This window comes from Esox lucius, chromosome 11 (genome assembly GCF_011004845.1).
Source record: "Esox lucius isolate fEsoLuc1 chromosome 11, fEsoLuc1.pri, whole genome shotgun sequence".
NCBI classification, from domain to species: Eukaryota; Metazoa; Chordata; class Actinopteri; order Esociformes; family Esocidae; genus Esox; species Esox lucius.
In genome coordinates, this window is record NC_047579.1 from 33,338,432 (window position 1) to 33,839,722 (window position 501,291).

Genomic DNA, 501,291 nt, shown 5'->3' on the forward strand with positions numbered 1-501,291 from the left:
TGATCTGTCCTTTCATCCTTTCATCCTTCCAAACAAAAGAGATCTCTCCTCTATTGTCCCTATTCTCTCTGCTTCGTCTCTAGGCAACATCTCAGATATGGCTGGGGGTGGGGGTGGGGTGGGGTGGGTGAGGTGGGTGTGGGTATGCTCTTGAAACTTCGGAGACAGCTATTTCAGGAATGTAGGTACCTGTTGTGAGGACAACAAAGTAAACCGGACCTCTGTAGAAGTGGTGTGTGTGTGTGTGTTTGTGTGTATATGCGGGTTCTACCATTGTGGTGGGGACAAAGAATCATGCAGGTATAAGGAAACGTTGACCTTGAAGGGAAATATCACCCATCCCCATGAGGAAAAATGAAAGAAGATTGGCTTGAGCTTATTGCCATTAAGCTGATTTTTTGGGGTAAGTTTCAGGGTGAGGTATTATAGAAAATGTGCTTTTGACTGAGAATAATGTTTGGGGTTTCCACAAGGATGGGAATTAGTGTGTGTTCAAGTTTTACTAACCTGCTGGGTGCCAAACGCTCCCAAGATTGTCAAACAAGGAAAATGTTCCCTTCTCGATCTTTTGCTGTGTCCTACGAGTGAAAAGCGTATTGCTGCCTTAAAGCGTTACGTTTAAGGTGGCATTTACAATTGGTATTAGGGTTGGAATAAGTATTTATTAAGGTTTGGAGTCAGGGTTAGGGTTTCAGGATTATGGTTCGATTAGGTTATAGAAATAAATTATTTGTGAAAAAGATTCCTCAACTTTGTGTGTGTGTGTGTGCGCGTGTGTGTGTGCGTGCGTGCGTGTGTATGTCTGAGGGGGTGGCAAGTATGTCTGAAGGCCTATTGACTCCAGCCTAATCCCTTCCTGATTGCTAGTGTTCAGACTGCAGATGCAGAATGGGGCACTTCTGACCTCATAGTAAATGACATCAGAGTGCTGTTTTAGGTGACTATTTATACTACAATAGTTTTATTTAAGCTAGAGCGACCAAAACAACTTTTTTTCATTTGAACACGCTATCCCATCTTCAAACTCCAAAATCTTTAAATGTAAACAAGCTGGCAAGCACAACAATATTCCATTTTATTCTAGTTTTGTGTTAGTTTTTTGTATTTGTGTTTTGTGTTTCAGGGAATATGCAAGTATCTTCATTCGCTCTGCTTAACTGAGTTCTGCTTGGAGCCCATCTAAACTAGGCTCTGGGCACATAGTTAAGCCTGCAATTACAACAATAATAAGACACCCTCAATCAAGTCATAGAAATATATAAGAATTAATATGAAAAGATTAGAGGTTGTCATGTTTCTAATCTGCAGAGCTATGATCTAAGAGATATTATTGTATGATTCATGGTAATGACTGAAAAGAGATGAGAAATGTTTTTCATAGGGCGGTTTTCGTGTGCTTCTGAATCATTCATGTATTTGTGATTCAGTCATTCCAATCAACTGTGGATGCTACTAACACAATCTAAATTTGTTAAAAAGTGAACACAATTATGTATTGTGTTAGGAACAATGTTTCCAGACAATGTTACTTTACACAACATCACTCTCAGCGTGGCATACATAAAACAGGCATATCTCATCACCTTCACTTTGACAATGTGCCAGAGAAAATAGGGGGAACAAAAGAAAAACTAAATTTGATGCAGTAAATGTAAAAAAGATGACATCTCTTTCTCTACAGATTTTTTTCTGCATACCATCCAACAACATTGATAATGAGAGTTGTGTGGAATTCCGCACACACTAAAACTCTCTAACGACCATAAACCCAACAACACAATTGAAAATACTGATCACACTTCTCTTTGAAAACTTAAAGAAAAGAGAAAGAGGGTGAAAGAACAGGAAAGAAAATGTGAAGGAAGTATATTCATCATGCTGTGTTAAATTCAGTGTGATTATAAAAGATTTAGAAGTTGGCCTGAGAAGGAGAGGAAAGGAAAGAGAGAGAAAAAAACAACCAACAAAAACAAATTAACATCTAAAATGCTCCAGTTGCTTTTAACACTTCTCTTCAAACCTCCATCAGGCCTTCTAATGGGGGGCAAGTTCAAAGCTGCTCTCCCGCTGCTCCCTCTGCAGAGATGGAGGCATAACACTTTAGTCTCTCTCCCTGTGTTGTGCCTCTCTCTCTTTCATTCGCTTTCAGTGTTTCTCTGATACATCCCTCTGTCTGTGTGAGTTAACCTCCATGTACCCTCGTTTTCTATTTTTCTCTGGTCTTTCTCTTTCGGTCTCCTTTCCTCTTGATCTTTCCATCTTTTGTCTGCAGTCTTGCTAGCTGTCTACATTTCTCTCTGTCTCTATAGATAACTACAGTATTAAGCTCAGTAGAGTGTCTTATAAAACCTGGTTCGGTTGGTAGCGTTGGTAGAAAATGGAACAGACTTGAATAGTTTGAGTCATTTAAAGACCTTTAGACCGTCCCTGGAAGTATCGTTCGTTTCCCCAGCACTGCCCTGCAGATATCTCCCAGCATCAAAGACACTTCCTCCTCTTTTTTCCTGCCTTCTTCCCCTTGTATTCTCTCGACAGTGGCACTTCCACAAGTTCTGAATGTTTAACTCCTGCGATCTGCTCATAAAAAGCTCTTCAAAGCTTTCCATTGATGCCTAGGCATCTATTTACATTTGTAATCACTTTGAACGGTATTGCTGCTGCACTCAGCGTAATTCAGAGAATTTTCTGATAGCTAGCTTGCCTCTAAGTGCTATAACAACCTGTTTCTCCTCTCGAAGTAGAAGGATAGAAGAATTATCTGAGTTTGTGAAGCAGGGAGGTGTATTTGTGGAGGCTTTAGGTTGTTTATACTATGTGCTGACAAAGTGATAAAGAACAAATCTAGAAAGTTACTGTGTCTGCTAGGCTCCACATGTGATAAGATAATGTGCGCTATGGTATTAAAACCCTACTGTAGAGTGTGATAACGTAGTACTCCATCCTTAGCGACTTTTCTGAAAGACAGAAATGGTATGCTATAAAAGTGGGTTGCCTGTCTATTACACCTTTCATAGACACGACTACCTTATTTTAGACTGGAGGTTTTCAGGACATTTCAGTTAAGTAGAACCCTAACCCTTTCGACTTCGTTTTCAAGCTCTTATTTGGATATAAGATTCAAAGTAATAGCTAATGACAGTGTCTGAGCGTGTTCAGCAGTCTTGTGTATGCACACTTAACTCCAACGTCCCCACCCGCATGTTGAGAGGATGCAGAGTGAAACATTGTCACTCAGCAATAACCACAGACAGACAGAAAAGTAACTCAGATCCCTGCTGGCAGAGGAACACCTTAGAATCTGGATTTCCTTGCTGGAAGGAACCTTTGAAATCTAATGCATAAACATTACCCCTTTTTCCTCTCAACTAGAGTGAAAAGACAGGCAGGCAGTGCCACTGCACAGCAAAGAACGCCTCTGTTCTGAGTCACTTTGGGGAGATATCTTTTAACGGAGCGACACACTGAACGCAACCCTCTTCCTCAGGAACATGAATAAAAAGTCTGACTGACTGGGATTTGGGTTGTGTCCTGTATAATGAAACATAGACATCTCAAAGCGATATCTGTCTGTCAAGGGCTTCAATCCTCATAAATGTCGCTCCCTAGTTATGGGTTGTTTTCTCAGGAAAATGGGCGTGGGGAATAAGCTCATTCTGCATTCTGTGCGTGACATCTCAATGCTAAAAGGTTTGCTCACTTTTGATGTTCATTAGGGGTAGAGAAGTCTCTAAGTTCTGAAGGCTAGGTGTGATTTTCAAGGTCTTCACACCTCCTAGGGGTTACTTATTTTCTATGTTAATGCTCTTTTTGTTGATCAAAAGGTTTTTTTATGGATTGTGTTCAATGGTTTAACTTTAGCCACAATTGACTACAATGAATAGAGTGTCAGCACTGATAGTTCTTTTGAGCTGCACATGGGTGACATTACTATATTGATATAGCCTGCAGATAATTGAATGTACACTCACCTAAAGGATTATTAGGAACACCATACTAATACTGTGTTTGACCCCCTTTCGCCTTCAGAACTGCCTTAATTCTACGTGGCATTGATTCAACAAGGTAGAATCTAAAGCATTCTTTAGAAATGTTGGCCCATATTGATAGGATAGCATCTTGCAGTTGATGGAGATTTGTGGGATGCACATCCAGAGCACGAAGCTCCCGTTCCACCACATCCCAAAGATGCTCTATTGGGTTGAGATCTGGTGACTGTGGGGGCCATTTCAGTAGTGAACTCATTGTCATGTTCAAGAAACCAATTTTAAATTATTTGAGCTTTGTGACATGGTGTATTATCCTGCTGGAAATAGCCATCAGAGGATGGGTACATGGTGGTCATAAAGGGATGGACATGGTCAGAAACAATGCTCAGGTAGGCCGTGGCATTTAAACGATGCCCAATTGGCAATAAGGGGCCTAAAGTGTGCCAAGAAAACATCCCCCACACCATTACACCACCACCACCAGCCTGCACAGTGGTAACAAGGCATGATGGATCCATGTTCTCATTCTGTTTACGCCAAATTCTGACTCTACCATCTGAATGTCTCAACAGAAATCGAGACTCATCAGACCAGGCAACATTCTTCCAGTCTTCAACTGTCCAATTTTGGTGAGCTCGTGCAAATTGTAGCCTCTTTTTCCTATTTGTAGTGGAGATGAGTGGTACCCGGTGGGGTCTTCTGCTGTTGTAGCCCATCCGCCTCAAGGTTGTGCATGTTGTGGCTTCACAAATGCTTTGCTGCATACCTCGGTTGTAACGAGTGGTTATTTCAGTCAAAGTTGCTCTTCTATCAGCTTGAATCAGTCGGCTCATTCTCCTCTGACCTCTAGCATCAACAAGGCATTTTCGCCCACAGGACTGCCGCATACTGGATGTTTTTCCCTTTTCAAACCATTCTTTGTAAACCCTAGAAATGGTTGTGCGTGAAAATCCCATTAACTGAGCAGATTGTGAAATACTCAACCATGCCACGCTCAAAATTGCTTAGATCACCTTTCTTTCCCATTCTGACATTCAGTTTGGAGTTAAGGAGATTGTCTTGACCAGGACCACACCCCTAATTGCATTGAAGCAACTGCCATGTGATTGGTTGATTAGATAATTGCATTAATGAGAAATTGAACAGGTGTTCCTAATAATCCCTTTAGGTGAGTGTATGTGTGTGTTTGTGTTAGTGTGTGGGTGTGTGTGTGTGTTTCTGTTGGTGTCATTTTATGTGTGCGTGTGAACAGGATTTACTATGTAAATTGGTTAAGATTTCTGCTGACTGGTTAAAATAGAAAAACGCAGCAGATGGGAAAATGTTTCTTATCCCCATTTTAAAACGGCAATTCTTTGGCTTAAATGTTAGATTTAGACTAATATTTCTCTAAATTAGAATTAGGACTAATTAGGCATTATCATTTAGGGTTAGGTTAAGGTTAGGTTTTTGAAGTTAAGGTTAGGGTTAAGGTTAGATTTAGGTTCAGGCTTAAGATTAGTAAAGAAGGGATTTTTGGAAAGGCAGTCAACTGTGATGACCACATTTCGGTAGCTAAGTTGTGGGTTTGTGAGGAAGCAATACAACAAGATAGACATTACCTGCCTACAACCAAGCTTCCTTACTGAAAGGGGAAAATCCTTTGTAAGAATTCTGCAGATGAAAAACACGAAAATAGTAGAAATTCTACTAATTGTACGAAAGTAGTTGAATCCAGTTTTGACCCTGTTGATTTCTGCCAGGCTACTTTGTCTGCTATTTACATGGTGTGTGAACTGCACATCTACTCACTCTACTGTTTATATGGTATGTGAACAGCACATCTACTTAATTGTTTACATGGCGTGTGAACAGCACATCTATTCAATTGTTTACATGGCGTGTGAACAGCACATATACTCACTCTATGGTTTACAAGGCGTGTGAAGAGCAAATATACTCACTCTATGGTTTACAAGGCGTGTGAAGTGCAAATCTACTCACTCTATTGTTTACATGGTGTGTGAACAGCACATTGACTCATTCTTTTGTTTACACTGCATTTGAACACCACATCTACTTACTCTTTAGTTTACATGGCATGTGAACAACACATCTACTCTATTATTTACATGGCGTGTGAACAGCAAATCACCTCACTCTATTGTTTACGTAGTGTGTAAAGAGCATATCTGTCTGATGTTTACATTGAGCATTTTTACACTGCTATAGTTTTACAGAACACAATTTCATTTAAATATCATTAACATAAAATGTAAGTATCATTGTTGATTCACACTAGCAACAAGTTACTCTCACTGGCCATGAGGCAAAACACATGTGCATGCAGCTCTTTGGCCAGACCATTGATTCTTTTTACCTGTTAACTAACATGGCCAGACATAGCCAGACAGGCTCTATAGTGCCTATTCCAGTTAACATGTCCATCCGTCTTCATGACATGCGTCACTCACTCCAGTGGGTATGTGTCGTCCATCTTTTTTACGTTCACCTCCCCTCAACACATCGTCCATGTGAGCCAACAGCACCGTCCGTTTTTTCTGTTTCAGCTTAAGGCTCATTAAAGGTCTGTGCACGGTATTGAACATGGCATCCTCTGTTTAACAAGTGCTGTTGCTGGTGATGCTAGAATTGTTGAGATGCTTTTGTTTGCTTCCCCAACAACTCTTCTTTTTTTGATTCTGTCTATACATAGACCAGGATCAGACTTCATATGTAACTGCTCATTCACCTCCAACAAACACTGGGGAAGACAATATCTTTAGACAGTAGGGGAATATCTACTATTTTGATTTTCACCTGTTTACATGATAAAAAAGGCTTTACCAACGCAAAGTGTCATTCATCTAGATATAACTATTGTGGTCGAAATAGTTTCATAGTGTGTGAAGAGCATATCTTCTCAGTCAGTTGTTTACATAATGTGTGAAGAGCACGTCTGCCTCGTGGGTAGCAAGAGTCAAAGGTTCTTCTTAGGGCCTATTCACACTTCAAAATGTATCTGGGCAACGTCTCAGTTTAAATAACACTTACATCAAATGTGCAGTAAACACAATTTTATATTGGCACATGCAATGGGATGATTTTTCAGGTGCCATTGCGAGATTGTTTTTTTTGCTTCCCAATGATAATTCTCAGATTTGTATTTCATGGAGCAGGATCAAAGTTCATATGTCATTGTTCATTCCACCCCAGGACACACTGAGTAACACATGACCTTTAGCCCTCGGTAGCCGCGCTGAGTATCAGTCAGGAAAGTTGACCACATGTGTGTGTATGAATGCATGTATACACATCTGTGTATGGGTGTATGTCAACTGGATGTGAAAGCACAAGTGAGTGTAGGTATGTGTGTATTTATGGATGGTGCTGGCTGTAGTGTTGTGGTCCGGGGTCACTGGAGGTCAAGGAGAGGAGGAACATCAAATGACACAACATAGTGGAAGTGGTATCCCTAAGGATTCAAAGGGGGGAAACATAGTGTTTGCCATTAGCTTGTGTGCAACATGTTCAGTTGGGCAGATGGTACCACCTCCTACAGTCCCTTACAGGGCTGGGAATGTGCCCAGTAAAGACGACTGGTTAGCCAAAGACAGGTAAGACCCCATCTTTGAATCTGGAAGAACCTATGATGGGCACAGCCCTGCATCTGGCCACATCATATATACGTACTGAGGTATTTACACACACAAGGTACAGTGTGATGAATAATGAAGACAGTGAATGTAATGAAATGTATTAAGGTGGAGGAACACTACTCAGCTGGCCTGTGATGGCCGACAAAACTGAAGTACAGGGTTATTTATGCAGACGTATAGTCCCCATTGAGTCTGGTATACCACCTATTCACAGCCTAATATATTTGTCCCGTGTCTACTGTGGATCGTGATACTGTGGTCGGCCCTGGCCATGTTTTGGGTTTGATTTCTGGTGTGTGCCTGTGTGAGGTGGGGGTGTTGTTGTGGGGGTGTAGTCGTTCACACATAAAAAAAACTGAGATGAAATGAAACAGATGGGTAATTTCTTCTCACTCTTGGCTGATCTACTCCCCCCACCCCAAAAAAATATACTGTTTAAACGTTCATCAGATACTGTTTCAGGTTTAATTAATACTAATTATGCAACTTACATTGGAAAGTATAAAATTATTTCAGAAAGTTTTCAGACCCCTTCACTTTTTTCACATTTTGTAACTTTCCTCATCAACCTACACATAATACCTAATAACGAACAAACAAAAAAATTTACAATAGAAAAACCACAGAAATATCACGTTTAGATAAGTATTCAGTCCCCTTCGGCAAAAATGTAGGCAGGAGGAGAATGGAGGCCTTTTAATACATTACTAAGATATAACAGAACTGAAAGTAAGACACAGAAGCAGAAATAAAGTTACATTGGAACAAATCCAAAACAATGACTGATAGGGTGCATGAGGGAAGAAGGAACTTGAATAGGGTCAGTGATAAGGAACACAGGCCAGCCGTGCCAGTGTGTTTCACCTTGACTCAGTACTTTGTTGAAGCACCTTCGGCAGTGATTGCAACCTTGAGTCTTCTTTGGTATGATGCTAAAAGCCTGATCCTCTTAATCTGCCAGGTTAGATAACAGGACAACAGGCCAAAACACACAGCCAAGGCAACACTGCAGTCTGTGAATGTCCTTTAGTGGCCCAGCCAGAGCCCAGACCTGAACTTGTATTTTGCTGCCACCACCATGCTCTACTGTAAGGACAGTTTTGGCTAGGTCATAAGCGTTGCCTGGATTCCTACAGATGGGACGTTTAGCATTCAGTTGAATCTTGGTTTCACTAGTCCAAAGAATCTTGGTCATGGTCTGATTGTCCTTTAGATGCCTTCTGGCGAACACCAAGCAGTCTGTCATGTGCTCTTTACTGAATAGTGGCTTCGGTCTGGCCACTCTACCATAAAGGCATGATAGGTAGAGTGCTGCAGATATGTTTTTCTTCTGGAAGGTTCTCCACCCAGAAACCCTGGAACGTTGTCAGAGTGGCCATCGGGTATCTGGTCACCTCCCTGACCATGCCGCTCCCCATGGGACCACTTCATGGCCCTTCCCCCATGACCCTTCTCCCCCCATGGCCCTTCTCCCCCCATGGCCCTTCTCCCCCATGGCCCTTCTCCCCCCATGGCCCTTCTCCCCCATGGCCCTTCTCCCCCATGGCCCCCATGGAGGCCAATTTTTTCTAATGCTGCAGAAATGTGTTGGTACCCTACCCCAGATCTGTGGCTCGACACAATCCTGTCTCGGCGCTCTACGGAAAATCCCTTTGACCTCATGGCTTGGTTTTTGCTCTGACATGCACTGTCTACTGTGGGAACTTCTATAGACAGGTGTGTGCCTTTCCAAATCATGTCCAATCAATTAAATATTCCACTGGTGGAATCCAATTAAGTTGTTTAAGCATCTCAAAAATAATTAGTGGAAATAGGATGCACCTAACTTCAAATTAGAGTGTCATTGCAAAGGGTCTGAAAGCTTAAAGTAAATGTGATCTTTCTGTTTTTATTTTTTTATATTTACATACATTTCTAAAAACCTGTTTTTAGGGAATTGTTCATTATTGGGAATTGTATGTACGTACTTGTATGTACTTTCCAAATGCACTTTAAACATAATGAATACATGTTTACATATTTAAAATTGGGATAGCGTAAACATTTGAGTTGGTTTGGTCTCTCATTTTGAGAAATGTTTGTTTTTTAGGATGGGAGGGACTGTGGCCATCTTGAAATCAGTGGGGAACTCAGCTAGTGGTCAGGAATGAATTGATGAGAGAGGTAAGGAATGGGAGGAGGTCTCTAGTGATGGTCTGGAGATGGTCTAGGTTCAAGTGTGCATGTTGTCGGGCAATTAGACATCAATCAATCAACCAAATGTATTTATTAAGCCCTTTTTACATCAGCAGTTGTCAAAAAGTGCTTTTACAAAACACCCAGCCTGAAACCCCAAGGAGCAAACAAAAACAGTTGAAGCGCAGTGTCTAGGAAAAACTCCCTAAAAGGGTCTGAAACTTAGGAAAAACCTAAAGAGGAACCAGGCTGGAGGGGTGACCAGTCCTCTTCTAGCTGTGCTGCATGAACATTTTAAAAGTACCAATTGCAGTAATTATTAAATGCATGTGGGATCTGTCCAGTGTCTATAAAACATAATCCACATCAGAAGCATGACCAGGACAGGGACAATCCGGGGGGGTCAGCGGAGGGGCAGCTGGAATCATCAGGTATTGTATTGATCTGCAACACAACCAGGAGGACTTTGGACAGGGACAGCAACACGTCTTTTGAGCATTGTTCTCAAAAAGTGTGGTCCAAGACCTCAAGTCCTCCTAAGTTTAAATGGAGCTGGAGACAAGGAAAATCAAGAGAGAGTGCATTCCTTAGATTAACAAGGATTTACAGTGGAGGAGGAGAACTGAAACTACTCCCCCAGCAAAATAATATAGCAGTGTAAAACCTTGAGGGCTGAGACATGGGGGTTCAGTGACACTGTGGCCCTATCTGAAGGAGACAGGGCCCAAAGGGGAGGAAGTCAATCCACCCACATTGCAAAGCATCAACCAAAGGGACACCAACCTACCGCAACCACCCTGAAAGAGGGCCAAGTATCGCCCACAACTTTTTTCTAAGGTTTTTGAGAGGAACTAGAGGTTTGATATTCGCTTGTAATTGTTGAATATATCTGGATCCAGATTATAATTTTTTCAGAAGAGGTTTGGGAGCAATTAGTTATGTTCAACATAAGCTGACCTAGCACAGGAAGTAACTTCCTAGTAGTTTTATTGGAATCAAGTCTATTTGACAATTGGTGGGTTTAGAACTCGTTACTAATTTAGTAAAAGTGTTGAGCAACACAGGTGCTGTCATAAAATTTTAATATCATCAAAAAGTAGATTTATTTCAGTAATTCCATTCAAAAAGTGAAACTTGTATAATGTATACATTGATTACACACAGACTGATATATTTCAAATGTTTATTTCTTTTAATTTTGATGATTATAACTGACACCTATTGAAAACCCCAAATTCAGTATCTAAGAAAATTTGAATATTGTGAAAAGGTTCAATATTGAAGACACCTGGTGCCACACTCTAATCAGCTAATTAACCCAAAACACCTGCTAAGGCCTTTAAATGGTCTCTCAGTCTAGTTCTGTAGGCAACACAATCATGGGGAAGACTGCTGACTTAACAATAGTCCAAAAGACGACCATTGACAACTTGCACAAGGAGGTCAAGACACAAAAGGTCATAGCTAAAGAGGCTGGCTGTTCACAGAGCTCTGTGTCCAAGCACATTAATTGAGAGGCGAAGGGAAGGAAAAGATTTGGTAGAAAAAAGTGTACAAGCAATAGGGATAACCGCACCCTGGAGAGGATTGTGAAACAAAACCCAATGTGGGGGAGATTCACAAAGAGTGGACTGCAGCTGGACTCAGTGCTTCAAGAACCACCACGCACAGACGTATGTAAGACATGGGTTTCAGCTGTCGCATTCCTTGTATCAAGCCACTTTTGTCAGAAGCGTCTCGTCTTGGCTTAAGACAAAAAGGACTGGACTGCTGCTGAGTTATGTTCTCTGATGAAAGTTCATTTTGCATTTCCTTTGGAAATCAAGGTCCCAGAGTCTGGAGGAAGAGAGGAGATGCACATAACCCATGTTGCTTGAAGTCCAGTGTATAGTTTCCACAGTCAGTGATGGTTTGGGGTGCCATGTCATCTGCTGGTGTTGGTCCACTGTGCTTTCTGAGGTCCAAGGTCAACGCAGCCATCTACCAAGAAGTTTTAGAGCACTTCATGCTTCCTGCTGCTGACCAACTTTATGGAGATGCAGATTTCATTTTCCAACAGGACTTGGCACCTGCACACAGTGCCAAAGCTACCAGTACCTGGTTTAAGGACCATGGTATCCCTGTTCTCAATTGGCCAGCAAACTCGCCTGACCTTAACCCTATAGAAAATCTATGGGGTATTGTGAAGAGGAAGATGCGATACGCCAGTCCCAACAATGCAGAAGAGCTGAAGGCCACTATCAGAGCAACTTAGGCTCTCATAACACCTGAGCAGTGCCACAGACTGATCGACTCCATGCCTTGCCACATTGCTGCAGTAATTCAGGCAAAAGGAGCCCCAACTAAGAATGGATTGTTGTACATGCTCATACTTTTCATGTTCATACTTTTCAGTTGGCCAACATTTCTAAAAATGTTGGTATTGTGGTGTACTGTGTATCCAGTGGAGCACCACTTTCACTCCAACTTTCTGGAAGCTTGTTTGAGTGCTCTAGTATTGTCTGTCTACCAGGGAGCATTTTTCTTGTTGGGTATTTATTTTGTTTCTAGTGGTGCAACCATTTCTAATGTATCTTGGGTTTGAATCCTTGATTAGATCATTTGTAGATTCATTTAGATTTATTTAAGATGTATTTAGTATCAAAAAACTTTTGGTAGACCCGAACATTTATATTACAACTTTTAAAAGTCATTGTTTGAGGTGCAAGTAGGGTTCTTGTTGTAGCGGTAAATGTCAAAAAAACGATATTCCAGGATTATGAGAAAAGATTTTTAGATCCACAATATCTACACTGAACAAAACACTTTTGTTTTTGCCCCCATTTATCATGAGCTGAATTCAAAGATCTAAGACTTTCTCTATGTACACAAAAGGCCTATTTCTCTCAAATATTGTTCACAAATATGTCTAAATCTGTGTTAGCGAACACATCTCCTTTGCAGAGATAATCCATCCACCTCACAGGTGTGGCATATCAAGATGCTGATTACACAGCATGATTATTGCGCAGGTTTGCCTTAGGCTGGCCACAATAAAAGGCCACTCTAAAATGTGCCTGACCGACACCCTATCTCATGATGAGGCTGTGTTCCTTGATGAAATAAGAGCACCACTACAGCTAAAATGGAAGCAGAATGGAAGCAAGAAAGCGGATTAGGCTTTGCCCTATTTCTGGGAGAGTCCCAAATAGAGAGCCAGTTATCTACAAACTCTATCTCCTGCGACGGTCAGAGCTCCGATTTCATCCAGTGATTTAGTTACACGAGTCGGTTGGCGAGTCTGCTGTAGATCTCGTCACTACCCCTAGCTGGGAGGGGACCAAAGACAAATATTTGATTCCGACTCCAGTGGGGAAAACAGTTGAAAATCTCTGTCGGCTCTAGCAGCAACCCAGGTTTAGCTGGTCAGGGGCATTTCTTCCCAGCGGTTAAGAGAAAGTTCTTGCCCGGCTGCAGGGGCTGCCGGGGGGCTAATACTATTGTTTCTGCCTGGTGGGACAGACACAGTTTTTTCATTTTCTACACTAACATAAACCTTGCCTGACATTTGTGCCTGAAGCCAAGCTTCTAACTTTGCCATCTTTACCTGAAGACGATAGTTATTTTCCATGCTGAAGTAACAACTACAAACCCAGCTAACACGTTGCGTAACCACGACCAACCGTGACGTTATGGATTGGTAATGTCATGACATTACCTTCTCAAAACATTGTGGCAACATTATTCAAAGTTAATTGCATGACCACAAAATTGGTAATCTCCCTTACCTCCTCAGCATGTCGTAGGAGCGTAATTACACAACGTACTGACAGGGTAAATATTTACGTACCGGTTTGGTAATGATCCTACGTAATGCCAACGTTATCTGAAGGAAATTAATTATCACATAATTGGTAATCTTCCTTATCTGCTCAGGATGTAGCAGAAACTTAATTACAGGACGTACTGACAATGTAACAACTTTCGTACCAGTTTGGTAACGATCTCCGGGAAATATTCACTCCTATTTTCGTTGCTACAACGTACTTTGCTTACAATGTCATTACTGCCACCACATCGGAAACCATGTATTCCAAATACAGTGGGGAGAACAAGTATTTTATTTTGCAGGTTTTCCTACTTACAAAGCATGTAGAGGTATGTCATTTTTATCATAGGTACACTTCAACTGAGAGAGAGGAATGGGAGAAGGTCATGTGGTCTGATGAGACAAAAATAGAGCTTTTTCTCCAGAACCTGAAGGATCTGGAGAAGGTCTCTATAGAGGAGTGGGCCAAAATCCCTGCTGAAGTGTGTGCAAGCCTGGTCAAGAACTACAGGAAACTATGATCTCTGTAATTGCAAACAAAGGTTTCTGTACCAAATATTAAGTTCTGCTTTTCTGATCTATGAAATACTTATGTCATGCAATAAAATGCTAATTACTTACTAAAAATCATACAATGTGATTTTCTGGATTTTTGTTTTAGATTCCGTCTCTCACAATTGAAGTGTACCTATGATAAAAATACAGACCTCTACATGCTTTGTAAGTGGGAAAACCTGCAAAATCGGCAGTGTATCAAATACTTGTTCTCCCCACTGCATTTCAAAGTTCACCGGAAGATCTTTAAAGTCAAGTTATTCCCAAATCACCGCAATTCAGACCAATTCAAATAGTTCTATATGATCTCCCACAACACAGACGGAATGCGTGCACAAATTGTAAACTGTGCCCGCGCAGATGTGTCACAGCTCGATGGTCCCGCCATTCTTTGTTCTTTATAGTTTGTACTCCTAAATAGTCGTCAGAATTTTACAGTATCTCTGCAGACATAACCGGTGGCTATACGTTTAAAATCATTCTGATTTATGTTCTGATTTAGTCATGTCTGTGAGTTTTCACCAGTACTCTTCTGCTACTGTGGTTTGCATACATGAGTAGTTATTGCTATTTAGAAATGTTAAAATCATTGATGTTAATCATACTTTCGTTTTCTAATATAGCAATTTTCCAATTTAGTTATTTTCTAATTTTGTCGTTTAGCCTACATTATAGTACTGTAATATACCTAGCTAACTGCTGCAGGTAGCGCTAAGCCACTGCAGCTAGCAAACGGTACTGTACGACTACGTTAAACAAACATCACGTGTAGTTCGTTAAGCCGACATCATTTCTGGAGTACCGTCATCATTTCTTGACAAGGAATCTTAGGTAAGCTTGTTTAACTTCTTTACAAAGCGGAAAGATAACTATCTGTCATATGGCTAAAATCACTTTGGCAGTTCCCATCGAATTACAGTACTGTCTAGCAAGCCAACTAATGTTAGCTCAAACGTTAGCAAGCTACAGTACAGTAAGTCAACTACAAACTAGCTTGGTTGGTAATTTTTTTTTTTTACTTTTTCTGCTCAAACATAGATGAACATCGAATCACCTCACAAGTACTCAAATTTAAAGATTTTAACTATGAGTTCCACAAGTAATGATTCAACAAGATATTAGATAAAATTGTAAAAGTTATATACATAAATTATGAACGACTTGAATCAAATGGTTTACACTCTGTTTTATACTGTTTTTAAACTGGTTTTCATTGTCCATGTCCAGGTGCAGCAACGGGTTCAATGGCAGAGAGGGAGGATGGTGAAGATAGAATTGAAGACCACTCAGACACATTTCTCACAACAAAGAAGAGTAAAGTGTCCATCTTTGCCTGTGTGATTGTATTTTGTCAGTTGGATAATATTAATTGTTTCGTTTCAATTTATTGGAAAAAAAAATCTTATGTTCATGAATTCACAATTCTTCACCATTTGAAAAGAAAATAACCCAATGAAGAGTGAAGCATTGTGTTCTTATATTTAAATTATTTGTAAAATGGCCAGTTTGTTAATATTTCTAAATTTGATCAGTTGATAGCTGGATAAAAAATGTAAATGATTGGAGAAGGATAGAACTCTACAGGCTCTGTGCACAAGCGTATGGACAAACTTCCGCTTTAGCCAGATGTCGGCATATCATTTTCCGGTTTACTTAAGGCGATCACCCGTGTTGCCCAAAATTTCAGTTTTTAGTAGATGTCTCCAAGACCTGCCTAAAATAAGCATTAGTGATGTCCATCGAATTGTTAATGCCTGGTCCCCTGCTCCAATAAGAAAGCGGAACAAGGGATTCAAACTCTACGTATCGAGTTATCTGCACAACTACGAGGGTAAGTAGTTTACTGTGGTGTGCCGGCCGGCTATCGGCTAAGCTAGTTAGCGACGTGTTCCTTTTTAGTGTAGTATTAGGCAGGACAATAGAACGCATAAAAATTCACCCTAGCCTCAAAAACGGCAAAAGAACGCTGGCTGAGCTGGAACGCTGGCTGAGCTGGAACGCTAGCGCGTCCCCATAGCAAGTGAATTGAAACGAACCTTCGCTCAGCCTTTCCATAGCCTCAAAAAAGCACCAAAACAGGTCTCCTCTTTTATTTTCATTTCACAACAAAACTGAAAAATAACAACTGGCCTAGGAAGTAAACATCTGGTCCTATATGGTATTAATTGCGCTTAAACCTGCGTTATGTGGAAGTATATAAAAAATTGCCTTTTCTGACTATTTCTAGTCTAGCGTTTTAAGTCATTGAATGGTGCAAGCCATATTTTATTAAAAAGAGGACATTCTCCTGATTAAAATTATGCCCTACTTATACCTTGAAACTTAAATGAGTCACGTACATTATATTTCTTTTTTTCCTTACAACAGCATCACTCATCTTGTTGTGAGTTTAGGTGGTTACTAAGGCAGATGAGTATTAGTAAGTAAACCAGAAACTGCAATACCGACTTCTAGACAAAAGCGGAAGTTTGTCACTACGCTGGTGCACAGAGTCTATTAGTTGCGTTGTAGCGACAACAAGAAAACTTTCACTTTTCCAGTTGTGACAACGTAGCTGACAACGTGGCTGCTACCTAATTACGGTCGCCAGATAACATCCTAACAACATATTGTTAGCTGGGAAGGGCATTACGGTACTTAGCTTCGGTTTTTCGGGGGCGAGTAGCTCAGTTTGTTTTGTCCAAATAGAGCCCCGGTGTAGAAAAGTTGGGTAAAAATGAATAAATAAAAATAACATGTTGATAAACTTGATAAAAGTTAACCAAGTATATTCAAGAAAGTATGGCAGGTGGCCAGGTAGGTAACAGCAAGCAGCATACGGCCGCTTACGGCACGTCAACAAATCTCACAATGCAGTGCTGACAAGGTTTTTTTTCCAGACATGACAAATGGAGGATTTCAACTGGAGAGAGAGTGGAAAAAGCAATTAATGCATTGACAAGTTCGATGCGTGAGCCACCAGTGGACCTGCTAGGCTTAGTAAATGAGTTGCAGATGTCATCAACATTCTTTGGAAAGTGGTTGGCTAAGTCATTCACTGAAAGGGAGGAGGAGGAGGTGGAGGACTGAGGAGTGCGGAGAAAACGGATTCGAGTTTCCCGGGGTTTGAGGAAGAATCTAATGATAAAAATAGGCTTTAGCAGCATAGAAAGAGGAAGAAAAGATAGCAAGGAGGTAGGTAGAGGATGCAGGGTTATTCTGAAGTTTTGCTTTCAACCGTTTTCACCAGTAGCCCTCTTCTGTGAGCTCGCAGTGACTCATTTAGCCACGGAGCAGGAGGGGACCATCGAGTCAGCCGGGGGGAAAAGGGGACAATGGGTTTCGTAGGTCTTGGAAAGGGAGGAGATTAGGGTGGAAGAGGCAGACTCAGGAGACAAAAGGGAGAAGGATTTAGGAGATGGGAGAGAGATGATAGGAAACAGAAGAGAGCACTCGAGGAGAGAGAATGAGTATTGCAGCAGCATATGATCTGGGTGGCGCTGACAGTGTACGGGTGAAGGAGAGAGAGAGAGAATGAGACAAGGTTGTGATCAGAGGCCTGAATAGTAGCAGTGGGAGAAGTGAACACACCTACATCTACATTTTTTTTTTAGATAAAGCACATTTCCTAAATTGTTCATCAGGGTTGACTGGGAAAGTGTTAGTTCAGAAGAGGAAAGGAGTGGAAAGAAAGAAATCACGGGCAGTCACTTAAGTTGAAGTCACCCAAAAATATAATTGATGAGCCATTGTGTGGGATAGAGTTTATCAGCATGTCAAGCTCATTTAGGTCTCAGAGAGCACAGGGTGGACGGTAGATCACAATAATATTAAGCATGAATGGACACTTCAAACTACAGCATGGAATTCAAAAGAGGAAATAGACAGGTGAGTAAAATGGGAGACATTCTCAAATTTGACGAAATAAGTCTGGTCAATGTGACCAGTTAACTCAGACTATGGGAAAACACTTAGCAGAAGCGAGAGCCAACAGAGTAGTCCTATTTTGTAGGGTAATCCATGTCTCTTTCAGGGCCAGAAAGTCAAATGCATGCAGGGCAGTGCAGGCTGAGATGAACTCAAGCAGTTTCATAATGCAGCCAGAAAGCAGATATTCCATATGCGTTGTGCGGGCTGGGAGCACAAGATCAGAGGGATTTGAGCAAACAGGTAGGGAAAACACATTTTCATAAAGCAGAAAACATAAGTTGAGGTATAACACATAAGCAACTTTAAGATCTGGTACTTAACTGTTGTGTTGTCCAAAGTGTCAAAAATGACCCACATCTATGTTCAACAGCACATAAAACCCCCTAAATTATATTTTTTCAACTTTGACTACAAACTTTGACATCACCTTTGTTCATACTTCCATGAAAGCTGGACACCACCAGGGTACACATTTTGTCTTAGCTGTCACTTGAAAAAACTGGAAGGTTGAAATACTTACATGAATTAAGAGCAGCCTAAAGATGGACATGCCACACCCCAGTCAGTGAATTGAGACAACAACAAAAAAAACACTTGCTACAACACATATCAGAAAAACTCAACTATTGAGAGCAAATAGAGACTAATTGATTGGGTCTAACCAACATAACAATGCCAATAGCACATAAAAAATTATAATACATAACTTATTTTCGGTAAGTGCAATATCATCATGTAAGATCACTTCTGAAGTATCAATCAGACCTCAAAATGTATAAGAAGATTTGTGTTGCATAAAATTTGTTAGTTATCTAGCCAGCTATCTGCCAAGTATAAAAAAAAGAGGAAATTCAAATAAACCATGATGCTCGGTCCCTCCAGAATTTTAGATTTTGGAAAATTGTTGACACATGTACATTTTTCAATTTATCTATGCATATGAACATCACAAACAAGGGCAACCATTACTACACACATATTCACTTATTGACTTAGACACAGCGTGATCAGTTAAACACTGAAGCTTCATCTAATGAAACAAAACATAACTAGATGTATTTTCTAGATCTTTCTCCTCCTTCAATAAACGTTTTACTACAGTGTGTTGTTTGGTGTGCTAATACCATTCCTGCTCTCCTTCTGGCCAATTATGTGTGAAACAAATCTCAGTGACCTATAAATATTTCAAACATGAATACAAAACACATAAGGCTCCCCAAGGGTCAAGTGCCTATTTAAGTTAGTACAGCCTCAAAGCATTCAAGTTGGTATAATAGCTTACTTGGCCAAGAAGCAAGAAGATTTTTAATAGAAAATGAGGTGTCTACACAAGTCTATGGACATTATTTTCCCATCAAAATGAATTACAAACATTGTTAGAATAAAATTAAATAATTTAAAAGAAAACCCATATCAAAACTAGCTTTTCAAGCAACCCAAGTTGGATCCATCTGGATTTTCTGGTGTTTGCCTGAATTGTTAAAGCTGTAGTGTAGGCAGAATAAATAGAACATTAATAAGAAGTATGTAAGAGGCAAGCACATCTAATTATTATAATATTTCCACATATCACATACCGGTTTGGCTGGGAAGCAAAAATTAGTGTTCACTTAACAGAAATAGTTACTTGAGGGAGGGTGGATCACACTGACTTTTAACCTCTGGGCCACTCTGGCCTCTAACCCTTAACCTCTTAGTAACCATCAGGTCGGTCACATCTAAAAGTCTCTGAGATCCAGTCTGGCACCTCCAGGTTCCACAGGCTTTGTCTCCCGTCTCCCCCCAGCCTCAGTGACAGGTTCTGGGGTCACGTCTGTGCTGGGGTCTAGCCTTGGTGGTTACGTAAACAACACTGGGTGTGTGTGATCTGGTGTCACATGAAAGGCTCTGCCGTCTATATGTTTACTCCTCCGATGTATGTATTTATGCAGGGGCGGCTTTGGCTCAAAGGAGGCTGGAGTGTGTGGGGGGTCTGGGGAGGCTGAGAGGGGAGACAGAGGGGGAATGCCAAAAGGGTGTGGACAGCTGGAGAACGAGATGATACGGACTCAGAGCCTGGTCGGTTGGCTGGATGAAGGGTGTCCAGTTAGATGTTAAATGAACATTAGTTGTATCTCAACAAACCAACACACACACCAAATGCACTGTCCTGGAAGGTTGTATTTGTTGTTTCTTAATGGAACATTATGAACCGGAGAAGACAGCAGCTGTACGAACTGAACTGTAATGAACAAGGTTAATAGACCATCATCAACAGTCCAAATCAGTTCCACTTTGTTATCGAGACTCTTTTTCTCAGATTTGAAATGCATCCAGAAATTAAGCAGTTTAGTTCTTGTAGTATGAAAAGTCCCAATTTCTCATTATTAAGAAAGTACTCGCAGTCCCGTATAGCTCAGTTGGTAGAGCATGACTCTTGAAAAGTTACGGGGAACCAGGTCGGGAATGTATGCACTCACTACTGTAAGTTGGTTTGGATGAAGCAGAATTACTAAAATGCTATTGTAAATATAGTATGAAAAACGGACCTAGTTGAAGGTTATTGATAACTAAAACCTCTGTGGTATTAATATAAATGTGAAACTATGACTTCCAGTCACTGGCAGTACACCCTTATAGGAGCCATCTTTTTATGTTACCGTCTTCTTACCGTCCATAAGCAACATGCAACTCTTCATGATGCCACCAGAAGGCAGCGAGGAGTCCCCACACAGGGCCCTTTTGGTATCTACATGGTAGATTTCAAAACGAAACAGAAGCTAATTAATCGAACACAAACAGCCTACCTTGAAAATGTTGGATCTACAGTGATTTGGCACTGGTAGCAGATCTGGTTGTATCATGATTATGGGAAGTTTTTTTTTTCAAACCAACATTTTTGTATTGTCTGTGAGTTTAAATCTACACACTGTGGAGGGAGTACATGTATTGTAAGATGTTGCAATTGGTCAACTCCTTATGTTAGGGGCTTGGTCACCTGTGAGGAGAATGAGTTTTCCGTGTGAGTCTACGTAGAAGGATGAGTTTTCCGTGTGAGTTTACACAGACAGATGAGTTCTCCATGTGTGTCTAAGTAGAAGGATGAGTTTTCCATGTGTGTCCACGCAGAAGGATGAGTTTTCCATGTGTGTCTACATAGAAGGATGAGTTTTCCATGTGTGTCTACGTAGAATGATGCGTTTTCCATGTGTATCTACGTAGAAGGATGAGTTTTCCATGTGTGTCTACGTAGAAGGATGAGTTTTCCATGTGTGTCTACGTAGAAGGATGAGTTTTCCATGTGTGTCTACATAGAAGGATGAGTTTTCCATGTGTGTCTACGTAGAAGGATGAGTTTTCCATGTGTGTCTACGTAGAAGGATGAGTTTTCCATGTGTGTCTACGTAGAAGGATGAGTTTTCCATGTGTGTCTACGTTGAGGGATGAGTTTTCCATGTGTGTCTACATAGAAGGATGAGTTTTCCATGTGTGTCTACGTAGAAGGATGAGTTTTCCGTGTGAGTCTAAGTAGAAGGATGAGTTTTCCGTGTGGGTCTAAGTAGAAGGATGAGTTTTCCATGTGTGTCTACGTAGAAGGATGAGTTTTCCATGTGTGTCTATGTAGAAGGATGAGTTTTCCATGTGTGTCTATGTAGAAGGATGAGTTTTCCATGTGTGTCTATGTAGAAGGATGAGTTTTCCATGTGTGTCTACGTAGAAGGATGAGTTTCCATGTGTGTCTACGTAGAAGGATGAGTTTTCCGTGTGGGTCTAAGTAGAAGGATGAGTTTTCCGTCTGGTATAAAGCTAATAGAGTCCACTAGGGGTTTCTGTGATGAAGCAGGGCCATATTCACTAATATTGGATATCATGAAAGTGAGGAGAAAAGGGGTGTAAATGTATAAAAATGACAAACTTTGTGTGTTTTTGGAATGCATTCATCATTTACCATCACACCATTAAACACACAGACACAGGCACACTTAAAAAATATTGGCCTGGAGTCAATCCAAAATCACTGTGCCTTTCTGATTAAGCTCACATATTCAGCATTTACAGTCTATGCTAATCTCAGCAAACATAGTCTTTAATGTCCCTGCACCTATAATCAGCTTTTGGATTCAAGCCAAAGTTTATGTGCAGAGACACCCAAACAAACACTGTACCACAGTAGATAATATGATCTTTGTTACTCTACATCTGGGGGGGAAAAGGTCTGTCTGTCTTTGTCAGAAGCTTGGCATGTGTGAACATCAGACAGTGATATGACACACTTCCTCTTCCCCATACACTCTCTCTGTAACAGTGGTAGAAAGAGATAGAGTAGACAAGATAGAGAAGAAAGAGGAGATTAAGGGGACAGAGATGAAACAGGAGACAACAGAGACAGAGAGATAGGAGACAGAGGAAGAAATGGGAAAAGGAAACAGATGAGAAAGAGGGGACAGGGGAGATAGGGACAGAGGAGAGGAGAAAGAGGAGACAGGGGAGATATGGACAGAGGAGAGGAGAAAGAGGAGACAGGGGAGATAGGGACAGAGGAGAGGAGACAGGGGAGATAGGGACAGAGGAGAAAGAGGAGACAGGGGAGATAGGGACAGAGGAGAGAGAGGAGACAGGGGAGATAGGGACAGAGGAGAGGAGAAAGAGGAGACGGGGGAGATAGGGACAGAGGAGAGGAGAAAGAGGAGACAGGGGAGATAGGGACAGAGGAGAAAGAGGAGACAGGGGAGATAGGGACAGAGGAGAGGAGAAAGAGGAGACAGGGGAGATAGGGACAGAGGAGAAGAGAAAGAGGAGACAGGGGAGATATGGACAGAGGAGAGGAGAAAGAGGAGACAGGGGAGATAGGGACAGAGGAGAGGAGAAAGAGGAGACAGGGGAGATAGGGACAGAGGAGAAAGAGGAGACAGGGGAAATAGGGACAGAGGAGAGAGAGGAGACAGGGGAGATAGGGACAGAGGAGAGGAGAAAGAGGAGACAGGGGAGATAGGGACAGAGGAGAGGAGAAAGAGGAGACAGGGGAGATAGGGACAGAGGAGAAAGAGGAGACAGGGGAGATAGGGACAGAGGAGAGAGAGGAGAAAGAGGAGACAGGGGAGATAGGGACAGAGGAGAAGAGAAAGAGGAGACAGGGGAGATAGGGACAGAGGAGAGGAGAAAAAGGAGACAGGGGAGATATGGACAGAGGAGAGGAGACAGGGGAGATAGAGAAAGAGGGGACAGGGGAGATAGGGACAGAGGAGAAGAGAAAGAGGAGACAGGGGAGATAGGGACAGAGGAGAGGAGAAAGAGGAGACAGGGGAGATATGGACAGAGGAGAGGAGAAAGAGGAGACAGGGGAGATAGGGACAGAGGAGAGGAGAAAGAGGAGACAGGGGAGATAGGGACAGAGGAGAAGAGAAAGAGGAGACAGGGGAGATAGAGAAAGAGGGGACAGGGGAGATAGGGACAGAGGAGAGGAGAAAGAGGAGACTGGGGAGATAGGGACAGAGGAAAGGAGAAAGAGGGGACGGGAGATATGGACAGAGGAGAGGAAAAAGAGGAGACAGGGGAGATAGTGACAGAGGAGAGGAGAAAGAGGGGACAGATGAGACCAAGGTGAAAGACGAGACAGAGAAGACGATGAAGAAAGAAGAGAATGAGACAAAAAGAGAAAAATAGGAGAAAGATGACAGGGAAGAAAGGATGAAAAGGTTGCAATGAAGTCCTATCAAGTAAGTCTGTGTATGTTACTCTGTGTGTCTGTGTATGTCACTCTGTGGGTCTGTGTATGTCACTCTGTGTGTCTGTGTATGTCACTCTGTGTGTCTGTGTATGTCACTTTGTGTGTCTGTATATGTCACTTTGTGTGTCTGTATATGTCACTTTGTGTGTCTGTGTATGTCACTCTGTGTTCACCAAGCACGAAGCATGAAAGGGACTATACCAGAAAGTCTTCAATAGCAATTTTTGCAATATTTTTATTGTCTATTGCTAAATGTTTTGCTAATGTGTTCACAAATTACTATAACCCTGGTTGTGAGGAGAAGCAATCCGTTCCCATGCATGGAGATAGAACTGCTGGCGAGGTGTGGGACAGCTCCTCCAACAGTCCCTGAATTGTGTTGGCTGGTGTTGTAAAGAGAAGGCCCCAATAAGAGCTGCCCAGTGCATTGCCCGCCTCTGATCTGATCCTCCAGCCCTCCTCCTGAGGAGACTGCTCTGCCAGTTCCTTTATCCCAGCTATCTACCACTCTGGGCAGACAGAGCAAGAATGACAGTCCCCCGCTGCCCCTGAGGGCCTCCGTCTCATTTACACTGACCACCTCCCATCGGCTTTCAATATCCAAACCAATTAGACTGAGAATCCACCTCTTTTGTGGAGAGAAAAGGAAAAGAAAGAGGAGGGCTGAGTTGGTTGTAGGATGCTCTAGCCAATAGGACTCACTTGTTAAGCAGTGGGTATTAAAGCTCCACATATTTTGTTTGGAGAGAGCTTCTCTGGGGCCAGAGTGGGATTATGCTACAGATTGTGAGTTCCCATGGACCAGGAGAGGGGATGAAGGGGGTTTCAGGTTTTGGCGTGGTGGTCTAGAGGCTCTTTATGAGTTGGAGTCTGTGGATGAAAAGGCCTGCTCCCAGCATGCAGGCCCTTATGGTAGAAAGTGGGACAGGGAGGCTATTGAGGCCCCTGACATCCCCCCTCACTCTCTCTTTCTCCCTGTGAAACCCCTAGACTTTGCCAGAGAAGAAAATGAAAACAAGACCTAGACTGTTGAACACAAACACAACACGATAGAAGATGAAGGAAAGGAAACCATTTATTTGGAGAAATTACTTTATGTGGGGAAAAGTCAGAGACAACGGGAGTAAAGAAAGAGATAGAAAGCAAGAAGTTACTGAGAAAGTGAGACAGAGAAATATTGAAAGCAAAAGAGAGAGAAAGAATGAAGGCATGACGGCGTGACGAAGCCCGGGGGGTCCGTGGTCATGTCTTTGAAACAACTCTTGATTGACACGAGGAGCATCAGGTTATTTATCCAAATGTCCAATCAACTGATGCCGTATATCAATTAAAACGTTAGAATCCCCACAGAGAGAACTATACTAAAGGCTCCTTCAGAGGACTTAGCTCATTGGAGACTTATGAAAAGCCTTCAGTTTGAATAACTTTTATGCTTCACTTCCGACATCAAAACAACACACACAATCACGCACTTTCACGCACGCGCTTATGCACACACTCACCCACACACTCGCCCACACTTATGCGCTCTTGCCCGCACACATTTACTGACATGCAACACTCCACCTCTAAATCTCCTGAACGCATTCCATGATTCCACGCCTGTCACCCTGTCCCATTGCTCAATGTTTGCACCTCTTTGAAGCTCTGCACAGGAGTTTTGCTCAGCTGTCTGGCTGCGTATTTATGTGAGAAGGTGAGAACTGTGATTCCAGTATCTCTCCCTGTCTCTTACACCTGTTGAAATGGGCCTGGAAAGGATCCTTCACTCCTCAGTCCTCAGAGTGCCGTTAGAATCCACCTACAGATCAAGAGAGACAGTGTGATTATATATTTTCACTGACTACTACGGAAAGTTAGAGTTGTATGGTGTTCCCACCTAGATGAATACACTTACTTTAAGTGGCTCTGCTAAATGACTCAGCTGTCAAATGTATAAAATTGTTGGTGAGTTGTCCTGACAACAACAGAGCTATTTCTTCTTTGACATAGGTAGTCGGATTGATAGTCGCGGATAATTGGACTGGACTTGTCACTTTGTGCTCTAGCGGCTCCGTGTGTTGAGGTTGGGTGCCTGCGAACTAAACTGTGCATGTACAGTTGGGGAATGCGTTACCTCAGCTTGCGTGTACCAGCAGCAACCCACGAGCAGATGAGGCTTTAGTGTTGCTGATGTAACAATGTTAGCTTTTCCTTGAGGCAACAGGGATCGCTAGTTGACTAGCTTGTTTAATTTAGCCATCAAATTATTTTCATGTAGTTTGATTTCAAACAATAATTGACTAGTTACATGGATTACTTGATCATTGTGAAAATTATTGCAATTTCCTGCCACTTATTTCAGGCTGGTTTTATAATCTGTATTTTTTGTATTTCAAATGTCAAATATTGTTATTCTATGTGCTGATTTTGTCAAGCAAAAACCCTAAATGCAGTCCATTGTTCATTGATGTGTATTCTTCATTTCTCAGCTAAATAATGATATACCTAAGCCAGCCACTTCATATTAAATAAACAAAATGGGGTAAGTGATTCTGCAAACCAGTCCTAAACACGTAACTTTGCAATTTCAATTTGTCCCACTAGTTTAGTAACTAGCTAGCAATCATGAGTTTTAATTGATGTGCTTTGCTGATCAAAAGGAGCTTTAGGCAGACTAATATTAAGACATTTTGGGGCAGTGTGTTTACAACTTAATGAAAAGAGGCATTCATGTTTTTTGTGTCAGAGATTTTAAGTCAGCTAGCTGGCTACTTAAGTCAATAGCATTATTAAAGTGTCCTTTGGCCTCCTACCTCCCAGTGACGTGCAGTGAGCTCTAAGTCAGCGTTGGCAACGAGAAAAACACCAAATTCAGATAGTCAGGGTGAACTCCCTAGCAAATCTATTTCTATTGAGTCATTAGATACTAGACATTTCCATATGCAACAAAACAATTTACTACATTGATTTCAGCACGTGTCTGTAACACGTATCACCGGTTTCACCTGCGTGACTCGCAAAGTAAGCAACTAAATGCGCGAGTAGTGGACGCTTACATAAGCAAAACCTTTTCTCTAAATCTCATCTGCGGATTTCCTCACCGGTGTGCTGTGCTATGCATCAGGTGGCCCTTCACAAAACAGCAGCTTGTCGGATTTACCATCCATAAACATCAAGTCTGAATCCAGTATACAAATGTAGCCTACAAAATCAGGGGGTGGATGAAACAATGAAGTTTTAGATGTGACAATGAATTTGGCACTTCCTTAGCTTAGGCCAGTTAGCTTGGCTTGACGTTTTCACGGGACTGGAGAGGCTGTGGCTAAATGTTTTCGATTTGTATGAAGCGACAAAACTACGCCCTAAAAGCACGGAGGCCTTGTGCTTTTCCGTACCCATTTGTTAGAATATGTGAACGTACTACGCCTGCGCAGACCATCAAAATTGTTTGCATTCACTTGAACAAAAGCAAAGCTTTTGCCCCCACCTTTTTGAGGAACAGGGCCCGCAAACATTAGAGGGAGCCAGAGTGGTGGGGAGCGGTTAAGACAATTCACTGCATTACCACATTTTCCTTAAAATTAAATCCACAAAGTGTCATTTCATTTTCTGTTAAGAAAAAATGATTTATTTGGAACCTGAAATATCATAAATTTCAGCAGGGTATGCCTACCTAGAACGCAAGTCACTGGTACCTCGTATACATGTCTTTACTTCTGAAGGTGATGGCCGACAGTTTAGATTTTCAACAGTTTATTTTTACTATTGACTAGCCTACTTAAATCCTGCCAGCCCTCTGTTGTAAATGCTATTTATGAATGGTCCCTTTTTGTATTTACTTTGAAATAACTATTCAAACTATTCATATTACTTCTATACTACTCCCATACTACTGCAGTGCTACCTTCTCCCCACCTATATTCTCTCCTCCTGTCCTCTTTTAAACAAATCAGTGGCAGGTAGCTCGGCAGCGGCAAGCACACTTTCCTGGGCGTATTTGAACTCTGGCAGTGCAGTCAGCGCACTTCAAACAGTTTTCAAAGTGAACTGGTGGGAAAAGAGAAGAGAGGGAGAGAACAGAGTAGTCCTTCCAATTGCACAGAAGAACCAGAGATGGAGGATAATGATATGCAAATGGTGCTTTGTTATCAGTGCTGACTTTCATTTTAAATCCCTATAGCGAAGGTAACATGAAAGGGTAAGATATTCCCCTCCCCCGTCCACCCACCCTTGCCTTAACAACCCTCACCAACTCTCGTTGTACACGTTGGCCGACTCCAGCCCCTGTCTTTTAAGATCAAAAGTTTACACACCAACACACAACAAAGAAAGGGCTTGAAAAGAAAAAGAGCGCCAGTATGCAGCACTTCGGTGTACACTTCCGTGTACTTCTCATAGAGCAAAAAGTATTGATTGGGCGACGCCCTGCGGCACTGAACAGAGCAAGCCGAGGAATGTGTGTCCATCAGTGGCCAGATAAGGCAGCCATCTTTGTTGTTCATCACTGTTGTGTTTCAGTAGCAGTGTGTCTGAAATACATGTAGCATGGAGGGCCTTGTGATCTCCAAACACTCTGACTGAGCTTTGAGCATTTCACTGATCTCTCTGTCTCCCTCTTGCTCTCTCTAGATCACTTTTTCTGTTTTTCTCTCTGTGTGTCTCTCTGTGTGTGTCTCTCTGTCTGTCTCTCATTCACTGTCTGTCTCTCTGTCTATCAGTCTCTTACTCTGTCTCCTTCTCTGCACTCTCAAGACAGACTTTAAAGAGCAGGCGAACAGACAATAATAAAGAGCAGGCATAGAGACACACAGACAGTAAGAACACACAGAACCTAGAGTATACAGTACCTATGGTAAATACAGAACATAAAGTAAATACAGAACATCTGTTCAAAACACATGTACAGAACATGCAGTAGGTACCAAATGTATGGTACATGCAGAGCATATATGCACAGCCACGCTAAATGCAAGTACTCACAAACATGCATAAATGTAAAAATGCACATTTGCACACATGCACACTTCTCTCTCACAATCCCATCTGTGGTAGTATGAGAGAAGTGATCGATTTGGCTTAAGAATTTGATGAATTATGAGTCATCAAAGCAGCATAGAGGCAGTAGTAGTTCTGGCCTTTTGACTGAGCTGCAGGAAACTGTGCTGCTTTGATTAATCACTGCTAAATTTCTTTGTGTGACAGAGATAGAGAGCGCTGCTGAAATAAGCACTGAGACCTGGGACTCTGGGACCAGGGCCCATATCAATTAAACAGAGTCTTCCACATTTTCTAGCAGCTTCCTCTGTGAATTTCTGTGGGTCTTTCTCTCTTTCTCCTTTTTTCATGCTTCACACAGTGTAATGGGAATATCTAAGATTAATGAAGCTCATTTTCAGTTAAAAGTGATCGACACAAGGGCCTGTATTTTTGCAAGGTAGATGATCGCCAGACTTAAATGTGTTGGATTGTTCTCTGTGTTCTGTTGATAGTGTCTGACACCAGACTGGAGTTACAAAAGGTAAGACTTGACTATTAAGTTCTGTGTTGTATTGATGCCATCCTGCCTCTGCGGCATCTGTTTACAGAACATGTTGGTGCTCTATTATCAGGACACGAGGGCCTTCTCAGACAACTTGGTTGGAAGTTTTCTTATGTTGGAAGCACAGCATCTCACTCACCATCAAGGTTTTCTTCCTCCACAAACCAGATGTTGATACCTGCTCTTTTAAAAGCACTACACTAAAATGTCTGTTCTCACTTATCAACAAATTCTGCAGACCTCAGTTAGCTCTTATAGGTTTATGCTGAGATGGATTACAACCCTGCACTCATTGCTTTTGGCTCATTTTGGTTATGCAGATCACCAATTTATATATTGTATTTATTTATTTTTATTTAACCCTTATTTAAACAGGTTAGCCACACAGTTTAAAAATCTATTTTCCAAGAGGGACCTGGCTAAATATGTATACCACTGGGTGTCACTGTTTTCCTAAGAAACACCAGGGAGAGACTGGAAAGAACAAAAGTGCAGAGATAGGCCTTATTGTTTTGCCTTTCTGTATGTTTTTAAACTACATTTGAACATTTTGTCATTTGTATTTCACTAGATTGAACTACATGACAGGTTCTGCAAGTGGCATGGCAATTGTCCAGCATCCTCCAGTTTGGAGGGGTTAGTTATCAAATATGGTTGCCTTGCCTTGTAATGCTCTAGTAAGTTCTTGTTGTGGTGCCTGTGAGCTTCATTGAGGTAGAAGGTCAGAGAATGTATTCCTTTGAGCATGTAAAGATTCCGGTTTAAACTTCCTGGTTGTGTGACTAGATAAGATACACATCTTGACATTGATGGAGTTGGTGGAATGAAGAAGAGCTTCAATCCTTTATCGGATGTTACAAAAATGGAGGGGAAAATGGGGTAAGAGCAAAAAAATTACCTAAAATATGTGCATTGAGATTTGTTTAAAAATGTCTTCGCATACATCTGTACTGTGTAGTAGAATGTATATTTCCACTAGATGGCCACATTTCCCTTCCAGACAAAGATTTTCCTCTTCACACATGCACATTCTGTTGATCTGAAATTATTGTAAGTTGGTATATTAGTTCCACCTACCTCTATGAAAGGCCATATTGATTTCACATATTATATCAAATCAACATAAGTTCTTAGGCTAGCAATTAGAGGTAAGGGGCCAGGGGAAATCTCTGGTTTTCCCATGACTTGTTTTCACCTACAAAGAACTGATCTTGCCACATTACTCAAGGATGCTGTAATTCACAAAGGTTGCCTGCAGTTACAATTCCAGATATGCACCACCATCATAGTATCTTAATTTCTGACTCTTCAGCTGTAACATAATATGTATATTGTTTTATATGTGTTGTTTGAATGCAATATTGTACAGTATGTGGTGCTACGGAGTCATATAAAGACAGTATTATAACAAGGTGGGTGTGTCATATGACTGGCATAGCCTCGAACCAAATCTCATTCCCCAAACAAATACACGCCCCAGCACTGTCTCCAGCATTTTAATCAATCCCAGAGCGTGAGGAAGATATCGATGCCCATTAGGTATTTTGTTTTCGGATTAGATTAGATTATTCTGGCCTTGAAAAACGGAACGTTTTCTCTCACTGTAGACCTATAGGCTGTCCCTAGGATTCACATTCAGCATCACCATCTCGCATAGGTTTACTACACGCAGATTGATTTTGGGTGAATGCCAGGATCGCAGTGTGTATATTATGGTATTAGCATCGAACACGCCTGATGCGGATCAAATGAACCTTCGATAAGGTAAGATTGACATCGTTATTTGCCTACGATAATAGATAATAGTTTGATAACATCCTGCGTTCTTTCTCGGAAAGCATCTGTTTTGTCAATGTCTTAAACCAGTCTCTTCAGTTGGGTGGGTAGACCACCCTTGCCGGTGATGGCAAGAAGTATTTTACAAATGTGCATAGACAAAGCCAAAACGGCGATGGGTTTTCTACCTGTTAATAATGTCCGCTACAGAAGTTACAATACGTAACTGTAACGGTGCTCAACGAACCACAGTATAATGGTAGCGGTTGGCTATTGTAGCCTAGGCTGTGGTGTTTGTTATACAGCAGCAACGTACAGCCGAAGCAGAACCTGGACGGAGAGGTGAGGATTACTCCTATGTGCCAATGCCTAGGATCTGGTTCACGTGTAGGCCCTAGCTTATTTCTCTGACAATGTTATGCACGTATTTCGAAGGCAGTAGTGTCGCGGAGTCACCATTGATGAATGACACCAGTGATGAGTCCGCTAGGTAGTCTCACAGAGATGCTATACAGTGATGAATCCACCAGGCAGACTATTACATTCATACACTATAGTGAGGGACTGTGGTAGCTGATGCCTCTGCTTTGTTATAAACCTGTCCCGACACATGTCTTAATGGGTTTTGCATTGTAACCGCGCTAGCCTAAGCTTAGATTCCCAAAATTAATTTCCTCCTGCATATCACCGTAGTCTATCTGTTCTGCCTGGTCTCCGTCGTTCCCACGTTCTGGTGGATAGGGTTACTGAGAGGAACACAGTATGTTTTGTGCTGTGCATCCGTTAGATTATATTAGAGCAGAATCATCACATTAATATCCTGCAAGTCCCAGTTCATCAACTGCAATCTCAGTTATCCCAAATGGGACACCGCATGATGACATCTTTCTGTCTGCCTCTGTGTAGGTTTTTCTGTGCACGTCCGAATGAATGTTCACCTAGATGCACGTGTGCATGTGTTGGTTCTGTATGTCATGTGCTGTATCTGCAGACACCTCATTTCAGCATACGGTATGTGTGCCTCTCCCTGATGCAGGCCTCAGTGTAACCCATGGCCTGGCTGTGTGTGGCAGTGTCACTGAGGACACACGGTTTTGCAGGCTAGGCTCGAAGCAGCAGATTGAATGCCACTGAAGTCTCAAGGTAAGGTTGAATATGAGCTCTTATTGATCGGGACCCTGCGTGGTGACTGACCGCATGGAGAGGATTTATCCATAGCCTCTTTCTCTCTGTATGTCTCTCTGTTTCTGTCTGTCTCCCTTCTATTTTTGACCGTCTGTCTGTTTGCCTGTCTGTCTCTGTGTCTCAGTTTTTCTCTCTGCCTCCGGGTATCTCTGTCTTATTCTTTCTCGCTGTTCGTCTCTGTCTTGTCTGTTTCTCTGTCTCTCTCCCAATTCAATTACATTGAAAGGCTTTACTGGCATTTGTGTACATTGCCATATCATAATAAAACCAATTAGATAATTAACATCAGATGTAAAAATCAAGTCAAAATTACCAACATTTTCAAAGGAATGAAGGCATTTCAAATGTTACATTAACTATGGACAGTGTACATTTCAATAATGTTTCTACCAGATTCTGTGGGCAATGTGTACATAGCCTGTTTCCTTCCTTGAGAGCCAGGACTCTCAGTTGTAAGGCTATGCTCACTGAGTGTCTTCTTATCTAAAGAGTGGTCAAGTATTCTGTCACTGTGTACTATCTTTAGGTCAAGGTTACATTCAAATTCCTTGTGTTTTTTTGGTTAACTCTTTCCATTGTGTAAAATATTTTTTGTTTCTTTTCTCAAGAATTAATTAGGCCTATTTGTGTTGCTGTCTTGAATAGAGCCCCAAAACCATCTGGGTTAGAAGTCTTCTCTAGGTTAATCTTTGTTGTTTAGGGCCTTTTCTATAAAATGTTTGAGGATAGTTTTCCTGTCTCTTTTCTGTATTTAAAAATTAGTGGTGTCACAGGGAGATACACAGTGCCAGTGTTCTGGGCACTGGAGGGAAAAACTAAAAACAACAAACCGCTGGGCGGAGTACAGCACCACAATCTTCTCCTCTTCCTCTACTGCCCGGAGCTGCGTTTCTGGTGCTCTTTTATCCTCTTCTGACAAGGCCTGATTGGGTGTAGGTTTGCCTTGTCATGGGGTAATAGCCGTTCAAGGGTAGCAGCTTGGCTGCATTCAGGGTCCCTGTTTTACAGCAGCCCTTGGCCAAGGATGTCACATTTTATGATTTTTCTTTATGGCTTAGAAGGCCCTTGACTGTCTGATGATTCACAGCATTTTTGAAGTTATCTTTGGTGTTGATGTTTAGGCCAAGTTTGGTGTAACTTTATGTTTGCTCTCACGACTCTGTCTGCACACAATTGATGTTCATGGGCCAGGCATTTGGTCTTCCAGTGTCAGGGCCTAAGTCTGACAGAATCCATGTGGAAGATCTAGGTGTTGCTGTCGGCACTCCATAGTTGGGGACATGAGCACCAGATCATCCCTCTTTAAAGGGCTTTATTGGTATAGGAAACATTTGTTGACATCTCCCAAAATATTTGTGAGAGTTTATGATCACGGCAAGCCTTTCTTGTAGCCATCCCCAACAAGCCATTCCCACACTGCTTCTCTAACCAGGACGTCTAACAATTACTCACCTTCCTACCAGACTCAGCTTTAGCTTAGCTTCATTTGGATCGTCCATGGGTCTTCCCAGCCACTCCTCAGCTGGAACCTAGACTCTGGTGGTCACCGCCTGGTCCACAGTGCCCCATCTAAAAGCCCACTATGTTTGCACTTTTTTATAATATTTAAGTGAGAGAGATTTACAAAATCCACCTGCAGACCGCAATTAATAGAAGTTGAGATGCTAATCTACCAATCTGAAAGGTTTAAGCTAACTAGGGGTTATTGAGTGACTTTTAGTCAAACATTAGGATGCAATTACTATTTTTACCTTTTTTTATTTTTTATTATGTATGCTACTATTCCTCCCCACATTAAGTTGAGAGAATAAGGTTCCCTAACCGAGAGGAACTGTCGTTTGTGGGGTGATAAAGTTAGTGTTTGACAGTGTAAGTGTGTGTTGGCCTATATATCACTGGCAAGTATATCAAGTATGTCTATCACTCTCTCTTTTTATGTTGAGCTGCAGTGCAGGTTCTCTCCAAGCGTAAATAAATCCATCTCAAACGGGCTCACTCAGTACTCCGCTTTAAGGAAACAAGTCACGACCGCTTCTGTTACAACCCCGTGTGTAGGATTGGTTCTGTGTTCAGTAGGCACATGGAGGCCTCTCCAGACAGTCAAGGACAGGGCAGTATGTGTGTGTTTCCCAGCATTTCTTCTATGTACACACACACACACACACACACACACACACAATCATGGATATGCACACACACTTTCTATTTGGAAATTAAATAAAAAATTTGCATCAGGAGGGAGCAGCCCTCCCACTTACCTGTCACTATGACAACCTCCTACAGATGTCTCTGATAATGTGCCTGACACTCTTTCTGCTGTTTTTACTGTGTGTGTGTGTGTGTGTGTGTGTGTGTGTGTGTGTGTGTGTGTGTGTGTGTGTGTGTGTGTGTGTGTGTGTGTGCATTTACTGGCCTCACTGTGACGGGTTTCTTCTGCTTTCAATATCATGGGGCCAGTGTTTCAAAAAGTAAATGTTCTGTATTGTTGATTTCTGCTTTTTCAATGAAACCACAAGCAAGGTCATGTTTCCCTTACTCTGTGAGGTGAAACAAATCACAACAAGAATCTAATTAGGGGTCGAACATAACTAGTCGTTTTGATTTGCGCTTTTAAGATTTGGCTGGTTCACCAATGGTCATAGCTGTTCATACAGTGTTGTAAATTAATAAGGTTATTTTGTGATTAGGAGTGTTGTTTGTCATGGCACACAGACTGTAGCATGTAACATCCACAGTTGGCTTACTAGAATTTTCTAGTAATGTTTGTTTCTGTAACGCATATTGTAGAGGTGTGTGTATGCGCGTATATTCAAATTGGCTTCTAATGCAGAGATTGAACAAGTGTCTAAGTGTTCCCCAGCAGCACACACATAGACTCCCACCTCATCTCCCTGGAGTTTCTCAATGTAGGCCTGGTCCTGAGCGCTGCCTCCTCCACATTCTGCTCCCCTGTGTATGTAGGAAGCATCAGGACTGGCCTATCCTCCTTGTCTCCTGGTCCGCTCAACTAAGACTTAGCTAACAAGATTATTAGAAATTAGACTTTTTAGATTTATTTAGTGTCCCTTTGGTAATAATACTTATGTGCTTGGATGATTGTGCAACTGTGTGCGTGTGTGTTTGTTCAGAGTAGAAAATGATACAGTGTTACCCAGTGCTTGATATGGGATAAAATAAGTGCAGCAACTGAAAAATCACACATTAGATGACGTTCATGAACCTAAAAAAATTACCAGAATGCTGTTTGCCTAAAATTATGTATGAATTGTTTGCACTAACAGACCAGAATTAATTCGTTGTTTGTTGTGAAACTTGTATTATGTGAATTGACAATGTGTATTGGGCGGTTTTAAATGTGATTCTGTATGTAAAGCTTGCACACAGTGTTGGCTGTAAGTCAAGAGGCAGCGCTACTAGTGTTTTTCTCTGTACTAATCCTCCAATGTATTGTCTCCCCCTGAGGATTCTGGGACATTACTTAACTCCTTTCTTAAATGTTTGAACTTTCTCTGTCATATTCCATCCCTCTTTTGGCACACATCATGTAATTGGGTAGATTATTGTAATTAATACTTTCACACACCCTGTGGTTATCTGCAGACTTGTCTGGAAGCTAAAATGATTATGTGCAATATTAATAAACCTGTGTGACTGGGAAAAGTGGACAAAAGTATTTGGCAGTGGCATTAAAAAAAAAAGAAGAATATTGTACATATTCTCCAAATTTGAGGGTGTTTTCATTATTGTATATACTGCTACAGGTATTTTCCCAAATAATGTTTTAAATGGCTGGGGTGATGTATGCCGAAGACAAAGCCTTGCATTGTTAAAAAGTTATATTTTAGGAAATTTGATGAGCTTTCTTTTTATAATTATGATTTGGAAAGGATTTCAAACATCCCTATTATAAAATGGGCATGGGTCTTTTTCTATAATATTGTTTGGAAAATCTTAAACAAACATGTTCCCTATAGAAACTACATTGTAAATAGCTGTTACAATCCATGGTTCTCATAGGATCTGTCTGAGCAAATTCAAGAAATATGATTTTTGCAAAACAAAGTCTGTTCTGGCAATCCAGGCCATTGTACTTGAGAAACAATGTATTTCACTTATTCATAAGGCCGAATTTCATCTAAGCGAAACATCGGAGAATTTGAATAATCCTTATTAATTTTGGAAAACTATTGTCTGTTTCTAATCGCTCCCCCTCATGTGATCAAAACTCTCAGAGAAATTCACGTGAATTTGAAAATTCTTACTATCAAAGATTAACTGTTCTAATGGCATTTTGTTTCATCAAGCACATTAGTTCAGTCTGTACCTTCTTCATCATCTGCATCTGGTGAACACTCAACCGCCTTTCCTGTGCATCACCTTGACCTTTAATTGGTCTGGGAGTTTAAACAATCTTTAATGGTGCACCTAGTGTTGCACAGTTAATCAAAATATAATCTAAACTGCGATGTAGACATATGCAGTATCCATATTGCCAACTAATGTGTGACATGCGAGCCCTCGGGCATGTATAGTCCATCCCTTATCAGTTTTTCTAGCTTGTGGTTCATCCAATCTGCTGTACTCCAGTGGTGATCACACTGACACTGCGTTCATTGTTAGCAGCTTTGTAATTATTTCTGTAGTTTACTTTAATACCTGAACAAATCCTTTATTTCTATTCAACAATGCACAGAAGTGGCAGCCGCAGACTGCACCCTATAGGACACATGGAAAGCGGACCAATGTAAAATGTATTTTACACAAGAGCATTTGTCTCTCCTAAGTGATTTTTAGTCTTTGTTTCTTTGGTTATTTAAATAGTTTTGTTCTTGTAACTTATCAATGTAAGTTTGAGTTTGAACTGCAACTGCTATAGAACTGCCAATATGTTTGTATTCACAGCATGCAACTCACAAATGTGAGATGTGATCTGTAAATACACAGCAGCAACTCTGTGATTGTAAACCATCATTTGTATAAACACATAGTAGTACTCGACACTAGTTGGAATTGTAAAAAGTAATGCCCAAATGTAAGTCACTATCCACAAACAAACTCTACATGACTTATACTTCTAAAATAGTATTTGAATGCAACCAGATTTGTTATTCAACACTTTTGTGTTAGAATTTTTGAGTGTGCTTTTGTTGACCATTTTATGTGCATGAACCGGTTTACATTTATACATAGAATTCTGGCAGTTATGTTCCAAGTTCAGTATCCAGATATTGTAACGATGAATATTGTAGTGGCTAACTAGGGTAAATACGTTGCTTGTAGTAAGGGAAAAACTCCACTATGTCAGTAGTTGTGGCTAATATATCCATGTAACTTAGCAGACAAGTATTGTAAGTTAGCTAACTAATTACTATTGGCATACACTGTAACTTTTTTGAAATATGTTTTTTTTCTGGACATTCTGTGAAATCGATGCATTAAATTTGATAATTTATGTGACTGACAAGGTAAAAAGTTAATTATTATAAAACGTAATTAGCTAGGTAGATCAAGCGACACAGTTTGTTGCATCTTTGTTGAAACTGAAAAGTAGATTAGATTCAAGTTTGTCATTGAGCAGTGTGAGTACAGTACAACAAAATGCAGTACAATGAAATGCTGATGGTGTCATCACTGTCTGCTTAGATGATTGGCTGGAAGTCACCAAGATATTCTACTATATTACAAGATGTCGATTTGTGGTCACACATATGTGGATCATTATCCTCTGACCTGAGCTTGGAACGTAACTCCCAGAATCCTGTGCACAAACGTAAACCGAGTGACACGCACAACTTGATCCTCAAAAGCACACTTGACAATTCTGACACTAAAGTGTTGACCGACAGATCTGGTTGCATTTATAAAAATGCTATTTTAGAAATATGAGTCAGGTAGTGTTTGTTTGTGGACAGTATCTTACATTTGCGCATACTTTTTTACAATTCTAACTACGTGAGTTTAATGCTGTGTATATACAAATCATGATTTACAGTCATGGATTCGCTGCTGTGTATTTACGGATCACTGTATACACTTGTGAAGCATGATTCGTAAATACACAGCAAACAATCCACATTTGTGGATTGTATGCTGTGTATTTATGGATCAAGGTTTTAATGTGTGGATTGTATGCTGTGTACTTACGAATCATGCTTCACATTTGTGTGTTGTATGCTGTGAATTCAAACATATGACTTATGTTCAGGGCCAGCCCTCCCATTAGGCAAGATTCGGCATCCGCTTATGGCGGCACTTGAATTAGAGGCGGCATTTTGACAGTTGGTTGCCTCTCTCTAACCTGACAATTGGCTGGTCTGCCCCTGATCGGCAGTTCGTTTTTTTGTCTTGCCTAGGCAGTAGAATGCCCAGGGCTGGGCCTGCATATGTTTCAAGCTTGCGAGTGACTATGATAATTTGTCCAATATACACAAAAGCATTAAGAGTTTATGCTTAAAGGTCTGTGTCTGTGAATATACTTGATACAGGAGAAAATATCGCTCAAAGGTTGAGAGTTTGCCTAAATATGCCTACTGGCAACAATGCAAACATGGAAAGCATAGAAAACGAATGCTTTAGACAAATGCTGTGCTTAGACATTTCTAAGTAAGTGTTTGAAAAGCACTTTCAACTTTTTAAAAAGTTTTTTTTATTCAGTTAGCATTGTATGTGGGTTATGATTTCCTTGGTCTAATTTCAGAAGTGAGGTTACTCTGTTTATGTCCAAGGTATTGCTTTCACACACTAGACACATTCTCAGCTGTCTTAGATCTGTAACTTTAAACACTGGACGTCGCACACATCACTGTAGCACACACATACACTCACCTAAAGGTTTATTAGGAACACCATACTAATACTGTGTTTGACCCCCTTTTGCCTTCAGAACTGCCTTAATTCTACGTGGCACTGATTCAACAAGGTGCTGAAAGCATTCTTTAGAAATGTTGGCCCATATTGATAGGATAGCATCTTGCAGTTGATGGAGATTTGTGGGATGCACATCCAGGGTACAAAGCTCCCGTTCCACCACATCCCAAAGATGCTCTATTGAGTTGAGATCTGGTGACTGTGGGGCCCATTTCAGTACAGTGAACTCATTGTCATGTTCAAGAAACCAATTTGAAATGATTCAAGCTTTGTGACATGGTGCATTATCCTGCTGGAAGTAGCCATCAGAGGATGGGTACATGGTGGTCATAAAGGGATGGACATGGTCAGAAACAATGCTCAGGTAGGCCGTGGCATTTAAACAATGCCCAATTGGCACTAAGGGGCCTAAAGTGTGCCAAGAAAACATCCCCCACACCATTACACCACCACCACCAGCCTGCACAGTGGTAACAAGGGATGATGGATCCATGTTCTCATTCTGTTTACGACAAATTCTGACTCTACCATCTGAATGTCTCAACAGAAATCGAGACTCATCAGACCAGGCAACATTCTTCCAGTCTTCAACTGTCCAATTTTGGTGAGCTCATGCAAATTGTAGCCTCTTTTTCCTATTTGTGGAGATGAGTGGTACCCGGTGGGTTCTTCTGCTGTTGTAGCCCATCCGCCTCAAGGTTGTGCGTGTTGTGGCTTTACAAATGCTTTGCAGCATACATCGGTTGTAACAAGTGGTTATTTCAGTCAAAGTTGCTCTTCTATCAGCTTGAATCAGTCGGCCCATTCTCCTCTGACCTCTAGCATCAACAAGGCATTTTCGCCCACAGGACTGCCGCATACTGGATGTTTTTCCCTTTTCACACCATTCTTTGTAAACCCTAGAAATGGTTGTGCATGAAAATCCCAGTAACTGAGCAGATTGTGAAATACTTAGACCGGCCCGTCTGGCACCAACAACCATGCCACGCTTAAAATTGCTTAAATCACCTTTCTTTCCCATTCAGTTTGGAGTTCAGGAGATTGTCTTGACCAGGACCACACCCCTAAATGCATTGAAGCAACTGCCATGTGATTGGTTGATTAGATAATTGCATTAATGAGAAATTTTAACAGGTGTTCCTTATAATCCTTTTAGGTGTGTGTGTGTGTGTGTGTGTGTGTGTGTTTGTGTGTTTGTGTATATATATAGATATAGATATCAGTTATCAAGTTATCTTTTACTGTGAGGTGACAGAAACACTGGTCGACTGTATTGCTAGATGGCAATTATCACCAAGGATTTCCAATACTGACTCTGTGAGAAGCATACCCTTACACGCATTGATCCATGTAAGTTCCAGGGTGGAAGAGTGGTGTTTAAAAAAAGCTGAATTTCTTGGGTCGCATACCTTGCCAGAGTCTTCAACTCCTCAAAATCCTTGCATGTTTTTGCAATGTCATCGATATGACTGGGAAGGTAGGAAATGGGTATGATAGGGGAAGTAAACCCCCATCCATTAAAGCAATGATGAAAACTACTTGGTACCTCAGCTCTGCATGCCAAATCCATTCAGTTCCCCAGCTCAGAAATTGTCAATGACTTTGACTATGCAGCCATTTCATAACATTAGCAACTACTAAGTGAGATCATCTGTGAGGAGATCCTCAGCATCCTCTCAGAACCTCACTGTCAAGGCACTCTCCTTTCCATTAACAATCCATAAGAAGGTTCAGGAAACTCTACACCGAGCTCTTTGTTTCTAACCATCTCTTATTGATAATAAACAATACTGCATTTTGAGATGATGGTCTGATTCTGAAGAGGAGGAACCTGAAGGAAAAAAAACTCAGGATAATGGTAGAGTACAAGATGGAAGAACTGAGCTCCCTCACTGTTGATATGGCAACTGCTTGTTTTGATTGTGGAAAGAGAGGGAGACCAAACAGGTTTGATCCGGTATGACTAAGTGCTCTCGTTTTTTTTACTTTCCCTTTTCTCTTGAGAGGGAGTAAAAGAGAGAAAATTATGATTCAGAGTGGTAATGAGCTCTTACAAAACACTGCTCTGATTAGAGAAAGATATAAAATGTTCTAGTGGTTCATTTCACTTCACAGGTGGTAGCAGAATTCCCAACATCTATAGGCTGTAATTGTTGCTGAGGTGGAAACGATTCAATTTCAGAAACAGTTCATCCACAAACATCCTTTAAACGGACTGATGTATATATTTGAAATTAAACAATTATTATGATGTTAATATAGATTCTCAAATTTTATTAGAAGGGTACTTGTGCGTACATACTGGTTTTATAATTAAAAAACGATAACATTTAAAGTGTGAACGCTCCCTCTCCCGTATCAACACCCTTAGTGAGAACCACCTGGCCGGAGATGAGTGGGGCCCTTGAAGGCAGCTGAGCTGCCACCCCCTGATGAGGCACACCTGCCCCCTATGAAGCCTCATCAGGGCAAGGATAAAAAGGGCCTAGAAGAGCAACTCTGCACAGGATAAGATGAGTATGATGCTGTGCCAGTGAAAATGGAGCCAAAAAATTAGGAAGACATCCACGTGACAAAAGGTGTTGACGCTGCAACCACTCACCCCCACCCATACCTCCAGAACCCCCACCCATACCTCCAGAACCACCAGCCATAACTCCAGAACCACCAGCCATAACTCCAGAACCACCAGCCATACCTCCAGACATCATTTTATGGCATGAAAAGTATTGGGGGAGACTGGCTTGATAGGTATTTCTGGTTAGTCAAGTATGTTCTACCACTTTTGTGAAGGCACAAGACTTGTCTGTGTCTAATCTTGATTGTAGGCTTTGTGTTTCCTTTTGATGTCTGATAGTGTCAGTCAACATGAGAACCAATGGTGTCACTGAAAGTCAAGGACGCCAAATTAATCTGAAACATATCCAAAGCTTTAGGCTTATCTACCGCAAAAGTCTACAGAATCCTAGAAAAATGTTTTGTAGACAGATATATGTACCAGAGTAGACCAGAGTAATGCAAAAGGAAAATGTGGAGGGAAACAAAGGTTTACATACATTCTCATCTGTGGAATGCATGTGGTGGATGGGGTGTTACGGTCTGGGCATGTACAGCTGCCACTGGAACAGGATCGCTTGTCTTCAGTGATGAAGAAACTGCAGAAGGCTGTGGAAGATAGAACATTTTGTCTGCTAAACTACAATTTCTCCATAACTATTATACTCTCTACAGCCTGCAGCCACAAAATGTTGCCATAGCAGTTAGGGAGATTTTCATGGCCAAAGAGTGCACAGTTCATGACCGGCCAGTTTCAATTCAATATAACATGCCTGTCATTTGCTGAAGATTCGATTTTTCAGAAACAGACCTTTAAAAGATTGTTCCAGTACCAGCCTGGCAGAGCATCAACAGAGACAATAAATAGCATCTGACTGGGTCAGTGGAATGCAGTTACTGCATGCAAATTATAAACCAATTATATTATACACATTTTATTAACCTGTTCCAAAACTTTTGGTGGCCAGAAATTTTTGGACTGTATACATGTTTTTTTTTGTTTTTTTTTAAAGGATCAAACCAGTATGTACAAAAATACAACCTGATAAATATGTACTCTAGCATTTGTGGTTTGAAATCCAGACCTTTGGTGTGTAGAGCAAAAGGACAAAGGGTCCTCTGGACTGCTTTAGTCTCTAATTGACTACACATAAGGCCAGAGATGGTCTACTGACCTCTCCACCCAAGCTGCATTAAACTCAATCAGCGACATTGCAGCATAACTAGCTCACTGTTGGAGTTCCTAGAGTGATGCTGTCCATACAGGGAAAATCTACCGGTAAGACCCTATTTCAGCATAGCCACAGGACATAGGGTTGTTGGGGGAACTTTATCGCCTGACACTAGCTTCAGTTTGAATATTGAGGTTTGCTTACTACCAATGCAGTGCAGAAATGCTTGTGTTTGTGCCATGTGAGGAAATTCACAATTATAGAGGCACACATGATCTGTTAATACCGTACCTCTCCTTTTCTCTCTCTCTTTCTTTCCCAAATGTTTTGCATGGCATTAGGGTGGAGTTGTCTAGGGGCTCAGGTCCCAAGGGAAAGAGAGAGTATGAGCACAACCAGTGTGTGTTTGCATGTACAGCCTCAAAGTTCAGTTCCCACAAGGTTTTTACCTGGTCTCCTCAAGGAAAAAGGTTAGAGGTTCAGGGTAAATTATACCATTGGGAATAGTATTAGTGGTTTGGGATTTTGTGTTTTTTTTTTTTTTTTTGATTTAGGCATTAGGTTTAGGATTAGGCTTTAGGATAAGGCTAATTTTAGCCTTTTGGGTATTGAGGTTATGGTTTGGGTTATGTTAGGTTAAGTTTAGGATTAGTAACAGGAATAGGGAAAAGGGGGTTCTGGTCCCCATAAAAACTGATAAACAATTTAGTCGAGATGGCAGATCTAGACTAAATATCTTGGTGGCAGATCTCGACAAAAGGAATTAATTTGATTTGTTGACTAAATGGAGAGGGCATTTCAAACAAGCTGAGTCATTTGAGAGGACATTTGCCCTGGGTTAATGTTGGCATCTACCGTAAATTCTTAATCTTCACCCCTACCCTGACTTTAAATATGTACTTCAATTGAGTGACTTTAGGGTTGGGACATAAGCTGTGCATGCTCCATTGGGTTGACCAGTCATATCATTTTTTGTGCTTCTGGGGCAGGTCTGCCTCAGACGTGTTTGAAAATAACTCCTACACCTGCACATTCGTTTGACTGACTTGGGTGTGAACGTTTGTTCATTTCTATGCATCAGCTTTCCTTGTCCTGTCTGTCATGGTCTTGTTAGCTAACCTGTGTACGTCTGTCTAATGTCCACACTAGTACATTGAGCAGCAGCATGTTAGAGGAGGATATGTGTCTCTGTGTTGGACTGAACAGACGGCCTGATGGTGTGCAGCTGCATACTAAGCAGTAGTCTCCCTCTGTATCTACCTTCCTCTCTCCCTTACTTCAATGTAGCCTTCTGTCCCATAATCGGTTTATCTCAATGTACCCTTCTGTAGGTAATCAGGCTGTCTCAATTCTTTACGAAATATGTATTTACAGTGTGTCACACTAGTCTTCTGTACTAATAATCAAGGTGTGTCAAACTAGCCTTCATGATCTTTAATCAATGTACAGTATTCCAATCTAGCCTTCTTGACTAATAATCCATCTACAGTATGTCAATGTAGCCTACTTGGCTAATAATCAATCTAAAGTATGTCAATGTAGCCTACTTAGCTAATATTAATTCTACGGTATGTCAATGTAGCCTACTTGGCTAATAATCAATCTACAGTATGTCAGTGTAGCCTTCTGTACCACCCAGTCTTAATCCGCCCTGTTTCTCCTCTCTGTTTCTCTGCACCGTTTCTCTCTGTCTATACCCTCTGTCTTTCTGTGCAGAGGGCAGAGCAGGCTTTAGCTGATTAAAGTAGCCCTGCTCGCTTTGATTAATTGGATGAGTGTGTTGTCTCTGAGCCAGGTTTGCAGCTCTGAGCACCTCTTGTAGCCTAGCTGTCATGGCCATCTCGATGAGCTGTGTTCATAGCCAGAAACGTGGAGTGTTTTCTCTCAAGTTTGAATCTGTTTTCCATTGTCTCACGCTGAAGGTTGCTGTTACAATATAACAAGCGTATAACTAGGATATTTTCAGTGTTCAACAGTTCATATGGCTTTGTGCTTAAGGTCAGTGTTTATAGTCTCAACCATGGACTGGTGTCTCTTTTCCGCGACCTTTTTACATTGCTAAAATCCCGGTAACCTGCATCCCGCTGGGTACGTTCTAGTTTTGATATAGATTTTGATATATATTTGCTTAAATTGTCAATGAATGTGAATTCTGTGTAAAATGAACAAAGAATTTCACCTTATACTCAATCAGAAGCAACAGCAGATGTGTGTGTCTCTTTGCATATTACCACTTCTTTGCTCAGAAGTGTGCAAGCTTCTTTCTCTCATAGCTAACTTTCTGTTTGGCTATCTTCCTGTTGCTGTTGAGGTCCATAAATTTGGATTTGAACTTTCTGGCCTTTTCCCTTATAGCTTTAAACTATCCTTAAAACTTTGATCACTAAGGTGCCGTCCCTCACTTCACACCTCTTCTCTACACCCTGGTCTCTGGTCTGCCTGTTCTCTCACTTCAAAAGCTCTTCCCTGTTTCAGATTGAATTCCTCTTTAAAGGCTTGTCTCTGAAAGGTGCTCCGCTGCATCTACACCTCCCCTGTGGCTCCGTATCGTGTTCTCCTCCGTGGCTTTTTCAATCTCGCACTCCCTCCATCTCTTGTGCCTGAACGCCATATCTAAAATGGCTTAAATTCATACAGACCCAAATACACAAATGAATGCATCACTATACAGATAGGAACACACACACACACACACAACCATTTCAAGGCAGCAAAGCAATGACATAGTGTTTTGACTATTTGGCAGGAGAGTCAAACACAATGTCATTCTGTTCAGCAGACGGCTCTAAATTCAGGCCAAGCCTCTCGGGGAAATAAAGGCTTTCTGGATGTAAAGAAACAATCACAGCCCAGCAACAGTTTCATTGTTTCTCTCCGGCTTCGTCTTCTATTAGAGCCTGTGTGAGGTGTGTGTGTGTGTGTGCATGCATGTGTGTTTACACAGAACAGTATACATCGGACAAGAATAAACAGCTACAATAACATCACAGATAATTTCGGGAAATCATTCACTGATTCTTCTCTGTGGTTCTGCCTTGGTGGGGATAAATAATGGCCTGGTCTGTTACTGTGTGATCAACTAACCATAACTGACAGCAGAGCAGTTTGTATGTAAATACAGTTGGAATGTGATACTGAATTCTGCCTTTGTTCATGAGGGATGATCTGGTGCCTTAATTAAAACATTTATAATCCTTTTCTTTCTCTGTGTCCCAATTTAATTTAAAGAACTTTGTCATAGGAAACATTTGTTGAGATTACCTAAGCAACTGGCAAATAAGAAGTAACATCATTAAAATGTGCATATATATATATATATATATATATATATATTCATAAACATTACACAGATGTTTGAAAAGGATAAAGCCATTAATGAACTAGTGTAATGTTGTAAAAATGTGCCTATAGTCATGAGAGTGAGGATAAGTATTTAGTAAATTAAATTAAGAGATGGTTAAAAATGTTTATGTTCTCAATGTTATTTGTGCTCCACTGGTTGCTTTGTGTGCTACGGGTCACAAATCTGTGTGCTGTGCACATTGCGGTATTTAACTTAACAATGATGGGAGTTCATCAGTGTTTGATTTGATTTCAAATTTTTATGGGTATGTATGATGTAAGAGAAATATGTGTCCTCTAAGATGTTTAAACACATGCAGCTCATTTTGTGAGCAGCCTGCATGTAGTGTTTCCTATTGTGTGCAAGGTCTGCCTATGGAGGCCTCTCTCGATGTACCAAATAGTACTCTTTGTGTCTCATGATTTCAATCTAACTATGTTGCCATTTCTCTCGCCCTTTCCCTCCCTCTGTCTCTCGCTCTGTCACTTCTTTCCTTTTCTCCAGGCTTTGAGGCCAGTGGCGTGTGGTCATGACCAGCCAGGGCAGCAGCAGGAAGGACGGCCATGCTACTGACACTCCCCCCTCCTCCTCCATGCACTCCCGCCCGCCCCCTGGCCCCAAGCTGCAGGTGCAACGCTCTCTGTCCCGGGACACCATCACCATCCACTTTTCTGCCCTGGGAAAAGAGGAGGATGAGGAGGATGAGGAGCTGTATGGGTTTGGGACACCTGCGTCCTCAACCTCCCCAGGACAGGGTTTAGAGAGGCTGGCTGGAATGCAGGGGAAAACCGATGACCGAGGCATCTTGACAGCCTTGGAAGCTAGTGAGGAGCTACTGTTGTTTGAGGCTGGGGAGTTGGAGTCCACCACTACTTCAGCACCAGTTCTGCCGGTGTCCTCTTCCACTGCCCCCCACAGCCCAGCTCTGCCCATCCTCCAAACCTCCTCCTATCCGAACCTCCACTCCCCACCTGCTAGTTCCTCATGGCCCTCAGAAAACATCAGACCCAGCATCCCCCCCCCGTCCTCCTCCTCCACCACGTCTTCTCCCGCCCGCTCTGCCTGCTTGCCCTCCAAGCCTTTCCTCAGCCTCAGGTCCTTGTCCAATGAAATGATGGTTGCCCCTCCTTCCTCTGGCGGGCGGCACCGCCACCACCTGATGAAGACATTCGTCAAGTCGATCTCCACAGACAACACCAGGCCTGACCACCAGGAGGCGCAGTCTCTCTCTCAGCACCGCCCGGCGCCGCCGGATTCCCGCATCAACAACCTGCAGCTCTTCAAACAGTTCAGTCAGCCGAGGGAGTCCTCCGTGTCTGTGGGTGGGGACTCCAAGACAGCCCCTTCCTCCCCTCTTACCTCCCCAGCCGACGGAAGGTCCTTCTTCAAAGTGCAGGAGATGGAGGCAAGGATTGAGGATACTCGGAGGCGTTTGTCCGAAGTTATGTGCGAACCAATGCAGCTATTTAGCAAGTTCATGGGGGACGAGGCAGGAGGGCCGGCCGATGGAGGCGCCACCGCCGCTACCCACCGTTCCAAGTCCCTCTCCGTCAGCGCCACCGAGCTCACCAACCTGGTTTCCCTTAACGGGCACGCAGAGAGCAATAACAACTACAGCATCAAAGAGGAGGAGGCGGTTGACACTGAAGGGGAGGAGGAAGAAGAGACCCCAACCTGCGAAGCCCAAGTAACTGACTTCTCCTCTCATCAAGTCCAGACCCACAGGACCTGCAGGGTCTTTTCCCCTCCTCCTCTCCCCAGGTCCTCCTCCCTCGCGCTGGGTCGCTGCTCCATGTCGGCCCTGGCCCGCCTGGAGGACGAGGAGTTCTGTGAGCTCTACAGTGCAGACTTTGAGCCCTGTGCAGACCCTGAGACGTTGCACGGGGAGAGGCCTGTGTCACGACAGCCCCAAACCAGCAGCACAGGTGTCTGCAGTGAAACGGAGTACAGAGAAGTGGAAGAAGACCTAGCGAATGTTCCCATCACTGGCCTCCTCTTGATCACCTGTGTAGTCTACAGTTATCTGGTCCTCCCTCAGCCCCCCTACGTGTGTGCAGTTGTCCAGGGTTTGGCTGCAGGGTTCATGCTGGCAATCCTGCTCCTATGGATGTCGGCTCCGGGAGGCTCCAGCTACAGTGGGACCAGGCGGGCCAGATGCAGAGGGGAGCAGTGGAACGTGGCCCAACTGGATATCAAAGAACCGGGCATCTTCAAGGTAAGTGCATACGTATGTCAAAAATAATGATAATAATTGACCGAAACTTTGCTGTTTTCCATTAAATTCGTAAGCATTATCAGTGTGCGAGATTATTTTCTATTTTGTTTAAGTACATAAGTATAAAAAAAATCTACATATGAAATTACCGCCAAAATGATTGGTACCTATTGTACTGGTGTGTTGGATATGTTATGTTCACTTTAACACTACTGAGAAATTATGATAACCTAAATAACAAATGTCCAAATATATTAGAAAACTTTCTAAGTGGGTGCATTTACTTTTTCACATGACCGTATATACACCGATCAGCCATAACATTATGACCACCTGCATAATATTGTTTAGGTCCCCCTTTTGCCGCCAAAACAGCCCTTACTCATTGAGGCATGGATTCCAATAGACACCTGAAGGTGTGCTGTGGTATCTGGCACCAAGACCTTAGCAGCAGATCCTTTAAGTCCTGTAAGTTGCGAGGTGGGGCCTCCATGGATTGTACCTGTTTGTCCAGCATATTCCACTAATGCTCGACTGGATTGAGAACTGGGGAATTTGGAGGCCAAGTCAACACTTTGAACTCGTTGTTGGGTTCCTCAAACCATTCCTGAACCATTTTTGCTTTGTGGCAGCGTGTATTATCCTGTTGAAAGAGGCCAATGCCATCAGGGAATACCGTTGCCATGAAAGGGTGCACATGGTCTGCAACAATGCTTAAGTAAGTGGTAACTGTCAAGGTAACATCTACATGAATGGCAGGACCCAAGGTATCCCAGCAGAACATTGCCCAGAGCATCACACTGCCTTTGCCAGCTTGCCTTCTTCCCATAGTGCACCCTGGTGCCATGTGTTCTCCAGGTAAGCGCCGCACACGCACCAGGCCATCCATGTGATGCAAAAGAAATCGTGTTTGTTGCAATAGATGTTTGTTGCAAGGTACAAAGTTTGTATCCTTTTAAGTGTCTTTTTTGTGTATATCTAGTATATTTGTGATGTTTGCCCTCAGAAAACTTAACAGATGAAACAGTCTGTCAAATGTTCTCCTTTTAACCCAGTTAATGTGCTGGAAACTGAAGCAGAGGAGAAACTCTTAGCATTTGGCTTGCGGTTATGTAAGGGAATGTGTGTGCGCGTGTATGTATGCGCATGTGTGTGCACGTTTGTGTGTGTGTGTGTGTGTGTGTGTGTGTGTGAACCCATAAGGGCATACAAGGATTTGATGGCTTAAGGCTGCAGTTGTGCTGGAGAAAGGCTCTTTGGTCATACAGGACACAATAGAATATAGCAGGCTGACGGAAGGGGCATACGAAGCAGCTCTCACCCACACTATGACGTGACCCCCTCCCCCAGTTAGCATGATGTAACTTCTGATGCAACTCCCCCTTTCCTGAAGAGAAAACAGGCTGCTGTTGTTTCTCGAAAGCAGACGCGTTTCAATACCAGCTCCACATTTCTGTCGACACAATGATTCACTAACTGTGATGTTAGTAGGGAAGAGGGCTTTCATCTAAATGTTGTACACCCTGTGGTTGTATGGCAGCACATCTCTCCACATGATTGGCTGATGGAAGTGAGTGCCCTGCATTGCACGTGTGTGTACTGTACGTCTCAATCTCCGGTATACAGCCACACGTGTCAGGGTGTTTACATGGTGGTCCCTGTTGACAGGGCTGGATGAACCAGATGTACAGCTATGACCCGGAGATGTACCACGCAACTCTAACGCACTCCGTCTATGTACGACTGGAGGGCTCCACCCTGCGCCTGTCCAAACCCAACCGCAACATCGCCCGGCGAGCCACGCACAACGAGCCCAAACCCGACGTAATCTACATCAGTCAGAAGATCTATGACCTCACCAACAGCAAGGTGTGTCTGTCTGTCTGTCTGTCTGTCTGTCTGTTTGTCTGTCTGTCCAGCCATCTTTGTCTGTTGTTCTGTGGAAGGACCGGTGTTTGCAGATGTACACATGATCTTGTCTATATCTGAGAGAAATGGGTGGATATTTCTGTCTCTCCGTGTGTTACTGGGAACAGCCATTACGGTGGGCCTCCTTCACAAGGGATTTACTGTAAATGACTACCCAGCCAGCCTAATATTCACACCATCCCCAGGAAAGTGATGTAGCGTGTAACATCCAAATGTTTCCCCCAGATCCACCTGGTGCCCCAGAGCTTGGCCAGGAAGCGCGTATGGAACAAGAAGTACCCCATTTGTATCGAGCTGGCCAAGCAGGAGGACTTCATGGCCAAGGCCCAGGGAGAGAGGCCCGAGCCTGGGGAGGAGAAGTTGGAGAAGGTAGATGGTCCAGGGGGAGCAGTGGGTGGAGAGGACCCCAGGGAGCGGGATCTGATCCTGTTCCTGTTTGGGAGGACGGGTCGTGAGAAGGAGGAGTGGTTCAGAAGGATTCTGTTGGCATCCAAACTTAAGTCCCAGGCAAATAAATTACCCAGTGAACGTCCAGTCAGCGGTAAGGTTGATTCATAAACACACACACTTATATACACACACACACACACACACACACACAGTAGACTTACTGTGCCCTCCACAAATATTGGCACCCTTGGTAAATATGAGCAAAGGAAGCTGTGAGGTCTTTATTATTTATCTTTCATTCAAAATAGAAACAAAAATATAACCTCCAATTGAAGTAAGTCATTCTTAAAACAAATACTTTTCTCAAATGTCTGTGTGCCACAATTATTGGCACCCCGTCATTTAATTATTGGCAATCTCACTTTGCCAAGATAACAGCTCTGAGTCTTTTCCTATAATCCATAATGAGCTTGGAGAACACATGGCAAGGGATCTGAGACCATTCCTCCATGCAGAATCTCTTCAGATCCTTCAGATTCTGAGGTCCACACATGTGAGCTCTCCTCTTTAGCTTTTTTTTTATTTATTTTTTTATATTTTTATAAAGCCCTTTTTACAACAGCAGTTGTCACAAAGTGCTTTACAGAGACACCCGGCCTTAAACCCCAAGGAGCAAACAACAGTAGTGTTGAATTTCAGTGGCTAGGAAAAACTCCCTAAGAAGGTCGAATTTTAGGAAGAAACCTAGAGAGGACCCAGGCTCAGAGGGGTGACCAGTCCTCTTCTGGCTGTGCCGGGTGAGATATTAAGAGTCCAATTGGAATAATAAATACATTTCTCTGGGCTAAAGCCAGAGTCTATTTGATTTTAGACTAGGTCAGAAGTATGACCAGGTGGACAAGGACAGGGACAGCAACGGACCCCCCAAACCAGGTAATCCGCAGGTGTGGACCAGGACCTCATCTCCTCCTAAAATTTTAAACTGGAGGATACTGAGAAAAGTTAGTAGTACATCCCTCATATCCCCCAGCACAATAATATAGCAGCGTAACACCTTGGAACTGAGACGTAACACCTTGGAACTATAGCTTATCCCATAGGTTTTCTATGGCGTTTAGATCGGGGGACTAGTATGGCCATAGCAAAACCTTGATTCTGTGGTCAATGAAGCATTTTGATGTTGATTTTGTGGTGTGCTTTGGATCGTTGTCCTGCTGGAAGGTCCAACCACGAGGCAGTTTAATCTTCCTGGCAGAGACAGTAAGGTTTTGATTTAATATCTGCTGGTACTTTATGGAGTCTACAAAGTCATGTAGCCTAACAAGTAGTCCAGGGACTTTGGAAGAACAAGAAAAGGATCTAGGCAAACCTAGTTTGTCCGGCACGCAATTAAAAGGAATGATGTTGCCCTCCCTGTATTCGAACCGGGGTCTCCAATGTGTCTTCAATCACTACGCCAAGCTAAACATGCAAAAAGCTAACTTCTGCAATATTAAACCAATAAGTCGAAATTCCACAGATTATTAGCTAACATCCCAACTAGGGGTGTCACAATATACCGGTATTGACAATAACCGTGATATTTAATTTTTTTATATTGATATCATGTTAAATAATACACATGATAATATAGTAATCAATACGCGGGAACCAAAGTTGTATTTTTCCAAAAACACCTCTCGGTTTTTTGATACCTTATCATGTCACTTATAGTCAAACACAAATGCATGTTCTTATACAACGAGACTGGACCTGTGCACTGGCATTGAAATCAACTTTTTAGACCCTCTAGAACCCCGGAGAGGTCTAGAAAGAAGCACGGTTTTTGTAGACTATTCACATGGAAAAAAGGACGTTGTATTTTTCCAAAATCTACTCTAAATGTTTTCATAGCATGGACAAACAATGCATGTGCTTAACATATGAGTCTGAACCTATACACTAGCATTTGAATTAACACCTTTTATTAGCCTGTTCTTTAGGCAAATGGTCTTTGTATTTTTACAAAAGCTCCTCTTTGTGTTAGGCCTTTGTGGTTCAGATCATTCGGCTGCCTTTTCACTGTCCATTGTCATTGTTCTTTATGTATGCTTTTATTTTTTGCTTGTACTGTTATGGTACCAGACTCTCTCCACCTCCATAAACTAGAATTTTGAGTGTAATTCATTTGCCAAAAAAGAGGAAACAAAACACATTAAACAAAGTTGAAGATGAATTTGACTGATAGACTTTTTTTTAAAATTTCCTATAGATACCGCGATAATATCGTTACCGTGAATTATTTTGGCCACGATAATCGTGTAGTGAAAATCTGATATTGTGACAGCCTTAATCCCAACCAATATCAAGTTTAACAGTGTCACTACACTACATTTAACGCATTAAATTAGAAAGAGTTTACAGTAGATGGCTAGGTAATAGCTATACAGATATTGAGTCAGTCACTCATTCACCCACTCAGTAAGAGACCTTCGCTCTTCTTGGTCGGCTCTGCTTAAGCGGTGATAGGATATGGGCATGAGAAACTTAACACAACATGGACAGAATCTAATAGCGGTCTGGCAAAAGCAGCCCCACAACATCACAGATCTACCACCATTCTTAACAGTGGGGATGAGGTACATTTCTGCACTGATATCTTTGTCTACGCCAAACTCCCCTCTGGTGTTTGTTTCCACAAAGCTCTGATTTGGTCTCATCTGACCATAGAACCCTGTCCCACAAGTTCCAGCAATGTTTGGCAAAGTGTAGATGCTTAAACCTCTCAAGCAACGTGTAATTAGTTAGGTGTTTGATTGTTTGATGGCCGAAATCAGCGAATGAAATTGAGCTGGGCGGGTCTATGACTTTAGACGTCCATTAAACCCAAATGGAACATCAAACAGCTACGAAACAAACATACTCGTAAATGTGTCTGCGAGGAATGGACAGGAAAACTCCCATACAAAAATACCGCTTGGGGGCGCTATAAACATAACCGATGTTTCTCATGATTTTGCCGTTGATAAAAACACACTTAAACGACATTTCCTCCAAAACAGCTGAATGGATTTGGATGACAATTGGTGTAAAGGACGACTGGACCAGGATGTATAGCTATTAGCTAGCCATCTATAATAATATTTGTACAACAGTACACTTTAGTTCCGTTACTAACGTTTTGTTGCCCACTTTATCTCAGCAAAATTGTAATGGCTGGGGTAAAAAATACATTTGGAGAGGATAGAGAGCAGCCCGTACCTCCAGTAGCCCCTGTGGTGTAGTGGGGACATCCCTGTTCTTCAATATTCTGCCCCTGGTTCGTTTCTCCTTTGAGATGTCCCATGTTTTGTATTTCAGAAATGTATTGCCACTCTGTACATTTCAGCCTTCACACAACAATATATATCCCCTCTGTAATACCTTCTCAAATGTTTCTCAAATGTTTAGGACAATTTCTGGTTTCAAGGTCGTTTTGTTTTGATTTCCTCTCCTTCGATTGGACATCCTGACTACTAGCGGCATTGGGCATTTTTAAATAGCAAAACATTCCTCTAATGAGAGCATGCAGTGATATGCTTCCTGTGCCCTGCTTGGCCCCCTGAAACGCTGCTCGCAGCTTTAATTTGATTTTGATCCTGTTGTTAGTAAGTCTGTTTATTAAAAGTCCTTCGATCCACCACCTCTGCGCCTGTGTCCTGCTGCTACTCAACGTGACAGATGACTATGGGAATTTGGCTTGTGTGTCGCCTTATATTTATACCCCAATGAAACAGGAATTCATGGCTTAGCACTTAAGTGTTCCAGATCACTCAGGTGAACTTAAAAACATGAAATATGAATGGAAATGTATTTAAGTTAGATCTTAAACATTTCTAGGGCTGCCAATAATTGTGGCACACATTGTGGAGAAAAATATTACATTTATTTCACATTATAATTTTTTCTTCAGTCAATTAACTTAAATTAAAGGTTAGATTTTTGAGTTAAATGCCTAGAGGATAAACTGCAAATACTTTTTTTTCACAACCCTGTTTGCTCATATTTAACTTAAGAGAGCCAGTATTAGCAGAGAGCACTATATTCTCCTTCACCAGCTGGCTCTTTACTGAACCATCTGTTTTCACAGGACCCCAGAACAGGACATAACTGGCAATCTGTTAAAGGAGTGGACAAACTGACAGCTGAATTTTAAGTGGCATCGCCATCTAGTTTTAACCTCCCATACATTGTTGACTTCAAAATGTGGGTAATGCAAATTATGTAAACAGGGAAGTGAGTTTGGAAACCATTTTACCATTTAATTCATTATAAATTACCTCAACAATTGGTTATTATTTTGTAAGAGAGATACAATTTTGGACTTGTCAATATTCTATGTATGTACACTTTTCAGCTAAAGTTTTGACAGTTGTAAATGTGTCAGTTTGCCACTTTCATGTGGTTGTAGTAAATAATACAGTTACAGTTACATAAGTACTTGGCTTAAATTTAAAAGTTGCCTTTTAGATTTTGAGAAACTAAACACGAATGTTCAACTTTTGACTTGCTAAACCCCAAACCACGGTCTGGTCTGTGGAGTCTGGTCTGGTCTTTACAATGTGTTCCCGCAAGTATGGTTATGTTTGATCTATGTTTGAAACCTCTATAGTTACAGTACCAAAATGTTGAATGCATTTTTCTACTTAAATATGAATTGTCTTCCAACATCCCTTGAATTGGTGTTGTCTTCATGCATATACGGCAGATCATTGGGTTTTTACAGGATTTTTTATTGAAATTTCCTGATTCAATTGCATTACTCAAAGCTCCAAAAAGGAGGAAAATAATATGCCAGCCTGGTGGCTTGAAAGACTCATATTAGCCAAGACAGCATCCGCAATCCAGGGTTCATATGTCAACAAGTTCCTTAAAATACAATTTAAATCCGTCAAGTATTTCAAAAGGAACTGTACAGCCTGCCTGGACTGCAGGTTGGGTCCGGTTGGACATGATTGGTTCCATTCTAAGAAGAAAGTGAAATCAAGCACATCTGAACACAGATGTATTTAACAATGATTTCAGATAGTGTTTTGAACCTCGGTCTGATTGTTACAACAGAACGGCCTCACATTTTGGAAGCCGACAGCAGGAGCAGCAGCCGCAGCAGTCTCACGGACGAGCCCAGTCAGAAGGAGCATTCCCTGGTTGGAGGTGTCCGGCAGAAGATGTTGCTGGACTATAATGTCTACATGGTCAAGTATGTCAACCCCCCAGCACCGCCCGATAGCCCCCCTGCCAGCAGCCCTACACACAGCCCAGAGGGCAGTCCTGGAGCCAACAAGAAGGTAACAGAATATTTTTGTTTTTGCAGACACTCTTATTATCTAGAGCAACTTATAGTAGTGAATGCATAGTTCTTACTGGTCCATCATGGAAAACAAACCCGCCACCCAAGTCCTCCCATTTCCTAAATCCCAATTTAACCCCTGAATTCAGTAATGTTCCCAGCAGAAAGTAGGCAGCTAGAAGGCTCGTCATCTAGGAAGAACAAACTGCCAGGAGCTTAGGCAGAATCAAGTTCTAATTGACATTCCTTTAAATCGTCCATTGTGACTCCTGTTTGCTTGTTATTCCCGGCACATTCTGAACGATCAGTCACTAGCGAGTGGTAGGAAGATAACAAACGGAGCGTTTCTTTAGTTATACATTTATTGAAATAATCTTCGTTTTTTTATTGTCAATATTGTGAGGAGTTGTCTGGTATGCTATAGCTACAGGCTAGCCCTAGCAAATATTAAAAGTTGTCTGTTCTCTAAACCAAACTCCTAAACACTGCTTCACCAGAATACGCATGGTACTGGTAGTAGTGGAACCCCTATTATTGGCACTGCAGTTTTGAAATAGGCCTACATCTCCAGGAAACAATTATGAAACCACTGCACCTTTTCTTTCCTTTCCAAAAACATCGAAAAGGTTTTGAGTGAGGAACAGAAGGGTTAAAATTAAGAGACCACTGCAAATTAAACGCTTCTGTTCCTCTTTTCAACTTTTTTAGAAAGGAAAGAAAAAGGTGCAGTGGTTCTTCCAGAGCTGTATATCTTCTTGTGCCGAGTAATCATTTGATCAAATTGTCAATGTTTAGTGATTATAAGTGATATACAAATGTGAACTAGCATTATTAATGACCATTTCTGAAATGTCAGTGGAAATATAAATATTTTCAACTAGTTGGTTAGCGACACGGCAAAAAAATATACGATCCCCTATTATCGGCCACCTTACTATTTTGTTCAATAATATTTTAGTTCCTTTTTATTTGAGTTACAAATGACAGATCACAATCTTAAGTGTTTTTACTAGAAGGTTTTAGAATCCTTTTGTGCCTTCTAGTGAAGAAAAATGTTGGGGGAAATGGTATGTGGATGATGATTAGGTTAAGGAGAATAAACTATAGGGGAAGCAAACGGATGCAATTTATACTTTTTTTGATATTTGATGTTATAAGAAAATTTTCTTTTTGTACTGGGGTAACAGGGGTAGTTACCCCAAAAGGGTTTACACATGTATTAAAATCAATTTAATCTGTTTTATAAAATTAATACTAATTACAGTTAGCAAGCACAAACTGAGCTTGTGATTATACAAATGACATACATAAAGATAAAGGGGAGCTAATTACCCCTTGTACAAGGGGGCCAGTTACCCCCAACACACTCATCTAACATATTACTACTTTATTTAAAAAGTATTCAACATTTTCTCTCTAAACAAGTGGATTATTTATCTGAATGCTTGCTTACTTGTACATAAAAAATTGTATAGATCTAACCTAACTGAAACACTGGAAATCTGGAAATCTTACATCAGAATTGTTTTGTGCAAATACATCCTTATGATATTACAGCTGTTTTGGCAAGTATATTGTAATGATGAATCAGCCTATTCTTGAAATCAACTCATCCGTCTTCTAATCAGTATGTTAAATGACGAAAATGTAGATGATATCATAGGACGTGGATCTGTCATATCCAAAACAGTGTGATATGTAATTTTGCTGATAGGCTATTGTCAGAACTTTATGTTGCAACGCTAATTTTATAGAACAGCAACATCTAAAATGCTAAATGTGTGAGTAATATTTGCAGTGCACTTGTTCTCAGCTTCATGGGAAAGTGTTTAGAATTGCAGGAAATTAGCTTAAAATTACAAACATTTGTCAGCTCAATTGAGAAATATTTCAAGAAATTCTACATAAATGTCTTAAACATTATGAAGATAGGGAAGTGCCTTTAAGTTTCTTAGATTCTGTGTGTGACAAGCTGACCGCCACTCCCATGTCCCTGTCCACTGACATGCCCCTGATCTCGCCCACCACCTTAGCCCCTTTGACTCAGAAAAAACCCTGCTTTGTTTCACCATATTTAACTCCGATGTTGTTTTTATCAGTTGCACAGAAGCCTGTGTGAGCGTTTGGGGGAGGGGCAAAGGCCAGTGCCCGAGGCATGGGTGAATGCCCTTATAGGCCGGGTGTTCTGGGACTTCCTGGTGGAGAAGTACTGGGCTGACATGGTCTCTAAGAAGATTCAGATGAAGCTCAGTAAGATTAGGGTGGGTCTTGGCATCTCCCATTTGTCTCCACATATATACACATTTTAATTGTATCCGTTTTTGTCCCAGAAAGCTAGGCTATTTGTCAATATTATTTTTTGATTCCATGCATTCTCTTCTTCTCGCTTGCTTCTCAAAACACCAGCATGTAATCAGATGGAACAGAGAAAACACTTGAAATCAGACTGTCTAAGGTACACATGTTGTCTTGTGTGTTACAGTTGCCGTACTTTATGAATGAGCTGACTCTGACTGCACTGGACATGGGCTTCTCTATTCCCAAGATCCTCCATGCCTCTGAGCCCACTGTGGACCATCAAGGTAGTCTTTCTTTCTCTCTGTTTCTCTTCTCATGTCTGAGGATGGACTGAAAAACGGTTCCTCATTTCCCTCCTTGTGCCTCCACTTACCTTATTTCGTCTCAGTCTCTCCATATGCCTGGCAATGTTAACCAGAGTAATTAAACATTATATATCTGTCACAGACACTTTATACCTCTGGGCCTGTATTCATAAAGCATCTCAAGGTAAGAGTACTAATCTAGGGTCAGGCCTTTCCATGTCATGTTATTCATTATACTCTAAAGGGGTAAAATATCTTATATCAGCACTCTTACGAATGTGGTTTCCATATTCAAGTGGTGTCCATTTGGTGGGAAGCAATTTTTTCAGATTTTGCTATCCTTCAGGTGTAGGTGTTTGTCTCAAAGGTACAATATCTCACAAAAGTGAGTACACCCCTCACATTTTTGTAAATATTTGATTATATCTTTTTATGGGACAACAATGAAAAAATGACACTTTGCTACAATGTAAAGTAGTGAGTGTATAGCTTGTATAACAGTGTACATTTTCTGTCCCCTCAAAATAACTCAACACACAGCCATTTATGTCTAAACTGCTGGCAACAAAAGTGAGTACACCCCTAAGTGAAAATGTCAAAATAGGGCCCAAAGTGTCAATAGTTTGTGTGGCCACCATCATTTTCCACCACTGCTTTAACCCTCTTGGGCATGGAGTTGCTCAATAGGGTTTAGGTCTGAAGACATGCTTGGCCAGTCCATCACCTTTACCCTCCGCTTCTTTAGCATGGCAGTGGTCGTCTTGGACTGCCCTGCGGCCCAGTCTCCGAAGGGACGGGATCATGCTCTGCTTCAGAATGTCACAGTACATGTTGGCATTCATGGTTCCCTCAATGAACTGTAGCTCCCCAGGGCCGGCAGCACTCATGCAGCCCCAGACCATGACACTCCCGCCACCATGCTTGACAACCTCTGGATATGACGCTGAGCACGTGCACTCAACTTCTTTGGTCGACCATGGCTAGGCCTGTTCTGAGTGGAACCTGTCCCGTTAAACTGCTGTATGGTCTTGGCCACCGTGCGGCAGCTCAGATTTAGGGTCTATGCAATCTTCTTATAGCCTAGGCCATCTTTATGTAGAGCAACAATTATTTTTTTCAGATCCTCAGAGAGTTCTTTGTCATGAGGTGCCATGTTGAACTTTCACTGACCAGTATGAGAGAGTGTGAGAGCGATAACACCAAATTTAACACACCTGCTCCCCATTCACACCTGAGACCTTGTAATACTAACGAATCACAACACCGGGGAAGGAAAATGGCCAACTGGGCCCAATTTCGACATTTTCACCTGGGGGTGTACTCACTTTTGTTGCCAGCAGTTTAGACATTAATGGCTGTGTGTTGAGTTATTTTGAATGGACAGCAAATTTACACTGTTATACAAGCTATACACTCACTACTTGTGATTGGTGTACTCACTTTTGTGAGATTCTGTATACACTCCAAACAAAAGTCATGTTGAATTTGCCAGGGAACAACTGTCTTTTGAACGGTGATGTGGTTTTTAACAAATCAATGACCTTGAGCGCTTAAAAATACTAACACAACTTGAGCACATGAGCCTTCACACAACAAGCCTTCGCACAACCTAAGTGTGCACAACAATCTCAGAAAGCTACAATCCTTGCAGATTATTTTGTGTGAAAAGTGCTGGTCTGGCTTTGAACAGATGCTGCAGCAGTACACTGAAGTCAGCAACCCAGGCCCCCGGACCACCCTAGACCACACATTCAGGCTTGAATGCAGTAGTGTTGTGGTCTTACAGTAATGTTGTACGATGCTTTTGTATCACATTCTGTTGTGTAGAATTCTGTGATCATTGTGACCTTGCAGAAATTGCTTCAGCTCATTAAAAATTGATTACATTTTTCAGAATTTTTTTTGGACCCTTTCATTGCTCGAACTGATGCTAGATTCTGACCTTTCCCACCCGAACCAGGATCTAGCCTGGTAATTTCAGCCAGCTTTTGAAGAGGAAAGATTGCCATAGTGTTGACCTTTTGTTGTTTATTACATTAGAAGGATCATTCCACCTCCTGCCTGTCTGACACAGTGTGAGGCTTTACAGAAATTAATTATCAAGCAGGAAACCCTGGGGTTAGTCCGGAGAAACAACATTAGAATTTCTTTCCTTAATGGGAACAGCTATTCTTTAGAGGTTATACTGTTTAACATTTTACAGTAGTATTTATACAGGGACAACCAAACTATACTGAATAGATTGTCATTAATCAATGTTAAAATAAAAAACTGTTGTTCACATTGTGGATCATTTGTGCACCCACCAGAGGGTGCTAGAAAGAATGCCCCACAGGCATAGATGTCAATGCTCACCCGCCTGACTCATTGGCTCGTGCTGTCACGTGGTGTGTGGTGTGTTTGACTGAGGAAAAACGGGATAGAGCTCTTTCTGTTCTTGGACTCCGTCTTACAGAGCAGCAACAGTAACAGTGACTAATGCACAGAACTCGTCCATCATCCGGGCTGAAGTCACAGAGGTGGTCAAGAAACTCCTCGGTGGCAAGGCACCGGGGGTGGATGAGATCCGCCCTGAGTACCTCAAGTCTCTGGATGTTGTGGGGCTGTCTTGGCTGACACGCCTGTGCGACATCGCGTGGCAGTCGGGGACAGTGCCTCTGGGATGGCAGACCGGGGTGGTGGTCCCTCTTTTTAAGAAGGGGGACCGGAGGGTGTGTTCCAACTATAGGGGGATCACACTGCTCAGCCTCCCTGGGAAAGTCTATGCCAGGGTTCTGGAGAGGAGAATACGGCCGATAGTAGAACCTCGGATTCAGGAGGAACAGTGTGGTTTTCGTCTAGGCCGTGGAACACTGGACCAGCTCTATACCCTCTACAGGGTGATGGAGGGTTCATGGGAGTTTGCCCAACCAATCCACATGTGTTTTGTGGATTTGGAGAAGGCATTCGACTGTGTCCCTCGTGGCATCCTGTGGAGGGTGCTTCGAGAATATGGGGTCCTGGGTCCTTTGCAAAGGGCTGTCAGGTCCCTGTACGACCGAAGCAGGAGCTTGGTCCGCATTGCCGGCAGTAAGTCAGATTTGTTCCCTGTGCATGTTGGACTCCGGCAGGGCTGCCCTTTGTCGCCGGTTCTGTTCGTAATTTTTATGGACAGAATTTCTAGGCACAGCCAGGGGCCGGAGGGTGTCAGGTTTGGGGACCACACGATTTCGTCTCTGCTCTTTGCGGATGATGTTGTCGTGTTGGCCCCTTCAAGCCAGGACCTTTAGCATGCACTGGGACGGTTTGCAGCCGAGTGTGAAGCAGTGGGGATGAGAATCAGTACCTCCAAATCTGAGGCCATGGTCCTCAGTCGGAAAAGGGTGGCTTGCCCACTTCAGGTTGGTGGAGAGTACCTGCCTCAAGTGGAGGAGTTTAAGTATCTAGGGGTCTTGTTCACGAGTGAGGGAAGGATGGAACGGGAGATTGACAGACGGATCGGTGCAGCCTCTGCAGTAATGCGGTCAATGTATCGGTCTGTCGTGGTGAAGAAAGAGCTGAGCCGCAAGGCGAAGCTCTCGATTTACCGGTCAATCTACATTCCTACTCTCACCTATGGTCATGAGCTTTGGGTCATGACCGAAAGGACAAGATCCCGGATACAGGCGGCCGAAATGAGCTTTCTCCGCAGGGTGGCTGGGCGATCCCTTAGGGTGAGAAGCTCAGTCACCCGGGAGGAGCTCAGAGTAGAGCCGCTGCTCCTCCACATCGAGAGGGGTCAGCTGAGGTGGCTTGGGCATCTGTTTCGGATGCCTCCGGAACGCCTTCCTGGGAAGGTGTTCCGGTCCCGTCCCACCGGGAGGAGACCCCGGGGAAGACCTAGGACACGCTGGAGGGACTATGTCTCCCGGCTGGCCTGGGAACGCCTCGGTGTCCCCCCGGAAGAGCTGGAGGAAGTGTCTGGGGAGAGGGAGGTCTGGGCATCCCTGCTTAGACTGCTGCCCCCGCGACCCGGCCCCGGATAAGCGGTAGATGATGCCATGCTTTAGGAGTATCTAACAGATATCATCTGTTTAGTAATTGGCTGTATCCTTAACGATGGGCGGGGTGTTAACTACAGGGAAATGTAAAAAAGGTTGTGTGTCATTAATGTTCCACTATGTGCGATGCCGTCAATGGTACGCTAGAAACATCTGTTTTCCCTGTTCTGCTCCCCTCACACTCTCAATTCAATTCATTTCTGTGTAAAAACAAAATGTGCAAACACAACGCACAGAAACGTTTGAAACAACTGACATTTCCAATGCTGAATAGCTTCTCTCTTCCTCTAGGTTTGTGGTTTGATCTGGAGGTGTCCTACGCTGGCTCCTTCATCATGACCCTGGAGACGAAGATGAACTTGGCTCGTCTGGGGAAGGAGGGGGAGGGACCTGGGGAGCAGGGGAAAGAAGGGTATATACTATTTAACATGTTATCTTTATATTTGTGGTTAAAAAACAGCTGTCAGGCTTTCCCAAAATGTTAATGGCTCCCTTTACTGACTGTCATAGTGTAAAAGTGTTTATTGTATCCCTCCCACAATGGTGCAATTAGTTAATGCGTGGAAGCTGAGAGGTGATAATTAGCAGTTTAATTTAATCGTCAAGATCAACAATCTGGCTTTGTCAACACAACACTGAGCATGTGCAAATGGCTTGATTACCATAGATTTGTTTTTAGCCGTGTAGTTCAGTCATGGACCTTTAGAGTCACAGGGTATGTAGGCGTTTGATCCAGCCCAGCACTAACACGCCGGATAACATTAATCACCGATAACATGGATTATTATTAAATAAGTGTGTCAGTGCTGAGCTGGACCAAAAACCTCCACGGGAGGGGCTTGAATAACAATGGGTTTGAATGACAGGCCTTATTAACGGTCACATTTGCATCTATTTTCCTCTCCTACTTCTGTCTTTCCTTCATTCCCTCCCCATCTGGATTCTACCTCTGACTTCCGTGGACGTGTCTCTTTCCTGGTTAGTGTGGGAAAGGTTTATTTCTTTTTGCCTGGCATTCTGAAATCATCCCTCTTCTTTTCCTGTTCATATTTCACCCTTTGTCTAATGGAATGAGCTTTTCTTCTAGCTAATCAATCCCTCGGTTGCCTTGGGAGGGAGGTAGTCTGGTCCCATATCTGCCGTACTGCCATCTATTCCTGCCAGTGACCACAGGAATTTGCAAGACGGCATAGACTTGGGACCAGACTATTTCCAAGCCAAAGCCTCTGAGAGATCGATACTTCTAGGAATGTTTATTAAGTGATTTATTAGTAGAATTTAAGCTGACCAGGAAATGCCTTTCTGAGGGTACTTGGTTTGTCAAAAAACCTAAGAGAATCACTATGCAAACGCTGGGGATTGTGAGCAGTGACGTGAGTACTGAAACACATATAGCAGTGCTTTTGTTTGGGGTCAATCTAAGCGCCGAGCAACAACTCAAGCGGCTGGGACCTACCTGGATATGTCTGGGGCTCACTACTGTTAACACGGCTCTCAATAGCGATCAACACACGTTGACACTCACCTCCATCTTCTAAAGTCGACATGCACTCATCACATTTGATCTGCTCATGTTTTGGTGTGTATTACGTGGAAGGAACCCAGTGGAAGAGTATGGTATTTCGTTGGTTTATGTATGACTATCGTGTGTGTCTGCAGGCCCAGACCTCGGGCCTACTGTCTGGCGGACAGTGACGAGGAGTCATCCAGCGCTGGATCGTCTGACGAGGAGGATCCACCAGAAGTTCCCGTGGACATGCTGGGTGCGGAGGGGTGAGGAGACATCATTAGCAACAAGACACTGTCTGTCTCTGTTTACAGTGTGTACATGGATTTCAGAGTTTCTATAGACGTTTATGAATTGAAGCTCTTTCACAATTAGGATGATACAGAGAGGACAGTATGATAATCCTGTTATGTTTTATTTTACAGACTAATTTTTAAGGTGATTACAACTGTTTTAACTGCCGCACAGACACAGACCAGTCCTTCTGTTTAGCCCTGAGTAACAGAATCACCCACTTCCTGGTCTTTGATTTGTGTCATGGGAGGCTAGAGAGAAAGAGGGAGGTACCAATGGATAAGTGATGACACCTTTTTTTTATCTCCTCCACCTCCCTGTAATCCTCCTTGTCCACCACATTATTTTGCCTCAGTTTTGTCGGAGGCCACAGGCCCAGTAAGATAATGCGCTTTGTGGATAAGATCGCCAAATCCAAGTACTTCCAGAAGGCCACAGAGACCGAGTTTATTAAGAAAAAGATGGAGGAGGTGTCTAACACGCCCCTGCTGCTCACCGTGGAGGTGCAGGAGTGCCGTGGGACGCTGGCCGTCAACATACCACCTCCACCCACCGATAGGATATGGTACGTACCATTGTAGAGCACATCAACACAAATAATACAGTATATCGTACATTCAAATACCATCATACAAAAACTAATATTTGGGGTCTATTGAAATATTTTTCTATGTAAACTGTACACTGTAAATGTATAGAAAATATGCAGAATTAATAAATTTTACACACTAATGGTAATTAAATACAAATGTAACCTCTGATCTACATTTAGTCAAAAAATATATATTATTATATGGTCCTTTTAAAAGTTTTATAGAAATGAAAATCCTCCCTCGACAATTAAGATTTGGTATTTTTAAACACCTTTATCCAACATCCTCCCTCCAAAGACAGAATTCGGTATATCTTGGGCCAAAGGGAAGATCTGACTGTTGAATAACCAATAGGTATTCACCTACGGAGATCTACAGTAGCATTTCTTAGTTTGGCTTGTAGACACAATAACCAACATGCCCTCTGCTGGTCATATATTGACATACATGTAGAAGAGGAAATTAATCATTATTTGCCACTAAAATATATTTTATGTATATCATTTTAAAATAATAAAAACACCCACTCACAACCAAAATAATGTTCTATTTATTATGGAACAATTATGGAGTGTGCAGAGATTAGTTTGCATTAGTTGAAGTAGTAAAGCATTGTTTTTGAAGAGATCCCCCATTTAGTTACTTTCAGGAAGACTAGACTAATCGTATTTAAATGAGTTCATATTCAGAGGACAAAAGGATTCAGGAAGTTAATGAATGTCATGTAGTGAACATTGTTCTTGCAGGTATGGCTTCAGAAGCCCCCCCCGCCTGGAGCTAAAAGCCCGGCCCAAGTTGGGCGAGAGGGAGGTCACGCTGGCCCATGTCACCGACTGGATTGAGAAGAAACTTGACCAGGAGTTTCAGGTACACTGACACCTGGGAGAGTAGGACTGCTCTCTGCTTGAATTATCTGATCATTTATTTAGTGCATGGTCTAAAATCAAGGACCTTCCTGGTTAGGTAAGGTTTCTTCGCAATTTGTTTAATCATATAATTTTTATGTTTTAGTTCAACAGTTGCTGAAAGGTAGGGTTCCTTTTCAAAAGAGGGAATGACACAATGGGAGACTGAGGCACTCCCCTAGTTTTCATCTAATGAGCATGCTGCACCTAGAACTCTACACTGAGGACCACTTTCTTCCTATTCCAACTAAGTTATTCCAGCTAACCAAACTGGAAATCTTTCCAGACTGCCCCCAAATCCAACCATACAAAATATGATTACTGCCATTCCACATTCCAAAGTGATTTTTGCAGTATATACTTTTATTGTTGTTGAACATGAGATAATAGGATGATTATAAATGTATGTACCCCTTTTAGCTTCTGTTGTGTTTTGATTTTATTCTCACAGAAAATATTTGTGATGCCAAACATGGATGACCTCTGGCTACCGATCATGCACTCTGCCATGGATACCCGTTCCTACGCCAACCTGGTAACTGGGAGAACCACAACCAATGCCTTAAGGGACCCAGACCTGATGGAGCCTGAGCTCTTTGACATGTGAAAACAAGTTTTCATTGACAGGGGGTCGCTAAGGATACACCATTGCCATGGCGATAGGACAGGGAGGGCCAGGCCACCTGCCATCTCAGTAACCACTGGTGCTGCAGTGGGCGGGGCGTACTGTCCTCACCTCAGGACAGTGGGCCAATCCCACAGCCATGCCAGATTGTGGCTACTCTATCAGGAAGTGGAAAGAGACCGCGCGAAAGACGAACTGCTAACCTCTCACTTGGTTGAGACATACTGCATTGGTTTGAGGGAATATTAGTAAGAGAAAGGTTAAGGGGATGATGGTGTCAATCATCCTGATAACAGACATGGATTCACCTGGAGACAGAACATTTGAGCTGTGTTAATACCTGCCTCTAAGATGCATCTTCATCCTAATCTGATCCCAATTAGATCACGAGTCCCTTAAATTGTCCACACCACTCAGAAGATTTGAGCACAATTTGATCGTGGACAGGATAAAAAAAAAGGATCTATGTTAGAAACAGGCATAAACTGGGTTTAGGATTACAGCGCGTGGTCAAAAAATTATTGCCAGGCACTGGAACGCAGAGAAAGACCTACAATACCTGTGATGTACAGCTGCTGCACCAAACCTAGTAGACAAAAATGAAATGTATGTGTAAATTGAGTGGCCCTACCTTGCAATTCTTTAGTGTGCTGTTTATAATATATATGCTATTTTCTGTTTTGTTGGCACATTGCTTCAGCATCTAATGCTCATAGGACATTGTTAGACTGTCCATCCCTTTCTCTACCTCCCCATCCATGGCACTTCCTGTGCCATTCAGTGTGGTAATCCTTATGCTAACAGGTCAACACCACTGTGCATCAATCAATACCAGCTAAAACCCCTGTCCATCTTACCCCCAAACACAAAAGGGGAGGCAAAGACCACATCGGACTTGTGTGTTCTGTACACCACTGCCTCATCAACTTGAAGTCAAACCACCACGTTGACTGTGCAAATAGCAACCATACATAAATGTATATAGACACACTAGTCTTACAGCTATGATGTATAAAAACACACACGGTTTAATGAATGTACCTGTACAAGTAACCGAGAAAGTTCCCTAACTGATAAAAGATCAACCGACTACCAAATGCTTTTGCCAAGGTAGGAGATATTCCTTGACCTGATTTCCTATGAACTTTTCTTAAATGTAGAAGTCCAATGTATTTTTGTCATGCTGTTTTATTGGCCAAAAAGCACTTTCTCACACTGCTCTTTTATGATCAGTGTTTCTCAAGATGTATGTTTCAAAAACAGGGAGGGTGACACTTTCCTGTTTTAGTAGCATACGTCCATTGTAGTTCTAATCAAGGATAATTACTGACAAAGCAATTCTTTGGAGCATATGTGACTCAATAGGTGTCAGGCAGACAAGATCTGGGGGAGCGATCAGGTACATCCCAGGGATTGGAGGTCGTAAATCATTATGTAACATTCTCCTGCTACACATGCACTCACATGATGAATGTTTGGAGGGCCATAACTGGTTATTCAAATGACCATCACGACTGCTCTTGTGAGAATTGTATCTTCAAATACTTTGTCTATGTACATACGCTGGAGGGGGGAAAAACTACTGTAATACCCAGACAAGTGGAAACTGGTGTTTTCTTTTTTCAGGTAAATTAAGTTTGCCATTAATAACTGAAACCTTTTGTTTTTAAATGTGACATTTTTTAGGCCATAACTTCATTCATGATTATGTTGGACACTAGTGTGAGGCAGAAGTGCCTTTTGAATAGTCATTCCTGTGTAGTTGAATAAGTGAATTTTGGTTTTTAAAAAGCAGTTTTGTGCCATTTGTGTGCATATGGCCATGTCTTTGTTCATGCTACTGTTTCTTACATTGGCAGTGAGTCAGGCATTGTTCTAATGTTCAATGATGATTGCACAGTATTTTATGGTTTGGCTCAATAAAAGTTTTGCTTGCCTTCATTTGACTATTTGTGGTTTGAGTGATTGTTCTTAAGCTCTTTCAAACATGTTTTAATGGTGGAAGAGGTTATAAAAATGTCATGCCATCTGCCCATCTGAAAAGATCATATGCTAAGACATACCATTTAAGCACCAATAGTTCGAACTAAGGGGACCAAGTGTGCCTATTACAGTGCACGCAGCTCTACCATGGATCCATGTGAAACTTAAATTCAACAAAAGCTGTGCTCACATTCATAATCAGAAATGAGTTTGGGAAAGAAGATTAACTGTGAATTGTATTTAAAAGAGAAACTTGGGATGAAATGCCAAGTAACCCCAGTTATTACAAGCCTTTGATTTGCTCTTGCAACTGTAACTTAGCCTAGGCAGCCATAGAGAAGGCTCCGCAGGATCAAAGACAGTGCATACAGTTCTCAATAAAGAAAGAACACTCCACTACAGTTGTGACTTTATTGGACAATTCACTTCGGTACAATGGAGTTATAGTGGAAGCCACTTTTCATTGCATATGCCACATCAGGAGAGTCTTGTTCCGTGACTTCTTGTAGATCCCTGGGAAAAGAAGCAGAAATAAGCCTACCATTTCACAAGCCTTCCATTTAATTTATCTGAAGATGGGTAACGTCAGAATACAAAGGTGACTTCACTGTCAATCAGAAGTCTAACGCGTAAAACATCATTCATAACCAATAATCTGCATTATATTTTACAGATCATAAAATCAGTATTTACTTACATCTTTGGGGGGAATGCAAAGGGGAAACGAGCCATACTGTACAGTATACATCTACTCCAAGACCTGATCCATTTATCTGGAATATTCACGGGTACAAAGAGATCGATTAAAATGCCGATTTCACCCAAGAAGAATGAACAATGTAACAAGAACAATGAAATCAAAACGTTTGGGCTGAATTAGAAAAACAAAAAAAAGGGATTTCATTTTTCAATCAGAAGGCTAAATACACCACTCACACTACCACTGAATTATAAGAAAGTAAGCCATTGCGTGCAGTTACCTAAACAGGACGCCATGGGTTCCAAGTTCCAACGAGGTCCATGGTGCCAGCCACGTGCGCAGTCTATACACGACTGGCGCTTTAACGTGGCCTACGACTTTCCTGAGGAATACATTAAATTGAAACATAGACATATCACTGACTTGACATTAATTGTACTATTACAGTTCTTTAAAATAAAACAAAGTAAATACGCGTAGAAAAGGGAAATGTACAGTGAACAACATGCTTTAACTACAGCCATTGTAATCGAGCAAAAATAGAGATATTTAAATGTATTTAGTCACTCACTTGAGTTTTTATGGAATCATCTTTGAATGTCCAGCAAACAATAGGGTACAAAATTGTACCCTCTACATTTACTGCTGCGCCGACCGATACCGGACCAGTCCATCTTGCTGTAAAATATAAAACCGGAAACCAACCGATGCTTTTATATTTGCTTGCAAAGCATATCCGGTGTATATCGGTTTGCTTATTGGTTGAGATCATTTGAGACAGATCCTAGTAATTCCCTTTTCACACTCGTTGGACATCGCTCAGTTAGTCCGTCCTACTTATTCGTTTCAGGAAGAAGCAAGTTGTCCAGGTGTTGAGGCATTACAGCCAGATACATTGATAAAATATGTCTCAAGTATACCTACGCTAGCTAGCTTGCGCCTCAGACAATCTGAAATGTTCTGAGACCATAAATATACTTTTTCGGGGAAGCCTCTTTAAAATAGTTGTATCTACTGATTTTCTATGTAACTTGGACTGGCTCGGCGTTGGACTATAAGATGGACTGGACGGTTAGCAGTCGGGGCCTTGTGTGGGGCATTTTCACGTTGTTGTTCTACATTGACTCGTTTCATATGGTAAGTAGTTTGCTATCCTGTATACGATTCTCAATTGGCCCAGCTAAAGCTAGTTAGTTAGCTAATAATGTAATGACCGTGGAGTTTAGTTAACAGAAAAGACGGGTATGGCACCAGCTACTGTACTACAGTACTGAAGTTCACATTTAGTACGGCAGATTTTTTTTACGTCAAGCTAACATGTACTGTAATGTAGCTAGTATTTAGTGATAATGCTCGACGTGCTAGTATTCTAGACCATTTTTTTTGTAGTAAACTTTAGTACTGTAGTAGTCGAACTTTCTTTGTTAGCTAGTTATTAGCAACCTGACATGGATAGGTTGCAAGCTGTTGTGTAACTTTACAACGTTTATTCAGCAAGCATGCCATCAAGGCATTAGGTCTAACTACTGTACATGCAGTTAGCTAATCTAATCACTCCAAGATGAAGGCAGGGACCCTGTATTGTAGTAAGACCGCTAAGTAGATAAGATTAGACCCAGACCCATATGAATAGCTTTTTCTCTGTTAAACCAATCAGACGTTGGTTTCTTCGCAGTGGTGTTTGTCAGTTGAACTAGAAAATGTGGTTTATTTATGTAAGGTAAAAGCAGTCCGTTCATTCCATGTTGGGTTTATGGTTAGGCACTACTATTTATCATTCAAGTCGCTATTTCCACCACACAGACAGAGTTGAACAAGAGCTGTTGGAGTAAAAAGCCATATGTTTCAGAGTTCAAGTGTGTGTACTCCATGTTTGAATGTGTGTGAGACTGAGTGTGTTTATATAGTGTACTATATCTTATCACAAGGCCAGAGGCTGTGCAGGCACTTTGTGTTGCTGTAGTATGTTATAAGGCTAGGCTACACGTGAGACCCGACTGAACCGAGACCAGCAGAGACAAAGTGAATGTTGACCAATGGGGGGGGGGGGGGTGTACAAATTCCCGTGCACAACAAGTGTTTGTGTTTCCCGTGCACAACCGTTAACCTAGTGTTTGGCCATCTGACCATAATTGCCTTTGTACACTTCTTTGGCAAAACAGATCGACGGTTATAAGATATTGAGAACCACAAGGACATTACATGCGAGGTGGTGGAGTGAGTGCAAGATGCCCAAGATGCATGCAAAAGACAACTTATCAACATGCATCCTGTGCAACTTATCAACATCTCCAAAAAAGATATTTCCTCTTTGTGGAGTTTAAAGTCACCAAAGTAGATGATAATGATCATTAGTTCCTGTATACCTTAATGCCTGCACACAAACTGTGAACACCACACCAAGCCTTCAAAAAGGAGAAAACATTTGCTAAAGAAGTAGTAAAACCTTTTGTATTGAGTTTTCTTTTCAATAGCACAGCATAATTACTTTTAGGCATGTTCGTTCCTTGTCTCTCTCTTTCTCTTACAGGAACTGCAAAATAATTTTTGCAATAATTTAGTTTCGCCCAGTTTGTGTATAATATGCAACACCAGCAGTGTTACATAATGTCTGACTTCTTTCCCTGTTCAAAGCATTGAAACATCTAGACCAACGAGGGGCAGCTACCCACTCCCAGTCTCAGAAACATGCCAGTCTAGATCTGAGCTCTTAGATTTATTTTTAGGCACGAAGGTGTTAATTATTGTATCAAGCAGCATGCTCCATCTATCAGTCGAACCACCAGCAGATGTTCCAAAGCTGTTAATGATTGTGAAACTGAGAACAGGCTGGTGGTTTGTGGGGATACATAATAATAAACTGGTTATTATTGTTGTACTGTTCTTGGTACATTAAAATATTTTTGTGGGAACAACCGCAGGTGTCCAGTGTTTACACAAGCCTTTTCCATGAATCTCAAACTGACTCCTATTCTCTAGGCGCTTGCTTGGGGTGCCCTACATAATCACGCTGATGAAACTCCAAATGTGACTTCCACGGAGTGGCTTGGGGTAATAATAACGCATCAACTTTGGGACACACCTGTGACTTGGATGATGCAATTCATGGTCCACTTCAAATTCATTAGGTCCCTCCAATTGTTTAAACATAAACCACTGTACAGTGAATCTATGAAATGTTTTGTAACTGTCAGTTCTCAAAATCAAATGCCTATTTAATATCATTAGCCGTCTTTACAAACAGTCTTTACATACAGCTCATTTCAGCTTGTCCCCTTTAACATTATACATTTGTCTCTAACATTTTCATCCATCCCAATTTCATGATTTCCTATTAATAAGTATGGCCTTGCCCCATGTCCAGAAGAACTAAGGTTTGCAAATTCATATGAGTTGAAGTTTGAGAACTGTTCTTGGATTCGTAGCTCGCAAAGCAGTTTTGCTTCTTATCACACTTTTTACTCAACCAATAAGTTTTCACTAGTACAGAAGCTGTGGATGAGAGAGCATTCCCTGGCCAACAAGCAAGGTTGAGCTTGCAGGCTCCCAACCTACCCCAAGTAGTTGTTAGAGTGTAATGACATGGCTGCGAAGCGAGGCAGTGACTTAGGCACAGCACCACTAGAAGACGTGTAGGACATGTTTAAATGGACATTGGTAAAATTGCAATTCAAAGCATTGCATGTCTTCTTTTCTACAACCACTTTTCTACTTGATCTTCCCTGACATTTTCATGAACTTCTCAACACCATACTGATACATTTTATTTACTACTTACCATAAATCTGTATTCTTCAGATTTAGGCCTATCTTTCATGTATTTAGGTGTGTTTCATACCATTATGGTAGTAGAATATTATTATTTTGTTAATTGTTTCCAATTGCCATAATGTGTCCTAAGAGAATGAAACTGCTTGATGGGCCATGTTATAACCATGTCAAAACAATTTAATATGGTGTTTTTAATTAAATAATCACAGTCATAAATGCAGCTTTCTGAAGATATGTAAATATGTTTAGGCTACACAGCTGTAAACCTGTAGTTAGCTAATAGGATAAACTTAAAGGAGGACAGATGATGTTCAGAAACAAACAAAACAGGCTCACTGTCTATGTTGGCTGGCTGGAGAACCCATTTGGATGGAGTTGTGTCCTGGTGCGTGGATAGTTAGTACACCTGTCTATGGACTTGTTTGCATTACACTACATTTTCCGAGACACATCAAAGAAGACTCAAGACACTAGATCATTTTGTTTTGTTATCTAGCGGATATGTAAACTAATGGATATTGATAGCTCGAGATCCCACCTTCTGTGAAAACGTGCACTGCATCTTTGACCTAGCAACCCAGAGGTTTGGAATTGTGTCGGAACTGAATCAGGTTTCTGTGTAGGGGCACGCATATCATTAGATTTTCCTGCGATTGATGACCACAATCCTGTGTGCTACATTGTTTTGCTCTAATATCAGCTAAAATAGATCTTCATCCTATTTTAGCCTGCATTCAAGTACTGTAATGTAACTTATTACTTCTCAACAAAATATGATACATTCTAATAAGATTATGCTGTTGCTGAGATGGTGTTCTTTAATCAATGCAAATTGCTACTTTGATGTTGCGGCAACTGATTCTTACATACCAACAAAATACTTATCTTGCTGCTTTGCAAATAATGCTGCAGTGCATCTGAATTTTTTTGGAAGCCTAAAAACATGTAGAATGCTAGAGATATTATAATAAGATGCTCTTTTTGTTATGAAAAACATTGTAATTGAAAAATTGTTTGTATTGCCTTGCAGAGTTTTTGCAGAGCCAGCACTGTCTCTCTCCCCGAAAGCCTGCTCTTTGTTTCCACCCTGGATGGAAATCTACATGCCGTCAGCAAGAAATCAGGCTCTATTAAATGGACACTGAAAGAAGGTAAGGAAGATAACCTGAGTTATTCACTGGCACCTGTTAGTTGGTCCCCTTCTAGATGCTGTTATGTGTTCGGGTTACCCCTGCAATACCGATGGTCATTGTTCGTGTTCCTCAGGAATCACGATGAAGGCCAGCTCTTTCTGGGCTTTTGTTAGCAGTTGGTAGTTCATTTGTAAAAAGAAAAATCGACATTACAGGTAATGAGCCATTTGGTGGAATTTATTGTTATTCGGATTTATGGACAGCCCTATTCAATTGATTTCATGTCCACAAAAATCAAGAATTCGTAAATTAACTATTTGTTTTTGGATTTTGAAATGTGCTTGGTGGCATTGTCTTGCTGGAAACCACATTCCAGCATTCTGACAGGGTTTTGACTAAAATACCCAGGTGTGTTATAGAGTTAATTGTGATGTTGACTAAACAAGAAAAATAGACCTACAGTGATGGGGAAAATTATTTGATCCCCTGCTGATTTTGTTTGCCCACTGACAAAGAAATGATCGGTCTATAATTTTCATGGTAGATTTATTTGAAAAGTGAGAGACAGACTAACTACAAAAAAATCCAGAAAAACCCATGTAAAAAGGTTTATTAATTGATTTGCATTTTAATGAGAGAAATAAATATTTGATCCCCTCTCAATCACAAAGATTTCTGGCTCCCAGGTTGTTACCTATATAAAAGACACCTGTCCACAGAAGCAATCAATCAATCAGATTCCAAACTCTCCATCATGAAAATCTGAATGATTCAGAGGAGAACTGGCTGAAAGCGTTGCGGTCAGATGAGACCAAAATCGAGCTCTTTGGCATCAACTCTGCTCGCCGTGTTTGGAGGAGGAGGAATGCTGCTTATGACCCCAAAAACACCATCCCCACCGTCAAACATGGAGGTGGAAACATTATGCTTTTGGGGGTGTTTTTCTGCTAAGGGGACAGGACAACTTCACTGCATCAAAGGGACGATGGACAGGGCCATGTACCGTCCAATCTTGGGTGAGAACCTCCTTCCCTCAGCCAGGGCATTGAAAATGGGTCGTGGATGAGTATTTCAGCATTACAGTGACCCAAAGCACACAACCAAGGCAACAAAGGAGTGGCTCAAGAAGAAGCACATTAAGATCCCGGAGTCAGTCTCCAGACCATAATCCCATAGAAAATCTGTGGAGGGAGCTGAAGGTTCGAGTTGCCAAACGTCAGCCTCGAAACCTTAATGACTTGGAGAAAATCTGCAAAGAGGGGTGGGACAAAATCCTCCTGGGATGTGTGCAAACCTGGTGGCCAACTACAAGAAACATCTGACCTCTGTGATTGCCATCAAGGGTTTTGCCACCAAGTACTAAGTCATGTTTTGCAGAGGGGTCAAATATTTATATAAATCTATTTTTGTCATGTGTTTTTCTGGTGTTTTTATTGTTTTCACTGTTCAAATAAATGTGCCATTAAAATTATAGACCAATCATTTCTTTTTCAGTGGGTAAACGTACAAAATCATCAGGGGATCAAATATTTTTTTCCCTCACTGTATAACATTAAAGATCCACCACCATATTTTACAGTAGGTATTAGGACTTGCGCCTCCTTCTTTTGCGGCTGAGCCCACTGCTGGTGTGTGTGACTGAAGAGTTCTATTTAAGTTTCCTTTGGCCAAGAACAACAATCTTTGAAGAAACCTAGAGAGGAATCAGGCATCAGGGGTTGGCTATTTTGTCTTTTAGCTGTGCTGTGTAGGACCAGAGTAGATTCCATTTTGAGGCCAAATCGTTCCAGATGTTCAGATTGCCCAGCTAATTATTAACAGTGGACATGAATGGAACAGATTAATCAACATTGGGCAAGGTTGAACCCCTAGTATTGATCACTTTCATACCTGAACAAATCATTTGAGATGACATAGTAGGATGAGCATTTCATGATAAGCATGCCAATGCAGGGATTTCTGTACTAAAAGAAGTATATTAAGGCTAGCACTTTTACTTTACACCATTTTAGTGGTGCTACACACGTTTTTATAAATGGTGGATCATAAATTGTTGACCTTTGTTGTCAACAGTCTAACTTGCGAGTTCCACCTGATATGACATCACTGATAAATGGTTAGTCCTAGTCTGAGCCCTCTGTTCCTGTTGTTTTTTAAAAATGGCCTTTAATATGTACAGGGACAACCTTGAGTCACCTTTCACACACACCTGCTGTGTTCCCTGAGGCCTCCCTGAATAACGCCCAGAGAGCCATGAGGTCAGAACATACCCCCCTGGTCCAGGTGGTACAGTCCAGCCTGAAGGGTGGCATAACCGAGTGAGCCTCATCCCTTGCTTTTTCACTGCCCACTCACAATATCTTTGTGCCAGTGACCTTTATGGGTACACCGGCACAAATATCCAGCAACCACACACACACATTAACAGTCAGGGGACCCTCCCAAACCCTGTCGGGTTAGGTACATTCGGTAAATGGAAAGAACATTGAGGTCCGATCAGAGAACACTGCTCTCTGTAATGACAAATAGAGAGCTGTTAAATCTCAAAAACATATTCCAGAACGATCTTCTATGAAAGATGTCGTAACTACCAGTCATGATTGTATTAATTGAATATTTGGGTGTTTTTTCCATTGAGGAGCTTGAATATTCCTGGGTAATTCAATCTGGGACAATTCTAGGTAATCCACCCAGCACAAACCCCTTCCAGTAAGGGCAGAGGCTCAGCTTGGGTGACCTTGTGTCCTCACACCGCCACAACCTGTGTTTGTCTAGTAGGCCCAACAATCTGCATTAACTGTTCAACTGATCCTTTTTAAGTAAGCAGAGCTAGTGAAATGTAAATAAACTTTTTGAAATGTGGTCAAGCTTGTACAAATTACAGTGACAACCTTTTGTTTAACACCAGTTAGGATTGGTGTTGAGTAGTGGTGTGGGTGAAAGCTTGTCCTGGTCTGAGCCAACAGTTTCCATCATCCCAAGGGAAGTTAACCTATTGCTGAGGATATATAATTTTTTTTGTTGAGAAATTGAAGCGATTCACCCGTTCAACGGTTAATATCCTGACTATTAATAGTGTTATCACACCCTGACTGCTGTGTTGCCTGCTGTTGACTTGGTGCTGGGTTGCATTCTGTTGGGTGCAGCATTACAGGGCATATACATAACCATATAACATACATGCTTCTCTCCATCTGTAGAATGGGGAATCATTTCTGTTTTACACAATTCATACGAGTCCTGAACACAGCCTGGGTCTTTTCATGAGGATGAATATACCCGTGTGGGATACTGTCCACTCTCTTTGTTTAGGTGCTATACTGGCCTCATTAGGCAAATGAGGGGCGTTGGCCTCTTGTCTGATTAGAGTTAGGAAAAGTGTTATCTTCTCCTGAGACGATCAATGGCTTTCCCAGGACTCAGTGTATTGTTGATAGAGAGCTTATTTCACCATCAAATTATATTTGCCATTATTAAAGTAACTGCCCAGTGTTTCCAAATGTATGAATTGACCTGTCCTTACAGTATGAGCTAAATAGTTAAATATATGTAATTAGGTATGTCTAAACGTTATTATGTGTTGCAAAGGTATGGCCACACGCCAGTAACAGAATGGTATTGGTGTTGACCGTTAACTCACGCTTAAGATATCCGATTAGCCATCTCTTTTACCCCAGAAGTAGTCCACATCATTTCAGTTGAGTTTGGGTTTGACTTGCTTGTTTGAGTTGGGATTTTAGGGGGGGGGGAATCACCAATTCATGCTTTGGCCACATGAGTATTGGGTAGATCAACACAATTATTTGTGTATTCACTTCAAGTAACCGCCTTTTCACTAGGCAAGAACTTTTTTTTGTGAACTGTTCATTGTAGAGGTTAAGTCTCCTCTCCACACACCCAAGTGTCTTTTCTCAACGGAAACAATGTAAATGAAGACTATGGTTTGCACATCGTTTGTGTGTGTGTGTGGGTGAGTGTGTGAGTGAAATGGCATCCACACTACAGAGCATTTCTTCCCAGCACCAGACAAGAGGCCACATAGTTGTGGTGTGCATGTGTACCAAACATTTGCACAGTGTTCCTTATTCTTGCTTAGCAGATCCTGGACATTCTTTGAATTGGAGTGTGATATCCATGTCACTGAAAACTGAAAGACATTTTTCTTTCCTTTTCTTCCGTGTCCAGACCCTGTTCTTCAGGTCCCAACCCATGTCCCAGAGTAAGTATCCCAGGGTTGTTTGTGTTTTTATGTCACAGGAAACCTGTTACTGAGCATGCATAGTTATGTTTTTCCGGTTTGCTTGAGCTCCACTTTTACCCATTTCTGTGGTGTGAGGTGTTGCAACTCGCTTCCATGTCATTTGTGTTTCTGCTGTATTTCATGTCTTGGACCACATCTCTCGCTCCCTTCCCCTCTCACTTCCTTTCTGCCTGTCTTCAGACCAGCCTTTCTGCCTGACCCTAACGATGGCAGCCTGTACTCCCTGGGAGGGAAAAACAGCGAGGGACTCACGGTAAGAGAGAGGAACCGCTGAATACCCATGTTAGACCTACACTGTCAGCCATCACCGGGGAACTGACAGATTCCTCTTTCTCTAGAAGTGCAGCGCGGTTCTTTCCCCTGGCAGCAGATACAACCTGATGAAACTTGTGGCCAGATTCGCACCAGAGATCCTTTTTTTTTTTCTATATATATATATTTTTTTAAATGTTATGGGTGAGAACAGGTGAAAACCATCATTGTCCACAGCCTTCACAGGGTTACGGGCTCCACTTTCCTGACATACTGCTCACGGCCACTGAGGTCTAAAGGCAGTGGTATGGTTATGTATGAAGTCTGGTGCTGCTCCATGTAGGGACAGAATTCGGGGAACGTGCACATTGGCTCCTCATATATGTTGCTATCAACAGCATTTGTTCAGTGGGGAGCACCGTGTTAGTTACCTAGTAAACAAAATGCCATCTACCTCTGGGCCAGTGAGAGAGAGGGGAGCTACTAAGACCATTAGCGCACTACTAAGATTACTGTAGTTTAAAGGGGATGTCTTGCTCCATGTGTAACACAGTTCAAAGAGCGGTGGCGTACGAAGTCTGACTTCCGCTATGTACAGTATAAAAAAGGTAATTCTACTTCAAATCGCATTGAGTGAGACATCACTTAGTTGCCACAGAGAGTATCTGCCAGGAAAGTGTACCATGTCATCTCGAAGGTTGCGTGTGATCTTTAAGATTTTCACCTGTTTACGTGATGAAAGAATGTATCTCTGATGCAGATCGGCCACAAGTTTTGTTTATGTAGTTTAAGTCCCCAAGTAACCAAAATGTAAATGCAAAAAATGCTATTGCAGCACGTTCAGAGTATTATTATTCTTTCTCCACCCCATCATGTTTATACTGTACTGTAAATATTTATGAATTTACACAAAGAAACACCGGTTTAGTGTTTAGTAACAAAATACACTGCTCAAAAAAAATAAGAACACAGTATCATCACAGTATCAAGCCAGGTCAGTTAGGAATCTAAGTGATTGTGAATCAGTGTCACATGCTTTGATGCAAATGAAAGTGACAACAGGTGCACTGGAGAGGCAAGAGCAAGACAACCCCCAAAAAGGGAATGTGTTTGCAGGTGGTGGCCCCAGACAATTGCTCTCTCATTATCTTTTCTGACTGAATCTTCTCTAGTTTTGCGTTTTACTATTGTCCTTGTCACTACTGGTAGCATGAGGCAATACCTGCAGTTCATTCAGGTTGCTCAGGCAGTCCAGCTCCTCCAGGATGGCACATTCATGCAAGTTGGAACAGCCTGAGATTTCAATTGTTTACTTTGATTTCTGGTGTGAGTTTGAATCCAGCCCTCAATCGGTTGGTGATTTTGGTTTCCATTGACTGTTGTTACGTCATTTTGTTTTCAATGAATTACGAAAGATTTTGAGCAGTGTACATTGGACTGTACTCTCATAGATGTATCAAAAACACTCCCCCTCTTTGTGTGTGTATGGTCTATGATGAAATGGCATTGCCAAACATTGTTCTGGCTTTATGTTAATTAGAGATGGTTATGAATGCGCCATCTGTGATGTTTTTCCTCAGAAATTGCCCTTCACTATACCAGAACTGGTCCAGGCATCACCCTGTCGCAGCTCTGATGGTGTCCTCTACATGGGTAAGTCTATGACACACACACACACACACACACACACACACACACACACACACACACACACACTGATAGGTAGGCATTTGGATGAGAAACAGGTGTGACTGCGTTGTCATGGATACCTGCTTTGGATTTTAAGCAAATGTTCAAGCCTCTAATAAAGGAATATGAACAGAAATGCATAACAAAACCAAAAAGTCTACCTGAAAGTTATAACCCATCCTTATTTAAACCCACTATGTCAGAAGGCATGGAAATAATCCAGCCTGTCTTTACCATTGTTCAACAGGGAATATCGGTTTCTTTTTCACACGTCATGTACTAGTTTTTTTTCTGAAGTCACTTTGAGCACTTTGGAGAACCTTCTGTGTCAGTTGTCAAACCTGTTAGTTTATGTCCCAATTGTCACTGCCTCACCTCCCTTTGTTAGACAAACAGCAGTTATGTTAAATCTTAAGATGTGCTGCAGAGTCCGTTTGAGGAACTGCTCAGCCCACTACATCCTAGTCATGGGTGCGACCATTTACAGCAGCCCCTGTTTCCTAATCCATCAGGCTCCGTTTTTTTAGTTCCCGCCAGAATAACTATAATATGGATTTGCAGTATGTTTCCTGTAAAAAGAATTGGATAAAGTATTTATTAAGCCCTTTTACCCAGCCCTTATTATTCAACCACTTGTTTTCAGGTATATCCTATTATCCATGTCTGTTGAGGGGGGTGAGGGTTTTCCATTAAACATCGGGGCTCTTTGTAGTTCAAACTAGGGAGGTGTTTAAACAAGCCTTGCCTACTAAGCCTAAAAGCCGACTATTTGTTCATGGCATGAATAATTTGCAGACTTGCTTTCTGAAAGGCATGTCAGCAGCAAAACCTTTGCATTGGTTTTAGGCAGATGACCCAACAAGGATTTCAGACTTGAAAGAATGTTACTGTAACGCTGATGCGGTACTTTGACAAACTACACTGTTATGCACAAGGCTCTACAGTGACACAATCTCACTTACATATGCAAGAATATAGAAATCTCTGAGATCTCCTTACAAACAAGGATCAAACAACAATTTCTATGAATAGAGGATGCAGTTTTGTTTTATCATTCAGCTGTGAAGTGCTGTGATATAATGGCAAACAACGTAAAGTACGAAAGGTCATGCTTTATGTCACACTACTTCTGCCAAATTTGTGAAGAACAACAGTGACAACAGGTTTAACAGGAGTTAGTTGTATTAAATGGATCTACTGAATGTTCTTCATTTTATGTCTCAATGTAGCGACCATGGAAATGAATGTTTCAAATGGTGCCAAAACGGTTATTCACTTCAAGAAATGGTACCCTAGGTTACCGAAGTCCTGTGTGCATGTGGCAAGGGTTTTTATGACGCACTGCAGGGGAGGTTGACGCCCAGAAACATCTGAAGGAGTGCTGGGTTGCATGTCTAGCCCACATGTATGTAAACTGAGGTTTCCTGCCCTCTGTCCCACCCTCCCACTCACAGCACAGTAGTCCTGGATGGCCTTTCAGACCAGAGACAAGTACGTTTTTTCAGTGTGAGACTGACTGACTGTGTGCGTCTATGTGTGTGCGTCTATGTGTGTGCGTGTCCGTGTACAGGTAAAAAGCAGGACCTGTGGTATGTGGTGGACCTGCTGACAGGGGAGAAGCAGCAGACTCTCACATCCTCCTTTGCTGAGATGCTGTGCCCATCCTCCTCCCTGCTGTACCTGGGACGCACTGGTAAGCCACACCCACCTGACTGGCCTGGGATTTGGTCCAATGGAATAGCCTGTTTGCCCTCAGGGCCTGTCCAGTTTTACCTTCCCCCTCTTTCCCAGATCTATTTTATACAAGATTACTACTACTACTACTGTTCTCCATGTTATCTCCTGGTCATCCCCGCTGATTTGTTTATTGGACTTATTTACATTGCGCCACCCAGCTCCTCCACCCTAGTCCACCTGGTAGTAGTAGTAGTACTAGTAGGTGTAGTTGGGGTTAGGGGCTTAGACTTAATCTAATTATACAATGGCTTGCATCAAGACAATATTAAAAACCCTGTTAACCCCCCAGCCAAATACCAAAGCCAACATATGGACAGGACAGCTTAACCCTACCCCAGCCCTTCCCGTGTCCAGTCCCCCCCGCCCCACCATGCTACTTACCTCTGCTGGAGGTGTGATGTCATCAGAGAGGTGGGGAGTGTTCTTCCCGTAGCGTCTCTCATGATCGCACATATGATGCCAATCATGAGAGACATGATGCCATTGAAGCAGGCTATTCATCAACCATTTGTGAAATCCAGCCGTCTGCCATTGATGCAATCCAGGAGTCTGGCGCTGTTCTCCCTCTGACATATTGACTAAGATCCTGTTGGACTCCTATTTTATTTCACACATCCTCTTTCTCCTCATTTTTATTGATCTAGTATCAGCTTCTCTTTAAGATCTTAGTTTTTTAGTAGACATTCTTATATGGAGCAACTTGCAGTCGGTGCATTTTTCTAAAGACAGCAAGGCGAGACAACCATACAACCAAGCAGGCCTGTCCCCTAGATTCCATTGATCTCTCTGACTAATCGAAATTTAAAACTTTGTTTTTCTGTAAGCTAATGAGCCATCTATGGAGGTCTTGTTAGAAAATATCAACTTTAAAACCCGCACCTGGCATTTTTACAAAACGAATATGGTATGTACCACAATCAGTTGGGGTTCCCATTTTTTTAATTTTATTTGACAGAACAATCTTTTTTTTGGCAGACCGCGTTAGCGGAGGCTACAGTAGTTACGTTACAGTGAACCTTAACTAAATCTGTATACGGTAATATTGCGACTGTTTCTGGCATGGAAAAGTTAATCTTCAGTCTTGCTAGCAATTGTTAAATTCTTATGATTATTCCTAAGAAGTTAGTAGATATCAGTAAGCCTATTACTGGCTAATAAGCTGTTCAAATGGCCAGTGGCAAAAGCTAACAGTTCATAGATGCTATTTGTGGTGGAGGTAAACTTAATAATAAACGTTAGTCATTTTAACACAATTCTTAATAGTGTTTAGCGACTAGAGAAATGCGTAATGCCGTGGTGTTACGGCTAAAGACAGTGCCTCTCACGTGGAAGGCTCAAGTTGAATTTATTGTGAACAACAAAATTATTTTATTTCCACGATTTGTCGTTTCACTTGATGAAAAAGTTAGTTATCTTCACCTTTTTTGATAGTTATTGTATCAATGTAATTCACGAATGAAAGAAAAAAGTATGTTGTTATGCCGGTAAAGCCTATTACTGGCTAATAAGCTTTTCAAACTGGCAGTGGCAAAAGCTAACAGTTCATAGATGCTATTTGTGGTGGAGGTAAATTTAGTAGGAAACGTTAGTCAGTTTAACTGTATCAATATCATTCACTAACCAGTGGTAAAAGAGGATTAGTCATCTATTATTTGATTATTCCGTGGTGTAGTGGTTAGCGACGCAGCCTTTGACGTGAGCGACCCTGAACTAGGCTTGCCTGGTTTCTTGTTTACATAGACAACCAGGCAAGCAATTCTCAATTAAGAAGCTATAATAAAAGCTAGTGCTAGAAGAAATGGAAGACGCAAGAAATGAAAAAATTATACTAAAAAAGCTTTGGGAAAACAGTGTTCACATCAGCCATTTAGAAAGGCCTCCTTTAAAACAAATGACAGCTGCTACACAAATCGTGTTGCGTCACGTCGAATGGCAGCATCCGAGCTTTATGAATTGAAGAGGTTCAATTCTTGTTGGTAGACGCATTTGTTAATTCTGTCTTGTAAAAGTAAGGAGGTAAACATTTGTTTGGGGTAGGTTTCTGGTATAGCAGGTAGAGCCATTGAGGCGAAGCTGATGGTAATGCTAATGAAGCTGAACCGTTGGTTGAACTGTAGGAATCATATGGAATTACTAATTGAAAAGCAAAGTGACGAGCAGCCACTCACTAAACAGCTTGTGGACTCGACTCTAATGTCGAGGAGCTGCACTACTTCACAGAGCGTGTCCCTACTTTGACGATCGTTTTCCAGAGTTTACTATCACTATGTGGGTTGTTCTTGGGGTTGTAGTCAGGTTAAAATCTAGAAAGACAACCAAACTAAAAATGTCTGTCGGAAAATTATTTGTGCACTTTCTGAATTGACTGGAATTTAAATGGAATTGATCCCAAACGTAGTTTTGCTGTCATCATGTAAAAATGTACTGTGATCGCAGTTGTCACTTAATCTTCCTCTAGAGTACACCATAACTATGTATGACACCAAAAGCAGAGAGCTTCGCTGGAACGCCACCTACTTTGACTATGCCTCCACGCTACCTGACGACGACACCAAATACAGTAAGATAGCTTTTATATGCCTTGATAGCCTACACACTGTTGCTATGTGTGGGTTAGACCTGTTTCTTTTAGACTGTAATCAGCTAGTATATCACCTAGTATGCAGATAAAGTAAGATTGTTTTCTACTGTCATAATTCACTCTTAAACATATACCAATATTTTTAAAGAAAACAGAATAAAATGTACTGTAATTCTCAATACCAGTCATATACCATTTATTTGATACCCCATGCTCAATACCCATTACTTTTATCCACACAACATGAGCTATCACGCTTTATAAAGAGTGTTTTTAACTTCCTTTTCCCCTCCCCTCTCCTCTCCCCTCTTCTCCATATCTCCATAGAGATGGCCCACTTTGTCTCCAACGGTGACGGGCTGGTAGTGACTGTGGACAGTGAGTCAGGTGACGTCCACTGGGTTCAGAACTATAACTCCCCAGTGGTGGCCATGTACATCTGGCAGCGTGAGGGCCTTCGCAAGGTGCCTCACACCAATGTCGCCGTGGAAACGTTACGCTACCTCACCTTCATGTCCGGCGAGGTTGGCCGCATAACACAGTGGAAGTATCCCTTCCCAAAAGAGAAGAAGCCCAAGAATAAGCTCATGTAAGTAAAACCAAGGGCTTCCACTGACTAATTTCAGTTAGAATGCAGTGAAAGTCACAAGATCCTGTCTTTGTTTTGGACTTTGTATGTGACACAGAGGAAGCGATAGGTATTTAGCATAGATGTAGTCAAGTAACTGAACCTGGAGTCCAAGTCGAGATCTAATGCCCTCAGTCTGAGGAGAGTCCCAGGGGTGAGGCAGATCTCAGTATGCAGTTTTTATACTATTAAACTCATTGCAGTTGTTCTTAGTTCTATACATTAGCTTCTGTTTCTAAACCAGGCGATGCTTATTTAACTGGAAGCCTGATTTCAAATTAGCTATGCAATAGCAAGAGCCATCTGTGATGTTAATGACCAAAGCAGAGCCTGCCTGCCTGCCTGCCTGCCCCACACTCATCCGGAGCAGCTGACAGGGGCCGTGTGGTCAGTACACTGCTGAACCTCCCTCTGCTCTAAGCATTTAGTGCCTTTTAGATACTCGTTTTCTAGAGATGCACCAACGTATTGTCCAGTAATCGGCAGAGTTAAAATGTAATCATTTTTAACGGCTGATTGTTTTCAGTTTCCCCGATTATTTAAGGCAGATTGTGCTTCCCAGCATTTCCACTGCATTGTTTTTACCGTGGCGCCCTGGAGTTCCTGCCATTACCATTTTGTTAGACACATGAATTACATTTTCTTGGTCTACAGAAAATCTTACAGAAAAGTTACCACCCTGTTCTTAAGGTTCTTGAGATACTGGTGCTATTGAATTCATCTGTGACTTGAGGAACACAGAGCACACTGTCCTCATAGTTGGAACCAGCCAATGTAACGTGGGAATGGATCGTTTAAAGATACATTTCCAGCGCAAGATACTTTTCACCCGAAAATCCCCTGAAGCCAGTGTTGGTTTTTTATTGTTTTGTTCACACGCATGGTGGTTTTCATTGTTAGTTTGAGTTTAAAGTGACAACGACGCCAAAATACGACAGGACAGTCAGATTCTCGCTAGGCAGCTAGCTAGTGGCAGCAGACGGACACAAATGCTGTTGTGTCTGTTACTACGGTAACCTCCTTTCAAGCCAGTTGAACATCTTATCATTTGATTATCTGTCACAACATCTTATCACATTCTTATCTGTGATTAGTTTGGCTTAGAGTAGACTCATTAGGTCACAAAATATTTTGTAAATTTAGCAGCTGCGAGAAATACTTGAATTCTTTTTTTGAACAATTAGTTTTGTGTTTTATGGTGTATAATAGGGGTTTTCAAATCTGGCCGTCAAAGCCTGTTCCACTAGATTTTTCTCATTGCAACCCCCTAATCAGTGACTTTTTTAAAATCTGGGACACCAGATGGGTGCAATTAATGATGGCGTACCACAGAAAACTAGCAGGCTCCGGCCCTCATAAGATTTGAATACCCCTGGTGTAAATGGGTAGGGGTTAGCTGACCAAATTATGAGTAGTATGCAAATTACTACTTAGGAGAGGCTATTGTTGTTAAGTATATAGAAAGATAACATTTGGATGATTGAATTTACATTTGTTAAAATACAAAGCATAATCAAAAGCAACATTTTTTATTTAATATATACTATGGAACACAGACAGACATTGGTATTGGCACATTGGTATATTAATATCTGCAATCAGTATCAGCTAAGAAATGTGTTATGGGTGCGTCCTTCTAATTTTCCTTGTCATTGCCTATTCAGTCAGAAGTCATGAAAACCAGCACTTCTAGAGTCAGACTCGCGTCAAGAAATGCAACACTGAAATGTAAAGGGTACAACTGGCCTTTTAGCTTTAACATTCATCAAATCTCCCGTGTTTTCTGAAATCATTTCAGGAAATTTACTTTGCATATTTAATTCAGAATTTCATTGTTTTCCTTAAATATGTTTCTTTTGATTAAGCAGGGCCCCATAGAAAAATATTCTGCCAAAAGTAATGTGATGTGTTGGAGTATGTTTTGATGTTGCAATTTGCAGGTATTTAATGAACCGATTCTGAGAACAGGGTTTGGCTCTAACCTTTCAAGGCATGTTAGAGCTTATAGGCATTGTTGAGCTTTGACTCATTAAAGGGGTGTTTTTGAAGATGTCTGTCTGTCTGTCTGTAGTATGTATGTACGCTCTGATATAGACAGGATTTTTATTTCTCACCTTGGATTAATTTACCAGTGAAGCACAGATGCTTGTTTCAGTCATGGTTTCACAATACAGGGCATCTATTTTAACTAGTTCTGTAGAAACAAATATAGTTTCACTCTGTGATCTTGTGGAAGTGTGATTTACTGGGTGTGTTCAAGTTTCTCTCTCTTGTGTAAAGATGTCTCCAGCATCCGCTTTTTAGACTAATTAGTTCTAGGATGAGCTGAGATAAAGAATCGTCCTTTATCCGCAGCACCATCAACCCCATCCTCTGCTGTTGTTTTCACAGGGCCACCCTCTATGTGGGAAAGTACTCCACCAGTCTGTACGCCTCGCCTTCCCTGGTGCATGATGGAGTAACCGTTGTGGTGAGTGACACCTCTGTTTAGACAAAATGTCACTTTCCAACATGTCACTTCCTTCCTACACCATGTCACTTCCTTCCTACACCATGTCACTTCCTACCTACACCATGTCACTTCCTACCTACACCATGTCACTTCCTACCTACACCAAGTCACTTCCTACCTACATCATGTCACTTCCTACCTACACCATGTCACTTCCTACCTACACCATGTCACTTCCCACCAACACCTTATAGAAAGCCTTAACTAAAACTGTTTATATTGCGATTATTTCTGGTGGATCTTGGAAGTACGCGTCCGTGCATGCTTTTTGGGTCAGGATAGACAAAAACGTTGCTGGCTACAACCTTCAGTAGCTACGTTATAGTAAGTCTAGTGAAACTGTTTGTGTTGCGACTATGTCTGGTGGAGTACACATCCGTGCATGATTTATGGGGTAATATAGGATAGATCAAAACCCCTTGGATAGTAAAAGAGTAGGTGTTTCAACAATTCTCTCGTCTTTTCATCTGATGTAAAAGTCAGTTATCGTCACCTGTATTGATAGTTACTGTATCAATGTCAGTCACGAATGAAAGAAAAACTTTTTTGTGCCATGAAATGAAATAGCTTTGGCAGTTTAAAGTTCATATTAAGTCTCACAATGCTTAATGCGAAATATTCAAAGCTGGCGTGATGTTAATGCGTGACAAAAGGATGTAATGTGGAGAGGCTGTACCGACACTGGTCAAACATGGGGTGTAGAGCTTGAAGACGCAGCCACTCATGTGGGAGACCCGGGTTGGAATCCAGGGAGCACAACCACATTTAGGACTTTTAATTGGGAGCCAGCTGAACTTTGCTTGCCTGGTTCTGGTGATTTATTTGTATTCAAAGGCTTACCAAATGATTTTATAGGAATATAATTTAAAAAATGATTTTATAGTGAATGATAAACCATATTCCCATTTTTGTTTCTCCTCGGTAATGTAAATCTGTTCAAAGCCCACGACTATATATGACTGAATAATCTTATCAAGTTTAGTAACACTCTCCAACAAAACCAAAATAAACATAATGACAAAAAGGAATAATCCATCTTGGTTTATCCAGTTGGCCTACGTACAAAGTGTGCGGATTCTTGGCAGGAAATAGCTTTGGTTCGTAGACGATGGTGCTTGACATTGGGTTTAGTTTTACCCAATTGATATTGATGGATGTTTAAGATGACAGTGCAAATATCACAGAAAAGTAACTACATTTAGTCAGAAGATCCAAAGGTGGGTTAAGGCTTGAGTCACAGTGACCCTGCGCTAGTATTTGACTTGAGTGTGTGCCAACCCAGGACCCAGTGCCGTGCTCGTGCCTGGGCAGTTCTCTGAATGACAATGTTTCCGTGGCAGCGCTCTCAGTGGGTTGTGAAGGCTTCTTTGAATGTAATTCTACTTCAGAGTGGCTAATTGTTTTTATATGCTGTTTCGTTCATTTCAATTTTAACAGTCTACTCTTTTTACAGTGTATTACAGGCTCTATTCTAAACAAATGTCAACATTCTTTTTAACGAGGAGTCATTTGCTGAGGAGTAATTTCTTGAAATTAGCTGTATTTCTGAAGATTGTTAGTCAAGAGAGATGGGTTGTGTTGCATAATTGGGAGGAGGCCAGAATCAATGGGTCCCTATGTTTTCACTCTTATCGATGGGTCAAAAAGACCTATCTGTAAAATTGAGGGGGTTGTGACCCCCCTGCCTTCACATCACCCACCCACCCATATCTATGCCCCTGTGTTAAGGGCTGCTCTGACAGCACATTACTTATACGCAGGACCTAAAGTTAATTTTTTCGTTCACCAGCCAATGTGGTGTTACATCTATTTTTGCCAGCCACCTCCTAACCCCCCCCCCCCCCTCGCCACACACTTTACACCATAAAACACAAAACGAAGAGTATTCTGTAATGGTTTTGAATCAACTGTTTTCTGTTTGTGTTCCCCCTGTAGCCTCGAGGGAGCACCTTTCCTATGCTGGAGGGCCCTAACAGCCAGGAGGTGTTGGTGGAGGAGGAGTGTGTGATCACCCCGAGCACCAGTGTCAAGTTCAACGCCGCCCTGAGGGAACGCAACCGCATCAACTTCATGAGGAACCACCTGCTCCTCATCGGTAACTAACTCTCCTCTTCAGAACTGCCCTGTGTTGGATGGAAGAAATGACAAGTCCCCCGTTATCTTGGGTCGGTTGTCCTGGCACAGGTCAAGACTAATTTGAAGACTTTACATGGATTTCCTTGAAATGTTTTGTTGTTGTTGTCTAAGCCTCGGCTAGATTTGTGCCGGTGTTTAGAATGACGGTGTGACCGAAATAAGTGCGCTTTGGAATTTCTGGTCCCTTTTGATAAGATGACATATTGTAAAGGTCCAGCAACCTTTTGTCTCATTTCTTTCTGTGGTCCCTGACCTCTTACCATGTTGGTGGCTGTTTGGTGTGTGTGTCATCTCATCTATAACCCAGCAAAACGGGAAGTCATGAATGATGACTTCAGAGTATATGACTGAAAAAATATCAGTGGGAATATACTTCTGTTAGATTTGGTTCATAAGATTTCCTAGGGGTGCCAATAAGTCAGACGCCATTTCTCACAATAAATAACATCCAAGCCTCTATACGTTTTGCAAGAAGACACATTAAATCTACCGAAACCATGTGGGTTAATGTGTTATGATGAAACCAAGGTAGAAGGCCTTAATTCTAACTGTACTGTGCACATGAGGTCCCCACGCAATTTCAAATAGGTTGAACTTATTATTGAAAAATATTCTCAGTAGGATACAATCGCAAAATCCAGCTTTGCTAGATTGATAAGGACCTATCCAAACACATTTACCGCAACAATCCAAGCAAAAGGTGCTTCCCCAAATCATGTCTTGTGTAGGCTTCTGATGCCCTGTGCATTCCACAAAGGGACTTTCCTTCATGACGATGACAACAAATGATGATCGTTGGGTGTCTTTCTCCTAGGTCACCATGAAACGCCCCCTGACGCTCATAACAAGATTCTGGAGAAGTTCCCTGACAGTATACCACGTCAGCAGGGCAATGTCATCCCGCCAACCACAGAGAAGACCTTGGAGGAGGTGACTGTCCTTCAGCCTGCCAACTAACCTATCCTGTTTGGTGGACTGATTTGGTGTTGTTGGGTAAACATACGCTCTTCATCTCCTAGAAGGCGAATGAGAGTGGCATGAGTGATGACCCCCCTGCGAGCCCCAGCCCCCCAGCAGTCACCTCCATCCAGGAGCAGCCAGCGCGGACCACGCCGGTCAGGGTGGAAGCCCCTGTGGACTCCATGCTCAAAGACATGGCCACCATCATCTTCAGTACCTTCCTCCTCGCCGGCTGGGTGGCCTTTGTCATCACTTATCCCAAGGTGAGGTAGCACCTGCACTTTTCGGGGTGTCATTTGAAGCAAATTTGATCTACTGGCGTGCTTCAGTCCCGTTCACGTTCCAGCTCAGGGGTTCACCTGTGCCAACACAGTGGACATTGCTTGTCTGCTTGCCGCTAACTCGGGCAGGCTTGTAAGCGCGCCTGTGTCACACGGTTAGTTGAGTGAGAAACACTTTATTGAGACAGTGCTGAACCATGCATTTCAAATGCATACTGTAATGAAATGTGTATGTGGTACGTAAAATGTTAATAAAATATAGAATGTTCCTTATTGGCAATAGGGAAGGAAGGTTTTCTTGGTTCCTAATCTTACATTGATATTAAGCTGAACTCATTTAGCCTTTAGCAAACCTGCCCTGGAGCAGGTTAGTTCTGAAGGATTTGTTGACATAGAAATGCACCTGCCTTCAAGGTGAGACACTTTTGCAAGACCGGTTATCCCCGCTTTACCTCAGTTGACCAAAGCTTCCACACTAACTTCTCCAACCTGTATTGTCACCTTGATTCTCTGCTGGTGTGATTCTAGCTGTTACTACCTTGCTGCACATTTTTCATTAGGGTATATGAAGTCTAGCATTTCTTTGACATTTCTAAATGACAAACTTTAAACTTGGCATACACTTCAGGCCTGCGGTTCTTCTGGTGGTCTTTGACATGCCCGGTCCTTCTCTTACCCACCTGTCCTCTTCCAGAGTGTACACAAGCAGCAGCAGCTGCAGCATGAGCAGTTCCAGAGGCAGCTAGAGGAGAGGCTGGAGCTCCTGGGGAGGCAGCCGTTCCCTTCCCAGGGGGCCGACCTGCCCCTGCTGGCCCCGGACGCCGACTCAGACCACAGCAGTCCGAACGGCACCCCCAACATCACCCCCCGTGCCTCCAACCACTCCAACCTGTCTGTGTCCGAGCTTGGCAGCTCCGCCAACGAGCACGACGATGGCGGTATGGCGGACACGCGTGGATACACACTCAGCGACGGGCGCGCGCACACACACACACACACACACACACACACCCTAACACATGCTGGCTGATGTTCACGCTTACATAATGTCTGGCACAGCTCCAAACAATTCTTGAGGCCCGGAAATGTGACATCAAGACACATTCAATCAAATGTTTTTAAGAGTATGATTCTCCTTCCGATATGTGATGTTTCTTTTTGATTCATCAGATGAGGACTCCAGTGTGGTCAGAGTTGGAAAGATAACGTTCCGGCCCAGGAACGTTCTAGGACACGGTGCAGAGGGCACCATCGTTTATAAGTAAGACTCATCCCAGGAATTGGTGTCAGTCATTCCATTACCTCTGTGTCATTACAATTCCTTGGGGATATCCTGGCCATCATTTCTGTGCACACTTCGGCTGAAGGTTTTAGAATTGTGACACAGTCTTTGCAGGCATAAGCAACCTGGCTGGGTAAAGGTTTGGAATATTCTAATACGTTTTTCCTGCTCTCTTCAGGGGTCAGTTTGACAATCGTGCCGTGGCCGTGAAGAGGATTCTTCCAGAGTGTTTTAGCTTTGCTGACCGTGAGGTGGATCTGCTGCGTGAGTCAGACGAGCACCCCAATGTCATCCGCTACTTTTGCACAGAGAGGGACCGCCAGTTCCAGTACATCGCCATCGAGCTCTGTGCCGCCTCTCTTCAGGAGGTATTACAGCCAGTCTGACCTAGCGAGGGGACGTTTCACTGATATAACGCCACCCTGACCTAGCGAGGGGACGTTTCACTGATATAACGCCACCCTGACCTAGCGATGGGACGTTTCACTGATATAACGCCACCCTGACCTAGCGATGGGACGTTTCACTGATATAACGCCACCCTGACCTAGCGATGGGACGTTTCACTGATATAACGCCACCCTGACCTAGCGATGGGACGTTTCACTGATATAACGCCACCCTGACCTAGCGATGGGACGTTTCACTGATATAACGCCACCCTGACCTAGCGATGGGACATTTCACTAATTTAACCAGCAGGACCCTCCCACCATTGAACAATACACTGAAAATGATTCTACAAGCCTCTCATTCACATCTCGTCTGTGTGCTTTAGACAATGTAGATGTAAATCAATGTCACATCGTCTGTTAAAACAAATGTGTGTTCCTATAAAACGCTGCCTACAGCTTGATCTATTTTTCTCCAAGCTCATGACAAACAACCTGCCACTGATGTTGTTGAGCATGTTGCTGTCAGCTTGATCTCAAGTCAGACAAAAGCATTGCGAACTGCACATCATTACTGTGACAGCCTAAGCTTGACCTCCAAAGTTGCCTTAAGCCCCATACCTTCTTCCTGACTTTTAAGCTTCTGCTTTCCGCTTACTACTTCATTCAGTAATTTTCTTTAACTTATTCACTGGACGCTGACTGTTTCTGACCCCTCTTTCAGTATGTGGAGAGACAGGACTTTGATCGCCATGGCCTGGAGCCTGTGATGCTCCTGCAGCAGACTATGTCAGGACTGGCCCACCTGCATTCTCTCAATATAGGTAATTATTTTGGGGGTGGGTAGCACAACACAATGTTGGAGTAGCACAAAAAAATTATTCAAAATTAGATGTAGGTTGAGTGTAGTGTGAGTCCTATTTTTAAAGCAGATCTTGTGAAGTGATGTGCAAAATCATTAAAAACTCTGACCAATTCTCTCATTACTGAATTAGAAGTGTGACATTGAAATGTTTTGTTTGATTTATTATTTCTAAACACTGACACAAAATAAAGTATTGTATGGTGACAGAAATTGTCTTAGAGGACAGAACTAATGGCCTCCACCTGTTAACCATTACATTTGCTGTCACATTTTCTAGATTAATTGAATCTGGAAAATTACGACCAAATAGTAGTCTTCAGGTGATAAATAGTAATGCATAGATTTCGAAATGGGAACAAAATAATATCCAAGTGTTGAGAAATCCCAGGCAACACAGTTGAATCCATTATAAGGAAGTGGACGCACCAATCAGTCTTCTCAAGAGTGATGCCCAAACCTCACTCTGCCTCAGCACACCATCCAGACAGTGCAATAATGTGGTGGCAGGATGATGCAGTAGGGATGCTGTCAGCAGGGACTTGGCGTATCGTTAAAGTTCAAGGAAGAATGGATGGAGAAAAATACAGGGAAAGACTGCAAGAAAACAAGCTTCAGTCGGGAAACTTTTGTGAACGTTCAATATTTTATGATATTTTTTATTGAATATTTTCCAACATAAACACAATGTCACAAAAAAATTAGCTTCACTGTCTGTGTTTTAAGGGATCAAACAGAACAAAATCTGAATCCACCATTTGTTTTTCAGTAAGTTGACCGATGTACTGTAGACAGATTAGTCTGCATGATGATATGGACAGAACATCTGTCGTGATTCAGTGTTTTATATTAAGATTTTATCGGCAAGACAGAAACACTTGGTTAAACCTTTAAAATAAATCATAGTAATATAATACAGTTTGAAAGCCAGTTATGACATTGTATTTGAATAGATATTAAAATTTGATTTGTGGAGCCTGCCTCCTTGCACAAACAACATGCTGATTTACATCACCACTGCTAGAATCTGTATTAAAGTTTACATTGGCGTTGCCCAAGCTAATACTTTGAGCTAATTGACATTCTGCTAATGAGTTTATTACTAGTATGCAGACAATGCATGAATTGACCAAATGCTGAAAGAGTAAAGATCTTTGTTGGTGATCTGTTTAACTGTTTTAATTTGTGCGCTGTCACTGCCCTGCCTGCTTCAGTGATAGCTGGGGGCTTGGTGAGCTCTGGCCTGGAAACTGACAGCAGCAGGGAGAGAGACTAGAAGAGGATTAATCTGTGGTTAAACAAAGCCTCATAATTCCAACCAGTCTTGTTTGATCAGTGTTGAACTTAAGGTTAAAGGTCATTACTCTCAGACTTGTTGATCCAGCGGTCTAACCTGCTGTCAGGCATAGCTGCTCATGAGGCAAAAACATTCCTGACCGTTTCTATCAGTTAAAGCATGGATGCTGGGTAAACATATTTATAAAGTCCCGATGAAAATGGGTCTGATGCTCTCTGCTGCTTTTGTTCCCAGTGCACAGAGACTTAAAACCCCACAACATCCTAGTGTCCATGCCCAACGCTCACGGCCGGGTGCGAGCCATGATCTCAGACTTTGGCTTATGCAAGAAATTGGCGGTGGGCCGACACAGCTTCAGCAGGAGATCCGGAGTGCCAGGCACTGAAGGGTGGATCGCCCCCGAGGTCCTCAGTGAGGATTGCAAGGAAAACCCTGTGAGTGCTTCCCCTCCCTGCTGGAGGCACTGGTCCTGAAGAGACCACTGCACCGTTTCCTTTCCTTTCCAAAAAAGTTGAATAGGAAAGTTTTGAGTGAGGAACGGAAGTGTTTCATTTGCAGTGGTCTCTTCATTTTAACCCTTCTGTAGCTCACTGAAAACCTTCCTTCTCAACTTTTTTGGAAAGGAAAGAGAAAGGTGGTCTCTTATATACTTATTAGTCTTATCAGTTATTCCAAAGCATAAAGGAAACGCTGTCTCTGACTCTAACAACTGTTCCTCTGCAGACATGCACGGTGGACATCTTCTCCGCGGGCTGTGTGTTCTACTATGTGGTGTCCCAGGGATGCCATCCCTTTGGCAAGTCCCTGCAGAGGCAAGCCAACATCCTGCTGGGAGCCTACAGCCTGGACCAGCTACAGTCTGACAAACATGGTGAGGACCCACCAAAAGGAAGACCAGAACTTTGGTTTAGCCTTTGGTTGTAAACAGTATGCAGTTGAATGTATTTTTTACTTTTACCAATATCAGTTCAGCCTGACCAGCTATTTTGGTGAAGGCAGTAATATACATAGTTCATGTACAGTGGATATAAAAAGTCTACACACACCTGTTAAAATGCCAGGTTTCTGTGATATACAAAGCATGTAGAGGTCTGTCATTTTTATCATAGGTACACTTCAACTGTGAGAGATGGAAATCTAAAACAAAAATCCAGAAAATCACATTGTATGATTTTTTAATTATTAATTTGCATTTTATTGCATGACATAATCAGAAAAGCAGAACTTATATTTGGTACAGAAACCTTTGTTTGCAATTACAGAGATCATACGTTTCCTGTAGTTCTTGACCAGGTTTGCACACACTGCAGCAGTATCAAATACTTGTTCTCCCCACTGTATAATGTGAACAATTCAAGTGAAAAACAAACTGAAATCTTCGAGGGGGAAAAATGAAAAATAAAAATCTTACAATAACCTGGTTGCATAGGTGTGCACACCCTCTTATAACTGGGGATGTGGCTGTGTTCAGAATTAACCAATCACATTCAAACTCATGTTAAATAGAAGTCATTACACACCTGCCACCATTTAAAGTGACTCTGATTAATCACAAAGTTTGGCTGTTCTAGTAGGAGTTTCCTTAAATTTTCTTAGTTGCATCTCAGCAAAACCCATGGTCCGCAGAGAGCTTCCAAAGCATCAGAGGGACCTCATTGTTGAAAGATATCAGTCAGGAGAAGGGTACATAAGATTTCCAAAGCCATGGAACACAGTGAAGATAGTCATCATAAAGTGGAGAAAATATGGCACAACAGAGACATTACCAAGAACTGGACGTCCCTCCAAAATTTATGAAAAGACAAGAAGAAAACTGGTCAGGGAGGCTTCCAAGAGGTCTAAGAACTTTTTGGCCATAATTCCAAAAGGTATGTTTGGCGCAAAAACAACACTGCACATCACCATACCCACAGTGAAGCATAGTGGTGGCAGCATCATGCTTTGTGGCTGTTTTTCTTCAGCTGGAACCGGGGCCCTAATCAGGGTGGAGGATATTATGAACAGTTCCAAATACAAGGTAATTTTGTCACAAAACCTTCAGGCGTATGTTAGAAAGCTGAAGATAAAGAGGAAGTTCACCTTTCAGCACGACAATGACCCAAAGCACACATCCAAATCATCAAAAGCATGGCTTCACCAGAAGAAGATTTACATTTTGGAATGGCCCAGCCAGAGCCCAGACCTGAATCCAATTGAACATCTGTGGGGTGATCTGAAGAGGGCTGTGCACAGGAGATGTCCTCGCAATCTGACAGATTTGGATCACTTTTGCAAAGAAGAGTGGGCAAATATTGGCATTTCAAGATGTGCCATGCTAATAGACTCCTACCCCAAAAGACTGAGTGCTGTAATAAAATCAAAAGGTACTTCAACAAAGTATTAGTTTAAGGGTGTGTACACTAATGCAGCCAGGTTATTGAGAGTTTTATTTTTTTTCCTGAAAAATTTCAGTTTGTTTTTCAACTGAATTGGTCACATTATAGGTCACATTATAGGTGGAAAAGCTTCTGACATGATTTATCTTTGTCTCATTCTTTTACATCACAAGAACCTGGCATTTTAACAGGGGTGTGTAGACTTTTTATATCCACTGTAGATGGACAGTGTTCTAATGTCATGGTAATTTTTTGTAAATGTAAACTGAAAGATTGCAAGTCAAGGTTGTTTGACATACTAGATCTCCCCATGGTAATGGTCTTTTTCTGGTCTGGTCTATCCAAGAGGACGTTGTGGCCACAGACCTGATAGAACAGATGTTGAGCATGGAGCCCCAGAGGAGGCCCTCTGCTGAGACTGTCCTCAAACACCCCTTCTTCTGGAGCCTGGAGAAACAGCTGCAGTTCTTCCAGGTCAGAATCAATACCTCTCTTAAGTCTTTGATGTAATAATACTTGTTTTCTTAAAGTAGTTATAATTTAAAGGTGTTTTAAATATAATAGATTTAAAAACATCTTTCATATACAGCATGGGATGCTAATTTGAATAATGTATATAAAACAAGCCATTAAACATTTGGTCAGGAGAGGTCTTAATGTGTCATATCTTTCTCTTGTAGGACGTTAGTGACCGAATAGAGAAGGAGCCACTGGACGGACCAATTGTAAGGCAGCTGGAGCGAGGGGGGCGGGCCGTGGTGAAGTTGGACTGGAGGGAACACATCACAGTCCCTCTGCAGACAGGTAGGAGACTGACTAATCCAGAATCCGTTTTAACACTACTACTGGTGTTACTGATTCTAATATAGGATCATTTTTAACACTACTACTGGTGTTACTGATTCTAATATAGGATCATTGTTAACACTACTACTGGTGTTACTGATTCTAATATAGGATCATTTTTAACACTACTACTGGTGTTACTGATTCTAATATAGGATCATTTTTAACACTACTACTGGTGTTACTGATTCTAATATAGGATCATTTTAACACTATTACTGGTGTTACTGATTCTAATATAGGATCAGTTTTAACACTACTGTTGGTGTTACGGATTCTAAAATGGGAATTAGGGTATATTGGTTTCCTTTGTTTTAAGGAAAATAATACACAGTATTTGTATTGTAAATGCAAGAAAGTATATATTGTATATTGCAATCGAATTAGTAATACTTGCCCTGCAAGAGTTCAGGGCAGAAGAGAGTCAAGATGATTCTAGGTGATTAAATGTTAGTAACAATTATGAGGCAGAAGATAACAGCCAGTTATTTATTGTTTTTCGGGCCATGCATGGTAAACTGGCTCAGTAAATTCTGTCAGACAAATGGAATTCAACTTAGTAGGAAATCAACTAAATGTTGTCCTGAGACATGAACAAAATGGATTATTGATTTGCGTTTTCCTGGAACTTTCTGAGAAGACAGGAAAGCCTGTCTGTGTGAACTATTTTGTCCATCACTTCGTCTAGCCATTATCAGTTAATAAATACTTTTTATTACCTTCTCATACGTTAACCAGCCTATGCCAATCTGACAGACTCTCATTGTCATCCATCTAGTGGCAATTTATTTAGCAAACCCCACAATCTCAATGTTACAGAAACACTGCTTACCATTCAAGGGAGACGGGCACATGGAGGGAAATGGGTACATAGAGGGAGACGGGCACGTGGAGGGAGACGGGCACGTGGAGGGAGACGGGCACGTGGAGGGAGACGGGCACGTGGAGGGAGACGGGCACGTGGAGGGAAATGGGTACATAGAGGGAGACGGGCACGTGGAGGGAGACGGGCACGTGGAGGGAGACGGGCATGTGGAGGGAGACGGGCACGTGGAGGGAGACGGGCACGTGGAGGGAAATGGGTACATAGAGGGAGACGGGCACGTGGAGGGAGACGGGCACGTGGAGGGAGACGGCCACGTGGAGGGAGACGGCCACGTGGAGGGAAATGGGTACATAGAGGGAGACGGGCACGTGGGGGGAGACGGGCACGTGGGGGGAGACGGGCACGTGGGGGGAGACGGGCACGTGGGGGGAGACGGGCACGTGGGGGGAGACGGGCACGTGGGGGGAGACGGGCACGTGGGGGGAGACGGGCATGTGGGGGGAGACGGGCACGTGGGGGGAAATGGAGAGGAAGGGTGCAGCCGGCCAACATTATATAAGACTCAGACACTCTCTGAGTGAGTAGATATATGCTAATGTATTGGTGTGATGAACCATGTTTTGCCCCATAGATTTAAAACAGTAGATTCTGGTAAAGCAATGTCATGTGTACTCTGCCATGTTCATGCTCATTCCACATTAGTACATAATGGGGATCATAACGTGTGTAATTAATTCCTTTGTCTTCCTCTCTTGGCAGATCTACGCAAATTCCGGTCATACAAAGGAGGGTCTGTCAGAGATCTTCTCCGTGCAATGAGAAACAAGGTGTGTTTCCCTACAATAAACAGAAACAAAATGAGTTTTAGTAGTTTGATGTACCGTTCATGATGGGAGGGAACATTTCACACCAGCATGCCTGTCATTCTGCCTGTACCTTTTCCTTTGCAACAGCCCTTTTGTGTGGAGACCTTTTTAAAGACGTCCATTCATGGAATCCGTGTTTTTTTGGTTTTCCTCCTACAGAAGCATCATTACAGGGAGTTACCAGCAGAGGTGCAGGAGACCCTGGGGTCCATCCCAGACGACTTTGTCTTCTACTTCACCTCCCGTTTCCCCCATCTTCTGCGCCACACGTACCAGGCCATGCGTAGCTGTGCCCACGAGAGGCCTTTCCTGCCCTACTACCCGAGCTCAGAGCAGCTGGCCTGGATACGGACTGCCTACACAGCACCCGGGCCATGCATGCACCCTGCGCCCAACGCTACAGAGACAGGGCTGCAAACAACACCGTCACAACCAGAGGAACCCACACCACCCCCACAGGCCTTTTCAAACTGTGTACCCTCCACACCCCAGTCAGTGACTGTATCAGACACAAAACCCCCCACACCCCAGTCAGTGACTGTATCAGACACAAAACCCCCCACACCCCAGTCAGTGACTGTATCAGACACAAAACCCCCCACACCCCAGTCAGTGACTGTATCAGACACAAAACCCCCCACACCCCAGTCAGTGACTGTATCAGACACAAAACCCCCCACACCCCAGTCAGTGACTGTATCAGACACAAAACCCCCCACACCCCAGTCAGTGACTGTATCAGACACAAAACCCCCCACACCCCAGTCAGTGACTGTATCAGACACAAAACCCCCCACACCCCAGTCAGTGACTGTATCAGACACAAAACCCCCCACACCCCAGTCAGTGACTGTATCAGACACAAAACCCCCCACACCCCAGTCAGTGACTGTATCAGACACAAAACCCCCCACACCCCAGTCAGTGACTGTATCAGACACAAAACCCCCCACACCCCAGTCAGTGACTGTATCAGACACAAAACCCCCCACACCCCAGTCAGTGACTGTATCAGACACAAAACCCCCCACACCCCAGTCAGTGACTGTATCAGACACAAAACCCCCCACACCCCGGTCAGTGCCAGTCACGTTACCAGTAGAGCCAGTATCACCCCTATCATTAAAAGTCCAACTGCTACTGCCTATCTCATTCCCATCTACGACGCTGCCAAAACTTCCCCCACAGACAGTGTTGCCCACCCAGCCTTCAGAACCACCCACACCCTCGAACCCTTCTTCAGGTCCCATCCCACCTGAACCCCACATACTGCCAGTACCACACCCAATCACACTGGACACTGAGCCTGCCTGAAAGCCAGACAAGGGTTGGTGGATGGGCGTAGAGTAGCATTGCCTTATAAGTGGACACGTACTGGGGTTATGCAGCTTTGTCCTGTGCTGGTGTGGACCAGGCCTGCAGTGCCTGTAAGCTTCCAGCAGGGGGAGCAGTAGACCAAACCAAGTGCCTTCCCTGCTCAGCTGTGGCTACATTTTTTCAGAATGGAACCGTCCCAAGGTCCCCTAAAGCATCAAGAAGCCAGAGTGGAAATGACCTAATGATGGCTGTGCTGCATAGTACAGACTATCAATTTTGTTTGCAATGGAGTCCCTCCTAATGTAAAGTATTAAGAGGTATTGAAGTGTTGCTAGGCATAAAATGGCAAAGCAAGGGAATCCTTCTGCTGATGTTGTTGAAGAGTCGACGCTGGTAGTTGTACTGTGCAATGTTTCCCAGTTTCCCTCAGTGAGCCTATTCACTGTAGAGGTGTGTTTTTAAATTTTTGTTAAATTGGTTATTACTTGATCATTGATAATCATGATGATCTGGCCATTGTGCCTTTTTAAATAACACTGTGCTGTGTGTCAGCTCTTTGAAGGTAGATGTCTCAGAAGTTGTTTTGCTTACTGCTGCTAGTGATGTTTTTTTCTTGTGCAGGCGAGGGCAGATATTCCAAAGGGTGTTTGAAGTGAACATTGGTAAAAGCATCTTTTTCTACTTTTGTCTGTCTGTTAGCTTTCTGCTGTGCATCAAGCACAAAGGAAGTTGTAATTGTTTTTGAATGCAGGGCATAACCCAAAGCCTTGCTTGTCTGCAGATTTTTGTACAAACTAGAGGGTTCCACGAAAACGGTTTGTCTTTAAATCCCAAGATCATTACAGATGTTTTCATTTCACATTCTGGTTATGGGCTAATCGTGTCCTTTTTAAATGGAGAAATGATATTACTAAAGGATGATCCAATGCAACATGCTTTATTCAAACTTTAATTGTCAGAAATAATGGATGAATAGTTTGATAATGTATTACATTTATTAATAGTTGGTTTTATTATTTGATTTCTCTGTGTAGTTATTTTACTTTATTTTGTACTTTTTATACTACATCCCACAACTCTTAATTTATGCATTTTGTCAAACAACTATGATTTTAATTAGAGGGGTCAAGAGTAAATTACAGTGTATGGTTTTGTGGTTGAATTTCTGTTCTGATCTTGCCCTTTTAATGTTAATATCACTTTAAATCCCTTTAATTTATATTACTTTGTCTAAAAACAATGCATATCATCCTGATTATGCAATAGGCTTATATATTGAGAGCCCTTCACAGTTTCACCAGTTTTTAATTTTGCCTTGCCAGAAATTATGCAGCTGTTTGAGTTAAAATGCCAAATAAATCAGCATTATATTTGTGACTTTGAAGTTTTATTTACTTTATTTCTTCTTGTGATGAAACAAAGAGGTATACATGAGCAACAAAAGAGAAACTTGGCCTTAACCATACAGGTTTGTGGTAACACCGCAGAGTCCTGAATCCAGTTCAGCGGATTGAATCAAAAGAATATGTCAGCTTGCAGTTTTGTGTGTAAGAAATGTTTTATGTCAAGACAAAACATTATTTATGTGAGGGGTGGTGTAGATAATCAGCTACTATCTGTTGCTAGGTAGCCTAACTAGTAACTAGGGCTGTCAAAATTAATTAAATGTGCTTAACGGCGTTCATTTCATTTTTCACCATTAACACATTTATCTTTTTTTGAGCCTCAGAACTATAGCTAGTGCTGGACTTGAACGGGAGCTGTCACTTTATTTGGCACTTGACTTGGGCTGGAGTGGTTGAGAGGGCTTCACATTAGCTTTTTTCAGTGTAACAATGTAGAGTAGCCTACGCATTCATGTTGTAAATCCTGTTTACTCCCCACTTGTCTTTGAATCCTGCAGATAAATGGAGCGCGTATTGCACTTTTAACGACAGCGTGCCGTGTATGTGTGAACGGAGTGTAACAGCACATTAGTACTCATATGTTAGAACACAGTCTAGTTGGCCTCTCTGACCCTTTCTGTAACTGATCCCTAGATGCTGTGTGTGCATGGATCCACCTGTTAACCTTGCTTTTAGCATGGTAAGTTATTTTATGTTGTTACTAGCCTAAATTATACATAAATTTTGTCGCTGTCACATTTCCACTTAAATTTATTATAATCGCATAACTAACTACTTCTATCCTGAGCATGCATAAATTATATATCTGAACCTCATTCATGTTTGTGGATAAACATATCTGGCTACCATGTCTACCTTAGGCCTTTGCCTTTTTAAGTAATCCACCTTATGTCATTTGGAAATAATTTAATAAAAACACCTATCTGGCTGTGGCCGAACACCTATCTAAAAAGCTACTTGTTTGCTGTCCCTGACCTGAACCCCATCCCAACCACATTTTAGCCTAATAATCAAAGTACAATATCTTGAAAAGCATAGGTGTGATTCAGTGTTGGTTAACATGCCTGCAGCTTACCAGACAGAGGTGCTAATGGGTATTTTAACCGAATACTAACATCATTGTTATTGTACTTGATGCCTTGATCAAGAGCACAACGGTAGGATGAGGTAGAACTATTGGATGATAGACTAGCAACTTTCTATTTAGATTTACTTGAGATACCAATGGGATCTGCCAGTCATAATTTGAGGGGGAGACATTTAAGGGCCATGACATACCATGTTCTAATCGACCATCTTGGAAAAAGACAGCTCATGCTTAGAATTAAGCAATGTCCATAGTTTACAATAAAACATAATGTCTTTAACATAATGCAATGCTTTTTATACCGAGTATTGTTTTAGGACCACATTTTAACACCTTCTAAAGTTGCTATTAATCAGGATTAACTATAGACATTTATGTGATGAATCACCAATTATTTTAATTGTTTGACAGCACTACTAGTAACACAACTTTTCTAGAAAACCTTTAGCCCATTCGAAATGGTCTAGCTAACATACCAAGAAATGAAAGATCATATACCAGTGGATAAACAAGTCATCATATACAGAGGGTGCGCCAGTGAAAGCCTTGTAATTATATGTTCTGTTTCGTGGATAAGAACAACGACCCGACTCATCATGAATGGACAGCCTACAAGAAGCCTCTAAAAACCCTTGGTAACATCAAGGAATCTACAAACATTGTCACAATCAGTGTTTATGCGCAGAGACACCACACAAACTTGGACTACAATGCATAAAGAAAATACCTGTTAGGACATTTTCACATTATGTTGTCCTATATGTATCATGAGTTAAAGGGGAATTATTAAGAATATATACATCTGGAAGCTCACAGTGCTACAGGCAGTTAGGGAAAAATGAAAAAAATCATCCTTTAACACCCTCCTTATATCTCTGCTGTTAAAGCCTGTTTTTATCACTCCAAATCTCCATGCTTCTTCCTCTAATCCCAGGAAACTCCGCCACATTGTCCTCTCCACCTACCCCCCCTCAGTTTTCCCTCTGCGAATGACTGTCAACCACTTTGAAAAGAAGCGTGATGACATCTGCTCATCATTCACTCAACCTATTGAGCCGGTAACCTTTGTGTCTTGTCCTTCAAAAGCACTTCAACATGCATTCTCTGACCTACTCTGGCGTTATCCCTCTCAGAATTACTCTTTTTGACCCTAACCAGTTAGGCTTCCCTTAAGATTGTTTATTAAACCAAGAATGCACTCCTCTGTGTCACAAAGGCTCTTGGCACTACCCAATCTGACTCTCCTCTTTCTAATCCTCCTAGATCTATCCACTGCCTTCAAAGCTGTGAACTATCTGAGCTTCCTCTCCAACATCTACAGACTGGTTGTCTCAGGATCTGCACTCTTGAATGGCGTCCTACCCAGCTGGTGACATATCAAGGATCTGTGTTTGCTTCATGAGGTCTCAGTACTGGTGTCCGCTAGGTAGTATTGGCCATTCAAGGCTTCATTAGCGTTATTTTTGCAGCAGGATATTATGCTGGCAGCACTCAGATTTTCTTTATCACAATAAAAGCCATCATTGAAATGTATAAGGCAATACAGTTAACAATCTAGTCTTTAGAAAAAGAACAGACAAGGATAACATTGGAATGGACATTAAACATAAAATGTACAGACTAACTATATTACCTTTTCAATGATGGCTTTTATTTTTCGAAGAATTTAATCTGAGTTAGCACTGCTAGCATAATATTCTGCTGCTAGAAGAACGGTAACAAAGCCTCCGCAGGGTTTGGTTCTAAGCCTTCTCCTGTCTACACAACAAATCACTTGGTCCATCATATCCTTACTTGGTGTCTCATATCATTGCTATGCAGTTTACACTCAAATATCTACTTGCTTCTTCCAACACCCAGGCTGTGACACGGTTATGTGTGCCTGAATGTTGTTCCACTAACCCTGACAAGATGGGGCCGACCTTCTTCCTGGGGAAGGCATGTCCGCTCTAAGACATCTCAATCACTGTTGACAACACTGTGGTGTGCCCCGCTCCAGAGTGCGAAAACAACGTGTGACCCTGGACAATGTCTTGCTTGTCACTCTCTGTGATCATCAGCGTAGTGATGCCTGCAGGTTCAGGCTCTACAAAAAGTATTACCTTATATTACATAGGATATGGCGCAGGTGCTAATCTAGGCCCTTGTCATCTCAGGTCTGGTGTTCAACTTGCCAAGTTCTCCCATTTCACCTCACCTTGCATTCAGCACAAGATCACAGTGCTGGCCTGCAAAGCAGCAGCCTTCATGCAACGCTAAAATCTTACATTCTGACCCAAGATCTTGGTTCTGCCTCTGGTCTTATGGCCATCCCACCTCATCAGGGGACCTGCTTTTCTCTGGTTGTATGCTCACCAACAAATGTATCATGTGGTTAAACATTCTTAACATTTTGGGTCATCTTTATTTTTATTTACTTTCATTTGGGCTACATTTAACTCCCATTGAGAAATTCAACATGAAGAAGCTGATTTGTTGTAATCTTGTAACCTATGTAGTTAGGGCACAATCTAGCCTACACTACAACACAGGAGGTGGCGGTAATCTACCAATATTACTGGATGCCTACCGTCGTAAAATTACACTGAGGAAGATTGTTGGGAGAGCGGAGTTAGCTTTACTAGTCTCTTCTACATATGATTTAGATAAGGTATATGGTCAGCAGAAGATATGGAAAGTTGGTGAACAATAACAGATTTATGTACGCATTTTCACAATACTCACTCATAGCTCTGACTCTCTAGTCTTAAATATGTCAATAGGCTCGTTTCAAAATGTCAACTGCGCAAGGCACCGCCCAGTTTGTCCGTGGTGACACACCGTTGTCCTCAACAACAACTTTTCACGTGTGTGGACCTGTGGACTAGCAACACTGAAGGAAATTGTGTTGTCTACCTTAGTGTAAAAATGCGTACACATATGTGTTATTATTCACTGGCTTTCAATATCTTCTGCTGTCGTTTTACGTTTGATATGGACTGCACTATGCGGTAGAGGATTGTGTGTAGTAAGTTCTAGCTAGCTATTTGTGTAGATCTGGGAATGGGATATAGTATACACATTAGTGTGAAATGTTTCGTGAAAAATAAGCAGAATATACTGTAACCTCTGTAAGGCGAAACATTCCCTCTCTTTTTTCTGTTTGCTTCAGTAAAAGCGACGTTTGAACGTAGATTTTTGGCCAAACGTTTCTTTAATCACAGAAGCACCCAGATGTTCTATTGGAAAACGTTCAGGTAGGTCTCTGTGTCGTTCTGTTTGATTCAATTGTTGAAAGACCACTTAAAAAGGACGTTTTACAGTAATTTGGGAAACTTTTTGCAAATCGTTAATTCACTCGTTTTGGTCGTCATTAAAATAGTCCGTAGTTGCCAATTAGAAAATGCAAGAGTAGTTTAATAGATTTTAATGATCAGACATCCACACTGACATGCAGGCCCTTCGGCATTCGGAAACAGTTCTGCCAAACCTCCTTCCAGAAGTGTCCACCAGTCCCAGGAATGGGTTCGTTTAGTCGTCTCTCTGCCCCCTCCCTGTCACTTGCTGCCCTAACCTTGGCCTTGTTAACACTTTTACACATTAGCTACCTGTCTCACCCAAAGGTCTCACTGATAAAATACAACACACAACAGGACAAGACTCCAATACACCTGATACAAAAAAATGGGTTACTGGAGGATCCAGTGACAGAACATTCCCATGAGGAGGATATCTTGTACCTTCTGAGAGGTGGCTCTCATTTAGCCCCCAGACCCAAATGGCAGAGGGAATCCCGTCACACAGCCAGCTCTCGTGGTCCCCGTAAAACAGAGTGTAGGAGGGTAGCCTTGGAGAGCCGCTTTGACTGTGGCCGGGACCGGGTTTTGAGCCAGACAGAGTGTGAAGAGAGAGGGTGCTGCTATGCGCCCCTACCACAAGACCTCTCCGGAGGACCCCCCTGGTGCTTCTACCCCCCGTCCTACAGTGGGTACAGGATGGGACCTCTCAAACCCAGCTCCAAAGGCCAGGCAGCGACCCTGATCAGATCCACTCCCTCCTATCTTCCTCGGGACATTGATAAACTCAGACTGGAGGTCCTGGAGGAAACAGACGGCCGACTGCACTTCACAGTGAGTCTCATTATGGATGTTTCACCATTTGTATTTGCCTGGCTTTCTATAAGAATTTCCACTGAATAGAAATATAGAATATTTAAATTTTTCTATTCAGACCACCGTTTTTTCAGAGTCCGATATAATGTTTCTTCCCCATACAGCTAAAAGATCCATCGGCCCAGCGATATGAAGTTCCCCTATCTGCTCCCCAGACCAAAGTTAACGCTGACACTGAGGACCGCCTTTATGTCACTGAATTCCAGCATGACCCCTTTGGCTTCATAGTGCGTCGCAAATCCAATGGTCGTGTTCTGTGAGTAGTTGTGTGTGCGCGCGCGTGCGTGTGTTCTTTTTGGCTGCTTATGTCTGACAATAGGTCATTTAATTAGAGTTCATAAACCCGACCTAGAGCTGTTGTAAGCGGGGCATCACACATATATGCTGGTATGACCAACAATCCCTATAAGGGGACATTTGATCCCAGCTCTGTAATATATAAATAGATAGGTGTCTCTAGTTACGACTGTCATAAGCCGGGCTTACGACGCCGCTGTCCTCAGCCCTGGAGCGACAGGAGAAAGCATGTCCTCAACCTTCTGAATGAGTGTTTTAGTGACTGAACTGTGTGTAGATTGTGTTTTCTGTCCCTGTTTGTTGTCTACTACAAACGGCACCATTACACCAAGTCAAATGGTGCTCAGTGATTAAAGGAGATCCTAATGCGTAAGACGTCTGTCTCCGGTGTCTCAGTCTGAACACCACAGTGGCCCCGCTGCTCTATGCCGACCAGTACCTGCAGCTGTCCACCTCCCTGGCCTCCCCCCTGGTGTCGGGACTGGGGGAGCACTACACCCCTCTCACCCTGGACATCAACTGGACCTCACTGGCCCTGTGGAACAGAGACATGGCGCCCCATGTCAGTGACATACCTGTCGTTGTTGTCGTCTTCATCCTCATCATCATGGTGGTTTGTGTTCCTGGTTTTGAATCGTGACCCTGAGTCTGGTGTGTGTCCTTGGTCCTCCAGGGCGATGCCAACCTGTATGGCTCCCATCCGTTCTACCTGGTCCAGGAGCAGGATGGACAGGCTCACGGGGTCTTCTTGCTCAACAGCAATGCTATCGGTATTTAATGCACTTCCACTTACTCTGCCCAGAGAAGATGTTGCTTTTTTATGGAAAATCTTGTATCATGCGTTTCGGTGTACTTAATCGTTAGTTGATGAGTTTTTTTTTTTACATTTGAGTCCACAGGACCTTCATCCGAGTAATGGTCATTTGTCATTTCTCTGTTATTAAGATACTGGCCTGTGTTAGGGATTCCATACAGTAAGTGATGTTCCCTCTGTAGAGGTGGTGCTGCAGCCCAGCCCTGCTCTGACCTGGGTGGCCCTGGGAGGAATCCTGGACCTGTACGTCTTCCTTGGCCCTGACCCCCAGAGTGTTGTCACACAGTACCTCCAGGTCATAGGTGTGTTTATCTGACCGTATATGCCCTGACCCCCAGAGTGTTGTCACACAGTACCTCCAGGTCATAGGTGTGTTTATCTGACCGTATATACCCTGACCCCCAGAGTGTTGTCACACAGTACCTCCAGGTCATAGGTGTGTTTATCTGACCGTATATTGCTGTCACTCTGTGACCTCAGTGATGGATAATGCCTTCTCCCAGGGTTCCCTATGATGCCTCCTTATTGGTCACTGGGGTTCCACCTATGTCGCTGGGGCTATCGGTCAACCAGCGAAACTCGTGAAGTGGTGCGACGCATGAACGATGCAAACATCCCCTTGGTAAAGAAGCTTGGGGAAGCCCATATATTATTGTATTGTCATGACACTGTGGGTCTGAAAGCCTCTGGGGAATTCTACAGGGTAATAACCTGTAACGTGCTAACAATCCATGCATGCACTACAAGTGGGTTTCTTTGGTTTTGCTCAGGATGTACAGTGGAATGACCTGGACTACGCAGACAAGCGCCGCGTGTTTACCTTTGACCCCCAACGCTTCGGGGACCTTCCGGACATGGTGAAAGAGTTCCATCAGAAGGGCATGAAGTACATCCTCATCCTGGTAAGGGAGACGCTCCCAAAAATGTTACATTTGGGTTTATTAGATTAGATTATCAGATTGGATTAAACTTTATTGTCATTGAACAGTACGAGTACAGTACAATGAAATGCAGTTAGCATCTAACATCTGAATCAAAGAAAAGCAAGTACAATGGCAAGTTCTAAATGTGCAGTGCCGGTAAACTGGTGGCATGTGCCGCTGAAATGTAGGGACAGCAGCAATGAGGTTCCCGAGGCAGACAAGTAGTCCACTTATGTCTACTGTACTTTTTAGTAATACTTTGATCAGTTCCATATTAATTCATTCAGTCTGCTACAGTATCTGAGTTGACTGAATTAAAATCGAATCAACCCCTTCTGTTTACATTGTTGATACCCTGACAAAGGGCTGAGGGCTATAAACACCCCTTTCTAGCAGAGTATTCTTCGACCGCATGGTGGCAACAAGCATTGTACCGCCTTTGCAGTCTGTCTCAGCACTGAGACAGTGTTCCTGTTTTTGTGTTTCCCAGGACCCTGGGATCAGCAGCAGCAGTCCTCCTGGTACTTACCCACCCTTTGATGAGGGGCAGCGGAGAGGGGTGTTCATCAGAAACGCCACAGGACAGACGCTCATAGGGGAGGTCAGTCCAGTCCCTCAGAACTCTTCTCTCTGGAGACATAACACACAGTTATGATAAAGACTATTTTTGGAGCTTGAAAACTATCTCTACATTCACTCAGAGTGTGTAGCATTTGAAAAATGTGTTTATACAAAATGAAGCTGTATCTTTTGAAGCTCAGTGTGTGTGGGCTGTGATAGAAATATAAAGTCTAAATCTATATTTTCCTACTGTGTGAATACATTAACTCAGTACTTTACTATCAACACAGTAGGTAGCTAGTAATTTTTCACTCTCCTCTACAGTAGTATAATTAATCAATACTTCAGCTCAGTACATTTCTACAATAATGCCTCTATGAGTTTATGTGTGTTAGTTCCTAACCCCTCTTCATCTGTGTTCAGGTTTGGCCTGGTCCAACAGCGTTCCCCGACTTCACCAACACAGAGACACAGAGCTGGTGGGAGGACTGCATCCGGGAGTTCCACTCCAAAGTACCCTTGGATGGCCTTTGGATTGTGAGGCTTTCAATGATAGAAATGTCTTGTGTAGAGCTAAAATGAGCCCGTATTCTGTAGTTGCACAGTCTATGTCAATGCTTTTGGGGTGATACAGCTTGATGAGTCCCCCAAACAGTCTGCACCCACCACACTCTTTTGTAACGTTCCTCTCTTCTCAGGATATGAATGAACCTGCTAGTTTTGTTCCAGGCTCTGTGGAGGGCTGTCCTGACAGTGATTTGGAGAGTCCCCATTATGTTCCACGTGGGTGTATTACAGCTGACAAGTTTCCTGACAATTCAAAAGAAAAATGGACTGTTCCGTGAATTAATTTGTTGTAATGGTCTTTCTGCCCGTGAACACATACAGGGGTGGTTGGAAGTCAGCTGAATGCTGGGACTCTCTGCATGTCAGGCCAACAGAACGTGTCCACTCACTACAACCTGCATAACCTCTATGGGCTGACGGAGGCGTACAGCACCCACAGGTCAGACACAGCCCTATAGAGTTCTGTATCAAACACATCTTAGAATACAGGCCATCCCTTTACATTGTCCCTATGATCAAGCCGACATTTTATATTTTCTCTTGCAACAGTAACTTATTTGTTGGATTTATCAAGAATTAAAGTGCAATATGTTGAATTGAATAAACATCAACGTAATTGGTTATGTGTGGTTGCTACTTTGGCTTGTTCGTCCAACCCCCTTGCCGGTCTAAGTGCCCTGGTGAAGGTGCGGGGCTCACGGCCCTTTGTCCTGTCCCGCTCCTCCTTCCCTGGCATCGGACGTTTCTCCGCAGTCTGGACTGGAGATGTGCGGAGCGACTGGGATCAGCTCCGATACTCCATCCCAGGTAAGCAGTAGGACATTGTTGAAGTAATTTTAAAAGCCATTCCTACAGACTTTCTTTATAGATGCAGACAAACATCTAGACACCTTTGTTGGGCACTGTGTTGTAGCTCTTAAAGTTGAAGAAACATTTTTGAACAGTGGTACTTAAAGGGGAATTTAAGTTGATGTAAGATGTTTTCTCACCTTGTGGAACTTTAAACAGATTTTAACCAATGCTAGTAATCAAGATGTGTGCCCCAAACGTGTGTGAAATCAGCTCCATACAGTGGGGAGAACAAGTATTTGATACACTGCCGATTTTGCAGGTTTTCCCACTTACAAAGCATGTAGAGGTCTGTAATTTTTATCATAGGTACACTTCAACTGTAAGTGACGGAATCTAAAACAAAAATCACTATGATTTTTAAGTAATTAATTAGCATTTTATTGCACGACATAAGTATTTGATACATCCAATTACAGAGATCATACGTTTCCTATAGTTCTTGACCAGGTTTGCACACACTGCAGCAGGGATTTTAGCCCACTCCTCCATACAGACCTTCTCCAGATCCTTCAGGTTTCGGGGCTGTCGCTGGGAAATACAGACTTTCAGCTCCCTCCAGAGATTTTCTATTGGGTTCAGGTCTGGAGACTGGCTAGGCCACTCCAGGACCTTGAGATGCTTCTTACGGAGCCACTCCCTAGTTGCCCTGGCTGTGTGTTTCAGGTCATTGTCATGCTGGAAGACCCAGCCACGACCCATCTTCAATGCTCTTACTGAGGGAAGGAGGTTGTCGGCCAAGATCTTGCGATACATGGCCCCATCCATCCTCCCCTCAATACGGTGCAGTTGTCCTGTCCCCTTTGCAGAAAAGCATCCCCAAAGAATGATGTTTCCACCTCCATGCGTCACGGTTGGGATGGTGTTCTTGGGGTTGTACTCATCCTTCTTCTTCCTCCAAACGCGGCGAGTGGAGTTTAGACCAAAAAGCTCTATTTTTGTCTCATCAGACCACATGACCTTCTCCCATTCCTCCTCTGGATCATCCAGATGGTCATTGGCAAACTTCAGACGGGCCTGGACATGCTGGCTTGAGCAGGGGGACCTTGCTTGCGCTGCAGGATTTTAATCCATTTGACCATCATCTTGAACTTCTTCCATTTTCTAATAATTACGCCAACAGTTGTTGCCTTCTCACCAAGCTGCTTGCCTATTGTCCTGTAGCCCATCCCAGCCTTGTGCAGGTCTACAATTTTATCCCTGATGTCCGTACACAGCTCTCTGGTCTTGGCCTTTATGGAGAGGTTTGAGTGTGTGGACAGGTGTCTTTTATACAGGTAACAAGTTCAAACAGGTGCAGTTAATACAGGTAATTAGTGGAGAACAGGAGGGCTTCTTAAAGAAAAACTAACAGGTCTGTGAGAGCCGGAATTCTTACTGGTCGGTAGGTGATGAAATACTTATGTCATGCAATAAAATGCAAATTAATTATTTAAAAATAATACAATGTGATTTTCTGGATTTTTGTTTTAGATTCTGTCTCTCACAGTTGAAGTGTACCTATGATTACAGACCTCTACGTGCTTGTTAAGTAGGAAAACCTGCAAAACCAGCAGTGTATCAAATACTTGTTCTCCCCACTGTATATACTTTTGTTACTTAGTCTAGATAGGGTGACCCTCATCTTGTGATTCTTTCACTGGAGCCTCTTCCACAACCAGATGGCAATCCAGTCTTAATATACCAATAGCGCTTAACTACATTCTCCATTTTATTTCATTATATGCAGATTATATCTTGTTTTAGGTCAACATTTCAGATGGTATTCCCTTGATACTTGATTAATTTCCTAAATGTAGCATTTTCCCTAGATATGAAATTGCTAATAATTCGCTTAGTTGCCCATATAAACACCTCCAATGACAATGAGTCAAAGTTACCAGCCTACCCTGTGTTGAAAACTTTATTTTGCATGTGATTTAAATCTATGGATTAAGTGCCCGTTATATCTCCAGCCTGTTTAATAGTCCTGGAGTCTAGACTGAAAACTAAAGGGTCTTTGCTATACGATCCCCTAGACTCTGGAACAGCCCACCACTGAATGTCAGAGATGCTGCGTCTGTGCATTCCCTTAAATCTTACATAAAAACTCATTTTTATAAGATGGCTATTACGGATATTTTGTGATTATTTTGTGATTATATTGTGATTTTATATTTTGTTTATTCTTTTTTCTTAATTTTTTTTAAATAATGTATATTTTTATATATATTTATTATTTGAATGTATTTACATTTTTATTGTGTGTAAAGCCCTTTATGTAGTTGTACAAGAAAAGTGCTATACAAATAAAGTTTATTTATTTATTATTATTATTATTAGTAGTACAGTCTGTAGTTCTGTTTGGGAAAGAACACGTATAAGAATCCAGACTTTACCAACAAACATTTCTGTTTTGGGGAGTGTTCCAAATTTTTTGTATTGTTAGCATTTCCTGTTTGGAAAAAAACAAAGAAATTACATAGCTTGGCACAGAATGAAGGAGAAGCTTTTTTTCTCTCACAGATTACAGGATGTTATTTATTCTTATATCTAATTACAACAAGCTGGACTTAATTATAGGCCTATCATCTCTAATGTTTTGTCTATGGAAATTAGCACTGAGGCAGGCAAATTGTCTTAACGTGGAATTAACAATCAACACATTTTGAAAACTAATATTTTACTAGGAAGAAAAGCTATTCCTTCAGTTGCTGCTATGAAAGCCCATGTTGTAGCCTGGACTTTCCATTCATATAAACTTCCATTTATTGACTGTATTCATACAGATCCTACATCCAGGGAATTGTCTCTGTTATTTATGCAGAAATGTTTAACACTACAAACCAACTAAGGATTTGTGAAGAATGTTTTCCTGCCAAATAGGAACCTATTGAGTAGGAAATATTATGGGTTACTATAAGGAGAGCCTCAAATTGTTCAAACAGAACATATAATACTCCATACAAAATATATGATGTATTTAGCACTCTGTTCTTTCTGTTCACAAAATCTCATTGGCTCATGTAACCGTATTGTAAATGTTAAGGGTGAATAATGAACACCGTAATGATGAAGGAATTGAATGAATGTCTCTTCCACCTTCCTCTTCTTCAGCGGTGTTGCTGTTTGGCCTGTTTGGGACTCCGTTAGTGGGAGCAGATGTGTGTGGGTTTGGAGGGGACACCACAGTGGAGCTGTGTGTACGCTGGACCCAGTTAGGAGCCTTTTACCCCTTCATGAGGAACCACAACGACAAGCCCAACTCTGTGAGTGTGTGGTGGTGGATCATGTAACAGTCCATTGGTCCTGTATTATGAATGAGTTTAACACTGTGCGTGTGTGTGCGTGCGTGTGCGTGCGTGTCCGTGTGTGTGTCCGTGTGTGTGCGTGTGTGTGTATGTGTCCGTGTGTGCGTGTGTGTGTATGTGCAGCCCCAGGAGCCGTACGTGTTTGGGGAGGAGGCCCAGGCAGCCATGCGGAGCGCAGTGATGTTGCGTTACTCTCTCCTGCCATTCCTGTACACACTCTTCCACCAGGCACACACCTCTGGAAAAACCGTGGCCAGGCCCCTCTTCCTCGAGTACGCTTCTTCAGCTCCTCCTGTCTTCCATGTGTACCATGAATTTAAACACCACCACTGCGATGATACTATTCTCTGTCCGTCTGTCACAGGTTCCCCTTGGACCTTAGCTGCCAGACTATAGACAGACAGTTCCTGTGGGGGAGCTGTCTGCTCATCAGTCCTGTGTTAGAGCAGGGGGCAGCGGAGCTGGCTGCCTACTTCCCCGCAGGGATTTGGTACAGTCTGCACAACGTAAACAGCTCCTCTAATCAATGCATGTGTTTTGGGACGGTTCTTCTTGATGTCACTGCCATTTGTTCCAAAAGGATTTGTTTATATGTTCCCAAGTATTACAACAATAAAAAAAAGTATTGTATACATTTTGGGGAGCAACCCCAAAAACTAAAACATGCAACACACCAATTTATAAGACATGAACATGTTCTTCATGGAAATATTTTTCCATCATCCTTCTGAATTGCCCTAGAGGAACCAATTCATATTTTATATGATCTTGGAATTTATTCCAAACGTGAGTTGCAGAAAAACCCTCAGAGGAGATTGAAGGTTCTTCTAGAGTTCAACTAACTCTAGTTGCCTAACCCAGTGCTATGATATGGACTAAAATCAGTGTGAACCTTTCATAGGTTTCTGTGGGCTTACTTCTACATAGATACTCTTGTACATAAATGCTTTAACCGTATTACAATAGTCGTTTGTGTGTTTTCTCATTCCCTAGGGTGAGCCCTTCTACAGTAAGGGTCAGTACCAGCTCCTTCCAGCTCCCTTGGACACCATCAACGTCCATGTGAGAGAAGGACACATCATCCCACAGCAGGTGTATTTCTGTTCAACACAGTCTGGCCAGCTGATTCATTCACTGACACACCTTCAAGACCCAAACTGTGGTTGTTACGCGCTGATAGAGTAGTAGATGAATGATGTTCCATATTCTCAAATCATATGAAAACATTAATAGAACAAGAGACCCAGAATTATTTTTGTGAAACGGTAATGCACCTTCAAAAGAGACAATGTTTGTACTAGTCTGAAAATCTGTGTGCTTCTCCTATTCTGTACAGTAAAGCCAGTTGCTTGTTCAAATCTATTGGAGGTAACTACTGTTTGTCCTCTTTCCCTTCCGAAACCTGTGCTACAGGAGCCAGCCCTGACCACCTCAGCCTCTCGCAGTAACCCTTTCCTCCTGACAGTCGCGCTGTCTGCTGAAGGGTGTGCGTGGGGTGACCTTTTCTGGGATGACGGGGACAGCCTGGACACTTTCCAGAGGGCAGACTACTCTTATGTCATCTTCATTGCTGAACAGGTAGGCTGATACAGACCTCCCAACCGTGGAAAGTCCTGGGCGCTATTTAAATCCTAATTTTCATGGTATCAGTGTAGGAAGAAATGGAAAGCCATGAATGGATTTAATGAAAGAGGATGGCGAATAGGGAGTTATATTACTTCACTGCCGTTTCGTGAACCGTGTATATTTCTTTGATGGCAAACTGCATGTTTTTTATGCTTGGGGATTTTTGATGATGTTCTTTTCATTTGTTTTAGTCCCAGGTGGTGAGTGACCCCCTGCATCAGAATGGGGCGCTGGATAGGCTTGTGCTGGGAGGGGTGCGTGTGTTTGGAGTGCCCTCTCCACCCCGATACGTGTGGGCCAATGGGGAGACAGTGAGGGATTTCACCTATCAGACAGCCACTAAGGTACAGAAAGTGCTGGCCTGAGTTAGTCATAGAATTTGGAGTTCTTCAGATTCTATTCACACTGTAGTAGTGCTTGCTGTAGTTTTGAATAATTCCCATTTTTTCCCCCAAAAAAACAAGTTAGACAAAATGTTATGTTTACTGGTGCTTTAATTTGTGTTATTACTAAATTGGACAAAGAAAATAAGAGAAATGTCCTGGACAACATTAAAACCCTGGGTAAGTCTAATTTATTAGCTCAAAGAAGTTGATCCTGATTTACTGGGTTGTTTATTTCAGATTTAACTGCTGGTGTATACATGGTATAAATTACCAGCCAACAGGGTAGAAAGAGAAAAAATAACATTCTGCTCCCTGAAACTCCCAGTCAAGATGCTCCCCAGTCAATTGTCTCAGCATGTCAGGAACAAAAAGATCCTCAAACAGACATGCACAAGGTTTCAAATCCATCTCCCAGGACCTTGTAATTCCTGCTAGCACAGTCTACTGTATTAGTTTGAAGCCAAAAGAACTGAGATCAATCTGAGATATCATAAAGAATTGGCTCACACAATTGACAAAGCACCTTGCACAACTGCTGAAGCTCTACAAGCTGTCCTAATGAACACACTCCGTCCTCTGCTCACATAACAACCAAGAAGGGTTAAATGTTATGAAGACTAAGAAGACACAACTGATGAAAGTAACACAAGAATGCCTGATTGAATGTTGAAAAAAAAACATCTAGCAAGCCTAAATCCTTCTGGGAAAATGTCTTGTGGACAGAATAAATCAAATTGGCTTTGGCTAAGCAGATCAAGGCCATATTCACAATCAAATTAAATGTTCAAAGAGAACACCCTACTTACAGTGAAATCTAAAGAGGAAACACTGGCCTGTGTCAGCATTGAGTCTAGATCTTAATCACATCTGAAATCAGCACTAGGGCATCCCTAACACATTGCAGAACCTGACTGGTTTGCTGCTGAACAGTGTAGAGAAGATCAAGAAGCTTACTGATGGTTTACTAGATTTCTCTTTTTCCAAACAATGTGCTACCAAATATGGGAGCCAATTGTTTTGTTCATGTCATTTATTTTTTTCATTCTGCTGTTCGAATGAAATCAATGTGTGGAATCCAAAATTAATTTTGATGAAATGGGAAATATGAAAAGGGTGGATATATTTCTGGTTGCAACTGCATTGTCTTGTCGATTATCCTTTTCTGTGATTCTGTGTGTTTCACTACAGGTTCTATCAGTGAAGAGTCTGGACCTGCCCATGTCAAAGGTGTTCCAAGTCCAGTGGACCTTATAGCCCAGTGGGCCTTATGACTGAGTGAACCTCATTATAATTATTTGGACTGGGTCACCCAATACACTGCCTCTCAGGTTCAAGTTTTCTGGAACTTACCCAGCAAAAACCTCCACGTGTTGCCACTTCATCACATATATCCCGGATCGGCCATTTCACCATAATCCTGGGTTTTCTATCGTGTTTGTTAGTGCTTTGATATGCTTTGATAACAGTATTTTCAATAAAACAGTAAAAGGTAAAAATGCTTCACTCTTCACAATGTAAAAAATATTTTCCCCCAGTATTCAAAAAGTGTAACTATTACATGCACGCAAACTCCTTCCTTGACAACGCTCTAAGTAAAGAAATTTCTATTCCGAAATAGATCCCTGTCTTTCCCACTCAACCAAATATGCAAAATTGTAATAGGAAATCTGTCAGATCCTAAAGTAGAAAGATACCAGGACATAGTGCAGCCAGTCAAACAAATAGGCAAAATGTGCTATATTGGCCAGATTAGGCGACTAACTTTGTGTTAGATGTGCTTAAGAATTGCCTGGCCTAACCAAGTACAAAACTGTGTTGTCACAGACCGGGTGTATTAACACCATTGCCCTCACTTAGAGGCTTGTTAAGTAGGGGCCATTTAATTAGCCAGCTAGCAAGAAATGTGAATCACTTTAAACCACATTACAAAACATCTTGAATAGTGTGTACAAAAAATACGTATTTACCTAAATTTACTCAATAAAATGTGATTGGGAGTTGGCAGTCAAAAAGTGAGGAAAATTAATCTAGAAAGAAATTCAATCTTGGGGCAGCTTCTGTACATTATTTATGGATAAATAAATACTGTCTTTATTATAAAAGTAGCAAATTATTTCTTTAGCATTTAGAGTACACGTCTCAGTTCGTTCCAAAAAGGCGTATTCATAAAAAAAAGATCAGGACGTGTTTCAGGTATAGCCTTACAAAGGTGCATGCGTTATCCGTATCTGTAAATGTGATGTATGCATTTGATGTGAATTTTATACATGATGTTAAGGTGTACCTCCCTAACTTTATTTAGGATACAGAATCTGAAGGACAGGAATTATTTTAGAATTCCGTCTAGCAGTCACTTTCTGCTTTAGATTAGAGTATTTCACGTCATGATGCTGTGACTAGCACTTACTGGTCCTGATGATGCGCTTTTGTGAGTTCGGGATCAGCCAACTGCATTGAAGCTTTCGGCATTGACCTCTAAAACGTCATACCACGATCAAAGGGTGAGATTAAGATGTCAATTGTTGTGTTAATGAGGAACGTTTAGTTTTCCGGATAAGACATGCTCCTTGCTGTCAAAATTTCATTTTATCATAGGCTAATAATACGGCGGCCGTGCTTTCAGAGTGGCATACTTTATCCTTCTCTAGCATACCGGAAGCTATGGACTTTGGGGGGTTGGGTTTGAGAAAGAGAGCAGCTCGGTGTGCTGTAGTGAAGGACCGCACGGAGACAAACACGAACTCTAATAAAACAGCGAAGACGGGTCCGCAAACTACAGGGATACACCAGCTGTAAAAAACCTTTTCACTACGAAATGGATGAATGGCAAAGACAGTAGTTTGAGGCGGGACAAGAGGGTGAGAAAGCGAGACTGCATTGCTTGTGTTTTTGAGTGTGCATTCATTTATTCATTCCCTGCTCGCACAGGTGTAGCCTACACCGATGGGTGAAACGGAATCAATTGTCTATTTTATTATGGATAAGGTTATGGTTGAGTGTGTCTAGTCACACGATCCCCGCATTACCTATGCCAGGTCATTTCTTCAGACCAATGCTTGCAAAACGTTTTTCCACAAGTTGCCTGGGGTGTGCGCTGAATGTTCTTGCGAGAGATTTTAGGACATGGGCTGCCATGTCAACCTAAAATATTTATTCGTGGTGGTTTACTATTGATGAAAATCCTGCTTTGACCAACCGATAGCAATGTCGGAAAAGCAGAAAAAGAAGCCTCAGGCCTGTGAAATATAACGCTGCGGCAGCGGTAATGCCCCTTTGCCTCCTCTCCTGTCATGTTGCCTGTCATTGATAATGTGTAGATAACTGATGCTGCCTCGTCATCAGGAGCTGCACAAACACTCTTAAGGATACTCCCCTGTTATTATGTGGTAAATTGGTTTAAGCTATCCATAGGCCCAGTAGAGAGACCTTACAAATTATTTTCCATTTACCTATTAGGGGATATTAAGTGGAAGGGAACCTACCGCGTGGGAAATTCCCCATTCAAAATCACTCTTCACATGACCATGAGCAACCATTACAGATACATACCGGTACATTATCCTTGGTTGCTGTGACTTGTTGGAGACCAGTCGTTTCAGAATAAACTACACTTCATCTTCTATCATTTTATTTCAATATCTTATTATTTTTTTATTGGAAGAACCACATGGCTTAAACGAACCACAATGCTTAAACGATGTGTACATGCTAATGGAGATTAATAAACTATACAGCTTTTTTTAAGGTTCTCTGAAAAAGTATTCCCATTGTTGGAATGTGAGGACAGAGAGAAGTTGGTTGTGCTCTCCTAGTCACATGCTGAATATGGAATCATATCACACTGACCTCCTTTGGCTCTGGCTGTGATTATGCCGACCAGAATAACCTCCTGCTTGTTTTTCTGAATGTTATGGCGGCCAGTAACATAAACTGGCTATGGAGTGTAATTTAATCTGTTGTATGGATGGCAGGTTATGAACCTGGATACCGGCTATAGTGAGTGTACTGAGTTAATCTTGGTTTACAGTAGATTCACCTATTGTTTTAAATGTAATAACTAAAGAATATATAGTTGTTGCATATGTGTTCACACCGTTTGTTTAGGAAGGCATAAATTAGTTCAGAAGTTAAAATATGGCTTAACATAGCACATAAGTTACATTAATTAATGAATAGCGTGGATTTACATTGTTGTTTATAGCCCTTCCTTTGTCCCACAAAAATACTCATTCAGACATATAGTGTCTCTTTTAGCATGAATATATCTCTTGATCAAATATGTATGAGTGAGTGGACTTAAATAATTGACCTGGCTCGGTGTGTGTTTTTTGCAGGCAAAACCAATTTATGTTGACATTTTCATGAGGTTGACCAAACATGTGCTTTACAGACACACCATTGTCGCATGTCCCATAGACTACAGTAGGAGTCGTTCCACTCCTTATTATGTGAGTCTCACAGAAAGGGATTTCACAGGCATGTTGTAGCTCCTCTGTTTCCCAAGAATCACAGATGTAATCGCTAACACAAGTGTTTCGAACTTGTATTGACTCAAGGTGGTGAATACTTACGTAAAATTTTGTATGCAATTTTTACATTAAATTGTATTTTTTATTACACTTAGATATTACAAAATGTGTTCTGGATGTGTTTGTTGAGAAGGAATGTAAATAAAGGCCAAGTGTGGTGAATATCTGGTGAATCCACTATACCACTGCTCATTTGAAACAGTCTCAGTGGATTGCTGTTGTGCTGTTAGCAGCTAACATGCAAATGTCCTGTGGGTGACTCAAGGCATTTGAGCCGGAGTGGTGTTAGTCTGGTTACTATATTGGGAATTGCAGTGTTATTTAACAAGCAAGAAGGCAGTGTAAAATTGTGTTGCATAAATGCGGTGGACTCAAAGTATTTTGGCAGTGACAATTCTTTTTTTTTGGGCTGTGTATTTTAGCACTTTTGGATTCTGAAATGATGCAGTGGGATAGCAAACTCTGTTTTAATTTATATACTAACATTTTGGATGAACCAAGTTTTAAGAGCTGCACATTTTGTATGTAATCCCTTCATTTGGGGGTATTTCAAGTATTTGGAAAGGTTAACATTATGTAACAAGTTGTCAAGGTTAACTCTTGGTTACATATTCTTTGAATTCAATCATTAGCTGAGGACTGTGACCCACTGATGTAATTGGCAGACAGAAATCTTCCACATTATTAGGTATGGCAGTGTGTTTGGAGTTATTTCCTGTTGGATGATGAAGCACTTTCCAGTGAGTTTAGAGGCATTTGGTTGTATCTGAGCTGTCAAGACATGTCTGTCTTTCAGCATGAATCGTATTATTGCTCTCAACAGTCACATCATCACTGAAGACAAGTGAGACAGTTCCAGCTCCAAGCCATAACACTACATCCACCATATTTCACAGATACGCTTCTACACGCACTGATGATGCAAACTAACACATCTACTTGTCCAAGCCATAACACTACATCCACCATATTTCACAGATACGCTTCTACACGCACTGATGATGCAAACTAACACATCTACTTGTCCAAGCCATAACACTACATCCACTGTGTTTCACAGATAACTTCTACATGCACTGATGATGCAAACTAACACATCTATCTAGTGAAAGGCAGCTGCGAAGACTATTGTCCAAATACCTTTACTGAAATGAGGGAGATTATGTACAAAATGTGCTGTAATTTGTAAATGGTTCACTCAATATGAAAATCTCCTCAAATTAAAGCTGAGTCGGTGCTTTGAAACTGTATTCATTGTGTCATTTTAATGTGCTGGAATACAAAGACAAAAGAAAAAATGTCCTAATACAGTGAAATCTAATCTATGTACAGTTGCAGTATGTAGCTCCAGTTTCTCAGAGGAACAAGCTTCCTTGCAACAATGGGAATCTACCTGGTCCCAGATCCCTTTGTGCTGTCCATCTGAACAGTCTAATGACTATTGGAGTTGGCAAGAACACAAACAGATCTGGGGCTAGGCTACAGTACATATTCCCTGGCCAAGCCTGGGTGAAATTCCTCATAGAAACTGTTCTTGGGTTAGTTTAGCATTTTCCCACTAATGGTAGTGCTAGCATTGGGGAGGAGGTAATCAGAGGAGGTAAACATAGTGTTCTCCTGTAGCGTGCTACTTTTGTCCTGGGCGTTTCGGCTCTGGACTAAATGGGTAGTGCCAATTGGGACCCAGGCAATCCCTCAGGCTTCTGAGTAAAGGAAGGAGCTTTCAACATGTTCAGGAGTAGCTAGGAACTGTTAATGTGTTTTGAAGTCAGTTTGTTCATACATTGTAGCGATAGAAACTTAGAGAACATGAATAGGGTCTCACTGAGGAACGTCTGCGTTGAGTGACACTGATGCCAGTTGCAAAGGTGTTGGTAATTCTAGTAATAGGTGAAATGTTGACTACAGCAAAAACATATGAGATCAACTTTGTCATTGAACAAGTACAGTACAACAAAATGCATTTAGCATCTAACCAGAATGCAAAGAGAATAGGACAGAAAAAAGAAATACTTGTAAAAAGTATTAAGTATATGTACTCTCACCTAAAGGATTCTTAGGAACACCATACTAATACTGTGTTTGACCCCCTTTCGCCTTCAGAACTGCCTTAATTATATGGGGCATTGATTCAACAAGGTGCTGAAATCATTCTTTAGAAATGTTGGCCCATATTGATAGGATAGCATCTTGCAGTTGATGGAGATTTGTGGGATGCACATCCAGGGCACGAAGCTCCCGTTCCACCACATCCCAAATATGCTCTATTGGGTTGAGATCTGGTGACTCTGGGGGCCATTTCATTACAGTGAACTCATTGTCATGTTCAAGAAACCAATTTTAAATTATTCGATCTTTGTGACATGGTGCATTATCCTGCTGGAAGTAGCCATCAGAGGATGGGTACATGGTGGTCATGAAGGGATGGACATGGTCAGAAACAATGCTCAGGTAGGCCGGGGCATTTAAACGATGCCCAGTTGGCACTAAGGGGCCTAAAGTATGCCAAGAAAACATCCCCCACACCATTACACCACCACCACCAGCCTGCACAGTGGTAACAAGGCATGATGGATCCATGTTCTCATTCTGTTTACGCCAAATTCTGACTCTACCATCTGAATGTCTCAACAGAAATCGAGACTCATCAGACCAGGCAACATTCTTCCAGCCTTCAACTGTCCAATTTTGGTGAGCTCGTGCAAATTGTAGCCTCTTTTTCCTATTTGTAGTGGAGATGAGTAGTACCCGGTGGGGTCTTCTGCTGTTGTAGCCCATCCGCCTCAAGGTTGTGCGTGTTGTGGCTTCACAAATGCTTTGCTGCATACCTCGGTTGTAACAATTGGTTATTTCAGTCAAAGTTGCTCTTCTATCAGCTTCAATCAGTCGGCCCATTCTCCTTTGACCTCTAGCATCAACAAGGCATTTTCGCCCACAGGACTGCCGCATACTGGATGTTTTTCCCCTTTTCACACCATTCTTTGTAAACCCTAGAAATGGTTGTGCGTGAAAATCCCAGGAACTGAGCAGACTGTGAAATACTCAGACCGGCCCGTCTGGCACCAACAACCATGCCATGCTCAAAATTGCTTAAATCACCTTTCTTTCCCATTCTGACATTCAGTTTGGAGTTCAGGAGATTGTCTTGACTGGGACCACACCCCTAAATGCATTGAAGCAACTACCATGTGATTGGTTGATTAGATAATTGCATTAATGAGAAATTGAACAGGTGTTCCTAATAATCCTTTAGGTGAGTGTATATTACAAGTGGAATGTATACAGTGAGTGAAAAAAGTATTTGATCCCCTGCTGATTTTGTATGTTTTCCCACTGACAAAGATATGATCAGTCTATCATTTTGCTCAGATATGATCAGTCTATCATTTACAAGAAACATCTGACCTGGCTTGTCTTTGCTTCTCATTAATGAAGGGCTTTTTTTCTAACTTTGCATGACTTCAGCCCTGCCCCTAGGAGCCTGTTTCGAACCGTCCTCGCTGTGCACTTCACCACAGCTGCTGTTTGCCATTCTTTTTGTAGGTCTCTTGATGTCATCCTACGGTTGCTGAGTGACATTCCAATGAGTTGACGGTCATCTCGGTCAGTGGACAGTCGTTTTCACCCTCTGCCAGTCTGTAGCTTTGTTGTCCCCAATGTCTGTTGCTTGACCTTGTTCTTATGAACCGCCGTCTTTGAAATTTTCAGGATGGAAGCAACCTGACGCTCACTGTATCCCTCTGAATTTTCTTACTCAATGCTTTTCCACAAATGGCAATTCTGAATGGCATTCTAGATGTGCAATCGAGTTAAATTGAAGGAGTAATGTAGCATGTGCAACCGGGATGCAGAGATGGCAGCAATAAGGTCCCAGAGGTAGTTGTGTGTGTGTGTGTGTGTGTGTGTGTGTGTGTGTGCGTGTGTGTGTAACAACTGTAACAGTGCAAGTACAATGGCAATTCTAAATGTGCAAAAAGGCAAATTGAATGTGCAAGGTGCATGTGTAACTGAAATGCAGGGATAGCAGCAGAATGGTTCCTGAGGTAGACGTACCTGTAACAACTGAAAACGTCCATTATCAGAATTTGCAAGGCAGTGTCGGAGTTGTCCAAATGGAGTAGTGCAACAAGGTGGGAGGTATGGTAACTGATGGGTCACAGGAAGCTATAAATCTGGCTGATGATAGGAGTAGTAGTGCCCACTAAGAAATTGCCTTTAATGAGCCACTCCACTCACGGTCTTCCATTTCCAGCTTTAAAAAAAATCCCACCTTGCAACAGTCATTGGTTTAGGAGGCAGAATATGAGTGACGTGATTGTAGCCAATGAAACAGAGAGAGCAGTGTCTTCCCAAATGGCCTACGTCACACCTAGACCTTATTGTGGGAAGGTAATTGCTGGTAATATGTTTGAGACCAGGTGAGGTGACATCTAGAGAACGTGAGACGAGTGCTCCTTTGAAGTGTGCTGTTTGTGGGACTTGAGTTTGGGCTTGCAGGGATGGTGACACATGTTAACTGCTGATAACCGGTTAGGTTTTCTCCCAGAATGAATGACAGGGGCTGACAACAGATGTTACATTATGACCGCAGTTATACTACATATGTGATTTCATCTATATTTTAATCATATTTTATAGCCAACAATAATTAGAGTTGTGTTTTTGTTCTCCACCAGTACTGTTGAATGATGACGCTGTGTTTGTGAAAGGTAAGGAGTCCCATGTCATTGGTCTTTAACTTGTAACTTGCTAATTTAATTCAGGTTAAGTGGATTTAGCTGACTTAACCTGCCCGGTAGCAGGGCTAGAGAATATGGTGCGATTGAAATGTACCTGACTATAAGGTGTGTGTGTGTGTGTTTGTGTTTGTTCAAGGTGGGACACACTTGCTCTCACAGACGTACAGTAACAGAGTCAGGATAGGTGACGTGGCATAGGAAAACACTATCCGCAAATTGACGTGGCAAAGTGGTTTGGTTTGCCATGTAAGTTTGTTTGAGGACCATAAAGTATTTCTTTACACAGTCACTGTAATGTAAATCCAGTTTTTTTTTACCAGACTCTCCCTGCCTCCTTCCAGAGGATGGGTGCAGAATCCTGCTGCTGGAGAAGATGTCTCTTGGCCGGCTCCTGCGACGTGCCTCCTCCAAGGCCTCTGACCTCTTGACCTTTAACCCGGGGTCAGCGGGGTCACAGAGTGGCATGGATGGAGAAATTATTTTCTCCAAGAACAATGTGTGTGTGCACCCTGCAGAGCCACTGCCGGGTCTGCCGGACCACCACCCAGGTATAGTACAGTACCAGATGAAAGGGTTTTCTGCATTGTTGCACATTTTAGCGCATTGAATCAGGTCAGATGGTTTTGTGGGTTGTAGTAATATATAGTCTGAGGGGAGAAGATGATTTAGGTGCTTGTTTCATTGGTTTGGACTGTGTCATATGATGGAGACATTCTCCATCCGCGCTTCACAGTGCAGCAGGACAATGAGACAAAGCACACTGACAACCCACCATGGAGTGGAAAGGTTTAGACTGATTTAAATCCTACTGAACATTAATTTCACCTGCTGAAGAGGAGACTGAAGTAAGAAACTCCCCATAAAAGCAACGGTTCAATATGGCTGCAGTAAAGGCTTGGCAAAGCATCTGAAAGGACAATAACAAGCGTTTGGTGATGTCAGTGGGTCGTAGACTCACTGCTGTTACTGCCTGCAAGGATTTGTGACTAATTACCACATTTGTATTTTTCTTACGTCTGCTTATTGTTGAATTCTGCCAATACTAATGCTCACATTTAATGGGGGATAGAATTCTGAAAGTGTTGTTTTTCTTAGTTACACCTATGTGTTGAAACAGCCAGAAATAGAAGGTGACAGTCTATGCTATAGCCTAATATTATTTCATATTCGTTGAGTATATATAGCACATTTAAGAAACATTTTCTTTACTGTCAAATACTTATGGATGGCACTGTATGACTAAACAAAATACCTATTTTCACACTCTGTTTCATTGTTCCTATTGTTCCTGCACCTCTGGGCTCTTGTCTGACCTCATTTCTTTGTGTTTGTTCATGAGCCATAGGGTGGTTATCTAAGATCACCTTCTCTCTTTCAGGTTATTTACCATGTCAAACCACATTTGCTTTCGATTTAAGAGGCTTTTTATAATTGGTTAGTTTTCTGTGTATACAGGTGAAAATCTAAACCTTGACACCCTACCTTCCTGTGGTTACATTGTACAGTTTCCAGGCAGATACTCCCAGTGGCTACGGGGATCTGAAGAGGTCTTGCTCACTGTGGACTGGGGCGGTGACCTATGAACTCCGGTCCAATTCCATGTATAAACAGAATCCAATTTCTTTTTTTATTATTATTTGGAAGAAACTAAAAACATCTCACATTGACAACTAAACAATCCTACTATCATCAGGAACAGCAGATGTTTGACGGAGAGCCATGTTATTTGCTGGGTAAACAACATCGTCAGTGAGTGTATATGCCTCCCAGGACCGGATGCCAGCCAAAACGCTGCGCTGTGTCTTACCGCATATCTCTGGTCCAGCAAGAATTTCTCGTTATATAGTATGTATAGAAAATACTATTTACTTACTTAAATGAAGCACAGTTGTTATAGTTGAAACACGCTCTATGTAATGTTTCCACGTAATAGTGCTTCTCTTGCCACTTCTGTCACCAAGGTTTTATGGTCTGACATTGTGTGACTATTGTGTCTTTAGTCGGGCTTTAATGCTGTAAAGTTAGTTATGCCGTCACTGTGTTAGCCAGTAAAATAGAGTACCTCATTCCCTTATCCAGTGGATCATCACCAAATGGAGAAAGGTCCAGGTAACTGGAAGACTACATGGGGTTGTCCCACCGAATTCAGCCTGGAAGAGCTGACCAAACGATGCTCGTAGAAGTCTCCATGTACCCCAGGGTAACATGAAGGGATCCACAGGTCTCTCTTGCCACAATCAGTGTCGAGGTGTATTAGTCAACGATCAGAAAGAGACCGCTCCGACGTGGCCTAGTTGCGAGGTCCAGAGGGAAGACAACCTTTGCTCTGAGAATGGAATGTCAAGACATGATGCTGATATATGGAAGACTGCCCCAGCTGTTTGCTACAGCCAGCTAACTGTCCAATTCGTCTGTCAGACGACCTAGAAAGGTTGTGTGGCCGCAAATGTATACTCGGCTCACAAAAGCGATGAGCTGTCGTTTTCTCTAGCCGGCCATGAATGGAGGCGGTAATGTGTTTTGGTCACAACGCTGAAACTTGATTGCAATGTTGTCCTGAATGTGCTGAAAGAGACTCATACTTCAACTTATCATCTATAAACACTTAGATGTTTTGACATTTGTGTGTCATGGTCACATTAGCTGTGAACGTTGAATGATTGCTGGCTAAATCTTGCAGGGAGTTGCAATGTTTAGTTTTATGTAGTCAGCGAACTAGTTAAAAGGTTTTTGTTTCTATCGATGTAAATCTTATCAAAAGAACCCCAGTTGCTTGCTGGAGCTATCTGGTCTTTCAGACTACTTAACAATGTCAGGTGTTGTGTTTGGCGAAAATAAAAATACTGCCTTTGAACAGAAGAACCTCATGCTAGCTTGTAAAGCATAAAGGCAGTGGCATTATGATTTGGGGCTGGTTTGCTGCCTCAGGGCCTGGCCAACTTGCCATCATTGAGACAGCCATGAATTCAATATTGTATCAAAGAATTCTTGGCTCCATAAGAAGAATTGGAAGGTTATGGAATTGCACCACTGCGTGTCAGGAGGAAGTTTGAAAGATGAAAGGAGGGAACAGGGGACAGGAGAACTTACACAATAATTGCTTTAACACAATATCAGGGGCGAATGTGCAATAACTCTTCCATTCTGTGATTCTATGATCTGGACAGACAGTGTGTGGGTTTTTATGTGTGTTAATTTTGCCTCTGTTCTCTCTTTCAGGGTACCTGTGTGTGCACATGGAGAAGGATGAGAACCTTGGCACCACTCTGATCCTGACATGGGTGCCTAACTCCCGGATCCAGAGGCAGGACGAGGAGGCTCTACGCTACATTACCCCAGAGAGCTCACCTGTCCGCAGGAATGGCAGACGAAAGCACTGCAGGTAGAGTGAGGAGATAGGAGCATAATAGAGCTCTGTATGTGGTGAAACACACATCAGACTCTCCTTTATCTTTCACCCACATGCACAAACTCAGATACTGCACTTACACTCCACGCAAACACTCATTCATACAAAACATGAACAAACCTATATATTTGCACCTCACAGGCACGCGCACATGCGCACACACTTAACACTCATAACCTACGTCTACTGTTTATAACCTGAACAGCTGTTAACCCTGAACACTGTTACTCCCTGTTAACAACCCGCTTTCTGTGCACATACTCCTCCTGTTACTACCTTCTATAATTCTTTTTCTGTTTTATATGTTTAGATTAGCGTTTTTGTTAAAAGGCTGTAAGCATTTGACCGTTTACACCTGTTTTTAATGAAGCACATGAAAAACAACCTTAGAGGGGAATAAAATGTGTATTTGCAGCGTCATTAAAAACTAAGCACAGCTTTGGCTCCCTCTAGTTGTTGGCTGCACCATTACAGGCTTGATGTATGTGTTATAACACAACTAAATCATTCATATGTAAAAAAACACCATTTTATATTATCTATTATTAGTAGTATGTAATGATGTTTTGTAGTATACTGAATGTGTATTAGATCATATCAGTGGACATTTTTGGCAGATTTAGCACAAATGATCAATTCCAGTTAAGAGCCATAGCGTTCATAGAGTACATTACTCAAAAGATAGTGCTTATTTTCAAAATGTTGGCAATATTGTGATGTATTTATTGCTATATTATTGTGACTGTGGGTATATTATGTAAGTGTTTAATGGAATACAATTCTTAAATGTCATTATGGTGATGAGGGTGTATTCACTTCAATGGTAAAAATATTTCAATACAAACAATCAGGCTCCAGTCCCGACATCCTCCAGCCCAGGAGGAAAATGAGGACAGAGAGGAGCAGGAGACGATTGGAACCGGGAACAGAGGGGACCAAGGCCTGGGTCTGGAGGCTATCGTGGAGCCCCCTCACCCCCAGGCTGGGGGCGATGAGGGGGACGAGGGCTCTTGTGAGCTGTCGGCTGATGAAGTGAGCAGAGACAGCACCATGGGGTCGGACTCTGACACCTTCTCCTCGCCCTTCTGCCTGTCGCCTGTCAGCGAGGCACTCTGTGAGAGCAGTAGTTCAGTGTTCCTGGACAATGAGAGCAGGTAAACTGGGTACTGCTTAGTGGTTACTGGGCACTGCTATGTGAATGCTCAGACTTGGATTCCAATATTTGCTTATATAATGTCAGAGACTGGAGTTTGGTGTAATTGAGTTTGCATGTTGCCAATGTAGAAATATGAAAGACCAGACTTACTAAATGTTTTTGAAAGATTTCAGTATTTACCCTGGTCTGTTGTGTGCAAGCATTGGTTTGTGACCTGTAGACATAAATAGCAATTGGTGTTGTTTTATGTGAATTATCTTTGTGTGGTAGCTTGTTGATTAACAGGTTAGTGGTGGAAGGAGGACAGGTAGTTGCCATGGTATTCATAATATTTGTTTATTTCAGAATGGGTGCATATTGATGTTTGAGAAAAAGCACACTAGAAATGCTTTTCCAATAATTTGGGTAGCGCAGAAAGTGAGTAACCGCTTGACTATATGCAAACTACAATGTATTTATGTAGATTTCTAATGCTTTATTTTGGTAGCAGGCACATATTATTTTTAAATGATATCCCCCTTTCTTCCTTTCCCCAGTTTGGTGGTATTGTATCTACAGCTCTGTCTCTCTGCAGCTGTCCTCACGGCATCCCTACCAAGCATTCCGCTTGTTTGTACTCTGTTCTTCCAACCTATTGTCTCAACATGTGTGAGGGCAGACCCCACCATCTGACCACCTCTGTATGCTTTGGCTGCATCTGAGCTGCCTAAGGGGGTGGCTAGAGCACAATTAGACTACAAAATCCCTGTTGACAGTGCCTCCTTAATGCTTGGGCAATGGGCCTTTTCTGCTTCCCAGCCACTCTTCAACTGTTGGCCCAGTCAAGGCCCAAACCTAGACTGTGGTTGTCAGTTGGGATCATGAATCAATTCAGAATTCTGGTCCATCTTAACAGCAGGCCCTTTTATTCTTCTCCTTTTATAGAAAGGCTAAGAACAGCAACAGTTTTCTGTGTTTAAATGTTGAAACCATACAATAAGGATTTAGAATACTAATTAATGTCTTTGGATCCCTATGGGTATAACCTTGAAAAAATATTGTAAAACTGAGCCACTATTCCGGATGCCAGTTCCCATCTTCCAACAAGCAGAATTAATTCTTCTCCCCAGATAAAGGCTGTTGTAATTGTCCAAACCTACCACATGGTGGAGCCAAAGAGAAGAGGAGGGGAGTATCGTTATTGTTATTGAGTGGGGGAGGTTTTGACATCAAAGGCATTAAGGCTGAATGTCTGTAACTTAGTCTGTATGTGGAGACAGGGCTATGAAAGCAGGTAATAAAAAGGTTGTTTCATGTTTTTATTGGCAACATGAGCCAAAATGCACATATTGTCCTTTGAGAAATGCAATACAATGAATCAGCTTAGTTAGCATAAAATACATTTTCCTCTGGACTAAACCATCATGTTAGTTTGCTGACCTTATGAAGTATTTTGGACACAAGTATTAGCCAGAAAAAACACCCAGGAGGAGAGTTTGTAGTGTGCGCGTATGTCTGTCCGTTAAACCCTATGTGAAAGTGTGTGACTTTGGCAATGTCTCTAACCTTTTCTTCACTCCCCTTTTTCTTTGGCTAGTGCTTTTCTTTAACCCCATCTCTCCATTTCTTGCTTCCTTTACCCACACGCTCTCTGTCTCCTGCCTTCCTGCTTGGTTCCTCTGTTGGTCTGTTTTAAGCGCTTTGATTCCTGCCTGCTCCAGGGTTTGTTGCGCTCAGATGAGTGTCAGATGGGTGGATTAGATGGAAGTAGAGTGGGCCAGTCCAGCAGCCAAACCCTCTGGAACAGCAGAGCACAGCGCTCAGCTGGACACCGAGACAGATATTTGGACTGGAAACATCACTTAGTATCAAGCAGAGTGAAACAGTCTGTGTTGGGAGAGGCAGAAAGAGGATTGACTGTAGTATAAGTGTGTGTTTCTGTGAGTATCTGTGTGTGTGTGTGTGTGTGTGTGTGTGTGTGTCTGTGTGTGTGCGTGCGCTTGTGGATTGCGTACATTTTTCTCTTCCTTTCGCAACCCAGTTGAGACTTTATAGGTACCAGTGGTTTGTGATAAGGGTGACTTCACCTCTATTTGCCTATCCTACTTTCTGACCCCCCCCCCTCCCAGCTAAGGGACCAGTGGTCTCTGTGGGGGTTGATCTCTGGATCTCAGGGTGATGCTAGACCTCTTTCCCCAGGGTACAATATTATGTACAGTATAATAGGTAAAGAACAGAGCACCACTAGGTCTCACACCAACCTGGATTTATCCTGACAAGGGACATGCCATCCAAACTTGCAGTTGACTTGTTTTATAGATTGGATACGTGAGCTTTAGTAGAGTCACAGAAGAGAAGTGTTGGCTATTAGTGTAAAGTGAACATTTCGCAAATTGAGATGCATTCATGGGCTTGATGGCAGTTAAACCTGCTGTACTTTGTACTTAACAGTTAAGTATTGTTAACTGTTAAGTAAACAATACTTAACAGTTTGTTTGTTTAACACCTACTGTTAAAGTGGCTTATTTATTTAAAAGCCCATACAGTCTGTTAGCTTGTTTGTACAGTGTTGTGAGTGTTACAGTAGTAAGCAGCTATTGAAGACTACATGTTCCTTTATTTTATTTTTACAGGCTAACAAACTTGGTCAGGTGTTGTTTGAGCAAACCGTTAAATGCGAGACTGAACATCTTCATGCTTCGTCTCCCTGCAGTCAGTTTATCTACAACCTACAGTAGGTTTACCTTAAGCCATATAGACTCCACTCCTCCACTTTGCTGCATTGTTTCAGTACAGGGATCTGTGTTGTGAGGTGAGTTATGTGATCCATAATCCAGACGGCAGTAAATCTGACCAATGAGGTCTTGCCATGTCCATCGATCCCACTTGTTATATTCTCACGTGAGACAACTTGGGACATGATCAAACCGAGGTCATTGAATTGGTGACGTGGCTACCTCTTGTCATTCGATCTTTAGGCTTTTTGTATGTTTTATAGATTCGGTGTGATTCTGTGCAGATTCATTGAGGAAGGAATAGGTATTAAACGCTTTCCATATGGGCTAAGTAAGCCCCATTTGCAGTGAATACGTCACAGTCTGTGCTTCTCAGGGCTGGCTGTCAGGCTCCGAGACATGTCTCTGGGTATGTTTTGGTTGTTAGCTCTGGTGAATTTACCCCCCCCCCCCCCCACACACACACACACACACACACTTACCCAGTTGTTTTATATGTGTGTGTTCCTGCAGTAGAGGAACCCCAGGCTCGGGTTTCAGTGCCGGGAAAAACACACTGGTCATGGGGGAATGACAGGGGAAAGTGGACAGCGGACGCTGGGATTTGTGGGCGTGTGCGGTGTTACTGTTGTGTGTACAGAATGTGCATGCGTGAGCACAGTAACCTCTGTGCATTCCTACCATTCCATGTCCTCTGGTCTTAAGCCAGCACAACCCTAGGATATGATAATATTGAGGAAAGACACACATTGCATTTAGCACTAGTCCCGCTGTGGGCCCTGTTAGTGTCGTCTGTATTTATTTGTTGTTACACTGACATTAATATGCAATGCAGAAAAAGGGGATTCATATAAGGTCATCTGATCTTTAAACTTTGCCTAAGAACAACATCTACCTGGAGCGTCAAGTCAAACTCCTCTCCTGTGGTTTTGTCAGGGAGCTGTGCGACGAGTCCATGACCCATTCCGCTAGCTCTGCCTCCAGTCTGGACAGCCACACACCCTTGGAGAGCAACAGCCAATCACAGGGCAAGCGGTGGGAGGAGCAGCAGAAAGTGCTGGCGCTGGAGCAGCTAGGTGGAGTGTTCCGGGTTGACCTGGGGCACATGAGGTCTCTCCGCCTCTTCTTCAGGTCAGCTGGGTGTCACATAGGAGTGTTGGTGACTGGGTACTTTGTTTTGGCTGATGAATGAGTTGATCCAAAGAACTCTGTAGAAGTTGAACGTTAGTTAAGGCTGGCTGTCCAGTTTCAATTAAAAATAATCTTTATTAAAAGTAATCTGTTTGTCCCTCCATTAACTAATTCAAACGTGTATGCCACATTAGCGTGTTAGAACCTGCTAGCCCATCTACTTTATGACCTCAGGAACGCATCTAGAAATCAATCCTGGTGTTACAAAGTCCATGTTCTCCCAGCTGAGGTAGTAAAGAAAAGTAACTAGTACGGTGTCTTTGGAAAGCATTCAGACCTCTTTACGTTTTCCTCATTTTGTTGTCTTACAGACTTAGTTTATAAATGATTACATTTACAAACTACAGAATAATTTCAAAGAAAACATTTTTCTAGAAATGTGTGCAGATTAATTGAAAATCCAAAAAACTGATACCTAATGTACATTAGTATTCAGACCCTTTATTCAGTACTTTGTAGAAATGCCTTTGGCAGCGATCACAGGTTCGAGTCTTCGTCGATATGCCTTTACCAGCGTTGCACACCTGGATTTGGGCAGTTTCTTCCATTATTCCTTGTAGATCCTCTAAATTTCAGTCTGAATGAATAGGGAGCGTCTGTGAACTTCAGTTATTCAACATGGCTTAAGGCTGGGCCGCTTAAGGACTTTTACAGTCTCAAAACACTCCAGTCAGTGGCAATGGGTTCTTGGTCACCTCATTGGGTTAGAGTTAACCCTTAACCACCTCATTGGTGGTTCCAAACTTCTTCCATTTCACAGCGATGTAGCCCCCTGTGCTCCAGGAATATGTCAATGTTCAAGCAATTTTTATAACACTTTTTATAACATTTCCCAGATCTATGCCTTGACACAGTTCTATATTTGAGGACTGCGTTGATGTCCTTGTACTTCACAGGTGTGTTCCTTTCTAAATCATGTCCAATCAATCGAATTTGCCACAGGTGGACTCCAAACAAGTTCTATGGGCATGTCAAGGATGATCAGAGGACACAAATTATCTGAGTTCAGTTTGGAGTGAAGGGTCTGAATACTTATGCACATGACATTTGTTTTCATTTTCAATTAATTGGCACACATTTTGAAAGAGGTGTTTTTGCTTTGTTATGGGGTATCGTGTGTGAATTGATATAATCAACAAAATGTCGGAGCGAGTGAAAGGGGGTGAATTCCTTCTGAAGGCATTGTTGTGTCTAAGCAGGAAGTGAGATGGGAATGAAAAATATTTGACCTTTTGATGTGTTCTGGTTTCAGTGATGAGGCATGCACCAGTGGGCAGCTGGTGATCGCCAGCAGGGAGAGCCAGTACAAGATTCTCCACTTCCACCATGCGGGCCTTGACAAGTTGGCAGAGGTCTTCCAACAGTGGAAATGCTGCAGAGAGACCCAGCTCAAAGACCAGGTGACCTGTTAGCGCAGTAGGAGCACTGACATAGAGCTACTTTGAAGTTATAGTACCTTGCAAAAGTATTTAAACCCTTTACAAATTCACTCATATTACTGAATTTCACATTAGAATTTAGTTTTGTTTGATATTTTTTTCTACGCTGACACTAAATCTATTATTGGATGGTGACACAGGTTTTATTTTCTGAAATATCTTTAAGAAAAATAAACTGAAATACTGTGTTGTATGTTGCTTGCATATTTAACAGCCAAAGTATTTGGTAGATCCTCCTTTAATAGCTTTAAATATTTACATTTCTGTATCTACCAGCTTTGCTTACAGTTTTACTGGTCTTCTTAGCATATTTTCTCCATGTTGTTTAGGTTGGTTGGACAATGTGGACTTTTCAAATAGTACCACATATTTTCTATGGGATTGATATCAGGACTTATACTGGGCTGCTGTAAGACACCAACCTTTTTAAGCCATTCCAATGTTGCCTTGGCTGGGCCGGGAATCATTGTCCTGCTGGAAGGTAAATGCCTTCCCAAGATTCTCTTGAGGTATTCTTGTATTGTGCTCCAACAATTTTTCCTTAATTTTTTACAAAATGCAGAGTTCCTGCTCATAAAAAACATCCCCACATGCTGTCACCACCATTTGTCACCACAGGGATGGTGTGTATTTGGTCTGCACCATGCATAGTGGTTTGAGGTTTGGCCACAAATCTTGGTCTCATCTGACCGCGTAAAGCTTTCACAGCTGGGTTACTCTCATGCTTTCAGATTCCTTCTTGCAACCTCCCAATACAGGCCAGTTTTCCATTAGAGCTCATGATATGATTCATTGGTGCAGTATTACTCCACTACTAATCGCTGAACTCTGTAGCTTCTACAAAGTGATGGTTAGCCTCATTATGACGTCTCTAACACCTTTCCTTTTTGTTGGAGTGCTGAATTTTAAGGGGCAGCCTTATCTTAGCAATGCCCCTGGCGCTGTGGTGCAGATTCCTGATTATTCAGCTGAGATATTTAAACACTTATGCTGTACCCCTTTCCTAATATATGCATATACGTTACTTTACTCTAACCTCTGAATAGTGCTCTTTGGTCTTCCTTTTTCCTTCAGATTCAAATCCTGAACAATGATCCTTCAACAGTGATGTGTGAATGCATCTTTAATGGTTCACAGGTGAGGGCCAATGGTAAGGTAATTGGGTCCTCATTAGGGTAATTTAATCTGTGTTAACTGGGAGCATCAACAACGCAGGCGTTGAATACTTACGCAAACAATTCTTTTACATTTTTCATTCATATATACCATTTGTTCTGTAATTCAGTAGTATGAGAGAATTGGTTAGGGGTTTGAATGCTTTTGCAAGGTACTCTATGTTGAAAAGTAGAAGAAAAAAAAATTATACCAAGGGTGTTGTCATTTCGGCCAAACCATTTTACATAATTTTGCAGGTTGTTTTGAATGGCCCATTTTCTCTCTGGTTAGCGTCTTTGGAACAGGGTGTGGCGTCTCATGGACATTTGATTGAACCCGTTAATGTGCCATGTCTTCTCCCAGGTAGTGGACGAGAAGTCGTGTATGCAGTTTTCCATCCGGAGGCCCACTCTGCCCTCTGCCGAGACCCATCCAGAGGAGCGTCTGTACCGCCGTCTGGACGTAGCCACCTGGCTGAGACACCTCAACCACAACGGACAGGTTGAGGAGGAGTACAAGCTACGCAAGGTCTGTCTGTGTCTGTTTGTGCACAAGTCAAATGTACTCCGGTCTGTCTCTGATTCAGCTCCTTTGTAACGTAGTCGTGATTGAGTGGACAACTCTCATTCCTGTAGCTAACATTATGCAATGCTGCGGTAGGCTGATCCTCCTCTCTACCTCCTCCCACAGGCCATCTTCTTTGGGGGCATTGACCCATCCATCCGGGGGGAGGTGTGGCCCTTCTTACTGCTCTATTACAGCTACGACTCCACGTCCCAAGAGAGGGAGGCCTGGAGGCTCGCCAAACGCGCAGAGTACCACGACATCCAGCAGAGGAGGTGGGAGTTGTGGGGGAGATGAGGGTGTTGGTGGGCGGGAGTGTCACTGGAACTTGCAAATTGACTATACTATGTGGCTAGGAGTATGTTGTTTACATACCACGATGGTGACGCGCAGAAACACAGACACACCCCTTGTGGGTTCAAAAAGAGCAATCAATAAACACTGTTACAGAGCTTGTTGTGTGACTTACTGCATGGGTGGAAATGAATAGGCCTGCTGGGAAAGGCCACGTCGCAAACACTGATGAAATCACATTGTCAGTAGGAGTGCAACTCGATACACATACGCTTGAAGAGAGGACCGGGTGGAACCAGTCAGCGTAAAACAATTTCCCAGCGTTCACCTGTGCGCCGTGCCCTTAACACTCGTTTAATTTTAGTAAGCTTCCACAAAGTGTGTTTGTTTTAGCGTCCGCGTGTACGCAGGTGTGCATCCGAACGTGCGCGTGTGCTCAGGATTAATATGGTAATTGGCAAGTGTTCAACCTATTCAGCCTTTGAACACATCAGAAGGCCTAATCCAAACCAGGCAATTACAAGCTCTGTTCCTCTTGTGATGTGATCTGGTTGTTGGAAAAACACTTGACTGAAACAGCCTCCAGGGGTTAGTGGCTCGTCATTAAAACCTTGAGACTGCAGTCTCTGTATCATATAGGTGGTGGCACTGCTTAACCTCTACTGAAAGACTCTGCAGATTTGTTGGATTGTGTGACTTAACATGCGCACGTACGATCATACGTTTTCTCCTACGGCAATACCCGCCCCATTTGTTCTATGGAAGCAAAGGATTTTTTTGTTACACAATAATATGATCAAGCTTGAGAAGCGATTTTGTTGTTAAACACTGAGAGCCTGTCCTGAACAAAAAAAATCAAGGACAGTGGGTTGTGGAAAGATTCAGTTTGCTCATGTGTTTTTCCAAGGTCCAATGTCTCTTGATCTTTGATGTGAATGGTGCCCTAAAAAGAAGGGTTTTCTGGTAGCAGGAGCAGGTACTTAACTACTTACTATTTCCAGAAAAGGAGTGCGGTGGAGGGAGGGACAGGGAAGAAGGGGGAGTAAGGGATGGAGGTAAAGGGGAACTGGGAATAAGAGGGAACCAGGGAATGGGAGACAGCAGCGAGAGGTTGAGGCGACGCCCAGGAAACAGCAGACACAAACACAGCTCCAGAAAGTAAACAGTTGCGTGAAGTTGCATCAGGTCTGCTGTTATTATTCCTGGCGCGGCCGAGTGGAAAACAAATAAGTGTTAATTAAATCCCTGCTCTGCTCGTTAGGGGAGTGTTTAGGTCCTCAGTAATCAGGTTCTCAGCCAGAGGGGTCCTGACGTCCCGAATCTTTTTAATAGGTCTGCATCTCAGGGCCTATTCAGACTAAAACAATTGCTGTGACAAAATGTAATTTAAATAACAACATTTACATAATATCCCACCTATAGCGGCACACAACATTCTGTAATACATTTTTGTTATTCATCAAACCATAAAAACGCTCCAAAATGCACATGAGCCAAACATTTGTTTGAGCCAAACATTAACGGATCATCTGCTGGGGAAGTGTCACATGCCACCTTGCCTCTTTCTGCTCTAGTTTTGTATGTATCTGAGGCAAATCTGGCAACGAGACTTGTTTATCTAGATTTTACAAAAATGTTGGGACTGACATCGAGTTTAGTTAGTGCTTAAGTCCTTAGCCCCAGTATTTGTCCCGCGTTTACCCCTTTCTCCCTGTCGGTCCCGTCCAACCCCTAGGTTATCTATGAGTCCAGAGGAGCACAGTGACTTCTGGAGGAAGGTGCAGTTCACGGTGGATAAGGACGTAGTGAGGACGGACCGCAGCAACCACTTTTTCAGAGGAAAGAACAACCCCAACGTGGAGAGTATGAGGTCAGGCCTGCTGGCTGTGTCCGCCTCCTCTCTCTTTCTACCAGCTTCTTAGCTCTCCATCTTCCTCCTGTCCATCGCTCACTTTCTCACTATTATTAAACACGTTTTCATTTCCTTCACCTTCCCTCACATTACCAATTCCTCATCTTTCCTATCCAACAGTCCAGTGAACAGCAGATAATATTGTACACTCTTAAACCCAGGGGGAATATAGCTAATAACTTTCATGCTTTATTGACTCTCGCTAAGCTGTTAGAGCGCTCCTTCTGATGAATATTTACTGCTAATAGCTTCCTAAATGTGGTGTTAAAAGGTTTCAAAACCAGGTAGTTTATTAAGTGAGTCTCATGGCTGAATCTCAATATTGGTCAAGGTAACTGGGGGAAGTTGGGTTAGTCTAGAACACTGGTTTTGATATTTGTGTCCACCTAGTTCATATAGCCTTCAATTCAGGAACATGCTATTCATATTTTTTGTGAAATAAAACATGTACAGACCTTAAACTCAGAGCTCCAAAATGGTGTATCATATAATAACTACAGTATGCAGGAAGAGAGGGAGCATTCTGCATTTCCATTTAACAACAGAATAAGTGCCTTCTGTTGACTGATAGAAATTCTGTATTCACCCAAAATGTTTTCTGGTGAGCAGCCTAAACTTTGTGAAAAATGATCATCCTTTATTACTGCAGATATATTCTGGACATTTTCTCGTATTGCGATGCAAACACTTTGCAATGCTGCTTAAGCTACCTAGCTAGATGTAGGCTACGATCGCCATTGCAAATGGCTTCCTGAGATATGAATAGTAACATAACTACCCTGAGCATAAATTAGAAATCCAGCCAGCTAGCTATCTCAACAGTACACCAAACTTGCTCTTTGAGCACAGCGAAATGGTGAAAATCCAGCACACTGTATAAACAACAAGCTGACCGTAAAAAGTCTGCATTCTATTACCGATTTTAGTCCCTGTATTTGGTTTGCATTTTCAATGTTCTTATTGACCAATATGTTCTTGTTGAATGTCAACAAACAGAAAACTGGAGATTAGGTCATATTTATTTTTACTCAATGAAATGACAAATGTATTAATCAAAAATAACTTTCTGAATTGAGATATGGTAGCCTACTGATACTGTACAGTACTGTATATGATAGATTGTACATTGGCTACATTATTGCCCACTTAACAGGGACTTCACCAGCCCTGGGCATTTGGGACTATAGCCCAGGACGTTTTCTTCAGCGTCAAATGTTGTCCATGCTAATATTTTCTTTGAAAAGTTTTGCGCAACAGAGGTTTGTAGCCCAGGGCATTGTGAAAGGGTGGAGACGTACCTGATGAGGGGAAAAAAATCTAGAATCCAATTTACAGTATGAATATGCATAGTGCTGTAGTGCTCTGCTTGGTAGGACTTGTGATGTGCAGTACTTGGAGTTAATGTGTATGACTTTGTTTTAGATGTTTTTGATATTTTCTGGTGTGTGTGTGATTCTCCTTTCCTGTAGACGGGTGCTTCTTAACTACGCTGTGTTCAACCCAGAGATGGGCTATTGCCAGGGAATGTCTGACCTGGTGGCCCCTCTGCTTACCGAGGTGCAGGACGAGAGTGATACGTTCTGGTGCTTTGTGGGCCTAATGGAGAACACTATATTCATCAGCTCACCCCGAGATGAGGACATGGAGAGACAGCTGGTAAAGAGAGAGCGAGGCGGGGGGGGGTTCTTTCACTCTATATTACACATACAGTCATTCTCTTATTTACATGTACTCTCTCTGACTTTATTACCTAAGCTGTCTCTCTCTTCCACTCTCATTTTATTGCACGCTATCCTCTCTTTGCTCTTTCTATCTGTAATTCTCTAACATGTGTATGTTTGTCAACGGCTGTGATATAGATAAAAGCTTTGTTCGTTCCATTTATAGTCCAGAACTGTCGGTTATGAGATTATAGGTTAATTGTGCTGGCTCTACTGTATGTGTGTTACGCTAGAATACCATGACATTCATATCCACATTTGAGCTGAAACAATCTCTTTCCCTAATACCTTGTGGATGGGTTCTTACGACAGATTAAACAACAATTATTTTAAAAAGCTTACACAGAATCATGTGATTACAGCAGGAGTTACTGGTTTAGCGTTCAGTCACTGGTAATTTGCTAAAATCAGGTTTAGGTGAAGACATTGCTTGAATTAGTATGTTGTTTTCTGTCTGTATTCTAGTGGTTTATTTAAAAGCCTGTGTACTATCAGTATTCTTCATTTTTATAAATGGTTCCCACTAGATTCGACAGTCATAGTCGAAATGGTCAATACCCTTGAAAATCATGACGGACAAAATAAGCTTTTAATTATTAGCACCAGTGAAATTAGCAGAAGGGACTGGTTTGACTCAAGAGGTTCTTCTTGTGAGGTGTGAGACTTTGCTTTCCTTCCTGGCGCGGGCTAATCACACTTGTTAACAACATTCCCTTCCCAATTAAACACGAACGTGACAAATGTTTGTGAGATAATTATACTTTCACTAACCGAAATGACATCTGACCCCCTGGTTTAGATGTACCTGAGGGAGCTGTTGCGTCTGATGCTCCCCCGCTTCCACCAGCATCTGACGAGGCTGGGGGAGGACGGCCTGCAGCTGCTGTTCTGCCATCGCTGGATCCTGCTGTGCTTCAAACGGGAGTTCCCCGACACGGAGGCCCTGCGCATGTGGGAGGCCTGCTGGGCACACTACCAGGTATACGACGCATTCCATCAGTCACATCACAAGGCACTGACATCCAGGGAGCAGTATCGAACAGTGGATTTGATTCTGTGTATGAATGCATTAGTGAGGGGAAGTTCAACTCTTTTTACTCACCAATACCTTTGAGTTCAGTTAAAAGAACAAGCCTTTACTCGTGTTGTTCATGCCGTAATGAGTACACAGACCCCTTACTGTTGAGTAACTGGAAACTCAAAATAATCTCAGTAGCGCAATGGGCTTATTTCTGTTGTTTGTGACCGAAGGTTGTAATGGTGTGCTTCAAACATTGTACATTTCTGATTGCTGGACAAACAGATGAAGAATATTTCTTAATACACTTCTGCTGTTGGTTAGAGAAGTTAGTTGTAAAACCATGTAAGAATCCTGCCAGTGATCCTGATTTAGGACTCATTGCTGCCAGCTGTTTAAACACAAATCGTGACTCTTGAGTCAGTAAGAAAACAAATGAATTGTTTGCAACCTAATCTCTAGTATGTATACCTGTGTGTTATAGTGTTGTAGGCATTAGATGTTGCCGATCTGTAAACACAACCAGACACTGCACTGTGTGCAGTGGGCGGGCTTTCTACATTAAGGTGTAAGCACGCTTTGTACATAACACTCCGTCACTGGCTTTTTCTTCCTAGACAGACTATTTCCATCTGTTTCTGTGTGTGGCCATAATTGTGCTGTACGGCGATGACGTGACGGAGCAGCAGTTAGCCACTGACCAGATGTTGCTCCACTTCAGCAACCTCTCCATGCACATGAATGGGGATCTTGTCCTGCGCAAGGTAACTATTAGCTGTTAGCATGACGCTGCGCTACTCAATGCAGTTTGGAACACTCTACCTTTTGTTTTGTTTTGGGGTGGGGAGATACAAATCAAGCCCCCCCCCCCCCCCCCCACACACACACACAACACTGTATTCACATGCTGACACCACAAAAAAAAAAAAAAACATTCTAAGGCAGGAAGAGAGTGTATTTTTTGTTTCCTTGGCCATTGAAGAAAAGGAAAAAAAGATGTTAAGCAGCATTGTGACTTAAAGGAAGGGCTGTTGGAGGCAAGCGCTCTGTAGGTCAGCCTTTGGTGCACAACAGCAATCCGAGAATGCCCGTCCAAATTAAATTCCAAAATGTGGAAAAATCTATGCTGGGAAAAAACGTGACATGACAAATGCAGTTTGAAAGGTTTCGAAGTACTCTGGCAGATTGTCAATGCATCCAACATGGTGGCCCACTTCACGCGATGACCAGGCCTAAGATGAACACCCGTCATCCACCAGATGAGGGTAGATTCTGTCACTGGTGGGTGGAATGTTTGTTACGCAGGGCTTTCAAAGGGTTTTTAAAAGATCCCTCGCTTTTTGGGATGTCACATGAGTGTATTCACGTCGTGATTCATAGCCCAAGGAAAATCTACCTTTGGTGTTTTCAATCTTTCAGACTTAGTTTATAGCTGTACTAATTACACAATTTGCAGCAATGGCAACAACAATGTGTGCACTTTACAGGAGCCTAGCGGAGTAGCACGTTGAAAGATTCATAGTTCTGTTCACATGTTTGGTGATTTTCAATGTAAATTTGAGTTTAAACTGCAACTGCTAGTGAATGGATCAAATTACTACAGTGTAGTCAGACTCAAGCTAGCAAGTAGCACTGAAAGAAATTCTCCCGGGCTGTTTTCTCTGTTACCACGGTAACCTCATTTCAGGGGCAGCTGAACACTGTTCTGTGATATTTTGGCTTAGATTCAGGTCAGGTCACAAGATTGTTTTGGAAATTGAGCTGTAATATACCATTGTTCATAGTGTTCGTCTGCGCAAATAAGCGTTTTAAATGAAAGCAGTTGATTGAAGTTTTTTTCATGATGAAGTGTAGTGGATTTTGTCTTAGTGTGTGATTATCAATGAGAGGTGAATGTTGAGTTGGAATACATCGCAATATTAAATTGCTATACTGAGTATATTACAGAAAATAAAGAGTTCCTATTATTTTATTGTGTCCGAAGTATCAGGATATCATATTTTGAGGTCCCAGGCATTTCCCACCTGGACCAGATGCTAAACTCCTCTGTCTGCGGTTTAAGGTCTAATTCCTAAGTTTACACTCATCCCCTGCTCCTAATGGATTTAGAAGGGAAAGAAGCTTGTAATATAACAACCTTTCATCCAGACGTATTTATTGGTCGCTCAGAAAGCAGCCCTCAAAGAGCCTTGAAATACCCTGTGTGATTCTGCTGACAGTGTATTAGCTAGTGTTTGTCTGTCTTCCTCATGTTTATGGAGGCTATGTGAGTACTGCTGCAGCAGCACATTTTGCATGCGACTGTTGACTGTTAGCTATAGAACCCGTATCTGATTTAATATCTACGTCTGGAAACAGCTCATTCTCTTTTCATTTTAAGTTTCAGTTGCTTCGATAATCTTGGCTTTGTTAGGATATTCGTTCTTTCAAACTATTGGTTTAGTTACATGTTATTTAAACCTACATGATATTAAATATGATAATGTTGAATGTTATTTAAACCTACATGATATTAAATATGATAATGTTGAATGTTATTTAAACCTACATGACATTAAATATGATCATGTTGAATGTTATTTAAACCTACTTGACATTAAATATGATCATGTTGAATGTTATTTAAACCTACATGACATTAAATATGATCATGTTGAATGTTATTTAAACCTACATGACATTAAATATGATCATGTTGAATGTTATTTAAACCTACATGACATTAAATATGATCATGTTGAATGTTATTTAAACCTACATGACATTAAATATGATCATGTTGAATGTTATTTAAACCTACTTGACATTAAATATGATCATGTTGAATGTTATTTAAACCTACATGACATTAAATATTTATAATGTTGAATGTTATTTAAACCTACATGACATTAAATATATTAAATATAAATTATTTAGCATTTAGTGTGTTAAACATTGTTTTTAGCTAACTTGTTTCCTTTCAACCTGTTTACTCTTATGTTTGACCTTTACCATTCTGTTTTTTCCTTTCCGCTACACCCTCTTGCTCATTCATCGGTTCTCTATTTCTGTGCCTTTCCGTCTTCTGCGCTCGTCTCTCCATCCTTCAACCCATCTTTCTGTTCTCTCTCGCACACCTTGTCCTACCAGGCCCGTAGCCTGCTCTACCAGTTCCGTCTGTTGCCCAGAATCCCATGCAGTCTCCATGACCTGTGTAAGCTGTGTGGTCCGGGGATGTGGGACAGCCGCTACATCCCGGCTGTTGAGTGCTCCGGGGAGCACTCCGACTCCCAGAGCTGCCCCTATGGAGGCAGTGCACCTCCACAGCCCCCCACTTCCCCTAACCCCACCCCACCCTTCCAGGGCAAGAGAGGCTCCAAGACCCGAGACATCTTCACTTTTCGAAAGCCGTCCTGAGGTGTAATGGGGGAGGGGGCAGACATTGGTGCTAACTGTAACTCCAATGCCGGAGCTGCAGTATCACACTCCCATCCCTGGAGTCGCCTCTATGTATCTGCTGCTCTCTGACTCATTCCTCCATTTCCTCCTGGTCACAATCCCCGTCTTAGTGAAGCAATTTTCCTCATTATTCTTTTGACCGGTGCGACATGGAACACCGCCTTATATGAATGTATCTGGAACATTCTGCACCACTAGCACAGACTTGGCACTGCAGTTCCCATGAAGTTGCAGTTAGAGGAGAATGGACAATCATCGGTGTTGCTGTTTATATGCTGGGGCTCCAGTCTCTGGTGTAAGATTGCTGGACTGGATTAATGGTTACTCCATAGGTCAGTGACGGAATTGATGTGTGTTGCAGTGGTCTACATTTTCTCAAAATGTTTTTGTATGCTTACAATGGAATGTTTGTGTGAATAATGAAATTATATATATATGATTATATATAATCTCAGTCCAGTTAACTCTGAGACCTTTTAACACTACTCACTTCTATAAACCTCCATTGACCACGAGAGAAAAGCTCTCATCAGCGAATCATTGTCCTTTTGTATGATATTGTTTTGCATTCCCATCAGAGTTTTTTTGGGTTTGTAATTATACAGTTAAGCAATATACAGTAGTATGGTTATATCCTTGCATGAGCAATCCTTTACGAGGGCGCAACTCGTTTCCTGAATAACATGGAAGCCCAAAAAAAAGCTATATAGGAAACTTTTTACATGAAATGTCCTTATCAGGAACCTGTTCATTTTCTCACAGTATCAGATGATGCTGTCTGCCAGGCAGAACATTTATTTTTTTTATTTTTTTTGATAAGAGAGTATATGAATAACTATGATGTTGATCTTAGCTAAAGGAACGGAAAAAATTATAGCGGAAATGGCCACGAGTTTCTGAATGAATTGGGCGATCGTGATGGTTATCACACCATTGCCAGCCAAAAGATTGTGCATTTTTGATCTGCTATTTTACATATTGAATATAAACTTATTTGGAGGATAGTAGACTTTTTGCTTTTTAAGTATGTGTTGGTGTTATATGATTTCAGACAAGTTGATTGTTTAAAAGCTCAAACAATGTTATTGTGGTTCATTTGTAGGACACCTTTAAACCACAAAATGTCATTGCAGTGTGCACATGAATAATCATTCATTTGATTTGTACAGCACAGCCTCTGTCAGTGACCGTAAAACGCCAAGCGTCTTCCCTGGCACTGACCAGGTGAATGGTCTATATGAATGGAGCCCAGGTAGGTGGGTGTAAGTGTAAACAGTACATTGACTTCCCCACATCTGGTAGTAGGTTTGGGAGCAGCTCCCAGCAGGCCTCCCCTGACTGATCTCCCCAATTACGTGTCAGAGCGAGAGGGAGACAGGGGTAGATGGAACAAGCAAGCCAACCAAAGAGGAGCCATTTGAAATAAATCGTTTCATATTCTTCCATGAGTTCTTTAGGCTTTAAATTGGAGAATTGAGATCTGCATGTTTCCTGCGATCAGTGAGTCATTATGACGTTTAAGATGACCCACTCGTGGATTAAGTGCCACTTCTGAGGGGAAAATGTCTTCAAATTGTTGCTGAAAGGGTAACATTAGGATCTCCAAGCTGCTTTGCCTTGCTCTCTCCCTCCTGCTCAACATTCAGCGTCTGCTGTTGACATGCATTACAAGGACTTGAGTGCATTAGTCATCTTTGGCTGCTGCTTGCTGAAAATGCCTGGAGAATTTAGATTTGGCCAACCACTTTATAAAGAGCTAAACTGATGGATGGGAACATTGTTTGGAAGATAATTGGATGACAAGGGGCCAGCAGTGTGCGTATTTGTTTGCGTATCTTAATAATCCATCTTTTTCCATTGACTGCTTCACTCACATGTTTGTGTTTACTGTTTCTGCTCATGTTACAGACTCATTTGTAGAAACGTCTTTAGGTTCAGGATTGCGAATTGATTCTGCACTATTATTTAAAGATTGTGACTTGGCGTTATCACTGAATGTACAATGTCTCTGTAAGGTTTTATAGTAATGCACAGGCAACTAATGAAAAGAGGGCCTCACATACCAGACTGGCCTTAACATTCTGGACGGCTGTGGTAAAGGCCGAAACATTGGTGATTTGAAATAAATCTCAATCTCGGAGCAGAAATGTGTGGCTCCTGTATATTATTTTAAAAGCAAAATGAGCAACAAGCGTGTGATGAGGTATGGACTTCCCTCAATAACAAACCAGTTTCATGTCCATTAAGCACCAAATTAAAGTAAACGCATTGAAACGGGAAAGATCTCCCTGGATTTGTCCAGAATATTTTTTTTCTATTGAAGACTGCTTTTTTTTTTGCTAATGAACCAGAACCAGGGAGGATCATTGTCTGTCAGTGTATGCCAGTTAAGGGGTTTTGACAGGTGATTTTCGTCGAGTTCAAACCTGAAATCTTGTCAAAACCATATCAAACATTATTTGTGGGCCACCTTTTCTACAGGGGAGGCATTCTTTCTAAATAACAAATGATGAAAGGTAGCTAGCCAAAATAATAAAACCATAATAAGCAGACTCATCTGTATTAGCACATTTGTAGTTGTACTGTGGTGGACTTTGTTGTTTTATGTTAGATGTTAGTTACTAATTTACACCGACTGCATTGTTTTAGGACCTGATACACATTCCTCTAAACGAGTATGACAGCTTCTGCCATGATTAATTAATTCATCCTAAAAACAGTGGGCCTGAGAGATCCATGCATTAAAATAAGATGTTTAACATGGAATGCAACTCGATGTACAAGCAACCTATGTAAAAGCCCAGCGTCCTGAGAAACCCAACTGTCTCTGAGGTTGGAACCATAGAAATAAAAACACACTAGAAGGGACATTCCCACGCACATCAATGATCTATTATTGGTAGAGCCGGGCCATATTGAGTGTACCCATTAGAGTGCTGTCAAATATTTTTATTCTAATAACTCTTTCAATGCTTGGAATGGACTCCAATTACAAAACCTATTAGCAGCTGATTGATAGCCCATATCAGGCTTAATGCATTTCAAGAGAAGAAAAACAGATAAAGGGGAAATGACAATAAATTCATAAATGAATAAAATGCCACTTCTCATTATCTACATCCTCCTTTGGGTAACTCCTACGCGGTTTATCTACACAAAACAACATTACTGTTAAACGGTAATGCAAGCTGACTGCGGAATTGCACATGAGATCTGTGCCCGCGTTTATGGAACATCTCGGGCTGGTCTAAGATCAGGCCCACGCTGTATGTGATGAGTGTGCATCATTCTCAGCTCATGTATTAGTGCCTTTGTTAAGCATAAAAGGTGCTACACAAGGGATTTGTCTACTATGTGAAAGATAGATGAGTTCCCATCATTACACTTCATTCCAAACTAACCTCCCAGTCTTTGCAAACAGGCCCTTTTTGTATTTAACCAGGAAAGGCACATTAAGATTCAAAATCTCTTTCAGGAGTGTCCTGGCCAAGATAGATAGCGAGTCATTATTTCAGCATTTCAAACTGACAACATAAGACAAATATAAGTTCTCCATAAAAAAAAACCTTAGAAAGCACAATCAGAAATGACAATCAGAAAGCACAATCAGAAAAAGCAGCAAATGAAAAACCCTGACAGGTAAGGAATCAGCCTCATATTCCTAATTCAGTGATTTAAAAACACCAAGGAGGACAAATTTGTCCAATTTAAAACTAGTTTGTCAGGCATTCCAAGCCAATGGGGCATAGTACATAAAAGCCCTTTATCCAAATTCAGTTTAAGCATTTAGGACAATTACCAGGAGAAAGCCCTGTGAATGATGAGTACCCACCACATTTATGCAGAATAAAAATGCACAACTAAGAAGGTAGCAAACCCCGAATGGCAATGTACATAAAAGTATACCAATGAGTGAGTCTGTGGGTGACAAGACCAACCAACCCCAGCATGTAAAGTGAACGGAGCGTAAGGGCTTTACAGTTACTATTTACATTATTTTATTCCCATTTTCCTATACTAGTTACTGCATGTTGTCTCACATACCGAGAAACATCCACACCAAGTGAGAAACCTGCAGATTCTTTGCATACAGGAAATTGCAACCACTCTTACTTTGGATGCTTGCTCACGTTAAAATAGTGTTCCCATTGCTACAAACACGGTCCGGGGGGTTAATTCATATGCAAATATAACAATCACACGATTGGAAGGTAAGTAATACTGTGAGAAAACATAATTCCACCATTGCTTTAAATATATAATTTACATGTTTACAAGTACCATGCAAAATGAAAAATAAAACCTTTAAAAAACATTGGAGAGAATTGGGGATAATTTGAAAATGTGTGAAATATTGTAATATAACCCTCTGCAATGGGAATTGTCCCACAAATGCTAAAAACTTTTAACTAAATTTGAGAACCAGCAAAATAAAAGATTCTGACATACTTACCTCATAGGACACACCAATTACTTATTTTTTAACCTGCTCTTTTTAATGTCACTTTTTCCACAGCTTGTCACCATGTGCTGGTTTGCCTGAATTCTACAGAAACATGGTGGTTTACAGTCTTTACAGCTTTTGTGATTGATAAGATCTGTGGTCTAACTGAATAGGGTCTATCTTAGACGTGGAAGCTCAGCTGCCACTCATGACAGCAACCTCACACTGCTACTGATAAAGTGCAGACACTTCATGGTCACATGTACCTTACACACTGTCTGTGTGTTTAACATTCAAGATTGTACACATCTGATCAGTGTGGGTGTGTGATCCTTCTGTGTGTGATCCTCCTTTATCATGTTCATCAGTGTCACAGTGTTAACTGTGTGCTTGTGTGTGTCTGTGCGTGTGTGTGTGTCTGTGCGTTTGTGCGTCTGCCAGCCTAAGAGCCTATTTAGGTTACAATTGAGATGAATTGTGTAAATTGAAATAACATATACGTGATATGTAAATAACATTTTCGATTCACGCTAACAACAAGACACTCACTGCAGTGTAAGGCGAAACATATGCGCTTTGGTCAGACCACTGACATGTTGTTTACCGCCAATCATTCCACTCAGATGCACACTGAGCAAGACATCCTCATTAGACCCAAGTAGCTGCGGGGAAAAACGCTGGGAAGTGTCCCACGTTACCTCGGAAGATGACGTGCGGCTATTGTCATTTTCACCCGTTTAAGATGTGTCTCTGATGCAAATTTGGCATCAAGTCTTGTTCATCTAAATAGAACTATTGTGGTGTAAAAACAAGAAATGTGTACCTCCAAATGTCCCTCATTAAATTGCAGCCAACAATCCTACATCTCCCCCTCTGTCTTTCGCTCTTTTTTTCAGTAACAGTGTGGGGCCTGGGCCCTCTTTGCTCCCCTACCGTGAGGCTGCATTGGCCGCTGGGTTATTGCCCCTTAATTATCAATTACGTGGCCCCACTTCCACACCTTGAGACAGGCTGGGCTGAGAATGAGCTTGGAACATTACGGTGGACCCCGGCTGAGCTGTTTATCGAGGGGTTTGGGCAGCGTGGTGCGGAGGTGTTAATGACCCTGCCGCTAGCCAGGAACCTCAATAAAACCATAAAGAAATATGAATGGAGGCTAACTGTTTTCCTGTTCATTTGTTTAAACTCAAGATGTGATCTACAATGTTCTTTGAATATAGTCAAAGCACTTTCAGAAATACTACTGTTACTATGGTACGGATCAACAGTATAGATAGAGTATTATGGTTGAAACTATCCAACCCAACAATAGTACGTACTAATAATACAACTTAATATTGCTACACCGAATTCCCCCAAATATTAGATCTATGAGCACAAATAGATTTTTTCAAACGCATTTGGCTGCTATTGCTATGTACCTGTAGCAGGCCAACTAAAACGTTAGCTGCATGGACAGAGTGTGCTGCATGAACTTTTAATGAATAAATATTGTTTGGTAGCTCGCTAAGTTAATAGTTAACACCAAACAATGTATTAATTAATGCTTATGGCTATATCCCTAATTTACTCCCACATTGTAGAAGTTAGCTAAATAACTGTCTATAGAAAACATTAATTCGCTGTAAGGCTGCAAAACTATGTAGATAAATATTAGAAAATTATAAAGAAAATAGATATAAATGACACAGTGACTCCCAACACAATTCAGTGCTTGTTTTCTGACTTGGAATTAAGTGTAATGTGTCCAACCTTAGCAACCAAGAAAAAAGCAATGAAATTTGGTCTCCCCTTAGAGCACAGCATTTTGCTGTAGAAATGTTATTTTGGGATATTTGAAATGTATAAATAGATATGTAGCTGTCAGAACAATTCCCTTCACTATTCACTGCTTATTCACTTTAACAGGTATTTGCAACACAGAATTAAAGGATTAAGTAATTTGTCTTGTTGCTGTCTTCCATTGCATTCTTTTGGGGAGATAATAATGTCTTTGTGAAGCCGATGGAAGAGAGGTCAGTGCGACTTTTGTTGTTTAGGATGTGCTTTTTGTATGCCCTCACGAAGCTGGTGGAGAGAAGGCCTGCAGTGTGCTTTTTGTATGCACTCACGAAGCTGGTGGAGAGAAGGCCTGCAGTGTGTAAAGCTGTCATCAAGGCAAAGGGTGGCTACTTTGAAGAAGCTAAAATCTACATGTATCATTTGTGGTATTGCATAGTTTGGATGTCATCAGTAATATTCTATTATATGGAAAATAGTGAAAATAAAGAAATTCCCTTGAAGGAGTAGGTGGGTCCAAACTTTTGACTGGTACTGCATTTATTAAATGAAGGGATTAGATTAAGCTTTTAGCAAAAAGACTGTCATGTACAATAATTTACAGTTGATGTTCACACAGACAGATTTACAGTTCCATCTAGGTGGGGAGTCGTTCCTGAAGTCAACCGCGACCTCCACTGTTTCATCTGCTTTTGTTTCCATGTTGTCATGACTGTTTCAGGCCACCAGCCAGTCGACCTTTCCACTGTGCTGACTGCCTTCAGTAATGAAACCAAACAAACTGGTGTTATCGGCAAACTTGAGATGCTTGTCAGATTTATTGTTGGAGGTATGGATGTTGGTGTGGAAAGAGAAGAGGGGTGAATGCATTAACCTTTGCAGAGCTCCAGTTCTTGGATCTACTCATGATCAGGGGCTCCTCTGTGGTGGAGCGTAGAACTCTTTGATGTGATGTAGTTGTATTGCCTTGGGAGCAAAGACACTTGGAACTGATAGTGATGTTTGCAGTGGATGGAAATATATTCTAGTTGAGGAGAGCAGGATTTAGATTAGATTCAACTTTATTGTCATTGAACAAGTACAAGTAGAGTACAACAAAATGCAATTTTCGTCTAATCAGAAGTACAAATAGAGGAGTGCAGAAAAATGTACATTGAGTATATGTATGTAGATATGCAATTATGCAAATATAATGGGTAGATATGCAATTATGCAAATGCATTACATTATGGCAATTCTAAATTTGAAGTGGAGCATTTACAAATTTACAAAACATTTACAGGTATTAAATATAATGTATGTACAAATGAGATAAATAGTTGTGTGGGTACAAGTGGCAATTCTCAATGGCAGTCTGAATTTGCAATCAAGGCAAATTGAACAAGTAGGGTAGCATGTGCAGCTGAAATGCAGGGACAGCAGCAATGAAGTTCCCGAGGTAGACGTGTGTGTAACAACTGAAAATGCAAGTACAGTGGCAGTTCTAAGTGTCCAATGTGCAATGAGGGCAAGTTAAAGTTTAAGGTCGGCATGTGTAAATGAAACACAGGAATAGCAGCAATGTACCCGTAGACAACTGAAAACTTCATTATCAGTGACAGAGTCCAGTAGTACAAAGGGTGAATATAGTTAGTGATGGTTCACAGAGTTCTGCAGGGTTACAGCAGATGGAAAGAAACTATTCCGGAGCCTGCTGGTGTGAGAACGGAGAAACCTGTACCACCTGCCTTATGGGAGCAGGGCAAACAGTTTGTGGCATGGATGTGAAGGGTCCCTGATGATGCCGTGCGCCCTATGCAGACACCGCTTTCACTGGAGGTCTACGAAGGCTGGGAGCTGGGCACCAGTGATGTGCTGGGCGGGTTTCACCAACCGTTGCAGGGCTTTCCAGTCGGCTATGGAGCAACCACTAAACCTCACTGTGCTGCAGTTAGTCAGAATACTCACAATTGTGTTAAAAATCAGCCGTTTCTTATAGTGGTAAAATAATGATCACGTACCCGGTCGTCAAGGGAAAGAGTAATTAAATTGTTCTTTGCAGCATTTGATAGTCTCTTGTTCATGATGTCCCAGACTCGATCTTAATCGGCCTTAGAAACAAACATCTCATGGAACATTCGCTTATCCTCTACTTTATGGACATTGCAATCCAGAATACACAACCCAGTACTGTAAGCCCATTGGTTAATTACTGTAGCGCTTTGACTGAATGTGACTTCCTGTGCACGGATAAACAGTTCTTTTATAATCTAAACATAACAAGCATACATTCATATACTTCTTGTGCAGCAGTAGAAGTTCACAAGGATCTTGGAAGACAGACGGGCCTTCTTCAGTCTCCTCAAAAAGTACAGGCGCTGCCATGCCTTTTCGACCAGGGCTGAGGTGTTGAGGGACCAGGAGAGGCCCTCGGAGATGTGGACACCCAGGAATTTGAAGCTAGACACGCTCCACCTCAGTTCCATCGACGAAAACTGGGGCGTGACTGCAGCCTTTAGATTTCCTGTAATCCACAATTAAACATTACTGTAATGTTCCTTACAGTACCAACCGTGCGTAATACGAAAACACTCTGCCACCCTTGGATTAAGAGCATAGCTCTGCGTTGAAATCAGCATGTTACACCTCAGAGCACATTCTAGCACAGCACCAGAAATTGAGAAATATTCGCTGAGCGATCTGTGTGTTTGGGCATCTCCAGAGATTGGGTTCTGTGGTCAACTGTGATATTTTAGACTGTAGTATTTTTTGTAAGGTCCTACAAACTATTAGTTTACCTCAGTGGTTCCCAACCAGAGGAACTAGGACTCCTGGGGGTACTCGGCCTCTCCACAGGGGGTACTTTCACTCTCCTGGAACCATAGGCTTACTAGGGGGTACTTCAGGGTTACTCAGAGCAGAGCAACATTTTGTTGGTGGTACAGTAACTAAAAATGGTTGGGAACCACAAGAGTCAACTCAGTGTGGAAACAGCAGCCACTGTACTGGCCATAAACATACTTGCTTGCTAGCTGCTAGAAATGCAAATAAAAACAGAATGCAATGTTGTGCAAACCCTTTATCCCTTTATTTAATAAAAAATTGTACAAAGACAACATATCAAATGTTGAAACTAAGACATTTTTATTGTTTTTGGAAAAATACAATTTAGAATTTGATGCCAGCAACATGTTTCAAAAAAGCTGGAACAGGGACAACAAAAGACTGGAAAAGTTGTAATGCTAAAAAATCAAACAGGTGGAACATCTTCCATCTAATTAGATTATTTGGCAACAGGTCAGTAACATGATTGGATATAAAAAGGGCATCCCAGAGAGGATGATTAAGAAGGACATTTGTCCATTTGTCCATCTGTCAAACAGGTTGGCGGCATGTGATGGTCTGGGGGTGCTTTGGTGGTGTTAAAGTGGGAGATTTGTACAGGGTGAAAGGGATCTTGAAAACGGAAGGCTATCACTCAATTTCGCAACACCATGTGATAGCATATGGATGGCACTTGATGGGAGCCAATTTCCTCCTACAACAGGACAATGACCCAAAGCACAGCTCCAAACTATGAAGGAATTATTTAGGGAAGAAGGTGGTATTCTGTCTATAATGCAGTGGTCAGCGCAATCACCGGATCTCAACTCCATTGAGCTGTTCTGGGAGCAACTTGACTGTATGGTACGCAAGAGGTGCCCATCAAACCAATCCAACTTCTGGGAGGTGCTTCAGGAAGCATGGGGTGAAATCTCTTCAGATTACCTCGACATATTGACCACTAGAATGCCAAAGGTCTGCAAGGCTGTAATTGCTGCAAATTGAGGATTCTTTGTGAATAAGGTGTGAATGACTATTTCCTAATCATTCTGCAGTATTTCCTATTCAAACTCATTTCATGTATGTTTTCATGGAAAACAAGGAAATTTCTAAGTGACCCCAAACTTTTGAACGGTAGTGTATAATTTGAATGATGTAACCATACCACAGTGGTACAGGAGGTATAAAGCCATTTGCTCCAGGCTCTGTCCTTGCTTAACACGTGTTGCTAGACTAGGCCCATGGGAAGTGGCTGATGATGCAAGTTAAAATCCCACAAGACACAAGCAAGCACAGCAACTGAAGGCACAATAACACCAGTGATACATATTAGGCCATGTTTATCATAACAAAATACGTAATCCATTTAAAATGAAAACCTGGCTACTGATTCCATATTCTTCTTGGACCATTCAGGTAAATATTTTTGATTGAAGTAAAACAGTACAAATGTTTCAAGTTTGTTTACATTTTTTAATTTTTTTGTTTCCTATTAAAATGTATAATCCAAAATGAGAACTTAAATTGGAATTCATAAAGGATAAAAACTGGCTACATACACAATTTATTATTTTTTAACTAAGGTTGTCTTCAGCACAAAAAAAAACGTTTTTGTTCGATTGAAACTTAAGCCTTTGAAAAGGGATTCATGTGCCTGAATACCATTTCACTCACTATCAGTCCTTTTGACTAATGAGTGAGAGAGGTCCTCATCACCATCCATAACGTCTCATCTTTCCTCAGTACATCTACTCATACAGTACACTACAAAGGGCTGTCTTTGGATCTGTTGCTGGTAACTAGTATGCATTCCTTCTGATGTATTTTTCCTGGCAGGGAACTGCTGTGGTCATTCCTGGCAGGCTTGTGGTACAGACACACCTGGTGTTGTTGTCCACTTCATGGTGACTCACATCTAGGAGGACCTTAACATTAAAGTGATGATTTGTCACTCTCTGATGTCCTGTGAAACTCCCCTGTGGTTTTGAGAAAGCATAGTGTGGTCTCTATTTTTGTGGTCCTTCTGCTGAAGATGTCCCCCCCCCCAGGCAACTAGCTCACCTCCATATCTGTGGGACAGCTCCATCTTAAATTTTTTCGAGCTCTCCTTTCCACCTTTTTTTTTTTTAAATCCATTGTCCATCTCTGTCTCTCTTGTTTTATCTTTTTCTTGTCATCTTGTTCTATAGTATACTCTGCCCCTCATTTTGCCGTGATTGTGTATTTTTATTCACTCATGAATAAATCCAAAGGGTCCCAGGAAATGCCATTAAACATTTAAACTGGCCTGCCCAGCCTGAGGTTATGACTACTGTTCTTTTCACCTCAGAGAAAGTAATCATCTTTTTTGGCAGGACACAGCCATTGGACCGTAGCCCCACATTGTTGGTGGCCCCACTTCACAATCTCATCACCAACCTTCGTTAGATCTTAAAGGAAGGCTGTACGGAAACATCATCCAATATTATCCATCTTTACCCACCATTAGCATTCATCATTCTTCTCCACATGCTTTTCTCTCATAATTGGTTGAATCAATGCAATGTGCCTGAGGCAACTGCCTGACTGCCTGCCTTGGCTGGGGTCTGATGCCATTTTGTCTAATAAGCCTGTGTTTGTCTGTGTTATTGGATTGATTGTCTACCCTCTGTTCCTCTGCGAGTGACTGTGAGGGGGTAAAGCCAGTGCCTGAGGTGCAGCTGTGTAAGATCAGCCCCGTTTGGAGACCCTGGGAGCTCCATAGGGAGCAGCTCTTTAATCCAGGATTATTCTGGCAGGGCCCACAACCCTGGATTAGGATGGGAAAGGGCACAGTCAGCACTTTTTTATTTAGCAGCTCAATGGATTACCCGACACAGACGAGGCACAGCAAGGTCTTGGTTGCTGCGAGGGGTTGAAAGGGCATTATGCAGCCAGGGCCCTATGTGAATGTTGGAGAAAGAGCAAGCTAGCTCAGTTAGAGAACATTCACATTGGAGAGGTGTTGGTCTTTCTGGTCCCTCTTTTAGGCTCTTCAAATGGTGTGAACCTTTCAACTGGTGATTAGGAATTTTGGGGTGTTGGTGCAATATGTTTGTTGTTTTGAATATTACTCAAATATGTATTTAGACTATGAAAACCTGGAATAGTTCAACTATACAAACATCAAAAGGGTTGATGTGAAACCATAATACCTCGACAAACCTTTGAGCGCTTCAATGCTTCTTTGCAGTTCACAAAGGGATTATATCTCTTTTTGAGATAATTAATGAATACTATAAATACTTCCAGGCATGGATTGCTCATAGGTCATTTTGAGTGAATTGAGCAGCTGACTGTTATTTCTAAATTCACTCCCCTGGGATTCCCAGCTCATCAAAAAGTAACTCAATCCATGAATAAAATTATCTCTAGCAAAAAAAATTATACAGATGTGCATCAAAGCAATGGAGGTATGGCTATGCCGTATCATTAATAAGGCTAATGATTAGCTTAAAATGTTGATGTAGAACTAACATTACATCACTGTTTAAATGCAGTAATCTAGAGTTCAAAATGAACATTGCAACATTGCAAGAAATCACTGTTGAATGCAAAAACTCTCATTACATTATGAATTGTTAATACGACCAGAATTTCATTGACTGCTAGACAATGATGTCCGAATGGACACTAGATAAATGTCTAGCGGGATATGAAACAACATCCTGACCACTGTAAGCGATCCATTAGAGGAAGATTAATCTGACACTGCACAGTGTACTTTAAGGTAACTAAAACCAAATAAATTCTATACAAAGAGTAAGCACTGGTAATTGTTTTAAAAGTGTTAACCACAATAAGTTGAAATTTAAGTGTTACTATATGATTTCCTGATTTCACAGAACAACATAAAGGGTTAAAGGATGATGAAATAATATGCTACCCACTGATACGTGTTTATGAAATCCATAGTAGTTCCATGATTAGTTTTTTGGGCAGGGTGGATTGCCCCATTAATAATGAATTATTTTATCTGGATTGGTTACCGCAGGCCCCTGATAGATTAAGGAATTAAGGTAATGTATCACCTTAATCTCGCTCAGATGATTAAAATATAAAGCCTATTTTGCTGAAAATAAAAGATCCAACAAAGTGAACACTGCTCTACTTTATTTGGACAAATACACTGAGAAATATGCTGCTAGTGTTGTTTTCTCCCCTCAATATTAGTGATCATTGTTCTGTTGTCACTGTAAGAAATGTGAGGATTAATTAAGCTATGTTCTTGCATAATCACAACTTTCAAAGGGATGAACCTACTTTAAAATAGTTACAAAATAAATTTTATTGTGGTCCATAATTTAAAGGGGATATTAGAAATGTTGTCCCTCTACAGTCAATAAGGACAATAACAGAAATAATGTTTTCACAGTTCTAGGTGGCAAGCTATTGAACGTTTGGACCAGGTTACTGATCCAACACTCTGACCACTAGTGTGTCTTCCTCCCCTGCGGTCTGTGCAGGCGTGTGCCCTCGGCAAGTCAGTCCATCCACATAATTATTAACTAAGACGCAGTCAGAATCCTGCTTTTTCCTCTAAGAAACATTCAGACTAATTGTTCTGGTCTGCTGTAGCTGTACAACTCTGACCTCTCTGTGACCATCACTGTTCAATGCTGACTGTGACTGAACACTGTCATTTTACTTGTTTGTTATAAGTAAAGGTCATCCAATAATCTGTCATGTATTTTTACTCTCCCAATTTTATAATTATATATTTATTTATTATGGAGTTAGTAATTCATTCAATCCAAAATATTAGTTCCACATTTCAATGAAATACCATACCTCATTTGAACCAGGAAATTCTTTCAGTATAACTGTTTCTGAATCACATGAAAATTGATTTTGATCCCAGGAAACAATATTATGACAAACCATATTGAAAAAGCCAGGTGCCTTAATTTGGTCTTTGTCACAGATAATTGAAAGCTGCCTCCTACCTCCCCCACTCTGGCAGAGAGAGGGCTTTACCTTGTAAGGCAGCGGCAGCTCTAAGTAATGTCCCATTCCCCGCCGCGGATCTCTGGCAGTCAGACCAGAATGTAAAGCCCCACATCTCAATCCCATCTGAAGGAGGAAGTCTCTCAGGATTTGATTTGATATCTCCAGCTGTCGACTGTTGCTGTGTTGCTGGTGGGGATGGATGGTGGAGGCTGAGGTGGTGCTGTTGGTTGTGTAAGAGGTGTTGTTAACTGTTCAGAAATGCCTTTAATTTATTTTTAAAAGGTCATTTATTTGGAAATGTGTGTGTGTGTGTGTGTGTGTGTGTGTGTGCGTGCGTGCATGTGTGTGCATGTGTGTGTGTGCTTGTTTGTTTGTGCGTGGGATTATGCCGAGTCAGGTGGTGGATGTTGATGATATTTCAGTGGTGAGGAGAAACGGGTGTGGACTAAAACCCATCCTTCCAGCAACTTCTTTTCACTGCGCTGGAATAATGCTCTTTTGCCACTTCTCCTGGAACGTGGTTACTGGATATTCATTCATTCCCAAGTCTTTTGTTTTCTCTCATATTCCTTCCATCTGTCTTATGTCCTTCTGATACCATCTCTCCTTCCCTTTTCTTTATGCTCTCTCTTCCCTTTTCTTTACCTCTTCATCTTTCCTACTCTCTTCCAGTCCTCCGTCTTTCCATCTCTGTTCCCCTCCCCCAGAGTTGGGCTATGTGCTGTGTTGCTCACAGTTGGGGGCAGCAGCAGGGAGGGATGTTCTTTGGGGAAATGGAGGACGGCGTGCAGTCTGCTTGTTCAGTAGCTGATCTGCCTCATGCTGTCTCTGTCTCTCTCCCTCTCTTTGTCCCTCCCTCGCTCTCTCTCCCTCTATCTATCTTTAATAAACAGTGATTCTGTCCTTTCTCCCTCTCTTTTTCCACATCACTCTCTCTTTCAACATGCCTGTCTATCTATCTATTTATCCATCTATCTATCTATCTATCTATCTATCTATCTATCTATCTATCTATCTATCTATCTATCTATCTATCTATCTATCTATTTATCTATCTATTTATCTATCCATCTATCTATCTATCTATCTATCTATCTATCTATCTATCTATCTATCTATCTATCTATCTATCTATCTATCTATCTATCTATCTAAGGTCTCTCCATTTATCACCCCCACCTCTCCCTCCTTATCCCCTTTCTTTTCCTCTGTACAGATACCCTCTTGGTTGAATGGTTATCAGGTAATGTTGCCCCCCTCTGTGTCATACCAACAGTAGCATTGTTCTGTCATTAGAAACCTTTCTCAGGGAGTCTATTCAGCACCGACCCATGTTTTCAAAGCCATCCGCTCCATAACTATAAAGACAATTATCTCAGCTCGAAATATTTTATGTAGATATAATAAACCTTGTTGTCTTTCACTCAAAAAAAAAAAGAAAGTAACTTCTGCGCTTTGTTTCATTTCTACCTCTCTTGAATGTCTGGAAGTACACAGACAGATGTGGTGTAGAAGCACTGTCTGCATCTTTAATGACCTTCTGTTTCCTTTGTAGTGCATTATTCCTGACCAGAGCTCCAATTTGGTGGGTGATACAACACAGAGCAAGTTTAACCTGGAGGCAGACCAAAGAGGCAAACAATGAAACATTTTATAAACAGGGTGACGATAGATGTTGAAAGACACTTTTTCCAAGTTCCTCTGGTTGGAAAAGGAATGCACTCATTGCGAAGACTGTTTTCTTCTCCCCATCAGACGGGCATGTGGACAGGCAGAAAGGTGTCACAGCATGATTACACATCAAATGTAGTTGCTGTTTTAATGTTGTTGGGGGGGGGGGGGGTGTATTGTTGTGATTCTGCTGGGTCCCCACCACAGTCACATCATGGTGAAATGTCAAGAGAATAATTCCTAGCATTGGAGTCACACCAGCCTCTCTGACTTCTCGGGTGAAGGTGACTGGAGCAGGTCCAAACTGTCACACCATGTTTGAGGCATCTTGTCTTTCAATGTGAAACTAGCAATGGCCTTGTCTCGCCAGGTTTGTGGAGTCAACTCCCAGGATACCCCTATGTAAAAATGTATGCACATTTGAGGTGAATGCATCTGCTAAATGGAATATGCACTGCTGTATGTGTATCTATATTAACATACATACAAACCGTTCATGCCTCTGAATCTGAAGTCAGCGGGTGAAAGATCTTTAAACCTCTCTAACTCATCCAGTGGAGGCTTGGGATTGGAGAAATCAATGGATGGGGTTCATTTTAATGGCTGAAATGCAATGAACATAAAGGTTTAAACCCTATTTCATTCATTCTCCTCCATTACAATGACTCATCCTATTGTCCTTCCTCCCCATTCCATTCTGACTCACTCTCATTCCTTCCTACTCGTTCCCCCTTTCTCTTCACATCCCTCTCTATCCTCCCTCTCATTTCCCTGATGCCGGTATATATTTCTCTCCCTGTCCTTCCCTCCTCTCAACATCTCCCTCTTATTTTCACTCTCCACCAGCTCCATTCCCTAAAGGGTGAACTTGTAATCGTCTGGGTCTATGTTTAGCTCAGAGCTGGAACAGTGAACAGTGACCCACTCACCTCCCTGCCAGCCCTCACACATAACTGTGCTCTTCAGTAACCCAGCCAGCACCCTGCTATTGTCTTCACAATGTCTGCAGGAAACCCATACTGTCATGTTCAAAGGCATGGAATTAGGAACAAATTAACTGAGGAAGTACACAATCATCTTAAATGGGTTTTCTCTTCATTGTGCCTGCTGAATACAACTCTTGGGTGTAAGCGTGTGTATTCATGCAGCCATTAGGATTAGCATGCCCCTCCACTGTTTAGAGGCTTACGATGTGCCAGTGTGTATTCAGCCTCTGATGCTAATTTCAGCACATCAACCATTTAACTCTAAAAGATTGCATTGTTAAATGAATATTCTGCTGTTCGCGTCGTCCCTCGCGCAGCTGTGACTTCTGGAATAGAGTAGCATGTGGCTAACAGATTTTGTTAATTTCAGTAGTTTATGGACTGACATGGTGCGCTGAGAACTGAAAGGAGGTTTCATCAACAGAGTAACAGAAGACACAGCAGCATGTTTTGTATGCTGTACACTGTGATGATGCATCAGGGACAACAGGCTTAGCTCTGACAGCCCCATATCCCCCTCTTTCTGGCTCTCTGTTTACTGGATTAAGGGGGAGATTTTCACACATCTGATTTGCGGGCTCAAGCATCTTTTTTATGCGTCATTCCTTTCTGGGGATACAAGCACATCCTTATCTGTATTGAATTATGATGTATGTGGAGTGGGATGAGTCCATGAGCTCCATGTACAGTAAATGCAAACGCACTACGAGGTGGATGATGAATGGTCAGTGTTGGATGGTGCATTATCCAATGGGAGAAGGTTTCAGGGCGGTGAGGAAAGGGATGTCAAATGAGATTATTGTCATGAAATCTTTTTTAAATGGATTTGGGATGAGTTGGGGAGTGAGCTCCATAATAAATGATCTAAAGGGAATTTCAGTTTCACACCAAAGCAGGCTCATGTTCCTTAGTTTGGTATGTTGGATATGTAAGACCTAGATAAGTAATAATAATTAATACCGAATGTGTTAGTTAATTTGGGTTTTCAGTTTCAGGTTGAATGATCATATGCATAGGATATAAAAGGCAAAGCAGACAACAAAATGTGTACTTGCAAGTTCCTAGTAAGTCTCTTTATTAACTCTTATTATAATATTTGTATAATAATAATAGCAGCAGGACAGCACTAGTAATCATAATATATACAGACTGTATATATTGCATTTTTGCATTTATGTGTCTTTATGGGGAACTGTATACTTGAATGTATGTATGCCAGTTAAGCAGAGCCAGTATAACGTTTTCAGTGTATGCATAATATAAATATGAGTTGTAATGTACGAGTAAAATTGTATTATAAAAAGCACACTGTCCTTATTTATTTGTTTATTTTTGATCAATTAGTGCTTCTCAGTGAAACATTTACACTCTTTGAAAGTCAATGTTCTGCAGGGTTCCGCATTTGTAGCATTCCAACCTGCCCGGCATCAGGAAGACTTAGCAGCCTGTGATTACCCGCTCATATTTCATTTCCACACCCCTTTACTGCCCCTCCTCCACCGGCTATAAATTAATGTGTTTTATTAGCTGTGAGCCTTGGGACCCTGTAAACTAAAGGATTTACGGTTTTGCATTGATTTCTGGACACATTCCAAGATGTCCAAATGTCATTGATTTCCCTTTGATTGATCAATTTAGAAAGATTTGGCGAACAGATGCTCGCATGAGTGGGAGTGAGGGAAAGAGTTTGTGGTGTGTGAGAGAAAGAGAATGGTTTGTCATCGGAATATAACCGATATGTGCACCAGGAAATGCATTTAAAAATGAATGTGTATATTGTGACTGATGCAGTAAAAAAAAAAAAAATATTAATCACATAGAGCATGACATGTAAACAAATACCTGTAATGCACACATACATACAGATATACACATACCTATGCAAGGTATTTTCATTATTAAGGGTGTTTGTTTACAGGTCTCTATGACGATTGCCTGGTAATTAGGATACACTCAGCAGACTGTAGGAATGAGGTTAGGGTGATGTGTTTATATTCCCTGGCAAGTAAAACTGTGGTGCGATGTGTGGCCATCTGTTCCTATGTGGACAGTGGACTGACAGGATGGTGGCAGGAGTTGTAGGGAACTGTGATTGTAATGTTGATGCATAATGTTATTCTTGCCCCACATGAATACCTCATTCATGAATTGCAGTGTTAACTGCTCAATCTTGACTTACATACAATGCAAAAAAAGCTTTAAAATTATAATGATCATAACATATTATTGTTTGCTCCTTGGGGTTGTGGCCTGGGTATCTGTAATAGCAATATACGTTTGATTGATTGAACCAGAAATGTTATTATAATTCACAAAAACATGGCAAACGAAACTTTCAGTTTGATACAAAATCCAACAAAAAAAAACAAGCTTATCCTCTACTTTGCAAAACATGTTTTTTTCTGCAATATGTTAACGACTTGGGGGTGGCAGAGAATGGTATGGAGCTGTAGTGCACGCAATCATATAATACAATAAAAAGATTAATATAAACTATTTTTTATACACCATAATTCGTCCATTCTTTGTCATTAGTGTTACCACTTTCAAAATTAGTGATTACCAAGATATACAAGGACCTTGAAAACTATTTTTTATACACCATAATCTGTCCATTCTTTGTCATTAGTGTTGCCACTTTCAAAATCAGTGATTACCAAGATATACAAGGACATTGAAAACGTACTAAACAACTAGTGCTGTTAATTTAAAACCAAGTTCCAACGCTTGTAAGAAAACAAAGAGGTGCCTCCACTATTCCATCAACATTTTAAGTTTGCATTTCAACATAATCAAATCACCTATTCAAAAATATATTGACGCCAACTACCGATAGCTATGATATTTTTTTTCTATTTGATCCAATTAACGTTGCATTAGGATAAAATCATGCTGTAGTAAGATAATGATTTATTGGTGTGTGTGTGTTTGTGTGTGTGTGTGTGTGTGTGTGAGATCATGCACATTTTGCCAATTTATAATGGCCACTGTATATCTGCAGTATTAATGGAATTGCATTATTTCCATACAGTCCATGTGGAAAGTATTTCGACCACTTTCTCCATGTTTTGTTACAGACTTAATTCATAATGATATTAATATTTATTTTGCCATTAATCTAAATACAATATCCCATAATCCCCCCCCCCCCATTTTTAGATATATGTATGTATTGTCAGTCAAGTGGTAACAGACAATAAATCATGGTAGTGGCAGCATCATGCTATTGGGATGCTTTTCAGCAGCAGGTACTGGGATACAGATCAGAATTGAAGAGTTCCTTGAAGAAAACCTTATCCTGAGCTCACCAGACCTCAGGTTGGGGGCAAGAATATTTATTCAGCACAGCAATGACCCCAAGCTTACAGCAAAGACAATGCTGGAGTGGGTTCTGCTTCTTATGTCTGTGAATGTACATGGGTGACCCAGCCAAAGCCCAGAATTGAACCCATTGAAAATCTGTGAGGGGGTCCTGAAGATCGCAGTTCACCAACACTTCATATCTAGTCTGAATGAGTTTGAGAAGATCATAAAACAGAAACTGCTCAAATCCAGGTGTGCAAAGCTGGTAGAGGCATACCCAATAATATTTGAAGCTTTAATCACTGCCAAAGGAGCTTCTACCAAGTACTGAATGAAGTGTTTAAATACTTATGTACAGTTCATAAGATATTTCAGTTTGTTATTTTCGATGAATTGGGCACAAATGTCCCCAATTTTTTTTTTTTGCTTTGTCATTATTGGGTATTGTGTCTAGATTTATGTCAAATATGTATTTAATCAATTATACATTAAATCTATAACACAACAAAAATTGGATAAAGTGAAGAGGTCTGAATACTTTCCGAAAGGCACTGTACTTAAGCTTTTGATTGAATGTGAGTGTGGTGGCAACATGAAGCCAGCTCTTAACCTGAGTCTCTGCCTCATTAGGGCTGTCTCTGTTGCCATGGTTCTCTATTGGTACTGAGATTAAACAGTGATTTGCATGTGAAAGGCAGAAGAGAGAGAGCGAGAGAGAAATAGCGTGTGTGTGCAGACACATTTTATGAGCATGAAGGGTGGTGGTTTGTCGGCTTGAAGTAACATCAGGTTCCATGGAGGTGTATATGAGGTGTGGGTGTTTGCCTTTGCAGTATATTGAGAGCTAGTTTGGTTAGAATTTAATTGAATTTTTTTGTAAGTTGGTCAAAAAGCCTGCATTATCATCCAGTTGAATTGCCCTTGCCAACCGACTCTAAATAGTCCCAGTGCTTGTAGTCCCAAAAACCCCTCAGCTATACGGCTGTTGCATTTCATTGCAGATGTATGTCGTCTTGGCCTGTGAGCTCTCCCTCTATCTTTCTCTGGGTGTTTCATTAGCTGTCATGCACTGGGGGGGCTGTGACAGTGTGGTTTCACTCTTTGTAGAGTAACAGCAGGCCACAGCAGAGCAAAGTGCTTTTTACATATATAGGCAGAAGCTACATCTGGTTCTGCCTCCCTACCTCACTGCATTTCTGATGACTAGCCTGAGGCACACACAAACAGGGAGAGAGAGATTTTGTGTAGGATTTAATTTTGTTTTGAATAGGGAACAACTTTGTGAGGAAAGATCTAGCTGGGGTAAAATATTGCTGATGTTAAGTGTGTTGGCCAGAATGGATTTGAATGGTTCTCCGAGCCCATAGTAACAGAGGTTAATCACTGGAGTGATGAGTCATCTCTTTCTCGTCTCTCTGTCAGCCCCACCCACCCAGGAAGTTCAATAGAAACCAAAGAACAAGATGTAAAACAAGGTATCTCTCTCTCTTTCATTTTGACTCACCTTTTACACAGGACTAAATATGCCTGACCAAGCTCAAACCTACTGTATGTTCATGCCGTCTACAGTTGGTCTACAACAACCAAACACAGTGTTAAGATCAAGACATATTGTGTATTTTCAAAAACCATACAACTCCCTATAAAGGTCATAGAATCCACAAAAAAGTGAATAGTGTTTGTGTGAGGGAGAGACAGAGAAAGAATAAGCATGAATATTAATGCTAAGTACAATGAAGGCTGGAGGCTTTTTGCGGTGTGGAAAACCTTAAAACCTCCTCCAAATCCTCTGTAGATAAACTGAGGAAATAGATGATTACCCGCATCGTTTTTCATAGGGCTTCACCAGTCTCATTTTCCGTAGTGCATTTTAATGTGCTCATGGAGCGTTCGTGTGTGTGTGTGTGTGCGCATGTGTGAATTCCCACCTCATGTGAGTTTTTCCTGCGTGGGGATTCAGAACTGAAGATCTGGTGAGCCTGGATTCTTCACTGTTTTTAATGTGAACAAAATAATCTTGTTGGCCTTCTCTCTTTGTGATATTGTGTATATTACCGTGCGTCATTTAAAAGCAGTGTAATGAGGAAGCAAGCTCCTGAATGTAAATATATGACATTGGATGCAACTAGGAGAGGAATCAAAGCAATGTATTACTTTGTGAAGCATATTTGGGTGTATTTATAATATGTAGCATTATGTAAATCTAGTGTTGAAAGAAATGCTGTATTAGACTGCAATGCAGACTGATGTGTAGGTATATGTATTTTCAGTTTCACAGAGTACCTTACACCCCCAACTTGCTCGATTGCACAGTCAGAATTGACATTTGTACTTGCATTCGCCTCATCGCACAACTATTCAATTCTCACTTGTACATGCATTTAATACGCATATACTCGTAAACGTTCTCCCTCCCCTCTTTGCCTTCATTGCACATCTATACATTCCACTATAACATACACTATACTTAATACTTGTACATTTCCTGCCCTCTTCTATTTGCATTTCTGGTTAGATGCAAACTGCGTTTTGTTGTACTGTACTCATGCAGTGACAATAAAGTTGAATCTTATCTAAATATATAAAATATTAGGAGACAAAATGTTCAATCTATTTTGTTGTCAAGATAGTATAACAATAGTATAACAATACTAAGATACTGTAAATCAAGATAAATGACAAAGGGCTGTTCATGAATCTGCTGTGGTTACGGACTCAATTCAGCTGATTAAGCACAACAACCCCAGTATAATTAGCATTGACAGTAAGCAGTTGTCAAGCATAGCATACATATTTGAAAGGTTACAACCTCTTAAGTCTGACTGCTTCCTGATAGGAAGGCTTTTCAACTGCTATCTGCTTTTGTCCTTATAAGGTTGAATGTAATTCTTGAGTCACATACTGAGACCAGAATGCCCACGAGGGAGTGTTTAATTTCAAACTCATTCTGTATGTGACAATCATAATTACTTTTCGTCTTTCATTTCTACTGCGATGAAATCAATATAGCCAATGTAACCTAACCCAGATACAAGGTCATTTGTCTGGCCTCAACAGTAGTTTTATTGCATCGTTATATATTATCATAATATTAAAAGACAGTAAATATATTCTATTTATCTAGGTTACTTTTTGTAAAATTATATTTAGTAAGTAACAATACTGCTTGCATGTGTTTGCCTCAACCAGGCAAACACCTGCTGAAAAATGATTAAACTGTTTTTAATAAATTTTTAATGATGTGAATTGTGAATGCATCATACAATATCCATGAAGTATTATATCACATAGCCTGCTTGGAGGCTACAACAGATCGTGAAATATGCCTTCAAATAAATTCATAGCTAGCTCACAATACGCTGATTTCATTTTATTGGGTCTTCTGGAAACTTTCTGCATAGGCACACGATCATCTCAGCTCTAATAGCAAATATACAGCTCTGGAAAAAATTAAGAGACCACTGCATAATGATCAGTTTCTCTGTTTTTACTATTCATAGGTATGTGTTTGAGTAAAATGAACAGTTTTGTTTTATTCTATAAAATACTAACAACAATTCTCCCAAATTCCAAATAAACATATTGTCATTTAATGTATTTATTTGTAGAAAATAACAACTGGTCAAAATAACCCAAAAAATATGCATTGTTTTCAGACCTCAAATAATGCAAAGAAAACAAATTCATTCTCCTTTTTCAACAACAAAATACCGTAGAGGTATTTTCAGGATGGAAGCAACCTGACGCTCACTGTATCCCTCTGCCAGTAAAGCCTGAATTGAACCCTTCTTTTCCTCACTCAAAGCTTTTCTTTTCAAATCTTTTTTCATACTAAATATATATATTTTTTTTCATATTACCTTTGAGGTACTACTTACACTGTTTTTGTCAGTGTAAGAGGATAGTGATGACCGCAGCAGTGGTTTTTATACTTTTCCTTGTAAAAATTTGATTTGGTTCAGGTAATCACCTAATCAGTACCACATATGGTTGCCATACACGTAAAGTGTATGGCATTTTAGAAAAATTAGGAGTGGTCTCTTAATTTTTTCCAGAGCTGTATATCCATACCTTAAAATACATGCAGTATCTCACAAAAGTGAGTACACCCCTCGCATTTTTGTAAATATTTGATTATATCTTTTCATGTGATAACACTGAAGAAATGACACTTTGCTACATTGTAAAGTAGTGAGTGTACAGCTTGTCTAACAGTGTAATTTTGCTGTCCCCTCAAAATAACACAACACACAGCCATTAATGTCTAAACCGCTGGCAACAAAAGTGAGTACACCCCTAAGTGAAAATGTCCAAATTGGGTCCAAAGTGTCAATATTTTGTGTGGCCACCATTATTTTCCAGCACTGCCTTAACCCTCTTGGGCATGGAGTTCACCAGAGCTTCACAGGTTGCCACTGGAGTCCTCTTCCACTCCTCCATGAAGACTTCACGGAGCTAGTGGATGTTAGAGACCTTGCGCTCCTCCAGCTGCCCCACAGATGCTCAATAGAGTTTAGGTCTGGAGACATGCTTGGCCAGTCCATCACCTTTACCCTCAGCTTCTTTAGCAAGGCAGTGGTTGTGTTTGAGGTGTGATTGGGGTCGTTATCATGTTGGAATACTGCCATGCGGCCCAGTGTCCGAAGGGAGGGGATCATGCTCTTCTTCAGTATGTCACAGTACATGTTGGCATTCATGGATCCCTCAATGAACTATTGCTCCCCAGTGCTTCCAGCACTCATGCAGCCCCAGACCATGACACTCCCACCACCATGCTTGACTGTAGGCAAGACACTTGTCTTTGTACTCCTCACCTGGTTGGCACCACACACGCTTGACACCATCTGAACCAAATAAGTTTATCTTGGTCTCATCAGACCACAGGACATGGTTCCAGTTATCCATGTCCTTAGTTTGCTTGTCTTCAGCAAACTGTTTGCGAGCTATCTTGTGCATCATCTTTAAAAGAGGCTTCCTTCTGGGACGAAAGCCATGCAGACCAATTTGATGCAGTGTGCGGAGTATGGTCTGAGCACTGACAGGCTGACCCTCCACCACTTCAACCTCTGCAGCAATGCTGGCAGCACTCATACGTCCATTTCCCAAAGATAACCTCTGGATATGACGCTGAACATGTGAACTCAACCTCTTTGGTTGACCATGGCGAGGCCTGTTCTGAGTGGAACATATCAGGTTAAACCGCTGTATGGTCAGAGAGTTCTTTGCCATGAGGTGCCATGTTTAACTTCCAGTGACCAGTATGAGGGAATGTGAGAGCAATAACACCAAATTTCCCATTCACACCTGAGACCTTGTAACACTAATGAGTCACATGACACCGGGGAGGGAAAATGGCTAATTGGGCCCAATTTGGACATTTTCACTTAGGGATGTACTCACTTTTGTTGCCAGTGGTTTAGACATTAATGGCTGTGTGTTGTGTTATGTTGAGGGAACAGCAAATGTACACTGTTATACAAGCTGTACACTCACTACTTTACAATGTAGGAAAGTGTCATTTCCTCAGTGTTGTCACATGAAAAGGTATAATCAAATATTTCCACAAATGTGAGGGGTGTACTCATGTGAAATACTGTACATGCAACTTTCGGTTTTATAAAAAGTAGGCTATAGGTTAGATGACTCAACACAGAAATTCTGCAAAGAAGATGCAATGGATGACTATTCAAATAGAAAGAAAAACACAGCTTAATCTAGGCTATTGAAAAGGAAAATATTACACATCAATTAGCCATCCAATAGAGATTACGTTCTTAAAAAAGAAAAAATCTTAGTTATATAGGTATATTTAAAAAGGAATAACAACTAATATCCATGGTGTGTCTAAATTCATAAATCGCTTTAAGTCTAATTGTTGTACACTCAATGTAGGCAAATCTTTCAGGGAGAGCAGGGTTGAGCTAGCGCGAGTCCATCGCCAGAGGGTTGCTACCTCTGAAGCGATTTGATAGAACTTTCTGAAATAACGATTAGGCTATCTACGTGAAAACGTATGCTCTGACACAAAATTAGTGACCACTGTTGATTGTGGTATATGCCATGTACATTTTATGGAATAAATGTCAGTCACAGGATTTCAAGTTTCTAACTTATCTTCCAAAGACAGCTTATGGGCTTCCCATCGCTACTCTGCCCAGGCACCCCTGCACAGCTGCTGCTAGAGCATCAAAGACAGTTGAAAAGAGGATATTTGACAGTTGTAATGCAGACTAAATAAAAAGGTGTTTATAACCATTACTTGAACTCCCACTATTTGATTATGTTTTTCAACATAATAGTGAAGCTTCAACAAAATAAAAATGCATTAATGAATAGCCTATGGTTTTGGTGATTATTTTTACTATTTTACTGTCTTCATCCAACTTTCGGTTTTCAGATACCATCAATGTTTAAAGAAAATAGGTGTGTTTGTGTGTAATTGCCATAGGCTTCAGCCCTAACACTGTGTATATCTATGAACAGTGGATATAAAAAGTCTACACACCCCTCTTAAAATGCCAGGTTTTTGTGTTGTAAAAGAATGAGACAAAGAAAAATCATGTCAGAACCTTTTCCATTTTTATGTGATCTATAATGTGAACAATTCAATTGAAAAAACTGAAAAATAAAAACCTTAGAATAACCAGGTTGCATAAGTGTGCACACCTGCTTATAACTGGGGGTATGGCTGTGTTCAGAATTAACTAATCACATTCAAACTCATGTTGAATAGAAGTCATTTACACACCTGCCATCATTTAAAGTGACTCTGATTAATCACAAATAAAGTTCAGCTGTTCCAGTAGGATTTTCCTGACATTTTCTTAATTGCTTCTCAGAGCAAAAGCCATGATCCGCAGACAGCTTCGAAAGCATCAGAGGCATCTTATTGTTGAAAGATATCAGTCAGGAGAAGGGTACAAAAGAATTTCCAAAGCATTAGATATACCATGGAACACAGTGAAGACAGTCATCATCAAGTGGAGAATATATGGCACAACAGAGACATTACCAAGAACAGAACGTCCCTCCGAAATTGATGAAAAGACGAGAAGAAAACTAGTCAGGGAGGCCTACAGCTACAGGAACTGCAGGAATTTCTGGGAAGTACTGGCTGTGTGCTACATGTGACAACAATCTCCCATATTCTTCATATGAATGGACTATGGGGTAAGGTGGCAAGATGGAAGCCTTTTCTTATAAAGAACAACATCCAAGCCCGGCTTTGCAAAAACAAACGTCAATTCCCCCAAAAGCACGTGGGTAAATGTGTTATGGTCTGATGAAACCAAGGTTGAACTTTTTGGCCATAATTCTAAAAGGTATGTTTGGTGCAAAAACAATAATGCACATCACCCAAAGAACACCATACCCAGAGTGAAGCATAGTGGTGGCAGCATCATGCTTTGGGGCAGTTTTTCTTCAACTGGAACCGGGGCCTTAGTCAGGCTGGAATTATGAACAGTTCCAAATACCAGGCAGTTCAGAGCCCAGACCTGAATCTGGTTGAACATCTGTGGGGTAATCTGAAGAGAGCTGTGCACAGGAGATCTGACAGATTTTGAGCGCTTTTGCAAAGAAGAGTGGGCAAATATTGCCACGTCAAGATGTGCGATTGCTAATAGACTCCTACCCAAAAAGACTGAGTGCTGTAATAAAATCAAAAGGTGCTAAAACAAAGTATTAGTTTAAGGGTGTGCACTTATGCAACCAGGTTATTGTGAGTTTTTTATTTTCCCCTATCAAAGATTTCAGTTTGTTTTTCAATTGAATTATTTACGTTATAGGTCACATTAAAGGTGGAAAAAGTTCTGACATGATATATCTTTGTCTCATTCTTTTACATCACAAGAACCTGGCATTAGTGTGTCGACTTTTTATATCCACTGTACATGCATGTGCATGTGCGTACACCTGCAGAAGGGTGTTTGTTTGCAAAGGTGTCAGGCACACCCTGTGGCTTGTGGCGTAGAATGCAAGCAGAGGACTGTACCCCCTCGCATTCAGACAAGGACATGTACATTATTGTATGCCACCAATAACGTTGTCAACATTTTATTAAATTCAGTGGAGCTTCAATGGTATGGGGAACATATGACGCTAAAGAAAGAAATGTTAGAGGACATTTTTCTTTCTCCATGTCAAATCCTCTTACAGAGAAACCCACTGAAATTGCATCATCTATTTTTGTCTCTACTTTTCTCAATGTGAAGAGACCTTCTAAGAAGGAACTCTAGAAATCAGTCTGGCTAGAGAGTGGCCCAGGACAGGACTTTTCAATGTGGACATAGGACAAACAATTAGAGAGGCAATAAATGACTGGTTTGAATTGGAATTGTTAATGACACAGCTGCAATCTGAATTTTAGTATTTGAATCCTTCTGAGTCATTTTTCATACACACCTTTCACCTCCTTAACCTGGTCCCAGACCAGTTTGTGCTGTACAACTAGCTCATATAGTGGTTGGCATGGCAATGATCATTCGAGTTAGCTTAACATCACAAATATTTCTGGGCACAGGATATCTACGAGAGAGAGAAGAACGAGAAAAGGTGACCCACCATCAGCTGTTGAGGTTATTCCTAGACTGTACTGGATTTCCATGGCCCCAGAGGTTCCATCAGGGTGAGTGAGGTGACTGACTCACTTAAGTGTGGGTAGGTGCAGATTATTGTTGACAGACAAGAAAAGACTGGAAATGAAAAGTGTTGTCCTCTCAGAGACAATCCATCTCTCTTTCTAGGTCACTGAGTGCTGTGCCCTGGTTCTTCTCCTCTCCTGGGTTTCTTTGTTTGTGTGGTTCTGTTTTCCAGGATGGGCGGGTCTCCTGTTCCTGTGATATATTTCATCCTTGCTGCCCTCCATAAGTCATGATTACAATCTGTCTATCCTCCCGTGCCTTCCTCTGGCCAGTGGGAATCTCCAGGTCCAGACATTATGTCGGATGACAGAAAGGATTCCCCATGGGGAACACACAAATAAAATTAAGTGTGCAAGCATGCAAACACACATACAGGCACATACACTCATACAGTATCAGCCAAAAGTTTGGACACTTATTTATTCAAGTGAACACAAATGCACTAACCTTTGATTGCATGCATACATATAAATAACCACAAATATAACCATACATAAACCATAAAAATAACCATACACATAACCATAACCACACACATAACCATAAACATAACCACACACAAAGCCATACACATAACCATAATCATAACCATACACATAACCCTAAACATAACTACACACATAACCACACACTTAGCCATACACATAACCACACACATAACCATACACAAATCCATAAACATAACCACACACTTAGCCATACACATAACCACACACTTAACCATACACATAACCATAAACATAACCATACACATAACCATAAACACAATCAAACACATAACCTTGACCATAACCAAACACATAACGATACACACATTGCCAAAAAAAATCACACACAGAAGTGTCATTCAGGTATGTACTTACCATGTTTCAATCATCCAACCAATCATACATAGAGTGAAATTGGTTCTCAGCTGTACTAAAATGGAAGAAAATAATAATTGCAGCCATTATACAAATTAACACATCTATGTTTTTCCTTTTTTGGTTTTGTTTTCCATTTCAATTTTGTCTCTCATTTAGAAGATATGTCTATGGGAGGCATGACGTCTCCGAGTCTAGCTGGGTTATTGATTTACCATTAAGTTGAATGAGGGAGAAAATCCATACAGCTCCCTTTAAATAACCATCACACACAGACATAAGAAATATATCATACTGAAATTTGTTATTGTTTATATCATATGCAGTGTACATTTATATCATACTGAAACAATGTATTGTTTATGTCATATACAGTATAGATTTATATCATACTGAAACAATATTGGATATACCATGGACATATAAATCATAAGCTAAAATTGTAGTGCTGCTGTCTCCTGTTGATGGGATGAAGTCTCAGTTTTTGGGATATTAAGACATTATATTGTTGGTCAGCTGCTCTATGGATGCCACTAAAAAAAATTGCCAGGTGTACAAAAGCGACACTGGTTATTTTCCTAGTTTTGGTGAGGATTTGAATGTATTTCAGGCTTATGACAATGTGTGTCAGGCTTATGTGTACTTTTTCAGTTTCCAAAAACATTGGGATGCTGTGTAAAATGTAAAGAAAAATAGAATGCAATGATGTGCAAATAATTTAAATCCCACAGCTCCGGAAGAAATTAAAAGACCACTGCACCTTTGTCTTTCCTTTCCAAAAAGGTTGAAAAGGAAAGTTTTGAGTGAGGAACAGAAGGGTTAAAATTAAGAGACCACTGCAAATTGAACGCTTCTGTTCCTCACTCAAAACATTCCTTTTCAACTTTTTTGGTAATGAAAGAAAAAGATGCAGCAGTCTCTTAATTTTTTCCAGAGATGTATATTCAATATAAAATAGTACCAAGGCCAAATAAAAAAAACTGAAACTGAGAAATGTTATTGTTTCTTGGAAAATACATGCTTACTTTGAATTTGATGCCAGCAACATGTTTAAAAAAAGCTAGGACAGAGGCACCAAAAGACTGGAAATGTTATGTACTGCTACAAAACTAAATCTGGTGGAATATCACACAACTAATCAGGTCAATTGGCAATAGGTCAGTAACATGATTGGATATTAAAAGATCATTCCAGAGAGGATGGGTCTGTCAGAAGTGAGGTTGGGGAGGGGTTCACCACTCTGTGAAAGACTGTGCGGGCAAATAGTGCCACAATTCAAGAATAACGAATCACAAGGTAAAATTGCAAAGTGTTTGGGGATCTCATCATCTACAGTAGATAATATCATTAAAAGATTCAGAGAATCCAAAGTAATCTCTGTACGCCAGGGACAAGGGCGAAAACCAATATTGGATGGCCCTGATCTTGGGCCCTCAGGCGGCATTGCATTAAAAACAGACACAATTCTGTAGTGGAAATCACTGCATGGGCTCAGGAGCACTTCCAAAAATTATTGTCTGTGAACACAGTATGTCACAGCATACACAATGCAAGTTAAAACCCAACCAAGCAAAGAAGAAACCATACATAAACAACATCCAGAAATGCTAACGCCCCAACTCATTTAAGATGGACTGAAAACTGGAAGTGCACTTCTGTGAAGGCACCATAAATGCTATATAATATACTGGTCTTGGAGCAACATATGCTGCTGTCCAGACAATGTCTTTTTCAGGGAAGGCCTTACTTATTTCAGCAGGAAAATGCCAAACCACACACTGCTTGTATTACAATAGCATGGCTCTGTAGTTAAAGAGTCTAGGTGATAAAAAGGCCTGCCTGCAGTCCAGACCTGACATCCATTTGGCGCATTATGAAATGAAAAATACAGCAAAGGAGACACTGAAATGTTGAGCAGCTGCAATCCTATATCAAGAATCAAGAATGGGACAACACTCCACAAAACTACAGCAAGGTTATTGTGAAGACGAGGTGATGAAACACATTGGTAAACATGCCTCTGTCCCAACTTTTTCTGAAATTTGTTGGTGACATCCAGTTCAAGATTTTCCAAAAACAACAACATTTTCCAAAAACAATAACATTTCATTGAAAATAACATTTTCAATTAATTATTGAGATAAATGATTTGCACATCTTTGCATTTGTTTTTGTTTTTTTGCATTTTATGCAGCGTCCCAACATTTTTGGAAACAGGGTTGTACATGTGAACTCACACACAGAGACTGATACTGTAGGTATGTCAGCCGAACGGATTAGGGAAAAAGACAAGAGACTGTGCATCCGATACTTGATACCATCTAACTTGTTGACCGATAGGATTACCGTAAAATTGAACTTCCAATCACACAGAATGTTACCATAATGGTGATATGATGAAATAGGGGTTTGAAAGAGAGCAGCCCAAATATTTCATCATTCCTGAAAAGCATAAAATGTTTCCAATAGTCAGGTACAGGAGCGCACTGCCAAGACGCACACAACCCTGCAGCCAGAGAGCCAGCGTGACCTGAATACGTCCTGACAGGCATGCGTCGCAGGGCATCAACCTAAGGTGGAGGTAAACATGAGATGAGGAATGGGAATTAATGACACGGAACATGTATTCTTTTTTGTTATTCAGTATTGTTTGGAGGTAGGTAGGTTTGGATGTGTGGACCAGTGTGTCCCCACATAGACAGCAAATTCTGAGAAATAGGTCCCACAAAGGAAAAAGGTCTCAAGGTTTTTGGGCAGGTCCCCAGAAGGGAAAATTAGATTTTTGGCTAAGGGGTTAGATTTAGGAAAATTATTATTTTATAATTAGGTATTCTAGTATTACAAATAGGGTTTGGTGTTAGAGTTCATTTACATTTGGACATAAAAGTTAGGTTATGGGGTTAAGATTTGGGTTAGGATTAGCATTATGTTTACGGCTATGGAATAAACATCATTTTTTGATCAAGGTAAGGTTTCTAGGAACCCACGAGAATTGACAGACACAAGTGTTTGTGCGCTTGTGTGTTTACAGTATACATACAGTATGTTTGTGTTTTTTGGACAGTCCCACAAAGAAAGAAAAAGAGACAATGCTGAAAGGGAGAAAACAAATCCATTCATCCATCCCTTTGTTTCTAGTTTGACAATACCAAAATGCAGTCGACTGCAAAACGTATTGTCTTCCTTATGTAAAAACAAAACATCAGATGTCCTATCCCAGACCTACTATTTCTATATATTTAATACAAATCTCTAAACCGCATTGTGCTCTTTGCCCAAATAAGAAAGCCAGTCTTATCTCTGGGCCATTCCTCTGAACTCCTCTTTGCTCTCACAGAAGCCAATCAAAATCCAGGAAGATACAAAAAAAGGAAAATCATCAGGGCGGGAGCCAAAGTGACTGAATTTCCATATAGATAGGCCAGCACATTAAACATGTCTCTCTGCCTCCTCTCCTTCCCTCTCCTCTCCACCTTTCCTCTTATTACACTTTGATGGAGAGATGGTCTTTTCATCTACATCATGGACTCCTAACATTCACCCGCTCTCACTGTCAATCTGGCCAGACAGTTGATTGTCTTTGAACCGCAGCTGACCTCTCATATACAGTATATTGAGTAAACCAGGATCTAGTTCTCAGAAATGTCTGCCTGTGTATTGTGTTGCCTTGTGGACACAGTGGGGCCCACAGAGATGGAAAGAGTTCTTATCATGCCATTATGACGTCTGAGTCCGTCTTCATGTTGAAGCAGTTTTTTTTCTTTTATTAATTAGCTGATCCTTTCTGATAAGCCAGTTGGAGTGATCACACAACCAACCAAGTCATCGGCAGGGATCGGTGAATGAAGTTGGTAGTCCTGCCCAATTGAATACATAAGAATACAAGTTGACGCAGTTTTTCAAATCCGAATGTAGATCTTTCTCCTTCGAAATGTAGACTTACGTTGAAATGTTTTTAATGTGCTGAGAAGGTTACAAAATGTTTAGTTACACTACACAGCCTTACCTTAGCTCTCGGTTACACCTCTCCAGTGTATAGTTATGTAGGTAATATAAACCCGGGTAGGTAAATGAAGAGACTGAAAATGAAAATAATGAATTCAATAAGGAGCGTACATCAACCTTGCAGACAAACAGTGCTATAGCATTGCACATAAAATGGCCTACTACATTTTATGTTTACTTGATAATGATGCAGATTTTGTCCTTATTTCAACTTGATGTTGGATCTTTCTTCACTCAGAAATGCCAATTCATGGTCTAGACATTACAAACTTCTTTCAACTTTAGCCACCACTTGCTAAACTTCAATGTATGTTTATTTTGGTTTGACGCTAACTTTTTGTATCCGATGTTACCTGATTTCTGGTGATTTTATTTAGAGTGGTGCTCAAATGCTCAGATCAAGAGTGTTCTATTATAAGTAGGACGTGAAAAAAAGTATCTTCGCAAGGCTAAGATATCAATACAGGCAGTTGACGTAAGCACCCTTAATCGATTCATTAAAGAAGTACTCATAAAAGGGTGCGTCCAACAATCGTGAGAGAGAAATAAGCTTGACTTTGTGCCTGTGGAATCTACTGGGTAACTGTTCTGCTCTGGACAAGACTCCCATTGTTAGGGTGGAGACAAATAGCGTCTTGTCATTATATACAGATCTCTAACACTGCCTTTGAAGACATCCACCATTTTAAGTGATCTGGGTGGGATTTTCAACTTGATCCTCCCTGATGACCAATAAGACTTGGTGGGACTTCAAATGTATTGGCTGATTCACTGGTAGTCCTGTTGCATCAGCTGCAATGTATCACGTAAGATTAGTAATTCCGAACAGCAAATCTGCATTTTGAGCAAAAGCAATTGTTTAAATTTTAAGAGTCAGCGTGGCATAATTATTCACCAGTAAGTACAGTAGTCACAATGCCAGCTAAATGCAGAGCAGCAAAATTGTTCATAGCAAAACACCTTTGCCATTTTCCAAAGATCATTTAAAACACCAGCATCCTATCTAGATACACAGAGACCAGGGAAGCATAGACCTGTGTCACTGCAAAAATTGGCCAACTGCCACACTGAGGCCAACGAGACAAAGCTCACCAGATCAAGCCCCCTCCAAACTGTTAACTGCTAATTAAACAGCTACACTCTCATTCCCCCAAAACCCTGCTCATCTCTTTACATCTAGTTGGAACTGTTAATCCATAAACACTCAATCAATTGTATATGAATGTGTAGGATGTACTCTTACTGCTCATATCCCTATAGCTTATATGCTCAACACTTAGGATGTATATAAATGAATATTTGTTGATTTTAACAAATAGATTTATATGCAAGTAAAAGTGGGTATGTATAAATGTACTTGGCCAATAAATCCCGTTTCTAATGTTCCCCGAGTATGGATAAGTATGTGAGAAAAGCATAAATATTTACTGTTTCAGTGTGGAATCAATACCGTTTTTTGCAGATTTTCCTACTTACAAAGCTTGTAGAGGTCTGATTTTTATCATAGGTACACTTCAACTGTGAGAGACGGAATCTAAAACAAAAATCCAGAAAATCCCATTGTATGATTTTTAAATAATTAATTTGCATTTTATTGCATGACATAAGTATTTGATCACCTACCAACCAGTAAGAATTCCGGCTCTCACAGACCTGTTCGTTTTTTTTTAAGAAGCCCTCCTGTTCTCCACTCATTACCTCTATTAACTGCACCTGTTTTAACTTGTTACCTGTATAAAATACACCTGTCCACACACTCAATCAAACAGACTCCAACCTCTCCACAATGGCCAAGACCAGAGAGCTGTGTAAGGACATCAGGAATAAAATTGTAGACCTGCACAAGGCTGGGATGGGCTACAAGACAATAGGCAAGCAGCTTGGTGAGAAGGCAACAACTGTTGACGCAATTATTAGAAAATGGAAGAAGTTCAAGATGACGGTCAATCTCCCTCGGTCTGGGGCTCCATGCAAGATCTCACCTCGTGGGGCATCAGTGATCATGAGGAAGGTGAGGGATAAGCCCAGAACTACACGGCAGGACCTGGTGGTCAATGACCTGAAGAGAGCTGGAATCACAGTCTCAAAGAAAACCATTAGTAACACACTATGCCGTCATGGATTAAAATCCTGCAGCGCACGCAAGATCCCCCTGCTCAAGCCAGCGCATTTCCAGGCTCGTCTGCGGTTTGCCAATGACCATCTGAATGATCCAGAGGAGGAATGGGAGAAGGTCATGTGGTCTGATGAGACAAAAATAGAGCTTTTTGGTCTGAACTCCACTCGCTGTGTTTGGAGGAAGAAGAAGGACGAGTACAACCCCAAGAACACCATCCCAACCGTGAAGAATAGAAGTGGGAACATCATTCTTTGGGTATGCTTTTCTGCAAAGGGGACAGGACGACTGCACCGTATTGAGGGGAGGATGGATGGGGCCATGTATCGCAAGATCTTGGCCGACAACCTCCTTCCCTCAGTAAGAGCATTGAAGATGGGTCGTGGCTGGGTCTTCCAGCATGACAACGACAAGAAACACACAGCCAGGGCAACAAAGGAGTGGCTCTGTATGAAGCATCTCATGTTCCTGGAGTGGCCTAGCCAGTTTCCAGACCTGAACCCAATGGAAAATCTTTGGAGGGAGCTGAAAGTCTGTATTGCCCAGCGACAGCCCCGAAACCTGAAGGATCTGTTGAAGGTCTGTATGGAGGAGTGGGCCAAAATCCCTGCTGCAGTGTGTGTAATCCTGGTCAAGAACTGCAGGAAATGTATGATCTCTGTAATTGCAAACAAAGGTTTCTGTACAAAATATTAAGTTCTGCTTTTCTGATGTATCAAATACTTATGTCATGCAATAAAATGCAAATGAATTACTTAAAAATCATACAATGAGATTTTCTGGATTTTTGTTTTAGATTCCGTCACTCACAGTTGAAGAGTACCTATGATAAAAATGACAGACTTCTACACTTTTCAGTTCAAATTTTTCATTATGCTTTGAACCAACAATGTTACATTTAAGACAAAGGGCAACAGGGGATGTGGTCCAAAATACCACGGCTATGAGCTGACGCAGGAAGTGGTGTAATGGTAATAATGGTGGTGTAATGGTAATAATGGCGGTGTAATGGTACCACAGTGGTGTAATAGTAATAATGGTGGTGTATTGGTACCACAGTGGTGTAATGGTAACAATGGTGGTGTAATAGTACCACAGTGGTGTCATAGTAATGTCCCTCCAACACCTGAAATGTTTTATTGCTATTATAAACTGGTTACCATTGCCATTAAAGCTGTAAAAAGTTATGAGAAACACTGACATTCATCTCACCTACCCCTGACTGTGCTGAGCCAATTTACATATCCTTATTCGAGAACACTGGGCACTGCTAGTATGCCATGACCAGGATATGGCAAGGCATTGACTTAGACCAATGCACCACTCATGCTTATATTTTGGGTTCCGATGGGGTACAACCATATCAAGAGGGATTTATGACATTTATCCATTCTGTATTTCTTGCAATAGCCACCTCAATCTCACCTGTAGGCTGGTTGCCTGGCTACAAAATGACCTTAATATAGACTTGAGTATTTCTAAGACAATTTGCAGAATACAAAAATATTCTACCCATTCTGATTGGTTGCAGAAATCAGTGGCTTGGCCCAGAACCAGAACTCACAAGGTTAAAGAAATGTCCTCTTGCTTTGATAGTCAAGGGGGAGATTTCACAGACACAGATTAAGTTTAGTGAAGGATACAAAAATCAAGCTCAGTGGAGTTCACCATTGACCTTGAATTTTAATCCTAGACCAGGCTGAATCTTTGTCCGTGAAACAAGTAAGATTTGATCCAATCGCTTATTTTATTTTGTATAACCCTACTCAATATGTCAAACAACTTCAACAGTGAAAGTCTCAGACTGAGGTTTGTAGCAAATTATAAAGCAGTGGTTGATTTCAGTCTTAGCTGTCAAGGAAGTAGGCTATAGCTCTATAATCTCCAGATCGTACTTCAACGTGTGGCCTCTGCAGCCCTACATAGCAGTCTTTGCCAGGATTTGGACCTGGCCAAAGGTATAACCATATTGTCCACTAAAATGTCAACTAAAAAGTATTTCCCAAACTTGAACTCTTGACTTAACCATTTGGAATCAATACCTAAACTTACCCCTTATTATATATAAACCTTATCCCTCATCCCTCACCCACGTTTGTTTGACTTTTGCAGAATTTGACTGATAGTTAAAATCCAGCACCACATTGCGTAATTAAAACGTCAACCCGCAGCAAAATGACAGACACACAAGGACATGGCGTAATTAAAACGTCAAGCCAAGCAGTAATTCTGTTGCTGCAATTTCAGCAAGGGGAGTCTTTTTATTGACAGGTCAGCTGTGGCGGATTCCACTGCATGCCCTAGTATGCCCCAACACCCCCTACCCCCACCAGTATCCCCGGGGAGAAAGGCGCTCTGTCTGCATCAGCCCCCTTTCCTCCCTCTTCCTCGTTTCCACCCACACACCCCCTTCTCAGACTCCTGGGTAGGGGAGTAGAGGGGGGTTGCAGAAAGGGTGGGGCGGGTGGTGGTGAAAGGTTAGGGGTAGAGGGGATGTGCCTGAGCTCAACAAGCCCCACACGACGGCAGGCAGGCAGGGTAGCCCACCCTCACAGAGCTTCTCTACATGGACCAGCCGTCTGTGACAATAATGGCCCTGACAATGACACTGGAGGAGGAATTTCCGTTTCCCTCCCACCATAATACATCCATATTACACACACAGCAAATCCAGCCCAATGCGGAGCCTGAAGGCTGCATTATGATCTGCAGTGTGGTAAGATTAATTGGATATTAATGGCTTTCATTTGTTACCATTATCATAATTAAGCATATGTCAGAAACAAACGCGGTGGGAGATAGCCGTTTAAAACCCCAATGCTAGGCGTCTGAATTTAGTGCTATTATCAAATGATTTGCAATTGAATCATCACGGTTTACTTATTCTGTGGTGACTGATTTTTTACAAATAACACAATGATTACAAGGCATTGATTGAGTTTTTTTTTCCAAGCGTGGGAAACTAAATCACATCCTTGACCATAAAAGAGTTGCTAATTTGACAAATAAATAAGATATACTGTGTTAATTCAAGGTTGCCATCTACACAGTGTACAGCTTGAAGAACATAGGATACATTCTCATAGAGGGAAAACATCCCCTTCTAATTCAGTCTCCCCCTCTCCCTGCTACATCAGCCTGTTTGATAGGGGGGCTTAATGACCGCCTGCTGAGTGCTGTAAGAATGGCTGTAGGGCCCTCTTAACATTTTTGTAATACCCCCCACCCCTCAACCCTACCACTCTGTCCCTTTATCCAATCCTCTTCCATCTTTCTGAGAGGGATGAATCAGAGCAATGCAAGCATCCATTGTGGTCTGGCTGCTGGTCTTCTGCCACTCTCTCTTTCTCCCACTCTTCATCTATTATCTCTACCGGTTTCTCTCCTCCTCCTTCCCTCTTCCTCCCTCCCTCCCTCCCTGCCTTCCTTTTCTCCTTCTCTTTTTGACATTTCCTCTCCCTTTCTTTGCTCTCTTCACTCTCCTTCCTCATTCTTTTTTCTTCTCTCATTTTTTCTTTCTGTCTATCAAACTGCCATGAGAGAGAGAAAGAGGGGAGCAGAGATCATGGCTTAGCATGACCCTGGTCCTTCTGAACACACAGATATATATATATATATATATATACACGCATACACACACACACAGACACACACACACACACACACACACATTCACTCATAATTGAAGTGATAGTATGTTAATTAGCCTATTGTCCATTAAATATAGTAAAGATTAAATGCATTACAACAGCATTAATGTGTTAATTGTTGACAATAAACTTTGTTATCCCACTGACATAGCTCAGTCTGGTAACCTGGCAAACCATAACTCACTTCAAATAGCAGATATTCCCCAATATACCCCATGATAAAAGCTGCATCGCATTTTTTTGGAGTATTCATATTATCCCAAGCCCATGTATGTGAACACAGAGCTTTTACTCATTTAAGACAGAAAATTTGGTATTTTTTACTTTAAAAAAATGCAAACATGAGCTGTTGGCATTTCCAATTATGGAGGTGTTAAACAATGGACGTGTTCAAGAAATAACCTACAAAAAAGTAGAGAACCATTCACACAAACTTAATACCTTGATTTGGGTCGGTGAAACTGAATGCATCTTGACATGCCAACCGTCGTTTTAAATCACCGCACTGACCTTCATATCTGATAGCCTAATAGCAGCGGAAATGCTGAACATTTTTTAGTATTGCTTATTCGAAAATTACGTTTTCTGTCTTTTTGGCTCTGCTGTTCATTTTATATCTTATAGACTGGGAATACAGTCCCTTTATACTACTGTTTGCCAGACAGGATACGTTTTTCATTGACAACGCAGCCTCCAGAATACTTACTAAATGATATCGATCCTATCAGAAATAGACACAACATATAGTCCTACACAAGTAGCAGGCCTAGAACTAAGCATGTTTTATTTTTAATGTACAAACGTTGACACTGCCAGAAACTTAGGAACATTAGGCCGCTTTTACGCATAAGCCTATTCAGGCTTCAGAGACTTCAATGACCAGTTCAGTAATTAAGGCCTAGGTTATTTTTTTGTTACATTTTGTTCAATATCGTTTCGTAACTGGAATCATGAGATGCATTAATTGATCAATGTTATAATTCAACACGGCAAATTCACTCTATGACATATGGTTGCGGAGAAAAACCGTCAGACAGTTAGGAATGGAAAGCCTATATTTAAGTAGGCTACACCCAACATAACAATATTAGTTTAGAAATGGATGTACAGCATATTTAGACAAGCTAATCCTTTAACCTGAGAAGGAAAAATATTGCCTTTACCGAACACTGTTGGCACAGTCATGGCTTGAGGGAGATTGATCAGAGCCTCCAGCCAAACAAGTGGGTTTTGCACAGGTGTCATAGGCGGATTTCGGCTATTATCACAGCTCACGCGTGGGTCGTGAGGCTGTAGGTCAACCCCGCGGTAAAGCATTACTTGTAACCCAGGTGTGTGAAAATGTGCAACCACACCCAAAACATTCTAAATCTTGCAGATTTGGCGGCTGGTTTGATTTAGGTTACCTGAATACGCAAGTGTTTGAGTCTAGAACAGGTGTTTATGAAATTGAATGACATTTGTTTAACTTGAAAAATAAATGAAGAAAAATAGATTAGATAGAACCATAGCCTATCACTTAGATTAAACAGCCAAATACCTTATTCGAATGCGTTTGAAAAGCATATTTTACTAGGGGCAATCATTTATTTCTGTTCGATTAGGATGGTGTGTAGACATTTGGTGCTTGTGTTGAGTTGATTGTTTCTATCGACGTGAGAGGCAACTCAAAAAGGCACTTGCAACATTCCATCGAACTCTTATCGGAAAACGTCGGCACCAGCATTAGGCTACTACAGGGCTGCGTCATGAGCACTGGTGCAGTCAATGCAGGATGAAGGCTCCCTTTCCTGTGTTATAAATGCATCCATATCAACATAATAGAAAGGGAATTCATTACAAGATAAAAATGTACCTGCCATTGATAACTAAAACCTGTAATTGATAGATGTAATATTCCCTCTACGGCTTCATGTTGCTTAGAGTAGGCATTTCATTTCGTTTATAAAATACATAACAATTAAGACAGGAAATTCGTGAACAACAGGCAGCGTGAGCTTTACCTATGACATATAATTATGGAGTATGTTGGCTCGATCGTTTCAGTTAAATTGGCCTCTACTCCGAATGCTGTTGCTAAGGCAGCAGGGCGTATTCGCTCTCTGGCCGCAGTTGAAGGGCAAATATGAAAAACCGCGAATATAGTCAGAATCCTTTATTTTTAACGAGAGCTCTTACTGCAGGCAGTGTCAATACGTTACCCTGTATGTATTTTGAATTGGAAATATGGCTTTTAACAAACACACCGTGCAGCATTTTGCTCGTTTCTATCATTACCTTATATGGCAGGGCAGAGTTGTATCGTGCCTGTTTGCAATAGGTTGGCTGTTGCCGCTCTATGGAAGCTCGTGCGTTAACCCTTGTGGTGCTGAATTATAGTTAAGAGGGATGATTTGTGTAGTTCAGCTAGAACAGGCTACTTTGCATTTTGTCGCCCCCCCCCCCCCCCCCCCAGCAAATCGTTTGGAGGTAGATTTGATCAACATGTGCGACGATTGAAGAAGGGACTACAATGGTGTTTTCGTTTAAATCGTCATTTCCCTTAATATTAGAAGACTCAATTATGAACGGCAACATATCAGGCTAAAAGATACGAGAGGGTGTAAGGTAGCATATTAAGTTGTTTCGTGTGTCCCAGGAAATGCATTAAAATAGCCAATAGAAAGATTAGTCTATCGAATAACATTTTCAGAGACCACAGGTTGGTATTACATGGTTGATATGCATATAGACTATAAGCTAAGCCTAAATGTGTCCAAAATATGGACTGTAGCGACCGTCTGGTGTCTATTAATGTTCAGATGTCATAAGTGAACGCCCGGAAGAAATGGAACTGCTTTCAGTTTAAAGTAGTGCATGACCTAGATATTTGGTAACCTCATAACTGATAGGCTCTCTCAAATGCTTCAACTAAGCTCGGCTGGCTTGAGTATGCTCATGAAAGTCAAAAAGTAAATTCATTATACCCATGGTCGTCGGTTGAGAATATAACGTAGTCTATAGCCCACTGAATGCCTTTTTTAGGCTATATAATTTTGCCAATAACTTTAGAATAAATTAACATATACATTATTTAAGGGGAGGAGATTGTAAGTTCTTCAACATTTTCAGTATCCACAACAAAACACTGTCTTATAAGAACTATTAACATGTTTGTCCTATTGTTTCACCAACTCTCTTAAGTTACATTAGGCAATACTACTATTTCATCAAGTATTACTAGCAACTATTCTGGAACCCGATTTAACATACTAGCCATGGCTACATTTAGAGCCATATACTATACTACATCTAGCGTATATTTTGTCCCTAACATTCGAAGGGGGAAGACTGCACCTGCGCAGTAATCTAATCTATTCACAATTTACCAACAATATGTTTTATTGGCAAAAGGGCTATACAGCATCAAGCCGCATTATGCACTTTAAAAAGTTTTAAAACTTTTAGTTATTTAACTACCGACCTTTCCTAAATGTATTCAAAGAATCAAGTTCAACATTTCGGATAACATATTGTACTATAGTTGACCCTACACATCTTTAGTCAACAAGAGTAGGTTATAGTTACATATTTGCCTGTGGATGTAAATTATACGATAATAGATTATAATGTCCATAGCTGCCTGTCTCATGTCCAAATCTGCTCCACACGGAGAGGGGATAAACCTCTGCCTGCAAACAGTTCACCTCCCCCTCTTCGCTCTGACGTCATGTGCCTGGCAATTGCATGAAGTGTTCTTGCAGCCACACTATGTGGACTGTGGATATATTTCTGCTTACTGCCTACGAGCCAGGACCCTGAGAGAGCAAGAGAAGAGTAGAGCGAGGAGTGACAGAGAGAGGTGTGGAAGAGGGAATCGAATTTGATTTCTTACAACTGGAAAACTACCAACGTACGGAACACATCGAGCGAAGGGGTCCAACCGTTTGGGTTTCAACGTACGTTGGCTACAGACGGATTCACGCCAGAATGGAGCTACCTGCCGCGGGAGAACACGTCTTCGCTGTGGAGGGCATCGAAAAGAAACGCATTCGGAAGGTAAAACTTCTCACCAATGCACATTTCAATAGCGCCTCATCTCAAATGGAATGTTATCAGTTTTCTCACCAAATCTCACTCCATCTACAGGGCAAAATGGAATACCTGGTCAAGTGGAGAGGATGGTCCCCGAAGTAAGTGTGAAACATTGTTGTGCATTTTATTTCAAATGCTCCGACTCACGATGCATCACATAGCCCACATAGGCACATAGGATTTGCAGCAGCAACCGATTTTCTTCGCTTGAAAGGGAGACTGTAGGGGCGCGCTGGGGGGCGGGGGGGTAGAGAAGTAGGTACGTGTTCCAGTGTAGCGGCGGATGCCTTCACTAATTTATGCGAGGAAAGGGGGTAGGCACAGCCATGTAATCCCGTTTTAATTATTTCTGCACTGCCAGCGAATTTACGAGACAGTGGTGTTAAAATGGCCGACTGTAACACGGTGCACAGTGCACATATTATTGGTCGTATGCTGTCGGTGTTCGGATAGAGCAGGGACTTCTCAATTGTGTATTGCCGTTTGTCTGTGTGGTAGTCGAGTCGACTTGAGACATACAGGGTTATTTGTTTTGGCTGCGAGCCAAGCATGTGATCTGCATTTGTTTTGGAATGGGCATCCATTGCCATACGTAATGAATCATCCAAGAAATAGACCCCTTATTTGACGAGACCACATATTTGTAACATGGTGATGTAGGAATATATTATGCAATTGGCAACCCTACTTTACGAATGAAGACTCACTTCCAACGCTATTGTGGATTAGAGTCAATAACATTAGTGTGGGCTAAGTTCTTCAGTTTATAATTCTGTTGATAGACACCCCTAGACTCTATATTTAGATTGGTTTAAAAATATATATTTTATGTTATTTTTTGCAGGTACAACACATGGGAACCCGAGGAAAACATCCTTGACCCACGTCTTCTCGTAGCCTTTCAAAACAGGTAAGACGCTGGACATGGCCTAGCAGCCTCCAGCAGAGTCTGACCTTATATGGTCAAGAGAGGGGGCGTTGAGTTGGAACCCGCATTTTATTGATAAGACTCACAGCCCTCCAATTGTTTTGAATGGGGGGAGATCTCCAATGCCACGCTTAAGGTTTGATTAGATATGAGCAGCTGTGCATATTTTAGTATTAGTTTTAGTTTTAGGGATTCAATTCAGCGTTTTAATTGTGTTATAGTGCTTAGCATTTTTTTCTCTTGAGATTTGTTTTGTTTCGGTTATAAAAACAATTAATGTGGTTCCTGATGTCTATTTCTATGAAAAATCACACATTATAAGTATTTTTTGTGAGGTTGGTTGTGTGCCCTGCAAAACAAATAAATTTTCCTTGTTGTCTTCTCAAAGAAATCTCATGTAATGTTAAGAATGCCCTTCAACTGTAACTCTCTCATCCCCAATCCACCATAACCTTCCATTTCCATACCTTGACAGTAGGTGGAATGCTGTAACAACATACCACACTAGCAGTGTTTTTCACTGTTTTTGGGAACATTAGCCTACTGTTTATTATTGGTGTAAGATTGGGACTGCTCCTCCCATGGCGTTGTTAGGCCTGTGCTTCCGGGGCTACAGCCCTTGTTGTTTTAGGAGTAGCCCCGTATATTTTGATCAATTTCCCAAAATAGATTTGTAAATTTTTTGTGGTGGCATGAGTTCGCATAACCGCGCCCACAAGTTGCACGGGGTTCTTTGCTTTGCTTATTTTCCAGCTTCCATTTTGTCAGTGCTGGATTCATTGGCTGGCTCCAACTACAATAGAAACGTGCTCTGTGCTCAATAACCTTCAGAACAGTGTTGTAACACGACAGATTATCTGTATACCAAGAAAATGCAATTCCTGTGTCTACGATAAAGTTCATGTCGGGAACTATTTTATTTCTTGCTGTGGAGGCTATGGTTTTGCATTGCCAGAGCGCCATGGTAAAATAAACACAGCGGAAACGCTGGAAATACCGGGAAATATTGGGCCAATTTAACGGCTCATAACGGTTGTTACATTTTTCCCTGATTGCTGATACAGTTTGCTGGATGATATATCCGTGCATTCCTAGTTTTATCCATGGTTGGCTGATAAACACAAGGCATTAACACTAACAGATGAACAATTGGGTCGGGTACATATATACAGAATAGACTGAGCAAATGGATACCTACAAAAAATATAGAACTAAACAAACAAACAACTGGGTTGCGTCTGTAGCTATCAAAACACAAGAAAGCATAAACAAAGGTATTACCAAAGCAGACCGATGTTATTACAGTTCTGTTATAAACAATCAGCATAATAGGGACTACTTGTTCTATGTGACAGGCAATAGTCAGAGGAGTAGTACACTCATGACAATTTTTTAAATTTGATTTAGCTAAAAATTATATGCAACTGTTAAAAAGTTTGGGGTCACTTAGAAATATAATTGTTTTCTGTGAAAACATACAGGAAATGAATTTGAATAGGATATGCAGTAAAATGAAAAGGCAATAGTCATTGACAAGGTTAGAAATTATTAATTTCAATTGAAATAATAATTGTGTCCTTCAAACTTTGCCTTCGTCAAAGAATCCTTCATTTGCAGCTATTACATTCTTGCAGACCTTTGGCATTCTAGTTGTCAATTTGTTGAGGTAATCTGAAGAGATTTCATCCCATATTTCCTGAAGCATCTCCCATAAATTGGATTGGCTTGATGGACAGTTCTTATGTATCATACGGTGAAGCTGCTCCCAGAACAGCTCAATAGGGTTGAGATCCGGTGACTGTGCTGACCACTGCATTATAGACAGAATACCAGCTGACTGCTTCTTCCCTAAATAGTTCTTGCATCATTTGGAGCTGTGCTTTGGGTCATTTTCCTGTTGTAGGAGGAAATTGGCTCCAATCAAGCGCTGTCCACAGGGTATGGCGTGGTGTTTCAAAATGGAGTGAAGGCCTTTATTCTTCACCATGCTTGACAGATAGCATAAAGCACTCCTCCAGCATCTGGAGTTGCCCATCACTGTTGACATTGAGACAGGTGTTTTGAGGGTACTATTTAATGAAGCTGCCAGTTGAGGACCTGTAAGGCGTCTGTTTCTCAAACCAGACACTCTAATGTATTTGTCCTCTTGCTCAGTTGTGCACCGGGGCCTCCCACACCTCTTTTTATTCTGGTCAGAGGCAGTTTGCGCTGTTAGTTTTTTTAAATTATAAACTTGGATAAGCAGACACAGCGTGCCATTGGAACACTGGACTGATGGTTGCTGATAATGGGCCTCTATACAGCTATGTAGATATTCCATTAAAAGCCATTATCAATGTCTACACTGTATTTCTGATCAATGTGATAATATTTTAATGGTCAAAAATGTGCTTTTCTTTCTATAACAAGGACATTTCTAAGGGACTCCAAACGTTTGAACAATATTGTATTTATTTTCACAACTAAAATGTTGGCACCCGATTTTTAGCACATGAAAACATACTCCAGAGTGTGCATTGCCAGAGAATAGGCCTGTTGGCCTCTTGCCATCTCACACCACTGAGGTGTGTAGTTGTTCCCAGGAAACACACACTCCATCATTAATGTCAGTCTGTGTTAATGCGTACTTAAAATGTCCTGAAAGTATGAACTGCGCCAATGAAAGCGTTATACATTTCTCCATTGACTGACGGTTCTCCATTGACTGACTATTACGTTTAGCTTTAACTAAGATGACAAGTTTGTATGTTTTTTTGTAAATTGATAGTGCAGTTTATTTAAGTTATTTTACAGTTATAAAGCTGTTTTCACATGCAGATATTGGCTTTGTTATTTTTGTGGTAATAACTTTTTGAATGACCTAGCTACCCACTGAGGTAAACGTTTTTTTATCCAGCCCGAGCCTGTGTAGCGAGAGTGATGCAGTGTGGGTTTTGTAGTGAACATGAGTCTTTCAAACCAATTTCATATGTTGGTTGCTAACTTACTATAACTATGAAATGCTGTTACATGTCACACAAATGTTGATGTCATATATTGACATTATATCTAACTATATACAGTACCTGTAAAAACTTTGGAATCACCTACTCATTCAATTTTTTTTTTTTTTTTTTTTTTTTACAATTTTCCACATTGTAGAATAATAGTGAAGATATCAAATCTATGAAATAACACATATATATAATCACATAGTAACATATAACTGTTAAACAAATCAAAATACACTTATATTTTAGATTTTTCAAAGTAGTCACCATTTACCTTGATGACAGCTTTGCACGCTCTTGGCATTCTCTCAACCAGCTTCATAATGTAGTCACCTGAAATGCTTTTCCAACTTTCTTGATGGAGTTCCCATATATGCTAAACACTTGCTATCTGCTTTTCTGTCGCTCTCCAACTCATCCCAAAGCATCTCAATTGGGTTGAGATCACTCTCCTTCTTGGTCAAATAGCCCTTACACAACCAGGAGGTGTGTTTTGGGTCATTGTTATGTTGAAAAAGAAATGATAAATCAGCAACAGTGTCACCAGAAAAGCAAAACACCATCACACCTCCTCCAAGCTTCAGAGGGGGAACCACACATGCAGAACATCCACTCTCCCACTCTGTCTCACAGAGACATGGCAGTTGGAACCAAAGATCTAAAATTTTGACTCATCAGACCAAGGAACAGATATTCACTGGTCTAATGTCCACTTCTCATATTTCTTGGCCCAAGCAAATCTGTTCATATTGGTGCCATTCAGTTGTGGTTTCTTTGCAACAAATCGACTACGAAGGCCTGATTTATGCAATTTCCAATGAGAGTTGATTTTGAGATGTGTCTGTTACTTGAACTCTGTGAACCATTTATTTGGGCTGCAATATAAGGTGCAAGTATTTGCTGATTTCTGAGGCTTGTAACCCTAATGAACTTATTCTCTGTAGCAGAGTCAACTTTTGGTCTACCTTTCCTGTGGCTTTTCTAGTAAGACACTGTCTCATCATGACCTTTAAGTGTTAAAGTTATAATGGGCTGTCATTTCTCTTTTCTTATTTGAGCTGTTCTTGCTATAAGACGGATGATGGTCTTCTGTATACCAACCCTACCTTGTCACAACAAAAGTGATTGTCTCAAACCCATTAAAGAAGGAAAGAAATTCCCAAAATTAACTGTTGTTTTAGAAATTATCCCAGTGCTATTGGTCCTTAATTGTGATTAAGTGCCATTTCTTTACCGTCAGAAACCGACCGCTGGGGGCAGTTATAGATGGATTAATAGTTAAATATAGTGTATTTTTGCTAAAATAGATGTAGATAGATGTTTCCAAGGGCATTGTTGTCGGGGATGGTGGGCGGGCATTTCCGCAACCGACTTTCAGTCCGATGGTTGTGAGATCAATTCCAGTGGGAGGCAATACGGCATTTCCGCAACCGACTTTCAGTCCGATGGTTGAGATCAATTCCAGTGGGAGGCAATACTTTTTTATGTGTGGTAATTGTTGTTTAGACAGGTGTTTTTCTGTTTTTGTAACCTTAACCTTCTTCCTTACCCTAACCTCAAAACTGTGATGGCTAACCTTAACCCTAACCTAACCCTAATCGTATTCCTAACACTAACGCCAGTATTATCATGCCTAAGTTAACCTGAACTGCTAACCATGGATGTTATCCGCAATGAGGCGTTTTTCATTTTGAATTGATCACGTTAAGGCCAACATGATAGAGGACACGTTAAGGAGCAATGTAATAGAGAGTCATTAAGGAACAATGGGACTGGGGATATGTTGATAGTGAACATAATTGTAACTATTTATGTTCATACATAACGTAATCACAGTTTACAAAATAGTTTCATACTAACACAATTTCTGAGAGGTAGAGTGATCAAAAAAAATTATCTTCATTCCAAATCTGTAACACATTTATAGTTAATCGGACCTAGTGACAACAATTTATTGTGTTGTCCGAAAGGTAATTGATATCATGTGAGATGTCTAGAAAAAATGTCATGAAGAAACGTGGTCGGAAATGGCCTCATAGTGTGTTGCAAAAAATATGCCATTCTTGTGGCAAGTCAAAAAGCAGATAAGATTGCAAGAAACCTTACAAGGCCAATTCTTGTAAGACTTCTCACAGTTGAAGCATGTACTTTGGTGTTAGATGCTGAGCAACAAATTCACTGGATTTCCATTTGTCCTTCAAGGATGTGACCTTGAAGTACTGTTCATCAGATTCAGACAGCATTTTGGGAATTTCGACTGCAATTTCTGTCCATAACCTACCCAGTTTCTTCAGATTTCTTCATAATTGTTCTTCTAACCATCTCACAGGCTATATGTTGCCTTTTGGGTAACAAGTAAAAATCTTGTAACCTTTTACTGGGTTCATATATATTTTTATTAATTCTAATGTCATATTTTTTTACAAGCAAATAAACACTTACTCCCCAGATAAATGTCTTAAAACAATCTGCTCACTCTGTTAATGTTTAACAACTGTGGACAATACAACGCATATGCATGCCAACAAAAAACATTGTGAATAATGCAAAACAGTTCAGTAAAGAAAGAGTATAGTACATTTCTATAAAGCATACTAGAGAGAGATGTCCAAACTTGTGAAACTTGAGGAGAATAGCATTCATACCCTTAATTGGCATTCATATCACTTTTTGGAAAGCATGATCTCATAAAAACCTGAGGGATATTTTACCCTGATTCAGTTACTATAGTTTGCATTTGCACAGTTCTTTCACAAAAATATTTTTATACATAAATGATTATCACATTTTGTATCATACTGGGCCTGGTGTACATTGTGAAGTTTAAAATATATAATAAAAAACAGACAAATACCCTAAATAAAACAGTTGCAGTAGCTTTAATACTGTAGCTTATTCCAAGCAAGACTGGAATGCACACATAAGTGTGCATTAATATTTTTTTTACCCAAACAGTACATGCATGCATACTTCTTGATTGTGTTAATGCTAAGCCAGATATGTGTCTTTCTTTTCAACCCAACCCAGGGTCACACAATAACATTGCATAGTGCAGGAGGCTATCCACAGTGTAGCTGCCCTGTATGCCACAACAACACTCTGTTAACATCGCTGAGAGACTTAGAAATCTAAAGGCATGGATTATAGGGGAAGATATCACATAAAAGAATTGTCTACTACTGCTTTGCTTTGTTGACAGCGGCCATTGCAGGCCTGTGTGTGAGTGTGGGGCTGGATGGACAGTCTTAGAGCGATACCTCTGTGTGGGGAGGTCTGACTTTGCAGCCATGCCAAGGGATGTGGGAAGGGAGTAGACACAGGAGGCTAATGTTGCCAAATCTCCCGGCTGGACTTCTCTGGTGTCAGATCACTTCACAATATTGCGTTCTGATGCAAAATGTTCAAAGAGACCGTCAGTGACACCAGCGGTTTGCTTAATGTTTTGCTGACACATTCATACGCTACTGTCGTGTGTTAGTGACATGCAGTAGTGAGCAGCAGTGTGAGTGCATCCAGCCAAGCTGTCACTTGGCTAGTGGGTTATATTTACGAGCATATTATGACTCAAGGCCTCAACCAGGGACCATTTATTTCACATAGACATGACGGTACATGGAATTGTCTGCACTATTCTTTTGGCATTTTTCTCTATTTCTTATTTTGTGGGGGAGAACGTGTTTGGTGCACCCATGTAAATATAATTACATTATTTGTCTAGTTCTCTGCCATACTTGTTATTCATTAATTTATTCAGTGTTATTTACTTGGGAATAAAATTCACATATTCAAATGTATACCAGTAATAATACACCATTGGTCTCTTACCTAATCTTTACAGATAGTAGTTGCAGTAGGCATCAAAGCTGACTTGTTATTTCATTTCCAGTAAACATCACTTCAACCTTGTATTTATTCAATTTCATGCACACCTTGTGACCCTAATTAGGATTTGAATCCTAACAAAACCATATGAAGGTTTAGACTGGCAGTGGAAGAAAATATGGAAGAAAGAGGGGGAGATTCTCCACTGCTGTAGAACTAATTGAATTCCTTCCTTATAATGAGATATGGAGTGATTGGCATATTACCAAGGAGTTATGCAAATACCGCCAGACCAGAATGCTTTGCAGCAGGTCACACTCTAGTCTTTATCAGCATTTAAATTAAAATTCCACTTCCAACCTTGAAAAGATTTTGTATGAATTCAATTTATGTTTTTGTAAATGTTTAACATAACAATAATCTATGAGGGGCATTTGCATTTAAAGGGGTGAGTCATTACTCAGTGTGAGCTTTTTAAAATAATAATCGCAGGGCAGTTGAAATGTTTTGGTTGCTTTAAAGTTTCACCTTAGTAAAAATTGGATTCAAGTTCAACTTTTTCAACTGTTCTGTCTGGGGGACAATCGTCTAGCTAAATCTTGCTACTGTTTAAGGTTATCCCAGTGGATGTTTGGTCTTTCTTTGTGTGTATGAGTTGCTGTTTGCTGGTGCTCATGTCCATGCGGCCTCTTTCTTACCTCTGCTGTAGCCTCTCAGCCTCCCCCCACTGCTACAGACAGGAAGCAGAGCTTGGCAAGTAGCGTTCTTTAGAGCAAACAGCATAACAGCATTTCACACAAGCTCGAGTAACAGAGAGATGCATCCTGGCAGCTAAAATAAGATTATATTTTTTCCAAACAGATAATAAAAAAAATGTGGCCACTCGTAATTGTAATTTCACTCTCTTTTCAACCTCAAAATATTTAATGACCCATGTCACCCTGCCTACTTTGTTGTAGCTGTCTATGAGTAATAGCAGGATTTTTGGGAAAGTCTACGTGCTTTCGCAACCAGGAAACTAACAAAGCCACATTTCTATTTGAAAGCAGACAAATTTGCACTCTTTTCAAAGCGCCTCTACATCACACATTTCACTGGCAGAGTTGCACAGTTGAATGCAACACAGAGCTAGGTTTAAAATTCCAATATATATAACTTTTGGAAAAACAGTTTTTCCAAAAGTATTATCGATAATATTGTTTACTATAAAATTATTTATTTTATTTTTTACAAATAGTTCCTTTTCATAGTTTTTTGTGCGCTTGCCTGTATTCTGTATGGTATTACAGCATGGAAATAGATTGTAAACTTTTGTCATAATGTCAATATTTAAAAATGTCTTAGTTACATAAGATGTTGTTTTTTGCTGACATTCACCCTAACATAAACCTTTTTCCCATCTTTTACAGAGAGAGACAGGATCAGTTGATTGGATACCGTAAACGTGGACCAAAACCTAAACATCTCTTAGTACAGGTAGCTATAATCTTCCCTTCCTTATTGTTTTTATGGTTACTTGTTTTATTTTTTTTACCTTTATGTTACCAGGCAGGTTGATTAAGATTCAATTCTTATTTACAGCAATGACCTGGGGAGATTGTTAGAAGGGTGGATGGGCAATTAGGGTGAACTGTTCTGCTCAGTGACAGAATGACACGGCTTTCACCTTGGCAGTCGGGGGATTAGAACCAGGGACCTTTTGGCAATAGGTCAGCCCTGCCACTTGGTTTAACAAAATAGCAGCCCTGCCACTTGGTTTGCTACACAGCTGAGGAATTAAGCTGGAGAAATGTAACCACTCTCTATCTACGTGCAATAGATGGAGCTATGGATGCAAGATTTATAATGCTGAAAATGAGAGCCCTGAGTGGATGTGCTCCTCAGAATAATTTATAAATTATTTGTATGTGTCATTTATGATAGTGTAACAACCAAGGAGTGTATTGTCTTTAATGTAGAGTTAAACTCAAACAATGAAAATAGTGCTTTACATTTTTCCAGACTAATACACTTTTTTGATTTTTTTTAGCTACCCTCATTTGCACGAAGATCCAGCATCCCTGCTGGATTTGAGGAACCATCTTCAGAAGCTGAGAATTGTCTCAGATCAGATCCGATTCAGATGCACCGCTCCCAGCCCCAACAGTACCAGCTCAACAGCAAGAAGCATCACCAGTACCAGCCTAGCAACCAGGAAGTCCCTGCAGACCAGTTAGCCAATGGGAAGAGGAAGTTTTTCTACCAACTCAACAGCAAGAAACACCACCATTACCAGCCTGACCCCAAGATGTACGATGCCCAGTCAGCAAGGCCTAAAGAGGTGGTAAAAGCTCAGGAACCCAGTCCACCCATCATTCCTAACCCTGGGTGGAACCTGCCTCCGGCGCTGCAGCAGAAATGGGTTCGTGACAAAGATACAGGCTGTTTGAGTAAAGTGAAAGACGTGGCGGTGGCGGAGATGAAGGAACCAGCGGTACGTGTCAAAGAGGTCGAGAGTGAACGCGCCCTGAAACCCAGTCCAAAGGAGGCAGCCCTTCCAAGTGCGGTCAGCAGCAAGATGAAAATCATAAAGAACAAGAACAAGAATGGACGCATCGTCATAGTTATGAGCAAGTACATGGATAGCAACAAAGCTGGAGCAGCAAAAGGTAAACACTCTTTAGACCTGTCTGGGGAAGAGAAACTTCAACACACCAAAAAGGTACAGGACACCACTAGTGTCCCTAAAGAGATATTTAATGGCAGTTCACCTCCGGCTGCTGAGCACCCCAAGAAACTCTCTCCAGAAGATGGACATTTCTCCAAACCATCGCCAAGCACAGCTGAGGAATACAACACTGAGGTTGCGAGGGGCCAGGCGGATTTACCAGATGATCACCCCCTACAGCTAACCACAAACCCAAATCCTACCCCCTGGGTTATTGATTCCCCCACCACTACCTCTAGCCCTATGGACCAGATCAGGGCACTCGCAACCCAAAATAATGACCGCAAACGTAAGTTATCTGACCCTAAGGAGGACAGGGGTGCGTGTAAGAGGTTTCTGAGTTCTAGGAGCATCAGTGTACCTATTGCTGTGCCCATTCCACCACAGGACAAACCCATGGACCTCCACCTGATTGTCCCCCACCAAAGCAGCAATAGTGGTTATAAGGTTATGGACAACAGCACAAGTCAGGAGGAACCGATAGATCTTAGCTGTTCTAGAAACAAAAGGCAATCTGAACCTGAAATAGTGACTGTGGCAGAACCCGAACCGGAGTCTAAGGGCCCAACTTCAGTGGTAGAGGAATTAGAGAGAACAACAATACAAACAGCATCATCATCAGCAAAAACAACAACAGAGAAAGCAGTGGAGGAGCCTGTTTTAACATTCTCTCCTTTTATGGGCAACATTGTCATTACTGATATCACCACAAACTGTCTCACAGTCACCTTCAAGGAGTATGTTTCTGTTTAACAGTCCCTGGACCTGTGGAAATGGAGGACTACTGATTTGACTGCCTTTTCATTATGTGAATATGTAAAAAAATAAATGTGAAAATTTGTAGATATGAAGATTTATAATTTATAATTAAAAATCAATATGTTTCCTATGATATTGCAACTCTTCTGTGATGTGGTAGCCAAGAAAGTGCCCTCATGGATTTGAGTGACTGCATTCAGGTGGATTTAAATTACTAGTGAAATGTCCATTATAAAATGTAACTTATATACCAAACTTATAGCCTGAGATGTGTGACATTTTATACATATTTTCTATTTAGTAATGGCTGTTATTTTGGTCCATAAGTAGAAATTGTTGCGTAAATATGGTGATCAAAGATTCATTTAAAGCACTTAATTGCATTCACCTATGTGTTTATATTTGTACTATGTACTGTACTTGGAGCAATATATGTTCTCCATATGATTTCTACATATTTCTTTGCAATCTAATCCAGTGAAGTGGGCTCAGTCTTGAGGCTGAGCTGTGTCATATTTCACGTTTTGGTGTGTTTTGTTATAATTTGTGGGTTTGGGGGAAATGAATGGACCAAGAAATGCAAATATGAATGTTTGTTGTGCCAAGCACCCACGGCAGCATGGTACAGACTTTGTGACACTGGTCTGTACATTGAAAGGATATTTAATTGAACTTCTAAAAATCCTCTAATGCCTCGTATGCTCTCATTTGAAAACAAAAATAATACATCTGATTTAACTTAACACAGGTTTGTACAAACCCTGTTAAAGCCATTTTAGGATGAAAGTGTATTATTTTGGGATTAAGTATTTAATTGGACACCAGGAGCTTGGCAAACCATCAAGGAAATTAGCTCTCGAAGATGATTAATGAAGGCCAGCATTTTCATTTATCAAGTGGGTGAACTTTCCTTACTTATTTATTGATTTGTGACCCTTATTAGGGTGATGTATTGCATTGGCATAGACCCCATAGATGGTCTGCAAATCCCATACAGCTATGTAGGACTTTTTGTGCATTTAAATTGATCTCATAAAACAACATTTTACATCAGTACAGAAGCTATGTGTATTCATCTGAACTTGCTACTGATACTTATAAAACATTTATATATTTAGTATATCTAAGCTACATGGTAGTTTAGCCAGCAATGTTTATTTGCAGTGTTTCCTAACACCAATTTCTGTGCAAAATATAAAAGCTAACTGTTAGTCACTAACGTTTACTGTCCGGTAATTTGATCCAAACACACATGATCCAATGAGCGCCAGCTATCTTAATTTTGCTGCTAAAAGCACTTTTTTCTGTTGTTCAAACTGTGTTGGATATAACCAACATTACAATTTAAATTACCTTTGATGCACTCTGAATGCAAACCAAGAAAGAAAGCTATGATGGATTATGGATTTGTGTATGTTTGTTACAATGATAATGACTGGTTATTTACTAGTGTGATTGTGCTATCCAAGACTTGCTGACATTATTTGTTTTTGCATTAGAGGCTGAAGATCTGATACTTGTCTGTACAACATTTGGCATAACTTAGTAACTTTTTTACAGTTAACTGTTGGAGCTGGGTTACCTTAATTTTAAAGCACTTAATTGCATTCACCTGTGTTTGAAATCCAAAACTATTGTTTTAAAGTGTGTTTTCCGATGGGGAGGGGCTGGAATCTGTACTGCTGGCACGGCTATGGTGTGTTTTACAATAAAGCAAGAAAAATGACCGTTTCTGACCATTTCTGACTTTGGCCTGCTACATGTTGTGCATTTCATTCAGTGCATTAACATTTTAGTTACTTAACACACAGCATGCTCTTTACCAGAGTGACTTACAGGAGCAATAGGGGTCAAATGTCTGGCTTCAGGTCACATTGACTGATTTTCCATCTTGTCAGCTCGAACATTAAAACCAGCAACCTTGTAGTTATTAGCCCAACAATATAACCTGGTGTCTCCTGAACCAGGGATCCCCTGAATCATTATATTTGGTGTAATAATGCTGCTAGTGGTAGATGATATATACTGACACTACACACAAAATCTACAAAATAAAAATATGAGTATATTCAGTGGGTGGTTAGCATATAAGATAATGTGTTATGAGTGGGGGAGAATATAATATATTCAGGAATTTGCAGTTCCAATATATTCAGTGCTAACTTTGAGTACAGTGTAGTACAGCTATTTAGTTTGTAGTTTACAGTTTGGAGATGGCTTGATGTTGTGAGCAGTCTTGTTAGTCTCTAGGAGAGCTGGTTGCTGAGGGCCACATCATGAGGATAGAAACTTCAAAAGTTGTGTTTTGCTATACTTGTGAGGGCTTTTTGGGAACACTAAATGTATTTCTATTCAAATAATATTTTCCCTAACCACAAACTTTAACCCTTAGGTTAACCAGAACCTTATGAGGAAGTTTCAAATTTCAATGCAGCTGTTGCTAAAGCGGTCACGGTTTCAATTCATGAAATTTGACAATGCAATTTACGCTAACTGACACACAGAAGTAAACAATGTCTTATTGTGGATTATGATACCATGATTTCACTCAAATTATCCCTTTAAAAAACAATCCTATGAACAACAGCGAGACAGACTACCAGAGACTGGGCAGTCACTAGCGCAGAGAAATGTGAATTTGAGACATGGGTCCCATTGCTTGGCTAGGCCCACTGATCGTGCTAATGTAAATGTCATTTGTAAATGAACGTGCCCAGGGATGTCTTTTCAGGGGGACCACGATTCCTGGCGACAGCCCTGACACGATCCCTGGTGACAGCCCTGACACGATCCCTGGTGACAGCCCTGACACGATTCCTGGCAGTAGCCCTGAAATGATCCCTGGCGACAACCCTGACCACAGGGGGCAACATTGGACCGTGGTCAACCTGAAACAGACAATCACACGCATGCTGCATTGAATAACATATGGCGGCGCAATTTGGTATATTATACTGTTTGTTTATTTTTTTTTAAGCATGCAATGGTCCTGCTGCTCTACAGGGACACGGCTCCTTAAAATCTCTTTGAATTCCCATCAGGAATCTTAACTTTACTGTAGACTTACATGCGCAACTTGTTTTACAGTAACGTGGCCTGTAAATCCTGCAGAACTCTCTGTTTTTTAGGATTTACCAGAGATAATTTGCCTAATCTGGTACAGATTGGACAAATTACTTTGTACCAGAGTGATGTAAAGACAGAGGTGTGGAACTGACATAATTTATCTGTGAAGTACATTAGAGGGGATTTTATGTATTGGACATGTATGGCTGCCGCTGGAACTGACTCACTTGTCTTCATTTACCATGTAACTGCTGACAGCAACAGTAGGATGACTTCTAAAGTGTAATTAAATATATTGTCTTGCTTGGAGCCAACCAAATCCCTCAAAACTCATTAAATGGTGATTAACCTTGCAGCAGATCACAATGACCCCAAACATACTGCTGAAGCCACCAATCATCTGACCGGAATCCAACTGAGCATTTCACTACCTAAGACAAAGACAGAAGGCAAACATGCCCATAAACAAACAGGATCTGAAAATGGCCACAGTACAGTTCTAACAGAGCAACACCAGGGAAGACATCCAGCCTCTGCTGATGTCTATGGCTCACAGACACTACACTGACATAGATTTAAAATGGGCGACAATGCATAAAAAGCGCTATAATTCCTATATGGTTCATGGCTTTTGATGTAAATACCGTCAAATAACAGCCGACAGTCTGCACTTACCTTTTAGTTATTGTTACATTTCCAATCTAATTCTGCGTTTTTGAGTTAGTGCCCAATTGACAGGTTTAATACTTGAAGAAGAATAATGCATTGTCCTATCTACAATAGTACTTAACGTAACCAGTAGGCAGTAATTGAATTCCAGTCTTCCCCAAAGTATCTTGGAGGTTACCCATTTAACGGAGAGTTGTTCTACATCCGAGCTAACCACATACTATGTTATAGCAAACTCAGAATAATAACACCGGTAATGCCACGACACATTGATTGACGCTTGTGACAACATCTGAACCATGAACATTTCTCTTAAAATCCAATTTTCAAACCACGCTGCAATCCCTAGTTTAGGAAACAAAAATGTAGCCCTTTAACTCATTCGTGAAAAACTGTTCCACCTTAAAATATTTTAATACGTTTTTTATTATATTTTTTGTGGAAATAAGAGACCTCTATCAGGCTGTTGAGACATCCGAAGAGCAATCTGCAAAATAAAACTTCATCCTTCTTCCGCTACTCTTGTTCATTATGCCTAACTAAACTGTAGTGAGTTATTCTTACTAACCTTCTCCTATATTATTAAAAAGTCAAAACGCATTTTGTCCCATATTCCTAGCATACAATGACTAAACTACATTAAGATTTTGCTCTAAAGTTGGATTTGGTTATGTTTCACATTATTCTATGGAAATGTATGAGAAATAAATGATTGTGACATTTTCGAGTCACATTTATTGTAAATAATAATATAATTATACAATGATTCTAAACACGTCTATGCATCATGTGGATGCTATTTGATCAAGAGTAAACCTAATGAAATCGTGAATAATTGTGAGTGATAAAGTATGGCATAATTATGTCCAGGTGTTGGATGAGTAACTGTTTGGACAAAGAGGTTGTATTTTCTTATCAAAGAATGCGGTTTGGCAATGGGAAAGTGCCGTTCAGCCTTGAAACAGAGATGGAGGGTTTTGAGCCCGTAAAAAAAAAAACTCCTGATAGAATGTAAACACTTGCGTGAGTGCGCGCCCACAAGCACACACGAGTGGGAGGCTTTTTCGGGAATAGTTGGTTTCTATTCGTCTTAATAACAAGGTATAATTTCCGAAATTATGTTTTAGAATGCTACATTTCATGAAAATTGGTGTCACATAAGATCACTGAAAATCCCTTCATTAATAGAAATCTGACTTTAGACACTGCCGATTAACAATTAAGTTCTTATTTGAGTGTTTTTTCATCATGTCTTTAAATGATTATTATATAGGTGATAAGCATACTTGACAGGTATGCTACGTGTATTTTTTATTTTCAACATTATGCTATTTTAGGCCCATTGACACGTATGTTTACAGCTGAAGTTTGCAGTTTATAAAGCGTTTAGAATTAGGCTATTTGAACTAATCAGAATTATATGCGGACACATTTGTGAGGAATAGTCCGTGCGTGTGCCTCGTACTGTGACATGCAACCAATCACCAATTAATTACGAAGAAACTCGATTTGCCCCGTACAGCGAAGTCAGACATTACCTTCACTTGATGATAACTGAGGTTTAACAGCTCTCCTTTGCAATTACTTGCGCATATGTCAGGTTAGGCCTACATCCTAAAGATGTGGAATTCTATTGGAGATGTTCAACACAGTACAAGACCAGACACGCAAAACCAACGTCATCTTCAACCGCGTAGTCACATTTGTCAAATCCATGCTAAATTCAAGTTAAAATGGGATATTATATTACCCTACTTAGGGACACTCGTAAATGCTTCGAACGAAAATCGAACAATAAATAAATAAAAGTCGCGATATACTAAAAGAAACAATGTGTTATCGTCAAACTTGGTGTTGTTATTTTTGGGTCAGTTGCCAATTGATTTGTGCCTATTCACGTAAGCTACATGGGGTAGCGAATGTCCGGCAAAATCATTGCGTTGTCAGGTTTTTAGGTAGTCTGTTTATTAATTTTTACCACCCTACATAAAACAATTCGGCTCATAGACAGTTTGTATCAGTCCACATTTGGTTTGCAGCAAAATAATATGTTAAAGACGCAAAGGTTATAATCAAATTACATCGATACTTGTAAGTCTTTCGCTTTTCTGAAAATACATAGGCAATTATTCCTACAGTCAAAATTTTTATTATTCTTATACTGTGTATGTGTAACTTGGTGAAAAGGAGACAGCCATTTTCTATCGTCTAGACTAGGCTGCTCGCTTGGATTGAATGTTCTCCGGGGCTTTGCGGTGTATGAAATGGTCGCTCTGCGCAAAGCTCTGACAGTTTGAGGTGTAAAATTCAGATTTGTATAGTCCTCTCCTAGGCGTTCCATGTACATTAGGCTACACTATAGGCTACAGTATCGCATTCTGAATTTGCTCAGCCTACTGACCAAAGAAGTCCGCCATTTTACATGCCCTTTTATTTGGTTTTAATGAAAGACGTAATGACAGAAAGGTAGCTGTTGTGTCTGAAGGGAAACCTTTTTAATTCTTATTGCAAGCCTTTCACCCAATGAAGGAACTCCCACACGATAATTTGATAACCGTTTTGGTGAAAATGTTCCATAGCCTATATGCTAAATGATATAGGCTATTACTAAAAATAGTTGTCATATAAAGGGTTAGCCTAATAACGCCTTATCGTTCTAGGTAACCCATTCATTTACCAGTCATGCCCTTACAAATGCATAGTTTTGAAATTGCTTTCATGTCCAGTCAACAGTAGTAGGTTATTTTGGACACCGTCATTTGAGAAAAGGTGTAGATTACTATAACTTCAGTAAAATAAACAACGTATTTTGGAGGCGATATTTACAACATACAAAAAAAAAATGTATTCACCTCAAATTACACCGTAGCCTAATTTTTGTCATGATGTTAAAGGCAATCATTTTAAGGCAACATTTATGTTATAGGGTTAAGGCTATCAGTTTGGCTAAAATACATGAAGACCGGGATATTACAAGAAGAAACCTATCTTTGAACGTGTCAGACTTAATAAAGATAGTCAACCTCAAGATTGCAGCTTTCATGATCCTGAGAAAAAAACTGACCACGTGACTAGGCGATGACTCAGCTTTCAGTCAATCATAAACCTAGTTTAGCACAGTGGAAAATATTAATAGAACAAGTTTCACATTTCACCTGTCTCATCAAATCACTAACTCCCAATGCACCTGCAGCCATTGCTGTTTCATTTTATATTTACAGCTAAATGCTTATCTGCAACATTATACTTTTTGTTTCTTACATAGAATTAAATAACTCGAATAATCAATTCATTTTTTTATATATTTCCTTTAATGGACATGTCCCATGAAAGAAATGAACCCTCAAATTGATATATGGCCTTAAACATGCAAAAAGAATGATAAAATGATTAACACGTTTTATTTTTTTATTTCTTTCTGTTTTATATCATGCACAGACACCAATGCAGTGCAGTCTGCTTTTCCCACCAGAAATGTACGGAATGTAGGGCCCAAGGTCTTTTAACCTCATTGCTGAGGCTGTCTGCTACGAGGCTTAGTTATTGTTCGTCTCGAAATGAAAACATTCATGCCTTGTATCATATGTGTGTGGATTTCAACTTAGGCTATCTATTTTGCAGGTCAGATAACGTCCTCCATTAACCAAGGATTGTGAAGAGCTCTAATTATCAGCACTGGGTAACGGTAGCTTTCCAGAAACCAGCTAGCAATAATATTTTGGAAACACGCAATATGCATCCATTCCATGAATGACTGTCGCCATTGCGCGACTTCGGCTGAGACATATCCACATCCCCAAATATGGAGTACAGCAGCTATAGTGTTAACTCTAAAAACAAAGAATTCGAACATTTCCCTAAAATGTATCCTACGCGTTTGAATACCCGGGCTGCAGTAACATGTCGGTCTCCTGGTCTGGGCGTATCAAAATGGTGGCACCTATGATTTCGACGACAACCAGTGCATCTTTTGTCTGCCCTCCTTTGTCTCTTCGTCCGTAAAAATGCTCCTGGTGAAAGTGTAGGCTATGTGTCATGAAAAACATTAGCCTATTTGTTCTAGGTAATAATCGCATACAGTCCCCTTCAGATAAGTTATGTAATTCGTGCGCGCACTGGTTTTGTCTCCCAAACTCTAGGGAGCGTATTGTGGGTTAGGTGCATTATTCGATAGGCCTATTTGGTCCATTATCCAGGAATGCGTTATAAACACTATTTAACATACACTGTGTTAAGCTTACTTTTTAGGTTTGTCAATAAAATAAGTTGTGAGCACGTTTTCTTTCTGCTGATATTGTACAAAAACGTTATATTACTGATAGACTCAACCATATGAATTAACACTGTTGACATAAAGCTTTCATCATTTCGTTATTATAAAACCACTTGTAAACTAACGATGTAAAAATCCGTAGGAAATTCAGGTTTCTCTCTTTTAAAGTGAATCGAAAGCCTATCTCGTTCTATCATATTTTCATATTCGTTTGATTCATTTTGAAAACTGCATTTTTTATGTTTTTTATAAATTCTAAATTAACTTGTTTCGTTATATGCACAAATGTAGTAATCGTTTTCGCAGTAAATTCATTAAGTAATTCTTCACCAACTGTACAGGTGCTGCATTTACACATTAACAGTCGAAATAAATTATATAACCTTAACCTGTCTAAAAAATAAGGGATAAGGGAACTTATGATAACACATATTCTACATTGTTTAAGGATTTTCCTAACGAGGACAAAATCTAAACACCTTTTTCAAGGGTGGCAGGTTTCAAAATAATATTTTGTCTAAAATATTTATTCAGATCTCAAAGCTGATCTCTATTATAATTAATTATCAATTATTCGTTGCTCTTCTATGACAAACTAAAATGCCTTATGTGTTTTGAATAGTACAAACCCTATACACTATTGTAAGTAACATTCAATTAGTTAATGAGGGTATAAAAAAAACTAAATGATTATAATAATAACAAAAACTATATTTTAACGGAATACGCAAAATTATAGAAAATATAAGCAAATCAGTTTAATTTATATATTAACTATGAACTATTATTATTATTAGTTATTATTATTAGTAGAATACTGTACTTTACTATTATTTTAGCTCTATATCGTTATCATGTGTTTCTACTTGTTCATTTTTTATCTTGCTAATTTGTATTTAAAGAATTTTATAGTTATCAGTTGTGTTAACCTAACTCCTACAATAAATTTTCCGATTATAACCCCTCGAAACTTAAGGGTTTTAAATTGTATACAATTATTAAATACTGCACACAACTGATGTACTATCGAATGATCCGCTATTTTTCACCCTACACGGTAGTTGGTCTTGAAAAAATTAACAATACCTTAAGAAAAATAATACAACTTTTTTTATTTCGCATTGTTTAGTTTTAAAATGGACATAAATAAGCAATTGTGCAGGACAATAAAGTATCATAAAAACAATTACAGGCTACACATAAAATATGCATTTTAAGACCTCCTATCCTATACATTTGCATTCATTTTGGTTAATGTAATTAAAATATCAGTTAGATTGCGTAGAAATATTGTCCAGTCTCTGGGTAATATTCTCATTCTGATACTCATAACATAACCCATTCATCTATTTCTAAGCCGATGAATGGCTGGCAAATATAATTTTTTGTTCGACACTATTTAAAGAAGATTTAGTCACAATGAAAGTAAGACATTTGGTAGACTATAAAATATATTTAGGCAAAAAATATTGTTAAAATAATATTTTATTTTCCATAGTAAGCGACTTCTTCACGTTCGCCAAGCACATTCCGGCACCCAAACCAGACTACCGCGATATTAGCGTCACTTCCTTAAAATGAAGACAAACTAAACTCCTCCCCTTCACTTAGCAACGTAGCCTCAGCTGAGCCAATGCGATCAACCAAATACGGTCCCACCGACTGTGATGCCAGGCAACTCATAAAAAACGTGATGACGTATTCCTTTCTGTGTATTATGGGATGTGTGTAATTTAACTGCTAGCGCAGTGGAAAGAAAAAAAATATACGAGATTGAACTAAACATGGAGCTATCCGCTGTTGGAGAGCGAGTCTTCGCGGCAGAGTCCATCATCAAACGACGCATTCGAAGAGTAAGCACATTTTTTTTCGTTACACCTCCGTTTCAAATGATAAACTGTAGCTAGCTAATCGATTGTGCACCATGGCATCGCATTAATACTAGCATTATTTGGGTATATTCCAACTAAGTAGCCTAATTATAGCTATCCTTATTTGTTGTTATATTTGCAGGGTCGAATGGAATATCTCGTGAAATGGAAGGGTTGGTCTCAAAAGTGAGTACAGATTTCAGACTGCCAGCTTCGCCTGTGAAATTCAAATATAGGCTATGTTTTTATGTGGGTTAACGTATGTTCATGACCCGTTTTGTCTATGTAACCGTGGTATGCGCAAGTTGGTGTTCGTTACGCATTGTTTTGGTAACGTTCGCGTATTGTGGGTATTTTAACGCACAAACACTGTAAAAAGGTGTTGCTAACATTAGCAAATTGCTAGTTCCACATACGTCGCCATCCGCTATAGTCAGTGCCAGAATGGGAAAAAACGAAGTTGACAGTCGATGGTTTGATTAATTTGGTAAATCTTTTAGCCACATGTGACGTTTTCTTAGGCTTTCCTGTCATTCTTTTGGAAAGATATAGCACCTGGGAGCCGGAGGATAACATTTTAGATGCGCGCCTCCTAGCTGGATTCGAAGAGAGGTAAGATTTTGACAGCACAGTAGGCCTCATTGGGCAGTGTTAATATAGCAATTGAGAAATTCCCTAAAGACAACACCCGTTGAGGCATTAGAGTTTCATCCGAAAATGTCGTCATTTATGTCACAGAGAGCGTGAGAGGGAATTTTTTGGTCCGAAGAAGAGGGGACCAAAGCCTGAGACATTTCTGCTGAAGGTGGGGTAATAAAACCGTCATACGGGTTATAGTATATATTACAGTCACATCTCTTTATACTTAACGGCTTTGTTTTCAAATTCAATCACATGGTCTGATATATATAAACTACAAAATGTAACATTCAACCAATAAATTGAGAGGAAAATAACATGTATCTTCTGTCTTCCCCTCGACTTTCATTTTGGCTGTTTGGCTACTGAAGTTACACTCCCAATGTTTATCAAAGTTACAGGGATTTCCTAATTAATATGGGAAATAAATACAGTTATATCAATTTTTCTGTCTGCATTTGATATTCTACAACAGTCTACATTTTTATTTTCCACTCTTGTTACAAACATTGTGTTTCCCTAAAACTCATACACCTGGATTATTTTTGTTTAATGGTATGTCGTTAGTGCTATGTGGATCAATAATATCGGATAAGCTACTTATATTTGTTGAAAAATATTGGTTAATATTGGTTAATATACCCAGTAAGTTGACAGAAAACAAACTTTAACCTTACAAATGCTATTTTGTTTTCAAATCCCATCTAACTTTTCGTCATTTGTACAGGCCCAGAATAAAGCCAAGACTTATGAATGCAGAAGACAAATGCCAAGGGCGATTCGGGTTTCATACCTCGTTCCGGAGCCTGTTAATACACCGAGAGCTCGAGAGGGACTACGGGCTGTTGTGCCTACAATCTTCCCCCCTAGCACGGTCAACCGAGGAGATAGCGTGATGTTCAGACAACCGGAACCAGAGAGAAGGCCGCGTTCGGCGCCAACTCCATCATTCGTGTCTGAGGAATTTGGCAACGTCCCCAAAAAGAGGGGACCTAAAGCCAAATTGTTCAACATAGACCAAGACAGCTGTCCAACAGTGGATCCCGCGAAGAGAGGACGGTTTGAGGAGCAACAGCCCCCATACGTTCTGAATAAAATATCCAGACATTGTCATCATAAAGGTGAAACGTCTGAAAGAAGTCTCAGCCAGTTGACGCGTAGGTTTCAAGAGGAAACAAACTTTTCTCAAAAATCTAATGATGCAAAAAGTCCGTTGCCGATTGAATCCTATTGTAGAACCCATAACCACCTAGGTAAAGTCGCCCGCAAGGCTAGATTAGATCACCAAAGCCCCAGGACGAAAGATTGCATTGGGGGGGTTACAATCACGCCCCCCAAATTAAAGTATATGTCAAAAAATAATTTATATGAAGTTATTGCTTCCCCTTCCATGGAACGGTCTATGACCACTGTCCTGGATCAAACGACTTTATCAAGACGTTGTGAGGAGCCGTCACATACGTCTTGGAGGCCACGTACGGGTGACGTTGATAAGGTGGTGGTCACAGATGTGACAAGTAACTTTTTGACAGTAACCATAAAAGAGAACAGCACAGACAAAGGTTTTTTCAAAGATAAAAGATGACTTAATTTCACAATTAACTTCACGTAAATGACAAAAATTGCAACAGATAGGGTATTTGTAGTTTGGTATTTACTAAAATTATTAACATTTACATTTTTATAACTATACAAAGTTTTAATATGTACATGATAAATAATGACCAAATTAAATGTATATATAAATATTGTTTTTGGTGAACAATCGTTTCTATTTTCATTTAAACGTTTACATTCATTTACATAGCGCTATACATTTCCTCAGGAAAGTGTAGATCCCAAAGTGTAACTAGTGTAATTGGAGCTTGGTGGTTGATTTGTTCTCTGGACTCCCTGCTATGTGTGTCCAATCATTTTAGTGCAGCTGTGTCTGAGACTGACGATATTTTAGTTGACTTCCACTAAACTGTTTCAGAAAAAAATGCACGAGGAAAATAGCCTACATTATTTTCCAATTAGAATAGAATGGATTTGGTGATTCAGTTTCGTTTTAACGGATTTGGTTTAATTATTCAAACGGGCTGAGGCAAATTGTTTCGAGAGCATCTTAGCGCAGTTTTAATTAGGTTACGATATTAAAACGTTTTATGTACTAAATGTTTGGTCATGGACTTAGGCAGTCTAATGAGGTTTGGGGGTTACCATTTTTTTGCTTCAATACTTTTCTTCCCCACAATACAGTGATACACGCTTCGGCTCGTGGGTGACATTGACGTGCATGTAGTCAGCCATTATTCATCAACTTACCAACACCGGGGACACACAGGGCACATCTAGAATAAAATTCGCGTCTTAACAAATAGTTAAACTGACATTGGCTACAAGTGTAAATAATGTAAGGCTATAGCAGAGTAAAATCTCAGATTTATTGAGTAATTAAAAACAAAAATGTCCACAATTTAAAACAACTTATATTTCGTATCGAGGTAGGTAAAATAGCGGTAGTGGGCTAAATCCTAAATACATTTTAGATTGGCACTAGGACTGTAAAGACTCCATAGAAAAGGTTCCACGGCCTGTTTTAAACGAGCCTAGAAATTGAACTTTATTCATGAGCTTCATAGAGAACATGCCATAGATCCCCGTTTATTCGAAAACGTGTTTCCGTTAGGCTACTTTAAGTAGTGGTAGTAGCAAGCGCAGGAGTCGGAGCTTGGTCACTGTTAGAGAGTAGGTTTAATCTAGGCCTTGAATGCATGCATGTGGATTTTAAAGGTGATCTTGGATAGCCCGTGGAGTTTAGTCAGGTTCTGGATAATGTAGTATCGTTTCTTGTTCCTGTTCTGAAATACCCTGGAAACAATGTTCGATGTAGTTGTAGCCTTTTTAGTGACTATGTACCGGAGACCCAAGACGCTTTGCCCTAGTCGATCCGAGAGAAGATAGTTTACAGGAGATATGATGGCTGGGACATGATGGTATGAACATTGTAGCCTTATGATGGAAAATTATGTTTCACATTTTATGGGTAGCCTGTTTCTGTTGCTGGTAGGCCAGACCTTTCCAGCACTGGTGACTTGCTTAGGTGTGCCAAGTAACATAGCCTCATTCTTGCTTCTGTTCAACTGGAGAATGTTCTCTTTTATCTATACCTTCATGTTCTATCGGAGCTGCTTTCGTTAGTCAAGGCAGAGAGGGTGTCCCGTTTGGTGTTCTGTGAAACCTAAGTATCGTCTGTTTAACAGTGGAAATTGTTAATCCTGGAGGATTGGGCGAATAAGGAGCATGTAGGCTATACATTAAAACAGTAAAGGCCTCTACACATACCTGGATCATCATTAGCCTACTCATCTTGATTGTGCATATCTCTTCATGAACTTAAGTACATTATTACAGTTTAGGCGGCACACTTTATTTTTCCTATAAACTTGATATATACTTGATACTTGATCATGATTTGTTTCCCCTCTCGAACAGGAAGATAAACTGACTCGTGTCTATGATATCATTGTTTTAGGCCTTTCTGTTTTGTTTAGGGTTTTCATATCTGTAGTCTATGTCTACTAGGTAAGTCTGAGGCAACGCATCAATTCTCACTTTGGAGATGTATGTTTTGTTTTACGTTATGTCTGTCCAAATAAAATAAAATAAATAAGCATTAGGCTATATGGTCAGACAGCTGCTGGTGCGAGGCTGTTGTATTATGCAATGCAGGGACCAATGGGCATCGGTCTGTCACCCCAAAGTTGTAGCTTGCGGTGGATTTACAGTCAGCACTGGGATGTTCTTGCGCAGGATGGCCGAAAGTCGGAAGGTGGTTTTAGAGGGAAGCGCCTTCGTAAGTCTGATGCTGGCGAATATATACGGAGCTTATGGAGCAGCCTAAAAAAACTGAAGTCGGAGCTCCGTTAATACCCTTTTTTACTTTATGGAATGTTCTGTTACACGAACTTAGTGAACTACCTATCAAATGGAAAACGGGAGGAGTTTTCCTAGCTGGTTGTTATACAACATTGCCAAACCCCTCCTGTTTTTTTAACTGGTAGCCTAGTTCAGTAGGCTGGGTATAGCTACTATACAGCGCTTTTCTGCGTTAACTGAGATGTACTCCGGAGATTTTAGGCTATAATATCAGCCAGAAGTTGTGGAAAACTGTCCGTTTTTTGTACTACATTATCCAGTTCTTTAGTACCTCATTTGTTTCGTACTTCAACAAAGCAAGTTATCAGATTTTTATTTCGCCGTGAAAAAAAATAGTCCAGTTTGTTGGAAATCATCTTCAAATACATCACCCATTACTCTAAGCCACACACCCACTAAACCAAAGACTGTTGAGTATCTTTTACGAACGTTTTTTAAAACTGAAAGCACCTCTGACAACTTTAAGAGCAAGAAATTTAATTAATTTTTTAAGTTAATTTTGTCATGGGTATCCGTTTTCTCTCATCACTAGCTATTTTCAAGCATTCCATTATATGGTAATGATATATTCCCGGGATGGGGGGGGCTTAAATCGGATGCTTTTAGTTTTTCCAAATTTGAGAATGAACATTTCAAAATGTATTTGGGGGTTCAATAGTTTTTTAGTTCAAAAGTGTGCCGTGACTATGAAAATTATCAGTGACAGATGGATTACAATCAGCAGCTTTTATTTCCCCCAACTCTTGGATAATGTTTCCGTTGTCCTCTATGGTGCACCTTTGCACTTCCCTTGTCTGCTGACTGCACTTGGACTCTTGTTGCTGGCTGCCTCAAGCCACTCTCTATTGGTGAGTACTGTGCAAGTGTTGGGGTTTGTCAGGAGCTCTTCTACCCTCCTGCGATGTCAACTCTTTGTCACAAGGTGGGGTGACCCTGGCTGATTGACAGTCTGACATGCTCTATCAAAAACGTCCACTTTCCAGTCCTTACAAGCCCTGTTGAGAGAGGGCATGGTGGATATTCACATCCTCTTTTTATAACAGCATTCCTGGCCCTTGCTTGCTTTTCAGTGTAGGAGACAGTCACACATTGTTGGTAGAACTCTCCTGTGCTAAAGACATGGTTGGAGATAATTACATGGTGAGTGTGCTCCCCAACACATATTTTTGGTTAGGTCATTTATTGTTCTGGTAAACCCTGGCCTAGCTTTCCCTTTTCTGCATCTGTGGACCAATGCAGGTTGCATGGCTTGTGTGCCATGTGTGCCATGTGCACCTCTGTGGACCGAGGGTTCCAGTTCTGCGACCAGATGTGTCAAAACCAGATTGTTACTGAGTTAGGGAGGTTATTTTTCAGGCACATCAAAGCTAAGGGTGAGCGTTGATCGTCACTGCTGGGTAAGAAACATCATTTTGGGCGCTATGCAAGGGTTGGCTGTGACAAATATTTTGCACTGAGACAAGCTGGCAGTTCACATTTTTGGTTAGGCTTTATTACCCGGAGGCTATTGCTCCTAGCCAGGCACATGCGGTGCTATGGGTTCAGCAGGAGCAAGTAGATAGGCAGTATGCATATTCCACATGGCCTTATGAGTTTGCTTGTGCCCAGGTGTTTCAAAGGATTAGTAGCCTCAAGCTGCTATGTTCAGTCTCCTACCACTCTGGCTGATTTAGAATATACCATTTTTGTACTAAAGGCACACTTTTTGTAAGATCTATTGACAATTGAAATTACAAAAGACGAAACAGTAATTTTTGTATGTCAAACAGTGGCAAGTTGATAATGGCAAGTTGAGACACCTTGATTGGCAAAATTGGATAATTTATTTGAAAGGAGGCACTTTTCAGCTGGATTTAGATTTCAGATTCATGGTCATTTGATTGGAGTGCACCTTTAAGTATAGTTCATGTAGAGATTTGTTTCTTCCGAAGCAAGGTATTTATCACCCTGTTTGCTCATCCAGGAAGTATAGACTGGAATCCTTACGCATCAGAAGGAATGCACTCTGGCCTTGTAACATGACTGAGCTCACAGGTGCTCAAGCTGCCACAAGGAGTCACTAGAGCACGACAAGGATAATTAACCAATATTCATTCACTACCCCCAAACCTGGATGGTGCTGGCCAATTGCATCACCATCCACGGGACACCTGGACTAATCTGCAAGCAGGACTCACACCCTGGTCTCGGAATGACAGCTAACAGAGGCAGTAATTATTATATTGCTCTGCCATTTAGGGACCAAAGCTAAACATTCTCAACACTACACGCTAGCAGACAATTTGAAGAAATGGAAGTATAAATTCCTCTCACTCCTTCATTAAAGCCATTTGTCACCAAAGTGAAATGTACCTTTTACTCAAACAATACTGTACAAAATTGAAACCAAAGCCATTAATCTGACCAGTATGTGTTCATTAGTTCAATTAAACATATAATCTAAGTGAATATAAAGAAACAAAGAAAAATAATGAAAAGTAACAACAGTTTCTTTGTATCAGTACTTTGTGTGAAATTATATGTTCCATCAATTTTGAGAAGGTACCCCAACACGTTGGACGAAATGCACCCCCAGGCCATGACTGAGCTGCCACAATGCTTCTCAGAAAGTTGCAGACAGGGATTGATACACTTCTTGTCAACAATTTTTCTGACCAAGAGTACTTCTTTTTTTTAATTTTTTAAAATATGTTACATTTGCCCCATATGAATTTCTGAAATTGAAATATCTTCTGCTTGTTGTCTTTCCACATAAAAAAATAAATATTGTAATGTTTTACCCAATTTAGAAAATGTATGTATTTTAAGAAGATTTTTCTGAATCTTGTAAAAATATTTATTTGCTTTTGAAATGATCTAAATGAGGTTACATGGTTTACCATAGAGGTATTTTCTTAAAAGATAAGAAATATAGTATTTAGTCATTTTTATCCACTGTTACATCGAATTGCTAAATACACGTTCAGCCATAACATTATGAACACTGACAGGTGTTCACTGACAAATTAATAACACTAATAATCTCGTTATCATGGCACCTGTCAGTGGGTGGGATATATTAGGCAGCAAGTGAACATTCTGTCCTCAAAGTTGATGTGTTAGAAGCAGGAAAAATGTGCAAACGTAAGGATCTGAGTGACTTTGACAAGGGCCAAATTGTGATGGCTAGACAACTGGTTCAGAGCATTTACAAAACTGCAGCCTTAATGGGTTGTTCCCGGTCTGCAGTGGTCAGTACTCATCAAAAGTGGTCCAAGGAAGGAAAATCAGTGAACCGGTGACAGGGTCATGGGCGGCCAAGGCTCATTGATGCACGTGGGGAGTGAAGGCTGGCCCGTGTAGTCCGATCCCACAGACGAGCTACTGTAGTTCAAATTGCTGAAAAAGTTAATGCTGGTACTGATAGAAAGGTATCAGAACACACAGTGCATCACAGTTTGCCACAGGCCAGTCAGGGTGCCCATATTGAAGTGCCTACAATGGGCATGTAAGCATCAGAACTGGACCACGGAGCAATGGAAGAAGTTGGCCTGGTCTGATGAATCCTGTTTTCTTTTACATCATGTGGCTGGCCAAGTGCATGCGTGGCTTACCTGGAAAACACATGGGACCAGGATGCACTATGGGAAGGAGGCAAGCTGGCGGAGGCAGTGTGATGCTTTGGGCAATGTTCTGCTGGGATACCTTGGGTCCTGCCATTCATGTGTATGTTAGTTTGACACGTACCACCTACCTGAGCATTGTCGCAGACCATGTGCAACCTTTCATGGCAACCGTATACCTTGATGGCATTGGCCTCTTTCAGCAGGATAATGCGCCCTGCCACAAAGCAAAAAATTCAGGTTCAGGAATGGTTTGAGGAACACAACAAGTTCAAGGTGTTGGCCTGGCCTCGATATTAATCAGATCACAATCCAATCGAGCATCTGTGAGATGTTCTGGACAAACAGGTCCAATCCATGGAGGCCCCACCTTGCAACTTACTGGACATAAAAAGGATCTGCTGCTAACATCTTGGTGCCAAATACCACAACACACCTTCATAGGTCTAGTGGAATCCATGCCTCGACGGGTGAGGGCTGTTTTGGCGGCAAAAGGGGGACCTACACAATATTAGGCAGGTGGAAATGTTTTAGTCTTAATGAAACGCATCAATTCTGGTAATTATTTTTACACTTTGTTGCCACATTGATACAGTGCCTTCGGAAAGTATTCAAACCCTTCACTTTCCCAATGTTGCTGTGTTCCCCTCCCTGCAGAGAACCTCAATCTCTATTAGAGTACCCATTGGGTTGTTGATCACCTCCTTGAACCAGGCCATTCTTGCCTGGTACCTAAAATGAGCTGCACGACCAGCTCTATGAATAGTTTTGATAGTTCCAAATGTCTTCCATTTCACAATGACGAAGCCCACTGCAATCCTGGGGACTTTCAATGCTCTAGCAATTTGTTTATCCCGTACCCCAAATCTATCCCTCAACACGATTCCATCTCTGCGGTTTACGGAAAGTTCCTTAGATTTCATGGCTTTGCTCTGACATGCACTGTAATGTGTGTGACCTAATACAGGTAGGTGTGTGCCTTTTTAAATCTGGTCCTTCAATTTAATTAGCCACTAGTGTATGCCAATGTAGTTGTGACACCTCAAGGAAGATCAAGGCTCAATTTGGAGTTTCATTGTAAAGGCTCTGATAACATATGTACATGAGATTTCCATTATTCATTTTCAATAAATTAGCACAAATAAATAAAAACATGTTTTGAATGTTTTCATTAGGGTATTGTGTGTAGAGAAGATGCCAAAGAAAATTATATACAATCAATAAAAAATGAAAGGAACTTTTTGTAGAATCCTGCCTCTAGACTGAACTTTATGCTTTTATTTATGCTAGTAGTACAGTAATAGAGAACAATAGAGAACATTACACAACATAATGTGGGGGGAGTGAAGGGGTCTGAATGCCCCTAGCAGTTCAACTCTACCCTTTAAATTAAAGATATGTCTCCATTTCACATCCCGTCTTGATGTGCTAGATGTTACCCAAGGCTCTTCACCATGAAATTAAATTTGGCTGTGGGAATTGGAAAGTAGGGAAAGGACACATCTCCTGGTCACTCAAATAGTGTGAAGCAATGTTTGCTCTAAACAATGCTATTGGCAAGTTCTGTTTCCTGTCTGTAGCAGCCAGGGGACTGGAGAGGCTGGAGCAGAGAAAGGAGATGGGGTGCAGAGATGGGTGTACGCACAAGAAACAGCCCAGAAAAGACTGCCTGACCAACATTCACTGGGGTAACCTTAAAACATTTCTGAATTTCACGTTATACTTCTGAATTTCAAGCCAGTTGAAGTAATCTATCTGGAGGGGTCTGAAAACTTGCTTAATCTAGCAACAAATTAATCAAATTGTCAGAACTGAATGTTGCAGCCTATGCAGTTATTTGCTCTTGGAAATATCTTCAAACAATTCCACCCACCCACAAGTTGGCCTGAAGGCATTTTCAGAATATCTGAAAGGGGAAGGCAAAGGCTGAAATTGGGTTGAGAGTTAACCTTCAATTTTTTTTTTTACTTAAATGGTATGTCACTTCATTTGCTATTATGTTTTAAGGGATGGATGTCAATATGCAGAATGCAAAGCACACAATGATGACATCATGCTCATTAAATCCACTGAGTCGTTGAATCCATTATCACATACTTCCTCACCAACCCACTGGCATACATTTTAGTTATGCTATTGTACACATTTAAAAATATACATTACAAACCTTAACTTTCCCAGTTTGCTGGGTCCCATTTTAACAGTACTCACCCTATATAATTTTGTGGATACCCAATTTTGCTTACAAAAATGTATCCCAAATCATAAGACTAGATATCACAGATGAAATTGCTTACTACAAATCCAAACAACAAATTAGAGGCCTTTTACTACTTATTTGCTGCTTTAATCTGCATCTCATCTGTAGTAACAATGAAAATGGATGATTACCCTCTAGTACACTTGGAGGAGTCTACTTCAAATGAAACATCAACCCTCCTCTCAGGAGGACTGGAGGAGATGCATAGTGACCACTGAAGCAATCACTTCTTTTATTATGTTTTGTGAGGAGATGATTGTGGTTGAGTGTAAATTAATTAAATTCAAATTTAACAAGCAGATAAAACATGCCAAGAGTACAAGGGGCAAGGAGAAAATCCAATGGCTCTTTCAGTAGGGTGAAACCAGATTTGCTTGGAAGGGTGTGAAAACACTGACAGGGCCTAACAACCCATACTTAAAAAGTTTACAAGCCAAAATACATATACAAATGAATGTCACGGATGAGTACATTTGTTAAAAAATATATATATTCCACTTGATGATCCAGCAAATTGCTAATTACATGTTTGCAGGGAAAGAGAAATGTTTCTGGGTTGAAGCATTGAGGACAGTGCATTACCACCCTGATGTAGATTCCAGTCAGTCCGAGCTGAACGCCACTATGGGTCATTATTCTCTCTTGGTCGAGTAACAAAGTGTCCATTCATGTTGCCCTCCCCAGGGAACTGAGTTCTGGCTTGAGAACATGTGACGCAAACGGACCAACACCAGAGCATGTGAAAAAGAACCTGGCTGTGACCTCAGTGCAAGCTAATCAGCCACCATGGCCATTCAGGACTATATAGAGCTGAATTCTGATTTAGGCTACTGACCAGAGATAGTCAATTGAAAATAATAGCCATTGCTGAGTAGGGTGAACAGTGTGACAAATGGAGTTCTCTTCGCAATGCACATTTTCTCCTTGTGCACAATGCCGGAAATTCAGCTGATATCCATCTTACCAGTGTTGTCACATTTCACATAGAGCCTCAAGCAATGTATCTATTTTCAACTTCACAAAAAGCCAGGCAGCAATGTATTTCAATTGCTGACAGCCATGACAAAAAATGTTGTAGAGACAAGCAAGGTGTGCTTCAACCATTTCTCAATTACTGTTCAGACAGTTTTACACATTTACATCTGGTAGCCATAGGATTAACCAGACTGACCCGTTTCTGACCTGTACTATCTCCCCATCTAATTACTTCAGCAATAGGGTCGTCCAGTCAGCAGAGCCTGATTGTATATTGAAGTAGTTATCGCCCAAAGCTAGTTCCATATATATATTTTTAGTCTTTTAACATAGTTGACTAACTAGTCAAAGGCAATTAAATCAGCATTAAGTGCTGGCAAGTTCAACTTTGTGCTATTACCAGGTATACATGCAAGTAACATTAGCCTGTATTAGCCACCAATTAACTTGCCTTTGCTACTTAAATAATCATGCAAAGTAAACGCTGTGGTGCCAGTGGAATTGTTGGAAGAGGGAAAAAAGCTAAAAATAAAAAAGATTGTGTATCTTGCTAAAGTTATTGGCCTCATCGAGTTCATTTCTTGGTGGAGAATTAAGATGATTCTTAACTAACTATCATGTCAACATTATTTGAAGTTGAGTTTACAGGCAATATAAAATGTCCTACTTTGCAAATTCTCCCATTTCCACAATACCTATGTATGTACATGATTTGGAAAAAGGTTTACAAACAAAATGAAAAATCAGTGTTATTTAGAAAGTGTTTTAGAGCAATAAATGCCATATCTTAGCCATTCAAGTGTTTTTCAGTAGCAAATATAGCTTTTGTGTTTTTAACAATCATGATAATACAAATCTGTTTCCAAATAATTTGGGATGCTGTGTAAAATGGAAGTAAAAACCGGATGCAGTGAAGTGCAAATCATTTAAACCCTATATTTAATTGAAAATAGAACAAAGACAACATATTAAATGTTGAAACTGGGAAATGTTATTGTTTCTACAAAGAAAATGCCCGCTTTGAATTTGATGCTAGGAACATGTTTCAAAAAGCTGGGACAGAGTCAACAAAAGACTGGAAAAGTTGTGTAATGCTAAAATAAAAACCTGTTGGAACATCTCACAACGAATTAAGTTAAATGGCAAAAAGTTAGTAACATGATTGGGTATAAAAAGAGCATCCCAGAAAGAATGAGTCTTTCAGAAATAAGGATGGAGAGCGATTCACCACTCTGTGAAAGACTGTGCGGGCAAATAGTGCAACAATTTAATAATAATGTTTCTCAACATAAAGTTGCAAAGAGTATGGGGCTCTCATCATCTATGGTACATATTATTATTAAGATTCAGAGAATCCGGAGAAATCTCTGTACTCAGGGGACAAGGCCGAAAACCACTACTGGATGGCTGTGATCTTCAGGCCCTCATATACAAGAGACCCTGAACTGTTGAGCAGCTAAAATCCTTTATCAAGCAAGAATTGGAATACATTTCACTTTTAAAACTACATCAAGTGGTCTCCTCAGTATTGTTAAAAGAATTGGTAATGCAACACAGTTGTAAACATGCCCCTGTCCCAACATTTCTGAAATATGTTGCTGACATGAAATTCAAAATGTGCATGCATTTTTCCAAAAACAACCACATTTCCCAGTTTCAACATTTCATATGTTGTCGTTGTACTTTTTTAAATTAAATATAGGGATTAAATGATTTGCACTTCATTGCTTTCTGTTTTTATTTACATTTTACCCAGTGTCCCAATTTTTTTGGAAACAGGGTTGTACTATGGCCTACAGCACATTTCTTGTAGTTCACCCATAGTAAATAAAAGGACACATTTCACATCTTAGAACTACTGGTATGCCCCAGCAGAGAGGACTTTACATGAAGCTGATTAACTTCTTCACATCTGTAGAGTTTTTAGCCCTAAAAACGATATGCCTATCAAAACATCTTAGGCTTCAATCTTGCACCTCCAGATTGAGATAACATCCCGTGACCAGTGAAGGCTATTATTCATATTATGTCCCTAGATGTCGTCATGGACTTGTCTTACGTCCTTGTTGCTTAGACCTAAAATTATTGCCATTGCGTTTTGTTTTTTAAGCCTGATAATAATTACATCCTGATAGTGTGTCCTGAATGTTTCAAATGTGCATTTTATGGACATGACCACTAGAGAGAGCCAAAGCCCAAAAAATACAGTATTTTGCCTTTTTAAGTTCATGGTCTAAGTCCAAACAAAGAAAATAGTGATAATCTGTACAAATATACCTTCTTTATAAATTAGCACTGAATGTGAAAATATTGTTTTCAGTTAATCATTAGTCAAGCAGTCATCTTCAATGATAATCTATGGGATGAAATACTTCCTGCAGCTCATCCAGCAGAGGTCTTCCTCTAGTTCTCCAGATGCTCCAGACACGTAGATGAGGATCCTCTCCCAGCAAAGGCACGTAGATGGCCTCTATCAGGCAGGTGAGGATGCTCTCCCAGCAAAGGCGCGTAAATGGCCTCTATCAGCCAGGTGAGGATGCTCTCCCAGCAAAGGCACGTAGACGGCCTCTATCAGCCAGGTGAGGATGCTCTCCCAGCAAAGGCACGAAGATGGCCTCTATCAGCCAGGTGAGGATGCTCTCCCAGCAAAGGCACGTAGACGGCCTCTATCAGCCAGGTGAGGATGCTCTCCCAGCAAAGGCACGAAGATGGCCTCTATCAGCCAGGTGAGGATGCTCTCCCAGCAAAGGCACGTAGACGGCCTCTATCAGCCAGGTGAGGATGCTCTCCCAGCAAAGGCACGAAGATGGCCTCTATCAGCCAGGTGAGGATGCTCTCCCAGCAAAGGCACGTAGACGGCCTCTATCAGCCAGGTGAGGATGCTCTCCCAGCAAAGGCACGAAGATGGCCTCTATCAGCCAGGTGAGGATGCTCTCCCAGCAAAGGCACGTGGTGGTCTCTATCAGCCAGGTGAGGATGCTCTCCCAGCAAAGGCTAGAGTGACGCCAAACTGGCAAAAAATATTTAGTGCAGTAATCCCCCTTCTTTCTGTGGTCTGCAGTTGTTTACTCCATTTAACAACTCCCATGCTCAAGGGAGTCCAATTAATTCTGGGCAGACATATTGGATTGAACAGTATTACACGCATGTAACTTAAAATTAAATACGGTTTTGCTAGGAAGATGTGGTCTGGGATGGTGGCTGAATATAAACGCCACTAAATCGGGCTCCAAGATTTGTGAGTTTCGAATCACGAGGGAAGTGCAGTACTTTGGGCAATCCATACTTGTGTTTTTAAGTCTGAGAAAGGTATTGTATGAGTGTATACTTCTGCTAAGGGTTAAGGGTAGGCCTGTATCCTGATGCATCACCCTCCTCCCTAGTTAAGTGTTTCTAATTCTTGACTAGCAGAGGCAGAAGGATATAAATTGTCATCCCTACTTGTGCTATATAACCTAATTTAACTAATCAATAAGATGTTTAATTTGTCTTTAATAAAATGTGTTTAAAGATGAAATAATTAATGAGTATGAACATGACAAACCAATGAATACAATTTAAACCTGTTGCTTAGAGGCTATGATTTTCAAGAGCCATTGCCCACTGATTGTTAAAAAAAACAGCTGTGTACATGTATTCTGTACTTTCCTTAGCTTTTGCCTTTGGAGTCTGCATTAGGTGTCATTAGACATAATCCATCATGAAGAATAGGCAGCGGTTTATGAAAGAAAAACATTTTGGATGCTATGCGAAAGGAAGAACTCATAGTACAAAAGTTGGGCATATCCAAATCAACAGTTTGGAAGTGACAGGAAGGCAAATGTATGGAGCTATTTAGCGCTCCAGCTATTTAGCTTCATGATCACAGTCACTTGTGTGAATAAAGCTAAAACAGCAGGAGGATATAAGCGGCCAAGGAACTTTACGCAATAACAAATAACTTACTCCTAAATTCGTCCAGAGTGCACTGTAGCCTATCTACCAATATATTGACTTAGCTAACCCTCATAGTTAACTGGGAATATAAAGCATAGTTGGGAAAATAAATTTTTGGAAAAATCCAATTGTTTGGAATACCAATGGAACGCAAGAGAACACAAGCATTCAGAGCTGAATAAATCAATGCTCTTCTTGACGAGGTAGAGAGCCACCAGCATCCATCGAAGACAGTAACAGTACGATGCGGAGTTTCAGACTCATGAACGGTTACATTTGAACACTTTTTCTTCATTATTTCTTTTTTTACAGGCGTTTTTCTTTTTCCTCAGTTGACCAATTGCATTCAATTATATTTACACACACTCGCGCACGTATTATATAATTTGTACAAATAAATGTGTCTGAATCAAAACTGTTTTGATTATTTTTAAAACGTTCAATTGCCTTAATATTAAATATTCGCGATCATTCCTCGTATGTTTGGGGGAAGCGCTATTTGATAAAAACATGAAAGTGCCTGTCGATGGATTAACAAGTGGTCCGGAACACACGTTAAGTGGCACGTAACATAGCTCGTTAATTATGTAACGAAGCCTTCGGGAAACTCACCCATGAGATAACCAGGCACTTAGGTGCATCATACATTCATCTTAGTGCTTTGGGAAAGTCGGACAAAGTAGTTTTTTGGTTCAGCAGTAGCTTATAAGATAGGGAAGCAGAGGGTAAGTTGTCACATGGGTAAGTTGTCACACTGTTAATACCTACAGCACTAGAGGTGCCATTTAAAAAATCAAATAGATACTTTGTGTGACTACATGTTCTATGGTCAACTTCCTGTTCACAAGTGTTCAAGATCACTCTAATAAGTTTCTTATTTTTCCCCTTCAAAAGTAAAAATGTGCCACTTAAAATTTTATGCAAGCAAATTTTATTAGGTATGAATGTTGAAAATTATAATTTTGCACTGAGTAGAGGACACAATAACGTGTCTTTTGATACTTTAGCTGCAGTCCTATGTTAAGCTAACCTTGAGATGGCCTCAATGGCCTCATATGTGACAACTAGCCCCGGTACATAAAGACACATAGAACATGCTCAAAAAACATTGTAATACTTTTTAATCAGCTCTGATAATATTAATTAAATGAGATTATTAAAAACTGTAAATGTATTATTATATATACGAATAGTTTAAAGCAGCAGACATGTCCCTGGACTAGCCTACACAGGCTCTGGCATGTCTGTGTGTTTGTGTGTGTGTCTACTAACACACTACTTTCCTACTGTATGAGACAACATATCTACACACACTACTTCATACACTGTCATGAATTTAGTGTGATGTTATGAATTGCATTGTGGAAACAAGGATAGTAGACAGGGAGAAGGGCATAATTAGCCTGTAATGAATATGCAATTGCAATGAGGAAATGTGTTTTGGAAGGAAAGAAGTAAGGAAAGAAGGAATGAAAGGAAGAGGGGAAGGAAAGAAATGTCGTAAGAAATGTTAAAAGATGACAGAGAATGATGACAATGTTAAAGGCCGTCAGGCAGGTGAAGTTGCATTTGTTATACCAGCATTATTGTTTTAATTGAAAGGCATGAATGGTTTTTATTTTGAGTTCTTTAATTAAGTTGAATTTGGTTTTGAATTTGCAATCAATATTCACAATGAATTAGTTGTGTTCTTATTTGTTGATAATCCAATGTGACAACTTATCCTACATAGTGTGACAATTTACCCCACTGATGGGGCAAATTGTCACAAGTGCACACTCTCTATTTAACAGTCTACAACTCCGTACTGAAATAAGATATGAGGATGTAATGAATACCAAATATGTGACCAAGACGTCCCTCTTTCATTTGGTATGACATTTATAGCATTGTGATGTATTGTTCCCTGTAAATGTTACACAGTGTGAAAACATAACCCGCTCTATCCTACTTTTTAATTTTGGTCACATTTGAAATGTATTTTCTCCCTGTATGTTGTCTACCAACAGCATCACTAAACCAATAAATATTATGGGTGTTTGTGAATGTACTTAGCAAAAGTACATTTATATTATTTATATTATTATCCTAAATGATGATGAGCCTATCCATGTAGCCTGCTCATCGTTTTAGGCAAGGCTGTAGCCATGGGGTCAACATTGGGGGGACCAAATCATTCGGGGTGTCCCCCAGAAAAAACATATTTATAACTTAAACAATAAATATTTACACAATCTGATATCGCTGTGTTGTTGTTCCTACAACATCATAATTTATAATGTGGTTCCAGAAATAAATCTCAAACTTGTGTTTGACTTTGGGATCATGTGTAGCGTTGGATTTTTTTCTAATTATAGGATAATTCCGATGTATTACACAATAATCCAGCGTCTTCATCGAGCAAGGCGGGGGATTGGACCTGTTGATTACGGACGGTGGATGGATTACGGTCCGACATCTAAAGCCTTTGCTAGCTAACGCGCAGAGCGATATCAGTCGATTTGCAGTGGGCTTCAGATATAAATTAGCTGGCCTATCGGACCAATGATCCCAACTTCAATAAGTGGTATGTTTTATATAGTTGTTTTGTAGATTTTTCCACTTCCTATTCTATTTTATGGTATGGTAATACGATTTGTTATTTGATTGACATGTGTGTTTAAGTTACAATCCCATTTGTGAATAAGCCTAATAATTGATGTCTGGTTTTATTGCAACTGACCTGTAGGTAATTGGTTACCACAGGCCAAAGATAGAATATCCCCCTGGCCCCCACTTTTTGACCTAACCCTAACCACAGAGAAACCTGTGCCTAAACTTAACCTCAGTGGTACCTGTGCCTAAACCTAACCTCAGTAGCACCTGTGCCTCAGCATGTGTGTTTAAGTTACAATCCCATTTGTGAATAAGCCTAATAATTGATGTCTGGTTTCATTGCAACTGACCTGTAGGTAATTGGTTACCACAGGCCAAAGATAGAATATCCCCCTGGCCCCCACTTTTTGACCTAACCCTAACCACAGAGAAACCTGTGCCTAAACTTAACCTCAGTGGTACCTGTGCCTAAACCTAACCTCAGTACCACCTGTGCCTCAGCCTAACCTCAGTTGTGCCAACATAAATTAGGATGTCGTCGGAACAACACCAACATGGCGATATCAGATTGGTCATCAATATTTGCCCCTTTCCTCACTCACCATGTCACCTGCTCGCCCTGATCTGAATGGCAATTATTTCTGATCTGACTTCATGTGGGCTTTCTGACATAACTAACAAAATCATTAACGTAAGACATTAACGTTAGTTGAATACAGTACGTACATGAGCACCATTGTTGGTCGCTGGGTGAATGTGTGGCTAATTAGCTTTCCAGGTGAATTTGTGGCAAATTAGCTTTCCAGGGAAAATAGCTATGATAGATAACGTTAGTGATTGTTGATTGATTTTCACGCGCAAATCGGCCCGTTTTCACCAAAAACATTTGTTAACACTCCATGCAATTACTGCCACTTTTTAGCAAACTATTGTTTCTTTCCACAACTGCAGTTCCAGCAAAAAAGGACGTGTTGATTTTAAAACTATCACAATCGACGGGAAGATAACCTACGTAACACTCTCATACTACATTCTATTTTTTAAAACATTTGAAAGTGGTATAGGCTAATGATATAGAGAGACGGTACGATGTTTGACATTGTACCTATACCAACCACAGTCGACCAACTGGGGTAAGGCATACAGCACTTGGACAAACCTACAAGCAGAACCAGTAGTAATAATAACGCCAATTTGTTAAGTTTAATTATGATTATGTTTACATTTGCTAATGATTATTTGATGATTAATGAAATGATGATGTCCCCCCCAATATTGCAATTACGGCCTTAATTTTACGACTCACAGGAACACGTGCTTTTTCTGTTTCCCACAAATTACCTCAGAGCAGAGTAATGAGCTGGAAGTCATTAGATGAGACATTTGGGGAAAAATTTGAACATAATTGCTGCATTACTTTCTTCACAGAAATATCTTTCTTGTCATTTTTGGAACTTCTCAAACCTTTCGAATACTTTTTAATCCGTAAGTCTTTCATATGACATTATAGTTGCAAAAAAGCCTATTTTTCCGGACTGTCATAGCTCCAAAAAGAATACATGTAATAACGTTATACAAAAATGTAATCTAAGTTAACGAAACCGGGGGCAGTGCCGGCTCTAGTCTTTTGGTGGTCCTTAGCAAAATTTCATTTGGGATCCCTTCTCCCCTATCGGTCGGGAGCTCCATAGTAGTTGGAGACCCCCTAGCAGTTGGGTGCCTTAAGCAACCGTTTACGTTGCTTATGTCTGGAGCCGGCCCTGCCAAGGGAACATGTTTTACCATAAATCTAGAAATCCCAAATCAAGAAATATATACATATACAGAAATATATATGTATATGTGTGTGTGTGTGTGTGTGTGTGTACGTGTGTGTGTGTGTGTGTGTGTGTGTGTGTGTGGATTCTCCCAACCCAGTACATTTATTTTATTAAGTGAGGTTACAATAAATGCTAAATTACATCACACACATACACAAACAAACAATTATACTCCATTACCAATCCCTAGATCTAACCCTAATCCAGCCCTTTCCATGATGATTATACACCCGAATTAACCACAATTCTAACACTGACGCCTATTATATTTCTTACCCTAAACAATACCACTGATTTGTCAGTTTTTTCTGTTTTTGTGGGAGTTTCTGGACTCAAACAACACACACACGCAGCCAGCGGAGGATTTACATCGCTGGCAAGGGACTAGAGCGTATATTTGCTATTCATACAATGCATTTAGTGTCACATATTACTTATAATGGACTTGTGGTAGTGATTTTTCTTCAACCGTGATGATTTCTGAGGAAAAATGTGTTTGGATTATATTTGTATTCATATTAATTGCGCTCGCATCGCTTTCAACTCTCAGGATTCAGGATTTATTTACTACTCCACTGGAATGTTATACCCAGAGCGGTGGGAGGTGAGGCAATTGAATATAGTCTACAGACTATATCTTTTTTGTTTTGTTAATTAATAGGCTTTTAGTAAAAATAAATCTCAAACTTGTGTTTGACTTTGGGATCATGTGTAGTGTTGGATTTTTTTCTAATTATAGGATAATTCCGATGTATTACACAATAATCCAGCGTCTTCATCGAGCAAGGCGGGGGATTGGACCTGTTGATTACGGACGGTGGATGGATTACGGTCCGACATCTAAAGCCTTTGCTAGCTAACGCGCAGAGCGATATCAGTCGATTTGCAGTGGGCTTCAGATATAAATTAGCTGGCCTATCGGACCAATGACCCCAACTTCGATAAGTGGTATGTTTTATATATTTGTTTTGTAGATTTTTCCACTTCCTATTCTATTTTATGGAATGGTAATACGATTTGTTATTTGATTGACATGTGTGTTTAAGTTACAATCCCATTTGTGAATAAGCCTAATAATTGATGTCTGGTTTTATTGTTATCAAAAAAGTAACATGTAGACCAGAGTGAAAGGTGCTCAACAAATAAATTCAAATCCAAATCATCATGCTTTATATTTTGTATATGCTTCCTTTTTCTTTAATCTTAATCTTGATCACAATTTAACAAATTGTCTTTTAGGTCAATGCGGGTAATACTTGTATTGTGGAAAATAGATGTGAACGGAATACTGAGACCTACCTGTAATTCCTCCAACTGACCGTTAGGGAAGTTGTCTGGATGAGCGGAGCAGGGTTGGAGTTGCTTTCATAAGAATGAGAAAAATGGATATCGAAGACTTTGACGCCGACAGGAGGGGACAACCGTGAATGTTGTGGGGGGGGGGGGGGGGGGGGGGGGGTTTCAGTACTGTCGAGAAGGTTTGCATTGATGAAGGGATTCATGTTTTAAACTTTTTGCTGTTATTTATACAGCATTATGATAAATCCCTTTTCTGTAAAAATGGCGATTAAAAAAACAGCCAATCAATGATACCCTAACACCAACAGCAAATCAGAGTAATACCCTAACACCAACAGCCAATCAGGGTGATACCCTAAACACCAGTGCCAACATACCTTTATTAAAGCTGCACTAGATAGGATTTATTCAGTAAAAAAAAAAAATGCAGTTATTATACTATTAAAAAAAATAATAAAATAATGTGCTTTCTGTAAGTTGATTTGGATGAGAGTTGATTGGATGAGAGTTGATTTGGATAATAATTATAATAACAATAATAATAATTATACTTACTTATTTACAAATCCAGCATCTATATAAAATGTTTATAAAACATTCAAAAGTGAGCTAAAGCAGGATGTTCAATCTTTTTATCCACTGGATATCACCCCTAATTTATGCAACTAAGGCCTGGGTGTGAGTGGTTGATGGAATGGGAATGGACAGATTTTAGATTGTGGATTTCTGTGTGGAAATGAGGTGGGGGTCTGGTGGGCCTTTGGGGGTTGAGGTAGAGGGGGAGGGTCTAGTGGGGGCTGAGACTGCACAATGGATTGCACATAGGCTTAAGACAGCCACAGAGCAGAAGCAATAGGCCCATTGAGTCTAGTCCATTGATAGGCTGACACCCATGCCCTAATCTCTCAACTGTATTATCAACTTTTTGATGTGGGAAACTAACTGGCTAATGAAAGTATAAATGGCAATGGATAGCGAATGGAGTGAAAAGGGAGTGTGTGATGACAATAAAGGTGTGGATTTGGGGACATGGAGATTTTTTAGGGGAAATGTGAAATTCCTTTTCCACAGCAACATCCTGTTCATGTTTTATGTTCACAAAAAAATGAAGAGTGGTTAAAAGCCTGATTTCATAATTTACTTTATATTATCTTCTGTTTATATTAATTGGCCTTTGTGCTTATTTATAGTAATTAATGGATCAATACTATATTATAATTAATATTAATAATACATTATTAGGCGCTCTGAATATAGTCTTTAATGTTACCCACCTGTCCCGAAGTGGCCTAAAGGCCAATGTATAACACAATTTTTGTGGCCTAATCACGCCACTGGGGGTCCTTTCAAGGGGGGTTGTGTGTCGATTTTTTTCTTTTTTGGCAGGTCGTGGACATGAATTGTTTTCAGGCATTCTTTCATGTCAGATAGAAGCTTGCATATGATGATTGGTCAGAAGTCCGTGAACCCCCCGTTGTCTGTGATCAATGGTGTATTGGATTTAAATCTTCTTCCTAAATTGTCTTTGAGGAACTCACAGTGAATCTTCAATTACACACTATGCATGATTTATTGTATGCCAGATTAGAATGCCAAAAGATGAGTATGTCCCAAACCATGGTACATTGAAAATAGTATTCCAAAAGTGCTCAGATGGTTGATTTTTGAAGTATGCAACCATGCATGCTTTTTCAGGTAAGATAGACCAAAACCCCTTGCGCATTAAAACAAGAGGGGTTTGCAATGATTTTCTTTTCTTTTCACTTGACGAAAAAGTCAGTTAACTCTTTTGAAAGTCAGTTGAGTATCTTAATTAACTTAATTTAGATTTCTCTGGCATTGCCTTTGCTAAATAATGGCTTTGATGAAGGAAAGTGTACTTATTATGATGGTCAGATGATTGTTTTCCATGACACCTTAAGAGGAATGCACTTACTGTATGTCACTCTGGATAAGAGCGTCTGCTAAATGACTAAAATAAAAATGTCTGTAAAATGCCTGATAAAAAAGTACTTTTTCTCCTGCAAAGATCCCAAACTCATACCTTGTCTTGTGACATTTTTCAGTAGGCCCCATATAACATTTCAGAGCTGAATATTGATTTTTGCTTCTGGATTTTGAGGCCACGCAATTTCGATCATTGGGATTTCTGCAGCAGGGCTATGATGGAACGACATCCCAGGTTGTTTCAGGAGCGCCAGGAAGTAGGAACCCAGGAGCCCCTTGCATGGTGTGCTGGCTGGAGTCCCCTCTGTTTCGAGGTTAATTGGTTTGTTCTGCTGCAAGGGAAGCTTTCCCATGTGGGCCACTGCTGTGGGGAGGCCTGGGGGTACAATGTGGAAACAGCATGAGACACAGCCTGGGCATTGACTGGGTCTGTTATAAAGGCTATTGGACTTTGAGCATAGCAGCTCCAATCTAACACTTGGAGATGCCAAAAAGGATCTTGTGGTTTTGAAAATGTTCTTTATTTGTTAAATGTTTGTTGTTTGTGTTTGATCTGCATTCTTTGGTGATTGACTTCTGGTTTGGTGTGTTTTTGATGTTTTTATATCCCCACTGACTCAATTCTATGAGAGTTGGGCCACAACACTTGTCACAATATTTGTCAATTTTTATGAAAAACAAAAATCAAGTCACAATAAGTTTAGTCAAAAACTATGTGTATGCTCACAGTCATTTATTGAGGATAGACAGTGCAATTAGGCTAATGATGAAAAAACGAAAGTTCACAACATGTTGATTATACATTGTTAGGCTATATACCCCACAGGGTATTTTAATTATCATAATGCAGCATGATTGTTCATTTTATGTCATATTAACATAGATCATGATTGCTTACAGTGAATTGTCTATCTGTTACATTACATTTTTTGTTTAAGCATGAAGCAAAATAAACAGAATTGGGATACTCAAATTTATCAACATGATAAGGTATTACTTCATGAGAATACGTGTCTTCCTGTCTCCAAGCAGTAGTCTGAAAACACAGAGGTAGCAAAGAGGATGCATTATTAGGCCGTAATAAACTGGCTGCTTTGAATCCTGAATGCTCAGTGGCTGATAGCCTTGGTATACACATAAAAACATTTTATACACCTCTAATTGCATTGGTTACCCAGTTTAAAATGGAAACAAGGCACCTCAGAGCTTTGCGCTATAGTGGCTTTACACCACACGGCTTTGTGCCTTATTCAGTATGCTTGGTCACACATCAGTATTAATGTGACTTAAAATTGAGAGATGAAAAATGAATATGGTTAAAAGTGTTGTCATAGTTTCAGTTCTTCCATGTAATTAACACACTTATAACCTTACCTGACCAGCGCAGCAGCAACCATACCCCCAGTTATAGGCCCCACCCAATAGACCCAGTGGTACACCCAGTGGTTGGTCAGAATAGCAGGACCCAGGGCCCTGGCCGGGTTCAGACAGGTTCCTGACACGTCCCCTCTGAAAAAATAAGAATAGCAAAGAGTATTGGAAGCACATTAACTGTGAAGTAATTTGCAGACAGGTTTACAGTACTGAATAAATGATTATAATGGTTATTATTTTACAATGTAAGTAGGACTGAAAACACATTCTTTGTATTAATGACCTGGGATCAATTTGTTAACTATAGTGCTTGTGGAGAGAATGACTGATTTTCAACTCGGTGACGTCGGGAATTCAATCCAACAACCTTTCAAAAATTTGTCAGATGCTCTGACCACTAGCCCACTCTGCCACCTCCTTTTTATACTGGTATAATGAAGTGCCATGCGCCATCAACTGAGCTATATGGGGCCCCAATAGTAAAAAACATTATTATCCCCTGGTATGAAGCAGAATTATATCTGTCAAATTAACCATTAAGCATGGTCTCTTTAGCATAGCCATCATGATGCTATGAAATTATTGATACATTCATCATGTGTTTGCTATAAACTCATGATATAGACTAATGTGGGAACAATGCATATGGTTTCACACAAATGTCCAAAATGAGTTATTTTGGTGCATATTTCCAGTCACAAGAATGTACATTTTAGCAGTGACTGTTTATAAAACCTCATTTCGATTGTCTGTAATTCATTATTTCTTTGTTAATAATTAGCAGACATTATATAAGTCAATATAAAAACAAAAACTCCTGTCCTCAATAATTGGATTGTCTGTTCAGGAAACTGGACCATGTCAGGCCATGAAATGATGAAGGTCTAATTATTAACTCACCCAGCTAGGACGTTGATGATGACGGTGCAGCCCACCATGAAGGGCACCATAGGGGTGCTGCTCTTGGCATTGACCGCCCCCAACAGAACCACCATGGTGACCAGGCAGGTCATGGCCATCTCCCCAAACAGAGCCCCCATAAGTTGGTCTTCTGACTGCAGGATAGTAAATGCGGCCCCTTGGGCCTTGGCATAGTTTTCTGTGGAGGTCATCAACTGAGGAGCAGTGGATTCAGATTACTTCTGTGAAGTTTACTGGCAGTGGTGTCATTACAGGCAGTCAGTAAGGGTGGTCATATTTTTTATCAATAAAATATACTCACCACAACAAGCCATCTCCAAACTGTTAACTAAATAGTTGCACTGAAAAGCTCAAAGGGTAGGGTCCTATAGGAATGCCCAGTGGGGATGTAGTGCAGAACGGGATCCAGTTCTGGTTTTATAAGGAAAGAATCCAGTTTTAAAGGAAAGGATCTGAAGATCCACAGTCATCCAAAGGTTCAAAGGAGATGTATAAAGTGTGTCTAGAAGCAGAGGACAGGCAGGGGTACAGGTCAGCTTTAGGCACAAGATGCGCTCCCACCTGAATCCTGCCTAATGAAGGCGTGTGTCCCTGGGATTGCGCCATCCATTTGTGTATGCTGAAATAGCTGCAAAACAAACAGAAACATGACCCAAGCCAAAACACCCAGGTGATCTTAGGGAGCAATCTGAGGAAAATGGATGCTGAAGCTGCAGGAATGCCCCATCCTGGCCCCACCTGAGCCAGGATTGGTAGAGCAGAAAAGAAAAAGAATGGGTTTTTAATGGAACTTTTATACGTAGGAATGAACCCAGTGATGACAGCTCACAGCAACATTGCCTGGAGGGATATTACCCAAGCAAAGTCCAGGTGGCAGAGTAAAGTCCCAAGACAAGATCAGGCTAATTTTTGTGTTGGAATATCTAACTCAAAACCTGCAGAGACAGTTCAGACCCAACTGCCAGAGGAATGTATCACAGGTGGAAAACAGGTAGCAGACTATCATTCCAAGGTAAAAGAAAAAGTACTTTGCTTTGACAAATGTGTGAGATCTTCTGTACAGTGTAAGTGAAGAGCGAAGAATGTTTGGGTTGAGTTTTATCAGTCGGGAAGTAGGGTTCCCGGATCGACTCAACACCGGTCTGGCCTTAAAAGGCATGATTAATGTTTGTATTCAGGCTGTGCACATGCACGACAGCATGGCCCATTAGTGTCTTATTGAGTGACCGACCTATGGACAACTCTTCTGGAACTCATGTCCTATGTTGAGACAGAATTGCACATACTGGAACTGCATGTGTACATCACCTGTAATTCAAGTTTGAAATATGTGTAATGGTAATAATTTATTTAAAGAAATTATAGTTTATTTGACTAATTTTGATTATTAATACAAAAAGACACTACATTGTCTGATGAGATACATTTGGGATGTCTAATCCTAAAATGTTGCTCTTCATTAAATAAACTTTTAAATGAACTTTTATTGTATATGATAAGATTCTATCTTCACAGATTGAAGATTGCGTTTAACTCTTACCTTTGACATTGAAGCCCCTAGAATGCCCCCTACGACCTGACTAATTAGGTAGGGCACCACCATATTAAGCTTCATACCCCCGCACAGGTAGATGGCCATGGTGAATGGGGGGTTGAAATGAGATCCGCTATGGAAATCAGAGAGAAATACCAGATAAAGGTCAGCTAGGAAGGGTTTTACACAGTATACTTTACAATTACACACTCTTTCCTTGACACTCTCACCTCTAAATCAGATCAAGCACACGTGAAAATCAGTCGTTAGGTAGGGAAGCATTAATTCAGTCACAGAGATCCTTCAAATGTGTTTTTTGTAGGTACATGGGAAAGTCTGTGCATTGTTGATAAAGAATAACAACGACTGTATAAAATAAATAATTGAACTACTGAGCTATATATATTGCTTGAAATGGGAAATAAATGTATTTTAAACCAATACAGCTACTATAAAATTGATTTGCATTAGAATACACAGCAGTCACACTGGCACTACACCAACTTTTGTAACAGAAATATAAGCACAACTAAGTTATAAGAAATATAAGCACAACTAATATAAGCACACCTTTATTTCAGCTGAAATAAAGGTGCAGTTTTTTCACATAACACAACACCACAATTTTTGAGGGAAAATGCAATTTGCATGCTTACTGCATTATTTCCACCAGAGCTGTTGTGAGAGTTAAATGCTGATGTCTACAATAAGAACCTCCAATGTTGTTCTAGAGAACTAATTTCCAACTGGCTACAAAACCGCAGACCATACAGCTCCGGAAAAAATTAAGAAACCAATGCACCTTTTTCTTTCCTTTCAAAAAAAGTCGAAAAGGAAGGTTTTGAGTGAAGAACAGAAGGGTTAAAATTAAGAGACCACTGCAAATTGAATGCTTCTGTTCCTCACTCAAAACGTTCCTTTTCAATTTTTTTGGAAAGGAAAGAAAAAGGTGCAGTGGTCTCTTAATTTTTTCCGGAGCTGTATGCATCCATGCCAGCCCAAGGCTTCCCCATATGGCTTCTTCATCTAAGACCAGCACATCTGATGTTACTGTGGGTTTGCACAACTGAAGAATATCCACATTATATCGACTCTGTGACCGAAGGCCTGAAAGAGTTGCTTTGTTCAGCAAAGATAACTGACTAAAAATATTAGGATGGAAGCTAATGTAAGTTATACATATAACCTTATAATGAATCAAGTAAATGCTTTATAGTTCAGACAATTTTAATGTAGAGACAAATGATTATGCATACAAGAACATTCACAAAATGTTTTATTCACCCTACAAAGCAGCCAATTTAATGGACTGAAGTGCTGTCAACTAGAGGCATGGAATACAGTTGAGTGTGTGTTCAAAACATCCTTGTGCGTATCAAACCAACTTTAAAATGTTCATGCTATCTTAACTTCAATGTCTCCGTAACCTAAAATTTTTGGATGAAATAGCTCACCAACAGCAACCATTCACGCTAGAGACATCAAACCAACATTCGCATGTTCAGGCTCTGCTATAAATAAATCAATTAGAATGATTCATCATAGATAAAAAATAGTAGTAATTTTCAACCTACTTTTACCAAATGTTTTGAATAACAATCTTCAAGAATTTCACATTTTAATAAATTGGCTTACACATGGGACTCAATTCTAAACTTAATTGTTGGGGCCCATGTTAACATTAACAATATCATGAACTCTTAATCCTGAACTGATCACCAGGATTTATTTAGACATACACAGTGTTTCCTCAGCCAGGAGGCTGGACACTTGGCAACACTGGAGCGTTCAGCAAGACAACAACCTCAAGCATACAACAAAAATAAACAAAGAAATAGTAAGGGCTTATTTACATTACTAGAGAGAGAACACAAATGCTAATTGGACCTATCGTAATTTGGATAGCAATCGAGGAAAAATGATATGCGTGTGGACTACATAGAAACTTCTGACAGAATTGTCTTCACACTTGCAAACCTCAGAGGGGGCTCTATCGAAAATGAAGCACACTCACAACAAAATTATTTACCATCGCAGGTCTTCTTCGAATTTTTTGGAAAATGTAGTGTAATGTAAACAAGCCCTTGATTAGTCACAAATCCAGAATTTGCTCCAGACATTTGTTTTCAAATGGGTCAGAATTGATAGCAGTTCCTAAGCAGAGGACAAATGATCTGGAAGGATGCTGTATGGAGGAATTGTCTAAAATCCTTTACAATGTGTTCTCCAAATCATAAAACTCATTTAAATAAAATGTTTTGTGCCTTGATTCTCTCAACGTGATGTATTGAAAGACATTAAAAACAGAGGTGTCTGCTACCTTTTTATTTAAAAAAAATACTTGTAAAACAAAAGAATATAACTCAGCATCCAAATTATTTAATTTTATACTCCATTTTAGTGAATTTCTATTAACAATGTACAAACTTTCCGACTCTAATGTATGTCAAATATTCTGATAAAATAGCAATATGTTGCTGTTTTTTTGTGAGTGGCACTCTCCTGGAATGAGAAAGGTTTTACAACCTTGAATCTATTAAAAGACACTGAACACACCCAAAGAAACACATGATTACCACAAAAAGAATATGGTACTTCAGACTTTAACCCAGAACTTTAGACACAGAACATTAGAATAACTCATGGAATATATATTCATGCATTACACCCATAACAAAGAATTAAAAAGCACACAAAATACTGTCAATGCAAATGATTCAAGGTCCACTGAAAACAAACAAGTAATGTTAACCTCAATAGGAGACCAAAGTACAATGCTGTATATGAACATATGACATCAAACATATTATACAAATTGTTATTGAATTCAATTTAGTGTACAGAAAATGATATTTATATATTTTACTCTATGCACTCTGAATTTAATTCACAACCATGGCATTGGCAGCACAAAACTGTTACAAACTCCAGCACAGGACAAGGAAAGAAACAACACACTGTACATAGATTCAGACTTCTCACCTGATCTCTGCCATACAAGCTACCAAGACCGCCACAGCCAGACCATGTACCAGAGCTGGCTGCAGCCTTCCTGTAGCCTCCACGTTCTCTATGACCGACACACAGCCAATGAACACGAAGAACATTGTCCCCACCAGCTCAGCCAGACATGGCTGGATTAGGCGCTCAAACAAGTTGGGAGGCTTGACCGATGCGTTCTTAGAGTCTGATGCCACCAGGGATGACCCAACGTCCTCCAGTTCCAATTTGTCCTCAGTCATAGCTGAGTTTGTAGAGTTTGACACACAATAAGAGGTGTTTGGAGAAAGATTCAGGTTACAAAATGTAGTCGTTGTACGTGGAGTTACAGTGTAGCACTGGATATAATTCCAGCAGGTGTGTGTTTATACTCTTGCTTTGCCAATCACTTGAACTTTGATATATTAACAAAGAAGAGGAAGAGACCGTGGAAGGCAGCAAAAGAGATTTAAAGCATAAAGTTAAATTGCTCAATTGACCCAGAATTATCTTTGTTATGTGATTTAGGTTTAATCCCAGGTAGTTCACTTTAGTACTCCATTTGTTAATACATTACAGCAGCTCTACTAGACTATTGCTTTTACAGTACAGTGATTTTAAAACAATATTTTCAGCATATTATAATATGTTTAATAGTTTTAATAAAATGTTTTTTGTTAGTTTGTTAATTCAGTACTATGAGACAGAAAGTCCTAGATTTCCAGGCTGGGTTAAAAAAGAAAATCACTTGCTTATCCTGTTTTTATTAATGAAAGATAGATTGTTGATGTGAGTCCCAGTTTGATAACAGTTTGACCAATGGTCTGCTCCAGTGCAAAGTCTGCTCATGTTTTTCCCAGAAGGGAGTGAAAGGGCGAACAAACATTTTTCTTTCTAATATTTTTGTTGTACACATCAAGAGGAGAACAATATAGGTGAGTTGAATAACAACATATGGATGTGGGTTTTTCTTTTCACAAAACAACCAGAGGAAGGATTTATATTGTATAAGAATGTGTCTGGAGTTAATTAAGCAGAAGCATGAATGTACTTCAGACTACCCGCCAAGTCTGCAATGTACATTTTAGTTCCTCCCATTTTGCCATGATGTAATCTGTTGCGGGTGGGTTAATACATTTTACTGCTCGATGGTATCCCCATATTGGCATATGCTGCTCCAAAACCTGTATATATTGTTCAGCATTAACGGTGGCTTCACAGATGTGCACGTAACTATTTCTGTTTTTAGCAAAGACTTGCAGTTGACTAGTAACTGAATAGAGAACTACTGCTGTTCAGCTGTTCTCAATGTATAGGTGATTAGAATGCTCTCTCATGGTGGACCGTTTTAAATGGTAAAGAAACTTGCATTTTCTCAAATATTTGCAACAATTTCAAAGGGTAATAATGTTGGACATGGCATTTTCTGTAATAATGTGAGGAAAAATAGAAATAGTTACGTTATTCATTTTTATCTCCAGCACAATGTCTTACCGTGTTTTGTCACTTGTTTATGTAATTTCCAGCCAGAAGAAACCTATTGGTCAAATAAAAATTCACTATGGCTCATAATTTGGCATGGGTATGAATACCTTTGGGCTTAACTGTATGTCCAAACTGCTGCCAGACGCATCCCCTTTTATTAATGCTATAATAACATTATGCAGTATAATGTAATAATTGTAATAATCTAGAGCACAGGTGTCCAATCGGTTCCATGGAGGGCAGGGTGTTTGCAGGTTTTCGCTCTTACCTTGTACATTATTGATTAATTTTGTCCATAATTGATTGGGTTCTCCCCTCCCCTGGTTGTTTAGGACTGAACTGGGAACCAATGTAAAGAAAAGAACAAAACCCAGCATACACTAGGCCCTCCATGGAATCAGTTTGACACCTGTGATCTAAAGGATGTGGGAAAGCCCCCACATAGTTCAATTGCACAAACATTTAAGGCAAGTAGGGTGACATAAGTTTACAGAGTTGAATCCTGCTTTTTATGGGTTTAATCGTTTTTCTTATTTCTACAGGATATCTCCAGATTTCGGGGATCAATTGTTTTCCTGGATCTGGGAGGAGAGATTAGTCTCCTCAATAGTCAGCTACAATAGTCATTTACAACATTAACATTCCTATACAGTATTTCTGAATAATTTGATGCTATATTAATGGACAAATAATAGCTTTTCTTTTAAAAACAAGGACATTCCTAAGTGACCCCAAATCTTTGAACAGTAGTGTACATATACAGTGATTATACAGTGAACTGTTGGCATGCTTAAATACTATCCTTGGGTGAAGAGAGAAGACACACAGTGGATCATAAAATCACTCTCAAATTTATTCAGCTGTCAGGCCAATCATTTGTTTGTTTTGTTGCAGGTTATAAACTCTCAGTTGCAGAAATGTCACAGAGTTTCAGAGTAAGTGGACATTTATCTAAGATTTCGCACAATAAAAGTAAGAGACCAGTTTTGGAAGCAGAAAGTATTTCATTTTGGTGTAAACATTATGAGAGTTAAATTAATATTCTTTACCCTCCGGACTTCAAATTTTGTATTTCATTTAAATTCTCAGGAATTCACTTGAGTTTATATGTGGGAGCATGGCAAGTGGAGAACAAATCAAAGGACTGGTCCAGCACACAGTTCAAGTCTCCTCATCCATAAATACAGTATTTTGTATAGTTTTAAAATCAGGGTTGAGTTGATCTCTCCTATTTCAATCAAGTAGTGATTATCCCTTTCAGCAATAGCAATTCTGTGCTGGAAGGGGATTCCCCTCCATGTCAGAATCGCCACACCTCTTGCCCTTGCAGAGAAAGTAGAGTGATTAAGAGACCACTGCACCTTTTTCTTTCCTTGTCGTTGTCATGCTGAAAGGTGAACTTCCCCTTCAACTTTCGAATGGACGCCTAAAGGTTTTGTGTCAGAATTGCCTGGTATTTGGAACTGTTCATAATTCCCCCCACCCTGACTAAGGCCCCGGTTTTTCTGGAGGGACGTCCAGTTCTTGGTAATGTCTCTGTTGTGCCATATTTTCTCCACTTGATGATGACTGTCTTCACTGTGTTCCATGGTATATCTAATGTTTTGGATTTTTTTTTACCCTTCTCATGACTGATATCTTTCAACAATAAGATCCCTCTGATGCTTTGGAAGCTCTCTGCGGACCATGGCTTTTGCTCTGAGGTGCAACTAAGAAAATATCAGGAAAATCCTATTAGAATAGCTGAACTTTATTTGTGATTAATCAGAGTCACTTTAGATGATGGCAGGTGTGTAATTACTTCTATTTAACATTTATTTTTCATTTTTCCCCCTCGAAGATTTCAGTTTGTTTTTCAACTGAATTGTTCACATTATAGGTCACATTAAAAGTGAAAAAAGTTCTGACATGATTTATCTTTGTCTCATTCTTTTATATCACAAAGACCTGGCATTTTCATAGGGGTGTGTAGACTTTTTATATCATCTATATATAATAGATCATTTTACATCTCCAAAAGATCAAAGGACAAAGGATTAATCTCAGCTTCATTTGGTGTGTCATGGCAAATATTTTGAATTCATATTTACATGGGATATTTCAAGGAGCATTGTGTATATTTTCTAGTAGATTTTGTATGCAATAAATTGTGATAAGTGATAAATTAGGTATAACACAAAACATTTGTATACTTTTGGAAGGGACCATACATCATCTGAATGCCAACAAGATATTTGAATGTATTGCCACAAGAAAGCCTCTACTCTCATCAAAACTAATATTAAGTTTCAAACCTGGTTCCAATCAGAGTTCCAGTGATGTTTAACAAATTACAGGTGCTAAGATGCATGTCTTGATGAGAGCAAAGGTTCTATTCTAACAAGACATCCAGAGGCTTGCTACACTACAAATATAATTTTACAGTGTTCCCTTGAAGCATTAAGTTGCCACTTCAATACAACATATTCAACACTAGAAGTAGAAGTGTTTAATTACCTTCTAAATGAAAAACACTGTTTGAGATGTGAGGGATTTACAAACCATATATGACAAACTTCATTGTACTAGGTTGCTGTGAAGCAATTGTAATGACAGTTCGCTTCAACATATCCGACACTCTTCTGATGAGCATGCATCACTATCGATATGAGGGGTTTTCTCCAGTAGTTGGAATATGGAATATGGAGTTGTGCATGAAAATGCTGTTTTGCAATAGTAATAATGTGTCTGTAGAAAATTAGACTCACTGAGCAAAGGATGTAGCAAAAACATAAAGAAAAAAAAAAATTCTAGCTGGAAAGACCTCTTTCTGGTTTAAAAGACATTCAAAGACATGATATTTGCTCAGTGGACAATTTGGTCAAAACATTAATTTAAACTCTGGTGGAAGTTTTATAGACTGTTGCTGCACTTTCAGTTTCCTTGTTGCAGAAAGATGCGAAAGGTTCACCTTAGGAGTACTCGGATTTCAACATCCCCTATCAGTAATCTGAAAAAGAAAACATTTGTTGGTCAAAGGTGTGTAGAAATGTTGAAGATGTTTACATTTTATGAAATTGCTTTAACAAGTTACAGGTAAGCATGCACCCATGTAGAAAACAAACTACCAAATCCATTTTGATGAATTGGTAATAGTAAAGCTACTGTGTATGGCTGAGATGGATGACACAAAGAGACGTTTGACAAACATACTGATAATTGTGAAATCACCTAAATATAAATAAATAAATAAAAAAGAACCTATACCACAAAAGAAAGATGCAAGACATAAATACTTGTTGGCAAAAGCTCATTCATTTATTGATTTGTTGACAGAATTAAAAATGATTGTTTGTGCACTAGTGACCAAATAATGGAAGAAAATAATTATTTTGAATTCTGTGAATAGAGGAAGAAGTGAAAATAATATTGCTGTGAATGAGGACAAAACCACCTGGTATTGAAAACCATTTTAGAAAATTATTAAGTTTGGACCATGTTGCTGCTGCTTCTAATTGCCATTTCTTCAGTCTAAGCCTACAGGAAAGTGTTACTAACCAGTACCATCTAGGGGTCAAAAACTTTTTTACCCACATGGAAACAAACACTATAACCAGATTCACAAGATATACAATACATAGTATGAAGAAGCAATGCTCCAGACCAAAGTTCAATAGTACTCAAAATAAGAGAATAGAGTATCAATGAAATCCACCAGAGGCATAGTTTGGAATGTGGGGGATAGAGGTACTCATCTTAATCCTTGATAACAACATGTTTTGTCTGAATTAAACATTGGGTACTGTCAGGTCCTGACTATACTGTAGGTGCCATACTGTTGGTTGGTGTGATAGTCAGGGCCTGACAGCATGGATGCCTCTAGGCATTTCTGTATTATGTTTTTGGTTGTCCCCAATTAGAGGTAGCTGCCCTGCGTTGCCTCTAATTGGGGATCCTATTTAAGTTCTGTTAATCCCCACAATGTTGTGGTTTATTGCCCTGTGCCCTTTTTTGTTGTTCTTGTTCTTGAAGGAAACCAATAAAATAATTTTTTTTGACTATTGCTCTGCACCTAAGGTCCTGAACAACCACATATTATATGAATCCTATCAACTGAAACCTACAATTTGGTTGAAATCAATTAGCTAATTTCGCAATGTCAACTTTATCTTTTTACAAATGTTTTAGAATGTTAACCTTATCTGTTTATAACTACAGAAATGATTTCAGAACAATCTGATATAGTGGGTGTCGAACTCCTCTTGGGGTTTTTGATGTGGAATGACAAGCAATAAAATCAGATCTAAAAAACAGATAAAACCACTCCTAGCAACCATACGAGAACTGTAAAGGGACACTTGCATTAGATTTGTGTATATATATATATTTATATATACAGTGGTGAGAACAAGTATTTGATACACTGCCGATTTTGCAGGTTTTCCTACATACAAAGCATGTAGAGGTCTGCAATTTTTATCATAGGTACATTTCAACTGTGAGAGAAGGAATCTAAAACAAAAATCCAGAAAATCACATTGTATGATTTTTAAATAATCAATTTGCAGTTTATTGCATGACATAAGTATTTGATCACCCACCAACCAGTAAGAATTCCGGCTCTCACAGACCTGTTGGTTTTTCTTTAAGAAGCCCTCCTGTTCTCCATTCATTACCTGTATTAACTGCACCTGTTTGAACTTGTTACCTGTATAAAAGACACCTGTCCACACACTTAATCAAACAGACTCCAACCTCTCCACAATGGCTAAGACCAGAGAGCTGTGTAAGGACATCAGGGATAACATTGTAGACCTGCACAAGGCTGGGATGGGCTACAGGACAATAGGCAAGCAGCTTGGTGAGAAGGCAACAACTGTTGGCGCAATTATTAGAAAGTTCAAGATGAAGGTCAATCTCCCTCTGTCTGGGGCTCCATGCAAGATCTCACCTCGTGGGGCATCAATGATCATGAGGGATCAGCCCAGAACTACACGGCAGGACCTGGTCAATGACCTGAAGAGGGCTGGGACCACAGTCTCAAAGAAAACCATTAGTTACATACTACGCCGTCATGGATTAAAATCCTGCAGCGCACACAAGGTCCCCCTGCTCAAGCCAGCGCATGTCCAGAAAATCCCTGGATGGAGCTGAAAGTCCGTATTGCCCAGAGACAGCCTCGAAACCTGAAGGAGGAGTGGGCCAAAATCCCTGCTGCAGTGTGTGCAAGCCTGGTCAAGAACTACAGGAAACGTATGATCTCTGTAATTGCAAACAAAGATTTCTGTACCAAATATTAAGCTCTGATTTTTTAATGCACTTATGTCATGCAATAAAATGCAAATGATTACTTAAAAATCACAAAATGCGATTTTCTGGATTTTTGTTTTAGATTCCGTCACTCACAGTTGAAGTGTATCTATGATAAAAAAATGACAGACTTCTACATGCTTTGTAAGTGGGAAAACCTGCAAAATCGGCAGTGTATCAAATACTTGTTCTACCCACTGTATATATATTAAAATGTTATTTTGTTTTGGATTATATTTTGTAACTTATGATGTATCATGTTTTGATTGATGCTTAGAACTCAAGACCAGTCTTTGCAGCAGCTGCAAATAATGAGAATCCTAATAAAATAACAAATGCCAAAATACACAATGTTGAATTCTGCTCATAAAAATTGCAAGCAAACAATTTCAGACTTTAACAAGGAAAACAAAGATACAAAGGTGTTATATCTACACATAGCTAAAGAATTGCATGCAAATGCCCATTGCCCATTATAGAGTAACTTTCCATCACATAGCTAGCCATGAGTTTTATAGAGGCAGTTCATGTTATCAACTTAAAGGCAAACCACCCTAACAGCCTTGTTAAGAAAGACTGCTTTATGGTACAATCAAGAACTCTTATGGTGGCTTATTCTCTTACTTATTTACAAGGATTTATGAGCAGGTTTAGCTAATCCTTACACTAGCACCTAGGGCAGATGTAATGGAGATAAGAATGTGCTCCACAAAATATATTACATTCTGATAAAGCCATCCAAGCTTTATCAGAATGGAACATTGTCAAGTAGGGTTGTCACATGTGCTTGCAAAGCATAAGTCGCACAGTACTGGCCCAATCAGGGATTATCATACTCAAAAAGTGACATAGACTCTTTCCATTCAACAGTCAACATATTATATACTAATCCAGTAAGTCCCTGATAGATATATATAACGTGTTAATGATCATTTTAAGGACAAGGGTGCATTCAATTTGTGTTTTAACTGTAGTCAGGACACCTGGCCAGATGTCAACAGATGAAGAAAGCTGTACTGTACCGTATAAAGCTGGCTGTCAGCAAGGCTCCAGCCATTGGTCCCACCCAGTAGATCCAGTGGTAGCTCCAGTAGTTAGCAACCACAGCAGGGCCAAAGGCACGAGCTGGGTTCATGCATGCCCCAGACACTGCTCCCCTGGAATGGAAATGTGGAAAATAAATCCTGAAGAAAATTATATTTTACCGCTGAACCTCATTGTATTTGTATTTAAATTTGAAAGTTACAATTTCCGCAGGCCAATTCCTCAACCCCTTCCTGCCTCCTTTATCCTTTACTGTGCAATTTACAGTACCCTGGTCAATTCTACTCCCCATATGTATTAAGAAGATTTATTTAGATTTATAAATAATAAATGAAATAATAATTAAATAATGAATAAATAAATAAATACAGTTAATCGTGGCCCCCAGTGGGAATCGAGCGAAAAGCTTTGGCTTTCAAGCGCCATTCTACTAACTGAGATGCACAGCACCCTTTCACCTGATATATGCACCCCATGATGCCTCACCCCGCCAAGATGTCTGCAGTCACAGTCAAACCGATGCAGAGAGGGGCCAGCAAGCTGCGGGTGCGTCCATTTACAGCCCCCATGCAGACCACCATGGTGAGGAAAAGGGTCATGACCACCTCTGCTACTGTAGCTGGGCCTATCTGGGAGTCTGCCTGCACAGTGTTGAACGCTGCACCCGAGGTGTTAGCATAATTACTGACTGGGGAGATCGCCTAGAAAAGGAGAAATGAACAGAGGCTGGTATATTTATAAAGAGTAAAGTTTATAGAAACATGTTTTGCAGGAATTTCCTTGCTCAAAAGGAAATGCAAACCTTGTAATGTAATGTAGGATTCCAAAGTAAGTAAATTCCATTTTAACATCTCAGACTTGAGTTTCCCTAACAAAAGAAATGTAACACCCCCGAAAAAAATATACAATGATTGCTGTCAAACAATTAAAATAATTAACTGCGATTTATCGCATAATCTTCTGTAGTTAACCGCTATTAATTGCAATTTTATGTTAAATTTGTTAAAGTTGGCCCAATTTAAAAAAAAATACCACAATAACAGGAACTGTCTATTTGTAACCAATGTAAATCTAAATAGAAGGTTGTTGATCTCTGATCCCATAGCCCAACCTCCTACCATTGTGCTTTTGATTGAGCCACAATAACTACTGTTACATTATAAAACAAATATTAACCCTTCAATCTGGAGAGCTGCTGGGTGTGATTCAGGCATTTCATCCCCTGAATCACACCCAAGCTGTTCACTGAACTGTCCTTTATCTGATGTCTAGGTTTGTTTGTTGGGGTTTGTGTTTGGTTTGATCTACAGGATGTGTGTAGATCTAGCCAGGATTCCCAGAGAAGTAGCTAGTAAACACGAATCACCACATGAATGCCTGTACAACACTGATGAGCCAAAGCAATATGACCACCTGCTCTTGGTCCTCCACTTGCCGCCAAGGCAGCTCCGACCTGCCGAGGCGGGCCTGTACAAGACCCCTGAAGGTGTCCTGTGGTATCTGGTACCAAGACGTTAGCAGTAGATACTTCAAGTCCTGTAAGTTGTGAGGTGGAGCCATGGATCAGACTTGTTGTTCCAGCACATCCCACAGATGCTGAATTGGATTGAGATCTGGGGACTTTGGAGGCCGGGGCAAAACCTTATACTCTTCATCATGTTCCTCAAACCATTCCCCAACAATGTGTGCAGTGTGGTAGTGCACATTATCTTGCTGAAAGAGGTCACTGCCATCAGGGAATGCCCACTGCCATGAAGGCGGGGAGCTGGTCTGCAACGATGTTTAGGAAGGTGGCATGTGTCCACCTGACATTGACATGAATGCCCAACCCAGATTTTCCCTGCAGGACATTACCCAGAACATCACACTCACTCCACTGGCTTGTCGTCTTACCACAGTGCATCCTGGTGCCGTCACTTTCCCTGGTAAACGTCACACACGAACACAGCCGTCCACATTATGGAAAACAAAATAGGACTCATCGGTCCAGTTCTAACGCTCGCGTGCCCATTGCAGGCGCATTCCATGGTTGACAGGGGCTATCAGACTCATATGCAGCAGGGTTCAATGCACTGTGTTGTGACACATTCCTCCCATAACCATCATTAAAATGATCTGTCACTTAGAAATTCTGTCAGTTCGGATCAGATGGGATAGCATCAATGAGACATGGGCGCACGTGACCCTGTCGCCGGTTTGTGGTTTGTCCCTCCTCCCTCCTCACTACTACTGACCAGGAACACCCTACAAGCCTTGCTACTGAAAACACCTGTGAAGTACCTATGAAGAGCTCAAGACAGCTTCTGCAGAAGTCAATAACCAAAAAAGTTACCTGTACACTGTTCCACTCAAGTCAGGCACTGACAACGGCTGGTTCTGAGGCGCCAAAAATAGAAGCAATTATTTTAAAAATGTAACCGCATTCGGCATTTTAAATTAATTACACACATTCATGCCGTAACTTTGACGGCCTTAATCCTTTTGTTATGTGATTATATTACTGCTGTTGTAAACTGTAAATTATCTGTAAATTCAGACACAAAATAACATTATTTAAGTTGTCCTTTCTGATTGCTAATTTCTAGTGTTCATATTCTAACACTGTGAAGAGTATGTCTTATCAAATCTTTTGGTTATTTGTTAGACCTACATCATGTTTTCCACACTCCATGAGTTATTATTACGTCAATCAGGTGATACATAACTTCCAACAAGTTCTTGACTTGACCCTCTAAGTCTCTACACATCTTATCAGCTCTACAGATACTGTCCATGTAAATGGTTGATGATGACTGGTCACAGAGGGGACATGTGTGACTGCCTGGTCATCCAACCCTTTCAATTCATGGCAGAGAACTGCTTAGATGTAGAGAAAGATTGTCATAATCCATATCTGTTGTGGTGTTAGGATAAGGAAGATGCACAAGGACTGCTATGACAGGGGACTATGCTGAAGTCAGAACAATCTGCCCTTCTAAGGGCAGCTAAACATTCAGTAACTTCTCTTATCAGTAAGTCCTTCTAGAGTTTTCAGCCTTGAGCAGAACACTTAATCAGGTTGGTTATCAAGACCACTTTTAAGTTGGATAGTACAGTAAACATCCTTTTTTGGCATTACGTTTGAGAGTGTAAGGTAGAACCTAGAAAGTTCTGTTATAAAACAAGTGACCATCTGTAACATCTCTTTTTCAGTGACCCCTGATGTTTCAGAGGTGAAAAGGAGTTTCCAGTTTTATCAACATTGTCAGTGGCCCTGGCTATTGGCGCCATACTGTCAACATCTCATAGGTTAGTGTGTTCCTGGTCAAGAATGACACCAAACTGATATTTACATAAGTTATCAACAGAACAACCAAAGACTTAAAGAACATTTCCTCGTTGTGGTTTTAGTGATACGGTAATCCTTATCCTCAAATCATCAAGATCCTTAAACAATGGGAGGACAAAAAAAAATATTCTCCCCAATTTTGTGATACTCTATTCATGATTAAAGACATGCTTTTTTGCATTAACTCCTAGGAGACTTGAGAAAATTTATTTCAAAACACACTGATGTCATTTTGCTTATAATCACACTGTTTGCTTAAACAGGAAGTCAAGACCGGAATCTTTACACAGCGGAAGGAATGGACTATCCGGCCTTCAACCTCGATTGTGTTCACAAACACCCAAGCTGCCATAAGCTGCCGCCCAACGAGCCAAGGTAACCATACATGTTTGATTTCTACCCCCCCAAACCTGGATGATGATGGCCATTTGCATCGTCCATCCATGGGACCCCTGGCCGGAAAACAAGTTTCAATTACCCAAAACTCTCTTGGTTGAAATAATGTTTTATTTAAAACACATGGAAGGGAAAAAGTAACCCAGATAAGCTATCCTACGCAAATAAATGATCAAGAACAAAATGTATATAGCAGACAAAATCTTGTTCTGTATGACGATCAATAGTCATTACAAAATAACACATGGATGAGTAATTATTACATTTGGAATAAAATAGGGCTTTATTGCATATTTCTTTGTTGCAGTCATTATTGTGATATAACCTAAAAGTTAATCTTAAACTTCTTTCATTCCTGTCTTGGATGTTTGCTATTGGTGTGCTAGTAAAAAAAAAGATTGCACTTTACTCATGAAACCTAATCTTTTGGCATCCTTTACATTCATTTTTCAGTTCATTTTTCCACCTGCTTAAAGAATCATTTTGCATGTTGGGTGCCCTTGATAATGTTCCAATGCTAATCACCGTGGAGTGGTCTAATATCTATTTTCAGATAATGTCGAATCTAAGTTACTATAACCATATCAGTGCACAAAAAGTGTGAATTTCTCTATGATCTGTCCATGCTCTACTACAAGCCACTCTTCTGAGAGACAGTGTTCAGAAGACCAGCGTGATAAGGACCACAATGGCCTTGAATGGGCTTTGGAGGAGACATTCTGTATCTCAAAATAGAATGACTTGAGTCGGATGGGAGTTGGTGCCATCAAGCAGGACCTTAATCATGAATTGGACATCACAAAATTGGGAGAAGAAGTAGTAGATTAAAATAGATTATTTTGTAGTTTTAACTTCCAGAAATCTCACCTACAAGCCACTACCTTCTGAGGTAGTTCATGCACTACAAAGAGATTTTTACACTTTGACTTAAGCATCAAATGATTAAATGGCAAATGAACTCCTCGGAGTTACTTTTTCTTTTCTGAGGGGCTAACCAGGGAGATTTCCAGGGGCAGCTTTAGCGGGCAGAGACCAGAAGAAATCAGGGACTGTCACTGGAAAATGCCAACGTCAGAGTGGTCACCTTAAACAAAGAGCTTGTATGGCTCAAGTCAATCCTACCTCTGGTTGTTTAAAAAAGATACGAAAAATAAAGATATGAAATATGCTTATCGCCAGACCCGTGACAATAATTAATTTAGTAGTAGTGGTAAGAACTGGATGAGTTTCTTGGCACACAACATTCTTACATGCCTCTAAGTATAAGAGTTGATGGTGACTGAATCAGAGAAGAAAATAACAACTAGCCTAGTATTATTATTCAGCTATGTGCAGATAAGTATTATATGGGCTTTTAAATAGACGTCTAGATAATGGACACTGATAACGGCTGGGAAAGTTGCTGCATACATATATCCATTGATTCAAGCTCATTACCTTCTCCAGTATGTATATGCTGATGTTAATTGAAAATTCCTGTAAATTATTATGTAAAATAAGGCATCTTCTCTCTTGCTTACTGTATATCGTAGTCTAACAAAGGCCTTTCACTTATGCCAGTCCTTCAAGTTTTCAACCTTGAGTGTAACAGTTAACTATGGAATATTAAACATGTCAAATTTCTGTGCACTTTGTTCTAACATTTTGTGGTCGTATATTGAGGGACATGGTCGCATGTCTGATGTTCAAATCTGTAATTACATTTTGCAGGGTTTTACATTTAGGTACGTGCTTGCAAGCTTTTCTTTGCTAGTTTGTACATTTAGTTTGTGATTGCAAGCTACAACAATGTTAAAAAGGCTTCCTGAATTTTTTCCATTTGGAAAATTCTGATTACATTTCAGTATGACGTCTAAAAAATAAATTATTGTCCACATAATTATTTACATTTCTGTGTACTGCAGCATGATTTTGCTACTACAGAAAACACAAATTGTATTAAATTCTTGTTAGTCCTAAAACATATACAGGTTCAGTGCTACTATATAATGTCCAAAAGTGAAACAAGAATTGCAACAATACAAATAAAATAACTTCTCCTAGATCTGTATGAATACATATGAAATCAATGCTATAAAATGTAGGGGTATTTTAGTAGAGGGGTACCCACCTTAGCCAGCCCGGCTCCTATCATCCCTCCACACATCTGAGCCAATATGTATGGGAACAGCAATAGAAGGTCTAGACCCCCAATCAGAAACACAGACACAGAAACGGCTGGGTTGAAATGTCCCCCACTGCAGAAAGAGACATAGAAAATTAATAGAACGTGCTACCATGACAAAATATAATTTATTTTTAATTGTTTGGAAAACAATTTGTAAACAATACGTGAATGCATTTTGAAACGGTCCTGATATCAAAGAAAAATGCTAATATCAATCGCCAACATCAAAATTATTCAACCATAATACAATGACAATAAAATGTGTTTAGTGATTTTATGTTCTCTTGTAGGTAACTTTGAAAACACATTTACACAACGTCTAGTCCATTCTTATCAACAGATATATTACCATAAAAAAAATTCTTCTGTTACACACTAACTAAATGCATATTCCCCAGTTTTACCTGATCTGCCCTAGCACAGCAATGACGATGCCAAGAGCTAGGCCGTGTGCCAGGGCTGGCTGCAGCCTCCCGGTGCCCTCCGTGTTCTCGATCACAGACAGACACCCTATGAAGATAAACAAAGATGAACCCAGTAACTCCCCCAGACAGGGCTGCACATAGGATTCAAACCAGCCCCTGACTGGCATGATGATCCTGGTTTCATCTTTGGCTGGATGTGGACCCTTCTCGTCGGGCTGGACATTACTGATGTCCAGGTTCCAGAGCTCAGTCTTAGACTCAGATAGGGTCATGTTGTTGGGTTTGACCGACTGAGACTGAAAACAGCCTTTGTTAGCGCTATTATGTTTATAGCTGATAAGGAGTATGAATGGAGGAGGAGGGGCAAGGTGTATGAGGTGGGGATGACAGGAGGTCGAGGTAGATCTTTTGCAGACATTAAGTCCATCCATTATTTTCTTGGTATGATAGCTAAAGATGGCAGGAAAGTGAAATGCTAAACATCAAATATTAAGAAAAACTGCAAGAAATGTTAAAGATACAGTTTAGTAGTTACAGACATTTGGCACAGTGTCGAAGCCGGTGGCAGTAAGACTAATTGCACACTTGCACTGGAGTTCTTTGGTCTGGATGGAGGAATAGGTGATGTTGAATCAGATTTTGCCTCTTAACTGTCCCTGACCTTCCTGGTAATGTACATCATTTACCAACAACTTTAATTGTTTTTGATGGGGAGTTCTAGGGTCTGAAAAAGGCTTGAATTACAGAACTTCACATAACAATTAAAACAAAGACAGTTTAAAGATGTTAACATAAACAACTTTCAATTGAAGCGGTCTTGTTTCAAACCTACGTCACCTGTTGCTGCTATTGGTTAATACTGACATTCTTACATGAAGCAGACAGGCTAAACTAATGCTCAAGTGCCAACACGCATTTCAAATATTAAAGCAATATATCATTATATTAAAGAAAGATAGGCCATGGCTAGTTTTCTATCGGTAAAAAATTATAAAATTATAGCGTAAGGGACATTGTTGGAACATACTATGGTTAACATTAGATGACAAGCTATTTAGATTTTTCTGAGATTTTTTGCTGTTAAGTATGTTAAAGCAATGAGATCTACAGGTACAACACTAAAGAGTGGCCTTTCATCAGAGGGCATCATTCTAGACAGGACATTGTAGCCTCCATACCCTTTATTGACTGAGACTTAATTTATTCTAATTCCTGTTTACATGCCTACCACCACATCAAATGACTTTCAGATATCCACTATATACAGTGAGGGAAAAAAGTATTTGATCCTCTGCTGATTTTGTACGTTTGTCAGGGACAAGATTGTAGACCTACACAAGGCTGGAATGGGCTACAAAACCATAGTCAAGTAGCTTGGTGAGAAGGTGACAACAGTTCGTGTGATTATTCGCAAATGGAAGAAACACAAAATAACTGTCAATCTCCCTCTGTCTGGTGCTCCATGCCAGATCTCACCTCGTAGAGTTGCAATGATCATGAGAACGGTGAGGAATCAGCCCAGAACTACACAGGAGGATCTTGTCAATGATCTCAAGGCAGCTGGGACCATAGTCAGCAAGAAAACAATTGGTAACACACTACACCATGAAGGACTGAAATCCTGCAGCACACGCAAGGTCCCCCTGCTCAAGAAAGCACATGTACAGGCCTGTCTGAAGCTTGCCAATGAACATCTGAATTATTCAGAGGAGAACTGGGTGAAAGTGTTGTGGTCAGATGAGACCAAAATCAAGCTCTTTGGCATCAGCTTGCCGTGTTTGGAGGAGGAGGAATGCTGCTTATGACCCCAAGAACACCATCCCCACCAACAAACATGGAGGTGGAAACATTATGCTTTGGGGGTGTTTTTCTGCTAAGGGGAGAGGACAACTTCCCCGCATTAAAGGGATAACCGACGGGGCCATGTACCGTCAAATCTTGGGTGAGAACCTCCTTCCCTCAGCCAGGGCATTGAAAAATCATGGATGGGTATTCCAGCATGACAATGACCCAAAACACACGGCCAAGGCAACAAAGGAGTGGCTCAAGAAAAAGCACATTGAGGTCCTGGAGTGGCCTAGCCAGTCTCTAGACATGAATCCCATAGGAAATCTGTGGAAGGAGCTGAAGGTTCGAGTTGCCAAATATCAGCCTGGAAACCTTAATGACGTGGAGAAGATCTGCAAAGAGGAGTGGGACAAAATCCCTCCTGAGATGTGTGCAAACCTGGTGGCCAACTACAAGAAACATCTGACCTCTGTGATTGCTATCAGGAGTTTTGCCACTAAGTCATGTTTTGCAGAGGGGTCGAATACTTATTTCACTCATTATAATGCAAATCATTTTATAACATTTTTGACAGGCATTTTTCTGGATTTTTTTGTTGTTATTCTGTCTCTCACTGTTAAAAAAAAACTACCCTTAAAATGATTGACTGATCATGTCTTTGTCAGTGGGCAAACATACAAAATCAGCAGGGGATACAAATACTCAAATACTCCGGAAAAAAGTTGAAAATAAAAGTTTTGATTGAGGAACAGAAGCGTTCAATTTGCAGTGGTCACTTAATTTTAACCCTTCTGTTCCTCACTCAAAACCTTCCTTTTCAACTTTTTTGGTAAGGAAAAGAAAAAGGCGCAGTGGTCTCTTAATTTGATATATAATATATAGGAACCTAGAATGTTAAATCATCTTTGATAGAAATTTGGATTCATCAACTCTATTTTGACTGGTTTCCTTGAATGCTAGAATGAGTGATGTGTTGTCAGCAAACATGATTTAAGACAAGTTATTAGGGGCAAGAGGCTGGTTTGAGATTAATATACTATTTTGTCTTGGAGTCTGAAAACAAGCCCATTTTTTTTATTGTGTCTTTGTGCCTTAGCTGCAGTCACCCTGGCATGTAGATTTTATTAATTCCTATGACTTTTAACAGTTTCTCTAAAATGTTACTGTTGTTGTAATGAAAGAGGATATACAGACACAGTTTGAAGGTTTGGAGCAGGGAATTGAACCCAGATCTTCCATGAGGAGAATGTTTGTGCCTACGCCAGGAGCTTTACTTCTAGTCCAGAGTCTTTGCACAAAATTCCTTTCGCCAGGCCGACGGATGTATAAGCCAAAGAGCACACATGCACATAACCCATGACCAAAATGTATGTATTATGATTTGGTTTTCCATCCTCAATTGTTCAGTCTGGCCTCAGCATTCAGTTCTTCAGTTTTTTTACTTGGAGGATTGTGTACACTTTGTTGGGATAAGCGCTGGTATACCATGCATACTTGAATAAATATAAGCTGTTTATTAAAAGACAGTGTAATGCCTGTTATGTCTGCTGTTATAAGATGCAATGACATGTCCATGTTATAAGGAGTCATGACGCTATGTTTAAAAAAGGTGTTACAGATTATTTTGACACCATTACAAAAAACAGGAGATGGCCTGTTTATGGGCTGTTCTGGATTGGACATGATTTGTAAATCCACAGCTTAATTATGTTAAGGCATGCATGCTATACAAACAGCCACAAGGCAGCAGCAGAACACTCTGAAGGAAAGCATGTAGGCTTTGGCCTCCAGGGCTCTAAAACTGATCAGTGACTTCTGGAAATGTCTTCAAATGCTGTTGGACAATCCTAGTTAAAGATGTATACTGAGAATTAAAGCACACCAAATCCATATAATATGGGGTTTGTAATTTACTGTACATTTTTTACTCAGTTGGATAACACTGTAGACAAAAACATGCACCCTAAATTGTGTTGAATGCTGGACTATAGTCAATGAACAACATGCTCAGATAGGCGTTTCTTTTCTCTTGGTATGTTGCAGTCATTTAAATAGCAATGGAAATAGCACACTCTCTGAATCTGTTGTGGCGGTAGGCCAGTTGCAATTGGTCCAGGGATCCAGGCAAGACAGCAGTTGATGTGAGCCATGACAAACTATTCAAAGCATTTAATGATAGTAGAGTTAAGTGTGATGGGGAGACTGTCCTTGAGACATGGTACCTTGATGTTCTAGGGCACAAGTATAATGGTATTCTCCTTTAAGCAACAGCATCACGGGACAAGGAACAATGTAAAATGTCTGTGAAGACATCTTTGAGGCAGGGTAAGCAAGGACGGGAAGAATTTGCAGGCCCAATAAATGTCAGAGATGGGGAACTTGCCTATTGAGTGACATTTTTAAAGGAAACTTGCTATCATGACACCATGCCACAACCCAAATCTTCCACATTTTGAATGGGTTGTTCAGTATAGCAGGTTCCACTACATATATACCCTGATCAGCCATAACATTATGACCACTGACAGGTGAAGTGAAGAACACATCATCATGGCACCTGTCAGTGGGTAGGATATATTAGGCAGCAAGTTAATATTCTGCCCTCAAAATGTATGTGTTCGAAGCAGGAAAAATGGGCAAGTGTAAGGATCAGAGCAAGGGCCAAATTGTGATTGCTAAACGACTGGGTCAGAGCATCTCCAAAACTGCATCCCTTGTGGGGTGTTCCCAGTCTGCAGTGGTCAGTACCTATCAAAAGTGGTCCAAGGAAGGAAAAGCAGTGAACCGGCAACAGGGTCATGGGTGGCCAAAGCTCACTGATGCACGTGGGGAGCGAAGGCTGGCCCGTGTGGTCCGATCCAACAGATGAGCAACTGTAGCTCAAATTGCTGAAAAGCTTAATGCTGGTACTGATAGAAAGGTGTCAGAACACAGAGTGTCTCGCAGTGTGTTGCGTATGGGGCTGTGTAGCCGCAGACCAGTCAGGGTGCCCATGCTGACCCATGTAATGCCGAAAGCGCCTGCAATGGGCATTTGAGCATCAGAAATGGACAACGGAGCAGTGGAAGAAGGAGGCCTGGTCTGATGAATCATGTTTTCTTTTACATCACGTGGATGGCTGGGTGCATGTACGTGGCTTACCTGGAGAACACATGGCACCAGGATGCACTATGGGAAGGAGGCAAGCCGGCAGAGGCATCGTGACGCTTTGGGCAATGTTCTGCTGGGAAACCTTGGGTCCTGACATTCATGTGGATGTTACCTTGACACACGTACCACCTACCTGAGCATTGTTGCAGACCACGTGCACCCCTTCATGGCAACGGTATTCCCTGATGGCATTGGCCTCTTTCAGCAGGATATTGTGCTCTGTCACAAAGCAAAAATGGTTCAGTAATGGTTTGAGGAACACACAACGATTTCAAGGTGTTGACTTGGCCTCCAAATACCCCAGATCTCAATCCAATCGAGCATCTGTGAGATGTGCTGGACAAACAGGTCCGATCCATGGAGGCCCACCTTGCAACTTACAGGACTTAAAGGACCTGCTGCTAACGTCTTGGTGCCAGATACCACAGCGCACCGTCAGAGGTCTAGTGGAGTCCATACCTCGACGGGTCAGGGCTGTTTTGGCGGCAAAAGGGGGACCTAGACAATATTGGGCAGGTGGTCATAATGTTATGGCTGATCAGTGTATATATACACACATACACACCCAAAGCTGTTCAATACTGAACAGCTCTGTGAAATGATCAGTTACAAAAAAAAAAGACAGAAATTCAAGGAATAGAGAATAAATTTTGATTCTACCCCTAGAATTCCCTTGGACCCCTCTTATTTGAGTTTTGAATTGTCATGGTAGATTTTTTTCTTATTATCTAGGAAGTAAACAATACTCGGCCCTCATTCAGGGGGGTTGCGGTTGGTCGGTGTCCCTTTGGTTGATGCCTGGCAATGTGGGTGGATTGATTTCCTGCCTGTTGGGCCCTGTCTGAGGCCTCCCCCGGGTAGGGCCACAGTGTCGCCGGACCCCCCGTCTCAGTTCCAAGGCTATATTACGCTGCTATATTATTGTGCTGGGGGATATGAGGAATGCAGTTTCTAACTTTTCTCAGTCTCTTCCAGTTTAAAATTTTAGGAGGAGAGGAGGTCCTGGTCCACACCTGCGCAGTACCTGGTTTGGGGGGCCCGTTGCTGTCCCTGTCCTTGTCCACCTGGTCATAGAATCTAGTCTAGAATCAAATAGACTCTGGATTTAGCCCAGAGAAACTTCTTTATTATTCCAATTGGACTCTTAATATCTCACCCGGCACAGCCAGAAGAGGAATGATCACCCCTCTAAGCCTGAGTCCTCTCTAGGTTTCTTCCTAAAATTCGCCCTTCTTACTGAGTTTTTCCTAGCCGCTGAAATCCAACACTACTGTTGTTTGCTCTTTGGGGTTTAAGGCCGGGTGTCTCTGTAAAGCACTGTGACAACTGCTGTTGTAAATACATTTGATTGATTGATTGATTGAGTAAACCTATAGGTTTTCTATTCGACCCCCTTAAGGGATTTCCATAGAAACACACTCCAATATGAATCCTAGAGGATTTTTGGACTTATGAATGTCTAGTTGAACGTTTCAGAACGTAAAAACTTATTGAAGCAGCGGGTTGAATAGAACTAGTTCCAAGATGCAAGATTTTGATCGGTTGTTTCATTTCATTGCAGAAAACGTCCCTAGAAGTGTGGTTTATATACGTAATTAGCATACTTCTAAATGCAAGTAGGATTTTTTAATCTGCGATCTCCGGCACATCATTAATTATTTTACTCCTACTACAGTTCCAATTGCTACTTAACAGTTTCTGTGGTTTACTTCGCATCTAGGGAATCTGCCTCTAGGGAATGTTGAGCGGTGTTAAGTAAGTTTTTACTTTCTGGAACGTTCAACTAGAAATATACTGTAGCATACCATAGGTTTTTAATGTTTGTAACAGGATTTTGCTTTTTGTAACATCCATGTACAAATTTCCTATGCAGGAAAAAAAATGGCTGTCCGACATGAAAAATAAAAAAAAGGTCTGCTCTATTCATACAATATCTTTCTGCAACGTTCGATAACGTTTTGCAACTGCACTCAATGTTGAACCATGTTAGCTAGCCTGGTGTTGAGAGTAGGGAAGTGAATTCCACTTCCTCCTTTTAGACGTACACCACTGTTCAACGCAGCGTTGTGATTGTTCATACGTAAATTCTCACAAATTGGATATGGAAAGAACGAAAACGGAACGGGGCTATGTCCTGTAATGTACTAATGAAAAATACTTTGTCGGGAATTACAATATATTCTTATTTGAACGCTCCAACAACACCTATTCAATAGCGAGCAGCGGAGTCAACCTAACCTTTTTTAACGACAAAAATGGTAGCGATGTAAGATCAACTTTTTGACTTGCGACCAATGAAGGATCCTAACTATCTTGCCTTGTAACTTCTTAAAACTTGGATACAGTGGAACAAGGACGCAAACATGAAGAAACAGTTTAACCGAATGAAACAGCTGGCTAACCAAACAGTTGGAAGGTAGGACATGCCAAATAATTGTTATTATCTGTAGCTAGTAACTTAACTTTTTCTTTTGTTTTATGGCAGCAGTCACTTTCTTTCAACTGTACTACATCGTAGGCTGGCGAGTTCCATTGTGACCAGGCCTTTTAAGTCAGATGTCACTGTGTCCTGGTGGTAAGACCAAACTATAAACATATGATACATACACTTTTTTTAAATCTCGAAATCCTTAACCTGGTCAAAGAAGCTGTGAACTAGACTATATATCATGTCAGTGGGCGGTGTCGGAAGGGTTGGGCCACATGGCTTCGCGAATGTTAGCAGGCTAGCCATTACTGCTGATAAGATAACCAGAATGACTTAATGTGTAATAATATTGGTTATAGTTTGCGTTTACAGTCCATGACATCCAATGTCATGTCTTACAGTGGATATAAAGTATACACACCCCTGTTAAAATGCCAGGATCTTGTGATGTAAAAGAATGACACAAAGAAATAATTTCAGAACTTTTTCCACCTTTAATGTGACCTATAACTTGAACAATCCAATTGAAAAACAAACTGAAATCTTTAAAGGGGGAAAAATAAAAAAAACCTCACAATAACCTGGTTGCATAAGTGTGCACACCCTTAAAATAATACTTTGTTGAAGTACCTTTTGATTTTATTACAGCACTCAATCTTTTTGGGTAGGAGTCTATTAGCATGGCACGTCTTGATGAGGCAATATTTTCCAACTCTTCTTTGCAAAAGCACTACAAATCTGTCAGATTGCGAGGACATCTCCTGTGCACAGCCCTCTTCCGATCACCCCACATATGTTCAATTGGATTCAGGTCTGGGCTCTGGCTGGGCCATTCCAAAACGTTAATCTTCTTCTTGTGAAGCCATGCTTTTGTGGATTTGGACGTGTGCTTTGGGTCGTTGTCGTGCTGAAAGGTGAACTTCATCTTCAGCTTTCTAACGGATGCCTGAAGGTTTTGTGCCAAAATTGCCTGGTATTTGGAACTGTTCATAATTCCCTACACCCTGATTAAGGCCCCGGTTGCAGCTGAAAAACAGCCCCAAAGCATGATGCTGCCACCACCATGCTTCACTGTGGGTATGGTGTTCTTTGGGTGATGTGCAGTGTTGTTTTTGCACCAAACATACCTTCTGGAATTATGGCCGAAAAGTTTAATCTTGGTTTCATCAGGCCATAACATATTTTCCCATGTGCTTTTGGGGGACTTGATGTTTGTTTTTGCCAACTTCAGCCAGGCTTGGATGTTTTTCTTTGTAAGAAAATGCTTCCATCTTGCCACCCTACCCCATAGCCCATTCATATGAAGAATACGGGAGATTGTTGTCACATGTAGCACACAGCCAGTACTTGCCAGAAATTCCTGCAGTTCCTTTAATGTTGCTATAGGCCTCTTGTCTTTTCATCCAGGTTATTGTAAGGGTTTTATTTTTCATTTTTGTCCCTAGAATATTTCAGTTCGTTTTTCAATTGAATTGTTCACATTATAGGTCAAATTAAAAGAGGAAAAGTTTCTGACATGATTTATCTTTGTCTCATTCTTTTACATCACATAAATCTGGCATTTTAACAGGGGTGAGTAGACTTTTTATATACACTGTATATGTAATTTTACCTGGTACACATTTCCATGTAAATATACACATTTTCTTTTCACTGCTTTTTTAATATGAATATGTTATGTTGCTGTTGGATTTTGAATAGCATCTGAGGTGAGACACAATCACCTGTACAATCCATCTCTGCAGCTGTACATCGAAACGTGAAAGCAGCTAGAAGGAGGTTGACAACGTAATTTTTTTAATTGTCTATTGTAGACATGTTTGAATCTGCTTTTGTGACTTGTTCAATAAACAAAAATATAGAGTGCCAGGTAAACACATCAGATCTGGAAGTTAAATAATGTCACTATAGTCAAAGAATACCCAATTACCAATATAAAATATATCACACAAACTTTATGTTAAAAAAGTTGAGTACAATTGTGCCATATTCCAATGCAGTTTAGACATTCTGCAAACTTGATAACAATATATTGCTATCAAGATAATTGGGTCCACTTAGGGGCTTGAGCCCTTAAGGGGTCCAGTGCTCAGGGTCAGTGCAGAGTAGGTGAGGTTGCCTATTCTAACCACCTGGGGTCTGCTTGTCAATGTCCAGGTCCTAATTGCAAAGGGAGGTGTTAAGACCAGGGATGGAAATTAAATTTTTTGTCCACCGGCCACTGTGGCTGGTGGATTTCAAAATCTACCAGCCACTCAATGTTTTTACCAGCCACTTTCTTGTTTTTAACCAACAACGTGAAGCGTGTTGACGACATACAGAGCAGTACATTATCAGATTTGTCTCGTCGTAAACTAACCAATCGCGGGACTCCCCATTGTCTGCTTTTCTCCATCGTTCTTTAAAAAAAAGTTTTTTGACTTTCGCCTCTTTGTCCACTGGCTCCTCCTGAGATGTTTTCTCTGCGGACCTCTTAACGCCTGCGATGTATCGCCACATTTTTTTTATGTGCGCCGCCTCTAAAGTGTACGTAAGAGGATTAGTGCCAAGCAATAATACAAAAAATAAAACCATCTCGACAATAAAGTCACATCGTTGTGTTTCGAGAAAAAAGTCGAAATACAATCTTGAGAATAAACTCATGAAATATCGAGAATAAAAGTCGAAATTAAATGTAGAATAACGCATTCGATCAGTGTGCATTGCATAGCCTACTGATGGCAGAGTTGGATCAATTAGTCAAGCTAAATTATAGACTTTCTTTCAGTAACAAAGAAATACTATCAACTATTAGCTAATTATGACAGAATTATAATTAGCATACGAATTTAAAAGAGAATTTGCAAGCGGCTAGGTCTTTTTAGAAAAAAAAAAATGTCCAATTTGCGCGATGTACTCGCTTTTGTCCAACATGAATTGACAACCAGTGGACAAATGCAAGGTTATCGCTGGCTTCACCTACGCGCGATTCATCGAGGTTTCGTGGTTTCCCATAAGACGGATTATTAAACTTTATTCTTGATATTTAATGAGTTTATTCTCAAGATTGTATTTCGACTTTTTTCTCTCAATTTTAGAGTTTAATCTCACATTATAATGACTTTAATGTCGAGATGGTTTTATTTTTTTTATTATTGCTTGGCAATAATCCTCTTCCGTAAAAGTGTCCGGGTGAAACAGTATGCTATTTTTATTTACCCGCCACGGTGGCCGGTAGGTGAAGCGAGTTTACCCGCCACAACACAAAATCACCCGCATTTGGCTGGTGGTGGGTGCTAATTTCCATCCCTGGTTAAGACCCATGGTCCTGAGCTTGGGAACGAGCTTAACGGGCATGAAAGTGGTGAATGCTGACAGTGCAGTTAAAAATAAGAAGATAAGACGAACTATCAATAATAACACTATACAAAAAACACACATCAATAATAATAACTATACAACTGTACAACTGTAGTGCAATTTAAAAGTGACAGATGTGCATGGGACTATGGGTGGAAGGGAGGAGGGGTCCCCAAGTTGAGCAGCCTTACGGCCTGAGGAAAGAAACTGTCCTGTAACCTGTTAGTTCTGGACGGAATACTCCTGTACCTTCTGCCTGACGGCAGCTTGGTAAACAGTCCGTGGCACGGGTGGCTGGGATCTGTTATGATTTCTTTGCGACTCCTCCTACACCTCTCTGTGTAGAGATCCTGCAGGGATGGCAGGTCAGACCTTGTGATGCGCTTTTCTGTTTTAATCATGCTCTGAAGTGCTTTATGGTCAAGGGTGGTGCAGCTGCCATACCAGGCGGTAACACAGCCAGGCAGGATACCCGCGATAGTGCATCTGTAGATGTTGGAGAGTATCCTGGAATCCTGGTATGAAAGGGGTCCGAAGTGTCAGGAAGAGTGCAGGAAATGTGGGTTCTGACCAGCTGCTCGCAGCACTTTGTGATGATGGAGGTCAGTTCTACAGGGTGGTAATCATTCAGACAGGTGATGGAAGGTTTCTTTGGTACATGGACAATGGTCTGTTTGAAGCAGGTGGGGACTGCATTATGGATGCAAGTGCCGAGCGCTGAATCAAAATATTAGCAACAAAACAATTTACAAAAGCCATCTACCAGTTTTAAATCTATTGATGGAGTACTGAGTAATCTGTCTTTAAGTTATGTGTTATGTAATTTAAAGTACTGATTTTCCGAAATGATTTCATTATTATCTATGATAAAAGAACACTGCTATAACATTAGTGTACATGGCAGCCTGCTTATTATTAGCTGGCTCAGCTGAAATTAGATCATGATTATTGACTTATTGACTAATATTGATTTTGGAAGATGCCACAGGTCAGCTGACATACCAACGTTGCTATGGAGAATGTTGGATGATGGATGGCGAACAACTGATCATTGAAAAAGGAAAAGTGTAGGTTTTTGTATGTCCCAATTAACTCCTAATAAAAACATTACGGTGAAGGAGCAACTTAATAATTGTGAAAAACGTAAAGCTATTTTAATTAACCATTAATAAACATAACGTTCTTTGTCTGCTCTTTTCCCCTTTCGGAAAAACATACTCTGTGTACCAGGTAAAATACAAGGTTGATTGCCACGCTGATTGCAGTGCAATGCATTGTGATGTTACACCATTACAGAAATGTATACTAAAGATGGACTTAAATTCTATTTTCTATCAAAGAAATGTAGACTTATTATTTTGTCTTAAATTGTATTTGTTGAGGTCTTTAAAATGTCTTAAAAAGGATTGAATTTGACTTGATAAATGGTGCAAGAACTCTGTTACAGCAATTACAGTCTAGACTATTTTTGGGTATGACACTACAAGCTTGGCACATCTGTATTTGGGGAGTTACTCAGATTCTTCTGTGCCAATCCTCACAAGCTCTGTCAGGTAAGATGGGGAAAGTCACTGCACAGCCAGTCTGAGGTCCTGGTTTTTATAAATAATCTGTCTACTTTTCTCCATTCATCTTTCCCTCAATCCTGAATAGTTGCCCAGTCCCTTCTGCTGAAAAACATTCCCACAGCATTATGCTGCCGACACCTTGCTTTACTGTAGAGACGCTATTGGCCAGGTGCACCTTGTTTCTTTCTTTCTGACTTGACTCTTGGCATTCAAGCCAAATAATTCAATCTTGGTTTCACCAGACCATAGAATCTTGTTTCTCCTGGTCTAAGAGTCCTTTAGGTGCCTTTTGGCAAAAGTTGTATTGATGGTTGCTGATAATGTGCCTCGTTACGCCTATGTAAATATTCCATAAAAAATCACCAGTTTCCAGCTAAATTAGTCATTTCCAACATTAACAGTGTTTTGAAAAGTGACCCCAAACCTTTGAACAGTAGTGTTAGTAGCAGCCTATGCAAACACGAGGATTGTTTAAAATACTAACTCAAATGAACTTTTACTGTTATTTCTGTTTTACAATTACAACATTGCCAACTATGTTGTTTGTGGTTAAAGCCGTTTTCTGAAACATTCAGCTCTTTTCATAAATAACTGCCTGGTTCTATAGTCATGCTGTGGATGTTTGGTTGGGGTGTTTCATTTGAATTTAATTCATTTAGTTCATTACTAAGCACTTCCCTATACACTGTGCCCTCTCTTTGTTATTTCTAACATGAAACTGATGAAGAGGAACTCATCCCTGCCTTTTTGTTATATGAATCTAATTGAGTAAACTACCTTTTTTAGCTTGATCCGATTTAGTGAGTGATGGCGAGTGAGTGAGAAGAACTTTTATCGTTTCCTGTTGAACACCGGCTCTGCTGCATGTGTTGCAGTGACCATTAACTAAAAAGGCTGACAAAATATCACCTCCTCTGCTGTTGAGGCAGAGACCTTGCTGTTGAGGAGAGAGTGCACTGAACAGAGAGTGAAGTAGCACTTGGCCAAATACATTTTTAGTAATCAATTAAATAAGTATACAAAAATGTTCTTCCAGAGGGATCAAGATAATCCCAAAATGATCCAACTCAATTCCTTTTGAGTTGTGTTAAATGTAATACGACCTAAAATCCCTGATTAAAGGTCAGATTGGATTATGACGTCCTTACCTGTTAATTGGGATTGTCTCCCTTTGATTACCACCAGATGCACCACATTTGGAAGCTGCAAAACATTGCTTGAATGTAAAACGTAAGTAATTAGTAAAACAAAACTGAAATGTGTTCACTGTAAATGAGTGGGATTTATTTTACAGTAATGACTATAAAACACATTTCAGTTTAGTTTTTCTAAATACTATTTGTTTCACATTCAAACAAAGTCTGGCAGCACAGGTGCCAGGAAGAAAACTGTCAAACAACAGGAAAGTATTGTAAGAAAAACTAACTGAAAACAAAACACTGAAAAAGTTGTGGAATGCTAAAAAACTAAATCTGGTGGAATATCGCACAACTAATGAGGTCAATTGGCAACAGGTAATTAACATGATTGAGTATTTAAATATCATTCCAGGGAAGATGGATCTGTCAGAATTGAGGATGGGGAGGGGTTCACCACTCTGTGAAAGACTGCGGGCAAGTAGTGCAACAATTTAAGAATTCTAGAAATCTCGGTATGTAAAGGACAAGGCCTAAAACCAATATTGGATGGCTGTGATCTTCGGGCCCTCAGGCGGCACTGCTCATTTAAGATGGACTGAGGCAAAGTGGAAAAGTGTCCTGGGGTCTGAGGAATCCACATTTGAAATTATTTTTGGGAATCATGGATGCTGCCTCCGGACCAAAGAGGAGAGGGACCATCTTGCTTCTTATCAGTGCATAGTTCAAAAGCCAGCATCTGTGATGGTATGGGGGTGCATTAGTGCACATGGCATGGGTGACTGGCACATCTGTGAAGGCACCATTAATGCTGAACAGTAAATGCAGGTTTTGGAGCAACATATGCTGCCATCCAGACAATGTCTTTTTCAGGGAAGGCCTTGCTTATTTCAGCATGACAATGCCAAACCACATTCTGCAAGTATTACAACAGCATGGCTCCATGGCTCCAGCTGCTCAACAGTCTGGGTGCTAAACTGGCCTGCCTGCAGTCCAGACCTGTCACCCATTGAAAACATTTGGCACATTATGAAATAAAAAATACGACAAAGGAGACCCCAAACTGTTGAGCAGCTGAAATCCTATATCAAGCAAGAATGAGAATACAGTTGTGCTCAAAAGTTTGCATACCCTTGGAGAATTGTTAAGATATGTACCATTTGTAAAGAAAACATGAGTGAGTAGGCAAAACACTTGTCTTTTATTTCTTATGGTATTCACATTCAACTGTAGGTCATAACAGAATGGCACAATCATAAAACAAAACATGGCAACAATGGAAAAAATTAACTGACCCGTGTCAGTTTGCATACTCTTAGTTCTTCATACTGTGTATTGCCCCCTTTAGCATCAATGACAGCGTGCATTTGTCTATGAGGCCCCGAATTCTTGCAGGTGGTATAGCTGCCCATTCGTCTTAGCAAAATGCCTCCAGGTCATGCAAAGTCTTAGGTCGTCTTGCATGAACCGCACGTTTGAGATCACCCCAGAGTGGCTCGATGATATTAAGGTCAGGAGACTGTGATTGCCTCTCCAGAACCTTCACCTTTTTCTGCTGTAACGACAAGAGGGTCAACTTGGCCTTGTGCTTAGGTTCATTGTCATGCTGGAATGTCCAAGAGCGTCCCATGCACAGCTTTCGTGCAGAATAATGCAAAATGTCTACTTCTTTCTGGCAACTTGACCATGCAGCTCATTTTGTTCAAGTAACAACCACACCGTTTTTTTTTCTCCAGAGCAGCCTGTATTATCTTTAGGTTACCTGTGGGTTTTTCTTTGTATCCTGAATTTTTTTTTTTCCTGAAATCTTATCTTAATCTTATCTTGGTCTACCTGAGAGATCCCAGAATTTTCCACTTCTGAAATAAGTGATTGAACAGTACTGGCTGGCATTTGCAAGGCGTTGGATATCTTTTTATATCCTTTTCCATCTTTATAAAGTTCCATTACCTTGTTACACAGGCCTTTTGACAGTTATTTTATGCTCCCCATGGCTCAGTATCTAGCCTGCTCAGTGCATCCACGCTTACAAACTCATTGACTATATATACACAGACACTATTTGCAATTAAACAGCCACAGGTGTGGGAAATTCACCTTTAATTGCCATTTTCACCTGTGTGTGTAACCTTGTGTGTCTGTAACAAGGGCAAACATTCAAGGGTATGTAAATTTTTGATCAGGGCCATTTTGATGATTTCTGTTATCTTTATGATTTAACCTCCTGAAACCCTGTGTCCACATATGAGGACACTATGTTTTAGGCTTCCTGCACCATGTACTTCATTATGCTGTGCTGGTGCATGTAACATGCATTACTTATTGATCTTTGAATACCTCTCTGGTACTGACAAATGCCAGAGCTGTATAGTCACCCACACTGTTTGCAAATTTGTACATGTTTCGATGAAAACTGTTGAAATTAACAGTTTTCTACTTTGTTAAACATTGGTGACTTTGTGTAAAATAAACCCAATGTCATCATAATTTTTTTCAAAAAGACAATGCTTAGATATTATACTTATCAAGTCCTGCTAATCCCAAATAGCTAAGAGAAATAAAAAATGCATACATTATCAAAGCTCAGGTCTTAGGAGGTTACAAAGGAGCCAAACGACTATGTGATAATAAATGGCTTCATATGATCACTATCCTTCTCATCTCATCCCTCATCTTCATCCTCTTATCCGGTATCGGGTTGCGGGGGCAGCAGCTCCAGCAGGGGACCCCAAACTTCCCTTTCCCGAGCCACATTTGCCAGCTGTGACTCGGGGATCCCAAGGCGTTCCCAGGCCAGTGTCGAAATATAATCTCTCCACCTAGTCCTGGGCCTACCCCGAGGTCTCCTCCCAGCTGGACGTGCCTGGAACACCTCCCTAGGGAGACGTCCTGGGGGCATCCTTACCAGATGCCCGAACCACCTCAACTGGCTCCTTTCGATGCAAAGGAGCAGCGGCTCAACTCCTTAACAATCCTTAAAATATCCTTAACGTTTTTTTGCATGATTTGTCATATTTTCAAAATCTATGTCAATATTTCACAATTTCTGCCAGGGTATGCAAACTTATGAGCACAACTGTTCACTTACTACAGCAATTAGTCTCCTTAGTTTCCAAACGCTTACAGAGTATTGTTAAAAGAAGTGATGCAACACAGTGGTAAAGATGCCCCTGTCCCAACCCTTTTGAAACATGTTGCTAGCATCAAATTCAAAATGGGCATGTGTTTTTCCAAAAATTTTTCTCAGTTTCAACATTTGATATGTTGTCTTTGTACTATTTAAAATAAACATAGGGATATTTTAATTAAACATAGGGATGAATGATTTGCATGTCATTGCATTGTGTTTTTATTTGCATTTTGTGCAGCTTCCCACTTTCTTGGAAACAGAGCTTTTCTGACCACAATCTCCATGTGCGGTTGCTCATTTTTGCTGGCAGGCTGATGTAGACAGAGCCTAGATTATACCATATTCCCTGTTTTATTTTTTTTAATAATGGATTTAACCACATTATAGGGAATGTTAATTGTTCGTTTACCCTACCCAGACTTGTGGTTTTTGCCGGACCGTGTAAGCGGAGCCGGCCAAGAAGTGCGAATATCTCTTAATAAGTGAGTGACTTACTGATTGACTACCCCTTGTTAAACAGCGTAGTGGTAAGAGACGTGGACTGCCATGCAGGGGACCGGTATTCGAGCCTCGCCACAGTCAGAACAAATTATGCATTAGGATTTGTTCAGGATAGACAAATACATCTCTGGCTACAACCTACAGTATCTACATTATAGTAAGCCTAATATAAAACTGTTTACAGTTATATTGAGACTATTTTTGGTATATGTTCGAAGTACACATCTGTGCATGCTTTTTAGGGTAATATAGATCACAACCCCTTGTACAGCGAGGAGTTTCCACGGTTCTCTCGTCTTTTCACTTGACAAAGAATTCAGTTATCGTCACCTATATTGATAGTTTCAATGTCATTCACGAATGAAAGAAAAATGTATGTTGTTATGCCATGTAATGAAATAGCTTTGGCAGTGTACAGTTGATCTTTAGTCTCGCTAGCAATTGCTCAATTCTTATGACTATTCCAAGTAGTAAGTTAGTATAAACTAGTAAGCCTATTACTGGCCAATGAGCTGTTAATATGGCCAGTGGCATTTGTGGTGGAAGTAAACTTAATAAGAAACGTTAGTCAGTTCAACACAATGTATCTTGCAAAATATTCAAACTTGGCATGATGTTAATGTGTCACAAAATGATCTAATGTTGAGATGCTATACTGACACTCGGTATTCATATAGCATAGTGGCGTGGTGGTTAAAGGCACAACCTGTCACATAGGAGACCCTGGTTTGAATCCAGCGAGGGCAACAACATTCATGCCTTCTAATCGCAGGCCAGTCGAACTAGACTTGCCTGGTTCCTTTTCTTGTTATAACTTCACAACTGACTTGTTTTGGAAGCTCCATAGTCAATATGGTTTAGTTATTTGGATATTCTCTCTGGCTTTTTTTTTTTGATTGGATGTTGGGATTCACATTCCTTATCGTAATGTAAAGTATTACAATCAACCTTTAAATCTGTTTTATAATTATGGATATAATGCCAGTCTGTAAGTCATTTGCGTTCAGAGGTCTTGATTGCTTGGGTCTTTCTGTCTTTTCCATACGTTGCACAGCAGGGCAGACATACACAACACAGCAGGGCAGACTAACAGATTAAGGTTGTGTTCTAAGTGGCACACTATTCCATTATTATTGCGTGACATTTAACCAGGCCTCATGAGACTCAGGTCAACAGAAGTGCAATATGAAGTGCATATGATGCCATTAGGGATGCCCAGGTGTTGACAGATGTGTGCACGCCGGCACCTGCTCTGAACTGACTCACTCAGTCACATTCCTGTGTTCCTATTGCCAAACAATAGGCTTTTACTAAAAACGTTGGGTAAACACAGGGAGTAGTACAGTGGGGAGAACAAGTATTTGAAACACTGCCGATTTTGCAAGTTTTCCTACTTAAAAAGCATGTAGAGGTCTGTAATTTGTATCATAGGTACACTTCAACTGTGAGAGACAGAAAAATCCAGAAAATCACATTGTATGATTTTTAAATAATTAATTTGCATTTTATTGCATGACATAAGTATTTGATCACCTACCAACCAGTAAGAATTCCGGCTCTCACAGACCTGTTAGATTTTCCTTAAGAAGCACCTGTTTGAACTCGTTACCTGTATAAAAGACACCTGTCCACACACTCAAACAGACTCCAACCTCTCCACAATGGCCAAGACCAGAGAGCTGTGTAAGGACATCAGGTATAAAATTGTAGACCTGCACAAGGCTGGGATGGGCTACAGGACAATAGGCAAGCAGCTTGGTGAGAAGGCAACAACTGTTGGCGCAATTATTAGAAAGTTCAAGATGAAGGTCAATCTCCCTCTGTCTGGGGCTCCATGCAAGATCTCACCTCGTGGGGCATCAATGATCATGAGGAAGGTGAGGGATCAGCCCAGAACTACACGGCAGGACCTGGACAATGAACTGAAGAGAGCTGGGACCACAGTCTCAAAGAAAACCATTTAGTAACACACCACGCCGTCATGGATTAAAGTCCTGCAGCGCATACAAGGTCCCCCTGCTCAAGCCAGCGCATGTCCAGGCTCGTCTAAAGTTTGCCAATGACCATCTGGATGATCCAGAGGAGGAATGAGAGAAGGTGATGTGGTCTGATGAGACAAAAATAGACCTTTTTGGTCTAAACTCCACTTGCCGTGTTTGGAGGAAGAAGAAGGATGAGTACAACCCCAAGAACACCATCCCAACCGTGAAGCATGGAGGTGGAAACATCATTCTTTGGGGATGCTTTTTTGCAAAGGGGACAGGATGACTGCACCGTATTGAGGGGTGGATGGATGGGGCCATGTATCGCGAGATCTTGGCCAACAACCTCCTTCCCTCAGTAAGAGCATTGAAGATGGATCGTGGCTTGGTCTTCCAGCATGACAACGACCCGAAACACACAGCCAGGGCAACTAAGGAGTGGCTCAGTAAGAAGCATCTCAAGGTCCTGGAGTGGCCTAGCCAGTCTCCAGACCTGAACCCAATAGCAAATCTTTGGAGGAAGCTGAAAGTACGTATTGCCCAGTGACAGCCCAGAAACCTGAAGGATCTGGAGAAGGTCTGTATGGAGGAGTGGGCCAACATCCCTGCTGCAGTGTGTGCAAACCTGGTCAAGAACTACAGGAAACGTATGATCTCTGTAATTGCGGAAAAAGGTTTCTGTACCAAATATTAAGTTCTAGTTTTCTGATGTATCAAATACTTTTGTCATGCAATAAAATGCTAATTAATTACTTAAAAATCATACAATGTGATTTTCTGGATTTTGGTTTTAGATTCTGTCACTCACAGCTGAAGTGTACCTTATGATAAAAATGACAGACTTCTACATGCTTTGTAAGTGGGATAACCTGCACAATTGGCAGTGTATCAAATACTGGTTCTCCCCACTGTTTTCTTACTAAAGGTACATAATAGTTAAACTGTGTGGACCACATAGGCAGGTATTGTAGTGCTAATGCTTGTGTTCGTTGTACATATGTTATTGTGTTTCCTTTTCACTTTCTTTGAACAATTTGCTTGGGAATTTGCAGAGAAATATGTCAATATTATTCAGACACTTTAATGAGAAGAGTTGTGTGTGTGGACCACAATTGCACATCTTCATTTTTAAAATCCCCTGCTAGATATGCATCACTGCATTTACACTTCCTTTTTTCTCCCCACTGTATATTGAGTATATTGTGGGTAGGTCTATTACGGTAATATAAATTAATGTCTCAAACTAAAAGCAGTTTTGCTGTAAACGATGTGTTCCACCGTTAATAATACCTAGGGAAACAAAGCTTGAACACATAGAGTTAACTGTACGTAGAGTTAATTCATACTTCTAACCATTTAACAGAGAATAGAAAGGCGGTTTCCACCGTTGATAGTGGCTATATGGAGGGTAGTTTACTGATGGTGTACTGATCCATATCAATCTCCTATTTCTATTACACAACCCTACTGATGAGGGCCTCCGCCTGTCTCTGGAAAGAACAGGCAGGCTGGGATTTTGTCAAGTAAGCGTTTCCACGCTTGGCCAACCGGGAGACAGCATGATGCTGTGGACGCCACTGAACTGTTCTGTTGTAAATATAGAAGGAAGGAAGGAAGGAAGCGCTGTGTTTGGGTTTAGTCATACTGTAAACTGGGTTCTGTGTGTCTCCTGTTAACTGGGTTGTGTGTGTCTCCTTCCTCCATCACACCATTGTGGGATTGATTTATAAAGAGTAGGCACTTGCCACTTTGTTTACCAAAAGCATTACTTTAATGTTACCCTCGAGTCATATACCAGAACCACACGATATTAAGACAGGAACACCTCAGAACACGTGACAGAATAGGTTTTGGAGAGAGCAACACAACATTTCTAAGAACATTTCAGTTTACATTATTTAGGATCAAATGAGTTATGAGAAAGTTGTTTTGATATCAGTGATGCATTATGATACAAAGTTGTGTATAATACTGTTGTATAACAACTTAGCAGCCCGTTTGCAGTGTCCACTGTTCAGGTGCCTTATCATGCACAGTAGCCTATTAAGCTTCACAAAGCCCACTAGTAGGCACATTTCTTGCTCCTCAATTACTCTGTTGAGTAATTCTGCATGGGGGCTGGTTGGCTTCCAGGTAATTCACCCAGCTCAAAGTACAATCAACAGGTCTCCCTGTTAATACCACTCAGCATCTTCATATTTCAATTTTCTTTCCTTTTTACCATTCATTGAGATTATAGACTTGTGATAGAGCTATCGCTGGTTAGCCCAGAGAAATAAAAAGTAACTCTGAAGTTCAATCGCAGCTGATATTTCAATAATCAGTCTCTGTAGTACAATCAAGATTGCCTGTGAAGTTTATATTACTGTAGAAAACTCTCCTGCTTCTGTAAGCTTTTCATAATACATTGTAACCATTGAATGAACTACAATATACATGGCCAGAAAGCAATGTATTGAACAGCACTGCGATTGAAGATTGAACAACATTGGTGCCGGAAACATAGGTTGTCTAAAATAAATATAAAAAAATACATAACAGCTTTTTTGTCGATAAATAGACAGCACATTGCTCTTCACACTGCAATACATCTTGAAGTAGCATGCGCTACCTCTGAATGTTCAGATTTGACATTGTAGTTACTACTGTGAGGCTTGGCATACTACACTCACCTAAAGGATTATTAGGAACACCTGTTGAATTTCTCATTAATGCAATTATCTAATCAACCAATCACATGGCAGTTGCTTCAATGCATTTAGGGGTGTGGTCCCAGTCAAGACAATCTCCTGAACTCCAAACTGAATGTCAGAATGGGAAAGAAAGGTGATTTAAGCAATTCTGAGCGTGGCACGGTTGTTGGTGCCAGACGGGCCGGTCTAAGTATTTCACAATCTGCTCAGTTACTGGGATTTTCATGCACAACCATTTCTAGGGTTTACAAAGAATGGTGTGAAAAGGGAAAAACATCCAGTATGCGGCAGTCCTGTGGGCGAAAATGCCTTGTTGATGCTAGAGGTCAGAGGAGAATGGGCCGACTGATTCAAGCTGATAGAAGAGCAACTTTGACTGAAATAACCACTTGTTACAACCGAGGTATGCAGCAAAGCATTTGTGAAGCCACAACACGCACAACCTTGAGGCGGATGGGCTACAACAGCAGAAGACCCCACTGGGTACCACTCATCTCCACTACAAATAGGAAAAAGAGGCTACAATTTGCACAAGCTCACCAAAACTGGACAGTTGAAGACTGGAAGAATGTTGCCTGGTCTGATGAGTCTCGATTTCTGTTGAGACATTCAGATGGTAGAGTCAGAATTTGGCGTAAACAGAATGAGAACATGGATCCATCATGCCTTGTTACCACTGTGCAGGCTGGTGGTGGTGGTGTAATGGTGTGGGGGATGTTTTCTTGGCACACTTTAGGCCCTTTAGTGCCAATTGGGCATCGTTTAAATGCCACGGCCTACCTGAGCATTGTTTCTGACCATGTCCATCCCTTTATGACCACCATGTACCCATCCTCTGATGGCTACTTTCAGCAGGATAATGCACCATGTCACAAAGCTCAAATCATTTCATATTGGTTTCTTGAACATGACAATGAGTTCACTGTACTGAAATGGCCCCCACAGTCACCAGATCTCAACCCAATAGAGCATCTTTGGGATGTGGTGGAACGGGAGCTGGATGTGCATCCCACAAATCTCCATCAACTGCAAGATGCTATCCTATCAATATGGGCCAACATTTCTAAAGAATGCTTTCAGCATCTTGTTGAATCAATGCTATGTAGAATTAAGGCAGTTCTGAAGGCGGAAGGGGGTCAAACACAGTATTAGTATGGTGTTCCTAATAATCCTTTAGGTGAGTGAATACTGGTATAATCATACTGTGGTATTTATTTAAAGATGCCTTTTGGAATTTGTGGCCCCTGGCTTTAAGTGTCACTGTACTGTGTCAATGTCGGCATGTCATGTAGATGCAGATATGTGACCCATGTCATCGAAATAATTTGCTTACAATCTTTCATGGCTAACTGAGCTGTGATAGTGATTCCACTTAGGTTTTGCATGTATTAACATCATATTAAACATCCAGACCTAACCGGAAGGTTTCAAAAACAACTTGTTTGTTATTTCCCAGACTGCATCTTTAAATGCCAGATTGGGGGGTGGGGTGTAACATAAACCCGAAAGGTCTGTCTACTAGTTTAATCAAATGAGGGAATGTTATGCGTTGTTGGAAGAAACCGAGTACAAATGCTTGTGAGCAGAGAATCCTGTAGGCTGGAAAGAGAGAAAACACAAATCCTAGCCTCACTAATGAGCTTCAGAACAACTGGAAAGCTAAAGGATACTTACTGCATATACGGGTCTTTCTATAAACGGGCCAGCATTTCTAAAAGGTTTGATTGAAATATGATTTCCTTTCAGCTTCACATCTAGTATCTTGTGGATACTTGTCAGTTTGCTCAAAAGGTCCACCCTAGATTTGGCTTCCCCATTTAACCCAACATCTGCTACTGCAAGCACCTGAGAATCAATCACCCATTAACTGCCTTTGCATGGGGACAGAAAGACTGATTTATTTGGCCAGTCTTGGTTTTCCATCTAGCAACCTTGGTTACTGTTCAGAAGCTCTAACCACTATGCTGTTTTGATGTCTTAGGCTTTGAATACAATTGGGTGTTAAGGGTTCTTTACAGTGTTAATTTTGTAGTGTTTTTGGAGTGTTTTTTTGGAGTGTTCTCCAACTGTTACTTCCAAAACAGTAGCACTATAATTTTCAAACTCAATGTGAGTTCTGTGTTAAACCATAAACCCTAGGAATAAGAATTAGATATTGTTAATTCAGTTAGTTAATTCAGCACTAGCTCACAAAAAATATCCATTATTTATCACAAACCCTACATTCCCAGCTCCATGTGATTCATCAAGGTGAATCTAGTATTCCACAACCCAGCAGGCAATATATATATAAATATTCTACCTGTGTAGACAATATTCAGACAGAATCTCACTACTCTAGCATTTGGTTTGCAACAGTTGGGGTTTGTCTAAGCACTGTGCTGTCTTTCCTATTCAAAGTGTTGTCAAATCTGAGGGCCTGGTGTCTACAACTTCAGAATCAATGGGTATTCCTCAAGGTTTGATTCCTGGATGAGCCTCCTTTAAACACACAAATAGACAGGCAGTACCGGAATTTATGTTGTTGTAAACCAAAACTAGAGCATGAAAAACACAACATATGAACCGAAGGGTAAAACAAACAGGAAATATCCCCCTCCCCCATCCTGAAATGACTTGCCACTGACATTTCATTATTCAATTTTATTTATGTAGCTAGCAGAAATAGACCGTTAGACACTTTCACCCACACGCATTGACATATAAAGCTACACGCCGCTGAAACATGTTCATTGTAAAAACTGATCACGCACCAATTTTCCTTTCATTTTTACCCCAAGTAACTTCATTTCATTCTCTTTTTTAAAAGGAGAGTGTGCACTCATAATGAGGGATAATCCCCTTATGATTTTATTGACAGGAAGGAAGAATCAGTAAGGCAGGTGAAGTGGACATCCAACCCCTGGTGTCAGGCTGATCCGAGAGTGATAACGCAAAGTCTCTGATTTCTTTATTTCATATAATAATTGTTGTTTATATGTATCTTATTTAAACTGAGTTACATTAGTTCACCTAATGCATTGCCTAAGAGCTGAGATGGGTCACATACATATTTTAGCAGATGTTGCGGGCGTAGCGAAAATGTGGTGTATAAACATTTTCAAACTTAAAACTTCCAAAGTGGTGTCCACAAGTTCTGACTCTAGGGAAATAAAGGGCCTTACTGCCAATATTCTGAACTCTCTCTCCCCACCTCACGGAAGGGAAGAGAATGCCAGAGGGATAGGCCAAGAGTAGGGGTGTGAAGTGATTAATCATTTAATATGACCTTCTGTTAATCCTGCCCCTTTGCAACACTTGAATTTGCAATAGATGTGGCCCTATATATGGGTATTTCCACATATTATGTTAACGGATCGCTTTCTTTTTAAGCGATGGAATCAAAATACTCCATGTACTCTATTAAATGTTTCTAAATAGCAATTTAAAGGCATGGTACATTTATTAATGCTAAGTAGGCCTACTCAACCTTTTTAATGTGGGGAAAAAAGAAGTGAGTACAAAGAACATTGAGCTTTTGTACCCTCTCCAAGAATCCTATGAAAACACTGTTTTTACTGTTTATAGCCATACACACAGGCCTTCAGGCCTTTCCACTCTCACTCACTCTCACACACACACACACACACGCACGCGCACACACAGTCCCTCTAATTTTACTCCATCAAATATGTATTTTCTCACTCAAAACCCTCTCACTTGTGTACTGTATACACCTTTGGAAGCAGATCTTTTTTTGATCTCTCTGGAAATGCGATTAATGACACACAATACGAATGGATTCACATTGCCAGCCTTCATCTATGGAGCAATACCTTTTTCCTTTTTCTGCCCATAGTGATTAATGAGATTGCTTAATTGATAGTTATTGTTAATTGGGTGTGTCTCACTAAACTTTAATGTCAGTCACAGCACTAATTAAATATTGAAACCAACGATTTATGGGATTGTGATTATTTTGGGATGATATCAGTAAGTACTCACTCCACTGATCTCACGAGGGTGACTTGAGTATTGTGTATTACAGGATTTAGCCACTCTGGGGTGCCGGTTTTGGATTGAATTGACATGAAAGGCCCTCACTGATATAGCTGAGTGTGGTCCTTGGTTGAAACACTCCTGTGGGGTTGCCTACTCTTGATGTATCACAAGTTGGACATCAACAGCTCCACACTGCTGTGCAGTTGCCATAACAAACCGTCTGGAATTCAGGGAACAGGAAGTGTGTTATAAGGGAGGTATCCCTGGAAACAGCCTCAGGCGAGAGGTGTATGCATGTGTGTATGTGTGAGGGAGTGCATGTTTGTCGTACAGGCTAGTCTTGGGTGAATTTCCTGAAAGCTTAATTTCTTAATTTCCAGGCCCAGACCCCTCACAATATGGCAAGAACTCTTTTCAGACAGTGGCTCCTATACAGTATGACAGGTTAATCTTTGTTACCTGTCCTAGTATTGGCTCAGATGGGGAAGTAGACAGATATACTTTTTTACCAATGAGTCACATATTGAGCTAATGGGACTCATACTCATTCATATACCATATGTAAAGCCTAGAAATATGCTTGTACAACAATGCAAGGTCACTGGGGAATTTTCTTGTACGAGATTAAGTTTCATAGACAGGCAGTACTGTTCACTCTCTATTCAAAGGTACACCCCACCTGAGATTAAGTTGTTGTTAAGTTTCCACTGACTGAATGATGACAGCTTGCTTCAAACTTGGAGTCCTCAGACTAAGGAAATCATTCATCACCGCTAGTTTGTTATCCATTGCAGTCCTCATTATCTCAGTATGAGGTGACAAAACAACCAAACAAAAATTGTCAACCATTTGTTAATATATACCAATTTAGCTATTAAAAACCACAAATAAAAGGATTTACACAGAATATTGATGAAAATATTGCATATTTACAAAATGTATGGATGCTCTCAATAGAATCTAACGGATGCTCTCAATAGAATCTACCACGGTAAATGTGTGTAAAGTGAAGTGCAGTTTGCATCAACACAGTAGCATATAGGTCATCACAATGGTTTACTTAAGTATTTTAGTCAGTCCTGGAATTGCATTGGTGTAGATGAGTATAGTAGTTTCTGTTTCTGATGCAATTCTGACTAGGGTTGCAAAGCGAAAGCTAATTTAACAACATCTTCAGTAATTTTCAGAAACATGTATGGCAATCTATTGTAACTTTGGCAATATATAATTCAATAACTTCTAGACAGGTATACATATTTAATATAAATGTGCTGTATTTTGAGTCCATATTCAGTTTCTAATTGATGGACCAACAGAAAAAGCCAGATTTTAATGAAAGAATGTATAAAAACTGTATGTTTTGTATTTTCAGCCCAACTTTTGTTCACAAATAACATCAGTTTGATGCCACAACATTACCATTTAACATACTGAAGTGAATTATTGTGTCAGTGAAAGGATTATGGATATTTTATGTATTGTGATAAACACAAAGAGTTAGAAATAAGAATACCCCCCTGTGTTAATCTAAAGTACTCTTAAGAGCAGCAGCTCAATACCTTGTAATAAATACAAGGGAACCTTTGACACAAATATTTTCCATAATAATATTTTTTTCTTCACAGAGCTGAGAAGACTGAAGTGCTGAGCGATGACCTTCTGCAGGTGACTTGTTATCTCTACTTATTCCTGTTTTACTCAAGAAGGAATGTGAAAGTGCTGTGTGGAACATTTTAACTTGTGTTGACTGAATGAAACAAAATGTAATTTGGAAAAGGTCAGATGCAGACAAAGCAAGACCATGGTGTGATATATATTATTTTTTTCATTTAATAGTAGAGCCCAATTCGATATAGGTTTCTGTGTCCAATGCAAAAAAAATTGAAGGCCACAGTCACCAATAAACAACATATCTGCCCATATGAAGAAAATGTTATTGGTGTATTGAAAAACTGGCCAGATTGTGCTTCAGATAATTTAAATTAAATCTATATTGTGATTTAATTTCTTTTAATTTTATATAAATAATTGAATTACCTTTGTTTTGCGTAGGTTAAAGGATAACCACTAAAAATCAACCATGTAGATTAAGTTTAAGTAAGATTATGCTAATTATGTAACCACTAGCATGCTCTCAGTGCTTTACTACAGTAAACAGTCATTTTATGGCAACCCAGTAGCTAGTTATGAATATCTGTTATAACGTTTAAGTGTCCATCTGGCAATTTTTTTCATATCTAAACCATGTGAAGTTAAACTATTACAAAGATGTTTATTCAATTCACAGATTGCCAACACTCTACAGATGATAGAATGGTCCGAAATGGAACAGGGGCTAATTATTTAAAGTTGCCCAATTACTAAATAAGCCCACCAAGATAATAGACATGGACATTATATATTTTTTTGCATCAAGCATGATAATTTCGGTGCCATTTCAAGTTTTTCAGTGGAATAACAAACAATGCAAGACACAATACACAAATGTTTTTATTTTTATTTAATCATGTCTTTCATGGTAAGAAATATTGATTCTGCTCTTTAAACAATGCTGTTGGTGAGTTTTCTTATTTTTTTGTTGTGTCGGGTTTCTTTGACAATCTGATGTGTGGGAACGTTTTTTTTCCAATCAGCAGTTTGTTTTACTCCAGAACTTATACATATTTATGCAGTGTCAGGATTCATGAAATGGCGACTGAACGAAGACTCAGATGGATTATTATGTGTTTAACAGAGAAAAAGGCTAAAGAATGTAAAAGTTCATGTTTTATTAACAGATGGAAGCTGAAGGGGTGCTTAGGCAGGTGTGTGTGTGTGTGTTTGTGTGTGTGTGTCAAGCAACTCTACACAGCCCTATACGTAGCTTCTCATAAAACAGACTTCAGTCAAACTTTTACAGTTTGCCTGCCGCACTATGAACCCAAGCTTCATTTAACACAAACTGCCTAAGCACGTGGTTTACAGAGTTATAGTTTGCAGGGCTCTATAGACACAAATTAATTGATATGCATACTGAAAGTACTTCCAATAGTGATGTAGCATTGAATTAATAGAAAATGCACTTATTGGTTTTTACTTGTCAGACAACTCGCCTCAAATTATTCAGCTGCTCCGTTTGCTACATATTTTAGTCCGGCTCCACCATCAATGTAGTAATTTGTGGTGATTTAGGGTGTTGTACAAAAAAAGTCAGTAGCATTTGGCTTGTCTCTTTTCAGAGTACAAAAGCCAATGACACCTTTTCAAACCACTGCTTTACCTACTTGAGTTCTGGCAATTATTTCAGGGACTAATCAGATGGTGAGAATGGGTACGCATTCCATGAAAGGTCAGGAGGGTGTCATATGGAACTCTTTCTGCAGAAAATAATTTCAGTTTTTGGGCGTGGCATAGCTTTTTGCCAGAACATTGAGTCTGGCAAATCTTTTGTATTTTGGGCTGAATTAAGCCATTTGCTGTATCTTACTATTTAGGTTTCCCTTCCTACTCTTCAATCCCCCAAATCATCAGACTGAAAGAACATGGGTAAAAGTGGAAAGGAAAGTAATGTTTCCAATCTCTCATGCTATCAAATATCATAAAGGAAGCAAGATGGAACACAGAAAGTACTGAGACATCCACATTTTCTGCTGTTCTGACTGACTCTCCCTTAGTGGGAATGCAGGTGGAAGCGGTGTGCAAGTATTAAGACAGTGTATAAATCCCCTTCAGGACTCTCTCTTGGGGAGAATGCAGCAGATAAAGATTCCTTACCAGTAGATTCTGTCTCAGCTGAACTTTGCCCCTGAAGAAGTGCTTTTTGTTGCTGAAAACAGTCCTACAATACATTTTCCTTCCCTACAATGGCATTTGCTTCAGTAATTGAGTACTAATAACTGTGAGTCTTAGGTCTATTGCTGACCTATGTTTAGTGTATCAAGGATTAAACCAGAATTGCAATCCCCTTTATTTACTAGGTGAAATTATACGTGCCCCAAATTTTACTTTGTGTAATAATGCTGCCACATTTCTTTTAAAGGGTTCTTGGAAGAACTTATAGGGGATTCTCCACAATTTCAATGTGATGAAGCTTTAAAGGACACTGGTTGAACCTTTTCTGTTTGTCCTGTTCCACACAAAATGCAATGTGAACCCTGGGATTGAAACTAGCAACCTTTTGGTTAACTATCTCAATGATTTCAGGATTAGGCAAAATTCATGTTGTGTTGTTCTTTAGTGTATTTAGTGTCATGAAAATTGTATATGTGAAAGGTGAATCATGTGTCGAGGGCATTGTTGTTCAAACAATTCATTGTGTATTTCAGTTTCAATCTAAATGCAGTATCACCCTACCTTGATCACGCACCACACTGAGATGAACCAGGTGGCTTATTTCCAGATAACTATATATTTCCTTTGTATTATATGTGTCTTGTCATTTTTGCCTGTTCATAATAGGAGCTGTGACTCACTCAACAAATAGAATCCTTTTGCCATTTTGTTGTCTACAGAACTATTCTGACAGTATGTATAACAGTTAATGAAAGCTTGCCTGATTTTGAGAGTAAGCCAGGACATTTTAAAAGCCTATTCATGTTGTTTTAGACAAGATATGTAATATGTGGTCATAATGAATGACTTTTACATGATTTAATGTCATATTTAAGTATAAAGAACCATGAGTAATGGTTTGGGATTGACTAAACCTTAGATGGTTAAAAGTAAATGGGGGTCCTAGATTTACTGTCTAGATTTAACGCTTGATTACTCACACGCACACACCCTTTCCAATGTGTTCCGCAATCGCATGGGATGGTTTATATTGGCCAGGGATGAGAAGGTGTTGTCAGCAGAAATGTCCTAGACACATCACGCTATAGCAGCTACTTCAGGCAGGTCATAAGGAGGGCAAATCGTGATGTAATACATATGTGTCAGTGCAATCAGGAGTTTAAATATTGATTGTGGTATATCGGCACTTGTACTGGGTGGTGTGAATTGGCCATCTGGGTGGCTTGTGGGGTTGTGGGTTGCCTTGCTCCGTCATGCTCTTGTGACTCTTTGTGGTGGAGCCTGCAAGCTTAAAGGGATAGTTTGTCCAAAAATCATATTATTTTCATTTGGTCCTTCAGCCACATAGTCATTTTTTTCAAACAAGCCATTATTCAGCTCTATTTCAGTCAGTAATTAGTGTTATTAACATCGAATGTTAACCGTACATACCCCTATCGAAAAGCTGCATCGCAAGCGGAAAATGACACTTTTTATATTATTTTTTTTTTTTTTACCTCAAAGAACACAACAATGTTGTATTCCTCGAAATAAAGTTTACATTTTATTTTGTAATTTTTTTTAATTTCAAATGAACGGGTACTTCCCTTGTTTACCGGTCAGTTTTGTTTACAATTGTATCAATCCATGTGTTTTAGATTCAGAAAAGAGTAATAGTATACACAGTAAACAAAAGTTAGTATTCGCTATCTAGAAAGCAAGTTAGCTATTTCGTCTTTGATATTCATCTCAGACAGTCACCTCGGCAATGGTGAACACGTTAATCCCCAACCCTTGCCCAGAAAATCTTGAGGCAATGAGCAATTTATGTATTATAACATAGCAATCAGACGTTTTCCTTACAATCGGTCTTGTCTCCATGGGTTGAACTGGGTCCTTTGATGGAAATGACAGGAAGTACAAACCTGTTTCCAAAAAAGTTGGGACGCTGCGTCAAATGTAAATAAAAACAGAATGCAATGATGTGCAAATCATTTTAACCCTATTTGTAATAGAAAATAGTACAACGATAACATATTAAATGTTGAAACTATTTTATTGTTTCTTAAAAATATATGCCCACTTTGAATTTACAACACGTTTCAAAAAAGTTGGGACAGAGGCATCAAAAGACTGGAAAAGTTGTGTAATGCTAAAAAACTAAACCTGGTGGAATATCACACAACTAATTTGGTCTAAACTTATTTAGCAATGGGTCCGTAAACGGGATTGGGTATTAAAAGATCATTCCACAGAGGATGGGTCTGTCCGAAGTGAGGATGGGGAGGGGTTCACGTCTCTGTGAAAGACAAAACAATTTAAGAATAACATTTCTCAATGTAAAATTGCAAGGAGGTTGGGGATCTCATTTTCGACGGTACATAATATCATTAAAAGATTCAGAGAATCTGGAGAAATCTCTTTATGCAAAAGACAAGGCCGAAAACCAATATTAAATGGCCTCAGGCGGCACATCATTAAAAACAGACAGAATTCTGTAGTGGAAATCTTCTGAACACTTCCGAAAAACATTGACTATTAACACAGTTTGTCGCTGCATCCACAAATGCAAGTTAAAATTCTACCATCCAAAGAAGTAACCATACGTAAACAAGATACAGAACTGCCGCTACCTTCTCTGGGCCCAAGCTCATTTGAGATGGACTGAGTTGAAGTGGAATATTGTCCTGTGGTCTGACAAATGCAAATTTGAATTTATTTTTGGGAATCATGGATGCTGCCTCCTCTGGACCAAAAAGGAGAGGGACCATTTGACTTCTTACCATCATACCATCACAGCATCCGTGATGGTATGGGGGTGCATTCATGCACATGGCATGGGTGACTTGCACATCTGTGAAGGCACCATTAATCCTGAACAATATATACCGATTTTGGAGCAACACTTGTTGCCATCTAGACAATGTATTTTTCAGGGAAGTCCTTGCTTATTTCATCAAGACAATGCCAAACCACATTCTACACGTATTACAACATCATGGCTCCGTAGTAAAAGAGTCTGGGTGCTAAACTGGCCTGCCTGCATTCCTGACCTGTCACTCAATACAAACATTTGGCATATTATGAAACTAAAAATACAAGACTCCAAACTGTTGAGCAGCTGAAATCCTATATCAAGCAGGAATGTGAAAACATTTCACTTTCAAAACTACACCAATTGGTCTCCTCTGTTCCCAAACACCTAGGAGCACACCTTGTCTGACTGATGCTCTGAGCCTGCTGCCAGTTGCTGCAACTAGCCATGGAGCCATGGCAAGACATATGAATTGAGAGTGTAGGAAAAAGGGATAAAAAGGAAAAACACCAAAGTAGGAGGACACATTTAAATGGATTGATGTCATTCTTCATTTAAAGTAAACATCCTCAAAATATGTAATATGTTGAATTATCATAATCTAAATGTAATTTCTGTCAATCTATATTGATGTTAAGCATCTTTCACATATTTCCAGTTATTTTCTGATTTAGCTGTTAAGCAAGAAATGTTCCTAAACGAAAAGAAGCCCTGGCAGACAGGCCTGCAAACAGGCATAGTGAGAAACAAGAATACTGTATACAAACGGACAAGTGGAGACCAACGAGGATGGTCATGACATCCAGTTTTCAGATATAGTCAAATTCAGCAATGAGCCACGGGGGGTCTGGTATAAGGCCAATATACATTAGCTAGGGGCTGTACTGAACTCTATTGAAATGCCTGCAGTGGTGATCTTGTTTGGACATGTTTGTGTCAGCACCGCGCTGGCTCCCCTCACTGGATGTTCCACATTCCCTTTCAGCAAGGTTCAGGGGTGACACAAACTGCAGAGTCTACTGCATTCTGGGCAGTCTGCTGGGGAAAAAAGATAACTGCAATAGCAGGCCTGTGAAACGAATAGTGTGGGAGTTGTGTATGTGATTGGGGTTAACTGACGCAAAAGTAGAATTACTAGTAGAAAAGGAAAGTGGCAAGCAGCATTGTATGTTTGGAACAATATGTTGACTGTATTTGACCTAACAGAACTGCACGCACAATCAGTGGCTCTGACAATGAGGAGGAAGGACTTCACTGCTTAAGTGAACAGAGGACAGGGCTTGGCGTTCTCATGAACAGAAAGTTAACCATAAGAGGAGGAGGGGTAAAAAAAACTAGTCAACTGTAAAAGAGACATTACAAAAGACAAGTTGAGGGCCAAGTGTGGCAAATGTGTGAAAGAGCATGAAGGGCATCTCAGCAAATAATGTTAAAGTAACAGCTGGGTTGGTACAGTGAAACATAAAGAGGAAGTAAACACTGTGCCAGACACCACATACAGTGGGGAGAACAAGTATTTGATACACTGCCGATGTTGCAGGTTTTCCTACTTACAAAGCATGTAGAGGTCTGTAATTTTTATCATAGGTACACTTCAACTGTGAGAGACAGAATCTAAAACAAACATTCAGAAAATCACATTGTATGATTTTTTTAATAATTCATGATATAAGTATTCAAACCCCTAGCAACCAGTAAGAATTCTGGCTCAAACCAGCGCATGTCCATGCCTGTCTGAAGTTTGCCAATGACCATATGGATGATCCAGAGGAGGAATGGGAGAAGGTGATGTGGTCTGATGAGACAAAAATAGACCTTTTTGGTCTAAACTCCACTTGCCGTGTTTGGAGGAAGAAGAAGGATGAGTACAACCCCAAGAACACCATCCCAACCGTGAAGCATGGAGGTGGAAACATCATTCTTTGGGGATGCTTTTTTGCAAAGGGGACAGGATGACTGCACCGTATTGAGGGGTAGATGGATGGGGCCATGTATCGCGAGATCTTGGCCAACAACCTCCTTCCCTCAGTAAGAGCATTGAAGATGGATCGTGGCTTGGTCTTCCAGCATGACAACGACCTGAAACACACAGCCAGGGCAACTAAGGAGTGGCTCAGTAAGAAGCATCTCAAGGTCCTGGAGTGGCCTAGCCAGTCTCCAGACCTGAACCCAATAGCAAATCTTTGGAGAAAGCTGAAAGTACGTATTGCCCAGCGACAGCCCAGAAACCTGAAGGATCTGGAGAAGGTCTGTATGGAGGAGTGGGCCAACATCCCTGCTGCAGTGTGTGCAAACCTGGTCAAGAACTACAGGAAACGTAAGATCTCTGTAATTGCGAACAAAGGTTTCTGTACCAAATATTAAGTTCTAGTTTTCTGATGTATCAAATACTTTTGTCATTCAATAAAATGCTAATTAATTACTTAAAAAATCATACAATGTGATTTTCTGGATTTTTGTTTTAGATTCTGTCACTCACAGTTGAAGTGTACCTATGATAAAAATGACAGACTTCTACATGCTTTGTAAGTGGGATAACCTGCACAATTGGCAGTGTATCAAATACTGGTTCTCCCCACTGTTTTCTTACTAAAGGTACATAATAGTTAAACTGTGTGGACCACATAGGCAGGTATTGTGGTGCTAATGCTTGTGTTCATTGTACATATGTTATTGTGTTTCCTTTTCACTTTCTTTGAACAATTTGCTTGGGAATTTGCAGAGAAATATGTCAATATTATTCAGACACTTTAATGAGAAGAGTTGTGTGTGTGGACCACAATTGCACATCTTCATTTTTAAAATCCCCTGCTAGAAATGCATCACTGCATTTACACTTCCTTTTTTACAATCATTTGTGGACTATTTTAGAAATTTAAGGTGATAATTTCTCTATAGACTTATACTAAAACTGCGTCATAAAAGGCTGTGGTTTTTACCTGTGGGTCATAAACCTCACTGGTTTTTGGGATGTTTTCAAGGGGTAACGGGTGCCCCGGTAAAAAATCCTGCTTTCTAAATTCAAACAAAAGACGTGAGATAGAAAGTGTGTAGAAATTAAAATGCACATACATTTGTAATTTAATTGTACAAAAATGTCCTGCATTTGAGTGTTTCCGACTCTTTGTAGTATGCAGGTCCTGTAGAAGCATTTCTGGTGGCTTGGGGTCTGGCCTTGGTACTAGATTTTTTTACCTCATAAACTGGCTGCTGTGAATGTAATAGCAGTGCTGTTCAGAAATGGCTGTGATCTTAAACCAGTGAGCTTGTCTACATTCTTTATAAAAAATATGAACAATGGTAAAGATGGTCATATTGTCCACTATTTAGCAGTTGCTACATTTCTTTATGTCAATATGACAAACATGTTTTTCTCTAGACTGGGAGAACCTGGTTGAATTTTGGTCCTGAGGCAAAACCAGGTGAGAACAATTAATTAAAGGTATAGACCTGGTTAATCCTTAGCCTGTATTTAGATTGCCTACATATCAATAACACCATTATTGCATTTTCACTTTTTTTAGGTTATATATTGTAAAACTTTTATACTATGTGATAATTTGTTCTTTGCCCCATATCAAATGTATGCCAGAATATTTATATTGGGGCATGTCTCCTTTCTGCAGTGCCTTTGCTGTAGTTTATAAGCTGTTAGAGCTCACCGTTAAAGATGCATTCTGAGATTTTAGGTCACTTGTTGGAATTTGGAATTTCATGGTTAACTGTCATAGTCATGGGAAGAAGGGGTGTTGGAGGTGCTCCAGGTCCTCCCTGTTGTACCCTCTGCACCACCTGATGACATTCTGAAGGTTATTTTTGACTTTGACTGCTATTCTTGCTATCGATTTGCTTCCTTTCCAAGTCACACACAAGCATTGTGGTCTATAGAGGGTGTGACCCCCGCCCCCCATATCAGCTCAGCCATCAGCATCCCCAGCTATGCTGATTGTAGTCTGGTGGAGTTCATCTACTAATAGATCATGCACATATAAACAGCATATTACATATTCAGTGCAAAATAGGACTTAAAAATATTTTGTTAATCATGAAAGTCCCAGACTGCATCTTTAGGGCACCTTCTTTAGCTCTGTGAATAACTGAACACTGACCAACTAAGAGGAACCAGTCAGTGAAAACATCTTCTACTCAACCTCCTTAACAGAATCTGGTCTGTAACCCTTATGCAACATATATTGTACATTGGAATGCAATAAAATGAAAAACATTGGTACATCAATATAGAATAAAAGTGTACAATTCCAGGGTTCTGTGTGCCTGCATTTTCTTTCACTTTGGTTCTAATTGAGGTGAATTGCTCAAAGTGGCCTCTATTGACCAATCAAGCACAAGAGGCAGGAAATTCCACAGACACGATACCCTTGGCTCATTTGCATTCATTTCTGGTTGATTGTTTTACGTTGTGTGTTTACCTGCCTGGGATCATGAGTGCATATGTGCTTGCAGATTGAGCGGCGCATGGAGACTGTGCGTCTGGTGTCCCACAACACCCTCAAGAGACTGGGAACCTGTCTCCAAGGTCCCATTGGGACAGATGCAGAGAAGAGACACGTAAGGACATGCTCCCACCACTTCTCTTCATCCACTCCATCTCTACCTCTGCTTACTGCTGCTCTGGAAGATGTGATCCTTTCTGACCGCTAAGTAGACATCCACACTACCAGGCATTTACATCAATAAAATGTGTGCCATTACAGTAGTTTAACTTTTTCATTTCATGTTTCTAGTCCTAGAGAATGGAAACTAAAAAGGTAGCGATCATCTCAAGGACTTATGTTATCAGTGTAACCTCTCCCCATGATATTACCTTTCAAAATGACCTACTAAACTGGGAATATACTCAGGGGAATGACGTGAAGTATTCTTCGCTCCAAACCCTCGACTGTCATTCCAATCTGCTGTAGGCCAGAGCCGTCCTAGTTATACAAAACTACTGATCCAGCTATGAGGATGTCCTGTCATTACTAGGACTTTTTTTTTTATCCACCCACATTTTTGCTTTCACCGTGACGGCCTAAGATGATTTTATCTCTCATGGACGGATATATGTGACATCAATGCTAACTGGCGACAGACTGTGGAACGTGACACCTAACATGGAACTTTGTTCTGGTACACTGATATCGTCAACATTTATCATTTGAACAAACCACAATTTAGCAGGTGTTTGAGTATTTCAAATTTCAGAGGGGAAGGGGACATGGCTCAAAGACTTGGCTGAACTGGCTGACCTCACAATGTGGAAGGGTGGAGAGTTTGCCAGTCTTGCATGTCTATTGCACGTATCTCTAACAGTAAGTAACCTTGAGCTGGAAAATATAACCACAGATTCCATGATGCCTTGTCTTTCCTTCCACAGAAAAAGCTCCCTTTGACAACATTGTCACAGGCCATGCAGGATGGAGGAAGTCAGCTAGGGGAGGAGTCTCTGATTGGGTGAGTTTGGACTGATGACATCATAGGAGCAATGGTTTCTACATGTTGACAAAGTTCTTCATAACATGTTGACAAAGTTAGTCGCAACAGAAAACGATCAGATCCCAGGACATAGCTAGTGAGAGTAAAATAGGCATGGAAATAGTTTTAGAAGCATAACAGTAATGAGTTTCTATTATTCCTAAAATACTAATTACTCTCTGCTGTAGGAATGCAAGTGCACCGATAATTCTCTCTCTCCTCTTTCTGTCTTATCTGTATATATATGTGTGTGTGTGTGTGTTTACATGCGGTTGTGTGCATTTGCAGTAAAATGATGGATATGTGTGGAGAGGCAGAGGGCAGACTAGCTTCTGAGCTGAGGCAGCACGAGGTCCAGCTGGAGAGAGACATCCTGGAACCGCTTAACCAGCTTGCAGAGGTGAGCTCCAGCCACAAACAACCACCATCAACAGTCTTCATAACTTACCATGGCGTGGAGTGACTGAGCATGTCATGGGTCATACTAGTGATGATCACGCCATTTCTGATACTGTTATAAACTTTCCATACCATACAAATTTCATATATATTACTTTTAATACAGCCATGTTTTCCTGCTTCTACTTACTCCTATACCTGCCCAGGTGGACATTCCTAACATCTTGAAACAGAGGAAGCAGCTAGCTAAGCTAGTTCTAGACTATGATTCGGCCAGAGCCAGGTACTGGAACTTCAGTCACAAGACTAGAGCTAAAAAAGTATTCAACTTTTTATTCAAGTTGTTTGCAGATTTCTCACGTAAATACTTAAAAGAACTATAATGTTTCTCCAGGTGGTTGCAGGCAGCCAAGTCTATTCACTCTTCCACAAATTACCAGGCCACAGTGACAAAGGTGGACACCCTGAAGGATGAGATGGATGAGGCCCTGAACAAAGTTGAAATGTGCAAGGTATTTAGTATTCACTGTTGTTCACTTTTTCAGTTAGAGTTTTGGCTCTACGAAAGGTAAATGCTAATTTGCTAGAGCAGTGAAACTAAAAAGTTTAATAGAATGTCAAAACAGTTTTTTTTACAGATGCATTCACCTATATCATACACATTACACTTGTCTCATAATGTCAACCTTATCCATATCATATTTATTGTACATTGCTGCCTTTATCCTTAAAGGGAAATATGTACCTACCAACTGTGTACATAAAGACCTAAAATGGGTGAACCCAGTGGTAGAAACACCTTTAACAGCACGATGGGAGAGGCCTGGTATTTCCAGTATACTTAGTAAACTTTGACCATCCTTGAGATGTATCTGGCACTTGATTAAAGTTCACAAATGTAATTGATTGGACATTTATAAAAATGCCCAACGGTTTACATAAGCAAAAACCATGGCAAAAATTCCAAGGAAATCTCAGTAGACCTCAGAGATTGAATTGTGTCAAGGCATAGTCCTGGACAAGGTTTAAAGAAATTGCTAAAGCATGGAAAGTACTGATGAGCACATTGGGCTCCATATTGTGAAATGGAATTAGTTTGGAACCAACAGACTCTTCCTGGAGCTGGCGAACTAAGTGATAAGGCAAGAATGGGCCTTGGCCAGGAATGAAATGGCCACTCTAACAAAGGTTCTGAGTTTCTTTGCAGAGAAAGTTGTCCTGGCAGGTTCTCCACTCTCTGCATCACTCCATCAGTCAGGCCTTTATGTTCAAGTGGCTAGTCTATTTAACTATTGAAAGCCAAGCGCTACATCTAGTGAAAACAAGATACTGCTCATCACCTGGCTAATCATCCCTACAGTGAAGCATGGTGGTGAGAGCATCATGCTGTGGGGGTGTTTTTCAGTGACAGGGACCTGTCAGGATTGAGGGAAGGAGGCAACGATTATTCTTTCAGCACAAATAGATTAAATCGATTGATGGAAAAACAAATAATAATTTCTTGATCTTAATTTAAGTCTGTAACACAACAAACATTTGAGAAAGTCAAGCTGTCTGAATACTTTCTGAAACCACTGTATATAGGCTATTCATTTTTTGGTGAGTGATTTTTTTAGACAGATGAAGAAAGCGAAGGTTGATGCCCATATCACACATGGAGAGTCAAAAGGATTTTTTTCTTTTGTTTCTTCTCAGGACCAGCTGTCGGCAGACATGTATAACTTCTCCTCTAAGGAGGGTGACTATGCCCGCTACTATGTTCTGGTGAGTATGTTAATACTAGAATCTTATCTTGACACTTTTATTACACCTTTACAAACTGTTGTGATCAATACACATGCTGAATCATCAAACAAATGTATCTTGCAGTATATAATGTAATTTGATGTTTACATTTATTTCCCTTTGTATTTTTATTTATATGATTTAATTTTAAGTATTTTTAGTTTGACTTTTGATATCTGGATATACATGGAACAATATAGTTTCAATAGCGCCTTATTTTAATGACTATGAATTATATTTTAATTACTAGGGAACTATACGACCTCCAATTAACTATGACATATTAGTCATATTGAAAGCATTTACATTGTGTCATTTATTTACAGTCCTCAACCAGTTCCACAGATCCACATTCAAACAAACTTAGTGCGCACACACACACAAACACATACACACTCCAGACACCACTGATACCCAAACCCAAACTATTGGTTATATATTCTAATGAGGAGAATTAGAAGAAAATCTGTCTGTTTGATGGGTAGTTTTAGATTGACTGACTAAATGTTTTCCTCGGGGGAATTTCAGGAGTGGAATAAATAAAACACCATGTAGATGACATTTATTATAGTCATGTGCTATTTATTTATAATTTGGACTAAATAAAACACCAAGTACATGACAGAATATAAATGTTTGATGCCATGTGAATGTGTGTATCAGTTGGTAGAGGCCCAGGCTGATTACCACAGGAAATCTCTGGCTGCTCTGGAGGGAGTCCTGCCAACCATAAAGGCACAGCAAGGTAATAGTTAACATATGTTAGAGCCAAACACTCAATGTACTTACCAAATGGTCATCATAGAGTCTTTTATTAAACTATTGTTGGAATTAAAATTAGATAGCATATGGAGTCTGGTAAACATTTGTTGAAGAAGACAATCGAAAGTCGTTTTTTTCTATGTTGAAAACATGGTTTAGATTTGAGCGTTTATGTAGCACTTATGTACTGCTAACAACACATTTATAGTCACATCTGGGTACATATTCTTTCTTTACGTAAAGCTTATTTATTACGTAGAAGGTAAAACAGTTCTTAGGTCCTATTCGCTTTTAATACAGGTCCTGCTCCCACTCTGTATCAGATCAATTAATTATGCGTTAAGATGTCCTTGGTTATTAATATGTTTTGATCAATCTATTCGAGTCAGAACAGAGTTCATATTCTATTCCTTGTCCATTTCTGCCCTGTGTACAGACTCTTGGATGGAGAAACCTGCATACGGCACCACTCTGGAGGAGCACCTAAAGAGGAGTAACCGTGAGATCGCCCTGCCCTTAGAGGCCTGTGTCATGATGCTGCTGGAGACTGGCATGAAGGAGGAGGTAACCACCCGCAAGCCCTCTGCTTCCAATACAGAACCATGTGTCTGTCCCACTTAGTCTTTTTATTGACAAAACCCATTTGTAAGTATATTTTGCTTAACCTCATATCTTTTTCTGTAGAGGTAAAATGCTAGGATATTTTTACTCTTTCTTTCTAACTTCTCCTTTTCTGAATCGTAGTTAGTCCAGACAGCCATCTGAAATTGAGTACAGAGAGTAGACATCCATTTCCTCTCTAGAAGCTTCTCAATTCAATGCAAACGGAGAGTTTTTCAATCAAACAATGTTAGGGTTTTGAAAACCAGTTCTCTTTTGCAATGAAGACCAAAGAGTCTAAACCTTTTTCCTTTTAAATACTTCTTGTCCCTTTTCAGGGTCTGTTCCGAATTGCTGCTGGGGCCTCCAAGCTGAAAAAGCTGAAGGCAGCGCTTGATTGTTCCACCTCCCAGTTAGAGGAGTTTTACTCGGACCCGCATGCTGTAGCTGGTATGAGTTTCCTTTCCTTATCGCTCAATAACTATGGAGATAGAATACTGACAAAATGTTTGTATTCACAGCATACAACTCACACAGCAAAAAATGTGAGCCATGATCTGTAAATACACAGCATGTAAACCATCATTTGTATATACACAGTATTGAACTCACAAATGCGTAGTTCAAAACGTAAAAAAATCATGCACAAATTTAAGCCAATATCCACAAACAAACACTACCTGACTCACATTTCTAAAATAGCATTTTTATAAATGCAACCAGATCTGTCAGTCAACACTTTAGTGCTGGAATTGTCAAGTGACTTTTCAAATGGAAGTTTTAAACTTCTGTTAAACGTGGATAAAAAGACTTCACACCCTTTCACAACCACCATGACACTTTTTTGGAAATGTCTGCAGGACAGTCTTACATAGAAAACATCATCCAATGTCATCCCTTTCTGGATGTCAGCAAGAACCAGCCAAACAAAGTGTATCAAAGAAAATTATGTGTTAAATTTCACACCAGTAATAAAACGCAAGCTGCATCAAGACATTAATGAACATATATATATTTTAGATTAGAAAGTATGATTAGAAAGAAGGAAGGGTGTACAGTGAATGGTGCACTGATTAAGTCACTGTAGTTGTCATTGCAAGACCACGGTGTGAATCCTGTTTGTGGATTAGCCACGGGATCCCATGGAGGGTGGTGAAGTAGGCCAGCACTGTGCAAGTCTGGGGAGTTTGTATATCAAGAATGGTTGCCTAAGGAAAATGAACATGTATTTTAGGTAGTCAGTTCCACTTCTCACAAAAGCTTGATTGAACCTCATTCCGTTAATTTGCAATAATGCAATATGATTGTGGTTTTGTTGTGCTTGTCCAGGAGCTTTGAAGTCTTACCTCAGAGAGCTGCCTGAACCCCTCATGACCTTTGCTCTATATGACGAATGGACAAAAGCCTCCAAGTAAGATGACCACATCCCCCTTTATACACACAAATTTCTCCTGTAATTCACACTGAATGACAGAAATGTAAAGGCAAGATGACATTTTTAGTAGTGTATTCACCTGGATCAACAGAAAAACATGGACTGAAACAGGGAAGTGCTATCTGAACTAAAATATCTGAACATTTCCTTTGCAAAATGAATGTGTAGTAAGTACTACTGTGTAGTAAGTAGTACAGCATTATCTATGGGACTAAAGTTTGAACACAGGCAGAGCTACTTGAAGATATATTTAAATGTGTTATTGTTATGTGCAGTTTGTCAGACCCAGATAAGAGGCTTCAGGCTTTGTGGATGACATGTGACAGTATGCCAAAGAATCACAAGGCCAACTTCAGGTAAGTGTCATGTTTTGAACATTAAACATCTACTACTTGTGTTATATCCTCCCAATGTTTTTTTTACTGGTGAGATGCCCAGATAAATAATGGTGAAACACCCCATTGGGATCTTGCAGGTATCTTGTGAAGTTCCTAGCCAAGCTGGCTCAGGACAGTGAAGTGAATAAGATGACACCCAGTAATATCGCTATAGTGCTGGGACCAAACCTGCTCTGGGCAAAGACTGAGGGGTGAGCAAATACAGAGGAACAAATATACAAAATCCCTTCCATGTTAACACTGATTTAGATGCTGTCACATAAATAATAAGTAAATAAGTAAACCATAAGTAAATCATATGAATACAAATAAACACTATATGCAAGGGAAATAAACATAGTAAACAAAGTAAACATCAAATGACATTATATACGGCAAGATACGTTTTTCATAAAGTGTGATTTCGCATGTGTATGTATCAGATCAGCTCAGTAAGTTTGTTTTTCATGAAGTAAGATGTGATAAAAGTGTCAAGGTACGATGTTTGTATAAAGATGCTCACAAAAACCTAGCAGTGGGCATGGTCATCCACCTTAAAGGAGAGGCTAGACATGCCTGCTTGTCCTGAGAAAATTGAACAAGTAAAAAGAAAGAAGCATTTTGTCTCCATGTGTGATATACACTTCAACCTTCTCAATTCCTAGCTGCTTACCAAATTACTCACCTAAAAATGAATAGGCTATATACATTGCTTTCGAAAAGTATTCAGACCCCTTTACTTTATTCACATTCTGATGTGTTATAGACCTAATTTATTTGGGTTTACATTTTGAAAAAACAAAATTTGTGTCTAGACTGATGGGAAAAATGAAATGTAATCAGCTATAAATTAAGAACCTAACACAACAAGAAAGCGAAGGGGTTGGTGTGCTGTCCAAAGACAATATAAATAAAGTTGTTTCATTTCCATACCGCATTCATATATCGCTTGAAGTTTCTTTCATGACCCTCCCAAACTTGACCTGTCTCTCTTCTCTGTCTGTGTCCTCAGTACTCTGGCTGAGATGGCAGCTGCTACCTCTGTCCATGTGGTGGCCATCATAGAGCCCATCATCCAGCATGCTGACTGGTTCTTCCCGGATGGTATCACACCTCTGTTTCTAACTGCTGTGTACATGTGGATGAGATTGTGTAACAGGAATATTTCGTCAAAGCCTTAATGAATGTGATAGTCACTTTTTTTTTGTTTCCCTTGTCTCAAGATGTGGACTTTAACGTGTCTGGAATGTTTGTGGCCATGACCCCTGACCCCGAGCCGGGCTCCTTCGAGAGGCGACGCCCCGGCAGCCTGGATGGGGATGCTCCACGAAAAGACAGGTACCTGTCCTACCCCCGTAGCAGCCCCCGTCCCGGGCCCGGTCTCAGCCCCCTTTCACGGACACTGACCGGGCAGGAGTCCAGAGTGCCAGGGGTTGTCTCAGCCCTCTATGTAGTTGCAGACCAATCCATCACGGTCAAAGAAACACTTGCTGGGGAGCAAGAACGACCAGTGCTGCTACCATCTTAACGCCATCCGAGCTATACGATAGGACAGGGGTTCCCAACCTTCGGGGCGGAAACCCACAGGGGACGGATAAATCCTCAAGGAGAGGTCGCAAGGGTTAATCTTGTTTGTCTGATTTAAAAAATAAAAACATGTCAAATATAGCTGACTTAGGATCCGCTCATCTAGAAGCCTGTTTATGAAGTGAATCTATAATCCTAGTTTCTGAAAGTGAAATCACAATCCTAGTTTCTACATGTGAATCTGTAATCCTAGTTTCTCAAAGTGAATCTATTTTCACAGTTTCTGAAAGTGAATCTATAATCCCAGTCCCTGAAAATGATTTAATCCCAGTTTCTGAAAGTGAATATATTTTCCCAGTTTTTGAAAGTGAATCCATAATCCCAGTTTCTGAAAATTTATTGACGGTATAATCCCAGTCTCCGAAAGTGCATTTCAATGTGTTTTGACACTACAGTATTTTGTAAGCGATTGTAGCAATCCGATAAATAAATAAATAAAATGTGTTTTACCCAAGGTGGGTAAACCTTCACTTGAAGCTGTCACCCTTTTGAAAATAATTTTACCATGTTGAATGTCTTATATGCCACCTCTATTAAAGCCTGGCCTTTGGGTGATGCTTGTATGTTCTGTCTCACTTTTCTCTTGTCATGGCATCCATCCCCTTTGTGGGATATACTGTGTGTGCTGTATAATACAGGAGCTTGAAGTCTTTGGAGTTCAAAGATTGCTAAATAGATCATGTGATCTGCTAAGATGGCTTTTGGTTTCTACCTCTTTTCTCTGGACTGGCCTCTCTTAACTGTCTTCACTGTATGTGTGTCATTAGTCCCTGTCCCTCCTCTCTGACCATGTCATCAGTGTGTATTATCCCTCAATTTCTCCCCTCTCCCCCCGTGTAGCCCCGCTCATAACAAACTGGGGGACCACACCCCCACCCCCACCCCCCGTAGAGCCGGCACACTTAATAGAAAGCAGCACCATCATGCCTCCTCGCCCACCTTCCAGCCCTCTCTACCACCGCTGGAGGCTGGAGGTGTCACTCAGACCCAGGCCTTGGCTCAGCCCCAGTCCCAGGAGCCAACTCTGGGTGTGGGCACCAAGGCTTCCCAGGAGCCAACTCTGGGTGTGGGCACCAAGGCTGGCCCAGCTGGGGGTGGTGGTGGGGGTCAAGGTCAGGGTGGGTCACCAGAGGCCCAGGTGGCCCCAAAGCAACAACCTCTGGTTCCTACACACAACAGCGCTGAGGAGAGCAGGTAAGGAGTGAGCAGTCGATCGGCCAATCAGCCAATCAGAACCTTGGGTGCTGCTCTGCCGTCGGTTCCTGTTAATCAGCGTACAGCTCTGTGTCTTTGTCCCATTTGTTCCCTTCATTGTGTCCAATGAAATCAAGTACGGTGTCAATCAAGTCAATGTCTAAAAACCAATGATGTGAAGTCAGTGTTGGAATGCCTCTAAGTGGTCCTGGAAGCAGCTTTGTGATTAGAGTTTGTCTTTTATCCTGTTCCTTCCCAGACATGGTGCTTCACAGCTCCCTGGAGTGACCCCAGTCTGTCTTCCTTCCTACAAGCCTGAATTTTTCGTCTGTTGTTCAGCCTTCCTCAAGCTTGCCTAATTATCTGCCTGTCTGTCTTTTCACCATGTGGTTGTTTGTGGTTTTCTTTGAAATTGTCCCAGACTGTTATTTCTAAGTCAAAGTCTGGCTTTCCCACGCAGATACTCCTCTGGTTAGTGTCAGTGCATGGACGACTGTCATTTGATTTCTTGAATGAACTTCCTGAACTTGAATGAACCTTCTGTGTTATTTGTATTGTTTTGGGATCTGTTTTGTGTCAGTTGGAAACACGCAGTGATTCCAGAGACATCATTGTCTTTAACTTTTCCATGTGATGATTTAACTCATGTAACTGGCTTACATGTTCATAGACATGATTGACTAACCCTGACCTGTGACGCAATGTTCTGATTTGTTTGCATGGGAGTATAATGCATGGATTCTTACCTAGCTTGTAGTCTGGTTGGTGAAAGTGACATTTGCCTTGTCGTGTCCTTTATCTCAACAGCCCAGCCCGCGAGCCAGCCTCAACCCCTCCTCCTCAGAGGAACGGGAGCTCCCAGCTGACTCCGGGGACACCCCACTCCCAGGCAGGCCTCAGGGCTCCCAGCCCCCACATGGTGCGCCGAGGTGAGAGAATGCTGACTTAACCGCCAACCACACCACTCATCCATAATGTGTAGCATTTAAACTGCTTGCATAGGTATGATTCAAATCAGGCAGAAAGCTTTATAATGCAACATTCTTTGCAGTGCTTTGGTCAGTGCGATATCAAACTGATCCACTCATTTAATAGTTCAAATCCATTGTTTTAATCTTTCTCCCTCATCAGGTACCAAAAAGCAGGCCCCTGCCCCTCCCAAACCGACTAACCCCTCAGCATCTAACGCCTCCATTCCTGCCCACAACATTGGACAGAGCCCTGCATCAAACAGTCCGTACCCCCCCATTACCCCGCGACGCCAATCCGGGAAAGAACCTCCCATCCACGCCCCCAGCCACCCACCACCACAGCCCCCACAAGGCCCCCAGTCTCAGGGGGAGACAGACCCCTCCCCACCCCGCACCCCAACACCACCTAGCACTCCTCCTCACGATTTGCCGACCTCCTCCCACTTCACCCCAATCCCCTCCTTCCACTCGGGCTCCCTCCCTCGCCCCTCTAGGCCGGCCCCAAAGCCACGCCCCCGACCTAATGTTCCTCCTCCACCGCAGCCACCGGCCAGTGACAACAGTAACGGGATCTCCAGCTCCGCCTCCAAGATCATTACTGGTAAAGTTACCCAACCCAAACTGTCACTCATGACTTGTGTGTAGATAATATTGAACGGTCACAACAGAAACATTAGTTGACCAGCATGCCTTGCACGGGGCACACAATCTAGTTAAAGTATGTGTCCCAGCTGATATACTGTAGTTAGAACGTATATTATGGAGGGGATATGGTACCCCATGTGGTAAAAAGGAAACAAAAGCTGCTAAGAATGGGCATTTCTTGAAATCAGATTTTTTTTCCTGCATCCTGAACAGACAAAACCCAAATAAAATTGGATGTGTAACGGCACGTTTCAAACTACATTCATATGTGGTACAAAATCAGACACAAAACGGACATTTCGGATTTATTTGTCTGAAAGTGCTTTTTCCGTCATTGCCTATGTGACATGTTGTTGTCTGATGTCATTACTTGAGTGTTATCCGGGATCCTTGGCGTGTCCCCACATTGTGAATGCAGTGCATGAGGCTCTCTGACAACAAACACATCAGACAGTAACTGAAAGATCCTTGTTTCCCAAACATTCCATTATATGTTAAAAATCTGAGTAAAAAATCTGAGTCTTTCTGAATTTATCTTAGTGCACAATACTGTTTCCAACGTGTTGATTACCAATAACTCGTATACTGATAAATATTATATTTTATCAATTTACCTTTATTTGACCCGGAATAATATTTGAGAAACTTTTTCTCAAGTGAGCTATGGCTGCATCTGTTTTACACATAGGTACTAAAAAAATAAATACAAAAAACACTACATAAAAAGTGTATGCACAAATGTGAGATATTTTATGGTAATGCGAAGCAAACACTACCGCAGGTCTTCCAGTTAAGTTTACAACTGCCACTGAAATCATATACTGGTGACAATGCTAGATGATTTAGCATTGTGTGATTTCATCATGTAACAGCAATGGGTGTTGGATCAATGGGCTTCTGGTCTCACTGCCTGTAGAACTGCCTCACTCCCACTGTAGATGTGGTGATATAATTTATTTAAAAAATGCATGATGGGTAAATTTTGGAATATTGCAGATGTGTGAGCTGCCCTGTCTGTGAGCTGACATTGAGAGACAGGTAATGGTATGGACATGTTTGACTGACGCACTGAGTTGCTGGCCCTTGCTTGCTTGTATGTGTAGTGTTTGTGCACATACAGTGGGGAGAACAAGTATTTGATACACTGGCGATTTTGCAGGTTTTCCCACTTACAAAGCATGTAGAAGTCTGTCATTTTTATCATAGGTACTCTTCAACTATGAGTGACAGAATTTAAAACAAAAATCCATTGTATGATTTTTAAGTAATTAATTTGCATTTTATTGCATGACATAAGTATTTGATACATCAGAACAACAGAACTTAATATTTGGTACAGGAACCTTTGTTTGCAATTACAGAGATCATACGTTTCCTGTAGTTCTTGACCAGGTTTGCACACACTGCAGCAGGGATTTTGGCCCACTCCTCCATACAGACCTTGTCCTGATCCTTCAGGTTTCGGGGCTGTAGCTGGGCAATACAGACTTTCAGCTTGCTCCAAAGATTTTATATTGGGTTCAGGTTTGGAGACTGGCTAGGCCACTCCAGGACCTTGAGATGCTTCTTACGGAGCCACTCCTTAGTTGCCCTGGCTGTGTGTTTCAGGTCGTTATCATGCTGGAAGACCCAGCCACGACCCATCTTCAATGCTCTTACTGAGGGAAAGAGGTTGTGGGCCAAGATCTCACGATACATGGCCCCATCCATCCTCCCCTAAATACGGTGCAGTCGTCCTGTCCCCTTTGCAGAAAATCATACCCAAAGAATGATGTTTCCATCTCCATGCTTCACGGTTGGGATGGTGTTCTTGGGGTTGTACTCATCCTTCTTCTTCCTCCAAACATGGCGAGTGAAGTTTAGACCAAAAAGCTTGATTTTTGTCTCATCAGACCACATGACCTTCTCCCATTCCTCCTCTTGATCATCCAGATCATCTTACATGGAACCATCATCTTGAACTTCTTCCATTTTCTAATAATTGCGCCAACAGTTGTTGCCTTCTCACCAAGCTGCTTGCCTATTGTCCTGTAGCCCATCCTAGCCTTGTGCAGGTCTACAATTGTATCCCTGATGTCCTTACACAGCTCAGGTCTGTGAGAGCCAGAATTCTTACTGGTTGGTAGGTGATCAAATACTTATGTCATGCAATAAAATGCAAATTAATTATTTAAAAATCATACAATGTGATTTTCTGGATTTTTGTTTTAGATTCCGTCTCTCACAATTGAAGTGTACCTATGATAAAAATACAGACCTCTACATGCTTTGTAAGTAGGAAAACCTGCAAAATCGGCAGTGTATCAAATACTTGTTCTCTGCACTGTACATGCGCAAGTCTGCCTGGGTGTGTACTTAACGTGCATGTGGGTATGGTGAGCTTAATGCTTTAACAAGTAACTAACATGCATGTGATATCCCCACTATTGTGCCATGGCTCTGGTTTATTGGTTACAGGCTGTTTAAGTTTCCCCTAGTACTCTTGACACCACCCGGATAATATGAGCAATGGCGAAGTCTGGAATTATCTAATTCCTGCTTCATCTCTGGGTCAAATAAAAGCAACGAGTTATGGGTTACTTATGGGAACATATATGTCAAGAACATGTAAATTGCTGTACTTTGCTTCATTTATTGAAGCAATCCAGCACACAGATGATACACATATCATTTCAGAGTAACACACCAAGGATACTCCAGGTCACTATAATATTTTTATTATTTCCCACATTGGAAGATGTTTGAACTGGGACTAGAAAATGGCATTGAACTTCCTAGATTTGGTGTGGTCAAATTCAAATACCTATATCTTTCCCCAATGACACAAATCCTTGGTGTCTTAACACTGTGATATTTCTTTTGGTTGGAGCTGTCTGACAAGGCTTGGGTTCTGTAGAAAATGTTTAGCGAATTTGTGTCTGTTCTGTTAGGTTTCTCTCTGCAGACCAATTATAATGTTCTACAGGGTTAATATCAATTCCATCAATTCAGGAAGTGAACAGAAGTGATTTGAAAAATAAAAATGTCATGTAAAATAGCACTTCTCAATTAGAATTCTTAATCTATTTTTCTGCGTTCCCCAATTTTTTTGTATCCAGTTGTATCTATGGGCTGGTTTCATTACAAAACACCCAATGGTTTTTGGAAAGGTGAAGATTGAGAGCAAGCCTTCCTCCTAGGCATCTGTGCCAAGCCTTGTTTTTTTCCATACTGCTCTTTCAAGCAGGAAGTCACATGGGTTAGCATGTAAGGAAACCAATGGCAAAATCATAACAATCTCAGCATCTCTAGAGTGTGATGAGACAAGGCAATCATTACTGACAATGATTGCCTCCCTACCACCTTGCATTTCTTGATTCCCAGATGCTTGTTAGGTTCAAACCAAGACTCAATTGGTCAGCTTGTTCCTTCAAAATCAAATCTGGCAGGTTTGGTTCTTCAAAACCAAATCTGGTAGGCTTGGTTCTTCAAAACCAAATCTAGTAGGTTTGGTTCTTCAAAACCAAATCTGGTAGGCTTAGTTCTTCAAAACCAAAAAGTGAAGTCCTAAAAGGCCCTGAATTATTTTACTGGAATTTTTATTTATCACTAAATCTTGCTGAATTGAGTTGGAATTGATCCCAATCCAAATATTCTTTAATTTGATTGATCTCTCACATGTTAATTGTTTTTATTTTAGATGCCAGCCTGAATTTCAAGGGGACTGGCAAAGTCCTTATCCCTGAAATTAAGGTGGACCAACATGGAATGAGCTCTGCTAATCACGAGCCCAACCCCCCTCCAATCCCGCCCTCTAAGCCTGAGATCCAGTCAGAGAGCACTGTTCTGTGAAAGCAGGAGGGGTCACTGTAACTGACATTCTGGCTTTGCTTAATTGGTCCACATGTTAGCCATTTGGCTATTTTCCATAGTCACTGAGCCTAAAAAGACTGGACCATACAATTTCCTGTGCTCCATCAATGGTTTATGTTCTTTGAACCATTAACCTGCTAGAAGATATAGAATATTGGACCTGCAGCATGATGCCACTGTAGCTTTCTTTTGAATAAACCAAACATGTACTTTGACTGGACAATATAGTGTAAATATTTTCAACAATACCATGTTATGAGCCAGTACCTGGAGGTGTCTGATGCTAATCTGAATATAGTGTTTTATTGTAGATCTTTGGATTCATTTTGGAATGTTGACATTTAGTAGGGGTGGGAGGTGAACTTTTAAACCTAAAACCTGATAACAAATATTTTTGTATTATGCAATGTTTTCCCTGTTGTACATTGTATGGTGGCAGTGGATTTTGTTTTTATTATCACTTTCCTCTTTGCATTTACAAATTGTCTAGAAAACTGACATTTTCTCCAGTTAAGAACTGGCAAAAGAACACAAGGTTAAATCAGAAATTACTGTCAATTATATATAGACAGCAAATATACTACACATGTCAAGCCAAAAACAACCCTATCAGTGCAAAAGGGCGAATTAAATATCAGTGACATTCCTGTCATGCGGTTTTCTCCACTGTTTTGTATTTTGTTTGTTTTTTGAATTTGTTACCTCAGCATACTATAGCACTGTTTTTGTTGAGGTAGGGATGTGCTTTTTATCTGTTTAATTAAATTCCAATAGCACCATGTTATGGACAGCTGTTGAAAAGACCTGTGACATTACATGGGAAACTGGAATTTAAACAAAAAAGACACCATGTCAAAAACAATGACTACTTCAATGCTCTTTCTGTAAGGTCTTCGCTGGCTGTGAAATGGTGAGAGGCACATGCTCTTTGGCTTGAACTCAAATTACCAGGGAGCTGGCCAGCATGAGCAAAGATAGTAATACTCAAAATTCTGGCACACAGCTTTAAGAAAACCATTGCTTTCAAACTATGGATTTCATGGCTGTTAAAAAAAATAGTTATTTAGCCCATAGTAATCAAGCCCAAAGCAGATGGTTAAAAAATACCAAAATTCTAGATAATTACTTTAATTTAGCTCAGGAAATGGAGAAGCAACAGAACAATAGCCCAAGTGGATTTTTTATGCTCATTTTGAAGTTCAGGCTATTATGTTGTCAGTCTTTATAGGGTAATTTTCTTCCCAATCTGCTTTTGATGATAGCATTTTCTTTCTTTATTGCACTTTTTAATATGATTTGTCCCCTTTTCTGCATAAGTGTCTTTGAAATGTGAAGGCGAACAAAACATTTTCTAAAATGAATGAATGGATCTTTCATTCTCTGTCCATATTAAAAGGCTTTTGGTATTATTTCTCCAAATAAAGAAAACAAACATGAATTAAAATGTGTTAATTTATGCCTGCTCAATACTGAATTTCCATATACTTATAATTATACACTGAATTTGTACTGTATTCTCATATAAAATGTACAAACCCGATTCCAAAAAAGTTGGGACACTGTACAAATTGTGAGTAAAAAAGGAATGGAATAATTTACAAATCTCATAAACTTATATTTAATTCACAATAGAATATAGATAACATATCGAATGTTGAAAGAGAGACAATTTGTAATGTCATGCCAAATATTGGCTCATTTTGGATTTCATGAAATCACATTCCAAAAAAGTTGGGACAGGTAGCAATAAGAGGCCGGAAAAGTGAAATGTACAGATAAGGAACAGCTGGAGGATCAATTTGCAACTTCTTATGTCAATTGGCAACATGATTGGGTATAAAAAGAGCCTCTCAGAGTGGCAGTGTCTCTCAGAAGTCAAGATGGGCAGAGGATCAATTCCCCCAATGCTGCGGTGAAAATTAGTGGAGCAATATCAGAAAGGAGTTTCTCAGAGAAAAATTGCAAAGAGTTTTAAGTTATCATCATCTACAGTGCATAATATCATCCAAAGATTCAGAGAATCTGGAACAATCTCTGTGCGTAAGGGTCAAGGCCGGAAAACCATACTGGATGCCCGTGATCTTCGGGCCCTCAGACGGCACTGCATCACATACAGGAATGATACTGTAATAGAAATCACAACATGGGCTCAGGAATACTTCCAGAAAACATTGTCGTTGAACACAATCCACCGTGCCATTCGCCGTTGCCGGCTAAAACTCTATAGGTCAAAAAAGAAGCCGTATCTAAACAGAAGTATCTAAACAGAAATGGCGAAGTCTGGAATTATCTAATTCCTGCTTCATCTCTGGGTCAAATAAAAGCAACGAGTTATGGGTTACTTATGGGAACATATATGTCAAGAACATGTAAATTGCTGTACTTACAGAAGTGCAGGCGTTTTCTCTGGGCCAAGGATAATTTAAAATGGACTGTGGCAAAGTGAAATAGTGTTCTGTGATCAGACGAATAAAAATGTGAAGTTCATTTTGGAAAACTGGGACACCATGTCATCCGGACTAAAAAGGACAAGGACAACCCAAGTTATCAGCGCTCAGTTCAGAAGCCTGAATCTCTGATGGTATGGGGTTGCATGAGTGCGTGTGGCATGGGCAGCCTACACATCTGGAAAGGCACCATCAATGCTGACAGTTATATCCAAGTTCTAGAACAACATATGCTCCCATCCAGACATTGTCTCTTTCAGGGAAGACCTTGCATTTTCCAACATGACAATGCCAGACCACATACTGCATCAATTACAATGTCATGGCTGCATAGAAGAAGGATCTGGGTACTGAAATGGCCAGCCTGCAGTCCAGATCTTTCACCCATAGAAAATATTTGGCAAATCATAAAGAGGAAGGTGCGACAAAGAAGACCTAAGACAGTTCAGCAACTAGAAGCCTGTATTAGACAAGAATGGGACAACATTCCAATTCATAAACTTGAGCAAATTGTCTCCTCAGTCCCCAGACGTTTGCAGTCTGTTATAAAAAGAAGAGGGGATGCCACACAGTGGTAAACATGGCCTTGTCCCAACTTTTTTGAGATGTGTTGATGCCATGAAATTTAAGATCAACTTATTTTTCCCTTAAAGTAATACATTTGCTCAGTTTAAACATTTGATATGTTATCTATATTGTATTCTGAATAAAATATTGGAATTTGAAACTTCCACATCATTCCATTCTGTTTTTATTCACAATTGTAGTGTCCCAACTTTTTTGGAATCGGGTTTGTAAATAATTAATAACTATAAAGACTTTAGTATTTTGAGAGACATCAATTTCAACACTGTATAGTGGGGAGAACAAGTATTTGATAACCTGCAAAACCGGCAGTGTTTCTCACTTACAAAGCATGTAGAAGTCTGTCATTTTTATCATAGGGACTCTTTAACTGAGTGACGGAATCTAAAACAAAACTCCAGAAACTCACATTGTATGAATTTTAAGTAATTGCATGACATAAGTATTTCATACATCAGAAAAGCAGAACTTAATATTTGGTACAGAAACCTTTGTTTCAAATTACAGAGATCATACGTTTCCTGTCGTTCTTGATCAGGTTTGCACACACTGCAGCAGGGATTTTGGCCCACTCCTCCATACAGACCTTGTCCTGATCCTTCAGGTTTCTGGGCTGTCGCTGGGCAATACTGACTTTCAGCTCCCTCCATAGATTTTCTATTTGGTTTCAGATCTGGAAACTGGCTAGGCCACTCCTGCACCTTGAGATGCTTCTTACGGAGCCACTCCTTAGTTGCCATGGCTGTGTGTTTCGGGTTGTTGTCATGCTGGAAGACCCAGCCACAACCCATCTTCAATGCTCTTACTGAGGGAAGGATGTTGCTGGCCGAGATCTTACGATACATGGCCCCATCCATCCACCCCTCAATACGGTGCAGTCGTCCTGTCCCCTTTGCAGAAAAGCATCCCCAAAGAATGATGTTTCCACCTCCATGCTTCACGGTTGGGATGGTGTTCTTGGGGTCGTACTCATCCTTCTTCCTCCAAACACGGCGAGTGGAGTTTAGACCAAAAAGCTCTATTTTAGTCTCATCAGACCACATGACCTTCTCCCATTCCTCCTCTGGATCATCCAGATGGTCATTGGCAAACTTTAGATGGGCCTGGACATGCGCTGGCTTGTGCTGCAGGATTTTAATCCATGAAGGCATAGTGTGTTACTAATGGTTTTCTTTGGGACTGTGGTCCCAGCTCTCTTCAGGTCATTGACCAGGTCCTGCTGTGTAGTTCTGGGCTGATCCCTCACCTTCCTCATGATCATTGATGCCCCACGAGGTGAGATCTTGCATGGAGGCTCAGACCGAGGGAGATTGACCGTCATCTTGAACTTCTTCCATTTTCTAATAATTGCACCAACAGTTATTGCCTTCTCACCAAGCTGCTCACCTATTGTCCTGTAGCCCATCCCAGCCTTGTGCAGGTTTACAATTTTATCCCTGATGTCCTTACACAGCTTTCTGGTCTTGGCCATTGTGGAGAGTTTGGAGTCTGTTTGATTGAGTGTGTGGACAGGTGTCTTTTATACAGGTAACGAGTTCAAACAGGTGCTTCTTAAGGAAAATCTAACAGGTCTGTGAGAGCCGGAATTGTTACTGGTTGGTAGGTGATCAAATACTTATGTCATGCAATAAAATGCAAATTAATTATTAAAAAATCATACAATGTGATTTTCTGGATTTTAGATTCAGTCTCTCACAGTTGAAGTGTACCTATGATAAAAATTACAGACCTCTACATGCTTTGTAAGTAGGAAAACCTGCAAAATCGGCATTGTATCAAATACTTGTTCTCCCCACTGTATATGTTTAGGCTTTCTCACAGATCTCAGAAAACACTTCAACACAATCAAAAGTGTACATTGCTATAATAAATAACAGCCTGTATTGTCACAATCTGCAGGAAGTGTTGGATTTACAAGCTTGCCGTTCGGTGCCATAATGGACAAGCTCTGCCTCTACTTGTCCTTTGGTAGTTTCTCATCAGGCCCAGTAGCCAATGATAAAGACTGCAACAGAGAGGCAGATGATGAGGTTGGCATTGACCACATGACGGAGGCATGGCTCCTCCTGCAGGGAGCTGGCGGGGTTGATTAAAAGTGGTGGTGGGGGGGCACTTTCGCCCTCCTTCTGCCTCTCCATACCACACACCCAGTAGAGGGCAGCCTTGAGTCTGGACTGGCTCCTCACACTTGCTTCTGAGGAAACAGAGTCTGAAGAGACAGTCAGTCATAGACCAGAACACAACAGTAAAACATAAGAGTATTGGTTCAGATATTCTGGCGCCAGGATGAAGTGACTGAGAGGCCAGTTAAAAATTGGCAATTTTTCTATAGGGTATTTAAAACTTAAACTCAGGGGGCCGAAAATACAACTGAGGGGGCTAAACCCCCCCCTTGCCCCCTCGTGGCACCGGGCCTGCCTGGGACCCAGAATTAGTATTGGCAAAATACAGTCCAATTCAAGCACTGTTTGTGGGATTGTGTGTGTTGTATGAAACGTACGGTATTTAGCCTACTAACATTACCCCGCTACCCACCTAGCCTCTGAGGGCGTGGGTCTTCGTCAGTCTTCGGTTTTTCATCTTCAGTGTCTAGCTCTGCACTCTCCCTGCTCTTTGTAGCACCAGTCACAGTCTGTACAGTCTCCATAGCTATGCTGCTCTTCTCTACTTTATCAAGTCTTGTAAACCAGGTTAGGCGGCTGATCTGTTGCAAAGTGGCAAAACATAACAACAGTTAGAACACTGTGCAATTCAGAAATCCATGTGTTCATTTGTTAAACTACACTTCACTCTTCGGCTTCGGCTGACCTGCTGTGGGCTGGGTTTCTCTGTGGCCAGGCTGACCCCCACCACCACTATCAGGGTGAGGAAAGACAGCATTGTGGAGAAGTAAAGGTAGTGGATTTGTTTAACCACGTTGGGCCTGCTGTCCTCCTGGTAACACAGAGGAGTGGGATAGGCAAAGTCCAGGGCCATCCTTACAAAGCCCACAAGCTCACCCAGAACCAGGCCCCAGAAAGCCCCCTGCACAATATAAAGGAAGGAGAATGTAAATTATATTGTAATGTTCTCTGATATTGCAAATGAAAGGCAGGTCATTAGGGGGATGGCATTTAAAAGCAGCATCTATTTTGACCTGCAGAACAACATGCCACCTCTCACACACATACGCTCTCTAAATCACTCCTTTTTGTCTTACCTTCTCATTGGTCCTCTTCCAGAAGCATCCAGTCAGGAAAATAATGGCAACAGGGGGCTGTAGATAGGTGCTGATGGACTGGATGTAAATAAACAACTGGCCTTCCTGACTGGCCTGGACCACGGGAATCCAGAGAACAGACACTACCACCAGCACCAACACAAACATCCTGAGGAAAGGTGGTGTGTGTGTGAAAGAGAGAAGGTCTATCTGTACTGTACATGTGGAGACACCACTAGGAAAATTACTATTTCCGCCTCAGGGTTTAAGTACAGGGTATAACTCTGAATTAGGTAGTGTTAGACTGTGGTTGTGTTTTGGCATTACCGGTTAAGGTTAGGGTTAGGGTGTTCTGTAAGTAAGAGTAAGTTTATGCCTAAAGGATAAGGCAATGATTAGGTTTAAAGCTAACAAACATGTTCTTTTTATGTGTCCGAGGTAACTTCCAAAATGCCATATCCACCATTATTTCAAATATTTCCATCAGACAGGGTTGCTTATGGTGTTTGTGTAAAATAAGACTTCAGTTTTTTATATTCATAGATTCTAGATTTAGATTTATTTGGACTGAGTGCTACTAAATTACTAGTAAATTACTAAAATGTCAAATGTAAGGTTTTACATCTTATATTAATGTATTATTTATATGTTATATATTATAAACAGTTTATTATAGTATACATAAATCAGGTGGTTTCAAATCCTGAATGCTGATTGGATTTTAGCCATATGAGACAATATACCATGAATATGATGACTACTCTAATTCCATTGGTCGCTGGTTTATTACCATGGTATATTGACCATATACCACACCCCTTTGTGCCTTATTGCAAATATATATAAAATTTGAAATATATGCGCAATCAAGCATAAACATAGAGGCTACAAATGTATCATTTGTACAGTTCTTTCTGGAAAATATTTCAGTACTACTTAAAAGCTTTGCAGGTTTTGAAATCATACCTTGAATTACTGTATCATTCCTTGTCGATTATTAGATAAGGAAAAAAACATATTTGGAAATATGTTGAAAATAGACAATTTACCAACATTTCAGAAAAACAATTGTAGCATTTTGGAATTGAATACTTATTGTGTACCTGCCAACGATCATTAGTTCCCACTCAGTGGCATGTGGCCGGTGGTGTCGCCAGAGGTCCATGGTGAAGATTGTGCTGGAGCTGTTGAAGATGGAGGTCAAGGACGACATGAGGGCAGCGATCATTACTGCCATCATCAGGCCACGTAGACCTATCACAGAAAGAGTGATAGAAACTGGTACAAACACCCTTATGCACACACACAGAAAGAGTAATAGAAACTGGTACAAACACTCTTATGCACACACACACAGAAAGAGTGATAGAAACTGGTACAAACACTCTTATGCACACACACACAGAAAGAGTGATAGAAACTGGTACAAACACTCTTATGCGCACACACACAGAAAGATGGGAAAGAGGAAGAATGTGTGGGGCAGATGTGTGTGAATTTGAAAGAAACAGCCTAAGACATAAGTGCAGTAAGAGGTTTGTGTATACTGTTAATGAGAGATAGATACAGCAGAAATCTTTGAAAGTTGGTAATAGCCTTGTTCAGCAGGGAAACTATTTTTATTTTTGAAAAAAAAATAATTTTAAAGATGACATTTAGCATAAAGGGAGGAGATTTACCTTTCGAATTTTCGAAATATTGTCAATGTTAATTTGCCCTTGTCCTGAAGCATAGCACCTTTATTTCAAACTCATCATAAAAGGGCTTGACATTCTAAAACCTTAAATCATATCCAAAAATGTATATGAACTGAAACCTACAGCAGGTATATCTACTTTACAGTGGAGTATTGCAATATCCTTTTCTGACTTATAATAGTATTTCTCAAAACAATGTTTCTCAACGAAAATGGCAAAATAATTATACAAATCCTAAATTATTATAACTGAGTCAGTTCAGCTGTTCTTCATGTGGTTGTTTTTTACATGTAGTGCAACAGGAACATTCATCTCTACCATTCAAGTCACCATGGCCACATCCATAAATTGGTAAGATACTCGTCTTAGTCATTTGTAACGTGTGTATGGGAATTTAATTGTAAATGTAATGTTTTTCTTTAAATGTTTGATAGGGGGAGTGTGGAATCTGAGCATTAACAGTTACAATGTGAATGTACGTTTCATTGGAAGTGGATGTGCCTAGATAATGAGAACAACAGAAACCTCTCTGTTTAGATGATTTCTCTGTAGGTTGCACTCTACTAACTCCATGAATGTTTACAATGACCATTTGGCATGTGGGTTACTGTCTTGGAAACCTGATCTTTGCTAGGTAGACACACCCTTCAATGTATATATCAGCTTGTAACCAACATTACAGTGAGAAGAGATTGAGTGAGATGAGATTGAGGTTGCGTAAGGAAGACCAGGTCTGTAACCTCATGAACAAGACATTATAATGCTGTAATAAATAATATAATTTCTCTCTCCTTTGACAAACGGGTATGCGATAATTATTACAACCACTACACAAAACGGCCGATTTCTAACACTCCTTCCTAAAGATCACTCTTTTTATTGGTTCATTTGTGTAATACAGTTTCTCTGGTTTTACTATTCATAGGTATGTGTTTGAGTTAAATGAACAGTTTTGTTTTATTATATAAACTACTGACAACATTACTCCCAAATTCCAAATAGAAATATTGTCATTTACTGTTGTTTGCTCCTTGGGGTTTAAGGCCGGGTGTCTCTGTAAAGCACTTTGTGACAACTGCTGTTGTAAAAAGGGCTTTATAAATAAATTTGATTGATTGATTTAGAGTATTAATTTGTAGAAAATAGCAATTGGTCAAAATAAACAAAAAAATATGCATTGTTTTCAGACCTCAAATAATGCAAAGAAAACAAATTCATATTCATTTTTCAACAACAAAAAAGTTCAGAAATTAATATTTGGTGGAATAAGCCTGATTTTTTTATCACAGCTTTCATGTGTCTTGGCATGCTCTCCACCAGTCTGTCACATTGCTCTTGGGTGACTTTATGCCACTCCTGGCACAAACATTAAAGTACCTCTGCTTTTGTTTGATGGCTTGTGATTATCCTTCTTCCGCTTGATAAAATTCCAGAGGTTTTCATTGGGGTTCAGGTCTGGAGATTGGGCTGGCCATGACAGGGTCTTGATCTGGTGGTTCTCCATTCATACCTTGATTGAACTGGCTGTGTGGCATGGAGCATTGTCCTGCTGAATTATTTTGTTTTCTCAGAGTTGGGGAACATTGTCAGAGCAGAAGGATGCAGGTGTTCTTATGGATAATCTTGTACTTGGCTTGATTTGTGCGTCCTTCACAAAGACAAATCTGTCCAATTTCAGCCTTGTTGAAGCATCCCCAGATCATCACCGATCCTCCACCAGATTTCACAGTGGGTGTGAGACACTGTGGCTTGTAGGCCTCTCCAGGTCTCCGTCTAACCATAAGATGACCAGGTGTTGGGCAAAGCTGACTCTTCTTTGCTCATTGATGAAGGGCTTTTTTCTAGCTTTGCACAACTTCAGCCCTGCCCCTAGGAGCCTGTTACGAACCGTCCTCGCTGTGCACTTCACCCCAGCTGCTGTTTGCCATTCTTCTTGTATGTCACTTGATGTCATCCTACGGTTGTTGAGTGACATTTGAATGAGTTGACGGTGATCTCTGTCAGTGGACAGTCGTTTTCACCCTCTGTCAGTCTGTAGCTTTGTTGTCCCCAATGTCTGTTGCTTGACCTTGCTCTTATGAACCGCTCTCTGTATCCCTCTGCCAGTAAAGCCAGAATTTAACCCTTCTTTTCCTCACTCAATGCTTTTCTTTTCATCTGTTTTGTCATGCTGAATAGTTCTATTCTTTATTCAAATTACCTTTGAGCTACTACTTGCACTGTTTTTGCCATCCAGCTTGTCCTATTGCAAGAGGATATTGATGACCACAGCAGTGGTTTTTATACTTTTAAGATTTGGTTCAGGTAATCACCTAATCAGTACCTCATTAAGTAAAATGAGGTGTGCCTGTGTTGGAAATTAACAGACACTGGAATGGAATGGCTGCCATACATGTAGAGATGCTAATTTAAGAAAAATTAAGAGTGGTCTCTTAATTTTTTCCAGAGATGTGTATAGATTATGTTTGGAAAATGTTTTGTTAACACTGATACACTGTGCAACATTATTTGACTATTGATATATATTTTTTTCTGTGCTAGATCTACAGTATGAGATGCTGTTTGCTTTATAACTGTTGTTTTATATTTAGATTCTAGAAAATCATGGCAATTTGAAAATGTAATTATCCCTGCCTAATTCAATAAGTTTGGAGATGTTTATGTAATTTTATACAAATCTACAGGGTTTACTTATCCGAGGATAATACAATTTTACAAGGTTGTTCTTTAACCGGCTAGCAGTTTTACTTCGATATATCAAAATATACATACATACTGTGTATTTCAAATGTAAAAAGGAAGCAAATACATTTCAGATGCAAAAACCAAAACATTTATGAGAAACATTTACATTCTTTAATTATGTCCTGTTTCTCAAGATCCCTAGCCTAATAAACGGTGCTGAGTGAAGAAATTCTCCTCACCTGATGGCAGCAGCTCCATGACCAGTTTGGCGTAGGCAATGTCTGAACATCCCACTGCATTCCCACACACCTTGGTGCACACATCAGGGTCTGCACATCCCACCTCGTCTACACACAGCAACAACAGTCAACATGCACCAGGAAGGCAGGACAGAGACCAGTGTTTCCTACAAAATGTGTCCTTCCAGTGCAAAAGAAATACCATATTTTACCTGGGTAAAGTATTCTGCTGATCATGCCGGGCAAGACCATTATAAAGAAGGGCAGGATCTTTAGGTAGGCAGCCAGTAGAGACCCTCCTTTAGCATGGAGCAGGTTTTTAGCAGCCAGGGAACGCTGAACTATAACCTGGATACAATACCATGCCGGATCAGTTTGAACATTCAAAAATGAATTGTGCCACTTCGCTTTAACATTATGCTTTTTTTTGCATTCTAGTACATTAGAAGATGCTATTATCCAAAAGAATATGCAGTTGCTCATGCATTCTTGAAATATAAAATATCCAAATAGCAACAGTGCATGTTACCTGGTCTGAACACCAGTACCACATGGATGGGATGGACATCCCAAGGAGGATGCCCGGCCAGGGCAGGTCAGAGGTCACAGGATCACGGAATAGGTGGAAGGCATCTTCCCGAGGGATGCCACAAGTGGTGTTGGGGTCACGGACTGAGGGTATGGCCATTGCATACCGTTCCAGGAGGGCGTTCCAGCCACCAACCTCAGCGAAACCTCCAGAGTAGCAGGAGACAGACGTCCTTTTAGAAGTCATTCAAATAAGGTAAAGCTAGTACCTGGCAGGTGCAGAGTACCATGAACAGACATGAAAAAGTATTGGAAGTGTTTAAAAAAAAAAGACATTTAACCTCACAAACACTTCCTGGAGAATACGAGTTAGAAATACTGATACATCTAACCTTGTAAAAACTCTCTTTGAATCAAGAGTGACATGAACTTTAACATTAACCTCCCAAACACTTCCTGGAGAATACGAGTTAGAAATACTGATACATCTAACCTTGTAAAAACTCTCTTTGAATCAAGAGTGACATGAACTTTAACATTAACCTCACAAACGCGTAAGGTGACAATCTGAAGCATCCATGATTGAAAATGTAGGGATCATTGTAAGTACAGATGTCAACTTACTGAAGCCTGTAAGGGTGAGGGCTCCTATCAGCATTATACCAGTCTGGACAGCATCTGTGTAGATGACTGCAGCCAGACCACCTGAAAGAACATTACAGCGCTGAACCAATACTGAACACACACTATGTCTCACAGACAAATATTCATGATCCGTCAGTCATGCACGTTATGTTGTTGTAATTAACAACATGTGGAATTTAGTAATCAGGTATTCTAATCGATCTGAAGAGATTGAAAAAAAGAGACAGAGATAGAGACAGACATACGGACAGATTGGGAAAAGATACATTGACCAATGAAATACGTTTGACTGAAGCATTTCTGATGGAGGAGATTTACAAAATGTATCATTAATGCATTCTACATTAATGTGTTGACATTTACTTTCCGTGTCTATAGCTCTGTAGTGCAGCTATACAGATTGAATCGAGCCCAGGTTCAGAATAAATCAATATAAAAAAACATGATGGAAAGGCACCTGCTACAGTGTAGAGAGCAGTAATGAACAGAAGCAGCACCACAGCTACATAAATGTTCCACTGTAAGGCCTGTTGAATAAACACGGCCCCCGCATACATATCCACCTGCAGACACATATGGATGCGCGCACACACACACACACACAAACACACACACTTCTTTTATTCTTGTGGGGACCAAAAACAAGCATTCATGTTCCCTATCACAAAATCTTGAACCTAACCCTAATCCTATTCCTTTACCTAATCCTCACCCATAAAACAGTGGGGACCGGACAAAACAAATTTGGTGGACTGATTTGTCAGGTTTTCTGTCTTTGTCACTAGCAACACTTATGTTTGTTTGATCCAGATCAAACCAGATGTCTCCACAAAGTGGGAACATCTGTCACTTGAGCATTTCACTCAGGACTAGTTATGTTATTGGCAGTAAAACATGAAAATGTGGGACGCTGTGTAAAACAGAATACAGTGGTGTGCAAATTATTGAAACCTTATATTCAATAGAAAATAGTATTAAGACTATCATATCAAATGTTGAAACTGAGATATTTTGAAACTGAGAAACTGAGAAATGTTCCTTGAAAAATTGTTACTTGAAAAATATATGCCCACTTTGAATTCGATGCCAGCAACACATTTAAAAAAAGCTGGGACAAAGACTGGAAGGAACATCTCACAACTATTTAGGTTACTTGGCAACAGGTCAGTTACATGACTGGGTATAAAAAGAGCATCCCAGAGAGGATGAGTCTTTCAAAATTAAAGATGGGGAGGGGTTCACCACTCTGTGAATTTTAGAATAACGTTTCTCAACATGAATTGCAAAAAGTTTGGGGATCTCATCATCTACCGTACATAATATCATTAAAAGATTAAAAGAGAATCCAGAAAAAAAGGGACCGAAAACAAATATTGGATGGCTGTGATCTTCAGGCCCTCAGGCATCACTGCATTAAAAACAGACACAATTCTGTAATAGAAATCACCACATGGGCTCAGAAACATTTCTGAAAACCACTGTCTGTGAACACAGTACGTCGCTCCATCCACAAATGCAAGTTAATAGTCTACCATGCAAAGAAAAATATATAAACAAGATCCAGGAATGCCACCACCTTCTCTGGGCCCGAGCTAATTTAAATGGACTGGGGCAAAGTGGAAAACAGTCCAATGAAAATGTGATATTATCAGCGCACAGTTCAAAAGCCAGCATCTGTGATGGTATCTGGGTGCATTACTGCACATGGCATGGGTGACTTGCACATCTGTGAAGGTGCCTGTAATGCTGAACAATATATACATTATACAGGTTTTGGAGCAATATATGCTGCCATCTAGACAACATCTTTGCTTATTTCAGCAAGACAATGCCAAACCACATTCTGCACATAATACAACATCATGGCTCCGTAGTAAAAGAGTCTGGGTGCTAAACTGGCCTACCTGCATTCCTGACCTGTCACTCAATACAAACATTTGGCGCATTATGAAACTAAAAATACAAGACCCCAAACTGTTGAGCAGCTGAAATCCTATTTCAAACAGCAATGGGAAAACATTTCACTTTCAAAACTACACCAATTGGTCTCCTCTGTTCCCAAAAGCTTACAGAGTATTGTTAAAAAAAAAAGGGGTGATGCAACACAGTGGTAAAAAGGCCTGTCACAACTTTTTGAAACGGGTTGCTGGCATCAAATTCAAAATGGGCATTTATTTTTCCAAAGACAATAACATTCCTCAGTTTCAACACTTGATATGTTGTCTTTGTACTATTTTCAATTAAATAAAAGGGTTAAATGATTAACCTAACCATCATTGCATTCTGTTTTTTAACAGTATCCCAACATTTTTGGAAACCTAGCTGTACCTACTAACTGCTCAAGCTTTACTGTCAGTAATTGCTGGTGTAAAATAAATCTATTATAATTTCACCCCTATAGACTTACCAGATGCGTGAATCAGGACAAACTACTTTTTCTTTGACACACCAATATAGAGTACCTTTTACTGCAGATGATATTTAATATATATTTTTACTTACTGATATCTTTGTGAATATGTAAATAAATAAATACAAAATAGCTATGAATAATTGTATTCTCTTCCCCCCGAATCGCTTCTGCAGGTACTCAGGCATGGTTGTCACCTGCAAGATAAAGGGATGCAGAAAAGGTCATGGATGATTGAGAACTAGACTGAATACTGATGTTATCCAAGGTGTTGTAGTTCAGTGAAAATGGAGGCACTTATCTGGTGTAACAAACAAACACATTTATTTTATAAAGCCCTTTTAACAGTATTAAAGGCGCAGTAAACTTAATTTGACAAGTTTTATAAAAATATTAGTAATTTGTAAAATAATCGTCACAAAATCTTACCATAAACATGCTTTGCTATTTTAACTCCTTGTGCATCATTACTGAAATGTAGTTGATACAGTGGGGAGAACAAGTATTTGATACACTGCTGATTTGCAGGTTTTCCTACTTACAAAGCATGTAGAAGTCTGTAATTTTTCAACTGTGAGAGACGGAATTAAAAAAAGAATCCAGAAAATCACATTGTATGATTTTTAAGTAATTAATTTGCATTTTATTGCATGACATAAGTATTTGATACATCAGAACAACAGAACTTAATATTTGGGACAGGAACCTTTGTTTGCAATTACAGAGATCATACGTTTCCTGTAGTTCTTGACCAGGTTTGCACACACTGCAGCAGGGATTTTGGCCCACTCCTCCATACAGACCTTCTCCTGATCCTTCAGGTTTCAAAATCAATTTGCATTTTATTGCATGACATAAGTATTTGATCACCTACCAACCAGTAAGAATTCCAGCTCTCACAGACCAGTTAGTTTTTCTTTAAGAAGCCCTCCTGTTCTCCACTCATTACCTGCATTAACTGCACCTGTTTGAACTCGTTACCTGTATAAAAGACACCTGTCCACACACTCAATCAAACAGACTCCAACCTCACCACAATGGCCAAGACCAGAGAGCTGTGTAAGGACATCAGGGATAAAATTGTAGACCTGCACAAGGCTGGGATGGGCTACAGGACAATAGGCAAGCAGCTTGGTGAGAAGGCAATAACTGTTGGCGCAATTATTAGAAAATGGAAGAAGTTCAAGATGACGGTCAATCTCCCTCGGTCTGGGGCTCCATGCAAGATCTCACCTCGTGGGGCATCAATGATCATGAAGAAGGTAAGGGATCAGCCCAGAACTACACGGCAGGACCTAGTCAATGACCTGAAGAGAGCTGGGATCACAGTCTCAAAGAAAACCATTAGTAACACACTACGCCGTCATGGATTAAAATCCTGCAGCGCACGCAAGGTCCCCCTGCTCAAGCCAGAGCATGTCCAGGCCCGTCTGAAGTTTGCCAATGACCATCTGGATGATCCAGAGGAGGAATGGGAGAAGGTCATGTGGTCTGATGAGACAAAAATAGAGCTTTTTGGTCTAAACTCCACTCACCGTGTTTGGAGGAAGAAGAAGGATGAGTACAACCCCAAGAACACCATCCCAACCGTGAAGCATGGAGGTGGAAACATCATTCTTTGGGGATGCTTTTCTGCAAAGGGGACAGGACGACTGCACCGTATTGAGGGGAGGATGGGGCCATGTATCGCGAGATATTGGCCCACAACCTCCTTCCCTCAGTAAGAGCATTGAAGATGGGTCGTGGCTTCCAGCATGACAACGACCCGAAACACACAGCCAGGGGAAAAAAGGAGTGGCTCCGTAAGAAGCATCTCAGGGTCCTGGAGTGGCCTAGCCAGTCTCCAGACCTGAACCCAATAGAAAATCTTTGGAAGGAGCTGAAAGTCTGTATTGCCCATCGACAGCCCCGAAACCTGAAGGATCAGGAGAAGGTCTGTATGGAGGAGAGGGCCAAAATCCCTGCTGCAGTGTGTGCAAACCTGGTCAAGAACTACAGGAAACATATGATCTTTGTAATTGCTAACAAAGGTTTCTGTACCAAATATTAAGTTCTGCTTTTCTGATGTATCAAATACTTATGTCATGCAATAAAATGCAAATTAATTATTTAAAAATCATACAATGTGATTATCTGGACTTCTACATGCTTTGTAAGTGGGAAAACCTGCAAAATCGGCAGTGTATCAAATACTGGTTCTCCCCACTGTACGTGCACAAACACTACACATACAAGCAAGCAAGGGCCAGCAACTCAGCACGTCAGTCAAACATGTCCATACCATTACCTGTCTCTCAATGTCAGCTCACAGAAAAATCTGCAGTGTATCAAAGACTTGTTCTCCCCACTGTATGCCTTACCGGCACCATTTTACACATTTCCATCAGGTTAAGCCACTGGGTTTGATTGATTTTCACTACTTATTTGAGCACATTTTGCACCTCACATCGATTCACTCCTATTGGTAACATCTGTGGCAACTTTTTGTTAACAGTTGCCTTTTGCGATTGTTTATGTGTGACAGTTTACGCGTGTCTTATGCATATTAATGAGGATGAAGTGTGGAACTGTTGGAAGAGGCATTAAAGCTAAAACAAATCTTAATTTCCCTGTTGTTATTGACCGTCATTGTTCTTCATATCTTTGTTGCTGATTAAGATCATGACTAACACATTATGTCAACATAACTTAGATTTTATGTTGAGTTTACAAGCACTTTAAATAGTTCAGGCCATGTGTTAGAGAAACGGCTGGACTCTAGTGTGACACGTTAACAATGAAATGCTTTGGTTGAGGGGGCATTTCAGTTCAATCATAGTGTTTGTTTTTTCGGTGGGCTGTATGAAATCTCACCCCAGAAGTGATGTAGATGGGCAAGAAGAGCCAACCCAGTAGGAGGACCATAAGCATCCCCTGCCGATAAGAGAAAATCATCAGTAATTCTAGTATAAGGGATCTGCACAAAACATTGACATCAAGTTAGTGTTAAGATTACAGGAGATTAACAAAATATAGGAAACACCACAAGTTAGAACACTATTACTGTGAAGTAACTTATCACAATTACAAATGCAGCTTTAGAGGGTACATTAGGTTGATTGCCAATTAGCAGTAAAATATGTCTGACAGTTAACACTTTGTTATTTGAGTATTTAAAGCATCATGGGGCAACTAACACTGTTCCAAAGCGGCCAAATAGTTGGTACCCGAATTCCAGGTTCATCGGTCACAAAAATATTCAACGTGTCAAGGGAACAGTTTCAAAAATCATGACAGTATATGCCGAGCAATGACAAATTGCATCAGCAATAATGAACAGTATATGCAAGTCGAAGTTAAACTTCATGGATTGATGGACACTCTACCAGTGTCTCAATGCCCCAAATGAACAGCCTCAAAATGGACCAAAAATTCTATTGTATATACTGCACAACAATCAAATTAATGTGAGACAGATTCAGCAAAAACATCTGTCCAGATTTCTTATTATTATACATTTTTTTGTCAGATGTTGTGGTTTAAAATGTGTGATTATTGCCTTGTGTCAGCGTAGCAACTCGAAGCAGGTTTGGGAGTCAAACATCTGGACACATAAACAGCAGACGTTCTTCCTATTTTTACCCAGTTTGCTCAACCAGGAAGTTGTCCAAACAAATGTGCATGGAGAGAGCCCTCTGCTCACTAAGTCCACAATTAGCTTGCAGGCACTCAACCCAAATGGTGTTACATATAATACATTTCTTATCAAATCAAACAAATTCCTTAGCGTTTCCAATTTTATATTCTTACATTCCACTCAAATGCCACAGATGCGATTCCTGCAGCCGCTCCAGACCCTGCCATGCCAATAAAGTGTCCACTACCCACATTACTGGCAAATAAAGAGGTGCCCACCTATGAAAAGAGACAGACAGAGTGAATTTACTTACTAACAAAATTTGAATCTATACTCCACTGTAAAGCTTTCATATCTATGATACAAAAATGTGTTCAGACACACACAGCAAAAATACAATGAACAGATGCTGTACAACAGTGCTGTACAACACAATATTGCGTTGTCACTGGATGTGTCAGTAGAATTTTTCTTAATGTCCTTGTTGCCTTTCACTCACCGGCCACCAGGACATGGTCTTCCCTGCCAGGAAGTATCCATCCACTGTGCTTCTCTTGGTTTTCCACATCGACTTTAATGGGAAGGACTGACTGTTAGAAGGATTCTCCATTAAAACTGCAGTGTGTGCTGAAGTAGTGTTTTGAGGTAATGCTAAAGGGATAAGGTCTTGTTTGGTTTTAACCGTTCTGATTTGAGATTCAAATGGTGAAAAAGCATTCACAATATTTATTCTATTCCCTACTTTTGTCCAGCAACTTCGAAAAAGGGTGGAATTTTCCAAGTTTGATTTCTACTTACCCAAAATCCCACTCCCAGCACAAGCAAGAAGTAGATAACAAGGATCACAATGTCTACGGTGACCAGGGTGGGTACACCTGCACCTCCTGGGGACTCGGAGGGGGGCACATTGGTCCCCTGTGTAGTAGTCATACTGTAGGGTGAAAGGTGAATTTTCTGGGAGTGATTGTGTCATATGCTGATGTGGCAAACTTAGTCAATAATGAACCTAAACACAACAGATCCTGAGTACAATAGTGCCTGAACACATAGTATTGCTCCCTTTGGTTAAAATAACTTTGTGTAGCCTTTTCATGTAACTGTGCTTTAACTCAACCATTTCATAACCCTACAGTTTTTCCTTTTCAAGACTTTCTGTTGTAGCTTTGCTTGTATATTTTGGATCATTGTCCTGTTGCAAGATTCATGTTCAGCTTTTGACAGATGGCCTCACATTCTCCTTAAGTATTCTCTGGTACAATCTGGAATTCATGGATGACTCCATGATGGCATCTTGGCCTGACCCTGAAGCAGCAAAACAGCCCCAAACCATAATACCATCGCCTTTGTGCTTTATTGTTGGTATGAGTTTCTTCTGTTCAAATGCAGTAATTTTCTCCCTGCCAAACATGGCGTCTGCCAAACAATTTCACCTTTGACTCATCTGTCCAAAGCATCTGTTCCAGTAGTTTTGGTCTTAATTCTGGTTTTATCTGACAAAAATGTCAGTCGTGTCTTGATATTGTTTATTGGGAGCATAGGCTTCTTCCTTCCTGACCTCCCATGTAGGCCAAATCTTTCCTGATAGTTGACTCTAATTACATAACTACAACTTAACAGAACTACAAAATAGAAACTAAAACCACAGCATGAAAACAAAAACAATGTTACAAAGGAATGGAATCCAAATAATAACCAACAAGACACATCACAAAAGAAAGAACTGAAATAGGGATGATGATCAGGAAAACAGGTGAGGGCAATAACAACAAAAAGGTGTCCATGGTCCAAATGAAGGAGAGAGGGCATTGGATCTCACTGGCAGGGCAAGCCTGCCTTGCAAGGACATGACAAACACACCCTTATGGTTAAGACCAAGTCTAAGTTTCTAAATTGGACCCCCCCAAAGTCACTCTCCAATGATTTTCTAATAATCTGCACCTATTTTAGTGCTCCTGATTCTAGCCATTTTATGTGATGGTAAAGGTAAGGGTGCACAGATTTTTTCCACATAAGGAAATTGCATTTTGTTTATTTTAATTGCATAAATTGTTTCAAAGAACATTTTTAATTTGGGTGATTTGCTAAATTGGATAACTTCTATCAATGAATGGGGTTGGAATTTAGCTCAACTATCTGTCCAAATATGTTAAAAAAAGACAACTTTCCAGGGGGTGTACTTTTTCACATGACTGTAGATGAAGAATACAGATATGGTCGAGAGGTGGTTTTTCAACCAAAGATTACAATAAGGAAGACGCCTGATCTATCCGACTTTGATAGTGTAAACATGTAAACATTCCTGGGGTTAGTAGAGCGCAACCAACAGAGAGATAATCTAAACAGAGATGTTTCTGTTGTTCTCATTATCTAGGCACATTCACTTCCAATGAAACGTACATTCACATTGTAATTGTTAATGCTCAGATTCCACGAGAGTATGCAGATAATTTCCATACTGCAAAGTGTTTTCAAGAAAGACCAACCAAATGTTTCAGGCCCTCACCAAATACTCCAGGCACCATTCATATTACCATATCCTCAGACCTCAAGACAAGGACAATTTTCACCTGGCAGTTTCAGCAGACTTAAGGACACACTTAGCACTCACCTTTCAATTCCAGATTTTATTCCAGCTGGCTAGTCCTACGGCAGTTTAAATAATGTGTTACTGCACTGTATATTCAGGTTCAAACACTTCTCATTTCAAGGACTGGGGGATCAAACTCCACAGTCTACTTATATAAGACAAGACAAGCTGGCTGATAGGTGTTTTATTAACACTAACGGCGTTGCACAACACCTGCCAAGAGTTAATAGTAGAATGAAAGTTGATGGTTAAGTTGCAAAACCTGCACATTTTATGTACACCTTCCCTTATGTCCTTTTGACACCCCTGTAGTTGATCTTTGACAGTAGTTCTAGAATGAAATGGTATTCTGTGCTGATGATTCTTATAGAAAGATATAAGCAAGTCAATCTTAGCAAGCATTTCATTTCAAATAAATATCTACTAAGGCTAACATTAAACCTCATCCTATCCTTTAACTTAACCATGGCTCTAACACTTGTCTTTATATACCAGGATGCATCGGGTCATCTCTGTAGTATCTCACTGATCATCATTAACATGTTTCCTCTTCACATACAGTATCAAAAACATATCACAGGTTGTAAAATGTTAGATCATGAGTTATGTTTTGTTAAGCCAATTCTAATGTTGGATAACATGAAGAAACAGTGATTCAGGACAATGTTTACGAATCAGTCTTTATAATTGTCAACATTGGTCATTATTAGTCATAATACAAAACATAAAGATAGCCTTAAATTGAGAGCAAAAATTTAAATAGCACAATGCTGAATGTGAATAGGTATTCAGATAACGCAAGTCAGAAATAAACATCCCAAACATACAGATAAAAAAAAATTGCAATAACTTATCAACATGTTATTAATATCAATAGTAGCGTGTATTTATTTTCCTTTTTATTAAACAGTTGCCTTATCTTGCCTAAGATTATTCCAAAATTATATTCTGAAAATATCTTATGTGTAAGATGCTAAAGGGCAGTGTTGTTTATCGAATGTGATGTCCAAGAATAGTCCATAACTAGCAAGAGAATGATGTGCTGAAAAATTATTTGATAAGGTTACGCATTAACATCATTAGCCAATAGAGTTGCAGCATGTAATGTAATGTGCTTCATGGAATTGATGTACCTCTTTGAAGTACAAACATTAAAATTAAGGTACATCATGCCAACATCGACATGAAAATGTAGAAAATCAACAACAAAAGTGTTGATAACAGCAAATGGCATTGTGCATTTTTTCTGTATGTCAGTATGAACTCTACTAATAGATTTGTTTTGGGGCTCGTAAAATATTTTTATAGGAACCAATTCTATTTGTTTTTGATTATACTTTTGAGTTAAGGACTCTCACATTCTCCAATAACAATCAAAAAGAAAGTGTGTAAATCATGATAGAACATGATGACTCCTAATGGAGTTTTACTGGGGATGCAGTATATCAAAATTCAGTTGTATTTGGGAACGCAGCTAGAGAGGCACGCATATTTAACACCACAAATACAGCCATCTTTATTTACACTTACTTTTCTTTAGTAGATGTGCAATAAATATGCATTGGATATCATACAATATACACTTAATTCCAAAAATATAGAAGAGATAGATTTTAGGCCCAGTGAGTATAGCCACTTTATAAATTTTGGTCAGAAAATCGAAAGTGAAATATCAGTATAAAGCTACAGCATGTTTTGGAAACAAAAGTCAAATTATTACTGTTTACAATGTCAACCGAATGCTTGTTCCTATATAATATCTGGTTCCTATATAATATCTGGTTCCTATATAATATCTGGCTCCAATATGGGTTTGCTAAAGCTAGGGCTACAGTTAGGGTTGGGATAAAGGTTAAGATAAGAGTAAGGTTTAGTAGATAGTTAAAATGTTACTGATAGTCAGTAGATAATCTTTAGTGCTTTTGGGACTGTCAAAATAGTGTTTCCCCCTAATGTATGGCTTTGGTATACTTATTGTTCCTTCCTGCTTATTGTTCCTTCCACCATCTACAAAAAGCTACTGAGATATCTTGCTTTAGGGTTATCCATCCACAAAGCAGGAGCAATAAATGCATTAGTCAAAGAAATGGTAGAAAGTTCGTAGGACTAAGATAGCAGGTTAGGATACTTAACATGGCACGTTATTTTAACAAAGCAGGTTATCAGTTTAACAAGGGCTATGCTTCTATAGAGAATCTGTATGTTAACATCTGTGTCAGACCTTTTCTAACAATGCTCATTTGTATATAGGACTTTTAGTTCTGATATTGTACAGTATGTACAGTAAACTGTCCACTTCATCAGCAAACATTCATAGAGTTAGAGGGAAACTTTGTTATTCATCACAATTTGTGGTATTTGTGACAAGACAAATGGAGTTTGAAATGTGATTTAATAATATATAGATCTCTGTTATGAAACTATAGTCCATATGGAATATTTTGTTTCTTGAAGCTGAACATGTTTTGTAGACATACTTGCTGGATTATTAATGTAAAAACGTATTCCTAAACAAGATGCAAGTACATTTTTCACATTTGCATTTTTTTCCACTACATGACAAAAATGTTACATTTTAATAATTTATATACAGTTCTCATATTACTGTCATGAGTCACTCAAAACATGTTTTAAAGATTGTTGTAAAAATGTATAATGTGTACTGTTCTTTATTGACAATGTAGTTCTTTATCCCATTGACTTTGTAAAACATTGCAATACTACTTATTTACCTGAGAGTGAGGCGAATATGTAGTGCTAAGCAAAAAACAAGATTGTCTCTCTAAAATAAAATTAGCTTTCTATAATTCTTTTTTGAACTTGCCCATGTTATGATAATATAAAAAAAGACTGCTCTATCTCATTCACAAGGTGTTTTGATAAATAATGTCCCAACATTTCTTAAAGTGTAAATACCATTTTGGAACTAAGCTTTTCTAAAGTTCTAATATCATTGTACATACAAACAGGTGGGTTAAAATAGTTACTGATATAGTCACATTCTTATTCCATTTCATGAATCTTTGCATTTAGATAAATCAAATAACATGCTCAGTTATACAACTATAAAAAAACAACATTGACCCTGTATTTGTCTGTTCAGAAGGAGCAATCTATAACCATGTAAGATAAAGAGGTTAAAGTAGCTGCAGGTCACGATTTGTACAAGAATTCCAACATTCTGTGGTTGTGAATGTGTGTGTGTATCTGTCTGCGAGTCAGTGTGAGCTCAATTATTGCCATCTGTGTGTGTATGTTATAAATGTATGTATGCCTGCCTGCTAGCCTTCCTGCCTGCTTGCCTTTCTATCTGCTAGCCTGCACTGCCTACTTGTTCACCAGGCCAGTGGTGAGGCCATTCTTGGGCTCCTTGGACTCTTAGGAGGGTTCTCATTTGCTTGGTTCTCACTGAGAGCTCTCTGCAAAACACAAAAAAACAACATCAGATAAACACATACAGTATCATTACTACTACCGTCTTGATTGCACTTCTTGATAGCACTACATACTTGTCTATTTCAGAGGACCCTTTCAAACTCTAGGCGGTTCACCTCAAACTTGGCGAGGAACTCGGCGAAGATCCCAAAGAAGCTCTCAGTGTTAGTGGTCTGGCTGTCCTCTCCAAAGAAGGAGGCTGTCTTGGAAAACTCCTCCATAGCCCTCTGCTGTAGGGACTCCAGAGACTGTAATGCGGGGTGGATGTTCTCCAGGAAACCCTGCTCAAAGTGATGTCAAGGACACCAATTGTAGGAGGTGGATAAAGTGAAACAATGGTGATGTATGGGGAGAGGAACCCCGTGTCGACTTGATGTAAGACATCCTTCAATCTACATTTGTTTGGTGATGTTCAAACAATCAGGTCCCATAGATAAATTTAGGGCAGTGTGTGTGTGTGTGTGTGTGTGTGTGTGTGCATTTAAATACATGTGGTTTTGTGTACATATAAAAGCAGATGTCTGAGGAAAAAAAAATACAATTCTTTCTCTAAAAGCAACTTGGTTACATGTACCGTAGGATTTCTTGTGAATAATCAAGACTTATTAGAAATTAAGAATTAGCTCAAATGGAATGGCCTTGATTTGTTGCATGCTCTCGTCAACAGATGCCGGAGAATCAAAGTTAGAGACGGGTCCCCTGATGCACATCTTGCCATGCTGTTCTGCTTCTTTTCACACTGCTTCCTCAACAACAATGGGTTTACGGGCACAGACCCTCTAGAGGTGAACGCAACACAATTCCCCAACAATTACAACATTCCCTACAAATACAAGCACCATGATGAGCCACCTGGCAGCCAACATAGTACAAAGACTAGCTGGAGCTCAAAGAGACAAGGCAACCCTAAACGACATAATCGGTTGGGGGGGGGGGGGCTGGCCCATGTGAAATTGGCCCAAAGTGAAACTGGCCTATGCCAGAAAGCCTCTGCTGTTCTGGATGACAATGTTATTTTGCTTTCTGTACCTAAGGTCAAACTTTCAAGCTGGTCAACTTTCACAAAGATCTGGGCCAGACAGAATACCAGGGCACATATTTAGAGTATGCACAGACCAGTTGGCGAACTAGCTTCAATGCATAGCCCAAGAATGCTATGGAGAACTATCAACCAGTAGTACTCACATCTGCAAACATATATTGCTTTGAAAGGCTGATCATTGCTCACACCCTGGACCCACTTTGTATTCCACCCCAACAGATCTACAGGTGAATATACTGCTCCAACAGATCTACAGATGGACATACCGCTCCAACAGATCTACAGATGGATATACCGGCCCCAACAGATCTACAGATGGATATACCGGCCCCAACAGATCTACAGATGGATATACCGCCCCAACAGATCTACAGATGAATATACCACTCCAACCGATCTACAGATGGATATACCGGCCCCAACAGATCTACAGATGGACATACCTCCCCAACAGATCCACTGAAAGATATACTGCCCAACAGATCCACTGAAAGATTTACCAGCCCCAACAGATCTACAGATGGATATACTGCCCCAACAGATCTACAGATGGACATACTGCCCCAACAGATCCACTGATATATATACCACCCCAACAGATCTACTGATGGACATATTGCTCCAACCGATCTACAGATGGATATACCGACCCCAACAGATCTACAGATGGATATAACGCCCCAACAGATCTACAGATGGATATACAGCCCCAACAGATCTACAGATGGATATACCGCTCCAACCGATCTACAGATGGATATACCGGCCATAACAGATCTACAGATGGACATACCGCCCCAACAGATCCACTGAAAGATATACTGCCCCAACAGATCCACTGATAGATTTACCAGCCCCAACAGATCTACAGATGGATATACTGCTCCAACAGATCTACAGATGGACATACCGCTCCAACAGATCTACAGATGGATATACTGCTCCAACAGATCTACAGATGGACATACCGCTCCAACAGATCTACAGATGGACATACCGCTCCAACAGATCTACAGATGGACATACCGCCCCAACAGATCTACAGATGGATATACCGGCCCCAACAGATCTACAGATGGATATACCAGCCCCAACAGATCTACAGATGGACATACCGGCCACAACAGATCTACAGATGGACATACCACCCCAACAGATCCACTGAAAGATATACTGCCCCAACAGATCCACTGATAGATTTACCAGCCTCAACAGATCTACAGATGGATATACTGCTCCAACAGATCTACAGATGGACATACCGCCCCAACAGATCCACTGATAGATATACCACCCCAACAGATCCACTGATAGATATACCACCCCAACAGATCCACTGATAGATATACCTCCCCCATTTGCATTGTTTGGCCTGGGCAGCTGGACTATAGCCCTGGATCTTTTATGAATAGCCTCGGATCTCAAATTATTTATATATATACATTTTTGCAAAAGAGTAATAATAAAAAAATTGCCCCTGCTCCTGTTTATCTGTAATTCCGATCATGCATTAAAGCCCTAAAAAAATATGATATAATTGATTAAAAAATGCATATGTTTTGGGTTCTCTGTGTGTCATTCAAGCAGCAGATCTACTTTGCACTATTTGGAATGTGCACATTTTGTGTGAGAAAGAGAGTGTTGGCATCTGATTCTGGCGGATTAAGATATACTGCCCCAACAGATACATTGATAGATACACCACCCCAACAGATCTACAGTTGGATATATCAATCAGCCATAGGACAGAATGTTCACTTGATGCCTAATATATCCCACCCACTGACAGGTGCCATGATGACGGGATTATCAGTGTTATTCACTTCACCTGTCAGTGGTCATAATAATGTTATGGCTGATCGGTGTATATATGTTGTGTTTCCATAAGCTAATCCAGGTCTACCCATATGAATACTATTTTTCAGGGAAAGTGCTAGCAACAGCATTGATTGGTGCTATATTAATATATGATATTATTTATTAATCGGTTGCAGTTTAGAAAAAGTTTAATTAAGTTTAGTGGAAACCTCCCAATTCATAACAAGCATGGGAAAAAGCATTTGTTGTTATATTTAATTACAGACTACAATACTTGTTTTAGTGTGAACACGTACATACACTATAACAAGGACCACTTAAAAGGAAATGTAACTGAACCTACAGTGAGGGAAAAATATATTTGATCCCCTGCTGATTTTGTACATTTGCCCACTGACAAAGAAATTATCAGTCTATAATTTTAATGGTAGGTTTATTTGAACAGTGAGAGACAGAATAACAACAACAAAATCCAGAAAAAAGCATGTCAAAAATGTTAGAAATTGATTTTTATTATAATGAGTGAAATAAGTATTCGACCCCTCTGCAAAACACTTAGTCCTTGGTGGCAAAACCCCTGATGGCAATCACAGAGGTCAGATGTTTCTTGTAGTTGGCCACCAGGTTTGCACACATCTCAGGAGGGATTTTGTCCCATTCCTCTTTGCAGATCTTCTCCACATCATTAAGGTTTCCAGGCTGATATTTGGCAACTCGAACCTTCAGCTCCCTCCACAGATTTCCTATGGGATTCATGTCTAGAGACTGGCTAGGCCACTCCAGGACCTTAATGTGCTACTTTCCGAGACACACCTTTGTTGCCTTGGCCGTGTGTTTTGTGTCATTGTCATGCTGGAATACCCATCCACGACCCATTTTCAATGCCCTGGCTGAGGGAAGAAGGTTCTCACCCAAGATTTGACAGTGCATGGCCCCGTCCATCGCCCATTTGACGTGGTGAAGTTGTCCTGTCCTCTTAGCAGAAAAACACCACCAAAGCATAATGTTTCCACCTCCATGTTTGATGGTGGGGATGGTGTTCTTGGGATCATAGGCAGCAGTCCTCCAAACACGGCAAGTTGAGTTGATGCCAAAGAGCTAGATTTTGGTCTCATCTGACCACAACACCCAGTTCTCCTCTGAATCATTCAGATCTTCATTGGCAAACTTCAGACGGGCCTGTACATGTGCTTTTTGTGAGCAGGGGGACCTTGCAGGCACTGCAGAATTTCAGTCCTTCACGGTGTAATGTGTTACCAATTGTTTTCTTGGTGACTATGGTCCCAGCTGCCTTAAGATCATTGAAAAGATCCTCCTGTGTAGTTCTGGGCTGATTCCTCACTGTTTTCATGATCATTGCAACTTCATGAGGTGAGATCTTGCATGGAGCACCAGACAGATTGACAGTTCTTTTGTGTTTCCTCGATTTGTGAATAATCGCACCAACTGTAGTCACCTTCTCACCAAGCTGCTTGGCGATGGTCTTGTAGCCCATTCCAGCCTTGTGTAGGTCTACAATCTTGTCCCTGACATCCTTGGACAGCTCTTTAGTATTGGCCATGGTGGAGAGTTTGGAATCTGATTGATTGCTTCTGTGGACAGGTGTCTTTTATACAGTTAACAAGCTGAGATTAGGAGCACTCCTTTTAAAAGTGTGCTCCTAATATCAGCCTGTTACCTGTATAAAAGACATCTGGGAGACAGAAATATTTCTGATTGAGACGGGATCAAATACTTATTTCACTCATTAAAATGCAAATAAATGTATGACATTTTGCAAAAATTTGTTTTTCTGGATTTTGTTGATGTTTTTTATTTGAACAGTCAGTCACTGTTCAAATTAAACTACCATTAAAATGATAGACTTATCATTTCTTTGTCAGTGGGCAAACATACAAAATCAGCAGGGGATCAAATAATTTTTTCCCTCACTGTAAGTATTTGTTTCCCTAATACATCACCCTCAGCAAAATCTTTGGTCTACCAGTTTTCATTCAGTCTAATCATCGTCAAACTGCTCATTTGTCAAAACAGTCACTGGACTGGCACCTACATACCTAACTGACCTCTTGTAACTGACCCCAATGCATGCATGCACACGCACACGCACACACACACACATGCACACACACACACGTACATTTGGTTTTCTATCCTTTTGGAGACTGGAAACCAAGAAATCCATGCTCACTCTCCATAAACCTAACCCTAACCTCAGTAAACTAACTTTCATGCTTGAACTTAATCAGACCATAATGCCTATCATTACTGTTAACCCGTAATGCCTAAACCTAAAAGTAACCTCAAATCTTAGAGTGCCGGAAATCCCATTTTCAGTGGGCACCGGCCCAAAAACATTGTGGGGAACAATTTGTCAGGTTTTACTATCTTACTGAGGACATCTGGACTGTACAGGTACACACAGACCTGGATAATATTCACAGATAAGTACACAAACATCCTGGATCATCTCTCTCACAAGTGTGTTGTGAAAGATACACTCATGACGGCATAGAAGCGGTCATCTGCGGTAGCAGGCATTTTCTGGCACGCAGTCCGGATGTCCTGGATGGTAGTGTGAAGGTCATTTAGATCAGATGTGAGGGTTCTTTGGTTCACTACAAAGAGGCAGAGAGAGATAGTTACAGCCGTAAGCCCGAGTGCTAGTGATATTCAGACTGCACAAGTAGTCATTTAGCTAAATTAGCGCACAATTGTATTTCCTTTTGTTGTATATATTTTGGACCCTTTGCAACAGAGTTTGTCCCTTGTGCAATTTATAGCCTGTCTGGCCATCCAGGCATTTTTTTTGCACATTTGACCTAGATCTTAAATAATAAATGTAATATATATGGAACCTGAATAACCAATTCACATTCTTGCACTTCTGTATTCTGGTTAATGTGCCACACAATTATTAAGATCCATCATACATCAGGTGCCAAACTAAGACTGGGTTTTGAGAAAAAAATTTAAGAATTATATAATCAATAAACTTGACATATTTTTAAGTCTTAAATGATGTGATTACATTTCAGGCAAAAATCTATTCTCAAATACATAAGATGCTACAGGATAACCAAACAGTCTCTCACCAATGTAGTAAATCCATACACAAAAGAAAATGCAAAATACAGATACTCAGTTTACCTTTGGCGGCCAGGGGAACTGTGGTAAGATCCTTGGCAAAATCCAGGACATTGGGAAAGTGAAGACTCAATGACCTGATGAGAATGTGCAGAAACGTCGATTTCCCATCCACTGTTTTTGTGGTGCTGAGCTAGAAGGAACAGTAGTTTATTAGTATAATATGGCATTTGTTAACAGTCAAGTCAATCCATGCAACTAGATTGGATAACAGGCCTTAAGACCTGGTGAGCTTACCTCAGTGAGAAAGTTGATCTTAAACCCAGTGGTCTTGTTGCCTGTCTTGGGCTGACCGTTGTTCAGATAGTTCCCCATTGCCAGAACAAACTAAAGAATCAGCAGACACAGTATATACCGTAGCTTATATTTTTCAATGGAATAAAACAGCAGCATTTAAACTTCATGGCTAAATGTGAACCTATTCTAAATCTTCCTAGTGCATCTGGGGTTCAAGTTGTGCAACTTTCTTAATTATTTTGTTAAACCCGACAAAAATACCTCTCCACCCTCTCTTCTTTTTTGTACTATATGATACTGTAATTGGTTTAATTAAAAACAATTTAAATAAACTATTATTTATATAAGTTTCATAGCAAAGTTGCATTTTCCCTTTGTTTGTAAATGGCAGAGTTCTTTGAACAGAATATATACCTCCAGTATCTTGGCCAGTTTCTTGCTTGTCTTGAGCTCCATGGAGGCATTGTAGATGCAGTCGTATCCCACTCTCATCTCCTCCGTCTTCTCCGGCAAAGTGCTTTTGAAATGGAGGCTTCTCAAACGAGTCTTGTACTCCGGCACTGAAAGCATCTATGTTATATATCACAAAATTACATGAGAGAAAACCAAACACATAAAATAAAGGGGAAATCAAACTCTTAGCCTGAATGTGAGCAAAAAAAAAACACGTCTACAACTATCACACACACACACTGTGTGACACAATAACAACACCTACACATCCATAACAGTCCCCAAACCTACTAAATCTATCCTGTAATATAGTAATATTCATAGTAATAATAATAATAATAATAAATGGGACATATAGGAGGCTCTACAGAGTCTCCTAGTACCTGCAGTACGAACTGGTCAGGCTCGCTAAGCTTTGCCGGGTCCTGTCGGTACTGCTCATACTGCCTAACCTCCTCCGCATCAGGGGCATAAAGCAGCAGCTGCTTGATATGGGCCGGCTCCAACCGTTCTGTGGCCATGTTCATCAGCACCTGGCGGAGCTCACCCGGGGAAAGCTTCAGGTGTGCAATCAGGATGGCTGGGGTCAGATTTGAAGAGGTCAAAAGGTCAGAGCGTAGACTAAGCACATCGCAGTTTGAGAAGGTGTCACGGTTTCCATTGGCAAGGGCTATATTTGGGGAATATTGAAGTGACTAAATCGACTAATGTGCAGTGCACTGCCAAAAAAATGCTGTGCCATATAGCTTTCCACGGTTGTACTCACATGCATTGTAGGCCTTTTTATGTGAGAGAATCTCAACCACCTCTTTCTTCTTGAAGGTCTCCAGCTGGGGGACAGGCTCTGGAGGAGAAACTGACACAAACATACATGTAAAAAAATTAATAAATGCTGTGTAAAATACACATTTTGGTTATTTGGTAACGTAACACTAACAAAAAATGGAACACAAGTGGGGTTATTTACCCAGCCATTTGGTTGGCGGGAACAACACAAGTTTTTGGGGTTGTTTGTAAAACCCTAACATGGGTTAATTGAACTGTAAGTACATTTTTTATTCACTTGCATGATGTGTAAACCCAGCAGCTGAGTAATCCAATTGGTTATTTATGGAATGAGTGGTTAGGTTAGGTTTTAGTTAGGGTTCATAATGTTAAGAACATTTCACAGGGAATTTATATTGTCTTTCAATCTTTTAGCACATTAGATTTACACATAACATGAATATGAAGAAAACTGATGTAATACAAACCTTTGAATAAACAGTACATTAGCTCTCGAGGTACTAACTTGTGTTACTCAGTTGTGGAAACCTCTAGATATGGGCAGTATTCTTAATATTTTATCATTTATATTACACCAGGGTTCACTATTCTTTACTACAGCAACATAAATAAAAAAACATATTTCACAGTTTTTTCCATAGCAGTTCCTAATTTTGTCTAATCCTGTCTCCCTACATTGGCTTCGGATGTTTTGGTAGAACTATGGTGTCACAAGGTCTGAGTATGTGACCATAGTCTGGAATCCCGCTCATTGCTCACAAAGCGTCTTTGCACACCACTTTGGGCGCTCAACTGCATTTCACGCTGTCCACGATTACAGGGGGAAAATGCATCTCCATAGAACACAGAAAATGTTCCATAGAAAATTTGAGGCAGAGACACACACCTCCAGCAGCCGACTGGTCAACTCAGGCTACAAGCGTAGATCCTAGAGCCTCCTATAATGAAAATCACTGAATGTCATTACACTTTTACTTATTTTAACAGATGCCTCTTTCCATTCATCACAGTGAGGATGCACAATGCACTGTCTGGATGCATTCTCTTTTAGTGGACAAAACGTGTCCATTCTAAACTGACTGACATCCTGCATCCCTCGCTTCTGTATCACTCCAAAATGAGACCATTAGAGGGTTGCCAAGACAGAAAGTAAGTACTGGCATTTTCTAGAGTTTTGAGAACATCATCTACTTAGAGGAGCCAGAGAACAAGGGTGAGAAAAATGATGCCTCCATTGGTAATAGATCCACAAAGATTCACATTCAGGTTTTTCAGTATACTTCCAAATATATATTTTGCAGTGAGATTTAAATTGGGTCGGTGAAGTGCCTGTGGCACTAACGCTACTGTCATTCGTCAGAGGGAGCACTGATCAAAAGCTATTAAAACCAGGATGGGCTTCAGACACATTCCTCAAGATGAAGATTTCTTACTTTTTTAGTATGTGATATGTGAATCATTTTTGAGAAAAGACTTACATACGTGTGTATGTGTAACTATACACATAATGTATGCACTATACAAAGCATGCATGCAAAGTTGTCCATGCGCGCACACACCCACACATTTGCACATTATGCTCACTGGGGTTCTTTTGTGTTCCAAAGTGCAGTTCTAGATCCAGATACTTCACCATGTCATTCAATTTGTCATAATCAGAATCCTCTCCTAACTGCAACAAACAGAAACAACATGAATGTGCATCAACAACTCATACTATAATGATGATTACTGTGTTGTACAATAAGAATCCATTTCTATTCAATCCATTTAGTTTATTGCAATGCAAAAAGTAATTGTCTGCATCAAGTCCTAGCTAGCTCAGCTGTCCCATGAGTGCATAGCTTACTTTTCCTCAATTTGACTAACTCACTGACTAGCCTCCACTTTTACTTACGGTCCCCACCCTGATGGACTTTTCTTGCCCTAACCCCATTTACTCACCTATCACGACTCTCACTCACTTGTCTCCAAAAAAACGTGATTGACTTGTATGTCCCCATCTTTTCAAGCTCACCTGTCCCCAGATGGTGCCCTCAGAGTTCTCCACCTGTTCCCAGCGAAGCCGCTTTACACTCATATGGTTGGAGTCCATTTTTGGAAGGCTGTTGCGAGGCAGCGGAGGCGGAGTTCCGGGAGGGGGCAGGGGTGGAGGAGGAGGGGGCTCCTGATGCCCTAACTGGTCCAAGTTATTCTGGGACTGGGAATGTTGCTTGGGCTGAGACTGGGATTGGTGGTGGGAATGGTGATGCGACTGGGAGGATTGGTGGTTAGACTGGGATTGGAGCAGTCGCTGAGAGGGCTGGGACTGAGGACGGCCCTGGTTAGAGGGGTGGACCTGATGGGTTTGGTGGGGATGGAGTTCGGGCAGAGGCTGGAAACTGGACAGAGTGGGTTGGTGAGGCGGTAGGGGCTGGAAGGTGGACAAGGTGGGTTGGGGGTGGTGGCGCTGATGGGTTGGCTGGTGTATGAGGTGGATCTGATGGAGCTCTGGCTGAGTGGGCTGAAGAGGGACCTGGTGATGGATGTGTTGGATCTGGGGAGTGTGATGGTAAGTCTGCTGGATGGAGTGAGGACGCTGTGGAGATAACTGATGAGTGCGATGAGACTTGAGGGACTGGCGAGTCTGATGAGTCTGCTGACCCTGGTGGCAGGAATGGGTGGACGGGTGAATCTGATGGCTCTGAGGATTTGGACCAGATTGGTGGATATCCTGATCTGGGTGTGGAGGAAGAGGCTGATCTTGGCGTATTTGATGGGCTTGATGAAGGAGCTCCGTGGATGAGTGATGCTGCTGTTTTCGATGGGCTTGATGAAGAAGCTCCATGGACGAGTGGTGGTGTTGGACCTGATGAGCTTGGTGAAGGAGTTCAATGGATGAGTGATGTGACTGTGTATGATGGAGACTCTGATAGATTTCTTCTGAGAACTGACTCTGCCTATCTGGATGAACAGGGGAACGGGCTGGGGCGTTGTGAGGCGATGTGGCTGAGCGAGTTTGACGGCGGCTCTGACGGTGAGTCTGTTTATGAGATGGGTGCATCTGGTAGAGTGCATTGCCTGTGTGGTCTGGATGAGTGTGAGCTGCCTCCGGAGAGGGGAGGGGGGGCAGTGACTGATGGAGCTGCTGAAGGGGATGTGCAGAATGTGAGGGCTGAGCAGGCAATGATTGATGCCCCTGGTAAATGTGTTGCTCCTGGTACACCTGTTGTTCTTGATATGCTTGTTGCTCCTGGATTGCTTGTTGCCCTTGGAACATTTGTTGGTCCGAGTATGCTTGTTGCCCTTGGAACGCTTGTTTGTCTGTGTATGCTTGTTGTCCTTGGAACGCTTGTTGGTCCTGGTATGTTTGTTGCCCTTGGAATATTTGTTGGTCTTGGTATGCTTGTTGCCCTTGGAACGCTTGTTGGTCCTGGTATGCTTGTTGTCCTTGGAACGCTTGTTGGTCCTGGTATGCTTGTTGCCCTTGGAACATTTGTTGGTCTTGGTATATTTGTTGCCCTTGGAACACTTGTTGGTCCTGGTATGCTTGTTGCCCTTGGAACGCGTGTTGGTCCTGGTATCCTTTTTGTTCCTCATATGCTTGCTGCTCTTGATATGCTTGTTGCTCCTGTAAAGATAGTTGTTCCTGGAACCCTTTTTTCTCATTGGCCACTTGCTGCTCCTGGAACACTTGTGGTTCCTTGTATGCATGTCGCTCCTGGTATGCTTGTTGCGTCTGGAAAGCTTGTTGCTCCTGGAAGTCCTTTTGCTCCTGGAATGATTGTTGTTCCTGGAATGCTTGTTTCTCCTGGTATGCTTTTTGTTCCTGAATTGCAGCATGGGCTAGCAAGTCCTCACGGGTTGGAAGCACCTTGTGAATTGACTGCCGTTTCGGTGGCGGATTGGAGCGAGGAGGTGGGGCTGGAGGTGGCCCAGGGTGACGGCGGAAAGGCAGTTGAATTCTGGGAGACTGTTGAGGGGTGGCATTGTAGCTTGGGGATAGAGGAGGGTCATTAAATTGGACAGGTGGAGGTGGTGGTGGGGTCATCGGAGGAGGGGGGATGTGTTCCGAGGAGGAGGAGTAAGTAAGGGAGGAGGCGTCCTCGCCACTGCTGCTCTGGCACTCACTGGGGCTGCTCAGCTCAGGGGGTACAATGAAACCCCCATCTCTATCTTCATCATCCACACCCACCTCCTCTTCGTCCTCATCGTCCTCATCTGGGAAGCTCATCTGGACAACATCCTGGCATTACCACCAATTACATGCATTAATTAAGTCTTGGTCCATTGCTATAGTATTCTAACTAATGTTATAGGCGTGTTAAGGCAGAATATCATCACAGGAATACACAAATTATAATAATTAGTGTGCAAGACAAACAATTCCCCCAAGACCAACAGTGTTATGGCAAACGTATCCATCAACCATCTAATGCTCTGTAGACATCTAAATCAATATGACCCTACCTCCTCGTAGTCATTTTCAGGTGACAGGAAGTCATCAACATTGGCGACCCTCTGACCCAGTTGCTCAGTCAGTGCATCCAGGAAGCGGTCCGTATCATAGGTGTGTGGTAGATGGGAAAACGTGTAGCGCCTCTTATTGAGGCGTGCGTGTGAAGGTGGACTGGCAGGGTAGTTTGGGGGTGAGGGAGGGGGACTGTCCAGACTGATGTAGGGGTTGGAGTCGGCACTGGTCTGGGAGGTGAGACCTGGGGGGTAGTACTGGACTTGGTGAGGGGGGCTTGGGAGGGGCTCCTGCCAGCCTGGTGGAGGGCCCTTACGGCTACCTGCTGAGAGGAACAATTACATTACTTCTCTTTCACAGAAGAACATATTGAGGCTGCTTCCACAGTTGACATGCATGGTAGATCTTTGCGTGTGGGTGTGCTATTCGTGTTTTAGGAGCAGTGGACTCCAAACACCTTCCTAGAATGTGAACTGTTGTTGCGTTTCACACTGTGGAATTCTGTTGTATGTGATCCACTATGCTTGGAGTGAATGCTAGAGTAGCTTCTATCAATTTAGAGAAGGCCTGTCATTCTTTTTGACTGTGAGACCGATATTTTAACTTCAGGATCTGCACATACTGGCTATCTAGATAGCTACATGTCCTCCTTCCAGACTGTTGTTTTACGCCATCGGTCTGCAACCCTCTCCTGGGGACCCCCCAGCCATCTCACAGTTTAGTTTCAGCCCTGTTACAAGCTCACCTGATTCAACAAGTAAGGGCTTGTTAATTAGTTAATAAGTTGTTTCAGGTGTGCTAGCTCTGGGATACATCTTATAGATGGAATGGGTGAGTGGTTCAACCCCAGGAGAGGGTTGAAGACCTATGGTCTTTGCTTTCAATGCTACTTTTTACAGATTTAACAAACATGTCTTCCTCCCATTTCAAACAGCATGAACAGCCACTATCGATATTGAGATAATGAGCAAGAAAACCAATCATGGAGAAAATGACATGTTCAGCCAATTCAGTACTACCAGATGATCATTCCATAGCAGAATGGTCAGATATTGGCAGTCTTTTGGGCGTGTTAAAATGATCCATTGTGTGCGAGAGCTGTCAACAAGAAGCATACTTGGCTCCAACCTCAAATTAAGACAAGAAGTACTTTGGCATCCCAGATGGAGGAAGAGGGCTTATGTCCAGCTTTCATATTCCTGTTCAAAACAAGTTGCTTGCTTTTGTTATTTCAAGTTTCTTTTGCCTTGAAGATCTACAAGATTCATCAGGAGTCTTGTAGGAATTTCAGGGAACTGTTTAAAACACACAGTACCTTTCTGTGCATATAAATACTCCACTGCATAGTCTACTCATGGAAGTCCCCAAAAATATTTTCTTTCAACTTTGCAAGTGACTGAATCTATACCGGAGAACTGTTAATCAGACTTCCTAAATAAACACAGATAGCTTTGAACAGTTTTATTTCTCCCTATTTCTCTGTAATGGCCAGTTATTTAAATATAGCTTACATTGTGCTCTGGGTGTGAGAAGATGAAAGTTCACGTTCAGCTCTGCTACATGTTACTGTAACTACGTAACATTTGCTAAATCTAGTAGGACATTGAAAAATGGAACACGTGGCCCTTGCATTTTCCCCCTTCAGTGTAACAAATTGCAGTTGTTTGATGACTCAAACATGTAAATGTATTCAATAACTGTGTGTGTGTGGTGGGGGGCGGGGGGGCATGCGTGCTTGTTATTGTTATCTTCTAGTCTCTGCTGTATAATCTTGAACGAATTTTGTTCCCCCTTGATTTTTTATCACTTTTGTAGGGATGTAATTTCAACCAGACATCCTGGACGCATCACGAACATCAACTCTTCAAGTACAGTATGTTATCACATACTGTAAAAACTACCTGTGTTAGCATGCATGGATGGAGAACCTGCGTGTTGGAGAACTTCGAGTTCCATCAGACTGTCCGCAGACGGAGGAGCTCGAGCCTTCAGGGACTTGGACCGCTTCCCTGAATACACATTCTCTAATTCAGCATACACTGCAGACAACTGGACAGAGAGGACAAGTGTCATTTCATAACAACTCACATATCATTCTCTAATTCAGCATACACTGCAGACAACTGGACAGAGAGGACAAGTGTCATTTCATAACAACTCACATATCATTCTCTAATTCAGCATACACTGCAGACAACTGGACAGAGAGGACAAGTGTCATTTCATAACAACTCACATATCATTCTCTAATTCAGCATACACTGCAGACAACTGGACAGAGAGGACAAGTGTCATTTCATAACAACTCACATATCATTCTCTAATTCAGCATACACTGCAGACAACTGGACAGAGAGGACAAGTGTCATTTCATAACAACTCACATATCATTCTCTAAAAACCAGAAGATTAGCTCCAAACATTGAGGTCACCAGCCCTAGTGCCGAAGGGCCATATAGTGTGCAGGCTTTGGTTCCTGCCTAACACTGGCACATCTGCTTGAAGTTATCAGCCACTCACTGGGTCTTTGGGTAACTGAATCCAGTGTGTTTTTAGGGCTGGTGTGAAGCAACTAGGGTTAGTGACCACAGTTTTAGTCAAGCTTTTTAGATACACCATATCCATTTAAGCAGAGGCTTGTATCCAAGGTGACCTGCAGTTATAATTCAGCTGGGGCAACGCAGTTTACAGCAGGAATTAAACCCATAACCATTAGTATTGCAAGCACCATGCTCTACCGACTGAACCACGCCGGAATGCTTCCCCCAGTTTCACCATGGCTACTTACATTGGTGAGGTTGTTTGGGGTCTCTGGGAGGGATGTCCCATCCCCTGACTGCCTTTCTCCTGGAGCCAGTCTCATTCCCATCTCCATCGGATCAGTACGGACCCCTGCAGAAAACAAACGGCATTAAGTTTCAAATAATTCCACAAAATATGAATTTCTCCATTTCCAATCACTGCAACGTTTTTAGAGAAATGTGAGCAGCAATTTCACCTAATGTCAGCTAAATGTGTTTCTCTACTGCTACGGGTGATGATGATGATGATGAAGGACATAGACAAACGCAAGTACCCATCCCCAGGTGAGTGCCGATGACAAGGTCGTCAGAGCTCCGCCCACGCATGCTGGCCCTGTAGGCGGTTCCTGTCACTCTCATGGAGCTGCTACGGCGATGGGGCTCGGGGGCGGGCTCTGGCTCAGGTGGGGGGGCTGGCGCTAGAATACACACAGTGTGTATATCAGTATACACACACACACACACACACACACACACATGCATGCATACACTCACACATGAACACAATAACTGATTTATGACCTGACTTCAACATCTTGACACAAACACCCAAAATCACAAATATAGATGTAATGGCATCAATGCCACAGACACAGCGGCCAGTACCCACCTGCAGCCTTGTACCCAAGGAAGCGTGAGATCTTGCTCTGGCAATGCTCTTGCTCTTCATAGGTCAACAGCTGGTAGACAAACTGCCAGATCACCTGTTTGGCTGGTGTATCCAACACCGGGAACACGTCCACGATCAAGGTGTCCACATTCCTTTTGCCATGGAAACAGGAAGAGAGAAGCTAATAGGGGGTTGGGATCATCTGGCAATCCTATCTAATCATTGTAATGCTAAACAGGGGTCCTATCAACCTTGCATGAAACTAACATTAGTATTGAGTGTAAAGGGCTTAAGGTTTGTTCCAGTATGTGACCATGGCCTCTTTTACCCATATGTTCTCTATTTTATAGTCACTCTCTCAATCCATCCTTCTCTATGTATTTTGCAGCTTTCTCTTATTTCTCCCTATTTTGTCATCGCCCTCACTCTCTTTCCATTCCCCTCCCTCCCAGTTACCTGTGCTGGAAGAAGTTCTCCAGGGCTTTGCAGATGGTGTATCTTTCCTGGATGGTGAGCAGGTGCTCCAGCTGCTGTCCGAAGGTGCGTCCCTGGACCCTGATAGAGGGGGGCAAGATCTCAGCCACCCACTGCAGAGAGCTGAGCACTGGGGAACGTGGGACGCCTCCACCTGGGGACACCCGTCCTGGACCTCCTGGCTGCTCCGGCTCTGCCAGTGTAAAGCCGGTGGGACCTTCTTCCACCACCAGGGTGGGCATGGCACCGCTGCCCTGCAGCATGGAGACGACCTTCTCATGTGAACAACTCCTTTAGACACATGTGGAGACACAAAGACAGTGTCAATACACAGTACTGTGTAAAAGTATCAGGCTACCTTCATATTCTTTTTAAATCTATTTTAAATCTATTTTTTAATTTGCAGCATTATAATGTGCAAATTAACATTAACACAATAAAAAGCGAGGAGACCCCGGGGAAGACCTAGGACACGCTGGAGGGACTAGGTCTCCCAGCTGGCCTGGGAACGCCTCAGTGTCCCCCTGGAAGAGCTGGAGGAAGTGTCTGGGGAGAGGGAAGTCTGGGCATCTCTGCTTAGACTGCTGCCCCCGCGACCCGGCCCCGGATAAGCAGAAATAAATTATGATGATGACAATAAAAAGCTAAATAATGTATTGTGTTGTTCTAAAGATTATTGATACCTTGGTGAGAAAGAAATTTGAACAAACTGGGAAAGTGGGCAAGTTGAAGATAGAAAAAGCAGTGGATGATCTGCATCTGATGAAAAGTAATTAAAAGTAACTTGTGGGATAAAAGGAAATCCTGTGAATTGCTAGTTCAGCATCTGGCATAAAAGTAGATGCATTGACAATAAGATGACAAATTGGGGAAAACATTATCTTTCAGCATGATACTGACCGCAAACTACACCGCAAATCCCTAATTGAAGCAGATTGAACACATACAGTTTTACATTAAGCACCTCAGAGCTCCGACCTTTACATAATTGAAACTGTGTTGGTCACAAGGACAGCGAGACAAATGCAGACAATAAGAGTTATGTCAAATCCTGCAAGCTTAGAAGAATTTTCAACAGAAATAACTTTTTAAAAAACATAATATTTTAGTGTTCATTGTATTAATGTTTCTTTGTCACCCAGGGTGTTTTATTTTTATCTATTTTCACCAAGGATGTCGCCAGGCCTATTTTAAAATATTAATTAGTCCCCCCTAAATAAATCAGTATATCAGTCAATATATTTTCTCTGTGATACATTTTTTTCGGCAACCTTTCCATCACATCTGAACTTCTTACAAATTGTATAGAAATTGTACAGAATCGTGTTCATTTGGCAGCAGGGGTCCTATCAACAGGACCATGCTTTGAACGTAACTCGCTCACCTGAAGCGAGGTGTCTGTAAATAGTAGCTAATGTTTCTAGTGGTCGGAGATCCTCTCAAGTTCAAAACAGAATCGCACTGGAAAGCAACGGTATGTTTTGCAAATAAATATATTATATGAGCTAGCCCACCACCATTTTTATAGAAATGTATGGAGGTTAAAACATTTATTGAGGTCTTAAAAATGTCATGCAATATCAAAGTAATCAGTCTTTTTTTTTTCTTTACTGGAAGGCAATAAAGCCAGCTACAACTTTCTAGTAGGACCTTTAGAGAAGACTAAGATCTGTACACTTGTAATGCAAATATAATAGAATTATAATGTAATTCAACATAATAGTAAGGTGCCCAATAATTGGAGACAGTGGCCAATAATAGGGGGTAGTATTTTTTAGCTACTAACCAACCACTGAAAATTTTAATTTCCCATTAATTACATGCTAGCTAACATTTGTATGTCACTAATAATCATCCTAAACATTGATGAAATTATTACTTGGTAGAAGAAGATGTGTGTACAGGATGACGCTGTATTGTTCAGTGCATTTGACAAATAAACCTTGAAGCCTGTGTTTACTTGTTTTTCTGTCCAGAACAAATAAACACTGCTCAGATATGCCTTTAAAATGTTTTCTCATGTAGCCTAAGATGTTTGCAAGGTTCTATACTACATTAGTTCTACAATAACCACTACTGTAACTGCCCTAGAAATTAACATGAACACAACACTCTAATGGGGTCAACCACTAAAACTCCCTGTACCAAAACCTTATATTGCAGTCGTTACATTATATAAGGCACTGATTTTTACCACTGGTTAACAAATTCTTTAAAAACAACACATCTACCAGGTATTGTTGTAAAGACTTATCAAAACAACATGAATATGCTTTTCTAACCTCATGTCAAGTCCATTGAGAAACAAGATGCGGTCTCCAGGTTTGAGTCCTGCTTTCTCTGCTGGACTTCCTGGGGATTGAGAGAGAGGCATATGTGAAGCAAATGTGTCTGTGTTCACAGATGGACCAGTAGAAAGCTTCAGCAAACACCTAGCTGGCGTGAACTCTGTAGCAAAATAACTCCAGCAAAGCCAAAATGGTGTAGAGCTTGTCAAAAAAAAACATAGTTTAGCATAAGGCTCCAGTCTGTGCATTTACACTAACCCACATGGTGTGTGTGTGTGTGTGTGTCTACTGTGCTCTATCACTGGTGTCTCTTTGAGTCAGTCCTCTGTACACATCTTCCTTTTCACTAAATGGCATATGGACAAACACACACACACACACACAGCTGTATGCAACCTACCTGGGATAATTGAATCGATCCATACAGGTGCATGGCCCCTTAGGGTGAATCCAAAACTCAGGTTGCCTTTGCAGACTCGAACTGTCCTTTAGTACAGATAAAAGCACAACACAGCTGGGAAGCACCTGGGTCTCTACTGTACTTAATAACTGAATGGAAACACAGTAATCATCATTCACTTCTACATGGCCCTGGGGGGTGAAGCTCCACTGATGAAAGTGAATGGCTAATAAGGGACAGCTTCATTCAGGTACTACATACTACATTGTCCGCTCCAACCTGCACCCCCAAACGCTTCAATACTTTTTTTGCAGCTGTCCCTGTGAATAACATTTTGTTTTCGGGGGTTCAAAGGAGAAACATTTCTTGATCCTGGTTGATATTCCAAGTTGATTTACCATTTTTTTTTTACAAAAAACTGTGACAGCCTAACTTTTTTTTGCATGTATGTACCACATAGGGTGTTTAGTATACACTCTCCATCAAAGGTTTCAGCAAATGCAAAGAAGTACTGTAATAATAAAGCCATAACCACTTTACCTGCTGTACTGAAATACAGCAATTCACTTCACTGTATGGATTCCCATTACAGAGCTCTGGATTCCAATTCTAGGGCTCTATTCAAAAGTACTGCACGAAATATAGTGTGCCATATATGTGGAATAGGGTGCCCTACAGGGTACACCCAGGGTCTAATATGCAGGTTACTTCATAATAAATGCCAGTGCACAACCACCCACCCTGCACTCACTGAGATACTGCATGCTGAGGGACAATATTACTTCATTACATGTTTAGGTGAGTAGGGGCCAAGAAAAAAGGTACCGAAATTGTTTCTCTCTGAAAGTATTTATAGTAGATAATTAATATTCAGAGTTGTTTGCCGTACTGTCTGAGCAGGAAGCCGGAATCAAAGTGAAAGGAACATTCATCAAGGCTCTCTGTTATCGAAAGAGTGACATTGACTTTGTTGAACTTGCCTAGTAGGTAAGCAGGTACATTCAAAACAATGCTCGAAAAAGACAAAGTGTGTGTTGTTTTCAGCAGATTGACAGTGATCAGCCTATTTTAATGCCATCATACACTCACGCACACCTCTGTTCATAGGCCGTACTGTCTGGTAATGCGTGAGATATGTATTTCAATGTTAAATGTAATTCAACTAAATAGGATGTCATTGGAGAGGACTGGTACGTATTGCCTTGGAGATTCAATAATGCCTTATGATGCGAACACGCCCCAATCTCATTTATCACACCAACACCCCGAAAGGAGTTCCAGAAGCTCCCAGTGGCAGTCAGTAAGACCAGCCCTGCCTCTGTGCACTGTAGTCCATCAGGACCTTGTCTGGCACCGCTTGGGGGAAGAGTCCAAGCATAAGGCCATGCAGTGGGAGAATTTAAATGAGCTGGAGAGAAGGAACTGCCATTAACAGGCAGAGAGAGGACGACCCCACACCATACTGCTTATTGCTGCTAGGCTCCAGCAACTCGGGAGCCCGAGAGTGAGTAAGACTGTGTGGAGAAGAAGGTTGGGGAGGCTGCCAGAGAGACGACCACTCAACCCCATTCTGTCCAAACCACCAGCAGGAAATCGCCCCTGAGATGAAGTTACATCCCTTTGATCACTCCCTCAGTTTGATCACACCCTCAGTTTGATCACACCCTCAGTTTGATCACTCCCTCAGTTTGATCACTCCCTCAGTTTGATCACTCCCTCAGTTTGATCACTCTCTCACCTTCAGCCATCACTATGCTCTTGGTGTTAACAAAAGGCTATCAATGGCCTTAAACACATGCTGTGATGGTTCCCTGTGTCACTCCATGTTTATATATAGTAAATGACATGCCTGGATAAAAATAATAGTTTGCATTTAATATGGTGTGTTTTGTTATGTACTGGAATCTTTTAAATAACATTGCATCAGCTTAATGCACACTGACACTTGAATGAAGCCCTGAATCAGCATTCATGAATCTATGAATAAGCCTGTCTAATCGTATAATTCGTCGACTGTAATTGATCCAGAACATCAGCGAACAGCCAGAGTGGACGTCACTGGCAGCACTGTACCCCTTTAGTTGCCCCAGTTCTAAAGGGCCAAGCTGTTCCTGTGAGGCATACTGTGGGCAGGCCACATAACCGTTTGAATAGTCATCTACTACAGCTCTTACCTGCGAGGGGGCGCAGCGTTGACGTGCCCTGCAGTCAGGGAGGTAGTCTTTCTGAGGCCACGGCCAGGGGGCGCCATGCTCTCCTCGGCGTGCGTTCGGGGGACAGAGCTGGCGCGGGTGGACACCAGCAGGCGCTCCGGGTGGTCCTCGCTGCGACTCCGGCGTAGGCGGTTGCGGTTCGGATCGCTGAAGCTCCGCCCCTTGAGCCGGCCCATCAGGCTCTGGGACACGACCTCGTCGAAGCGTTCCCGGTGCTTCTTGGGGATAAAGATCCTGGCCAACATGATAGATGGAATGGCAAACATGAAAGTTTTTTTTTCCCGCTCGCAGTGGTCAGAGCCACTGAGTCAGAGAGGCTGACGGGAACTCTGATAGGAGGTTTCGAAGAACCATCAGCGAGTGAGAGAGAGAGGTAGTGAGAGTGAGAGAGAGAGGTAGTGAGAGTGAGAGAGAGAGAGGTGGTGAGAGTGAGAGGTAGTGAGAGAGAGAGGTGGTGAGAGTGAGAGAGAGGTGGTGAGAGTGAGAGGGAGGTAGTGAGAGTGAGAGAGAATAAGAGATGAAGAGAGTAATAGAGATGGAAAAGAGGTTCTCTGTTTATTTTGTCTTTTATGGATTCGTGTTTGATGTCAGTGCTTCCTCTCCCTGGTGTCCAGTCCAGTCTGAGGCTAAATAGTTGGGTCACCACAGGTTACTAACCATAAACTCTCTGGTTCCCTAAGCACCCCTTGGAGAACAAAAAAGACTCAAGAAACAGGAATAGAGGTTTTCAATCCAAAGCACCCATTATCAAGCAGTGTTAATCTAAATGCTAGTAAACACGCCAATCCAGGAAGAGCAAAAGCATCTCGTTGTTGGTGAAAAGCTTATGAATCACAAGAAAGCAGCTCTACAAATATATTTAGTCCAGTCAACATAGAGACAAATCAGTAGCATGGTATCCATAAAACTGACTTAAAATCATCTGAAGAAGCAGCTCTTTGTCCATAGAATCCCATGGTGAAGAATGGAGATCAGTAGTACCTGTATGTCTGTTTGTGAAAATGAGGATTACAGAGTGACTTCCCTCACAGTGTCTCTCTTCGTAGCAGCTCCAGGTATCAACCCCCTGCACACTGCTACAGTATGAGAACAAGAACAACCACTGTCATTCTGGAGAGAACAATCCTCTCTCCCTCTCTCTAGTCCCAATCCGTCCCAGCACACATCCTACATACCCAAGCACATGCACGCCCACACACATGCACACAAACACAGTGCCCACTGCTGTGTCTAATCAGAGAAGAGGAAGCAAGTGTGGAGGAGATGTTTTAATTGCGTAGAGATGTTGAGCTTCTCTTGATCACTATTGAATTTCCAAAGCGAGGCAGTGACTCTAACAGGTAGAGAAGTACACAGGAGTGAACAATACTACTTAGTAATTCAATACATATCGCCATAGAGTCACTCTGAAGTCTCATTCTTTTACCCCTTTAGTTGCCCTATGTGTTAGTGGGTGCTAATTCTTTTTACCATTATTGGCTACTGCATGTTCTGTTTTGAATAACTGGATGGCACATACTAGATATTCTGATTTCTTTTATTGTTTAGACAACAGGTTTGATATTTGATCCTATTAGACAAACTTGCTATATCTGAATCACGCACACACCCAAAGTAAATATTCATGCATACTATGATTTCTGCCCTGTTTTGCATTGTCATATAGGAATCTGTAGTTAACAATTTCACTGTTTAGCTGGCCTTGTGTTCACCTTGCATTTAGGGGTGGGATGTTGTTACAGTGAGCTACGGGTTGAATTAAATTTTTAGCAACAAAAACAATTCCTAGGGAACCACAGTGAATAGATTCAAACGGGAGTCAGGTTGCTGGATTTTAAATTGATTCCATTATATACTACATTTACATATTTATCAACAGTCATTGTCCCGGAGGAACCAGCAACACAGATACGAACATTGTGAATGTTAGAAGTCTCTTGTAGCCAAGAACATTGTTTTAGCATGCACATAATGATTGAAGTTAATTAGGGCTACAAATAACAACTCTTTTGATAATTGATTAAACTGTTGATTATTACTGCATTGCAATTAATCAAATAAAAACATTACAAGATTAAACTGATTATTATATATTAAATGTGTGTTTTTCCTCAATTTGCACAAAGCTTTTTTTTAAAGAGATAGTAATAAAACAAATGTGCATATGTACATGTGCATATACACTAGTATAGCAAGAAATGCTTTACAAAGCAGTTTTAATCGATATATAATGAAAAATAAATAGAAAAATCTGAGATAGTACACTAAAATTCCAGTAATTTGGGCTTAACGCGTTTGAATTCAGAATTGCAGTAAGGAGGACTAAGGTAAGGTTAGATGTCGCTGATAATCTTAAAACAGGTAGCTTTAAAAAATATCTTATAGCCTGGAGTTTGCAGACAACATCCATATATTTCAATACATTCACTTTGACTGGAGAAAGATTTAGCTAAAAATATCTGTGACAATTTCTGTGACATAACATTCTTAGTGTCAGGTCCTGGCTGGGGGCCTCTAGACAAATCTATGTCCCTGGCGGCCACAGTCAGGGCCTGGCCACAGAGGTGCTTCTAGGCATCTCTGAGCTGCAGTTTTGGTGGTACCCAATTAGAGGCAGGTGCGCTGCGTTGTCTCTAATTGGGGACCCTATATAAGTTGCCCTTGATTTGCTTTTAGTTGTGGATCAGTCTGGGTGCCTGTTGTAGTGTGCTGCAGTTCATGGTTTGACGTGCCTTTTGTTGTAATTAAAAGGATGTTTAAAATTACTGTACTTGTTCAATGACAATAAAGTTGAATCTAATCTAAATCTAATCAAAAAACTTTTTCTTACACTTGCTCTGCGCCTCTTCTCCTGCCCCTGTTTTACAATATGTTGTTAAACAACTCCACAAGTTGCCCACCAGTTAAGAGGTGCTACTGCAAAAGTCCCATTAAATAATGTACTACTCAACAATGTCTATGAGAAGATGTTTCACTTGAATACTTAGCTGGCATGCAAAACTTTACAGTTTGCTAAAACATATTCCATGAACACAAGTAGCCTAATGGTTTAGTGGTGCTACTGTAACACTGCTCGGATTGCCGCACATGGTTTGGGTTGGGTGATGTTAGATCATGGGCAGAGCCACTGAGGCAATCTCCTTGTGGAAGTTGCACATTTTCCAGTTAGCTGATGGCACCAGATTAAGTTGTTGGACATGACAACGTTGACTACATTAACATGAAGGATGCCCTTAATTGTCAATGTTATAAACATAATTTTGGCCACTAGAGACTTATGAGGTTCTCTGTAGGTTGAGAATAAAGAAATCATTGAAATAGAATAAGCACTGTTGTTTGAGTAGCTGATTTCTGACCTAAAGATTGCACTTAACTCTGATGTTGAATTTGATTTCTCTGTAAGACTACAGAGAATCTACCAGAGAGAATTCATAATGCATTCGAGACCAAATTCTGTACAAGAAACATGTAGTTGATAAAAAGAAACTTGTAGCTGATACCAACTTCTCACAAACTCTTGTGCTAGACCCAACTCTTCGAGCACTGCGTCTGAAAGAACTGGATAAGAAAAACAACCATTGGAAAAATAATCTGTACTGCCATTCGAAGAAATATGGCATACAAACTTTCTGCCCTGAAATAGAGTTAAAGCAAACTTCATGTTAAGTACTAATGCAGGCCTCTGTGATGTAGGCCTTGTTTGCCCTCAATTAGAAGCAGGTCGAGTCTACCTATAAATAGAGATGGAGGAGGGTTAGATCAAGGACGAGCCACACTTAGGAATGAGTGACAACCAGAATGTGGGAAAGTTATTAAAACAGAATCAATGTCAGTTATGTCTTATAAAACCCAGCTGGGGTAGACGTAGAGGAGCAGTTTGGATTTTTAACTGAAGCTTGTGGCAATCTTTTCTCATAGTACCCATGACAATCTCTTCCAACCACGAAGTCGCGTGACTTACAACGCAGTCACACACGGGACAACCTAACTTAGCTTTCCAGGCGCATGAACTGCCTAAGGGAGTCGCAGTAGTAGTATGAGATTAGGAAATCCATGCTGACGTTGCCCACCTGCTACCCAGGCTAGGCCGGCCAATTTGCATCACTCATGGGGCTTCCCAGCCACTCTTCAACAGGAAGCAAATTTAATGCTCAAACCTAGATGTTGATGGTAAACTTTGTGCTATGAAATAGTCCGTTAGAGCATAGGTCAACCCTATCCTGGGGACCCACCCAGCCATTCCATCTAGTAGATGTATCCCAGAGCTAGCACACCTGAATCAACATATTAACTAATTAACAAGCCCTTACCTGTTGAATCAGGCGAGCTATTTCAGGGCTGTGAGATGGTTGGCAGGTCCCCAGGAGAGGGTTGAACTATGCCTTAGAGCAATGTGCCACCTGTGAGCTCATTATGTATGTATTTCATTTAATATTTTCTATTTATTGTACATAATAAAATCAAACTTAAACGTAAAAGTACTAAATACTGAAATTCTCAAATTCACAGTTTGGCAAATCTTTGGCTTATGAAACTCAAACACTTGAATCTGATAGTTTCAGTAAAACAGCAAAGCATGCTCAGGAGTAACTTCATTCAATTCAGTGCTAAAAAAAGCTTATGACAAAACAAAGATCAAAGCCCACGGAGTACTGTACCGAAAATGCCGGGAGATGCTTTTATCCCTCTCCATGGCTCTTCGGGGATACAAGGAAGTTCTTCAGTTCAGACCAGACTCAGTCTTAATTGTTGTTAGCTCATGTGTTATAAATAAAAAAAACAAGTCCAGGGAAACAGAGAAGAATAAGAGAAGTAGAAGGTACCATTGATCTCCAAAAGCTCTGGCTTGCTGCAGGCTAAGAAATCATCTCAAAAATTGAGAGAGATTGACAGAGAGCGACAATGAGAACCAAAAAAAAAGTCTCATGCTCTCCTAAAACCCCAAACATGTCAAAAAAATCCTAAGCCAGTTAACTTCATATTATACGCCCCTCTTTGTTTTACTCCACTACTGGGTCACCAAGAGCTAGTCATGGCAACCACTGGGATTCCGAAATGCTCATGTGTGTCCAAGGAGTCACCCAGAGCGAGAATGGAAGAGACGAAAGGATTAATCGTCTCGTTTCTCAGAGGATCGAGGAAAAAATGTGTAAGGAGGGAGCGAGGAGAGTGAGAAGTGTAAAGTCCCTTTGGAATTTGAGACAGGTTAGCACAGACTGTAAGATCCACTGATGAGCAAATTTAGAAATGGGACTGCAGAGCTGGCCCTAGCCTTTTGCGGGCCTTAAGCGGAATTTAGTGGGGGGGCCCCCACATGCAGCAAATCATTTGTGCTTGGAGAAAATCTTGCATTTAAAGTTTAAAAGATGACTATTCTCTGGAGATTCTACAGACCATACAGCCATCTCAGCCTTGAGTCAAGCTGATATTTCAACTACAGGCTAAACACAGCCCTCGGTTACCAGTTTTATTGAAATGTTTACCATCTCCTGTTTTCTGACAGTGACAGTATATTCAATTTGTTATCCTCCCCTTGCTTTTCCCCAGTTTTCTCCCTGTGTTAATGACACAAAATAGTTATGGAATACTGGAAAACCCATGAATCTTTCAGTTGCCGTCTGCAATCAAATTCAAGCCAACAACTACTTTTGCAGGGCTGGCCTTGCTTTTGAATCAGTTACGACGACTTTTGCTAGCGACATTAATGAGTCTGTCCCTGAAGATTTCTCACTCAGATGGCTCTTCAATGAACTCTGTGCTGACCACACTACAACATACTGCAGCTCTAATAACATCACACATGCTTATAACATACACCTACAACATTCTTGCCACCCAATCATCCTTGCCATTAATGGGTTAGTTATGGGTACTTAGAGTATGCAAACACTTAGAACTACATTTGCTTATGGTTGGACTGCTCACTCTCATTTCATAGCCATATCATCCACCTTCAGTGTGTAGTTAAAGCCAAAATAGTTTTCTTGTTACACAATGAAGAGTCCTTTACCCCCACTTTCAAGTATACTCTTGTAAAAATGATCAATAGTAATCTTTGCTCTGATAGCCATCACACAAGGATCACTCCAGAAGCCCACTAGGCCATAATTCATTTAAGTTCTCTGATACTATTGACTATAGCCTCACATAGCCACCTGATCCAACAAGTTTACATTTAAAAGCTACACGGATATCCACTCTGGTCTGGCTGAGTAGGCTTAAGTTTGAAGCCGGCTACCGTTTAACTGGGCTAATCAGCGCGCTTTCATGAATTATGGGTGTGGACTAATTTATTTTTCAGGAATGTTCGGCAATGCTAAACTGAATGCATTGTTTTTTTAAATTGAATTGAAATTGAATTTGAAACTGAATTGTTTTTTCAAATATTTTCTTGGTACTTTAATGTGCCTTTAATGCACAAATGTTCGTGACAAAGACAGCTATAGTCAATTTCAGACATCTTAATCTGCTACTGATCTGCTTGTTTGATTGTTATTGCTTGATGTACAGTATGGTTTGTTGTTGTGAATTATGGCACATATGGGTTGTTGGTTTGATTAGTTGCATGTCAATCCAATCGCATTCAAGTTTAACTTTTCTCAACACCCACTGTAAACGCCCCATGCCCAAATGCTCTGAATCCCAGCCTGACCAGACAGATATTGTGCAGCTTTTAACTGTAAGCTTACGGGATCAGGCGACTGTGCAAGTCTAACTATTGGCTGGAATTAATTTCAAAAGACTCTCTTGACACTTTTATCACACCTCATTCCTTTTATAACTAACTCAACTGCTATCTGATCAATCATCTGCTGAACAATTGAATCTGCATGCTGTACAAATTGCCCATATAATGTTACAAATGAACAAATAACATACCAGATGTAAGCTTAAATCCAAAGACGTATATCTTAATACTCATACTGATGACACTTGGGGTGCACATATTGGGCAGAACTTTAGAATGTTCCAGATCTTGCTAACCAATAGGTTTTCAAGTTGTGATGATGAGTGAGTCAGAATCCTAAGAAATAATTTATTATAGAAAGTAGGCTACTTAAAAATAGAACAGATCCATGGAGAGAGATGGGCAGATTCGCTGGGACAGAGGCATAGACTGGCTGGTCAAGTTTATATGAAGCTGGAGAGGATTTATGTTTTTACCTCTGAATGCACACGGCACATGAGACATATCACCTCAGCAGCAAGGTCGATGTGCATGATAATGTGTGTGTGTGTGTGTGTGTGTGTGTGTGTGAGAGTGAGAGAGAGTCAGAGAGAGAGAAAGAAAGAGAGAGAGAGAGAATGAAAAACAACAGTGATAGAAAAAGTCCAGACATTCTTAATTTTACTCCCCATAAAGGGAATTCTGTTGTCAGGACCTCCCAGGACATTGCAGTGGTTGTGTTTACTTCATAGTTGAAGATAATGCATCTTTTTAGCACTTAGAAAATGACTTCTAATGGCAAAGATATTTCAGTTTTTACTGTAAGATTGTAACTTTGATTTACTTATTTAAACAATTTAGTTTACAGTATAGTTGTGTTATGTTGCTGGATCCTATTATTCTGTGTTAAAGTTACTCCGGAATCAGTATGACAAATACAATGCGTTTTGCATTTCCTTTTGGATTCTGTTGTTGGTGTCTGACAACATGAAGATAAAAAAAAAGTGTAATAAAGTGTCTAGCTAGCCATCATGACGTAGACTAGTAAGAAGAAATTGATCAGAGACATAGTCAAAACATTCAGCAAGCTTAAATTAGATCTTATTAGCACGTTAAAAAGAAGAAAGAGAGCACTAGTAAGCTCATTAATGGCATTTTACCTGTCAGGCAAAAGAAGACTTCTAGGTGTTTCATAAGATTTTAGGTTAAAAATACTTCTCTCTGGGAGGTCCCAGTCAGTTAATATAATTTCTAACAAAAACTACATCATGAAGATGAAGAAACATTCCATAATAAGGTTTTTCAAAAGCAACAATCAGGGGTGGGATATAATAACATATCCAAGGCACTGAATATCAATCAGAGGTGGGATATAGTAACACCTCCAAGGCATTGAATATCAATCAGAGGTGGGATGTAATAACACATCCAAGGCATTGAATATCAATCAGGGGTGGGATGTAATAACACATCCAAGGCATTGAATATCAATCAGGGGTGGGATATAATAACATATCCAAGGCACTGAATATCAATCAGAGGTGGGATATAGTAACACCTCCAAGGCATTGAATATCAATCAGGGGTGGGATATAATAACACATCCAAGGCATTGAATATCAATCAGGGGTGGGATATAATAACACATCCAAGGCATTGAATATCCCCCTGAGCACACTGGAGTCCATTATTAAGAAATGGGAAGAATATGAAACAACTGTGAATCTGTTCAGAACAGCCTGTCCTCAGAAACAGAGTATCCGGTAGAGAAGGGCACTAGCCAGCCAAGTAACTGCTAAAGAAATCACAGTCTTCCGAGCTGGGAGCTGGGAGACACTGTGCATTCTGCAACAATAGCCTGGGTGAACAAAAGTAGGGGAGGTGGGCAAAAAGAATACAACTCAAATAAAATCTCGGCTAGAGGCATGTGGGAGACTCTGAGACCAAATGGAAGAAGATTCTATGGTCTGATGAGAAAAATTATATTTTTTTGCCTCAAAACTAAGCGCTATGTTAGCAACAAGCTTAGTAATGCACGTCATCTGGAGAGCAGGTGGCAGAATCATGCTATGGGGATCCTTCTCTGCATCAGTGAAGTTTGTGAAGGTACAGATCAAAATGGATGCAGCAAAGCACAAAGAAATGCCGGAGAGGCCAAGTGAAAGCTTGAAACTCAATCTATTCAAGAATATGTGGAAAACGTTGAAAATTGCTATTTAACAAAGGTACCCATGCAGATTGAGCAATTTTTCAAAGAAGAATAGGCAAACATTTCTATGTCCAGATATGTAAAGCGGGAAGAGACATATCCAAAAAACTCATAGACTCATGGCTGTAATTGCTGCCAAAGGATGCTCTACAAAATAGTGACTAAAGGGGGTTTATACCTATGCAAATACTACCTATGCAAGTTATCTTTTGTTTAATTATAACATTTTATTTCTTACTCTGATATTTTATGTATATACAGCTCCGGAAAAAATGAAAAGGAAGGATTTGAGTGAGGAACCGAAGGGTTAAAATTGAGAGGCTCAGCAAATTGAATGCTTCTGTTCCTCACTCAAAACTTTCCTTTTCAACTTTTTTGAAAAGGAAAGAAGAAGGTGCAGTGGTCTCTTCATTTTTTTCAGAGCTGTGTACACAGATCAGCTATAACATTATGACCAATGACAGGGGAAGTGAATACCATTTATAATCTCATCATCATGGCACCTGTCAGTGGGTGGGATATACAGTGGGGAGAACAAGTATTTGATACTTTTTATGTGGGAAAACCTGCAAAATCGGCAGTGTATGTAATTTTTATCATAGGGACTCTTCAACAGTGAGTGACAGAATCTAAAACAAAAATCCAGAAAATCACATTGTATGATTTTAAGTAATGAATTAGAATTTTATTGCATGACATAAGTATTTGATACATCAGAAAAACAGAACTTTTTAGTACAGAAAGCTTTGTTTGCAATTTCAGAGATCATACGTTTCTTGTTGTTCTTGACCAGGTTTGCACACACTGCAGCAGGGATTTTGGCCCACTCCTCCATACAGACCTTCTCCAGATCCTTCAGGTTTTGGGGCTGTCGCTAGGCAATACAGACTTGCAGCTCCCTCCAAAGATTTTCTATTGGGTTCAGGTCTGGAGACTGGCTGGGCCACTCCCGGACCTTGAGATGCTTCTTATGGAGCCACTCCTTCTTTGCCCTGGCTGTGTGTTTCGGGTCGTTTTCATGCTGGAAGACCCAGCCACGACCCATCTTCAATGCTCTTACTGGGGGAAGGAGGTTGTTGGCCAAGATCTCGCGATACATGGCCCCATCCATCCTCCCCTCAATACGGTGCAGTCGTCCTGTCCCCTTTGCAGAAAAGCATCCCCAAAGAATGATGTTTCCACCTCCATGCTTCACGGTTGGGATGGTGTTCTTGGGGTTGTACTCATCCCTCTTCTTCCTCCAAACATGGCGAGTGGAGTTTAGACCAAAAAGCTCTATTTCTGTCTCATCAGACCACATGACCTTCTCCCATTCCTCCTCTGGATCATCCAGATGGTCATTGGCAAACTACAGACGGGCCTGGACATGCGCTGGTTTGAGCAGGGGGACCTTGCATGCACTGCAGGATTTTAATCCTTGACGGCATAGTGTGTTACTAATGGTTTTCTTTGAGACTGTGGTCCCAGCTCTCTTCAGGTCATTGACCAGTTCCTGCCTGTAGCTCTGTGCCGATCCCTCACCTTCCTCATGATCATTGATGCCCCACGAGGTGAGATCTTGCATGGAGCCCCAGACCGAGGGAGATTGACCGTCATCTTGAACTTCTTCCATTTTCTAATAATTGTGCCAACAGTTGTTGCCTTCTCACCAAGCTGCTTGCCTATTGTCTTGTAGCCCATCCCAGCCTTGTGCAGGTCTACAATTTTATCTCTGATGTCCTTACACAGCTCTCTGGTCTTGGCCATTGTGGAGATGTTGGAGTCTGTTTGATTAAGTGTGTGGACAGGTGTCTTTTATACAGGTAACGAGTTCAAACAGGTGCAGTTAATACAGGTAATGAGTGGAGAACAGGAGGGCTTCTTAAAGAAAAACTAACAGGTCTGTGAGAAACGGAATTCATACTGGTTGGCAGGTGATCAAATACTTATGTCAAGCAATAAAATGCTAATTAATTAAAAAGATTTTCTGGATTTCTGTTTTAGATTCCATCTCTCACAGTTGAAGTGTACCTATGATAAAAATTACAGACTTCTACATGCTTTGTAAGTAGAAAAACCTGCAAAATCGGCAGTGTCTCAAAAACTTGTTCTCCCCACTGTATATATTGTGCAAAAAACCCTAATTAATTACATTTGAAATGTCCAAGGGTGTGAATACTTTTGAGAACTACTGCATATTATTTTACCAAATTGTTAACTATAAGACTACAGAAGACATGGCTGGGTACAAACAAGGCAACTACGTCCTTAACAAAAGTTCATAATAAGGACTAATTAGTAACAACCCAATAGACAAAACATGAGACATACAGCTCCGGGAAAAAATAAAAGACCACTGCACCTTTTTCTTTCCTTTCCAAAAAAATTTAAAAGGAAGGTTTTGAGTGAGGAACAGAAGGGTTCAAATTAAGAGACCACCGCAAATTGAAAGCTTCTGTTCCTCACTCAAAACCTTCCTTTTCGACTTTTTTGGAAAGGAAGAAAAAGTTGCAATGGCCTCTTTTATTTTTTTCCGGAGCTGTATGTGGCTGGGACTTCGGGAGATAATGGATTATAAAAGGAAGGTGGTCATGGCCAACATCATTCTGGTATTGTCCCTCAACTCATGGCTGTTGTGTATGTGTTTGTGTGACTATGTTTGTGTAAGTGTGTGTCATGGATGTCACAAAGCTAGCTTCCTTCAGCTCATGCCTTGCATTGAAACCAATCATCTCTGCCTTGCCCACACACAAGATTGTCCTGTCTTAAGCCCCCTAACTCTTTGCACTACTCAAGTCAGGCTCTTGAGCCGCGCACATGGACACTAGTGGGCTGAAGACTACGTTCCAAACATCCTCCTGCGATATGTGTGTACTTCACAGGTTTCAAGCAACCCAGTGATTGACCAAGTGCCGAGCCCAGGCCAAGAAAGATAATACTGTGTTTTAGTAGAGCATGTACCTGCACAAACTCTTCCCTGTTTTGATGTTTGAAGAGAACAATAATGTGGCTGAGGGCCACACAATCACTCTGTTTGAACACTGACTATGCTGCTATCTGATGAATCCCAGGGAAGTAAATCCCAGGGCAATGTAAATTGGGGCATTTCCTAGTGTTATTGTACTTTGGTGATTCCTTCAGGTGAAATGGCCTCCTGCAAAGCTAACCGAGGTTGTCAGGTCAGTAAGCACTGTGATAGGGTGCCCTCACTTGTATTGATCCATGTGAGCTCCTGATTGGTGCAATCTCCTAGGAGGAAGGTTTTCTGCAAGCTTTAACTCTCCTGAAAACATTAGGAGTTGTTGCCATGACACTGGGCCATAGATAAAATTGGATACAACAAAATTGGGGAAAGGGTAATTCATGATGTTAGTAAAAAAAAATCAAGGCAACATGATATTAATTATATATTTAACATTGTTATGCATTTTTATGCTCTATTTGAGACAGTGGGAATAGATAGAGAATACAATTTTTGTTGACAAAGCAGTGGTCCGGATTCTTTCCTATGCTGCAGCAGGAGTGCTGTGGTTATATTATCGTTATCTCCTACCTCATCTCTTCTCTTCCCCACTGGGAGAGGAAGCAGACCAAGCTCTCTAGTGAACAATGGTTATGTAAAACAACAGTAACAACAGCCTGATGGTTTTGGAAAACATAATAATACATTTTAGATATTTTCGGAGGATGGCTTATCAAATAGTTAGTGGAATGAAAAAAGCACACAAAATAAATAAAATAAAAGGAACAAAAAAGAAACCCTACCACACATGAAAAGCCAGAATATTTGTCTTGAAAATTAAAATGACATAAACCACCATCCCTGCAATTTGTAGCATAGCTGTCAAGTAACAGCACCAATGCATTTCCCTTACCAGACACAAAACAGTCCTGACCCCCAATTGTTATTGGTTCAGTTACAGACATACAGCAACAATATTTTTAACTCAATAACTTGCCGTGGTCTCAAAATGACTTGCAGAAAGATGAGAAGACCACAAAATAAATCCAACTGGTATACTCAAAGAATTAAACAAACCAACAAAAATGTTCTCCATTCTGTACGGAGCCTTGTCGAGTGCATAATAACAGTGTGTCTACTACATAGCAACTGTCCAAAAGAGCAGTGTTCAGATCAGCAAGCAAGTTCTCACCTGAAGCAGTTAATCATCAGCAGCATTGCTTTCTGCAGTGTTTATAAATCCAAAACAGAAGAGTTTTTTAGTGTTTGTGTGTGGGTGTGGTGTGCGTTTAAGTCTCTCTAAATCATAGAACTGTCCAAAGACGATATAAGTGATTGTGTGCCTCCTGCCATGAACAGCAAAGAGCCTCTAAAAGAGCTAGATAAAAGGACAGGAAAAATATGATAATCAACAGTGTGATATAAATAAAAGTAAGAGAAAGAGAGAAAGAGAGAGAGAGAGAGAGAGAGAGAGAGAGAGAGAGAGAGTGTATGTATGTACGCCTCTTAGGGTCTAATACACAAACACACATAGAAAGTGCCTGTGCAAGCAAAAGTCTTTGTTTCCTGTTTCACAGTCAATGCTGAGAAGAAAGAAAGGTGATATTCTTTGGGGACTTTGACAGTTTTCATCTGTACCTGAAGGAGAAATGTTTAGCATCCCAAATGGTACCCTATTACCTGGTCAAAGACTGAAATAACCAGGGAACAGGGTGCTATTTGAGACACAGAATGTAATATGCTAACCCACGCCACCAAAAAGCCTGCAGATGACATCTGGTCAAGGACATAGAGCTCTGTCACAAAAATGATTATCTTCCAATTGCTTTTTTGGAGTACAATGCAGATGAAAGCAGTTTTTCTATGAAATATTAATTGTTATGCAACTTCTTTTCTCTGAGTAGTTGTGCTGATCTACAACCAGGTCTCACCCATATATACTTTATTCAAATAAATTAATAAATAAAAGACCAAACTAAACATTTGATCAGCAATCTTGTTCAGAGACTCTTAGTTAAACCAATTAGGACCCTTTTGTAAATAAAGTATTTGGTTAATAATTACAGTAAAGTTTATGAGACTCCCTCCATGCTCACTGCTATGCAGTAAAACCCTGTAACACTTGGGAATTGATAGACCACTTGAATATTATTTATTAAAATGAAGATTCATAGCTCCACAGGTATGTATTTTATGTATTTTTTGTTAAAATGACAAGCTTCTTAAATATTAAATAATCACCACTTATTAAACGCATATGGAAAATAAATGGGTTTTAAATATACAGCTGCGGAAAAAATTAAGAGACCACTGCACCTTGTTCTTTCCTTTCCAAAAAAGTCGAAAAGGAACGTTTTGAGTGAGGAACAGAAGGGTTAATATTAAGAGACCACTGCAAATTGAACGCTTCTGTTCCTTACTCAAAACTTTCCTTTTCAACTGTTTTGGAAAGGAAAGAAAAAGGTGCAGTGGTGTCTTAAATTTTTCCGGAGCTGTATTTTCGAATGCATTTGGAAAATATATTTCTGAATACATTTGGTAAATATATGTGAAAAGGTTTGAAATTGGCCACTTAAATATATTTATAAAAAAAAGATTTTAAAAGATTTTATACATTTTTAAATTGTATGTCTAAATATACTGTAATGTATGGCTGACAGCATGTCAAACCTGCAATCTTTGGCTCCCCAGCTGGGCACACTACCCATCGCTCCAAATAGGGATATACAATTTGGAGGGGTGAGTACCCTTCCCAAAGTCGCTACAGTACGTTAGAATATTTGTGAAATAATCATCATGCATTCGACATACATTTTGCATTGGAAAAATATGTTCCATATAGAAAGGATTGGCCAAATTACTTCTAAGAGTAGCTAATCGATATTTATTATGAGAATTCTTGCAATTTATATGAGATAGCAATTAGCTAAACCAAAATGGTACCTCACTTCAGTGAGGTACCATTACCATAAGAAAAATCTCCATCCCCATCAAAGACACGAGTCAGTGTATAGCGGCCAATGGCCAATCACGTTTTAACAGGTAGATGTTAAAACAACCTAGAGATGGTGAAATGGGTAGCTAGTTAGCTTTTTAATTTCCAACTAATAATTGTTGCAGCCTAGCATTCATTGAGTCTGGTTGACCAGAGAGCTGGTGTCATCCAGATTAGCTATAATTACTCTGCGTATTACCATTGCCTGTACTGTAATGCTAGCTAACGATACAGTTCCTTCCTGCCTATAGTTGCTGCTCAACCAACTTGCTAAAGTTAGCAAAAGGTAGATATTTCAGGGAGCAAATACTCAATATGAAAAATGTGCCCAGCCATGCCAAATGTTATTGATGTATAAAAGATTAACATTATTAATCAATTGTTATCCAGTTTTAATTAGTGATGGCCATTCAAGGCTTCATTAGCGGGTTTTTTAGCAGCAGGATATTATGTTGGGAGCACTCAGATTTTCTTTATCGCAATAAAAGCCGTCATTGAAATGTATAAGGCAATATAGTTAACAATCTAGTCTGTGAAAAAGAACAGATAAGAATAACATTGGAAAGGAGATTAAACATAAAATGTACAGAGTACATTTTTAACTATATTACCTTATATATTTCAATGATGGCTTTTATTCTGAAAAATAAAATCTGAGTTAGCACTGCTAGCATAATATCCTGCTGCTGAAAGAACAGTAATGAAGCCTTGAATGGCCATCACTATTTTTAATCATGTAAAACTACTATGATAGTACTGTTGATATTTAAAGTAGCTAGCTGCACACACTAGAATGGTGACCTCATCCCTCATCTCTCTATAGAGGATAGACTGGAAAACAGCCAAGATCTGGAGATAGGCCTAATGATGTAGAGGATAGTAGTTGGGTCAAATGTTGCTAAGACAGCCAGCATTTGAAGCACACAGATACGCTTATTTTTTGACCAGTGCTGGTGAGAAATACCCCTCTCTCTTTCCCTCTTCCTCTCTGCAAACAGACATTAGGTTGTGCATGACCTTTGTTCAGGGTAGACCACCAAGCGCTTTGTTGTTTTGCACTGACCTGGAGTCAGTGCAAAATGACAATAAGAAAAACTGTAGCTTTCTACTGCTTTTATCCTTATTCAACATCTCAGTTATAAAAAGTAAACCGCAATGTACAGTAATCCCGCAAAGTGATGATGCGATTGGTACCTGACGCTGTCAATCAGCTGCTGATGGTCTTCACTAACTAAGATGTCGGGGAGGGCTTCGGCTAGGTTCTCCACGTTACGCTCGGCTGCATACTGTTTCAGAACCCCAAACAACTGCTCCTTCACATCAGGGTCATCACCAAGGACCTCCTCCACCTGTAAGATATAAATACCCACAACTTCATGATGATATGTCCTGGCACCTCAATGTCAGAGTAGTTTCCCCTGGAGGCTAGGAAAGCAGAGTCTCTGCCCATTTTCAGAAAACATCTCAAACCCTACCTTTTCATGGAGTGCCTAAAATATTTTCATTGACACCCCCTTTGTTTTTTGTTTTTAATTTTGTTTATTATGTTATGTTATAATGTTTGGTATTTCTTTCCAGCCCTGACATTTGCTGATCCACTGTGTGGTTGTTTCACATAGGTTTCGCTCTTTATAAAAGCGTCTCTTAAAATACTAAAATGTAAGAATGTAAATTGTTTCTGTGGGTTTGTGTGTGTGAAGACCTTCAAAGATGGAGACACATACAAAGACAACAAGTGTAGTTGTCATGAATACACAGAACTCAACCACGCACACACCTTCTTGTTAAACTCCAGGGCCTTGTGCGCGCGGTCCTGTCTGATGCTATCCCCGCTCAGAGACACCTCCTTCATGCTGTGACTGAGGCGCTTGATCCTCCGTCTCATACTAAGCACACCCAGGCGCAGTGGGCGGCCCTGTGCAGCTTTGATCATGGCTGCAGCAGTTTCATGATGCTTGACAGGGATCCCGTTGACCTCCATCACATAGTCACCAGCCCGGAGGCCGCTTCGGCCCGCCGGGGAGTTGGGCAGGCAGTCATCCACCAACAGGGGGCAGTCTCCCACAATGGTGAAGCCAAAACGGCCATCAGGGCCTGGGTTGATGTCCATCTGGGGATGGGGAATCAGTCAGAAGTCAATGAACTTCGGAAAGGAAGGTATAAAAATACATGTAGTCTTGCACTACACCGTTGTGTTACCCAGATTTCAGCACATAATAAATAGCAGTAATCTCACTTCATGAATCGAGGGGTTTGGTAAGATGCAACAGCAATGTCACGACCAAATCTCTTTCTACCTTGAAAATGTATCTAAAGAAAAATCCTGGTGAAATGTAAATGAATCTTCACCAGTGAAGCCTAACTTAATTTCCCAACTGGCCCAGACCTGTTCTATGCGTGACACCACTCCGATGCTGGGGGGGACAGTCTTCAGTGTCTGTGCCAGGGCCACCAAGGCCTGGGTACTGAGAGAGGACACATCCTGGCCTTCAATGTCCACCACCTGGTCTCCAGGCTGCAGGCCCGCCAGGTAGGCACTGCTGCCTTCAACCACAGACAGGATGTAGCTAGGGCCCGCGCCACCCAGAGTGAACCCAAACTCCTCGGGCCAGTTCTGATTGGTTGCCGGAAGGGTCAGGTCTGGAGAGTAGTCAGGATTGGAGTATTGGGTTGGTTGGGAGCAATATAGTTCACACTTTACATTGAGTTACTTAAGCCAGTTATACATTGTCCGAGTGCCAGTCTGTTTCCGCTTGTCTTGCCAACTTCTTGTGGAACATGTTTGACTTGCAGCAAAGTAGTTGGCAAGAGCACAAACATTTCTGGGACCAGGCTACACCAACACTGCTTTGAGCGGAGTATAGAATCCCCGGTTCAAATACCATAATCAAATACACCACATTATAGACCCAGCAACATGAATGCCTCCTTAGGTGATAGAATAGTAAAACATTGGGGAGACATTTTCTGTTTTAGTCCAGTAGGAGGCATGGGAGCATGCGGGAACTATAATGTTAATCCATGGTTCCCCAAATACACTACCTGAGACCAGTAAAGACCCAGGTCAGACCCACATCTAGACCAGGATCTGATAACCAGGAATGACCCAAATACACTAAAGGTAGACCCAGGTAAAAACAGGACACTTTGATGTATTTGGGGTATAGGAGTGAAAAAGTATTGTAATTAGGTCTATCTAATAACAATGTCATGCAACATCATAGTATGATAGCATTTAAATGGAGACTCAGCGATATGAGCAGCTGTGTGAACCAAAGATACTGGAAGGAGTTAGTGCCATGCAAAAGGCTGCACTTGTGAGCATGCACGCCACAGAGCACCCGCGCATGTGAAGGAAAGTTTACAGTACATCCCTCTACAGCACTGTATCCAAATACTGGAAATACCCCAAAGGAGTTTTCAGTGTTGTTTTTCCACCAGCACTCACACACTTTACTATAATATTACATATCATAATCAACCCTCTAATTTGAATCAAATCAAAAAGAGTGCAGGGGCAAAAAACAGTGCAACATTTTAGGGCTCCAGGACCAGTATTAAGAAACACTGCTCTACTGCAATGTAATAGCAGCGTGAGAACAACTGAGGACGAAATTAGCCTCTTGCTTCGCACTCTGATGTTTTGTAAGTAGGACTGATCTGCCAATTGTACATTTGTATCGCTGAGTCTACCTTTAACTACACTGTAGTCTCTGAACAGCCCCTTGTCTCACTGGCAGAAACGAGAGGAAGTGGAGAGATTACTCCTTTGTGACTGTACTTGAAAGACCTGGGTTCAAATCTAATTTTAAATAACTCCAAATACTTTAGCTATGTTGAGTTAAGCTTGCCTGGTGAGAGCAGAATAGTTGTGACTTACAACAGTACAATGATCTTGCACTTTATGCAAATCAATGCTAAAGGTATTTGTCAGAATTCAAATGGCAAGTATTTGAACCCAGGTCTAGTACCTCAATCCAGTTTAAAATTCTTACTGATGTTCATTGGAATATTCATTGGAGGACAGCCCATTTGTTGACGGAAAGCATCATCTGAATGGGCGATAGAACAAGAGACTAAAATGGGTTGAGAAGGTTTTTCCTGCTCCTACGAGACATCTACAACGGCCCAACACAATGGTATCACTTTTAGACAGGCACTAATGTACTATACCTCCATAGTACAACGCCCCGCTTGGAGGGTTTGAGAGTGGCACGTCAACTATAGGAAAGAATGTAAATTCACTCTCTAATAGCAATATGAGATTCGAACCGAATCAATGACAAACATCATTATCAACATCATCCTCCCTTAGGAATTAATATAATCACTGTTTAAAAAGATCAAATACAAGCAAGCGCACAGTCAAATGGAATGTTTCCACCGTACCCACCCACTTCGCTCTACTTTTAATAAGATCAGTGATCACAAAGAATGGCAAACAAGGAAAGACGTTTCTGGGAATCAGTCCATGCCTGTCATATATACTGTGTTGAACTGCTGACCCTCCCCAGGACACTGCCTTCCTTCTCAGATTGCAGTTAAAAGGCTTATTTCAATGGATTCCTCTCCTTGCTTCCTTATCTGCATCTCAGTAGACAGATGTGGCTATATAACAGAAAGAGGCTGATGTAAACGATTAGTTTTCACCTGTGTAATTGTTTCTGATCAGTACAGTTAAAGAAAAGCTGTAATCAATGGGAGAAAACAAGTTAACAATTCTTTATTTTTCTATTAACAAACTGCTAACCTCTTAACTCTGGAGCATACAGCCTCAATTGCCTGAACCATTCTTAATATTTATTAGGCCATATGATAATGTAATCCAATGAGGATGAATGTTTAATGACAAGTTAAATGGGCTCCTTGACTATAGCAGGTGATTAATACCATTTCTCTCATTAGCAAGGGATACATGAAGACACATGCACACACTCTCTCTCTCTCTCTCTCTACCCAAACTATGTGCATGTACATTACCAATGTGTAAAGGTACCCTATTCTATTACAATTTACATGAATAGACCAGAAATATATTGACAAGAAAACCAAAAACTTGGATGTTATTAAAATATAAGACCCCAGTTTATCCAGATAAAACCACATTAAACTGGAACACGCAGTTGTATATTTCAGTATGGAAGCCTTTGTGAATTGTGTCATAAATATCAAGGTCTAAAGAAACTTGTCACAATAAATTGGGACTTCTCAGACCTGTCAGACAATGCAGTGGTTCTATCAAAACGTATTTCTCTGAATTACAAGGCCACAAACAGCATTCATATAACCCCACTGTTGAGATTAAACTTCCCACTGTCTTCTTTTAAAATCTCTAAGCCTGAAATACTTCTGAAGCCTGCGACCTAGATACGCACAGTCTTTCTTCTCTACCGTCTCTTCTTCTCCATCTTCAGATGGGAATCCAAAAAAGGAATGAAAAGGACTTACAGAAATCTTTGGAGGCGCCGCGAGGTCCAGACTTGCTCTGGCGAAGAGAGAAGCGGCCTTTACGGCTCAGAAAGCGCCTCATCTTTACCCTGCTGGTGTCCACGGAGTGGTCAAAGTTTGCAAGAACACGTTCAGCCAACGCCCCAAAGTCACCGTCTCTGGTACCCACCCTTATCCTCTATCTGGCTCCTGTCCCGTAGTGCCAGCACCCCCACCAAGACCAACGAGTCAAGCCCTGTCAAGCGGTCACATTGGCAGATACAAGTAGGCCAATGTCCAACATTCCTAGATCATAGACCCAGAGGTATGGCGTGAAGGAGAGTGAGGGACAGCGCTCTAGAAGTCAGGCTTCCCATTGCAGGTAAGATCTTCCAGCTAGCTGGTTTTGCTTACAGCCAATACAAAATCTGGGACACATGGTCCTCTAATGATTATTTCGCTAGAAAAGGTAGTGCAAAGCCCCATTTTTCTATAAATACCTCTACCTCTCTTTCTCACTCACTCTCTTCCTACCCTCTCTCTGGTTCTTTTGGATGAGGCCCTCTCTGTGGGCTGAGGACTGACCCAGAAACAGTTAGGCAAACTGTCGAGGGACGCTTCACACTGATTAAAGTGTCTGTCAACCTTAGTGTTAAAGCAGTGTAGACTCTAGGCAGCCAGCACACAGTTAATTCTTCAATTAGGCTCAACTAGGATACTTGAGATTGAGAAAAGTGACAAAGGGAAACACATTCTAGGGAAAATTGCTGAGGTGATAACAGGACCAAGGCAGGTAAATGTCTACTGGATATTAATTTCAAGAACCTCGGCTGATAATCAGCATGAAATAAATTGAGAAATTATGTGGTGTGACATATAATTTCTTAGTGCTCTCTGCCTTAAGCCCTCTATTTGCACTTTACGGTGCGCCACCATTTGCTCAAGTGTCCCTGAAGCTGAGAGGACTGAAAGAATGTTGAGGGAGTGTAGGGGCTAAATAGACCCTCTAGTGGCCCCTTTCAGCAAGTGGGCAGCAATGCCGGCTAAATGACCAATGTGGAATCCCATGAGGATTTTGCAACTTTTCACAAATTTAATGGTTAAGCATGACTAATTACAAGACACATGCAAGTGGGTAGAGGTGAGGGGCTGGTTTGGTGTTCATGAATCCTGTATTTATTTTCTTGTACCTTGTAAATATGGTAGATTTAGTAAGGAATTAGCAATATGGTGGTTTCAAGCTTAGAGTTGTATTTAGGTTCAGATTTAAAATTAGGGGTTTGGGGATACGGTTAGGGATAAGTAGGATTTTGAATGAAAATGTTTTTGACCCCCAAAAGTCTTCACAAGTATGTAGGAGTGGCATGTTAGAAACATGGCTTAGTTCTGAATTGTTGGGTTACATTGCTAGTAAGCTGTAAAGAAAACAAAAGGCAGTAATTGTTGAGTACATATATATATATATATATATATATACACATACATGAGTGACGGCCACAATCCTGCTTAGTGCATCTAGAGTATGCTGGGTTAAATTCAAACACTATGGAAAAGACTATGCAGACCAGGATACGTCTATCAAGCGTTTTATTCTGATTCTGGTATGTAAACAAGCCCATAAAAAGGCATTCATAGACTTTGGCCGTGTCCGCTGAATTAGCTATTCATGCCTCTCTCAATAAAGCAATTCACCCAGGAAGCCAACCTGATTTGTTATTACTGACCTCAGTAAGCAAGAAAGAGTGCATGAGAGAGAAACTGAAATAAAAACGAAACAGAAAGTTACAACCTGAGGAGTAAGAGAGGGAGGAGCTACGCAGAACAACCACCCCAGGCAAGGTGAGCAGCAAGGCAGATTTGGCCTGAATCTGCCAGGCTGATGAATCCACCCCTGCTACTCCATCTGTGACCCACTGAGACTGGGTTGCCCGCAGCAATTGTAAACACCAGATAAAATCTATTAATCAATCTATCCACTTCTCAAAATGGCATACCATACAAGAGAATTATTCAACCATTCCTTCTCATGAGCACATCTTACACACAAAAATCCACAGTTAAAACAAGTTAGATTTTCTGCTGAAACAAGTCTTATTCGCAAGACAGGTGACCACAGTTGTACAGAAATAAGCATCTATTTCATCCATGTTCAACCACAACCAGGAAATGGACCACACCATTTTTATATGGTAACTCTACTTGTCCTACCTGTCCTGCTGAGAGGGTGGTATGTATTGGTGTATTGCAAGCCATGCCTCGTCTCCAATGAAGGGCTCAAAGAGCGAGTCGGACAAACTTGTGTCTTGAAGGATGCAATTCATGTTACACTTTGATATAATGAACAAACCTCCTGAGTGGTGAAGAGGTCTAAGGCATTACACCATATACAAGACTAGGTCACAGCTGGTAGTGACCAGGGGGGTTCAAAACGGGTATATTGGCCTTGCATAGCCTGGGCTAAGGGGAGTGGGGGACTGACAAAGTCTGGTCATTCCTGGTTTACCATATTGCATGGAAAGAAGCTAGCACATTGGGAGTTGCAGTGATTTGACATGTTCTTAACTACCAGTTGGCATTTTGCAATACTTTAAGATGCAATCTGGAACATTTGTGATTAACAAATGTCAACCCTCCCATTTTGAACATATGTACATTTTGTTTATAAGTGCATAATCTGAGTAAAATCACTAGTCAGCCATGTCATGTAAAGTTTCAATGTGAGTGGCTTTGATGACATGGGGCATAAGTTGGCACATGCGTCACATACACAATTCTCAAGGGCCCATTTTGGCTCAACAGCACCACTTTTACAACCAGTGGCCATAAACTGCAGAATGGATACTTAGGTTTTAGTAAACATTAAATATATAATTTCATCAAAAATGTCTCAAACTTTATAATTAGACTAATTCATGTGCTGTATAATTAAGTACCCCTTTTTGTATTAAATTAAACAAAGTCCCCCCCCACCCCCTTTTTTTAACATAAACACACATCAATACCAAACTTTTCACTCTCTGCTTTGGGAATATAGTAAAATAATAGATAAACGAAAATAAAATACCAAGCGGAAGATTTGAATACCCTGTATACACACACACACACACACATCAACCACAGTCTCAGATCATGGCAGTATTCACTAGGCACCAAACTGAAGAAAACTAAACCAATTGAAGGAACTAACTGGATTTGTCCAATTAAGAAATGCTTGTTTTAGTTTACCATTGTAAAACGACTATCTATGATGAGCAATAACAAATTACACATTGTTAAATCAATAACCTCACACCACCTCTACACCATTTTAAGAGCATACGGTTAAGCATAGCACGTTTTTCCTTCTACAGTCCACATGTGCTCATTTACCATGGAAAATATAATTAGCAAAAAGCCTCATTTCTGGTATTTTGAGACAAAGGCATGTCAATACTATAGAATTAATTTTCATACCATGCACTTAGTGTTCCAATAACTAATAATGTTCATCCAAAATTCAAGGCAGGCCCTCTGTGCTACTACAATTTACACTTCAGTCAAAACATTGGTGCCTGGTGACAGCTCATGTGTTTACACGTTTGAATGAGACAAATGGCGTATTCCATCCCATGTCTACCACAACCAGCACCATCACGTCAGGTAAAATTAAGATTACGTGTACATTTACTTAGCCATTAAAGGTGGTTCTGACTCTCCTCACTTCAGTAATTTAAGACAACACAGATAAAATAAATTATTGCAATTCTTACACAATAGAGGCTCTGTACAATAAAATGTCAAACTTTATACAAAAGGAATCTTTTGACCTTATACAATGACAGACATCATGCACAATGTGTCCATGGTCTTCACAAAAATGCAGCACTTTGTCCTTATTCAAAAACAGACAGAACAGAAAAAGCAGACCTAACACGACCGCTCATACCAATGTTCTCATTTAAAGTCCTGAGTTCTTATAAGAAACCCTTCATAAAACATTCTGTCCTCATTACACAAAGTCCTCATATGATGACAGTTTGAATCTCCACCTCCTCCGGTGAAGTGATCACAAACTCCTCATCCTGCTGCTGCTCCAGCACCTCCACTAGGCCCTCGCTGCCAGACGATGTTGTTACCATGGTGACTGTGCCATCGGGTGTCTCTAGGGCACCACCTCCTGCCAACAGGGTTCCGTCACTGATGGCTGAGGCTAGCGTCATGGCGACCTGCGCAGTGAGGTTCTCGGGCGTTGCTATGGTGATGGTGTCACCGCAGTCGGAGATGGACGCACCCTCCTCCGTGGAGATGTTGTGCACAATGATCTGGTGGCCACCAACACCACCACGTGATTGGTTGACGATCTGCTGTACCACCTTCATGATGTGGTTGCCCATCTAAAAAGGGTGGACCGAGAGTGGGGGAGATGAGCATTGCGATGCCCAATTTATTTATTTGGACATAAATTAAACATAGTCACATGATAAAATGTGAAAGAGCAAACAATGAATAACATTATGATTTTTAAGTAATTAACTTGCATTTTATTGCATGACATAATTGATACATCAGAAAAACAAAACTTAATATTTGGTACAGAAATTGTGTGCAATTACAGAGATCATACGTTTCCTGTAGTATAACAGAATAACTGATGTGCAGTAGGAGGTGAATCAAGAAATAAAGACACAAAAGCACTAGAACTTAATTCCCTTGCACCAGGAGAAACAGGAGTACTGACCTGATTCTGGGTATCTTGGATGAGAGTCACCTCCTCGTCCTGCTCTCCCTCCTCTCCTGGGGCCTTGGGAGAAGAGAGGACAAAAGAGACAGGACCGGTGAACAACACAAATGTCCATATATACTAACCGGATCACCTGCAAATGTCCATATACAGTGGGGAGAACAAGTACTTGATACACTGCCGATTTGCAGGTTTTCCCACTTACAAAGCATGTAGAAGTCTGTCATTCTTATCATAGGTACTCTTCAACTGAGTGACGGAATTTAAAACAAAAATCCAGATAATCACATTGTATGATTTTTAAGTAATTAATTTGCATTTTATAGCATGACATAAGTATTTGATACATCAGAACAGCAGAACTTAATACTTGGTACAGAAACCTTTGTTTGCAATTACAGAGATCATACGTTTCCTGCTGTTCTTGACCAGGTTGGCCCACTCCTCCATACAGACCTTCACCAGATCCTACAGGTTTTGGGGCTGTCGCTAGGCAATACAGACTTTCAGCTCCCTTCAAAGATTTCTTTATTGGGTTCAGGTCTGGAGACTGGCTAGGCCACTCCAGGACCTTGAGATGCTTCTTACGGAGCCACTTATTAGTTGCAAATGTGAGGATGCACGCAATTCCTGTAAATAGATATACCGGATCTTCTTTGACATCCTGGAGATCCCACTGGATCCTGACCCAATATTGATTACCTTTGCGGTTGCTGAGGCACTTGGCAGATTAAATGTTAGGCTGTGGTCAATTTCAAACATACTCTTGGGGGGACAAATTACTTTATAGTTTTGAAAAAAAGGTTTCCTCAACTAAATTATGGGTCAACAAATTGGCAAATCGATTTAGAACGTTCCAAATGTTCATTTATGTACCCGATTGTCCATGAGGAATGCGATTGCTCCTCTAGCAATCAATGACCAGTTCTGTTGTGGTGTTAATGTTAAGTCTGTGTTAGTACCGTACCAGTCATGAATCATGATTACTTCTGTTGGCAAACGCAGTGTCGTCTGGGAGTTTGACCACTGAATATTTCCCCTGCTGTTGAAGCCTCTAAGGGCATTGGGCTATTATGGACAATAGCCCTGGAGACAGTTATTTTGCAGCAGCACTCATTTTAGGTTTGTGCCTAAAGCAGTTCAGGATCTAACTAAAACATTGAGTTTTTTCAGAAAAAGTCAGTTTGGACATTATTTACAAATAGTCCCACCCAGCACAATTCCAGCCACTATGGCGGACAAGGCCAGTGCAGGAAAGATTGTCTCAGTAATGTAAAATGGGTAATAGATATTTTATGGGAATAACATTGTCTCTATAACGATCTTACCCGGATGATGTACTCCTGGGTGTCAGCCACCACAGACGAAAACTCCACCAGCACAGCGTGTGGGTCATCTGACATAATGGCTGCCGCAGCCAGGTTGTCTGTAGTCGACTGCTCCTCTGTGACCAGCCCTTCACCGTCACTGGAACCCTCCTTCTGACCTGCAAAACAGCCCCCTGGGACACATACAATACAGGTTTAGCTTGATCAAAAGTTAATGTAATCCAGTGTAGCGCTGTTCTTTTATTATTCATTATCAGTCTATCAAAGGCGCAACAGGCAGACATACAAGCATAAAGATCAATGACAGCAACACCATTGACGGAACCAGAAGTATCTGAGATTGAGCTAATAATGAATCTCTCAAAAACCAGGAAACGGGGGTGTAAATTGGCCTGACCTTTGGCACGTAGGTGGCGGTTGAGGGTTCCATGCTCAGCAAAGCCCCGCCCACACTTGTGGCATTTGAAAGGCTTCTCTCCAGTGTGATGGCGGATGTGGCGCACTAGTGAGCCCTTCTCCCTAAATCCCCGTGAGCAGAACTGGCACACGTACGGCTTCTCCTGGGCATGGGTCCGTTGGTGTACCTGTAAGGCATTCTGGGAGAAAATAGGGAGGAGAAGAATGTTAGACTTCAAAGAAATAGGATAAATCCTCCGGGCTCTTTCACAGATACTTGTATCAGCCTTTATCCCACTGTAAAACACTGATATAATTAAATGAACAAATGCATCTGCTCATTTACAGTGGCTATTTTGTGTTGTTTGATGGTCGCATAGAGTGCGCTCAATCAGCTGCTCAGGGAACAGAATTCAGTTCCCAAAAACAAAAACAACGAAGACCATTAATTCTAAAACATTCAAACAATTCTACCTGTTTCAGTCCTCAGCATGAAATCTAACCTTGGTCTTGTATCCCTTATCACAGCTGTGGCAGTGGAACGGCCTGTCCTCGGAGTGGGCTCTCATGTGTTCACGAACGTGTCCAATGGTCTTGTAGAGTTTTCCGCATTCGCCACATTTATATCTCCTCTCACTCAAGTGGACCTCCATGTGCTTCTTCAACAGGTAGCCTGTGAGGAACTCCTTCTGACACATCACACACTTGAAGGGCTTATAGCCTGCAGATAAACAGGAGAAAATAGGAATTAGCTAGGCTGTGTTCAATAGGGCATACAAAAGGTCCCACTTTGAACTCCAGTTGTCTTAGTGCTTAATGAATACAAACCAATTCATGTAAGACTACAGAGATTCAAAAAAGTACATCTAAAACAGTTCCAAATGTTGATAGGCCATTTAGACCACAAACTTTTTTATCACCCCTGACAAGAGGCAATGCCCATTATAACAGCTCATAGCGCATACGGTAGATTAGTGAAAGTGTACTTATTAAACCTACATACCCTTCAAGACCACTACCATCTTCCGATTTAAACAAACAAGAAACCAGGCAAGCCTAGTTCAGCCAGCCTTCAATAAAAAAAATTGCCACCTCGAGATTTCGAACACAGGTCGCTGACGTGAAAGGCTGTGTCGTTAACCACTACACCACTGAGCTGAATATAGCATCTTGCCTCTATCCTGAACAAATCCTCTTTTGCCACTGGCTGTTTTAACAGTTAACTGGCCATTTGTGAATGACATTGATACAGTTAAACTGACTAATGTTTCTTAGTACGTTTAGCTCCACCAGAAATAGAGGCTATGTATGTTGTTTGCCACTGGCCATTTTAACAGCGTATTAGCCAGTAATAAGCTTTACCGGTATCTACTAACTTACTGGAATAGTCATAAGAATTGAGCAATTGCTAGTGAGTCTGCAAAAGCTATTTCATTTCATAGCATAATAATGTATTTTCTTCTTTCATGGCAAAACTACTTTTTTCTTTCATTCGCGAATGACATTTATACATTAACTATCAATAAAGGCGACGATAACTAACTTTTTCATCAAGTGAAAAGACGAGAGAATCATGGAATCTACCAGAAATAATTAATAAACGTGGTTACTCTCAATAGATTCGAACTTAGGTCTTCCACATGAGAGGCACTGTCTTTAATCACTACGCCACGGCATTACACGTTTCAGCAGTCACTAGACTCCATCGAGGATTGTGTTAAACTGACTAATGTTTCTTATTAAGTTTACCTCCACCACAAAAGCATCTATGAACTGTATTGCTTTTGCCACTGGCCGTTTTAACAGCTTATTAGCAAGTAATAGGCTTACTAGTATCTACTAACTTCCAAGGAATAATCATAAGAAATGAGCAATTGGTAGCGAAATTGAAGATGAACTATTCCATGCCAGAAACGGTCGCAATATAATCATATACAGTTTCAGGTTTCGGTTTTAGCCTGCAAAGTTTTCGCCAATAACTGAACACCACTCGGGTGTTATTGGACTTCTGTGCTAGTCACAGTTTGTCCATAACGAACACCATGTTCAAGCATAAGGGTGTCCATCAGTGCACGTGGCACCAGGACACCCTAGGCCGCAGGTCGATGATCGACTTTGTTGTCGTCTCATCTGACCTGCGGTCGTATGTCTTGGACACTCGGGTGAAGAGAGGGGCGGAGCTGTCAACTGATCACCACCTGGTGGTGAGTTGGATCCGATGGCGGGGGAGAAAGCTGGACAGACTCGGCAGGCCCAAGCGTACTGTAAGGGTCTGCTGGGAACGTCTGGCCGAGTCTCCTGTCAGAGAGATCTTTAACTCCCACCTCCGGCAGAGCTTCGACTGGATCCCGAGGGAGGCTGGAGATATTGAGTCCGAGTGGACCATGTTCTCCACCGCCATTGTCGAAGCGGCCGCTCGGAGCTGTGGCCGTAAGGTCTCCGGTGCCTGTCGAGGCGGCAATCCCCGAACCCGGTGGTGGACACCGGAAGTAAGGGATGCCGTCAAGCTGAAGAAGGAGTCCTATCAGGCCTGGTTGGCTTGTGGGACTCCTGACGCAGCTGACGGGTACCGATAGGCCAAGCGGGCTGCAGCCCGGGTGGTTGTGGAGGCAAAAACTCGGGCCTGGGAGGAGTTCGGTGAGGCCATGGAGAAGGACTATCGGCTGGCCTCGAAGAGATTCTGGCAAACCATCCGGCGCCTCAGGAGAGGGAAACAGTGCCCTACCAACGCTGTTTACAGTAGAGGTGGGCGGCTGTTGACCTCAACTGAGGATGTCGTCGGGCGGTGGAAGGAATACTTCGAGGATCTCCTCAATCCCGCTGTCACTTCTTCCATTGAGGAAGCAGAGGATGAGGGCTCAGAGGTGGACTCGTCCAACACCCGGGCTGAAGTCACTGAGGTGGTCAAGAAACTCCTCGGTGGCAAGGCACCGGGGGTGGATGAGATCCGCCCTGAGTACCTCAAGTCTCTGGATGTTGTGGGGCTGTCTTGGTTGACACGCCTGTGCAACATCGCGTGGTGGTCGGGGACAGTGCCTCTGGGATGGCAGACCGGGGTGGTGGTCCCTCTTTTTAAGAAGGGGGACCGGAGGGTGTGTTCCAACTATAGGGGGATCACACTTCTCAGCCTCCCCGGGAAAGTCTATGCCAGGGTTCTGGAGAGGAGAATACGGCCGATAGTAGAACCTCGGATTCAGGAGGAACAGTGTGGTTTTCGTCCGGGCCGTGGAACACTGGACCAGCTCTATACCCTCTACGGGGTGTTGGAGGGTTCATGGGAGTTTGCCCAACCAATCCACATGTGTTTTGTGGATTTGGAGAAGGCATTCGACTGTGTCCCTCGCGGCATCTTGTGGAGGGTGCTTGGGGAATATGGGGTCCTGGGTCCTTTGCTAAGGGCTGTCAGGTCCCTGTACAACCGAAGCAGGAGCTTGGTCCGCATTGCCGGCAGTAAGTCAGACTTGTTCCCAGTGCATGTTGGACTCCGGCAGGGCTGCCCTTTGTCACCGGTTCTGTTCGTAATTTTTATGGACAGAATTTCTAGGTGCAGCCAGGGGCCGGAGGGTGTCAGGTTTGGGGACAAACACAATTTCGTCTCTGCTCTTTGCAGATGATGTTGTCGTGTTGGCCCCTTCAAACCAGAACCTTCAGCATGCGCTGGGACGGTTTGCAGCCGAGTGTGAAGCGGTGGGGATGAAAATCAGTACCTCCAAATCCGAGGCCATGGTCCTCAGTCGGAAAAGGGTGGCTTGCCCACTTCAGGTTGGTGGAGAGTGCCTGCCTCAAGTGGAGGAGTTTAAGTATCTAGGGGTCTTGTTCACGAGTGAGGGAAGGATGGAACGGGAGATTGACAGACGGATCGGTGCAGCTTCTGCAGTAATGCAGTCGATGTATCGGTCTGTCGTGGTGAAGAAAGAGCTGAGCCGCAAGGCGAAGCTCTCGATTAACCAGTCAATCTACGTTCCTACTCTCACCTATGGTCATGAGCTTTGGGTCATGACCGAAAGGACAAGATCCCGGATACAGGCGGCCGAAATGAGCTTTCTCCGCAGGGTGGCCGGGCGATCCCTTAGAGATAGGGTGAGAAGCTCGGTCACCCGGGAGGAGCTCAGAGTAGAGCCGCTGCTCCTCCACATCGAGAGGGGTCAGCTGAGGTGGCTTGGGCATCTTTTTCGGATGCCTCCGGAACGCCTTCCTGGGAAGGTGTTCCGGTCCCGTCCCACCGGGAGGAGACCCCGGGGAAGACCTAGGACACGCTGGAGGGACTATGTCTCCCGGCTGGCCTGGGAACACCTCGGTGTCCCCCCGGAAGAGCTAGAGGAAGTGTCTGGGGAGAGGGAAGTCTGGGCATCCCTGCTTAGACTGCTGCCCCCGCGACCCGGCCCCGGATAAGCGGAAGAAGATGGTATGGTATGGTTTTCGCCAATACGGAATAACTCACAAAGCATACTTCGCTTCGCCTGCGAGGAGATACAAACTCGGGACCTACAGTAAACAAGTCCGCTTCACCAACCGCAACGCTATTTAACAAGGGGTAGTCAGTCTGTCAGTGACATTCTCTCTTCTTAGCCAGCTCCGCTTACACGGTCCAGCAAAAATAATATATTTTTGAGGTTTAATTACTAAGCAAATGTATGTGGCTGTTACAATCATGTCACTTTTTATTGTAAGCCAATTAGATTTGTTAGTATGAAGTTATGGATGTCCAATTGCTACTACTTACCAGAAACACAAAAACATATTTGATTATCTGCAGGTTAAGTAGATAATGAACTAAAACTGAAAACATTTATGACTTATGACTTAGATTATGTATGATTCCACAAAACCAAAAAAATTAAAAGGAAAGCCAAAGTAAAATCCAGTAAATTTGGCCAAATACCATACCATAGGGTCTGCTTAAAGTGTGCATTTACAGTCTGTGGCCACATTATTAAGTATAATTGAACAAAATCATTAAAAAAGGCAGATTACATGGTGGGCTTACCAAGGTGACCTTTGACATGAAAGCGGAGGTAGTTAAGGGCCTTAAAGGAGCGACTACAATGAGGACACTTGTGCATTTTGGGTTGGGGAAGGGTCTCCTCCTCCTTGTCAGACATGTCCTACAGGAAAGGAAAAGGGAAATACATTAGTTTGATCAAGTTACAATAATGCATTAGGCGCATGTACAACCCCATTTCCAAAGAAGTTGGGATGCTGCGTAAAATGTAAATAAAAACTAAATGCAATGATTGGCAAATCTTTTAAACCCTAGATTCAGTAGAAAATAGTACAAAAACAAACATCAAATGTTGAAACTGAGACATTTTATTGTTTCTTGAAAAATACATGCCCACTTTGAACTTGATGCCAGCATCCCATTTCAAAAACGTTGGGACAGATGCAACAAAATTAGGTCAAGTGGCAACAGGTCAGTAACGTGATTGGGTATTAAAAGATCATTCCAGAGAGGATGGGTCTGTCAGAAGCAAGGATGGGGAGGGGTTCACCACTCTGTGAAAGACTGCACAGGCAAATATTGCAACAATTTAAGAATAATGTTTCTCAATGTAAAATTGCAAAGAGTTTGTGGATCTCATCTATGGTACATAACATCATTAAAAGATTCAGAAAATCCAGAGAAATCTTTGTATGCAAGGGACAAGGCTTAAATCCAATACTGGATGGCCGTGATTTTTGAACCCTCAGACGGTAATACATTAAAAACCGACAGGATTCTGGGAAATCACTGCATGGACTCTGGAACACTTCCGAAAACCATTGTCTGTAAACACAATACGTCACTGCATCCACAAATTCAAGTTAAAACTCTCTGATGCAAAGAAGAAAGCAGATATAAACAAGATCCAGAACTGCTGGTGCATTCTCTGGGCCTGAGCTCATTTAAGATGGACTGAGGCAAAGTCAAAAACTGTCCTTTGGTCTGACGAATCAACATTTTAAATGTATTTTTTTGGAATCATGCACGTAAAACTGGAGAGGGACCATTTCGGCTTCTTATCAGTGCACAGTTCAAAAGCCAGCATCTGTGATGGTGTGGGGGTGCATTAGTGCACATGGCAAGGGTGACTTGCACATCTGTGAAGGCACCACTAATGTTGAACAATATTTAAAGGTTTCTGAGCAACATATATGCTGCCATCCAGACGGCATCTTTTTCAGGGAAAGCCTTGCCTAACCACATTCTGCACGTATTACAACAGCATAGCTCTGCAGTAAAAGAGTCTGGGTGCTAAACTGGCCTGCCTGCAGTCCAGATCTGTCACCCATTTAAAACATTTCGTGCATTAGGAAATGAAAAATATGACCACGGACACCCCAAACAGCTGAGCAGCTGAAATTATATAACAAGCAAGAATGAGAATACATTTAATTTTCAAAACTACAGTAATTGGTCTCCTCAGCTCCAAAATGCTTACATTTTAAAATTGGCATGTATTTTTCCACCAAAAAAAACACCATTTAGCAGTTTCAACACTTGATATGTTGTCTCTGCACTATTTTCAATGAAATATAGGGATAAATGATTTGCACATCATTGCATTCAGTTTTAATTTACATTTTACACAATGTCCCAAGTTTTTTGGAAACAGGATTAGAAGATAGCTTAAACAAGAGAAAAGGAAACTAATTTAACTAAAAGCTTTTTACACTCATTTACATGACTTAACTATCCTGCATGAAAAAGAACAATACTTTCTTTGGGGGGGGGGGGGGGGGGGGGGTATATTTTCTGCAATGTACTAACTCACCACCATCTCCACAGCCTCTGTCTCCATCTCCACACATTCCTCCATCACCTGAATCTCTGTCATTCTGCCCTCCACGTCCGTGACCTGAAGGACCTCTTTAGGTGTTCCATCCAGTGCCTGATCCTCTGCCGCCTCATCCTCTACCTGCTCCTCCTCCACTGCCTCCTCCTCTGTCTCAGTGACCGTCTCAAGGGCAATGCCAGAGTTGATGATAGCCTGGCAGATGAGGTTGTCCCCCTCGGCCAAAAAGGCTCCAGTCTGAGGCTGTTCTAATAAAACCTAGGAACAGTAGGTAAAATACATCACCTCTGAAGAGGGATACAGGCTCAAAAGGATTTGTGATCAAAAATGTTCAGTGGTCTCTTATAAGCTGCTACAAAAAACAAGTTGCTTGCCACATCCAACCTACGATTAGATTGACAAACAGTCTACACGCAATTGTAATGTGTTCCACTGGTATCTGTCAAATATATTTGGCAGGGTTGCAGGAAAATAAACCAGGCATTTTCTGTCACTCTGATCCATTTGGCTCTGATACATACATGCATACATATCCGACAAATTAGATCCAATAATACCTCAGATACATTCAGACCATGTATTGCATCAAACAAAAAATGTGAATTACACTGATTGGCCTGTGTAAGAGACTGATGGACCTCCTAGGCCATAATCTGATAGCGAAAGACCAACACATTACAATGCCACAAGTATGATAATTACATGGGCATTTTGTTGTCAGTTTTAGTACAGTAATGAAATACTACACATACCTGCTGGTCCTGCCCTTCTCCTTCCACCTCCATGTGGAAGTGGACCTCATGGATGACTTCCTGTCCTCCGCTGTCAGTCTCCACCACACTGACCATCTGTGATTCTTCCTGCTGCTGCTGCTCCTCCTCCTCCTCTTCCTGCTGAGCAGCCAATAAGGCTGCCTCTGCCTCCACACCTAACATAAAAATACACCACCAACAATAACATAATTCCATATATCCATGTATGTGTGGTTCAGCCCTAGATCCTTGTATCCATTCACACGCTACCTTTCTGCTGCCCGTCCTTGCTGACAAGGATCTCCTTGTACTGGTTGAAGCGGATCTTCTCAGTGCAGGGAGTGATTGACTTAAGATGTCGGGTAAGAGCCCCAGACTCCCTGAAGGAGAGCCCACAAAGGTTACAGCGGTATGGACGCTCATCTGTGGGAAGCGAAGGAGAGACATTGATGATGTACAATGGATCACAAGCAGAAAAATCTGACTCGGAGTCAATCCGCCTTCGGTCCACCTTACCTGTGTGACGGCGGTTGTGGCGAATCAGGGAGCCTTTGGTGCGGAATGCACTCCCACATAGCTCACAGGGGAAATTCTTATTCTCACTGTGGGTGATCATATGAGTTCTTAGGATGTTTGTCTATGGGGGAAAAAGGTAGACACAGGACGACTGAGCATAACCCACAGGGGAAACTAACCACCGATACACATTTTCCAAAATGTCTTCCAGCGTAGATAAGGTAGTGAGACAATCTATAGGGCTTTCATTCTGAGAACAGTCCACAGGAAGCAGAAGTACAGTAAGACTTACGGTTTTAAATGTCTTCTCACATATCTGGCAAATGTAACGTCCATCTTTGTTGACCATATAAACTGGCTTGTCTGAATCGTCAGGGCTGTGGTCATCAGTGCCCTCTGTGTGACCAGCAGCCTTCCCTCCACCACCTCTTTTCCTGCGCCCCCGAGAGGACTGGCCTTCAGCTTCTACCTCATCTTAGAGGACATACCAGATTGTTTGTCAGTGCCCTTCAGTACTTTTGTTTGACATAACCAATTGTATATTGTTTTGTCACCATATAATTCAAAACATGCACCGCAATTAAACAAATAATGCCTTATCGGTTATGTACAGAGCATGGATTCGGAGTGGCAAAAGTCCAAGAAACACTGACTCACCATTAGTGTTGGATGTCTCTGGCTCATCTGAAGACAATCCACTTCCATCAATTCTTACCAGGATACCAGAGGTTGCGTCTGGTTCAGAAGCCTAACCAATACACACACACTTAGCATAAGCAATATGCATCCAACAAATAACTGAATATATACCTTTGCTGTGTGCAATTGGCTTCGTTCGCCCACCTCTTGATTTTTATCCTGAGGTTTCTGGCAAGACATCTGGGGCTCTCGTGACCGAGTGCAGTTCTGGTGGAGCTTGTGCTGAATGAAAGCCTCCAGCGTACAAAACTCGGACTGGCAACGTCCGCACTTGTGAACATCTTCATCTGTAAGTTAAGTGCATGAAAAACATATTTCCAATCAAGAACAACACATTTAAAATTACAACCGTAAAAACACAACGGTTAATTCATTTATTTATACACTTAAGGAGCCTAGTTAGTAACCGTAGACAAGTGATTGAACGCCGGTGACATAAAATACATAGCTATAAAGCGAGAAAGTGAAGTAGCCGGCCAACTGGTTAGCGTACCTAGCAAACCTAGCTAGGTAGGCTACCAATGTTAAAATCCGATAATCATTGCAAAGATACAATCGTGGGTGCTGGTTGGTTATGGTACATATGAACATTTAGCTTCAGCAACATTGGCTAGTGATTAGTATCATTAACTACTATCGCACAACAGCTATACACCGACCTTATGTAGCAAGCTAGTGTAGCAGCAGCTAAATAAGTTGACTCAATTGGAGTTAGGCCTGTAATGCATTAAAGCTATGAAAATGTGTGATTGATTTAAACTATCTTTACCTTCATCTCCGAGGGTGGTTTGAATTGTGATGATGTTGTTGCCGTGATCCGTTTGCTCCCTCACTGTTTCTGCCGTATTATTATTTTCTACATTCATGTCCTCAGAGTTCTCCGTCTCTGTCGCAACACTACTAAAGGGAAAACATGGCGGATTTACGACCTCGTAGTCATAACAACAAAGGGGCAAGAGCAGTAAGAGACTTGAATTTTGATTGTCAATTAAACAGGTGTAGGTAGCATAAATTCCTTTTTTACCAAATCTAATGGCCGACATTAATGTTGATCATTCACATGATTTGAAATAATTTACTGGCTCAACATTACACGTTTAGTCTGGAGGCTATGGCACTGGAAATACGGGTTGTATCTTGATTCATTCGGATTTACCAAATCATGTTTTAATTTAGAAACTGAAATTTTCATGACTATGGGGAATACAAAAAAAAATATGATGTCGGTAAACTTCAGGTCAGATAGTCGAATATTCGCCAAACTTTCGAATTAGATGACCGTTCAAAAATATTTTCCCACTGATGCTTACAACCAATTTAGAGACACTTCATAACAATGTACGTAGGTTAAAAAACAGGTCCTCGTTCACTGTTCTGTTTGATGCAGGTCGTTGTTTTCTTTGGGAGACGTTTTCTGGAAAGGGGGGGCGAGATTTCAGAAAGCCGGGTTAACATACTTTTGAGTTGAAACCACAACTCTGGGTTGACCGACTTAGCTGTCAAACTCAGAGTTGACAGTATATATATAAACAAACAAACATTTTTAAAAGCAATACAGTCTCAACAGCAAAAGAACGTGAGCTAGCGTGGCAGAAAATTGCTGACAGAGACAATGCGTGAGTATTATATATAATATTTAAAAAAGATCTCGAGTCATCCACTCATTAAGCATTTTTATAATGTGTGGTTGTAATATCAAGTTCAGAGTTTATTTATCGAATGCACCGAATAACACGGGGTCATTCAGAACAGTGACATGGCACACATCTATGTAGTAAGCATTAAGAAATACACTCACCTAAAGGATTATTAAGAACACCTGTTCAATTTCTCATTAATGCAATTATCTAATCAACCAATCACATGGCAGTTGCTTCAGTGCATTTAGGGGTGTGGTCCTGGTCAAGACAATCTCCTGAACTCCAAATTGAATGTCAGAATGGGAAAGAAAGGTGATTTAAGCAATTTTGAGCGTTGCATGGTTGTTGGTGCCAGACGGGCCGGTCTGAGTATTTCACAATCTGCTCAGTTACTGGGATTTTCACGCACAACCATTTCTAGGGTTTACAAAGAATGGTGTGAAAAGGGGAAAAACATCCAGTATGCGGTAGTCCTGTGCGCAAAAATGCCTTGTTGATGCTAGAGGTCAGAGGAGAATGGGCCGACTGATTCAAGCTGATAGAAGAGCAACTTTGATTGAAATAACCACTCGTTACAACCGAGGTATGCAGCAAAGCATTTGTGAAGCCACAACACGCACAACCTTGAGGCGGATGGGCTACAACAGCAGAAGACCCCACCGGGTACCACTCATCTCCACTACAAATAGGAAAAAGAGGCTACAATTTGCATGAGCTCACCAAAATTGGACAGTTGAAGACTGGAAGAATGTTGCCTGGTCTAATGAGTCTCGATTTCTGTTGAGACATTCAGATGGTAGAGTCAGAATTTGGCGTGAACAGAATGAGAACATGGATCCATCATGCCTTGTTACCACTGTGCAGGCTGGTGGTGGTGGTGTAATGATGTGGGGGATGTTTTCTTGGCACACTTTAGGCCCCTTAGTGCCAATTGGGCATCGTTTAAATGCCACGGCCTACCTGAGCATTGTTTCTGACCATGTCCGTCCCTTTATGACCACCATGTACCCATCCCCTGATGGCTACTTCCAGCAGGATAATGCACCATGTCACAAAGCTCGAATCATTTCAAATTGGTTTCTTGAACATGACAATGAGTTCACTGTACTGAAATGGCCCCCACAGTCACCAGATCTCAACCCAATAGAGCATCTTTGGGATGTGGTGGAACGGGAGCTTCGTGCCCTGGATGTGCATCCCACAAATCTCCATCAACTGCAAGATGCAATCCTATCAATATGGGCCAACATTTCTAAAGAATGCTTTCAGCACCTTGTTGAATCAATGCCACGTAAAATTAAGGCAGTTCTGAAGGCGAAAGGGGGTCAAACACAGTATAAGTATGGTGTTCCTAATAATCCTTTAGGTGAATGTATATAAAGCAAAAATATAGCAATTACTAGCAGCAATTTAAAAGAGAAGAGGATGGGAAATATGAACAATATGGGTAGAAGTATTGAATATTATATATATATAATGAGTGTAATATGCCTATGAATGGTACATACAAAATAATATTCTAAATAAATGTAGAAAGAAATCAGAGCGTTTGGAATGTTCATGTGTGATCAGTATGATCATTGTTGCTGGTTGAGGAGCCTTATAGCCTGAGTGAAAAAACTGTGAGTCTGGAAGTGTGTGCTCCAGTGGTGTCAACCAGACGGCAGCAGCTGTGTGAATACACCATAGCCTTGGTGGCTGTAGTCTTTGATGTTCCTTGCTTTCCTAAGGCATGGTGTGTGGTAGATTCCTTGCATGGAGGGGAGATGGCAGCTGATGAAGCGCTACTTGGACTTCACCACCCACCTGGAGGGACTTTCGATCTGAGCAGCTGCCATACCAGTCAGTAATGCAGCTTGAGAGGATGCTTTCAATGGTGCACCAGTAGAAGTTGGTGTTTTTACAGACATGCCAAACTTCTTGAGTCTCCTCAGGAAGTACTGTTCCTTTTGGGAGGTTTATGCAGGTGCTGAAAATGAAATAAAAAATATATCATCCCTAGAAACTCTAAAATATTAACTGATTAGTGCTTCAAGTCTGAAAGCTTCATACTAAATAAATTGATTACTGCTTTGACTGATACCTGCAATTCTGTGGACATCTTTTTTGATGAGTATTGTGGGTCTGTCACTATGAAAGTGTACAGATTTTTTTTTCAGTGCAAGCGTCACATCTCTGACAACATTTGCCTTGGACATATGCTCAGCATCTCCGATGTTATACAGACAACTGCAACACAAAGAATTTGTTCCAAACTGAGAGCACGTCCATGATGTATCATTGGAACATACCACTTTACAAAACCCATCATTCAGTGTTACCCATCCTATTATATCTTCTAATGCGAGTGTGTCCGGTCGAAACAATGACAATTTACCTAGGAAAAGGTTATGTTTGTTTCTCAAAGACTGACATGGTTCACCACAAACACGACATACACCCACAGATTTCAATGAGGTTTTATTTAGCGATTTTGCTGCCATCTTCAATTAGCTAGCTACCGTTTCACTGAAGGCATTATTCTCATGAGCACCTGTATAAGCAATGCATTTGACTGTGTTATTGGGTTTTGAGAAGTTACTGACAAAATCACACCCATTTCCAACAAAAATCTTATAGATATTCCCCAGGCCTAGCGACATTCTAGGCCTGGTTTAAGAGGCACGTTTTGCCTGGACCAGGCATGGTCATCTTTGATGAACACCAAGGAACTTGAAGTCAGAGACTCTCCACTTCAGTTCCATCGATGACCAATTCATAACTGATAGCAAAAATATTGTCATTGTCAAATGTAGGCTATATCTGTTTGAAAGTTATTTTACTCAAATGGCACATCATTGCACATTATGGAAAACATTCCCCTGCTCAATCAAACCCATCTTAACCAATCAGAGAGAGCGCCAATTGCAGAACGCTTTTGACCGCTCCCAATACGCCCACATGCTCCCGTCACTCCCACTTTCTCCATACCCACCTATCTCAGAGGCTCCAGGTCTGCAGTCACTAGTGATGGGAAGTTCGACTCTTTCTACTGACTCGGATCTTGTCGCGTTGTTCAATACAAAGGTCGAATCTTTCGAGTCAGTAATGCCTACAGCCACTCTCCGGGCCAACGAATCCTTATCATCGTAATGTCATTTGCTTAAAGTTATACTTAATAAGCAAACACTTATTTTACTCTATGATAACAACTATGTTTATCATTACAATAAAAAATCAACTACTACATACATTATTTTAGACCTACCATGTGTCATATGATCTGTTACAAGCATGTCTTTATAATACTGTCTTGATATATTTTTCTTTGCGAACGTAAAACTTACAGCGTATGCCGTGGTTGTGTAGAACTCCGAAACAAACTTTCAATTGAGCGATAAAACTACGAGTCAGTCGTTCACGAGTCTTTTTTTAGTTAAGCAAAGGTAGTGGCTCCGTGCTTGTTTTCATCTGCTTTTTGCGTGACATCAGTAATGAACGAACTATATTTATTATTATAGTATGCGTTCAATTATCAGTTATAAACATGCTTTTCTATGCGAATGTCCACAGAGGTTGATCAGAGAATTGAGGTGGAGGACCGGGTATGAAGCAAGTGATCATATAGAAATCCGTTGTCAAACGTTCGAATGAGACCCGAGCCACTCAGAAGAATCGTTTGCGAATTGCACATCACTACCAGAAACCAATACCTGAAAATGACTCCTTCCTGCCCACTTCTTGTAGGATTTTACCCGAAGTACTACGCGCGGCCCATTAGCAACGTACCGGATACGTTGCAAAATACTACACAATTGGCGTAAATAGGATTTCAGTGCGGTTTCAAAACTCACAAACTATCAGTTTCAACGACTGCTTTACGGCAACATTAACTATGGTCGATGGCGTCCCATTTTAGTGGGGTTTTGCAGTTGACGGATCTGGATGACTTTATCACACCTTCACAGGTGAATAACATATACCGTTACATAATTTATGCACGTTTTGACAGAGCAGTGGTCCACCGATCGACCCACGTGTACCAGAGTTAGGAGTAAGTTAAGGTAGCTAGCTGGTTAGCGTAGCGACTCAAACGGCTAAATGTAATAACGTTACATTTTTCTGTACTACTTACAGTAGTTCTGGCTTAGCTAGCTGACTTCTAACGTGGGATACTCGCAAAATAATTGTACTTGCGTTCGTTGGCATTAGTGTGTAAATTGATTTGAAGTAATGGTATATTTGTTTTATTTTAATCTAGCTAACTACTGTAGATGATTCACTGTCGTGTCGTTGACCAGGGACTGTAAAGACTGCATGTTGCATTTGGTTCCGCGTATTTCCTGTCAGCAGCAGCATACTATCAAATTGCGGGATTGACTAGAATTTAACAAATCAGATTGGTTTGCACGATTAGCAAGACAGAACATGTAGTCAATATTTGGGTTTGATTTGGAGGGTGTATTAGCATCAAATAATTGCATTTAATACTTTCTTGGCCACTGATCGGCCATACATGTTACCCCAATTCTACCAGAACCAATTACTGATAATAGACCATCCAATGCGATACAGCACACTTTAACAGGTACAGTCATTCAAATGCACTGATCCGGTGTAATACCCTAAGGTCCATTTATGTGGACACACAATTCATTCTAGTATTGGACTAAAACAATCAAGGTGATTCTTGATTCAGTTAAAAAAAATAATCTATCTGTACAAAACAGCCCTTAATTTCTAATGATAATCCAAAGCGCGTTCACATCAGTGTTGTAGAATAGATTGTTGGCTTTCATACTCTTTCAGAGGCTGTATGTGTTCCTCCCTTTACTGTAAGCACCTGGATGTGACTAAGAAGTATAGTTGCTATAATTGCTTGTGATTTTACCTTTCTTCCAAAACATGTTGCTACTGAAGATGAGTTGAACTTGTTTTCCTTAGGAATGTGTGAAACCAGTAAAGTTGGAAAAGAAGCAAGGCAGATCTTTGGCTAAAATCCAAATAGAAGATGACGGGACCTATTTCCAGGTTAACCGGGTGCGTGCATGTCTTAATTTTATGTTCATATTTATACTATGACCCAGAAACAGGGCTTTGGTGTAAGTAAGCACTGTCTTGTAAACAGAATTGGGCTGCATGCATAAACTATTGAAATGCTGATGCTTGTCTTCACTCTCTGTTTAGCTTAACAGTCTTCCTTTGTTTCCAGGATGGTGGAAAGCAGAAGCTGGAAAAAGCTAAGATCTCTCTGAATGATTGCTTGGCCTGCAGTGGCTGTATCACTTCTGCTGAGAGTGTCCTAATTACACAGCAGAGTCATGAGGAGATCTACAAGGTGCTACGCAACAACAAGGTAGTTTTGTTTTTTTGCTCGATTGAGGAGAGATGTTTGCGTGTCTGACTCCAATAGTAGCCCACAGTCTTGTCACTCCTAAAGCCATCGCTTCTTTCGGTCGTTATGTATTTCATATTTCAGCCGACAACCATAACTGGAACATTTAGCTAAAGACCGTTAGACACTTCATCACATCTCTCACCTTAAAAAGAAAAGGCTGCTATGTGATAATGCATCTGCAGAAGCCACCAAACCTGTCTGTTTGTGTTGCATATTTAGAGTATAGTTTTTACATTGTGATTCTGTGTGCCTTCTTGTCATCTTGTAATTGGCTGCCTTTAGCCATGTTGTCATTGAAATGTAAAAATGGTACTCCATTGACTGGTTAAATAAATATTAAAGAGTCAACTAGCAAAAATGTACCTAATTCTACATAACATTTGAGTTCCCATTGGCTAGGGTTATGAGCTTGACTAATTTATCACTATCCACTTATTTCTTTTTATATGTGAAGTACCTTGTATAAAGTATTTCTAGCTACCAAAAGCTGAATAACAGGCTACTTGTCATTTTCTTGCTCTTTTTCTGTCTCAATTCCACCCAACTCACTTGTATTGCAACCGTTTCAAACCATGGCCTGAAGGTTTAACCACAATGTCATAGCCATGGTACATTGTCAAACAGTATTTTGGATTCAAACCCCCTGTTTGTTAAAACAAAATCTAACATCTTAGTATTTTGATAGTCACGTGGTTGGATTACGTATTTCACCCTTAGATGTGAAGAGACATTTATGACTCATTGTCTTGGAGATCAAGAGAGCTTTCTAGAACGAATGTTTGACACTGTTCAACAGTAGACATTAAATAGCACTGCTACATGTTGAACCATCTGAAGAACCACCAGGCATGCTCAGCCCAGAGTACTGGCTAATGATAATGGTGCCTGTATCAGTGACTGCCCATCGACTCTCATCTGACCAGTGTCCTACTGGTTCCCCTGCAGGCGTGTGTACCAGAGTCCAGGGTGGTGGTGGTGGTGTCTGTGTCCCCCCAGTCCAGAGCCTCCCTGGCGGCACGCTACGGCCTGAGTAGCAGTGAGGCAGGCAGGAGGCTCACCGCCTTCTTCAAGGGCCTGGGTGAGTGTTGAGGTTAAAAGATAAAACATTGGGTATCTGTGTAATATAGGACATTGGTTTATCTGACAAATTAGTGATCTACATTGTTTCTTAGATTAAGTATGCTTATGTTTGTGTTGTGTTTCAGGGGTCCATCATGTTTTTGACACAAGCTTCAGCCGGTCCTTCAGCCTGTTGGAGAGCCAGAGGGAATTTATAGAGCGATTTCATCGGAAGGAGCAAGACAAGCAGGCCCTGCCCATGCTGGCTTCTGCCTGCCCAGGTAACCTGTAGGGATGGGGACGGTTAGTAGAATAACCAAAATTAAGTTAGTATTCATTTTTGCCCCTTAAAATGTGTTTTACATTGATGTATTTTTCTGGTTGAAATAAAGAGTTCTGTACACGATTTGTCTAAATACTATTAAAATTCCAATCTAGAATTTTTACAAACTATATAGCTTCACATAAAAAATAAATAAATTGATTCTAAATTGTTTTGGCATGCGTTCCTTCACGTGTTTTTGTTTATAATCGTCAGTCGGAGCCATATTGGTGTGATGGCCCAGTCAGTATATGAGTAGTCTATTAGAAAGTTGATGAACGTGAACCATTTCAAGGGCAGATGTAATATATTATCGGAATTAATTGTTACCTATGACAATTTATGTGGCCACAAAACGCTACGTAAACTTAGGCCCTCAAACTCATACTCCCCTTATACTCCCCTAGCTATATGATTGCGAGACAGCCGTCCATGGTTGATGGACATACCAAACCTCAAATCCCCCAAAACATGACAACTTTATTTATTTGAATGTGGAAGCCAAAGTTCCTTTTTTCTTAGAACAGAATGTACATGTTTTGCACTCTCATTGACACTTGAACCAGATCAGCTCTAAGGCACTTTGGGCCTTTTTCCCGGTCCTGAACTAACACAGGGTTGTGACTCGTGTTGTGTTCAGGTTGGATCTGCTATGCAGAGAAGACCCATGGAGAGTTCATCCTTCCCTATATCAGCTCCACCCGCTCCCCACAGCAGATGATGGGCTCTCTGGTGAAAGGATTTTTTGCTAGCCAACAGGTTAGTAGGGACTCGCACGTGTGATGTATCAGGGATGCAGTCTGCTGTTTACTTGCTAGGGGTTAGTTATGGAATGGAGTACATAATCAGGTGTTACACACTCAGTAGCCAGTTTTAGTTATACCACCCTGTTCACAAAATGCATTGAAATCACAGACCCTGAGTCTAGCAGCCGTGGCTTGCTACACAGAGCAGACAGAAAGGCTTGAGGCATTTCATTTGTATTTGTTAAAAAGAGTGACCAAAGCAACTTTGAGCATGGTGTGATGGTCTGTGTCATGCATGCTGGTTCTCATATCGAAGGAACTTGCCACCCTCCTGGTCTTTTCTGGCACAAACGTGTTTCTGGCACAGGCTTCTGAAGACTATATGGGTTCACTTCATCTAAAGAAGGGGCTCCAGTGGAAATGTGATCCCCAACACTGGACAGTTTTGGAATGGAAAATCATTGTCTCGTCTGACAAATCCTGTTGATGTGGTAATGGTGTTGCAGATTTTTGGTTTTGGAAGAACACTTCCAAAACAATGGCAATGAATGCAGTCAGCGCTGTTGAATTGTCATGCTGTAGAATTTGGCAATGAATGCAGTCAGCGCTGTAGAATTTGGCAATGAATGCTGTTAGCGCCGTAGAATTTGTGGATTCCATTATCATGGCAATGTATTTTTGAGCAAATTGTGTGCACATTTCTTTATGGAAATGACACAAATGTTTGCAGTTTAATTTCCTGCAGGTCCAAATGTTTTCCCATTTAGCTGTGAACATACAGGCATGTTCTTGACTATTATTCAAGCAGTCATGAGAGGGGCAGGGCAAGAAACGGGAATAGAAAAAGAGAAATAGCAAATGGGACATGATCACTTGGCACATGGTTAGTAGAATACTGTTTATGTGTACCTTAACTCAAAATAAACAAATCACTACATACCACATCTCATCTTGCAAAACATACTATGGTCTCTGCATAGAAATCTCTATCCTGAATGTTTTAAAACATGTTAATAAATAGTCTAAAGAACAATTCTATGGTGACCACTTGAAGGCTTTCCTTCGCCATGACCCATGTAGAATGATAATCCTGTAGACCCTTCATGGTAGAGGTGACATTTTCCCCCACTCATTTAAAATGCATCATAAAATGTTTTTCAACACTGTTCAGACTTAGGGCTAAACTAAACCAACACCCTCACAGCACTAATCTCTCCAAAACTTGAGCTGTAGTCTAAGTGATAAGACCTGCTACACAACAAACTGTCTGTGAGGGTGTGCTTGAAGCAGCATCAGCCCAAGCTCAGATTTTAAGGTTCTAATAAAAGAGATCAACTGTCACTTGTTGATGCAATTGACAGGTGTTTATTGTTGTTGCAGGGTCTTAGCCCTCAGCAAATCTACCATGTGACTGTGATGCCCTGCTATGATAAGAAACTGGAGGCATCCAGGCCTGACTTCTACCTGAAGGAGGCAGAAACCAGAGAGGTGGACTGTGTCATCACCTCAGGTAGGCACACAATCTATGGCAGATGGTAATCAAGTGTTTATTTTTTAAAATTTGCATTACATTTTAAAATGTAAATTGTATTATACTTGTTTGTTTATTTAATTACAGGAGAAGTTCTGAAGATGTTAGAGGAAGAGAACTTATCCCTTAATGATGTGGAGTCAGCCCCACTAGATACAATGTAATGGTTTGAAATGTCATCGTTTCCACGTAAATTAGTTCATACTTATTTCCAGAAGTGTGTGTCAAGAACTCCACATTCACATTGTTTGTCTTAATTTGTCGCTGCAGGTTCAGTAGTGTGTGTGGTGATGAATTGCTAAGCCATGCTGGGAGCGGTTCAGGAGGATACCTCCACCATGTGTTCAGACACGCTGCCAAGCAGCTGTTTGGAGAAGAGGTGAAAGAGCTAACCTATAAGACACTTAAGTAAGTCAGTCTGGCTCTACATTAAATACACTGTTAGGATGGCAAACGCATTTCTGTTATTTGGTTAGCCGTTACTTATGAAATACTCTGAAATAGTGTAGGCAAGTGGGGTCGCCCATTGGTCATGTCTGCTGCCTCTGGTGCATATTTACTGCATGGAATTGAGTCTGGCCCACAGATTTTAAAATCTCATCTTTTCCTCACTGTTTATATCCTCAAAAAAGCATTGAAATGCCAGAAAACACATCCTAAAACATTTCTGCTGGCCATCCCACTTAACTGCGGTCAGGTGTTTCCTATAGTTGTTGATCAGCCTTTCACATTGTGGTGGAAGAATGTTGGCCCACTCTTCTATGCAGTGCTGCTTTTACATGAAAATGTGTGGGTTATTGAGCTTGGATCTTTCCTGTATAGGTTCTGCTATCTCAGTTGGCTTTAGGTGTGAACACTGATATGTTTTTTTCTCCCATTTGGTGCTGACTGAACACCATCCTGATTGGCTGATCCTCCTGCAGGAACAAGGACTTCCAGGAGGTTACCCTGGAGAAAGACGGCATCGTCCTGCTGCGTTTCGCAGCCGCCTACGGCTTCCGTAACATCCAGAACCTGGTGCAGAAACTCAAGAGGAGCAAGTCACCCTACCACTTTGTTGAGGTCATGGCCTGTCCGTCAGGTAAAACAAGAGCGTTTCTGTTGCCATACATTTTAGTTCTTCATATGTAACTGAAGTTGCAATGTAAATTTGACGCCCGCACACAAGCTACCATGGGCTGAGCTATTATTATATGTAAAAGTCAAAGTGAACTAATAAAACTGTGGCGTGTTGTTTGCGGGGCGTAAAGGATGTCTGAATGGTGGAGGGCAGGTGAAGTCGTTACCCGAGCAGGACAACAAGGAGCTACTACAGCAGGTGGAGGATCTGTACAGGGCAGAGCGGTGTGTAGTGCCCGATGAGGAACAGCGCGTGGCAGAGATCTACCAGTCCTGGCTACGTAGTGTAGGAGAGGAGAGAGCCAGGGAGCTACTGCACACACAGTACCACGCAGTGGAGAAGACCAGCAACGGCCTGCTTGTCAAATGGTGAAGGAGAGTGAAGGGCTTCTGGATGGTCAATCCTCGGTGGTGTCTTGTTTAATCTTCATTTAGCTTAACAATACCAGTTAGAAAAGTATTTTCTCTCACATTACTGGATGACTGCAGAAATCTCACAATCTCAGCTAGTCCTAAGAGAATTAGCCGTGTCATTTATTCATACCAACATACAATATAGTTTGTATACATTCAGGCTATTTATTTTATAGACACCAGCTTATTCATACCAGACCTTTTCATATTGTATTCCAAAAGTAATATTGTGGTTGGGTAATTGTATAAAACTTTACTACTGTGGTTCTGTAGACTAATACTGTTTAGTTATATACACTGACATTTTTCTGATGGAATGTTAAAGACATTTTGTATAGTTTTAAATGTGTATATAATCATCCCTGCCTTATTTATAATTACAATATATGTATGGAACCTAATTCATTTTCTTTGTTTTTCTTACGTTTTTCCTCTTCACCAATGTCGTATAATAAGTTTAGTGATAACGTAGTGGACATTCCAATGTATGGCTTGTAGATGGAATTCATCTACTGTACATGCATATTGTTCAATGGCTATAACGTCCCTCAACTTTCAATAAGCAGGAACAAGAAAATGTCTAGGTCGTCTGTTTTCAAACAAATTAGAACTATATATGCATAATATTAAAATTATAAATATCCATTTGCTGTTGCCATGAAGACATCTGCCCCTCCCCCCTCCCTCGTTTCTACTGGCCTATTCGTTTTATTAGTAATATGTATTCAGACAGTGTACTCAATCTACAGAATTTGTGGCTATGGTAACTTAAGGTGTAACTTCTGTATAGGTGGTTATATTGCTTCACTTCCCCATATTGTAGGGCCCACTAATCTGGATTCCCCCACTCCCAGTATAACTATGACCTCCTCAATAGCACCAGGGAGTTGAATAGTTACAAAGCAGAAGGAAATGAAGGGTGGTTCTACAGAATGTCTCTAGCAAAAGTGGTGGACACGTCATGGTTCTGCCATAATGTGCCCTGATAAGCCCAACCCAGCTGGCCCGTCTAGGTCAAAGCAGACCCCAATCTGGAGGCAACTTCAACATGGGGGGGAAGGTTAGGAAGAGTGGAATCAAATCTTTCGTTGTACTCTGCATGATTAAGCCCATAACAGAGCATTGTATTCGTACAAAATGTTCTCAAGACTTCTAGATACACAGTAAATGTCATTTTTAGCATCCATTGCAATAATTTTCCCCATGTTATTTTTCATTCTTTAGATTTGTATAAAAATCACATTGAAATGTTAGGCCAGGAACATAACGCTTTACAACTTTAATAGTGATTTCATACAGGAGTAAGTTAATAATCAATCTTCCTGCCTGAGTGAAAGCCTTTTTTGTAAATGTAACTATTGATTAACAAAGAGCAAACACTGTCTTATTCCATAGAACAAGTTGGATGTTTGAAAGCACTTTGTCTTAATTTTACATCTCTAGCAGTCAAGCCATCCAGAACAAATGTAGCCATAGATTCCTTTAATGGGGCTACACTATATACATAAAATATTCTAAAGTGAACATATGTACCTTAATTAATAAAACATTTCATAAAGCTTAATGGAACAAAAGTAATCTAAATAAATTTACAATCATTGCACACATTCAGAATTCAATTTCCTTAAACATTTTCTGACTCTTTACTTTTCTGCATATGGTAAATTAGTTCAGTATTAGTATTTAAATCTAACAAATGTATTTTCTGTATAAATAAACCAGCTGAATAAAGCTGACTTAAAATCATAATTGCTGTCAAGATTAACATTCAAACAAATAATTAAATTCGTTATCAAGTCCAGTTATACTTGTTTTTTGGTCTTTGATGGGACTAAGTCTGTCCTTTCCAGTACTACCTTGAATGGTAATACAGTTTAGTTTGATGCTTACATTGTGTTTGTGTAAACAAAGCCCAATTGCAGTATTTACTCAGCTCCTCATTCTAGTATAGAATGAGTTTATGGGCACAATATCAACATTGAGAAGACACAGCAGAAGTGTTATGGCAGGTTTAAATAAATCCCAGCCTAGGTCTACAGAATGTAAAATTTGTGTAGTGACATAAAACGAGATTAAAAATGTTCTTAGTAACAGCGTGAAGTGCACTGGTACACATGAAGTGAACAGATTTCTGGATTTTACTTGACCCCCCCATTCTGCGATCAGTCCTTAGGGACCCGGAAGCCATCTTTCTCCTTACGGATACTCCGCATGGTTTCAATCGGGTCGTTCTGCCCAGCGTGCTCTTGCACAGACTTCTCTCTGGCATAGAAAGGAAAGGTGGTGTGATTAGATAGTTCACTACAAAGTAATTGCAATTTCATGTCCATGATAAAATGTCCTTTTTCTCACATACATTCTTCTATAACATAGTTTGAGGGCATTTGTTGGTTATTTGACACTTGAATAACAGATCTGTCATTCTTGTGCTTACGTGACCAAGTGCTTTAAAAAAAAATAAAAAAAGACAATGATTAGCTGTCCTTACTTGACTCTCATGAATGGGTTGAATTTGAATTCCTCAGCCAAAGTGGAGGGGATGGTGGGTTCTCCATTACTGACTTTCTCCTGTGAAAATAAAAGCTGATTTTCAACTATGATTCCCTTAGAAATCTCATCAAAATCATAATAATAATAATAATAATATACCTTTGCCCATGCTAGTTTTTTCTTAATGACCTCGTTGTCAGGCTCCACATGTCGAGCAAACTTCAGATTGTTGACTGTGTACTCATGACCACAGTAAACACGCTGGAACACAACATTGTTCCCATCAGATATGTGATCAGGCATGTGTGCAAAACTAGTTTCCAAAAACTTTAGGATGCTGTGTAAAATGCAAAAAAACTGAATGCAATGAAGTGCAAAAAATTATCCCTATATTTAATTGAAAATAGTACAAAGAAAACATATCAAATGTTGAAACTGGGAAATGTTATTGTTTATGGAAAAATACATGACCATTAAGAATTTGATGCCAGCAACACATTTCAAAAAAGTTGGGACAGGGGCATGTTTACCACTGTGTTGCATCACCTCTTAACAATACTGTAAGTGTTTGGGAACTGAGGAGGCCAATTGCTTTTGTTTTGAAAGTGAAATGAATTCCCATGCTTGCATGTTCTAGTGCTCAACGGTTCGGGGTCTCCTTTGTAGTATTTTCCGTTTCATAATGCTCCAAATGTTGTCAGTGGGTGACAGGTCTGGACTGCAGGCAGGCTAGTTTAGCACCCAGACTCTTACTACAGAGCCATGTGCAGAATGTTGTGTCAGAAATAAGCCTGAAAAAGACATCTGGATGGCAGCATATGTTGCTCCACAACCTGTATATATTGTTCAGCATTAATGGTGCCTTCACAGATGAGTAAGTTACCCGTGCCATGTGCACTAATGAAACCCCATACCATCACGTCCGTGATTCCCAGAAATAATCCAAAAATTTGATTTGTCAGACCACAGGACAGTTATCCACTTCACCTTAGTCCATCTTAAATGAGCTCAGGCCCAGAAAGGTGGTGGCATTTCCGGATTTTGTTTACATGTATTTTTTTTGCATGGTAGAATTTTAACTTGCATTTGTGGATGCAGTGACATGTCGTGTTCACAGACAATGGTTTTCGGAAGTGTTCCTGAGGCAATGCAGTGATGTCCACTACAGAATTGTCTTAAATGCAGTGCCGCCTGAGGGCCCGAAGATCGTGGCCATCCAATATTGGTTTTCCGCCTATCCCCTTGTTTACAGAGGTCTCCGGATTTGCTGAATCTTTGACTGATTATGTACCGTAGATGAGATCCCCAAACTCTTGGCAATTTTACATTGAGAAATGTTATTCTTAAATTGTTGCACTATTTGCCTGCAGTCTTTCAGAGTGGTGAACCCCTCCCCATATTTTGAAAGATTCATCTTCTCTGGGATCCTTTTTTTAAATACCCAATTAGGTTAATTTGTTGCCAATTAACCTAATTGTGAGATGTTCCTCCAGGTTTTTTTTTGTTGCATTAGAAAACTTGCCCTGTCCCAACTGTCCCAACTTTTTTTTCAACGCCTTGCATTCTGTTTTTCTTTACATTTTACATTGGGAAACCGGGTTGTAATAACATGTGCAAGACAGACACTGAATTGTGATTATACATAGTCATTACATGGAAAGACATTGATTTTGTATTTTAAAAGGAGTGCCAGCAGAATATTTACTGTTTCAGGTGGCAGACGCCCCAACACATCTATTAATGCTCTGTACATCTGCTCGGCCGAACCTTCGAAGAATTTGCCACAGCCGGCCACAAACAGTGTATCGCCTTAAAAGTAAGAAAACGCAGGGGTCAAAAGTCATCCATGACAATTAGCTGACTGAATAAATAAAATGACTACAGTAGAAAGTCACTTATTATTGGTGATCAGAAGTGATTAAGAGATCCTTTGTGACAAGAACATTGATGAAGTCTTGAGATTTCAACTATGTTAGGTGAGTCACATTGAGAATATACTAGTAGCTGACCTGTAAAAACAGCTGGAGGCTCATTGCTGTTGTCTTTGGTCACAAGGTAGCAGATATGGCCAGTGGTGTGGCATGGGGTAAACAAACACTTGACATTGAGTGAACCAACCTGGCAATGAAATAGACCTGTTTTTTTTAGGTCTCTCATGATTATCACATAGGATATTACGCTGTTGGTCAGGAATAAGGCATTACTTTGAACGTGTTGGAGTGTTTGACTTTCTTAGTAAGGGCATCAACCCGGTCATCTCCTCCATACACGGTGAGTCCAGGCACCAGTCTCACCATCTTCTCATTGCCTCCTGCATGGTCCCTGTAGAAAGACAACACATGGTAATTAGAGGTGTAAAACCTACATGTTTTAGGACTGCTCACAATCATAATTTCGCAGATGCTACAATCACTAAAAGGTGCTAAAGGCCGTAGGAAGTCGAAGGTTCAGAGCACATGACCAGCAGTCCAAAGATTGCTAAATGATTCTCAGAGCCAACGGTGGACCCTACTATCTGTATGGTCTCTCTAAAAAAAGGGTGCCTCACAGCCATTCACGGCAGTGTGGGATATACAAAACTTTCAAATTCATACAAGAAAATAAACATGTACATATGAAATAGGACACACATTGACACCCGCCTTGTGTTTTCACTGTGACAGAACATTTTTCCCATAGAACTTTGTGAAATGATTATCTATCCATTTGCATTACTGGGGTGAGAGCAAAATAACCAGATGACACTGTGCAATAGCTTGATCAACCCTGCTATCCCTGAGTGAGAGAATTTCATGCGATCTATGAAATTAGACAAATTGTAGACATTCGTTATTCCCCTTTAATGATAAATATAGTCAAAAAATAAACACCAAGAAAAACTTTCAAAACCAACAAATAACATCCCTTCACATCACAGATTGTTAGATAATACGGTGAAAACCATCATTCCACTATTACTGCAGCAGATATTCTGAAACATTTCTGAAAATAAAATTAATATACAGCTCTGTAAAAAATTAAGAGACCACTGCACCTTTTTCTTTCCTTTCCAAATAAGTTGAAAAGGAACAGAAGCGTTCAATATGCAGTTGTCTCAATTTTAACCCTTCTGTTCCTCACTCAACCTTTTTGGCTTTTTTGGAAAGGAAAGAAAAAGGTGCCGTGGTCTCAATTTCTTAAAGAGCTGTATATACAGTGCAATGCAGAATTGGCACCCAAGCTAAATATGAAAAAAGGCTGTGAACTTCGTTATCATCTTGATCTTACACTCAAATCATATATATACATACACACACAGATTTTATACTAAAACATCTGTGCCACAATTATTGGCACCCCGCATTTAATACTTTGTGCACTTTGTCAAAATAACAGCTCAGAGTTCTCTCCTATAATGTTTGAGGTAGAATAATGTAGAATAAAGAAAAGATTTGAGATCATTCCTCCATACATAAATTATGCTTTAGATAGTTGATGCTGCAATACCCAACAACAAGTTCCAATGACATTCAGGAAACATATGCTTGCTGTACGTCTTAGTGAGAAAAGAGGCTTCATTTTGGCCAGATGACTAAAAACAGAAGCTTGTGGGCATGTTGGGAAAGTCTAATTATCCAATGTGTATTAAAAAAAACAATGAAGTGACGACTAGACTTACCAATGGTGATGGGTAGTAAGGACGGTCGTGAGTCTCACAGCGTGCTTTCTGACAGCTTCCAGAACCTGAAATGTCAAATGGTTATACACTGTCTACATACATACAAGTGATCAAGGATTTTAAGGTTTTGGGCCACCATGAGATGACAGAACAGCTTCAATGCAACTTGGCCCTGAGTCTCTGAACTCTACTGGAGGGGTGGAACACCATTGTTCCAAAATATATTCCCTCCTTTGGTGTTTTAATGATGGTTCTGGAAAACAAAGTCTAACAAATCGGTCCAAAATCTCCCTTGAGTGTTCGACTGGGTGGAGATCTGGTGACTAGAAAGGTCATAGCATATGACATTATTTTCATACTCATCAAACCTATCAGTAACCCCTAACACCTTGTGGATGCCAGTATTGTAATTCTGGAAGAGAACCAATAACAAACGTAGATACTTTCCTCTAGCTATCTTGATCCAAAATTGGGGTCAACTGGGCCTAATGAATGTGCTTAATGTGCAGTCTCTCAGCTTTAAAATGAGGGTATTCACATCCAAATTGGAGAAAGGATTTAGGAATTACAGATCTTTAATATGTAGCCCCCTCTTTTTCAAGGGACCAAACGTAATTGGACAACTGCCTTAAAGGCAGTTTCATGGACAGTTGTGGTCTATACCTTCATTATTTCTTAATCAATTAAGCAAGTAAAAGGTCCGGAGAAGATTCCAGGTGTGGCATTCACATTTGGAAGCTATTGCTGTGACCCAAAAACATGCAGTCAAAGGAGCTCTCAAAGCAGGTGAAACAGGCCATCCTTAGGCTGCAAAAAAAAAAATCCATCAAACAGATAGCAGGAACATTAGAAGTAGCCAAATCAACAGTTTGGTACATTCTGAGAAAATAATTATGCATTGGTGAGCTCTGCAAAAAGGCCTGGACGTCCACGGAAGACAACTGTGGTGGATGATCGTAGGATCCTTTCCATGGTAAAGAAAAAACCCTTCACAACATCCAGCCAAGTGAAGAACACTCTCCAGGAGGTAGGCATATCATTATCCAAGTCTACCATTAAGAGAAGACTTCACAAGGGACAATACAGAGGGTTCACCACAAGGTGCAAACCATTCATAAGCCTCAAGAACAAGAAGGCCAGATAAGACTTTGCTGAAATAAATCTAAAGAGCCAGCCCAGTTCTTGAACAGCGTTCTTTGGACAGATGAAACTAAGATCAACTTGTAACCAGAATGATGGAAAGAAATAAAAGTATGGAGTAGGTTTGGAATGGCTCATGATCGCAGCATACCACATCATCGGTGGAAGCTGTAGGAGGGCATGAGCATGTGTGGCTTCCAGTGGCACTGAGTCGCTAGTGTTTATTTATAATGTGTGACAGAAGCAGCCGGATTAATTCTGAAGTGTATAGGGATATATTGTCTGGTCAGATTCAGCCAAATTCAGAAAGGTTGATTGGACAGCGCTTCATATTACAGATAGACAATGACCCAAAATATACTGCCAAAGGAACCCAGGAGTTTTCTAAGGCAAAGAACTTGAATATTCCGCAATGGCCGAGTCAATCACCTGATCTAGCATGGATTTCACTTACTGAAAGACCCACAAAAAACTATGGAAGACAGCTGCAGTAAAGGCCTGGCAAAGCATCCTAAATGTTTCACATTATACTTTTGTTCAACCCCTTGACTTAAAGCTGAAAGTCTGCACTTCAAATGCATCTCGGTTGTTTCATTTCAAATCCACTGTGGTGGCGTAAATTAAGACAATTGTGTCAGTGTCCAAATATTTCCGGACATAACTGTACATAATATCCTAATCCATAAACAAACCTAAATGCATCATGACATTAATTCAATTATCACTAATATTTAATGCCATACCTTCACTGGCTCAACTGGGTCTACGATGGCAGCTTCCTTTGTCTCCTCATCAATGAGAAGATACATGTAATTGTCACTGAGGGCTGGAAGCAGTTCTATCTTCATGTCGCTCTGTTCCACCAGTAAAGACTTTCTTATGAAGGTTTCCGAAACTTCCTTGTGTAAAAGTGATGCTTGGACATGCACAGGGGCTACACAAGATATACAAAGCTTTAGATAAAATGTTTAAGAGTTGTTCATTAATAAAAATACCTAAAACTAATCATTTTTGTAAACAGGCCTAAACTACAAGTTCACATACTGGGTAAAAGGGGGACACCAAAGGTTAATTGCTACATATAAATGTACACTGCATGCCAGCTAATGTAGTTGGTTGTGGTAACTACAACTACTTTTATGCAACAAGGCACAAAGGTATGTGGTGTGTATCCAATACCATAAAACCAGGTGACGCCATATTGCCATTACAAACCAGTAACAAACACAATCAGAACAATGAAAAGTGACGGGATGTCATACCTTTGGTATATGTAAGCAATAATGCATGAGGGATGTGGTATATGGCCATTATATCTGGTATGTTCCCAACAACAGCACTTAGCTTTGGTTTATTGGCTATATAACACACCATTATGCCTTATTGCTAACATTCATGGTTACCAGCCAGTCAGCATTCAGGATTCAAATTATCCAGTTTATAAGATCTAATTTACAATGGTTATCAGCCAATCAGGTTTCAAGCCACCAGGGTTCATAATCTGTATACCATGGGTTTTGTACCATAAATTAACAATATAACCTGGGTGGTTTGTACCTTGAAAGATAATTTTAAATGGAATAACAATAATAACTGAAAACATTTTCAACTACAATGTTAACATAACAACCAATAGCTGTTTGTAGTCAACTGTGGTGTAAGCAGGATAAAAGAAATGCTGTACATTAACTTTTCAAAATGAATTCTGCAAATCAGTTATTTAAATGGGGGGAGTGTACAGTACAGCAGCCTTTCGCAAACTTTTTCATGCCATTGTTTGACTGGCAATTCATGAGTTTCTTCCACAGGGATTCCTTGCGCAAAAATAAAAGTGACCATTGATTCTTAATATAAAAAAATATTTTAACAAAACATGGCCCATTTAGCAATTTAATTCTCTAATTTAGGACACATTATTTCAGAATATTGTAAATACAAATTATTTTTTATCAAATTATTGTAAAATGCTGATGCTACCATGCATCAGTCAACAGATACTGTAGTTTCAGTTTAATTGAGGTTGGTTGGGGATGATGTAACAGCATGGGAGTCTTGGCTAGCTAACTATTTCCTTGTACGAAGATACATTTTAAGTTGAAGTTGAATATGACAGTTGTGTGGAAAGTGATATTATACTGCCAGTTAAGATGTCAAGAATACCGAAACATGTTAATTTAAAGTAAACAGACAAATTAATGCCTGGGTATTCCAACGTGTAGTCTGAAGGAAGCGTTCTTTACCCTCCGCGGTCGTTGCTATGCTAAACAATGGCCCTCGCGTTATTGATGACACAAACCCGTGTTCCTCCATATAAATAAGGTGCTATAGTATAAAAATAACCAAGCTAATTCCGCACAACAACTTTGACAGTTAGCTACCCCCTGACTATGTTGTTATTTATTTTAGCCAATGACAAAAATAGGACAGCTAACCCAACTAAGCCTGTCATCTCAGTGACAGTTGCTGGCTTGACAAACGTGCAGGTTGGTTTTGTGTGGCTAACTAAGCTGTGGAAATACCCTGAAAGACCGGAATATGGTCGAAACATACCAATTTTATACGTTGCAGCTGCTCCGAGAACGCCCAGAGTGCAGGCACTCGCTACCAGTGACCTGAATAACATAACAACACTCAAGCTGTTTGCTGATATATCGCAATCGCATGTACAGGAACCCGGAGAGGCTACAAAAGTTTGGTTAAAGCTATGTTCCGCCTTCTTTTAAGTTTGACCTCCACAGATAGACCAATCGAATGAGGGGGAGTCACACATGATGTCAGTTGATAGGCTGGCAAGAGCAAACCCACAAAACCTTACGACCTCGAATTTTTATTCAATGGCAATGTTTCATGCAACATTATAATTTTAAATAATACGTTTCTTGGTATCGATTTCATGGTGTCAAAATATCACATATTTGAATGAATGACCTATCACTACACAATACGACTTTTGTTTGTCCCCACTGGCTTACCATCGTTTGTGACACGGAGCGTAAACAAGTGTTATAGGAGTAGCGGGCGAAGGTCGATTTTGAACGGGTGCGAACTGTTCCGGCTGTGAACTTCTCAAAATATCTTTACAATGACAACCCGAAATGTATCTCGCTTTTGGGAGTGGGGGAAAAAAATTATCTGTGTCGGGAGAAATTACGCGGACCACGCCAAAGAACTGATGAATGCAATCCCAAAAGACCCCGTGTTGTTTTTAAAGACTCCTTCTGCATATCTGACAGAGGGCTCACCTATTCTAATACCCAAATACTCGAACAATCTGCATCATGAAATCGAGTTGGGGGTTGTTATCGGAAAAGGGGGCACTTCTATCTCCCAATCTTCAGCGATGGACCATGTCGCAGGCTACGCTTTGTGCCTGGACATGACAGCTCGTGACATTCAGGATGACTGCAAGTCCAAAGGTCTTCCGTGGACTCTAGCCAAAGCGTTCGATACCTCTTGTCCCATTAGCGAATTTATTCCGAAAGAGAAAATTCCAGACCCTGGAAACGTGAAGATCTGGCTCAAAGTAAACGATCAGATGCGCCAACATGGATGCACTTCCGAGATGATCTTCTCCATCCCTTTTCTCATCAGTTACATCAGTGAGATCATCTCATTAGAAGAGGGAGACCTGATTCTTACAGGGACTCCCAAGGGGGTATCCGCTGTACAGGTGCACGATGAACTACATGCTGGAATAGATGATGTTGTCAGCATGACTTTTAAGGTGGACAAGCTTAAACAGTAACAAACAATGCCATACGCTTGTAATTAGAAAGCTGTGAATATCACTGGAATTAAATGGAAAACATTTCATGGAGTAGGCTAAGATAATAGCCTACTTGTAGTTCTTCAACCAGCAGAGGGCAGTGCTAACACTGTGCTCGTTCAAGTTAAAATTTTTCTAAATATATTTTTGGTCTAATATAGATTTGACCTCAATTGCATGTGCATGTATTAACATTTGAAAAAATCTTAGTATATATTTTAATTAGATTTACCTACTTTAACAGTGCGATATTTAGGTGGGTTTATTATCAATCCTAGGTTCCGACCCTACTAGGGAGATTTTCTTAGCCATTATTAATCAATATTTTGTTTCTTGCTCTTTGGTGTTTTAGAATGGGTATCGGTATAGCCTAATCACTTCATGACAATTGCTGATGTAAAATGGGCTTTATGAAATATGTTGATTAATTATTAAGGGAATTTTTTTTTCAATAGCGCCAAAGTGTCCTAAAATAGAAATTGTATGATTGACATGTATTATGTAATTTTCACACTTTTCCCTCCCCTCAGCATTCTGTCACCCAGCATCAAAGGTCCCAACAGCATTCAGGGCACAAGAGTCAATTTATCAATAATCATTATAAACTATGCAGTGCCTTGCAAAAGTGTTCATCTCCCTTGGCGTTTTTCCTAATTTGTTGCATTACAACCTGTAATTTAAATGTATTTTTATTTGCATTTCATGTGACAGACATACCCAAAATAGTCCAAATTGGTGAAGTGAAAAAAAATCACAAAAAATCCATTAAAAACATTCAAAAAATTTGAAAAGTGGTGCGTGCATGTATATTCACCCCCTTTCCCATGAAACCCCTGAATAGGGCATGTGGGAGACTCCCCAAATATATCATAAGGTTCTCTGGTCAGGTGAGATTAAATTGTAGCTGTTTGGCCATCAAGGAAAAGGCTTTGTCTGGCACAAACCCAACACCTCTCATCACCCCGAGAACACCATCCCCACAGTGAAGCATGGTGGTGGCAGCTGCATGCTGTGAATAGTTATGCACACTCAAGCTTTCAGTTTTTTTGTCCTATTTCTTGTTTGTTTCTTGTTTCTTCACATGTTGTGTAAATCAAAAGATTGATGAGACCAGGATTTGGGGAAATTAGACACTCAACTGCTTTCCAGGATTTGAAGTTGATGGGCTACATTGTCAGCAATCCATGCTTTAAATTAGTAAATATTTTATTAGCTGTTAATGACAAAAATGCTTTGGCATCTCCCATTGTGTAAATGCACTGATTCCCATGCATAGAGTCAAAATATATTATGATAAATTGTTTTCTGTTGCAGATCTTGGAACTCGATCTGACAGCATTTTAAGTAATTAAAGTACTGCAGATTTTAAGGTTTTATTAAATGGCGTAGTGAGGCATTTTGGCTGAGTACATTGATGGAGTTCAACGAACGATTCATGTAATTCACCAATACGCTGTTTGGAAGTTAAATAAGTATCAGGTTGCAAATGAGAGACTGTTACATAATTTGCTGCCTCAATCCATTCAGTATTAACCAAAAGGTATGCATTGTTATGGTTAACATTCAAACTTTTTTTAACCACAAAAACAAACACTCTAGAAATGCTAACTGTTAAACTAGTGGCGGCTGTGATGATCATAAATCCGTGATAACATAGCTTGCTAATCAACTTTTGGAACTATCTAACTATTTATAATCAGCTTAATAACACAAGAACCGATATAGAGATGGGGTGGGCTAATTTATTTCTCTTCACATCCTTTCTCTGTGGTTACACACAGTAGCCACTACATTCAAAACCAGTTTTTTTATTCTTTCAACAGTAGGATATTTTTTTTTTTTAATGACTAAACATCTCTCCCTCCTACTCCAAATCAAACCCCTAATGCCAGCACCCGTTACAAATACACATGTTTATTGTAGCTCAAGGCAAATGAAGGCTAAGTGTTTCCATTTACAAGGCAAATGAAAGCTAAAGGTTTCCATTTAATGATAGTGTAAAGACAAGTTGATAGCTGGAATCATACACAGCGTCGCTTCACAATGTACTGTTGATGGTTGTTGAGGACGGGAGTTGGTCATCACTAGCCTAATGTAATAATTTAATGCTTTATTATATACTTTTGGTGAATTTATTTGGGCATTTATTGCAAGAAAACATTTTAGCCTATACACATCATTTTGACTGTATGCCTGCCCTGCTCTCCTTTGCTGAGACTTAATTTTATGCCATAAAATATGTGTAAGACCTGTGGGTAGAATATCATTGCCCTGTAATTGATGGAAGCTCGATTTTAGTGAATCTGCATGAAATGTGAAATTGTGAGATACAGCTTTTGTATTATCAATGCATGATTTTAACTTCATGCCTCACTTCCGCATAGCTCGCTGTTTCTGTGATATGAGATGGGAGTCTTAAAAATGACTGCAGTTTTCTGGTCATTGTTTTCAGATTGATTGCATTGTGATTGCTTGGTGCTAGCCAGGTACCAAGCTATTGCAAGATGTCCCAAATTCACAAAATGCACAAAACAAACAATGTTATTTGACCTGTTAATAAGTGCTTTTCTTATAACATTTATTAAAGATAGCATCCTAGCTGAAACTGAATAATAAACAAAGAGGAACAGTTAGGGCTGTTAAATAGTGGGATCCAAATAACTTTCAAATTATGTTTCACTGAAACCTAGCTAACAAGCCCCTAGGCCATACACATCAAGTCTATTGCAAATGCACTATTGACAAATTCCTATATATCCCTTTTTTTTTTTTTTTAAATAAAACTGTCCATTCTGTGTTTAAGAAATAACTTATTATGTTTTGCTTACCACCTGTGCTATACATCAAAATCTATACTGTGGTGAGGCCATTCTATGTAAATGCCACAGCCACATACAGCCAGTGGGAATATTAAAAATGATATAATAACAACACCATGATACTGGAGTAGTATTCAAATCGGGCCCTCAAAACCTGTTAAATTTTTTCAATGCACCCCGTAATCAGAGACTTGTTTAAACCTGGGACACCAGGTGGGTGCAATTAATGATGAGGTAGAACTGAAGACCTAGTCCCTGATTAGGGGGCTGCAATGGAAAAATGGAGTGGAGCTGGTTTTGAGGGCCAGATTTGAATACCACTGCATTATCATGTTGTTGTTATTATTGTGATTAATAATAAAACATTTATCCTATTCATATTTTCCTCTTATGTAGGCCTAGTATTCTAATTAATATGTTGCAGATATTGATTCAGCTTTGATTTAACTTGATTCAGCTTTGATTTTGGGAAGAGGCATCAAGAGAATTCAGGCACACAATCAGTGTAATTCTTCACTTACTGAGGTGGGGTAGCTCTTTTTCAGATATTTTCTGTCTTCCCGCTCTTAATTTTGAACAGAACCTGGAGAAACTGTGAATTTTTTTCCCCTTCCCCTGGGAATTGCCTAGCTGCACACATAATAATATTATCACTATTGTTAGATGCCTAGATGCCAATACAATATTGTAATGAGCACAATGCATTTTATTGTGAAAACATTATGCTCACCCTCAGAGATGTAAGAATTACAAAATACTTGGCTCGGTTGACAAAAGTAAGGACACCTCATTTACTCCCTCAGGGAACAAAGGTTATATTCATAATCAAGGTTCCCTTTCAGTCAGTCACTTCAATGCCACGTAAGGGGACAGTACACAGTGCCGCAAAGCAGGAGAGGCACAACACTGATATCAGTGGCCTGATGGGCGCGGCTCCCAGGCCATCTATTTCCCAAGCCAAAATCCCCAAAGGTCATGCCAGGGGCAGTGGCAAAAGGGTGGAAGTCCCACACAAAAGCATGTGGAGATGTCCACACAGCCAGTACACAAATCTTAGCCACATGCAACCCTACAAAGAGAGCACAGGTACCTGACCCTTGCCACTGTAAGACATAGACATGGCCCTCACAACCCAGAGGGACAGGCGCCGCCTAGAAACACTAAAACACTGATCTTGTATTGCAGATCAAGTTGCTACCTGCTGCCACAGCCCACCTGGTTGTGCTGCTGATCTGGAATCTGTTTAAAGACTGCACAAAGCCCAGATGCATTTATTGACCTGCTGGTCATCTGAACATGCAAAAACATTGATGTGGCCCAAAATGTACTCTTTTATTCTTCACCCGTGTCAGCCAGAAGAGGACCGGCCATCTCTTAGTGTTTGGTTCCTCTGTAGGTTTGTTCCTAAGTTTTGACACTACATGGGAGTTCTTTCTAGCCACTGTGCATCAATTTTTGTTGCTTGCCCCAAAATACATTCACAGGACCAGAAACCTCCAGCCTGGTCCAGATAATACAGAGGCACAAGGTGGAAGGGTAGGAGGTTAAACTCCAGACCCAACAGATCCATGACACTGTAAGCAGAAAAACCCAGATAGGGCGCAGTTCCACCTTGGAGTCACCAACTGCAAACGAAGAACAGGAGTGATGAAAAAAACGCACAGGATACCGACACGCTCTGTCAGAGAGATTAGCCCGCTCAGGGGTAAGAGCCATTGGTCTCATCCTCAGAACCGAGACAGCTGACTGCTGGGTATGGGTGTTCCAGCGAGCAACCGAAGGCCTGGCATTACCTCACGTCTTACCATAGAGTGGCATTGAAATGCCCAATCAAAAGGGAACCCACACACCGCACTTCATGGAATTATTTTCACCACCAACAGTCAAAATTTGTGAACACAGCCAAGTACTTTTACCATATGTCTTTGCAGAGGAACAAGAGAGGACCATGAGAAAAAAAGGTTTTGAAAAGCAGTGCTTGAAAAATCTTTTTAAGATGGGGAACATTCACTTTAATAATATAATATTGCAACATTGTCAACAACAGTATCCCAATATGTAACTGTATAGATTTTTCCTCCAGTGCTACTGTTTTCTCATCTGGGCTGGTTCTCATCTATTCAAATTTGGTCTGATCAGGTGTTGTTGGTTCTAGGTTTTCCTCCAATTGGTTCTAGTCTGATCTATAACTACTAGTCAATGGGCTCCATGGAGTCTGGCTCTGCATCCATGCAAGTCTCCCAAGGGTTACGTGGCATCTGGGGCATGGAGATAATCAACAGGCTGAGGCCACTGAGTACCAGCAGGACGAAGGAGGCACAGGCACATTCAAATGACCAGGAGTAGTAGTAATGTTCCCAGACGGTTTCCTCACTGTCAATCATTCGCTTTGTGGAGTTACGCATCACCTCTACGGAGATAATGATGCAAAGACCTAGAAGTAGAAGAACACAGGTAAGAATGAACAGATGGATGGATCAATTAACAAACTAACAAACAAATGAACAAAATAATAATGGACGTAGGTGGATAGTTAGACAAATATATGCTGTTCTTTGTAGAAGTCATGCCTGATTAAATGTATGACATTTTAAAAAAAAGGCTAATATCTGTCTGACCTGCAAAGGCAAAGAACATTCCAGCAGGTCGCAGCAAGTAGTCCCGGCCCTTCCCAAATGAGAAAACGATGCACATTGACCCCAGGGTCATGAAGGCCAAGCTGAATACAGCGATGGCCGCTGCAGAAAGGTTATATTCTGAAAGAGATAAACAAGAGGATGCATCTCTTTATATTCACCTTTACAGTGTTGCTTGAAAATATGTAAACCCCTTGTGCAGTTATATTTGTTCTTTGTGCACCATTAAATATTTGTTTGGTGAGAACCATTCTTTTTTTATCTGTCATAAGAGGTTTATTGTTTCCAATTCCATGTGTTGGTTTAGAGGAAATCATGTATTTAGTAGAACACTATTAATTATAAAGAAATTACTGTAGGTGCAAAAATAAGTGAACCCAAGTTGCATTGGTTTAATTAAGTAGGTGAGTAGAATCAGGTGGGTGAATAATTAATTAATCAAACGAAGACAAGAAACCTGGTCAGCTTGGTGTTATCCATAAAGGTGAATGCAAAACACACACATAAGTCCAAAATGTATCATTTTGGTCATAATCTAAACTGCTATGTTTGGTGAAAGACCAACACTGCCTACCATCAAAATAACCTAATTCCAACAGTTAAGAATAGTGGTGGGAATGTCAAGATCTACAAATTAAGTGGAAATTCCCACCAAGTTGACCAGCTCATCAGGATGTTCTATCCATTGGCTACATTAAATGACAGAACCTTTTAATGACGATGTCCATGTTAATAACAAGAGGCCTCTTTTTGTTTACCATCCCTGACACTACAGTTAGTCTTGTTGAGCCGACTGCAAAAAAAACTAAACATTGTCTCATGTCTTGTACATATTGAAATGTCATTAGGACGTGGGTCCTTGCAATGTAATTTCGCCACTTGTGGTACAAGTGTACAGTGTCTGTAGTGTAGGTAGGAGAGCCTATCTCAAGCCAGATTGCATACATTTTTAGAGTTTGCAACGTAATGGGCATTTTGTGAAAATTGTAGCAGTGGCATTGTTTTCGGGAGTGTTTGCTGTGTTAATTTACCGCAAGGCTAGAAGGGGTGTGGTTTGGCCTTCCCTGATTGGTATTAATAGCAAACTTAATCTGCGGCTCAGTGTGCTGCACTGTTAGCTCCTTCCAATGTCTTATGCCATCGCAACACTCGTTCACTCACCACTACGGCTCTCTCCTCAATCCTATCACCTCTCTCATCTCGTAAATCCCTCTCCCTTTTATGTCTAACTTGCAAGAGTGGGCTTCAGGCAGCTGAGCTAAAATGGAGGAAAATAAAACTTCAGAATGACCTAGCATCCTTCCAACCCCAACTTGCTACTTTCTCTTCCTCCCTATCTGCTGCTAAAGCCACTTTCTGTCGCTCAATCTTCCAGGCTTCTTCCTCTAACCCCAGGAAACTCTCCTCACTCCTCCTCCCATGCCATCTTCCCTCCATGCAAATTACTTTGTCATCCACTTCCAAAAGAAGTTTGATGATACCTGTACCTTATTCACTTAGCCTGTCCAACAGGTCGCTTACACGTCGAACTTGGCCACACATAAAACATTTTCCCCCTCTTACCAGATGATATCCTGCAGTGAGTGATGGCTGGCCACCCAACATGCTCTCTTGACCCTATCCCCTCCTCCATTTTTCTGACCATCTCAGGAGACCTCCCATTCCTTATCAACTCTTTGCGGAGCACTGGCTGTGTCCCAGTGGACTTCAAGGTGACCAGAGTATCCCCACTCAAACCAACACTTGACCCCTCTGTTTTCAAATCAACATTCTATCCCTACTGTCTTTCCAAGACATTTGAGCATGCTGTCTCCACCCAGGTCTCTTACCTCTTTCTGGAACAATCTCCTCGACTCTAACCAGTCAGGATTCAAAACAGGCCACTATACAGAGACTGCTCTCCTGTGTGTAACAGAATCTCTTTGCGCAGCCCAAATTTACTCTCCCCTCTGTTCTCATCCTCCTTGATCTATCCGCTGCCTTTGACACTGTGAACCATAGCATCCTACTTTCCACCCTCTGATTTTGGGCATCTCAGTCTCTGCTCACTTGTGGATTGCTTCGTACCTGGCAGACAGCTCCTATATATCAGGTGACAAGGATAGGATTGGTGTCTGCCAAGCAACCTCTTACTACTGGCGTTCCCGACGGCTTGGTTCTTTGCGCTCTCCTCTTCTCTCTATACTGTAAATCCCTTGAATCTGTTATATCCTCACTTGGTCTTTCCTATTACTACTATGTAGATGACACCCAGCCTTTTCCCCCCTCTTTAACCCCTTCCGACACCCAGGTGACAACACCCATATCAGCATGCCTGGCCGACATCTCTGCTTGGCCTTCCACTTCAAGCTTAACCTTGACAAGACTGAGCTGCTCTTCTTTCAGGGAACACCTTTCTGCTCCAGGACACATTTATCATGGCTGATAACTGTTAGAGTGTTAGAGTGCAAAGACCCTAGGTTTGACCCTTGATGACACGCTGTCATTCTCTGCTAACATTAAGGCAGTGACTTGCTTTGGCAGGTTCATGATCTATAACATTCATAGAGTCAACCTTACCTCACTCAGCAAGCAGCACAGGTACTTGTTCAGGCATTTAAATCTCGATTACTGCAACTCATTGTGGGGCTTCCGGCATGTGCAAGCAATCCCTGCAACTCATTTAGATTGCAATGGCCCAGATGTTTTTCAACCTTCCCAGATTCTCCCATGTTATCCTGCTTCGCTTTGATGTGTGTAGGGCATAACCCCATTTTATAGATTAATCTGTGGATCATTTCCCATCTTAACCATGAATTCTCAACTGTGGTAGATGTTTTGTCACGACTGTGTAGAGACACAAAGGGTGATGTGCAGATTTTGCTCATGACATTAGATTAGCAAGTTTATTTAGGCCTAAATTATGAACTGACCTCCCTGATGAACACAACCAAGCAATACTGAATACAACCAAGTAGTGCAGAACACTGGAGAAGTACTGTTACTTTAAAACACACTTAGGAAGTAACACTCCAATGGCACCCTACTCCACTGTGGTGCAATTCTTTTCATAATGGTTCACAGAGCTCTGGTAAAATGTAGAATCTGCTGTGTAATAGGGTCATATAGTGACTGATATTCAAGTCAGAGTAAGGTAACGACAGAAACTTGTCGACATAATTTATTTTACAGTGGGAAGCATTAATGTCTATGTTTGGCAAAATGGTGACTGAATATGTTTTATTTTAATGGCCAGTTATGGTTACTGCAAGCTAATTCATTATGATGTAGATTAACAGAATGCATTCAGTTTGAGTGTCTGAGACGTGCAATGGCAAATCTAAATGCTTAACACATTCATGAATCAACAGAATGTGCAACAGCAGGTGCAAATGGGCCAAAGAGATGCAACCTGATTGTCAGTGCTCTATTTGAGCAGGTTTTTGGTTGATGTGACTTTCAACGTTAAATTCTGCACTAATGTTATCCCAAATGCTGCCAAGGATGCTCTCATGTGGTTACCAAATCAAGACTCAAATCACAAGCTACCTGAACCCAAACCCTAGCATTTCAGAATGGTGAAACTTACAAGATAATCTTCCCTAAAATGTCCCTTCAAATGACATTATTCTTGTCATGAAAAAGGCAGAGAGTGAAAGACAACTCACCTTTCTGGGTTTTGGCTTCAAACCTTTCAGCCTCTTCTTCCTTAGTGAAGTGTTTGAAGTAGGAGCAGTTCTTGGCTTTAAAGATGAAGAGATACAAACAATAATAATAATAATAGAAGTCATTAGCAAGGTGCTTATATTCGCATTTATTTCAGATGTACAATGTAGATCTTCACCTAAAACCAAATATTAATGCAAACCTAAGTGAAATTATAACATGTTATGTATTCTAATTTCATTTATTTAATGAAGTAAGTTATTTAACACACAATGCCTCTCTGTGAAAATGCTATTGGCCTTTTACACTCAATAAAGTTGGTGTATTGCTTTTCAGCTACAGTATGACGATTTGCTTGTTTGTTTTGGGTTATTGTTTCATTGAATGACCCAGATGCACCCAATCTCTTTTTGAAATCTCCGATACAACACAAAATGTTGTTCCTACGTTGATACCATTTTCCTATGTCCTTAAGCTGCAAAGAATCCTGGAAATGACACACCACCATCACCATACTTCGACTAAGCATTTATACATGGTCAGTATTCTCAAATGTAATATTTTGGTTTTGCTTAACATAACATGGCCGACATTGTTCAAAAGGTCAACTCATGATTATCTAAATGAACTTGGTAGCACATATCCAGACTCTGGGAAATGTGTATTATTGAGAAATATGTATTTCCTATCTGTAAAACAGCTACATTACAGGTGCATAAAAAAAATAAAAATATTGTGGAAAAGTAGGTTTTTTCCGTAATTCAAATCAGAAAGTGACACCTTTATATATTCTTTATATATTCTTTATATATAAGTGAAACATTTCAAGCCTTTTTTGTTTCAATCTTGATGATTATGACTTACAGCTCATTGAAATCAGAAATCCAGTATCTCAAAATATTAGAATAAAAATGTATAATACAGAAATGTCGACTTGAGAAGAGCTCTAATCAGCTTACAGTTGTGCTCAAAAGTTTGCATACCTTTGGAGAATTGGTAATATATCTACCTTTTGTAAAGAAAACATCAGTGAGCAGGCAACACGTATTTTATTTCTTATGGGATTCACATTCAACTGTAGATCATAACAGAATGGCACAATCATAAAACAAAATATGGCAACAATGAAAACAAAGCACTGACCTCTGTTCAAAAGTCTGCATACCCTTAGTTCTTGATACTGTGTATTGCCCCCTTTAGCATCAATGACAGCGTGCAGTCTTTAATAATTGTTTTCTATGAGGCCCTGAATTCTTGCAGGTGGTACAGCTGCCCATTTGTCTTGGCAAAATGCCTCCAGGTCATGCAAAGTCTTTGGTCGTCTTGCATGAACCGCACGTTTTAGATCTCCTCAGAGTGGCTCGATGAGATTGAGGAGACTGTGATTGGTCACTTCAGAACCATCACCTTTTTCTGCTGTAACCACTGGAGGGTCAACTTGGCCTTATACATAGGGTCATTGTTGTGCTGGAAAGTCCAAGAGTCCCATGCACAGCTTTCGTGCAGAAGAATTCCAATTGAATGCCAGTATTTTCTGATAAAGTGCTGCATTCATCTTGCCATCAATTTTCACAAGATTTCCAGTGGAGTGAGAAGGAGAAAAAATAGTGATCAGAGGCCAGAGTTTAACTGATGGATAAAATGTGTATGTCTCTGCAAGCAGTTTTAAGAAAGTTGAGGGGTAGCATATCAACTGAAAACAGTAATGACTTATTCCACATTAACATGATCAATTTGCCGGAAACTAATATGATCCGATTATTTAATTTCACTACACATGGTCGAATTAAGTTACTAAAAACCATAAATTTTTACGTCACTCACACAGCGTGGAATGCTAAGCACTCAATTGGTGGATTCTGCTGCCAATAAAGATAGTTGGGGAATTGTTGAACCTGCTGCTGCAAACAAATTAAACTACCACAAAATCAAACTACCACATAAGAAATTACAGGGATGTCACCAGCCCCTGGTTTTTAAGGCTCTCACCCCAGTTATTTTTTTGTCAGACTTTGTGAGCTGACCTTAACAAATTTGGGATGGTGTGCAACAAGATCAGAAAAGTGGTTTAATTGTTTGCAGCGCAGACACTTCATTAAAATAACACATGGTTGTACGATATACTAGAATATTTTCAAAACAACATATTATTAGGAAGTAACAAATGTAAAAGTAAATTCACAAATGTTGTAGAGAAGACCAGTTCATTAGACAATAAACATTTTGCCCCCCTCGAAAAATCAATAGCTACTCTGGGAAAACTAAAAGTAGCTGTCAACAATGCATTTATTAGCATTTTTGGCAGGCCCGGCTCCACGGGGGGGCCAGGGTGGGCCTGCCCCACCCAATCAGAAGCTTGGCCCACCTTGGCCCCACACCACATAACAGCCAATCACAAAATTAGTGAGATATTTAATTCAGCTCCAGATAGGTTATTTTCTATTTTCTGCTCAACCCCCTCTTTTTTTCCCTCCGAGACAGACTTAGCTCATTCACTTCGCTACTTTTGAAGTAAACGGACGTGATGCATTATGAAGCAATAACGACAGTCACAGCCAATTAACTTTATTATAACTATTTGTGCCGATTTCTTGTTCCAAAAGGACAAAAGAAAACAACTGTAGCTCAGCAGGAGGACACAGCTACCACCTCCTCGTCCATTTTCCGCAATGAGGTCGGACAAATAAATGAGTCGAGTTCATCAGCAGCTTCCGATTGTGTCAAAAGCACAATTACACCCATTCAAAGATGCAGAAGTTCTGTCCCAAATGATTTAAACAGGGCAAATCCTTACCAGCCGGTTCTGAAATCATACCCCCGAACTCTTTTTGGAGGGAGAGAGAGAAGCTTTTTGGCCGCTTGGTATCAGTCACGGCCGTGGCTTGAATATTCTGTAGAGCGCGATAGGTGTCAGGGGAGACCGTAGCATGTTTGCTCGGCCCCCAACAGATAGAAAAGAATCGCTATTACATAAAAAGCATGGCAGGTGTTGTTAAGTTTTTAGCAGTCAATGAGCTTCAACTACGCGGGGATTGTGAAACACGTGACAGTGAGGAAGATTGCATAGCTGCAGGGCTTTTTGCCAAGTTGTTTAAATACACGTTGGAAAAAGATAAATATTTGGCTGACATTACATCAGGTATCCCACAAAATGCAAAGTACACTTCCAAAACCATCCAGAATGAAGTGATTGAAATTTTGGCATCCATGGTAAAAAAAAAAAAAAAAAAGAAATATGACACTGCTGATTCAGCTGCATTCTGTTTAAAAAGTGATGGTACAAGGGATCGGTGCAACACTGAAAATCTGTCTGTTATTATTTGTTTTGTGTGCAATGGTGTGCCAGAGGAACATCTCATTGGCTTGTTAGAACTCCAGCAGCTGGATGCTGATTACATCACTACTGAAATATTACAACACTTGTCTGAAACAGTGCTGATAATATAATGAGCCAGTGCTATGATGTAGCATCAGTGATGAGTGGGGTGCGAGGTGATGTTCAGTCTTTATTACAACAAAGGTTGGGCAGGCATATCCCCTACATCCACTGCTATAACCACCAGCTTCACCTCACTGTCATACATGCAATTCAAAGTGAACCTTGTGCCAAAAGATTCTTTGACTTGTCAGGCTCCCTGAACACTTTTTTCAGGCATCATTTTGTCTCTCAGAGATACAGTTGCCCGTATCTCAAGAGGCTGTTTGAAATCCGCTGGACAAGTCATTATGAAGTCACAAAATGTGTTGTGGATAATGAGGAAGTAATTCTTGACATTCTTTTTAAGGTTTCCAATGATGAAAATGCATCAGTTGACCTTGCAAAAGAAGCTTCAGGGCTTCTCTCTCAGCTGAAGCGAAGCCATTTTTCTTTTATTGGCAAATTTCTGATACATCTTCTCTGCATTTTAAAACCAGCAAATGCCATCCTACAGTCTCAGCATGTTGATTTGTGCAGTGCAGCTGAAGTTGTGCAGGGATGTCTTGATGCACTGAAAAATCTCAGAGAAAATGACAGTGAATTTCAGCAGTACTGCGCTGACATGTTTATTGTTGAGCCCTCACCAAAACGGCTAAGGACTGTGAATCCATCCTATGGCGACTGTCATATTTTCACCTTTAGGGCAAGAAGGGCAGTCAGGTTCTGAATGTGCCTCTGAAGCTCTAAGACGACAGATGTTGAACATACTAGATACAGCTGTATCAGAGATAGAAAACAGGTTTTCTACAAAGAATCTACAGCTGATGCAAGCCTTCTCAGGTTTAATGTCAAAATCCAACAAATTTCTTAACATCCAGTTGCTCAAGCCTTTCTGTAGTCTTGCAGGGGTTGCAAAAAATGAACTCCAGAATGAAATTCTTGTTGCCAGACCAATGCTGTCCAAAAAACTTCCATCTGATGCTGAATGTTCTGCTGTTTGCAAACTCTTGCAGGAATACAAAGATGCATTTGCAGGTCTTCATGAATTGTATGTATCTGCTATGGTCATGGGTGTCTCTACTGCTTCATGTGAGAGCTCATTCTCTACTCTGGCAAGAGTTTTGACACCATTCCGCCGAACAATGCTTCATGAGAGGAAAAAAAACCTTGTGCTTTTAGCTCATTAAAAATTTATAACACATGAACTCAACATGGATGAGTTTGTAACAGAATTCTCTAAAATGAGTAGAAAGCTAATGCTGTAAATAGTGATAGTGATATAAGGAGATCTTTTTTCAAGACCTGCCATGTTTTCCTCAAATCTAAAGTTACTTAATTGATACAAGATCTGTTGTGTGGTAAAAAATTAAATATATATATATATATATTTATTTTAAATAAAAAATAAAGGCTGAAAAAAAAGACTCAAAATATAGGCCTACATAAGAATGTAAAAATAAAACTGTAAAAAATTACAATGGCCAAAAATCTGTAGTTGTATATATTAACAGATGTGAGAATAATTCTTTGTAAGAGTTTTCTAAAATGAGCAAAAAGCTGATGTTTTAAATGATATAGTGATGTACTGTATATAGTTATTTTAAAAGACCTACACCTTTTTTAAATCTAAAGTTACTTAATTGATACAAGGTCTGTTGTGTTAAATATAAAAAATGTTAAAAAGGGGAGAACATCTTTAATAAAATAAAAATTCTAAATATAGGCCTACATAAGAATGAAACAATTTAAATGTAAAAAAAAAATTACAATTGTCAAAAATCTGTAATGTTAACAGATGTGAGAATAATTCTTAAGAGAAACAACATTTCAGATAAAATTAACATTTTTAGTTTGTAAGAGTTTTCTAAAATGAACTGATGTTGTAAATGGTATAGTGATGTAAATAGTTATTTTAAAAGACCTAAAGTTTAAATCTAAAGTTACTTAATTGATACAAGGTCTGTTGTGTGGTAAAAAAAAAATAATATAAAAAAAGGGGGAAAAAACAGAAACATTAAAATAAAATAAAGATTCTAAATAAATAAAAATGTTAAAAAAATAACAATAACCAAAAATCTGTAATGTTATATATTAACAGATGTGAGAATAATTCTTAAGAGAAACAAAGTTTCTTGACTACCTCAGTGACTTCAGCCCGGGTGATGGACGAGTCCACCTCGGAGCCCTCAGCCTCTGCTTCCTCAATGGAAGACATGACGGCGGGATTGAGGAGATCCTTGAAGTACTCCTTTCACCGCCTGACGACATCCCCAGTTGAGGTCAACAGCTGCCCACCTCCACTGTAAACAGCGTTGGTAGGGCACTGTTTCCCTCTCCTGAGGCGTCGGACAGTTTGCCAGAATCTCTTCGAGGCCAGCCGATAGTCCTTCTCCATGGCCTCACCGAACTCCTCCCAGGCCCGAGTTTTTGCCTCCACAACCACCCGGGCTGCAGTCTGCTTGGCCTGCCGGTACCTGTCAGCTGCCTCAGGAGTCCCACAAGCCAACGAGGCCTGATAGGACTCCTTCTTCTTGGGTCTGCCGAGTCTGTCCAGCTTCCTCCCCGCCATCGGATCCAACTCACAAACAGGTGGTGATCAGTTGACAGCTCCGCCCCTCTCTTTACCCGAGTGTCCAAGACATACGGCCGCAGGTCAGATGAAACGACAACAAAGTCGATCATCGACCTACGGCCTAGGGTGTCCTGGTGCCATGGCACTGATGGACACCCTTATGCTTGAACATGGTGTTCGTTATGGATAAACTGTGACTAGCACAGTCTGTGGAGGGTGTTTCGGGAGTATGGGGTCCTGGGTCCTTTGCTAAGGGCTGTCAGGTCCCTGTAGGACCGAAGCAGGAACTTGTTTCGCATTGCCGGCAACATGATGTTGTCGTGTTGGCCCCTTCAAACCAGAACCTTCAGCATGCACTGGGACGGTTTGCAGCCGAGTGTGAAGCGGTTGGGATGAAAATCAGTACCTCCAAATCCGAGGCCATGGTCCTCAGTCGGAAAAGGGTGGCTTGCCCACTTCAGGTTGGTGGAGAGTTCTTGCCTCAAGAGGAGGAGTTTAAGTATCTAGGGGTCTTGTTCTTGAGTGAGGGAAGGATGGAACGGGAGATTTTGGGTCATGACCAAAAGGACAAGATCCCGGATGCAGGCGGCCGAAATGAGCTTTCTCCGCAGGGTGGCTGGGCGATCCCTTAGAGATAGGGTGAGAAGCTCGGTCACCCGGGAGGAGCTCAGAGTAGAGCCGCTGCTCCTCCACATCGAGAGGGGTCAGCTGAGGTGGCTTGGGCATCTGTTTCGGATGCCTCCGGAACGCCTTCCTGGGAAGGTGTTCCGGTCCCGTCCCATCGGGAGGATACCCCGGGGAAGACCTAGGACACGCTGGGGGGACTATGTCTCCCGGCTGGCCTGGGAACGCCTCTGTGTCCCCCCAGAAGAGCTAGAGGAAGTGTTTAGGGAGAGGGAAGTTTGGGCATCTCTGCTTAGACTGCTGCCCCCGCGGCCCGGCCCCGGATGAGCAGAAGATGATGATGATGATGATGATGATATTAAAATATTAAAAATGAAATATTAAAAAGGAAGGAAACACAAACAAACACAACAATAACAAAAAAACAACCCAAACAATTGCCTTATATTTAAATAGACAAGTGAGAACCCCCCTCCCCCCGCCTCAAATCCGCACGGCCCAACTGGAATATCACTTCGCCCACCTTTCAACTCATATCTGGAGCCAGGCCTGATTTTTGGTAATATTGGTATTGGCCATTTAAATATGGCATTGGCCATTTAAACTGTTAGGATTGTTTTGGTCGACCGCATAAGTGGAGCGGGTGTTGTGCCGAAATCATCCCCCCTACCGCGTGAACGCGCACTCCCTCGATTCTCATTGCTGCGACTTGTTTGCTTGTTAAGACTGAGGGGGCCGTTTAGCCTACATATTTCACTGATCTTTGTAGCCAAAAGCTTTAATTTAATTGTGTACATCAAGAGGGAAAATCGATGACCACGTTAGGCTGCGTTTCAGTGCACGTTCACGCGAAGGGGTGGAGATTTTCGACAGGGGGGATGATATCGGCACAACAAATGTTAAGACCGAGTGCTGGACTGACTGACTACTCATTGTTAAACAGCGAGATGCGGACTGACATCTGGGTGATAGACAAAAACCTTGCTGGCTTCAAGCTTCAGTAGTTACGCTATATAGTAAGCCTAAAATCAAACTGTTTACGGTTATATTGCAACTACTTTGCAAGTACTTATCCGTGCATTCATGCACTTTGGGGTGTTATAGTTCACACATTTGTGCCGTAAAAAAGGATGGGTTTCCACGATTCTCTCGTCTTTCCACTTGACTAAAAAGTCTGTTTTCCTCACCTATATTGATAGTTACCGAAAGATGTTGTGCCATGAAATGAAATATTCATGGCAGTGTACATTTCATCTTCAGTCTCACTAGCAGTGGCTCAGTCCTTATGAATATTCCAAGTAGTAGATAGTAGGCCTATTACTGGTTAATAAGCTGATTAAACAGCCAGTGGCAAAAGCCATACAGTTCATATATGCTATTTGTGGTGGAAATAAACTTAATAAGAAAGGTTAGTCAGTTTAACACAATGGTTAATGGTGTTGTTTGACAAAATGATAGTATAGCATGTCCCAATCGGTCCCTACAGTAATTTCTTTCTAATTTTACACGTTGAATTTAGTGTATCAACTCTGTTGTTCTTGTTGGTTTGGATGTTAGCTAATGTAGGAAACTACATTACTACAATTCGACTTGTTGGTTTAACAATGCAGAACACTCTGCACACGTATAGCTTAGTGGTTAAAGACACTGCCTGTCACATCTTACAATTTTCCAATCTTTCCCTGTCCAGTGTCTGTGACTGGTGTTTTACTATTTAATGAAGCTGCCAGTTGAGGACCTGGGAGGCGTCCATTTCTCAAAATAGACACTAATGTTTTCATCCTCTTGCTCAGTTGTGCACCGGGGCCTCCCACTCCTCTTTCTATTCTGGTTAGAGCCAGTCTGCGCTGTTCTTATAAGTGAGTCTTATGTCGTAATATGATGCTCCAGATACTCAACTAGGCCAAGTAGGCTAGTTTTCTCTCAAGAAAGCCAGTTTCACTGCTTCTTTTATCAGCACTACAGTTTACAGCTAACATATACAAAATGGTTTTATGATGATCAATTAGCCTTTTAAATTAGCAAAACATAACGGGCCATTGGAACACAGGATTGATGGTTGCTGATAATGGGCCTCTATACGCCTATGTAGTTATTCCATTAAAATCTGCCGTTTCCAGCATGAGTCATTTCCATCATTAGCAATGTCTACACTGTATTTCTGATCAATCTGTTGATCAGAAATAAAAAAAGTTATTTAAATAAACACAGAAAATTATTTAAAAAACAAGAACATTTCTAAGTTACCCCAAACTTTTAAACTGTGTACTTCGAGAGGAAAATTTGTACATTTTATAAAGAGCTACAAAAGTAGCATATTCAGAAATTGCCATATTAGACTGAAAGACATGACAAGCTTGTTCAACACTTTAATGCTGTTCAATTGCTTATTACATTTGTTGTGATATACCTCAATTCTGTTTCAAAAGTCTTCCTTCCAAACTGTTTTACTTTCATTGAGACCATCTAGAAATATTGCCTTGACAGAAAATGTTGTGCAGGGCCACATTAAACTACTCAAATAGTTCAGTTATTTCAAACACATCTACAGAATAAATAAAGTGACTGGTTTCCAGGTTAGAAAGCTAAACTAGATATGATATGGTTACGACTTCTAGTGTCTGACCTGGAGCATTTTGAACCAAATCTACACAAAGATGAATTTCTGACAGACTGGTTTTTACCGATTTACAGTAATAGACACTGGGGGAAAAAAATGAAACAAACCTAGGATTTCTTATATAGTGAGACATTTTTCAGGTATCCAAAATGTAATGTTATCGAGACACTAAAGGGACTGATGGCTTGCTATGCCAGCTTGGTTACTAGTTCTGATTGGTATAAATATGGAAACAGAGGATACAGGCACCCCTTACCTCCAGGTAGACTGATGGGTCCACAGCCCTGGCCCTCAGGGTCTTCCTCCACCATGAAGATGCTTTTCTTGCAAAGCTTCCAAAGACCAAAGTGGACAGCCTCACAGGTGTCGTTGAGCTTACTGAACAGTGGGCTCAGGACAGTCCAGTGGTCTGTAACCACAGCAGCCAGCATGCAGGAGATTCCGACTAGGATGACGAAGAATGTGATCTTTACCTTGGTCTTCTTTTCCTCCAACATGGTGCTATAGTTTCTTTGTAGCGTAGAAAGTATGTGAGAGGCAAGTGTGTTCCCAAGTTTGGAGAGTATGCGTGAGCGTTCCAGGTGTGTTTATGAAGTGTGTTTGTTGTTATAATGTATTGTTGTAATGATCCCCTGAAGTATTGTCAAGCACATGGAAATCAGTGTTAAGGTTGTCCTGTCTTTGTTCTCCAAAGCCTTAGTAAAACACTAAACGTCTCCTCTCCTCAGCTCTCTGTCCTCTGCTGCTGCCTGAAGAAAAGGGGCCAGATAACAGTGCCCTAGATTTTGACTCTCCCTCCCAGTAACATGTTAAGCGTATTTAGAATTGCTGTGTGTATGTGTTTTCTTTTTTACCAAAACCCTCCCAAGTTTGACCGGTCTGTGGTCAGCAGATTGCTGCTGTTATAGGGTATGATCAAACAAAACATGTTCATGGCTCAGGACTCAGGGCTTCAAGCTTTGATTAAAAAAAAGAGAGAAATCATCTCTAAGACAAATTCAATGTGGGAAAGATTCTATTGATAGTAAGATTCTACCTTTTCAAGCAAATACAAATATTTATATAGATTTTCTTTTTAAATATTCCCCATGTTATTTCTACCGATTATGAAGTGTATTTTCGCTCTTTGGTTCCCATGTGAGAGACTCATGGGAGAATTCCTTTATTAGTTGTCTGAACTAGCTGATCTATTTCTCCACCAATCACTGAGGGGACTGGGGGGTTAGGGGTGGGGGGCTGAGACCACCTGACGGCTGCAGCCAATACAAATTTTGGGAAAAGAAGGATATATTTAAATCTAACAGAGGACTTACCTTTAAACCTGAATAAATGACACTGTAGGAATCATGAAAATATTATTTTGAATCTACTTAGTGTAGTGGTATGTAAGTCTGTTGTCATTTAATTGCATCCACTTGGCAGGTCAATGTTTTCCCCTCAAAAGGGCATTCATTTGTATAAGAACATGTTTGTTTTACATAATTTTACCATGCTAGACTGTAATCTGATTGCTGATAAATGCTTGAAGGTCAGTAATACATTTTATCTCTTATGTCTAGTGTACTGAAAAAAAAATGGAGTGAATGTGAATTAACAATGAAACAATGAAATGCATTTTTTGGACTGGAGAATTAAAAACAAAATTAAACATATTTATTGAGAACATAATAGAATGGCCCTAAAGTACACATAAAGGGGCTCTACAAGATGACATTTGTACATACATTTGAGACTTTCAAATGTATGTTGTACAGCTGATTATTTGTGAAGTTCTGAACTGCAGATTTCAACATCAATGCCATCATATTGTTTCTCTCTCTTTAATTCTTGAGAATACGTCAGTACCTTTCAGCACTGTGCCCCACTTTGGACAGGCACTCTGGCCCATTTTCTGTAGTGGAAAGTCTCTCACAGTGTTTTTAACAGACTAAATGATGGTCTGGTTTTGTGTGTGTGCTTAAAAAAATAATCATAGCGTTTCATAGTTACAGAAAATGAATGAACAACTATGGAACTGAAGTGATCTTAAAAAACATAAGTGTACTCAACCAGGAAATGTACAGAAGAATTGAATAAATCAGAAAAAATATGGAGTAAAAAAAGAGATTATTAATAACTCAACATTTCTTGATATGGTTTAAAACATTATTTTGCCCACATTTTATAATCTTTTGTCATTAATAATAGAAAAAGGGCCCGGTATTTTTGCTGCTACAGTTCTGCTGTTGACAGTAGCTAGGAAAGCAAACTGCCTCATCCTGCTGTCACTAAAAAACATGGTCATCTCCTCAAGTACACAATGGCAGACTGTGGCAAATAAAATCTCTCTGCAATTCCCAGGTTTCTAAAATTCTGCTCCGTTCACTCAGTTTATGTCTACTTAAATTGCAATGAAATTGTGAGTCGTGTTTAGTGTGCAGTGCGGGCCAGTTTACCAGAGTGTAAAATATCAAAATAATTAGTGTTATAAGGGGCAATGGTGACAATGCAGTTTCTAATATATTGAAGTGACTATTATATTTGAAAACCCCGTAAATTGCTGCTCCAACGTTCAGGACTGGTAGGGTGGTCATTTTTACAATAGTATGTTTTGCAAGCATGTATGAAGAAATCTTTGTTGGGAAACAGATAACCTATTAAATGTCCAACTAAATACCATGATGCTTGTAAGTGTTGACTCTAATTCAGATGTATCTAAGGTGAGAGTGTTTTCTGGGAAGGCAGGCAAAGGTATTTTCCATTTTGGAGTAATTGGGAGATCTACAACGGTGTGTTGTATGTTATTAACACTATGTTAAAGGGTAGGGCGGCCAGCACAGAGTTTAACGAGGGGTCAGGCTTATGCAAGATAGTGTTGTCAACAGAAAGGTGAATTAAAATGTCACCAGCAGCAAGTGTGATATTATAGATGCAAACAGAGAATAAGGTTGCCCTTATTCTCAGACTCTTAGGAACATCCAGCCAGTGGTTTAGACAGCAAGCCCTAAGATTTGGAGGCAAACTGCTGTTGCTGTTATTCACTTACCTTCCTCATGGAGACCAAAGCATGCTACATGTATTAAAATAATGATAGGATATTGATATTGATGTTAAGCTTGGATAAATTATCATCATTCCAACTCTTCTACCACCTGTCTTGAAACAAAGGTTGAAACAAGGTCTCCCTGAATCTCGCACTCTCCATTACTCCTCCTGCGGTCTCACGCTCTTCCATTCCTCCTTGCTCTGTTTCATGTGTCATCCCTCTATCTGTCTTTGCAGTTGGTTATAATAATGGAATGTAATAATGGAATTTTCCAATGCTGGCTGTCTCCCCAGTTAACCTCTTGTCCTCTCGTGCTTGTGTACAATCAAACACTAGCCACCTGCTGTGTTGCCCAGCAACAACCAACAGCAAAAACATTTCCCAGGTGTATCCGACGATCAATAAAATCCCATCAGAAAGCCTGGGTCAATCTGTGAAAGAGAAACCCTGAATAGGCTCAACCAAGGCCAAGCAGCTATTCAGTCACTTCGATCACATGTAAATGGTGTAACACATGTAAATGGTGTAACACATGTAAATGGTAATAATATAAAATAATTTTCATAAAATCTGTATCAATATTATATGTATGTGTTATATGCAATGTTGGCAAAAATAATTAATACTTTTAAATGATTAAAATAATTAATCTCAATTAATCTTCTTCTTCTTCTTCCGCTTCATCCGGGGCCGGGTCGCGGGGGCAGCAGTCTAAGCAGGGATGCCCAGACTTCCCTCTCCCCAGACACTTCCTCCAGCTCTTCCGGGGGGACACCGAGGCGTTCCCAGGCCAGCCGGGAGACATAGTCCCTCCAGCGTGTCCTAGGTCTTCCCCGGGGTCTCAATTAATCGCATAATTTTCAATTGTTAATTGCAATCATCTAAATTTTAGAATGTTTGTACCCCAATGTTTTATCCCCAAATAAACAATTTTGTTTAAAAAGCAGTGCATAAAGTTAAAGAAATAATTTTTGTTTTATGGTGAACTACTTTAAAGAGATAGTTCATCCAAAATTCATATTTTTCTCAAAGTCCACTCACCAAAAGATACTCATGAAGACACATAGAGTCATTTTTTCAAACAATCCATTATTCAGCACTTTCCCAGTCTGTAATTAGCATTATTAGCATTTACAGAATATTTACAAATAATATGTATATTGTATGAACAAATGGGGAATGAATAGTTGCGCGATGAGGCAAATGCAAGTGTAAATGGCAATTCAAATGACAATTCTGACTGTGCAATCAAGCAAATTGGAGGTGTAAGGTAACAATGTGCAACTGAAATGCAGGGATAGCAGCAATGAGGTTCCCGAGGTAGGCATGTGCATGTAACAATTGAAAACTTCCCTATCAGACTTTGCAATTCAATTGTACATTGTTGCAAAACACAATGTATTGTCTGTAACATGGTTCAGGAAAGCAATGGCTCAAGTCAAGAACTGATTCTTGATGGGTCTGAGGCACAAAAGACAAATTCGGTATCTGCAACAAAAAAATTAACACTGTTAAGCACTTTTAATTAATTTAAATGAATCACACACATTAACACGTTAACTTTGACAGCCCTGAAAAATATAGAAAAACACAAAAACACTTCAAAAGCAAAAATAAATCATAACCAATTAGTATATCATGACTGCTCAGCCAGCTGAGGCCAAGAAAAGTTAAAGAATCAGGTCATTGCGAGCTGAGAGATGAGTTCAAAGGGATGTAGATGAATCTTAAACTCTTCCCTTCTGTGTGGAACACATTTGGGTGATGCTTTAAAGCTCATCTGACAAAGTTCTGAGTAGAAGTCTGGAACTCGAATTAAAGTGAAATAACTGAATTTTTCAAACAAAAGCTTTACTAACTAAGCCATGAAAGTATTAACCTATTAATCAATCTGCAAAATGTTTTGCTCAAAGACACTCCGAAAAAAACATTGATGAAAAGAAAAACTCACAAGAGCTCTGTGCTTAGGCTGTAAGGAGTTGCTATGGCAACAATAGACCTTAGACATGGATCAACTCTGAGGCAATTTTACTTTAACATGGTATCTCTTTAAAACATTTCACCCTTAATCATTTCTGTTTTAGAAATTGTTACCTTTAGGAAAACAACCTTAATTGGGGGCTAATTTTACACGCAGATAATAATTCAAGGGCCTTCTGAGAGACCCAGCAGTATTTCATTTGTTTAATGACAGGCAACATTACTGAAGCTAAATTAGATTAGCTAGGCCCCAAGGCCATTTCTATGGGGGTCATGTTAATGCTTAGCTATCAGACAATGGATCAAGAAGGTTTTAGCATTAGTTTATACTATGTTAGTATACTAAAGTTATGATAGGTTGGACCGCAGATAAGAATACAATTCAAAAAAGGTTGGTTCAGAATCACATTTGGAGCCAAATATATCCACACTATTGTGTAGCACCTCTGATGCTAAATTAGAACATATTATTACAAGACATAGGATCTGGGATCTAAGAAGGAAAATAGATTGACACATTACAAGAGATTTGTGTGAGAACATCTGGCTCATTTATTTCAACATTCACCTCATTGGGAAATGTTCCCCCAACATTTTTCAAATAAAAAATAGAGCTCTTTTGAAAAAGTACCAAATAGTTGTCCTTGGATTGGAAACGTTTGTTTGGAATCCGAAAATTCAGTTGCTCAGTGAGAAAAAGGAATCTGAAGCATTTCCCACACGTTCCCTCCACATAGGGTACTCACTGGAACTGCTTTTGTACAGACTTATAACATGTGTTACATGGATGTTCAATGACATCAATGGTTTATCATAACAAACCAAATACTTACTAGTTTAACTTTAATAATGAAATTATACACATTTATCTTTCTGACAAATAGTTATAGAATCAGACTAAATTGTACTGCATTTGCTGAATTGACATTTTACCCTCAAACTACTGTGCAAAATCACTCAACCATTGACCAAAGGACAAATAACAAAATATGTTCCAAACGCAAAGTACAAAAATGTACTGATTTTACTCTAAGAATATTGTACTGGAATCCTATTATGCTAGCAGCTAGCAAGACGCCATGCTAAAGGATATGTTTGTGCATATAACTCACCAGAGCTCTTTGTAAAATAAATCTCAAAAGAAAAGTTAAAAGACCCACTGGAGTGGGGCGCTTGCTAAATTAACGAAATAACTAAACCAGGGCATTTTCTCTGTGAAATACATTAATTGTCTTGATCAGCAACTACGCATCACAAGTCTGAAGAGCACATCCGACCGGACATAGCGTATACAATGCCTATAATGAAAACAATGACTCCAATCGCTCCATGGCTGTTTAATTTCTTTAGAAAACAATGACAGTTGAATAGCCAAACACTACGCTATGTGAACTACGCTATGTAAATCCAAATCGAGAGCAAATGTTCCTTGTCTGTGCAGTTCGTCCATTGAAATATAACCATAAACAGTTTTATTTTAGGCTAACTATAATGGAGCTACTGAAGCTTGTAGCCAGCAAAGTTTTAGTCTATCCTGAACAAATCCTAATGCCTTATTTATTTTGTCCGTGTATTGTTGATAGTTTTTTTGACTGTTGTTGATCTGTTGATAAGCAAGCTTTTGCTAAGGTTAGGGTTAGGTTTAGAATACGTTTTAGATTAAGGGTTAAGGTTGGGATAAAGGTTAGTAGATAGTTAGGTGAAATGTTACTGATCGTCTGTAGAGCATCTTCAGACACACTTTTTTGGACTACCCTACCCAAGACCTAATTGGTTGCAGATCCTTTGGCAAACAACTGCAAATGGTACTTGTAACTATCATTAAGCTTCATGAACATTTGGAACTTCACCTCCAGTTCAACAATGTCTTAGTGGTGCCTTCGCCCAAATGCTGATTTAAGTTTTTGCTATAGGAATTCTATGAGATTAAGATCTGGACACATTGCTAGCCAGTTCAGGACAGTCCTGCATTTTTTCACTTTATATGTTTTGGGTTGTTGCTGGAAGACATATAGCCATTAAGAGAACCAGTGTCTGGAAACTGCGTTGAACATTATACTCCAAAACACCTTTGACAGTCTGTTAAATTCATGATTCCTTTCACATGATTAAGTACCCTAGTTTCAAAGGCAGAAAAGCAACACCATAGAATGATGGACCCTCCCTCACATTTGACTGTAGGTAGTGTTTTATTTGAATGTTTCTTTTTATTGTCTGTAAACTGATAACTCATCTGCTTTGTGAAGGAGTTCCAAGTGTGCTTCATTGTTCCACAGGACATTTTTCCAGAAGGATTTAGGTTTGTTAGTTGGTTTTTTGTGAAGTTCAGCAGAGCTTTCTTGTGTCTCTCTTTTAGCAGTGGGGTCTTCCTGGGCTTCCTACCATTTACTGGTTGGTTAAGTGTGCAGTGGATTATGTGGTCTGAAACTGTTCTTTAGATAATTGTTCTTTCGGCAACATCTGATCTAATGTATACTTCTAGCCAGATCCTGAGCTGTTGACCAGAATTCCTGATATTATTGCAGACTGAGTTGTTATATATATGTTAGTCAGTCGAGTTTGAGGACAAGTAGTAAAACAGAAGGAAACTGAAAAAAGAACAACCTGAATTTGCTCATTAGAAACAATTTAGTAAATAAAACATGTTATTTGGAAGATAACATGGTGTAGTCAAAACAATGATTAACAACCTCCTAGCCCATGGTCACATAGCACTGATAAAGAGTCCTTTCTTTTGAATGGTAAAGGGTTGAATCAAGCCATTTTCGCTAATCAAATATAATTCCTGAATAAATGCTATGGAAATTAAACACATTTGTAGGATTCATTCATTCTATGGAGATATAGTGTATATTTGCACCGTTGACCTGTGAGAAGATATCAGGCATTTTTTTAATTAATAAACCATAAATACACAAAACCACAAATACAAAAGTGAAAAGACACACAATTTAAATTCCAATCGCATTTAGAAGTCACATAACTAGTCAAAGATTTTACCAGTGTGAAATTATTGTCAAATCTGAGATGAAACACATAGATTTCTAGAAGGCTCCTGAGTCCTGCGCATGTCAAAACAAAAACACCATGAGCAGTCCAGATAAGTTCTGGAAAACACCAGTTGTCAGGTCCTGATGTGGCAGGCCTGCTGTGCCAGTGAGATCCAATGCCCGCCCTCCCTCACTTGCAGCACGGACACCTGTTCATGCTACAATTGCTCATCCTCACATGTGTTCATGCTCACTGCCAGTATGTAAGTTCCTTCTTCCCTTGTTTGTTGTCAGTCTTTATTTTGGATTTAGGTGCCACTGTAACATTTGTTCTTGTTTCATGTTTTAGTTGTTTAAGTAAAGGCTACCGCATCTGTCTCCTACCTCCTTCAAATTTTACACCAGGCAGGTTTTGGCTATAATAAATACCTGAAATATAGAATAATTCCCTGGTTCCATCCATTATAACAGCACATATGAATCCATTATACAGTCTTTTGCAGGGGTCTCCAACCCTGCTCCTGGAGAGTGATCATCCAGGTGTTTTTCATTCCAACCTTAATTTACCACACCTGACTCATTAGACTGTTACACAGTTCATATACAGTTCAGTCCAGAAATAATTGGACACAAGTTTTGTTATTTTGTCTGTTTACCAAAATATATTCAAGTTACGGTAAAATAATAATTATCTCTCAGATTTAATTTGAAGGTATTCTCTCAGATTTGAATAAGTATCTCTCAGATTTAATTTGAAGGTATTCACATTCAAATTGGAGAAAGGGTTTAGGAATTACAGTTCTTTAATATGTAGCCTGCTCTTTTTCAAGGGACCAAAAGTAATTGGACAATTGACTCAAAAGCTATTTAATGGACAGGTGTGGGCTATTCCTTTGTTATTTCTTCATCAATTAAGCAGGTCTGGAGTAGATTCCAGGTGTGGCATTAGCATTTGGAAGCTGTTGTTGTGAACGCACAACATGCGGTCAACGGAGCTCCCAATGCAAATGAAACAGGCCATCCTTAGGCAGCAAAATAAAATCCATCAGAGAGATAGCAGGAACATTAGGAGTGGCCAAATAAACAGTTTGGTACATTCTGAGAAAAAAAGAATGCACTGGTGAGCTCTGCAACACCAAAAGGCCTGGACTTCCATGGAAGACAACAGTGGTGGATGTACGATCCTTTCAATGGTAAAGAAAAACCTCTTCACAACATCCAGCCAAGTGAAGAACACTATCCAGAAGGTAGGCATATCATTATCCAGTTCTAACATAAAGACTTCACGAGAGCAAATACAGAGGGTTCACCACAAAGTGCAAACCATTCAACAGCATTCTTTGGACAGATCAACCTGTACCAGAATGATGGGAATAAAAAATTATGGAAAAGCCTTGGAATGTCGTGGAAAATCAAGTCAACTCTTTCTAAAACAAATGCACTTCAATACAAGAACTGTGAATCCAACAGACTTTAATGAAGGTCATAGAACAAGGACAGTCATCAAAGCCAGGTCCTTCTGTAGATACACCCAAAGTTCTGAAGTTCGGACCATCGCTTTAAACAGAAACTTTACGCATTACGCAATCTGATCATCCCTCTGGGCTAGTACCATGGGTAGGGCTCACCTCCTGTCCCCCAGCATACCCTTGGGGTTGTTTGTTCAAACCCACAATTTATGACATCTCACCGGTCAACACAGATAGCAATAAATCATCAGGGCATTAATGTCAAGACACAGATGGTATGTTGGGAATACATCTTGTATCCCCATTTAGATGATTTATATTGCTTAATAACTTATTGTCTGTGTGTGTGAACTATATTATTTTAAAAACTCATCGTCTGTGTGTGAATTAGATGTTCATAAAAGCGTGTGATTATAATACATTTATATAAAAATCCCTTACAGGAACAGCTCATGAGCCGAAGCATACCACATCATTTGTAAAACCCAGAAGAGGCAGTGTGATGGCATGGCCATGCATGGCTTCCAATGGCACTGGGTCACTATTGTTTATTGATGTGACAGAAGACAGAAGCAGACGGATGAATTCTGAAGTATATAGGGATATATTGTCTGCTCAGATTCAGCCAAATTCAGTGAAGTTGATTGGACAGTGCTTCAATATACAGATGGACAATTTAACAAAACATACTGTGAAAGCAACCCAGGATTTTCTAAGGCAAAGAAGTGGAATATTCTGCAATGGCCGAGTCAATCACCTGATCTCAACCCGATCGAGCATGCCTTTCACTTGCTGAAGACAAAACCCAGCGTTTGATGATGTCCATGCGTTCCAGACTTCAAGCAGTCATTGCCTGCAAAGGATTCTCGACAAAGTATTACAATTCAACATTTTATTTAAGATTGGGTTAATTTGTCCAATTTCATTTGAGCCCTTGAAATAAGGTGGTATTGTATGAAAATGGTTCAATCCCTTGGATTAAAGCTGAAAGTCTGCACTTCAATTGCATCTCGATTGTTTCATTTCAAATCCATTATGGTGGCATACAGAGACAAAATTATGAAAATTGTGTCAGTGTCCAAGAATTTCCGGACCTAACTGAATATAGGGTTGGAGATAAACCAGGAAGAAGTTACCCAGTTCCACAGCCAGAATGAAAGAATGTTTTATGAATGCACTGATATATTGGCCAGCAATCGGTTTTGGCCGATTATAGGCACAAATGTAATAATCGGTATTGGCCATTGTATTACGGTATTTCAGATCGATTGTGCTTTCCAGCGATTCTGCTGAGTTCGTTTGAGAAACGTTGAGCACATTGTCCTCCTAGACACTGTTCTGTTCACATGGGTGGTGGTTTTCAGTGTTAGTATTTTTATTAAACTTGAACTGCTAGCAAAGGCACATTTAAACAACTACAGGACATTCAGGTTCTAGTCAGATACAGTAGCAAGTGGTGGCAGAAAAGAGTGCCGTTGTCTCCGTTACCATGGTAACCCCATTTCAGGTGCCACTAAACATTTTCGATATTTTGGTATTGAGTATACTTGGGTGAGGTTACAATATTTTTTTTTGTTAAATTGAGCAGCAATATACCTGAAATGTAACCTGAAATACTTTTATAATTTTTTCTAATCATTATGCAGCATACTACTGCGATATGGTGTAAAGTGATAGGTGCCAAAATGAATGGCTGCTAGATTGTGAATCTCCCCGACCCATCTGCAGTTTAACCAAAAAGGCTTGATACCCTTCCTAGGATGAAGTGCTTTTCAAGCTGCAAACTATGTCAGAGCACTTAACGATCTTCAGAAACACAGCCAATTTAAACAAATTACTCCTTATCAAATGATTCCCTCTCCAAAGACAAACACTGGCATTTGTTAAAGCAGTTTTGAAAGTTAAATACCTTACCTACGTTATTTACTACATTTACATCCATGCATTGTATAATGTACAATTACAAAAACAGTGTGTATTTATCATATCATTTAGAAATGTTTCCAAAATATAGACAGAGAACTTTGTATGATTGAATTTACATTTGTTTAAATAAGAAGCATCATCAAAGTATATATTTTTTTAGATATATGCCAGGGTACACAAGTACAGAAATGACAAAACATTGGTATTTGTATTGGACTATTGTCGTAAATAAATATCCGCTGTCGGTATCGGTCACAAACCGGACAGAACTCAAATCTCAATGTTGTTCTGTTTGGTAGCATGCAAATGTAACATATAGCTTTTGGTTGGAGACTACATTTTGTTTAGGACATTTAAAGCTGGTAAAATATGGTTAATTGCTTTACAGTAAAGAATTCACTCCACACACATTGGCAATTAAAATACTGCACATGACTCTTCTATCCTTTTTAAGTGACTCAAGTAAGATTTTAAAAACAATTCATTTTATCTACACTGAACAAAATTATAAACGCAACACTTTTGTTTGTGCCCCCATTTATCATGAGCTGAACTCAAAGATCTAAGACTTTCTCTATGTACACAAAAGGCCTATTTTTCTCAAATATTGTTCACAAATCTGTCTAAATCTGTGTTAGAGCACTTCTCCTTTGCCAAGATAATCCATCCACCTCACAGGTGTGGCATATCAAGATGCTGATTAGACAGCATGATTATTGCACAGGTGTGCCTTAGGCTGACCACAATAAAAGGCCACTCTAAAATGTGCAGTTTCACTGTATTGGATGGGGTCCGGGGGGGGGGGTCCAAAAACCAGTCAGTATCTGGTGTGACCACCATTTGCCTCACGCAGTGCAACACATCTCCTTCGCATAGAGTTGATCAGGTTGTTGATTGTGGCCTGTGGAATGTTGGTCCACTCCTCTTCAATGGCTGTGTGAAGTTACTGGATATTGGCAGGACCTAGAACACGCTGTCGTATACGCCTATCCAGAGCATCCCAAACATGCTCAATGGGTGAGATGTCCGGTGAGTATGCTGGCCATGCAAGAACTGGGATGTTTTCAGCTTCCAGGAATTGTGTACAGATTCTTGCAACATGGGGCTGTGCATTATCATGCTGCAACATGAGGTGATGGTAGTGGATGAATGGCACAACAATGGGCCTCAGGATCTCGTCACGGTATCTCTGTGCAATAAAATGCACCTGTGTTCGTTGTCCATAACACACGCCTGCCATACCATAACCCCACTGTCACCATGGGCCACTCTATCCACAACGTTGACATCAGCAAACCGCTCACCGACACGACGTCTGCCATCTGCCCTGTACAGTGAAAACTGGGATTCATCCATAAAGAGAACACCTCTCCTAAGTGCCAGAAGCCATCGAATGTGAACATTTGCCCTCTCAAGTCAGTTACAATGACAAACTGCAGTCAGGTCAAGACCCCGATGAAGACGATGAGCATGCAGATGAGCTTCTCTGAGATGGTTTCTGACAGTTTGTGCAGAAATTCTTTGGTTATGCAAACCGATTGTTGCAAAAGCTGTCCGGGTGGCTGGTTTCAGACGATCTTGGTGGTGAAGATGCTGGATGTGGAGGTCCTGGGCTGGTGTGGTTACATGTGATCTGCGGTTGTGAGGCCGGTTGGATGTACTGCCAAATTTTTCTGAAACGCCTTTGGAGACTGCTTATGGTAGAGAAATGAACATTCAATTCACGGGCAACAGCTCTGGTGGACATTCCTGCAGTCAGCATGCCAATTGCACGCTCCCTAGAAAACTTGCGACATCTGTGGCTTTGTGTTGTGTGATGGAACTGCACATTTTAGAGTGGCCTTTTATTATGGCCAGCCTAATGCACACCTGTGCAATAATCATGCTGTCTAATCAGCATCTTGATATGCCACACCTGTGAGGTGGATGGATTATCTTGGCAAAGGAGAAGTGTTCCCTAACACAGATTTAGACAGATTTGTGAACAACATTTGAGAGAAATAGGCCTTTTGTGTACATACAGAAAGTCTTAGATCTTTGAGTTCAGCTCTTGGTAAATAGGGGCAAAAACAAAAGTGTTGCGTTCATAATCTTGTTCAGTGTATAATTGAAAATGGGCTCCGTTTTCTCACTTGGTCTGCGTTTTCTAATCTGGTTCTCTAATGTGAAGGGATCCTAGAGGATCCTCCATTCCCAAAGGCCAACCTATATCCTCCATCCTGGCCATTGCAAAGCTCCTCTCACACGGGTGTGGTCCGCTGACTGACACCGTCCTCCAGGGTATTAGGGAAGCAGTCGTGCGCATGCAGAAAATTGGCTGAATTGCGCTCTGGGCTGTATGTATTCTCTGTCACCTCGCCGTTCAGCCCTCCGTCACAGGTCAATGTGTACATTGTAAATTCTTCCAAGGACCCTGATGTTACGACCTTTTTCGTAGTTGGCGAGCTCGTCTGTGAAGCATCCGAGGACCGTGAACTGGATCGGGATGTTCGCTGGCGGTTGCTGTAACTGGGTATGCGCGAGTAGGGAGAGGAGGAGCACATGGACCGAATTAAGTCTTGGCGAGCGCGGAAACGAACCTCCTTGTTCTTCTCTATGTAAATGTTAACTGCAAGGACAGCCACTGTCTCGGCCACAATGAACGACAGAGCGCCAAAGTAGAAGGACCAGCCATAGCTGTAGGTGTTCTTCTTGTCCTCGTTGCGCTTGTCGCTGGGGTCGCCAGCATTGCTGGAGATATAGACAATGATGCCGATGATGTTACTCAAGCCTGAGAAAGAGAGAGCAGGATTTTTCAAAAAGGAACATTTTATTGAAAGACAGAAAATAGGGAGAGACAGTGTATTTGGAAAAAGGACAGAAACTGAAAGATGGACAATACCATTCAGCTAAATGGTTTTTTTTCAGGTTTCACCCCTGACTTATAGTCAATGAGGATTGTGAACTCATTATAGTCTGCTGTCAGAGATATCAGAACACATCCTCTCTCTGGTCTGATAATCAAGGAACAATCATAATGATCTGTGACATGGCTCTAAGTGACACCCCTCTAAGTTAAAGTTAGGTGTTAAGGGAAATTATCATAGGAATGGGAATAATGTTTGGGGTCAATTCCAGGATTTTAGAATGTATTTAATTAGTGTTTGTTAATGAGTGCTGAATTGAGCTTTTCTTACCTGCAGCAACGAACAGAATGCCTGCACTAAGCAGGATGTTGTTCCTGTTGCTATAGATACGGCCAATGGCCACACACAGTCCCCCCAGCATCAACAGACAGTTACTGAAAATGGGGAACACACTGGATGCTCGCACAATACCTGAAGTAGAGAGGTATGCGTAGTCACATGGGATTGTAAGCACTCATACACACCCACAATATATTAACCTTTATTAAGAGGGAAGAGAAGAGTGAGAACTCACGCAAGAGGTATTCTGAGTTGTCTGTGTCATAGCCATTATCATCTGGGAAATGGTTGATACGGTAACAGCTTCCTTCATTGGTTCCTGCACAACATTGAAAGACATATTGCAGTGAAATTACAAGTTGACCTCTGCATTTTTTACACAGTACAATTGAATAAAGTTGACTGTTACAGTCCTTGAAGGCAATGACAATGGGGAGAGAGTATAAAAGAAAATAAATCTCATTTTATGCATTTTTCTATTGCCAAACTTCAAATCAAAATATGTAGCTACTCATCCCATATAGATGAACAGTACTTTATGTGGACAAACTAGTCATTACTCTTATTCTCTTCTGCCTATCCAAATCGCGCTTCTGACACCACAGACAAGGAAATAAATTCTGTTTGACAGCTTTCTATTAGGTTTGTACAGTATGTGAATGTTATACCGCATATTTAGGGGTTGAATAAAAGATACAAAATAACTAGATGCTCATAGTACTAAAAAATACAATAGGTTCTGCAGCCTCTGCATTCTTCAGGGTAACACCGCTCTCCCCCCAAATAAATGACTGTGATTAGTGTAGTATTTTAGTCATTATTATAGTTCTTTATAAATTAAGTCCATAACACAGCAAAACGTGGAGAAAGCGAAGGGGTCTGAATACTTAATGTGGTTGCCAGTTATACACCCGTATCAGCTACTATTGTGCTTTAATTGCTCTCAGTAAACCTTGGCAGTGCACTGCAAAGATTTTTGTGATGTTTGTATCATTGACTGTGTCCACAACAGCATATCAGTCACATACCCTTCTCATTATTGTAGAAAGTTTGAGTTACTGCCACTGGTTCACCACCAATTTGGCTAAACTGATCCAGCGCAAACACAGACTCTGCCATGTAGCAATAGCCTTTAAAATGCTCTCTGACTAACAACTGCCAAACTAAGCACTGTATTTTACTAACAGAAATGTGCTGCGACTTGCCCCAAACACAAAAAGTGAATTCACCTTTACGAAGGTGACACTACAATAGTACACATCTGGTCCCTTGTTGAGCTCTTGTGCTAACTACCCTTCAACAATAACATACAACATACTCCTTAATGCTTGAATTCCAACTACTCTTCAATTATAACAAAATGTACGCTCTTCACTCAGAAACGACCTGTACCTTTTCACCCAACAAACATTCTCACCTTGGATGGAGTTAGTTAAACCCACAAGTATCTCAATATCTGTTAGACCCATACTAGCCAACTCCAGTCTAAAATAAAATCTAGAATTTGTTTCCTGTTTCACAACAAAGCCATCTTCACCCATGCTGTAAATCATACTCTTGGGTATTTCCTAGACTTTGATGTAAAATACAGGGTCACGGCTAACATTCATCTCAATGTATTAGATGTAGTTTATCACAACAATACTCACTAATGTCAAATTTATGCTCTGGAAAACCTATCTACAAGTCCCTCCTAGGCAAACCCTCACTGTACCGCCGTTTGCTTCTAAAAGTCATCCTACACAATTGAAATCTGCGCTCTGGTACATACCTTCTTCTGGTAATTCCTAAAGTGAACTCTTTTCAGTTCTCTGCTAACAGTGAATGGAATTAATTACAATGGATTCTCTCAAAATTGACACGTTATCACTTCTTACTACTTCAGTAATGAATGGACATACTGTACAGTATATACAGTTTATCACCTCATATGGTAAGCATGAATGCAACTTATTTATCTGCATATTGTAATTACTTGCAGGTGTAATTATTTGATATCTTGCCCATTCCATTTCACACTGTGTTCTTGATTGTATTCATGTGTAACTAACACTAACGTGTTGAAAATACGTTCCCTTTGGAGGGCTTTATGATAACAGAGAATTGGTTGTCAATTGGCTAACCTGGTTAAATAAAGGTAGGAAAAAACACTTTGTTGAATCCGATTTTTTTACTCTGTGCCAATGACAGTGTCATCCATTTCTCCATATTCGGCATTGAAATTAAACTCTTCATTTCATCTATGTGTTTACCAGTCATACTGTCCATTCTATTTGAGCAAGGCCAATATGTTCAAGTTATTAGGATTTATCAGTAAGCAAAATCCAGCAGCTGTTTCAGTGTTCAAGTCAGATACAGAAGTCCTATTGCAATCAAAAATATGATTTGTCAGTTTCATATTATTATTGGAGTCAATTAAAATAGAGGTTATTCAATTCAAGTCTGAATTTAAAATGAAAACACAGTTGAAGCATTTTCTTTTCTACATTTTAAGTTAATTGAGACATCTTATAAAATGTTTCAGTGTACTTCCTGAATTGGTAGGCTTCAATTTGTATTGACTTTAACCATGATATGTATTTCCAGACAATGAGGTTGGAACAATACTGTGAAATTGTGAAACTTTTGATTAAACCCTTTTTGTTTTGAAGCAGTTTGAAAAGACCTGAAAATGTTTTCTCTTCTGGAGCAATGGAGTATAGTTATTAGACCAATAGGACAGGTAGTTCTTAACCATTCCCCCAATAACATCTCATTTTCAATTCTCCCCTCCCGACTCAAACCACTCTCAATAAGTCCTAGCTGGTCTTGCCAGAAAGATTGCTACTTTGGTACTTTTTCACCAATTAAACAAAAAACAATCATAGAAAGGTACTGAACTGGATGATGAACACAAATGATTTCATACTGATATTACATATACAGTGCCATACAGAACTATTCCCAACCCTGACCAATTCTCTCATATTACTGAATAAAGATTATGCATAAAAAATGTGTTCTGTTGGATATTTTATTTTAAAATACTGTGACTCAAAATCAACTTTGCTAAGACAATGACTAGATCTTTATTTACATCCTTATCTCTATTTTTAAAACCTCTCTGATGTTTCCATAGCAATTCAGGAGACGTTGCCAAGCAACAGCAGGAAATACAATTAAGACAGAAGCAGAGCTCTTGCAGCCGAGCGCATCTTCTTCGGACTGTGGCTGCTCGCACATCAGTCTCCATTGCGACTCATAGAAAGCTTCTTATAGTTTGGAAAAGGCGACGGTGTCAAGAAAATATGCGCCTAATTCACTTTGACAACAGTAATTTTGATAACTTTTGTATTTTGAAAAAGTGTGATAAACTATAGTCTACCCACAAAATCAGCTTTTCGATGGAAACATTCCTTATATTTAAACTACATTATTTCCGCTACCACTTGCTGCTTTTAATATATCTTATGCTCAGCTCTACGTAACTCATGTCACTCCCAGACAGTTCTTTAAGACGTCACCCCGAGTGCCTATCTTTGGCCACCGTGCTTCACGCGCGTAAATACGCACCATTTCCCAAAATATGTAACAAAGACAGTAGCTTAATTTTTACGTATTTTTTGGTCAGTCGATAACTAATCATCACGCATTTACACAATAATTTAAAATTACTTCACATTTGGCTTACCAAAGTATAAAAGAGTTTCAGCTTGCCTTACCTTCAATACAACATATTCTCCACAGCCCAGAGTGCGTAAGATCACCCCGTGCCTTCTTGGGTTGCGACTGGGTGTCGTCCGTGCTGGCATTGGTGGCGTTGCATACGTAAGCCCGTGAGTACAGCCAGTAGTCTGTCCCGATGGCTATGGTCATGAGGCTGAAAGCGGCAAAGGCCCCAACGGCAGTCAGCAATGTCTGAAAACCACGGTCACACCACGCCATGACGCTTCATACTGTTGTACAAAGCCATCCACACACACTGTCTGGACCACGCATGACGTTTCTTACTATTATAAAAATATTTCCACACACTTTCTGGAGAGCTGCCAGCTGCGGGTCCTCTGGCTATACCTCCTGGCCACAGCGCGCTCTTCTCAGCCTCAATAAGATGAGATCATGGGCGGATTGTCCATCTGGCAATTCTGGCAAATGCCAAAGGGGCGGACCATATTTTATTTGGATGGGCTGGTAATAAAATAAATGTATCACTTCATTGTTTTGACAGGCCCATGGCAGTATTTTTTGTGTCATTATAATAATTGACATTAAAGGAACCTTATGTAGGATTGTGGCCAAAACTGGTACTGCAATCACTTTAAAAATACTGTAGAGAGGTGTATCCCCTCAACCCTCCCCCCTGACTCGAGGTTGCCAGACAAGCTGCAGGATTGGGCAGAAATGTAGGCTGCTTCTACGAGCTTCCAATGGCAAGTGACGACGAGTCGTACATAGGCAGTTTTTTTTCTGTTAATTATGTTTATGCTTAATTAACAGAAAGAGATATTTTGCGAAGTAATTATGTATTGCAAAATTTTACTAATTGTCAATAGTCAAATATAATCGTAAAGATGTATGCTTGTATGTGACAGTACATTGTTAGAACAGTAGCTGTTAGTCTAACTTGTAACGTTAGGTATCTGTCATTAACGTAAGTACAAGCACAAGCCTATGTAACTCTGTGTAACCGATATCAAAGATACAGCTATTCATTTAGCTGACACTATAAGTGAAAGCGGCCAGCTGTATTTTTTTACTCACCCTGCAGCACACGTCCATAACGCTAAAATATGTGATATGAAAGATTACATGACATTCTACTATTTTTGGCTGTAGAACTTGCATGAAAAACAAGTAGGCTACAAAACGTTCCAAGTGGGCCAAACTTTTTTTAATGTCATAGGCTACACTGTGCTTTTCATTAGTGTTATGGACATTAGAAAAAGTTATTTTACCTTGGAAAAAAAACCAACACTAACATAGTGCATAGCCCAAAAGGTAGAGAATGTTTATTCTGAGTTAGGCTTCTGTCTCAATTACGTTTCAAATTGCCATAATGGGCATGCTAATGTTGTTTTCCTCAGCGTCTCAGCATAAGGACAGAGAAACGGGCTCTGATAATGCATTGCTAATGTTAGCATACGTCCATACGAGCTAACGTAACGTTACTTTGCACGAACATGCATATCTTTGTTCGACTGTCATGAATATATGAAATGTCCATTGACATCAAGTACAAGTTAGTCAAACATAGATGAATCTTACCTGTCCAGGAGAAAATTTGCAACGTTGGCGTCTGTCTTCAAATTCTTCTCCGTTTCAGCCGTCTCCATCTTTCAAAGCAATCTCCTATACAAATTCTTGTTCTATTTCGGACTTTGTCACGACGTATTTTGGAATTATAACTAGGTCTTTTAGATTTCGTAACGTTAGACATTATTTATCTGACTAGAGTTAGGGTAGGTTAGAGCAGAGCTGGCAACCCGGATCCTGAAACACTACTGACTTCGTGATGGGTAGATAGGTGGAGGGTGGCGCATCAGGCCAAAGCACAACATGACAACTTCAACATCAGTTGAGGGCTGCAACTCTCACTTTTAAATGACAATATCATGGCCAGACTACTGTTGTCAGTGATATAAGTATTTGAAATGAACATGATTTCTTAATGTCTAGTGACACATCAGGGCCATTTTATGATTAATTGAAATAGATTTCTTACATACGGTTCCTTTAAGTGTTTAGTAAACCATTGGGCAATGGCAGGCCCTCCAAAGAAGATGGGCTGGCCTGATTATCTGATTGGTTAAAATTAGGTTGCTCAAGTTAACTTTCAAAGTCAAAGCACTCATCAGAGTGGCGGCCGGTCTGACGACAGTTAGTCTACTTACTGTCATAAAAGATAATGGAATATACACATTTTAATAGTGATGTTCGGATAGTGGTGGTGTCAAACAGCTAGCTCTAGTCATACAGTTAGCCCCAATGTTTTTTGATGTTACATTGTATTAGACCAGCTTAGAGTAATATAAAAGGGGATTTGAGGGATCATATAGACCCATTGTCAACTAATATAATTATCCACCTACTAACTAGACATAGGTACAGTGGTTTATATCAAAAACTTGTATTACAATAAAAGATTGATTTTTATTGTATAATAATATTATTGGTAAATAAGTCCCTCTGGATAAGGGAGTCAGCAAAAATGAATGAAATGTAAATGTCTGGTGTGTCCAAGTCTCTGACTACCAAAGGTGGTGGCAGTGTTCATGCTACTTTCCTATTTCCAGTAACCATTCCATCTGCTGATGGTTCTAGGTTTATTACAGTAACTTGCTTGCTTTTTTTTAACTGGAATGTTTGCATCATCTTTCTTGGGTCACGCAGCTCGCACATCTCCACTGCCCTGCTCTGATTTTTTTCTTTCTCTCTCAACCAAACCTCTATTGGAAGGATCCTGGCAATCTTGCCTCCATCCCCTTCTTGATCTCTTGTCAAAATATCCCCTATTACCTGCCAAACACCAGTCTCAACATCAACAGTGAAGGGGCAACTCCGGGATGCTGGCCTTCTAGCCAGAGTTGGCAAAAAAAGACAAATCTCAGACAGGCCAATAAACAGAAAAGATACAAATTGACAAAAGAACACAGACAACGGATAGAGGAAGATTGGAAAACAATTGACTGAATCCTGGAGTCCCCTTCACCGTGGACGTTGTGACTGGTGTTTTGTGGGTACTATTTAATGAAGCGGTCAGTTGAGGACCTGTGAGGCATCTGTTTCCCTAATGTACTTGTCCTCTTGCTCAGTTTTGCACCAGGGCCTCCCACTCTTTCTATTCCAGTTAGAGACAGTTTTTGCTGTTCTGTGAAGGGAGTATTACACAATGTTGTATGAGATCTTCATTTTCTTGCATGGAATGGCCTTCAAGAATAGACTGAGGAGTTTCAGAAGAAAGTAATTTTTTTCTGGCCTTTTTGGGCCTGTAACCAAACCCACAATTGGTGATGCTCTAGATTCTCAACTAGTCTAAAGAAGGCTAGCCTAATTGCGTCTTTAATCAGCACAACAGCTTTCAGTTGTGGTCACATTAATTGCAAAAGGGTTTTCTAATGATTACACAGCCTTTTAAAATTATTAATGATTAACACAGCCCCCATAATTGTATGAAATCTTCAGTTTCTTGGCAATTTCTTGCATGAAACAGCCTTAATTTCTCTGAACAAGAATATACTTATAAGCCATCCTTTCTGTCTTTGCCAGACAGGCTCTCATCTCCACTGGGATGTCTTATCTACAAAGCCATTTGGGGGCAAAGTCACTGGCTTACAGTACTATTGTTCTCCGTTGGTGTCTTCATGCAATGGGAGTGAAATCTGTGGGCGATACTTGGCCCTCTGTCAGGGTGGTTGTTGTTGGTTGGTGTCGGTTGGTGTCACACAGCCCACATGCATTCATGAATTATTATTAACTTGTACTCTTATAATCTTTATCCAGCACTGCCAAAAGAGGACTGGCCACCCCTGAGTCAGTTTCCTAAGTTCCAATCTACAATGGAGTTTCTCCTAGCCACTGTCCATTAACTCAGTTGTTGTTTGCTCTTTCAGGTCGGGTTTCTGTAAAAGCACTCAGTGACAACTGCTTATGTGAAAAGAGCTTTATAAAATGAATTTGATTGATTGATTTGGCCAGATCTAGGAAGATTGGCGGTGGTTCCAATGTTCTTCCATTTCAAAATGATGGAGCCCACTTTGCTCCTGGCTGCAACAGAGCTGAATTTGGAGTGTCATGGCAAAGGGCCACATGGAATTGTGTAGCAATCCAGTATTAAAGAGATCTAAAAGTTTTAAAGTGTTAAACAAATCTAAATACATTTTGTATTTGCCTCAATGACAACTTTGCATTCTCTCAGCTGGCTTCATGAGGTAGTCACCTGGAAAGCATTTCAAAAGGAGGGGCCTTTGAAAAGTTAATTTGTGGAATTACTCTCCTTACTGCATTGGAGCCAACCAGTTGTGTTGTGACAAGGTATGGTTGGTATACTGATGACCGTTTTTGTGCCTGTACTGTGGTAGTCCATAATATAGCAAAAACAGCTCAAATAAGCAAGGAGAAAAGACAGTCCATGAATAATTTTAGACATGGTCAGTTAATCTGTAAAATGTCAAGAAATCCAGAAGTTTCTTGAAGTACAGTCATAAAAAACATCAAGCCCTATGATGACACTGGCTCCCATGAGGACTGCTACAGGAAAGGAAGACAGTTACCTCTTCTTCAGAGTGACTTGCCCCAGAAATCGGCAATTAACTGCACCTTAGATTGCAGCCCAAACAAATTCTTCACAGTGTTCAAGTAACATATCTCAACAACTGTGCAGAGGAGGCTGTGTAACTCAAGTCATGCTCGAATTGAAACCCATTTGCTAAAGAGACACCAGTAAAACAAACATACTTTATTGGGCAAAGACACCAGAAAATGATATTACACCTGTGGGAATCTGTACTTTGATCTAGTGAGGCAAATATTGTGTCTTTGTGAGATGTGGAGTGGGTGAATGGATCTCCCCATTTGTGGTTTCCACCGTGAAGCATGGAGGTTTGATGGTGTGGGGGTGCTTTGCTGGAGACACATTCAGTAATCTATTTAGAAATCAAGGCACACTCAAGCAGATTGGCTGCAATAGCATTCTGCAGTGAGACGCCATCCCATCTGGTTTGTGTGTAGCGGGACTATCATTTGTTTTTCAACAAGACGATGACCCAAAACACACCTCCAGCATGTGTAAGTGCTATTTGACCAAGACTGAAAGTGGAGTGCATCCAAACATTTGACTGGTATTAAGACTATATCACAAGTAGCACTGTAAGTCAGGATAACGTTCATTTTTGACATCTCAGAGAAAATGGGTCAAATTGTGTTCTTATTGTCGCTAGTTATGTTTGGTTAGAGCTTATGTGATGTATGAAAGCATATACTATCCAAATATTACTAATTCCTATCAAAAGGTGTTTTTTTTTCTGGTAAAACTTTGAAGTAACTGTGGCTTACACTTCCCTAAGAATTCTGATTACAGTTGTGAAGCTGTTAGTAAAACAATGAATGTTGGAAATAGGCCTATTATTCATTACTTTGACCTTGATGATTGATGTTAAAAAGATTGTAATAATTCCGATGTTAAAGATGGGAAAAATATTTGCTGGTTTCCTATGTAATGAGGAGCAACCTGATACTGCTTTTAGGAAAGGTCTTCTTTCAGTTAAGCATGTACACATTACTCTCCCCACACCTGTCTGCATGGCCATCTTGGCAAATCCTGCCTAGTTTGGGAACCACTGACATACACCAACAAAAAACACATTTCGGAAGTTTAATGCAAAGTGGACATTTTAATATATTTTAAGAAACACAAAGTATTAACCTTACTGGTCATAAATCACATCAGTGGGCTCAGTTGTATCACTTTTCCACACACTTTGTTTGATAAACAGTAAGTAATACCTATTACCACACACAGACACTCAGCATCTAGTTTGTACATCCTGTTATGCAAGTGGTAGGAGGTACATAGATCTGTGTGTGGGTGTTTACAGCATTTCTCATACTCACTTTGGACCATGGCAGCTTCCAAATCATCATAAAAAGCTACCTGTGATTGAGAAATCAAGATTCCACATTTACTTAACTGGTGAAAGCAATGTTTACTACTTCACTACTTTATGTTGCTGTGGATAGCAGCGTCTGCTAAATGAAAAAAGTAAATCTTCAGTCAGTTAAAATGATACCCAAGTGAGAAAGACAGCCTTTAAAAAGTATTCGGACATGGACCAAGTGAGGAAAAAAGCACTTAAAAAGTATTCTCATATGGCCCACATATTACATTTTTGTAACGTCCCCTTGCTCTTGTTTCAAGCACAGTGCAGAGATAGGTAAACCTCACAGGCTTTGCCCTGGTAGCACCTGAGGTAAAAGTCACCCTTACATATAAATCTAGGATTAGAACATCTCACCCAAAGCAATGTTCCCATAAAGGGAGATTTGGGGCAATATCTGATTCTGGATCAGTATATTAGGGGGTAAAATATACCTACCCTTCTCTGAGCAACATGAGATGTGTTTACTGCAGCAGAAGCTGGGCAAGGCGAAAATGGCCCAGGTTCTCACACGCTTTAAGCCAGCGTTGCACATTAGCTGGAGTGGAGGAGGGAGGGCCTGTTTGGAGGATGCAACAATAGCAGGCAATATCAGCCAATGAGAACTCTGGCCCAGCAAGCCAGGGGCTGCGGCCGAGAGCACTGTTGAGGGCACGAAGGACTGCCGCCCGCTCCTTGGTGCTACCTTCGACCAGCTGAAAAAATGCAGTGTCCACCCAGCTGTCCACCAATGTGGCCAGTGCAGGGTCGCTGGGATAGGGGGCCAGGAGGCGAAACAGGAAGCGTGCCACATTGGATTCGCCCTCTATTGGGCACATGTTCTGGATGCTAAACTTCATCTGAAGCTTGGGTACTAGGGTGACAAAGACAAGAGGCATAAGACAATTAATAAGAGAAGATTATCTAATATTGATTTTAGTGATAATCTAAAAAGTTAAACATTATCCCAAATGTTAACAATTAAATCAATTCAATGTTGTTAGCATGCGTCAGACCCTGTCCCCTAAAAAGTCAAATCATTTCAATTTAAACCTCACTGACCTCACCCATTCAATATTCTCTCCCCATCTGTTCCACCACATTGCTCTACAATCCTTCTCTTTTATCCAGGGTTTCCATTAGGAAAGTGAGTCAATGTAACTAACATGTCATTCTTGTAATAAAGCAACTAATACAGTAAAATCTGAAAATGCTATTTCAGGGAAATCGCCATTCCAAACAGGGCACTTAATGTGAGAAATTCCATATTAAAGAGATGATTATTTCTTTAAGCAACATACAAGATGTGTGAACCTAAGGACAACCAATCTGGAAAATATGTACAGTATCTCACAAAAGTGAGTATACCCCTCACATTTTTGTAAATATTTGATTATATTTTCATGTGACAACCCTGAAGAAATGACACTTTGCTACAATGTAAAGTAGTGAGTGTACAGCTTGTATAACAGTGTAAATTTGCTGTCCCCTCAAAATAACACAACACACAGCCATTAATGTCTAAACCACTGGCAACAAAAGTGAGTACACCCCAAAGTGACCTGCTGCATACTTAATAACATTCAGGTATGCAGCAGGTCATGGGGGGGGGGGGGGGGGTGCACTGCTCAGTTTAAATGGGCTGGAGTTGGTTGTTGCCTTACAATTGTCTGGAAAAACAATGATTAGTCTGCGAGGTGGGGCTTTTCAAATGGAAAAAAATATTTCAGAACAACAAACATAATTGTGGTTTCCCTTCAATTGTGACCATCAAAATATTTTACCAAACATTTACATGGAATTGTAGTAAAGTGACTGGGTTTTTCCTTTTTTCACCAAAGAAAACTGGTAATCATGTGCTAATGTAAACCATGTCCTCACCATCTTTCCATATAAGAGTAAAGCCCAGCTGGAAGCGCTGGCGAAGGTAGCTGTCTGCATGACGTAGCCCCAGGCAGGAGAGAAGCTGTGTGGGAACAGCAGACACTGAAGAGTGCACATGGACGCTGGAGAGCACACGGTACTGCTGACAGAGCATTGCATGGAGCACAAGCAGCGTAAGGGGTGGCTGCGCCGGGTTGGCATTGATCACAATGTCACGGAGGGCACCAAGATCCTTGAGGGAATAGAAAAATGGTGAGGTACTCTAGAGTTAGACTTATATTTAGTACCACAATTTCCATTTGCATAACACCAACAACATTTCAGATTTGTTTGAAGGCTTGTTAGTCCCTTCCCACCCTCAACCAAGAAAAAAAATTCCCCCTCACCTTGCCCAATAGGGTGTCCAGGTCTGAGGTTCCTCTGAAGGCTGTGGTTACAGGGCTCTGGGAGAGAGTGGTCACTGTCAGGTCCACATCAGCATCAGGTGTGGTCACGGTTTTAGCCAGGCCGTCCACAGCTGCCTTCAGCTCATAGAGCCTACGCATAATTTCATCCTGACGTGCCTCGAGGGCTCTAACTACAGGGTGCTCGTCTGTTCCTTTGTTCTAAAAGCAGGGATGGAGAGCAATGGTAAATGAACATAATGTATTTTAAGTCTCTCTCACATCGATGGCCATGCTTGATTTTATACTGATGCCGACATCACACACCAGAATAGGTTTTACTGATTTGGTTTCTTTACAGTGAAATCTAGAATGGTTCTTTGGTCCATATAAACAATTCTGTTTGTGGCAAGAATGTTATACAATAATTTAAATTGAACCATTTGTAGTGTTTAATCAAGTGTTGTGTGTCATTGAACAAGTAACATGGAATCAGAAAATAAAATAGATCTCTTCTCAGCTGTTGTGCAACCTGTGCTGGGAGAGTAACCATTTCAGAAACGGATACATTTTCCTATGCCTGTTTATTTTATAAGTTAAATTATAGTGCAATGACAATTAATGTAAAATGAAAAAATAAATAATGATAATAATCAATGTTTATTTATTATGCTGTCGACAGCCGTCTTTTAAATTAGGCTACTGTAGCGTTCGGTGAACGGGCGTGTTTCTTTAACAATAATAGTTGTGTATAACAAAATCTACCTGATAAAAGCCTGTTACTGTATACCCATGGATGTAATAAGAAACCAGAAAAAGGCATGCTTTCATTTGTCTTTTTTATTATTAATTTCTTTACTCAAAATGCTAGCGCCAAAGCGGCCACGACATTTTACGTAAGAAGAGATTGTTTCTGTGTCGTTTGATGATACGAGGTTAGAAATGCTCTTGCGCTTTATAACGATAACAATATCGAGGTGAGTAAGAAATAAACCGTGGCTATTACTTGTGTTGTCAATACTTTATGCTGTGAAATGTTGGTCATGTATTTTAGACGAGAACAACAACCCTGTCGTAATAACTTGATAGACAAGCACATCAGCTTAGGCACAAATGGTTGCTTGCTTGGTCTTGTAATGTAAAGCGTTGCAATAGCTGTGTAGCCGGCTGACAAGTTGGTTGTTTTCTCGCGTTTTTTCCGATTTCATTCAAATATGGAAAATGCCATTGCGAACTAGACAACTAATTGTCCGGTTTGTTTCATCTGTCAAACTAACAAAGTTGTCTCCCGGCAAATGTTTCGCTTCCGCAACAAGCTGTCACTTTCAATAGCTAGCCAAAAATCAGTAAAATGTTGTTTCTCGCTCACGACATTGTCAGTTGATCGCAATCATGTCCTGCATCTGCCAAAAGATGTACGTCACATAGTTCCCCGTATCATTTAAAAATTTGTATGGCTTGAGATTTGGCTTGTGCTTACTTTATTATGACCACATTAGCAGTACAGACCTAACATGACTGCTGGCTCAATATTGTCGCATGAATCGATTTATGCAAACTTAGACGTTCGTTCTATTGATTATTATATTATATTTAAAAAATAATATTATTCCAAGTTACATTAATGTGTTGTCAAATTAAAGAAGAAGAGTATGTGGTCTTTAAAAGTTAACTTGTAATTTGGTTTGGGGTTTTGTGCTATGTCTGTTTGAAATGTGTGAGAAAATGATTTATTTTGAGAATTTTCAGTAATCAACAGCAGCATTCTAGAATTCTACTGGGGTCTAAAGGGTTAAATTTAGAAAGTCATTTCAAATTGAGAGGTTCTTTTTTATTAGGGGTTGCTCATGGGGATTAGCTAAATATTGTCCTTTCAAGTATATAGCCTATTATTTAAGGACTTCTTTAGCACTTCAGTAAGTATCATGATTCAATTGTGATATCATGATGAATCATGATGTATAGAATCGTAACATGTATTGTGATAAATATTGTATCACAAGGTACTTGCCAATATAAACCCCTAGTAACTTGACTGTTAAGAACCACATTTACAGTCATGATTTTGGAATTTCTGCTACTTCGGATTTTGCGGATACTTACTCTGGAAATAATTGTATAGATACATGTTCTTGCTACCTAGGTATACTTGAACTTAGCTAGCCAGTTAAGAGAGAATTGCATTGTGGGTTTGTACTCCTGTAACGCATTTTACAGGTGGCTTTTACACAGGTTGCTATAAGACTGCTAAATGATGCACGTTAAACACATCAGATCTTGTCTATTATTATAATACTAAATATATCTATTTAGTACTTCCCATTTACAAATTATTGGTAATATTTATATATACCCAAATCGACTCCCATTAAATACTTTTCCACTAATTACCTACAATGCATTCTGCAAAGTTTTGATGTCCAGGTTAGGAATCCATTGGACATCAAAATATGTCCAGTAGAGCTCCATAAGCATAATGCCAGCAACACCAGAGATTCAGCAGCAACAATAAGATTTACGGTTTTTGCCTTCAAAATAAAAGTCAGCAGCAAAACACAATGTGTCACAAATAAATTTGGAACTTTGCATAGTGTATATTGTAAAGAAATGTTAAAAGGAACATGAGAAAAATATATAAACTAAAGAGAAATACTGTTGAAATAATATTTAAATAAGACGGTGGAGCACATAGAAAAATGGTTAGAGATTATGTACATTATTTTTGAGAACATTTAATATTTTCTTAACAAAATGAGAAACCCTTATTTATATATTATCATTTTTGAAAATTTGCTGGTGGTCATTTGGTGTAAACGGGTACTGTGATAAATCCAGCAACAGGATTTTCCAACTCTCCTTAGCCCTCAATGCAATACACTTAGTGTACTGTACAGGTGCTGGTCATATAATTAGAATATCATCAAAAAGTTGATTTCAGTAATTCCATTCAAAAAGTGAAACGTGTATAATGTATACATTCATTCCACACACTGATATATTTCAAGTGTTTATTTCTTTTAATATTGATGATTATAACTGACAACTAATGAAAACCCCAAATTCAGTATCTCAGAAAATTTGAATATTGTGAAAAGGTTCAATATTGAAGACACCTGGTGCCACACTCTAGTCAGCTAATTAACCCAAAACACCGGCAAAGGCCTTTAAATGGTCTCTCAGTCTAGTTCTGTAGGCAACACATTCATGGGGAAGACTTGACAGCTGTCCAAAAGACGACCATTGACACCTTGCACAAGGAGGGCAAGACACAAAAGGTCATAGCTAAAGAGGCTGGCTGTTCACAGAGCTGTGCCCAAGCACATTAATAGAGAGGCGAAGGGAAGGGAAAGATGTGGTAGAAAAAAAGTATACAAACAATAGCGATAACCGCACCCTGGAGAGGATTGTGAAACAAAACCCATTCAAAAATGTGGGGGAGATTCACAAAGAGTGGACTGCAGCTGGAGTCAGTGCTTCAAGAACCACCACGCACAGACGTATGCAAGACATGGGTTTCAGCTGTCGCATTCCTTGTGTCATGCCACTCTTGAACAAGACACAGCGTCAGAAGCGTCTCGCCTGGGCTAAAGACAAAAAGGACTGGACTGCTGCTGAGTTATGTTCTGATGAAAGTACATTTTGCATTTCCTTTGGAAATCAAGGTCCCAGAGTTTGGAGGAAGAGAGGAGAGGCACAGAATCCACGTTGCTTGAAGTCCAGTGTAAAGTCTCCACAGTTAGTGATGGTTTGGGGTGCCATGTCATCTGCTGGTGTTGGTCCATTGTGTTTTCTGATGCCTAAGGTCAACGCAGCAGTCTACCGGGAAGTTTTAGAGCACTTCATTCTTCCTGCTGCTGACCAACTTTACGGAGATGCAGATTTCATTTTCCAACAGGACTTGACACCTGCACACAGTGCCAAACCAGTACCTGGTTTAAGGACCATGGTATCCCTGTTCTTAATTGGCCAGCAAACTCGCCTGACCGTAACCCTATAGAAAATCTATGGGGTATTGTGAAGAGGAAGATGCGATACGCCAGACCCAACAATGCAGAAGAGCTGAAGGCCACTATCAGAGCAACCTGGGCTCTCATAACACCTGAGCAGTGCCACAGACTGATCAACTCTATGCCACGCCGCATTGCTGCAGTAATTCAGGCAAAAGGAGCCCCAACTAAGTATTGAGTGCTGTACATGCTCATACTTTTTAGTTGGCCAACATTTCTAAAAATCATTTTTTTGTATTGGTCTTAAGTAATATTCTAATTTTCCTGAGATACTGAATTTGGGACTTTCATTAGTTGTCAGTTATAATCATCACAATTAAAGAAATAAACATTTGAAATATATAAGTCTGTGTGTGTAATGAATGAATATAATATACACGTTTCACTTTTTGAATGGAATTACTGAAATAAATTAACTTTTTGATGATATTCTAATTTTATGACCAGCACCTGTATATGGGATAAACATTGCAGCATACAGGAAAAACTATTCTACATGCCACAGTGAATGTACTGCAGGAAATACTCGAGTGTGTAGAGTCAAAATATGCTGGAAAAACATGGGCCACTATGTAATTGCAATTGTTGCTGGTATTTTACTATGCCCATACCATTGGTCACAATGTAAATCAATCTATATGAAATACATATTGCCCTACACAGCTGTATTTTTCCAAAAACAATAGAACTTCTGTTTCAACATATGTTGTCTTTTAACTATTTTCAATTAAATACAGGAATAAATGATTTGCACAACATTGCATTCTGTTTATTTGCATTTTACACAGCCTCCTAACTTTTTTGGAAACTTTTTATTTGGGTTGTACTAACTTATAGATTAGAGTATCATATTGGGGGGAAAAGAGTTGGAATAGTGTTACTGGATATAGCATGCAGTGCCCCTCCAAAATCCCTTTCATTTAGACACTCCACTGCTTATTTTCTGCAAAACATTCACTGCATTTTGTAGAATAGTATTTGCACTATAAAGCATTATCCATTCCAGATATCATTGGCAGGATTTTTGTTATGTTTTTAAACTGAAGTTGCATGGAAATGTCTCTTAAATATGAGCAAATATGAATCAGTGTTAATGTTTAGAGAAGTATATTGTCTTAAACAATGAATATACAGTATTCTCTTCAGGTGACTTCTACTAATACGTTGGCCACTTTTATTTAGAAATCTTCCAAATATTCGTGACCCGGAAATTATATTTTTTTATGTCGCTCGTAAATGTAAAACACTAGTCTTAGGCAAAGCTTGTCACCGAAATAATAAAGTATACAACGAACATATCTGGTGTTAGCAACGCCAGGCTTCTTGTTTCGATAAGCAAGTCTATGGGAACCAGTAGCATGAAATTGTCTGCATCTACCGATGTAAATATTCCTGCTAAATGACTAAATATTAATGTAACTAGCGTATTGCATCATCCAAATTAGAGCTTCAAGGTGGTGCTATAAGTCCTTACTATCAAAGTAACGTTAGCTAATAGCTTCTTTTTTTAAGTATGTGTTATTAGCTAGCTAAGTAGTCGATTAGTGAGACTAGATTGACCATTTAGGGACTGAATGCAATAAATTAACATTACCTGAAGCGCATGTTCCGAGCAGCAACTTGCACTTTCCTGCACGTGGATATTCGGCAACTTGTACATGCAGGTTGGCAAATCAATCTTTATGTCACCCCCAATGACGGGCTTTACCTGGTACATTGGCATGTTGTCGGGTGGTTAGTGACCTCCAAAAGACAAAACAAAACCCAATATCCAAGTAACAGCTGACTTCTGGAGACCTTTTCGGAACACAGCTCGGAGAAAGAAACGGGCAACAATAACTAATAAGTACTTCCAGGTCACCGATGTTTACTTCAGAATAACAGTTTCATCATTCTTACGACAAACTGTTAACTTGTTGACTTTATTACAGGTGCTAGCTCAAATGTTTCGGTGAGAATAACAGTAACAATCTACATCACTACAGTATATTTTAGAGTCCAAAAGCTTAGGGAATAAATTGTATAACAATTAAATTATAATATTTTCAAATGCAATAGATTGTTGAGGATAGTGCTGAAGACTGCAATTAATAAGTGGCAGGTGGCTATTTTAGAGATACAGTATAGAAAAAGATACATTTTCTATAAAAAGTCAAATGTCACTGACATAGACATAACTAAAAATACTGAACTATTTCACAGGAGGGAGGTCAGTCTATTTTATATACCCCCAAAGCCTCTCGTAATAGTTAGCAATCCATTTCCAAGAACACTGACCACAAAACAAAGACCTAAGAACATATTAAATAAGTCAGCATGTTTTTTTATGGATGCCCTCAAACAAACTTATTCACTTCAATAGTCTCTAGTAAACATTGTTTACTAAAACATTGGTTTATTTAGTGACTGAGATTCTTAAAACCAGTTAAACACAGAGGGGAAGAGAAAGCAGACAAGGAGTTAACTCCCAGAATCTCTGTCTGTCTTCCATCTGCTTCCACAGTACTTCCTGGTTGGTCTATAATGTTTAAACGTGTATTGACTATGGTTATGCTAATTAGCATAATTAGTGTGAATTAACCCTGTAACAGTTTCTCTTTAAGTTTAAGCTTGAGAGATCAAAACCAACTCTGGTAATATGTTTATGGTATCCCAATTTGAAATGTGTAAATGTTCATCAGCTATGACTGCATTAATTAGCGAAATTTGCATAATTAGTTACTCGACCCTCTAAAGGCATGTTCCCACTGCACCTTAGCCTAGGGCTAAGAGCTTCCTAAGCCCTGGGATAGGGCCTTCTAGACATTGACTCTACTAACAGCTGCGTCTGTTTTGGTCCTTTCACTCTGCAAACTTTTGCAGTTTAATACCTGCCAAATCTTAGCGAAGTAGTTATTGCAGCTTTCTGTGGACGTGAATCTAGCAAATAAGTCGAAAGAATCAAGGTTGACTAACGTTTTTCTCTTTCTTTGCGTAGTTTTAACAGAGTTGTCCAAGCAAATACCGACAGGGTGGGCATCTCATCAACCGATGTCAAGTCGTTAATTACATCGCTGTAGCGTAACATTGATCATTTCTTGTCACTAATGTAGGCTACGGTAAGATTATTTGCATGCGGGAGAGAACGTAACATTTGTAGCTTATAGAATGTAAAATGGTATTGTGTCGTATTTATCTGTTAGCCCAGGGCTAAGGAATACAAGTGTGAATCCTTAGCCTAGGGTTAAAACTTTGCCCAGGGTTAACAAACTCGTGTGAACAAAGGCTAAGCTAGCCCAGGGCTTACGACAAAGCAGGTGGATAAAACACGTGCGCTGGAGGACCTATACAGAGTAATTGATGTAATTGAGGACGCTCACCCTGAAGCAGCTTTTATTGTTGCTGTTGACTTCATTAGGGCAAATGTGAGGAAAGTTTTGCCAAAATACCACCAGCACATTAACTTTAATACCCGTGGGGATCAGACTCTTGACCATTGTTATACAAAAATATGGAACAGCCACAAACCCCTCCCCCACCCAGGCTCACACGTACATTCTTCTACTCCCAACCTACAGACAACGTCTAAAATAGGATAAACCGTTTTTTTCGGCAGTTCAACATTGGAATGAGGAACCCATTACCACTCTCCAGGACTGCTTTGAAACAACAGATTGGCAGATTTTCTGTGTTGCAGCAGATGGGGACATTGATGAATACGTAGACTGTCTCAGCATCTCAAAGTGCATCGATGATGTCATCCCGAGGGAAAATATTCAGACTTTCTCTAACCAAAGCCCTGGGTTAACAGTACTGTCCGTGTTATGCTCAGAGCACAGTCCTCAGCTTATAGTTCCGGGGACCTGGAGGTTTTGAGGAGGTGCAGGTATGACCTACGGAAGGCCATCGGAGATGCAAAAACAGACAAGTTGGAGTCTAACTACCACAGCCCTGACAGCATGTTGTGTGGACTGCAACACATCCCTCCCCGACGAACACAACACCTATGCCCGGTTGGAGGCGACCAACACCATTCCTTCTGGAAGGCTTGCTGAGGACCAGGATGACTGCACTCTGTCCCTAGCCACGGGACTGCAAGGCCCTCCAAAGGGTGGTAAAGTCTGCGGAGCGCATCATCGGCTGCCTTCTCCCCTCCGTGCTAGACATCTACCACACACTATGCCTTAGGAAAGCAAGAGACATCATAAAAGACTACAGCCACCCAGGCAATGGTCTGTTCACACTGCTGCTGTCGGGTAGACGTTACCGGAGCGTTAGGACGCACTTCCAGACTCAAAAACAAGTGTGAGTGAGTCTGGCAATAAGGTTTCTCAACCAGCAACAATGATTTATGATCATGTTGATCACATGAGGACTTCAAATGCTCTGATGACTTTCTGTGCGCATTCAATGTACGTTAGCAAATTTTAATATACCATTTATAGGCACCATTAAACATTTATATTCCCATCATTCTGGTACAGGTTGATCTTAGTTTAATCTGTCCAAAAAATGCTGTTCCAGTACTGGGCTGGCTTTTTTAGATGTTTTTATTTTTTCTAATCTGGCCTCTTTTCTTGAGGCTTATGGACGGTTTGCACCTTGTGGTGAACCCTCTGTATTTGCTCTTGTGAAGTCTTCTCTTTATGGTAGACTTGGATAATGATATGCTTACCTCCTGGACAGTGTTCTTCGCGTGGCTGAATGTTGTTAAGGGGTTTTTCCTTTACCATGGAAAGGATCCTATGATCATCCACCACTGTTGTCTTCTGTGGACATCCAGGCCTTTTTGTGTTACAGAGCTCACCAATGTATTTTTTTTCTCAGTCACTCCTAATGTTCCTGCTATCTGTTTGATGGATTTTTTTTTTTTGCAGCCTAAGGATGGTCTGTATCATTGCCATTGATAGCTCCTTTCACTGCATGTTTTGGGTTCACAGCAACAGCTTCTAAATGCAAGTGCCACACCTGGAATCAACTCCAGACCTTTTACCTGCTTAATTGATGAAGAAATAACGAAGGAATAGCCCACACCTGTCCATGAAACAGCTTTTTAGTCAATTGTCCAATTACTTTTGGTCTCCTAAAAATGAGGGGCTTTGTGTTAAAGAGCTGTAATTCCTAAACACTCTCTCCAATTTGGACGTGAATGCCCTCAAATTAAAGCGAGAGACACTTTTTGTCCATACTCATTATTTAACAGTAACTTTAATATAATTTGTTAAACAGACAAAATAACAAAACTTGTGTCACTGACCTGTTATTTCTGGACCTAACTATACTTTTATCTGTCTAAAACGCTCTTCTCATGTTGCATGAGAAGAGCATGCCCATTCTACAACCCATTCTACAACACGCAAAGTACAAGCGTGACAAATGCAGGAAAATCCAGTCTAGAGATCCAGCAAAAAAAACGACATAAAGATTTGGTGGACATCAGGCCTTACCTTGGAAATAATGGATGACGCAACAGGATGAGGCATAGGCGAGTCCTCTTTTAACTTAAATGTAGTTTTTTGGTTTAACTTTTTGTAGTCTGCATGTGTGCAGTTCTGTATTACGTCATTATTCGGTACCCCATCTATTTATCCTAAAGACAAGACATCCAACTGGTTCCATGTGTATCAGGAATTTAATGTTCATTCTCACTCCTGGCCAATCAGAAACAAGTATTCAAAATAAATAATTTGATATAATAAAATGTCAGTCCTTACACCCACAGCTCTGTGTATGTGTTGGTGATTGGGTAAATGTTTCCAGGCACATCTTTTTTTACTGCTTTTTATCCAAAGGTGCCTAGGTGGCATGGAGGACCAAAGCCAAAATTAGAAATAAATAAATATATGCACATAGACAAATATAAATAATTGTAAAATTATAACATTTATATTTCCTTTCAATTAATAAAAGAATGTGGTGGCAGATTCAAGTTTTATGATTTACTGCAGTAATGTTTGTGAGTAGCATCAAAAAGCGTGAATCCCTGAATGGACTCATTCAAGACTACAATTTACTGTGTAACCTTATACAGCTGATGCATAACCTAAGTACGACTGCTCTCTACTGGTGAGAAGGACTGCCCAAACAGATGCAGCGAGACAACATACACCCTATTAAAATTGTCCTTTACCGAGAGTCATCTACCAACCTGTAATTGGATCTCAAACTTAACTGTTACACTGAAATTGTTACCTGTAGGAACATAATGATTAGGTGGAGGTTATCACACTCTGTCAACACCGCTCATACAACCAAAAAACATGGGCCCTTTAAAATGACCTCCGTTGACTAATGACTAACCAGTCAAATGGTGTAGTGCATAGTTGTCATTTTTCTGATTCTGCTGCCTGCTCATTTTTAAAGGTCCTGATGATGCCTGTCTTTGAGTGCACAGAAATACTTCACAGCAGTGCTTTTCTTTCAGATTGAGGTAGTCTACTGTGCTACTATGCCCAAACATGCATTGCCACTAATGCACTTCATGTTTTACATGCCTCAATGTCAACCTACTGTACAATCCTTGTACAGACACCTGTTCTCACTCACCTTTTCTCAGGAAAAAAAAACGCCTCCACTGGCCCTGGCATATGAATGGCATGACACTTTTTGTTTTATTTCACCTTTTTTACCAGCAAGTTCCATTGAGTTCAGAGGTCACAGTAGCGCAATGGTCGCAATAAAATCTCTCAACTGAAAGCATCAAACACCCTTAAACACCATTAGGAGTATCTAAACATCATTAAAGGCTATATGCCTAACACTATCAAAAAGTTTGCATGCCAGCATATTACACATAAAACCCTAAGGTGTTTTATTACTCATGTATTTCTAGTTGGTGAAATGTTACTAATGACTTAATATGTTCATGTGACACAGACTTTTACACATTTTTTAAATAGAATTCAGAGTGTTCACCAGTGCAGGTTGATATTTTGATTCATTTTTTATAATGCATTTTTTTTTGCATGTACATTGACTGATTTATATGCATTTGTTCAGTAAATACACGCTGCAATATTTGAAGAAATAATAAAAGGAAGTATAATAAAAGTTATAAGACATTTTGCAACATGACTTTCTGGCCACTGTACTCCCCCTATACACGGTCTGTTTCATTTACAGATTGCCTGCATTTTTTGACTCTGATAAATTATTCAGGTTTACAGTATAGGCAAGAAGGATAAACAGAAGGCACTGTAGGTGTTTACATTTTCAGGTGGCAGTCTTATCATGACTTATTATTTAATACTCATAATTTACAACAATGTGGATGTGAAGTACCTCAAACTGTCATGACAGCTGCAATAAACCTTCGAGTTGATTTCACTCCTGGCTCAGAGTCTGTCACATCATCCTAAAACCTACTCTGAACTGGGAGTTTTTTATGTCATACAACAGTTTTAACATAATTCCTCTGACAAAATTTTTATAAAAGTGGCTTTCACAACCCTTTTTCAGCTGGACCAAAGGTGTAGTCTTATGTCATGAATCAACTGAGCCAGCTGACTTATCATAGAAATCCACACAGTGGATGATCCATGACGTGTGTATTATTCAACACAAAAGAGAGTGTTCTCTCACAGTTTTTAACAAGGCAGGACTTAAGCCTAGTGATAAAAAATGCAATCCTGTTGGCTGTTGCATTATACATTGGATCCTTCACGGAGATCATTGAGCCCATAGAGTCATTCCAACACGCTGGCTTAAACTTTTATGACATTCATCCCCATATAGAAAGGTATCAAGTGACTTACACACACTAGATTGGTTCCTAGTAGAGACAAAGAACACAACACAACAAAGAAAATATGTCATTCAAGATGTTGCACAGCACAGCCTGAATAACCAGCGAGTAGGGCATTTGGACAGTGCAGGGGGTTATTGCGTCTTGAACATCCACCTTCATGGGTATCTATGGGTATTACCTATTTCATTCCCAACGGTTTCCGCATCAGCATGAAGGATGGGGTGCACATTAAAGTTTCAGATAGACTTAATCAGTAAGGTGAGCTTGACACTCTTTTCTTGGATTTTTGGTGACAATGACCAGACGGCATCAATTATGGAACTGTCCCAGCGGGCAAAAGTACAATAAAAATGTAAGAAATACAGAAAGGTAAGAAATACTTACAAACGTTGAAATACAAATACATTTTAAAGATGTTACAAATACACATTTTCTGGACATTAATCTCAGATCCATTTTCACAGACTTTTGATGTATATTCAGCTAAATAACTAAAATGTACTTGTAGGTTTCATGATTCTGGGTAGAATTTGAAGCATTTTGATTGAAGAGCCATTTCACATATATTCACAAATTATTAGTGTAGAACATTTTGCTCCATTTTGAAAGACTGCTTTTTATCACAATGCATTGGATGGTGCCGGGACAGAGCGAGTTCATACCTTGGTTGGTAGAGCGTAGCGCTTACATTGGCAGTTTTGTGGGTTAGATACCCTCGGAGGGCCCGTACTAGAAATGGATGCACTCACTACTATAAGTCACTCTGCATAAGAACATCTGCTAAATCAAAACATGTGACTCTATGGGGTTCTAGCATCACTCTTAAAGCTGGCCCAGCAGACCGGAAGGTCCAGGGAAGAGGTATCTGGAGGGGTTGGAGGTATTGACGGACAATGTGTTAGTCAGCCTACAGATAAAAGGTTGCCATGATGTGAGATAGGCGCGAGCGTACAGAAGTGGATGAGCAGTTCAGGGCCGTCTACAAGTGTTATAAGCAGTGTTGTATGCAATCACCTTATTTCATTACACTTATATTTGTTTTTAATAGATTTCTATTTAGGAAATTGCACAAATTGGATGAACAAATTATTTTGTAGAAAATGAGTAGGTGACCAACAGGAGGGCCTTTTAACATCTTATGGGTAGTGTTTATGCCACACTCTAAGGTAATTTGTGATAAAAATAACATTGCAAATCTTTACTTTTGTGAACTTGTCGGATTCATCTCCCCACACTAAGTTTATTTCTATTAATATCTTTGCCATCCATTTCTCTGTTACATGTTTTAATCATTAAACAGTGTTGTTGTCACCAGTGCAGGTTATTGGTGTTTGGCTTGCGTTCAGACCCGATCTACAATGTTGAGTTACAGTTGACTGCATGTTTGGGTTATTTCCAAAGAAGGTCTCTTTTAGGTGACGACTGGGAAGCAAACCACCTCTGTGAAAGGCTCCATTATTTTTATGTCATTTTATGCTTTATTGGACAGCGATGAAAGACGGAAGAGAGTTTTTGCTGAAGGAGCAGTTGGTTGATTTCGAACCCGGTATATGTGCACTGGAGAAAGCAATTTAGTGGGTCTAGGAGTAGGCTCTGAGACTCAGAATGCCCACCGCTAATATATGTGTAACATGAAAAGGGTATGGCAGATTTAATTTATATTTCTGCAGTCTCAACAAATGAGGGATTTTGGCAATATACCTTTTCAGTCAGGAAAAACAACATGTACGTAACTAGTTAATAAATGTAATTAGAAAGCAGCTTCAGCACCACATACAGCACAATACACACTGCAATGCAGCCTCTGTCTGCTCCTGCAGCTGACAAGGAAGAGGTGAGAGACAAGGTACACCAGTCTCACAACCACATGCTGAATTTGGAACTAGCTGATTATTATTTTGTTTAACAGCTGCAGCAGGTCTGGAACTTGGCCCTACCCAAGTGCATTATTTAAAACACGGGCCTTTTCCAGCCATACTGAAATTCAGATCTCTACTGTTATAATGGATAGCCTATAACCTTCTGAAGTAGTGTTGTACAATCCTTTATTTCAACAGATACACTATAACAAAAGTTACTGACTGAGAAATATATATATTCTTTCTTTATTTTTTTTGCCTTTTCAGAGGTCATAATAGAGATCTGGCTTAGAAGAGCAGCTCAATAAAAAAACACACAGTAAGATTAACTTGAAACATATTTTAAACATTTCAGTGCAAGTGAAATACATAGACATTTTATTTTAAAGGAAAATGGTGGCCTTATATTGTTTATAGCATTGATAAAAGCCTATGAAAATATTTGTACTTACTCTCAAACACTAATTTTGACAAGTTGGAAATAAGAGTAGACTTTTAGCATTAAAGGCAACAACAGTATAATGTAATGCTTGCTATGGACCTTCCATTCCTGTTGGTGGATGGAGCACTGTGCTCCAGAAAACCTTCCAAAGTGGGGAAACCAGCAAAATGTGTACACTCAGTGGCTTCTGAATGTACCCCTTCACCTTCTCCAAATTTTGTTATGTTATGAACATAATTTTAAAAAGTATTACATTATTCTTGTTTTCCCTCAGTCTACACAGTACCTTATAATAACACGAGAAGCTTTATATAAATGTGCCAATGTTTTGATAATTAATGACACATATATATATCATGTACATAGGCATTCAGACCCTTAGCCATGACACGCCCAATTACATGCATCCTGTGTTCTTTGATTATCATTGAAATGTCTAGAACTTGATTGTCCACCTGTGGCAAATTTAATTGAATGAACATAATTTCAAAAGTCACACAACTGTCTATATTAGGTCTTCACAGTGCATGTCAGATTAGAAATCAAGCCATGAAGGCTAAAAGGACAACCATGTCTGCAGCACGCCATCAATCAGGCATTTATAGCAGATTGGCTTGACAGAAGCCACTCGTGAGTAATGGGCACGTCACATGAAAAGTTCATAGACTCCCCCACACCTAATCTGATGGAGCTTGAAAAGATCTGCAATGAGGAATTGGAGAAACCGCCCCAATCAAGGTGTGCAAAGGGGGTAGAAGAATACCAAAGATGACTCAAATCAGTGATCACTGCCAAAGGTGCTTCTACAAAGTGCTTAATAAAGGGTTTGAATATTGGAAAGGAAAGAGACAGAGGGAACAGACACTGAGCTAGTTTTTAGGGCCCTGGAGGGGAATTTATTAACAGAAAGAAATGGTGAGATGGGTGAAGGTGAGGGAGTAATCCAACTCAAACCGTTGGTGCGGAGGCAGTGTCATCCCTGGGGTTGATGCCCCGGTGCCGGTTTGGGAGGTATGGGCTTGGGTGATCAACTTCCCGGCAGCCTCTCCACCCTTCTTCTCCCAGGGTTTTTTTTCCCCACCTCCCAGTTTTTCCGAGTCGTAGGGGCGATACAACTATGAGGGCAGCAGCACTTGGAGTCTTCCTTCTGCCCTCTCTGACCTCTGTTCCAATAAATATTGCCCTAATCTTTTTAGCTGAACCAAAGGCCCAAACTACTGAGCAGGCTGAAAAAACATATGGATGATGAATGACGTGTCATTCAATACAAACGACGGTTTTCCCTCACTGTCTGACAAATGGCATAACAGTGCAACTAAAGCCTTGTAGGGAACACATGCAGTGCTGTTGGATGTTACATTATACATGGAAGTAATTGGGCCCATTCAGTTATTCTAACATGCCGGTTTAAACTTTTATGACCATCATCTCTGTAGAGAAAAGTATCAGATGACAGGCAAAGAGGAATGGCAAGAGTACAAGAGAGAATTAAGCATTGCAATATTTTTCAATATGTTGGTAGTAAATACTGCAGTGTACTGAAACAATGAGACACGAGAGCTGTTGTTATAAACAATGCAGATTGGCTGGACACAGCACTTATATTGACAATCTAGTTATAGATTGGCAACATACCCTCCAAGATGCCTTTTTGCTATTATGAATCAGTTATCAGTTATGCAATTAGAGCAGAAAAAAGTGATACCCATGGTACATGTATGAAGTAAGGGATGAGGGGGTGTTTTATATGGCCAACATACCATGGCTGTGAATTGTTCTTAGGCAAGTCGCATCAAGGAGTGCCTGGACACAGCTTTTAGCGATATATCATCCTCGAGATGTCTTACTGCGCTTATAAACAGGTTGCCAAGGCAATTGTAGCAGTAAAATTTGATGTAGTGTGATACAGTCCCATACCACAGCTATCAACCAATCAGCATTCTGGATTCAAACCACCTGGATTATAAGGTCTATTATAAACTGGGTGCTTTGCATCCTGAATGCTGATTGCTACGGATATGACATCACAATGATTTCTAATAGTGTTGGTAACCAGTTTATAATAGTTATAAGGCATCTCTGGGGTATGTGATATATACCAAGGCTGCACAAGATGCATTGTGCTATCAGCCAATCAGCATTCAGGGTTAAAAAAAACACTAAAATGTGTGAAATGGGGCATTCTCAGTAAATGAAAAGTTAATGCACAACATGGAAACTTTACAGACATGTTGACATGTAAAATATTTATTTTGTTTTGTTAAAATTATTATTCACATTTTGCATGTATTTATGTTATTTTTATGACTAAAGTCCCAACTTTGGTGTCTTTATAATTATATCATTGTTGATTGGATGCGTTGGATGAGCGCAAATACAATGTTGTAAAAAAGGCAATGAGTAACACATCTTGGTTGCAAAAACACCACTAAGCTAGTACTGTAACCGATACGATAGTTACTGACATAACTAGTTAACTTTTTCCCTAAGTATTCAGATATTGAAGTTCATTATCAGCACTCGGGACTGCTAGTGCTGTAAACTTAGATAAAAAAATGGGATCAGCCATTTGGATCTTTATGTGTCAATAAAGATAAGCTTATTGATCTCATCACTTGAATATATCTCCATGTCACCCAATTATTTAACTTATACTTCTATCACTTAATGGACATGTCACCGTGATTCACTATTGGCTAAGTTTTGCCGCAGAGGTAATGTCAGGGTTAGCTGGTCAATAAAAGCAAACTAGCTGATGAATGCAAACTATATTCTCCCACAAAAACATTTTAAAACATTTGAAACATTTGAAACACCTGTTTCAGTTTGAGAGTAGATAACTAGCAAGCTGATGTATTTTTATTTAGGTAAAAATGGCAAATAGGATAGTATGAAGAGTGAATTTGGCTCTTGAAAATCCATCTCCATTGATCTTCGTTGGTATTGCCTGTTTAGTTCCCACCGCTCACCAGATCAATTTGTTATTAGTGGCGGAAGATGAGGTACATACACATTAAAGTTTCAGACAGACTTAATCAGTAAGGTGAGCCTGACACCTTTCTTGGTATAAATGTTTGGTGACAATGAAGTGAAGGCATCAATTATTGAACATTTTCTTGTGAGGCAAGTTTGTGTTCAATCCATGGCCTGCTTCATGGTGTCAAGTCCGAGTACTATTGTACCCTCCCTGTGGACCCACTAATCTCCAATATACATTTTTGTTGTAAAATCATAGGTACTAAATCAAATCTCCTTGGATATCAGGCTCAATTGTCAGCCTACATTCAACCTATTAATCCAGGGAAACAGGGAAAAATATTATGGCGTCAAGCAATTCGTTTTTTGTCAGATCCATTATAATTTCATATTAAGCCACAGCACTGATCTAAAAAATCTAATCACAAAATCATATGATACATTTTTGTTAAAGTACCCCTTTAATTCAAAGCACATAAAAATCGGTCACTTGCAAGCATTTCAAAACCCAATTAAAACCTGTTTTCAAAATAAAAATGTTGTCTGTGCATTGATGGGCATTTTATAGTAGCTTTTAACACATTCACCTCTTATACCAATTAGCATTTTGGGGAATTGTCCTTTTTATTTAAATTTGTATTCACAGAATATGCAAACACCTCTGAGTCTATCAAAACCACTGATTACAGGCTATGACTGGACTACTGTAGGAACATTGACATTTTTGTTGTTGATTTCCTATGTTGATTTGGTCTTGTTTTTAGGATCATTGTCATACGTAAAGGTACATTTTGTCACAAGTGTTGGAGTTCAGTGGCCTGATGCATGTTCTCTTGCAGTAGTTCCCTGTATTTTGCTCCATCCGTTCTTAAATGTTTACAATTACCCAGTCCCTTCTGAAGAAATACAACATAATGCTTCCTCTACCATAATTCACTGTGTACATGGGCAGATTTAGTTTTGTGCCACACATAGTGCTTTCAGTTTTGGTCATCATCTCATCATTCAAAAGTCCACCACAAAGTTTTACCACAGCAGGGTCACTCATGCTTTAAGATGCCACTTTTTGAGTAATGGCTTCTTTCGTGCCACATTTTGCAACAGGCCGGTTACATGCAGAGCTTGTGATATAATTGATCTGCGCTGCATAACTCCACTCCAAACATCTTTCAGTGTTTTGTAGAATGCTATTTGGTCTTAATTGTCCGTTAGATTCACAGCCTGACTGTTCAGCAATGGAGTTTATATTAAGAGAATGTGAGAGCCTTTAATAGTTCACCAGCGGGTGCTAATGGAAAGCAAGTGTTTCATTATAATGGCAATTTCTTTCATCTGTGTAAAGTGGGAGCGTCCTTAGCACAAGGTTGGAGGATTGGTACTTATGCAAGATTTTTTTTGTTTGTTTGTTTGTTTGTTACAAATATTTTCCAATATTAATTATTTTGAGTGTCAGCATAAAAAAAAAAAGAAAAAAAAAGAATACCGTTTTACTGTGCCACCTGTGATTCAGTAATATGTGAATTACAACCTTTGAGCTCCATCAGTACGCTGTGAGGCAAATCATTTACAAATGGAGAACATTTAACATTATAGCAACTTGGCCTAGAAGAATCCAAAATATCCACAAGTGAAATAATAATAAATCATGTAAAATCTCAGGTTACTATGCATGCTTCAACAATTAGAAGTACACTAAATTAAAATGGCATTCATGGGAGCATTGCTAGGAAGAAGCCTCTGTTGTCAAAATAAGAACCAAACTGCCCATCTTAACTTTGCCAGATACCACCTGGACAAGCCTGAAGGTTTCTGATGAGTCTAAAATTGATCGCTATGTTTGATGAAAACCCAACACTAGCACCAAAATAAATCTCAAGCAAGTTGTTTGAATAAGGTCTGGGGCTGCTTTTCCTCCACTGGGCCTGGTTGACTGCACATCATCTGTTGATAAATAGGAGTCAAGAATTTATTTTTAAAGCCGTGTGCCAGTAAAAGCAAAATCTACCAGAAGGAGGAACCTACAGTGGTTTCTGGTTGGTTTCTGTACATTTCTGGTTCAACATCCTAGGATATTCTCACCATGAAATGTTGGTTCCAAGCATGTAATGGTGGCATAGGTCGAATGCCCATTGGCCAAATACCTGCAGAATTTAAGTCTGATGAAATATGGTGCCCATACCAGTCCCTGTTGTAGCCTACTTTAATGATACCTTGGTGCGTCTGCAAGGGCCAGCCACTAATCTAATAGCTAGGTTCTTGCTTTAATGTTTAGGTTTCTGAGCAAAGCCTTTTGTATTTGGGTGTCTGCTTTATGTGGTTATTTGTTCTAATCCAGTGAGCATCTTAAATGCAGAGGTTGCGTAAAATGCGTGAGTCATGTAACAGGTGTATAGAGCAGCGACAAGGTCTCACAGGTCATCATTTATCTTTGGTTGTCAAAACAGCTTGTAGGTGGCTCATGCATGATGTATCTGTCAGGCAAAAGCTTCAGAATAATTTGGAAATATCTCAGACCATGTGAAATACGTACTAAAAATACTTATGCTCTTTCCAACACTGCTAGAAAGAAAGAAACAAACATGTATGATATATGTACATTTTCTAACAAAAGTGGTTGATTTCACAAAAAATATGTGAACCCTTTCATTCAATAGCTTGTGTTGGACATGTTAACAGCATATTTATTTATTTTTGCCCAATCCTTACAGAACTCACCCAATTGAATGAGGTTTGAGGGGTGTCCAGTATCTACTGCCCACTTCAGGTCCTGCCACAGCATCTCGATTGGAATAAGGTCAGGGCTTTGACTTGACAAATCCAAAACACAAATTTTCTCCTGAGCCATTCTCTTGTAGATTTGCTTGAATGCTTGGGTCGTAGGCTTTTCATCCCAGATTTAGCTCCTTGACTAATAGCCTGATGTTTTGTTCAAGACTCGCCTGGTGTACCTCATAATTCATGACTCCCTTGATGATGTGCAGTTGACCATGTCCAAAAGAGGAAAAGCAGCCCCAAATCTTAACATTCCCACCACTATGCTTGACTGTAATATGGTTCTTTTGGTGGGAGGCTGGGTTTGGATATAGCGAAAACATGGTGGTTTTGATTGTGAAAGGTACATTTTGGAACCCAAATCTTGGACTACTCTCACCAGGGCCACCCTGTGGCATAGGCGGAGTAGATAAATGCTGGTGGTGCTGTCCACCCAGAGACACCCAAATGAGTTAAGATTATTATGTATATTTTTTTACTTTTACAATTTTTTACTAATCCTATTTAAATTATAAAAAAGCAAAATCCCCCAAAGCAACATAACCCATATTTTCTGTTGCCGCAGTGTCACCCCAACTCAGCTCTCAGTTAGATTTACCTGATTGGGGGGGATGGGCGAACATGAAACATTATAAATTAGCATCAGCAGCCTACTTCAAACGAAAAATGGGATAAGGACAGAGGTAATGTAATTTGAATTAATGAATGTATGAATAGTTTATGTAATTGCATTGTAGTTACTGCTAGAGCAGTTTTACTACTAGTTAGCTTACTTTGGACGATACTGGTAACGTTTGCTCATTTAAATAGCTCCCTAGCTAGAAGTTGTCACTCAGTTACTTATACATTCATTAGGGAATGTTGGAAAGACTATTCAGGGGTTTGGGGAATAGCCTAACTTATAACATCATTTTGAGAAATAATATTTTTCTTTCAAGTCTGCTGCATTAACCAGCCACAGTCTGCCTCAAGAAACCAGGCATAGGCCTACATTTTATTGACATCTTATTTAATGTAGTTAGCCAATGTTAGCCCTGCTTGTAAAAGTCACAAAAAATAATTTTCCTTTCCCCTTTTGTAATTAATAGTTGTAAGCCTTTGCATTTTCATTATTGATTAGTCTTATTTGTATTATAGCAAACAGCATGCTAGAGAAGTGCTCACTGAATGTTTTGTGCATGAATGCTAGGTGTAATTACTCTTGCTATTTGTGTTTAGGCTATAATGTGGCTTAGGTGCCATTATAGTATAATTTAACCATCAGCAGCTTTTTTATTAATATAATGTAAAACGTTAATGGTCACATATACTCCTCTCTTCAGATGCACATTTGAAATACTGGAATCCTTCTATACCTCAGCACAGCACAGCCCAGCGATTCAGCATCAAGCATCTACAAAAAGGTAAGAACAGAGTTTGTTCTCAGAGGACCATATCAAATAAAAAACAATTTAACATTAATGAAACTCAAAGACGGGAGAAGGTATGATGACTATTTCAATAGTCTTAGTCAATGGAGTAAAAGTGTACAACAATGCTACATTATGCATAATGTACTAAGGTTTCTGTATTATAGTTTTTTTTGTCCAATACTCTTATTTATATTGTTTGTTTTATGTCGCTTTAATAGTGTTTTTCATTTTTTTAAATTTTTTTTTCTGAAATAAAGAAAATCTCAAAGGCATAAAGCTATGTAGTTTCTGTGTGAGTGTATGAAAATCATTGAAGGTGGAATTGTTAGCGATGCAAGGGGCACCAGCTAAAATCTTGCTTGGGGAACCAAATTGGTCAGGGCCGGCCCTGCTTCTCACTACCCGCTTCCTGAAGTCCTCTGAGATCTCTTCCTCTCGGCATGGTGTGTTTTGAATTCACCCATATGGGTAACACCAAACCGACCTGGTTTATTATATATGTTTATCAGAGTCCAACCCAAACTCTTTCCTAAAGAGCCCTCCTATGATCAGTTCATTTGGTACTCAATAATCCCTAATTATTGGTTTCTTTGGCACCCAATCATCCATCTGATTGTACTTACCTACTTGATTTACAAGTATAACATCCGGTTCACTTATTTTTGCACTAGCACTAATTCCTTTTTAATTTAGTTTTTCTACTACACGCATGATTTTCTCAAACCAATATATGTAATTGGTAACTATAAACATTTTATGTTGATAAAAAAAAACATCAGGACCTATGTGAAATTTATAAAAAAAACTAAGTACTAGATATACAACAATATGCAAATCTAAGCAAAATAAAACACAGTGCAGTAAAACACATTACTGTGATCCAGTAAATTTCCTCCATCTGAAAGCCAACAAACAATTTTGGACAACCCTCCTAAAATCTATGCTGGAAATATTTAATGAAATTACATGCATTAAAAGTGTTTTCCTCATATCCACATATTCATACCTTAGATATTTTATATGCAACTGGACTCCATCATCAACCCATTCAGCTGGGAAGACTAAGCCTGCACTGGCTCTCCCAAATTGTATATCTTGCTATCGGGCCTCTGACATCCATGCTGTCATGTTTTGACCTGGTGCCACTCCTGCATAATTTCATTCCAGCTCTAATGTCTGTGCTGTTCCAGATAGTGAGAAACCCCTACTTTGCCCTCTTTAACCTTGATAATACCTTTGAGCAATGGAGATTCATTGGACTCATACCAGAGGGCTACCAATCATGTGATAAAGTAAGTACACCCCCATGAAGTTTCTTCTTTTTACATTTGGGAATGTGGAGATTTGAGCTAAATTCCAGCTTGTTACACTAATGAAGGTAACCCAGTTTCACAAATCATGCAAAAGAAATACATTTAATAGAGAATGTGAGGCCATTTCTCAAAAAGCTGAACCTGAACTGAACATGGATCTTGATCCAAAACACACAAGCAAAGCTACCACAGCAAGACACAAAATCGAACAAATGCGGGGTTATGGAATGGCCAAGACAAAGAAGAGATCTCAAAACTATCCAAATGTTGGGGAACTTGAAGTGGGTCGTGTATGAAATGAAGCCTTCAAACATGACACAGTTGAAGAAGAAATACTGTATAGAAGGGTGGACAAAACTTCCTCGCAGTTGATGTAAGAGACTGATAAAGAGTTACAAGAAATGGCTATATGAAGTTATGTCTGCCAAAAGTGGAAACACCAGCTATTGAAACTGAGGGTGTACTTATTTTGTTCTGCACTATTAAAATGCTGTTGTGTTGTTTTTTATTATGAATAAATGATTATGAATTATGATATTTGAGTGTCATACGTGAATTGTGTTTGAAGTGAACATTACATATCCATATAAAAATTTGTAAAAAAGACCTACGCTAGAAAACAACTTCCTGTATTTGAAAACCCTTGACTTTTGTTTCATGGTTGCTGCAAAATGTTCCCCCATCCCAAGCAAAGTTATATGTCAGCAGATGCCATCGAGGGATTGATAAGTAAGTATGAACAAAAATGTCAGACTGGGAGAACAGTTTGAAGCACATTCATATACTGTATGTTAAATCAACCCCATACATTGTCTTAAACTAACCCTAAACTAATCAAGATACAAACTGCAGTCCACACACTACTCCACTGTTTTGTCTTGTGCTGTAACCTACATTACTAATGATCTGGAATATTTTATTTGGTTATGCCTGATTTTGAGTCTTTCCATTTGTAGATGTTCAACAGGTTTTAATACTATACTATCACCAATTATTGAACAACTATCTGTTAAGTAAATCCTTGCTGTGGTTAAGGTTTTGAAGAAGGTTTAGGGTAAGGGTTAAGTTTAGGGTTAGGAATAAGGTTAAGGTTAGTAAATAGTAAGGTCAATTATTTACTGATTGCCAGTAGTTAACCTGTAGAACATTAACAGACACACTTTTAGGATTTAATAAAGTGTTACTTCTGATTCAAACTATTTAAATTAGTCCCACCATTGATTATCCTGGATGTTTCAGATGCTCTAAAGAAATGATCCAAGCCTCAACAACAATTAATCGTTTTCTGTACAATGTTTTTAAGGCAATAATGTATCTTGATGTTATGGAAGCATAAAAAGGTTCCATTGACTAAGTTATGACAAAGTGAGGCAAGGACATTGCATAGCTCAGTTGATGGAGCATAGTGCTTGAGAATCAAACACCAAGGTTGTGGGGCTGATTTCCACTGAAGGCCAGTACTAAAATATTTATGCACACTACTGTAAATTATCTGCTAAGTTACTTTAATGTTAAGGTACGTTAAGATAGATTTCAATGTCAGCTGATCATTTAGCCTTTTCATTTCTGAACATTCTGTACTGTAATATTTCACATTTGAAAATGTTCACATTTTCTGTTAATGTAATCGCATTGTATGAAACGGTGTAGCATCATTGTGGCAAAACTTTAGTACATTCCATTTGAGTAAAGTGAAACAAACAAAGGAGATTTCAAGATTTCAGAATGTATTTTATTCCTTTATTTTGTCTGTAATTTGGTGATACATTTTGGGCAGTAGTATAATGCTGTTTGACCAATATGAGATGCATGCGGAAAGCAAAAATAAAAATTGTGTGAATGTGGTGGAGTCAGTGAACCTGTGTCTTGCAAAATAAAGAATACATGTTTGTAAATAGGTGGACAGATGGAAAGCTAAAATTAAATCCTGGCTCTGGAGTGGGGCGAGGAGAAGTGTGATGGTTTTTCCCGAGGATTCAGGATAGGACCATGGCCTGGAACTCTGTTGGGGGACAAGGAACAGAGACATTTCGAATTACTGAACTTGAAATGTGCATTGGGGCAGAGCATGTGATTAAAGACTCATTCAACTAACTCAAAATCTGGGATATGTTGACTCAACTCACTCAACTAATCATTCTAAGGATTTTGATTTGAGGATATTTATCCAAGACACTGCACTATACCATTTACGGTGACAGAGCACAGTTTACAGAGATTTGCAAAAACAAATAATAATTGCAAAGCAATTGCATGCAAAAACGTTTGCATTCACAAAAACAGAATCGTAACCATGCATTCTGAATTTGGTATCCTGCCAGCCACAACAAACAATGCTATGATACATCTCTTCATTACCACACATTTCATTGTTAAAGACTACAATGTAAATGGGGTTATCATCATCATAATCACCAAAGTACAGTCGGATACTTACCATCTGCCCCAATCATGCCATCGCTGTCATCGTCACAAGCGGACATGAAGGCCTTGGTCTCTTTGTCAGTCAGGACACGAGCCCCAAGGGAGAACCTCTGCAGGATGTACCTGAGGCACACACACACACAAACACACATTGTGTCACCCCCAATACACTATGCTTACTTCCTAAAGGGATGTTCTACCGTGGCCGCACTAGCAATACAATGATTCGCAAAAGAACAGTTCAGATCCTGAAGAGGTAGTATTATCTGGAAAGACAAATTTAAAGCATGTTTGTCTCTTGCACATGATACAGTTTGACATAATTAATTGAGCTCTTCTCGGCAGGTCAGTACCAAGATACTAATGATAAATGGATGAATATATATTGTTTCAGTCATAACTCAGACAAAACCATATGAGTTAACCTTAAGAGTCCGTCCTGATTTTTTTCAAGGTTAAATGAAAAGGTAGTTGCAGATGATATACAGTATCTCACATAAGTGAGTATACTCCTCACATTTTTGTAAATATTTGATTATATCTTTTCATGTGACAACACTGAAGAAATGACACTGCTATAATGTAAAGTAGTGAGTGTACAGCTTGTATAACAGTGTACATTTGCTGTACCCTCAAAATAACACAACACACAACCATTAATGTCTATACAGGAAGCAACAAAAGTGAGTAGACCCCTAAGTGAAAATGTCCGAATTGCTCCCCAGTGCCGGCAGCACTCATGCAGCCCCAGACCATAACACTTCCACCACTATGCTTGACTGTAGGCAAGACACACTCGTTTTTGTACTCCTCACCTGGTTGCCGCCACACACGCTTGAAACATCTGAACCTCATCAGACCACAGGACATGGTTCCAGTAATCCATGTCCTTAGTCTGCTTGTCTTCAGCAAACTGCTTGCGGGCTTGTATATAATCTTTAAAAGAGGCTTCCTTCTGGGATGACAGCCATGCAGACCAATTTGATGCAGTGTGTGGCGTATGGTCTGAGCACTGACAGGCAGACCCCTCACCCCTTCAATCTCTGCAGCAATGCTCGCAGCACTCATACATCTATTTCCCAAAGACAACCTCTGGATATGACTCTGAGCACGTGCACTCAACTTCTTTGGTCGACCTTGGCGAGGCCTGTTCTGAGTGGAACCTGTCCTGTTAAACCGCTGTATGGTCTTGGCCACCGTGCTGCTGCTCAGTTTCAGGGTCTTGGCTATCTTCATATAGCCAAGGCCATCTTTATGTAGAGAAACAATTCTTTTTTTCAGATCCTCAGAGAGTTCTTTGTCATGAGGTGCCATGTTGAACTTCCAATGACCAGTATGAGGGAGTGTGAGAGCGATGACACCAAATTTAACACACCTGCTCTCCATTCACACCTGAGACCTTGTAACACTAACGAGTCACATGACACTGGGGAGGGAAAATGGCTAATTGGGCCCAATTTGGACATTTTCACTTTTGTTGCCAGCGGTTTAGACATTAATGGCTGTCTTGTGTGATTTTGAGGGGACAGCAAATTTCCACTGTTATACAAGCTGCATACTCATAACTTTACATTGTAGCAAAGTGTCATTTCTTCATTGTTGTCACATGAAAATATATACTCAAATATTTACAAAAATGTGAGGGGTGTACTCACTTTTGTGAGATACTGTATATACTTAAAACAGTCCTAATAATATGCAATCATGTTAAATAAAATGTGGTGCAAATTTGCAGTGCAAATGACCGAAAGAGGTAAAAATACTAAAGAGTCACAAAGCCTATCTTTAGGGGCTAGGAAAAAGTTAATGATTCGTCTATTTTAGTTATTCTATTTCCATGTATAATTCTGTCCATCAGGTAACAGGAAATCCTATAAAATCCAGGTAGACTACTTTGAAAAAAATTACCTCAGGATGTTTTTAATACTGAACGAAAGTACAGGTTTAGTTAAAAAAAACTGTATAGCCTAGTTATATTAATATATATATATATATATATATATGAATAATAATAGATTAATGAAAAGACCTGATTAGACTTATACGATTCGAGTTTATCGACTAAAACCATTTTAGCCAACTCACTTGAGTTCCTCCTCCTCAATGTATCCACTGTTGTCATTGTCCAGAATTTTAAAGACAGTCTTCACTTCCGCAGGGCTCTTCTTGGACAGACCACATTGTTGAAAGAATTTCCTGCAGTTGAAGGAGTCCGGTGCTGGCAGTGCATGGAATACATCAGAAAACCTGGTTACTAGCATGTATTTATTCACTGGAAGCCACTGGTAGGAGTCTAGATGGGCTCATGCTGCTCTTTTGTGGTTCTGATGGCATTCATATTAACATTGTCAGTCATTAAAAACGTAACTAACTAAATCTAAAATGTATTTGAATGGGCTGAAACAATGGTGAAACCTGGCATCGGTTCTGCGTTTGGAGAATTAGAGTTAGCCTAAAGTGGTGTAAAGCTTATTTTCTTTGAAGTAGCCCTCTTCAAGAGGACTGGCCAACCCTCAGAGTCTGGTTCTTCTCAAATTATAATCTGTATTGTTGGCTGTATTTTTTTGTTTTTTACATCAAAAAATACCTCAACAACAATATGACAAATTCCACATTGTTTAGTATAGTCAATTTGCCAATAGCCCAGGCTACCACTAATATGAAGATTAAGGAATTTAATAAATAAAGAAATAATGATATTAATGGAAGATGATACCCAGGCATTCCTTTAGAGCTGTTTCGATTGCATCAGTACAAAGGATAGATGAGAGCGACATTTTAGTCCTGTCAAAGGAAAAACAGTGGTGAATTATTAACACTTATATTCTCGTAAGCTATAACAGCTATAACAGTATTTGAAGACAAAGATTTGGACTTATGCATATGTTATAATTATTTGACAATCTTTTGAGAATTCTGTGTAAATAGGCATGTAAAATGTATAGTTATAATCATGACAAGTATGGCAGTGTCTCTTGATGCTGTTGAATTTATTTTCTCAGGAAAACACCCCATCCCCTCCTCCCATGATGTCTTCATAAAGTAATGATCACATTGTTTATTATTTCTCTTGTTTTGCTTCTAGCTCTGCCATTGCTGATCACTATTTCACTAAGTAGGATGTACTTACTACTCCTGAGTTGCCGGGCTGTTCCACTTAGCTACCCTTAGACCTATGCACTAAGTTGCTCTGGATAAGAGCATCTGCTAAATGACCAAGAAGTGATTCTTCTGACAAAAAATATAAATAAAACTTCTGGCAAATTTTCTTTAGTCTGCATTTAGAACTATCTTGTTCGGAATCAGTGTACTGAAGCTTTAATGCTTAATAGATCCAGGAAAATATTTGTCAACATGTGTGTACTAAACTGTGCCAAGGCAAACAGACAATGCATAGGGTAGACATCTCTCACAATTTAAGAATATCTTAGTTGTGTTTAAACAAGGCTGAGAATGTTTACGCACACACCTGGTATATCCCAACTGGTTCGTTAACAAGTTTAAACAAGAATAATTTTGCTACAAGGAATAGCATTACATCATTTCCCAAAGATAATATGGCATAACTTCAGTGAAATACAGTATCCTTTGTCAAAATATTATAACCAAGTCAATTACTCAGTATCAACACATATAGGCAAATGAAATAACCATTTCCCACAAAGTCAACTTACCGCGTTTAGGTTCTCAACCGGTCTTGATCCGAAAGAGTTAGGGAAGGTTATGCTGTGAATGGTGTCCGTCAGACACGATTTATATCTCTGATTGCAGTGACAATAGGTAATGCTTGAGTTACCTGTCTGAGTATCAAATTTTAACTGGTAGACCCTGATCAAATTTCTTCCCTACCTAATTAACCTTTCCTATTTATAACACCCCCTGGGCAGGACCATAGACTGGCTTGCCTACTGTGGACATTAGCAACGCCCTTGTTTATGGCAAATTAAGTCATAAGTGCATTATTATAAGCCCTGCTGCCATCCTTGTCCCGTCCACCTCCTCTTCTCCCTCTCTTCTCAAATTACTATATATTGCGATGGTACAACAAATTTGTCTCTCCTTTTGTTTCTTTCTTTCTTGCTCTCTCTGTCTCCCTCCCCCAAAAAAAGACCTCAAACTGTTATTTGTTTCACACGTACAAATAGAGTAGGCAGAGGTGTAAAAAGTACGAAATAAAAGTACTTGGCTGTGTAACCCAGTTTTGGGAAGTTCCTAAGGAAGAGCGTAATGACCAGGTAAATAGAGTTAATAACCTAACCAGTGACCATAATTGATCATTTACACTCCTTTTTATTTAATTCATCACTGGTTAATTTTGAACTCCCTTTACATGGTTACTTAGATCTTAATTAGATAATTCCCTAAAGTAGTGAACCCAGCCAAACTCATGATTTCTTTTACTTTGTAATTTTTACACCTTTGAGAGCAGGAGAGTTTGTCCTCAGTGAAAAGAATAATTCAGTAAGCATTCAAGGTGAGGTCCATCTCCAATTAACTAGATTAAACTATAACATGTGTAACTGAATAATAAATGTGCAGCTAATGGATGTTGAAATCATCAGGAAGGGATACAATGTGGCTTTTGTGAAGTACAATGGTAAAGGGCCCCCCAAGAATGAACGCTCGGCTCTCAAAACAATTTGCCATCATTTGGATGTAAACCATGCAAATATTTAATTCCATGCTACTCTATCAGACATAAGTCTCACCAGATGGAGTTAAAATATCTTCTGCAAATAAACTAAATTCCAAGGATACACACACAACTGGGCCTATCAAAGAATATCATCGTGATGAGTAAACTTCCTCATAGTCTTTCACACTACAGACAGGAATAAATATTGAACAATCGTTCTGTCCAGCAGATTTAAGGATCCAAGGTCAACCTGTTAATCCCACTATGGTAAAAATTCTGTATGATGATTTTATCTCAATTAGAGGTCATAAACACAGGCCTGCTCTCACACACGTTTAAACGAACACACACATACACACACACACACACAAAATGCCTAGAGTGTTTGTGTTGTAAAATAGTTCTGCGAGAAATAGAATCTTATCCATTGAGGTCACCTCCACCAGCTCCTAGATATAGATTGCCACTGCAGTGAAATTACATACTGTATTGGGTGCCTATAGAATGTGACGGGTGGCATAATGCCTATTCTTTTAGACGACAACCCCCAACAATGTGACTTTTCTCCAGAGTGCGGAGAAAAGCTAATATTCATCATTGGACAAGGTCAAGCTAAATGTGTACAATTCGCAAAGGTCCTTAGTTCTCACTGTAATGTGTGTGTTATAGTGTTGACAGAGTGTCCGTTGACCTACATTAATATTATTTATTAATTGCATATCAGATTTCATATCTATTTATTATTCTCCCATAATTGTCAGCATTATGCTTTAAAACAAAATGTTACAAAATCATTGAAAATTCTCGTGGCACCAATCAACCAGATACATGAAACCTTTTGAGTTATAGGGATTTTGCTGAATATCCCTTACAGCCAGGGGCAGACACAATAATCCTAAGCCAGCTTGCAAGCAGTTTTTGAAGGAGAAACCACAGGCTTCTGTAATAAGTGTTTGCCTGCATGGGTCTTCTCTAGACTAGAGCATGGCACCTCAACAAGATATCACAAGCTCAATGTGGTTTCAGACGTTTCAATGTACATTAGAATCAGAAAATTTTGTAGGTGATACATGTCTATATGTGAGATTGTTAAGTTGAGGCGTAAATCCGCTGTGAATTTGTATAGATTCTGTCTCTACCTATATCTCAATGGGTAAAGTTAAAATCTAAGGTTAATGTATGAGCTAAGGTTTGGGAAATGCTTCAAACAAAACTCAAGGTCAGGGTTTGTGGTGCCATCTGTTTGCTTGCTGATTGCTGTTAGCTACTTTGCCATCTGCCAGATATTTAGCCTTTAACTTTTTATAAGCCAGCTAAGTAAAATTCTGTATATTACACAAACTAATTCTGCAACAACACCAACATGTTTTGTTTTAATAAACCTTATTGTAAAAAAGCCAAACCTCGATCTGGATAAATTCAATATTGAACCTTCCATTCCTCTCTGTTTTTTTTGTTGAAAAAGCTGTTACCAAGCAACTCACTGCTTTCCAAAAGACAAACAATAATTGTGAAATGCTCCAGTCTGGTTTTAGACCTCACCATAGTACTTCACCCTTTAAGGTTGTAAATGACCTTTTGATGGCGTCATACCAAAGCTCTGTGACAGTACTCATGCTTCTTGACCTGAGCTGCCTTTGACACCACTGATCACTCCCTACTTCTTGAAGGACTGGAAACCCATATTGGTACACATGGACACCTTCGTGCCTGGTTTAAATCCTATCTATCAAAGAGATTTAATTTTCTATGTGTGGTTGGTCTGTACTCTGTAATGTCATCTGGAACAACAACGTCATCGTTCACTGCCTACAGTATGCAAACAATACACAGCTGTACATTTCTATAAAAAGTGGTGAAACCCCAAAACTGCCTACTGTGGAAACATGTTTCAGACAAAGGTAGGTGAGAGAATTTTATTTTACTTCTAAACTCTAAAGAACTAAAACTACAGAAAAACTGTAAGGGACCTCTGTGTTACTCTGGACCATAATCTCTCTTTCAATGAACATATTCATTTTTTTTAAAGAGCAAGCATTTTTCCATCTACAGAATTAGGAAAATGTTGTCAAAATAATTGTGAAGAAAAGCTAATACACGCTTTTGTCATTTCAAGATTAAACTGTTGTAATGCTCTTCACTCCAGCTACAGTAAGTAAACTTAAATTAGTGCGAATTGCAGCTGTCAGAAACGTAACTAGAAAAAAAAAATGTGTTCACATCACTCCAGTACTAGCCTCTTTACACTGGCTGCCGGTAAAGTCTAGGGCTAATTTTAAGATTTTACTGTCAACCTACATGGACTTGCTCTAACTTATCTCTCTGAGCTGGTCCTGACGTACATACCTATACTGCCTATATGTACAGTACAATCACAAAGACACAGGACTGTCCTCTAGCCCAAATCTGAGTGAGGATGCTGCCTAGCTATTACGTTACACCTGTCAATTCCTCAGACGTGGCCAGAGAGTCTCTGGCCCCCCAATTTCAGTCTCTCTTTTGTACTCTTAAATGGTCTATTATTTAGTGTAGCCTGGCAGTCATGTACTGTGGTGGGAGGTTTGCCCTCAAGCCCAAATCCAGTAGAAGAGGCCTTCTAGCCCCTGTGCAACCCGCAGGACGTGGTTACAGTCTCGCCAGACCTCCACTCAGTCCCTAGTTCTTATTCTGCAATAGTTAATGTCCTGAGGGACAGGGGTCATTTTGAATTTGATTATAAATTGTCCATAGTGCCTGATACACTTGTACTTTTTTGCTCATCTATACCAAGGGGTACTATAATTCTGAAGAGCACCGAATATAAATGCTTTGGGGACCTGGACAAAAGCTTAATTTCAATATCAGCTGGCGAATGTGTTGGCATGAGGGTGTTGAAGATGGGAAAAGGCTGCTCAAGGACAGGTCAGATGAACCTAATTTAAATAAACCATGCATGTAACCAGAATAAGTAAGGTGCACCTTTAGACTGTTTTTATCATGTTAGAACCTAATAGTACCCTTTAAGCCCATTGGTGTTCTCAACAAGCCAATCGCCAGATTTTTGTGTAAAACAAATTATACTTTTTTTATTAAAAAATTATTCAATTATTCATGAACTAATATTCTAAATACCTTGCAAATTGCAACCTTATTATGGCACATATAACATTCTAATTGTCTTCAGTATGTATTCCAAAAACATATACACAAAGTTTGGGTTTGACATAGAGATTTCCTTGTTTTCCATGAAACCATACATGAAATGAGTTTGAATAGGAAATATGACAAAATGAATAAGAAATCTAGTCATTGACATGGTTAGAAATAATCATTTTTTATTGAATTAATAATTGTGTCTTTCAAACTTTGCTTCTGTCACCATACCACCAGCAAAGCACCCCCAGACCATCACATTGCCTCCACCATCCTTGACAGATGGCGTCAAGCACTCCTCCAGCATCTTTTCATTTGGTCTGCTTCTGCCAAATGTTCTTCTTTGTGATCCAAAGACCTCAAACTTTGTCTGTCCATAACACTTTTTTCCAATCTTCCTCTATCCAGTGTCTGTGTTCATCTTTTCTTTTTATTGTCCAGTCTGATATATGGCTTTTTTTTGCAACTCTGCCTATAGGGCCAGCATCCCAGAGTTGCCTCTTCACTGATAACATTGAGACGGGTGTTTGGCTGGTACTATTTAATGAAGCTGTTAGTTGAGGACCTGTGAGGCGTCTGTTTCTCAAACTATTCCTCTTTCTATTCTGGTTAGAGCCAGTTTGTGCTGTACTGTGAAGGGAGTAGTACACAGCGTTGTACAAGATCTTCAGTTTCTTTGCAATTTCTCACATGGAATTGCCTTAATTTCTCAGAACAAGAATAGACTGATGAGTTTCAGGAGAAAGTTCTTTGTTTCTGGCCATTTTGAGCATGTAATCAAAGCCACAATTGCTGATGCTCCAGATACTCAATTAATCTAAAGAAGGTCAGTTTTATTGCTTCTTTAATCAGCATGACAGTTTTCAGTAGTGCTAAGCGATTGGTCGTTATTTATGACATGGGGTATCCGGAGGATAAATCCCTTCGAAAATATGAAGATGGTTGACCCTCCCCCAAGCAAAATATAGTAGTATGCAAGTATGCGATTTGATATTCAGACAAACTGTTCTATTCTTGACTACAGAATGTAGTTCACAATTGCGTTCCCCCCAGATTTCTGCAATGCCAGAATTATTTTTCTACTATATATGTTGCAATATTCACAATCTGGATATGCCAAGAACAAAGAGGGATTGATCAAATAACCAAGGTGATTAGAAGAAAGGTGATATTGAAAGGTATGTTCCGCCAGTCAATATACAAATGCCAGTCCATACTGTTCAATCACTTAAGAAGTGAAAAATTCGGGGATGTCTCGATACCAAGCCAAAGTAAGGTAGACCAAGAAAGATTTCAGCCAAAACTGCCAGAATAATTGTTCGGAATACAAAGAAAAATCCACAGGTAACCTCAGGAGAAATACAGGCTGCTCTGGAAAAAGATGGGGTGGTTGTTTCAAGGAGCACAATACGATGATACTTGAACAAAAATGAGCTGCATGGTCGAGTTGCCAGAAAGAAGCCTTTACTGCGCCAATGCCACAAAAAATGCCTGGTTACAATATGCCCTTGTGAATCTTGTGAAAATTGATGGCATGATGAATGCAGCATGTTATCAAAAAATAATGGCAGACAATTTGCATTCTTCTGCACAAAAGCTGCGCATGGGACACTCTTGTACTTTCCAGCATGACAATGACCCTAAGCACAAGGCCAGGTTGACCCTCCAGTTGTTACATTAAGAACTAAGGGTATGCAGACATTTGAACAGGGGTCAGTTCATTTATTTCTTTGTTGCCATGTTCTGTTTTATGATTGTGCCATTCTGTTATGACCTACAGTTGAATGTGAATCCCATAAGAAATAAAAGACACGTGTTTTGCCTTCTCACTCATGTTATCTTTACAAATGGTACATATATTACCAATTCTCCAATGGTATGAGCACAACTGTACACTACCTTTCACTAGTTTGTGGTCACTTACAAGGTTTCTTAAACATCATCAAAATATGTTTTTTGACGTTTTGTTTTCAACCCAAACATTTTATTGGGCTAAGTAGGTATGCTTATCCTAATGCATTTGCGTATTTTTTACTGCTAAAAGCAAATGTTATTTTGTTATCTTTAGGACTGCAAATGAATGGTGCAAGCAGGTAGGCGTGAAAATATAGCTCCCCAATAATTTCTGAAATACTTTAAGCTTGTATTTCCAGTTCTTAATATTATTTTTTTAATCAGGTGCATATGTGTTTGGATAGATTGTGTGGATAGTCTGCATTTCTACTGTTTCTACTGAGTTGGAAGCTATTCACTTTTCCCTCAGGATCATCATATGATATGAATGTTGTTCAATTACTTAAAATGTGTAATTAAAATAAAGAGAATTCCACCAGCTCATTTGACCTATAGGTCTCTATGTCAATGTTGGAAGTTTCTTGGGCTTAAAGCTCCAGCAGCAGACACATAACAAGAAACTCAATAGGCTCTCTCTCCTTGATTTTATGTGAAAGAGAGACTGAGAAGGAATCCAGATCAGGTGGTGCACCTTACCCACATTGCAGTGATGTCATGCACCATTCTGATACCTCCTCACCTATATGGTTACTGGGCAATCATTTATTAATTTACCTTTACACCTTCTCATTGTCTCAGGGCAAGATAGTTGTAACTTCTCCAGCATTATCTGGTGTCTATCAGCAAAGTGTTACACAAGTGAAATACAATTATATTTATATTCTATGAATTAAAACAACGCACTTCAAATACGAGAGGAACTTTTCTTTATCTTCAGTATGCAAGCAAATAACTTTAGACTTCAATACGCTAACAATTTGTGATCTTTACATGGTTTTTCAATCTTTTAGCTTAATAGCTCTTCATTTACCAACAATTTAATTAAAAGCATATGTAAGTAATCAAGAACACTGAACATAATTTCATGGCTAATAATGTATTTCAAACTATATGAGTAACTGCTGCTTTTGACTTTCTTTTGACTTTGTTTACTTTGGCGAGCTTTGCATGCAATTGGCATTTACATGCAAGTATTCTAAAATCTGCATAAGCAAAAAACATGTCCAGCGGTGTGTTTAAACAGAATTTACATTTAGTGGATAAAAAGCAGTATTTAATGACATACATGTTGAAAGTACTTTTCCACTTATGTTTTCATGTACCAAATGAAAATCCAAAGTGTCATGTGTTTCAATTGCATGCACTCAATAGTTGTTTGGAGGAAAAAGAAAAGAAACATCGAAGCATAATATAATGATAACATAAGACAGAACTTAACAGAGTACAGCACTAGGCAACATAAAACATGTTGCAGCTACTCTGCCAAGGCTGCGTTGCATCTAATAGCAAAGGCCCTAGCTTAAGAATAGCCAAGAATAGCACATTCATTCTATCTTGTGAATGCAAATGATTAGGAAAAACAATTGATTTTAGTTGTTTTTCTGGTGTAGCGGGTAGAATGTTATTGACGTGATAGTCATGCCAAGGCAACAGGACACGTCTAGTGGAGCTGACGTGTTATTCTGCTCTGAAATGTATTAAAACACTCTGTGCTATGTTAAAACAACACTGAGTAGTTAGAAGATCTAAATGCACATCCCATGATTTCAACTGAGATTATTGAAGATGCATTGAGAATAAACACATGCACAGAAGCCTTAGGAATCTCAGAATCACTTGGTCCGGCAGATTAAACATCTAGAAGTTGTATCTGCAGCCAAAGGTTTTATATAGTCCAAAAGGTCCTTTTAAAAATATTAAATCAAACAGCTCTGCCTCATGTACAGTTTTGTGGGTGAATTTTGTCTGTAGATTCTGCACAATAATTTTATACTACCTTAAGCAAAATACCTATTGTTATTGAGTTTGGCACCATCTAGTGGATTCATAACACCAATGCATACACAGAACTCTCATATGGGACTCTCTCAGCAGGCTCATTGTAATAGGTTACCTTACATCAAAACAATGTACATCTCTATATTAGCCAGTAAGAATTATTAATACATAATAAAACATAACATTGTTGTCATAACAACTTTCATTTACAGAGAGTATGCTATTAACGAGTCTTTTCTGATATTTGCATTTCAACAATAGTTGGTTTTGCACCGAGGTGAAATAAATGTTATATTTGAGATTCAACAGACATTCACATAAATTCCTCCGTTCAGGCGCCCTTCCATATTTAGGGACCGAGGTAAAAGAGTAAACCAGGTAATTGCAGAAATGTCAGAAGACGAATATAGTATCATTATGGACTCTCATCAACATCAATCCACATGCTAAATACTATACCACATTTCATATTGTCAAAAATATTTTTATTGATTCATCACTAATCAATTATGGCCTCAACAAAGTTTACAAAATATGAGACAGAGATGAGATCAAATAATGATCTCATCTACACAACCATGACTAATGAATTGCCCATTGGTACAGTAGCTATAAACCATTAATAACTGATACTTCTCCATTAGCTCATTATTTTTGTGCTGAATTATTTAAAAAAATGACACTTCTAAATATCCCAATGGTTTATATAATTTAATTTTGTAGGTGTATTGTTTCAGTACTTAACACAGTCCAGGGGTTGCTTAAGTAAATTATTTTATTTAATGTCCCCAAGTAGTAGTCTAGTTATTGAACTGTCTGCACGTTAGGTTCTATACATCTCACTGCTAGCTGCCGTGCCAGGATGTGTGTGTGGTGGAAATTTCTCACGGCAAATCAAAACTGATCTGAGTATCCAGCATCTCTGGTATTATAGCAACTTCCTTATAATATTCCACCCATTCAGACAAACTGCCAAAAGAAATTTCAAGAAAATACGAGTTTAAGTCTGAGTCAGGAAAGTTTGAAAAGGCGAGTCCAAGTTGAGTCACAAGTACTGATAAAAGTGCCTAAGTTCTGGACGTGAGTATTACAACACTGCTGAACTCTATAGAAATGTCAATCTTGAAACAATTTCATATTAGCTTAGCACAACCTGCCAACTCAAGGCAAAGAAGGGCAATTGTCAGTGTAATGTGGAATACAAACTCAGATATATTAAACATGAAATAATACAAAGACTGGGTATTCCAAAAGAATATTGATTATTTTTATTGTCCACTACTGAAAAGTGCATCATAGATTTTACAATAAGCAAAATTCATATTTAAGACATGAACACATCTGGTACATTCACAATCATCATTTTGGACAGTGTACCACACTAGAGGAAATGTCTTGCAAGCAAATGTATAAAAAGTATTTATATTAAGCTGAAAAGGGGGGAGGTCTTGGGTGGTTGTTGGTCAGTTGGTCTTTATTGCTTAACCAGTTCAGCAAATTCTGCAAAAGAAAAGGGCAAATATGAAACATTTCCAGTGGTTTACAGCATACATTTACTATAGCTTAGGCCTTAAAATAGATTTACACCAAGACATTCCCATTGTTATAAATGTGCAATTAATATTGATTAATGATATGATTTGCTGTGTGCTGTGCAAAGGTTAGATTTCATACCATCAATTCCAATCATGCCATCACCATCCACATCACCAGCCTTGAGGAAAGCCTTTGTCTCAGCGTCAGTCAGTGTCCTGGCATTGGGGCAGAAGTTCTGAAGGAACAACCTGGAGACACAGAGACAAACATGACTTTATTCACATTTATTTACCATGTTTATGTACACTGAAAGCTAGAATGCATGTGCACAGATACGTACAAGTAGATATTAAGTAAACAGACCCTAGCATTCATTTAATCTCTTTATTTTAGATTATTTGTAGTTAAGAGTGATGGGGAATGGCTCATACTTCAGTTCCTCCTCCTCAATAAAGCCACTTGCATCCTGATCAATGACCTGGAAGGCCTTCTTGACCTCATCAGCGGTCTTGCTGGCAAAGCCGACTGCTTTGAAGAAGGCAGTAAAGTTGAAAGACTCGGGGGCTGTAAACCATATATTAAGAAAATACAGTATCATTTGCATGTAAAAAAAACATTTTCACATTATCATAAACACCAATGGGTTATATATACTTTGCAGGGGAAATTAAACAGCTATTACCTTTGCATGCTTCCAATGCAGTTTTGATGTCAGCCTCTTTGCACAGATGGGCACAGGCCATTTTTAGCTGAATGATGAAAAAGGGGGAGTTTATTCCAACCTTCATTTAGCATCATTCAATATTCAGCAATAAATGTATAACATGTTGTTATTTGTTGTCACCAGGTAATTAAATATTCTGTTGTCAATAGGGCCTACTAAGGACCAAAACAAATAATGGGAAGGATAGAAAATACTGGTAGTTCGTTACATACAACTACAACCAATGCGACAAATAGCCTATGCTTTCATTTTTAGAATTAGAAGTGTGTGGGCGCAGGATGAATATAGTAAATGAAAACACTACCAAAACAGTGTAAACATTGCTGTGGGAGAGTTTACTGAATCCCATTTTCACTAGACACATTTTCAGCACTCAAGACAACTTAATTCATCATATATTATTCAGTTCACTGACTCAAGACAACGTAATTCATCATATATTATTCAGTTCACTGACTCAAGACAACTTAATTCATCCTATATTATTCAATTCACTGACTCAAGACAACTTAATTCATCAGATATTATTCAGTTCACAAACTCAAGACAACTTAATTAATTATATATTATTCAGTGCACAGACTCAAAACAACTTAATTCATCAGATATTTTTCAGTTCACAGACCCAAGACAACTTAATTGATCAGATAGTATTCAGTTCACAGACTCAAGACAACTTAATTCATCAGATATTATTCAGTTCACAGACTCAAGACAACTTAATTAATTATATATTTTTCAGTCCACAGACTCAAGACAACTTAATTCCTCAGATAATATTCAGTGCATTACACAGGGTCTCAAACATTGTAAATCATCCATACATTGTTTACCATCATTTGTCTGGTTGTCTTTTGCTAATCTCAGAGCAACAAGCACCAGTGTGGCAGAGTTTAAATCAAAAGTATCAAGCTGCCTGCAAACATCTTAACATTAAGCAACAGATGTAATTTGGCAATCTTTATAAAATACAATTATATTCTTTCTAGTGGTTTCCAAAAGAAAAGTCCTGATAGACTATGGTTATTAAAGCCAAATGCATGTGGCCACCAAATGTCCAGTCTTAGAATCTAATTTGCATTGTCCAAACCCATCCCACTCAGGGGTGTTTCCAAATAAAGCAAAATAATACATAAACCAAATCTCAGCATTTGAGTGTTTTTGTGATTATCCTGTATAAAATGAACAGGATGAAATGCGCAGTAAAAGCCTGGATGCTGTTTCAACTTTTCTATCCTGGCCTCGGTTACTGTATGTCTTCTGCATGGAAACTCACCTCTGTCTTTGGTGGACGGTTAATAGAGAAGACGTCAAGCGTGTGGAAAGAGTGATGTTCCCATTGATACCGCTGAGCTTATATATACCATTGCTAAACCGAAATTTGAAGCATAGGCCTCATGTAACCGACACTGGTTTGAGGGGGGTGGCAACAAAATTGTTCACTGGCCACAAACCAGATCTATTTTAAGTTTCATGAATGAAGATGCTTAAAAGGTGCGTTTGAAAAAAGTCCATCATTTGCTAAGAATATACTCTGCTGATAGGTTTGGACTCTACTGTTGTGCCAAAATGATTTGGATCGTTCAAATTGAGAGGTTCATGTATGGATAACAATACACTCATTGGGGATGTTTCTTGCAGTCTTCATGCATATATTACACACACTGGACTAGAGATGTCTGTTCAAAATTATACTTTCAATGGTGTCAGCAGCTTCTGTAGGCACACGCAGTGGGACTGCAAATAAATGTGGCCAGATGAACAACTCATGTTTATAGTGAATTTAATAGCATGATATTTTCCTGCAGGTGGCACCCCTGTACTGTCTCTTATGGGGGTTTGGCAGAGGATTGGGAGATGCCATGCCTACAACAGGTCAATTCATTGGGGGATGCAAAAGTGTTATGGTCTTACGTACATTGCTTGAGTAGGCCTTGTTACCAGCATTCTGTATAAATTGCATGGTTAAAATGTTCCATCTGGATGAAAAGTTCTCAATTCCAAATGAAAGGATATGAAATTATGTCAAATAAGCTATAATATCATTATTGTTGGTTAGCTTCTGAATATTATTAATTGTTAGTGACTTGAAAGCATATTGACTTAAAAGCATACACTGGATGCATCTATAATGAACAACTATAGACCTGTATCAAATCTCCCTTTTACAGCCAAGATCATTGAGAAGGTTGTTTTCAATCAACTCAGCAATTTTGTGACCTCAAGCAGTGTATATGTTTTCATTTGAGTATTTGTTTTTATGTTATTGTACTTTCATATATTTGAATTGCTTTGATGTATGAATTGCGCTATATAAATAAACTTGCTTGCTTGCTACTAATCTTGTTAGTGACTTAAAAGTATATTTAAAATAAACACCCTATAAATTAATAGAAATATGTTCCAAGGGTTAAACAATTTATGCAGATTCACATAGTCTTATATTACAGAAAAAATACTGACATCTCCCTATGTATAAAGGAAACCCCCTACCACACACACTCTGGTTACGCTGTTAACAAGGCTAAAATGTCTTGCTGACTCAACACAACGTTACAGGGCTATTCTCAGACATTCTGATGCAGTGTCAGTGTCCCATTGCCCAAAGTAGAAGTTCTATCCAGAGAAGGAGAACCCATGAGCAGACGGGCCGACCTACCAGACTGGTAGAGCTGTAAGATATATGTCTTCTGCAAATCCCTCAGGAACATTCCAAGCGATGCCCCCAAACTACATTCATGCCATATCCTAAAGGACTCTCACCTCACATCTGGGCTTTTTAAAAAAAGCTTGCTCTTGTTTGCTTCCAGTCTCTCTCTGTCTCTCGGTCTCCTGTCCTTATAACCCCTCACATTAACATTACGTCAAGGATAAACACACAGGATGCATTTGAAAGGGGCAGCAGTCTAGCAGAGCATGTGACAGGTGACCCAAATGTTATTACATTGAGTCCTGATGCAAAAACGTTGTTTAGTTTACATTTTATGTTTGTTGATGTCTGATGTTGGTGCCTAACCTCATATGGCGTAACGGAGTGTTCCTTGCCATTACTGAGGACTGTCAGGATGGGGGGTTGAGTATAATAAGCATTGCATTGATTGACTAATAATGACTGGTAATTGCAAGAGTTAAAATTTATTCATCATCAATAGGTACAGTGCATGTGATTAGCAGAGTCTACCTGTCAGTGTTGTTTGTGCCGACACCGGCAAGAGAAACATCGGGTTAGTATTAGGTATACTGAGAAGGTTATGGATAAATTAGAATTGAATACGGTATTGTTGCACTAGTGTCATTACAGAACCGTACCAATGCATGACTGGGCAATGTTACTTTCCTGTGTAAGCAGGGGACACACAAATGATTCCCCAGTAATGGAAAGGTTGGTATAATGAAGGTGTTAACATGAGTGGGGAATAAGGTTAGAATTGTTTTAGGTGTGATTTTTCTAGGAAGGTTAATTTAATAATATGATGAATTGTGAATGCTTATTTGTTGTAATTTATACTTACCTGTTAATTGAAGATGTTAATGTATTTGCAGCCACACCCACCAAGTGGTTTAGCCCAATTAGATACAGTGGGGAGAACAAGTATTTGATACACTGCCGATTTTGCAGGTTTTCCCACTTACAAAGCATGTAGAAGTCTGTAATTTTTATCATAGGTATTCTTCAACTGTGAGGGACGGAATCTAAAACAAAAATCCAGAAAATCACATTGTATGATTCTTAAGTAATTAATTTGACATAAGTATTTGATACATCAGAAAAGCAGAACATAATATTTGGTACAGAAACCTTTGTTTGCAATTACAGAGATCATATGTTTCCTGTAATTCTTGACTAGGTTTGCACACATTGCAGCATGGATTTTGGCCCACTCCTCCATACAGACCTTCTCCAGATCCTTCAGGTTTCGGGGCTGTCGCTGGGCAATACGGACTTTCAGCTTGCTCCAAAGATTTTATATTGGGTTCAGGTCTGGAGACTGGCTAGGCCACTCCCGGACCTTGAGATGCTTCTTACGGAGCCACTCCTTAGTTGCCCTGGCTGTGTGTTTCAAGTCGTTGTCATGCTGGAAGACCCAGCCACGACCCATCTTCAATGCTCTTACTGAGGGAAGGAGGTTGTGGGCCAATATCTCGCGATACATGGCCCCATCCATCCTCCCCTCAATACGGTGCAGTCGTCCTGTCCCCTTTGCAGAAAAGCATCCCCAAAGAATGATGTTTCCACCTCCATGCTTCACGGTTGGGATGGTGTTCTTTGGGTTGAACTCATCCTTCTTCTTCCTCCAAACACGGTGAGTGGAGTTTAGACCAAAAAGCTAAATTTTTGTCTCATCAGATCACATGACCTTCTCCCATTCCTCCTCTGGATCATCCAGAGGGTCATTGGCAAACTTCAGGCCTGGACATGTGCTGGCTTGAGCAGGGGGACCTTGCGTGCGCTGCAGGATTTTAATCCATGACGGCGTAGTGTGTTACTAAATGGTTTTCTTTGAGACTGTGGTCCCAGCACTCTTCAGGTCATTGATCAGGTCCTGCCATGTAGTTCTGGGCTGATCCCTCACCTTCCTCATAATCATTGTTGCCCCACAAGGTGAGATCTTACATGGAGCCCCAGATCGAGGGAGATTGACCATCATCTTGAACTTCTTTCATTTTCTAATAATTGCGCCAACAGTTGTTTCCTTCTCACCAAGCTGCTTGCCTATTGTCCTGTAGCCCATCCCAGCCTTGTGCAGGTCTACAATTTGATCCCTGATGTCCTTGGCCATTGTGGAGAGGATGTCTTGGCCATTGTGGAGAGGTTGGAGTCTGTTTGATTGAGTGTGTGGACAGGTGTCTTTTATACAGGTAACGAGTTCAAACAGGTGCAGTTAATACAGGTAATGAGTGTAGAACAGGAGGGCTTCTTAAAGAAAAACTAACAGGTCTGTGAGAGCCGGAATTCTTACTGGTTGGTAGGTGATCAAATACTTATGTCAAGCAATAAAATGCAAATTAATTATTTAAAAATCAATCAATGTGATCTTCTGGATTTTTTTTATAGTTTCCGTCTCTCACAGTTATAGTGTACCTATGATACAAAGTACAGACCTCTACATGCTTTGTAAGTAGGAAAATCTGCAAAATCGGCAGTGTATCAAATACTTGTTCTCCCCACTGTATGAATTAAAAACATTGGCACTCCCCACTGTAAGTCTATTTAAAGGCTGAATTGTTTGTTAGTAGAGTTGGTCCCTCAGTCGGTGCAGAGTGCGAGGTCTCTTATTTTTGTAAGTTTCTTGGTTAAATACTTGTTATTACTATTATGTTTGATATAGTGATATTGATATTGTGACCGGGACATATATACCACTGTTATGTCACCTCTTTACCAATACTCTGTAAGCGTTTGGAAACTGAGGAGACCGATTGCTGTAGTTTTGAAAGTGAAATGTTTTCCCATTTTTGCCTGTTATAGAATTTCAGCTGCTCAGCATTTCAGGGTCTCTTTTGTTGTATTTTTCACAGATATGCAATTCACCCATGCCATGTGCCCTTTTGAACCCCCATATCATCATGGATGCTGGCTTTTGAACTGTGTGCTGATAACAAGCCGGATGGTCCCTCTCTTTAGCCTGGAGGATGCAGTTTCCATGATTCCCAAACATTATTTCAAATTTTGATTCGTCAGACCACAGGACAGTTTTCCACTTCGCCTCAGTCCATCTTAAATTAGGTCGGGCCCAGAGAAGATGCCAGTGTTTATATCTGGTTTCTTCTTGGCATGGTAGAGTTTTAACTTGCATTTGTTGATGCAACGACGTTCTGTGTTCACAGACATTGGTTTTGGAAGTGTTCATGAGCCCATGCAGTGATGTCCACTACAGAATCGTGTCTGTTTTTAATGCAGGGTTGTCTGAGGGCCCAAAGATCACGGCCATCCAATATTGGTTTTTGTCCCTTGCATACAGAGATTTATCCAGATTCTCTGAATCTTATAATAAAATGATGTACCTTAGATAAGATCCCCAAACTCCTTTCAGTTTTACTTTGAGAAACGTTATTCATAATTTGTTGCACAATTTGCCTGTGCAGTCTTTCACAGAATGATGAACTCAAAGTAATGATGAATTTGTGAAAGACTCATCCTCTTCTGGGGGGCTCTTTTAATACCCAATCATCTTACTGACCTTTTGCCAATTAATTTTGAGATGTTCCAACAGGGTTTTTTTTGCATTACACAACTTTTCCAGTCTTTTGTTGCCCCTGTCCCAGGTTTTTTAAACTTGTGGCTGGCATCAAATTTGAACTGGGCATATATTTTTCAAGAAACAATATTGTGACCTAATAATGACCTAATTAATCAGTCAAGGTGAGAGCGAAAACCTGCAGATACTCAGTCGTCCGTGGAACTGGTCTGACACCTCTGATGATTTTCACATCATTGCATTCTGTTTCTTTATTTTACTTTTTGGGAAACAAAGTTGTACATATCATAAAGAAAATATGAAAATCTATACTTTCACAACTGTAAGTCATTCTGGATGAAAGTGTCCAATAAATGTAAAATGTAAATATGAAATACTACATATACTATGCTTAATACTGTGCCTAAAGTACTAATAAATACCCTTCTGCTCATGTACATTATTAAGTAGACAATCAGACAGATCCCTGTTTATCAAGCATGCTTAGCTGGTTTCCTCCAATGTTGACGTTAACTTGCCAATATTATGTACACCAACATTCAAAGGTTTGGGGTCATTTAGAAATGTCCTTGTTTTCAAAAGAAAAGCATTAAAATAACAGCAAATTGATCAGAACAACAGAGTAGACAGCTGAAACAGCTGATTTTTAATGGAATATCAACATAGGCATACAGAGGCCCATTATTACCAACCACCAGTCCTGTGTTCCAATGGCACGTTGTGTTTGTTAATCCAAGTTTATCATTTTAAAAGGCTCATTGATTCTTAGAAAGCCCAGACACTGGACAGAGGGAGGTTGGAAACAAGTGTGATGGACAGACAAACCTAAGTTTCAGGTGTTCGGATCACAAAGAAGAACATGTGTGAGATGCAGAGCAAATGAAAAGATGCTGGAGGAGTGTGTGACACCACCTGTCAAACATGATGGTGGCAATGTGATGGTGTGGGGGTGGTCTGGTGATGGCAAAGAGATGTGTACAAGGTAAAAGGGATCTTGAAGAAGATAGGCTATCACTCCATTTTGCAACACCATGCCAAACCCAGTGGACAGCGCTTGATTGAAGCCAATTTCCTCCTACATCAGGACAATGACCCAAAAGCACAACTCAAAACTTAGTAAGAACTGTTTAAGAAAGAAGCAGTCCGTTGGTATTCTGTCTATAATGGTGTGGCCAGCAAAGTCTCAGCTCTATTGAGCTGTTGTGGGAATAGGTATGGTATGTAAGAAGCACCCATCCAGCCAAACCAACTTGTTGGAGGTTGTTCAGGAAGCATGGGGTGAAATCTCTTCAGATTACCTGAACAAATTGACAACTAGAATGCCAAAGGTATGCAATGCTGTAATTGCAACAAATGGGGTGTTCTTTGACAAAAGCAAAGTTTGATGGACACAATTCTTATTTCATAAAAAATAATTATTTCTTACCTTGTCAATTATTGTTTCTTATTCTTTTTGTTATATTAAATATCTTAAATGTTTCTTGGAAAACAAGAAACATTTTCATGGAAAATGAGGCAGTGACCCAAAACTTTTTAACGGTAGTGTATATATATATATATATATTTAATATATAGTACATCTATTAAAATTATGTAATATAGAGCTGAACTGTAAAAGATACCTTGGTCTCAGCCCGAACCCTGTATAAATAAAAGTTTAATAAAATATGTTTTTGTTTCATGTAAACATAACGGGAGTCATATCATCCAGATACCTACACTTGAGACTACTCTGTCCATAGAACCTTATTCCTGGAGACCTCGATTGTTGACAGGTGCATCCAGGTGCATTTTGGAAAACATTAGTTATTTTCCCTATCGCTCGCCGAACGGTGCTCCGCCCACCATTCTCACCTTTTTCAAATCCATTTAAAATGAATAAAAGGTGGTGTTT

At 40.4% G+C, this 501,291-nt stretch overlaps 20 protein-coding genes, 3 long non-coding RNA genes and 1 other non-coding gene across 56 annotated transcripts; 10 read left to right on the forward strand and 14 right to left on the reverse strand.

Annotated features, from left to right (window-relative positions):
* The first annotated feature begins 30,797 nt into the window (after positions 1-30,797).
* Positions 30,798-68,527, forward strand: tex2 (testis expressed 2). 5 transcript variants are annotated; one of them, XM_010874273.4, is made up of 14 exons: positions 30,798-31,063; positions 32,112-32,218; positions 46,703-48,413; positions 50,082-50,282; positions 50,568-50,883; positions 55,812-56,038; positions 58,140-58,301; positions 58,523-58,622; positions 62,954-63,074; positions 64,322-64,435; positions 64,819-65,028; positions 65,803-65,923; positions 66,068-66,085; positions 66,413-66,488. In XM_010874273.4, exons 3-13 carry the CDS (start codon positions 46,728-46,730, stop codon positions 66,080-66,082), a joined length of 3,273 nt encoding a protein of 1,090 aa, XP_010872575.1. In that variant the 5' UTR covers positions 30,798-31,063; positions 32,112-32,218; positions 46,703-46,727; the 3' UTR covers positions 66,083-66,085; positions 66,413-66,488. The 5 variants fall into 5 exon arrangements, with proteins under 5 accessions (XP_010872575.1, XP_010872570.1, XP_010872573.1 ...); XM_010874268.4 differs by lacking the exon at positions 66,068-66,085 and having other exon boundaries at positions 66,413-68,527; XM_010874271.4 differs by lacking the exon at positions 66,068-66,085 and having other exon boundaries at positions 64,328-64,435; positions 66,413-68,527.
* LOC117595245 lies at positions 62,589-64,413 on the reverse strand. The gene is made up of 3 exons (XR_004576419.1): positions 64,330-64,413; positions 62,919-63,052; positions 62,589-62,736 (listed from the first exon to the last, which is right to left on the reverse strand). It is a non-coding gene; the product is annotated as an uncharacterized LOC117595245 (long non-coding RNA).
* A 267-nt stretch (positions 68,528-68,794) lies between the features above and the next one.
* Positions 68,795-68,936, reverse strand: LOC114840441. The gene has a single exon (XR_003782635.2). It is a non-coding gene; the product is annotated as a small nucleolar RNA SNORA50 (small nucleolar RNA).
* A 30-nt stretch (positions 68,937-68,966) lies between these two features.
* On the reverse strand, positions 68,967-69,958 carry LOC105013031. The gene is made up of 4 exons (XR_828214.4): positions 69,841-69,958; positions 69,550-69,651; positions 69,267-69,342; positions 68,967-69,082 (listed from the first exon to the last, which is right to left on the reverse strand). It is a non-coding gene; the product is annotated as an uncharacterized LOC105013031 (long non-coding RNA).
* Positions 69,959-70,069: 111 nt separating this feature from the next.
* On the forward strand, positions 70,070-102,650 carry ern1 (endoplasmic reticulum to nucleus signaling 1). Of its 4 annotated transcripts, XM_034295286.1 has the most exons (23): positions 70,070-70,406; positions 74,071-74,191; positions 78,359-78,392; positions 78,615-78,687; positions 80,267-80,339; positions 81,946-82,068; positions 84,571-84,672; positions 85,021-85,282; positions 87,713-87,791; positions 89,769-89,928; positions 90,784-90,899; positions 90,989-91,192; positions 91,905-92,148; positions 92,381-92,471; positions 92,671-92,860; positions 93,609-93,708; positions 95,278-95,477; positions 95,767-95,914; positions 97,765-97,892; positions 98,099-98,222; positions 99,850-99,917; positions 100,116-100,990; positions 101,040-101,154. In XM_034295286.1, exons 1-23 carry the CDS (start codon positions 70,329-70,331, stop codon positions 101,056-101,058), a joined length of 3,612 nt encoding a protein of 1,203 aa, XP_034151177.1. In that variant the 5' UTR covers positions 70,070-70,328; the 3' UTR covers positions 101,059-101,154. The 4 variants fall into 4 exon arrangements, with proteins under 4 accessions (XP_034151177.1, XP_019906848.3, XP_034151176.1 ...); XM_020051289.3 differs by having other exon boundaries at positions 70,071-70,406; positions 100,116-102,650; XM_034295285.1 differs by having other exon boundaries at positions 70,071-70,406; positions 90,992-91,192; positions 100,116-102,650.
* Positions 102,651-106,341: 3,691 nt separating this feature from the next.
* Positions 106,342-118,500, forward strand: gaa (glucosidase, alpha; acid (Pompe disease, glycogen storage disease type II)). Of its 3 annotated transcripts, none has more exons than XM_020051147.2 (20): positions 106,342-106,773; positions 106,918-107,875; positions 108,022-108,173; positions 108,611-108,776; positions 108,888-108,984; positions 109,211-109,330; positions 109,532-109,650; positions 109,799-109,930; positions 110,442-110,552; positions 110,936-111,049; positions 111,211-111,295; positions 111,401-111,518; positions 111,753-111,886; positions 115,025-115,176; positions 115,342-115,490; positions 115,583-115,724; positions 116,212-116,310; positions 116,632-116,796; positions 117,036-117,188; positions 118,419-118,500. In XM_020051147.2, exons 2-20 carry the CDS (start codon positions 107,267-107,269, stop codon positions 118,482-118,484), a joined length of 2,883 nt encoding a protein of 960 aa, XP_019906706.2. In that variant the 5' UTR covers positions 106,342-106,773; positions 106,918-107,266; the 3' UTR covers positions 118,485-118,500. The 3 variants fall into 3 exon arrangements, with proteins under 3 accessions (XP_019906706.2, XP_010872569.2, XP_034151113.1); XM_010874267.4 differs by having other exon boundaries at positions 106,342-106,665; XM_034295222.1 differs by having other exon boundaries at positions 106,342-107,875.
* A 1,474-nt stretch (positions 118,501-119,974) lies between these two features.
* Positions 119,975-149,059, forward strand: tbc1d16 (TBC1 domain family, member 16). Of its 7 annotated transcripts, none has more exons than XM_020051148.2 (14): positions 119,975-120,088; positions 126,819-127,046; positions 129,718-129,880; positions 130,759-131,061; positions 134,714-134,908; positions 136,221-136,368; positions 137,482-137,544; positions 137,926-138,090; positions 138,253-138,401; positions 140,156-140,290; positions 141,802-141,988; positions 142,853-143,032; positions 143,689-143,835; positions 146,204-149,059. In XM_020051148.2, exons 2-14 carry the CDS (start codon positions 126,872-126,874, stop codon positions 146,468-146,470), a joined length of 2,277 nt encoding a protein of 758 aa, XP_019906707.2. In that variant the 5' UTR covers positions 119,975-120,088; positions 126,819-126,871; the 3' UTR covers positions 146,471-149,059. The 7 variants fall into 7 exon arrangements, with proteins under 7 accessions (XP_019906707.2, XP_010872564.2, XP_019906708.2 ...); XM_020051149.2 differs by having other exon boundaries at positions 120,000-120,088; positions 126,840-127,046; XM_020051150.2 differs by lacking the exon at positions 119,975-120,088 and adding an exon at positions 126,653-126,744 and having other exon boundaries at positions 126,840-127,046.
* A 40,019-nt stretch (positions 149,060-189,078) lies between these two features.
* On the forward strand, positions 189,079-202,752 carry cbx4 (chromobox homolog 4 (Pc class homolog, Drosophila)). Its single transcript, XM_010874260.3, has 5 exons — positions 189,079-189,779; positions 189,870-189,913; positions 190,660-190,725; positions 198,965-199,031; positions 199,585-202,752. Exons 1-5 carry the CDS (start codon positions 189,711-189,713, stop codon positions 201,013-201,015), a joined length of 1,677 nt encoding a protein of 558 aa, XP_010872562.2. The 5' UTR covers positions 189,079-189,710; the 3' UTR covers positions 201,016-202,752.
* Positions 202,753-210,627: 7,875 nt separating this feature from the next.
* On the forward strand, positions 210,628-213,290 carry cbx8a (chromobox homolog 8a (Pc class homolog, Drosophila)). Its single transcript, XM_010874259.3, has 5 exons — positions 210,628-210,882; positions 211,043-211,086; positions 211,447-211,512; positions 211,639-211,705; positions 212,267-213,290. The coding sequence occupies exons 1-5, from the start codon at positions 210,814-210,816 to the stop codon at positions 213,122-213,124; spliced, it is 1,104 nt and encodes a 367-aa protein (XP_010872561.2). The 5' UTR covers positions 210,628-210,813; the 3' UTR covers positions 213,125-213,290.
* Positions 213,291-219,533: 6,243 nt separating this feature from the next.
* LOC117595157 lies at positions 219,534-228,472 on the forward strand. Its single transcript, XR_004576387.1, has 2 exons — positions 219,534-220,750; positions 224,679-228,472. It is a non-coding gene; the product is annotated as an uncharacterized LOC117595157 (long non-coding RNA).
* A 5,710-nt stretch (positions 228,473-234,182) lies between these two features.
* aqp8b (aquaporin 8b) lies at positions 234,183-241,238 on the reverse strand. Of its 2 annotated transcripts, XM_010874257.3 has the most exons (6): positions 240,706-241,238; positions 237,730-237,856; positions 236,169-236,383; positions 235,269-235,403; positions 234,892-234,930; positions 234,183-234,270 (listed from the first exon to the last, which is right to left on the reverse strand). In XM_010874257.3, exons 1-6 carry the CDS (start codon positions 240,963-240,965, stop codon positions 234,210-234,212), a joined length of 837 nt encoding a protein of 278 aa, XP_010872559.2. In that variant the 5' UTR covers positions 240,966-241,238; the 3' UTR covers positions 234,183-234,209. The 2 variants fall into 2 exon arrangements, with proteins under 2 accessions (XP_010872559.2, XP_010872560.2); XM_010874258.3 differs by lacking the exon at positions 234,183-234,270 and having other exon boundaries at positions 234,613-234,930; positions 240,706-241,228.
* A 2,860-nt stretch (positions 241,239-244,098) lies between these two features.
* LOC105013025 (aquaporin-8) lies at positions 244,099-255,139 on the reverse strand. The gene is made up of 5 exons (XM_010874256.3): positions 254,816-255,139; positions 254,355-254,481; positions 249,007-249,221; positions 248,499-248,633; positions 244,099-245,176 (listed from the first exon to the last, which is right to left on the reverse strand). The coding sequence occupies exons 1-5, from the start codon at positions 255,106-255,108 to the stop codon at positions 245,134-245,136; spliced, it is 813 nt and encodes a 270-aa protein (XP_010872558.1). The 5' UTR covers positions 255,109-255,139; the 3' UTR covers positions 244,099-245,133.
* Positions 255,140-261,780: 6,641 nt separating this feature from the next.
* Positions 261,781-307,617, forward strand: arhgap17b (Rho GTPase activating protein 17b). Of its 4 annotated transcripts, none has more exons than XM_010874252.3 (21): positions 261,781-262,190; positions 282,158-282,197; positions 291,562-291,666; positions 292,475-292,551; positions 292,861-292,972; positions 293,178-293,254; positions 293,366-293,483; positions 294,667-294,735; positions 295,420-295,501; positions 295,955-296,082; positions 296,457-296,568; positions 297,448-297,529; positions 297,829-297,909; positions 298,029-298,142; positions 298,943-299,034; positions 299,154-299,268; positions 300,358-300,711; positions 301,519-301,640; positions 301,843-302,283; positions 303,324-303,365; positions 306,007-306,093. In XM_010874252.3, exons 1-20 carry the CDS (start codon positions 262,138-262,140, stop codon positions 303,329-303,331), a joined length of 2,382 nt encoding a protein of 793 aa, XP_010872554.1. In that variant the 5' UTR covers positions 261,781-262,137; the 3' UTR covers positions 303,332-303,365; positions 306,007-306,093. The 4 variants fall into 4 exon arrangements, with proteins under 4 accessions (XP_010872554.1, XP_010872555.1, XP_010872553.1 ...); XM_010874253.4 differs by having other exon boundaries at positions 303,324-303,371; positions 306,007-306,060; XM_010874251.3 differs by lacking the exon at positions 303,324-303,365 and having other exon boundaries at positions 306,007-307,617.
* Positions 307,618-310,966: 3,349 nt separating this feature from the next.
* On the reverse strand, positions 310,967-326,932 carry slc5a11 (solute carrier family 5 member 11). The gene is made up of 16 exons (XM_010874250.3): positions 326,839-326,932; positions 325,029-325,161; positions 324,730-324,801; positions 324,404-324,508; positions 323,468-323,527; positions 320,707-320,811; positions 318,662-318,767; positions 318,184-318,264; positions 317,561-317,766; positions 317,244-317,379; positions 317,032-317,139; positions 313,514-313,664; positions 312,411-312,579; positions 312,020-312,235; positions 311,747-311,915; positions 310,967-311,420 (listed from the first exon to the last, which is right to left on the reverse strand). The coding sequence occupies exons 2-16, from the start codon at positions 325,158-325,160 to the stop codon at positions 311,191-311,193; spliced, it is 2,046 nt and encodes a 681-aa protein (XP_010872552.2). The 5' UTR covers position 325,161; positions 326,839-326,932; the 3' UTR covers positions 310,967-311,190.
* Positions 326,933-327,046: 114 nt separating this feature from the next.
* Positions 327,047-371,643, reverse strand: grid2ipa (glutamate receptor, ionotropic, delta 2 (Grid2) interacting protein, a). Of its 7 annotated transcripts, none has more exons than XM_034295374.1 (24): positions 371,232-371,643; positions 369,779-369,835; positions 368,170-368,423; positions 367,561-367,893; positions 366,978-367,132; positions 350,933-351,205; positions 348,759-348,844; positions 348,353-348,422; positions 346,053-346,361; positions 345,597-345,748; positions 345,262-345,405; positions 344,974-345,077; positions 344,087-344,234; positions 342,185-342,507; positions 339,753-341,960; positions 339,320-339,407; positions 337,716-337,805; positions 337,333-337,529; positions 336,911-337,066; positions 336,497-336,586; positions 336,263-336,392; positions 335,612-335,730; positions 330,369-330,533; positions 327,047-330,236 (listed from the first exon to the last, which is right to left on the reverse strand). In XM_034295374.1, exons 1-24 carry the CDS (start codon positions 371,311-371,313, stop codon positions 330,153-330,155), a joined length of 5,817 nt encoding a protein of 1,938 aa, XP_034151265.1. In that variant the 5' UTR covers positions 371,314-371,643; the 3' UTR covers positions 327,047-330,152. The 7 variants fall into 7 exon arrangements, with proteins under 7 accessions (XP_034151265.1, XP_034151267.1, XP_034151264.1 ...); XM_034295376.1 differs by having other exon boundaries at positions 339,753-341,948; positions 342,185-342,510; XM_034295373.1 differs by having other exon boundaries at positions 342,185-342,510.
* A 3,326-nt stretch (positions 371,644-374,969) lies between these two features.
* Positions 374,970-388,080, reverse strand: e4f1 (E4F transcription factor 1). 4 transcript variants are annotated; one of them, XM_010874248.3, is made up of 15 exons: positions 387,708-388,080; positions 387,167-387,297; positions 386,542-386,684; positions 386,356-386,446; positions 385,991-386,172; positions 385,699-385,819; positions 385,453-385,605; positions 385,183-385,358; positions 384,410-384,688; positions 382,642-382,759; positions 378,158-378,375; positions 377,656-377,854; positions 377,259-377,431; positions 375,928-375,990; positions 374,970-375,583 (listed from the first exon to the last, which is right to left on the reverse strand). In XM_010874248.3, the coding sequence occupies exons 2-15, from the start codon at positions 387,261-387,263 to the stop codon at positions 375,212-375,214; spliced, it is 2,385 nt and encodes a 794-aa protein (XP_010872550.2). In that variant the 5' UTR covers positions 387,264-387,297; positions 387,708-388,080; the 3' UTR covers positions 374,970-375,211. The 4 variants fall into 4 exon arrangements, with proteins under 4 accessions (XP_010872550.2, XP_010872549.2, XP_010872546.2 ...); XM_010874247.3 differs by having other exon boundaries at positions 387,167-387,294; positions 387,422-388,080; XM_010874244.3 differs by having other exon boundaries at positions 387,422-388,080.
* A 3,688-nt stretch (positions 388,081-391,768) lies between these two features.
* On the forward strand, positions 391,769-399,753 carry narfl (nuclear prelamin A recognition factor-like). The gene is made up of 11 exons (XM_010874243.3): positions 391,769-391,984; positions 392,961-393,056; positions 393,229-393,372; positions 394,360-394,492; positions 394,620-394,754; positions 395,436-395,554; positions 396,922-397,051; positions 397,160-397,232; positions 397,343-397,480; positions 397,996-398,153; positions 398,323-399,753. Exons 1-11 carry the CDS (start codon positions 391,919-391,921, stop codon positions 398,562-398,564), a joined length of 1,434 nt encoding a protein of 477 aa, XP_010872545.2. The 5' UTR covers positions 391,769-391,918; the 3' UTR covers positions 398,565-399,753.
* A 116-nt stretch (positions 399,754-399,869) lies between these two features.
* Positions 399,870-408,965, reverse strand: hagh (hydroxyacylglutathione hydrolase). Of its 3 annotated transcripts, none has more exons than XM_010874242.3 (9): positions 408,866-408,965; positions 406,637-406,827; positions 404,754-404,818; positions 403,300-403,417; positions 403,105-403,213; positions 402,801-402,904; positions 401,255-401,356; positions 401,094-401,188; positions 399,870-400,867 (listed from the first exon to the last, which is right to left on the reverse strand). In XM_010874242.3, exons 2-9 carry the CDS (start codon positions 406,739-406,741, stop codon positions 400,768-400,770), a joined length of 798 nt encoding a protein of 265 aa, XP_010872544.1. In that variant the 5' UTR covers positions 406,742-406,827; positions 408,866-408,965; the 3' UTR covers positions 399,870-400,767. The 3 variants fall into 3 exon arrangements, with proteins under 3 accessions (XP_010872544.1, XP_010872542.1, XP_010872543.1); XM_010874240.3 differs by lacking the exon at positions 408,866-408,965 and adding an exon at positions 408,444-408,593; XM_010874241.4 differs by lacking the exon at positions 408,866-408,965 and adding an exon at positions 408,444-408,592 and having other exon boundaries at positions 401,094-401,173.
* Positions 408,875-410,854, forward strand: fahd1 (fumarylacetoacetate hydrolase domain containing 1). The gene has a single exon (XM_010874239.3). It carries the CDS (start codon positions 408,976-408,978, stop codon positions 409,636-409,638), a length of 663 nt encoding a protein of 220 aa, XP_010872541.1. The 5' UTR covers positions 408,875-408,975; the 3' UTR covers positions 409,639-410,854.
* A 1,942-nt stretch (positions 410,855-412,796) lies between these two features.
* Positions 412,797-428,780, reverse strand: cacng1b (calcium channel, voltage-dependent, gamma subunit 1b). Its single transcript, XM_010874238.3, has 4 exons — positions 428,250-428,780; positions 418,762-418,836; positions 415,097-415,234; positions 412,797-414,912 (listed from the first exon to the last, which is right to left on the reverse strand). Exons 1-4 carry the CDS (start codon positions 428,488-428,490, stop codon positions 414,671-414,673), a joined length of 696 nt encoding a protein of 231 aa, XP_010872540.1. The 5' UTR covers positions 428,491-428,780; the 3' UTR covers positions 412,797-414,670.
* Positions 428,781-441,436: 12,656 nt separating this feature from the next.
* LOC105013014 (voltage-dependent calcium channel gamma-4 subunit) lies at positions 441,437-446,603 on the reverse strand. The gene is made up of 4 exons (XM_010874237.3): positions 446,270-446,603; positions 442,804-442,887; positions 442,560-442,700; positions 441,437-442,153 (listed from the first exon to the last, which is right to left on the reverse strand). Exons 1-4 carry the CDS (start codon positions 446,490-446,492, stop codon positions 441,624-441,626), a joined length of 978 nt encoding a protein of 325 aa, XP_010872539.1. The 5' UTR covers positions 446,493-446,603; the 3' UTR covers positions 441,437-441,623.
* A 5,300-nt stretch (positions 446,604-451,903) lies between these two features.
* Positions 451,904-460,296, reverse strand: aimp2 (aminoacyl tRNA synthetase complex interacting multifunctional protein 2). 3 transcript variants are annotated; one of them, XM_010874235.4, is made up of 5 exons: positions 460,048-460,296; positions 454,450-454,668; positions 454,061-454,295; positions 452,639-453,053; positions 451,904-452,196 (listed from the first exon to the last, which is right to left on the reverse strand). In XM_010874235.4, the coding sequence occupies exons 1-4, from the start codon at positions 460,174-460,176 to the stop codon at positions 452,665-452,667; spliced, it is 972 nt and encodes a 323-aa protein (XP_010872537.2). In that variant the 5' UTR covers positions 460,177-460,296; the 3' UTR covers positions 451,904-452,196; positions 452,639-452,664. The 3 variants fall into 3 exon arrangements, with proteins under 3 accessions (XP_010872537.2, XP_010872538.2, XP_010872536.2); XM_010874236.3 differs by having other exon boundaries at positions 451,904-453,053; positions 460,162-460,296; XM_010874234.3 differs by having other exon boundaries at positions 451,904-453,053.
* An 18,409-nt stretch (positions 460,297-478,705) lies between these two features.
* Positions 478,706-483,365, reverse strand: pvalb8 (parvalbumin 8). The gene is made up of 5 exons (XM_010874233.3): positions 483,052-483,365; positions 482,094-482,161; positions 481,463-481,595; positions 479,391-479,500; positions 478,706-478,955 (listed from the first exon to the last, which is right to left on the reverse strand). Exons 2-5 carry the CDS (start codon positions 482,152-482,154, stop codon positions 478,930-478,932), a joined length of 330 nt encoding a protein of 109 aa, XP_010872535.1. The 5' UTR covers positions 482,155-482,161; positions 483,052-483,365; the 3' UTR covers positions 478,706-478,929.
* An 8,815-nt stretch (positions 483,366-492,180) lies between these two features.
* Positions 492,181-494,550, reverse strand: LOC105013010 (parvalbumin beta 1). Its single transcript, XM_010874231.3, has 5 exons — positions 494,474-494,550; positions 493,156-493,222; positions 492,905-493,037; positions 492,612-492,721; positions 492,181-492,437 (listed from the first exon to the last, which is right to left on the reverse strand). Exons 2-5 carry the CDS (start codon positions 493,214-493,216, stop codon positions 492,412-492,414), a joined length of 330 nt encoding a protein of 109 aa, XP_010872533.1. The 5' UTR covers positions 493,217-493,222; positions 494,474-494,550; the 3' UTR covers positions 492,181-492,411.
* Positions 494,551-501,291: the final 6,741 nt, after the last annotated feature.

Excerpts from the sequence above, each read along its gene's own strand:
- tex2 (XM_010874268.4), top strand. The coding sequence starts at position 46,728 with ATGACCAGCCAGGGCAGCAGCAGGAAGGACGGCCATGCTACTGACACT. Across the intron at positions 56,039-58,139 it reads GTCCTGGAGCCAACAAGAAG|TTGCACAGAAGCCTGTGTGA; the intron begins GTAACAGAATAT and ends TGTTTTTATCAG. Across the intron at positions 65,029-65,802 it reads CCACCCACCGATAGGATATG|GTATGGCTTCAGAAGCCCCC; the intron begins GTACGTACCATT and ends TTGTTCTTGCAG.
- ern1 (XM_020051289.3), top strand. The coding sequence starts at position 70,329 with ATGGACTGGACGGTTAGCAGTCGGGGCCTTGTGTGGGGCATTTTCACG. Across the intron at positions 82,069-84,570 it reads GCTGTACCTGGGACGCACTG|AGTACACCATAACTATGTAT; the intron begins GTAAGCCACACC and ends ATCTTCCTCTAG. Across the intron at positions 90,900-90,988 it reads CAGAGAAGACCTTGGAGGAG|AAGGCGAATGAGAGTGGCAT; the intron begins GTGACTGTCCTT and ends TTCATCTCCTAG.
- gaa (XM_034295222.1), top strand. The coding sequence starts at position 107,267 with ATGGGTTCGTTTAGTCGTCTCTCTGCCCCCTCCCTGTCACTTGCTGCC. Across the intron at positions 111,050-111,210 it reads CCTTGGATGGCCTTTGGATT|GATATGAATGAACCTGCTAG; the intron begins GTGAGGCTTTCA and ends CTCTCTTCTCAG. Across the intron at positions 111,519-111,752 it reads GAGGCGTACAGCACCCACAG|TGCCCTGGTGAAGGTGCGGG; the intron begins GTCAGACACAGC and ends TGCCGGTCTAAG.
- tbc1d16 (XM_020051148.2), top strand. The coding sequence starts at position 126,872 with ATGTCTCTTGGCCGGCTCCTGCGACGTGCCTCCTCCAAGGCCTCTGAC. Across the intron at positions 136,369-137,481 it reads AGACCCAGCTCAAAGACCAG|ATTCAAATCCTGAACAATGA; the intron begins GTGACCTGTTAG and ends TTTTTCCTTCAG. Across the intron at positions 141,989-142,852 it reads AGGACATGGAGAGACAGCTG|ATGTACCTGAGGGAGCTGTT; the intron begins GTAAAGAGAGAG and ends CCCCTGGTTTAG.
- cbx4 (XM_010874260.3), top strand. The coding sequence starts at position 189,711 with ATGGAGCTACCTGCCGCGGGAGAACACGTCTTCGCTGTGGAGGGCATC. Across the intron at positions 189,780-189,869 it reads AAAAGAAACGCATTCGGAAG|GGCAAAATGGAATACCTGGT; the intron begins GTAAAACTTCTC and ends CTCCATCTACAG. Across the intron at positions 190,726-198,964 it reads CTCGTAGCCTTTCAAAACAG|AGAGAGACAGGATCAGTTGA; the intron begins GTAAGACGCTGG and ends CATCTTTTACAG.
- cbx8a (XM_010874259.3), top strand. The coding sequence starts at position 210,814 with ATGGAGCTATCCGCTGTTGGAGAGCGAGTCTTCGCGGCAGAGTCCATC. Across the intron at positions 210,883-211,042 it reads TCAAACGACGCATTCGAAGA|GGTCGAATGGAATATCTCGT; the intron begins GTAAGCACATTT and ends TTATATTTGCAG. Across the intron at positions 211,513-211,638 it reads CTAGCTGGATTCGAAGAGAG|AGAGCGTGAGAGGGAATTTT; the intron begins GTAAGATTTTGA and ends TTTATGTCACAG.
- aqp8b (XM_010874257.3), bottom strand. The coding sequence starts at position 240,965 with ATGACTGAGGACAAATTGGAACTGGAGGACGTTGGGTCATCCCTGGTG. Across the intron at positions 236,384-237,729 it reads TAGGGGCTTCAATGTCAAAG|TTGATGACCTCCACAGAAAA; the intron begins GTAAGAGTTAAA and ends ACTGCTCCTCAG. Across the intron at positions 234,271-234,891 it reads AAGACACGTATTCTCATGAA|GCCTCCCCACAGCAGTGGCC; the intron begins GTAATACCTTAT and ends TTGTACCCCCAG.
- LOC105013025 (XM_010874256.3), bottom strand. The coding sequence starts at position 255,108 with ATGACCCTATCTGAGTCTAAGACTGAGCTCTGGAACCTGGACATCAGT. Across the intron at positions 254,482-254,815 it reads GCTGTGCTAGGGCAGATCAG|TGGGGGACATTTCAACCCAG; the intron begins GTAAAACTGGGG and ends CTCTTTCTGCAG. Across the intron at positions 245,177-248,498 it reads CTGACAGCCAGCTTTATACG|ATTACTGATAGGGGATGTTG; the intron begins GTACAGTACAGC and ends TTTCTTTTTCAG.
- arhgap17b (XM_010874251.3), top strand. The coding sequence starts at position 262,138 with ATGAAGAAACAGTTTAACCGAATGAAACAGCTGGCTAACCAAACAGTT. Across the intron at positions 293,255-293,365 it reads TATGATTCGGCCAGAGCCAG|GTGGTTGCAGGCAGCCAAGT; the intron begins GTACTGGAACTT and ends ATGTTTCTCCAG. Across the intron at positions 293,484-294,666 it reads ACAAAGTTGAAATGTGCAAG|GACCAGCTGTCGGCAGACAT; the intron begins GTATTTAGTATT and ends GTTTCTTCTCAG.
- slc5a11 (XM_010874250.3), bottom strand. The coding sequence starts at position 325,160 with ATGACTACTACACAGGGGACCAATGTGCCCCCCTCCGAGTCCCCAGGA. Across the intron at positions 318,265-318,661 it reads TGCTCTCTACACTGTAGCAG|GTGGTCTGGCTGCAGTCATC; the intron begins GTGCCTTTCCAT and ends ATGTTCTTTCAG. Across the intron at positions 312,580-313,513 it reads GAACTAATGATCGTTGGCAG|GATGTTTGTGTTGGTGCTGG; the intron begins GTACACAATAAG and ends ACCTTTCCTCAG.
- grid2ipa (XM_034295373.1), bottom strand. The coding sequence starts at position 371,313 with ATGAGGCGCTTTCTGAGCCGTAAAGGCCGCTTCTCTCTTCGCCAGAGC. Across the intron at positions 368,424-369,778 it reads GAATATTCCAATGAACATCA|ACCTGACCCTTCCGGCAACC; the intron begins GTAAGAATTTTA and ends ACTACTCTCCAG. Across the intron at positions 330,534-335,611 it reads GCTTCTATGCCGTCATGAGT|GGTTTCCTGGAGAACATCCA; the intron begins GTATCTTTCACA and ends CACTTTGAGCAG.
- e4f1 (XM_010874248.3), bottom strand. The coding sequence starts at position 387,263 with ATGAATGTAGAAAATAATAATACGGCAGAAACAGTGAGGGAGCAAACG. Across the intron at positions 385,359-385,452 it reads CAAGGACGGGCAGCAGAAAG|GTGTGGAGGCAGAGGCAGCC; the intron begins GTAGCGTGTGAA and ends TTTTTATGTTAG. Across the intron at positions 377,855-378,157 it reads ATAAGGGATACAAGACCAAG|AATGCCTTACAGGTACACCA; the intron begins GTTAGATTTCAT and ends ATTTTCTCCCAG.
- narfl (XM_010874243.3), top strand. The coding sequence starts at position 391,919 with ATGGCGTCCCATTTTAGTGGGGTTTTGCAGTTGACGGATCTGGATGAC. Across the intron at positions 397,052-397,159 it reads GGACTGTGTCATCACCTCAG|GAGAAGTTCTGAAGATGTTA; the intron begins GTAGGCACACAA and ends ATTTAATTACAG. Across the intron at positions 397,481-397,995 it reads CTAACCTATAAGACACTTAA|GAACAAGGACTTCCAGGAGG; the intron begins GTAAGTCAGTCT and ends ATCCTCCTGCAG.
- hagh (XM_010874240.3), bottom strand. The coding sequence starts at position 408,516 with ATGTTATTCAGGTCACTGGTAGCGAGTGCCTGCACTCTGGGCGTTCTC. Across the intron at positions 403,418-404,753 it reads CTTACTACCCATCACCATTG|GGACCATGCAGGAGGCAATG; the intron begins GTAAGTCTAGTC and ends GTCTTTCTACAG. Across the intron at positions 401,189-401,254 it reads AAAAACTAGCATGGGCAAAG|CTTTTATTTTCACAGGAGAA; the intron begins GTATATTATTAT and ends GTTGAAAATCAG.
- fahd1 (XM_010874239.3), top strand. The coding sequence starts at position 408,976 with ATGACAACCCGAAATGTATCTCGCTTTTGGGAGTGGGGGAAAAAAATT.
- cacng1b (XM_010874238.3), bottom strand. The coding sequence starts at position 428,490 with ATGTTGGAGGAAAAGAAGACCAAGGTAAAGATCACATTCTTCGTCATC. Across the intron at positions 415,235-418,761 it reads TGAAGCCAAAACCCAGAAAG|AATATAACCTTTCTGCAGCG; the intron begins GTGAGTTGTCTT and ends TATCTCTTTCAG. Across the intron at positions 414,913-415,096 it reads AATGTTCTTTGCCTTTGCAG|GTCTTTGCATCATTATCTCC; the intron begins GTCAGACAGATA and ends TTCTACTTCTAG.
- LOC105013014 (XM_010874237.3), bottom strand. The coding sequence starts at position 446,492 with ATGGCGTGGTGTGACCGTGGTTTTCAGACATTGCTGACTGCCGTTGGG. Across the intron at positions 442,888-446,269 it reads GAGAATATGTTGTATTGAAG|GAACCAATGAAGGAAGCTGT; the intron begins GTAAGGCAAGCT and ends AATGTTGTGCAG. Across the intron at positions 442,154-442,559 it reads CATTCTGTTCGTTGCTGCAG|GCTTGAGTAACATCATCGGC; the intron begins GTAAGAAAAGCT and ends TCTCTTTCTCAG.
- aimp2 (XM_010874235.4), bottom strand. The coding sequence starts at position 460,176 with ATGCCAATGTACCAGGTAAAGCCCGTCATTGGGGGTGACATAAAGATT. Across the intron at positions 454,669-460,047 it reads GCTCGGAACATGCGCTTCAG|AACAAAGGAACAGACGAGCA; the intron begins GTAATGTTAATT and ends CCCTGCTTTTAG. Across the intron at positions 453,054-454,060 it reads TACTCTTATATGGAAAGATG|TACCCAAGCTTCAGATGAAG; the intron begins GTGAGGACATGG and ends TTGTCACCCTAG.
- pvalb8 (XM_010874233.3), bottom strand. The coding sequence starts at position 482,154 with ATGTCGCTCTCATCTATCCTTTGTACTGATGCAATCGAAACAGCTCTA. Across the intron at positions 481,596-482,093 it reads AGCTCTAAAGGAATGCCTGG|CACCGGACTCCTTCAACTGC; the intron begins GTATCATCTTCC and ends ATGCACTGCCAG. Across the intron at positions 479,501-481,462 it reads ATTGAGGAGGAGGAACTCAA|GTACATCCTGCAGAGGTTCT; the intron begins GTGAGTTGGCTA and ends TGTGTGCCTCAG.
- LOC105013010 (XM_010874231.3), bottom strand. The coding sequence starts at position 493,216 with ATGGCCTGTGCCCATCTGTGCAAAGAGGCTGACATCAAAACTGCATTG. Across the intron at positions 493,038-493,155 it reads TGCATTGGAAGCATGCAAAG|CCCCCGAGTCTTTCAACTTT; the intron begins GTAATAGCTGTT and ends TATGGTTTACAG. Across the intron at positions 492,722-492,904 it reads ATTGAGGAGGAGGAACTGAA|GTTGTTCCTTCAGAACTTCT; the intron begins GTATGAGCCATT and ends CTGTGTCTCCAG.